General features: G+C 42.9%; 5 protein-coding genes, 2 long non-coding RNA genes, 3 other non-coding genes and 2 pseudogenes across 41 annotated transcripts; 9 read left to right on the forward strand and 3 right to left on the reverse strand.

The window, feature by feature from the left end:
• Window positions 1-11,112: 11,112 nt before the first annotated feature.
• On the reverse strand, window positions 11,113-58,462 carry P2RY2 (purinergic receptor P2Y2). Of its 14 annotated transcripts, none has more exons than XR_007404640.1 (4): window positions 38,335-38,495; window positions 23,815-24,987; window positions 21,768-21,860; window positions 11,113-19,566 (listed from the first exon to the last, which is right to left on the reverse strand). XR_007404640.1 is itself a non-coding variant. In XM_049098912.1 (3 exons), the coding sequence occupies exons 1-2, from the start codon at window positions 38,478-38,480 to the stop codon at window positions 23,850-23,852; spliced, it is 1,284 nt and encodes a 427-aa protein (XP_048954869.1). In that variant the 5' UTR covers window positions 38,481-38,495; the 3' UTR covers window positions 11,113-19,566; window positions 23,815-23,849. The 14 variants fall into 14 exon arrangements, 6 of the variants coding, with proteins under 6 accessions (XP_048954869.1, XP_048954868.1, XP_035559744.1 ...); XR_007404638.1 differs by having other exon boundaries at window positions 23,545-24,987; XR_007404639.1 differs by lacking the exon at window positions 21,768-21,860 and having other exon boundaries at window positions 23,596-24,987.
• An 819-nt stretch (window positions 58,463-59,281) lies between these two features.
• On the forward strand, window positions 59,282-67,236 carry LOC112667826 (uncharacterized). Of its 2 annotated transcripts, none has more exons than XR_004807776.2 (4): window positions 59,282-59,629; window positions 60,281-60,546; window positions 61,252-61,406; window positions 66,264-67,236. It is a non-coding gene; the product is annotated as an uncharacterized LOC112667826 (long non-coding RNA). The 2 variants fall into 2 exon arrangements; XR_003141346.3 differs by lacking the exon at window positions 66,264-67,236 and adding an exon at window positions 62,223-62,566.
• A 5,502-nt stretch (window positions 67,237-72,738) lies between these two features.
• Window positions 72,739-86,173, forward strand: LOC125753217 (high mobility group nucleosome-binding domain-containing protein 3-like; annotated as a pseudogene).
• A 14,610-nt stretch (window positions 86,174-100,783) lies between these two features.
• Window positions 100,784-434,485, forward strand: FCHSD2 (FCH and double SH3 domains 2). 6 transcript variants are annotated; one of them, XM_049098913.1, is made up of 22 exons: window positions 111,338-111,409; window positions 111,937-111,999; window positions 113,753-113,850; window positions 159,888-159,933; window positions 254,821-254,897; window positions 267,414-267,558; window positions 285,250-285,383; window positions 289,064-289,118; window positions 289,947-290,075; window positions 348,540-348,662; window positions 366,894-366,989; window positions 368,253-368,324; window positions 379,939-380,055; window positions 394,377-394,481; window positions 406,873-407,034; window positions 421,901-422,035; window positions 427,722-427,805; window positions 427,926-428,103; window positions 428,404-428,624; window positions 429,389-429,518; window positions 429,853-429,935; window positions 432,367-434,485. In XM_049098913.1, the coding sequence occupies exons 2-22, from the start codon at window positions 111,979-111,981 to the stop codon at window positions 432,448-432,450; spliced, it is 2,295 nt and encodes a 764-aa protein (XP_048954870.1). In that variant the 5' UTR covers window positions 111,338-111,409; window positions 111,937-111,978; the 3' UTR covers window positions 432,451-434,485. The 6 variants fall into 6 exon arrangements, with proteins under 6 accessions (XP_035559749.1, XP_048954870.1, XP_025314896.1 ...); XM_035703856.2 differs by lacking the exons at window positions 111,338-111,409; window positions 111,937-111,999 and adding an exon at window positions 100,784-100,909; XM_025459111.3 differs by lacking the exon at window positions 111,338-111,409 and having other exon boundaries at window positions 111,506-111,999.
• Window positions 279,905-280,013, forward strand: LOC112667992 (U6 spliceosomal RNA). Its single transcript, XR_003141373.1, has one exon. It is a non-coding gene; the product is annotated as a U6 spliceosomal RNA (small nuclear RNA).
• Window positions 284,818-284,923, forward strand: LOC112668006 (U6 spliceosomal RNA). The gene has a single exon (XR_003141387.1). It is a non-coding gene; the product is annotated as a U6 spliceosomal RNA (small nuclear RNA).
• On the forward strand, window positions 303,582-307,644 carry LOC125753213 (FAU ubiquitin-like and ribosomal protein S30; annotated as a pseudogene).
• On the forward strand, window positions 371,996-372,101 carry LOC112668002 (U6 spliceosomal RNA). Its single transcript, XR_003141383.1, has one exon. It is a non-coding gene; the product is annotated as a U6 spliceosomal RNA (small nuclear RNA).
• Window positions 434,486-435,726: 1,241 nt separating the features above from the next.
• ATG16L2 (autophagy related 16 like 2) lies at window positions 435,727-454,137 on the reverse strand. 6 transcript variants are annotated; one of them, XM_025459115.3, is made up of 19 exons: window positions 453,978-454,137; window positions 452,027-452,126; window positions 451,337-451,439; window positions 447,682-447,755; window positions 447,190-447,441; window positions 446,981-447,046; window positions 446,579-446,692; window positions 445,488-445,550; window positions 444,814-444,922; window positions 444,366-444,471; window positions 443,643-443,713; window positions 443,278-443,349; window positions 443,036-443,156; window positions 442,600-442,705; window positions 441,822-441,971; window positions 441,545-441,592; window positions 441,322-441,423; window positions 440,931-440,976; window positions 435,727-440,548 (listed from the first exon to the last, which is right to left on the reverse strand). In XM_025459115.3, exons 1-19 carry the CDS (start codon window positions 454,075-454,077, stop codon window positions 440,432-440,434), a joined length of 1,920 nt encoding a protein of 639 aa, XP_025314900.1. In that variant the 5' UTR covers window positions 454,078-454,137; the 3' UTR covers window positions 435,727-440,431. The 6 variants fall into 6 exon arrangements, with proteins under 6 accessions (XP_025314900.1, XP_025314903.1, XP_025314902.1 ...); XM_025459118.3 differs by lacking the exon at window positions 445,488-445,550; XM_025459117.3 differs by lacking the exon at window positions 440,931-440,976.
• Window positions 454,138-468,349: 14,212 nt separating this feature from the next.
• LOC112667457 (uncharacterized) lies at window positions 468,350-473,952 on the reverse strand. 3 transcript variants are annotated; one of them, XR_004807779.2, is made up of 6 exons: window positions 473,664-473,949; window positions 472,900-473,019; window positions 472,518-472,601; window positions 471,594-471,668; window positions 470,362-470,475; window positions 468,350-469,109 (listed from the first exon to the last, which is right to left on the reverse strand). It is a non-coding gene; the product is annotated as an uncharacterized LOC112667457 (long non-coding RNA). The 3 variants fall into 3 exon arrangements; XR_003141144.3 differs by having other exon boundaries at window positions 472,518-473,019; window positions 473,664-473,952; XR_003141143.3 differs by lacking the exon at window positions 472,518-472,601 and having other exon boundaries at window positions 468,351-469,109; window positions 473,664-473,940.
• On the forward strand, window positions 473,914-501,283 carry STARD10 (StAR related lipid transfer domain containing 10). 2 transcript variants are annotated; one of them, XM_025459124.3, is made up of 7 exons: window positions 473,914-474,065; window positions 478,071-478,381; window positions 497,217-497,364; window positions 497,956-498,059; window positions 498,694-498,811; window positions 500,562-500,614; window positions 500,864-501,283. In XM_025459124.3, exons 2-7 carry the CDS (start codon window positions 478,175-478,177, stop codon window positions 501,107-501,109), a joined length of 876 nt encoding a protein of 291 aa, XP_025314909.1. In that variant the 5' UTR covers window positions 473,914-474,065; window positions 478,071-478,174; the 3' UTR covers window positions 501,110-501,283. The 2 variants fall into 2 exon arrangements, with proteins under 2 accessions (XP_025314909.1, XP_025314910.1); XM_025459125.3 differs by lacking the exon at window positions 473,914-474,065 and adding an exon at window positions 477,604-477,739.
• A 1,975-nt stretch (window positions 501,284-503,258) lies between these two features.
• ARAP1 (ArfGAP with RhoGAP domain, ankyrin repeat and PH domain 1) lies at window positions 503,259-568,551 on the forward strand. 5 transcript variants are annotated; one of them, XM_025459126.3, is made up of 35 exons: window positions 503,259-503,394; window positions 520,691-520,774; window positions 526,468-527,019; window positions 539,789-539,958; window positions 540,498-540,565; window positions 541,133-541,269; window positions 541,411-541,566; window positions 541,959-542,028; window positions 542,327-542,447; window positions 542,853-543,043; window positions 543,604-543,710; window positions 545,911-546,110; window positions 548,673-548,758; window positions 549,946-550,128; window positions 551,207-551,381; window positions 552,551-552,685; window positions 554,747-554,882; window positions 555,156-555,258; window positions 556,059-556,254; window positions 556,525-556,576; window positions 556,687-556,850; window positions 556,945-557,157; window positions 557,460-557,565; window positions 558,010-558,157; window positions 558,245-558,331; window positions 558,419-558,487; window positions 558,803-558,920; window positions 560,297-560,410; window positions 560,621-560,766; window positions 561,298-561,330; window positions 565,140-565,222; window positions 565,966-566,016; window positions 566,195-566,258; window positions 567,483-567,632; window positions 567,917-568,551. In XM_025459126.3, the coding sequence occupies exons 3-35, from the start codon at window positions 526,511-526,513 to the stop codon at window positions 567,932-567,934; spliced, it is 4,359 nt and encodes a 1,452-aa protein (XP_025314911.1). In that variant the 5' UTR covers window positions 503,259-503,394; window positions 520,691-520,774; window positions 526,468-526,510; the 3' UTR covers window positions 567,935-568,551. The 5 variants fall into 5 exon arrangements, with proteins under 5 accessions (XP_025314911.1, XP_025314913.1, XP_025314912.1 ...); XM_025459127.3 differs by lacking the exon at window positions 503,259-503,394 and adding an exon at window positions 515,731-515,800; XM_025459128.3 differs by lacking the exon at window positions 561,298-561,330.
• Window positions 568,552-576,716: the final 8,165 nt, after the last annotated feature.

Raw genomic sequence — 576,716 nt, forward strand, 5'->3', positions numbered from 1 at the left:
CAGTGTTGCTAGTAAGACTAGAATGAACACAACTAAGACCAAGGAAATTTGTCAATCTCTATTAGTTGAAGAGGCACATGGTCTCAGACTGAGCCATGCCACTCAACGCATATAACCAGGAGAAACCTGCAGATGTGTAAGAACGTGCATACAGCACTGCGTCTAAAGCAGAACATCGGAAACAATCTAAATACCCATTAATAGGAGATTGGGAGGATACCGTTCTATTCAGGTATCCCTCGCAATGGGAACTCTCACCCTTTCAGTGTTTGTTATAATGGTTCACAAAAAATTTTACTTGTAGGAAACCCGACATAATGAAGCCAGAGGTGCTCACCAGCGTGAATCTGGGTGGGTGAGCAGATGTGGAGGGGGCTGTGGTCCCAACTCAGCTGTTCTCTGCAGAGGATAGGATCGTGCCCCATGCTCGAGTCGCTTAAACATATTTGGTACATTATTGTCATCTTATTCCTCTCATTAAGTGAAAATGTCTTCTAAGGAAGCGGGAAAGCCTGAGAAGAAAGTAGGTAAGCCCCAGAGGCTTAGAAAAGCCCATACATTGGAAGCAAATGTGGAAGTAATAAAGCTCATTGAGAGGCCTGGCCAGGCTCACGTCCTCCTTCATCACACACAGGAACTGTTATATGTGTGAGAAAACAGGAAAAAAAGCTCATTCGGCATTAGATAATGGAGCAATCAGTGTTGTAAATGCTTTAGAGCTTTCCTCAATGATGGAAATATCCTATATCTGTCATCCACGATGGTTGCCTCTAGTCCCATGTGGCTATTGAGCACTTGAAATGAGTCTAGTGCAACTGAGGATTTGAATTTAAATGTAAATAGTCTCGTGTGGAGTAGACATCATACTGGACAGCATAGCTTTATACTGAGCCGAGATCTTTGGTGATTATTAATACCCTTAAAGAATTTTAGCAGGAATCCCTGGGTGGTGCAGCGGTTTAGCGCCCGCCTTTGGCCCACGGCGCGATCCTGGAGACCTGGGATCGAATCCCACGTCGGGCTCCCGGTGCATGGAGCCTGCTTCTCCCTCTGCCTATGTCTCTGCCTCTCTCTCTCTCTGTGTGACTATCATAAATAAAAAAATAAAAAAAAAGAATTTTAGCAATATTTGGGGGAAATTAGTTGAAGTTTTTGGATGAGCTGGGAACATATTATTTTTTCCCAGCTAAATTTCTGTAAGATGAGCTTTCAGTATTCATGAATTTGCTATTAGGAATGGGCCATGTCCTGATAAGAAGGGATGACTGTATAGTCATACAATGGAGTACTATATAGCAGAGAAAAATGACTGAACCAGAGCAACACATAGCCACAGAGCTAACTCTCACAAGCATCATGTGACTGACAAAAGTATACAGAATGAGGGACACCTGGGTGGCTCGGTGGTTGAGCGTCTGCCTTTGGCTCAGGGCATGATCTTGGAGCCCCAGGATCGAGTCCCACATCGGACTCCCTGTGAGAAGCCTGCTTTTCCCTCTGCCTATGTCTCTGCCTCTCTCTCTCTCTCTCTCTCTCTCTCCTTCTGTATCTCTCATGAATAAATAAATCTTTTAAAAAGTATACAGAAGAATGCACACAGAATGACACTATGAACATAATGTTTTAAAACATACAAAATGATGTAAAACTCGTGTAGAAAGTGCATGAAGATATGAATGGGGATGACCTCCAAGGGGAAGGAGGAGGTGAAATTGTAAGGGATGCACTGCTAGCCTCAGTTTATTTCCTGACTCACCAAGTCCCCTGTACGCTCTGCCAAGACGGAGGGTGAGCAGGGCCAGCGCAGAAAGGAGGCACCTCCTGCCAGAGCCCTCTCTGTCCTGCTCCCTGCCAGACGGGGCTGCCAAGGTCTCAGAGTTGGCCTCTGATCCACCCGATGATCCTCGCCCAATGCTCTCTCCACATCTCTCCCCTCCCAGCAGGGAAGTCTTTTGGGCCAGGACTATGTCTGTTGTTTCCCAGTCCTATGTTCCCCCACACTGGGAATGGTGTTCTGTCAATATCCAAATGAAGGAGTGAATATAGATTTCTTTGAGGATTCGGAGTCATCATTATCATATTTGTATCCTCTTGCTATGTGCCCAGGTATGTGCAAGACACTGGGGATACAAAGGTGAATTGTCGGGCAGCCCAGGTGGCTCAGTGGTTTAGCGCCGCCTTCAGCTCAGAGCATGATCCTGGAGACCCGGGATGGAGTCCCATGTCAGGCTCCTGCATGGAGCCTGCTTCTCCCTCTGCCTGTGTCTTTGCCTCTCTCTCTCTCTGTGTCTCTCATGAATAAATAAAGAAATAAATCTATAAAAAAATATGAATTGTCTGTGGCTGGTGCCTTTGAGAAGTGTCTGGTGTGGAGGGAGGAGCAACCAGGACGTGGTAGGCATCGGGGCATAGCAGCTCAGAGGGGCCACTGACCCAGCCTGTGGGCAGGTGAGCTCAGAGTGCAAGCGTGTCATAAGCTGAGTGCCTTTTTTTTTTTTTTAGGAGAGATGTGTTTCTTTTTTAAAAGATTTTATTTATTCATGAGAGACACAGAGAGATGTAGAGACACAGGCAGTGGGACAAGCAGGCTCCCTGCAAGGAGCCCAGTGTAGGACTCAATCCCAGGACCTTGGAATCACAGCCAGAGATGAAGGCAGAGGCTCAACTGTGAGCTATCCAGGCATCCCTGTGTGTGTGTGTGTGTGTGTGTGTGTGTGTGTGTGTGTGTTTTAAGATCTTATTTATCTATTTGAGAGAAAGAGTGAGAGAGAGCACGAGAGGGTGCAGAGTCAGAGGGAGACAGGCTCCCCACTGAGCAGGGAGCCCGACGTGGGGCCTGATCCTAGGACTCCTGAATCATGACCCAAGCCGAAGGCAGACACTTAACCGACTGAGCACCCAGGTGCCCCTTAGCTGAGTGTTCAAGAACAACTCGAGTTATCTGGGTAATGTCAGGAGAGGGTGTGCCTGGGAGGTGGGCCAGCATGCAAAGCCCTGGAGACCACAGAATATTGTGAATTTTGGCAACCTTGTGAAGCTCAGTACTCAGTGGCAAGGAGGACTGGACAAGACAAAGCTGAAGAGGGGGCAGGGGCCAGGTCTTATAGGGCCTCGAATGCCAGGCTAGGAAGCTTGGTTTATCCTGAGGGTGATGGGAGCCATGGAAGGGTTAAGGAGGGCAGGAATATAATCAGAGCTCTCTGTCTTAGACACATTGTTTGTCCTCGCAGCTGTACCAAGAGGCAGAAGAGGAGGCAGGGGACCAGTGGGAAGGCTGGCCAGTAATCCAGGGAGTGGGGATGGGTAGGGTGATAATAAGTAAGGAGCTGATTAGAAGATGGGTTGTGGGGCTTTCAGGATGTAGAATCAGTAGGACTTAGGCAGGATATGAATATGAGGGGGAAAGAAGGATTGTCTTGGTTTGGGTTCCCCTGGAACTGACCCTGAGTCAAGGATTGAAGCGCAAATCCTTAATTTCAGAGATAATCCCGGGAAGCATGAGCAGGGGCTCGGGAAGGGTGACAGGAAAAAGGAGGAAGCCAATCCAAAGTGGTCAGTGAGCAGATTATCACGTGTGTGTGTGAATCTCATTTGGAACCACTAGGAGGCAGCACAGAACAGGGTTCAGAGATGCCCCACTTGAGGGAGGGAATCTTGAGCATTTACCTAGAACTCTAGCTGTCACTGGTTAAAGGCTGGTCCCCAAACTGTTGTTTGACTTCTAGCCAAGTGCCCTCCAAACAGCCAGAGAAAGCCCCCCGGGCAGAGTCCCAGGCACCTTCAAGAGAAGCTGCATGAGTATGAGGAATGTGGGTACTGAGGGTTATGGGCAGGGTGAGAGGAGTCCCATTTACTCCCAATAGGATGAACCCTGGTTTTCCAAGATGGGCAGAGGAGGGGAGTCTGTGTCGGAGTTGGGGGAGTGGGAGCTTGGCTTGATGGCCCTGACTGTTCCTCAGTGCCCTCAGTTCTCAGCCTCCCTTGCCTGGTCCATCCACTGTCCCTAGGCCCTCCTGAGTACGCAGAGCCTCACCTGATTTCAGTGGAGACTGCTCCAGCTGCTGGAAATGCCTATTCTGATTAGCTTAGCCATGTGGTTTGATCCCTGGCACCCATATCAAGGCAGAGAAATTTAGTGGCTCTTTAATAAAACCAAGTCCCATCACCCAGGGTTGGCAGTGGACTGGAGACACAGATTTGGGACTAACCAGCTTAACGTTTGGTTCTCTAGGCCACAGGGTGGGTGCTTAAGGGAAAAGAGAAGAATATTTAGGATGGAGCCATCAGTTAAAGGAGGCAAGAGGAGATGCCTAGGGATGAGATGGAGGAGGAGCAGCCATGGCAGTAAGATGAGCAGCAGACCAATGTGGTGTCACTGAGGCCAAGGGAAGACAGGCTTGGGAGAAGGTGGGAGAGGGCTGCAGGCTCAGAGCTGGCCCAGGAACCAAGCCCCATCCCCTGCTGGCCCCAGGAGAGGTCAAGAACCCTCCATTTACACTGTGTCTGGCAGCACACTTGCCTCCTCAGTCTGCCTCTCTCTTCTCTCTCTCTCAGCCTGGGCCCATGGCCTCAAAAGCCTTAGTAGCTGGCGGGTGTCCAGTGAGACCTGGAGCTGGACGAGCTATGCCTGGCATTTCCAATGACTCCTGAGACTCCCCTTGCCCCTGTTGGCCCACAGACTTGATGTGCTTGCAGCCTCCTCTTGAGGCCAGTGGTGCTCTTTTAGCTCCAGCCATGGCCCCAGGACTACCCAACCCCTCCCCTAAAGGCCAGGATCCACATGTTGCTCCTGTTTGCTTTAGCCAGTTCAGAAGCCAAGGCCAGCCCACAGAGGTTATCCCCTTTCACATCCCTACAACATTCCAGCTGCCCATCCAAGTGTTGGGTCACAGATTCATGATTCGGGAATTTCTGTCATGGTGGCTCTTCCTCAGGTCTCCTAATTCCTCTCCTGCTTCCCCATGTATGATGATGATAGATGTCAGTGAATCGTTGCCCTTTCCTGGGTCTCAGTTTCCTCAGTGATACAAAATTGGGTTAGCAGTCCCTGCCCTGCCTCCCTCCCACAGCTAGCTCTGGCTTCATACTTTGTAAAATTCTATTTATGCATGCTGCTCCCCCTCTTGGAATGTTATTCCTTTCCTTATCTTCTCAGTGAGTCCTGTTTATCCTGCCAAGCTCTACTAATAAAACATGCTACTATTTATTTCATGTGTGCTACGAGCCAGTGCTGCGCTAAGTGTTTTACATATGTTATCATACTTCATTTGTACATGGAGTCTGAGGAGATACTCTATTTCCATTTTACCATTGAGGAAACTGAGGCTCAGAGGGACCACGTGGCTCGCTTCAAGCTGCACACCTTGGAAGTGTTGCTCAGAACTAGAACCCAAGATTTCTGAGGCGAGATTTAGGTGTTTCTCATTTCAGCTCAGCCAATTCCTACCAGCTTCATGCCCATCAGATCTATTCCTGATTCAGAAGTTAATGTGCTTTGAAAGGGACAGAGGTACCTGGCTGGCTCCATCAATAGAGCTTGGGACTCTTGGTCTCAGGGTTGTAAGTTCAAGCCCCATGTTGGGTATGGAGGTTTCTTAAAAAAAAAAAAAAAAATTTTTTTTTTTTTTTTTTTAAATAAAAGGAACATAGTACCTTTGACGAAAGAGGTGATGATCCACAGAGGTCTGCTGTTCAAGCTGCCTCCAGAGCCTCACTGGCCTCTGCCACACTGCTGCTGCAAAGGGACTGAGGGATGACAAAATCAACACATGGGGAGAAAAGCCAAATGAGGTGAAAGCAGAACTTTAAGATCAGGAGGCAGATCTTTCACTTGGTACCAAAAGATCCCTGTCCCTCTAAAGTCAGACTTGTTGAATCTGAGGTCCAGCTGGACATTATTGTTTGGTTCCATAATTTAAACTTCACAATGAAGAAAGAGTTGATATTTTCATTCACTTCAGGTCTTTAAGAAATCATGGAATCAATATCCAAAGGTTCAAAATGACCTAAATGTCTATTCACAGGGAACTGGTTATATAAATTATGGCTGTAAGCCAACAAGTCAGCTATTTGTGTTATAGTGTGGAAAGATCTTCAAGGAATCTGCAGAAGAAAGCTAGAAATATGTGTACAAGTATGTAGCCTTTTGTGGTTAGTAGAAGAAGAAAAGCAAGCACAGTTGCACAGTTTTTAGGGCTTATAAATGCATACAATTATCTGGAAAGATTTAAAACAGCCATGATTTGTGGTTGGTTAATAGAATCAATGAGAGAGAGGCTTTTCACTATTTTCTTTCAATATTTTTTTGTTTGTACCTAGTGAGTGTATTTAGTTAAAAATTAAATCACTGACCTCTGCCTCTGAAAGTTATAATACATTATATGTTAATTAATTGGATTTAAATAAAAATTATGATTATCTTTGCAAAAATAAAAAATAAAGAAGAAGTGTATAACTCAAAAAAAAGGTTTGTTTATTTTGAGAGAGAGAGAGTGTGTGTGCAAGCTGGGGGAGGGGCAGAGGCAGAGGGAGGGAGAGAATCCCAAGCAGACTCCTCACCCAGTGTGGAACCCTATGTGGAACTCAATATCCTGATCCTGAGATCACGGTGTGAATGGAAACCAAAAGTTGGATGTTCAACCAACTGAGCCACCCAGACACCCTTACAATTATTTTTGAGTGTTATTTATTTAAGTAATCTCTACACCCAGCATGGGGCTCAAACTCAAAATCCTGATCAAGAGGCACATGCTCTTGGGGATCCCTGGGTGGCTCAGTGGTTTGGTGTCTGCCGTTGGCCCAGGGCTTGATCCTGGAGTCCCGGGATCGAGTCCAATGTTGGGCTCCCAGCATGGGGCCTGCTTCTCCCTCCTCCTGTGTCTCTGCCTCTCTCTCTCTCTCTATGTCTACCATAAAATAAATAAGTCTTTAAAAAAAAAAAAAGGCACATGCTCTTCCAGCTGAGCCAGTCAGGTGTCCCTGTTTATCAAATTTTATGCGCAATGGTTTTAAATGATAAATGACAAAATTTACAGCAAGAACTAAGTGTTTTTTTCAGAACACTTGCTGCCATTTTAGATAATATCGTGCAATTTTTATACCACCAGCCAATCTTCCCCGAGTTCTTGGATACATCTAGTGCTCTAATCACCCTGGATTAGTGCTGTTTGGGGCATTAACGGTGTCAAAATGGTGTTGTCATGTGTTCTCTTCATCATGTAATGTTTTATTTTTTTTTTTGTTTTTTGTTTTTGTTTTTGTTTTTTTTCATGTAATGTTTTATTGTATTGACATTTATATGATGCTCACTTTGGCTTCTGGCAATTCAGATCAGAAAAATACTAACAGAGTAATGGTGTCCTGCATTGAAAATTATCAAATAAGAAATCGGAGTACCTGGGTGGCTCAGTAGGTGAACTTCCAATGCTTGGTTTCTGCTCAGGTCATGACCTCAGAGATCATGAGCCTGAGCCCCTCATTGGGCTCCATGCTTCAGCGGGGATTCTGCTTGAAGATTCTCTCCCACTGCCCCTTTCCCATGCGTATGCACTCTCTCTCTCTCTCAAACAAATAAATCTTTAAAAAAAGAAAATTATCAGATAAGAAACAACAGAATTGTTCTTTACAGTTTATTTATTTATTTTTGTCTCCAAAGTTTGAGAATAAGGGGATGTGATTCACATTCAAAGGAAAAAGCCCTGACTTCCTCCTCTTTTGTGGAGGGGGCTATGAATGTACTTACTCACCAGGGAGCTTGGTTTTGTGTAGAAATATCTCTACCTGCCACCACTTGAAGATATGGCTGGCATAAGCTCTTCGATGTTGTCACTCTTAGAAGCAGACAAGAAGGCCAGAATAACAAAGCAAAAGGTGACTTGGAATAATAAACCAAGATTAAGACGGTTTGGATCCACTTTGAGCTGTTAACATAGGTTGAAAGAAGCATATATATATATATATTTTTTTTTGGAATCCTGCTGCCTCTTCCGGTAATAGAACTGACAAGAAAGAAGGCCCTTCCAAAATATTTGGCACTTCTGGATTTAGGTAGGGAAGTTGCAGTGTTTAACTTTTCTCCAGGTCACTGTGGACTCATAGTATATGTGAAGAATTGGGAAATGACCAGGAGACAAAAGGAGTGCCAAAGAGAATTAAAGATTGTCTAGTGTATAAGCAACTACACCTAGTCAAACCTGTCTACATGGTGTGTAGGAGATAAGAATGCAAAGAATGAGCCAAGATTACTTATGAGGGAAGTGATGAAAAGAGTCCATTTTAAGAAAAGACTAAACATTCCTCCATATGTAGAATGAACATAGGAACAAAATCCCACCATGAAAATACCAATAAAATAAAAATTTAGATCTCCTTACATTATCACTGTTTTCCTGGATTTTCACGAGGATTTTCCTTTTTCCTTGGGCTCTACATAGGGGGTTCAGCATGGGCCCACAATAGAATAGAAAATACGCCAGTTCATAGGTCCTGATTCATAGACCCTGGAGAAGACTGTTTAAGACACATACATGCTGCTCACCCAAAGAAAAGAGAAATGGCATTGATGTGAGAGCAGCAGGTGCCGAAGGGTTTTGATTTGCCTTGAGCAGATTAATGAAAATGAAAGAAATGAAGACTGGGTCCTGCATATTAGTGCCCACCACAGTGAAAACAACCTCCTCATTGACAGAGGTGCTGGTGCAAGGTGTTTAGAGGACTAGGAAATTATCATATAGATAATGGCTGGTGACATTGCCATTGCAGAAGGTTGGCCTAAGCACGTCCCTCTATAGGCAGTGGTTCCAGCAAATCCCATACCTCTGTCTCTCTCTCTCTCTCTATCTCTATCTCTATTTCTGTCTCTCTCTCTTTCTCACACACACACATACACACACCTCAAATTGCAACACCAAACACATCTAATAAGGTGTAGTGGCCTTATAACGATAATGGATTACAGATAGCTATGAAGTAATTATAGGCCATTAATGTCAACACATGGTATTTAGAGATGACAATAAAGAGTAAGAAAATCAGCTGAGTGATGCAACTGATACAAGAGATGATTTTCTTTGATATAAAGATCATCAACATTGTGGTGGTAAAAACAGCATTGTGGTGGTTGAAGAGGAAATATAGTATGGGGGCTGAAGATGAGAATTTAGGCCAATTAGAGTGCTTAGGTCCAGGTCCCCCACCGTGACAAATTATCAACCCAGAAAGAGTTATATGAGGTCCTCACTTTATACAAACAGTTCTGATACCAAACATTAGTACATTTGACCACTAGTCAGAGCCCTTAAAGATGTTTTTAGGGGATGTCCATCTTTCTTGTCTTTTTTATTGTGACCTTGTCAAAAGTCACCAATCGTAGAATGTTCAGAATTGTCCCACCAAGGCCTGTAAAGATGAAATTTTCCTAGTATCCATCTTTTGAACTTTCTAGAAGATTTTGGGTTAAAACCATTTCAGATTATACTCCTCTATCTTGCCTCCTGTATCCTCAAAACTAGAAAGACTGCCTGCTTCTGTGGTTGTATTGCCCTCTGAATCTAAAACTAACTTTTCTCAGATGGATTAAAAAACTTTAGGCAATAATCTCCATTAAAATCTTCGAAGGAAAAAAAAAGAAGTAATTTCCACCAGGTGTTCCTATCTGAGGAAATAGGGGCAAAGAAAACCCAGCTCCCTTTCCCCCATAACAGATGGAATGATTCTCATGAGCGCCTGCCCCACTGACAGTTGGATGAATTAGTCTGCTAGGGCTGCCATAACAAGGACCACAGATTGGGGGGTTAAGCAACAGAAATTTATTTTCTGGGATCCCTGGGTGGCGCAGCGGTTTGGCGCCTGCCTTTGGCCCAGGGCGCGATCCTGGAGACCTGGGATCGAATCCCACATCGGGCTCCCGGTGCATGGAGCCTGCTTCTCCCTCTGCCTGTGTCTCTGCCTCTCTCTCTCTCTGTAACTATCATAAATAAATAAAAAAATTAAAAAAAAAAAAAAAAGAAATTTATTTTCTCACAGTTTTGGAGGCTAGAAGTCCAAAATCATGGTGATGGCAGGATTGGTTCCTTCCTGGGGCTGTGAAAGGTGGATCTTGGGTCTCCTCAGCTTTGTGGATGGCTGTCTTCTCCATGTCTTCACGTCACCTTACCTCTAGATATGTCTGTGTCCAAATCTCCTCTTCTTACAAGTACACTGGATTAGGGCCCACCCAAGTGACTTAATTTTAACTCAGTTACCTCTTTAAAGACCCTTTCCCGAAATAACATTACATTCTGAGGTACTGGGTGTTAGAACTTTAACATATAAATTTGAGGGGGGAGCATAGTGCAGCTTATAACAGTGGAGAAAACCCACATGTTCTCCAGCCTTTTTTCTGTTTCGGATTTCCTTCCCTTGTTAACCCTTCAAGATAAATGGCTTCTGAACATTTAGGAAGTTGGGGCAGGCCTTATTATACTTTTGTAACAGTGAGGAGAGACAGGACCTTTGCTTTGACTTCTATTCCTATGTCTATTCCTTTACCATTTTCCCCCATTTATTTATGGAAAAAAACTAGGTCATTTATCCTGTAAAAGTTATCAGATTCTGAATCTAGCCAATTTTTCATGTTGTCATGTAATATGTTCCTATGTACCCTGCATTTCCTGAAAAGTGGTAGTTAAATCCGAGATTTGATCAGACTCGGGTTCAACTTTTTTGGCAAGAATTCATATGTGGTGGTGTGTATTTCCTTTTACATCACATCAGCAAGACATCATATCTCTTTTTCTTTTTTTGTGATGTTATATTGGTCAGTGTTGTCCAGGTCGTAGGAGACTGCTATATCCACTAGCAGCCATTGGCAATCACTGCCTAGATTGGTTTGATAGAATACAATGCAAGCTACAGGTATAATTTAAAATAGTCAAGGAACCACATTAGAAAAGTAATCAGAAATCAATGAAATTAATTTTAGTAATATATTTTATTTAACTCATTATATCCAAAGTATTACTATATCAATATACAACCAATATAAAAAATTAATATTTACCACCTTTTTTTTTGCACCCAAGTCTTTGAAACCCAGTGTTTTTTTTTTTTAAGATTTTATTTATTTATTCATGAGAGACACAGAGAGAGAGAGAGAGAGAGAGAGGCGCAGAGACATAGGCAGAGGGAGAAGCAGACTCCATGCAGGGAGCCTGATGTGGGACTCAATCCCAGAACCCCAGGATCACTCCCTGAGCCAAAGGCAGACACCCAACCGCTGAGCCACCCAGGCGTCCCCCCCGGTGTGTATTTTATACCTGCAACACAACTCAATTCAGAGGGGTCATATTTCAAGGGCTCAATAGCCACTCATGATATGATTACAAAAACTAAGATTTCCTTGTAATTTTCTTTGTCCTTAGCATATGTCCCTCTTAAGGGTGTACAGTGAGACAATTATTAATTCTAGGGAAAACAAAAAGTTACGCAAGAAAGAAAATGTACTCATAGAATGCTATAAGATGTTATTGCAAACAATACTTTCAAGGTCATAAAAATGTAAGCACTTAATATTGTTTTACCCAGAAATTACAGTAGGAGAATGAGGAAAGAAACCTAAATTCTCATCTTTCACAGAGCAAATCAATGGATAATGATTACATGGAAGTAACCAGTGGTTTTTTGGTTTTTTTGTTTTTTGTTTTCCTTAACAGTCTGAATTTGTTACTGCCAGGAAATGGTTTTCTTTTTCTCCAGATGAGTTGACATTTCCATGATATGAATTTTTCTAAACAGAGAATAGTGCACCTTATTTTTCTTACGTTTTTACTTAAATTCCAGTTAGTTTACAGTGTACTATTAGTTTCAGGTGTACAATATAGTGATTCAACACTTCCATACAACACATGGTACTCATCACAAGTGCACTTCTTAATCCCCATCACCTGTTTCACCTATCCCTCCACCCACCTGCCCTCTAATAACCATTGGTTTATTCTCTATAGTTAAGAGTCTCTTTCTTGACTGATGTCTCTCTTTTTTATCCCCTTTGCTCATTTGTTTTGTTCCTCAAACTCCACATGTAAGTGAAATCATATGGTATTTGTCTTTCTCTGACATTTCATTTAGCATAATACTCTCTAGCTCTCTCCACGTCATTGCAAATGGCAAGATTTCATTCTTTTTTTATGGCTGAGTAATATTCCATCGTGTGTGTGTGTGTGTGTGTGTGTATGTGTATACATACCACATCTTCTTTATCCACTCAGCCAATGGACATTTGGGCTGTTTCCATAATTTGGCTATTGTTGATAATGCTGCTATAAACATCAGGGTGCATGTATGCCTTTGAATTAGTGTTGTTGTATTCTTTGATAAATACCCAGCAAGTGTGATTGCTGGATCATAGGGTAGTTCTATTTCTAACTTTTTGAGGAACCTCCATACGCTTTTCCAGAGTGGCTTGCACCAGCAGTAAAAGAGGGTCCTCCTTTCTCCACACATGATATGAATTTGACACTTCTCTCTGCCCCTTCCTGCCTATACCACCCTCCACCCTTTTTCTGAGTCCAGCTCCTCCGTGGGGAGGAACTGGGGGAACTGGAAAAGTGTTTTCTACTTAAGTGGGGCTGTGATTTAAATGCTCTTTGGGTGTCCTCCTAAAAGCCCCCAATTTGGACTGTGGCTTTTGTTGGAGGCAGGCCCTCCACTGGGGTGTCCTTCACCCTACCTGTGAGAGCTCTGCCCAGAGAGATGAGGCCAAGAGCAGGAATGGTGATCAGCAAGGCTTCCTGAGGAGGGGATTTTGAAGTGAATCTTGGAGGAAGAGGAGATACTTAGCAGGCGAGCCAGGCAGGGCCAAAGACAGTGCAGATGGACGGGCAGCACAGATGAAGACAAGATGCCTGGCATGGGCTCTGCAGTGAACCTGGGGCCTGCGGTTACTACTCAGAGAAGCCACGCAGCTGCTCTGACTTTCTGGCAGCCCCAAACATAGGGCCATTTTCTAATCTATTTAATAATAAGCAAATACTCTGGTGTCTGCTCAGCTCAAGATCTTGGAACAAATGGACCCAATTAAAAGGCCATCATAGGGGAATTCAGGGGAAGAGGAAAAAGCCATTGATCAAATCAACGCCCAGCTGCCCCGGGGCTGGTTTGTGACCTGCTGCAGCAGAATCCTTCCTCTCATCCTGCCTTCTCCTCCCCCAGACACTGCCCCAGACCTGGGCACCTTCCTGCTTTTCCTAGCTCCATTCCCCACCCAACTCAGGGACCCGAATGTCTGTGCCAACCCTCTAGGCCTCCTCTGGACTGCAGTTTCACTGCCTGCCAAACCTTGTAGGAAAAAAACTATCAGGAATCCTATTGGCTCTTCCTTCAAAATACATCTGGCATTGGTCCATTTCTCACCACTTCCACTACCACCTGGTCCCAATCCCCACGATCTCTCTCCTGGCTTCCTGCATTAGCTCCTTACTGCTCTTGCTCCTGTTCTTGCCCTGCTCTTGTTTATTTGCAAGACAGCAGTCAGATCCTTTTTTATTTGTTTTTATATTAGAGAGAGAAAAAGAGAACATGCATGAGTGGGGGGAGGGGCAGAGAGAATCTCAAGCAGACTCCATACTGAGTGTGGAGCCAACATGGGGTTCCATCCCATGAGCCTGAGATCATGACCTGAGTCATGAGTCAGATTAAGAGTCAGCTGCTTAACCGACTGAGCCACCCAGGCACCCCTAGCTAGATCCTTCTAAAATATAAGCCAGATTGTAACTCTCTCATTACTTTCTGCCTCATTCCATGTCCTACCAGATTCCCCTCATCTCTGGCCTCCACTCCTCCTTCCTCCACCCCAGCCACTGCCTCCTTACGCAGGTAGTGGGACCATTTACACTCCCCTCTGTCTGGGAAACTCTTCCCTGAGAGACCCCCTCTGTTAACTCCCACTCCTTCAAGTCTGCTCAAATTCTCTCTTTTGGGTCCCTCCTGAGCTTCACCTGACTGTTCTCTTTAAAATCATATCCACCCCACCCCTTACTCCCAACTTTCCCACTCTTCCAATCCCTCTTTCTGCTCTGCTGTTCCCTTTCTAGCATGCCATGGAATTTACATTTAAGTCTGGTGCTTTTGTCTCTCTCATCCCCCCCTTGAATGTAAACTCCACGAGGGAAAGGTCTTTGTTTTTTATTCATTGATGATTTCCAACTATCTACAATGACAGTACCTGGGATATAGTAGTCTCTTGGTAAATATTTCTTGAATAAATGGAGGAATGAATCAATGGTAATGTTTTTGCCTCAAAGAGCCATTGTGAACCTTACATGAAATGATTAATTTGACTTGTTTTGCAAAGGAAAGGAGTTAACATCTAATGAGTACCCATTGGTACTAGATATTCTGCAAAACAGTTTATAGAGTTTATCTCATTCCTCACTTTGAGCTGCTATTCATTCATTCATTCATTCATTCATTCAACAATTGTGTACCATGTGCCAGGCACTGTTCTGGGCACTGAGGATAAATCAGTGACAAAAGTACAAGGCCCCCTGTTCCCTGGGAGACCTCACCCTAGTAGGAAAAGACAGAGTTCAAATAAAATATGAATCTTATATGAGGAAACCAAAGTGCCCAAAATCATCTGATTTATGAGTAGCAGAGCCAAGATTCAAATGTAAACAGCCTAAGGTTTATGTGGTTTCTAAGTATCGTGAAAAGAAGGCACTTGGATATAGGTGGAGGAAAAGCTTGTGGGTGAGGGCTGCAGATGCAGTGAAGATGTGAGGGTGGGACTTGGAAGGCTGGCTCACCTTTGTACTGCCCACTCCCTGCACTTGGGCTTCCCCTTCCACATGATGAGAGTCAGATGCATTTTACCTACTAATGTGCTAGTGGAATCCAAATTATAGACATCTCATGGGCAGTGGGTGAACCCTGACTTCTGCCCAGAGGTAGTCACAAGGGGTGCTAGGAGGACCAGCTGAGCTTGGTCACACCTTCCAGGAGGAGGAGTCCAGTCTTAGAGGCTACCCCGTGAGGAGGCAAGGACTTCTAGGGGCACCCAGGGGTCCGGGGCTCTGAGGGTGTGTAGAGGCACTGGAATGGGGCAGGACTGGGGGCAAGGGCCCAAGAAAGACGAACTCAGGGTCATGGTCATACCCTCCCTCTCATGGCTGAGCTAGGCTGAGGGCAAATATTCTGTGTGCCCCTCAGGCCAAGCTGGGAAGACAGGGAGGAGGGCTCTCCCTCAGGGGGAAGCGATGCCAGGAGAAAGTGATCTCTCCTTCCCTGAGCTGGGGGAGATGGGGCAAATGATGTTAGGGTGCAGAGAGGACTCTTGCGGGGCATATACAGATCTTTTTGGAGTCCTCACCCTTAGAGAGGGAGAAGATTCTGGCTTCCCTTCAGCAGAGCTCCCGGACTGGAGCTGGTCCTTGGGGCCTAGGTCCACCCTCAGATCTGTAAGCCCCTTAGGAGGGCCTCTAGCCCCTCTCCCAAACACCCAGCTGTGTCCTCGAACCCAGAGCTTGGGTGTCTTCCTGACAGCCAGTGAAGGTGGGGAACCCCATCCAGGCCTGGAAGGTAGACAGGAGGCCACAGGGACACACAAGGCTAGGGGACATCATGACACCATCTTTGGGGACAACCCTCCTGCCCCCCAAAGAACCAGAGAGGGCCCAGTCTGTGTCTTTGAAACCTCAAGCTGGGGAGGCTGGTAGAGGCAACACTCTGAACATGGCGCAGCTCTGTCCGCCCCTCAATCCTGCCTTTACAGAGCCAAATGCTGGACATGGTGTGCTTCCCCTGAGGGAAAAAAATACAGTGTGGCACTTTGTCCTGGTGCCAGAGTGCACCATGATGGGTCGGTTCAGGGTTGCGGGGCTCTAGATGGGGCAGTCCCTGAGAGCCCATGGGGGTGGGCAGGCTGGAGTGGAGAGCTGACATGTCACCTTCTCACCCAGGAATCTCTTGTCAGTGAGGGCAGCCTGCTCCACCAGGAACACACCTGAAGCCAGCAAGCCTGGGCTTATCATCTGCTGCAGCAAAGACCTCACACTGGAGGACCCCTGGGGGTGTCTCTAAAGCAAGGAGTTAGAGAAGGGTACTTATGGGATTGTGGGGGGGGGGGTGTTGCAGGAGGTAGTCAAGGGAGAGTCTTTGGCAGAGGTTGGTCAGAATTTGCAGAACAGGGAGTTGTTGGAGCAGTCAGCAATCCCATGTTGGGAGCACAGGAGTCCTCGAGGAGTGTTACTATTAGATCAGTTTGTATTCTTCTGGAACCTGTGAGTCTAAGTACACAGGTGTTTATAAGGGTGAGCTCAGATCGTCTGCGGTGGGCATCATGGCTTGATGAAGCTCCATTACCTGTTTTGCAAGTCACAATATGTTTTGCAAACTGTGTTTTCTCCATTTCAATTCTCCGTCCTAACCCCCCCCCCCCCGGCACTCTCCAGCACCCTGGCTGCCAGCAGGATCATTTTTCTTTCTTTTTTTTATTTTTATTTTTTTATTTTTTATTTTTATTTTTTTTTCATTTTTCTTTCATCGCCCCGCAGGCAGAGGTGTGGACCTCAGTCCCCGTTCCTGCAGCTGCAGCCACTCTGGCCACCAGGGGGCAGCAGGGCAGCGTCCGCTAACCGGGGACCTAGTGCTGTAGACGCCCAGCCCGGGAAGGGAGGTGGGGAAGGGAGTGAGCCGCTGCTCCAGCTGAAGGCCTGGGTCTGATGCTCTGACCGTCCCCGTTTGCTTCCCTTTGTTCCCAGGAATTCTGGGACCGAGGGGCAAAAAGAGGAGGAAAATGAGGAGTATGGAGGGAGAGGAGCTGGGGAAAAGGAAGGAGAATGAGGCATGAGGGGAGTAGAAAGGAGTCCACAGAGCTGGCAGGCCCGGATTTAGTAGGAAATTAAGAATAGGGAGCTTAATTGAATTGGGCCATGAAGCACGCCCACACCGGGCCCTCGCCCCACTCCCCATCTCTTCCTGCCATCCCTAAGCCCATCTCCTTCCATTAGCTGGACCTCCTGGCAGCCTCTCTTCCCTTTGCTTCCTCCAGGCTGGCCACCCACCCAAAGCCCTTCTGTCTCCAGGTATCTGCTCGGTGTCTGTGGGGACTGCCCTTCCCCCTCAGCAGTCTCCTTGGAACACAGATGTGACAACTCAACACAGACATAAACACACACATACACGCACGCACGCATGCACACGCACGCACACATTAGCCCAGGCCACATGGTGACCCATGCAGTAGGCTTTGAATTTCCTCCCCCACATTTTGCAATTGCTCTGGTCACAAAGGCTGGCCTAACAGTTTAATCCCACAACGAGGTGGGACTTTTCATGTGGCTGCTGATTTGGAATTTGGCTCCAGGACATCGATCTAAGGATAGGCAGGGGTAAAATACCCCACTTTCGAAAACCATTGGGGTCAGACACCTTCTCAGAGTTTATTACCCCAACCTTCTACCACCCCCCGTGCTGATCCTACAAGCTGCACACTGGGTTCAATGACCTCGAAAACATCCCTGCTGTTGTGAATTCCCAACCAAGCCAGGGGAGGGGTGCTCTAGGCAAGTCACTCAGGAGACAGGGGTGGAGGAGTTAGAGTCTCAGCAAGAAAGATGGGGCACACACAGGCTGGGTGAATGAAGAGGCTCTTGTACAAAGCTGTGGGCTGGTATTGGGAGGGCTCCATGTGCAGGGGGCGATGAGGGTCACACCGTCCTGGCTAGAGAAGCAAGGACAGCAAAAAAAGGGCTGTGGCCAGTCCTGGGGAAGATACACCAGTCCCTTCCCTCCTCCCTGCCTTGCCCAACACTGAGAGGAGAGAGGGCCCCAAAGAAGGGGTGAGGAGGGTCCTCCCAGCCCCAGGAAAGAGGAAGGGGTGGGCATTCATGTCATTGGCATCGGAACCGTAAGCTGGAGTGAACTTTGTTACTCACAAGTGACTCAAAGATTTGGAGTTTGCCAAATAAACAATTTATGGATGGGAAAGGGAAATTAGACATGCAGCAGACAGTACTGGTAGGAGGAAGATAAAACAGTGAGGTTTGTGCCTTGCCGCATTCTTACTGTTCAGTAAACTGGAAAAAGAAGTATTAGCCGTTCCATTTTACAGACAAAGAAACTGAACTTGTGGTCACAGAGCCGGTGATGGTTGAGAGGGGCCACAACACTGCTCCTCTTGCCTCAGCCTCCTTGTGCACCCCAACCTTCTTCTTTCCCCAGAGTGGTTTTGTGACCACTAAAGCCACATTTGGTTAAAAACAAAAAACAAAAAACAAAAAGAAACAGGGCTGAATAGGGTGCTCCAGGTTTCCAAGCTATCCCCCTGCCACTTCGTGTCCCTTGGGCCTCTCTCTGGCATGCCCACAGGGGCCCCCCCAGGGCAAGCTCTCAGAAGGCACAGCTGATGAGGGCAGCAGAGGCAGCCGGAGGAGACAGGAAGCCCTGGCCTCACATCTAGTGTCCACAGTGACTGCTGTGTGACCTTGGGCAAGGCGCAGCTCTCTCTGGGCCTCTCGTCCCTCTAAATAGTCAAAGGATTCCTGGGGGTCCCTGCCAGGAGAGAAAACTGATTCCAGCTGGTCATGTCTTCCAGGGGGCTTACATGAACCCACAACAGCCTTCAGGAGTTAACAGCCCCAAGAAGCCATGTCCAGGTGGGGGGGTGAGGAACAGGAGAGGGAGGCCCACACAGTAGGGGCAGGGAAGATATTTTGGGGTAGGCGGATCTCCTGTCACAGCTGGACAATGGTCTAGGGCAGCCATTGTGCTGGGAGTGGAAAATCCTTTTCTGACTCCATCTCCCAGGGCTGAAAATAGTCCAGGGTGAGCCCCTGGGGACTGAGTCTGGGGCCAGGAGTGACTGGCCCAGCCCAGCCCATTGTTCCTGGCTGGGACAGGACTAAGACTGGACACCTGGCTGAGCTGGAGCCAAGAAAGAGGCAAGCTCAGGAAACCATACCAGAGGAAGAGTGGCTGGGCAGAGCCACGCCCCACAGCAGATAGGGAAACTGAGGCTCAGAGAGGCGAAGGCATTCAGCAAGTCACATGGTGCACAGGGCAGAAGAGGATGAGAGCTAGGCTTCTGGGGTTCATCTCCACCCCCCACCAGTGCATGCCGCTTGGAAAGGCAAACACATTTGCTGCAGTTCGGGCACTCCGGGCTAGACTCCACCCTCTGCCCTGCAAGAGGCAGGGGCATCAGACGTTGGATCAGCTGCACTCCAACCCACCGTGAGGTGCCAATGGAGTTGCTTTACCTCTCTGTCACTTGATGCCAGGGGAGAACTGCTGCCAACTCTAGTCCTTAGAACTGAGAACCCAGGGAGTTTGGGGAGTGCCTGGGGGAGCAACTGTTAGTTGTGCCTTTGCTGAAGATCTAGGTAGCTGAGGCCCTAACTGAGGCAAGAAGTGGGAAGTGGGTGGCAAGGGCTCCAAGCTCCAGAGAGTGGCCCAGAGAGGGCAGGCAGCTGGCCTCAGGTCACACAGCAAAAGTTGCCCATTCATTGGCTGCTCTGGCCCAGCTCCCAGTCAGTCCTGCCACCGTGGGTCTCCAGGCTCTTGGTTGAATGAAGAAGTAGTTGCAGCACCCTATGATGGAGACCATCAGGGAGAAATGGTTAAGCCTTTTGCCATGGGTGAGTGGGAGCCTGCTGGTCCATAGGGGCTGGCTATAGAAGCTTGTTATCAAGGGCATCCTTCCTTTCCCCTCATCCTCCCCCTCTTGCTCCTCCCTGCTGCCCTCTCACAGCCTGGCACAGGGACAAGGTTCTGTAAGCACACACAGGTCCATGGGCCTGAAGGCCACCCAGTGCCACGCAGGGCAGAGGGTAGCCCCACACCTTATCCCAGGGTAGACCTCCCTACCTCCTCCTATATCCTGGGGAAGCCTTCGTCCCAGGAGGCCCACTGTTGCTCACTGGCTGGACATTCCTTTCCTTCAAATAATGTATCCTAGTGTGGTTATATACTACATTATGTCGACTCCATAAGGGCAGGGTGCAGCCAGTTTGCCTCTGTATCACCTTGGCACAGAGCCTGCCATGTAAATGCCTACCATGTGCCAGGTACTGTTCTAAGTGTTTTGTGTGTACTGACCCGATGCCCCACATGGGTGGTAGTGTGTCCTTTCGGAAATGAGAAAACTGAGGTCCTGCAAGACTCAGTAATCTGCCCAAGGAGCCACTGCTGGAGGAAATGGAGACAACACTCAAACAGAGGGGGTATGGGCATCAAATCTGTGCTCTTAACCCCATCCCCACTACACCACGCTTTTCATTTTGAGTCACCCAAAGGGTTGCTTACAGTTGCTTACAGACCCTCCTGCCCAGCAAGTGGCATGGGTTACTGGAAAGGGAACTAATGTGGGCATCTGATGGGCCTGGATTCAATCCTGACTCACCCTCTTACTGCCCATATAACTTGGAGCAAGTCTTCACTTCTCAGAGCCTGTGCCCTCATCTGCTAAATGAGGATAATGTGTCTATTTCACACAGTTGTGGGAAGAATAAATAATAGAGATGAGAGGGTCTGGCATGGTGCCTGGGACATGGGGTAATGCATGTGTATCCTTCCTCATGAGCTTGACTCTAAACAGAAGAGCCCAAATCTGCCATAACAATGGTGGTGGCAGAGGGGTAGCTTTGGGAGCCTGACCTCCCTCCTGGGACCTGGGACGCATGCCATCCACAGCAGAGATACCCTCCCGCCCTGCCCCATGTGCCAGGGCCCCTGTCCTGGATACACAGAGCTCACCGAGAATAGTTGCTGCAAGCTGGACAGCAGGCCTTTCCTCCCCACCTCACCCCACTGCCCCCCTCTCTTCTCCTCTGCCCCTGACTTCAGTGCCACAGCTCTATCCAATAGCTCCAACCACCAGGATGGGAAGAGCTGGGGCAGTGGGGGGTGAAGGCAGGAATCCCACAAAGGCACTGACCTGAACTAAAGGGAGCAGAGCAGCAGGGCCAGCCTGAGCCCCTGGCACACATCCAGGCACCATGCTGGCCTGCAGAGTGACCTTGGGCAAGGCCCTCTGGAGTCTACAGCTGGGCCTGGATAATCCCTGGGGTCCCCGTCAGGTGGCTATGCCCTTTCAAGTGGCCTTCAAGAGTCAACAGCCCCAGGAAGTGATGTCAGGGCGAGGAGGAGCGGTGGCTGGGAGGGACCAGGGAGGCCTAATGAGTAAGAGGAGATATTTTGAGAGCAGGCAGGTCCCCTCACGTCACTACTGGACAATGGTCTGGGTTTGAGAGTGGAAAATCCTGCTCTTACTTGGGCTGAAAATAGCCCAAGGCAGGAGGATCAGGAACCTCACCTGCTAGGTGGATGGCCTGGGCATTGAGCAGCAAGGCCAGGTGGCCACTTCAAGGGGTCAGGCGGTCTGACTGGGTTCTAGGGGTGGGACCCTCTTCCCTACCCCCACGCAGTGTCTAACCCTGGATTAGATGGTGGTTAAGGCCCTCCTTTCCTCTAGATCCTTTGTCCTTAGAAAAGTGCAGGTGGCTGGTTCAAGGAAGGCTTCCTGGGGCCAGGCCATAGTGTTGGCTCCATGTGCTATAGGGCCCTGGGTTCTCAGGGTCTCCAGGGCAGCTGCTGGGGGGCGGCAGGCATGCAGGACATGAAAGGGATGGGAACTAAGGGAACTTGGGCCTGTGATGGCCATAGCCCTACCCCTAACCACAGATGCACACTCCAGAGCCCCCCAAATCAAGATGTATAACCTCCTGCCTCTGGGCCTAACCAGGGCTAAGGGTATCTGAGCCCAGCATTTAGACTCTAGGGTGTAATCTTACCTGGGTTCCTATAAACTAGGATGGGATCCAGCCTGAGCAGCAGCTGGTAAGAAAGAGATAAGCTTGGGCCTGCAGGAAAGGCTCAAGGACAGTCTGTAAAAGATAGTCACAAAAAAAGCTCATAGGGACTGTGGTTACATTAACAGAAGTATAGAACCTAGAATGTGGGAGGTAAGCCTTTCACACTACTTTGAACAGGTCACCCACATTGCACAATGCAGGGTAATTTTTCTGGGTCATGGCTTGTGATGGGTCCCTGTTGTAAGAAGGAACTGTGAAGCTAGACTCTAAATAGAGCAACCCTTGGCAGGGGGGTACTCCATTCTGACAAAGTAGAGTGGGAAGGGTAAAGAAGTTATAAGAGGCAGGCAGCATTTGGGGGGAGAAAAGAATATTCTCTCATAGGGCAAGGAGTATTGCCAGAGGGAGAGGGAGTGAGTCTTTACATTTGAGATTAAGAGTGAAGCCCGTCAGGTTTGCCCAACTCCTGCCCTAAGGCTGAGCTGGGCCCTGTCCAGCCGAGCTCTACAAATCTCCACAGTGGTCCTGGCTGGACCCAGAATCTGTCACAGGTGAGAAAGATCTCCCTCACCCTGAGCTTGACCTGGCCTGAGCACCAACTATTATGCCGTAACAGAGGATGGGGCAGAAAGAGAAGTGAATCTCTCCTATACTAAGGCCCAGTGCAAAGGAAACCTCAGGTAAAGGCAAGGAGGGAGCCCTGACTTGGTACCCTCTCGACCCACCCCAGCCTCATTCCTGCCTTGAGCCTGGGTGCCAGCTGCCCAGCCTGCTTCCAGATCCTGCATACCCTGCTTTCCTGCCCCCATATCTTTGCCCAGGACACACCCTGCACCTGGATGTTCTTCTCTGATGAACTGCTTTGCTCAGAAGCTACAGCTCAGGAGTGTCCCCTGCTCCAGGAAGCCTCCCTGACCCCCTGGTCCCCAGCCCCAGCCACTCAGCACTATCTAGTGGTGTGCTGGAGCATCTCAGACCTGCTTGCAAGAGCAACTGTTAAATTTTCAGGAATTTCGCAAGGAGGCTGACATCACATTAGTAGTCTGAAATCGGCTAAGGCAAGAGTATTTGCACCATGGCAATTGGCAATGCTACAGATAAGGGGTCCCCCTCATGCCCTGGAGAGCCAGTTAGATGGTTTAACATTTACCAGCACATGACTGGCCATAGCCATTAAGTCCCAAACTGGGGTATCCTAAGGACAGGACCCCATCTGCCTCCTGTCTGCACCCAGTAAAGCCAGGCACAAAAGTCAGTTTGCTTTAAAGTGAGGGATGACCTGGGGTCTGGAGAGGGGATCCTTGACGTGACACTAGCACTGAGGCAACTAGTGGGAAGGCAGGTGGCAGAAAAGCACAGGTTGGAGAAAGGACCCCAGTGTGGACAGCAAGAGCTCCATAGTCTGCATCCTCATGCTCAAACCACACAATAGGGTGCAACGCAGCAGGCAACAACAACTTCAGTAGAAGTTATAGCCTGAAACTGGCTCCCAGCCCAGGGGAGCCTCCAGATGGGTCTATGACAGTGGTTCCCTGACATTACCTTCCTCTCTCAGAGGTGTGTCCATTGTGGCATCCACACCTGCCCCAGAGCCCTCTGTAGGAAGCTCTGGCTCTGCCCTGGCTCCTTACCAGGGTCCTTTGGTCAACCCATAACCCTGCCCCTCCTAGGCAGCTCAGGCCCAGACTATGTGACCTTGGTAAGTCACTTTCCTCTCTGGGCCTGTTTCTCCATTTGACTTGATCAGGCTAAATACCTGGAAGGCACAGCCTGTGGGAGTCAGGCGGGGGCAGCACCGGCCCCTTACCCTTGCCTTTCTTGAAACCTTGTTCCCCAGCTCACACACACACATTGTGACCGGCGTCATAGGGACTGTTGAAATCTCTGGGCCACAGAGAACATCTGCCAAATGACAGAGCATCGAGGCCAGGGCTCCCTTGACCATCGGGCATGAGTCACTAGTGGGCCGTATCCAGGGAGGCTAGCCCTTCTGAAGAAGTCCTAGTCCCTACAGCCCCACTCCCACCTGATAAACCTGCACAGGCCTGAGGGGTTCGGGTCCTACAGCCGGACGTCCTTAGAGCTCTCCCCACCAGCCGGGGTGGACTCTGTCCGCCTAGAATCCTCACTGCTGGTGGACACATCTTTTATCCTCTTGACGTCAGTTCTGTCCCACCTGTGCAGGCCCCGCCGGCGGCGAGCCGGGGCAGTAGGGGTGGGGTCTGTGGGCGGCTTGGCGTCTCGGGCAAAGCGCACGAGCCTCTGGCCGGCCAGGAAGTAGAGCACCGGGTCCAGGCAACTGTTGGCGCTGGCCAGTGGCCGGGTGATCTTGTAAGCCACGTTGACGGCGTTGAGGGCGTGGCAGCTGAGGTCCAGCGAGCGGAAGGAGTAGTAGAGGGTGCGGGTGACGTGGAAGGGCAGGAAGCAGAGGGCGAAGACGGCCAGCACCACGGCAATGGTGCGCACCGACTTGCGCTTGGCCCGCGGCAGGCCTCCCGAGGCCCCGTAGGCCGGCTTCAGCAGCCGCCGGGCCATCAGCGCGTAGCACACCAGGATGACGGCGAAGGGCGCCGCGAAGAGCAGGCCCAGCATGACCGAGCTGTAGGCCACAAACTGGCCGAAGAGCTCGGGTGCGGAGGTGTCGTGGCAGGTGATGCGGCTGCCCCGCACGCTGGTGGTGACAAAGTAGAGCACGGGGGACTGGCAAGCCAGCACCAGCACCCACACGGCGGCCGCCACCCGGCGGGCGTAGCGGGCCCGGCCCCAGCGCAGAGAGCGCAGCGGGCGCAGGACGCCCAGGCACCGGTGCACGCTGATGCACGTGAGGAAGAGGATGCTGCAGTAAAGGTTGGTGTAGAAGAGGAAGCGCACCAGCTTGCACAGCACCATGCTGAAGGGCCAGTGGTCGCCGCGGGAGTAGTAGTAGACCAGCAGCGGCAGGGAGGCCGCGTACAGCGCGTCGGACACGGCCAGGTGGAACATGTAGGTGGTGGACGCGTTCCAGGTCTTGAGGCGGCACAGGAAGATGTAGAGCGCCACGGCGTTCAGACACAGCCCCAGCACACACACCACGCCGTAGGACACGGGCAGCAGCACGTACTTGAAGTCCTCATTGAAACGGCACTTGTAGCCTAGCTCATCCCCGTCCCAGGTGTCATTGATGGTGCTGTTCCAGTGGTCCAGGCCTGTGGCCATCGCCCTGGAGGGAAGGGCGGGGTGGGGAGAAGAGCCATCAGGGTCATGACCAGCGCTCGGCGGGGGGAGGCCCGACACACTCACCTGACCCGGGAGGGTGCCATGAGGTACCCCATGCACGCACAGATTCCCTGGTTAAGATCCACCCAACCACATTCAACACTTTTGTAGCCATCTGACCTGGCGCTCTCTCTGGACCCAGAGGGCCCGGAACCTTGGAACCCTGGGACTTCGAGAATGCATGAGATCCATGCAACTTCAGAACAAGGTGTGGGCAAACCACATCCTGAGGGCCAGATGCAGCCCACCCATCTGTTTCTGTAAAAAAAGCTTGACTAGAACACAATCATACCCATCTATTTATGAAGCATTAAATAGTTGTGACAAAGACCATATGTTCCCCAAAGCCTAGAACAGCTACCATCTGGCCTTTAAGAAACAAAAACATTTGGTGATCCTGCGCTAGAACCTTCAGGAGCACAGCGTTCTAGATCAAGGATCCTGAGCTCTCGAATCTGAGGATCTGGGGGCCCAGAGTGGTGTCATCTCAGATTTACAGAAAGGGGCCTTTAAGGATGGCTGGCTCTACCTCACATCCAGTGCCCACTGCCTGCTGAAGCATTGCTGGTCAGTAGGCAGCCCCTATCTTCCTGGACGCATTAGAAAGTTCTTTCCTCTAGGGGCACCTGGGTGGCTCAGCTGGTTAAGCATCAGACTTTTGATTTCTGGTCATGATCTCAGGGTTGTAAGACAGATGACGTGTGAGTCCTCCCCATCCTAGGAATCTGGAGCTGTACAATTCTCTTCATCTTGGAACCTGAGGTCCTGAGAGGCTGGGACTCGGGGATTCTGCAGGGCCAGTAACAACCACTCTCTTAGACCATGAGTTTCCTGCCAAGCCTGGCCTCCCAGCAATACTTCAGGGCCCCCAAGGTTGAGATTAGGGGGCTCAGAGACACATAGATCCCTCAGTTTCCCTTCTCTCCCCATCCCCCAATCCCAGAACCTTCTCTCTTTCCCGTTGTCAGCCAAGGTGCAACTGGGAGGAAGGGAGCATGCACCTCCCTCCCAAAGAGTTAAGTTCGTCTCCAAGGAGCCAGGGCTGATCCAAGGTGAGGAGACAGGGCCGAGCTGTTGGGACCCCTCTTGCCCAGAGCCAGGACTCAGGATCCAGCATTAAAGCATTTCCTGTATCCCACCACTGCTCCATGGAGCCCAGTGTTGCCTCTACCTTGCTGCTAGAGCCATTGCATCAGCCTCCCTGCCTCTAGCCTCAGTGTGCCCCAATCCAGAGGGGCCTTTGTAAAGACAAAATCATTCCTTTGCTTGAAACCCTCTGTGGCTCCTGCCTCTTCTCAGGAGAAAACCCTGCTCCTCCTCAGTTTGGTACTGGAGGTTTTCACAACCCAGCCTCTGTCAGCCTCACGGGCCCCATCCTCAGTGACCTGTGGCTTCTGGAATGCACCTAACACCCCTCAACCTGGAATCCATTCACAGCCCTTGTCTCTACCTGTTGGAACTACAACTTTCTATCCTTCAGCACAACAAACTCCAGCGATTAAGAACCAGGCTTCTGGAGCCAGACCACCTTTGTTTCCTCACCTGTAAAATGAGATGATTAAATAGAACCTACAGCATACAACTGCTGTGAGGGTTGAGTCATTTGTGCAGAGTGTTTGGTGCAGTGCCTGGCACACAGTAGGTACCCTGTGCTGGTATGAGTTATAAGGCTCAGCCCAGATGTGGCCTTTTCCTGAAATCTTCGGAAAGCTCTCTCAGGCCACCAGTTGGGGTGGGGGGGAATAGCGACAGAAGGTCTCCACTGGAGGCTGTATAGCAGGTGAGTGCGGTGGACCAGGGGAGTGACGCTGAGGCCCAAGCTGGCGCCAGGCCTGGGGATGTCGAGCGGGGAGAGATCTGGAAGGGTTAGGGACAGAGTTCAGAGCAACTGGCACAGAGGGAGTTTGGGTGGAGGAGGGGCCGGAGAGGGAGGCTGGCAGGATGCCTGGCCCAGGCCATCTCCTGGCTCAGGGATGGGGAGGAAGACAGGTAGGGGAGAGGGCCACTCACTGTCAGACACGGGTAAGAATGGGGTGCCCTGAAGGCATGTCATGTGATGTGGGGAAGGACAAAGGCTGAGACCATCAGATCCCGCACTTTGGAAGGTGGGTTAGGAGTTGCCGGCTCCCAACAGCTACAGGAGGAACGTGGAGGCCTGAGTGTGGGACTGAGGATCTGTGGAGGGGGCATATTCCCTCCACCTTGGGGATACTGGCTTGGGGTGTCCAGCTCTATCACAGAACTGTAGGTGACATCAGACATTTCCTGCCCTCCTGAGGCTCAGATCTCTCATGAGCTGAATCCCCCACCCTTGGAGAGATGGCACCCTAAAACTTCCCCATGAGGTGCTCTGCCCAGCGAGGGAAGCACACACACCCAGTTCCCCTCCACACTGCTGCCCTGGCGCTTGGTGCCCAGGCCTGGCAGGTCTCTCGTCTAGGTCAGCACCCTCCCCCCACCTCTTCCCCTGCCCACCCCAAGCCAGAGTTAACATCTTTACACAAAGATTTTCTAGCTAATTACTAAGGGTGGAACCTCTGATGCTGGTTAGAGGAGTGGAGACTTCCCTAGGTCTCTCATGAACTGAGGAAGCTGCCCTTTCCACCTGTTTTAAGACATCCTGGCCTCCACCCTCCCAGGCCAGCTGGGGACTCCATTGCCATGGCCCCTGTCCAGACTGACCCTGCCTGCCCTCTCCCTCCACTGGCTGGCCCACCAACATGTGAGTACACCTTTCCTCCCCTCAGGCCCTGCTTATGAAGACAGCCAAATCCCCAGCCTTCTCCCCTGGCCCTCACCTCTGCCTCTCCTTACCCCTAATGCCCTTGGGGTCTCACCCCCACCTCCCTAGAGACCATCTCCCACCTAACTTTGTCCAACACCACTTGCCAGCCCCTCTGTGCCCAGTTCTGGCTGGCCCTGCCTCATAAGGGCCCTGATAGGCTTACCTGTCTTTGCACATGTTGTTCTTTCTACCTTTCCCTTCCAGAACACATTCACACTGTACCTCATCTTGCCCACTCCCAAGGCTCTTCTCATATGTCACCTCGTTTCTGAAGCTCTCCCCTCTCCACCACCCCAGACATTCCTCACACCCTATTGGGAATCTGTCCTTCCACCCTCTACCCCAACATATTCCAGATGTTCCTAGAGGGTTGGGTCCTTTTGATTCTTTTCTCTATCCCAATCATCCAGCAAGAGGCCTGATCCAAAGCAGGTATGACAACGAGAGAATGAGTGAATGAATGAACGAAGGAACAAATGAATGAATGCATGAATGAATGAAGCAAGCAAGCACAAGAGGATATAGGAGACCAGAGGAGGCTAAGCTTTATGACAGTGGCTCTCCTTTCCATTATTCCTCTGAGGATCTACCAGAGTTGTTCTGACGCTTACAGATTTCTCAGCTACTGACCCTAAGTGGCCTCCTGAGGACCAGCTCACCTGAGGCTTGCCCTAGACAGGCACCTGGACTGCCTCTCTTTCAAGAGTTCTGTCCTTCTCTGGAAAGCCCAGGGGAATGCCAGAGGGAGGGGAACTGGACCTAGGCATTCTGGAGGTGGGTCAGCTGTCTGAGCCAAGCACATTCTTTTATCTCGCTCATCCCTGGCTCAGGTCATGGGTCAGTCTGGATCAGGAGTTCCTGGTCCTGGTGCCCCCTACACCCAACCACTCACTTTGTAGGGGCCAAGCCTGGGCTGAACAGCTTCCATGCAGCATCTTCGCCTCATCCCCCACCCTCACTCCGCAGTAGATACTGCCATGTAGTTTTGTTCAAGGTCACACCACTAGGAATTGAAGAGGAACTTGACACCAGGGCTCTCTGGCTCTGAAGCCTGAAATCATCACAGCCTGGGATGAAGGAGCAAGGTGGAGATCCCCTCCATCGAACCCTGGTTCAGCATATACATGTGCACTGGCGAGGCCGTACGAACCTCCTGGCCACGGACCCCGTCCTCACACGCCCATACCTGACCAGCCCCCTGCTCTCAGGATGCTCTGCGCCTGTTTGGGTACCGTACTCATGAATGTGCAGGCCTGGATCAGGGTGCAGGGAATTCTTCAGGAAACAGGAAAAACAGCTCCCCGGCCTGGGGCTGTACCCAGCTTCTAGCACCTCTCAGGACAGGCCATGCTGTGGGCTCTGTGGGAAGTGGAAAGAGCATGGGCACTTTGGTTCCTGGTCACAGGAAGTCAGCCAGGAAGAGCCCTCCCAGTCCTGCCTCCGATGCTCTAACCTGGGTCTAAAAGAGGCAAGCACGTGTGTGCTCACCCCAGGAGGAGGGCCCTCTACCCACCCACACCTCCTGCTGTCTACCCTCAACTCCCATGTCCCAGGGATGGCTGTTCCCAGCCTCCTTCCCCAGGCAGCCCCTTTCACGGGAGTGTGGCTCTATGGGGGAAGGTAGCAGAGCTGAGCTGAATGTCCAATGGCCCCTCCCTCCATCCTGGTCTGTGCTCCAGTTCCTACAGTAGCAAATAGTCAACACCTTCCTTGCCTGGTATACACTCAACAGTACTTAAGCCAACATAGTTTTGTTCAAGCTATGCCTCTATCTGGAATACTCCTCTCTCTCCCCTGTCCCACCTCTGACCATTCCTCCAAGGTGTTGTAAACCCACATGAGCACACACAGGCATGGACATACCCACATACCCAGAGACATACACAGTCACATATAGCCGTACACACAGCATGAGCACATGTACGCATGCATGCACACACACACAGACACACACACACATACCATCCTAGAGAGGGCCTAGAAAAGCCATCAGAAATCACCGAAACCAAACTCCCATTTGACAGAGGAAGAAACTGAGGCCCTGTCACAAGACCTCACCATAAGCCAAGGACAGAGCCGAGATTGGAGCGGGGGCCTTTTGGATTCTGGCCTTGGTTTCTGTCTTGTCTGCAAGGCCCTCATAGGCACTAGGCACAAGGTTTCATTGAGGGGATGGTTACGTGGTACAGGGACCCCTCTGGATGTGCAAGTCCCAGCATCCACCAGAACCTCAGACTTATCAGAGGGGAATAAGGACATCCCCTTCCTTTTCCATCTGCTTCATTTCCCTACAATGGGGGAGTGAGTCTGGTGCCCCAGCTGGAAGCAACATGCAAGCCTCTGGCTTATGTTTCCTTTCCAGACCATTGCACCAGCTCACTCACTTGTCTCCTTGCCTTCACCCCACCCCTATGGGCCATCTTTCATGCTGCAGTCATGGAGCTTCCTAAAACACAAATCTGACCATATACTGTTGAGCTCAAAACCCTTCCATGGCTCTGTAATGCCCTCAGGCCAACATCCAAGCTCCTGAGCCTGGCATTCAAGGCCCTGGCTGACCAAAACCCCCACCACCCCGCTAGACAACTCTCCCTCTCTGTCTCCAGCCTCATCTTCCCATGTAAAGCACAGTAAAGCCAGTTCCCATGGTCATATCTTTGCTCAGGGACACCCTCCCTTATCTTCTAACATGTGTATCATACATAACAAGAGCGGAGTGCTTCTCTTTACCAGGTCCTTATTAGGTGGTTTTATAGACCTCTTCTCATTTGATCCTGAGAAGCTCAGAGAAGCTAATATCTCCAGGGTCACAGAGCTAGCAAATTCCAGAATAACCTTGATCTGTCTGACTTTAGGAATTGTGCTGATCTCTTACCCTCCACAGCACAGACCCTCGGCTCCAGGAAGCTCTCTGACCAGCCTCTCTAAGCCCCATGACTCTGCCTGTCTGGTCAGTTATCTGCCAGAGGGAACACCCTAACGTTCTACAACCCTAGGTACTAGAATCTGCTCTTCCAGCTATTTTCTCAGTGTGAAGCAACCCTGATGGTTACTGTACCCATTTCACAATTCAAAACAACAACAAACTAAGGCCAGAAAGGGTAACCCAAGATCTCATCCAAGGTCGCCAATGAGTTTGGAGCAGACCACCTGCCCCCTCTACCTGGCTCTACCTCTATCCCACCTGCGTCTTTCTCCTTGTAGCTAGTTAACTCAAAGCCTGGAGGAGGGGCAGAGGCAGTTTCCAGGCCTGCTGCAGAATTTCCGGGGTGGCCAGACAACATTCCAGCTTTTCTACTAGGGCAGCTCCAGAATGAATGTATTACCTACTCACCCGCCTACCTGGCTGGCCTGTCCAGCCTGGCAGGGGAGTGTGACCCATCACCACTCTGGAAACCCTTGCAGCCTGCCACTGCTGGGGGTGAGATACTATGATGGGAAACAGAGGACCTGGACCCAGGACACCACTGAGGGGCAGGGGAGGACAAGGAGCAGGTGGGAAATCCCATTCTGCCATTCCCAGCAGTGGTACCTGGACAAGTCAGTTCCACAACCAGAGTTCCAATTTCCTTCCAATCTAAGAAGAGTATGCACTGCCTAAGGTTGTCGAGAGAGTTAAAGGAGATGATTTAAACTCATTTTATGAAATAATTTTAAAAGATATGACTTCAGCAAGTGGGGAAGGCAGGGAGGATGGGAACGTGCCAGGAAGACAAGACGGGCAGGAAACTGACTATAGATTAAGTTTCCCACCCTGAAGGCCATCCTCAGAAGGGAGGGCAGTCCAGGGACCCCCAGGAGGAATGAGACCCCCTTATACTCCTTAATTCACTCACCCTTTACAAAGGTTGCCATATCTATGCCTGTCCCCATGCAGGACACTTGGGGACTCCAAGGTGGGTTGGACCCTTCTATGATCTCAAGGAGCTCACTGTCAAGGTAGAGAGTGTAGGGGAGGATGGGGGAAGACCCAGGAACAGGCAATGACAAGTCAGGGTGATTAAGGCTGAAGGAAGCAGAGGCACCAGGGTTGAAGCAGCCAAGGGGGTCCCTAATGGGAATTAGGAGTGGGGTGGTCAGGGAAGGCTTCCTGGAAGAGGGGACACCTGACCTGGATTTTGGAAGACGGATAGGAGTCAGGTGAGTAGAAAGAGAAGAGGACCAGAGTGAGCAAAAACCAGAGCAAGAGACAGACTGTCTTGGGAACTGACAGTTATCCCTGTGGCTTGAGGGAAGTAGAGAAGGCAAGGCTGGCTAGGAAACCGGGAGGATCTTGGAAGCTATCCTCTGACCCCACCCAAATGTCCTCCACAGGGCTGAAGGCCAAAAGGCTCCAGCTTTGCTCGGTGTGCTTTCTGCACCACAAGCACCATGGCTAGTCTGGGGAAATAGCTGAGGGGTGACCTCAGATGTTATCAGCAAGTGTAGCAATGTGAATGTGAAGCCTCTGCAGCCTCTCCCAGGAGGCCCTTGGCTTCAGTAGCCTCTTTCAGAGGCTCTCTCCTTCTTGGGAGACCCTCGGACCCTGGCTCTGGGGGCCATGCACTGGAAAATATCTGAATATGGGACGGCCTCCCATGTTACAGATCAGGAGAGAAAGGCCCTACTCAAAGTCTGCTGTTCTAATTATATTCAGTATATTCTAATTATATTCACCCCGCCCCAGAGCAGAACTCCAAACTACCTGTCCCTCCTCTGACCCAGCATGGCCCAGCCCGCACGGTGCTCTAGAGACACACTGCTCAGCTGAACCAGTTCAGAACCACAGTGCCCTGAACTCCACCCTGACCTGACCTATCACAGCCAAATGCCTCCAGCCCGGCTCAGGAATAAAGAACCCTGCGTTCAGGCTTCTGCTTAGAACCACCCATACTGTGCAATCTTGGTCAGGTCAGTTCCCCTCTCTGAGCTTCAAGTTCTTCACTGAGCAGATGGGGAGAATCACCACTATTCCAGAAAGCTCCTGAGAAATGAGTAAGGCAAGGGGGCAGGTGGTTCTCCATGCAGCTAGCAGATCAGGCTCCATCCTGGTGTGGGGACTGTATCCTCCTATCTTAGCAAAGAGACACAGAAGCCCTTCTCAGCAGGGGGCCCTCCTGGGTCACCAGGCACAGGGGCAGAAGTCACGGTCAGAGTAGGCAGGGAAGGCTCCTGGAAAGGGCTGTGGGCAGGGCTAGAGAGAAGTAGGAAGGGTCCAGCTTGGGAGGACAAAGGGAGAATAGAAAAGCCAATCACTCAATTCTGAGTTCAGTAGTTCTAAGTGTTTCTTCAAGTCTGTTACTCACTGTTTCTGATAGCCTTTGGTTTTGAGATTCTCAGAACCACAGGAGTCTGGGCTTTCAGAGCAACATAACCATAGACCACTGTCCCAGGAGTCATAAAGTCTCAGCAAACACTTGCCAGTGTCCCCATGCACCTAACCTCAGAGAGACCCTGCAAACCCAGTCTCAGATCAGACTTGGTCAGAAGCTCCAGTCTGGAGGGGGAGAAAGACACAGACATGGACTAATTCCACTCAGGTGATTAAGCCACAACCAAGAGAAGCCCAGGAGCCATGGAGCTCAGAGGAACTCCTTCCTAACCAGCCTGTGGAGGCTGTCCAGAGGAGGGGTCATTTGAGCTGGAACTTGATGGAAGATTAGGAGTTTGTCAGGTGGACAATGTAGGGAGGAGGGCATAGAAGGCAGACGGAAGGGCAAAAGCAAAGACTCCGTGTTGTGATAATGTGACCAGAGGGTCATGTGAGGCTGGAATGGAGCGGTGGGTGGCACAGAATGTGTGTGGGCCTGAGGGACTCACAAGAAAAGGCTTGAATGCCAGGTTGAAGAGCTTGGCCTCTATCCTGAGGACAATGGGGAGCCATGGCAGGGCTTAAGCAGCGAAGGACATAGTGACCTTGACAATGATGGTGCCACATGGAAAGTGGATAGAACAGGGGAGTCTAAAAGGAAGGAGATCAAGGAAGAGACTACACATCCAATGGTCCAGAGAGAGGCACTGGTCTCTTGGACCTGGATTCTCTGAGAGATGGGGAGCATCCTTGCTGGCCCACAGCACAGCTTTAGCAAGACTCCTCGACCCACAGCCGGGGCTGGGCAAACTGGGCACTCTCCAGGAAGCCAGACCAACGCCAGGAGCCTCTCCTGAGGAAGGGGGAGAAGAGAGGGTCATGTGGACCCCAAGAAGCTTGAAGGAGGCCCTCCTCCCATGTTCCAGGGCCCAAGTATTACTGTCACTGTAAACACAGTGACGGGGTACCAGGGTAGAGGGCCAAGGAGGAAGCAGCTGCCCAGGAGGGCCCAGGCTGCCCGCCCTCTTGTCAGGGACTATAGCTACTCACCTTGGACCAGAAATACTAGGCCTAGGAGATGCTGTGACAGGGGAGCGGCGGAACTCCCCTGCTCAAGAACCAACTGTAGCTGTCCACAGAGCAAGGCCCTCAGCTTCCACTATACATTCACCCCCACACGTTCATTCATCTCCCAAACACTCCCTGGCATCTGTGCTCAACCTGTGCTGGGTTATATGCATAGAGAGAAAGCAGGCTGGCCTAGGCTTACAATTGACCTCTAGGGTGAACACAGAGGTCAGGGAAGGCCCCACAGACAGTCTCCCCCCATCAGGATCTGAGGGCTGGGAGAGGCCAGCATTGAGAACCCAAAGGACCCCAACTGTGCATCAGCCAGGCCCACAGAAGACAGTGCAGGGAGAGAGAGATGATTTCACCAGGAGAGCCTCCACCTTTCTTCACCAGATCAGCTGGGCTTCCCTGGTCCTGTGAGTAGAATGGTTAATCACGCCAAAAGCAAGACCTAAAGTCATGTTTTCAGGGCAAGATTCAAACTTCCCTCTGCCTGAAAGCCAGAGGACCAGGCCTTACTCAGATGGAGTTTCTGTCTTGAATGGGGAGAGGTATGTTGGGTCAGGTAGGCAGAAGCCCTAGCTTTCATCTCGGCTCTGTGATCTAGGGAAGGAAACTCTCTGAGCCTCTATTTCCTCATCTGCAAAATGGGGGTAATAATTCTTCCCTCATAGGGTTGGTAGAGGACAAAATGAGAAACTCTTATAAATTGTTACTAGTAAGCTGTCTCTGCAGAGGATACACAGGGGGAGGAAGGCAGTCAGTAGTTAAAATTCCAATAGCACAATCCCTTGTTACTGCACCCATGTTCTAGTATCTTCAAAATGCATTTAAGTCTCTGAGTATCACACTTCTCCCTGTGCACTGCACTCCACAGCTTATAACACCCTTTCCTGACTACTGGCTTAAGAATTGTCATAGCAACCCTGCATTTGAAGAGGTAAGGATCATCATGTCCAATGTACAGATGGCAAAACTGCCACCTAGAGGGTCACAGTGGCCTCTCTAAGGGCTGCAGCCAGGAAAGAAGCCAAATCACAGCACTCACCCATGAGGCCTTGGTGATTTCTCATACTCGCTTAGCTGGTCCTTATAGGCTCCAGAAGCCTGGGAACCCTGTGCATCCTGGGCAGGAAAAGGATAGGAATGGAGGGGTCGTAGCCTCACTCTACAGCCCAAGCCTACCAACCATTTATAAAGGTCACCCACTGTGATCCTCCAACTCCTCTGGCTAGATCCCTCAGGACAGCCCAAGGCAGGAAGAAGAGACTGTCAATTCTTCCCTGTCAGGGACCTGCAAAGCACATACTCTCCATATAGGACCTTACTGGTGCTAGCCTCCTTTTAGAGGCTGGCAGAGCAGGAACTTCCCCAAGATCACCCAGTAAGTTTGGGGAAGAGCTGGGATGGGATCAGTTGTAGGTCTCCCAGGTTCCCCTGGGGGAGGAAGAGTCCTAAGTGTCCCCAAATTCCTCGGCAGGAGCATCTGAGGAATGGGCTGAGGGAAGTGTCTGGCCAAGGGATCAAGGGCTCAGATGTAAGTGATGCCTGGATGGTTCTGGTGTCTATATCTGACCTCCTTGTATAGCATTACTCAATCCATTCTCCACCCTGCAGCCAGAAAGATCTTTCTGAAATGCTGCTTTGACCATGAATCTTCCCTGTCCCGCAAACCTTTTATGGCTCCCTATTGCCTTCAGGAAAATTCGAAGTTTTCTGCCTGTCCTGTAGTGTTCCAGAATACACTATTCTGGCAACCTATGCCACTTATCTTTTTTTTTTTTTATCGTCTATTAAACTTTCTTTTTTTTTTTTTGTATATTTTTTTATTGGAGTTCAATTTGCCAACATATAACACCCAGTGCTCATCCCATCAAGTGCCCCCCTCAGTGCCTGTCACCCAGTCACCCCAACCCTCTGCCCACCTACCCTTCCACTACCCCTTGTTCGTTTCCCAGAATTAGGAGTCTCTCATGTTCTGTCTCCTTCTCTGATATTTCCCACTCATTTTCTCTCCTTTCCCCTTTATTCCCTTTCACTATTTTTTATATTCCTCATATGAGTGAAACCATATAATGTTTGTCCTTCTCTGACTGACTCACTTCACTCAGCATAATACCCCCCAGTTCCATCCACGTTGAAGCAAACGGTGGGTATTCGTCGTTTCTAATGCCATGCCACTTATCTTGACGACTGGATTCTAGTTTCCTCTTCTTTGTGATGACATGGAGCTCCACTGTAGACATGCCTTCACTGGGAAAGCCAGGGGCAGGAGGGCAGGGGGGCTGGGGGCGGGCAGGAGATGGGGGCTGCTACTGCTCTCTCAGTTCAGCTCAGCCCTGTGCAGGCTGCTGGCTAAAGAGAAATGAGTGAGAGCCAGTTTCTGCCCTCCAGAGGGCCCCAGGCCTCTGGAGAGAGAAGGAGGAGACTGAGACCATAAGAGTCCAAGGTGGAACCAGGACTGTCAGCACTGGGACTTGCAAAAGCCAGAAGAGGCTCCAACCCAACTGTGGGATCAACCAATGAGGGGAGATCTGAGGTGGGCCCCAAGGCCGGGTAATTCTACAACTGAGGAAGATGAGTCTAGGAGGGCATTTCAGGCAGTGAGTATAGAATACACAATGGCCTAAAGGCAAGAAACTGCCTAGTCTGTGTAGCAGAACTACATGCCATCACTAGAGGGTGAAGGGTCAGGCAGGAGAAGGGGCGGGGGAGGTTGGCAAGGTGCAGTTCTTGGAAGCCTTGACTCCCAGGCTAAGGGGTTCAGGCTGGGTCTTGTTAGCCCAGGGAAGAGAATGGTTGAGATACGGGTTTCAGGAAGTTCCCTCCAGGGACTGACCCCACCCAGATCCCCAAGCAGTGAGCCTACCCAGGAGGACACTGGTACTGAATATGACCCGCACATCAGCAACGCCAGACCCTCAAGTTCCATATTATTATTATTAACCCCCTTTTACAGATGAGGGCACTGAGACTCCGCAAAGGTCGCACAGTGACCAAGGCAGCATTGGAATACAGGTCTGAGTCTCCAGGGAGCTTTTGTGGGTTCTGCTTAAAGAATCTCCTTCCCAACTATTCCCACACACACGGATAACTGAGACTTTACCAAGGCCCCACCCTAGTCCTCAAAAGCTCCCCATTATTCCAGCCTAGAGCCCTAAACAAGGCAGGCACCTCAGGCTGCAGGCGCAGGGAAGCCGAGGATGCCGTGGGGAAGGAACAGCTTGCCCTCAGCGCCACAGACCTGGGCCGGGCCCTGGGTCCGGCTCCTGCGGGGAGGGGGCCTACCTGCCACGGACCGTGCGGGAGGGGAGGTTCATTCAAACTAACCCTTCCTACAGCACCGCCTTCCAGATTAAAAGTCCCCTGAGAGAGGCTTAACTGTCCTTCCAGGCCACCGGCCCCGCCCCCAGTTTTCCGAGGCCCCGGCGCGGTGGGCGCCCAGGACGCCCCCGGGTCGACGGGCTGGCGGGTCTCCGGCCGCCGTCCCACGCCCCGGGGCTCGCCTCGGGGCCCGCCCCGGAGCACGCACGCAAACGAGTCCCGCAGGTTCGGCTACTCGACCGGCTCGGGGCGCACGCACTCACCCACTGACACCCAGACTTCAGCAAGGACGCCGACTCGCACTCCCCGGGGATCCGAGCGCACTCCCGGGCCCCGCAGCCCCGGAGCCCGGCGCGCGTGGAGGCGGACCTGCGCGGGGACCCGGGGCGCCCTCGCGGCGCTCGGAGCCGTGACCCCTCGGACCGCGGCCGCACCGCTCCGCCTGCCCGGCGCCGACGGGGCAGCCGCCTCGGGCCCGGGGCGCGCCCGCGGACCTCCCCCGCCTCCGATCCCCGCAGGCCGCCCGCCCGCCCCGCCGCGGCCGCCGCTCGGCCGCCCGAGCCCGCGTCCCGCCGCCGCCGCGGCACCCACGTGCCTGAGCCCCGCCCGCCGCGCCCAGCTCCCTGCCCCCTGCCAGGCCGGCTCCGGCCCGGGCGGGGCGGGCTCTGGAAGGACCCTGGCGCCGCCCCTCCCGCCCGCGCGGGGACCCCGGGGCGCCGCGCTCGCAGCGGGACGGGGCCTGCGGAGACCCACCTCACGCGAGGTGCGCCCGGGTTTTCAGAGACAATGAATTTGCAAAGTTTGTCGGGGGGGGCGGGTACCTAGTGGCTCCTGCGCTGCCCACTTGGAGGCCTGTCTCGGCGAACCTGAGCCCTCTGCTGCCAGGAGCCTGCTGCCCTGCTCCGAGCACCACGCGGAGAACTCTCCTCCCCTGCTGGGACCGGGAGGTGCGGAAGGGTGTCCCCATTGCCTAGAGGAGAAATACATTCGGGGTCCTGCCTCTCTCCAGCCCCAGAGAAAAAGGAGCTAGGGGGAGAGCCCCACCTATGCTCCCGTTACTGGGCCTGATAGTCACTAGAAATTTCCTCCACAGGTGGCTCTTTGTTCATCCTTCCTTTTGAGCTCCTTCCTTTGAGCTGCCTTCTCAGACTACACACAGCGCTCCCTTCTCTGCTTTCAACCACACTCTGATGGCCTTCTCTGGTCAGGGACCCTATGTCTGTGCCTTTTCTAGACTGTAAGAGCCAGGAGAACAAGACCTACAGCCCTTGCCAGAGTTCCCAGGAGTTGCTTTATACTTGTTGAATGCTGAATGAATGAATGAATGAATGAATGAATGAATGAATGGTCTAGGTGTCAGCTAGATACACAGCTTCAGCACTGACTTGGGGAGAATTTGACCCCTAGATCCAATCCCACTTGAGGCCTCCTTTTTTTTTTTTTTTTTTTTTTAAGATTTTATTTATTTATTCATGAGAGACACATGAATGTCTCTGAGACACACAGAGAAAGAGGCAGAGGGAGAAGCAAGGAGCCTGATGTGGAACTCGATCCCGGGACTCCAGGATCACCCCCTTAGCTGAAGGCAGGCGCTTAACCACTGAGTTACCCAGGCGTCCCTAGGCCTCTGTTTTTGTGACAATCACACATGCTCTCCCACCAACCGTGTTCATCCATCTGGGGCTTTAGATAGTTGGTGTCTGAAAAGCACAGAGGAGGCCTCTTCCTGTGGCCAAGGAGCTTGCCCAGGGCCCTGAGGCCTTGAGTCCTGTTGGGCTTCACATCAACTGACTGGGCCTGGCTGCTGGCCCCAAGAGGGGCCCAGAAGGGCCCAAGAAGGATACTGGCTGCGGCCTTGCCAGGAGCAGGAGCAGGAGCAGACACATACACACAGCCCTGTGCGGCTGTGCGGCCTCTGCAGTCCCTCGGGGACCTCTGCCTGGAAGACACAAAGGCCTCTTGTCCAGCTTCCCTTATCTGTTGTCCAAGCTGGTCCATGCAGCTTCTGGGGAGCCAGGAATCCTATGGCTCCCACTTATGGAGCCCAGGTCTTAGGATCCCAGTGTGGGGAAGTCCCTCTGGTCACTGGAGGCTCCAGCCAACACCTCTCCCCTCTCTCCCAGGCCTTCAGACCTCTACTGTAACTACTACTAAGCTTAAGAGAAAAAATTCCTTTGATACCAACATGAGGACCCGGGGCTCTGCAGTCCTGCTCCCGCTCTAGCCCAGCTCTCCGAGAGGTGATGTTGCAAGAATGACATTGAGAAAGAGTGCAGCACACCGGGTTTAGGAACATGGAGTTTGAGGTGTCTTTGAGTTACCAAGGTAGAAATGTCCTTGGAAGTATGGGAAGTGTGGAGGGGTGCCTGGGGGGCTCAGTGGTTGAGCATCTGCCTTTGGCTTGGGTCATGATCCAGGGTCCTGGGATCGAGTCCCACATCGGGCAACTTACAGGGAGCCTGCTCCTCCCTCTGCCTGTGTCTCTGCCTCTCTCTGTGACTCTCATGAATAAATAAAATCTTTTTAAAAACTAAAAAATAAAATCTTTTTAAAAACTAAAAAAAAAAAAAAAAAAAAGTCGAAGAAAACTGCATTCCTGAGATACCCAGAGTCTGAGCACCCACAAGTGACTCAGTGAGCCCTGAGAAGCAGAGGAAAGGGACATGTCCTTGAACCCTATAGCCTTGGGGTCTTGTCTCACCTCTCCTATGGCTCTAAGCCTCAATGTCCTCTTCTGCAAAATGGTAATCATCATTTTCTTACCGGCCTGACTGAAATTCTTTACCCATCATCCCGAGCTCCCCAGGTTTGAGGCATTAGCATCTCCTCTAATGAGGGGCTGGAAATCTAGGTCACTTGACATGTTCTGCTGACACTCTCATCACTGAGCTTGAGAGATCAGGTCCAGCAGGTTCCAAATCCCCCAGCCGAGTCCCCTTACTTGGGGTGGCCTCAGGAGCTCCCATGCATGGCAACGTAAGTGACTTTATTTTTGTCTTCTCACTTATTTACATTTCCTGGCAATAGTTTGTTGAGAAAATATAAAAGTTTCTGTGGCTAAAAGATTTTAGACCCATTGACCCAGCCTGGAAACAGGCTCAGTGAGTCCACCACAAGCCCCACACAAGGCCCTATCTGGAAGTTTGGAGGGGTATCAAAGGAGCCTCTCTGGAACCAAGCAACCCCAGCAGGCTGGTCGTGAAGACCCAGGCATATAATGGGCCCCAAGAGGAGGGTTAATGGAGCCATGGGAGGGAGCCGGTTGCGGGGTTCCATTAGCAGCAGCAGGTCAGGACAGGGAAGGGCAAGCCCAAGAGCGTTTCTCCCCATGCATTAGAAGGCTTCCTGTCTCCCCTACCCTGAGGAGGCACTTGGCTCTCTTAAGCCTTCTCATCTTCCATCTCTCTACTTCTCTCATCTCCCCAGAGAAAACTTCCTGCTCTGAGAATCGGTGCTAGGAGTGAAGTGAAAGCCCCTGCTCTGGTTCAGGCCTCCTGGTTCATGGGCTAGGCTGGGGTATCGGTCACCCCCTCCCAGCCATGGCCTGCCTCACACATTCTGTGGCTCCACCACCCTCTAGAGAAAGCCCACCTCTGCGGCCTGCCACACCAGCCCCTGCCTCCTCTCCACCTCGTTTCCTGCCTCTGCCTCGACGCCTGCCTGGCACTTGCTGCTTCCCTTGCCTGCAATGTCCCTCCAGGCTTCTCTGCCTTTCTCTTGGCACCCCCCCCCCCCACGTTGTTTCTCTAAGGCCCAGCCCAGCAGCCCCATCAGGTACCTCCCTTTGTCACACCATTGACCGCACTGTCAGCTCTCCCTCTAATGGACATTTCTTTGAAGGCAGAGCCAAGGTCTATCCTGTTCACAGCTACATGCCCAACACCTAGCACTGCCCCTGTCAACCTATCAGCCTTCATGAATATTCGTTAGGTGAGTGAGCAGGAACTTGATTTAGTGAGCACCTTTGTGCTAGCCATTGTGTACAAGTATTTCCCTTAGTCTTACCCCAGAACCCTGTGAGGTAGGTGTTAGCATGTGTATTTTACAAATAGGGACACTGAGGCTCAGAAAGGAGAAGTGAACGTCGGAAGTCACAGTGAGTCTATGGTGGGTCCCCTGGCCCCAGAACTCCCAGCCTGCCTGGGAAAGAAGGCCTTGCTGAATTATCAGAGTAATGGCTGAGCCATAGCATTGGGACCCTCACACTGGTGGCTCCAGCAGCCTTGTCTTCCTTGCTTTTGCAATGCTGCATCAACCTGGACCATCCTCCCTCCCTCCCACTCTCCTTCTCTCCCTCTCTCCCAGCCACAATGCTCCTCAGGTTTCCCAGGCAGGGGCCAGGTCCTGATGCCAAATGCAAACTAGAAGCTTTGGCTCTTGGTGTGCCAGGATGCAGGCACCCAGGGGAGGCAGCCCAGGAGGCAGGAAGCCTGGTCCCTACTCGGGAAAGCCTCCACTCCATCTCCCCACAAACAGGACCAGCTACATAATTTGCGGGACCCAGGGCAAAATAAAAATGCCCTCGTCCAAAAACGAATAAGAATTTCGAGATGGGACAGCAAAGCAGTATATCAAGTCCAAACTGTGGGGCCCTGTGTAGCTATACAGGTCACACACTCATGAAGTCAGCCCTGTTCTCATTTGTCCTCATTAGTTTCCTTGTTTGTCAAATGAGAGAATGCAGCTGCCTGACTGGGGAGTAGACGGGATGAGGTTGGAGATGTAAGTAGGAGGTTCAGAGAAGAGCACGGAGGTTGGGCAGGGGTCCCCAAGGACATGCCCATGGACATTTTTTGCTTAGGTCTCAGCACTGGGTAGCAGATTAGTTCTTGCCAGGAGTTCGATTCCTCATGCAGCGACTTTTCGTGGATCCAGAAGTAAGGCTCAGAGAAACTAAACAACTTGCTGAGGGTCATATTCAGTGGCAGAAGCCAAGATTAGAGCCCTGGCTATCTTTCTGCAAAACTGGTACTTTTTGTGACACAGGACAGAGAGAGAAAGAGAGAGAGAGAGAGAGGGAAAGAGAGAAGGGCAGGAGGGAGGCGGTGGGGGCTGCTCGGGACAAAGAAGGCCACTGTGCAGACACAAAGGCTTGACCACAGAGGCCCCTGCACAGGCTGGGCCAAATGGGTGGGTCGAAAAGCCCCATGGTGACTGAGGAAGGTGCCAGGAGCTGCCTCCCAGACCCCCCTCCCTGGTTGTGATGGGGGTGGGGAGGCACACAGGAGCCAGGAAATGGATCAAGGAGGAGAAACAAACAGGGCTGAGACTTTTACCCCAGGCCTCCAGAGCCAGAACTGCGCACCCTACCTTTTCCTGCTCCTCCTGGACAGCCTACCAGCTTAAGGAATCCTCCCTCCTACCACCTACCACCCCATTTCCCCTTCCTCAGTGAAAGTGGGCTCAGGCGGCTGACCATCTGATGGTCCCAACTTCGTAATCCTGCTCAGAAACTTCTGGCTTATCTCCACCACCCATAGGAAGTTGAAGCATAAGCTCCTCAGTATATCATTCAAGACCCTTTGTGACCTATCTCAATGACCTTTTCACACTCAATGACCTTTTCACACTCCCCAGTCCTTACTCCTCATTGGCTATGCACACCCCACTCATGTGGGAAGTCCCTGATTTCTTCAAAGCACTTGGTGCTTACACACCACACACACACACACACACACACACATACACACACACATACACACACAGAGTCTTGTTTGTTCATGCTTTCCCTTTTTCCTGGAGTGTTTCTCCCCCTGGCCTTTGCTGGCTGAGCCCTTTCTCCCTCACGAACCAGCTCAGCTCAGATGCCCCCTCTCCCACGCAGCTGTCCTCCCCCTCTGCCCCCGCCCCCACCGCAGTGGGACTTAACATTCACCCTGCCACAAATGTTGGATTTACCCATTCTCTTGCAATGCTTATCCGTCTCTGGCTTGAGCCTTAGTTTAGAAAGCCTACCTGGAGGAGAGGGTATTTGAGCTGGGCCGTCAAGGGCAGGTGGGTGTCACTAGTCAATGGTGGTGATGGGCAAGGAAGAAGAGCTCAGGGAACCAGGGATACCAGCCCTCTCTCAAACATTTTATCTGCATCGATCTATTTGGTTTCTGAGCTCAGACAGCAAGGGGTCCATAGTTCAGAATCACAGGAGTTGAGTGTCCAGGAGTGAGGGAGGAGGGGTTATCAAGGGGTTTGACTGCAAGTGCCAAGTCAGTGCGGGTTTTATATGTCCTACGGCAGAATTTTTTTTAAATGCACCTGAATTTATGTCTCAGTTTATAGTAGTTTACTAAGTAATTAGTTTCTGCATTTATTATTTTCTTTTTCTTAATTACCTTGAGGTAGCTTTTCTGTTCTTTTTCTATAATTTTATTAAAGCGAATGCTTATTTTGGGTATTGTCATTCTTTTTAAATAACAAGCATTTAAGGCTATGATTTCCCACGGACCACTGCTTTGGCTACATGACATGTGTTTTTATATGTAAAGTGTTCTAAACTGTTCTTTATCACTATTTTTTAAATGGTTGATAATTGCATTTTTAATTTTTCTTGGACCCATTTAAAAGTCTTTTTAGGGGAATATTTTGGTTTTGTTGTTGTTTCTTGTAATTTTTTAAACTTGTGTTATGAATTTCTAGTTTTTTTTTTTAATTTTTTAAAATTTATTTACGATAGTCACAGAGAGAGAGAGAGAGGCAGAGGGAGAAGCAGGCTCCATGCACCGGGAGTCTGACATGAGATTCGATCTCCAGGATCACGCCCTGAGCCAAAGGCAGGCGCTAAACCGCTGCGCCACCCAGGGATCCCTGAATTTCTAGTTTTATTTGCAGGTATATAGGGGACATTGGTTTAAGTGTGAAGTTTGTGTATATTTTATTTTTTGGTATTTTATGTGTTTTATGTATTTTTATTTATTTTTTTTAATTTTTTATTTATTTATGATAGTCACAGAGAGAGAGAGAGAGAGAGAGAGAGAGAGAGGCAGAGACACAGGCAGAGGGAGAAGCAGGCTCCATGCACCGGGAGCCCGACATGGGATTCGATCCCGGGTCTCCAGGATCGCGCCCTGGGCCAAAGGCAGGCGCTAAACCGCTGCGCCACCCAGGAATCCCTGTTTTATGTATTTTTAAAAAGGAGATACGTGTTTTCTTTTTATGGGATCCAGCTTTTGGTATTTTATTAGTCTAGTTGTACTATATACACACGCATATATTTTTTTTAAAAAAGTATATCCATGCTTATTTTTAGCCTATATAACCTACTATGCTGATAATGATGTATCTCTTACTCCTCTTTTTGTTTATATCAACCTGTCCTTCTATTTGTATTTAATCTGTTCTGATGCTCTATTAGTCAATACACTATAGAAAGTCTTTCCGGGGCACCCGGCTGGCTCAGTCGATGGAGCATGCAACTCTTGATCTTAGGATTGTGGGTTCAAGCCCCACATTGGGTGTGGAGATTAGTTAAAAAATGAAAAACCTGGGCAGCCCAGGTGGCTCAGTGGTTTAGCAATGCCTTCAGCCCAGGGTGTGATCCTGGAGACCCGGGTTCGAGTCTGACATCAGGCTCCCTGCATGGAGTCTGCTCCTCCCTCTGCCTGTGTCTCTGCCTCTCTCTCTCTCTGTATCTCTCATGAATAAATAAAATCTTAAAAAAAGAAGTGAAAAACCTTTGGGCACCTGCATGTCTCAGTCAGTTAAGCATCCAACTCTTGATCTCAGCTCAGGAATTGATCTCAGGGTTGCTATGTCAAGCCACACGTTGGGTGTAGACATTACTTAAAAATAAATTTTAAAACTTAAAAAAATAAAAAATCTTTAAAAAAGTCTTCTTCATTATGGATTATATATCTGCTTTATAAATAAAAGCATCCCTCTTTTGTCCCATTTAATGCTTTTAGTCACAATTTTTTATTTCTTGTATCATTATTACCACCCCCTACTTTGCATTACCTACTTTTGTGTGTGTGTGTGTTTTAAGATTTTATTTATTTATTCATGAGAGACACAGAGAGAGAGAGGCAGAAACACAGGCAGAGAGAGAAGCAGGCTCCATGCAGGTAGCCTGATGTGGGACTCGATCCCAGGACTCCAGGACCACGCCCTGGGCTGAAGACAGGCACTAAACTGCTGAGCCATCCAGAGATCCCCGCTTTTGTGTTTTTTTTTAATGTAAAATTTCTTTGTCACTTATGTTCTTCATTTAAAATTTTGACTACCATTTGGGATGTCTGGGTGGCTCAGCGGTTGAGCATCTGCCTTTGGCTCAGGGCATGATCCTGGTCCTGGGATTGAATCCCAGATCAGATTCCCTGCATGGAGCCTGCTTCTCCCTCTGCCAGTGTCTCTGCCTCTCTCTCATGAGTAAATAAATAAGATCTTTAAAAAATACAATAATTAAAAATTTGAATGAGTAATACATTTACATGTTTCAAAAATTAAAAATACAGGAAAAAAATATATGTGAAGTCTCCTTCTACCTCCCCACCATTCGTCTACCTAGTTCCTACTCTTCCCTTTACCTCTAAGCTGGAAAGCAGTTTAATTAGTTTCTTGTCTATCCTTGACATTCTTTATGCAAATACAAATATTTCTACTTATTTTCCTTTAAAAAATGTAGTATACAATACAGATGGCCTTACATTTTATAACTTACTTGTATCTTAGGAATTTTTCCAAATTAGCACATTGGAAGTTTCCTCATTCTTTAGAGACTTCAGAGTATCCCATTGTTTAGAAGACAAATTTAACCAATCCTCCACTGGTGGATATTTGGGTTGTTTCCAACTTTTTGCTAGTACAAACAATGCTGCAATGAATATCTGTGCCCTGTACATACTTTTTGTTTGTGTAGGAAGTTTCACAGAAATATTATTACTAGATCAAAAGGACTGTGCATTTGTAAATTTGATTATTACCGCCAAATTGCCCGCCATTGAGCTCTTACCAGTGTAGCTTCCCATCAGCCCTGTACCAGAGAACCCGTTTCCCTACAGTCTCACCAACACTGTGATATCAGACTTTTGGAATTTTGCCAATCTGATAGGTGACAGACCATCTCAGTGTGGTTTGAATTTGCATTTCTCTTATTTTGAGCACCTCTTTTCATGGCAAAAGATACATTTCAGATCTACTTGCATTGCTTTTCTATCATATCCCTTAGCTATTTTTTTGTTAAGTTGTTGAACATACTGATTCTTATCAGCTTTTTATATTTTATCCCTTTGTCTGTTATCTGAATTAAAAATGATTTTCCCCAGCTTACCATTTGTCTTTTGACTTTACAAAGTCTCTTTTTTAAAATTGTAGAAGCTTCTATTTTTCTGTGGTTGAATTTATCAATTTCTTCTCTAATAGCTTCTGGATTTTGAGCCATAATTAGAAAGCCCATTCCTACTCCAAGATCTTTTCCTGATGTTTTCTTTTAATGGTATAATTTTAAAATTATTTAAATTATTAAATAAATTATAATTACATCATTGATTACATATATTAAATAACTGAATTTTTAATTATTTATTATTTTAAATCTCATTTTTACATGTATACCTTTAGCACATTTGGACATTCTGTGTTATTGTGTTTCTCATAAGTGGCATAGAGTTTAGTTGAATTTTGTTTTAAACATGAGAATGTGAGAAAATTGCCTTCAATAGCATGGCTTAATTTATTCATATCGATTTCATAAATGATGTAGTCTCATTTTATTTCTTTATTTTTGTGCTTCCTTATTGCTTTGCTATATACATTCTAGGCTTTTCTTGGTTTTATCTTCTCTAATGCTTTAGAAAATAGAACTCTAATTTGTAATTGTATAAACCTTTAGATTAGTCAAGCATATATATTTAAATTCACATGTATCCAATTACCAAGTCAATAAATGTCTCTTATTGAGTATGTGCTATCCACTGTCCTGTTTTCTACAAGTCTGTGCTATTGTCTGCATTTTACAGATGAAGAAGCAAAGCTCATAGTGCGTTAAGTAGCTTGCCCAAGGTCGCCCAATAACTTTTTTTTTTCACCCAATAACTTTTGATGATCTCTTCTGGATGATGAAAAATTAAGCAGCTTCAGCCAGTCAGGGCCATCCCTGGTGCTGGAGAGGAGGAAATCTCAGTTAAACAACATTGCTGAAAGTGAGGGAAGGATGACTTCTTTGAAGTCAAATCCCCACAAGGATTTAAAATCCCTACAATGGATTTCACAAGGGCCTCAGAATCCTGTGATATTAAAGTCTTGGAGGGACACCTAGGTGGCTCAGCAGTTGAGCATCTGCCTTTGGCTCAGGGCATGATCCTGGAGTCTCCAGATGAGTCCCACATTGGGCTCCCTGCGTGGAGCCTGCTTCTCCCTCTGCCTGTGTCTCTGCCTCTCTCCCTCTCTGTGTCTCTCATGAATAAATAAAATCTTAAAAAATAAAAAAATAAAGTCTTGGACTTAAGGGTGCCTGGGTGGCACAATCTGTTGGGCATCTGACTCTTGGTATTGGCTCAGGTCATGTTCTCAGGGTAGTGGGATCCAGTCCCAAGTTGGGTTTCACTCAGCACCAGAGTCCACTTGTCCCTCTCCCCTCCCCTTTCTCTCCCCCTCCCCTTGCTCCCATACTCATTAACATTCTCTCTTTCAAGTAAATTAATTAATTAATTAATTAATTAATTTTAAAAAACATACAGTCTTGGATTTCCCTCAATTTGATAGGTGAAAACTCATGTCTTGTTATAGTTTTGGCTTACATTTTTCTTAGGAGTGAGAGAAGCATCTTATCCTCCCTGAAATCCATTTGCATTGCCACTTCTATGAACTGGCTATTCATATCCTTTGCCCACTTGGGAGGCACTCAGCAAATAACCACTATATCAAAGCCACCTGAGGTATAAGTTTGTTTTGAGAATACTAATCGATGACTTTTAGAATTCTGTTTTTTTATAGAAAATCATTTCAGAGATAATAAGCTCTTCATGTGAGTCTTCAGAACAATTTTCTTCCTCCCTGTGTGTAGAATCTTTTCATAGGTTCCTTATTGATTGTTTTTGTTCACTCTCTTGACCAGGCAGAGATAAAGCAAGACCAGGCATCACTTCCTCACCCTCTCAACATTATGTGGCTTTGCTTCATAATGATGGAAGTCTCAGTTCCACCATTAGGCAGACAGTGTAGACACAGAAAAAGAAAAGTTGATGTGGTAGGTTAGGGCTATGTCATCATCATCATCATTAATATTCACTGGCACTTAAATAGCATTGCCAAATATATATATAGTACTACATAGATATTTATATGAGAAAATATACAATACTATAATATATATACTATATATAGAATAGTATATAGGATACGTGTAAATTTACATACATGTATGTATGTATGCATGTATAGGCTGAATATAAATTTACACACAGATGTAAATTTAGTTGTCACAACAACCCTCTAAGATTGGTTATCATTACTATACTCATTTTACAGATGATAAAGGTGATGCACAGAGAGGTTATATTACTGCCTAAGCTCACACAGCTAATAACTGGTGGAGTCAGACTCTAGGTTTTCTGACCCCAGAATCTGGGTCCTCAACACTCTGAGTGGCTTAGAGCATATCCTGTGTTGTCGGAGTATGACCAAAGGTCCGTCTAATCAGTGGTCCCTGACAGAAGAGTAGACAGTGGGCTGGGGCATCTGGGTGACTCAGTTAAGCATCCAACTCTTAATTTTGGCTCAGGTCGTGATCTCAGGGTTGTGAGATCGAGCCCTGCATTAGGCTCCGTACTGGGCTTAGAGCCTGCTTAAGTTTCTTTCTCTCCTTCTCCCTTTGTCCTTCTTTCCATCCAAAAAAAAAAAAAAAAAGAGTAGGCAGTAGGGATTAGTTTGTTTAATCAACTTTGGAAGCCATTGGTTCTTCATTCACTAATTCATTTAATCTTTTGGTTTATTCATTTAACAAATATTTACTGAGTGCCTACTATGTGCCAACTTCTGAACTGGGTGCCACAGACACCAACACAAATTAGATATGGTCCTTGTCATTATGGAGCTTGCAGTAAAGAAAGAAGAGGGACATGGTCAGTTAATGACACTGTAACACACACTGTTCTGTTTCAGAGGGAGGAGCAGGTAGTGTGTCATCCAAGAATGTTTCTCAATCTGTCCCCATTCACCATCTAGTTAATATAATTTCTCTCTTGTACTTTGCCTTGTGACCTTCTCTTATCTTTAATGTGTATAGAGATCACAGCGAGTTTTGTATTTTTGTTTATCTTCCTGATTATTTTTGTAGGGAATGAAGAGTGGACTGATCAGTCATATCTGCTACCATTTTTTCATCCCAGAAATGTGGGCTTGTTAAAAATGTGAGTGATGGGGAGCCAGGAAGGGTTCTGAGTAGGGCAGATGGGCAATTTAGAATAGACGCTGGCTGTTGTGTGGAAAATAAATTGAATGGAGGAGATGATGAGGTACAGAGTGCAATGAGTACACTGCTCAGTGGTTTGGTGGAGGATGAGATCTGAGCAAAGACTGTGGCTGGGGGAGAGGAGGAAAGTATGGATCCCAGGAATATTAAGGAAATGGGAACTAAAGGACGTACTAATTCATTCAACACTCTTTTAATGAGCATCTATTAAGTGTCAGGCACTGTGCCAGATTCCAGGAATATGGCAGGAAACAAGATAAACACAGTCCCTGCCTTCACTGAGTCTAGAAGGAAAAGATGGACAATTGGAAAATTTTCAATAAAAGATGATAAATGATGTGAAAGGAGTAGTACAGGAAAACAAAAGGGGGACATGGAGGGGTGTGAGGCAGGAGTCCAGGCTGATACCCAGATTTCTGCCTCAACTGTAGGGATAGATGCCATCACCTGAGCCAGGGAATCCAGAAGGGCAGAAGAACCCTCTTGGATATCTTTTTCAGTCTCCCAAGTCTGAGGCAGGTGGGAGCAGGGGAGGTGGTGAGCAACTGCTGCTGAATGAAATAATAATGAATGTGGGTGTGTGGATACTCCCCAGCCCCCAGTTTGACTCTGAAAGAGGAAGACGGAGAGTAAAAGAAACTTGAAGTTTCAGGAAGCCTAACACTTACTCAATCCCCACAAACCACTAGCCTCTCCTCAGTTACCCAACAGGCCACATGAGACAGCCATGACTATTTTCTAATGTCCAGTGACCAGAGCTGGGCTGCCATGATGCAGTGTACTTGTGGCTTGGGCAGCACGCCTACTCAGCATAAACCTGGTCATTCTGAAGTCATCAGCATGGGCCCCACAGGTTGTTGGATGCTTTCCTGGAACTAGAGGGAGGAAATCACCAGCCCTGCAAAGTCCTTTGGTGCATGTCCCTAGAGTTAGTGGACCCTTCTCTGACTCCTGCATCCCCAGTATGCCTTTCCACTGTAACATCGAGCCCCCATCTACCTCCATCCAAGAGCAGGAGCTGGATGATCCCCCTCTACGTCCCCAACACTCAGCCCAGATCACCCTTCTCCCCAGCACATGATTCAGAACGTTTGTCAGGTTAGTTCAGAGACAGCTGTACCTTGACCCCCAGGGGCTAGTTTCTTTCACCCTCAGGAAAAGTCCTACCAACAGCCATACAAACACCAGTGCCATTCTTGGCATGTGGCAGCAGTGCCCATGGTCCTAACTCTGGGTAGAAAGCACCAACCACTGCCTGGCCACTGCTCCCTGAATATCTGAGAGTCTTGGAATTGTAGAATCTTAGAATCTGAAGGGATAGAAAGTCCCTCTGCAGTCATGTCCTCCAGTTCCCCTTTTAAGGAGTCCCAACTGTCCAGTGAAGGTTCTGATCACAATGCCCTTAGCTATGGGAACTCATCCCAACCTGGGACCTGAGACCTGCCTTATGTGACTTCAACAGAGATCCCACCTGCCCCCAGGGCCCAGATCAGCTCACCAGAGCAAAGGCTGGGTAGGGGTGGGGGTGAGGGTCTCTGTAACTGTCACTCTGCCATCCTTGAGAGAGAAGGATGTGAGCAGGAGTTCTTTCCTCTCAGGCCACAGTTAAAGTGTCCTCACATGCAATAACCAAACCATCAGTGGAGCCATATCAAGGCCAAGAAGGACAAGACACAAACCACTGAACAGAAAGTTGAAGTATTGTAGCCTATCTTGAGACAGTGTGCAATAATGTTTAAGAGCACCTGTTATATACTAGCTGTGTGACCTGGTGCTTAGTTTTCTTTTTTTTTTTTTCTTTTTTTTTTTTTAATTTTTATTTATTTATGATAGTCACAGAAAGAGAGAGAGGCAGAGACATAGGCAGAGGGAGAAGCAGGCTCCATGCACCGGGAGCCTGATGTGGGATTCAATCCCGGGTCTCCAGGATCGCGCCCTGGGCCAAAGGCAGGCGCCAAACCACTGCGCCACCCAGGGATCCCCGGTGCTTAGTTTTCTGAGTCTCAGTTTTCTTGCAGGTAGGATGGGGGGTAACCACACTGACTGGTGGGCTCACCGTGTGGATTAAATGAATGTATGTAAAAGATCAGCCCAGTGCAGCACTTGGGAGGTGCTCAGTGAATCTGGATTCTTGTATGGTGATGTCTGGAGACTACAGGAGCCATACACACTGACCCTGGCTCCTCAGGAACTTGCAACCTGCATTCCCTGCCAGGCAGAGGGTGACTGCAGCACCAGTGGGAAAGGAGAGACCTGCTCCACCCTGGCAAGTGCCCAACACCTCTGGTTACATCCATCTTGTGGTCTCCCCACCCCTCAGGTCTTTTCTACCTAAGAGTGAGTGAGGGTTCTCGTCCTATTCTATGGTCACTTATCTGTATGGCTCTTCAAGCTAACTGCCATGTGTTTACTAAGGTTTTCCAAGTGCCTGCTGGGAATAGGGGTCTGTATGGGCAGTCCCAGGGGATGAGAGGAACCACCAAGTGGGGACAGGGAGGTGAGGTGTCACACAGCTAGTGCAGGGCAGAGCAGGAAGTGGCCAGGTGGCCAGCAGGCCAGGCCAATTGTAGGCATTGCTTCCATGGCATCCCACATCTCTCCCAGTTAAATTCATTCTCATGCATTAAAGTCTGTTGTTTTTTGGCTTTTGGTTTTTTTCCTGGCTGTAGAAATCATTGCAGAAGATTTGAAAAGTATAGAAAAATATAAAACACAAGATAAAATATTCTGACAGTCCTGATCCACACAGAAAACTGATGTTAAGATTTTGGTGTGTTTTAGGGATGATAAAGTACAATTTGTGGAATATGGTCAATAATATTTTAATAACGTTATATGGTGACAGATGGTGACTACAATTATGGTAAGCATTGCATAATGTATAGGATTATCAAATCACTATCTTGTATGCCTGAAACTAATATAACATTGTAGGTCAACTATGCTTCAATAATAAAGAAAAAGATTTTGGTGTGCTTTATACTGTAATTTTTATGCATTTTAACCTAGTCATAATGAATATATAATTGTATACACTGCTTTTTTCCAGTACCATAATGACACAGCATTTTCCTGGGTTTTTACAATGTAGTCAGTTCAATCCTGCCCTGTTGATTTCAGACAATCATTTTAACAAACACCTTAATTTATGTTGGGATTTAGCTGCCTCTCCCCAGGATAGACTGGCTTGGGGTGCTAGTCTGGAAGAAAAGGGGGAGGGAGGAGGAGGAGAGGAAGAGAGGCAGAGGGGAAGGAGAGAAAAGAGGAGGAGAGAGAACCGGATACCTCAAGATTCATTTTCTTTGTTCTTCTCTCAAGCTAAGTCTGTTTCTTAGTACTGAAAAACACCAGGGCAATCACCTGACCCCCAGAGTCACCTGAGCTCACCTGATGTCCTTCTGAATCTGTCCCTGCTCATTCAACACACCCAGCCCTAAAAGGAAGGGAACTCACTACTTGGTAAGAAAAAAAGTCTTCCTCCCTGACAGCCAGCCCTGCAGACTCCAGGCAACAAAGACCCTGTTTCAGCCATCCTGCCTACACTTGAGTCTCCCCACTGGTTCCGTGACTTGGTTCCCAGGCCTCTGTAGTCATTTTTTTTCTGATCCAAAGCATACCCCAGCATGTCAAAGAGGCCCCAGAGCTCCAGGTGGGTTTGACTGTGGAATGGAACAGGGCAACCATCTTCTGTGTTCCCGACCCTATGGCTCTGTTACTCTACACCTTGGCTCATGTAGAGCTTATGGTCAACTCAAACTGAGTTCTTTTTTTTTTTTTTTTTTTTAGGGGGTTGGGGGAGAGAGAGAGAGAGAGAGATGGGGAGGGGCAGAGGGACAGGGAGAGAAAGAATCTGAGGCAAGCTCCACACCCAGTGCCGAGCCCGATGCAGGACTCAATCTCACAACCCTGAGATTATGACCTGAGCCAAAATCAAGAGTCAGACGCTTAACTGACTGAGCCACCCAGGCACTCTCTGAGATCCTTTTTGCATCATTATTCTCCCACATTCTGTGCTTGGACAATCATTGGAAAAAACCTAATGTAGGGATCCCTGGGTGGCGCAGCGGTTTGGCGCCTGCCTTTGGCTCAGGGCGCGATCCTGGAGACCCGGGATCAAATCCCACGTCGGGCTCCCGGTGCATGGAGCCTGCTTCTCCCTCTGCCTGTGTCTCTGCCTCTCTCTCTCTCTCTCTCTCTGTGACCATCGTAAATAAATTAAAAATTAAAAAAAAAAAAAGAGCTCCTCAAAAAAAAAAAAAAAAGAAACCTAATGTAAAACTTAATACTTTGCCTTCTTTATATATTTGCATTGTGAATTAAGCTCTCCCTCTTGGCTTCTTTTTGTGGGTGAGTTTGATACATGTGTGCTGTTTATGCAATTTATTGATAAGATGATAACCTGAACCAGGCCCAGGACACATGTGAGCCTCCGTGTGAGTTTGATTAGCATCCTAAAAGCCTGTGAAGAAATATTACCTTCCTTACAAATCTAGTCACGCATAGGTATACACCCAAATGAATTGAAAACAGGTACTAAAAACAAATATTTACACATGAATGCTCATAGCAGCACTATTCACAATAGCTAAAAGGTGGAAACAACTCAAATATCCATCAATGGATGAATGAATAAACAGAATGTGGTATATACTACAAAGGAATATTATTCAGCCATAAAAAGGAATGAAGTTCTGACACATGCTACAATGCAGATGAACCTTGAAAACATTATTCTAGGAGCCCACAAAAAAGCCACATATTATATGATTCCATTTATATGAAATAACCAGAATAGATACAGAGGTTGAGGGGAGAGGGGAATGGGGGTGATAACATTCTAGAACTAGATAGAGGGCGTGGTTGTACAACACTATGAATGTATAAAAACCATTGAATTGTGTACTTTAAAATGGTTAATTTTAGGGCACCTGGGTAGCTCAGTCAGTTAAGCATCTGCCTTCAGCTCAGGTCATGATCTCAGGGTCTTGGGAGGGAGCCCAGCATTGGGCTTCCTGCTCAGCAGGGAGTCTGCTTCTCCCTCTCCCTCTGCCTGCCACTCCCTCTGCTTGTGCTCTCTGTCAAATAAATTAAATCATTAGAAAAATAAATAAATAAAATGGTTAATTTTATGTTAAGTGAATTTCACCTCAATTAAAGAAAAGTGCATCCGCAGAAAAAAAGGATACCCAATGTATTCAACAGACAGCCTTGTGCCAGGTGTCGGAACATAGAGATGAATAAGGCCTGCTCCCTGTTACAGCAGGTAGAGCTCAAAGCCTTTGAAACTGAGAAGGGGCTACCCTCTGAAATTCACCTTCCACACCACAGATTCTCTCACTGGTTACTATGATCATCACTGTGCAGACTTCCAGGCCTACTGCCCCTCCCATCTTAGCGATCTGGGTTGGCATGACACAGAATGGATCCTCTGAGAAACTTTGCAGCGGAGAAACCCGACATAACTTTAGCCATGTCATCAAGGTTAACAACCACAGTGCTAAGCCATGTTGATAACATATACCCTTGATCTGATGTAATGAGACTGGCACTTCACCTGTGTGATCTTATTCCCAAGAACTTGTAACTCCAGTTTAACCATGAGAAGATCATCAGAAAAACTCAAATTGAGCAGAGCCCAGCTGGCTCAGTTGGAAGGGCATGTGACTCTTGATCTCAGGGTTGTAAGTTTGAGCTCCACGTTGGGTGTAGAGATTACTAAAATAAATAAATAAACTGTACCCCTCCCCCCAAAAAAGAAAGAAAAACTCAAATTGAAAGTCTATTAGAGGGGATCCCTGGGTGGCTCAGCAGTTGAGTGCCTGCCTTCGGCCCAGGGTGTGATTCTGGAGTCCCGGGATTGAGTCCCACGTCGGGCTCCCTGCATGGAGCCTGCTTCTCCCTCTGCCTGTATCTCTGCCTCTCTCTCTTTCTCTCTCTCTCTCTCTCTTTCTCTATGTGTCTCCCATGAATAAATAAATAAAATCTTTAAAAAAAAGTCTATAAGATATCTGGCTAATACTCCTCAATACTGTCAAGGTCATCAAAGATAAGGTAAGCCCAAGTAACCATCCCAGACCAGAGACAGTCCAGAGAGGCATGATGATGTGATATCCTGGACATAAAGAAGACATTAGGTAAAAGCCAAAGAAATCCAAATAAAATACAGACTTTTGTTAGTTAATAGTAATGTATCAATACTGGTTCTTTAGTTGTGACAGATACAGATGGTTCCCTACTTACGATGGTTCAATTTAGGATTTTTTAACTGGAGGATGGTGAAACAGTGATACACATTCAGTAGTAACTGTACTTCAGATTTTGAGGTTTGCTCTCTTCCTGGCTCTCTTGTGATGCAGAGTGATGGCAGGCAGTTGAAGCCCTCAGTCAGCTGGGAAATCTTGGGGGATAAATAACCAATATGCTTATAATCATTCTGTACTTATACAAGCATTCTGTTCATCACTTTCAGTACAGTATTCAATATATTCCATGAGATATTCAATAATTTATTATAAAACAGAATAGGTTTTGGTTAGACGATTTTGCCTAATGTAAGTATTCTGAGCATATTTAAGGTAGACTAGGCTATGCTACATGTTCAGTAGGTTTGTATATTAAATGCATTTTTAACTTAATGTGATTTTCAACTTATGATAAATTTTTTTGGGACATAACTCCATTGTAAGCCAAGGAAGATCTGTATGTTAAAATAAAGGAAACCGGGTAAGGGTTAAAATCCTTACAAGAACTGGAACAAGGCTGTTCAGAGATGACAATGGGGAAATGAATGGAGTGTGACCTACTCAATAGTCTACAGGTGTCACTACTAAACAGCTGTAGCAGTGTCACTTGTTCTCCAGGTGCTCAGTGACCACAGAGAGAAAAATAAGTTCTTACCTGATTATGACCCTGCTTTCCAAGTCGCTGACCGCCTCTTCCTGTCTTGGGAGCACGCTTATAGACACCAGTAACTTTAAATATCCAGACTAAGAAAGCCATGGTGTACGGCCCTACAAAAGTTCTGCTTTCTAGGTCCTGGACACACCTTCTCCAGAGGACTTATATCAGGAAGAACTTTAGATGAGACATCTCACTGTCTTCTCACAGGGTGTAGTCTTGGGGCTGATGGTTATGTTCTAAGTCATCAGTAGACTGATATCTTAATCCAACATAATATTCATGGGTACTCCTGCCCATTAACCAGGTGTCATTTTCTTCTCTATTGAATGAACATTCCTCCATTTGGTACATGAAGATATCATGGATGCCTTAGACCAAGGCCTTTCTTAATTGAAGTGCAGGGCAGGGAAGTTTAGAGATTAAGAGGAATAGTTTGGAATACATAGCCCTAGATTCAAATCCTCATTCCATCACTTATTAATTTACTTAAACCCCTATGACCCCAGTTTCTACAACTGTAAAGTAAGGATAATAATAATGTCTGTTTGACAGGATTGTTGTAGAATGAGATGAGATAATTCATGTAACAGGCTTAACACAGTACCTGGTATATAAGGGCTCAGATTCCTGTCAAGGTTCTCTGATAAAGCTTATGAGAAGTCCACAGGTTCCAAGGAATTCACACCTGCCACCACGGCCACAAGTCCATTAGTGACACAGAAGCTGGAGTAGAAAAAGAGGGCTGGCTGGATCCTGGAGCCAGTGGGTAAAAAAGAAGAAATAGCAAAGGATCTATCCATAGCCAAACTTGACTATGGGTCACTGGAGAAGAGACCATTGCAGGGTGGCTCTCAAAGTCTCGTGCATGCCTGTACCCAAGAGGACTATATATTCTCCAGAGTCATCATCAGATGAGTCACCATTCAAACCGCCTCATTTCCATCCCACTGAAGGCTTGCGTTGCACCAGGCACATATCCGGAGAGGCTAGGGAAGTCTAGAAGATCCAAGACGTGAGTTGATAGGACCTGAGCTCCTGAAGCACCCCTAGTATACCGGACACTAGCCCTTTAGCCGAAGGACTACAAGGAGGCCCAGGTGGTACACCCAGGGACAGCCACAGAGGCAAACAGCTGGAAGTCTCAGGGCAGATCAGCCCCTAATTTTACCCTGGTGCCCAGCACTGTGCCTGGCATATAACAGGTGCTTATTGACCACACAGGTGAGAGAATGAAAGGTGTCTGTCCTCAAGGCCTTCATGGTCTAGCAGGGGAGACTTGGCACACTTCAAATCTACCCAGAATCTTGCCCAGCATAAGCCTGGATTGTGGCCACTGAATATCTTGGTGGAGGGATACACTTCTAAGGTGGTGAGTGAGAGGATGTGGGAGCCTGGCAGTAGAGGAGGAATGCTCTGTGTGTGCACAAGGCCCAGCTGTCCCAAGAGTGTGGGGGAGCCACATGACTCAGGGTAGGGCAGGGCTGCAGGCTAGAGGAAGGGTGGGGTACCAGGGGAAAGGGCAAATGAACCTCAGGAGGAGCTCATCCCATTCTTCCTGCTTTCCTCCGTCCTTTCATCGTTTACTGCTCCTGGGCAAAGGCCACTGCAGAAGTTCACAGACAAGCAACAGCTTCGCCGGCTTCTGTAACCTAAGTAGCAAAGATCAAAATGCGACAAAGTGCCAAAATAAAGTACCATCTCAGAAATTACTTAAAAAATAAGGACAGCTCAGTGTCATAGGAGTGTGAGCCTCGGTGGTGGACAAGCCGGGTTCAAATCCCAGTTTAGCCTAAGCTCCTTAACTCACCTCAGCTACGTGACCCTCAGCGTCTACTTTAATCTGGGTGCAGGTCATGGTGTTTGGAATGGGCCTGGCTCATTCACCTAGTTGTGGGTTTGGTGACATGTGGGTAGACATCACCTGTCGCCATTCCAGTCCCTAGCGGCCAAGGGGCCTGGGCAGACATTAAAAGCCACAGGGATCTCCATGTAGGGCCAGAAAGCCAGTCACCTTTCCTGATGCTGTTGAGTGACTGTGATCACCTATTAAAATAGTCCCAGGGATCCCTGGGTGGCGCAGCAGTTTGGCGCCTGCCTTTGGCCCAGGGCGCGATCCTGGAGACCCGGGATCGAATCCCACGTCGGGCTCCCGGTGCATGGAGCCTGCTTCTCCCTCTGCCTGTGTCTCTGCCTCTCTCTCTCTCTCTCTCTCTCTCTCTCTATCATGAATAAATACATAAAATCTTAAAAAAAATAAAATAGTCCCAGCAACATTCATTACCCAAGGGGAGATAACAGTGCAGTGTGACTGGTCCTCTCAGCCAGCCCTCAGCTTTCTAGCAACCTATCTCCTGTGCTGGCCTCTCGGCTCAGGCCCAGTCCTGGAGGACCTGGGAGAAGGGGAAGTCTCCGCCCCTGGGAAATGCAGAATGTGGGAGGACTAGCCACTCTGAGCAACGGCACACAGTGTCAGGGCCTCCCAGGTCACAGGCCCACAGCACTAGAGGGAGCCTCCTGGTTCAGACTATTCTCATGGTGACCTCTCGGCCTCGCTAGCACTTGTCCTCCTCCACACCGGCCGCACCCTTCGCTCTGCTCCTTCACTACTCACATCAGGCCTTTCCTCCATCTAGAAGGGACAGGGAAGTTTCCAGGAGGCCCTCCCTCTTCTCTTCTTCCTCTGAACTTTCATTTCTTCCACTAATACTGGTGGAAGCCTGCTCCGGGGTAGGGCCTCAAATGAAACGGAAAGTGGGCCCCACCTGCACAAAGCCTCAGCGGTTCCCAGGAAAGGGCAATGACCTCTCCATTCTGTGAGTGTTGGTGTCTGTGCCTCCCCACTGGGACTGGGAGCCCTGCGGGGGCAGGAGCTGTGTCTGTCCTGCAGAACTCAGAGGAATCAGTCCTGTTGCTAAAGACTGGGCAAGGGAGGGTTCCTGTGGTGGGCGAGTTTATATAGGAGGGAAGGGGACAGGAATAGAGTCTGGCTGTGCAGGAGCCAGTGAGGAGACCTGCCTGCCTCACTGAGCAAGGGGTGGGGGGTGAGGTGAGCCAGTGCACAGGGTAAGAGGAGCTCAGGTGCCGCTTCCTGGGGCCTTGAGCTTCTCTCCACAGCTCTCAGTTTCCCCAACAACTGGTTCTCCCTCCCTCCCCCTCTACCCTCCAACAAGGCATCTAGAAGTCCATGAGTGAGGGACTCAGGGAGCAACAAGGTGGGCGGCCAGGACTCTGGTCATCTGAGAGTCTAGAACCTTCCCATGTTTAAGTCCTGGCTCCAGTTGCCTTTTCTACCTGGAGTAGCCAGCTAAAATGCAAGACACCTGCTTAAATGTGAATATCAGAAAAAGAACAAATGATTCTTTAGCATAAATTAATATTTGAGACAAGCTTACATTAAAAAACTTATTCATTGCTCTTCTGAAGTTCAAATCTTTATTTGCTAACCCGAGCAAATCTTTGCCCAGTCCCTATTTCAGAATCTGCCACTCACTCCTACAATGAGGCTCCGGGAAACCATCAGAGAAGTCCTGGGCTCTTGCAACATATTCAACAAAACAGGAATTTAGAGCTGGAAGGAACATGGAAGATTATTTAGCTCCATCCCTCCTCCTATATGTGGCTCAGGAGACTGAGGCCCAGAGAGGACAGGCGGTGGCAAGCCCTTCACACCCCCTTGGCTGCACCTTGGGCCTCCTAGGGAGCAGGACCCCAGAGGCCAGGACCTTTCCAGGTAAGGCAAGGCAGGAGTCTCCTGGTTCCCACTCTGCCCCCTACCCCCACTGCCCAGGCAGCTTCCTGGATCCTGACACCCCCAGGTGAGTCACCTCCACCTGTTAGGACAGATCTGGAGCAGTGCCAAGCCTCTGGGCTCCTCACCTCTTGCTGGGCTCCCTGCCCAGAGGAATGAAGTTGGTGGGGAGAGGGGGGTCTCACGAGGAGTGGGTGCAGGAGTAGGTGGGTGGGGTTTGACTTTGTGGGAGAGGCTAGTCTTCCCGAAAGCTCATGGCCTGGCCATTCCCCTCAGGCCCTTCTACTTGCCAGGCCCACAGCAGCCCTCCCAGATGACTCAGCTCAACTCCCAGTGAGGCAGGATGTGGGGGCAGGGTCTTGACCAAAATCGTCCAGCCAGGTGGGTCCACCATCAGGTTCTTTCTCTCAAATGAGTACTCTGTGCTCCCTGCTGAAACTGCCCACCCCCACCCTGCTCTGTATTTCTTCATCTCACTTTGCCCTTCTTGACATTATACTATGTATTTGCTTGGTTTTTGTCAGCCTCTGGTTAAGACATAAATCCCTCTCCATGTCTTGAGAGCCTTGAACAGTGCCTGACACTGAGTAGGGGCTGAATAAACATTTGTTGCCCCTGTTACATCTCACGTGGTGTGGGACACGTTACATGACACCACAGCCCCCCCTTCCCCAACGTGCATTGCAGGTTCTCCAGCAATGGCTGTGCGTGCGGCTGGGAGCCTCCAGGTCTGGGGATGTGGCTTCCTCCTCCCCTTGCAGCCCAGCCTCCGTCTGGTCCGGAATGAGAAGCAACAGCACAGGGCTGAGATGGGCGGACAGTGGCTTTGGGAGCGCTGCGCGGTAAGGAGCTGGGCGTCCCCGGCTGCCCCAGTGCACCCTGCTGGACCGGACAAGCCTACGAGGCTGGGGCTGGGCCGTGGCGGGGAAGCTCCGTCCCAGAGGCCCGCCCCGCTGACCACTCCCTGACCCTGTGGCCCCGGGACAGCACTGAGCCAGGAGCTGCTGACCTGTCACCTGGCCCAAACCCACCCCTCTCTAGGCCTCCTTCTGCCTGCCTCTATAATGATGGTTTCAGGCTGGCTACAAGGCCTGCCATTCAGCCTGCCTTTGGCTTCTTCCTACTTCCTCTCCACCCCAGACCTGTGCATCAGTCACTCCTACCCAACCTCCTGGGGTATCCCCAGAACCTCCCCTCTATCCTGTCAGACCCTTTACTGACCCTTCCCAGCAGCCCAAGTCCAAGTCCAATCATAGACTGCAGGTGGTTGGGGCTCCTAGGACTATCCTGGGGCTCCTTGGGACACTTCCAAGTCATTCAGAGGCTGTTACCTGGAGTTGCCTGGCCCAAGCCCTCTGACCAGTCTAGATAGTCCCATTTCTAGTCAGACCATCTCTCTGGTATGTCCAGCTGATCTCTGCATCTTTCCGCAGACCTGCTCCTCTCTCAACCTCAGCAAGGGTACCTCCAGCCAGTTGGTCACCTGGGCCCCAAACTCTGAGAATCGTGGAGCTTGCCTTCCCTCCCTGCTTGCCCTCATCCGATCTGTCACTCAGTCCTGGCCATCCCTCTGTAATATCCTGAGGATGGCCCACTTCCCAGCTTCTTCAGCCTCACATGTACACACTTTCTTTTTTCTCACCTGACCTTGAAAGCAGAGGGCTCCTCGACTCCACTCTCTCTGCCTTCAGTCCACATTCCATGCAGAAGCCAGGGAGGAAATACCATCGGCAGCAAATCCAGCCTCATCAGTTCCCTGCTCAAAACCCTCCCATGGCTCCTCACTGCCCTCAGGATAAAGTTGGCTCCTTGGCCTGGCATTCAAGGCTCTTCATGATCTGCCAGTCTCACCAGCTCACACTGCTGCCTCAGTGACTGCTGAGCATTTAGCTCCCACCTGGAAGGACTCTTTCCTTCCTAATCCTAAAATTCCTCTACTTTCAATCACCTGGAGAGTCCACAGTGGGAATAAACTTGTTATCCAGGGAGGAGACATAAACAAGGCTTTTTTTTTTTTTTAAGATTTTATTATTAATTAACTCATGAGACACACACACACACACACACACACACACACACACACACACACACACACAAAGAAGCAGAGACACAGGCAGAGGGAGACGCAGGCTCCATGCAGGGAGCCTGACGTGGGACTCCATCCCAGGTCTCCAAGATCACACCCTGGGCTGAAGGCGGCGCTAAACCGCTGAGCCACCTGGGCTGCCCCAAACAAGGCTTTTCTCAGGGTGCATGTGTGTGTGTTTTAGAGTCAATGTTGATCTGTTTATTCATGTACACAGCCTTGTTTCAGAAAGGATTTGAGGTGGGCCATTAAATATTTACTAAGTGCCAGCCCTGTGCAGCAGAGTCCTACATGCACACGCAATCATCCATACTCCCACTCACAGATCCAACCAGGAAACCATGAGGGCCAGGGCAGAGGGCTTTAGGGCGAGAGAGCTCGGGAAGAAATCAGGAGTCAAGGAGGTGGGAAGTTGGGTTGGAATGAGTCAACAGGAGAAGGGCATGAGAACAGACAGGAACAGAGGGAACAGAAGGAGCAAAGGTTGCAGGTAGGGGAAGAGAGGAGAACCACAGCTTCCCTCTGTGACCTCTGCTTGCATTTCCTTTCCCTCTTGCCCAGGTCAGCTTTAAGACTTATTTCCTCTTGCAACATCATGGGGCGAGGGACAGCAAGGATAGAGGCAATGGGGGTGAAGACTATGGGAGCCACTCAGGCTCCAGTTCCCCATGGGAAGGAGCTCATGTCCCCAGCCAGCTGGCAGCTCCATGGGCACAGCACACTCCTGAGTTCTCAGGGCTCTTCTCGTCCTCTATTCATCCCCTCTGTCCCAACCAGTCTGTGAACATGTATAACCACATCCATGTCATCAGGGAGGAAACAAAGGACCAGAATGTTGGTGTTAGAGCAAGGACTCCAACCCTGTGTTATCAGAGGCTAAAATGCCTCCTGTTTCAGGTGCTGTCTGCTACTGAATCCTAGACATGAGATGGCAAGGGGGCTTAGGAAGTAGGTGTTGTGTTAGCATCCCTCTCTGCACTTTTCAGGAAGAGAGGTTCCAAGGCCCAGAATTGACCATGGTGGGCTACTTTAGATGCTGGGCCCCTCTTCATCTCCACCCTGCCCTGGGCTGCAGAGCATAGAACCCAGCTGGGCACCAGGAGCCCTGGCTGGGCTATCACCTGCTGTGTGACTCAGGTCCAGGCCCCGGACCCTTGCCCTTTCTCTTCTGCAGTCAAGGTGCAAAGCCAGAGGGTCTTCAGGTCCTGAGTTCCCTGACCTCTGTGGCTTCTGGTTTCCATAAGATTTGGTTTGTCTGTCTGGAGATGGTTGTCAGATTGAGAGTAGGACCAGATTCCATCCCCTCCTGCTGGGCTCTACCAAGGGGGACTCTCCAGGCCATGGGGATGGTGGCCAGGGGGTAAGGAGTCTAATTTTATCTGTTGTAGTCGAAGCTGGGGCTGGGCTGGCCTGCTCCCCAACTGACCCCAACTGACCCCAAGACTGGGCAGGGAACTGACTCAGGTTGATCCGAGGCAGCTGTCAAGACAACCCTAAAATTAGCCCCAACAGGGATAGGGAGGGGCAGCGGCCCAGGCCTCAGGCTCCAACAGTCCCAAGGGACCCAGCCCTCACCTTACTCAAGGAGGGAGAGGTCGAACAGAGTCCTGGCAGCGACCCCACCATGATGCTGGGCGTGGAGAGTCACAAGCAAGTATGGACACATTGCAGGAGAGGAATTGAAGAACGGGCAGCGTCTGCCAGTTGCCTGGGCCCTGGTGCGGTTCCAGCCCCCAGCCTGTCAGAGCCCTGGGAGGGACCAGGGAGGGACCTTGCTATTTACATTCTTTTAGAACCAGGACCAGGGATCCAACCTGTCCTCCCAAGGCTGAGTTGGATCACCTCACACATCAGCACCCACTCCCAAGAACAGGGGAGGAGCCAGAGGGTAACCAGCCTGCTGATAGGGCACAGATTGGAGACACCAGGGACAGGACCCAAGCCAGCCTCCTCTTGCTCAGAGATAATCACCCAGTTCCCTCCTCTCTACCCTGGTGTTTTGAGGACCTTATTAAAATGCAGATTCTGATTCAGAAGCTCTGGAGTGGGGTATGAGATTCTTCAAGACTCTAACAAGATCTCAGCTTGGTCTGCAGACCATACTTTGATCACAAGTTTTACTTCCTAGCCAGACTGGTTAGACCCCAAGGCCAGGTTTCCTGTCTCTATTCCACAGAAATCCCCTACCTCTAGCCCAGGAGTCTGGCACAGGCATACAGGTACATGATACACATAGCAGGTGGCTGAGTTTTTTCATTATGGGTTCTTGCATGGGTATGTAGGTGTGCATGGTGATCCTTGTGCCTCAGGGTATACTGCACATGGCTAGTGACATGTGTAGAGAATATACAAAGATGTGTGTTTATCATAACAATGAAAAGCAGCTAAAGTTTTAAAAATATCTAACCTTTATTGAGTACCATGTCCTGGTAAGGTTTTAACAGTGTTACATACAATAGCTTATTTAACTCATAACAATTCTGAAGAGATGAGAAAATGGAGACTTGCAGAGGTTAAGTGGCTTGCTCAGGATCACATAGCTGATTAGCAGTCAGGGCGGCCAGTCAGGATTGGGCTCTACATGGGCACCTGCCTTGGTGTATGTGGATCTGGGAGCATGTGTGTGATTGGTGGGCAGGGGTATGCACAGGAAAGTAAAGCAGCAGCAAGGACAAGTAGGTGAGGTAGGAGTCGTTCACAATAATTCAGAGCATGTGCAGAAAGCAGGTGGGGAGAAGGAAGGAGACACAGGTGTGAATCAGACCAGCCTGGGCTTGAATCCTCACGCTGGCTAAGCTTTGACTTCCTCCTCTGTGAAATGAGTCTATAATAGTTGCCTTATGAGGCTGCTCCTGCGAGAAGGAAATACAATAACAAATACAAAGTGACAGGCCCAGGGAAAGGCTAACACACAATAGGTGTGGGGGATACATGAGCTGCTCCCCAACTCCAGGGCTGGTATGCTTGGCTGTTTGGGGCGTGGCTTCTGACATGGTTGGTTGCAGCCAGCTCACTGGATTAAGAGGAGGAATGCAGGGAAGGCCAAGGACAAGGAGAGACAAGGCCAGTAGGGCTGTGTTGGGGTCCCAGCTGAGAGAGCATCCCAAGGAGATACAGGCATCCAGTCAGAGTTCAGAATCTGGCCCACTTCCCTTTGTTGGCCGAGACAGGAGGGGCTACAAGGCTGGAGACACTCCAACTCTGGAGAAGCCCTCTCAGGAAAACAAACACCTTGTCCCTTGACTCAGCCCTCCGCTATGACAAACACATCAGCCATCATGGTCCTCCACGGACCATGCCCTCCTCTGAGGGCCAAATATCCTCTGGGCTGGGCTGGAGGGACTTTAGTGATTTATTTTCTCTTCCTCCACCCATGAACCTAATGTTGCTCCTGGAGCTGGGGTATCTCAAAGTTTGCGGCCTCCTGTAGGCCTCTAAAAAGTGGGAAGTTGCATTGGTAGGCATCAGTCTTTCTTGGGTCTCATATGGATCCCCTGGACCACCTAGAAGCAGGTGCTGGGGAATGGGCCCTAAGGAAACATTGCTTATGAGAGCTGGCCAAAGGTGGGTCCAGATGGCTCACTGAATTCATCTCCTTTGTTTTCTACGCAAGGATCCTAAGGCCAAGAGATGGCCATCACCGGGTCACCAGGAGAAGGAATACAAAGCTCACCCCAGCTACCCACCCACGGTGCTGATGGGAGAATCCAGAGAGGCTATGAAAGACTCTATCGCCCCCGTGTGGCAAAATGGGAGAAAGACAGGGCTGAGCGGAGGTTTGGGAAATCTTAGGCTCTTAGGTGGAGCGACTGCAGTGCCCCTCCTGGGTAATAGGCTGAGGGCTCTCTCCAGTTACACAGTCCCTGCCCCTACTGGATTCATCAAATCCCTTGGGAATGCTGAGAGGGCATTGTGAGGGAGTGAATTGAATTCCTTGTAAATTTGTAAATGGAAGGAAGCAGTGTGAAGTAAGAACATAGATTTATGCACAAAAATGTTCATCAAGTCCACGTCAGTAGGGGCGCCTGGGTGCCTCGGTTGGTTGAGTGTCTGCCTTCCGTTCAAGTCATGATTTAGGGTCCTGGGATCAAGTCCCCAGTTGGGCTCTTTGCTCAGCAGGGAGTCTGGTTCTCCCTCTGTGCTCTCTCTCTCTCTCAAATAAATAAATAAATCTTAAAAAAAAAATCCATGTCTGTAAATGCAACACTTGGGTTGACAATTGTTTAAGTGCCTGATGGGTACAGGGGTTCGTTATACTATTCAATTCATTTTTGTGTGTTTGAAATGCTGTGAAACAAAGGAATTAATAGGAAACATAAAGGTCCAACAATAAGAATCTAAATAAATTATGATGCAGCTGTACAAAGGAATAACATCTAAAAACATTAAAAATGCTGCCATGGACTTTTTTTATTTTAATTATAACAGATTTATCAAGGGGTGCCTGGCTGCCTCAGTCAGAAGAGCATGCAACCCTCACTCTCAGGGTCGTGAGTTCCAGCCCCATATTGGGTCTGGAGATTACTTTAAAATAAATTTTACAATGAAATAAAATAAAAATAACAGATTATTAATATATAGGTCACATAAAATATATTACCCACTTAAAGTGTACAATTCAATGATTTTTAGTATATTCACAAAATTTTACAACCATCACCATAATCAATTTCAGAACCTTTTCATTACTCCACAGCAAATGCCCATACCCATTAGCAGTCACTGCGCATTTGCTCACAAACCTCCCCTCTTCTAACCCAGCCCACAGATACTTTCTGTCTCTATAGGTTTGTCTTTCTGGACATTTAATGAAAATGGAATCAATCATATAATATGTGGTCTTCTGTGTCTGACTTTTCACACATCCTATAATGTTTTCAAGGTGTATGCAGGTATCAGCACTTCATTCCTTTTAAAACTTTTTAAAAGTTTTATTAATTTAAGTAATTTCTACACCCAACCTGGGGCTCAAACTCATGATCCCAAGATCAAGAGTGGCAAGCTCCTCCAACTGAGCCAGTCAGGTGTCCCATTACTTCATTCTTTTTTATGGCTGAATAATATTCCATTGTATGGATATGCCACATTGTATTTATTTATTCATTAGTTGGTGGACATTTAGGTTGTTTCCATTTTTCAGCTATTATGAATAATTCTATTAACATTCATGTACAAGTTTTTGTTTTTAAAGATGAACTTATTTATTTATTTGGGAGGGGCAAAGGGAATGGGACAGAAAGTCTTAAGCAGATTCCTCACTGAGTTTGGAGCCCCATGTGGGGCTCAATCTCACCACCCTGAGATCATGACCTGAGCCAAAACCAGGAGTTGGACACTTAATCTACTGTGCCACCCAGGGGCCCCTCATGTACAAATTTTTGTATAGGTATATACTTTCATTTCTTTTGAATATATAATTATGAGTGAAGTTGATGGATCATCTGATAACTCTATGCTTAACTATTTGAGGAACTGTCAGGTTATTTTCCAAAGGGACTACACCATTTTACATTCCCACAGGCAGTGTATGAGGGTTCAAATCGTTCCACATCCTTGCCACATTTGTTACTGTCTTTTTTATATTCTAGACACCCTAATGGGTATAACCATGTAATTTTTAATGACATGGAAAATGTCCTTGGTATAATGTTAGATTTTTTTTTTTTTAAGCAGGCTTTGGAACTGTTTATACAGTGTGACCTCAACTCCTAAAATATATGTGTCCACAGAAATCAGACCAAAAATTAATCTATGAAAATGTTACTATGGTTATCTGTGGATAATTTGGGGTGAATTTTCTTCTTTCTTAAATTTTTGATAATGTGAACGTGTATTTTTTTAAGGTTTTATTTATTTATTTGAGAGAGAGAGCACATGTGAGTTGGTGGGGGAAGGGCAGAGGGAGAGAGAGAGACAGACTCCCCACTGAGCAGGGAGACTGCCAGGGGCTCCTGAGATCATGACCTGAGCCAAAGGTACCCTGTGAACATGTATTGATAAGAAAAAATATAATATCATATAATATCATACAAGAAGGTAAAAAAAATCAACAAATATTAGAGAGAGAATGCAAATGAATTAAAATAAAACATTCAAAATGTATTGAATGAAATTGATTACATGCCCAGTAATATATAGAATCTTGGGCAGTTGGCAGGAGGGTCAAAGTGGAGATGGGAGAGTCAGGCCACTGATTCCTGAGTGTGAGGGTGTCTAGAAAAGGAACATCACTCTCAGTGGGAATCAGGGAGTGGACAAGACAACCCTGAAATTGGCTAGAGTCTGAAGCAAGAGGCAAGTTTAGATTCACAAAGATGGGGGAGGGGGTATAGGGTACAGATCACAGATATGTCAGCACAGGCCTGATCTCTCCACACATAGGGCACTGAGGTTACAGACAAGGGTTCCAACATCACTATAGGCAGAGACAATCACCTGCCACAAGCCTGGCTTTGCCTTAACTTGGGATGACTCACCTTGCTCAGTGTGCTAAGGATGAGTTTTCTAATCTGAAATGGCTGTGATAACCCTCCTTAAGGGTTATTGTGAGCATCCAGTGAGATAAGAGTATAGAATAGCCTCTAGCACAGACCTGACCCACAACAGGTGAATAATTTGTTACAAGTAAAGAGGGAGAGGCAAGGTTGATTCTAAGGATAGGATGATGATGGTCAACACAGGGAGGAGGGGTACATTCCAGGCAAATGCAGCTGGGATTCTGAGTCCGGCTGAGGGTGAGGTGTTGGAGGGAGGGGTACCAGGGTACCAAGTCCTTTCACAATAGAGGAGTTACCCCAATAAAGACACGAATAGCCTCCTGGGAGGGAAGCCAAGAAGCTATGATGTCTACATTTACCAGCTGAACCCAAAGAGGGCAGAGCTCGCTCGAGGTCACAAAGGGAAATTCTGGCCTCTCAGCTGAGGGCTGTATTGCAGGAAGTGGCTGCAGGAGTGGGGGCTGCGGTGGGAATCAGGGATTTGCATCTGAGCCCTGTGCAATCCTCCCCACCCACATCTCAGGCAAGTGGCCCCTGGTGACTAAGGAGTTGAAATAAAGCCAGAGGGCAGTTTTGTTTTGTTTTGTTTTTTTCTTTTACTCCTCTATTTCTTCCAAGCCCTCCTCAATGGGTATGTGCTACTTTGTCACTGTAGTGTGGTACATGTTACTGTTGCTGCTTTTTAAAGAACATTTCCAGGACAGCTTGCTTAGACTTTGAAAAAAGTCAGTGTTACAAAATTCTGCAACTTATTGTCAAATGTTTCTGGAGGGAAGAAAGTATCCAGGGAAATAAAGCAAATGTGGCATATTATTAACAATTGATGCACTGTCAGCAAAGAGTATGTGGGTGTTCAAGGCACCACTCTTTTAACTTTTCCATAGACTTGAAATTTTTAAGAAAAGGCTTTGGGGAAAAGGCAAAATATAAAATCATACATACAATGTGAACCAAAATTTGGAAGAAAGGAACACCAAGCAAAGAAACAAAGTCTTTGCAACCTTGGTTTAGTTTGCAGATACAATACCAGAAACATGATTCAGAAATGAAAAATATCGATAGGTTGGACTTCATCAAAATTAAGAACATCTGCTATTGGAAAGACATTGTTAGGAAAATGAAAAGACAAGCCATTGACTGCTAGCAATTATTGCAGATCACACATCCAAGAAAGTAGCTTTATCCAGCATAGCTATAAAACACACACACACACACACACACACACACACACACAAACCTATAAAAATATAAAGAACTCTCAAAACTCAATAATAAGAAGACAAACCATCTAATTAAAATATGCAAAAGATTTGAGCAGATACCTCACCAAGGTATATGGATGGTATATGCTTCTTTAGCACACAGAAAGGTGCTTACAAGGTAAAAACTAGCAGAATAGAAGTATGGAGACAAATAGATGAATCCACTATCATAGTTGGAGATTTCAACACCCTCTTGTCAGAAATGAACAGAGTCAGAGGGCAGAAAATCAGTAAGGACACAGTAGAACTCAATAACACCATCAATCAACTGGATGTAATTGACATCTATGCGACAGCAGAATACACATTCTTCTCAAGCTCACATGGAATATTCACCTAGATGTTCTACAACACTATGGGTCATAAAACACACCTTCAGAAATTTAGAAGAATAGAAATCCTACAGTGTCTGCTCTCAGACCACAATGGAATGAAACTAGAAATCAGAAATAGAAAAATAATTGGAAAATCCCAAAATATGTGAGGATTAAATAACACACTTCTAAGTAACACATGGGTCAAAGAGGAAATCTCAAGAGAAATTTTAAAATATTTTGGATCAAAAAAATGAAAATACAACTTATCAAAATCTGTGGGATGTAGTGAAAGCAGTGCTGAGAGGGAAATTTATAGCATTGAATGCATATATTAGAAAGGAAGTGAGATCTGAAATCCATATTTCAGTTTAGGAAACTAGAACAAGAAGAGCAAATTAAATCCAAAGGAAGAAGAAGAAAAGAAATTAGAAGAATTAGATCAAAGGGGCACATGGCTGGTTCAGTCAGAACAGGCAACCCTTGCTCTCAGGGTTGTGACTTCAAGGGTGGGTGTAGAGATTAGTTAAAAATAAAAATCTTCTAAAAAACAGAATTAGAGCAAAAATCAATTAAAAGGAAAACAGAAGGGCAGCCTGGGTAGCTCAGAGGCTTAGCGCCACCTTCAGCCCAGGGCCTGATCCTGGAGACTGGGGATCAAGTCCCACGTCAGGCTCCCTGCATGGAGCCTGTTTCTCCCTCTGCCAGTGTCTCTGCCTCTCTCTCTCTCCATGTCTCTCACGAATAAATAAGTAAAATACTTTTTTTAAAAGGAAAAATCAATAGAGAAAAATTAATGAAATCAAAACCTGGTTGTTGAAAAGATAATAAAATGATACATCTGTAGCTGGGCTAACCAAGAAGAGAGGCTGTAGATTACTAATATCAGAAATGAAAGGGAGAAATTCATTATAGATTCCAAGGACATAAAAAGAATAATAAGGTAATATAGTGAACAATTATGCCCACAATTTTGATAACCTAGATGAAATGGACCAATTCCTTGAAACACACAATCTGCAGAAACTCACACAAAGAAGAAGTAGACTATTTAAATAGGCCTATCTCTATTCAAGAAATTGAATCAATGACTAAGAACCTTTGCAAACAGAAAACACCAGGCCCAGATGGGTTCACTGGTGAATTCTACCAAACATTTAACAAAAAAATTATACCAATTCCTTACAATATCTTTCAGAGGCTATAAGCAGAGAGAATACTTCCTAACCCATTCTGTGAGGCCAGAATCACCCTAATACCAAAACCAGACAAAGACAAGAAAAGAAAACTATAGACCAATCTTTCATGAACACAGATGCAAGATACTCAAACACATTGTTCATTAGTCATTAGGGAAATGCAAATTAAGACCACAATGGGATGCCACTATGCATCTATTACAATGGCTAAAGTTTTTTAAAGCGATTATATTGAGTGTTGGTGAAGACATGAAGCAACTAGAACTCTCAGACACTGTTGGCAGGAATGTAATATGATACAGCCACTTTGGAAAATAGTTTAACAATTTCTTAAAAAGTAAACTTAAACCTACCATATAATCCAGCAATTCCACTTCTAGACATGTACTCAAGACAAATGAAAGCATATGTCCAAACAAAGAAAGACTGGTACACAAATATTATTCAAAGCGGCTTTATTTGTAATATCTCAAACTAGAAACAATCCAACGTCCATCAGTGAGGAAATGGATAAACAAAGTGTGGTACACTGCAAACTATGGAATACTACTTGGCAATAAAAAGGAATGAGCTGGTGGACAACTTCTGGATTGGTGGTGTGAGGGACCCTGCAGACCCTTTTCCCGGTTGGAATAACCATAACTGTTGGAGATGTTTTTTTTATATATGATATATATTCTCCAGAAATTGTCATTAAGGCATACAGCAAATGAAAGAATGTTCACTCAGGAAAATCTACTAAATCTTGGTAAGAATAATAAGAGTTTGTAGCATCTGAACCATGATTCACTCTCTCCCTGCCCCCACCACCTCAACATGATGGAAGCTCCACTGTAGGCAGGTGAAGCTAAGAACACAGGGTTCCTTCTTCTTCCAGCTCCCCGCAAAAGACTCTGTTATCTTCGCTGGACAGGAAGGCCGCCAGCATTTCTCATCCTCTCAGCATTCTGCTGCTGGGACAATTGGTGCCACATGCAAAAGAACACAGCTGAATGCTTCCTTTATATCACATACAAAAGTTAATTCAAAATAGATTAAATACTGAAATGGAAGAACTAAAAGCACAAATCTTTTAGAAGAAAATGTAAGAGTACATCTTCAGGACCTTGGATTTGGCAATAGATTCTTAGATAGGACATCAACGCTTTTGATCAACAACAACAACAACAACAACAAGAATATACAAATCGAACTTCATCAAAATGAAAAATCAAAGAATACCCTCAAGGAAATGAAAAGACAACCCACAGAATAAGGGGAAATATTTGCAAATCACATATGAGATTAGGGACTTGGATCTAGAATATATATTTTTTAAAAAAGATTGCAATTCAATAATTAAACACACACACACACACACACACACACACACACACACACAAACCAGGAGATGCTGGTCAGAGAGGCCAGGCTCTCCTGTGCCCTTTACATGAGGAGCTGCAGTGGTGGTGCCAGTGGGTAGAGCCTATTGCTATACTTTTTCAGCTGCTGCACAAACATAGTCATTGTGCCCCAGAGAAAGCCTCCAGAGAATACAGAAGACAAGGATAGATCCAAAGCAACTAAATAGGAGACCACCAGACTGTCTGCCAGATTGTTAGCAAAACCCACTCCACCAAAACCTGAACCTAAACCAAGAAAAACATCTGCTAACAAAGAACCTGGAACAAAGACTAACAAAGGTACCAAAGGAAAGAGGGAGAGCAAGAAGCTGGAAAGCAAGGGACTGCACCATCTGAAAATGGTGAAACTCTAGCTGAAGGCACCCAGAAAACAGCAGAACGAATTGTCAGAAATTGGAGTTGGTTTTATGTACCCCTTGGGACAACTTTTAAAAGATATTTTTACCAAGTACTTTGTAAATGCTAATTTTTAGGGCATTACTAGTTGGCATGCAAAGACATAAAAGGATGGACATTTTACCTTTTCATGATCATGCTTTTTGGAAATTTCCATCAATCTCAAGTAAAATAAATATCAATTTGATATTGGAAGCTGTGTGTAAAGTTGATGCAGTATTTTGTGCACTTGCTTTAGAAATTGAGTCCTGTGCATGCTGTGGTATTTTTACTGTGCGCATTTGAATTTTTCACACAGTTTTTCTAGAGTAGTAATCAGTGGTGCTTTTTAATCTAGATTTTATGTGATCTTAATGAAACATGAATAGTTGTGGCCATCTGCTGACTATTTGTGGTTTAAAATAAAAGGTTTTCTTGCCTGCAAAAACAAATAAATAAGTAACCCAATTTAAAAAATGGGCAAAGGATCTAACTAAACATTTCCTCCAAAGAAGATGGAAAATAAATGCGTAGATAAATAAACAATAAAACAAGAAAAGATTCTTGACATCCTTAGTCATCAAGGAGATGCAAATCAAAACCACAGTGAGATACATCTTAACCACAAGGATGGCTATGTAAAAAATTCAGATATCCAGATGGTTAACAGACACATGAAAAGATGCTCAGCATCACTCAGCAAAGCATCTGGGAAATACAAATCAAAACCATGATGAGATATCACCTTGCACCTGTCAGAATGGCTCCAATTAACAAGACAGGAAACAACAGATGTTGGTGAGGATGCAGAGAAAGGGGAACCCTTCTTACACTGTTGGTGGGAATACAAACTGGTGAAGCCACTCTGTGAAACAGTATGGAGGTTCCTAAAAAGGTTAGAAATAGAACTGCCCTATGATCCAGCCATCACACTTGCTGGGTATTCATCAAAGAATACAACAACACTAATTCAAAGGCATACATGCACCCCGATGTTTACAGCAGCATTATCAACAATAGCCAAACTATGGAAAGAGCCCAAGTGTCCACTGATGGATGAATGGATAAAGAAGATGCGGTATGTATATATACCAGCCAGCCAGGCACTCCATATATTTCATTTATATATCATATATATATCATTTATATCCTATCTATTAATCTATCTCTATCTCTCAACATTACTCAGCCATCAAAAGAATTAAATCTTACTATTTGCAATGACATGAATGGAGCTGGAGTATATTATGCTAAGCAAAATAAGTCAGTCAGAGAAAGACAAATACCATATGATTTCACTCATACGTGGAATTTAAGAAACAAAACAGATGAACATATGGAAACAGGGATCAAAAAAGGGAGGGAGAGAGGGAAACAAACCATAAGAGACTCTTAATAATAGAGAACAAATTGAGGGTTGATGGAGGGAGGAGGGTGGGAGAATGGGCTAGATGAGTGATGGGTATTAAGGAGGTACTTGTGATGAGTACTGGATATTGTATGTAAGTGACGAAACATTGAATTCTACTCCTGAAACCAATAATACACTATATGTAAACTAACTAGAATTTAAATTACAATTTGGAAGAAAAAAAAGTCAGAAACTAACAAATGCTGGCAAGGCTATATAGAAATCAGAATTCTAACAGATTGCTGGTTGGAATGTGAAATGGTACAATTGCTTGAGAAACAGCTTATCAGTCCTCACAGTTAAACATAGAGTCATCATATGACTTAGCAATTCCTCTCCAAGGTGTCTACCCAGGAGAAATTGAAATATATGTTCATGCAAAAACTTGAACACAAATGTTTATGGCAGCATTATTCATAATAGTTAAAAGGTAGAAACAGCTCAAATGTCCATCAACTGTTGGATGGGTAAACAAAATACGGTATATCCATACAATGCAGTATTATTTGGCCATAAAAAGGAATGGAGGGATCCCTGGGTGGCGCAGCGGTTTAGTGCCTGCCTTTGGCCCAGGGCGCGATCCTGGAGACCCGGGATCGAATCCCACATCGGGCTCCCGGTGCATGGAGCCTACTTCTCCCTCTGCCTATGTCTCTGCCTCTCTCTCTCCCTCTCTCTGTGTGACCATCATAAATAAAAATAAAAAATTTAAAAAAAAAGGAATGGAGTATCGATATATGCTACAACATGGATGAACCTTGAAAACATTATGCTACATGGAAAAAGTCATGAAAGACCACATACTATATAATTCCATTCATCTTTTTTTAGTTTTTAAGAAATTTATTTAAGTAACCTCTACACTCACCACGGGACTGGAACTTACAACCCCAAGATCAAGAGTCACATGCTCTTCTGATTGAGCCAGCCAGGCACCCCATATATTCCATTTATATAAAATGTTCACAGTAGGTAGGTCTATAGAGATAGAAAGTAGATTTGTGGTTGCTTAGGGCTGTGGGGTGATAGCTAAAATGTATAGGATTTTTTTGGGGGGGTGACAGAAATGTTCTAAAATGGATTGTAGTGTTGGGTTGTGCATATCTGTGAATATTCTAAAAACCATTGAATTATATATTCTAAATAAGTGAGTTACCTAATATGTGAATTATACCTCAGTGGAGATGTTATTTTTAAAATGCCATATGTATTGAGAATGTTTTAATTGAAAGGAAAGACTGAAATGCCAACCTTGGGTAGCTCAAAGTGGTCATGTTACAGATTATTTTCTTTTGTAATTTTTCCGATTTGGGGAAGAAAAAAGTGATTTCCAGAGAATGAAGAGACCAACAATCAAATGCAATGAGTGAACATTGATCAAATCCTGGATCTCTCCCCACAAAAGCAGATGTAAAATACATTCGGGGAAAATTGGGAGAAATACGAATATGGAATTTGATGATAGTATGGAATTATTCATCCTTTTCTTAGGTTTGTGATGATGACTGTGTAGGAAACTGTTCAGAAGCTACATGCTCAGATGTTAAGTATCATCTAGTGTCATGATAGCTGCAATGTACTTTCAAATGGTTCAGCTTTTTAAAAAAGATTTTATTTATTTATTCATGAGAGACACACAGAGAGAGGCAGAGACATAGGCAGAGTGAGAACAGGCTTCCTGCCGGGGATCTAGATGCAAGACTTGATCTCCGGACTCCAGGATCACGACCTGAGCCAAAGGCAGACACTCAACTGCTGAGCCAACCAGGTGCCCCCAGATTTTTCTTTTTAACTAGGCTCCATGCCCAACATGGGGCTTGAACTCATGACCCTGAGATTAAGAGCTACATGCTCTACCAACTGAGCCAGCCAGACACCTTCAAATGGTTGAGATTTTTAAAATTTTCTTTTTAAAGATTTATTTACTTGTTTTACAGAGGGGGGAGGGGCAACAGAAGGGAAGGGGAGATAATCCCAAGCAAGCTCCCCACTGAGCATGGAGCCTGATGCAGGGCTTGATCTCACAATGCTGAGATCACAACCTGAGCCCAAACCAAGAGTCAGATATTTAACCAACTGTGCCAATCAGGTGCCCCAGTTCAGATTATTTTTAAAAATGAGAAAGCAATGAGGTAAATAAGGCAAATCATTAATTGTTGAACGCAGGGGAGCATATGGATGCTCATCGTGTACCTCTTTTTTCCTTTGTAGTTTACATTTTCTTAAAAAAAAAAAAACTGAGAGAAATATAACAAACAAATCACTCTGTGGGGCACATAGTAGAGCCTCTCTGGGCTCAGGAAAGTAGAAAAAGACCTGAGGCCTTGGGGAAGGCAGCAGGAGGGGCAAGATCTGAAGTCCTGGAGCTTATCCTTCTGGAAGGGATGTGCTCAGAGGATTGGGCAATGGGAAGATGCCTCTTAAGCTGGCACCAACTCATGTTAGCAAGGTGGCTTTATATGCATTTTTCTCATTTGATCCTCACCACATCTCCATGGGGTAGGCACTGTTATTATGCCCATGTAACAGCTGAAGAACATAAAATTAGAGTTCACTAACTTCTTGGAGATTCTTCCACTGGCCCAAGAACTATGCCCAGGCTCCCTGGAGGCCAGAGAGACCTCAGGATTGTGTCCCTAGGATCAGCCTGTGGACAGGCCCTGGCTTTGGGGAAGAAATGAGGCGTCAGAAATGAGGACCTCAGATGGGTAGCTTGACTCAGAGGAAGTGGGGTTAGAGTTTGACGTAGGGGCTCTAGTCCTGCCAGCACTGGGGGGTCAAAGCAGGACTTATGGGGTGGCTGTGTTCGCCACAGGTATCTGGGGCTGTGACCCTTCTGCTCTCATACTCGTATGTCTACTTTCCTCCGCTGTCACCCTCAAGCTTACACACATAAACTCACTCCTCCATGCCTTGGCACAGGCTCTTCCTTGAGTTGAGAATGCCCTCAGTAATTTGCTTCTGTAGGCAATTGTCTGAGAACCAGCTCCCCGTGTCTAGCCCTGGGCTTCTACCTCCACGTCCCCGGTCTCCATTAGATCATGATCAACTTCTTGAGGTTCTCCAGTGTCTGGCCCCACACTGGCCCAGAAGCTAGCCAGTGAGAATTGCCATGATGGTAATTCCTCTCCTCCATGCCCTGTGGTGTTCAGACCCCCTCCTCTGCCCCAGACTTGCTGCTGTCACTTCACTGAGTGAAGGCTCATACTGGGAGCCCCAGTGGGACTCCACCGATTGGGCCCCAGGTGGCGCTGTCAGCCCAGGCAAGAGCTGGGAGCCTCTGGGGTCCCCAGAGCCTCAGCTCTGGTGCAAGCTGCCAAACCTTACATTCCAGAGCTTCTTTTCCTCATCCCATCCAGTGTGTCCACACTTGATTTGAAAACTCAGGATGTCAGGGCTAGACTGACAGTTGAAATCCTCCTAATCTCCAGATGTAGAGGAACAGCCATCCTCTCAAGGGCACACAGCTGAACTGAGAAAGCCCAGATCTCCCAAGAGGTCTAGGGTAGGCAAGCAACCCCCTAGGAACCAGTCATTTCTCTCAGACTCTGCCACAATTGGCAGCTATACAATGGGACAGCCCCTTTCATTCTCTGGGTCCAAGTCTACTAGCAGCGTCCTGTGGATAGTAAACTGGAAAAATGGCCAGAGTGCTGGGTTTTTTTTTTTCCCTCTTCTTCTTCTTTTCTTTTTTTTAAAAGTAATCTCTACACCCCATGTGGGACTCAAATGCATGACCCTAAAGTCAAGATTCACATGCTCTTCCAATTGAGCCTGCCAGGCACCCCAGAGTGCTGAGTTCTGATCACGATTCTGGTCGATTCCGGTCCTGGCCAGCTGCTTCGGCCTGTGTCCACCTGCCCTGAGCCTCAGGGACTCTGGCTATGAAGTGGGGGCTGGACCTGAAGCTGCAAGAGTCCAGGATCCCCCCTGGGTTACAGAGGCCTGGGTGTGGGGCAGGCGCCTTGGCCAAGGACAGGCTGCTCCAGAAGCTGCCAGACGGGAAGCATTTATTTTCCAGGAGCCGGAAGGGGTGGTGGAGCCCAAGGCCAGCCCATGCAACCACAATGGACCCTTGTGTGGAAGTTTAGCTTGGACCCACCCATGAGCCCAGCCTCTGGACCAGGGTGGGTCCTCTCTGATCTGTAGTCAGACCCAGTTCCCAAAAACCTTACTGTAGGTAGGCCCAAAATCAGGAGTGTGAGATGGGATCCAGGTCTGGCTCCGGAATTATGCCTACAGGCTTGTCACCAGTGCCCAATTTCCACCATCAGCCTTCCTGGAATCTGTTTGCCTAAATGACCTCACACAAAATGAGAAAGCCTGTCTTCCCCACCAGGCGGGAGCCCAAGAGGACAAGAGCAAGTTTTCTCCTCCTCAAGCCAACTAATGGAGCACAGGATGACTGGTGGGCCAGCCTGCTTCAGGGTGGATAAAGATTCTGGCTAAGGAGCCCTCGAGGACACCCTGGCTCTAGTCCTGGCTAAGCTTTTGTTTCCTCCCCAGCCAATGACATGGAAAGAAGTTTGGTAATACTTATTTGAAGGGACCCACACACTGGTCGGGGAACCTTCAAAAGCATTTGGCCCATCTTCTGCGTTGAGAAGACTCCACCCAAACCCAGCGGGCTCCCCTCATTCTCCCCTGATCCTGCAGGCTCCCAATCACACTTGTTCCTGGAGCCCTGCCTCAAGCTCTGAGCTGCCTCTGAGGCATCCCTCAAGGAAGCCTTTTTGGATATGTTTGCAGGCTGCACACAGTTTTCCTTTCTTTGGCCTCCTATGGTTTGGTATCTATCACTCCTCAGAGCATAGGATCCTGACCACCTAATGTTCACTGTCATCTCAGCAGCTGTTGCTGGGACTCTTGCTGGGACCAGCCTCCCCAGGGGGACACTTCACATCAGCCATCTCTGTGGGGTCCAGCAAACTGTCTTAAGCATGAAAGGAAATGATGCATGTGAAGGTGCTGTATATAAACCATAAAGCACCATATCACAATGAATGGTTAGTATTAACTCATTGGAAATTTAAAAAAGAAATGCAAGATCCTATTCTTGGATCAATTTTAAAAGGCTTGGGACCTGAGATGACAAGAACACAGTGGGATGTGGTCAGCACAAAGGTGGATTTGATGTCTGGCTGTATTAGTAGAGGCATAAAGCCTAGAAAATAGGAGGAGAATAACCAGCTCTTCTTGGTAGCTTTGTGCCCATTTCTCAGGAATGGCTTAGGCACTGATGCCCCTGGCCAGGTAGTTTCAGACCCAAAGCAGAGAATATGCAGAGTCACAGTCCTAGGGCAGCTAACTTTGGGCCACAAAGGAGACCCTGGGGATGTCCCAGGACCCTGGTCTCAGGTCAGAGTGAGGAGGGCAGTCCCGCAGCAAAAGGGGCAGCTTCTAGAGATAGGCAGTGAGGGTATGAGAGCAGGGTTGGATGAACCTCATTGGGAAGTCTGTTGAGAGGATTCCTCTCTTGGGGTAGATTGGCAGCTTGGGAGACCTCTCCGTGTTAGAGCTGTGAGAGCATCTAAATTCCTAAATCAATCTAGGAATCTGAGTTTCTGAGGCCAGGGGTGCTTGGCCCCAAGCCACTTAGTAAGGAGTATCTCAGCAACACCAGAAACTATGCCGTCAGCTATTTGTTTTGTGTGGTTTTGTTGCAGGGTGTGGATCAATACACCTTAAAAAAAAAAAAAAAAAAAAAAAAAAAACCCACCCTGTCAGTGGGAGGCAGGATCCTGCTGTCCCATGGTCATATCTGTTTATCTTTATCACTGGTATAACCGAGCTGCTGGGAGCCTGGGCAGTGCCTGGAGTTTGCCCCTGGCTTCCCCAGCCACTTCCTTGCATTGTCAGCCCTGGGTCCCAAACCCCACCTAGCCTGGTTAAGAATGAGAACACAGGCTTTGGAAATAGTGGACATGGGCTTGAGTTTCTGTGCTGCCATCTCTCAGCTGTGTGGCTTTGGGCAAGTTGCTTTGCCTTTCCAAACCTCTGTTCTCTGGTTTGTTAAACATGGACAAGAACATCGATCTCCAGAGTTTTGGGGATTGGAAAGAATATGTCAAGGACCTGGTACATAACAGATGTTCAGTAAATGTGAGCTCCTTTCTCCTCTCCTTGGGAGACATTGCTTGGGCTAGGGGTCGGGACACCTGAGTCTAATGAGTGGGTTTTGTTGCTCTCTGGCTGCCTGACCTTGGGTAAGTCCCTGCCCCTCTCTGACACTTTGTTACCTGAGAAATAAGGCAGAGACAGTCTCTCCACAGGCTCTTTCCCCAGTCCCAGATAGAACATTGCCTGCTGGGTTTCACTTGCCTGAGTGGGAAAAGGAAATGCTCTAATCAGGGAGGTAAGACCCTGGTTTGAGGCTGGACCTGCCCTGACACACTGGATGGTCTAGGACATGCCATCTTTCCTTCTAGACTTTAGTCTTCCTTTCAATGTAATGGGTTGGGTGCCATGGGTCTATAGCTCCTTTGTCTCTGATGATCCAGGATCCTGTAATCCTGACAGGGTCAGGGAAAGTTCCAGGCAAGCTCCCTGTCCACAGGTGCCCTTCTCTTTCTCCCTACCTATACCAATCATCTCAGGTCCCATGCTGATTGTGGCAGGATCCACCTTGTATCCAGCCCCCATGGTCCTTCTTTCCACATCTCATCTAAGACCCCGAGACTCTCTGTTCCCTTCCTAATATCCCATGTACCTCCAAGTCCCTCCAGGCTGTTCTTCCCTGAAATCATGAAGTTTCCTCTGATAGGGAGTCATCTTGGCTCCTTTCCACTCATCTAACAAGAATAGAAAGAAAGCTTGTGTGAAGAAAGCTCCCCAAGTAATGGACAACACTTACAAGTACGCAAGCACACTGCCTGCATTCTCACCATCATAGAGACAAGGCTTTCCCTAAGGCTCTGCAGAAAAATGCAAGTTTTGAGTTGGGCCTATAGCACTGTGCATGTTCTTGGAGAAGTAGCCAGAGCACTTCAGAGGGTCCTGGACTTTGGTGTCACACACCTCAGCATGTGAGATGAGCTACTGGGTTGGTCTGGCTCCAGATGGCTGGCAAATGGCAAGATCAGAGCATTACACGCATTGGATGAGCTATAGAGGTCAATATAGAACAGTGAGAGGCCATCACATCTGCTGGAAGCCAAGCCTCCTGCTCAATAGGCCCTGCTTGTGGGGCCATGCCCAGATACCACCCTCCTGTGGGAAGATGGTTGCCCACATGGGGAGGCCTGGTTTACCCTGCTGGTTTACCCTCTGGTGGGGCCCCACTGCTTCCTGGATCTGATTCTCCTCCTGGAGAGGCAGCCAAAGAACTCAGGGCTCTCCTTCTCAATAGGATGCTGATTCTGTTGGCTACCTGGTTCCCAGGTCTGGCCAGGGAGACCCTCCACCCCCAGAGACTGGGGGCTCTCTCTGAGCACCCATAGTACTCAGCCTTATTTCTCATGGACTAGCTCACCACATTGTGCATGGCAGTCAGTATACTCCCCAGCCCAAGTTCTCCTAGGGCAAGGGGATTGAGTCATCTTGATCCCCACAGTCCATTTTAGGGCCTGGCACAAAACAGATACCAACTTGTTTCTCCCATCTATGCCCTATTTTGAGTCCTCCCGGTACTGACCCATAAAGGCCCTAGCAGGGATCTCCTTCCAACAGAAACAAAGAGGTCCTAGAGTAGGCAGTCCTTAGCTACAGATGATGGAATGTGAATGTTGGCCTCAGGGCAGGATTCATTCCAGGGAGTGGGATGTCAAGGGCCCTGTGGGGTCCCACCAATCCTTCTGATTACGGCCCCAACCCACTCTCTGCGTGGATCCTGGGCTCTAGCCCACCCAGACAGACTGCCTGAGAACCGCTGGACTTCTAGGAATTCCATCTCAGTGCCAAGCCTGTTGCTATTTCCACTTCTTGGATGCTCTCTTCATCCCCTGCTCCCTGGAAACCTTCTTAGTTCCAAAGGCCACTGACTATGGGACACAGAGGTGAACTTTCCTCTCTGAGTTCTCCAGCACTCCCCATTTTTTCTGCTTACTGGCTCACCTGGCCTCTGAGTTATTGGTGCTGTTTGTCTTATCTGTCTCAGGAGGCTGCTCTGAGAGAAAGCAAATACCAGCCTCTGCAGCCTCAACGCCCCTGTCTGTAAAATGGGGACAGTGATCCCTACCCTCCCAGGCTGATGTAAGGATTGAATGACATTAATCAGGTCAGAGCCCAGTAGAGTCATCTCAGCTGTCCACGCACATAGTAGGAGGTGAGGCATAGCCAATTTGCACCAAAGATGCAAAGGCCTCAGGGCTGGGGTTCTTAGCCCTGTGGAAAGACTTGATTAAGCAGCTGAACAACTCACCCCACCTCCCAGATAAGGGATGTGGGAGGCCAAGGGGAGAGGGCAGGCACATTATAACATCTCCAGGTGTGGGCAGAGTGAGGACTGCTAACCCCCATTGGGCACTAGTTATGTGCCTGGCCCCATGCTAAGTGCACGACAGGCTCCATCTCATCCACACACGCCAGTTGACAGGATCCTGGAGGAGTTATAGCTGGCACTCAGTTCTTTCCACTGACCCCACCCTACACTGGTGATGCCATGATACCTAAAGGCAGATGAGTATTAATTTTTTTTTAGATGAGTATTAATTTAAATGTATAATCCTAGGGGTGCTTGGGTGGCTTAGTTGGTTGAGCCTCTGCCTTTGGAATGGTCATGATCCCAGAGTTCTGAGATTCAGCCCCATATCCGGCTCCCTGCTTGGCGGGAAGCCTGCTTCTCCCTCTCCCTCTCCCTCTGCCTGCTGCTCCCCCTGCCTGTGCTCTCCTCTCTTTGCCAAGTAAATAAATAAAATATTCAAAAAAATGTATAATCCCAGATGTGAGGCTTTGCCACACAGTAAAAATGAATCTACAGCATAAAAAATGAACCTGTGGGGCAGCCCCGGTGGCGCAGTGTTTTAGCGCCACCTGCAGCCCGGGGCGTGATCCTGGAGACCCGGAATCGAGTCCCACGTTAGGCTCCCTGCATGGAGTCTGCTTCTCCCTCTGCCTGTGTCTCTGCCTCTCTCTCTCTCTCTCTGTGACTATCATAAATAAATAAAAAATAAAATTAAAAAAAAACGAACCTGTTAAAAAACAAACTTTATTTTGGAATCGTTTTAGATTTATAGAAAAGTCACAAAGATAGTGTAGAGGGATCCATATACCCTTTCCCCAGCTTCCCCCCTTCCCCAGCTGTTTTTAATATCTGATGTTCTTCCCGTGCCTTTAACACAACTCAGAAACTGACATCAGTAATTACTGTTAACTACACTGTGGACTTTCATTGGATTTCACCATTTTTCCGAGTAATGTCCTCTTTTGTGCCAGAAACCAATCCAAGGTACCACATTTAGTCACCTTGCTTACCCACTTTGGCCCATAACAGGAAAATTGACTTTTTAGCTGGTTTCTTATGGGAAACAGAGAAAATGGCTTTTTTTTTTTCTTTCTTCCTTTCTTTCTATCTTTTGTGTGTGTGTGTGGCTTCTTTCACTTTCTCTTTCACAATTTTACTTCAGAAAAATACACACACACACACACACACACACACACACACACACACACACACACACGACTTTTCTCCCTGTAGCAGTCCATTCCTGCTCCCCCTCCATCCTGGTGCCCATCCAGCATCAGGTCCCTGGACTCCCTGTAGGAGTGCTGGCGCTCCCTACATCTTCCTGCAGGGATATTTAACTCTGCTCTGCCACTCTTATGGACCCATTAACATTGTCTTCAACCATCCACAGGCTCTTATTCTGGGAATCATAAAACACCTGGAATTTTAGTTTTAGTTCCACTTTCTTCCGGGGGCAGAAATTCTATGCTCTCAGAGGAGCGAATGGGGAAAATCCGTAATGCAATACTTCCCCAAATTCATCTTCCCTTCCTTCTTCCCTGTAATACCTACATCCCGTTTGGGAACTCTGTGGTTCCAGGGAAGCTAACTTCAGGGGTGCAAATATGACCCAAACTTGACTAATCAGACATTTGGTCTCTTGACCACAATGATTGGTTCAGGAGTGGCCTCATCACCCAAGACGGCCTACTCAGAGGGAATCTCAGGACTTTCTTTTTTTTTTTTTTTTTTTTTCCTCAGGACTTTCTTGGGCATTCTGAGGTGAATGCAAAGGTGCTGCCTCTGCTCAGGTCGGTGGAATGGCCAGTGGCCATTTTGTTACTGCAACTTGTTGTTGAGGAGTTTTAACCTGTTAAGGTAGACAGCTGAAGCAATCCTGAGTCCCCTGGCCACTCCCTTGACTCTTTTTTATATTTATTTATTTATTTATTTATTTATTTATTATATTTTTAATTTTATTTTTGTGTGTGTGTGTGTGGCTCACCTCCAGCTTTATAAAGCAAGGTCAACTTGGTTTCAGTAAGTTTCAAGTTACTTGCTATATAAGGGTTTGAAACAGTGTCTGGTGTTATACAGTGGGTATGGATTTAAGTGGAAGAAATTATCCCATTCACAATCATAGTAAGATAAGATCCTAAATATTTCCTATAAATAGATACACCACAATTTTTTTTATTGGAGTTCAATTTGCCAACATATAGCATAACACCCAGTGCTCATCCCATCAAGTTTCCCCCTCAGTGCCTGTCACCCTCTTGACTCTTTTTTAATATCACAGGTGGGGTTTTTATAACTTTCTGGTCTCATTCAGTTATTAAAACTCAGACCAGTCCAATTTAAAGCTTTTATCAGCTATCTGAATCACAACTGTCCCCCATCCCTACCCAGGTTAGAACTGTGACTACAGCAGGGTTGGTGAGAGGACGGACCACTCCTGGGGTGAGGAGGAAGCTTCATGAAACCTCCTGCCACCCTGATCTCCCTCTGCAGTGGAAAGGATTTCCTGACCTTATTCTGGGTATTTCTGCCTGTGGTGGCCTCTATGGTGTGGTGGTCTCCAAAGAGGAGATATGTGTGATTTCTTTAGTGCTGTTCAGCTCTAATCCCCGCCCCCTGATTGCCAAGGACTTCTATAGATGCGGCGACCTGGCTTCCTGACCATCTGTCTATCCCTGCCCCTCCTCTAACCCTTATGCTCTGTCACATGGAGCTGTGGAAGTAGGAGGAACTGGGCAGGGTAGACTCATTGTTTTTTTCCTCCCAGGCCCACCATATCCTGGTCCTGACAAGCTTGCTCACATCGGCCCTTTCATGAACCTCCAACCTTCAGAACTCTCTGGTTTACTATCTATGTTCACAGACACCCCCAGTCTCACGGGGAACGTGGCCCAGGTTCTCTGTGCTTTCTCACCACACCAGCAGCAGCATCAGGATGAGCCTATGTGGTTCTAGCTCAGTAAGCATCCAGTGAAAGAAGCTCCTCCCCCCTGCCCCCCACCCCCCCTGCAGGCACCCTCAGTCTCTTCAAGGGAGCCTTTCGGATGCTTCCATCCTCCCTCCCCCATACCTCATACATACACTGAGCTTTGATGGGGAAGAGAAACAAGGAAGATTTGGAGTCTCTGTTGGTTGAAATGTGGAAGCAATAGCATTAAAAGGGGCCTGGAGAGCTGGTGGAACTTTCAGCCTGGAATCTCTCTCTCACTTCTGCCCTCAGAGACAAGCCCCATCCCCACATCTTTTTTTTTTTTTTTAAGGTTTTTTTTTTTTTTTTTTTTTTTAATTTATTTGTGATAGTCACACAGAGAGAGGGAGAGGCAGAGACACAGGCAGAGGGAGAAGCAGGCTCCATGCACCGGGAGCCCGACGTGGGATTCGATCCCGGGTCTCCAGGATCGCGCCCTGGGCCAAAGGCAGGCACCAAACCGCTGCGCCACCCAGGGATCCCCATCCCCACATCTTTAACTCTCCTTCCCCTGCCTGGTGCACAAGGAAGTCCCCCGCTTGCCTCAACTCCCAACACCTCAACTCTTGGAAAGGGGAAAATTGATACATTCAGTATGCTCCCTCAGAGGTAGCACAGCCACAAGATGGCCTTCTTGGTCACGGGGAGTGTTTCAAATCCGTGAGACCAAAAAAAAAAGAAAAAAAAAAATCCGTGAGACCTTGGAATTCCTTAATCTGCCTTTCAATCTGACGAGCAAGTACAAGGACCAGTAACATGCCAGCAAGTGGCCATCCTCCTGCTCCCAGACTCTCCCTAGTGGAAATAAAGGATGCGCAGGACTTTAGCCTGAGTTCAGAAGCAGGAGGTGAGTGTATCTATATCCCTTCAGCCTCCCCAGTGGTCCCTCAGCCAAAACTGCTGCTCTTTCTTATTCTCTGAGGGCTGCCCCCTCGCCTCCCCCACCTCCTCCCCCCACTTCATTAAAAGGGAGAATTGCGGAGATGGTATCATTCAGGGTCCCACCAACAAACAGATGGCCCACTTGACAGAAAATGGAAGGAGGTTTTATTTATAGAGGGACTATTTACAAAGTGCAGGGGAGCCTCCAGTACAAGAACCTCGTGCTGTCGTCACCTCGAGGCCTGAATGGCCAGGGTGGAGGAAGGGAAGCAGTGACCAGAAGGTGGGATGACAGTCATGTGGAGTAGGCTTCTTTGAGAAGAGGAGTGACCTGTCCTTGAGGGCAGAACCACCCCAAGCCTCTGCCACAAGAAAGGAGACAAGGGAAGAAATACCTTGACCTTACTCTCCTTCCTTCTTCACGTCTCCAGCTGAGACTCTCCATTGGCCAAACCCAACCTGAAGCTGGAAACACAGGACTCCTGTTATTCAAGTCTACACAGGTCAGCTTCCTGGGCCAGAGAGCAGGGAAAGGGTAGAGAATGGATGATATTCCCCTTAGGAAATCCAGGGAATTCTATCTTTTTCAGTAAGTTCTCCCTCTCAGTTGCAGCTGTTCTAGCAGAGCTAGATTCGCCAAGTTACTGTCAAGTACATCTTGTCCCTGGCTCATGGCTAATAGTTCCTGGTACAGGTCTCTTCAGTCTTAACACATGTGAGGAGCACTTGTCTCCTTCCTGCTGTCTCTAAGCCATCTGAATCCTGGCATTTCCCCCTTCCACTGCACATCCCTATAAGTGGCACTGGTCATTCCTGCACAGAGATGGAGGCATTGATCTATAGCTTGGAATTGGATTCCTACTAGCAGAGCCTAAAGACACTTAATTTTTGCCACTTCTCTCTCTGTCTCCCACCACCACCCCATAACATTTCAGAGGGAAGCTCTACTCACAGTCAGCATCCTCCTCTCTTGTCCCCCAGATGACACTCTCTGCAAACATCTCTTCTTTCTGGTAGCATGTGGCCTTGACCAGAGGTTTCAGCTTGTCTGATAGCCAGCTCCACAGCAGCAGCTCCCACTCCAGGAAATCCTGTCTCTGAAGCTAAGGCTAAAAAGGGGAGGGAATGGGGGCTTAAATCAGCCAAGGGTATCTGCCCCAGTCTACCTCGCCCCTTCCTGGAGACACTCTAGTTTCCAAATAAATCATGTGTCCTTCATAGCTGGATTAAACATCAATTTCCAGCTTGGGGTCACACAAGGAAATCTGTGGGGGTTTTGTTTTGTTGTTTTGTTTTTCACATCAGTCTCCTGAGCTTACTTCATAGAGTGTATATCTCAATTTTTCACTGACTGCTGTTCTGTCATTCCCATTTCGGGTATCAGCACCTTCATTTCCTTTGGGAGACTTTCCTGCTTGCACTCTCATTTCAAGGAGTTCCTGTGTGGCTGACCTCACCCTCCCAACTCCAGGGTTGGGGAAATAACCCAATCAATCCCATGAGACTCAGTCCTGATCATTTCCTCAGAATGAATGGCAAGTGATCTCTTTTCAGTAGAAGATGGTCAGGATGGAGCTCTTGGGGGGTCATCTTGCCACTAGATAAAGAGTATATCCTGAGAGAGAAGCCAACACGGAGAAAGGCAAAGTGCTGAGTTGGAGACAAATTCCTGATGACCTGATTCGTGTGCCTGGATCTAGCTATTCCTGAAGAATAATGCTAGCATTATTCCTGGATTTCCCATTTTTGTGAGCCAATAATTCCACCTTCCCTTTTATGTTTTTTGGGTTTTGTTTGTTTGACTTGCTTAACACATTAGAAATGAATTTCCAGGATTTACAAGCAAAGGATCCCAATTAATATAATTTCTGAAAAATCCATTCTTGGTCATATCAGAGTGCTGACTTCACAACCACAGATTCCCTCTGGTGCTGAGGTAGTATTTTAAGGCCATCTCTGCTCAGGCTGGATCAGCCTGCGTTGGTACTTTGGGGAGGGAGGGGCATGTTCAGCTTTTTGTTTTTTATGGTGGAATTTAACATGAGATTTATCCTCTTGGCAACGTTTTAAGTGCACAATACAGTATTGTTAACTCTAGATACCATGTAATACATTTGGCTCTTTATTTAGGGTAAAAATTGAAACCCAAATTCAGCAGAGAATTGAATTTACCATCACAAACCCTGGACAGGGTCTCAAAATGCCCTCTAGCTGTGACTGTCCTTCCTCACAGCCTCCACTCACATTCTTCCCCAAGGAGCAAGCCTCAGTGCTAAATTACCCTGGAAAAAGTCTTCACAGGCGTTAGTGGATGTTGTATTGAAGATTTCGATCTAGTGATAGAGAAGGGTTCTACATCAAATAGCCCATGGCAGTTCTTGGTCCCTTTAAGTGATCCCAGGCCTCTCTTCTCTCCAGGTTCTTCCCTACACCCAGCTCCCTTACCTCCCTCTTCTTTTGTGGCACAGTCAGCTTTGGGCTTCTCTTCCTTACCCAGGATGTAAGGCTATGATCTAGTACAGGAAAGGCCAACATCACCCTGAAGAAGACTTTGTTTTCAGCAAACTCAACACCTTTCAGCTACCTGGATGCATCTTCTTGGGAGGCATGGAGGAAGGGAAGTTTTAAATTTTCTGAAACAAATACATTTTTTTCCTGCCATGTGCTTTAATTCTTTAGAATCAAATATGTACTGCACCACTAAATCACCCTGTAACTAGAAACCAGTTCCTGCAAATTACTTACAGTCCCTTTTAAGAAATTATTTTTCTATTTAAATTGATCATTTTATCAGGGTGCCTGGGTGGCTTAGTGGTTGAGCATCTGCCTTTGGCTCAGGTCATGATCCCAGAGTCCTGGGATCGTGTCTTGCATTAGGCTTCTTGCAGGGAGTCTGCTTCTCCCTCTGCCTATGTCTGCCTCTCCCTGTGTCTCTCATGAATAAATAAATAAAATCTTTAAAAAAAAAATTGGTCAGTTTGTTTCTGCCACTTGCTCCCACAACCTGATTGGTGCAGTGGATCTTTTCATTCCCTCATCCTCTGCTTTCTCATGACATGCACAGACTCAAGTATCTACCTGCCTCCTTCTTTCTGTTTTCCTGCCTCATCTCTTGCTCCCAATGGCTTAACTCTTTCCTTAGACCTCAAAGGACCTCAAAGAAGGACTGGCCTAATCCCTGTTGCCTGCATTTGGGCAGAGTTTTAGATCAGACCATCTCTGAGGACTTCAGCAACTCCAGCTCAGTTGTCCTTAGGTGCTCAGCTGTAGGGAAGGTGGGGGCAGGGTGTGGAACAGGGTGAAGGGAGATTGTTTTAGCAAAATAGCAGACATGAGAAACAATCCGGGGCTTAGTCTGTTCAGACTGGAGGTGACTGTCCCCTTACTCCAGAGCTGGTCACATCACACCTGGAATGTGACAGCCAATTCCAATCCCCAAATGAGGAGAGAACCCTGGACTAAGTGAGCCCTGTCTGACCACAAGAGAGAGACTGGAACAAAGAGGGAACATTCCCCACAAGGGTCAGGGAGGGAAGGAGGGAGCCCAGAGGACATAATCTTCATTTGTACCTATTGATGCACTGTTTTAGCACAGGAGCTGAGTTGTTCTGGGTGGCCTGAAAAGCAGCACAGAAACAGATCTATGACAAGGGAGCTTGAAAAATATTTTCTCCCAGCCAAAGCTATCCCACAACAATCCAGGCAGCCTTTTAAGATAGTGAGCTCCCCGTTATTAGAAATATTCAATAGGGCCTGGGTGACTACCTGGCAAGGTTGCAATGGAAAAAATTCCTATGAGATTGAGTTGGCTGAATTAGATGGCCTTTGAAGTCTCTTCCAGTCCTGAGCTTTGATATTTGGAATACATAGTTGAGTGAATGAAGAGTGACTACTTAATACTTTGTTGGTTGGATGACGGTTGATTTGTTAAAGAAAGCGATTAAACGAATAAATGAATGAATGAAATGGGTTGCTCCAATACATAAAAGATATTTGATTGAAAGAACACTTGTTCATTCTTTGATTGACTGAATGAAGATTGATTGCTTTGTTGAAATAATGAATTAGCAAATATAAAGTGTGGTTGAGCAGACTCATTGAATGAAGGTTTGGTGGCCAGTATGATTCTGTCCCTTGGTTCCTACTCTGTTCTCTCATCTTGCCCTTTATCCTGCTTGTCTTTCTTTTTCTTCTAAGTGTAGTTAAGAAGAAATGTTTTCATTTGTGTGCTGCGTGTGGAAAATAATGTAGGCTAAAGAGCCCTTCTGCCTAATCAGGATTTCATCTTAGGCAAATATGATTGCCCAAGCACATGCTCGTGGTGACTGGTATAACCTGCTTCAGGACTCAGAGGAGGTGTGAATTTAGCATCTCAGCCAGAGAAGTGCAACTGAAGGTCACAGCTGGGGCTTGGCCCCTTTGGCCCCTCGCCTGTAGGTGAAAATACTGTCTTCTCTGTGGGTTAGCAGAAGATGACTATTTGGCAAGAAAATACCTCCCAAACATCCTTTGAGGTGCCTAGAATGCCACCAATAGAACACACCTTCTTTGCACAACTGTGAAATGAGGTGGTACCTTCTAACAACCTACTATTCAGATTGTTGTGGTTTGGAGTAAGATCCCCGGTAAAATACCAATGGAATCTGGGAAGGGGTGTATATGAAGCTCTGTTGGCTAGATTAACCAACTATTATTGCCATCAACTTCTCAGATCAATTTGGTCTGTCAGCTGAGTTCAGTGTCCCTGTCAGATTCAGAGGGAGTGGGGCACAGGCTGGATACATTCTGATAGAGGGTATAAACAGAAAATCACCCGAGCACGTGAGTGCTATGCTGGGAAACAGACCCAGGCGGGGGGCATGATGGAATCCCAAGGATGAGGAAGAGCTGGGAGGGTATCTAATAAGAACTTTCAGGGAACCAAAGCATGGAAAGAGGCTTAGAGGCTTTCCCTCCTATTCCTCAGGGTTGTCTTGAGCTGGTCTGAGTTCAGAAAGGAATAATACACTTACCTGGTGCCTGTCACCCCACCCCACTTCTGGGAGCTAGAGAAGCTAAGAACTTAAGAGCTACATGTAACTGCTATGGTCACTCTCCCAACTTAGGGCACAAATTACGCTCACATTTTTTTTCCTCCATTAATTGCTTGAGCTCCCTCAAGATCTTATCAAGAGGAAGTCCAATCTGCCTCTCTGGGGGGCCTTTTCTCCTGCTTCATAGGACTGCTCAAAACCCTCAGGGCTAGCTGATTTCAACCAGGGTTACTGCTGAGCACCAACCTTGCTCCACTTCGTTGCTCAGGGCCCCAGAAGCCATGGACGCATGATTCCAAAGCTCTCATTCATATTTCTGAGCTCAGGCAATTTTCTCCAGGGGGAAAGTTCAAAGGGGCTTCTAAGTCCTCAGCAGAAGAGTTGAGTCTTGTCACTAGTGTAAGACTCCTTTCCCACACCACTGAACTCCCTTTGGGGGCCCAACAATCCTTTGTCACTGGCCAGTGATGCTTATAGGGGATGATTATCTTGGGAGAGAGTTGAATAATTTTGAAACTTTCAAGGGCAGGAGCTGGGCCTTCTTCTATTTGTACCCTGGAAGCTCCTTTGTTCCCTGCAACTTTCTCCTGGGCTCTACATCCCACTGGATCTTGGGAGAGGCAGCCTTTGTCAGGCCACAAAGAGTCTTGTTTTGTTCCACCAGGGCCTATTTACATCTGATAACCTCAAGTGACTGCCAAAATGGAGAGGGCCTCCTTCTTGGCAAAGTCCTGCCCCAAGGACAAAAAGTGAGACACTTCCTGCCACTGTTACACTTGGCCTCCTCCAGTTAGTACCCCAGAAGGGAAGTGACTTCAATGACCATGAGTCAGGGACATTTTACACTGCACCACCAGGTTCCTCATAAAACCCTAAAGACTTTTGGGCGGGGCAGGGCAGGGAAGGAAGGACCAAGAGAAAGTACCCTCACACATGAGCACCCTCCATGCCCATATACCTCACTAGCTGCATTACCTCCAGTAACTTCTCTCTGACAAAAGAACTCTATAAGGTAAAATTGTTAAGAAAAAAACAAACAAACAAAAAAATATCAAGGCCAACCACAGTGAGATACCACCATACTCATTAGGATGGTTGTTATTATAAAATAATAAGAAGGAAAATAACAGGTATCTCTAGCCAGTGTCCCCAGGAGAAATCAGAACCTTAGAGCATTGCTGGCAGGAACATAAAATGGTGAAGCCACTATTGAAAAACAGTATAGTGGTTCCTCAAAGAGTTAAACTTAGAATTGCCCTATGATCCGGCAATCTCACTTCTTTGTATACCCAAAAGAATTGAAAGCTGAGACTCAAAAGATATTTGTATATCCATGTTCATAGAAGCAATGTTCATAAGAGCCAAAAGATGAAAACAACTTAAGTGTCCACCGACAGGGATCCCTGGGTGGCGCAGTGGTTTGGCGCCTGCCTTTGGCCCAGGGCGCGATCCTGGAGAGCCAGGATCGAATCCCATGTTGGCTCCCGGTGCATGGAGCTGCTTCTCCCTCTGCCTGTGTCTCTGCCTCTCTCTCTCTCTCTCTGTGTGACTACCATAAATAAATAAAAATTAAAAAAAAAAAAAGTGTCCACCGACAGATGGATGGATCAACAAAATGTGATGTAGCCATACAATGGAATAGTACTCAGTCTTAAAAAGGAACGAAGTTCTGACACCTGCTACAAGGTGGATGAACTTTAAAGACATTATAATCAGTAAAATAAGCCAAATATAGGATGATTCCACTGACACGAGGTACTAGAACAGGCAAATTCATAGAGATGGAAAGTAGAATAACAGGGTACCAGGGGCTGGTTATTAGTTTGATAGGTACAGAGTTCCTGTTTGGGATGATGGAAAATCTCTGGAAATACATAGTTGTGATGGTTGCACGACATCATGAATGTACTTATTGCCATCAAATTGTACACCCGAAATGGTTAAAATGGTAAATTTGTTTGTCCTATATATATTTTTTTGTCCTATATTTTACCACAAAACACAATATACCCAAGCTACTCTTCTTTGCCCAAAGCAAACATTTGGTAGCTTTACTTCAGTTCAAAGGCCCTCCCTGCTCAAAGGTGTGATTTTTGAAGGGGTCAAAGCAGGCTGTGCCCTCAGTTCCATTAGCTGTACTGGGGCAGAGAGATGTTTTTCTTACTCTGTGGCTATGAGATGAGAGAGGATGAGGAAATGGGAGCACCAAGTGAGCACCCAGTGCACAGAGAAAATTTCTTCCACTTCGTCCTGCCTATATACTGTCTTGACTGGAGGGCTTCTAAGGGTTAGAGCCTACTTTTTTATTGTGCAGATGGGAAAACTGAGTCTCACAGAGGAGGCATAACCTGTCCAAATGTATATACTTTTCCTGACTCACCGCCCAGTGCTCTTTCCCCTGGGCTGAGTTGCTGAGAACAGACCACTTTGGGACAGGGCCTTGTTTCTCTGGGAAGTGATGACCTATGACCTCTGGGCTCTGAAGACTCTTCAGCTAGGCCTGGATGGGGATCAAGCTACTGAAAGTTAGGATGCTCTCACACCCAGGTGAAAAGGCTGCCACTTCCACCCAGATCTGGCGGAGATCCTCCACCTATCCCCAAGCATTTCCCTACCTATTCGCCCTCCTTTGGCCTCCCCTACCCTATTGTGCTCCCACTCACTTCTCTAACCTGTGTCCCCAGGAGACCCCTTTAGGTAAAGGATGATAAGACAGAACAAATTGATGGGTCAGGACAGCAGGGTGCCCAGATTCATTCATCCAGTCCCAAAACTGTCAAGAGTCTGCCAAGTTTCTGGTGAACACTGACTAGAGGGCAAGCATGACTAGAGTCCAGGGTCAGGGGGCCTACAGACACTTCCTCCTACTCCAGCTGCTTCACCAGGCCTAAAATTCCCAGCCGAGGGACAGAGCTTCAAACCTTTTCCCATCAAGGCAGAGAGGTTTAATAGAACACTTCTCCTAGCCCTGGGAGGCAAACAGCAAGTTTACACCAGAACTACCCTAATGAAAAAGGCCTGAGGGCCAGATTTAACCTGGAGCACAGCCCCTCACAGAGCAGTGCCCAGCATGGAGCTGATTTCCCAAAAGTTCTGTTGAATTAAAAAGCTCTTAGCTACAAGAGAATGTCATCTCCACCATGTCTGAGTTAACACAGGCATCAGGGAGTCTGGAGGGAAGATGGACAGAAAATATTTACAGTGGATCAACAGGAGAGACAGAGGTTGATACAGACCATGGGGTGAGGGATGAAGGCCCTGACCCTGTCTAGGGTGGAGGATCTGGGAGGGTTTCCTGACAGAGGGGGTTCCTAACTTGAAAATCAAGGCAATCTGTGGAAATTAGGCAGGTCCAAAGGGTAGGAGAAAGAGAAAGGTGGTCAGGTCAGAGAAAGTAACTTCAGAACTGCCTGGGGCCCCCTGTGTCTTAAGACCCCAGTGTGAGCTGGGAAGGGAGTGGGTAGAGGAGAGGGTGGCACAGGTCCGTTGATGGAGGGATGAGTGGGGTGGGATATGATATGACCTGTTGGGGAGCCTCAGAAGAGAACCCCCAGGTGAGGGCTGAGCTTTCTGACCTTGTAAGAGCTCAGGATGTGGAATCCCAGCACTCTGGGAGGAGTCTCCAGGCTTTTGAGTTGTGTCTTAGCTGACAAGTTTGACTGGTTCAAAGAGCTCTCTTTGGCCTGGTGGCCTTCTTCCTGATGACCTCCAAACACCCCTGGGTGTCATCCTTTATCTTTGCCTGATATCTGCCTTCCTGGAGGCTCCACTTCTTGGCTTGTGTCTCTTCTCAGCAGCCCAGTGCAGCACTCCAATGGGTATGGTATGTGGTGGGTGGGGAGTCAGGGCTGGGGGGATGGGTGGGGATAAGATGGTAGCTTATCACAATTTGGAATCCTGTTTCCTGAGAGTCAGATGAGGTCATGGGGATTGTCTAACCCAAACTAACTATTTTACAAATGAAGAAATCTAGATCCACGTCGGGTAAGGAGTTGTCCAAGGCTATTAGTGAGCTGGGAACAGAGACAAAATTAGAACCCAGGCCTTCTGACCCTTTCTTTCTCTGCCCAGGATCTTGCAGGAAAGAAATACGTGCTTTATTTATTTATTTAAGATTTTGTTTATTCATTTGAGACAGAGAGAGACAGAGAAAGAGAGAGCATGAACGAGGGAGAGAGGCAGAGTGAGAGGGAGAAGCAGACTCCCCATTGTGCAGGGAGCCTGACTTGGGGCTTTATCCCAGGACCCTGAGACCATGACCTGAGCCAAAGGCAGATGCTTAACTGACTGAACCACCAAGGCACCCCCAATAAACATTTTAGTAGAGCAGTGAGTCTCTGACTTGATAGGTTAACTTGAGACACTGCACTGAAATTAAATATGATCACTTTAGGAGATTCTTTGGCACTAATTTGCTGATAAACCCAGACATGGGCACTGAGACTTATAGAGCTGCTTCTTTTATTAGATGCTCTGAAATCCAACTAAGCCAGGATATTCTCATATTAATTTGTTTAGATTATCATTGAAGTGAAGGTCCTACATTTAAAAACTCAGGTAGAATATTTGTAGACATGCATGACTAAAGCTAGAAACCCTCAAGAAATCAAGGAGCCTGGTTTGAGAAATGCTGGGCTAGAAGGACAGACAATCCTGAGGAGGGGGTGGGAACAGGCCAGGTCTAAGCTGCAGAGTCAGTTGTGATGGGGCGCCTTGTGGGGCTGGACTCCTGCCCTCTGCTTACCCCACACCTTGGTCCTTGCCCTGTGACGGGACTTGGGAGTGTCTTTCCTGTGGTTTTGACTACGTGGAAATCTGCAGGTTCCAGACAGAGGTCTGAGTCCTTCCTGAGGGATCTTGAGTTGGATATGCCCCTTTCTTTGGGTCTTCATCTATAATACAATGGAGTGGATTTGCCAGGAGGAACCGATGGGGAAGGGGTTGGCCGAGGGGCAGAGGCATCCATTTGTTAGAGCTGCCACTGTAAACTGCACAGGTTTTCTGGTAGTGTTAGGTCCAGAGCTGAAAAGGAGTAAAGTAAGTACCCTTTACTCCAAATCTGAGACATCATCTTTAAGAGATAATGCAAGAGGAAAAGGTATGGCTCTAGAAAAAACTGGTAATCACCCTTTAGTTATAACCCAGAGCTTTCCTCCTAGCTTTTTGTCCACAGAGAATCATCTGGTCCTCCTGGCAGTGCTGGGAGACCAACAGTCCTCCTCCAAGCTCCCCCAGGCCCATTTGTCTTCCTCTGCCAAAGTGATCTCAGGATGTTATTACTGTCTGTGCTCCTGTCCGTCTGCACCCCTACCCCTCCAAGGAACCAGAGCCCAGAGCCTCAGGGATTGCTTGCTTTCTTTCTATATCCTTAGGGTCCAGCAGCTCACTTGTACCAGAGAAAGCACTCAAAGGACTAGCTGAAGGAATTAAAGTACTGAGTGCTGCAGACAAACATCCTTCCCCTGAGGCCCTGTAACAGCTTTGCACCTCACTACCCAGAAGGAAGCAGATCAGTGATCAATGGCAAGTCAGGGACACCAAAGCTCAAACACAATAGGCCTGGGCACTGGCCTCCAGGGACAGGGAGGGCCATCAGACCTTGATGAAGTAAGAACCAGCACTGGGGCCACCTTTTCTGGTTCATCCTCTGTTGGCCTCCCAGCTTCTTTGGCTCAGCAACGCCCAGGATTCCGGGCATGTCTGCCTCTGGCCTTCTAAAAATACTCCGGCTGCCCAACGCCTCCCAGATGTCTGAGAGCTGAGTCTGTGATTTCTGTGCTGGTAATGGGTCAAGCAGCTCAAGCCACTTCCTCTGCTCCCACCACCCACTGCCTCCCAACCCCTGTGAGGCAGGCGCGGGTAGAGGCCTGACGGCCTGAACCCAGAGATCTCAGACATTGTTGACTACAGTCCCTTATTGGAACAGATGGGAGAACTGAGGTCCATGGACTTGCCCAGGACACGTGGACACTAATGTTCTCTCCACCTCACTCCCCAGACTCTATTTATGCCTGCTGCCACTGCACTTCTCCAATGCTGCCTGCAGTCTATAAACTGGATCTGTCTTCCCCATTCCAGTTAAACTCCCAGAAGCCCCTGACAGCAGTGGTGGAGAGGATCCCTGTGGTCCTTATGGTCCCTGTAAGAGTGTCTAATCCAGAGCACACAGAAGTAGATGTAGATTGGATTAATGAAGTAGTGGCAGCCGGGGCTGTGCATGGTGACTGGGGTGGGGGTTGGGGTGGGGTGGGCGACAGAGCTGGGGTACTCATCCAGGGGCCAGCCACTGTGATACTGTATGTCCTCATCAATTGCTCTAATTGGATCCTCAGTTTCATGGAGGCTGAATGAGATGGTGTCGAAGGACTGAGCCAGACCTTCTGAAGCCATGACCTGATGGACTGTTGAGAATTCCTATTCCTTCCTCTGCTCCATTGTGTGTAGGGAAGATGGCATGTCCACCCAGCTCTGGGATTTCAGCTTCTGCTCCTCCCTCCATGCCTCTGAATATCCCATCTCTGGTCCTATTTCCCTAGGTCCAGCCTTTCCAGTGGAGCCACCCTCTGACTCTACTGCCAGGTGCCTGGGGGTGAACACACCCCACAATGCCCCCCATTCCTTACTAACCATATGATCTTGGGTAAGGCATTGAAATTTTCAGGGCCTCAATTTCATCACCTTTGCAATGGAGAGAATAAGACCTACCTCAGAGAAACGTTAGTAGGGTCAAAGGAGATTCCATTTCTCAGATTTTAGGTCATAAATCTCCTTCCTCAGAAAGTCTTCCCTGACCTCCCTGAATAGCTCAGGTGACTTTGCCAGCTCTCTGGATCAGCCCTACCCCCAAGACCCCCTGTCCACATTGTGTAGTCATTGTCTCTCTATGCTGGCAGCAACTCGAGGCCAGGAGTACCAGAGCCCAGTATAGCATCTTCACAGATAAAGTGCATGGTAAGTTGGTTGAGCAACAAAGTGAGTAAATTTAATGCCTGGGGAAAAGCAAAGGGTTGTGCAGAAGCCAGAGAGTCTGATCTAGGTGGGGGTCTGCTTTTTTTTTTTTAATTAAAATTAAAATTTTATTATTTTTTAAAATATTTCAACTCAATTTGCCAACATATAGTAGTATAACAGTGCTCATGTCATCATGTGTAGAAGGGCCTGCTTGAGGATAGGCTCTGGTGGTAGGAATACAGAGAGCTCCTTGGAGGTCCTTGGAACCCTTCCCTTCCTTCCCTGATGAATTCATCCTTCAAGATCCTAGGAAATCTCCTTCCTGGAGAAATCTGGTCACTGTCTCGCCTGGGCACATGACACATCCACTGTAGGATTTCTTTACATGTCCGTGTCCAGCCTCTGATGGTGAGTTCCCTGAAGACAAATCCTGTTGGATCTTCATTCATCAAGCACTGGATCTGGCATGAACCCAATAAAGGTTGCAGAGGGAAAAAATAGATGAAGAAATGATTTCTGAATTGGATTCCAGGTTCAAGTGCTTGATCATTTATGCCCCTCCTAGTCTTTGGGATGATATACATTACCAAAATGAGAGGCAGAGGGGCAGGCTATTGTCTTCCATCTGAAAACATCCTCCAAGGACATGTGGATTAAGCGTGAGCTGAGAAGAAAGATTGATAAAGAGCAGTGAAAATATATTCCCAAGCCCTGTCTTTCTTCCTGGACTTTTCTCTCTGTTGAGGAAAGGCCACAGAAACCAGACTTTAAGTATAAAAGGCCCCTGGGTATCCCAAAGATGTTCCTCAGGCACTTGGTCTGAGCTAATTTATTCATATTTTACACATTACTATTACACTTTGGTGATCTCGTTGTAGGCAGCTTTACGATTAGTTGGCAGCCTTGTTGGGGGTGAGAAGTTGCAGACAGGCCCTGGGAGAGAAGTACCTGATGGGTCAAGTAGAAGGGAGAGAGAAAAACAAAGTAGTATTACACCCGCAAAAGCACTTAAGGGCAACACAGATTGGGATCACTTAGTTCAGGGTCAAATAAATGCTCCTGGCTATATCACTGGATGTCTGCTCTGGGAAAATCCCTTTTTGGGCCTCAATCTCCCTATGTGCAAAAAAAAGAACAGTTTCCATCAAAGGTTCTGAGAATTTATGATTCAGCAGAAGTTTCTTCACGTGAGGCCTTTCAATCCTCAACTATATAGGTCACAGGAGGGTTCAGCAAGGTCCAGGCTCCTATCTTCTGGAGTTTTGAGTAATGAGGCTTTTCTGCCACAAACTCCCAAGGGTAGAGACTGTCCTTAGGAGGAAGTCCACCACAAAGCTGTCTGGACTGCACCCCTAAGGAGACACAGAGTTCCCCAGGAGCTCGCACAGAGGCAGTGGCCCTTGGTGTGCTTGCTGCCTACGGAAGGAGTGAAAAGGAAGCTGGGTTTGAGTACAGCGGAAGTGCCTGAGGTCTGACAGTTGCTCTCAGTGCTCTGCAGCTAAGAGAGAAGTGAAACTGAGCATCTGGCAGCTTCTACCTTGAAAGCCCATGGGACAGCAACAGGTGAGGCCTAGTGCAGGCCTGCTCTCTGGTCCAGAGGTTGGCCACAGGCTAGGGGAGGTCCCTGGAGAGTAGGCTAACCCAAGGACTTGGGGGGAGGGCAGAGGCAAAAAGCCCTGAAGCTGGTTTGCATCCTTGGGCAAATCTCTGTGCCTCTTTGGGCCCAGTTTCCCTACTTGCAAAAATGGAATTGGGATTATATTTGCCTGTGCCATAGGTATTTCTGGAAGGGTGGGCATTGGGAATACAGAGACAGTTTGGTTAGAAGGAAATCTGGCCTGTTTCCTTTCAGCAAGGGACTCGTAGTCTGGTGGGGGATGGTTATAAAATCATTGGATAAATCATGATTATGAATGTACACACAGGTGCTGGAAAACTCAGCAGAGGGCACTTAACCCAGCCTGGGTACTCAGGGAGAGCTCCAGAGAAGTTTAAGTGACTTGCCCAAGGTCACATAGCAAAAAAGCAGTCCTGCTGGGCCAGACTTCAAAGGAAGGGAAGTTCAGAAAGACATAACTAAATAGAAATCTAGTTAGCCAGAGCTTAGTGCTGTCATCAAGATCTGAACCAGGCCTTCTAGAACGGGAGAATTAATTTGGGCCCGATGGCAGGAGGAAACAGGGTTTTTGAGTGGGGGTTTGGAGAGTAAACTTGAGTTTATCAGGCAGGGGAAAGGGGAAAAGGCTGAAAGCAGAGGGAACAGCATATTCAGAAGTGTGAAGTTGCTGAAAGAATTTGATGAGTTCTGGAAAAATGCATGTATATGTTGCATTGGGAATGAGCATGTCTAAAATGGGGAACCTGATGACATCAGATAGGATGACAGGAGTCATGCGGTGGGGGGCCTAGAGCATCATGTAAGGAATGTGGGGCTTAATTTGTAGGGCAGGGGGAGCCATGGAAGTAGAGGAATGCATGGTCAAAATGGCCTATGTGAAGGTTTGCTCTTCTCTGGGAGGGCAGAGGAGCCTGGTAGGGGGAGAGGCAGGAATGATGGTAAGAAGGCAGTGACAGACGATAGTGGGTACCTACGTCAGTGTCAGGTCCAACTCCTGTTGAGAAATGGAAACCTTTTAGGAGCCTATAGCGGTATGGAGGAAATGAGAAACGAAACCTGGGCCCTACTATGGCTGTGGTCTGGGTAGATGTGGTTAGCAACAGAAGTGAAATGGTTGGGGTGACAGGCTGTGTGTCACCCCAACCCAGAGGAATGTGGGATACCTAGTGAGGGAAAGTGGGAGCCCTGATTCAGGCTAGGGCAGGGTGAATGGCTATGTCCTGAGGGAGGCCAAGGGGCAGTCTGCCACCGACCACTGTGTGCCCCACCTAGCCCTACCCCTCACTCTTGCCACTTCTCCCTGCCAAGCCTTGTTCAACTGTCTCCCGAGCTCAACTTTTCCTCCCTTTTCTTCCGGCCTTCCCAGAACCCTGCAGTTCCTGCCCAGTCCTCCTGGGAGCCTGCCCTGAGCACTGCAGGCTCCTGGCTCCCCACAGCCCTGTCACCCACCCTGCCTAAGTGGGGGTGCACTCATGCTTGGTCTTGAAGCATGTTTTGTCCTGTGATCTTGGTTCACCAAGCCAGTCAACGTTACTTTGCTGCAGGTGCCTCTGGCTCATCAGACTCTGCCCACAGAAGTTCTTTAGGAGCAACAAGAAGTCAAAATCAGACTCTGGGGTCCCCAAAGAAGCCACGCTGCACATCCCTTCCCTCAAGCAGGCACACAGGAAGGCTGTTCATGGGCTTGGCTGGTTGGTTCTTTGTTCTGGGGGACGTGTTGAACTAATTGAGCCAAGTAGGCAGATCCAGGTGGAGGGTCCTCTATTAGTCAGGAGGACAGCAGGAAGCAATCTGCCTCTCAGGTTCAAGTGAAGAGACTTACCAAAGGATCTGCTGTGCTGATTGGGATGTAGGCAGATGAAGGGAACAAACAGAAGGATGGTGAGGCACCCACCCAGAGACTAGGGCTGAGGGAGGGACAGGAATCATGTCACTGGAGCCCACTGGGAAGTAGAGCTGCCTGGCAGGAATGGGATCAAGGAGGGAGTGAGGAAGGCAGAGGGAGCAGAGGGAGAAATAGTCCCAGCTTCCCTCATCTTTCATCCTCTGGTATCCTGCTGTTTCTCATTATCCAAACCCAAGTGGAGCCCAGTGGGCAAAGGGGCCTGGTGTTGCAGACCAAAGTTCCCAGCCTCCTAGGGCACAATGTAGGGCCAAGGGTCTGGGGGCAGGGGGTGGTTGGTAAAAATATAGATGAACTATCTCCAGATATGCCTGAAAAATTGTCATTCAGATGGAATATCTGGATGATGCCTATGGCCTTGATTCAGTCATTTATGATCAGTTCTGGGTTAGAGAAGGTTTATCCAGCTGCCTCAGAGAGAAAAGACCAGCCTTCACCTTTATGTTAATTTTGTTACCATTTAGAAAGCACTGTCTAGTCTTGATCACTATAGGACTAGAGCATGATGGAGCCAAGGGAGCCTCGAGGATAGCTATCCCAATTTCCGCAGTGACTGAGGCCCAGAGAGGGTGAGAGCCGGGCCCAGGGCCACAGGACCCATGTGAGATGACTTTTGAGAGGTGTGCAGTAACCAATTACACAGTTAAGGACACATAGCTAGGAAGTAGCAGTCAAAATTCAAACTGATCAGTCTGACTTAAAACTTGACCAAGCCCTTTTTTTTTTTTTAAATTTATTTTTTATTGGTGTTCAATTTACTAACATACAGAATAACCCCCAGTGCCCGTCACCCATTAAAACTTGACCAAGCCCTTAACCAGGCCCCCAAGCTGAGTGCCCAAGAGGAGGGGCTGGGAAGAAAGGCACTGGAGTTAGTGTGACCCAGTCCAAAGTGCCATCTTTCAGACCTGCCCACTCTCTCCTTTATCATCGGTATACTTACCTCACAAACCTCCACCTGGGAGGAGTAGCAATGAGGTCACAGGACCAGTACAGTGTGAGGACAGAGGGGCTGAATATGAACAGGAAGGCCTGTCTGGGCCTTTGTCCACACCCTTCCTTAGAGTGCTGTCTTAGGCCTTCTATTTTGTGACCTGGCTGCCCACACTTAATGTTGAATGGCTGGTAAACCTTTAGGACTTCAGGCCTTCAAATCCATCTATCCAGTGTGCCTTGGGGCTGGGGATACAGTGACAAACAAGATCTCCTCCAGAGGTCTGTGGGGATGGAAGCACTGGTAGGATGGGTGAGATGAGCAATATACATGCCTATTACAGAGTGTGATAAATATTATAAAGAAACATCACTTTTCAAAATTTAGAGCACATATCCAAGTGGGACACCCAAGACTGCAGTCCACCTTTATAGGCTCATTTTTTGGAATACTCAGACTGTTCTCAAACATGGCTCAGCCCACCCAGCCTGTGGTGTTTGCTCTCCTGAGAGTGTCTAACTCCCTGCATCAAGACCCACTTCCAGGGCAGCTTCCTGGGGCCCCTGTTTTAGACTGAGGCAGCCTTCCCCACATGGAACTACTATAGTACTTTGGTTCTGTGCTTTGAAATTTCTTATTCAGGCTTAAACAATAGCAAGGGGATTCTAAGTCTTGTCTGTTACTTTAGTTTTCCATTCTCCCCTTCCTGAGCATTATGGGTGCAGTAACCATTTGATCAACTATGACAGCCGAGTTCCCAAGAGGAGGGGCTGTGTGAGTCCAGAAACTATGATAGAGTAGTTAATCTCTGATCTGGAGTAGGAACATCTGGGTTCAAATCCAACTTCTTAATAATTATGTGATCATGGGCAAGTTACTTAACCTGAGCCTCAGTTTCTCTATCCTCAAAGTCAAGATAATTGGATACAATAAGAATAATGGGTTAACACAGTCAAGTCCTCAGAGCTGTGTTTGGTACTCCATAAGCATGCAAGAAATGTTAGTTATTGTTATTATAGCTATTATTAGGAGCTAGTGGGTGTGCTTGTAAACAACTCCTCACACCCAAGCAAAGCTGGTGCAGACACAGAGGCTCAACACATAGCAGCACTTAGAGATGGGGCAGGGTGGGGAACTGAAACTCCATTTTAGAGATGAATGGCAACTCAGAAGGCAGGGCATTTATTTGTCTAACAAATACTTTTTTGGGCAATTTCCACATGTCTGGCACTGCCTCTCTTCCCACATCAAACTTACTGAATCTTTAGAGGAGGGCCCTGTGTTTTAAACAAGTACCCCTAAGTGATTCTCAAGCTTCAGGCAAGTCTGGGTAAATGCTTAAATTGTAGGATAGCACTGCAAACATTTTGCCACATCCCAAGTTTGGATTGGGTTTTATGGGGGATACCATCTTCTGCTGGCAGATTGGCATAGCAGTTAACAGCAGACCCTGGGCCTACCCTATTTAGGTAGAAATCTCAGGTTGCCACTTATTGGCTATATGACCTTAGGGTAAAATGGGTCTAATAATAGTACCTACTTCAAAGTTGTTGTGAGAATTAAATTATTTAAGTGAATGCTGACACATAGTAACTATTATAAAGTATAAGCTATTATTATTACTGTGCCCAGTGTAGACAAGCATCAGAGAGAAGGCGGGGGTGGTGGATTTGATGCTTCTTATCCGAGGATTGGCTCTGCCTAGAGCGTTGGCGGTGTCTGTCTCTTCGGAGAGACTCACCACCTGCTCCCTTCCTCTGGAAGATCTTTCCTGAGCCAGGGAATTCCCTCCCGTAGCGCCGACAACAGCTCCCAGCTTTTGATGCCACGTGCTCTGCCCACAGCAGCATGATGAGAAATTAGATCACTTCTCTGGGCCAAGACCGGGCTGGAAAGACAGGCAGGTTTAGGGGTTGGAATGTCCATTTAGGAGCCCCTGAAAATGAGAGGGGGAATACAGGTCCTGGGGAAGCTCCTCTCCACAGCCTGGGCCAGTTTTGGCCAAGGGTGGTGCTCAGCTTATTCAGGCCACAGGCCACAGGCCATGGGTGTGTGGATGTGCTGTAGACAGGGGCAGGGCGGGTGCCCAGGGCGGGAGGGCAGGATGCCAGCCCTCCAGGACACTCATTTTGGCCCACTGCCCTCCAGCAGGGAGCAGACAAATGTGTTTTGTTTTGGCATTAACTGGGCAGGCTGTGGGAAAAGAGGCAGTGGGCTTCCCAGGTTGAGTGGGGCCGTCTCCTTTCACAGGCCAGGGCACAGTGATTGCAGAGCTGCCACCTCCCCATCCTGCTGTCCCTCCCCTACAACTCCATCTCCTTCTGCTGGTCACTGCCTGACCCCCATTGCCCAGCTCAACCTGGGGGGGTCCCCTACATGGAAGGGACTCTCAAGGAATAGCATCTCAAGCCTTCAGGCTGGGCTTTAAAGAAACCCCCTGGTGGAAGTCCCTGTGTTACAGATGAGGAAACGAAGGTTAAGGGAGGGCTGGGACTTCCCGGGTCTTCACAGTGAGTCAGGGGCAAAACTGGGACTGTAGTTGGGCTCCACACCCTCCTGTGGGAATTCCTCTTTTTTTTGTGTTTTGTTTTTTAAATTTACAAACAAAACCAGAGCAAAATGAAGGGAAACTGAAGGAAAACACATGCACACACAAAAGAAACTCACATTGGTGGGCCAGCAGGGTTGCAGGCGTTTTATATAAACATTCCCATTTCACTCCCACCACAACCCTGCAAAAAGTCATTATTCCCCTTTTAAGGACAAAGGACAAGGGAACTCAGCTGAAAAGAGATCCTGGTCAAGAACCCAAAGCTAGGCAGAAGAGGAACTAAACATCTAGCCCAGGTTTGCCTGACCCTAAATCTCTGGGATGTCAGTGCTCCTCCCAAACCTGACTGTTTTATCCATTGGCCTAAGTTTCGCAGAGTTGTAATCACAGTGCAGCTCCTGGTGGGAAGACCCTGGTTTATGCCCCACCTAGGCAGTCATTCAACCTTCCCTGATGCATCCCAAGACGGGCAGTCACTAGCTTACGTAGCTCCTCAGTTCTTTGCAGATCACTTAGCTGTTATTTCACTTCACCTGTACCACCTCCCTAGGAGGAAAGACCAAATGTGTGATGTGCCAAAAAGGTCACCTTCAGCAAGTGCCTGGCAAAGACAAGACTAGAACCTTGGTTTCCTGCTTCCTGATATCAAAACCATGTGACTGTCAGCTCCTACTATAGCCCTGGGACTGGCTGTCCCTCACTGCCACACAAGCTGTAACATTCCCTGGCACCAGCTGACCAGATAATTCCCTGTCCCAGTGCCTGCCTTAGATTCCTGCTACTACCTGGTGGAATCTGGGTCTCTAGGACTCTCCTGACCTGCATATTCTGGACTCACTGCTATGACCTTTGGTCCGTGGGTTGAGATTGAGAGTTCCTGGAGTACAGGGCCTGGGTCTTATTCCAGAGACCTACTTATGACTGAGCTCAGAATAAGGGACTTGTTGGGTGATGCTGGATGGAATCCAAGGTCTAGTACTGCCACAGACTCACTTTGTGTCCTAGGGAGAGCCCCTGCCTTCTTCTGCTGATCTCTAATCTTGAAGTCTCATTTGAGTGGGCTGATTCTGTCTTGAGAGCTAATGGAGGCATGCTCCCATATATACCAGGCTTATCAGAGGGCTGTGTTGAGGGGATTAGCCCAGGCAGGAGCAAAAGCTTATACGTGAGGTGAGGTAGGGGTGAGGTGGGTGTGGGGTGTGGAAAGGTGGGGAGCGGAAATACAGGGAGAAAGGTGACAAGGGTAGAAGGGAGGTAAATGGGGCTAGACTGTGTTGTTTGTAGCAGCATTGCCAAGTAGCCTCAGTGGGGCTCAAACAGGGAATAGCTAGCATCTGGATAGGCTAAAGGTATTCCTAAGCAGCCTATGCCAATGTGAGTGTGGGATAATGATACAGCAGGAAAGGGAGTAGAGAGTACTGTGAACCTTAGCTACAGGGAGGGTGGGAGGTGACTTGGTGCAGCATGGGCATATGGGATGGTGGCCTTGGATGCAGAGCCTTGGATGGAGTGTAGGTCTGTCCTAGATGACCAATCTGAACCATGGTAGGGTGCTGTTAACATTCTAGTCCTGCTCAAGGGCTGCTGTACACTTCTCATTCCTGGAGTTTCTCCTGGGAGCCCTGTGGAATACTGGTATAGCTCATCTTCCAATGCCTACTCATATGCCTGCTCTAAACCAGCTTTTAACCCTGGCTCTCACTTAAATTTGGAATCACATTCCTTCTGGGAGATTGTACAGCAGCATGTACCCTGGAGAAAGAGCATAGTTTCAGAGCCAGAGAGAGCCAGGGACCAAGCCTTGCTCTCCTGTGCTAGCTGTATGACCTTAGGCTACTCATTTCACTTCTGATCCTCAGTCTGTGAATCTGTGAAATGGGGTCATATGTACCACAAGAAGTTGCACAGGTTAAATAATGTAAACAACGTGCCTACTTCAATGCCTGAAACACAGAAGAGGCAAAATGAGTGGTAGCTGTTATTAACTCCTTCCCTGAGTAAGAATCCCATCTGTAGCCTCCTTGATGGAAGGGAGCCAACAGCTACTTTCAGTGCCCTAGGGATGGGGGAGTTCAGCTCCTCTAGGGGTAGCTCTGCCTGGAAAACCTTCTTCCTTAGACGCAGCTAAGACCTGTCCTAGTTGTGTCTCTGGGGCTATAATGCATGTTGCTCTGGGGCCACAGGACAGCTCTGTGGCATTACCCCAAACAATCTCAAGAGATCCTACATTTGGTAACACAGTGCTTGCCTGCACTGCAGGGAGCAAGGCTCTGGAAGTTCCCAGCCTAGTTCAAAGGGATATCTTTTAAGTCAGTCTTACATAAATCATAGAAATCCCTTTCCCCATCCCTGTGGAGTTTGGAATATATGGATCGTATCCTCCTGAGTCTACTTTTTTCCTGGGTGAACTCTCTCAATTCCTTTGAACAAGAGGCAAATGGGAGAATTAGATTCTGGTCCCAAATCCATCACTTCAGGGTAAATTATTTATCTTCACTGAGCCTCCAGTTCCTCATTTGTAAAATGAACAAAATAACACTCTCACGTAAGCTCAGAAAAGTAAGGCAAAAGTTTGGGTTCTGGGAAAGGCACTTAGTAAATGTTCAACATATTTTTTTTTTTTTTTGTTCAACATATTTAAAACAAACAAACAAACAAACAAACAAACAAACACATTTTTGAAAAAGCAGGTAGGTCATCTGGTATTGCCCCTTAGCTTTTAAAAAAATTTTAAATTCAATTAATTAACATATAATGTATTATGAGTTTCAGAGGTAGAGGTCAGTCAGGCCCTTTTTATCATACCTCCAAAGGAAATCATCCTAGAAAGTCTATGCCTTCCTGGTTTAAAATAATAGTAAATTAGGTGGAGGATGTCCTCCTAAACCCACAAAATAGAACCCCAGAGTGTACTTTATCTGTGAAGAGCCTACTAAGTTCCTGGCTCATTCACTTACTTTATTCCACAGCTGGGGACCAGAATCTGGAGAAGGCCCAGCATATCAATGGTAGAGGCTGGATCCCAAATCTCCCAACATCTAGCAGTTTTATCTAGTCCTCACTTCCAGGAAAAGGAGGCGAAGGGTGGATGATCTCTGGGCCAGACTAGTTCTGCCCAGGACAAAGATCCAGCAAATCTTTGTTAAGCACCTTCTGCATGATGCTGCATCTGGACAAGCATTTTTACCCCTCCTCGACTAGCATAGTGTCATTCATGAAATGGCTGGTCTGGAACTCAGCCTTCCTGAAATCTGAGGAGGATTGTCTTGCTAACCTCTGTATCCTCAGTGTCTGACACAAGGCTTGGCACAAAGCGGGATCTTAGCAAATATCTTTTGAATGAATGATGAATCTGTAAGCATTTATTGAGTGCTATGTACCAGGCCCTGTGGCAGAAGAAATTTTATTTAATGCAACAAGCCTGCAGGGCTGGTATTATATCCCCATTTTACAAATGAGAAAATAAAGGCTGAAAGCAGTGAAACTGACTAGCTCAAGGCCTCTCAATTAATCGGTACTGGAGCTGAGATTGGAGCCCAGCCTGGATACCTCTGGCTTGGGCTCTCGCTGCTGCCCCACAGGGCAGCTGAGCATCCACCCACCTGTTCCCAGATAGTGATTGAGGACTCTGGTGAAGGGCCTACTTTTGAATTGCCTCAAGGAAACCAGAAAAAGCGAGCCTGATCAATGAGTTCCCTCACAATCTGACTCATGCAGAATTCTGATTCTATCACCTTCCTGTGTGAATGACCTGGATTCAAGTTCCTCTTCCCAATTTCTGACTACTTGTGGGGCCTTGGCAATATGCCTGGGTCTCTCCAGGCCTCACTCACTTTCCTCTTTTGCCTAATGACACTTCTGAGAACAGGTGTCCGGGACCCCCAATTCTGATAAAAGCGTGGGGCGATCTAGTTCACCTCCACACATCCATGTGGCTCCAGAGGAGGTTATTTTCGTTCTTCTAAGGACCCCAAGGGAAGCTGATACCACTATCCCCAGATGGTTTGGACAGGACAGAAACATGGGTGGTGGCGGCTGCCTGGATGAACAGCCTCCTTGGCAGATGAGGAAGGCAGAGCTCCCCCAGCCAGTCAGAGGCGGAGTGGACTGACGCCCAGGGGTCCTGACTCCCACTAGAGCTTCCCCCATTGCTCTGCTGCCTCCTCTAGATTTTTTCCTCATGGTTATCATCTGCACCCAAAGAACCCTTCGTGACCCAGAGATTCCAGTCTTGCTCTGTGACCTACAGACAGTCTCCCATCTTCTCTGGGCACTTAGCCGCCCCATCTGTGAACTGGGGATCCCGGTCTTAACGAGTCCGTCCTCTTTGACTTGAGTGCCTTGTAGCGGAGAGCCGTTTGCTTCTCGGCGGGGCAACCAGACATCCCCCGGCCGCCTCCGCGCCAGTCAGGCACCTGTGGCCGGCTGCGAAAGAACTTGTCGATGCTCGCCCCCTCAAGGCTGGCCTGTCCGGCCGGCGCATTCGCTCGCCGGAGAGGGGGGTCTGAAGACCGCAAATAAGTAAAAAACGGAACTCTCCTACCGCCACAGGCACGCTACCCTCCGCGCCGGAGAGCGTCGTCCCCCTACACACGCATCCAGAGAAATCCTGCAGCCCAAACACACGCACACGCACACACAGTGACACACCGCAGCCAAAAGCCGGCGGGAGGTGGGGGCGGCTGGTGCGCGTGCGTCGGCGCAGCGCCCTCTCCCGCCCACGTGCGCGGCCCCGATCAGAGGCGCGCGCCCGGCCGGCTGGCGGGAAAGCGCGCGTGAAGCCCCCGGCTGCCTCTCAGTGTGGGGGAGGGAGGACAGGAGGCGTTTGGAACGTGCCACTATCGGAGACGCGCGGGGGGATTTCCGTGCTCCGCTAGCGTTTCTACCCCTCCTATCCGCCGAGCGATCCGTTAGTTCCCCCCCACCGCTGCCCCGCCGAGATCCGAAGCCCCGCGCCGCGGCCACGCTCCCTCCCTGCAGCGTGGCCCGGCCCCTCGAACCCCCGCTCTGGACTGAGCCGTCCCCTCCGCCGCCGGAGCGGGGCGCTGCGCCACACGGTGGGGCCGGAAATTCCCGCGGCCGGAGTGGAGGAGCCGAAGCTGAGAGCGCGGCACCGCCTTCCACCTCCTCGGGCCGGGCGGGGGCGTTGGGCCCAGCGAGGGCTGGGCTGCCTGAGTGGGGGCGGGGGGCCGCGTCTGCTGGGAGCTGCTGCGCCGGCGGGCGGGGAGCGGGACGACGCTGCTGCCGGGGAGCCGCTCGGCGAGCGGAGAGACCCTGCGCCCCGGCTCCCGGGCCCCCGCCCCCTCGCGGTCTCCGCCTCCTTCCCTCACACACCCCCCGGGCCGCCCGAGCCTCAGGCCTTCCCGGCGCTCCTCCTCCTCCTCTTCACACTCGCCCTCCGACCCGGGTCCTCCAGCCGCCCGCCGGCCTGGCCTTGCTCCCTGCCGGGAGAGTCCTTATTCTCAGGCTCTCCTCACACACACACACACACACACACACACACACACGCGCGCGCGCGCGCCCGCGCTTGCGCTTGCGCTTGCCGGGCCGCCCCTCCTTACGGCCCCCCGTCTCCTCGTCCTAGCTGACGCCGCCGTCGGGGGAGGATTGATGTCCCTTCAGCATCATGCAGCCGCCGCCGAGGAAGGTGAGGGTGCGGCTGGGGGGCTTGGGGGGTGTGGGAGGGATGCGTGCGAGGGGCGCGGCTGGGGCGCCCCCTCCCCCTTTTCGCAAGGGGCCGTGACCGCCGTCGCCTCGGGCTTGTCACCGAGTTGCCGCCGGCTTTAGCAGGGGGCCACGCGAATGAGGTTTCTTTCCGACGAAGGGGCGGCCCAGGCTCGTCCCCTCCACCGCTTGGGAGACCCCCAACATTTCACAAGAGTTTCGGGCGTGCATTCGTGTGTGCGCGCGCGCATGGCTGTGCTGCTCTCGCTGCAAAGTGCATTCTCGGGGCTGCACCGAGGGGAGGCGGGGAGCCCCTGCAGCTTCGCAGTGCCTGTGCTTGTGTGATTGTTTAGTCTGCGCCAGGTTTGAACCCTCCAGCTGCTTGTCGCCACCCTCGGCCATTTGATAATTTTCAGGGAATTTGTTTCTAGCCCAGCCATAAGGTTCGGCCTGCTTTTCCCACGGGGCGGCCGAAAAGAAGTTGGATAAGTCACCGCCCCCCACCCCAGGGGAAAACAAGAAATTAAGCCTTTCTCCACCCGCACCCCCCATCCTGCCCCGCCCCTCCAGCTAGGGGGTCGGGAGGCGATGGTGCGGGCCCGGGAGAGCGAGAACCGGGCAGTGCGTGGCGTGTGCACCGCGATCTGGGCTTGGGGTGGGAGTGACGGGTGCTCTCGGCGTGTCAGCAGCTTCCCCCTCGCCCTTCAAAAACTGTTTCACTGCCCTCTTCTCCGGCGTTCCCAAGGACTGAGGCTGTGTCCTTGTCTTTTTAATCCTGCAGATGGTTACTGAGTGTCTACTCTGGGCACTGGGTGGAGAAGGCTGTTCTGCCCTCCCCTCGTGGGCAAACATTTGCTGAATGCCTAACTCGCTCGTGTCTGCTTCTTCTTTCTCTCTTTCTTAATCCGGGTTTCTCCAGTTAAGTGACTCTTTTTTTCTTTCACACATGTACCCCCACCCCTCCGGGTTAGCCCGGCCCCGCGGGTGGCGGGGATTCCAGGCCCCACTGTACCCTGGAACCCTGGGGTCCGGGCCTGGCTACCGAGGCACTGGACAGCTTTGCATTTGCTGTTCTGTTTGAAGTGGAGTCGCCACGGGGACCGGCTTGCTGGGTGGTTTAAAAGCACTGCATATGCTGGAAGGTCACTTTTGCTTTCTCCTTTGTGAGAAAGAGATTGTGATTTGATGCGCTGTCAGCGAGTTGGCATCATCCTGAGACAGTGTGCTTTCTCGCAGCCATTATGGAATAATTTCTGTAGTCAATTTATGCATATGATTTCGTGATTGTGTAAATTTTGATCATTAGGTATTAAGCATTCTTCTACATTCTTCTGCTCACTTCTGCCATCTATACTCAGCTCACCTCTCATGGTTAAAATCTATGAACCTTTTTTGGAAGAAATAGAAAACAGACTCTTAAAACTCTGAGACCTACTACATATGTACTGAGCTTGTGCTTGAGAGGGAATGACTGGCAGTTTATTTTGCATTGCTTTAATCTGTAATTTTTATGCTCTTTTACTTTCATTTAACCTCTTTCAGTATATTTGGCTAGATTTCTCATTAAGTGTCCTCAGTAAACATATTAGGTGGGTAATAATGGATTTATGGCCTTTAGGGGAGAAGGGAGCAAGAGGTATTATATATTTTAACAAGTATTAAGTATTTTGCTTAAGTAATTACTTTGTTGTTGTTAAAGTTGCAGTAAGGCCTTCATAATATATGGTATATTTTAGGTGAAAGTTACACAAGAACTGAAAAACACTCAAGTTGAGCAGATGACAAAACTTCAAGCCAAACATCAAGCAGAATGTGATTTGCTTGAAGATATGAGGTAAGGTTATAGTGAGAACTTTTATATCTTTGTTTCAAAGAACCATTGAGTTACCAAGCCCCAGGAACTGATGATGGAATTTCCTTTTGGATTTCCTGCTTTAAGGCTGTTAGAGCTTTGACTCAGCTAGAAATTATAACTGGAACTAACGCAATACAAACTTTTTTTTTTCCTTTAGTGGTGGAACCTATAGCCTGCATATCATGAAAACACAAGGGTCTTAAAAGTTTATTAGTCAAAGTATAATCATTGAAGTAGAATTCTGATTTAAATAATCTTTCCACTGAATTGTAACACTTACTGACCTTAATGATTTCACATAGATTTTTAAACTGACGCCTCTGGTTAATGGTTAATATCTGAGGGGTGGGGTGGGGTGGTGAGCCCGTCAACCTCAGATGATTGCACACTAGCACTATTTGTTACAACATGACAAATACAATTTTGTCTTTGAACATTAAACTTAGTGCAAAATTTGTTTATCATATTTTATCATTAAAGTTACCTGTATTCATAATCAAGATAACTTTGAATAGGTAAGCCATCTTGCCAGCATTGTGAAAATCAGTATCTTTATAGAGGGAAGCAAGACTCATTTTACTGAAAGAGATACCACTGTTTTAATGATGCTATAATACAAATTGACAGGTCAACAAACATATTTTTGTAAAGGATAGGAGATAATTTGCATGTTGAAACAGAGCGGTTACAATTCTTAATTTCCCTTTAGTAACGCATTTATCAAATTGGAATTGGGTCTGTAAGCTTTATTAGTTGCCTATTTTTCCTGGTGCATAACATCATGTGGATTTCATGAAAAATATGAACGGTGTGTTGTTATAATAATATTATGTGTTTGGATAGCTGAATTGTTTGGAGCCCAAAGATTTTAAAGAGTTCCTTTTTTCCTGTCCCATATTTAATTTAGGTATTATTTGTGACTATTTCTACTGTCTAGGGTTTCTAACTAGGGCATATAAATTAGTCTTAATCCAAACTTGGATAAACCAAGATCATTGTGTTCTCACTGGGAAGTATTCTATTTTAATTCTGCATTTGTTTCTTTTTTTCATGTGGTCACAGGGGAATTTTTAGACTTCAGTAATTCCTGTGTAAAATACCTGAAACTCTTCGTGTGGTTAAAAATTCAAAGTTTTAAACATCTATTAAGTGAAGTAGGGTATTTTAGTAGCGATCTCTACATGAAGAAAGTAATAAATTTTCAGAAGCAGTTTAGAAAGGCCAAATTAATGTTTAAATGAAGATTCTCTGTGGGGTATGGAAGGTTAGTGGTCATTAAGTCCTGTGATTACATCTTCTGAAGACTTCTTGTTTGCATTCTTTTCTTTTTTTCCCCCATTGCCTATACCTCTGTACAGGAGTCTATGGTCAAGTAGAGGGACACAGAATCACTGCCAAGTTGATATAGGTTGTTCTGCTGTTGTTTATATTATCGCTGACCCCATCACATTTCTCTTGTGTTACTGCAATAATATCCCAACTATTGCAGCGGTGTTCTCCTATCTTCTGTCCCCCAGTATCTTCTTTTAAGTCTGCCTTCCACATTGTCACCAGTTAACTTTCTAAAAACATTGTTTATTATATACTGAGTTCTCTGTGGCCTTCTAGATAAAGACTACACACCTTATGACCCTCTGCAACCTTGCCACAAGCTTCCTTTCCTGACATAATTACTACCATTTCATGCTTATTCATCCTTCCTTCTTATTCCCCTTGCCCTGACCACTCAGGACTTCTGGTTATCTAAATGTGCTTTGTACATTCATGCCTTTATACGCGCTCTTCTCTTTGCTCGTTGGTACCTTTATTCCCACTTTTTCACCTGGCAAATTCTGGTTGCCACTAAGTTTGCAAGTTTGTTGTTCTTTGTGATCTCAGAGGATTTTGATTTTACACATGTTTCTTGCTTCCCCCCTCCTGAATTCCTTAAAGTCAGGGGCTAAGTCTTAATTCATTTCTTTGTCTTTGTACCCTTTGTTTCGGCTGGCAGAATTGTTAAATGAATGTAACTGGTTATATTTAAATGCACTTTACTTGTTTTTCGGTGAAATGTGTTATTCCTCTGTTTGTAGGGGGCTAGAGTGGTGTCTGTTAGGCTTGTGTGATACTTTGATTCATGTGGGCACTTTATTTTATTTTATTTTTTTAAGATTTTATTTATTTATTTATTCATAGAGACACAGAGACACACACACACACACACACACACACAGAGAGAGAGAGAGAGAGAGAGAGAGAGAGAGAGAGAGAGGCAGAGACACAGGCAGAGGGAGAAGCAGGCACCTAGCAGAGAGCCTGACGTGGGATTCGATCCAGGGTCTCCAGGATCACACCCTGGGCTGCAGGCGGCGCTAAACCGCTGTGCCACTGGGGCTGCCCCATGTGGGCGCTTTAAAACATACTGTGCTATTTGAATTTGAGTATATCTACGTTTACATATGATATGTAAATACAGAGATTGTTGGTGTTCCGAGAATTAATAGATTATTTTTTTCAAAGATATGTGTTCTTTTATGTTAAATTATTGAACTGAATCCCTTTACTCCTATGTAATTGTGAGCAGAATACAATATTACCTCCTAAAAAGTGAGTTTAGGTTTCTTACTTGCTTTTTTTTTTTTCCAATGATAATATTGAATTGAAAGTTGAAAATTGCATACTCCTGGTATTCATGATAACTTTAGTTGCTTGAGGATGCAGGTGGTCTGGCTTTTCTGGTTTGTCCTAGCAAGTAGAATGACATTTTAAAAATTCATTGGAAGTCTCTGAACTTGAGTTTTTATATGTTATGTTTTAAAAGATTTTGCTTGCTGCTTTTCCTTTGGGGTGTCTGTGTGTGTGTGTGTGTGTGTGTGTGTGTGTGTGTGTTTTAAGCAATCTTTACCCCCATCTGGTACTTGAACTTACAGCCTAGTGATCAAGATTTTTTTTTAAAGATTTTATTTATTCATGAGAGACACACAGAGAGAGGCAGAGACACAGGGAGAGGGAAAAGCAGGCCCCACACAGGCAGCCCGATGTGGGATTTGATCCCGGGACTCCAAGATCGCGCCCTGGGCCAAAGGCAGGTGCCAAACCGCTGAGCCACCCGGGGATCCCGCGATCAAGATTTTCATGCTATGGCGTCTGAGCCAGCCAGGCGCCTCTCTGCTTTTTGTTTTTGAGGCTCCCACCACTCTCCTCCCCCCAAACCCACAAATTGTAGTCCTTTTCACCGATGCCCTGACCAGTATTATGCTCAATTTAAGTTAGTGTGAATTCATTCCAAAAAAAAAAAACAAAAAATGCAAGTGGCTTTTTGTAATATAAAGAAATTATTAGTAGAGAAAAATTTTTATGACTTTAGAAAGAATGAAAAAGTAAAAGACCACAATGATTATTAAGCTGTAAGTAAGAGATGTAATAGGAGATGTAGTGTATCAAGCTGTAAATAGGAGAATTTCATGCTGGCTTATGGCTAGTTTCCACTCCCTTCCCCCACTTTTCATCTCCTGGAATTTTGAAGGGAGGAAACCAGTTATGATACAGTATTTTTCCTTCGCTCTCCTCCCCTTCTTCAGTTCATTTGTTCCAGGGATGTATTTGGAAGCTGTTGTGTTGGGAGTAAAATATAAGAAGGAAAGATAACTCATTTGTTGATAATCAGGGACATTCCATGCTTTGGGGAGATTTTATACTGAAGTGTTTCCTGTTGACTTTTGCTGTCTGCAGTAGACAGGCAAACTTTACTTTCTTTTTAGTTTATTATTATTATTTTTTCCCTTTGCTTTCTAAGGCCACTTATAAGTAAATTCCTAAATACTACAGCCTATGTATTATTTATTAATATCACATATATAGTGTTGTTTGTTTTTAGGATGTAGAGTCAATAAAGAAAGTTTGCAAGGACCTTGAATATAAAGAACTACTTTCTTAGCAGACATATTTAGGTAATTATATAATATGGAAAAATCATAGAATTTCAGAGTCAGTTGAACACTGTCATATTTGTCAATGAAAATGGAAACTGAGGCACAGTGAGATGAAGTGAATCATATTGAGAAAAAATGCTAAGCTATTTCTGTAATTTCTAGACAAGTGCACTATCCTCTCTGTCTATATTTCCCAAGCTTTTAATCAAGGAAACCATTATAAGTCCCATTTCTTGAAACATTTTGCCTATCAAAAAGTACATATTAACTAATAATTTGTTTTCTTATATTTTATTTTTCATACATCAAGCTGTCAGTCAGCTTTGAGTCAGTATTTTAAAACTACTAACATGAGTCTAGACAAAGTCAAAGATACTTGAAACTACCTCAGAGAAGGCTGAGTGTATGGTTTCTCACAGATGTTCTGAAAAATGGGAACTGGCTCGAGAAGCACCTGTCCTTTCTTTGTAGACACCTGGAGGTCTAGTGACCTCAAGTGAGGAATTACTGTACTAAATGTTACCTTTCCTAAACTGTAGGTTTGTGGGACTTGCTGGGGATTGGATTCTTGTCTGTTTATGGATGCTCTGAGAATTTTTTCATTGTCTCAGAGACTGTTAGGTGTAGAAGGGAACCTTTGAAGTAATCTGGTCTAGACTGTTTTAAAAAAGTTTTACTGAGATATAATTCACATACCATACAATTAACCTACTTAAAGTTTTTTAGTATATTCATGGGGTTTTATAATCATCACCACTTAAGAACATTTTTGCTCCTCCAAAAAGAAACTGTACTTATTAGCAGTCACTTTCCATAATTTTCTCCAGCCTTAAGCAATTACTTTCTTTCTCTATAGAAATGAAATTTGTAAGAATGGAATCATAAATTGTGTGGTTTTCTGTGACTGGCTTTTACTTAGCATAATGTTTTCAAGGTTTATCCATGTTATAGCATCAGTACTTCATTCCTTTTCATTGGTACATAATACTCCGTCGGATGGATATCCTATCACATTTTATTAATCCACTTATCAGTTGATGGACTTTTTGGCTATTATGAATAATATTCCTTTGAACATTCATGTATGAATTTTTGTGTGGACTTATGTTTTCATTTATCTTGAGTATAAACCTGGTAGTGAAGGGATCCCTGGGTGGCGCAGCAGTTTGGCGCCTGCCTTTGGCCCAGGCGCGATCCTGGAGACCCGGGATCGAATCCCACATCGGGCTCCCGGTGCATGGAGCCTGCTTCTCCCTCTGCCTGTGTTTCTGTGCCTCTCTCTCTCTCTCTCTGTGGCTATCATAAATAAATAAAAATTAAAAAAAAAAAAAAACCTGGTAGTGAAATTGCTGGGTTATGTGGTAACTCTGTGTTTAATTTTTGAGGAACTTTCAAGTTGATATCCAAAGTGGCTGCACCATTTTATATTTCCACTAGCAGTCATGTTATGAAGGTTTCAGTTTCTCTACTTTGTTGCTAATGCTTGTTACTGTCTGTCTTTGATTATAGCCATCATAGTGGGTGTGAAGTGGTATCGTTGTTGTGGCTTTTATTTGCATTTTTAAAAAATTTTTATTTATTTATGATAGGCACACAGTGAGAGAGAGAGAGGCAGAGACACAGGCAGAGGGAGAAGCAGGCTCCATGCACCGGGAGCCCGACGTGGGATTCGATCCCGGGTCTCCAGGATCGCGCCCTGGGCCAAAGGCAGGCGCCAAACCGCTGCGCCACCCAGGGATCCCTGCGTTTTTATAATAGTCTGTGCTATTGAGTATTTTTTCATGTGCTTATTAGGCATTTGGAGACATGTCTATTCAGATCCTGTGACCATTTTTTAATTGGGTTATTTGTCTTATTGCATTATGAGAAGTCTTTATATGCATGCATATATATATAAGTTATTTTATTTGCAAATATATGTAACATTTGCAATATTTTTCTCACTCTCGAAGAGTCATCTGAAGTGATTCAGACATGCATTAAATTTTGAGAGTTACTGAAGTGGTAAAAAGAATAAGAATAAGGACTTTGAAGGTAGACCAGAGATTGAAACCCAACTCTGCCACTTATTAGTTGGGTAATCTTGGACAAGTTACTAAGGTTCTGTGAGCCTCATATTTCATGTATGTAAAACAAGGTTAATGCTTGCCTTTTTGCTTTTCTGTAAAAGTTAAATGAGATAAGTGAAATGCTGAGCATGGTAGATCTTCAGTATTGGTAGGTGCTATTGTTAATAGAAATTGGAGCCTGGGAAGCATGTTGTCTTATTCAAGGTAACAGTGGAGATTATTGTGTTTCATTAATTCTAAGAAGCACAATTGTTTTTTGTTTTTTGCATTCTTCCGAAATTCACATACATCTTATAGTTGCTTTTGGCTTTGATGTGTAGTTGTCAGTGTCTCTTTATGTGTAGAACTTGAAGACACGATTTGGCAGGCTTGAAAGAAAATCCCAGAGATAATGGTTGGAATACAAATGTTGGGTCATCTGGGCTTTTGATGGCACAGAGGATGATATAATGTGGAAAGATAAAGGTATCAGTGATTGATTTAAAAATTGATTCAGAAGAGCTTGACTCCTCAGTGTGACCAGTTTATGCATCAATTTATCTTTTTAAAATTATGAATGAGCAATATATCCTAAAGATCTGACTAAATAAGTTTAAAAGCATGTTTTTAATAAGTATGAATAAAAACTGTAAGTGATAGGGTATTGTATCAGTCTAGTTGGCAGCATTTTTTCTTAGTGGAACATGATGTGTCTTGTAATCAGTGTTGTTGTTTTTTAAGATTTTATATATTTATTCATGAGAGACACAGAAAGAGAAAGAGAGAGAGAGAGAGGCAGAGACACAGGCAGAGGGAGGAGCAGGCATCATGCAGGAAGCCCAATGCGGGACTGGATCCTGGGACTCCAGGACCACACCCTGGGAGGAAGGCGGGTGCCAAACTGCTGAGCCACCCAGGGATCCCCAGTGTTGTTTTTGATATGATAAAAACTGGAAGTAGCTGATCAGATACTGGACCGAGATCTTTTTTTATTCATTCGAAAATTGTATTACTTCTCAATTCACTGTTTTTTTTTTTTAAATTTTCAATTTTTTTTGTTTGTTTAGAGGAGGAGGGAATGGGGGGGATAGAGGTAGAGGGAGAGAGAAAATTAGTTTAGTTTCAGAGGTAGAATTCAGTGATTCATCAGTCTTTTTTTTTTTTTTTTTTGATTAATCAGTCTTATACCCACTGCTCGTTATATCATGTGCCCTCTTTAATGTCCATTACCTGGTTACCCTGTCCCATCACCTCCTTCCCCTTCAGCCACCCTCAGTTTGTTTCCAATTATTAAGAGTCTCTTGTGGTTTGAGGAGAGAGAGAATCATAAGGATGCTCCATGCCCAGTGTGGATCCTGACTTGGGGCTTGATCTCCCTGAGATCATTACCTGAACTGAAATCAAGAGTCAGATGCTTAAATTGACTGAGCCACCCAGGTGCCCCTCTCAATTCAGTGTTTTTTAAAATGAGAACTTGGGCAGCCCCGGTGGTGCAGCGGTTTAGCACCGCCTGCAGCCCAGGGCATGATCCTGGAGACCCTGGATCAAGTCCCACGTCAGGCTCTCTGTATGGTGCCTGCTTCTCCCTCTGCCTCTCTCTCTGTCTCTATGAATAAATAAATAAAACCTTTAAAAAAATAAATAAAATGAGAACTTAAGGGATCCCTGGGTGGCTCAGCAGTTTAGGATGATGTCCTCATCTTAAACCCTGCCTTCGGCCCAGGGCGTGATCTTGGAGTCCCGGGATTGAATCCCACATCAGGCTCCCTGTATGGAGCCTGCTTCTCCCTCTGCCTGTGTCTCTGCCTCTCTCTCTGTCTCTCTCTCTCTGTGTCTCTCATGAATAAATAAAATCTTAGAAAAAAAAAAAGAGAACTTAAAAATGATGTAAACATGAGGGGGAGAATTTTTAAAAATAGGTCTGCATGGAAAAAAATCAAGTAGGACCATACTTAACATTACTTTGAATGAGAGGGGGAAAAAAAAAAGATTACCTGATTTTAAAATGAAAAGATAGGGGATCCCTGGGTGGCTCCGCAGTTTGGCGCCTGCCTTTGGCTCAGGGCGTGATCCTGGAATCCCGGATCGAGTCCCACATCGGTTTCCCTGCATGGAGCCTGCTTCTCCCTCTGCCTGTGTCTCTGCCCCCCCCCCCCCCCTTTCTCTCTCTCTCTCTCATGAATAAATAAATAAAATCTTTAAAAAAAATAAAATGAAAAGATAAAATGGAACTTTAACTGACTAAATGAATTTACATTTTAAATATAGACGTCCACAGTTCTGGAGGGGAGATTAAGAGTAGGAGGTACAAACTAGGCAGAGGAGGAAATAGGGAAATACTGTTTGAGAGAATCTGTTTACTAAAACTTTTTGTCACAGATCACTGCTTACTTGAAAGAGTCAGTTTTAACAATACCTTTTCCTATTGCTATTTAATGGTTTATGAGCTCATAAGGCATTGTTCATAGATTCTTATCTGCTCCTAAAATACGAAGATTTCAGTCTGGATGGGATGGCTTTTGCAACCCAATGTAGGAGAAGTTGTTTTATGATTTATAGATTTGAAAACAGAGGATACTTTCATGAGCCAGATGAAGTTGAACTAAGGCTTGCTTAGTAACCCAAGTTACCCACCACTTGGGTTAAGAATAGAAATGTTGAAAGAGTTTTTGTGTGCATTTTTAAAATTTGGTCTTTTAAAGCATACCCAATATATAAATAAGAGAAATGGTGAAGGTGATCTGTGTGGTAGGATAGCTGTGATATGTTAGAATGAGCACTAGTTTAGAGGCATACTACCTGGGTATGAATCCTAGTCTTAATCTCTTATTAACTGTGTGATTTTTTTTTAAAGATTTTATTTATTTATTCATGAGACACAGAGAGAGAGAGAGAGAGAGAGAGAGAAAGAGAGAGAGAGAGAGAGAGAGGCAGAGACACAGGCAGAGGGAGAGGCAGGCTCCATCCATGCAGGTAGCCCCATGCAGGACTAGATCCTGGGTCTCCAGGATCAGGCCCTGGGCTGAAGGTGGCGCTAAACCGCTGAGCCACCAGGGCTGCCCTAACTGTGTGACTTTGGCTCTAAATCACCACAGGTCACTTAAACTTCTCTGAGCCTCATGTATCTTATCTGTAAAATGGTAATAATTATGATATCTAATGGGATTATTTTGATAATTGAAACAAAGTAATGCATATGAAAGCTCTGTTGCATAGTGTGTGGAACATAATAGATGCTCAGTAAACACATGTGGATTGTAATTTTGTTAAGTAATTGAGAACATCAATTCAAAATTATGGTCTGTGATTTATCCTCTTAAGAGTGAACTTGTGGGTTAAAAATGCAATGATCCTCAAAGATAAATCGCTTAAGTAGTACTAAAGAATTTCCTTCACCAAATTCAGTAGTCCTGGGTACTTTCTATTTTTCTGCATGTTGGTTATGATTCTTCTCATCATTGCTGGATGGCTTCTGCAACTCCAAGCATGATAATTTTATACAAAAATGTTGGTGGAGGGATCCCTGGGTGGCTCAGTGGTTTGGTGCCTGCCTTTGGCCCAGGGCGCGATCCTGGAGTCCCGGGATCGAGTTCCGCATCGGGCTCCCTGCATGGAGCCTGCTTCTCCCTCTGCCTGTGTCTCTGCCTCTCTCTCTCTGTATGTCTATCATAAATAAATAAATAAATCTTTAAACTGTCCTTCCCTCCTCTTCCTCCACCAACATTTTTTTAAAAGATTTATTTGTTTGTTTGTTTGTTTGTTTATTTATTTATTTATTTATTCATAGAGACAGAGAGAGAGAGAGAGAGGCAAAGACACAGGCAGAGGGAGAAGCAGGCATCATACAGAGAGCCTGATGTGGGACTCGATCCAGGGTCTCCAGGATCACGCCCTGGGCTGCAGGCGGTGCCAAACCCCTGGGGCTGCCCGACAGTTTATCTTTAATGCAAATTCCCCCCCCCTTTCCTCTGAAAAGACAATTTCTACCAGAAATTATTGCAATAGACTTTGTCTTATTTTATTGGCTAAGTTTGCTTCATCTGCCTGTACATGCCTAGTTGCAAAGGAGGCTGGGAATATGATTATATTTTTAGAGAGGTAGTCTGCTAGCAAGAAATAAACTATTGGTGGCAGTAATATGGCTTTTGCCACATTACTGGTTTGCCCTGTTTCCACAGGGACCAATTTCTAAGTTACTTCTAGTGTTTCTCATGAAAGTGTAAAAAATGTGTTGGTGTTTAATTGTGAAAGATATACCTGAAATAAGGAATTCTGTAGAAAACACTTGTATCCCCTCCTACCAACTTCTTTTGAATTCAGGGTCTTAGGTCAAGAGTAGATTTTATTATTTGCCATAGTTATGGGCCCAACAGGCCAGCAGGCTCATAGTATTCTCTTAGCAGTACAGGAGCAGTTAAATATCTCACCACTTTTGGTCTTCTGATAATTTAGAGAAATGGTGGCCTAAGGGCCCTCCAGGCAGTTGTGGTTTTGCTGAACTTCTTTTACTTCTCAGGTGAAATCATTAATAAGTAGTGAAGTGGCTAAACTGAAAGCAGAGAAGGACAAATAAGAGCTAGAATTACTCCTAGCTGAATAATTTGCCCCTTAATAATTGAGGGTTGGCAATTCAGTCTTGGAAATATAAAGTACTTGAGGAGGCCTATGGTAAGTTGATGTCTTTCTTTGTAAATTTTTTGAATGTTCATTTGAATCTCACAGATGCCGTTTGGCTTTTTTTGGTGTCAGTCTTCAGGAATAATCTGATGTATATGCAGGAGTTAGTTTCTAAGTCCGGTTTGTGCTGTCCATTCTTCAGTGACTAATTTGGGAACTAGGCACAGAAACTTGTAACCCTGTCTTTTGTTCCATTGCTGCAGATTTCCTGTCATGTGTTGGTCAGGACTGACTTAACAGAACCTTAGCTGATAGTTTTTTTTTTTTGTCTTATTTTGTCTTCACAGTATTCCTTGGTCTAGCTTTATTTTGACATTCCATTTGATCTTTTTTTTGGCATTCACATGTCATCCAGATGTTTTCTTGTTTTGTGAACTTTGACATAATCCTAATTCAAAAAGAAAATGTTATTTCTGGTGTTAGGAAAAGTGTTACCATGTCAGTGATTCCACAGGAAACAATTGGGAACATATATCCCTTGATTATATTTTAGCAGTATTTATTTTTCCCTCTTTGGTGGTTGGAGAATGGGGGCAAGAGGCAGAGACGTATTATTATGTTCCTTTTTTTTATGTTTTGAATTTTGAGTTATGTGAATTTTACCTACTCTGAAGACTAAAATTAAGTGATGCAGTATTGGTTAACATTCAGCTTTTAATAAATTTTTAATGACTTTTTATATTAGTAGACTTTGAAGTTTATTTCTAATATGTACAAATATTAAGAGTACTTGATTTATAAACTTCATTTCTTAAAATGACTGATCTTCAGCTAGTTATAGTTCAGAGTTGGGTAAACAGGCTCTGTGTACTACTGTGTTTTTTTCTTTCTGCATCATGGAATTGTTTTATTCTGAAACAAGTGCACATATTAGGTGGTTAGATTCTTGTCCAGTCTCAAATTTTATTTTAGCTAACTTTATCCAAAGATTTTACATTATAGTCATATTTTAAAATATTATTTCTCTGATAAAATGTGTTTTACATTATAAGCCAATTTTTTCCTTGGGGGAATTGTTTTTTGTTTTACTGTAGAGGTATTTTATGTAATAGTTTCCTTAGCTATATTGAACAAATTGAATATTTTTTAGTAAGTACTATGTTTTCTTCTCTTGCATTTTTAGTTGTACCTCTTTCTGTTTTTCAAATGGGTGTTCCGAGGTGTTACGCCATCCATCTTTAATTTATCACTGTATAGAGTTAATATTATACCATTCCACCTAAGACACTTATAACAAGTCCAATCCTAATTACTTCATCCCAGACTTTGTGCTGCATACTTTATAAACTTCATAATACGATGTTAGTTTTGCTTTAAACACAGTTCTCTTTTGAAGAGATTAAGACATAGAAAAAAGTCTTTTATAGTTACCAACTTTGACTTTTCTTTCCTTCCTCAGACCGGTGCATAGGTTTGAGTTTCCATCTGGTATCATTTCCTTTCGGGCTGAAGAATTTCCCTCAGCATTTCTAGTGCAGTTTTACTGGTGATAATTCTTTTAGCTTTCACTTGTCTGAAAATGTCTTTATTTCACCCTAATTTTTGGAAGATAATTTTTGCAGGGTAGTGAGATTGGGTTGACAGTTGGGTCACTCCATTGTCTTTGACTTTTATTGTTTCTGATGAGAAGTTACCTATAATTTATATGCTTGTTCTCTTCTGTGTAATGTGCCTTTTTTCCTCACTAGTAGCATCTTTCCCCTTTATCTTTGTTTTTTTTGCAGTTTGAATGTGATGTGACTAATGTGGTATCTTTGTAATCATCCTGCTGGCAGTTCACTGAGCTTTTGCGATCCATAGGTGATGTTTTTCAACAAATGTGGAAATTTTGGGGCCATTATTTATTTCTTCAAATATTTTTTTCTGCTCCATTTTCTCTTCTTTCCTTTTTGGATTCCAAGGATTTGCATATGTTAAACTGTTTGGTAATAATCTGTATTCAAGTAGATAGTTTCTGTTGATCTGTTTTCTGGCTCATTGGCCCTTCTGTAATTAAAAAAATTTTTTTGAAATGTTATTTTATTAGAGAGAGCATGAGCAGGAGGAGGGGCAGAGGGAAAGAGAGAGAGTCCTCAAGCAGAGTCCCTACCGAGTACAAAACTGACTCGGGGCTCAGTCCTAGGACCCTGAGACCATGATCTGAGCTGAAATCAAGAGTCGGATGCTTAACTAACTGAGTCACCCAGGTGCCCTTGTAATTCTTTTTTAATATTTTATTTTTAAGTAATCTCTACATCCAATGTGGGTCTCCAACTCATAAGCCCAAGATCAAGAGTTTCTTGATGCTCTACTGACTGAGCCAGCCAGGCATCCCTCTTTTGTAATTTTCAATCTACTTTTAAGCCTATCCAGTGAAATTTTCATTTTTGATAGTGTACTTTTAAGTGCTTTGAACATATTCATTGCCATTTTAAAGTTCTTGCCTGTTGTTTCCATCCCTGGAGTCTTCTTGTGGTCTATTTCTTTTGGCTACTTCCTGCCCCCTGCCATTATGAATCACACTTTCCTGCTTATTTGCATATCTAGTAATTTTTTATTATTTGGATGGCACATTATAGGAAGTCTCATTTATGTTGTCTTTAAAGAGTGTTGAATTTTCACATTTCCATTGAAAGCCTGTGTGCCAAGGGTGTGCAAAAATGTCTCCATTCTGGCTCCACTCTGGCTGAACTGGAATTCTGATATCTCTCAGCAGTTCTGTAGCCATCTATTCAGCTCTCAGGCTTGTAGCAGTGATTCTTCTAGGCCTTATGGAGTCTTACCCTGGCTTACATGTAGCCTGGTACTCCCAGTCAAAGGTGCCCAAGGAACCCCCAAATCCCCATGCAAATTTCTGGAGCCACCCCTTCTGCATTGTTGTCTACTTTCCAGTATCCTGTCCTATAAAGTCTAGGCACTCCGTTAGCCCAAAACTCTGATTTCTCAATTCAGTGAGACCATCATGCTTCGCTTAGGCTTTACTTCCCTGTGATGCAGTTGGGAAAGTGTCCCAGGCAGAAAGCTGGAGCAGATGTGGTATACCTAGACTGCCAGTTATTTCAGTCCTGAAAATAGTAGAGTCATATATTTTGTCTAGTTTGAGATGTTACTCAAGGAGGACTAATCTGATATCAGTTACTTTATCATGGCTAGAAAAAAGTCAATTTCTTAAATGTATGGGAGGAAGATATTTAACTGTCCTTAAATACATAAGTAAGATAATGTATTTATACATATATAATATCTATATATTCCTAATTTATCCTCTGCTTTTAGATGTATGAGTTTGGATATTCAATATATAAATGTATTCTGTGGCACAGGAATTTTTTAACAGCTTTATTAAGATCTAATGACCATGTAATTCACTAATGTAAAGTGTATAACCCAGTGGCTTTTTTAGTATATTCAAGGTTGTATATCCATTACCACAAGAATTTTAGGACATTTTCATTACCACAAGAAGAAAGCTCACATGTCTTAGCTGTTACCTTTCCTCTTACCCCCATTTGCCCAGCCTTAGGCAACCACTAATTTGCTTTCCATAGATTTACTTGTTTTGAACATTTTATATAAATGGAATCATACAATATGTGGTCTGTTGCAACTGGCTTTTTTTACTTAGCATAATGTTTTTGAGGCTCATCGATGTTATAACATCTATCAATACTTCGTTCCTGTTTATTGCTAAATAATATTCCATTGTTTGGATATACCACATTTTATTAATACATTCATTAGTTGATGGACATTTGAGTTGTTTCACGTGGCTATGATGAATAACACTTTTATGAACATTCACATGCAAGTTTTTTTCATGTACATGTGTTTTCATTTCTCTTGAGTATATGCCTAGGAGTGGAATTGCTCAGTAATGTGTTAGCTGTGTTTTTTTTTTTTTTTTCATTTTTTAAAAGATTTTATTCATTCATGAGAGACACAGAGAGAGAGAGAGGGGCAGAGACACAGGCAGAGAGAGAAGCAGAGGGAGAAACAGGCTCCATGCAAGAAGCCCGATGCGGGACTCCATCCCAGGACTCCAGGACTAAGTCGTGGGCCGAAGGCAGGCACTAAACCGCTGAGCCATACAGGAATCCCCCTGTTAGCTGTGTTTGTTCAAGGAACTGCCAGGCTGTTTTCCAAAGAGACTATACTGTTTTACATTCTCATCAGCAATCTATGAGGCTTCTGATTCACATCCTTGTCAACACTTGTTGCTGAACACTAATTATATCTAAAAGCTTCCCAGCAGCTATGCTTCTATAATTTTTATTATTACTCCCATTTTATAGATGAATCTGAGGCTCAGAGTGGTTAAGTGACTTACTGAGGATCAGAACTAAGAAATGGAAGACGTGGGTTTGAATCTGGATGTATGTCTGACTTGAACATTTAAGTTCTTTCTCTCATTGAAAACTGTCTCTAAAGGTATTTGATAATAGCAGTCTAAATCAACTGAAATTTTCATAGTCTTTCCAAGCATATTTTCTCATCCTTTATTAGATTTTGTTAGGAATCCATGGAACATAGGACCATCATTTCCCTGGTTTTAAGCTGGACTCAGTTTTCTTGAAAGTAGAAAACAGATATGTTTCACCTGGGATTATTTTAAATAATTGGGGTACACACTATTTTCAGTGCCCACTGTGTCCAGAGTATAGTATCTTGTTTCAAGAACTACTACTTAGAATAGATAACAAAGAAGAGGTGTAAGATTCAGTGCCTTGCACATCTTTTAGTCTGGCTGATTAGTATAGGAGTGGAAGAAGATACGTGGTCTGGAGTTTCATGTTTTTTCAGATCCAGGCTTTTTGAAGGATTGTGTAAAATACTGAACTTCTACGGAATCTCTTGGCTCTTCTGATAATTATATTTGGGATTTAGGTTATATTTCAAGATACTTGCATAGTCAAAAATACCGTCTATCTTTTTTTGATGTAAGTTAAGATATAAGGCAGTTTTGTGGAAATTGAATGAGGGATACAAAGTTTCTGAATAGCTAAAGTCTTGCTATCCAGCAAGGGCTTTTTATCTGGCCACCTAATTATGTTTATTTTCAAGTTTTTTAGTATACCTAAAGCAAAATATACTCCACAAATAGCTTAGAATCAGCTTATTTTGGGTGAATGAAAATACTTCACATTAGTTAATAAACTCCTTTAATTAAAAAGAATCTTCTTTAGATGTTTGAAACCAGTAAGTGATAAAAGTTACTGAAATGCTTCCTTCCTAGAAAGTAAATTGCTGTTAGTTAGTGACATTGGCTAATATTTTGTATAGCTATACAATATCTGTACTCTGATGAGGACAGATTCTCTTCTCAAGAGACATAATGACCCTAAATGTACTTGTAGGAAAATACCAGACTTTCAGAGTTCCATTAGTTTATAAAAAATATAAAAGAATAATAGTAAAAAATTACAATAATTTGTTAAAATTTTATTTTATTTTATTTTTTATTTTTTTTTTAATTGTTAAAATTTTAAAAATGGCTTTGACAATGCATGTTTTAATGTAGTGCTTTTCTTTTTAATTTTTTACTTATTTATGATAGTCACAGAGAGAGAGAGAGAGAGAGAGAGAGGCAGAGACATAGGCAGAGGGAGAAGCAGGCTCCATGCACCGGGAGCCTGATGTGGGATTCGATCCCGGGTCTCCAGGATCGCGCCCTGGGCCAAAGGCAGGCGCCAAACCGCTGCGCCACCCAGGGATCCCAATGTAGTGCTTTTTTGTCATTGATCTCGATCTAGTCTTGATATATTAGTACACATGTATTAAAATTAAGTCTTCAAACCTCCTGTATGCTATGCATCAGTAACATTTTAAGGAAGGAAAAAGCAAGAAAAAAAAAGACCTCGGTGTTTATTTTTATGTAATTTTGCCAGGCAGAAGGCAAAGTTTTATGATATATCTTTTAAATGTATAATATAATTCAAGGATAAGGAATATGATGTCTCATAGTAAAATGTTTAAAGATAAATAATGTAGTAAAAATTAATAACTTTTATGTATATTTATAGAAACAGCAAAAATTTTCATTTGATTAAAATGTTTGATATGTTTTCTGCCAGGATCTCAAAGGAATGTGTGTTCCATTTTAATAAAATATTATCTTACTAATAAATGTCTCCAACTCTTTTCCTGGCAAAGAAAACTTGGCATATTAAATTGGGTCTTAAACATGAAATATCATACATGAAAACATTTAAAGCCATGGTGTTCATTAATGAACTTGGTTATAGATCTCCTGACAAGTCAGTTTTGGCAACTTGGTGAATATTGACTGATCTTAATGGAAAGTAATTTTTTTACTTAAAAATAGAATTTTGGCTGGGGGTTTTAACCTCTTTTCCCCAGGTCTTCGTGTGTGTATGTGTGTGCGTGCATGCGCGCGTGTGTGTGTATGCGCCATGATATCAATACTTTTGAAAAATGAGAGGACATAGTAATCTATCGTCATGCAATTTTTACTAACTTGACCTAAATACTATTTAAAGGATGTTATGATAAAAAAGCTTTGGAAGATGTCTTGTGACTCTCTTCATCTTAGGGCTTATTCATGACAAACCTGACTTCAGTTTGTGATAAAAATTATCTCTTTTCAGGTAATATAGTTTGAGGATGTTATTTCTCTTTATTTATAGTGAATGTATCAAGAGCTGAAAGGCCAAGTAGTTCAGAGATGCCCAAATAAAATAACTTAGTTGGTCAACACAAATAACTAGAGAAAAAACAGCTTTATTTAGAATGCATTTGATCAGTCTCAGAAGTGATGCTCCTCAATCTCTGTGATGTTGGGAAGTGGGGTATGAGGGAGAAGGATGGTTATGTTGGGGTGTGAGGGAGAAGGATGGTTATGTGATGAGAAAGATCATAAAGCTTTTTCAGATTCCTGAATATTGCCCTCACAAGGTGGTGACATTAGCTTCTTTGAAATATTTTGAATTCTCAGAATTAAACATAGCTTTAAAGTAGGTTCCAACAATGCATTGTATAAGTAAGAGTCTCCTGTGCACTTTACAAAATTAGATTCTTAGGTCTTACTCTTGAAATTCAGAGTTGGTAGATTTGGGTAGAGGCCTGCGCATATGCATTTTTAAAAGCATAGTTGATGATTCTTATTAGTAAGTAAGGATGAGAACTACTATTCTAGGAGTTATCACTGTTGTTTAATATGCATTTCAGATTTTTTTTTCCTGAACTGAGGCATTCCATATCCTTGTCTAACAGATACTGCGGGAGAGATGGATTTCCAAGACATATAAAATTCTCAATTGGATAATCAACCTTGAATAAATGAGAGTAGATTCTTTGTTGGTTGAAAATGTCAGTGAAATAATTGTTAAGTTTATTTTACTTTGGTTTGACTTGTTATTAGGCGTTTTTCTCCCTTTTATGTGTATATAACTTTTAAAAACTATATATAAATTGATTTAATTATTATGTTTCTGTTTTTGGTGGGGTAAGGATGAGTAATTTTATAATTCTCTGATTCTCAAACTGTTCTCTGGACTAGTAGTGTCAATAGCAACTGGGAATTTGTTAGAAGTGTAATTTCTTAGGCTTTATCTCGAACCTACTGAATCACAAATTCTGGGAGTGGGACCTAGTAATCTGTGATTCAGCAAGTCCTTTTAGGTGATTTTCATGTATATTAAAGTTTGAGAACCACTGTTATAAATTATAATAACTATTATTTACAGTAGTGTTTTATTTTTTACTAACCTAGTACTTAACCGGGTAATCCATTGTTCCATATTTTTTCCAATATTTTACTTTAGATAATGCTGCAATGCTTATTTTTGTACACCCCCCTCAATACCCACACATCCACACAAAGTATCAAGAGATACAGGTATGTCCTGGTCTTTAAAAAATATTTATACTGGGATCCCTAGGTGGCTCAGCGGTTTAGCGCCTGCCTTCGGCCCAGGGCATGATCCTGGAGTCCTGGGATCGAGACCCATTTCAGGCTCCATGCATGGAGCCTGCTTCTTCCTCTGCCTGTGTCTCTGCCTTTGCCTCTCTTTCTCTGTCTTACGAATAAATAAATAAATTTTTTAAAAAAATTAATACTTTGTTAAGACTTTATTGTCTTAACCTTTACAAGTTGCTTTTCTTTTTATAAAATGCTTTAACATCTATTATTTTATTTAAATCTCAGCAACTTAGAGGTGTATTATTACTTACTTCATATAGGTGAGGGAACCTAAGCCCAAAGAAATCCACTAATTTGTCCAAGATCACAATTTTTAATTTTTAAATATTGTATTAAAATTGTATGCTTAGAATCTGGGAAGCCTTTTCTGTACCCTATCTTTTCATATTCCTTTGTTAGGTGTCCTTCCTCCCTGCAGAGTTATAATAATAAACTACCTAGCTTAAGTGGGGCATAACAGAACAGTACTTGAAGCATGAGATGGCGGAGAAAATTGCATTTACCAGAACACCCTTCTGGGAAACATATGAGGGAAATAAGCAGAATTGGAGAATTTTCTTGGTGTGTTTATATGTGTGTGCATGTGTGCGTTGAGCTCTGCAACTTAGGGCTTTTATTCATTGCCCTTCTTCCTTTCAGCAGCATTCTGCCTCTTTTCTAAAAGACATTGAATAACAACAAAACTGGCTTGAGAAGGTGCCAGTTGAGCTTTCATGGGGAGCCTGTGTTTTTGTTTTTTTAAATTTTTATTTAGTCATTCATCAGAGACGGGGGGGGGGGGGTGGGAGAGAGAGAGAGAGAGAGGCAGAGACCAGAGACACAGGCGCAGAAGGAGAAGCAGGCTCCATGCAGGGAGCCCGACGTGGGACTCGATCCCCGGTCTCCAGGATCAGGCCCTGGGCCAAAGGCGGTGCTAAGCCGCTGAGTCACGCAGGCTGCCCGAGCCTATGTTTTTTATTCTGCATATGTGCTTTGTAATGTCCTGTGCTTGTCATTATTAGAGCATTCATTATACAGTATGTTAATTGTGTGTGCATGTGTGTGTGTATACCTACATCTTCCTCCCCAGACTTCACTTTTTGAGAGCAAGACTTTTATCTTTGTATATTTCGTACCTTGGTACAGGGATGCCAAGGAATATTTGTTACTGAGTGAAACATTGTTGTTTTTTTTTTTATAATACATTTATTTTTTATTGGTGTTCAATTTACCAACATACAGAATAACAACCAGTGCTCATCCCGTCAAGTGCCCTCCTCAGTGCCCGTCACCCATTCACCCCCACCCCCCACTCACCTCCCCTTCCACCACCCCTAGTTTGTTTCCCAGAGTTAGGAGTCTTTATGTTCTGTCTCCCTGTCTTTTAAACTTTTTTTTTTTTTAATTTTTATTTATTTATGATAGTCACAGAGAGAGAGAGAGGCAGAGACATAGGCAGAGGGAGAAGCAGGCTCCATGCACTGGGAGCCTGACGTGGGATTCGATCCCGGGTCTCCAGGATCGCGCCCTGGGCCAAAGGCAGGCGCCAAACCGCTGCGCCACCCAGGGATCCCCTCTGTCTCCCTTTCTGATATTTCCCAAACATTTCTTCTCCCTTCCCTTATTGAGTGAGACATTGTTAACTAAATTAGTTTTTAATAAATTTTATTTTATTTATTTTTTAAAAAGATTTATTTATTTATTTATGATAGACATAGAAAGAGAGAGAGAGGGAGAGACACAGGAGGAGGGAGAAGCAGGCTTCATGCCGGGATCCTGATGTGGGACTCATCCCGGGATTCCAGGATCACGCCCTGGGCCAAAGGCAGGCGCCAAACCGCTGAGCCACCCAGGGATCCCCAGTTTTTAATAAATTTTAAAATATAGACTCCATTGTTAAACTCAAGTTTTATTCCTTTGTTTACCTAAAGAACTTGTACTAACTATAGTACCTAATTTTTAGTGTAGCATAGTGGTTGATGTTCTTATTCACAACTTTGTGTGTTGATGTAGTTATCTTTTTTGGATAAATTTCTAGCAGAGTTAATGGGTCAAACATTACATATATATATACATATATATTTAAAGATTTTAGTTATTTATTCATGACAGACACACACACACACACACACACACACACACAGAGAGGCAGAGACACAGGCAGAGGAAGAAGCAGGCACCACGCAGAGAGCCTGATGTGGGACTCGATCCTGGGTCTCCAGGATCAAACCCTGGGCCTAAGGTGGTGCTAAACCGCTGGGCCACTGGGGCTGCCCTATATAAGGTTTAAATGGTTGTTTACAAGCACCTGGGTGGCTTAGTTAAGTGTCTGCTTCTCCCTCTGCCTCTCTGCTTTTGCGCTCTCTTTCTCTCAAATAAATAAAAATCTTTATTTTTTAAAAAAGATTTTTATTTGTTTATTCATGAAAGACACACAGAGAGAAGCAGAGACACAGGCAGAGGGAGAAGCGGGCTCCCTCAGAGAGCCTAGTGGAAGACTTGATCCCAGGACCCCAAGATCATGACCTGAGCCAAAGGCAGATCCTCAATCACTGAGTCACCCAGGTGCCCTTAATAAATAAAATCTTAAAAAAAAATGTTTAGTAACTTTGTAGGATGTGATTCTTCTATCTCTGTCAAAATGTTAAATTCTTAGGCAGTGTTATGATTGGAATTATATTCTAGCCACCAATTTTTTAATTATGCAGAAATTCTGTAATTTCCTATAGCTGTTTCAGTCATTGTACTTAAGAATTCTTTAATATGGGAAATGGGGCCTTAAGAGCCTAACTGGAGGAAATTATTGCTTCATTTTTTTTTTTTCTTTTTTTTTTTCATTTTTTTTTTTTTTTTTTTTTCATTTTGTTTTTTTCTGTCCTTACTGCCACCCGCCTCCCAACTCCCGGGTCTGGTAGGGAAATTTCAAAATTCTGTAAAATTCTTTCTTTTTGGCCTCCGTTACTTTTTCTGTGAATCAGTAGCGTTCTCCACATGATTTCTAATTTTTATCTCAGTTCTTTGATTTTATGGTTTCTAAGTAACTACAGAAATCTTTGGATGCAAATAAAAGTACTTTTAGAGAGTCCTGTGAAGATCCAGGCTTTACTTTTGCCAAGGTGACTTTACAGATACTTGTTTTATAAGATACTTTGTCAGTTTTATTAGAGTTCCGTAATACTGTGCATTTGCTTCATTCACACTTAACAGATTTAAAAATTATTATTAATTCTGCAATAGGCTATTCATTCAACAGATATTTTTTTTTAAATTTTTTGATCTATTTTGCACCTTGTCTTTATTTAAGATTTTGTTTATTTGAGAGACAGCACATGCATGCGAGTGGAGGGAGGGGCAGAAAGAGAGAGGGAGAGACAGTCTTTTTTTTTAAATTTTTATTTATTTATGATAGTCACACAGAGAGAGAGAGAGGCAGAGACACAGGCAGAGGGAGAAGCAGGCTCCATGCACTGGGAGCCCGACGTGGGATTCGATCCCGGGTCTCCAGGATCGCGCCCTGGGCCAAAGGCAGGCGCTAAACCGCTGGGCCACCCAGGGATCCCCTCAACAGATATTTTTAAAGTAATTGTATGATTGTGTAAAACTTCTAAATAAATTAGAATAATTTGGATTTATTAACACAATTATGTGAAATACCTATTATGAATTTTCCACCACATATTTATAGCCTAATAGTAAACATTTGTTGAGTTCTTTACATTTCCCAAAGTACATTTATATCTGTTTATTTCACTGAATCTTCAGAACAACCTAGTAAGATATATGTGATTTTATAGATATAAGAATTGTTGCTCAAAGAGATGAAGGTACTTATCCAAAGCCAGGGTTAGAAAAATTCAGAACTTCTGACTTATAACCTGTTTTCTTTCTACTTCCTTACTGTATATTTGTTTCTGAGGTCTTCCCTAGGAAAGTTAGGTTAGTGAGGCATGGTGATGTATTATAAGGAGGGTGTACTGCAGATAGTGGAAGGGAAGGCAATAAAGTATGGAGATAATGAAAAATTATTACTTTGTTTCATTGTTCTTATTCTCTTTTATCTTTGGCTTCTAATTTTTATCACCAATTTCTACAACATACTATTTATTGTGGAAAAAGTCTTAGGTAAAATTGGTTGTAGGTTCTTTTCCCAGCTCCTCCTCCCACCTAACCAGAGCTACTTACTAGCAATTTTGTGTTTTTTAATTGCCCTGATATTTAACTTTTCTCATTTATGGAATGGAAATAACCTTTTCTGTTTTCTTCACAGGGTCGTTGTGAAGGACACATGGAATAAGATGGGAAAGGACTTTGAAAATTTTGAAAATTTTACTAACGGGGATTATTGTTGTTGCATGTCAGTCTTTGTGGTTCAGTCCATTGCTGGCCTGCTTTTAAATAAATGTATTCTATTGAAAGTAATGAAACCATATTCTGTAATTTGTAATTTCACCATTTAGTACTCTACCTCTCTTGCTTTAATATTAGTAATTTGTACTATCTTTTCTGATTAGGAGAAGTAGAGTGAAGTGGAGTGAGGCTGGATTAGAATTGCAGTGCAGCTATTAATGCCTATATTATAGCCTGCATTTAATTAATTAATTATTTTATTTATTTATTCATGAGGTGCAGAGAGAGCGAGTGAGAGAGAGAGAAAGAGAGAGAGAGAGAGAGGCGCAGAGATGCAGGTAGAGAGAAAGCAGGCTCCATGCAGGGAGCCTGCTGTGGTACTTGATCCTAGGTCTTCAGGATCATGCCCTGGGCCAAAGGTGGCGCTAAACTGCTAAGCCACCCAGGCTGCCCTTATTTTTATTTTTTATATATTTTTTATTTTAAAGGAATCTCTACACCCAACATGGCGTTCAGACTCACAACCCTGAGATCAATAGTCACATGCTCCATTAGCCGAGCCAACTTATTTAAGATAAGCTTTTTGCATAGTGGGCAAGTGACTGTTGTCCTCTGGAGCTGTGTGAAGAGTTTAATAACAGAAAACATTTCTTGATATATTTGCCTTATCATTTGCATTGGTAGTAGTTACTGGGACATTAGGCACCTTATTTCAGATATTGCAAAAATAAAGGATGCAGGAATGCTTTTAAAAATTCAAAGACTTTTACAAACCTCTAGTGGAGGATTTGCTTGATTCTTGGGATTCTTAGAGGAATAGCATATCAAGTTAATGTGACTTGTTATAATTAGATTTATGAATATCTAAGATAAATTTACATACACTTTAAAATGTTAATACACCCCTTTTCCTTTTTGGCATTTCTTAACTTTTTTTCTTGTAAAGTGTATGTATCTGTATTTTATATGTAGGTTTTATATAGATTCATTTCAATTTAATTGAGCATCTGTGTGCCAGCATCAAACTTAATGCTTGGGAATACAAAGATGTGTAAGAGAGATAGAAATGCAGGTATTCTCTTTTTTTCTTTCTGTACATATGTTTTCTATTTTGTTTTAATTCCAGCAAAGTTAACATACAGTGTTATACTAGCTTCAGGTGTACACTATAGTGTAATAATAGATAGCATAGAATAACATATATCATGTTAGTATATATATATAGCATATACTACATAGTATAGTGTAATATTGATTCAACAGTTCCGTACATTAGTCAGTGCTCCTCATGATAAATGCACTCCTTAATCTTTATCACCTGTTTGACAACATCCCCCCCGCTCCCCCAAAACCATTCCATTGTTTTCTATGGTTAAGAGTATGTTTCTTGATTTGTCTCTCTTTTTTCTGTGCTTAAATTCCACATATGAGGAAATCATATGGTATTTGTCTTTCTCTGACTTAATTTTATTTAGCATTATACACAGGTATTTTCACAAAAATGTGGTTAGCAATAAGACAGGTATGTGCTTTGGGAGTGTCGCAGACAACTTGGTCTAGCATAGAGATTTAGGCAATGATTTCTGGAAGAGATGATACCTAATCAGATCTTATAAAGATGGAAGTACATTACGTTTTTGGAAATGATAAACCAATTTTTTTTTTATGTCTTTTGCAGATTCTGAAGTAGTGTTACTTAAAAGGATGATAGTTATTTATTTGCCACCTTGATCATATTTTGTTTTCAACTTTATTGAAGTATAATTAACACAGTAAAAATCATCCATTTTAATGTAGGTATAGTTTGATACATTTTAGTAGTTGTTTGTAGTTGAATTATCACCACCACACTCAAGATACAGAACATTTCCATCATCCTAAAATATTTCCTTGTGCCATTTGATGCCCTAGCTTCAGATGGCTACTGATCTACTTTGTCATTATAGTTGTCTTGTTTCCTAGAATTTCATATAAATGGAATTGTACAGTAGGTACTTTTGTTTTTGACATCTTTTATTAAGCGTAATTTGTTTTTAGTGCAGTGTTATGAGATTCATACATGTAGCATATATTAATATTTCATTCTTTTTTGTTGCTAAGGAGTTTTCCATAGTAAGGGTATATTGAAGTTTATTTATTCATTCACCAGTGGATGGGCATTTCATTGTTTCCAGTTTTCGGCTGTTACAAACTGTTTAACATTTTTGACTGCTTGTGATATTTGCATACAAGTCTTTGCATGGACATGTTTTCATTTCTCTTGGGTAAGTACCTAAGAGTGTGATTACTGGGTCCTTTAATAAATGTATATTAACTTTATAAGAAACAGCCAAAATGTTTTCACTGCAGCTGTGGCATTTGATATTCCTATCAGCAGTGTATGAGAATTCCAGTTGTGCCATATCCTCATAAGCATTTGATATTGTTGACTTTCTTTCTTTCTTTTCTTTTCTTCTTTTTTTTTTAAGATTTATTTATTCATGAGAGACAAAGAGAGGCAGAGACATAGACACAGGCAGAAGCAGGCTCCCTGCAGGGAGCCCGTCGTGGGACTTGATCCCAAACCTTAGGATCATGCCCTGAGCCTAATGGGTGTTCGGTGGTACCTCATTTTAATTTACATTTCGTTAATGACTAGTGATGTTAAACATCTTTTCATGATTGCTGACCCTTTAGGTGATTTCTTTTTTTTTTTTTTTTAAAGATTTTATTTATTTATTCATGAGAGACACACAGAGAGAGGCAGAGACACAGGCAGAGGGAGAAGCAGGCTCCATGCAGGAGCCCGATGTAGGACTCGAGCCCGGGTCCTCGGGATCACGCCCTGGGCCGAAGGCAGGCGCCAAACTGCTGAGCCACCCCGGGATCCCCTTTTAGGTGATTTCTTTTGTGAAATGTTGATTCAGATCTTTTGCCCATATTTAAACATTAGATTGTTTGGCTTAATTTTGAGCTATAGAGTTCTTTATAGATTTTTGATATAAGCCCTTTTTAGGATAAATTTTTCTCATAGTCTGGGGTTTGTTTTATCATTTTCTTAATTGTATCTTTCAAAGAATAAAAGATTCAAATTTGGATGAAATCTATTATCAAATTTTTCTTTTATGGCTTGTGCTTTTTAGTGTCCTGCTAGTTAACATTTAGTGCTACAATCCATTGCAAGTTTGTTCCATCACCACTTGTTGAAAAACTATCTTTTCCCCCATTGAATTATCTTTTGCATCTTTGATGAAAATCACTTGGGGTGTGTGTGTGTTTTGATTCACTGAGCTATTTGTTTATTCTCATTCCACTACCACACTGTCTTGATAACTATAACCTTATTGTAAATCTTGAAATTAAGTAGCATAAATCTTCCTATCTTGTTCTTCTTTTTCAGAGTTGTTTTAGCTATTTTAGATTTTTTTGTATTTAAAATAAATCTTATTATTAACTTGTCAATTTCTTCAAAAAGCCTGCTAGGATTTTAACTTGGATTGCATTGAATCTGCTTTACAATTCTAGGAAAATTGTGATTTTAATAACATTAAGCCTTCCAATCCATGAACATAGGATATCCTTATATTTATTTATTATTTTAGGATATCCTTTTATTTATTTATTATTTAACTTATTTAATATTTATTCATAATGTTTTGCAGTTCTCAATATCAGGTATTCCTTATCTTTTGTTAAATTTATCCATAAGTATTTTATTTTTTGATGCTATTGTAAATGGAGCATTGAAGAATTTCATTTTCTTATTGTTCATTGCTGATATGGAAATGAAATTAATATTGAATATTAGTTTATATCCTGTGACCTACCTAAATTTACTAGTTTAGTAGCTTTTTTGAGATTCCTTGATGTGTTCCCTCTAGATGGTCATGTCATCTGAAAATAAAGGTAGTTTTACTTTTCCAATTTTTATGCCTTATTACTTTTTCTTACCCTTTTGTACTATCTCTAACCTTCAATACAATAGTGAATGGAGGTGGTGAGAGTGGATGTCCTTACTTTCTATCTCCTTTCTTTCTTCCTAATCTTAGGTAAAAACCATTGAGACTTTGACCATTGTACATGTTTTAGCTAAAGATTTTTCATAGATACCCTTAATCAGATCTAGGAAGTTTCTTTTTATTCCTAGTTTCTTAGGGCTTTCTTTAAAGTCATAGTGTTGGATTTCATTTTTTTCCCTAGCTATATTGAATTATATTGAAATATAATTGACATAACATTGTATAAGGTATACAATGAGATGATTCAATACATGCATATATTGCAAAATGATTACCACTAAGCTTAGTTAACACACCCGTCACATCATGTAATTAACTTTTTTTGTGATGAGAACATTTAAGGTCTACTCTTTTAGCAACTTTCAATGTATAATATAGAATTGTTAACTGTAGTTATCTTGGTATACATTTAGAACTGTATGGTATACCCCAGAACTTACTCATTTTGTAGCTAGCTGGTTTGTACCCTTTGGCCAACATATCCCCATTTCCCCCACTCCCTAGCTACCATTATTCTCTCTGTTTCTATAATTTCAGCTTCTGGATTCTACCTATAAGTTGATCATACAGTATTCGTTTTCTCTGTGAGATTTATTTCACTTAGTATAATGCCCTCAAGTTCCATATATGTTGTTTCAAATGGTAAGATTTCCTTTTTATATGGCTGAATAGTATTTCATTGTGTATATGTATTTATTTGTGTATGTGTGGCTCTTTCCATATTTTGGCTATTGTGGGCATTGCTGCTATGAACATTGGGGGTGCATATGCCCCTTTGAATTACTATGTTTGTGTCTTTTGGATAGATACCTAGTAGTACAATTGCTGGATTGTAAGGTAGTTCCATTTTTAACTTCTTGAGAAACTTCTGTACTGTTTTCCAGAGTGGCTGCACCAGTTTGCATTTCCAGCGGTATAAGAGTGTTCCCCTTTCTCTGCATCACCAACATCTGTAGTTTTCTGAGTTAATTTTAGCCACTTTGACCAGTGTGAGGTGGTATCTCATATGTGGTTTTTTAAAAAATATTTTTTTATTTGACAAAGAGAGCACAAGCAGGGGGAGTGGCAGGCAGAGGGGGAGGGAGAAGCAGGCTCCCTGTTGGGTAGGAAGCGCGATGTGGGGCTTGATCCTAGGACCCTGGGATCATGACCTGAGCTGATGCAGACCCTTAACCCACTGAGCCACCCAGGTGCCCCTCATTGTAGTTTTGATTTGTATTTCCCTGATACTGAGTGACATTGAGCATTTTTTCATGTGTCTGTTGTCCATTTGTATGTCTTTTTGGAGAAGTGTCTGTTCCCATGTTTTGCCCATTTCTGGAATGGATTTTTTTTGGTTTTTGGGTGTTGAGTTTGAAAGTTTTTAAATACTATCCCTTTATCTGATAAATCATTTGCAAATATCTTCTCCCATTCTGAAGGGTTGCCTTTTAGTTTTGTTGACTGTTTCCTTTGCCTTTGATAAAAGGCTTTTATCTTGATGAAATCTCACTAGTTCATTTTTGCTTTTGTTTCCCTTGCCTCTGGGAACTTATCTAACAAGAAGTTACTGCAGCTGAGGTCAAAGAGGTTGCTGCCTGTATTCTTCTCTAGGATTTTGATGGATTCCTATCTCACATTTAGGTCCTTCATCCATTTTGAGTTTATATTTGTGTATAGTGTGAAGAAAAGTCCAGTTTCATTCTTCTGCATGTGGCTGTCCAATTTCTCCAACACCATTTGTTGAAGAGAGTTATCTTTTTTCCATTGGATATTTTTCCTGCTTTGTTGAAGATTTTTTGATCATAGAGCTGTGGGTCCATTTCTGGGGTTCTCTATTCTGTTCTGTTGATCTATGTGTCTGTTTTTGTGTCAGTACCATATTGTCTTGATGATTACAGCTTTGTAATAAAACTTAAAGTCCAGAATTGTTTTGCTTCCAACTTTGGTTTTCTTTTCAACATTACTTTGGCTATTTGGGGTCTTTTCTGATTCCATACAAATTTAGGATTGCTTGTTCTAGCTCTGTGAAAAATGCTGATGGTATTTTGATAGAGATTGTATTAAATGTGTAGATTGCTTTGGATAGCATAGACATTTAACTTTTAATTACAAATTCCATTTTTTAAATTGTAAGTCCTCTTAAGTGTTCTATTTTTGGTCATTTGTGTTCTTCAAGGAATTTGTCCATTTCATCTAGATGGCCACATTTTTGGAGTGCTTCTATAGGTTCTTTGCACTTCCTATAGATCTTCCATGGTTCACCTTGCACTTCCTGGATCTGTGTATTTTTCTTTTTTCTGGCTATTTGCATACTGCTTTTGTAGCCCCTAGGAATTCAGTGGTTTACTTCTACTATCTGTTTTCAAGCCCATTCATCTACCAAGTGTTCCTTTTCAATGGTACATGACAGTTTGTGTACTGATGCTCACTCTCACTTTTGGGCCCACATCTTATTCACAGGAAGCATCAAGAAGTTATTTTTTAAAATTAAAATGAAAGTAAAATTAACATAACAGAAAGTTATGCTTATTTTAACCATTTTAAAGTTTACATTCAGTGGCTTCTAGTATATTCACAGTGTTGTAGAAGTATCACTACTAATTCCAGAACATTTTTATTACCCCAAAAAGAAACCTCATGCAAATAAGCAGTTACTCACTACCTCACCCCTTTAGGGAAGGGTGACATGACAATTACTAATCTGCTTTTTATTTCTATGGATTTGCCTTCTCTGGACATTTCATATAAATGGAAACATACAGTATGTGGCTTTAATGTTTAATTTACAGGTCATCTTGGCTGGGCCACAGTGCCCAGATATGGGTCAAACATTATTCTGAATGTTTTTCTGAAGATGTTTTTGTATGAGACTAACATTTAAGTCAGTAGACTTTGAGTCAAGCAGATTACTCACCATATTATGGTGGGCCTCATATAAGTAGCTAAAGGCCTGAATAGAACAAACGACTGGCCTCCTTCCCAGGTAGGAGAAACTTCTACAACAAATGGCCTTTGGACTTGAACTGCATCATCAGCTTTGACTTAAATTGCAACACTGGCTTCTCTCTGGGTCTCTATATTATCCCACCCTGCAGATTTTAGATTTGCCAACTTCCATGATCACGTGAGCTAGTTCCTTAAAGTAAATCTCTTTATATCTATCTATCTATCTATCTATCTATCTATCTATCTATCTATCTATCACATATTGGTTTCGTTTTTCTGGAGAACCTTACAAATACAGTGGCCTTTTATGATTGGCTTATTTCACATAGCATGGTATTTTTGAGGTTCATCCATGTTGTAGTATATATCAGTATTTATTGATTTCTGTGGCTAAATAATATTTCATTATATGAATATACTACATTTTAAAAAATTCATTGGTCTATTGCTGGACATTTGGGTTGTTTCCACTTTTTGGCTATTATGAATAGCTTTTGTTATGAATATAAACTTTTGTTTTAATATCTATTTTCATTTCTTTTTAGTATTTTCTGAGGAGTGGAACTGTTGCAGCATATAGTAATTCTGTGTTTAACTTTTTGAGGATGTGCCAAGCTGTTTTCAGTAGCAGGTGCACCATTTTACATTCTCATCAGAAATATATGAGGGTTCTTATTTCTCTAGATTTTGGCTAGTATTTGTTCTTTTCCATTTTGCTTTTGTTTTATAACCATTCCAGTGGGTACAAAGTGATATCTCATGGTAGTTTTGATTTGAATTTCCCTAGTTACTAATGGATGTTGGACGTATTTTTTATGTGTTTTCATGTGTTTATTAGCCATTTGTATATTTTCTGTGGAGAAGTGTATATTTAATACCTTTGCCCTTTTAAAAATTGACCTTTTTGTTTCTTCGCTGTAAATTGTAAGAGTTCTCTATGTATTCTAGATATTAAACCATTATCAGATGCATGATTTGCAAATACTTTTCCCATTCTTTTGTCTTTTCATAACACTGCCCTTTTACTACTTTTTAAAGTAATATACACCCAGTGTGGGGCTTGAACTTATAACCCCAAGATTAAGAGAGCCATATGCTCCACCTGCTGAGCCAGCCAGGCATCCCTTCTTATCACATTCTTGATAATGTCCTTTGATGCGCAGATACTTTTAATTTTGATAAAGTTTGTTTTACTTATTTTTTCTTTAGTTGATACGGTTTTGGTATTCTATTTAAGAATCTGTTGTCAAGAGGTGCCTGGGTGTTTCAATGGGTTGAGGGTCTGGCTCTTGGTTTCAGCTTGGGTCATGATCTTAGGGTTCTGGGTTAGAGCCCCACTTCAGACTCCATGCCCATTGGGGAGTCTGGTTGAGGATTTTCTCTCTTTCTCTATCTGCCCCTCCCCTTGCTCTCTCTTGAATAAATAAATAAATTTTAGAAAGAAAAAAGAATCTGCTACCAAATTGGAGATCTTAAAGACTCCTGTGATTTCTTTTAAGAATTTTATAATTTTAGCTATTAAATCTAGTCTTTGATCCATTTTGAATAAATTTTATATTTGGAATGAGATGGGGTCCAACTCATTGTTTTTTTTTTTGTGGAAATTCACTTGTCCTAGCACCATTTGTTGAAAAAACTATTCTTTCTCCTTTGAATGGTCTTGGCATCTTGTTGAAAATCAGTTGGCTGTGGATGTTTCGGTTTGTTTCTGGATCATCAATTCTATTTCATTGAAAAATAATATAAAATAACTAGGCCTCATAGACATATACAGAACACTACCCAACAAAGTAGGATATACATTCAAGTGCAAATGGAATATTCTCCAGGATAGACCATAAGTTGGGCCACGAACAATTATCAGTAAAATCTAAAAGATCACAATCATACAGAATATTTCCTCTGACCACATTGGAATGAAGCTACAGAAATTAACAGAAGGAAAACCAAAAAATTTGCAAATATATGGAAATTTAATAATATATTTTTTAATTGAAATTTGATTTGCAAACATATAGTTTAACACCCGCTGCTCATCTCATTAAGTGCTTTCCTCAGTGCCTGTCACCAAGTTACCCCATCCCTCCACCCACCTACCCTTCCACTACCCTTTGTTCATTTCCTAGAGTTAGGAATCTCTCATGTTTTGTCACCCTCTCTAATTTTTCCCACTCATTTTCCCTCCTTTGTCTTATAATCCCTTTCACTATTTCTTATATTTCCCATTTGAGTGAAATCATATGATGATTGTTCTTCTTCGATTGACTTACTTCAGTGAGCATAATACCCTCTTAACTAACTACTTAACTAGTAGGTCAAAGGAAATCCCTGGGGAAATTAGAAAATACTTTGAAAGGAATGAAAACAAAAACATCATGTACCAAAACTTATGGTATGGAGTGACACTACTCTGGGAAATTGATAGTTTGAAACACCTATATTAAAAATAAAGATCTCAAGTCAACCTAACTTTACATCCAAGAAACTAGAAAAAAGAGCAAACCAAATCCAAAGCCAGCAAAAGAAGAAAAAAAAAAAAGATTCAGAAATAAGTGAAAAAGAAAATACACAGTAGACAGAATTAACGAAACCAAAGTCAATTCTTTGAAAAAGTCAACAAGAGACAAACCTTTAGTGTAAGAAAAAAGGAGAGAGATGCAAATAACTAAAATCAGAAATGAAAGTAGGGACAGTACTCTCTATTGTACAGTTGAAGTAAAAAGTATTGTAAACTAGATAGATAGGACAAATTCCTAAAAACATACAAATTACTGAAACTGGTAAAAGAAAAAAATAGAAATTCTTAACAGACCTTTCACAAGTAAGGAGATTGAATCAAAAGGTACTAAAAAACCTTCCAACAGAGTGTCCAGGACAACACAGTTCATAGGAGGATTTTATCACAGTTAAAACTCAAACACTTGCAAAAAATGATAGAGGATGGAACACTCACATTCTGTAAGGTCCTCCTTTTTCTATCACAAAAGCCAAAGACAGCACAAGAAAACTACAGATCAATATCCCTTACAAACATTGATGCAGAGATTCTTTTTTTTTTGTTTTTTTTTTTTAATTTTTTATTGGTGTTCAATTTACTAACATACAGAATAACCCCCAGTGCCCGTCACCCATTCACTCCCACCCCCCGCCCTCCTCCCCTTGATGCAGAGATTCTTGACAAAATACTGGCAAACCGAATCTGACAACACATTTACAGAATTATATACTAGGATGAAGTGAGATTCATCTCAGGAATGCAAAAGTTTAATATAAGAAAATCAGTGAATGAAATACACAATATGAACAGAACAAAGGACAGAAACCACATAATCCTCTCAATAGAGGCAAGAAAAATAAAAGCATTTTACAAAATTCAACACCTTTTCATGATACAAATGCTCAGTAAACTAAAGACATAGTATAGAAAATATAGTCTGTGACATTGTAATAGTATCCTGTGGTGACAGATGGTAGCTGCACTTGTAATGATCATAACTTATAGATAAGTTAAATCACTATGTTGTATACAACATAGTGTATACATATGTTGAAACACTGTAACACATATAAACACATGTGACATTATGTGTCAACTATTCAAATAAAAATTTTAAATAAATACATTAAAAAACACTCCATAGGGGGATCCCTAGGTGGCTCAGCGGTTTGGCGCCTGCCTTTGGTCCAGGGCGCGATCCTGGAGTCCCGGGATCAAGTACCACGTCGGGCTCCCTGCATGGAGCCTGCTTCTCCTTCTGCCTCTCTCTCTCACTCTTATGTCTATCATGAATAAATAAATAAAATCTTAAAAAAAAGACCACTCCGTAAACTAAGAATAAAAGGAAACTTCCGTAATATAATAAGGGGCATGTACAAAAACCCACAGTAACATTATACAGTTGACTCTTGGACAGCATGAATTTGAACCGTGTGGGTGCAATTATTTTGATATAATACAGTACTGCAAATTTATTTCCCTTACGATTTTCTTAACATTTTCTTTTTATCCATCTTAGTTTATTGTAAGAGTATGGACTATAATACATATACAAAATATGTATATGATGCACATACAAAATATGACTGTTATTGGTAAGGCTGCCTGTCACCAGATGTCTGTGATAGTTAAGGTTTTGGGAAGTAAGAAGTCATGGATGGATTTTTTTACTGCCTGTGTTGTTCAAGGGTCAGCTGTACTAAGTGGCGCAAGACAAAGCTTTCCTCCTCAGATCAGGAACAAGATTGCATTACTCTTGGCACTTAAACATTCTAATTCAATCTGGAAGTGGTATTTGCTTCATTAGTTTTTAAAATTATTGCTTAAATTTTAAAAATTCATTTGAAGTATATGGTTACATTTTTTTATCTGCTCCATGGCAGCATTTTTCTCATGACTGTCCTTTGGCTACTGTTTTTCCTTTTTTAAAATTTTGCATTTATATATTCTCTTCCTGCTTCTGTTTGGGTTATTTTTGAATGAAGAGTGTTCTTCCTGTACTGCTTTTTAGGATATCAGAAATAGGTATCTCAGGGTAGCTACTGTCTTCCAAATTTACGGTAATTTTCTTTATAACTGGGGTTGTGTGTACCAATTTATTTTATTTCTCCTCTACCAGAGAGGATTTACTGCTGTAGGTAGGGCTGTTCATAGTGTAGGCTGTCTCACTATCTTTTTGCCACACCAGCAGCCTAATTTCTGCTAGTGTAGCTTGTTTGTGTGATTCCGAATTTAGTACTGTCTCCTCTACTTCTACAAACTGTGAACAGCAAAGCTCCCTCCCCCAGCCCATGTCCCCTGTTTTTGTTGTTGCAGATGTGGTTTCAATTTTATACCTCAGGAAGTATACTTGAAGAAATGTATGTATCTTCCCCCTTGAGTTTTGGAGCCTTATGCCTTATATTTACCCTCTTTTTCCAGTTTGTCTCTCTTTCGGCCTTTGACTTATATTTCATGTTTTCTAGTTTTATTGGAGATCATATTTGCATTGTATTTTTTCTTTGTTTTTGCTTTTGGGTAATTTCTGAGAGGAGTAGGGAGATTCTCACTTTGCTCTGTCATCAAGACCAGTTACTTAAAATGTATTTTTTTGTTGGTGCTTTGCATATTCATTTAGTCAAAATATTTAAACCGGATTAAATTTCATAATTATAAAATGTGGAATGTATTTGCACTTATTTAACAAAGACTTTTCTAGCATTTAGTGTGTGCCAAGTCTGTTCTAAGTGCTTTACAAATATGTACATTTCATCCTCATAATAATCCCATGAGGTAGATGAGTTCTTTTTATAGGAAACTGAAGCACAGGCAGGAAAATTAACTTGCCCAAGGTTGCCTAATTAATAAGAAATAAGAACACTTATACATTTCATTTTATGATGATAGCATTTGTGAATCTTGGCATCATCTATTTATACTTTGTGCTAGCGAATCCCTTGAATGGAGAGTCCATGTCTCCATCTTTATATTTCCTGTGCCTGATTAGCAGAATACCTGAAATTCAGAAGACAGGTGTCAGTGAATATTTTTATTAGGAGCCATATAATTTCCTCTCTGCCAGACTTGCATAGTTTTAGTTCTTTATTCTACTTGCATTGATTTAAAAATATTTGAGGGTGGGAGTGCCTGGTTGGCTTGCTTGGTAGAGCATGTCACTTTTAATCTCAGAGTAGTAAGTTTGAGCCCCATGTTGGTATAGAGATTACTTTAAAAAATGAAATCTTAAAAATTATTAAAAAAAATGTTCATGTCATCATTTTAATGTTACTGCCATATTGACTGCAAAATAGCCACTGGATTCCAGAACAAATTATAAGGATTAAAAAAAAATTTACTTATTTGAGAGAGCCCTAGAGCATGAGAGTGTACACAAGTAGTGGGGAGGGGCAGAGGAAGAGGGAGTAGCAGGCTCCCTGCTAATCCCAGGAGCCTGAGATCATGACCTGAGCCAAAGGCAGATGCTTCACTGACAACCACCCAAGCACCCATAAATATTTTTTTATGGAAGAGTTGTCAATGGGCTAATAATACAAGTATTAGTTCCCTTACCCCAGTTTGTTGTCCATGGTAAAAAATTATTTTTATATTTGATATTAGTTGTATTTACACAGTGTTATTTGTAAAATAACATAGGTAAATTAACTCAGGATAATAAAAAATGTGGTAGTCATCTTATAGTCCATTTATTTTTATTGCTGTTTTACTCTCTTTTAAGAATATATCATTGCTTTTTTAATCTTTTAAATTTTTTAAATTTAAATCCCAGTTAACATACAGTGTAATATTAGTTTCAGGTGTACAATATAGTGACTCAGCACTTTCCTACAATACCTGATGCTCATCACAAGTACACTCCTTAATCTCTCTCACCTATTTAACCCATCCTCCTTACCACCTCCTTTCTGGTAACCATTAGTTTATTTTCTATAGTTAAGTATCTGTTTCTTGGTTTACCTCTCTCTCTCTCTCTCTCTCTCTCTCTCCCTCTTTTTTCCCTTGCTCATTTGTTTTTGTTTCTTAAATTCCACATATGACTGAAATGGTATGGTATTTGTTTTTCTCTAACTTATTTCACTTGGCATAGTACTCCTCACTCCATCTACATTGTTGCAAATAGCAAGATATATTCTTTTTTTTGGCTGAGTAATATTCCATTATCTATATCTACATACACATACTACATCTTCTTTACCCATCATCAGTGGACACTTGGGCTACTTCCATAGTTTGGTTATTGTGAGTAATGCTGCTGCAAACATTGGGGTATGTGTATCCCTTTGAATTAGCATTTTTGTATTCTTTGGATAAAATACTTAGTAGTTCAGTGGCTAGATCATTAGGGTTAGCTCTATTTTTAACTTTTGAGGCACCTCCATACTGTTGTCTAGAGTGGCTGCACCAGTTTGCATTCCTACCAGCAGTGCAGGAGAGTCTTCCTTTTTCCTTGTGTTGTTGATTTTAGCTCTTTTAACCGGTGTAAGGTAATCTCTCATTGTAGTTTTGATTTCTATTTTCTTGATGATGAGTGGGTTGAGCATCTTTTTGCATATCTGTTGGCCATCTGTATGTCTTTTTTGGAAAGTTGTCCAATCATGTCATGCGCCCATTTTTAATTGGATTATTTGTTTTTTTGGGTGTTGAGTTTTAGAAGTTCTTTATATATTTTGGATATGTATCACTGTTTGTTGATCTGTTATCCCACTGATGGACACCTAGACTGCTTCTTGTTTCTGTCTGTTTATGAATAAAGGTGCTATAAGTATTTTTGTGAAGTCTAAATTTAGGGACATCTGTTTTCATTCCTCTTAGTAAATGCCTACTTTTAAAATTGTTATGTCAAGATAGGTGTATGCTTAAGTATATAAGAAATATCATATTTTTTCCCCAAAGTGGTTGTATTATTTTACAGTCCCACCCTTGACAGTCTCATTGCTCTGTATTCTTACTGATATTTATAGTTAATTCGTCTTTTTAAATTTTAGCTATTTAGTGCATGTGTTTATTTTTAACATTCATCATTATGGTTATTGATATCCTATTTCCAACCACCATTAATAATTAGAACATTTTGAGGTGTTCTGCTTATTCTGGTGATGAATTCTAGAGTTAGGGAGTCCCCAAGACAACTCTGACTGCAAGTTTGGAGGTCTCTAAGATCACCCTCACTTCAGAAATGATTTGCAAGATCAAAGGTTCCTAGGACCATTCTTAGATTTGATAATTCATAGAAGGACTCACAGAACTCACTGAAAGTTTACTGAAGGTTGTGGGTTTTTTTTTTTTAATAGTGAAAATACGTAATTTAAAATCACTTAAGGGAAGAGGTATATTCGGTCACTTGGATATGATTGACTGCCCACGTGGCTGACCTTAGTTTCCAGCTCCTTCAGAGGTTGAGTTGATATCATTTGTCCCAATCCCCCTCTCCTCCACACTACTCTCAGTAAGTCACATTGTTAGCATTGACTATCTGGCCTGGCCTAAGGTCCCCAGGTAAATGAAAACACTATTATCAGTCATGATATTCTGAAGGTTTAGAGAATACTCCTCAGAAGCCATGGGCAAAGGCCAGACCTCTCTTTGGGCAAGGTTAATCCTTTATTGCACCCTCATTTATCCTCCTTGATATTTAAAGCTCATGTATACAAAATGGTGTGTTTACTGATATAATCTGTGACCAAGATCAAGAAACTTAATTGGTCCATATAGCTATAGATTATGATCTTGGTTCTACCTGTTTCAGGAACTAACCTACTGAGCTATTTAACTCCTGAAGAGCCTAAAATCTAATTATTTAGTTTCTGTTCATTCATTCAGCAAAGACTTATTAAATGAACTTCTACAGCTTTTAGGTACTGTGCTACACATATAAATACAAAGCACACTTATTGCTCTCAGGGAACTCTATAGTCAATTCACTATTAAAATACTTGAAGTAGGTGCTATGTTACAAAATGCTGGAGGACCTCAGAAGTAGGGTATTCAGATCACAAGAGGAATTCAGGAAGACTTCTTAGAGGAGGTCATGCTTAAGCTAACTTTTGACAGATGGGGAAAAGTTAAGCCAAATAATGAGGGAAGTTGTTCCAAGTAGAAACGATTATATTTGCTAGAGTATGAGATGAGCCTACTGATCCTTTTAAGAGCTTTAGCTGGGATCTGGGATGTGAATGGGGGAGTTTACAGAGATGAAACCACTTAACAGCCTTTTCTGTTATGTTGAGGGAATTTAGATTTTTAGTCTGGGAATGATGAGGAGCCATTTTAGAAATATTAGTAGGAGAGTAGCTTAATCAGTTTTATTTTAGGAAAATTATTTAGAATATTGGATTTTATGAAAGAAGTGATTATTGCAGGGATTTATTCTTACTCCTTTCTATGATACAGGATTTATACTTTTTTCATATAAGTGTAGGAGTAGATTGAAAATTAGATAACTAATTTTTTCTTGTTATAGAAATAACAGATTATTGGAACAAACATAGGATCAGAGTAGAAAATAAAAGTCTCTTGCTCCCTTCCCTTAACAATAAAAATTGGGCATATATTCTTTGAATGTCCTTCCCCTTATATGTATTTTTCAGGTATTTTTTAGTGTAAATAGGCATCTGTATTATATAGAGGTATATATATTTAATATATTTTAAAGATGAGATCTTCCTTTACACACTCTTCTGAAGCTTTAAAAAAATAATGGATAACATATTGTAGCTTTCTTCATAGTACTTCTCATTTTTCAATTTATTATTAAATTATTCTTTATATAATTTTTTTTACTCTTATTTATACTGGCCTGTCTTATTCCCTTTGTATCATCATTACCTATACAGTGTCTGACCAGTATTTATTGCATGAGCTAATTGAGGATATCTCTCCATACCAGTATATATAGAGCTACCACATTCTTTTTAGTGGCCATATAGGATTCTAATGAATGAATGTAATATAATTTTTTAAAGTATAGTTTGTTTTATTTAACTATTAAATTTAAAAAATATGCAGTGGGAATGTAAAATGATATAGCCATTATGGAAAATAGTTTGAAAATTCTTTAGCAAGTTAAACATAGAATTACCATATGACCCAGTAGTTTTAATCCTAGGTATATACCTAAGAGAACTTAAAACCTATTTCTACATAGAAATCCATAAACAAGTGTTTGTAGCATCATTACTCATAATAGTGAAGATGTGAAACAACCCAAATGTCTGTCAGTGGATGAATGGATCAACAAATTGTAGTATATCCATACAATGGAGTATTATTCAGTCACAAAAAGTAATCAAGTATTGATACATTCTACAACTTGGACGTTGAAAACTCTAAATCAAAGAAGCCAGACACAAAGGGTCACATTGCATGATTCTTTTTATATGAAATATCCAGAATAGGTAAATCTGTAGAGCCAGAAAATTAGTTCGTTGGTATGGGGTAGGGGGAATGGAAGTGATTACCTAGTGGATATGCAGTGTTCTTCTGGAGTAATTAAAAGGTTTTGAAAGTAGAGAGAGGTGGTAGTCGTATACACTGAACACATGAAAATGCTATTGAGGGATCCCTGGGTGGCTCAGTGGTTTGGCGCCTGCCTTTGGCCCAGGGTGCGATCCTGGAGTCCCGGGATCGAGTCCCGCGTTGGGCTCCCGGCATGGAGCCTGTTCTCCCTCTGCCTGTGTCTCTGCCTCTCTCTCTCTCTCTCTCTCTCTCTGTCTCACAAATAAATAAATAAATAAAATCTTAAAAAAAAAAAGAAAATGCTATTGGACTGAATACTTTAAAGTGGTTAATTGTGGTCATATAAATTTCACCTCAAAAATACATGCATGTACACATGGTATAAATTCAAATAATACAAACAATACAGTAAAAGGTCTTTCTTCTATTTTTTTTAAGGTTTTTATTTTTTATTTATTCATGAGAGAAACACAGAGAGAGAGAGGCAGAGACACAGGCAGAGGGAGAAGCAGGCTCCATGCAGGGAGCCTGACGTGGGACTCGATCCCGGGTCTTCAGGATCACGCCCTGGGCTGAAGGTGGTGCTAAACCGCTGAGCTACCTGGGCTGCCTCTTCTACAGTTTTTAAAAAGATTTTATTTAGGGGCCCCTGGGTGGTTCAGCGGTTGAGTGTCTGCTGTTGGCTCAGGGCCTGAACCCAGAGTCCCAGGATTGAGTCCCATATTGGGACCCTTATATGGAGCCTGCTTCTCCCTCTGCCTGTGTCTCTGCCTCTCTCTCTCTCTCTCCATCTCTCATAAATAAACTAAAGATTTTATTTATTCATGAGAGACATACAGATAGAGGCAGAGACCTAAAGGGAGAAGCGAGCTCCCTGTGTGGAGCCTGATGTGGGACTTGATTCCAGGACCCTGGGATCACGCCTTGAGCCGAAGGTAGATGCTCAGCTACTGAGCCACCAGCCACTGAGGCATCCCCTTTCTTCTGCTGTTGACATCGGTTCCTTTCTTCATATGGAGCCATTGTCAAGTCAGTTTCGTGTTAATATTTGAGAGAATATTATCACAGTAATTCCTAAGGGGATCACAGTAGGCATTTTCCCACAGAACAGTTTTTCATTTGAGGGACTATAGATTTTTCTTGGCTTACAGTGGGGTTATGTTCTGATAAACCCATTGAAGATTGAAAATACCATTAAATCAAAAATGCATTTTATATACCTAACCTACAGAACATCATAACTTAGCCTAGCCTACTGTAAGCATGCTGAGAACACTTAGATTAACTTACAGTTGGGCAAAATCATCTAACATAAAGCCTGTTTTATAATAAAGTGTCGAGTATTTCATGTAATTTATTGAATGCTATACTGAAAGTAAAAAGCAATGGTTGTATGGCTTTAGAATGGTTGTAAGTGTATCAATTGTTTCCCATTGGGATTGTGTGGCTGACTGAGAGCTAGGGCTAGCTGATATTGCCTTGCATCACAATGGAGAATTTTGTGCTGCATATTGCTAGCTCAGGGAAAGATCAAAATTTAAAATTTGAAGTATGGTTTCTACTGAATGGATGTTACTTTTACACTATTGTGAAGTCAAAAAATTATAAGTTGAACCATTGTACGTTGGGGACTGTTTGTATTGCAATTGAGTAGTGTTATAATACAGTGTATATGTGTAAACATTTTTATATGAAAAGATAGTATATTATCTATACATTATTCTGTTAACTTTTCTATTTTTTTAACATTGCATCTTCGTATAAAGCTACCTCAGAACAATTTACTAAGTAATCCATATTTTCCCCTTTGAGTCAAAGTGTTCTCTTTTCCAGTTACTAAATTTTTGTGTATTTGGGTGTATTTCTTTCTTTCCCTTTTTTTTCAATGCAAAAAACAAATTCTTTACTTTGGACATTCCAGTTAAAAGTGATTTCATGCAAGTAATTATGTGCTTACAAAATTATGTGGAGATAAAGAGAAGCAAAAGGCAGGGATCCACAGCTGGGCCTAACTGATCACCAGCATAGCTGGGACCCAGAGATCAGGGAGCATTGACTAATCTCACTGCTGTGACTGATGTGTAACACCCTGAAAGCCACTGTCTTTTAAAAAATCAATTTAATTAATATACAGTGTATTATTAGTTTCAGAGGTAGAATTTGGTGATTCATCAGTTGCATACAATATTCAGTGCTCACTACACACGTGCCCTCCTTAATATCCATCACCCAGTTACCCCATCCCCCCACCCAGCTCCCCTCCAGCAACTCTCAGTTTATTTTCTAGAGTTAAGAGTCTCTTATGGTTTGTCTCCCTCCCTGATTTCATTTTATTTTATTTTTCCTTCCCTTCCTCTGTGTTCATCTGTTTTGTTTCTAAAATTCCACATATGAATGAAATTATAGGATATTTGTCTTTCTCTGACTTATTTCACATAGCACCTAATACCCTCTAGTTCTGTCCACGTTGTTGCAAATGGCAAGATTTTATTCTTATTGATGGCTGAGTAATATTCCTCTGTGTGTGTGTGTGCGCGTGTGCGTTCACATATACCAAATTTTGTGTGTGTGTGTGCGCGCGCGCGTACACATATACCAAATTTTTATCCATTCATCTGTTGATGGACATCTGGGCTTTTTTCATGCTTTGGCTGTTGGTGGACCTTGCCTCTATAAACATTGGGGTGCAGGTGTCCCTTTCAATCACTATGTTTGTATCCTTTCGGTAAATACCTAATAGTGTCATTGTTGGGTATAGCGTAGCTCTATTTTGGATATATTTTTGACCTTATGTTCCGTTATCTTACTTGTGTTCCATTACCAAGCTGTCTTAAGTATTGTCACTTTTTAAATTAATTTTTATTATCTAGTTAAGGTAGGTCTTTTAAAAATATTATTTTTCAGAATGTTTGTGACTATTGAATGTTCATTTTTCCATATGAACTTTATGATCAACTTATCTAATTAAAAGAAAAATACTTTTGAAATAATGACAGACTTATCTAAACTCTCCATCCCTTAGCAACCACTGATCTACTTTCTATAGACTTGCTTATTCTGGGACATTCTGTATAAATGGAATCATATAATATGTGGCCTTTTATGTGACTTCTTAGCATAGTGCTTTCCAGGTTCATCCATACTGTATCATGTATTAGTATTTCATTCCTTTTTTTAAAAAAAGATTTATTTTTATTTGAGAGAGAGAATGAGAGATGGGGAAGGGAAGAGAGAGAGAGAGAGAGAGAGAGAGAAAAGCAGACTACTGCTGAGCAGTAAGCCTGATGTGGGACTCAGTCCCAGGACCCGGAGATCATGACCTGAGCTGAAGACAGATGCTCACCTGGCTGAGCCATCCCAGGCACCCCTTCATTCCTTTTTTGAATAATATTTGAATAATACCATATAATATACCACATCTTGTTTATCTGATCATCAGATAATGTTCAAGTGAAGTCTCCAAGAAAACAACAACTCTTTTACTCTGAACATGCATATCAACTACCCAAATGTCCACCAACTTACCTGATCACTTTTGGTGATCAGGAATAGTGCTGCTATGAATGTTCTTTAACAGATTTTTGTATAGACATATGTTTTAAGTTTTCTTGGGTATATACCTAGGAATAGAACTTCTGGGTCATATGATAATACTATGTTTAACCTTTTGAGGAACTCCCAGACTGTGATTTTCTAAAGCAGCTGTACCATTTTACATTCCTCCTAGTGTTGCATGAGAGTTCTAATTTCTCCACGTTCTTACCATCACTTGTTCTTGTCCATCTGTTTAATTATAGCACCCATTAATATTTCTAAAGATGTTTATGAGAAACTGATGTTGAATTTTAACAAATGCCTTTTCATTTTATATGGAGATTATGAGAAGATTTTTTGTTCTCTCTTGACTGAATTATAATAAATAGATTTCTAATATTAATGATGTTGATTTTGAATAGTTGCCAACTTGGATATGTTTTCTTTAGTTAGAACAGAAAATTACTTAGTAGACATGTAATTATTTCATAACTAAAAATCCCACTGAGAACTTTAAAATTAGTTGATATGCATGTTCAGAGTAAAAGAGTACTTGTTTTCTTGGACTCTTCACTTGAACATTCTTAAGGAAAAGGTCTTGCTTTACTTTTTTTTCCCTTTTATTTTTTGCTATAGTAAAATATATGATATAAATCTTAGCCATTTTTAAGTGTATAGTTAATGGTATTAAGTACTTCATATTGTTCTGCAACTATCACCATCATCTATCTCCAGAACTCCTTATCTTGTAAAACTGAAACTGTACTGATTAAATAATGACTCCTCTGATCCTCTCTTCCCAGCCCCTGGTAACCTCCATTCTTTCTGTCTATATGATTTCACTACTCTAAGTACCTCATATAAATGGAACCCTAAAGTATTTGTCTTTTTGTGACTGACTGACTTCATTCAGCATAATGTACTCAAGGTTCATCCTTCCTATGTAGCATATGTCGGTGTTTCCATCCTTTTTTAAGGCTAAATAAGTTATCCACTCAAAATAAATGTAGTAACATCTAAAATAGTTATCTTTTTTTTTAAATTTTATTTATTTATTCATGAAAGAGAGAGAGGCAGACATAGGCAGAGGGAGAAGCAGGTTCCTTGCAGGGAGCCCGATGCAGGACTTGATCCTGGACCCCGGGATCACTCCCTGAGCTAAAGGCAGATAGATGCTCAACCACTGAGCCACCCAGGCATCCCAAATAGTTATATTTCTTATCTAAGAAATGAATAGTCATGTTGGTAAATTAAAAAAAATTTTTTAAAGTGGAAGTTTTGGATTAAATTATCCCTTATTTCAAATCCAGCTCTTTGTTTGTATTTTACACTTTTTACTCTGATATCTTCACCTTGTTAAGTGCTTTTTTTTTTTTTAAAGATTTTATTTATTTATTCATGAGAGACACAGAGAGAAACAGAGACACAAGCAGAGGGAGAAGCAGGCTCCATGCAGGGAGCCCGATGTGGGACTCGATCCTGGGACTCCAGAATTACACCGTGGGCCGAAGGCAGGCGCTAAACCGCTGAGCCACCCAGGGATCCCTCCTTTTAAGTGCTTTTAAGAGCACAGATATCTGGCCCCTAAAAGAGAAGTCTTTAAGCTCAGACTATTTAAGAAAAATTGTCAATATTATTATATCTCATTGACTACTTTGCCTATGGTTTGGGTTTGTAAGGTGTACTGTTATTTCACGTAGTGTTAAGATAGAAGAAAATACTGCTAATCATTATTAAAAGATGAATCCCAATATCATAAATGTTAAAATGTAAAAAATATTACCATAGAATCTATAAAATATAATACATGTATGGACAGGGTGTACCCATCATACTACATTTAGTGGCCTTATACTTTGTTTTGTAACTCTGTTACAAAGGATTGGAATGAAGGAATTAATTTGACTATTTTTTATGTTGATCAAAAATTGATTTTCTTCTTTTTAAAAACGTTTTATTTATTTGAGAGAGAGAATGCGTGTGCATGCACATATAGTGGGAAGGGGCAAGTGGGAGAGTCTTAAGCAGACTGTGCACCAAGCACGGAGCCCACTGCAGAGCTTGATCTTGTGACCCTGAGATCAATGACCTGAGCCAAAACCAATAATTGGATGTGTAACTGATTGTGCCACTCATGTGCCCTTGATTTTCTCTTTTTAAAGATTTTATTTTAAAGTAATCTCTACATCTAGCATGCGGCTCAAACTTAACAACCCCAAAATTAAGAGTTACATGCTTTACTAACTGAGCCAGCCAGGTGCCCCCCAAATTTAATTTTTACTTTGTTTTCTGTAGTTCCCTCTATGTTGGTTAAATTCAGTAAATATTATTAGTACCTACTGTGCATTAGCCATTGTCCTAAAAGTAGCTGGCATATATAGCTTTTACTGTGTGTTAGATACAGTTTTGAGCACTTTATATATTTTACTTAAGTAAATTTTATACTGTCCCTATCAGGTGGGTACTGTTACTATCCCCATTTTGAGGCACAGAAAAGTCAAGTGATTTGACCAAGGTCATACAGCTAGTACATGGTGGAGGCTGGATTTGAATGTAGATTTTCTGTTTTCAGAGTCTTTTGTCAGCAGTACTCCGAAGAACATAAGTGAATAAAATATTGTCCTTTTCCTGAACACAGCTTACCAGGTAGTATCTGAGGATGTGTTTGTAAATTTACATAAAATTATTATTATACTTCTGGTAATGAATTTTTATTTGTGCTTTTAGGACATTCAGTCAGAAGAAGGCTGCCATTGAAAGAGAGTATGCACAGGTAAGCTTGGAAATTGAGTTGGCCATTCTAGGTATACTTCTTCTTTGACTTTAAGGCAGATATGGTCATTGGAGAAAAACTTTGTTATTCGTGCATCCTGTTTTCCTTCTTATTTCTGGCTATCTCAGTTTGATCCTCCCTTTACTCCATTTGGATCTCTAGATTAGGAGGTAAGTTGCTCCTTACTACAGTGAAGGTTATGTACCTTTGGAAAGAAGATAATATTTATAGTATTTGTAAAGTATTTACAAGTGTAAATAATAATACATATATTTTATAAAGTATAGATACTTGACCCTTGAACATCATGGGTTTGAATTGCATGGGTCTGCTTAAATGTGTTTTTTTTTAATGAATTTATGTACAGTACTGTAAATGTATTTCCTCATCCTCATAATTTTCTTACTAATATTTTCTTTTCTCTAGATTACTTTATTATAAAGATACAATATATAATACATACAACATATGTGTTAATTTACTATGTTATTAGTAAATCTTCTGGTCAACGGTAGGTTATTAATAGTTAAATTTTTAGGAAGTCAAAGTTGTATGTGTATTTTTTATTATATTGGGGGTTGGCACCCCATAATCTCCACATTTTTCAAGGGTCAGCTGTATATTCATTCTCTTATATATCCTATGCTCTCTAATCTTATGGAAGGTTAATTTCATTTTGTCCAGTCAGGCATTTATTTCTCTTTAGGTCTCTGTTGATAAAGAATAGTGTACTTTCAGGGGATGGCATAGTGCTATTTCTAGGGAAATTTAAACATTTCCTTCTTTAATTTTAGTTAGAATCTTATTTGCACCCAGGTAACTAAATGTGCCAAGAATAAAATTATGTTGATATATCATTTTGTAGATACGTTAAGAATTAATGACTACCTTTCCTTGTACAAAAACAACGTGACATAATTTGGAAATTTTGGCCCTTGTAAGCAATTACTTCCTTTGTGGGATAGAATTCTAAAACTGATCTCTTCCCACTCCCAAAATTATAAATGTAGTATTTGAAACAGAATTTAAAAATACAGGAAAGCATTAGAAGGAAATGCTGTACATGGTAACTACTGTTGCTGCTGCTACTGCTTCTATTCTTAATATAAATAGTGAAATTAGGACATGATTTTTTTGTGCTTTGTCAGGTCTTGATTTTAGTTTTATTCTGATTTCACTGTAGTTAACAAGGTGACTGTATTTTATTTGGTATTCTTAGAAGATAATTATTTCTTGAAAGCTATATAGACTCATTAATTCACTCATTAGTTATTGAGTGCTTATTAATCAGGTACTTTACATAATGAATTACTGTCAGTTCTAATAATTAGTGTTGAACCTTATTCTATGCAAATATACTAAATACTAGTAATGATAGCTAAAATTGAATTGAATTCTTGTACCAGGCACCTTGCTGATTATTTTACATACATTATCTGTTTTAACCCTCTCAGTAAACCTGTGAAATAGGGACAGATATTATGCCTTTTACAGATGTGTTTCCACCGGGATCAAAGTATATAGGATCTGCTCTTAAAATTTATGAAGTGAAAATTTTTGTATTTAAAGTTTTAATAATCAAAGCTAAATAGACTCATTGCCCTATTTAGGGCAAGTTCATGATTAAAAATATAAGACAGGGGATCCCTGGGTGGCGCAGCGGTTTGGCGCCTGCCTTTGGCCCAGGGCGCGATCCTGGAGACCCAGGATCGAATCCCACATCGGGCTCCCGGTGCATGGAGCCTGCTTCTCCCTCTGCCTGTGTCTCTGCCTCTCTCTCTCTCTGTGACTATCATAAATAAATAAAAATAAAAAAAAATTAAAAAAAAATAAGACAGTACCTTAAATTGCATGAAAATTAGCAGTCCTTTGTCCCAATTGCAATCACAATCCTCAGAGAAAAGATTAAAAGTAGATGACTCTCTTGGTTCTCCTGATGATCGTTTCCAATGTGCTTGTAACTGATTCATGATTTGTCAACTCTAGACATTATTGCTCGATTACTTCTTATAGTAAATGAGAAATTAGCTTCCTAAGCCATTCCTTTTTGGCCTACTCTTTCCAGTATAATTTGGCGCTATTTTAGTGCCTTTGTTTACTTTTCTAATTCTGAATGATGTATTTAGACTTCTATCTCTTGTTCTATTAAGTGCATATCTATCTATCTATATATATGTATATACATATATATATATATATGTGTGTGTGTGTTTAAAGATTTTATTTATTTATTTATGAGAATACACAGAGAGGAGAGAGAGAGAGAGAGGCAGAGACACACGCAGAGGGAGAAGCAGGCTCCATGAAGGGTGCCTGATGTGGGACTCGATCCTGGGTCTCCAGGATCACGCCCTGAGCTGTAGGCGGCGCTAAACCGCTGAGCCACCGGGGCTGCCCCGTGTGTGTGTGTGTGTGTGTGTGTGTGTGTGTGTGTGTGTGTGTGTGTTTTAGGTGTGTTTGTGTTTTTTAACATTTATATTGTTTGTGTGTAAATATATGTATTTTTGTGTTCATATAGGTATATAGTGCAGTGGAATTGCATTTTACAGAGCAGTCTAATTTATTCTTGAAAAATTTCTTTAAATGTGTTTTAAGTAAGTTATACTTGGTTTTGTTTATACAATTCTATAGAATGTATAAACTGTATAAGGTACTAATGTATATTTTAAGATTTCATAGAATAATAATATTCGGAAATTACAGCGTTCCAGTGTCTCTCTGCTTGAGACAATTGAGCACAATTATGGAGAGTCAGTGTGCTGATTCTTCTTGTTATTTGTCATATTTGCTTTTTAGGTGATTTTTCTCAGTTCTTCTTGCTCTTCAATATTTTTCCAATTACTTTTTCAATTTATTTCTGATGATATAAACAGACAAAGCTATCTCTGTATTCTTCTTTAGCTGCCTCAACAATGTTTTTGCTGCCTGTCAGTAGTGGAGAAACCCTTCAGATGACTGATACTTTATCTGTGGATTTTGCCAGTATGCACTAATGTCAGGCTTATTATTTGCATTTGCTGTCTGAGGACATACCCTCATTGGTGATGAGGTGTGATCAGAGAGGAGAGCTGAACTATTTAAATTATTTCTTTTTCTTTCCTTCTTTTGGTCAGTATAGGGTTGAAATTTTGGGGGTAGATTTTAAAAAATGAAATGGGGTGTCTGGCTGGCATAGTAGGTAGAGCATGTGACTTGATCTTGGGTTTGTGAGTTCAAGCCCCATGTTGGGTGTAGAGGTTAAAAGAAAAAGATTGAGAAATTGAGATACAATATATATATAGTAAGATGGACAACTCTTGAGTATATTGTGATAAATTTTTATGAAGTGAACACAGTCACATAGCTACTTTTCAGATTAAGATGCAGAACATTACCAGGGTCTGAGAAGCAGTTATTACTCCTACCTTCCTGTGGTAACCAGTATACTGATTCTTATCATAGTAGTTACCTTTGGATTGTTTAGTGTTTTTGAATTTTAATTAAATGGTATTATATACTGTCTACTCTTCTGTGTCTGATTTCTTTTGTTCACCATTAAATTTTGAGCTTCATATATGTTGCATTGTAGGAATAGCTTGTTCTTTTTCATTACTGTATAGTATTCACTGAATGAAAACATATCCAAAATTTGTTTTCCACTTCACTGATGATTAAAATTTCAGTTGCTTCCAGTTTTTGGGTGATTTTGATTGTTGCTTCTAAGGAAAACTGTTGTACATGTGTTTTGATGGACATATGGATGCATTTCTGTTAGGTATACACCTGGGAGTAGTGCTGCTGGGTCACTGGGTATATATGTATGTTAGTACTTTAATAGTTATACCTGGTTTTCTAAAGTGATTATGGCAGTTTACATGCTTAACAGCAATATATTAGAGTTCCAGTTGCTTCACATCTTTGCCAATACTTGGTATTGTCTAACATGAAAAAGTGACATTCTAATGAATGTATATTAATATTCTATTTTCTTTTTAATAAGCTGTTTAAAAATTGATGTATAACGTATGTAGAGAAAAGTGTATAGATCCTAAATACAGCTCCATGAATTTTCAAAGGGAACATACCATATAACTAGTGTCCAGGTCAAGAAACAGAACATTAGGGCAGCTCTTGTGGCTCAGCGGTTTAGCGCTGCCTTCATCCCAGGTGGGATCCTGGAGACCTGGGATCGAGTCCCATGTCGGGCTCCCTGGCTGGAGCCTGCTTCTTCCTCTGCCTGTGTCTCTGCCTCTCTCTCTCTCTCTCTCTCTATGTCTCTCATGCATAAATAAATTAAATCTTAAAACAAAACAAAACAGAACATTAACACCACCCCAAAAATCCCTCTGCACTCCCCCACCCTTTACTGCTCTCACTCTTACACAAGTTTCACTATACTGACTTTTTTCTTAAACAACCTTAGGAGTACCTGGCTGGCTCAGATGGTAGAATGTATGACTCCAGATCTTGGGGTTGTTGGTTCAAGCTCCATGCTGGCTATAAAGATTACTGAAAAATAAAAATCTTAAAAAAAAAAAAGCCTTATTGAGTTATATACCTGTGAAACTATCCTCACAATCAGGATAAGAACATATGTATAGCCACCCAAAGTTTTTTCATGTCTCATTATAATCCCTCCCTTTCACTCACTCCTCAGTGATTGTCTTTTCCCCATTATTACTCAGGCAATCACTAATCTACTTATCACTATAGATTAGTTTGCATTGTTTAGAATTTTAGTTCTATATAAATAGAATTATTCGCTGTGTACTCTTTTTTTTGTATGGCTTCTTTCATCAGCAGAATTATTTTACATTTTATGTTGTGTGTATTGATGTTCATTTCTTTTTCTTTTGCTGAGTAGTATTCTATTGTATGGGTATACCACATTTTGTTTATCCATTCACCACTTGATGAACATTTAAGTTTCTATTTTTAGATATTATAAATAAAGCTGCTTTGAACATTTTTGTGTGGACAGATGGTTTTATTTCTCTTGGATAAATACATAGGAGTGGAATGGCTGGATCTTCTTAAGTAACTGCCAAATTATTTTGTAAAGAAGTTGTACATTTTACATTCTACCAACAGATATGAGAGTATCTGTTCTATATTCTCCCCAAGACTGAATATTGTCTTTTCAGTTTCAGATACTGTTTTTTTTTTTAAAAGATTTTATTTATTTATGATAGGGAAAGAGAGAGAGAGGCAGAGACACAGGCAGGGGGAGAAGCAGGCTCCATGCAGGGAGCCTGACGCGGAACTTGATCCCGGGACTCCAGGATCGTGCGCTGGGCCAAAGGCAGGCGCCAAACTGCTGAGCCACCCAGGGATCCCCCAGTTTCAGATTTGTAATAGGTTCACAATGGTATTCACTGTGGTTTTAATTTACATTTACCAAATAGTTAATGATGTTAAACATTATTTTCATGTGTTTATTTGCTGTTGGTACATAGTCTTTGGTGACGTGTTCAAATGTTTTGCCAATTAAAAAAAGTTATTTATTTTCTTATTTTATTGTTTTAATGATTTTATTTATTTATTTGAGAGAAAGAGTAAGTGAGAGGGAAAGCATCGAATGGGGAAGGGTCAGAGGGAGAAACAGACTCCCCGTTGAGCAGGAAGCCTGATGTGGGGCCCCATCCTGGGACTCTGGGATCACGACCTCAGCCGAAGGCAGGTACTTGACCTACTGAGGCACTGGCACCTGTGTTTTCTTATTTAAAAAAAATTTATTTTGAAAAGTTTTCAAGCATATATGAAAGTAGGAATTAGAACAGTGAATTCTTTTTTTAAAAAATATTTTGTTTATTGATTCATGAGAGACATACAGAGAGAGGCACAGACATAGGCAGAGGAAGAAATAGGCTCCCTGTAGCAAGCCTGATGTGGGACTCAGTCCCAGGACCCCAGGACTACAACCTGAGCCAAAGGTAGCTGCTCAACCATTGAACCACCCAGGTGCCTCAGAACAGTGAATTCTTACTAGCTGTCACCTCTTATTAGCCTCAACTTATACCAGTACATTACTAAATTTCATTTATAGCTTCCTGCTTCCTTTTCCTTACTAATTCCTTTTTAAAAATACTTTTGAGAGGCATAACTTATGTATCCTTAAATATCATCCATTTATGGGATGCCTAGGTGGCTCTGTGGTTGAGCATCTGCCTTTGGCTCAGGGCGTGACCCCTGGGTCCTGGGATTGAGTTCCACATTGGGCTCCCTGCAGGAGCCTGCTTTTCCCTCTGCCTGTCTCTGCCTCGCTCTCTCTCTGTCCCTTATGAATAAATAAATGAAACCTTTTAAAAATCTATATCATCCATTTATAATGGATAATTAAATTTTTTTTTGCAAACTTAGAGATTTATGCAACCTTTAGTATAGTTTAGCTTTAGAATATTTATATTAATACAGTGAGTTTTCTGTACTTGTTTGCAGTTAATCTTTGTTGCCTAAGGAACCATCAGGTTTATGTCTCTATAAATTTGCCTTTTCTGGACATGTCATAAAAATTTAGTCTTACAATATATAGTCTTGTTTGGCTTTCACTTAGCAAATGTATTTGAAGTACATGCATATTCTATGATGTATCAGTAACCCATTCTTTTTATTGGTGAGTAATATTCCATGGTATGGATACACACACACACACACTACATTTTGTTTAGCCATTCACTAATTGATGGATACTTGGATTGTTTCCAGTTTCGGCTATTATGTATAGTGCTGCTATAGATATTCACATAGTAGTTAGTCATTGTTTGGACCTATATTTTCATATTCTTGAGTATATACCTAGGACTGGAATTCAAGGTCATTTGGTAAGTTTATTTTTAGCTTTTAAAGAAATGGTTAAACTGTTTTCCATATTGGCTGTACAATTTTGCATTCTCATCAGCAGTATATGAGGGTTCTAGTTCTCCATGTCCTTGCCAATACTTGTCATTGTCTTTCTGATTATAGTCATTATCATGGCTGTAATCATTATACCATTGTGAACATTCTTGTATGTGTGTTTTGGTGAATATGAGTGTTGTCTGTTGGGTATATACATACCTAAGGAGTGGATTTGCTGTGTCATAGGGTACGTGTTCTTTAGCTTTGGAAGATTTTTGAAATGGTTTTCTTAAGTGATTATGGTAATTTACACTACTAATAGTTATGAATGAGAGTTGTAGTTGATTTAAAACCTTGGTTTTGGGACGCCTGCGTGGCTCAGTGGTTGAGTGTCTGCCTTTGGCTCAGGGCGTGATCCCGGAGTACCATGATCAAGTCCCACATCAGCCTTCCTCCATGGAGCCTGCTTCTCCCTCTGCTAGGTCTCTGCCTCTCTCGCTATGTCTTTCATGAATGAATAAATAAAATCTCTGCCTCTCTCGCTATGTCTTTCATGAATGAATAAATAAAATCTTTTTAAAAAAGCAAAACGAAACAAAAAAACCTTGGTTTTGTCTGTTTCTTTTTAGCCTTTCTGGTGAGTGTATAGTGGTAAAGAATTGTGGTTTTGATTAGCATTTTCCTAATGACTAATGAAGTTGAGGAACTTTTCTTTTTTTTTTTAATTTTTATTTATTTATGATAGTCACACAGAGAGAAAGAGAGAGAGGCAGAGACACAGGCAGAGGGAGAAGCAGGCTCCATGCACCGGTAGCCCGATGTGGGATTCGATCCCTGGTCTCCAGGATCACGCCCTGGGCCAAAGGCAGGTGCCAAACCGCTGTGCCACCCAGGGATCCCCTGAGGAACTTTTCATATGTTGATTGGGTATGTGGATATCTTGTTTGTGAAGTACCTGTTGAAGTTTCTGGTTAGTCTTTTTCTTATTGATTTATAGTGTTTCTTTATATATTCTGGATTGGAATCCTTTATCAGATGTATTACAGATACCTCTTCAGTCTAATGCAGAAATGTCATGTTTTGTGGCTTGCCTTTCTGTTAATAATTTGTTCTGATGAAAAGAAGTTCCTAAAAAAAAAAAAAAAAAAAAAAAAAAGAAAGAAAAGAAGTTCCTAATTTTAATGAAATCTAATTTGTTTTCTTGTATAATCAGTGTATTTTATGTCCTGTTTAAGAATTCATTGCTACCTTAAGGTCTACCTAAGATGTGATGTAATGTTCTAGAATTTTTATTGTTTAGCCCTACACATTTAGTTCGACAGCCTATATGAAGTAAGCTTCTGTGTATGGTGTGAGATTAGGGTCAACATTTAATTTTCTATGTAGATAACAGTTGAGGCAGAACCATATGTTGAAAAGTCTGTCCCCCCTACTCCCACACTGTATAGAAGTGATATTTTGTTGTAACGTAGGTAGCTGTGTATGTATAAGTCTATTTCTGGACTTCTGTTCCACTAATGTATTTTTTGAAATCTTTTTGCCCATATTGCAGTTTTAATTACTATAATTTTACAGTAAACCTTGATAGCTGGTAGTATCAGAGTCTTCACTATTCTTGGCCCTTTATATTTCCATATACATCTTAGAATCAGTTTGTCCATTTCTCCAACATGCTGGCTGGGGTTTTCATTGTGCATGCTTTGAATCCTTAGGTCAGTTTGAGCAGAATTGACTTCTTAACAATATTAACTCTTCTAAACTATTTCTATTTAATTTTTCTTCATTATTCTCAGTTTCCTCAGTATTTTAAATATGTTATCTAGTTGATCAGAATCTCTGTCTTCTTGGCAACCTCTTTTGTTTTTTTTTAAAGACTTTATTTATTCATAGAGACAGAGAGAGAGAGGCAGAGACACAGGCAGAGGGAGAAGCAGGCATCATACAGAGAGCCTGATGTGGGACTTGATCCAGGGTCTCCAGGATCATGCCCCAGGCTGCAGGCAGCGCTAAACCGCTGCGCCACCGGGGCTGCACTGGGGCTGCCCTTCTTGGCGACCTCTTGCCTGGAGTCTGTACCCTCTTGTTTCAGCCCACATTTCTCTGTGTTACTGTATAGCTTTTATTTGAGTATGTTTTTATTTCTTTCTTGTTTTGGATTCATTGATTCTTGGTCCTGTTTTTCTTCTTAAATTAATAAAGAAATTAGTTTACTCTGCCATTTATTTTGAAACATTTCATACAATGATTTCCTAAAAAGGTATTATATTTATTATTTCACTGTAATTTAACATAATTTTGTAAAGAACAGCTCGAGCACACAGAAACTGTAATACAATCCCTGATACGATTTTTTAAAAAAGATTTTATATATTCATGAGAGACACAGAGAGAGAGAGAGGCAGAGACATAGGCAGAGAGAGAAGCAGGCTCCCTGTAGGGAACCCAATGTAGGACTCGATCCTGGGACTCCACGATCATGCCCCGGGCTGAAGGCAGATGCTCAGCTGCTGAGCCACCCAGGTGTACCCCGCCCCCGGTATGATTTTAAAGACCTGCACAATTTCTTTCATATGGATATATCCTAAATTAAATATATTTTTATAGAAGATTCTGGAAATCAAGTAGAAAAAATTTGTCTCCCCCCATCTTGTAGTGATTGCTATAATTAATTAATGTTCTATCATATAACTTTATAGTTTTTTTTAATGAACATGTATACAATTACATATATTGAATGAGTTTATTTAAAATATATAAATTGTTTTGTTCAGGGTATTCTCTCTTTAGTAACCAATAACAGTGAACATCTTTCTTTCTATATCATTGTTGAAATAAGTGCATTTTATAATTTGGAAGTCATATTTCATTTATTTGGCATAACATTTATTTAACATTTTATTATTTAACATTCATTTTTTTCTAGTTTTACTTTTTTTGATATGAACAATGTTATATTGAACACATTCAGCTGTGATTATTTTCTTGCAACAGTTCCTCTAAATGAAGTTTCTGGGTCAGAAGTTATGTGCATTTTTAGGGCATTAGTGATCTACATGTGCTGCAAAACATAGTTATTTATATTCCTAGCAGCAGTATATAAGAGTGTCTGTTTTCTATGTTACTGCTACTATTAGATGACATAATGATAAATATTTTGGGGTACGTTTTTTGGGAGAAATTTGGTATTTTTGTTCAAACAACAACAAAAATACTAATTAAACTGTGTGACGGGGATCCCTGGGTGGCGCAGCGGTTTGGCGCCTGCCTTTGGCCCAGGGCGCGATCCTGGAGACCCGGGATCGAATCCCACGTCGGGCTCCCGGTGCATGGAGCCTGGTTCTCCCTCTGCCTGTGTCTCTGCCTCATTCTCTCTCTCTCTCTCTGTGACTATCACAAATAAATAAAAAAATAAAAATAAAAAAAATAAACTGTGTGACGCTGTGCTTTATCATTTGCGTATAGTTTTTGAAAGAATTCTTCAGTATTAATTAGAAGTGATACTTTAAAATACCTATTCTTTGGCCATATTTTAAAAGGGAAATATAAGTATAATAGATTGAGAAAGGTATTTCTAAAATGTTTTCTTGCTCAAAGTCTGACTGTTCTGAATAACTTTTAGAACCAGAGCCATTAATTTACCCATTTTTCCATACTATATTACCTGTATACCACTTAGTATATTAAGTTATGTAGCATTTCTTAACAATATCGTAGTGATGTCTCCAGTAATTTCCCCCGTTACCTCCAAATTTTCATGCAGGAAATGTCTTGATCTTAGTAGACAGTGTCAGTGAAGGTTTATTCATGAGAGACATAGAGGCAGAGGAAGAAGCAGAGGAAGAAGCAGACTCCACAGAGGGAGCCCGATGTGGGACTTGATCCTGGACTCCAGGGTCATGCCCTGGTCGGAAGGCAGGCGCTAAACTGCTGAGCCACCCAAGCATCCCGCAGTTGTCTCTTCAAGCCAACAGACCACCAGCTTCTTATGCATGCTGACAGCAGTTGTGAGATGTTACCAATGGTTAGATATACCCAGATTCAGAGTCTTAAAATGTTTTAAAAAATATATATCTTAATAGAATTGATTAGCTTTCTTCTTTTTTTTTCAGGCTATATAGATTTCATTGTTTGAAGAAAAGTTGAGATGTGGAAGGGGACATTAAGAAAGGATACTTCTAATGGCTTTTTTCTTTCATAGACTGAGGAATATGTTGCAAAATAAAATATTGCTAACGTTACATATATTACATATAATGCATTAACTTTGGGCTGTTGTCTTTTGGTATTTTTGCAGTGGTATGAGAATGAATATCTAATTGCTTTATTTGTATTTATTACTATAGTCACTGACTACATATTTTTCATATTTTGATGATGCTAGAAAAATCACTTCTTTTTTTTTTCCCCTTCATTTTTGAAAGAATGATGATCATTTTCCCCTCCCTTCTTTTCAGGTTAGTCAGATATACTAATAAATAGGAAATTGCTTTCCAATCTATGTGTACCTGTATAAGATGGTCTTTATTGTTTTTACTGTCTTAGTTTTACTTATCTCTAAATTGTTGTAATCTAGCTTTGTTAGATAATGGATTTCCCAAGTAGAGAGTGATTAATTAAATTTGTGGACTTTTGCATGTATTATCAGATATTCCAAGTCCTGTGTGTCTGGAAAATAGTATGAGGAGGTAAAGTAGTGGGAGGATCTTCTTGCCTATGGGGAGCATTGTAAAAATTCTCCCACTATGAGAACATTTACTGTTTCATTAGGTTAACTACTTATTTTTTTTTTATGCCAGAATTTTTAAAAAATATATCTCTTAAAGTCTTTAAAATCCTTTTTAAGTCTTTAAAAATGGAACAAAAAAAATAAAAATGGAACAGTAACTCAGATTTTCATAGAAATTCATGTAGTAGGATCAGCTTTATTGAAATTTGCATTATAATACACATTATCTAAAATGTATCTACAACAATCAATTAAGTTACTATGTTTTTTTAAAATTTTTTTTATTTTTTTAATTTTTATTTATTTATGATAGTCACAGAGAGAGAGAGAGAGAGGCAGAGACATAGGCAGAGGGAGAAGCAGGCGCCATGCACCGGGAGCCTGATGTGGGATTCGATCCCGGGTCTCCAGGATCGCGCCCTGGGCCAAAGGCAGGCGCCAAACCGCTGCGCCACCCAGGATCCCTTAAGTTACTATGTTAAGCTGTAAAAGATTTACAAAATGAAATTTTCATTGTATTAACCAGCTTTAGATTTTGGGATTTTTTTACTGAATTGAACTGGCATATGAAGAAGGGCTTCTGGGTGGCTCATTTGGTTAAGTCTCCAACTTTGGCTTGGGTCCTGATCCTCAGGGTCCTGGGATTGAGCCCCGAATAGGGCTCCTGGCTTGGTGGGGTGTCTGCTTGTCCCTCTCCCTCTGCTGTCCCTTCACTTGGGCGCATGCCTCTCTCTTTCTTTCTCAAATAAATAAATAAAATCTTAAAAAGAAATATAAAGAAATATATTGACCTAATGACTTTTTTTCCTCATATTTTATTTGGAAAAACTGCAAATCAGCAGAAATGCTGAAAGAATAATACACTGAAGAATGAATAGTATTTAAAAAAAGAAATAGTATTAATTGCCTCTATATTAACTAGTTAATAACATTTAGCTATATTAATAGTGTGTCGATACACAATTTTTTCTAAGCTGTATTGTTTGAAAGTAAGCTGCAGTCATACTTCTACATACTTTGCATCTTTTAAAACTTTTTTTAATTTTTTTTACTTTGCATCTTTTAAGAACATTTCCCAAAATAATTATGTTATTATCATACCCAAGATAATGAATAATACTTCTGTAATATCTAATATGTAGTTTATATTCAGATTTCTTCATTTATTCTTGAAATGTCTGTAAGCTGTTTTCCCAAGATCCAATTAAGGTTTGCACATTGTATTTGGTGGATAATGTCTCTTGATTTTATTTAGAATATTTCCTCCACCTTTTTTGTTTTTCATGACAATTGACTTTTTTGATAGGTCTGGTCATTCGTATTGTAGAATGCTTTGGAATTTTTCATTTTTTTCCTTCATAATTAGATTTCTGTCAAATATGATTTGACAGGTTTATAAGACAGGCCTAATAAGAGTTTGTAGTTTGTTTTGGTGACCTGGATAGATTAGAACACAACATCACTGATATTGCTGATTTTTAAGCCTGATTGAATCTCTAATGATAGTAGATTTTTATCATATATGTAATTGTCTCAAGCCATGTCTGTATTTTTTTTCTATGTGACATACTTCTCTAAAAAAATGAAGTTTTGTTAAATTCAAGTTTTGGCAAGGCATAATTGGAGAAAGATCAAACATCTGAGGATTTAATTTTAACTTACACATTTCAGATTAAGCACTATTATAAAAGCTAATATATGTTCATAACCGTTACATTTAGGCACATTTAACAATCAACTGAGGGGATCCCTGGATGGCTGAGCGGTTTAGTGCCTGCCTTTGGCCCAGTGTGTGGTCCTGGAGTCCCAGGATCGAGTCCCACATCAGGCTCCCTGCATGGAGCCTGCTTCTTTCTCTGCCTGTGTCTCTGCCTCTCTCTCTCTCTCTGTGTCTCTCATGAATAAATAAATAAAATCTTTAAAAATAAATAAAAATCAACTGAAAATTAGAGCATTTGGCCTTATTGTAGGAATTTCCTTTAGAGAATCTGTTGGATGTTAAATTGAAAGTATGTGTAACATCTTAATTACCAACTGTCTAATGGTAGCGTTTCGTAATGACACTAGTGTAGGCTCCCATAGCTTTTGCTATTATTTGTCATTGGTACATCATCTAAATCATCAAGAGTATCTAAATACCTCAAAAAGAAATGGAATTGCAGTTTATATGAGCACTTAATCTCCTCTGTCCGTTTTACCAGTGTTAAAACAGCCTTTAAAAATATGGAATTGGTTTTAATATTTTAGTCTGGTGGTTCACCTCTGTCAGAAGCTCATTCTTGTGAATATTGATGTTTCCTTAGTTAAACCATAAGATGAATGAGAATCTGTGCTTTAGAAGTATTTATTACTAAATTTAATTTTTTAATAAAGAACTGTTTCTAAATTAAAAGTTCATTTTGAGATGTATCAGTTTCTATGTGTTGAGAAATATCTATGGAGCCCTCCTCTAGACTTCACGCCCAGTGTGGAGTACTAGATAGATACTATGGCATTGCCCAAAAGAGAAGGAAAAGGCCTAGCACTTAGAGGGCTTAGATTCTATGGTTGTGTGTTATCTTCCAATTAAATATATTAACTTCTTTTCCTTCAGAGAAACTGATGTGGTATTATAGTCAATTGGAAAAGAATGACCTTTATAGAATTATTACTAGTAGTGTACTGTTGTCAGTCTCTCTGCAAAGGATTGATTGACCAAAAAGGTTGAGTATTATTTGTGAAATTTAGATAGCACACAGATGAGCCATCCCGATAGAGAAATATTATAAAGGAAAATAATTCAAGTGGATTGATCATATGACAGCCATTTGTAAAACAGTACCTGAAGCACATACAAAGTAAACTTGTAATATAGTTTTAGGGGAATGTTAGAAGAAAGAAAGAAAATAATATTGCATAGCCTTATTTACGCTTGAAGGGATTTGAGCCCTGAACTTTTTCAAGTTCCTTGGGATTTTCAATTTCCTACAAGAGTATTAATGTTTTATTTTTAAGCATGGTTTGTGAAATTCACTTTTTAATTCTCCAGAAATAACAGATGTGTTGCATATCTATTTATACAAACAGAATAAATGAATCTCTGAAAACACAGAAGCCCATGTAGGAGTCACTAAACAACCTTAAATATTAGGGTAAAATAAAGTCTGGCTTTTGACTGCAGTTCGCTAACCACTTGAGGTGTTGGTAAAATCATTTGCAATACTCAAACTGAAATTGCTAACAGCAAGTTCTGTGTTTTAATTTACTTCCTGTAGTCTTTGGCAGAATGCTGCTAGTAAAAGAAGGATACAAAAGGTTACTGTGGCTAGAGAGAAAAAGCAGGAAAAGATTGTGGACTTTAAGGGCGGCTCCTTGCTTGAGGACAAACACGGAGCAAATATGGACGCCCTGTTTGCCCCTAAAGTTTTTGCTATTTTCATTTTTTTGAAGAAATAAACTTATGAAGAGGAGTTGGGTATACTACTCAAAAAGTTAGTGTATCTGGTGGAGTTCTTTTTTGGTAAATTTCATCAGCACAGAAGTTTAAAATGTAACTTAATTTAGCTGTGTGCTTTCTAGCCATTGCTATTAACAGAAGCATTGGCAAAATTATTTGAAATGGTGGATTAGGTTTTCATTCTGCCAGCCTCTTCCTGTAGAACAAAGAGGAAAACTATCTTGAAAGAAGATTGTTATTTTCTGTGTTTATGTTGATTCTTATTTTTAAAATTTATTTATTTTAGTTTTTGAGTTTCTTAGCTTGCAACTCTTGGTAAGAAAACATTTGGGGAGAAGAGCAGATGAATTTTTTTCTCAAAATACTTGATAGAGTTTGATTTTCAATGTTTTATTTTAATTAATTAAAATATTTTTCAGACGGAGAGAGAGGGAGGTGTGGAGGGACAGAGAGAGAAGGGAGAGAGAATCCTAGGCAGACTTCACGCCCATCGTGGAACCACCTGGCTCGATTTCATGGCTCTGAGATCATGACGTGAGCCAAAATCAAGAGTCAGATGCTTAACTGACTGAGTCACCCAACCTCCTTTGATTTTTAAAGTTTCAAGAACAAATTCTGTTTGCTAGTATTTTGTTCAGGATTTTGCATTCATGTTCATAAAGGATATTGGTCTTTAGTTTTCTTTCTTGTAGTGTCTTTGTCTGGCTTTGGTATCAGGGTATTGGGCATCATAGAATGGGTTAGGAAGTGTTTCCTCCCCTTCAAGTATTTGGAGAAGTTTGAGAAGGATTGGTATTATTAGTTCTTTGTTAAATGTTTGATAAAATTCACCAGGGAGGCTATCAAGTTCTAGGGCTTTTCTTTATTTGGAGATTTTTTCTTTTTTTAAAAATTACTGATTCAATCTCATTATTAGTTATAGTTCTATTCAGATTTTCTATTTCTTTGCAATTTAGTCTCGGTAGGTTTTATATGTCTAGGAATTTGTCCATTTCATTTAGATTATCTAATGACATACAGTTGTTCATAGCACTTTCTTATAATCCTTTTTATTTCTGTGGAATTCCCACTTCCATTTATGATTTTGGTAATTAGAGTCTTCACTTTTTTTTTTCTAAGTCCATCTAGTTTAAGGTTTGTTAATTTTGTTGATCTTTCTGAAGAATGAACTTTTGGTTTCATTGATTTCCTCTATTTTTCTATTCACTATTTCACATATCTCCCTGCTCTAATCTTTATTATTTCCTTCCTTCTGCTAGCTTTGGGTTTGGTTTGCTCTTCTTTTTCTAGTTCCTTATGTTCTAAAGTTACGTTGTTGATTTGAGATCTTTCTTGCTCTTTATAGCTGTAAATTTTCTATTTGGCACTGCTTTTGCCATGTCCCATGATTTTTGGTGTGTTGTGTTTTCATTTTCATTAATCTCTAGGTAGTTTGCAGTTTTCTTTGTTATTTCTTCTTTCAGCTAGTGGTTGTTTAATAGTGTATTGTTTCATATACACAATTTTGTGAATTTTTCACTCTTCCTTTTTTTTAAAAGATTTTTACTTATTTATTCATGACAGAGAGAGAGACACACACAGACACAGGCAGAGGGAGAAGCAGGCTCCATTCCATGCAGGGGGCCTGATGTGGGACTCGATCCCAGGTCTCCAGGATCACAACCTAGGCTGAAGGCGGCGCTAAACCGCTGAGCCAACCGGGCTGCCCATCTTTTCCTTTTTTATTGATTTCTAACTTTATTCCATTGTTCACAGAGAAGATACTTTGTATATCTATTTTTAAAAATCTCTTGAGTCTTAAATTATGGTCTAATGTATGATTTATCTTAGAAAATGTCCCATGTGCACTTGAGAATAATGTGTATTCTGTTGTTGAGTAGAGTGTTCTGTTTATGTCAGATCTAATTTTGTTGTGTAAGCCTTCTCTATATCCTCATAATCTGTCTGGTTCTGTTTATTATTGTGAATGGAATATTGAAGTCTTTATTATTTGTAGAAGTGTCTGATTCTCCCTTCAGTTCTGTCAGTTATTGCTTCATATATTTTGATGGTCTGTCATTAGGTACATAAACATTTATAATTGCTCCATATTCTCACTGTATTGGAACTTTTATTAATGTGTGATATCTTCTTTGTCTCATGACCTTTCTTGATTTTATTTATTTATTTATTTATTTATTTATTTATTTATTTATTTAAATTTTTAAATTTATTTATGATAGTCACAGAGAGAGAGAGAGAGAGGCAGAGACACAGGCAGAGGGAGAAGCAGGCTCCATGCACCGGGAGCCCGATGTGGGATTCGATCCCCGGTCTCCAGGATCGCGCCCTGGGTCAAAGGCAGGCGCTAAACCGCTGCCAGGGTTCCCTATTTATTTATTTTTAAAAAGGTTTTATTTATTTACTCATTACAGATAGAGAGAGAGAGAGAGAGAGAGAGAGAGAAGCACAGACACAGGCAGAGGGAGAAGCAGGCTCCATGCAGGGAGCCTGATGCAGAAATCAATCCCAGGTCTTCAGGATCACACCCTGGGCCGAAGGCAGTGCTAAACCGCTGGGCCACTGGGGCTGCCCCCTTTCTTGATTTAAAATCTATTTTGTGTGATATTAATGTAGCCACCTCTACTTTCTTTTGGTTGCTGTATGGAGTATCATGGTTTCATCCTTTTACACCTGTTTATGTCTTTGGATTTTAAGTGAGTCTTATGTAGATATATGGTTAGAGCATGTGTTTTTACCCATTCTGCCAATCTCTTTTTTTAATTGGTGTTTAATCCATTTACTAAAGTAATTACTGATAAGGAGGGACTTCTTTCTATCGTGCTCTTCGCTTTCTGTGTGCTATGTAGCTTTCTCATCCCTCATTTCTTGCATTGCTATCTTCTTTTGTGTTCAGCTCACTTTTTAAAAAAATTCCTTTCTCATTTCTTTTTATGTATATTCTGTAGTTATTTTGGTTATGGTTACTTAGGGGATTACAGTTGGCATCCTAAAGTTATGACACTCTTATTTGAATTTATACCAATTTAACTTCAGTAACAGAAAAACTACTCTTTTAAGGCTCCATTCTCCCCCTTTTCACTTGTTGATATCCCAGAATGACATCTTTATACATTGTGTGCCCCAAAATATAAACTGGTAACTTAAAAAAAATGTATTAGTTTCTTAAATTATGTGGAAAACAAGATTTGGAGTTACAAAGCAAGTTACACTAACACCTTGCTTATATACTGATCATTTTTTTCTGTTCTCTCTTCTTCTGGGACTCCCATGATGCAAATGTTACTCTGCTTGGTATCCAATAGGTACCTTAGGCTTTATTCACTTTTTTCAGTCTTTTTCTTTCTTTTCATCAGACTTACTGATTTCTCTTGTTCTATATTCAAGTTCATTGATTCTTATGCCTGACTAAATTTGCCATTGAATCCTTCCAGTGAAATTTTCATTTTAGTTATTGCACATTTCAGCTCCAGAATTTGTTTTTGGTTTCTTTTTAGATTTTCTCTCTTTATTGATACTTACATTTTGTTTCCACATTGTTTTCTTAACTTTCTCCACATCTTCCTTTAGTACCTTGAGCTTCTTCAAGATGTTTGTTTTAAAGTCTTTGTGTGCTTTTTTATGGATAGCTTCTGTTGATTTAGTTTTTCCTTTGAAAAAGCCATACTTTCTTTGTATGCCCTGTGATTTTTTTTGATGAACATGAGACATTTTAGTTTGATACTGTGATAACTCAGGACTTCAAAATCTCTCCCTTGCCCAGGGTTTGCTGGTTTTTGGTATTGTTTTTGTTTTTTTGATTGTTGTAGGCTCTTTGTGCTGAGGACCAACCTGAGGGATAAACTTAAGGTCTTACCAAGGTCTTTTTTTGTTTGCTTTTGTTTTTCCTGAGCCCTTTCCCTGTGTATGCATGGTCACTTTTTAATTTTTCCTATATATGTATGTTCTAGTCATGGTAGAGTTATTAATTTGAATTTTCTAGTCTTTAATGTCTAGCTTCTAAAAAGGAAAACAAAAAAATGAAGGTGAGGAAAAGGGTGTAGTTCTTCAAATTTCTTCAAAGTCATTTCAGCTAGAGGTGGAGGGGCTTACAACAGTTGGGGGAGGTACAATAAAATTGTTGCCTGTCTCTTTGTCTCCACCTCTGTGGTCACAAGTAGCAATAGCAATTATAACAAAGATTTCCAATATTTAGAGGCTAGGGTCCTTTTTGTCCACTTTGATTTCTACAAGGCCTGTGTAAGCTGCTCCAGGAACATGTATACAGCTGCCTGCCATGTGTCTGGAGGATGAATAGCTGCTAATCTGCTAAGAGCTGAAATTGACTGAAATTAACCACAATTTACTCTTCCAAGTCTTCCCCTGAAAGTTGCAAGCCTTCAACAGTCTCCAGAATTCCAAAATAGTTACAGCAGACAGTTTCTGGCATAACAGTTATCCTCTAGGTGGGGAGACATATTCCTGGGGCTTCCTATTCCACCATCTTCCCACAATCTTCCTCCTGTTGTCTCCTTTTTAACCTAGAATCTAGTATGTTTCTGACTTTTAACTCTGATTGCAAGTTTGCTTTTTCTGGTCTAGGGAGATCGTTACTTCATTTAATACCCATTTTTGTCTTATTGTTTTCTCTTTTTATTCTTTTTAAAAAATCTTATATGTGTTTGGAGTGGGATGGGTAGACAATACATGAAAGCATGAATTTTTTATATGATCTTCATTCAGAGTCTTTCTTAGGTAGTATTATGACTTTGGCTCTGTCCTTGTATGGAATATTGTTAATCATTTCTCTGGGAACTGACTAGAATGTATGTATTCCTTCATTACCTTTGAGTGGGAGCACAAAAAACAAAACTCTTCTATCCTGTGGAAGTTAAGGCTAGGCTTTTAGTGGTCATCTTTGAAGGGGGTATATTCTTCCTCGTTTATAAAATGAACCTTTTAATCAGGATTGTGAGTATAATAAGATAAAGCATAATAGGATAACATATAATTTGCTGTGTTAAAATAGAAATACCTAAACATGCACTAGTAACTGTGTATTAATTTTAGGGTAGGATTTCTGTGGATATAAACAAAGTTTTGGTACAAATGGCTAGTTTATTAAAAGATTTCTTATGTTAATCAAGAATTACTTGAGGGTATGGTAAACCTGATGTCATTTCTTTAACTGTAGATTTTCATTGTCTTGGAAAAAGAATCAATGCTATCAGAGTTCTAGAATTTTGAAAGTGTTGGTAGTTAAAAAAACAATTTTAATAAAATTCATAATTAGTTTCTCAGGACTCCATTTTGTACTAGGATGCATAAAACTTGAATTTTCATAGATTATAAGCTAGTTTTGCTTCTCTTGTTACATTGGAAAGAAGAGGAGAAATATTGATTGACCTTCAGCAAGTTAAAGTAGAAGACAAAACTGGAGTGGGTAGGGTGGGGATGCCTCATTTTTAGAGATGGTAGTATCTAGCAATTGTTTATAGTTTATGTACCCATTGAAGTCCAGTGTTGATAGCTTGCTGTTTTCTGACATAATGTTTTCTATAACCTCCCCTATAACTTTTAATCTTAGAAGAGGACCCTTAGAAATTAATTTTAAGAAAGAAGGAAATAACTTTATAGTGTAAAATATCCTTTTGTTATGGGGTTTATTATTTTAAAAAATGAAATTGTGTATATTAAGTTGTGAAACATGATGCTTTGATATACATATACATAGTGAAATGATTATTCTAGTGAAACCAACATATCCATCTCCTCAAATAGTTTCCCTCACTCTCTTCTCCTTCCTTCCTCTCTCCTTTTTTCTGTCTTTTCTTTCTCTCTCTCCCTCTTAGTGAGAGCACCTGAAATCTATGTGTGTTTCTTTTTTTTTTTAGCAACCATCCAATATACAGTACAGTGTTATTAACTAGAGGCATCATGCTCTATAGTAGATCTCTAGACTTAACTCATCCTATGTAACAGCAACTTTGTATTGTTATACCAACATCTCTCCATTTCTTGCACCTCTTTACTCCTATAACCACCATTTTCTTCTCTCCTCCATATATTACCCGTTTTAGATTTTACATATAAGTCAGATCATGAAGTATTTTTCTTTCTGCATCTGGCTTGTTTTCCTTAGCATGATGTATGCCCTTTAGGTTCATCCATTTTGTTGCAAATAGCAGAATTCCCCCTTCTTTTTAAAGAATGACTATATATTGTAGACAGTTGACCCTGGAACAGCACATGGTTTAGGAGCTCTCACCCTAGGACAGTCAAAAATCTTCATGTAACTTTTGACTTCCCAAACGTAACTACTGATTGCTGTTGACTGGAAGCTTTGCTGATAATATAAATAGTTGAGGGCAGCCCCGGTGGCGCAGCGGTTTAGCGCCACCTGCAGCCCGGGGTGTGATCCTGGAGATCCAGGATCGAGTCCCGCATCAGGCTTCCTGCATGGAGCCTGATTCTCCCTCTGCCTGTGTCTCTGCCTCTCTCTTCGCTCTCTCTGAATGAATAAATAAATAAATCTTAAAAAAAATATAAATAGTTAACACATATTATATGTAAGATGTTCTTAAGAAAACCATAAGTAAAATATGTTTGCAGTCCTGTACCTATCATATTTATAGAAAAAAAATCCACAAAGAAGTTCAAACTCATGTTGTAGAAGGGTCAACTGTATACACATACCACAGTTTATGTATCCATTCACCCATCAGCAGATCCTTAGGTTGTTTCCATATTTTGGTTCTTGTCAGTAATGCTGCAGTGAACTTGAGACTACAGATACCTCTTCAATTTCATTTTCTTGGATTGCTGGATTATATGGGCATTTAGTTTTATATTTTGGGGGAACTTGCATACCGGATTCCGTAATGACTGTACCAATTTACACTCCTACTAATATTTATGAATGTTTCTTTCTCTTTGCATCCTCACCAGCACTGTTTTCTTGTATATTTTAGATAATAGCCATCTTAAGAGACATGAGGTGATACCTCATTGTGGTTTAGATTTGCATTTCCATGATGATTTGTGATGTTGAACACTTTTTCATGTGCCTCTTGGCCATCTCTATGGAAAAAATATCTATTAAGAGCCTTCACTCATTTTTAAAATCAGCTTGTTATTTTATTATTGAGTTGAGTTCCTTGTATATTTTGGATATTAATCCCTTGTCAGATATATATATATAATATAATACATATATAATATAATATTTCCTCCTAGTGTATATAGGTTACCTTTTCATTTTATTGATTTTCTTTACTGTGAAGAAGTTTTATAGTTTGATGTGGTCCCACTTGTTTATTTTTGCTTTTGTTGCCTGAGCTTTTGTGTCATATGCAAAAAATCATTGCCAAGGTCAGTGTTGAGGAGCTTCTCCCCTATTCTTTCTTCTGGGAGTTTTATGGTTTCAGCTCTGAGATTTATGTCTTTAGTTTCAGTTGATTTTTGTGTATGGTGTAAGATAAGGGTCCAATTTCATTCTTCTGCATGTGGATATTAAGTTTTCCTAATACCATTTATTGAAGAGACTTGTCATTTACCCATTGTGTGTTCTTGGTACCCTTGTCAAAAATTACTTGACTGTATGTTTATGAGTTTATTTCTGGGTTCTCTATACTCTTCCATTGGTCTGTGTATCTTTTTCTTATGCTAGTACTATCTTGTTTTGATTACTATAGCTTTGTAATGTGGTATGAAGTCAAGGATCATGATGCCTCCAGCTCTGTTCTTTCTCAAGATTGCATTGGCTGTTTGGGATTTTTGTGTTTCATTATAAATTTTAGATTTTTTCCCTATTTTTGTGAAAAAAGCCATTGGAACTTTGTTAGGAATTGCATTGAATCTGTAGATCCCTTTGGGTAGTATGGACATTTTAACAGTATTCTTCTAATCTATGAATGTGGAATATCTGTCCATTAGTTTGTATCTTCAGTGTCTTTCATCAGCGTTTTACAGTTTTCATTGTACAGATCTTTCATCTTCTTGGTTTAATTTATTCCTAAACATATATATTATAGATGCTATCATAAATGCGATTATTTTCTTGATTTCCTTGAATATAGATCATTGTTGGTATAAAGAAACAACTTTTCTTTTGTATGTTGATTTTTTTGTATCCTGCAACTTTATTGAATTTGTTTATTCTGACAGGATTTTTATGGGAGTTTTTAGGGTTTTCTGCATTTAAGATCACATCATCTCTAAACTGAGATAATTTTACTTCTTCCTTTTTGATTTGGATACTGCTGAGTGGGCATCCTCCTGTATATAGTTATGTATATAGCTTTATCATGTATTGTAGTATTACTATTAAAATCAGAAACTAGTCAGTTTAATTTTTAGGTGATTGATAGGCAAATGATGATGACATCCAGTCGTATTAATGTTATACTGAGTATGTTACATCTGAGACTGTCCTTTTTTTTTTTTTAAGATTTTATTTATTTATTCATGAGAGACACAGAGAGAGGCAGAGACATAGACAGAGGGAGAAGTAGGTTCCTCACAGGGAGCCCAATATGGAACTCGATCTCCAGACTTGACATCACGACCTGAGCCCAAAGCAGATGCTCAACTGCTGAGCCACGAGGCATCCCTGAGACTATTTTACTGAATATCGTTATATGTAGTTATAGCTATATAGTACCTGATGATCAAAGATATTAATGCCAAATTGTTATGGGATAAGCCTGACTGATTTTATGGCATTAGAAAAAAGTTGGCAGACTTTTAATGCAGCATTGGCAATCCTGAGTGCTCCAGTGCCTAAGGTCCCTCTTAGCTTTCTCAAGGGCTGAGGGGTACCTATTCCTGGTATAGCAGTGGGTGTGCAATACATTATTTGGGAAGCTCATTTAAAGGGTCAAAGGCTGAGCTTGATTTAGATTAGGAAATATACAGAAAATAAGTTTTGTTGATGATAGATAAACTGGGTGTCTTGAATATCTTGTAGTGACTGATATAAAAGTGAAATCAGGTAAAATGGAATAGTCATGGTGGCCATGTAGAAGAGGTGAATACTCCGTTATATAAGTGGTTTTTCCTTCCTCCCTGCCTATCCGCCTACGCATATTCTCTATAATACAGTTTTCTATGTCTTCTACAGTACAGAGTGCTCACCTCTGTTGGCTGTGAAGGTAGAACCAGGGAGGTAACTTGGAACCTCCACAATTCCCACAGTAAGGAAATGCTGATGAAATGTTTTAGGTTTCTCTTCTGAAATAAATCACTTGATCTTGATTCTCCTTGTGGCCTCAGTGTGTATGGCTAGAACCCATATATTGTGTCCTAGGTACTGTGCCAGTCACAAACAGTGTTTTATTCAATTCTTCATTAAAAAAAAAAATACTCTAAAGCTTCTTCTGCCTGTCTCTGGATAGCTTCAGTATGTCCTTCAAGATGCATATCAAGTGTCAGCCTGTTTTAGGATTTTATTACCTCATCTATTGCTGCTCATTCCGGATTTGATAGTCCTTAAATCTGCTCCAGTAGTACCCTTTTGCTTCCGTCATTTATTGTTCTGTTATACCCCTCCTCTTCACCCATTTTGCATAGTCTCTGGTGTGTGTTAAATACTTGGTGAATATTTAAGGAATAAATGAATGAAGAAATATGATTTCAAGTTTTGAAAATGATAGTAAACTTTAGTTGAAATTTGCCCCATTCGAAGTAAAGATTGACTCCTTTTCGCAAAGTCCAAGAGAAAAATGTACCAAAGAAGTAGTTTTTTGCTAAAATATGGATGACTTTTAGGATCTGGGGAAACAAAAAATGGACTCAACCAGGTACATGTAAATGGCAGTATATTCAAATACTTGAAAGTGAATGCATAGATCAGGATGTTACTATAACCTTTCTGTGTTGTATAACACCCTTTCTTCCTCAGAATACCTTGTGTACTGTCATGGCATGTGATCGTCTGATAGTCTGTCCAAGTGAGGAATAGGGGTGGGATGTTTTAAAAGCATACTTATGCTTAAATGTTAGTACAGTTTAACTTATTTTTTGATAAAATTAAATACAGATAGTATAAATGTTTTCTTTATATATCCATGTGAATTTATTTGTATACTTGGACAGAGTACATTCACCTCAGTTTTACTGCTCTAAAGCTCTGGTCTGACCATCTAATACTTTTTCCCTGGAGTGACTTGGTTATTCATTGTTAATTATTTTATAGTTTTATCACAAGCATAGAAACATTATGATATCAGACCAGATAATAATAATACTGTTGTGTATATTCCACTTTTTTTCTCACTATATCATGTTAGATTTGGTAAGCACCATTCTCGTCAATAATAAATTCACAGACTGTACACTGAGTTAAGTAAAGTAAGATTTGGTAAGCACCATTCTCATCAATAATAAATTCACAGACTGTACACTGAGTTAAGTAAAATAAGACCTTTGCTCAAAGAGCTTGTAACAATTTTTAAAGACTTTAGTTTAAGTCAGTGATTTTGTATTCACATTCTTTTAAAATAAGATTTTGTAACTGTACTGAGTTGAATAGTATCTCCTCTACCCTGAAATTTATGTCAACCAGAACCTGTGAATGTGACCTTATTTTGAAATAGGTCTTTGCAAATGTAATCAAGTTAGTATGTGATCATACTCAATTAAAGTAGGCCCTGATTCAGTGATTGGTGTCCGTATAAGAAGAGAGCAGTTTGTACAAAGAGAGAGGAGAATGCCATGTGAAGGTGGATGAAGAGATTGGAGTAAAGACTCTACACCCTCAGAAGCTAGTGGAGAGGCATAAGAGGAATTCTTCAGAGCCTCTGAAATTCTCCTTCAGTTTCTCTAAAAAGGAAACAGCTCTGCTGGCGTCCTAATTTTGGACTTCCAGCCACCAGAACTGTGAAATAATAAATTTTTGTTGTTTTAAACCACTCAGTTTGTGGTACTTTGTTACAGCAGCCCTGGGAAACTAGTAACCAAGCATAATTTTCCTATTCAAATATAAATTTAGGCCCCTTGATGTGGCTATGTATAAATGTGATTGAAAGGATCCTAAATTGTAATAGCAGTGAGTGGAGCACTAAATATATGCTAGACATTGTTTCATTTAAATTCTTATACAGTAAGATATTGGCTATTATTTCTACAATTAAAGATACCAAGGCTCAGAAAGGGCAACCCACACACATGAATGTTGGTATCTGACTATAAAGAAAGCCTGTGTTTTTTTTCCTCTATCACTGTCTCTCTGTACACTTATAGAGGTCAGTTTCTCTTGGTGGCAGAGCTGATATTTATAGATTTTCTTCTTTAACTTACAATTTATTTTTGTATAATCTAGAAAAATTAAAAAATGGTGGCTTCTTAAATGTGCCAACCTTTCCTAAAAGATCTGAGTTTTAAATGACTTTAGTGTTTGTTTGGATTTCTCATGTTCAGCCAGAGGCCAGAATCTAAAACCAAATTGTGTCATTCTGTTCCTCTGGGATTGTTGAATAGCTGAAACCGCGAAGTACTAGAAATTTCTCATGGAAGTTCCAGGAACTTTAGAATTATGTCTAGAGAATCAGTGATTAGAATATTTGTTTTTGTTTATTAGTAGCTTTAAATAGACCATTCAGAACAAATGGTAAGAGTCCAGAAGATGGAGTGGTTGCTGATAAAGACTAGTGTAATTGGTAAGGTATCATCTGTCCTTTTTGTGATGACTGGTTATAGATAAAATCAGACCTGTTAATCTGTCATTAGTGAAAGGAAATGACAATCCTGAATGTGATTATTTTCTGATATGTTTGATGATAAGTGTTTTAGGGAATTTACAGCGTTTCAGAATGAATATTGAAATATTGTGGAGCTCAAAAGTGTATGTGTGAAGCTTCTCTGTCCCACCCTCTATCTAGCATTTATTAGCAGTGGAATTCAGCTGACATGTGGCAGGCTCTGTAATGAAAAGTAACATTTTTACTGGGCTGGGGAAAGATAAAATAAAAATTCTTGCAAATATGTAAAAAAAGTTTTTTAAAATGTGGAAAGAAACTGTATGTGGGCAATTTGATAATACACATAGTTTAAGCTTTAGAACTATTAAAGAAGGATGTGAATTCTAGGATATTAGAGAAGCAGTCTCTGCAAAATGAAGTATTTTTATTCATTTGTATTCATTGAAAGGAAAAAATAGAGCTTTGGATACTTTGTTATGGAATTTAATTGCTCTGTTAAATTGCATTCTTCTTAAAAGTGAAAAGGACATGGTTACTGTCTTTGAGTAAGTCTTAGTTTTCATGAGAAACAGAAATAAAGCTAGCTCACCTGGGTTTGCCTAGGAGAATCATTATCCTAGGTGAATATTTAATTTTCCTTATTAGAGTACTGTTTCATAGTGTTACTTACATGAGAGAGGCTTCTGGAATTTAAAACATCATTTCAGGTGAGTTTGAATTTGCGATATTACCTGAAGACACTTTTGCTCTTTCCCCTTAATATATATGTTATGTTGTTTACCGTCAATAATCACATAGGTCTCTTGTTTTTTGATGCTGAGAATCATTTGTTCTGTAGTGGACTGCTTATCTCTTGCTAGAATGAATTTTGGATAAGCAATATAGCTTGTATTTTAAATCTTATGGTCCTAAACATCCCAAGTGGCTGAAACTCCATTCATTCATTCATTCATTCATTCATTCATTCATGTTTTATTTATTTATTTGAGAGAGAGTACAATCAGGGAAAAGAAACAAAGAAAGAGGGAGAAGACGACTCCCTTCTGAGCAGGGGAGCCTGATTCAGTTCCAGGACCCCAGGATCATGACCTGAACCCAAGGCAGATGAATGAGCCACCCAGGTGCCCCATTCATCTAACCGTTTAATGTGATATGTGGGGGTAAATAAGGACCAGAAACTTAATTTTGTAAGCCAACATTACTGTAGCTTAAGCTCTTGCCCTTTCTAATTCTCTAAGTTGACTAGTTCCATGGGTTTTTTGAGAAAGGAGGAGGTGATCTAATGCTTTTATTTTATTTTATTTTTTGAGAGTGAAAGCACAAGCAGGAAGAGGGGTAGAGGGAGAGAGAGAGAATCTCAAGCACGCTCCATGCTCAGCACCAGATGCCAGTTGTGGGGCCTGTTCCCATGACCTTGAGATACAGATCATGACCTGAGCCGAAATCAAGAGTTGGGTGCTTAACCAACTGAGCCATCCAGGTGTCCCCAAATGCTTTTATTTTAAAAGAGGGAACTATAATACTATCCAGTAAACATTCCTTGATAGCACCCACTCCTCACTTCTTCACCTATAAAGTCCTTGAATGCAAGATTATATTTCCTTCATGATTTATTTCTAGCACTTAATACAATATCTGGGACATCATAAGTGTTTAAATAACATTCGATGCATAAAACAATGCTCTTTTCATGCCTATTGTGTTGGAAATTATAATTCAGGGGAGGAATCAAATGATACTCTTAAGCCAAGAAGGTGGTATTACTATATGGAAATGAACTAATGATTTTTGACCAATAGTTGAAAGCCACAAGTAGCTTATGTAGTCATGTAGTATAAATTACGCCTTTATATTCTCAGAAATTAATTATTTAATGAAATTTACACTTGAATTGTTTGCAAAAAGTTTATATACTTTTTGTTGTTGGATTAAACCCTTATGTCCATTTCATGACATTTACCTTTCTCTAGCCTTTAAAACATATATACTTATCAGCTAACAGAATTAAACTCCTAGTTTCTAGATATTAATAAATGTAAAGCAAACATCACTGATTCAAAGGAATATTTATATTTAACAAATTGTTATTAATGTTATTAACTTGTTTTAATGAACGGTTGGTTTTTCAAATAGTTTTTTTAGTGACTTAAATGTTGGAACTCAAATTATTGAATAATACAAGCCAAATGGTTTCTTAAATCAGTTTTTCAGAGTAGATGCAAAGATAAGACTTCATTCTTATCTTCAAAGGGTTTTCTTTTTTTTTTTTTTTTAAAGATTTTATTTATTTATTCATGATAGACATAGAGAGAGAGGCAGAGACACTGGCAGAGGGAGAAGCAGGCTCCATGGAGGATGTGGGACTTGATCACGGGACTCCGGGACCGCGCCCTGGGCCAAAGGCAGGCACCAAACCGCTGAACCACCCAGGGATCCCTTTCAAAGGGTTTTCAAGTGGGATAAAAATATGTGAATGAATTAGTATAGCATAAGGCAAAATGAAGTATTTTCCAAATCACAATTATGTACAGCAAGATTATAAGTAGAGAAACAATCCATACAAGTAATGAATGATCAGGAAAGACTTCTGTGGACAAGGCATTCAATATCGATTACTGTTGGAATGCAATGTGCCAGTTTTTAAACACCGAGGCTTCCATTGCCTTTTGGCTCAGTTCTTAAACAGTAAGGCCCATTTTCAAAATTTTTAGATTTTTGTGACTTAGAAATCTTGGGTATTTGCCAAAAATGGGTCTGTGGAGGATAGGAATTTAATAAATGGTGGAGAGTATAGCCGGATGGTTAAGAATATGATTTGAATCTCAGCTCTGCCACTTACTGTGTAACTTTGGACAGTTTACTTAGTCACTCTGTGCTTCAGTTTACCAATCTGTAAAATAGGATAATGATAATGTAGGGTTGCTATTTGTCTTCGTTTTTTATTAGAGTATACTTTCTCATGGGTAAACACTTCATAGCAGAATAAATGGCTGGATCACTAAGATGAACAAAATTCTGTGTGTGTATGTGTGCATAGACTAAAAATTTGGTAGAACAGTGAAATTAGAACTATCCTGATAACAAGAGCAGGAGAAATGAATGTTTTAGTACAGATTTTTAATCTATGTCCCTGGATTCAGAGTGAGAGAGAGAGCATGAGCAGCCGCTGCTTTGCTACCAAAAATGTTTTAGATATTGTTGACTTTTAGGTTTGGAACAGTTTTGGAATTGTGAGGATTCTAAAAGTCTGCATGCCAGTTTAGTTATCTAAGTACCTTTTCTGCTTTTTAAAATATTTTCTCCTACTCCTTAAAAATGATTAGTGAATGGTTAATGAGACCCCTCCCCATTCTTCTATTTAATTTTCCATTATTCTTTGTGCGCTGTTAACTAGTTCTTTGTGTCTCTGTGTTGGTAATTCAAATCAGTTAATCTGTTCTTATGAATAAAATTGAGCTCATTCCAAATTCTTTTTTTTTGGAGCCAAGTATATTGTACTCACTAAATTCTTTAACTGATGTCATGCTGAAAGGATGTTATAATGTTAGTATGTTTTATTTCATTCCATTTTATTATAAATATTTTCAAACAGAGCAAAGTTGAAAGGATATGACAGTTAACATTCATACCACTTACATTCTACCATTAACATTTTAATATATTTGCTTTATCACATATCTGTCCATTTATTGATCATTCTACCATTCATGAATTCATTTTTATTTTTGGTACATTTCAAATATAATTGTAGACATCAGGACATTTCCATCTAAATAACTCAGGCTTTGTTTTTGAAAAGTCCATTTTCTTCCCTTTTTATTTCATTCAGAGTTGATTTTTTAATGCTTTCTCTATTTATGTTTTATTTACATTTTGGACTGAATCCATTGTGGTTAACTTTGTTACTAAGCCTTCTGATTGTTAATGCTCATAATTAGATTTACTTTTTTGGGAGTTTGAATGTTTAAAAAAAGATACTAACAAAGTCATCTTAGCCAATTTTTAAAATATTTAATGGCTTATATAATTGTATTTTCTTACAGTTTGCAATACTTTAGGGTATGATTGTTGATAGGAGTTTTGGAAACAGACACATTCTTCCATATTATTAGACACTAGAAGCATTTCTTGCTTTTAACTATCTAGAGGACCTCAGTAAGGTTATGAACTGTTTAAAACCAAGAATGGTATATCATTCGTTGTGGCTCTTGATCTTCTTGAAAGAAATAACCCAGTATTTGTTGATGTATTGACTCTTTGATATTATACTCAAAACATTCTTGGCTCTATTGTTCTAAAGTTGAATTTTAAAACTAATCCCAATGTATCATTTTCAGCAACTTTTAAGAATTTGTATTTATTATATATATGATGTATATTGTAATAGAATTCAAAAAATCATGATAGGAAGCTGTTTGAGGTGCGCAATGCGGCACTGTTCTTAGAATAACAGGATATCCTTCCATTTTATAGACTTCACATTTCCAGCCCATAAAAAAATATAATGACCTACTGTGGGCATAGGTTTTTATAAAAATAATTTTATTATTTTAAAATAATTGAACCATGGACATTGAATTAGATAACTATTACAGATGTCATTTTAAGATTAGATTCCAGATAAAATCTAAAGCATATCAAGGGATCCCTGGGTGGCGCAGCGGTTTGGCGCCTGCCTTTGGCCCAGGGCGCGATCCTGGAGACCCGGGATCGAATCCCACGTCGGGCTCCCGGTGCATGGAGCCTGCTTCTCCCTCTGCCTGTGTCTATGCCTCTCTCTCTCTCTCTCTCTCTCTGTGTGACTATCATAAATAAATAAAAATAAAAAAAATAAAGCATATCAAACTAAAATGACTTTTCTACTATTTTCATTGTTACTTTTTGATATCTGTATAGAATATTGTTTTTTGATAGTGTTGACGGTGCAGTTAGATAAAAATTACAGTAGGAGAAGGGCCTTTTTCTCGTTTCTCATATATGTACACATATATGCATATGCACACATGCCTCAATAGTTGGAACCCTCATTATGTGGCTGGCATGAAGATTCTTCTTGGGTCTTCCAGATTTAGTGTTGCTTCTCCTATCTGGATCAGACTGTGATTCTTTTGAATCAAAATTAGACACATAAATTAAATTTTAGGATACCAGGAGACAGAGACCATGTAGATGGGTTTATATGTCCTTCATTCCCTCTCAGTGATATAGTACCTAAGTAGTGTCTAAACTTCAATCCTTCTAGCCCTCTGCAATTAGGAATGTTTAACCATCTGAAGAGTCCTGAGCTCTAATGCTCTCTTTGCTTATTGAATGACCGGGAGAAGAAAATAAAGAGATCTTTTCAGTGTTTTGCTCAGCCATCTAGAACCAGAGGTTGGCAAATGCTTTTTGCAAACAGCCAGATGTAAATATTTTAGGCTTTGAGAGTCATAATTACTCTCAAAATTACTGCCAAAATTACTGAGCTTTGCTGTTGTAGAGTGAAAGTAGCCATAGACAATTAGTAAATAAGTAGATATGGGTGTGTTACAGTCAGACTTTAGGGAAATAGACTGCAGGCTGTAATTTGCTGACCTGTGCACTAGAGTTTACTTCTTAAACTATCTGTTTTGAGGACTTTTTTCCCCTAATAATTCATAGATGGATACTGCTGTAAAATACAATAAAAATTAGTAGAAAATGAAATTGAGAAGGATATAAGATACAAGCTTAATTTTATTTAAATAGATAGCAAATTACTTTTTGATAATTAGAGCAGTCATACATAAGGAAAAAAATTAGAAAAACTGTAAATGTTACTGGAAAGTATATTCTAGCCTATTAATATAGAGAGCTGCTATTATAGTCATAACTTTTTTGTTATTCTACAATACTATAAACAAGTTGAGTGAAATTGCAGCTTTCCATTTATTAAATACCTATATGCACACTCTACCACTGTATACGTCAGTAAAAATTTTAATGTGACAAATAAATTAGCTGCTTGCTGTTAATTTATCTAAACTAGGTTGGGTTGACAGCAGTGTTACTCACAAAAGATAATGTATGTCTCAACTGTTATGTTTTGTTTTTAACAATATTCAGTGTAGAGAAACCAGACTCACAGAAGAATGTTGATGAGAACTGAATTAGAGAAGAAGCTTAAGGGAAATTTCAGTTAACTCAAGATAATACATTTCTAACTTTTCCTTAAGATGAAGCAAGTGATTTTTTACTTTCAGAATTCATTTTCCAATCTTTTCATCGGTAATCTTTTCCAACAGTTTATCCTGTTGAGTTATAGATTATATTTTAAGTTATCTCTCAAAGAAATGGATTCCGGATTTTCTTTGGATGGAAAGAAGATAGGAAATTTCTATGTATGTAATGTATGAACTGATAATCTTTAAACAAATGTACAATATCTGATCATACGTATTTCACTGGAAAGTATTGTTAAATAATACTTACGAAACTCTGATCTCTCGTGGTACTTTTTGCTTTAATCTTATTTCCATTGAGAAACATTCGTATGCCCTCCTTACATGGAACTATGAGGATAATTTTAAAAATACCAAATATATGAGACAAGTCTGGCTATCCACGTCTTTAAAACATTGGGACCGGGCAGCCTGGGTGACTCAGCGGTTTAGCGCTGCCTTTGGACCAGGCCGTGAACCTGGAGACCCAGGATCGAGTCCCGCATCGGGCTCCCTGCATGGAGCCTGCTTCTCCCTCTGCCTGTGTCTCTGCCTCTCTCTCTCTCTCTCATAAATAAATAAAATATTTAAAAAAATAAAACATTGGGACCAAAGAAACACTGAAAATATTTTATCTCGCAGAAACACTGAAAATTCATTTCATTTTTTGACAAAACATTTTCTCTTTAATAACTGTGAAAGCTTAGCTTGTAGTAATAGTAGTATATGATCAGTTTCCATATTGTTACTCAATGAGGAGAATATTATTAGCCTTAAAATAATCCTTTATTGATTTATACAGTTTATGTCAATTTGACAGTGAAACTGAAAACAATATTTCATAACACCATCGTATTCAAATCACATAATGTACTAAATAAAGGAATTGCCATGTTATCTTTGCATTTATTAAAAAACAGCTATGTTTGTGTGTTCTGTGAATTATTTTTCAATATCGTTAGTTCTTGAATACATAGAACATGAAAGGTATCATTAGAAATTGATTCTTTGTTGCAGAGTCACTGAATATTTCCAAGCAAACATCTTTGATGGCGTTTTACCCTAATCTCACTGTCTCTGTCTCTCTCTCTTTATGTATATGTGTGTGTGTATGTGTGTGTTAGTTTCCTGAAGAGCTCCTATATAAGAAACCTAGAAAGTACTAACTAAGTTCATATGTGAAAGAAGGAGTATTTGGTTCTCTTGGCTTTGTAATGCAATACACATTTTCAAATTTTTTTTTGTTTTGAACTTACTTTATATTTTCTATATAAAGGTCATTTAGGCTTTGATGGTTTTATTATTTCATAGCCAGCACATCTCTACAAATAACATGTTGTGGTTTTAGCACTTCACTTTCAATTATAAGTAAAACTAGTATGAACCCTTGGGTCTTCCTTGTTTTTGGAGTTTTGTTATTTCATTTATGGTGCATGCCTCATTCAGAGATGTATCTTCTCTTTATAACAAATTCCTTTTTGCATATGATTTATTAATGTACACGTGTGCATGTGATATATCAAAATATAAAAAATATATAAATAATATATTATAAAAAAATATAAAAAAATGATCTTTTTCCCTATTTCTGTATATCATTGAATTGCTTTAATACGTTTGAATTGCTTAATACGTTTGAATTGCTTTAATACGTTTTATGGAACATCAGAGCTGGAAGTGGTGTAAAGGTTGTATATTCCACCCTTTACATTCTTTTTCTCTGTTTGATATAGAGAAGGGGTTGGCAAACTGTAGCCATCTGACTTGATACCTGTTTTTAAAAGTGAAGTTTTATTGGACAATAGTCATGTGTTGTCTATGGCTGTTTTCTTGCTACATTGACAGTTAAGTAGTTGACACAGGGATTATATAGCTGCAAAGCCAACAATATTTACTCTCTGGCACTTTATAATAAAAAAATTTGCCAACCGCTGATACAGACACCTTGCAGCCTCTTTCTGAATTTAATGATAGTAATTTCCCTAAGTCTTAGGACATTCATCTTCTAGTAAAAATGTTCCTATTTATGTATATTGGGCAAAAACATTCCCTTCTAAGTAACTTTCTTGGGTATATGATAGTTTTTTAGAACCTGAAGACAACTTTTATGCTTTTTCATTCTCTTTCTACAGATCCACATTGTTCTCTTTCTGCAGATCCACATCCCACTTCCAGCATTTCCAGCCCTAAAATTCTGTAGTTTACTCAGTTCACATTTGAATGACCTATGCAACTTAGTTTTAAAACTTTTACCTATCTTGATTTTTTGTCATTATTCCCCAGACATTGATACTCAGATCAGAACTGAATTTAATAAGACTGTGGATGTAATTATCTCAGAGCAGATTGTTTTTTCCTATGTTGTTATTTTCACTTTTTAAAGTTTTACTGTGTACTTTATATGTACCAGCCACTCAACGATGTATATTGATTACTGTTAATATGGACTAAGTTGAACTATCATTTTAGTGGCTCTTACTGAGCTTACCCTCAAAACTAGTAAGTCTACATATGTTGCCATTAAATCAGACCTCCATCCTATATTGAGCCATAGGAGTTTTACTCCTATGAGATTCCATTGTATTGAGTTTAGTCCATTGTGCCAGTATATTGAGAAGTTTTTGCATCTTAATGTCATTCACATATTTACTGTTCATCTTAGTTCTTTGTCACGTGAGGATTTGATAGTAGTGAATTAACTTGGTACGTAGTGATTTCTTGCATGTTCATTATTAAACACAAGTGAAATTTTTCTGGGACGTTCTCTTAGAGTTTATAGTACATCGTATTATTGCTCAGAAATAATCCTGTTCCTTTTCCTTTGGTGTGAAACATATATATCTCTGATTTTGGACTTGGTTGTATGGCTTATTTGGGCCAACGGAATGGAGATGGAAGTAACAGTAGGCCATTTTGGTGATGACATTTTAAGAGAGCTTGTGCATTTCTTCCAGCTCTCCTGTGCTTCTGCCATTTACTACAGGAAGTGTTTTCCCTTGGTAACTACTGCCTCTGCAGACTGAGTCTCAGAATGAAAGATAAGAAGAATTGAACTTGATCCACAACCTGAAGCTGGAGTTGCTCTAGCCAACATGAATTCACGAATAAGGAATTAGCATTTAATGTTGTAAGCCACTGTCATTTTTGGAGATATTTGTTATGCAGCATTAATTTAGCACTGGCTGAGCCATACAGAGTTAACCAAGCCATTCTGTTTGTGTGGGGAGTCATGTCTTAAATGCCTGTTTCCCTTAAATTAAGCCAACACTAGACCATCATGAACCCTGGGTAAAGGGAGATCAGACATAAATTTTGGGTGTCATATGTGCTGAGTTGCATGGCATGGTATGAAGGAAAAGATCTTCTCTGAGGAAAGGAACTGTACTAACTAAACAGGATATACAGATATATCCTGCTGCTCTAGGTGTGCCTCATATGGGGTCAGTTCTTTATTTTTTTGCAGTTTGATTTGTTACCATTGTCATGCTCTTGTACTTCTTTTTATTGTTTTCCCTTTCTTCCTCATCTTCTGTGGTTTTCTCTTCCTATTGTTTTGAAAATAGCTCATATTTTCATAGGCTATATATAATGTGTAAAGATTAAATAAGATAGTTGGGAGTTCTGATTGTGGCTCTACTGTTTGTTAACACTGTTACTGTAAATAAGTTATGTAAACCATTTTCCTGTCTATATAATGGGGTTAATAAATAACTCAGAGTTGTTGATAAGCTGAAATGAGATGACAAGGTTGTTGGCTTATCATCATTTGTATATACAGTCTTTTAGCAAATACTGATTGAGTGAATTCAGAGGGATACGGTACTTTGTACATTATAGAAAAATTCAGTACATTTCATGGCATTTTGGTAATCACAGATCTAGGAAGTTCTTTGTATCACATTGATGTCTGATGAAAAGAAAAAGTTCCATTTCTATTTATGGAGAAAGGAACATAAATATTTGCCACTAGAAATTGTGGGACAGCTTTATAGATATGTTTTATGTTACATTATGACTTAATATTTTATTTTAGGACTTCTTTTTGCATCATCTTTGGAAGTGAATAGATACTGTCAGTGGCTGGTATTTTTAAATATTTTTTTCTTCTATATGAAGATATGAATCCTGCTTGTGCTCTGTTTTGTCTTCAAATTATTTATTCTGAATATAAATTCCAATGTATATCATGCCACTGAGTATTACAGATAATTGTATTCTTATAACCTTGGGTAAGATACAGTAAAAATAATGAAGCTGACAACTTTTTTATTGTTTGGGCAATATGAGACGTCTTAACTGTTCATAAGAATCTTTTTTTAATTCATTTTTTATTAATTTTTTTAAAGTTAAAAAATATTTTTTATCAGAACGTGAGCAGGGCGGGGGAAAGCAGAGGAAGAGGAATAAACAGATTCCCCTCTGAGCAGGGAGTCTGATGCAGGGCTCAATAGTAGGAGCTTGGGATTACAACCTGAGCCAAAGTCAAGATGCTTAACTTAGCCGCCCAGACACCCTAATCTTTTTTTTTTTTTTATTTAAAAGGTAATTGTAGTTTTAACAATTCAAATAATAAAGAGGTACATTAAGTAAAATTGTCTTATTTCTTTTCAAATTTGTTCTTTTATGTTTGGCATGAATCTTTTCCTATTTATGCTCATTTAATATGTAGTTTTTGGGGTACCTGGGTGGCCCAGTCAGTTAAGCCCCTGCCTTTCAGCTCAGGTAATGATCTCAGAGTCCTGGGTTCGAGCCCTGCATCGGGCTCCTTGCTTAGTGGAGAGTCTGCTTCTCTCTCTCTCCTTCTGACCCTCCTCCCCACTAGTGCTCTCTCTGTCTCAAATAAATAAAATCTTCAAAAAATATATATATATAGTTTTCTAGGAGTACCTAGGTAGCACAGTCAGTCGACTTTTGGTTTCCGCTCAGGTAGTGATCTCAAGGTCCTGGGATTCAGCCCCACATTGAATTCTGTGGTCTGCACAGAGTCTGCTTCAAATTTTCTCCCTCCCCATCTACCCTTCACCCTACTTGTGCTCTCTCTCTCAAATTTTTTAAAATGTAGTTTTTAATTTTCTGTTAGAAAGTAAGATCACACTTAAATTTATTCTACATTTTGTCTTTCATACTTAATAGTAATACCTAAAGATCTCAAATTTTTTGGCAACATCATAGTTCATGTTGTAGATATAAATTATTTAACATCCACATTGATTCACCTCCCATTGATTTAAGTTGAACAAAGCAATACTGCAGCAAACATCCATGTTTATTTTGTTATACTTGTGCTTTTATTTTAATAATCTGAAAAGTGACATCCTTCTAGCAAAGCATATTTGCATTAAAAAATTTAATACATAGGGGCTCCTGGGTGGCTCAGTTAGTTGAGTGTCTAGCTCTTGATTTTTGGCTTAGGTCATAATCCGAGGATGGTGAGATGAGCCCCATGTTGGGCTCCTCGCTGGATGTGGGGCCTTGCTTAAGATTTTCCCTCTTCCTGATCCCTGGGTGGCGCAGTGGTTTGGCGCCTGCCTTTGGCCCAGGGCGCAATCCTGGAGACCCGGGATCGAATCCCACGTCAGGCTCCCGGTGCATGGAGCCTGCTTCTCCCTCTGCCTGCTTCTCCCTCTGCCTGTGTCTCTGCCTCTCTCTCTCTCTCTCTCTCTCTGTGACTATCATAAATAAATAAAAATTAAAAAAAAAAAGATTTTAAAAGATTTTCCCTCTTCCTCTCCCTTTGCCCCTTCCTCCTCAACTTGTATGCACAATCTCTCACTCTAAAAGAAATAAAATTAATAGATAGTAATTGGTAGAAAATTTTAATTAAAGACTTTTTTTAATCTAATAGGTGAAAAATTTTAAATGCTACAACAACTTATATTTCTACTAGTGATTTTTAAGAGGATCTAGTGTATCTTACCTTTACAGGGATGAATGTTGCTGGTCACTATTTTTTTTGACACGCTGGAGCAAAAATAGGATTTAATTCATAAGTTTTATTTCTTTCAATACTGATGTTTATGCATGTTCCTTTGTTTATAGATATTTACAGTGCCTTTTTGCTTTATTGGCTATTTACATACTTTTTTATTGGTTGTTTCTCTTTTTAAAATCAATTCATAGAGGCTTTTTGAATGTTCTTACAGGAATTCAGGAAAGAGGTCTTTTTTACTTCCCACTTTTTGTGTCAGAATATCAGAATATCTTACTTAACATACTAGTAAACTAATGAATTATTTTTGTATATAATATGTGTATTATTTTAGATACAGTATCCACTATTTGCCTAATTTTAATAAGTATTCTAAACATTTTTTAAAAGATTTTATTTATTTATTCATAGACACAGAGAGAGAGGGGCAGAGACACAGACAGAGGGAGAAAGCAGGCTCCATGCAGGGAGCCTGATGTGGGACTCGATCCCGGGTCCCCAGGATCACACCCCAGGCTGCAGGCGGCACCAAACCGCTGCACCACCAGGGCTGCCCAAGTATTCTAATATATGTGCTTAATCTCTAAAAGACAGAGTTTGAATTTTGTCATTGTAGGTTGGTAGAATCTTGGAATTAAGATTTGGAAGTACCTTTGTAAATACTTTTTTTTAAGGTTTCTTTCTTTCTTTCTTTCTTTCTTCCTTTCTTTCCTTTCTTTCCTTTCTTTTCTTTTCTTTTCTTTTCTTTTCTTTTCTTTTCTTTTCTTCTTTTCTTTTCTTCTCTTCTCTTCTCTTTTCCTTTCTTTTCCTTTCTTTTCTTTTCTTCTTTTCTTTTCTTTTCTTTTCTTTTCTTTTCTTTTCTTTTCTTTTCTTTTCTTTTCTTTTCTTTTCTTTCTTTTCTTTTCTTTTCTTTTCTTTTCTTTTCTTTTCTTTTCTTTTCTTTTCTTTCTTTTCTTCTTTTCTTCTAATGAATTCAACAGTGAGAATAGAGGCAATAGGGCAGCCCCGGTGGCACAGCGGTTTAGCGCCTCCTGCAGCCCAGGGCATGATCCTGGAGACCATGGATCGAGTCCCGCATCAGGCTGTGATGCCTGCTTCTTTCTCTGCCTCTCTCTCTCTCTGTCTCTACGAATAAAAAAAAAAAATGCAATAGTCATAGAATTTGACAATTGAGCTTAAGAATGAAGTGATATTTATTCAGTATCTGCTATATCCTATTCAGTATATCCTATATCCTATTCAGGCATTTCATAGGCTCATTTTATTTTATTTTTTTATTTATTTTTAAAAGATTTTATTTATTTATTCATAAGAGACAAGAGAGAGAGGCAGAGACACAGGCAGAGGGAGAAGCAGGCTCCATGCAGGGAGCCCCATGTGGGACTTGATCCTGGGATTCCAGGATCATGCCCGAGCCAAAAGCAGATGCTTAACTGCTGAGCCACTCAGGCATCCTGATCATAGGCTCATTTTAATTCATGCACCAATTGTATCCCTTTGGTTGAATCTCCATGGGTCAGACTTTGAAGACAAATTTTTTTTAACATGGTGTACATTGGAAATAACTTGCAACACTTTTACTATTCAGATGAGCAACCTGAGTTCCTAAGGAGTTAATTGATTTTCTTTAGCAAATAGTACTGTAGCTCAAATATCTTGGCCCAGCCAGGATTCTTTCCACTGTCTTCCATAGTAGTGACCCTAGGCTTAATTTTAGAAAGTGTCAGAAAAACTGGGACTTAATAACAGTGAAAATTATGTGTATACTTTGCTTGCAACGGATTTAATGTAATAGGATAAGAAACTCAATATTTACTTTTTAATTTTGAAAAACAATCTTCTTTTTTGAAATTTTTTTGGAATGGAAGAATAATTTGACCACCTAAATTTATATAGGAGTTTTATCTTAAATCTTTTCAGAACTCTATTTTATGGTTCTTTATGTAAAAAATTACCTTGCCTATATACAGAAATTAATATGCTCCTGTTTTACCGAATTATAGTTTATATGTGAAATACAGATAGAAACTTTAGGAGCAGCATGTTCCTGTGGTAGAATGGTAGAATGGCAGAAGAATGGTAGAGGGCCTAGGGCCTTTGAGAATGGTTGTACAGTTTGTACCTTTGCTAAGGTAAGGTTAAAATGGAAACTTCAAATCCAGTCCTGGTTTTCCTTGCCAAGCAAATGCCTTGTCATAAACCCTTCTAGAAAGAGCCCCCTTTGTTTCACACAGGTACAATTAACCTTGCCTAACTATTTCCTGTGGAGTTGTGTCCTCCTAGAGGGGGCGCCTTTTCCTAATTTATCTGCTAAAATGATTCCTTTGTCTAAATCACACAAAGTTGACCTAACAGGATAGTGGCAGGCCCTGAATATATCAGTAGTAACATTTGGAAACAGAATGAATTACAAATACGGAGAGTCTCACCAGTTAATGTTCTGTGTTCATGAGAATGGCTAATTGCTTTAATTGACAATCTGAAAAATCTCTGAGGTTTTAGCAAAAAAAATAAAAAATAAATAATAAAAAAACTTCTCATTCATGTGACACTATTGCAGGAATTAGGTAAATGGCCTTGATGTGATGATTTAGTTAGTGATTGAGAGTCCATTAATCTTTTTTAAAAAAGTTTTTATTTATTTGAGAGCGAGAGATAGCAAGAGAGAGCATGAACAATGGGGAGAGGGAGAAACAGGCTCCCCACTGAATGGGGATCCCAGGACCCTGGGATCATGACCTGAGCTGAAGGCAGATGCTTAACCACTGAGCCACGCAGACATCCCTGGAGTCCATTAATCCTTAGGCTCTGAAATCTTTCAGGGTCTCAAGTCCTCTGCTGGATCCTTTGCATCTAGCTAGTAGAAAGGGGAAGGAGGAATAGGATTGCACATAGGAAGTCTTTATGGGGCAAACCTGAATGTGGCACACATTACCTTTCCTTATATCCCATTGACTAAGACTCAATCAGATGATCACATCTGATTTAAGAGGAGGCTGGGAGACTCTCCTCAATGCGTATGCTTTGAAGAAAAGGAGAATGTAGGTAACAGTAAAGCTAGCAGTCTGACATATGTGTGATTTAAAAATAAATCATTTTTTTAATTTGAAAATATGCTGTATATATTAGGTCAGTGTTTTAAGAGAACAATAAAAGTAGTATGTAATATAACTGATTAGTTCCTTCAGTTATACAAATAGTTATGGTGGATCTGGTAACCAAGATAGGAAGGAAAAATTAAACAAATAGAAAACTTAAATTATGTATTACTTGGCAGGTTGCCCAGAAAAGTGGCTAGAGTGATGAATACTTGCTTATGAAAACCAGTAGTATTTGCATTCACTACTGAATAGTTCTTGTTGGTGATTTAATATATGATGCCGAGAAGTAAAATATTATATAAATATTAAATATTAATCTATTGTACCTTTTAAAAAATTATTTATTTATTTATTTATTTATTTATTTATTTATTTATTTATGATAGAGAGAGAGAGAGAGAGAGAGAGAGAGGGAGGCAGAGACACAGGCAGAGGGAGAAGCAGGCTCCATGTAGGGAGCCCGATGTGGGATTCGATCCCGGGTCTCCAGGATCGCGCCCTGGGCCAAAGGCAGACGCTAAACCGCTGCGCCACCCAGGGATCCCTCTATTGTACCTTTTTAAAGGTTTATAGTACTAGCCTACATTTTTAAATTTCTCTAGTGTTATTTGATATTTTTGAATGATTCATGTGATCCTGTAATTTGGTACTGTTGTGTTATCTTCTGAGCTCTCTTCTCTCCTAGTTAATTAAGATTTTAACTGAGTACCTGTTACGTGTAAACCAATAGAATAAAGAAATTGGACAAGTGGCATAATTAGGAAATAGGCTTCTTTTTATTTAGCATACTAGTATAAATTTATATAATGATTTGTTTTAATGATTTGATGGTCTAGTCACTTAAAATTAGATATTTTTAAGTTGTGAAAAACAGTAGAAGTAAATAAAAATGCATACTAAATATATAATTATGAAGCAAATCCCCATATAATTGGCATCTAAGTAGAGAAATAGAAATTTTTGGGGATCCCTGGGTGGCTCAACGGTTTGGCGCCTGCCTTCAGCCTGAGGTGTGATCCTGGAGTCCCGGGATCAAGTCCCATGTTGGGCTTCCTGCATGGAGCCTGCTTCTCCCTCTGCTTGTGTCTCTGTCTGTCTCTCTGTGTGTCTCTCATGAATAAATAAATAAAATCTTAAAAAAATTTTTTTCTAGCACTCTGGAAACCGTCCTTTTAAAAAAAGTTTTTATTTAAATTCCAGGCAGTTAACATACTATGTGATACGAGTTTCAGGGGTACAATATAGTGATTCATCACTTCCATGTAACCCCCAGTGCTCATTACAGCAAGTGGTCTCCTTAATCCCCGAACACCTATTTAACCTCTCCCTCCCACCCACCTCCCCTCTGGTAACCATCAGTTCTCTATAGTTAGGAATCTGTTTCTTGGTTTACCTCCCTCTCTTTTTTTCCTTCTTTGCTTATTTGTTTTGTTTCTTAAATTCCACATATGAGTGGAATCATATGGTATTTGTCTTTCTCTGACTTATTTCACTTTGTATAATACGCTCTAGTACTATTAAGTATTTACCCAAAGAATACAAAAATATTAATTCAAAGGGATACCTGCATCCAGATGTTTATAGCAGCATTATCTACAATAGCCAATTGCCAATCTGTTGGGTATAAAATTGTATCATATTTGCTTTATTTGTATTTCCCTTACTATTAATGAAATTGAAAACCCTTAAGATTTTTTGACCATTTGGATATACACTTTTTTTGTGAAATATTTACCCTCTTCCCATCAATTTGTATATCTTTTTCTTACTGATTTATAGGAGTTCTGTATATATTTGGGATAAAAGACTTAATAACCCATGTTACTATGTGGATTATGTTTTTTTTCTTTTTAATTTACTTTTGGAAAAGCCATCAAGAAATATGAAGGGTCCAAAATTTTACCCTATTGAAAGCTAAGAATTTTCCTGGATATTGGAAGAAACTAATTGGAAGACTCCTAGGTACAACACAAAGGACTTTATTAATTTATTACTTAATGGCAGTAGCCGTAGCCAGAGTTGTCAGTATTTGGGTGCTCATTTCCTAGGTCCAGTTTCCACAGGACAATGCAAATAAGGCCACATGCTGCAGTGGGTTGCATTATATGAGGGGAACCCCTAATTTAGGGAACCTCAATCTTTTATAATGGACAATAAGCAAATCTGAATTTTGTCCTGAAAGAGCCAATATCTTTATCATACTGGACAGTAATCAAACCTGCCTTTTGTTCCATAGGGAGGTATCTATTTCTATCCTGTAATGTTGTTTGATATACATATGTCCTTGAAGAAATAGTTTGGAATAAAGATAGTCATTGCAGAGTCCACTTTGATTATATATTATCCACATAGCTTAATTCATATAGCTGTCTAGTAAATTTTGATAGCTGGCATATCAGGACCTTTCATATTGCTTACTATTGTTGACCCTTTGTGCTTTCATACAAATTTTTAGAATCGTGTCAAGTTTTGCCAAAAGACCAGTTGGAATTTACAAAAAGACCAAATGAGATTACATTTATTTATGTCAGTTAGGAAGGAATAGATCACACTACAAAATGAGACGTCCAGTCAATTAACTTGGCATGTCTCTCCATTTTAAAGGTATTCTTTAATGTCTTTTTAAAAAAGATTTTATTTATTTATGAGAGAGAGAGAGAGAGAGAGAGAGAGAGAGAGAGAGAGAGAGACACAGGCAGAGGGAGAAGCAGGCTCCATTCAGGGATCCTGATGTGGAACTTTTTTTTTTTTTTTTTTTTTTTTTCATTTTTTTTTTATTTTTTTTTTTATTTTTTTATTTTTAATTTTTTTTTTAATTGGTGTTCAATTTACTAACATACAGAATAACACCCAGTGCCCGTCACCCATTCACTCCCACCCCCCGCCCTCCTCCCCTTCCACCACCCCTAGTTCGTTTCCCAGAGTTAGCAGTCTTTACGTTCTGTCTCCCTTTCTGATATTTCCCACACATTTCTTCCCCCTTCCCTTATATTCCCTTTCACTATTATTTATATTCCCCAAATGAATGAGAACATATAATGTTTGTCCTTCTCCGTCTGACTTACTTCACTCAGCATAATACCCTCCAGTTCCATCCACGTTGAAGCAAATGGTGGGTATTTGTCATTTCTAATAGCTGAGTAATATTCCATTGTATACATAAACCACATCTTCTTTATCCATTCATCTTTCGTTGGACACCGAGGCTCCTTCCACAATTTGGCTATCGTGGCCATTGCTGCTATAAACATCGGGGTGCAGGTGTCCCGGCGTTTCATTGCATCTGTATCTTTGGGGTAGATCCCCAGCAGTGCAATTGCTGGGTCGTAGGGCAGGTCTATTTTTAACTGTTTGAGGAACCTCCACACAGTTTTCCAGAGTGGCTGCACCAGGTCACATTCCCACCAACAGTGTATGAGGGTTCCCTTTTCTCCACATCCTCTCCAACATTTGTTGTTTCCTGCCTTGTTAATTTTCCCCATTCTCACTGGTGTGAGGTGGTATCTCATCGTGGTTTTGATTTGTATTTCCCTGATATCCAGTGATGCAGAGCATTTTCTCATGTGCATGTTGGCCATGTCTATGTCTTCCTCTGTGAGATTTCTGTTCATGTCTTTTGCCCATTTCATGATTGGATTGTTTGTTTCTTTGGTGTTGAGTTTAAGAAGTTCTTTATAGATCTTGGAAACTAGCCCTTTATCTGATATGTCATTTGCAAATATCTTCTCCCATCCTGTAGGTTGTCTTTGAGTTTTGTTGACTGTATCCTTTGCTGTGCAAAAGCTTCTTATCTTGATGAAGTCCCAATAGTTCATTTTTGCTTTTGTTTCTTTTGCCTTCGTGGATGTATCTTGCAAGAAGTTACTATGGCCGAGTTCAAAAAGGGTGTTGCCTGTGTTCTTCTCTAGGATTTTGATGGAATCTTGTCTCACATTTAGATCTTTCATCCATTTTGAGTTTATCTTTGTGTATGGTGCAAGAGAGTGGTCTAGTTTCATTCTTCTGCATGTGGATGTCCAATTTTCCCAGCACCATTTATTGAAGAGACTGTCTTTCTTCCAATGGATAGTCTTTCCTCCTTTATCGAATATTAGTTGCCCATAAAGTTCAGGGTCCACTTCTGGATTCTCTATTCTGTTCCACTGATCTATGTGTCTGTTTTTGTGCCAGTACCACACTGTCTTGATGACCACAGCTTTGTAGTACAACCTGAAATCTGGCATTGTGATGCCCCCAGATATGGTTTTCTTTTTTAAAATTCCCCTGGCTATTCGGGGTCTTTTCTGATTCCACACAAATCTTAAAATAATTTGTTCTAACTCTCTGAAGAAAGTCCATGGTATTTTGATAGGGATTGCATTAAACGTGTATATTGCCCTGGGTAACATTGACATTTTCACAATATTAATTCTGCCAATCCATGAGCATGGAATATTTTTCCATCTCTTTGTGTCTTCCTCAATTTCTTTCAGAAGTGTTCTATAGTTTTGAGGGTATAGATCCTTTACATCTTTGGTGAGGTTTATTCCTAGGTATCTTATGCTTTTGGGTGCAATTGTAAATGGGATTGACTCCTTAATTTCTCTTTCTTCAGTCTCATTGTTAGTGTATAGAAATGCCACTGACTTCTGGGCATTGATTTTGTATCCTGCCACGCTACCGAATTGCTGTATGAGTTCTAGCAATCTTGGGGTGGAGACTTTCGGGTTTTCTAAGTAGAGTATCATGTCATCGGCGAAGAGGGAGAGTTTGACTTCTTCTTTGCCAATTTGGATGCCTTTAATGTCTTTTTGTTGTCTGATTGCTGAGGCTAGGACTTCCAGTACTATGTTGAATAGCAGTGGTGAGAGTGGACATCCCTGTCTTGTTCCTGATCTTAGGGGAAAGGCTCCCAGTGCTTCCCCATTGAGAATGATATTTGCTGTGGGCTTTTCATAGATGGCTTTTAAGATGTCGAGGAATGTTCCCTCTATCCCTACACTCTGAAGAGTTTTGATCAGGAATGGATGCTGTATTTTGTCAAATGCTTTCTCTGCATCCAATGAGAGGATCATATGGTTCTTGGTTTTTCTCTTGCTGATATGATGAATCACATTGATTGTTTTACGGGTGTTGAACCAGCCTTGTGTCCCAGGGATAAATCCTACTTGGTCATGGTGAATAATTTTCTTAATGTACTGTTGGATCCTATTGGCCAGTATCTTGTTGAGAATTTTTGCATCCATGTTCATCAGGGATATTGGTCTGTAATTCTCCTTTTTGGCGGGGTCTTTGTCTGGCTTTGGAATTAAGGTGATGCTGGCTTCATAGAACGAATTTGGAAGTACTCCATCTCTTTCTATCTTTCCAAACAGCTTTAGGAGAATAGGTATGATTTCTTCTTTAAACGTTTGATAAAATTCTCCTGGGAAGCCATCTGGCCCTGGACTCTTGTGTCTTGGGAGGTTTTTGATGACTGCTTCAATTTCTTCCCTGGTTATTGGCCTGTTCAGGTTTTCTATTTCTTCCTGTTCCAGTTTTGGTAGTTTGTGGCTTTCCAGGAATGCGTCCATTTCTTCTAGATTGCCTAATTTATTGGCGTATAGCTGTTCATAATATGTTTTTAAAATCGTTTGTATTTCCTTGGTGTTGGTAGTGATCTCTCCTTTCTCATTCATGATTTTATTAATTTGAGTCTTCTCTCTCTTCTTTTTAATAAGGCTGGCTAATGGTTTATCTATCTTATTAATTCTTTCAAAGAACCAACTCCTGGTTCTGTTGATCTGTTCCACAGTTCTTCTGGTCTCGATTTCGTTGAGTTCTGCTCGAATCTTTATTAACTCCCTTCTTCTCTTGGGTGTAGGATCTATTTGCTGTTTTTTCTCTAGCTCCTTTATGTGTAAGGTTAGCTTTTGTATTTGAGTTCTTTCCAGTTTTTGAATGGATGCTTGTATTGCGATGTATTTCCCCCTTAGGACTGCTTTTGCTGCATCCCAAAGATTTTGAACGGTTGTATCTTCATTCTCATTAGTTTCCATGAATCTTTTTAATTCTTCCTTAATTTCCTGGTTGACCCTTTTATCTTTTAGCAGGATGGTCCTTAACCTCCATGTGTTTGAGGTCCTTCCAAACTTCTTGTTGTGATTTAGTTCTAATTTCAAGGCATTATGGTCCGAGAATATGCAGGGGACAATCCCAATCTTTTGGTATCGGTTCAGACCCGATTTGTGACCCAATATGTGGTCTATTCTGGAGAAAGTTCCATGTGCGCTTGAGAAGAATGTGTATTCAGTTGAGTTTGGATGTAAAGTTCTGTAGATATCTGTGAAATCCATCTGGTCCAGTGTATCATTTAAAGCTCTCGTTTCTTTGGAGATGTTTTGCTTAGAAGACCTATCGAGTATAGAAAGAGCTAGATTGAAGTCACCAAGTATAAGTGTATTATTATCTAAGTATTTCTTCACTTTGGTTAATAATTGATTTATATATTTGGCAGCTCCCACATTCGGAGCATATATATTGAGGATTGTTAAGTCCTCTTGTTGAATAGATCCTTTAAGTATGATATAGTGTCCCTCTTCATCTCTCACTACAGTCTTTGGGGTAAATTTTAGTTTATCTGATATAAGGATGGCTACCCCTGCTTTCTTTTGAGGACCATTCGAATGGTAAATGGTTCTCCAACCTTTTATTTTCAGGCTGCAGGTGTCCTTCTGTCTAAAATGAGTCTCTTGTAGACAGCAAATAGATGGGTCCTGCTTTTTTATCCAGTCTGAAACCCTGCGCCTTTTGATGGGGTCATTAAGCCCGTTCACATTCAGAGTTACTATTGAGAGATATGAGTTTAGTGTCATCATGATATCTATTCAGTCTTTGTTTTTGTGGACTGTTCCACTGAACTTCCTCTTAAAGGGGAATTTTAAGAGGCCCCCTTAAAATTTCTTGCAGAGCTGGTTTGGAGGTCACATATTCTTTTAGTTGCTGCCTGTCTTGGAAGCTCTTTATCTCTCCTTCCATTTTGAATGAGAGCCTTGCTGGATAAAGGATTCTTGGTTGCATGTTCTTCTCATTTAGGACCCTGAATATATCCTGCCAGCCCTTTCTGGCCTGCCAGGTCTCTGTGGAGAGGTCTGCTGTTACCCTAATACTCCTCCCCATAAAAGTCAGGGATTTCTTGTCTCTTGCTGCTTTAAGGATCTTCTCTTTATCTTTGGAATTTGCAAGCTTCACAATTAAATGTCGAGGTGTTGAACGGTTTTTATTGATTTTAGGGGGGGATCTCTCTATTTCCTGGATCTGAATGCCTGTTTCCCTTCCCAGATTAGGAAAGTTTTCAGCTAGAATTTGTTCAAATACATATTCTGGCCCTCTGTCCCTTTCGGCGCCCTCGGGAACCCCAATTAAACGTAGGTTTTTCTTCCTCAGGCTGTCGTTTATTTCCCTTAATCTATCTTCATGGTCTTTTAATTGTTTGTCTCTTTTTTCCTCAGTTTCCCTCTTTGCTATCAACTTGTCTTCTAGGTCACTCACTCGTTCTTCCACCTCGTTAACCCTCGTCGTTAGGACTTCTAGTTTGGATTGCATCTCATTCAATTGATTTTTAATTTCTGCCTGATTAGCTCTAAATTCTGCAGTCATGAAGTCTCTTGAGTCCTTTATACTTTTTTCTAGAGCCACCAGTAGCTGTATAATAGTGCTTCTGAATTGGCTTTCTGACATTGAATTGTAATCCAGATTTTGTAACTCTGTGGGAGAGAGGACTGTTTCTGAATCTTTCTTTTGAGGTGATGTTTTCCTTCTAGTCATTTTGCTCAGTGCAGAGTGGCCAAAAGCAAGTTGTATTGGGAAAAAGAGAAAAAGAGAGGAGAGAAAGAAGGAAAGAAAAGACAAGCGAAAAAAAAACGAAAAAAAAAAAGAAGAAAAAGAGAAAGAAAAAGAAAGGAGAAAAAAAGGGGGTGGGGGAAGGAAACAAATCAAAAAGCAAAACAAAACAAAAACAAAAACAAAAACAAACAAACAAAAAAAGAACCACCGGGGAGTATCTTCTGATTCTGTGTTCTTTAAGTCCCTTGGCTTCTCCTGGAAGTTGTCCGTCTAGCTGGTGTTCTGGGGGAGGGGCCTGTTGTGCTGATTTTCAGGTGTTAGCAGTTGGGGGAGCTGCTGTGCCCCTGCCTGGTGCAGGGCTCAGTGGGGGTTGTTTACCCCGTGAGGCCGCAGGAGGAACAGCCCCAGTGGCGGGGCAGCTCTGGAAACCTGGATTCAGCTCCGGCAGGAACTCCGTCTGCAGGGCCTGGAGGCTCCGGGGCGGGGCCGCTGATCTGCTCAGCTGGGGCAGGAGCGTCCTCGCTGTCCTGGGCCCTCCCGGCCTCTGCCCCTCCCGGGGGAGGCCGGATCCTGGGCTGAGTCCCGGCGCCCTGTGCTCCGGAGCCTGCGCTGTTGGATTCGCGCTCCCGGGCCGCGCAGCCCCCTCCGCGGAGCTGCCGCCCGAGCCCCTCCGAGCTGCTCCTGGAACCGCGCAGCCCCCTCCGCACGGAGCCTCTTCCTCCGCCCGAGCCCCTCCGAGCTGCTCCCGGGGCCGCGCAGCCCCCTCCGCGGAGCCGCCGCCCGAGCCCCTCCAGCTGCTCCGGGTCCCGCCGGGTCCCGCCGTGCGCGCTGCAGCCCTTGGGGAGCTCGGCGCACTCTCCTGGGCGCGCAGTTGCTCTGTTACTGTCCCAGGGAACCCGAGGGCATCCCCGCCCTCCTGGGTCCTGCTCCAACTCCCCGCGAGCCCCTTTCCCCCGGGAAGGTCGGTGCAGCTCCTGCTCCTCCGGGACGGGGCTCTCCTGTCCTGGGGACACTCGCCCCGGCCTCAGCCCGGCTCCTCGCGGGGCCCCTCCCCCTTGGAGGCCTTTGTTTCTTTATTTCTTTTTCCCCGTCTTCCTACCTTGATAGAAGCGCGAACTCTCCTCACTGTTGCATTCCAGCTGGTCTCTCTTTAAATCTCAGGCCGAATTCATAGATTTTCAGGATAATTTGAAGGTTTTCTAGGTAGTTTGGTGGAGACAGGTGATTTGGAGACCCTACTCTTCCGCCATCTTGCTCCTCCCCCACCCTGATGTGGAACTTGATCCCAGGACTCCAGGATCAAGCCCTGGGCCAAAGGCAGGCGCTAAACTGCTGAGCCACCCAGGGATCCCCCTCTTTAATGTCTTTCAATAAAGTTTTATAATTTTCTCAATAGAGGATTTAAGCACTTTTGTTAAACTTAATCCTAGGTACTTAATCTGTATACCATATATTCATCCTTCACATTTGTCTGGAACATAGAAAGCATAAATAGCTTCATCTCAGTTCAGTACTTGTTTTGCCACCAAATGAGTTATAGATAAACTTTGTTTTCAGATCATTTTCTATTATGGAATTGTGAACTTTTATTAAAATTGATGTGTCTCAAGAAATACATTTTATTACCTTTTGATCATGTAAGTAGAGTTTGAATTTCGATTTTTGTATTTAGCATTTTGCTGAACACTTTAAATTCTAATTATTTATCTTTAAATTTTTCTCTGATCATATGATTTGAGAATGATAGCAGTTTTGTTTCTTTCTCCAGGCCTTATACAGTCTTCACTTTCCTTCCATGCAAGTGCAGGATTGTGCAAAAATGACTGTGCAAGCTTAAACTGGAAAATGATCTTACTGGAAAAATTACAGTTCTGTGACTTTAAAAATTTTATTGTCATCTATAAAGGTATAAGGAAATAAGAAATAGTAAAACTAGTATATTTAATAAAAGTAAAACTAGTATACTTTGAAACATTGGAAATTATGAGAATTAAATGTTTAATTTCTTTTTTTTGTTTAAGTTCTTTCTAAAATATTGAGAATAGTTTGAGCAGTGCTTTATTTTTTTAAAGACAGTATCTTTGAGAGTGGTTTTAGGTTCACAGCAAAATTAGGATGAAGATACAGTGATTTCCCATACACTACCTACTCCCATACATGTACAGCTTTCCCAATTGTCAGTATACCCCACCAGAGTGGTATATTTGTTATAATTGATGAACCTACATTGACATATCAGAATCACCCAAAGTCCATGTTTACATTAGGGATCACTCTTGGTGTTGTACATTCAGTGAGTTTGGACAAATGTACGGTTACATATATCCCTCATTGTAATATATTGAATAGTTCCATTGTACTAAAAATTCTCTGCTCTCTGTCTACATTCCATTTCCTCTGACCCTGGCAGTCACTTATTTTTTTATTGTCTCCTTAGTTTTGCATTTTTCCAAATGTCAAAATATCAAATCATACAGTATGTAGCCTTTTCATATTGACTCTTTTTACTTAGTAATACATATTCAAGGTTTATCTATGTCTTTTCATGGCTTGACAGCTCATTTCTTTTTAGCACTGAATAATCCTCTATTGCAGGATGTACCACCATTTATCCCATTTGCCTACTATAGGACATCTAGGTTACTTTTACATTTTAGCAATTATGAATAAAGCTCATATAAATATCCAGGTACAGATTTTTATGTGGACATAAGTTTTCAGCTCCCTTGGGTAAAAATCAAGGAGTGTGACTGCTGAATCATACGATAAGAGCATATTTAGTTTTGTAAGAGACCCCCCTCCCCAAACTGTCTTCCAAGGTAGCTATACCATTTTGCCTATCAGCGATGTATGAGAATTCTTATTGCTCCACATCCTTGGCAGCATTTGGTATTGTCAGTGATCCATATTTTGACCATTTTTATAGGTATGTAGTGGTATCTCATTGTTTTACTTTATATTTCTAACAGACCAATCACATGGAGCGTCATTTCATATGATTCTTTGCCATATATATATCTTCTTTGGTGACATGTCTGTTAAGGTGTCTGACTTATTGTTAATTGGGTTGTTTTCTTACTGTTGAGTTTTAAGAGTTGTTGGTATATTTTAGATAACAGTTCTTTATCAGATGTGTCTTTTTCAGATATTTTTTTCCAGCTTGTGGCTTGTCTTCTCATTCTCTTGACATTGTCTTTCACAGAGCTAAGTTTTAAATTTTAATGAAGTCCAGCTTATCAATTATTTCTTTCATGGATTTCATGTTATATCTAAAAAAATCATCACCATATTCAAGGTCATCTAGGTTTTCTCCTATGTTATCTTCTTGGAATTTTATAGTTTTGTATTTTACATGTAAGTATCTGATCCATTTTGAGTTAATGTTTGTGAGCAGTGTTAAAGTCTGTGTTGAGATTCTTTTTTTTGGCATGTGGATATCTAGTTCAGTACCATTTGTTGAAGAGACTTCCTTTGCTCCATTGTACTGCCTTTGCTGTTTATCAAAGATCAGGTGACTATTTATGTAATTCTATTTCTGAGCTCTCTTTTGTTGATCTATTTGTTCTTTCACCAGTACTGCACTGTCTTGATTAATATAGTTTAATATTGTCTTGAAGTCAAATGGTGTCAGTTTCTCGACTTTGTTGTTCTCTTTCAATACTGTGTTGACTATTTGGTCTTTTGCCTTCTATATAAATTTTAGAATCAGTTTGTTGATATCCACAGAATAACTTGCTGGGATTTTGATCAGGGTTGTATTGAATCTACAGACCAAGTTGGTGAGAATGGACATCCTGACAATATTGAGTTCTCCTATCTATGAACATGGAATATCTCTTCATTTATTTAGTGCTTTGATTTTGTTTATCAAGGGTTTTATAGTTTTTATCTCATACAGACCTTGTATATATTTTGTTAGATTTATACCTAAGTGTTTCATTTTTCTGAGTGTTAATGTAAATGACATTGAACTTAATCTCAAATCCTACTTGTTCATTAATGCTTAGGAAAGCAAATGCCTTTTTTTTAAAGATTTTATTTTTGAGTGATGTCTACACCCAACATGGGGCACAACCCTGAGATCAAAATGGCATGTTACAACCACTGAGCCAGTGAAGCACCCCTAGAAAATGGCTTTTTTTAAAAAAGATTTTATTTATTTATTCATGAGAGACACAGAAAAAGAGAGGCAGAGACATAGGCAAAAGGAGTAGCAGGCTCCCTGTTGGGATCCTGATGTGGGACTCGATCCCAGGATCCTGGGATCACATTCTGAGCCAAAGGCAGATACTCAACCACTGAGCCACCGAGGGGTCTCGAAAATGACTTTTTAAATATTAACTTTAATCATTTTTAATTTATTTTTTAAAGGATTTTATTTATTTATTCATGATATATATATATATAGAGAGAGAGACATATATATATATATAGAGAGAGACATATATATATATATATAGAGAGAGAGAGAGAGAGACATATATATATATATATATATATATATATATATAGAGAGAGAGAGAGAGAGAGAGAGAGACACACACATAGGTAGAGGGAGAAGCAGGCATCATGCAGGGAACCTGATGTGGGACTTGATCCCGGAACTCCAGGTTCATGTCCTCAGATGAAGGCAGGTGCTAAACCACTGAGCCACCCAGGGATCCCAAACATTTTTTATATGCAACCTTAATATAATAATTAGTTCCACAAGGTTTTTTTGTTATTTCTTTTGTATTTTCTATAGAGATAATCAGGTCATCTGCAAACGAGCGTTTTATTTTTTTCCCCAATCTGTATGTCTTATTTCCTTTTCTTGTTATACTGCATTAGTTAGTACTTCCAGTATACTGGTTGAAAGGTTGAAAAGGAGTGGTGAGAGGGGGACATCCTTGCCTTGTTACTGATCTTAGCAGGAAATCTTTGAGTCTCTTACCATTGAATATGATGTTAGTTGTAGGGTTTTTTGTATATATTCTTTGTGATGTTGAGGAAGTACCCCACTATTCCTAGTTTACTGAGACTTTTTATCATAAATAAGTGTTTGGATTTTGTCATGTTCCTCTTTTGCACCTCTTGATATGATTGTGTCATTTTTCTTTTTTGGCCTACTGATATAATGGATTACATTAATTGATTTTCAAATGTTGATTTTCAAATTTCAGCCTTGCATACCTGAGATAAATCCTATTAGATTATGATGTATTTTATACATTGTTGGGTTCAATTTGCTAATATTTCGTTGAGGATTTTTGCATCTATGCTCATGATATATATTGGTCTGTAGTTTTCTCTAATAGTATCTTTGTCTAGTTTTGGTATTAAGGTAATGCTAGCTTCACAGATTGAGTTAGGAAGTATTCCTTCTGCTTCTATCTTCTGAAAGAGATTGTAGAGAATTGGTATAATTTTTTCCTTAAGCGTTTGGTAAAACTTACAGTGATATGTGGACCTGGTGCTTTCTGTTTTGGAATGCTATTAATTATTGATTCAGTATCTTTAATCACTTGAACATCAACAGTTCAAATGCATCAATTAAAAGAGACTGTCCCCTGGGATGCCTGGGTGGCTCAGCAGTTGAGGGCCTGCCTCCGGCCCAGGGCTTGATCCTGGAGTACTGGGATCGAGTCCCACATCGGGCTTCCTGCATGGAGCCTGCTTCTCCCTCTGCCTGTGTCCCTGCCCCCCTCTCTCTGTGTCTCTCATGAATAAATAAATAAAATCTTTAAAAAATAATAAAAGAAAACTGTCCACATCCTCACTTTGGCAAGCACATATACTAAAAGAGACTGTCAGAGTAGATCAGTTAACAAAACATAACAATATATTACAGCACACATATTGTAGATATAGCTATATTTAGATATAAGTCTATTCAGGTTATGTTTTTTTCTTGTGTGAGTAAATGCAGATTGTGTCTTTCAGAGAATTACTCCATTCCGCCTAGGTTATCAAATGTGTGGTCATAGAGTTGTTCATAGTATTCCTTTATTATCCTTTTTATGTCCATATGATCTCTAGTGATATCTCCTCTTTGATTTCTGATACTAGTAGCTTCTTTTTTTTTCTTAGTTAGCCTGACTAGAGCTTACCAATTTAATCTTTTCAAAGAGCCACCTTTTTGTTCCGTTGATTCTCTAGTGGTTTCCTGTTTTCAATTTCATTGATTTTTCCCCCTCTAATTATTCTTTCCTTCTGCTTCTTTTGATTGAATTTGTTCTTCTTTTTCTAGTTTCCTCAGGTTAATACTTTAAGTAAATCTTATAGTATATACATTTAGTGCTACAAATTTCCCTGTAGGCATTGCTTTTGCAATTTTAAAAAATTGTGTTTTCATTTTCATTTAGTTTAACATTCAAATATTTGAGGTTTCTTTGACTCATGAATTATTTAGAAATGTGTTATTTAATCTCCACAATTTTGGGATTTGCCAGTTATCTTGCTGTTATTGATACCTAGTTTAATTTCATTTTGGTCTGAGAGCAGAAATTATCTATTTATCTGTTTCTTTTTGTTTAAATTTGTTGTGTTTTGGGAACCTAGGTGGCTTAGTCAGTTAAGTGTCTGCCTTCAGCTCCGGACATGATCCCAGGATCTTGGGATCAAGGGATCAGGCCATGCGTTGGGCTCCCTGCTAAGCAGGGCTCCCTGCTTCTATCTCTGCCCCTCTCCCTGCCTGTGCTCACCTTGTCCTCTTTCTCGCTCCTCAATAAATAAACAAAATCTTAAAAAAAAATCTGTTGTGTTTTATGACCCACAATGTGGTCTTTTTGCATGTTCCATGTGAACATGAGAAGAATGTAGTCTACTGTTCTTGGATGAAGTAGTTTATAGATATTTGTTATATCCCACTGATTGTTAGTGTTCTTAAGTTCCACTGTGTCCTTACTGCTTTTCTGCCTGCTGAATCTGTCCATTTCTGATAGAGGGTGTTGAAGTCTCCCAAGTAGGAAATGGCGTCATCTAGTGCTCCATGAAGTGCTGTTAGTTTTTACTTCATGTAGCTTGATGCAGTGTTGTTAAGTGCATACACATTAAGAATTGTTATTGAAGAATTGACTTCTTATTCGTAGCAACTTTCCTTGCTTTGAAGTCTTCTCTGTCTGAAATTACTGTAGCCATTCCTTCTTATTCATAGCAACTTTCCTTGCTTTGAAGTCTTCTCTGTCTGAAATTACTGTAGCCATTCCTGCTTTCTTTTGATTAGTGTTAGCATAGTATGTTATTCTCCATCCATTACTGTTAACCTTTGAGTGTCTTTATATCAAATATGGGTTTCTTCAAACAATCCAGTCATGAAATGGGCAGAAAATATGAGCAGACATTTCTCTGAAGAAGACCTACATATGGCCAACAATCACATGAAAAAAATGCTCCTTGTCACATGCCATCAGGGAAATACAAATCAAACCACAATGAGATACTACTTTACACCAGTGAGAATGGTTAAAATTAAGACAGGAAACAACAAATGTTGGTGAGGATTGTACTGTTGATGGGAATGCAAGCTGGTGCAGCCACTCTGGAAAACAGTGTGGAGGTTCCTCAAGATGTTAAAAATAGAGCTACCCTCCAGTTCCATCCACGTGGAACTGGAGGATATTATGCTGAGTGAAATAAGTCAATTGGAGAAGGACAAACATTATATGGTCTCCTTCATTTGGGGAATATAAAACACAGTGACAGGGAATAAAGGGGAAAGGAGAAAAAATGAGTGGGAAATATCAGAAAGGGAGACAGAACATGAGAGACTCCTAACTCTGGGAAACGAACAAGGGGTGGTGGAAAGGGAGGTGGGCGGGGGGTGGGGATGACTGAGTGACAGGCACTGAGGGGGGCACTTGATGGGATGAGCACTGGGTGTTATTGTATATGTTGGCAAATTGAACACCAATAAAAAATAAATTTACAAAAAAATAAAAAGAATGAAATATTGCTATTTGCAACAACATGGATGGAGCTACAGAGTATTACACTAAGCAAAATAAGTCACTCAAAGAAAGATAAATTCCATATAATTTCACTCATATAGAAAACCTAAGAAACAAAACAAATGACCAAAGAGAAAAATAAAGAAAGAGGCAAACCAAGAAATAGATTCTTAACTATATGAACTGATGGTTACCAAAAGGGAGGTGACTTGGGTGATAGGTTAAATAATGATGGGGATTAAGGAATGTACTTGTTATGATGAGCACTGGGTAATATTTGGAAGTGTTTAATCACTATATTGTACATTTGAAAATAATACTATACTGTATATTAACTAACTGGAATTTAAATAAATACCTAGGAAAAAAAAATAGAGCTACCCTATCACCCAGGGATTGCACTACTGTCTATTTACCCCAAAGATACAGATGTAGTGAAATCACGGGACCCTTGCACCCCAATGTTCATAACAGCAATGTCCACAATAGCCAAACTGTGGAAGGAGCTACAATGTCCTTCGACAGATGAATGGATAAAAATGATGTGGTCTGTATACACAATGGAATATTACTCAGACATCAGAAGGGATGAATACCTACCATTTACATCTACATGGATGGAACTAGAGGGGATTATGCTAAGTGAAATAAGAGTAATTGGAGAAAGACAATTATCATATGGTTTCACTCATATGTGGAATATAAGAAATAATGAAAGGCACCATAAGGGAAAGGAGGGAAACAGAGTGAGGAAAAATTAGAGAGGAAGACAAACCATGAGAGACTCCTAACTCTGGGAAACAAACAAAGGGTTGTAGAAGGGGAGGTGGGTGGAAGGATGGGGTAACTGGGTGACTGGCATTAAGAGAGCACATGGTAAGATGAGCATTGGGTGTTACACTGTATGTTGGCAAATTGAATTTAAAGAAAGAGAGAAAAATCAAGTATATAAAAAAAAAAGAAAATGGGTTTCTTGTGGACAACATATTATTGGATCTTTTTTATTGACCATTCTGATAGTCTCTGTCTTTTCATTGATACATTTAAACCATTGATGAATAAAATGATGATTGGTATAATAGAATTTATATCTGCCACATTGGTTACTATTTTCTATTTCTTGCTATTGTTCTTTGTTCCTGTTTTTGTCTTTTTTTAAAAAAAGATTTTACTTATTTATTCATGAAAGACACAGAGAGAGAGAGAGAGAGAGAGAGAGAGGCAGAGACACAGGCAGAGGGAGAAGCAGGCTCCATGCAGGGAGCCCGACGTGGGACTCGATCCCAGGGGCTGAGGGTGGCGCTAAACTGCTGGGCCACCAGGGCTGCCCCTATTTTTGTCTTCTATTTTCTTTCTGCCCTTTGTGGCTCCAGTTGAGCATTTTATACGATTCCATTATCTCTCCTTTCTTAGAATGTTAGATGTCTGTTTATTAGATGTATCTAAATGTTAGATGTCTGTTTATTAGATGTATCTATTATATACATATGTGTCATATATATATGTTAAATATATATATTTATTTATTTATTTATTTAATTATTTTTAGTGGTTGCCCTTGAGTCTACAGTATACATTTACAACTAACCCAAATCTACTTTCAGATAACACTGTATCACTTTTTGGGTAGTGTGAGTATCTTATAATAATAAAATAATCTTAATTCCTCCTTTCTATCACTTGTACCATTGCTATCATTTATTATACATCAGCATATATAATGTATATACATACATATACAGTTTATCCTTGAGTAACATGGGGGTTAGGGGCATGTAGTAAAAAATCTGCATATAATTTTTTACTCCCCCAAAACTTAACTACTAATAGCCTACTGTTGATCAGAGCCTTACCAATAATATAAACAGTTGATAAACACTTATCTTTTTTTAAGATTTTATTTAGTTTTTCATGAGAGACACAGAGAAAGAGAGAGACATAGGCAGAGGGGGAAGCAGGCTCCATGCAGGGAGCCCGATATGGGACTCAATCCTGTTACTCCAGGATCATGCCCTGGGCCAAACGCAGGCCCTCAACCGCTGAGCCACCCAGGCATCCCAGATGAACATTTATTTTATACATTATGTACTGTGGTCTTACAATAAAGTGAGGTAGAGAACAGAAAATGTTATTAAAATCATAAGGAAGAGGAAATAAATTTATAGTACTGCAGTGTATCAAAAAACATCCCCTTATAAATGGGCCTGTGCAATTTAAATCTATCTTAAGGATTAACTGTGTATACATAATAGAATGATACATGGTTGTTATTATTTTTAACAAATTGTTCCCTGTTAGATCAATTAAGAATAAGAAAAATAAAGAGTTTTATTTTACTTTCACTTATTCCTGCTTAGTGGTCTTTCTTTCTTTATGTAGATTCAAGTTTTCCCTCTCTCTAAAGAACTACTTATGACATTTTTTGCAAGTCAGGTCTTCTGATAACAAATTCCCTCCACTTCTGTCTGATAAAGTCTTCGTTTCTCCTTCACTTTGAAGGATAATATTACAGATTATAAAATTAAATAACAAAATATAAAAAAATAAATATTTCACTCCACTTCTTGCTTGTGTGGTTTCTGAAGAAAAGTTGGCTATGACTCTTATCTTTATTCCTCTATAGATTAGGTGGGTTTTTCCCTCTAACCTTTTTTGAGGATTTTTTTCTTTATCTTTGATTTCCTGTAGTTTGAAAATAATATGCCTGTATGTAGGTTTTCAGTCGTTTATCTGGTGTTCTCTGAGCTTCTTGGATCTGTGATTTGGTTCTGATATTCATTTGGGGGAAATTCTCAGTTATTATTGTTTCAAATATTTCTTCTTTTCTTTATTCTCCTTCTGGTATTCCATTATGCATACGTCATACCTTTTGTAGTTGTCCCACGATCCTTGGATAGTCTTTTTTTTTTTCTCTTTGTCTTTGCCTTTCAGTATTCAGAGTTACTAATGGTACATTCTTAAGCTCAGAGATTGTTTTCTTAGCCATGTCCTGTCTACTAGTAAACCCATCAAAACAAAACAAAACAAAACAAAAACCTATCAATGCATTCTTCATTGCTGTTACAGTTTTTAAATCTCTAGCATCTCTTTTTGTTTCTCAGGATTTCCATCTCTCAGCTTGCAGGGCCCATCAATTCTTGTATGTTGTCTATCCATTAGAGCCCATGGCATATTAATAATAGGTTTTAAAACCTGCTTGATAATTCTGACACCTCTATCATTTCTGATTTTGATGCTGGATCTCTTATAATGTATTTTTCCCTCTTGTTATGCCTTGTAATTTTTTCTTGGAAGACTGAGTAAAAGGCACTGCTGTAAATGGGTCTTTAGCAATGTGATGTTAAGGTTGGGCGGGGGAGAGGGGAGGGGTGTCCTATAGTTCTTCGATTAGGTCTCTGTCTTTTAATGAGCCTGTGTTCCTGGACTGTGAACTTTACAAGTTTTTGTCAGTTTTTTTCTCCTTCCTTAGGTGGGACGGGATGGCTTGAATGAACTGAAGTTGGATATTTCCCTTCCTACCAGGTCACTTAGGCACTGAATATACATCAGCAAGTTAAGGTTTGGTTTACTTGTTTCTCCTGAGGGTGGGCCCTGTTAAGAACCGAGTGCCCTGGACATACTCAAGATGGTTTCTTTCTCCCTCTTCCTGCTGGGAGTTTGAGGGAATTTTTCTCTGATATTTATTATTGAAACCTGTTTGAGCTCCTGGAGGTAAATTGTATAAAATTGTGGGGTTATAGAGGGACTGTGACTGTGTCCCCCTGATTTTTAATCCTGCGTTGTTCCATAAAGAGCCTAGAATTTGTTAGTTCATGTTTTCCTGGTAAGGCACTATTTTCAAGGGAGGTTTCTACTTGTGAGTCTTGGCACTGCTAAGCTGGGACTCCATGTATTCACCTGGTTGTCTCTAATCTTGGAGGCAGCAATTTGCCCTGGGTCCTCCTTTTCTCTCTAGGTCCAGGAAGAGTTGTTGATTTTTTTTTTTTTTTTTTTTTTGTCTCTTCATCTTTTTACTTATTGTTTAGGACAGAGTGACTTAAAAGCTCCTTACATTTGGAACCAGAAACTGGAAGCCCTGCCCAAGGATCAGTGATTACCTTCTTTTTGTCATATGCCTTAGTGAATTATGTTCTTTTCTTTATTTAGGTTAGCTTCTAACATTTATCTTTTGCACTTCCAATGTCATGAAAAATCTCTGAGAGTTCCTGCAATGTGAATTTTTTTTGCCCTCGGTATTCATCTGGGAGAACTGCATCCTTTTCCTCACACTCATTTTCTTCATTTATGTCAATATGTTCACCTCACCCTCTGGCTGAAGAGTCTCTAAAATGGCGACAGTGTCAATATTCCTATAATTAGTTATTTGTTCTAGAACTTCATTTACATTTGGTTAGAATTTCACGTCCAGCATTATCGCTTTGTTTTTCATTATTGGCTAATTCCCTCTTTTGATTATGTATTTTTGTAAACTGTCACATGGGTTTATCACTGTAAGACAAAGAGGTAAGTAACATAGTTACATTTTTACTGTGTGTGAACTGAATAACATATACAGTGATCAATACTGACAGACTCTGAAAGAAATGACGTGATTAGTTACCGATCATGATATGCATATATTATTGGCAGTGATTTGTGGAGAGCTAGCCGTGAAGTCTGTACTTTATACAGTTACTGTATAAAGTTCAATATGTCATGATAACTAAAATTAAAACTGTTGTTGGGAAAGTTGTAATTTAACTGAAGTGTTGTAATTGAAATTTACTTGGAACCATGCAGAATGAGGCCTGACTGAAACTTTTTATTTCTTTTTCTATATTTAATCTCATTGGCAAGGGCGTGTAGTGCATTGTTGAATGAAGGTGGTGGTTACAGCATCCTTGTATTATTCCTGGTCTCAAAGGAAGACCTTTTATTTATTTGTTTATATTATTATTATTATAATTATAATTATTATTATTATTATTATTATTATTTTAGAGAGAATATGCACATGCATGTGAGCTGAGGGTGGGGGCAGAGGGAGTGGGAGAGAGAGTCTCAAGCAGACTCCACACCCACTATGCAGCCCCACTCAGGACTGGATCTCATGATCCTGAGATCATGACCTGAGCCGAAATCAATAGTCAGATATTTAACCAGCTGAGCTACCCAAGTACCCCTCATAGGAAGACTTTTTAATATTTTATCAAGTGTGATGCTTGCTGTAGATTTTTTTATATATCAGGTTATGGTGCTCCCTTCTTCTTAGTTTGTTAAGAATTTTTATCATGAATGGATGTTGGATTTTATCAATTAGTTTGTCAAAATTATTATGTGATCTTTAACTTTTAAATTTCGAGGTAATGCAAGTAATATTAATTGATCTGTCTAATGCTAAGCCAAGTTTGCATTCTTGGGATGAAACCCATTTGGGCTTCATATTTTAGCTTTTCTATATATTGTTGGATTTGATTTGTTAATATTTTTTCATCAGTGAAATTGAACTGTAATATTCTTTCTCATACTATTTCTTTTCAAATTTTGCTCTTAGGGCTTCATAAAATGAGTTGAAAAATGTTTACCTCTTTTGTCTTCTTGAAGAATTTTTCTAAGGTTGAAAGTATTTTTTTCTCCATTGTTAGGAAGTTCTTTTTGGTGAAGCCTACTGGGATCTGACTTTTCTTTGTGGAAAGATTTAAAATTACTTTTTATTTTCTCTAATGGCGGTATGACTGATGAGTGTCTCTATTTCTCATATAAATTTTGATAAAGTAACCTGTTTTCCTAGGAATTTGTTTTGTTTGATATTCAAATTTATTGGCATAGGTACTCATAACTTTGTATTTTTCTTTTATATTCAGCTTATTTCTTTTTTATTCCTAATATTACTTATGCTTCATTTTTCTTAAATAGTCTCATCAGAGGTTTGTCAATTTTTTTAGTCTCTTCAGGGAATTAACTTTTGACTTTGTTGATCTTTTCCATTATATGTTAGATTTTTGTTGATTCATTTATGATTTTATCTTTTATTTCCTTCCTTCTGTTTTCTTAGAGTTTAGTCAGCTGTTCTTTTTCTGACTTCTTGGAGGAAAGAGGAATGCTTAAATTGATTTTTATATTTTCCTTTTTACAAATACAAGTATTTAAGGATGTATTTTTCTCTAAATATTATACTGACAACATTCCATAAGTCTTATTATGTAGTGTTTACTTGTTCAGTTGAAGGTATTTTTTTACTTCCATTGTGATTTCTCCTTGGACCAATGGTTTATTTAGTAGTGTGTTTATCTTTTTTAACATTATTCTTTATTGAATTATATGTAATAGAGACATGTACATGATTATTAGTATGAAGCTGACAACTCTACCCAGATGAAGAACTAGAACAATTTAACATTCAGAAGCCTCCCTTTACTCATTCCTCTCGTTAACCAGCCCCCCAAAAAAGTAATGATTAACTTGACTTCTAACAGTTATGTTTGTTTTGCTTGATTTTGAACTAATCTAAATGGAATCATACAGCAAATACTCTTTGGTCTGACTTCTTTTGTTCAACATTGAATTTGTGAGATTCTTAACATATTGTTCAGTATAAGTAAATTTTATTCTAATTGCTGAGAGATATTCTGTTATATGAATTACCATAATTTATTTATCTGTTCTGTTGATGGACACTTGATTTGTTTCCAGGTTTTGACAGTTATGAGAAGTAATTGCTTTGAGCATTTCCATAGATGAAAGTTTATATACATTTCTACTGGGTATATACGTAAGAGAGGAGTCACTGGGTCATTGGGTATGCATTTCTGTCTCATTATTAGATATGGCCAAATGGTTTCTCAAAGTTGTCCAGTTCGCACTCTCACCGGCAGCATGTGGGAGTTCCAGTTGTTCCATACCTTTGCAAAGTCTTGGTCTTTTTAGTCTTTTTTAATTTTAGCTATTCTGGTTATAAATCTTTGTACAAATAGTATAAGGGACTTATATTAGTTGTTTTCCCTTAGTGTAGACATCTGCCTTGCTTAGCCTCTTGGTTTATTTAATATTATTCCTCTTACTAGCCTGTGAGTTTGAATTTTTATGTTCTTGACCTGATCCTAATGTATTGTAATTGACATATGGGAGAGTATTCATTCATTTGAGGCATATTTGTTAGACCACCTCTGTGATACCATTGTCAGAAACAGAAAAACATTGCAATTTAAACCAGAGTCTGACAGAATAGATACAGGTTCTCAGTGATACATTTATATTTGTATTTACATTTGTATTTGGTGAAAAGATTATTGAGATATAAGTCACATACCATATAACTTACCCTTTTAAAGCATATACCTCAGTGGATTTGATACATTCACAGAGTTGTGCAACGATCACCACAATCCATTTTATAACATTTTTATCACACCAAAGAGAAACCACCTGAAACTAATGTAACATTGTAGGTCAACTATACTTCAATAATAAATATTTTTAGGAGATCCCTGGGTGGCTCCGGTTTAGTGCCTGCCTTTGGCCCAGGGCATGATCCTGGGATCCCGGGATCAAGTCCCGCATCTGGCTCCCTGCATGGAGCCTGCTTCTACCTCTGCCTGTGTCTCTGCCCCCACCCACACACACACATGAATAAATAAATAAATAAATAAATAATCTTAAAACAAATTATTTTTCAAAAGAATGAAGCCCTGTACTCACTAGCAGCTATCCCTTATTTTCCTATCAATTTCTCCATCCCTGGGCAGCCCCAATTGACTTTCTGTCTCTCCGGATTTGCCTAGTCCAGATACTTCATATAAGTGAAATCATGTAATATGTGGTCTTCTGGCTTCTTTCACATAGTATACTGTTTTTTTTAAGGTTCATCCATATCATATCATTTATAAATAATTCAATCCTTTTTATCACTAAATAATATTTCATTGGATAGATATACCTATAGATGTATCATATTTATCCATTCATCAGTGGAGGATATTTGGCTTGTTTTCACTTTGGTGCTATTATGAATAAAGTTTCTATGAACATTCATGTACAAGTTTTAAAGTGGATATATATTTTCTCAAGTGTACAATTAAAAGTAGAATTGCTGGATCATTAGATAACTATATGTTCAACATTTTCAGGAACTGTCAAACTGTTTCCAGAGTGGCCACACCATTTTATGTATTCATTAGCAATGTGTGAGGGTTGTAGTTTCACCATTTTCTCCATATTCTCATAACATTTAGTATTGTCTTTTTTTTTTCCTCTTCAATTTAGCCATCCTGGTGGGGAGGTAGGGAATGTTTTAAAAAACAGTTAATATAGTCTACTATACTTGTGTGTTTGTCTACTCTGTACTTATATCAGAATAATTGAAAACACTTTTTAAGAAATTCAGATATTTCTCAGTAGCCTGTGTTAGTTCCTTGAGACTGTGACTTACTCATCTGTTTAAATTAGGATGAAGGAATGAATACTTGAGTGATTGAATGTGTTAAAGTAAGAATATGATAAATGCTTCAAGCAAAGTGCTTTGTGAGGGTTTACTAGAAGAAACAATCATTTCAAAGGTGGAGCTAAATCATTTTTAAAAAGAGTTTTGAGGGGCTCAGTTGGATAAGCATCTGCCTTCTGCTTAGGCCCTGATCCAGGGGTCCTGGGATCGAGTCCCACATCAGGCTCCCTACTCTGTAGGGAGTCTGCTTTTTCCCTCTGCCTCTCTCTCCCTTTCTCATGAATATTTAAAATCTTTTAAAAGAACAAGTTTTGAGAGGTTGGCTGGCTCAGCCAATAGAGCGTGTATGTGACTCTTAATCTCAGGGTCATGAATTCAAGCCCCACATTGGGTGTGGAGCCTACTCAAAAAAAATAAATAAATAAAAATTAAGAGTTTTTTTTTTAAATTAAAGAGTTTTGAATGTTAATTTGTTTTATGAACACTGGAGTTGATGTTAAGTAAGTCTTAGGTCAGTTACATTATTATTATTTTTTTTTAATTTTTTTTTTAACTTTTATTTATTTATGATAGGCACACAGTGAGAGAGAGAGAGGCAGAGACACAGGCAGAGGGAGAAGCAGGCTCCATGCACCGGGAGCCTGACGTGGGATTTGATCCTGGATATCCAGGACCGCGCCCGGGCCAAAGGCAGGCGCCAAACCGCTGCGCCACCCAGGGATCCCGTCAGTTACATTATTGAGGTTAAAGAGATTATCTACTTATGGTTGGTTTAATTTAATTTAATTCAATTTTATTTTTTTTTAATTTTTATTTATTTATGATAGTCACACAGAGAGAGAGAGAGAGAGAGAGAGAGAGAGAGGCAGAGACAGAAGAGGCTCCATGCACCGGGAGCCCGATGTGGGACCCGATCCTGGATCTCCAGGATCGCGCCCCGGGCCAAAGGCAGGCGCTAAACTGCTGCGCCACCCAGGGACCCCTAATTTTAATAATATATGTATGCTTAACTAATCATTAAAAAATTTATAATGTCTAATTTTAAGATAACATATTTGATATTTGTGAAGAATATTAAAATCTCTGTTTCTAAGCATTTGAGGAAAATCCTCTCATAAATGAATTTAGGGCAGAAGGACTTGATCACCTTTTCTGGTATAACATGAGTTCTGGAAACTGTTGAGTTCCATCTAAGTAGAGGAAGTAGTAACATTTTATGCTTTTTACTAAATAAAGCAGATAATGCCCCTCTTATCTTACAAAGGAGGGAATTTGAGGGGTGAATAGGGCAAGACAAGTGAGAAAAAGGGAAAAATACTATTTTTAAATTGTGTAGAATCAAAAACCCAACAGCAGAGATATTGAAATAACTTTAATTCTAAGGAGATTTTGTAAAATCAAGTGTTAGAGCAGGTAACTTGAAAACTTTCATTTAGAAACTAAGGAATGTAGATGGTGATATAGAATCGAAAACAAAACCTAAAAAAGTCTGATAACAGCATTAATTAATAAGGATTAGAGAACAGTGTTCCCTTGTCAGTGTTATACCTCAAATCTGATGGGTTTCCATGTTCAGCCTGTTTCATTTTGCCCCGGGATAAAAAATGCTTTACGTATATGGAGTAAGAATGGTTCTTACCACAGCTTTGCCAAAGAATATTTACTTCCTGTTTATGAGATGCAGTAGTCAAAAGTTAATACATTTCTGTAAATGTAAATATATTTCATATTGACAAGGGAAGGTGTAACCAAGAGAAGAGACTTGGTATTGATAACCAAGACAGAGCTGCTTAGCCAGAGGAGTTTGGAGGAGAGATGGAATAAGCTCTATATGGTGTTTGAGCAATATGTGTACCTAAAACACACAGACACACACATTCACACACACATCCCCAACAGCCCTCTCATATCACATATACAGCATGTAGCCTTTTCAGATCAGCTTCTTTCACTTAATAATATGCATTTAGGGTCTTTTCATGGCATGTGTTTGTATGTGTGTGTGTGTTTGTATATCTCACACATATTGTAGTAGTGCCCTTAATGAAAACACTCTGCCTCCAGCAAGAAAAAACTGCTTGTTTTTCCACATGACTGCGGAACAATTATAGCTTCTACTAGGACCCCTTCTCTGGTTCCTGGGAAAATAGCTGGGTTGGCTGGTATTTGCATAATCGTCTTTAAGGCTATTGTGGGTGGGTTTGGGCTGCTGACACAGAGCTGCAGACTGGCCACCTGTCCAGAACAAATGAACTCGGCCTTTGTGCAGCATTATGATCCGTTTCTCCAGTGTTATTTCTAAGTAACGAATAATTTGATTAAAATATTATGAGACTATTATTTAGGAAATGTTTGGGGTGAACTTAAATTTTCCATTTTAGAGAGAAATTTCTTACAACTATATATTTCTGTGCTCTCTCTGGCATAGTTTTTTAACTGCTTTTGTGAAATTATCCTCATGAATATTAATTAGAGATGTGAGAATTTAAAAAGAAACTTCAAAATGGTTTGTATTCATCCTTCTATAAATTATAAATTAAGTGTTGTCTAATGTTTTCTAGGAGTCCATTGCATTTATGTGGAATAATTAATTAAACATTTTGATCTGCAAAGGAAGAAGAAATACCTAAGGTCTTGAAATACTAACTGGTTCTACTTCATTCGTTTTCCTTGATAATTAATCCCATATAGGATGTTTTTGTCCTAACAATGAACACATTGCTATGTTGACTAATTTTATTAATCATCTGTATTCAGCCTGTGATGGAAATATCTGATTTTTGAAAATTACATGTGACATAGTGTTGATATTTCTTGTACATGATAACTACTGAATTGAGTTTTCATGTTAGAATTAAGTTGTAATTGATAAACCCAGTAATCATACTAAACAAGAAAAGTCTATCAAGTAAGTGGTCAGTGAATTAGTAAGTATTAAAAAAATTATTTGCCAGGGTTATTTTTGGGCAAAATCTGTATAGTTGTGACAGTAATCACTTCTCTGAGTTCTAATTAAAAATTTATTAAATGGAGGATTAAATACTATTAAGAGACATTATTGAATACCTAAAATATACACATCAGGTACTTTATATATGTTTCATTTGATTAATTCAACAACCTTTCTTTTAAGATAAATGACTATTTTTTCATGGGCTTCCACTTTTAGCAGTTCATAATAATTTTAAGCAATAAGTACAGAGTTCCCATATACCCTCTGCAACACCCCCAATGTACACAGCCTCCCCTGATAACATTCCCCACCAGTATGGTACATTTGTTACAGCTCATGAACCTGCAATAACACATCATTGTCACTCAAAGTCCATAACTTACATTAGGGGTTAACTTTTGGTGTTTTGATAAAGTATAATGGCATGTCTCCAGCATTATGGTATCCTACAGAATAGTTTCACTGCTCTAAAAATCTTGTGTGCTCCACTTTTCTCCCCAGTTCCAGAAACCATTGATCTTTTTACTGTCTCCATAATTTTGCCTTTTCTAGAATGTCATAGAGTTGAAATCAGTATGTACCCTTTCAGATTGGCTTCTTTCATATAGTAATATGCATTCAAATTTTCTCTGTCTTTTCATAACTCGGTAATTCATCTCTTTTAGTGCTGAACAATACTCCATTGTCTGGATGTGCTGCAGTTATCCCATTCACCTACTCAAGTATTACCTTTATTTTGCAGATGATGAGACTGAAGCTGAGATCAAGTAATTTGCCTAAATCTACATATATGTATAATACATGTCACGCCCGAGAACAAAGCCCATAATCTAAATCAGTGATACCTACAGCAGGTTATTGATGCCATTGGGGGTATACAAGATGATTATATATACATTGAAGGGTTTTTATAGCATCCTCACTGTTTGCTTTTGTATGCTATAACAGTTTTCATCTTATTAAATGGATTTACAGATGATATTTTCTAATTTAAATTAAGCTACCTCACAAACCAGACAAATAACTTTAAAATATCACTGGGAAAAACATGAGAACTCATTGAAGATAATTTTAATAATGCTAGCATAAGCAAATGTCAAAAAAGAGCAGAGATGATATTCCCCTTGAAGCTGTTCATCAGCTAAATAATAAGATGAAAACTATGATAGTTCAAACAAATCTTAAGAAAGTAAGCCAAAAATAATTTGTGATTACATAGAAGACCATTTAATAATGCATGTATTACTACTTTCATAATGAGGAACTTTATCTTAAACTTGTAACTGTCCTGAAATAGTAGTCATTGATATATCTATGAACTGATCAAATTGGAAAAACATTAGAAAAGTTAATTATTGCACATTTATCTCATTCCTTTAGTTGTATTTTTGTTATGTTTTATAATCTACATACTACACAAATTATTTCAGTATGATTTATAACCAAATATACATATTTTAGGGGCATGTTCTCAATTTTTTTTTTACTGATGGATTGTACATTTTAAAAAGTTTGGGAATCCCTATTCTAAATTGTATTAGTACATTTTCAAAGGTCTCATGCTAATTAAAAAAGCAAATTATTTCAGTTTTTTTTTTTTTAAGATTTTATTTATTTGAGACACATACAGAGAGAGAGAGAGGCACAGAGACACAGGCAGAAGGAGAAGCAGGCTCCCGTCGTGGGACTCGATCTCAGGTCTCCAGGATCACGCCCTGGGCCTAAGGCAGGCACTAAACTGCTGAGCCACCGGGGCTGCCCCAAATTATTTCAGTTTTGTACTCTTCCTCCTTTTCAATTTATATGGATACTCATTATCTTCTCTTCCTTGTTTGAAAGAAGGTTCATCTTTCTAACCAGCCTTTCACCTATATAATCCTAACCCTAACTCTTTCCAGTTACATTAACTCTTAGATATTTTCTCCTGATTTTCAATCCCTCTTTTCTCCATTGGCTACTTCTTTCAGTTTTTCTTCCATTTTTAAGTTAACAAAGAAAACCTTCTCTTTGACATACCTCTTATCAAACTTCTGCACTCCTTTAATTTTATTTTTTTACAGATTTATTTATTTATTTATGATAGAGAGAGAGGCAGAGACACAGGCAGAGGGAGAAGCAGGCTCCATACTGGGAGCCCAATGCAGGACTTGGGCTCCCAGGATCGCGCCCTGGGCCAAAGGCAGGCGCCAAACTGCTGAGCCACCCAGGGATCCCCTGCATTCCTTTTATGTATTTTTTTTTTTCTGTTTGAACATTCATACCCAATGAGCTTTTTTGAGAGCTGAGAACCATACAAGAATCACCTCTGTTCTTTCCAGTGCCCAGAATAGTATGGCATGGAGTGAATCTTTTCTAAATAAGTATTTAGTGAATGATGAACATTTATCTCATGGGTATAGCACAGTATTTGGCACAAAGGCATAGCCTTTACTTTGTAGAAAGTTAGGCTCTGTTAGGGAGGTAAGACCTGTCCATGAGGAGTCTGAAGATCAAGTCCAACTTAAATAAATTGCTTCCTCCCAGAGGTGGTTTTCTTTTTTTGAAATCTTACCTCAAAATGACATTTTATCATGAAAAGAGTGAAATTGTACAATTTTAAAATTTTATTGTTTTTTTAATTTTACCTTTTTTTAATTTAAATTCAGTTTGCCAACATATAGTATAACACTCAGTGCTCATCCCATCAAGTGCCCTCCTCAGTGCCTATCTCCCAGTTACCCCATCCCCTCACCCACCTCCCCTTCTGCAGCCCTTTGTTTCCCAGAGTTAGGAGTCTCTCATGGTTTGTCTCCCTCTCTAATTTTTCCCACTCAGTTTCCCTCCTTTCCCTTATGGTTCCTTTCACTATTTCTTATATTCCATGTATGAGTGAAACCATACAGTGATTGTTCTTCTCCGATTGACTTATTTCACTCAGCATAATACCCTCCAGTTCCATCCATAGCGAAGCAAATGGTGGGTATTTTTTAAAAAGATTTTATTTATTTATTAGAGAGAGAGAAAGAATATATGAGCAGGGGGAAGGGCAGAGGGAGAAGGAGAAACAGACTCCCTACTGAGCAGGGAGCCTGACTTGGGGTTCTACCCAAGATTCCTGGGATCATGACCTGAGCCAAAGGTAGACACTTAACTGAATGAGTCACCCAGTGCCCCCAAATTGTGCATTTATAAAAAGCAAAATACTAATTTCTTTATCTACTATGAATCTCAGTTTCTAAAGCAGAAAAAATAGTTTCACTTCAAGATAAGGTAGAGTAGGGGCACCTGGCTGCCTTAGTTGGAGGAGCAGATAACTCTTGATCTTGATCCCCATTTTGGGTGTAGAGATAACATACATATATACATACATAAACTTAAAAAAATAAGGTAGACCAATAATTGAATACTTGGTCTTATTTAGTGAACTGAGTTGAATCAAATGAGTGAATCTTTGAGGAAAAGATAAGATTTGTAGTAGAAGGTTATTACAACTTGAAAGTGGTTGTAGATAAAAAATAAGCAGGGTTTCTGGAATTACTATGGAGACTTACATGATACTGGAAAGAAGTAAGAAGATATGTAAAGTTGATACCATTTGATAGAAGGTTGTAAACACTAACTAGGCTAGGGTCCTTAGAGAAGACAACCCCTCACCCCCAAATGTTCTGGAAAAAGAGCACTGAAGTTAGAGTCATATCATTACTTATATTAAATTATTGGCCTTGGTACTTACTGAGAAATCTTGAATAAGTTTCCAGTATTCTTCATCTGAATTCAGCTAGATAAATCTAAGTTCCCTTTTAGAATTGGTCATCAAAATTTCTTCATGAAAGATGGTATTGTATTTAATATTTCAGCTGGAAAACTATTTTTATTTTATTTATTTATTTATTTATTTATTTATTTATTTATTTATTTACTTATTTTTTGAAAACTATTTTTACATCTACCAGAAGACTTGTATGTGGAAAAAGCTCAACTTGGTGAATCTTTTTGTTAGAATAATCCCTATTTTTGGCATGGCTGTTTCATGTAAAAATAACATATTTTCCTAGTCTTCAATGTAGAATTGGTCAGGGATTTGGATACAAAAGGATGTACTTTGAATATCCTAAAGAACCGCTGTCTTGGGGATCCCTGGGTGGCGCAGCGGTTTAGCACCTGCCTTTGGCCCAGGGCGGGATCCTGGAGACCCGGGATCGAATCCCACGTCGGGCTCCCAGTGCATGGAGCCTGCTTCTCCCTCTGCCTATGTCTCTGCCTCTCTCTCTCTCTCTCTCTCTGTGTGACTATCATAAATAAATAAAAATTAAAAAAAAAAAAAAGAACCGCTGTCTTCTTGTCCTAAAGTCATTTACTGTGTTTCAGGGCATGCTCTGTGCATATCAAATTTGTTAGCTTTTGTAATTACAAGGAAATTAGGACTTATATATTCAGAAATTAAAATCTAACTGACAAAGTAAGTTACAAAATATGAACTACTAGTAGGGTTCTATGTGATTTGTATGATTAACTGCCCCATACATGACATAATCAATAAAGGCCCCAAGTTTGTAGAAAGATTGAGAAGTGGTATTGGCGTATCTAGAGAAAGCAGGAAGATTGAGTGAATATAGAGAAGGGTACATTCATTATTAATGGAAGCCTGGGATCCAAAATGTAGAGGTAAAAAATAATTGTGAATGAACACAATATGCCTGGAGGACGACTTCTTTTGTGGTAGAAATCATGATTACCATTTATCAGGTACTTACTATATGTCAGGCATTGATCTGATCATTAAGTTTGTGGCCCGTTATGTCCATTTTACAGTTGAGAAAACTAAGGCTCATGTAGTTAATGAAATTGTCATAATTTGTAAATGGTAGATTGGGGCTTGGAATCCAGATTTATTTGACTCCAAAGACTATGTATAACATTGTATAATATTATAGTAGAATAATGTCTATGAAGCTTGCTTGCTTGTTTTTGGCTTTTTATGTTTCCTATTCTTTTTTTGTTGTTTCCTTCCTTGAAGACATTTCAAAATTATTATCTTGGCTCTAATACTTTAGTGCTTTGGATTGTGTTATTTTCTACCTTTTTAAACTTGTCCAATATTTAGCTCTATTAAGATGCCAATTGGTGTAATGAACACTGGGTGTTCTATGCAACTGATAAATCACTAAACTCTCTCTCTGAAACTAATAATACAGTATATGTTAACTAAATCGAATTTAAATAAAGAATTTTTAAAAGGATACATTAAAAAAAAAAAAAAGGAAGAAGAAGCCTGGAAATAAGTTCCCTGATTTGATCCCATTTCTACTACTGGCTCCCTTTAAGTACTGGCCAACCTGATCTACTTAGTTAGTCTCTTTAGTTTCTTCACCTAAAACTAAAAAGCTTGGTTAAATATTCTATGGTTCTCATTTTAACAACAGCATGACTAAGATCAGTGGGCATTTCAACAGTGTTCAGTATGCAGAATAGCATCTGGCATGTACGTAATAAATGCTCAGTAAATATTTACTGCATGAATGAAGGCATTGAGCACCTAATGTATGCCAGGCATTGGGCCCAGTGCTTTATAAGCACTGACTTATTTAATTATGTCAACATCACTTTGAAGTAGGTACTATTACTACCTTTATTTTTGAGATAAGGAAGTGCAAAATAAAGACAAGTAACTTGCCAAGATCCACAAGTTAAACCCGAGCTTGTATGTATGTACTCTTAACCGTGTCCTGATTCTTAATACTAGCTGCACATTGGAATCAACTGTGACATTTGTTATGTTAAAATATCAGTATCTCAGCCCCACTACTAGAGTCTGTAAGTTTACAGGTCACATTTATTCTATAGTATTCTACCTTCTCTGTGGAGTGACTGGCTGTCACTTTTTTTTTTTTGCAGCATGTTCCATTTTATGGTTTTTTGTTTTGTTTTTACCAGGGAGAAACTTCTGTTTTTTTAAAGATTTTTATTTATTTTATTTGAGAGAGTGTGAGAGGGCACAAGCAGTGGGGGAGCGGTAGAGGGAGAGGGAGAAGCAGGCTCCCCACTGAGCAGGGAGCCCAATGCGGGGTTCGATCCTAAGACTCTGAGATCATGAGATGAGCAGAAGACAGATGCTTAAATGAATGAGCCACCCAAGAGCCCCAGGGGTAGAGAAACTTCTATATGAAAAATCTATTTATGTAGCTCTAAGCTATGTAATACACTCAATTACTAATTTTCAGTTTCTTTAGTGAAATGATTATGAACCAATATTAGGTATCAAAGGTAAATATTAGTTACACAGTAGGTGAATTTTTAATTTTGGTCAATAGGATCTGAAAAAAAATCCAGAGAAATCCATATACCAAATACCAATAATGTCAATTTAGTGTTTTGAAATATGTTTTTTTTTTTTTTTTAGTATAGTCGACACACAATGTTACATTAGTTCCAGGTGTACAACCTAGTGATTCAGCAATTGTGTGCATTCTGCTATGCTCGCCATAAGTGTAGTTACCATCTCTTACCATACAGTGCTTTTACATATACTGTTGACTGTTCCCTAATGCTATATGTTTTATTTCTGTGTCTTACTCATCTTGTAACTGGAACTCTGTATCTCCCAATCACCCATTTTGTCCATTCCCTAACTCATGTCCTCTCTGAGAACCATTGGTTTATTTTCTGTATTTATAGATCTAATTCTTTTTTGTTTATTCATTGGTTTTTTAGATTCCACATATAAGTGAAATCACATGGTGTTTGCCTTTCTCAGTCTGACTTATTTCACTTAATATAATACCCTCTAGGTCCATTCATGTTGCCACAAATGGTAAAACAACAACAATATAACTTCATCCTTTCTTATATCTGTATTATATAATAATATTGTATAATATTCTTATAGCTGTATAATATAACAACAATATAACTTCATCCTTTCTTATAGCTGTATAATATTCTTATAGCTGTATAATATAATTATATTATAATATAATATATATGTACGTATATATACCACATCTTTATTCATTCATCTATTAACGGACACTTAGGCTGCTTCTGTATCTTGGGTATTATAAATAATGCTGCAGTAAAAATAGGGGTGCAAATATCTTTTCAAGTTAGTGTTTTTGTTTTCTTTGGATAAATGCCCAGTGGTAGAATTACTGGATCATATGGTATTTCTATTTTTAATTTTTTGAGGAACTTCCACATTTTTCTGCAGTGGCTGCACCACTTTACATTGCACGAGAAATGCACAAGGGTTACTTTTTCACTACATCCTCCCAACACTTGTTATTTCTTTTCTTTTTGATTTTAGCTATTCTGATAGATAAAAAGGTGATAATTCATTGTGCTTTTTATTTGCATTTTCAAGATAATTAGGGATGTTGAGCATCTTTTCATGTGTCCATTGGCTACATGTCTTCTTTAGAAAAATGTCTATTTAGGTGGAGCAACCTATTTAATTTGCTTTAACAATGCTGGTGGTACTTTGTACCCAGAGAATTTTCAGTTATTTATTTACACATGGACTGTTTTTGTTGTTTTGATTTTTAGTTCTTCTATAATTTATTCTCTTTTGCTATTTAGAAGTTCTGTGTCACAATTTACCTGATACTCAATAGATGGAATAATCTATATAAAGTTTCTGAGTATTGCCTTTGCCGTGTATTAGGTGTTCGTATCGTTAGTATCACAAAACTAACAAGCTTTTGCAGGTTTCCCTCTTCCAGTTAAAAACTAGCATGTTTACCTATCTAATGGTATGACTTTGAGGTTAAATATGATGAATAATGCTTATGATACAGAATCATTCAATAATGTTAATTGTTTCAAGAAATTGTATTTATCATGTAACCATTGCACATAGAAATATTGGAAATATAAGAGACAATTTAAATATTAGCAAATACATGGCCTCTTTTTAGAGTTGCTTTTTTGGGTGCAGTGGGCTGGCTCAGTCAGTGGAGCATGTGGCTCTTGATCTTGAGGTTATGAGTTCAAGCCCCACGTAGAGTGTAGAAATTACTGAAAAATAAAATCTTAAAAAAAAAGAATTGCTTTTTTTTTTTTCCTTCTGAAGTTTTCTTTAATTTGAGCACAATGTAGGGTATGTAGTTTGAAAAGAGTTGACACCAAGTGACTTTTCATTTAACTGCATGGTTAAATTTGCTGAGGAGTGGAATATTATCTTTTATTGATGTGGCTCTTCACTTGAGATATTTTCAAGAGAGTGAGAACTTTGATCTTTATTTTATTTTGACAAGCTCCACCTCTGGTACCTGATTTTAACATTAGTAACAGTTTCTGGTTAGTAATCACATATGGTGTACTTTTAGACAGCTGGAAATTGCTTCTGTGGGAAAGAATAATGTTTGCATGTTTGCGTGCTACCAGAGTTGAATTAGACAGACAACTTGAGAATTTTCTAGCTTTATGTTTTAAAACAGTTATAAGCACTTTTCTTAAAAGATTTTTTTAAAAATTCAGCTTTAACATATCTCTAAATGTAGTTAAAACGTTAGAAAGAGGGACACCTGGGTGGCTTAGCGGTTGAGTGTCTGCCTTTGGCTCAGGGCGTGATCCTGGAGTCCCAAGATCAAGTCCCACTTCGAGCTTCCTGCATGGAGTCTGCTTCTCCCTCTGCCTATGTCTCTGCCTCTCTCTGTGTGTGTCTCTCATGAATGAATAAATTAAATTGTTAAAAAAAAAAAACTTTAGAAGGAAAACAACTTTTTTTTTAAAAGGCCACATATTTACTAATACTAAAACTATCTCTTAAATTTCCATTATTTCTTTTTTTTTTCAATTTTTATTTATTTATGATAGTCAGAGAGAGAGAGAGAGAGAGAGGCAGAGACATAGGCAGAGGGAGAAGCAGGCTCCATGCACCGGGAGCCCGATGTGGGATTCGATCCCGGGTCTCCAGGATCGCGCCCTGGGCCAAAGGCAGGCGCCAAACCGCTGCGCCACCCAGGGATCCCAAATTTCCATTATTTCTAAGTGTAATCGTCACATGATAAGTTTCTTTAACATTCTTTAGTCCATAGTTTTAGAATTGTTTCCACTAAAACCTGCTTATATACATCTCTCAAGACTTTTTACCTCCTGTGTCTATCATCTTTGAACACAGTGTTTCAAATCTGATCATATCACCTCTGCTTAAAATGGTGGCTTCTTATATTGCTTTGCTATAGTACAAACTTACAACTCCTTGTGTTATTTGGCCCTTCCTTACTACTTACCCACTTAACCTTAAAGCCATTCTCTCTTTTGCAATCTCTGTACTATCCATACTTCCATACTGAAGTTCTTTTACTTCCTTGACGGTGCCATGTTCCACTTGACCCCCACTTCTCTTTACAAGCTCTTTTTTAGACTTCAGTTTCCTTTGGGAAGCCTCTCCTGACTCTTAAGTATGATCTCTCTCCTTTATGTTCCAAGTTTCCTTTTGAAAAACCTATACCAAATGGTGATTTCTTGAGTTTTTCTTCTTCTTTTTCCAGTTATAAAAGTAATGAACATTGCTCAAGAAATATTGAACAATTCAGTTGTACAGAGAATAGAAACTAAAAGCTGATACCTTTCAATCCCATTTCCAATTTTTAAAAAAGATTTTATTTATTTATTCATGAGAGACACGTAGAGAGAGGCAGAGACCTAGGCAGAGAGAGAAGCAGGCTCTGTGCAGGGAGCCCAATGGGGGATTTGATCCCAGGACTCCAAGATTACACCCTGGGCTGAAGGCAGGCGCTCAACTGCTGAGCCACCCAGGCATCCTCCGTTTCCAATTTCATATGTATTCTAGACTGTATGTGCTTATATATATTTATTTTTCAACAAAATAAGATGACAGTATTCATATTTCTCTTCAACTTGCATTTTCAGTAAACTTTCCATTAAGTACCTGAGATCATCCATATAGAACATTTTTTAAATAATTGCATAACGTTGCAGAGTATTGATTACCATAATTTTTTTTTCCATAATTTTTTTTTGATTACCATAATTTAACAAATCTCCTCTTAATGGATATTAACTCAATCTATCCCTGGTAGATTTTTTTAAAAAAGATTTTATTAATTTATTCATGAGAGATAGAAAGAGAGAGAGAGAGGCAGAGACCTAGGCAGAAGGAGAAGCAGGCTCCATGCAGGGAGCCCAATGTGGGACTTGATCCTGGGACTCTGGGATCATGCCCTGAACCAAAGGCAGACGCTCAACCACTGAGCCACCCAGGCGTCCCAATCCCTGGCGGATTATAAGCAGCACAAGGGCTTTGATGTTATCTGTAATGTTTGCTGTTATTTCCCCAGCATCTGACACAGTGCTTGCTAAGTAATGGATGTGCTTTTTTTTTTTTTTTTGATGTGCTTTCTATGGCAGAATAAGCTGTTGTGCCAGTTCTTGCCTGATATGTATTGGTTACAAATGCTACATTGGTTCCTAAAATGGTACTAAATAGAATAAAGTGAGGACTAGTCTTAGAAAACATGGGTAGGAATTCTAAGTATAGGCAGTGTTGCTTTCTCGAGGTCTAAGTCATTTAACTATTTTGTACAGTCCCTTACTGGTCAGATTCTAGTAAAAAAAAAAAAAATATATATATATATATATATACCACATTCAGTTTTAGTAAAGATCAAACAATATAATACAAATAAAAATACTTCGTAAAGTAACACCTCATATGAATTGCTAATACCATTTCTTTTTCTTTTTCATTATGTGGATTGTTCTGTATCTCTGGTAAGACTTCTGAATAGATTAAAGATTTACCACTGACTTTAAGAAGTTAAAAGTTAGGGGATCCCTGGGTGGCGCAGTGGTTTGGCGCCTGCCTTTGGCCCAGGGCGCGATCCTGGAGACCCGGGATCGAATCCCACATCAGGCTCCCGGTGCATGGAGCCTGCTTCTCCCTCTGCCTATGTCTCTGCCTCTCTCTCTTTCTCTCTCTGTGACTATCATAAATAAATAAAAATTAAAAAAAAAATTAAAAAAAAAAAGAAGTTAAAAGTTATCAGGATGATGCTTAGGGAATGGAACACATTGAAAGACATAAATAAAATGAGGTTATAATTATTTCAGAAATTTTTTTCTCCCACAGAGCAGAACCAAGTAGACTAGTCCCTTAACAGTTAATAACATCTTATAGTTGTCCTGTTTCTGGTTATTTCTATTTGAGAGATGTGTAAGAGATTTTATAATGCCAGGAAAATGTGAAATTCTTGAATGTTACTTTGTGTTTAAGACTATACGATATAATCAATCCTTCCTTTTGCTTTTCCTGTTTGGTGTGAAAACCATACACTCAGTTTTTTGGATATATTTGTGTATGCTAAATTGAGTTTAGTAAATTATATTTACAAGTCTAACTTTTTTCATTGACTGTAATCTCTATTGAGTCAGCTCTTAGAGGACAGGACAAGACTTTTTCTTATACCGACTCTTAGAATCTGTTCTAGTACTTAGCAAAAGTGCAAATTTTCCAACAAGTATCTTGTCTTTTGCCAAGGTATTCACTGTGATCACACACACACTCCTATGGCATTATATATCCTAAAACTAAGCTACCAAAATGACAGCTTAGTTTGTGTGTTGCTATTCTTGATCGTAGAAGGGAACTATGTTGTGAGAGATTTTATTTTATTTTAAGATTTTATTTATTTATTCATGAGAGACACACGGAGGCAGAGACACAGACAGAAGGAGAAGCAGGCTCCATGCAGTGAGCCCAATATGGGACTCGATCCCAGGACCAGGGGATCATGGCTGAGCCAAAGGCAGGCGCTCAACCCCTGAGCCACCCAGGCGTCCCTGTTGTGAGAGATTTTAGTGAATGCCATACATAAAATTGTGTGAAAAACTAAACAAGATCATTTATAGAAAAAATAAATCTCAGACTCTCTCAGTTTGTGTGCATGTTACTAGATTTTAAAAAATGTTTACGATTATTTTTGTGTTAAAATATGTGTAACAAAACTTCAATCTCAGCTATTTTTTAAATGTATAGGTTAGTAGTGTTAAGTATATTCCCCTTGTTGTACAATCAACCTCCAGAACTTTTTATTTTGCAAATAAGTACCATGAAACAAGTACCCAACCCATTCCCCTCTCTTACCAGCTCCTGGAAGCCACCATTCTACTCTGTTTCTGTATGAATTTAGTCTTGTACAAGTGGAATCTTACAGCATTTGTCATTTGGTAACTGGCTTATTTCACTTATCATAATGTCCTCAAGGTTCATTGATGTAGTAGCATGTGGCAGCATTCCCTTCCTTTTTAAGGCTGAAGCATATTCCATTGTATCTTTGTACCACATTTGTTTATCCATTGATGGACATTCGGGTTGCTTGTACCTTTTGGCTATTGTAAATAATGCTACTATGAGTATGAGCCATATAAATATGTATTTGAGCACCTGCCTTCATTTCTTTTGAGTATATACCCAGAATTGGAATTGCTGTCTAGTATGGTAATTCTGTACATTTTTTAAATTTCTTTTTTTAAAAGGTTGACTTATTTATTTTGAGAGAGAGAGAGACCATATGAGAGGAGGGGCAGAGGAAGAGGGAGACATCTTAAGCAGACTCCCCACTAAGCGGGGAGCCTGGCTCAAGTCTTGATCTCGTAACCTTGAGATCATGACCTGAGCCGAAATTTCAAGTCAGATGATCAACTGACTGAGCCACCCAGGTGCCCCATCTATGTTTAATTTCTTAAGGAACCTCTATACTATCTTTATAGTGGCTATGCCATTTTACATTCTCACCAACAGTTCACAAAGGGTTCTAATTTCTCTACATCATTGTGACACTTGTTTTCTGTTTTGTTTTGTTGATAGTAGCCATCTTACTGGGTAACTTTCAGATTTTTTAATTTTTTATATTTTATTTTTTATTTATTCATGATAGAGAGAGAGAGAGAGAGAGAGAGAGAGAGAGAGAGGCAGAGACACAGGCAGAGGGAGAAGCAGGCTCCATGCTGGGAGCCCAACGCGGGACTCGATCCCGGGACTCCAGGATCACGCCCTGAGCCAAAGGGAGGCGCTAAACCGCTGAGCCACCCAGGGATCCCCAACTTTCAGATTTTTAATGTAGTATCAACATTAAACAAGAAATTCATAAGTATACTCTGTCAATCTTAATTACAGTTTCTTCCCTCTTCCCATATCTGATTAGTTCCAGGTTGTCACTTTTGTTTTGGAGCACGTCATGCTAGTTAGTTCCTTTCTCTTTCTATTACTGAAACCAAATGCAGTAGCTTCCTAATTGGGTCACCCTGCTTCCTCTTTCTCTTTATAATGAATCTTCCATATCAGCACCATGGTCCTCATTCTGAAGTAAAGATCTGATTATGGCTCTCTCCTTTAAATGCCAGTGGGTAATTTAATATTTATTGAATGCTTATGAAAAGTAACCTTACCTAAATTTACATGTCCTATATGGTATGAATTTACTTCTGTTTTAAAGTTAAGGAAAATAGCTGTTTAGAGTATAGAGACAACTTGTTTAGCATTTGACTACTAGAAAGTAATAGAACCAGGCTGGCTGGCTGGCTGGCTGGCTGGCTGGCTTGCTTTATTTATTTATTTATTTATTTATTTATTTATTTATAAATTTATTTTTTATTGGTGTTCAATTTGCCAACACATAGAATAACACCCAGTGCTCATTCCATCAAGTGCCCCCCCTCAGTGCCCGTCACCCAGTCACCTCCACCCCCCGCCCACCTCCCTTTCTACCACCCCTAGTTCGTTTCCCAGAGTTAGGAGTCTCTCATATTCTGTATCCCTTTCTGATATTTCCACTCATTTTTTCTCCTTTGTTCTTTATTCCCTTTCACTATTTTTTATATTCCCCAAATGAATGAGACCATATAATGTTTGTCCTTCTCCGATTGACTTATTTTACTCAGCATAATATCCTCCAGTTCCATCCACGTCGAAGCAAATGGTGGGTATTTGTCATTTCTAATGGCTGAGTAATATTCCATTGTATATACATAGACCACATCTTCTTTATCCATTCATCTTTCGATGGACACCGAGGCTCCTTCCACAGTTTGGCTATTGTGGACATTGCTGCTAGAAACATCGGGGTGCAGGTGTCCTGGCGTTTCCCTGCATCTGTATCTTTGGGGTAAATCCCCAGCAGTGCAATTACTGGGTCGTAAGAACCAGGCTTTAAACCCAGTATAATCTGACTCCCTGTTCCTTCCTTCCTTTTATGCTTGACATACTTGTTTATGCATATCCTTTTCTCTCTCTGTGGTCATTGGGAAATCCTTTATATTTCTTTCTCTCTCTTTCTTTCTTTCTTTCTTTCTTTCTTTCTTTCTTTCTTTCTTTCTTCTTTCTTTCTTTCTTTCTTCTTTCTTTCTTTCTTTCTTTCTTTCTTTCTTTCTTTCTTTCTTTCTTTCTTTCTTTCTTTCTTTCTTTCTTTCTTCTTTTTTTTTTATATTTCTTCATTCAAGGCCCAGTTCAAATGATCACTTTTACTGTGAAACTTACCCTAGTTCTCCTTGTTTACTCTCAGATCTGTTCAGTGGTTTTTGCTGTTACTCCATAGCACTTTGTATATAACTGTAATGTACCCTTTTGTTAATAAGGGACCATTCAAAAACAAGATAACATATTACTTTGTAACAGAGATTTATTGAATTTGTGAAATTGTTTTCTTTGCTGGTATTGTTAGAAGCATTAAGAATGAGAAATTATTTATGTAGAATGGAATGTCATACATTATCCATATTTTAGAGGAACACTGTAGTGACTGGAACTTTCAAAACAGCTAAATTACAAAACAGTGATTTACATAAAAGTATCTTATTTTTTGAAGAGTTTGGTTCAGAGTTCTGTGTTTATTGACAAAATTAGATTTTACGTGATTTTCACCATCAGTTCAGTGCATTAGAGCGAAACACAGCTAGGCATAATTTCATACTGAATCTGTTATCAGAACTGACCTTCAAGGCTTAGATTTTTTTTCACTAATCTGATTCCTAAGCCTAAAGATCTGAACCTTAGTTAATGAGAACTCAATTTTAAAAATAATAGATGTTAAATTAAGAACTTCTCTATGAAAGACACAGTTAAGAAAATGAAAAGACAAGCCGGGGATTGGGAGAAAATATTTACACAACATGTAAAGGACTGATAAAGGACTTGAATCTAGATTAAACAAAGAAATCTTAAAACTCAATAATAAACAAATGACCCAATTAAAAATTAGGCCAAAGACCTTCATAGACACCTCAGCAAAGAAGATAGATAGATAGCAAATAACCATATGAAAGATGCTTAGTATCATATGTTATTAAGGAATTGCAAGTGATATTTACACACTTGTTTGAATGATGAAAATATTTACACACTTGTTTGAAAATGATGAAATTACACACTTGTTTGAATGTTGGCTAGGATGTGGAGCAACAGAACGTTCTTAATTCATGCTAGTGGGAATGCAAAATGGTACAGCCACTTTGGAAGTTCAGCACAGTTTATCATACAATTAAGCAGTTGGACACTTTGGTATTTGATCAAATGTGCTCAAAACTTAAGTTCACATAAAAACCTGTACATGAATGTCTGTAGCAGCTTTATTCATAATTGATCATACTTGGTAGCAGTCAAGATGTCCTTCAATAGTTGAATGGATTAATAAACACTGATATATCTAGAAAATGGAATATTATTCAGTGATAAAAGGAACTGAACCATTAAGCCACTAAAAGATGTGGAGGAACCTTAAACGTACATTATCAGGTGAACAAAGCCAATCTAAAAGGGCTACAATACAGGATGTATGATTCCAAAAATATGACATTTTGGAAAAGGTAAAACTATAGAGACAATAAAATGATTAGTGTGTTTGCCAGGTGTTGAGTGGGAGGGGGATAAAGGGAGGATGAATAGGTAGAGCACAGGGGAGTTTAAGGGTTTATTATGAGAATGCTGTGGTGGAGACCTGACATTGTACATTTGGCAAAACCCATAGAATATCTGTACAATACAAATAGTGAATCTTAATGTAAACCATGGGTTTTAATGTGTCAGTGTTGCTTCATCACTTGTAACAAATATATTAATACAAGATGTTAATAATAGAGCAGTCTCTGTAGTCGAGGTATATGGGAACCCTGTACTTTGTTTAATTTCTCTGTAACCTAAAACTGCTCTAAAAAATAAACTCTTACTGATTTAAAAATGTATAAATGTTCCCCAAAATGAGTAATGATTCAGTTTAGCAATTATTTACTGAGCAGAGATTGAACTGTGTTAGATTTTTATATTCCTGTTCTTTAAAGAACTTTTAGAAGACTCTTAGCTAAAATATATAGTCTATGTTTATAGTAAAATGAACTGACTGGTCAGAAAGTGTTTTAAACTTTGAAAGACCTGCATCTGAACTCAGGCTTAACTATTTGGATGATCTTATAAAAATTACTTAAGGCTTTTAAAACTTTTGTTGTGTCTATTGCATAAGGCGGTAGTTTTAAATGTTAATAAATGTGAAGCATCTAGCACATGTAAGCCCTCAAATATTAGTTTTAATGATTAGTTAGGTTTTTCATCTAACAAGGCAGATGAAGAATTCTTCTTGCTGGCCTTTATGTTCACTCACGTTTTGGCCATTTCTTTTCGATTTTCCGCCCTCTAATTTGAGATCATTAAGAGTCAAGTACATGAAATTATTTGCTTGCTGATTTGATACATTCCAGTTTCTGCTCTGAAGGAGGAACTGCTTTGCTATCATAGCTGTCTTTGAGAATCAAGTAGGCAGTTCAATCATGCTAATAGAATACTTTTCTTACTGTGTAAAAGCAACAGTAACAAGTTTGTCTTCCTCCCAGTAAAAACCTTCCCCCCAGTAAAAACCTTCCCCCCAGTAAAAACCTATCTGTAAGTAGGTATCTGCTAATTCAAGCCTTGAAATAAAACCTTAATAAAAAATTGAAAAAAACTTATAATTTAAACAATGTTTAATGATTCTAATGATGTCAATAAATTATATATATATATTGCTCTAAAAATCTTTTTTTAAATAATAAATTTATTTTTTATTGGTGTTCAATTTACCAACATACAGAATAACACCCAGTGCTCATCCCATCAAGTGCCCCCCTCAGTGCCCATCACCCATTCACCCCCACCCCCCGCCCTCCTCCCCTTCTACCACCCCTAGTTCGTTTCCCAGAGTTAGGAGTCTTTATCTTCTGGCTCCCTTTCTGATATTTCCCACACATTTCTTCTCCCTTCCCTTATATTCCCTTTCACTATTATTTATATTCCCCAAATGAATGAGACCATATAATGTTTGTCCTTCTCCGATTGACTTACTTCACTCAGCATAATACCCTCCAGTTCCATCCACGTTGAAGCAAATGGTGGGTATTTGTCGTTTCTAATGGCTGAGGAATATTCCATTGTATACATAAACCACATCTTCTTTATCCATTCATCTTTCGATGGACACCGAGGCTCCTTCCACAATTTGGCTATTGTGGACTTTGCTGCTAGAAACATCGGGGTGCAGGTGTCTCGGCGTTTCATTGCATCTGAATCTTTGGGGTAAATCCCCAACAGTGCAATTGCTGGGTCATAGGGCAGGTCTATTTTTAACTCTTTGAGGAACCTCCACACAGTTTTCCAGAGTGGCTGCACCAGTTCACATTCCCACCAACAGTGTAAGAGGGTTCCCTTTTCTCCGCATCCTCTCCAACATTTGTGGTTTCCTGCCTTGTTAATTTTTCTCCATTCTCCCTGGTGTGAGATGGTATCTCATTGTGGTTTTGATTTGTATTTCCCTGATGGCCAGTGATGCAGAGCATTTTCTCATGTGCTTGTTGGCCATGTCTATGTCTTCCTCTGTGAGATTTCTGTTCGTATCTTTTGCCCATTTCATGATTGGATTGTTTGTTTCTTTACTGTTGAGTTTAATAAGTTCTTTATAGATCTTGGAAACTAGCCCTTTATCTGATACGTCATTTGCAAGTATCTTCTCCCATTCTGTAGGTTGTCTTTTAGTTTTGTTGACTGTATCCTTTGCTGTGCAAAAGCTTCTTATCTTGATGAAGTCCCAATAGTTCATTTTTGCTTTGTTTCTTTTGCCTTCGTGGATGTATCTTGCAAGAAGTTACTGTGGCTGAGTTCAAAAAGGGTGCTGCCTGTGTTCTCCTCTAGGATTTTGATGGAATCTTGTCTCACATTTAGATCTTTCATCCATTTTGAGTTTCTCTTTGTGTATGGTGAAAGAGAGTGGTCTAGTTTCATTCTTCTGCATGTGGATGTCCAATTTCCTCCGCACCATTTATTGAAGAGACTGTCTTTTTTCCAGTGGATAGTCTTTCCTCCCTTATCGAATATTAGTTGACCATAAAGTTGAGGGTCCACTCCTGGATTCTCTTTTCTGTTCCATTGATCTGTGTGTCTGTTTTTGTGCCAGTACCACACTGTCTTGATGACCACAGCTTTGTAGTACAACCTGAAATCTGGCATTGTGATGCCCCCAGATATGGTTTTCTAAAAATTTATAAGCCATAATTTGTTTTCCATTTGATAATGTCTTAAATATTATCAGATAAGCTCCTTTAAATTTGTTTTTTCCAACAAATATTAATCTTTATTATAAGATGACTGTAATACACAGTGAAAAATGTTTTTCTTACTAATAGCTTCTAGAAATTTAGAAAGAAAAATTTACAAAATGTGAGGGAAAGAAAAAAAATTCATAAAAGTATAGCCATCATTTCTTACTTCAGCAGTCTACTGAACCTACAAATTGAAGTAAAAACTTGAAATATTAGAGGTAAGCTAAGTTAGTGTCTTTTAGTCCATTGGATTTTCTCTTTATTAAAACTTGCATCTAAATTGCTTTGGAAATAAAGGGGAAACTCTATAGGAGAAAACATGACTGGAGGGAAGAAAATGGTTGAAGTGAACATGAAAAGGATTAAATAACTGACATTAATGTTTAACACTGTGTAGCTTTGGGCTTGTGCCTCTTAAAGGGAAGATACCTTTTATTAAGCAAACTTCCATGTTATCTGCTTATATTGACAACAGTATTAAATGAACTGGACATTTAATACGTCCTCTCTGTTTAAGTCCGACAGGATTTATGCATATTGTTCCTCTAATGAGATTGTCATAATAGCAACATTAAGTGGAGAACTAAGCTAATTTCAGGCAGATGACTTTTATGTCTCTTATGTATACTAAAGGCAACGTTATGAGTTTTGTGTAAACACAGTAAATTAACTTAAGATGATAAATCTGTTATTATAACTAACTTTTCAAGGAAACATCTTTTTAAATGTGTTTTTATGATTCTGTTTTAAGTGCTATAATGGTAATAATGCCTGTAGTCTGAATGGAGTGACACAAAGACATTGGAGGACCTTCTTTTTTTTTTTTTTTTTTGAGAGAGAGAGAGAGAGAGAGAGAGTGTGTGTGTGTTTGCTATGGACAGAGAAGGGGCAGAGGGAGGAGAGAGAGAATCTCAAGCAGGCTCCACACCTAGTATGGAGCCCCATTCAGGGCTCTATCTCATGACCCTGAGATCATGATTATTGTAACATTATGCTATAGTAGCCTTGAATGCAGGTGATAGGAGTCCTCTGACTTTGTTCTTACTTCTCAGAATTGTTTTGGTTAGTCTGATACCTTTATCTTTCCATATATATTTTAAAGTCAGGCTGTTTATATCTACAAAAAAACTTTGTGGAATTTTCATTTGGATTTCATTTATAGATCATATTGGAAACAATTGACATCTTCAAAAATATGAAGTCTTCCAATTCATTAACATCACATATCTGTACATTAATTTAGATCTTCTTTGATTTCTTCCATCAATATTTTGGAATTTTCTGTATACACTCCTACACATATTTTGTTAGATTTATACCTAAGTACTTCATTTTTATCCAGTGCTATCATGCAATGTTTTTAAATTTCAAACATTAATTTTTCATTACAAATATGTAGGAAAACAGCCTTTTTTGTATGTTGTTCTCGTATCTTGCAGCCTTGATAAACTCAAGTATTAATTCCAGGAGGGGTTTTTTGTTTGTTTGTTTGTTTTGGTAGATTCTTTGTAGTTTTCTCTGTAGACAGTCACATCATCTGTAAGTAAAAATAGTCTATTTCTTCCTTTCCAATCTGTATGCCTTTTCTTTTTTATTGTGCTAGGTGGAACTATGAGTACAGTATTGAAAAGGACTGGTGACAGAGGACATTCTTACCTTTGTCCCAGTCTCAGGGGGAAAACATTTACTCTCCATTAGAAGTATGTTAGCTGTAGGTTTTTCATATACACCCTTTTTAAAAAAGGATTTATTTATTTATTTATTTATTTATTTATTTATTTATTTACTTATTTATGATAGAGTGAGAGAGACAGGCAGAGACACAGGAGGAGGGAGAAGCAGGCTCCATGCAGGGAGCCCTATGCGGGACTCGATCCCGGGACTCCAGGATCGCTCCCTGGGCCAAAGGCAGGTGCTAAACCACCGAGCCACCCAGGGATCCCCTCATGTACACCCTTAATAGGTTAAAGAAAGGTCCTTCTGTTTCTAGTTTCTTGAGAGTTTTTAATCATGAATAAGTGTTGAATGTCATCTTTTTTTCATTGTTTCGTCCTCAAATCAGGACAAGTCATTAGATCTTGTTTTTTTATGTAATTATTTTTTAAAAAATTAATCTTTTTTGATAAAAGGAAAAGGCTAAAATATGTGCTTAATGTTTAATATATGAGATTAATATTAATATTGTTTATTATGTACTTTAAAATAATACACTGATTAATTTAATGCTTACTGTAATTATGTACCACAGAAAATAATGAAAAATATTTCAAAACTTTCCTTAAGGGTAGAAGGGAAGTTCTCCATTACTATTAAAGTAATTTAAGAATAATAAAGACAATTGTTGTTTAATTTATATCAGTTTGAAAACTATCCAGCTTATGCAACGGATTTGTTAATTTTTATTTTATTTATTTATTTATTTTTAAAAAGATTTTATTTATTTATTCATAAAGACAGAGAGAGAGAGAGAGAGAGAGAGAAGCAGAGATACAGGCAGAGACAGGCAGAGGGAGAAGCAGGCTCCATGCAGGGTGTCTGACGTGGGACTCCATCCTAGGTCTCCAGGATCACGCCCTGGACTGAAGGCAGTGCTAAACCGCTGAGCCATGAGCCACCCAGGCTGCCCAGATTTGTTGATTTTTATAAGTCATTTGCATAATCTTGGGAATTTCACAACCAAAAGGTGTGTAGTATATCAATAACATGGTGCATGGGGCACCTGATGGCTCAATTGGTGAAGCGTCTGACTTTGGCTCAAGTCATGATTTTCAGGGTCCAGGGATCAAGCCCCACTTTGGGCTCTCTCCTTAGGTAGGGGGGAGTCTGCTTATCCTTCTCCTTCTGCCTCTCCCCCTGCTCAGCAGGCACTCTCTCTCTCAAATGAATAAATAAAATCTTCAAAAAGATAACATTGTGTCCTATAATTATGAAGAGCAATCTACCCTTAGTAAAATTTAAATATTAGTTTCTCTGTATGTTAAGGGGATGGAATGGGTACAGAATAACCTGTGTGAGAGCCCTGAAGCACACTCTTGCTCAGCTTGCTGTGGTAAGTGGGCAAAAGGTTAAGGCATCAGTTCATTTCCCAGTATCTACTGAACAGTGGCTTTCTTTGTGTTGTTTCACTTGTTAGAGCAATATAGCAAGTGTTATTGAGAGGTAAAACAAAGCGTCTTACATCAGACACTGATAGCTTTTTAAAAAGTTGGAATGGAATGTTATTGGATGTTCCAAAGAGTATATTGATAGTACATTTTTATGGAAACCACTGCTGCAGAGTAAACTATATTGGAAATCAAATGAACATTATCCATCAGTGATGCTCAAATAAATATAAATAAATATTATATATCTAGTGTACCAGTTTTAGAGAATAATGTTGTGGCATGAGGGAATGATTAAAAAAATTTTTTTGTAGGAAATTTCTAGCCATAGATTTATTTTTTCTTAGCTACTTTATTAGTATAGATTTTATTTTCTACATATACAAACTTTTTATTCATTGGACATAACTTTAAATATAACATTAAAGGGAAACCAGCTAAGTACAGAATGCTTTCAGACACATGAAATGTTATTTAAGTCCTTTCCTATAATGGCCATGGAGTATTTCTTTTTCTTTTTCTTTTTCTTTTCTTTTTTCTTTTTTTTTTTTTTTTTTTTTTTTTTTTTGGAGTATTTCTTGAGCATCCATGCAGAATAGATCTTGAACAGCTGCATGGAGCACACAGAAGTCATGATTCCTGCCTCTGTGAAGTAGCTTGAATAAAGTCTTTCATCTAAAGATCTCACTGTTTATCTATTTCATGAATCCCTCATCACATCTCTAAAGGGCTCATTCAGTTTAATACAGTTCAACTTTGTGGTTCAGAGCTCTAGAAATTGCTGTTGTAACTTACAATGCACAAAAAAAGATTAGTTTAAGTAATTTCAGAAATTTTATCAAGAATTAGATAAAATCCACTCTAAAATGATTTTTTGGGCAAAGATTTAGAATGTTACGTAGGGATTCTAATTCAAGCCTAACTAGCTAGCTATATTGATTTTAAGTAAATTATGTATCCTCTTAGATGCCCAATTTCTCAACAAGACCTAACAGAGTTAAGATAAATAAATCTGTTGAAATGCTTGTCAAGTTCATTTGTTTTATATAAATTTTGAGTGCTGTCATTCTACCTTCTTAGTCCTACTCATAATCTGAGGCTCATATTATGTATCCCATGATCTGTATGAAATGTACTGCAACCACTTAAGCAGTAATTAAACTGAATAAGTCAGCTAATTACATCATTTAGATGTAATTTGTTAAGAAAATATCAGATGATCTTTTCCTCACCTAGGAATTAAATCACATATTGACATTTATTTGGTAGTAACCATGTGTTACCTCCCATTTATGTTACCTACTTCTTATTCGTATCCACATATTATGAGTTTTTATTTATTTGAATCTGCACAAAAATTAATGTGTGCCTTATGTGTATGGAATAAATTTCTGGTACTTTTGTTTTTCATGACTTTGGAGTGTCCACACATATGTTTTCTTCCAGTAGTGGAAGTGGTCAAATTTGACTGTAATTTTACAAAGGAAACTTACTTATTATATTAAAACCACCTGGTCATAATCTTAAAAATCTGGTTCTTTTTTTTTTCCTCCTCTGAGGAAAAGTGAAGAACCAGAGAAATTTTTATTTAGACATTTCTAACTCAGAAAGGCAAAAACACAAAAGGAATTTGGATATTATACATTTGAAATAGAATAGTGTAGGTGGCATTTATTTGTGCAGTCAGTGAACATTATTTTTTTTAAGGTTTATTTATTTATTCATGAGAGACACACAGAGAGAGAGGCAGAAACATGGGCAGAGGGAGAAGCAGGCTCCATGCAGAAAGCCCAGTGTGGGACTCTATCCCATACTCTGGGATCATGCCCTGAGCCAAAGGCAGATGTGTAACCACTGAGCCACCCAGGCATCCCTGTCAGTGAACGTTATTAACATCAACTAAATGCTAGCTTCTTTGCAATAGTCTGGAGGCACTGTGATTGGAAAAAAAGGATAAGATCCCTACTTGATGGAGTTTATACTCAGTAAACAGATAAAATATATTTAAACCAGACAGTAACAACATAATGAAGATTATGAATAAATGGGGGTGATGTGAGAGAGTAACTGGATGAAGGGTGAGCTGCTTTGTATACAATGATTAAATAAAACCTCTTAGAGGGATACAAAGACGTGAAGGATAAGAAGTGCCTAGATTGTGGTCTCTAAATCTCATTTCTCTCTGAAAGGAATCAGAGTTTCTTAGAAAACTAGTTTACTGAATATCTGGAATAGAAACTGTAAAAGGCAACAAAGAAACTATCAAAGTTTATTGGGGTCATGATGTGGAACCAACTGGGAGGGACTCCTTACTGACCACAGGTGTAACAATTAGAGAATTAAAAGAGTAGTGAGTGCAATAAATTGAAACATATCCCTTATTTAAAATAATATCAGTTCATAATGTTACTTTAAAATTCATCGTTCATGTTTGGGCAAAACTGAACAATCAAATACTTATCTTACCTTCCTTGTAGTAACTGTACTTTAGGATAACCAAATAGCTCAGGAGAGGAAGCTCTTTATTTTTTTTTATTTTTTTTTATTTTTATTTTTTAGAGGAAGCTCTTTAAAAAATAATTCCAGCTAGGATGCCTGGGTAGCTCCATGATTGAGCATATGCCTTTGGCTCAGGGCGTGACCCTGGGCCCAGGGATCCAGTCTCACATCAGGTTCCCTGCGAGGAGCCTGCTTCTCCCTCTGTCTATGTCTGTGCCTCTTTCTGTGTGTCTCTTATGAATAAATTTTAAAAATATTAAAAAAAAAGAATTCCAGCTAATGCAGAAAGAATGATGAGCTATTCTATTTTGATGAAATTAAAATACCTAGGCAATAGAATTTTTGATATTTTCCTGTATATAATTTTGAATATTTTGGGTTAGGAAATTTAAAAATCAGCTTAAAGCAGGGTGTTGAGAGTTCAGAAGGTAGAAATGGGGGGCGATAGGACGATACTTCATGCAAATAGCAGTATGAAGAAGGTACAGAGGTGAAAAAGTACTGTACAAATTCAGGTAAGACTTAGTAATTGGGCTTCTCAAAGTACAAGGTATATAAATGGAAGTACTGTGAATATGCAGTTTTATGTGAGTTCTTAGAATACACAGTACTTTGAAATAGTAAAATCCAACTATTGCCAAGCTTCGGAGGAACTTGAGATTTATAGGAGCTTCTTTACAGTTCCTGCTACCCTTTAGGTTCATTGAAATAATGATAAATAGAAGCATTCAACAATGCATTTAATTCAACAATGGATTTAATGCCATTTTGATTTGGCAGAGACCTTAATAGGAGGGTGCCGTATAATAGAATACAGCATTGATTTTACTTGGTAAGTCTCTGCTTAAAGTAGGCAATCTGTTAATTAATGTGATTGTTCTTCATCTTAGCATTTGATTTATTCTGTTTGAAGTTGCATGTAGAGATGAGTATCCTAAGTATATGATTTCTAATCCAGTACATTGAATGGGGGACCACATATATTCCCATCTGAAAGTAATACATTCTGTGTTCAGAGTGATTAGTTTAACCTCACTTGCCAATAAAGTAGTCTTCTCTGTTCAAATCCTGATACCCACTGTACCTCTTGAAGATAAATATTGTTTTTTTCCCACATTCATGTTGTATGGATAACAATAAGTGGGTATATTTCTTTGTAAAATTAATTTCTTTATTGAAATGATTTGTGCCATGGTATTATTTAAAAAGAAAAAAAAGCCCTTAAAATCTGTCTTGAATCAAAATGACTAATATGGAATAGTTAGCACCAAGGTTTGTTCATTAATTTTATAAGTGAATGTGTATCTGTCTGCTCCAAACTGAATTTGTTGGTTGTTGCCTTTCATAAGATGAGAGTTTGGATTTAGAAATGCAGTACATGCCACAGCAGAAGAATGGTGGGAAATTGAGTTGTCAAGCTGTGTAATCAGAGCTCTGTGGAGTGGACAGATGTGTTCCCTATGATATTCCAGAGGTAGTTTGTTTTTATGGCTGGTCAGGTAGTGTGAAGTTGAAAGCGTATCAACTAAGTTCCAATTTTTTCATTCTTAGACTCCCCCTTTCCTAAAAATGGAAATGAGAGAGGATTGTGACAATAATGAAACAAGTTACAATGTTCTACCATTTATCATTGGTCCTTCTGAATTAAATTTACATTTGGAAAGAGGAGATTTGGAGCAATGTATTTTAAGGAAAAGAGCTTCTTTCGTGGCACAGTACTTATTTTTATAAAATATATGTATATACATATTTTTTTAACAGGGTATCCAGAAGTTGGCTAGTCAATATCTGAAGAGAGATTGGCCTGGAATAAAAGCTGATGATCGGATTGATTACAGGTAACTTAGTTAATAGATCTTGCTTATTTTCTCTAAAACTGTTTTCGTTTAGAGCCATGTCACATGTAGATAATGTAGACTTCAGTATTTTAAAAAATTACTTTTCATTGCTATGTTTTTAGACATAATTTCAAAATTATCAGATGTTAATGTTCTACAACATATGTAAGTCATACTTATAAAATAGTTTCCTTATGTATTAAGCCAAGATTGTGTTTTGCTTAATTGATTAATTTAATCACATATAGAATTTAAAGAGGGTAGATGACAGCGGAACGTGAATTGTTTCCTTGGTGATCTACAGATGAAACACATTATTGCAACAATAATGAAACAAGTTGATAGTGTTCTGTCATGTTCTTTAATTCTGAAATTCTAAATTTGGGAAGATGGAATTTTGTGAGCCTACAGAAAAGAGTTTCTAAGTTTTACACACACACACACACAGAACAGGGTATCCAGAAATTGGCTAGTCAGTATCCCACATACAGATTTTAAAGAAGATAGATGACAGTGGAATATAAATTGTGTCTTCAGTGACCTACAGATATGTTTAAAGTATTTGTAATTATTTGTAATTTTGTGTAGGATTTGATGTCCTTTTTTTTTTTTTTTGAAGTTAATATGGAAGTGTTTATTGGCTTTTATGATCAAAACTGTCCTTAGTATAGGGGAACCAGAACTCAAAGACAAGATTTCAGAGTTTGCAGTTAAAACTAAAGCCCATGACACAGTAGCAGAGAATCCAGGATAATTAAGAATTCAGTATTCAGGTGTATGGCTTGGAATCTGAATATGAAATCATGTTTGCTGTATTGTCAGTGAAGAGTGACATCATCAGATAAATTCTTAACAACATTAGAAAACTGAAAGATAGGGATGCCTGGGTGGCTCAGTGGTTGAACATCTGCCTTTGACTCAGGGCCTGATCCCGTGGTCCTGGGATCGAGTCCCATATTGGGCTTCCCTGCATGGAGCCTGCTTCTCCCTCTCTCTCTGTCTCTGCCTCTCTCTCTCTCTGTGTCTCTCATGAATAAATAAATAAAATCTTTAAAAAATAAAAATCTTTAAAAAATCATAAATAAATAAAAAGAAGACTGAAAGATAAATAAACTATAATAATTCTTCACAGTTGCAGGACTGACTGATAGCATGGAAAGTGGCTTCATCAACTATAAGTAATAGATGTGTATAATTGCAATATAGACTACTAAAGCAAAACAGGAAACTAAAAAAGCTAGAGATTTTCTTGTGGACTTTCCAGTATCTTTAAAATTCCACTAAGAGGGGAAGAGATGAAATTGTAAGCAAAAGAGAAAGTGGAGCAAAAACCTTGAGTGAGAGAATGTTAAATAGTTTAGATTACTAGCATGAAGAAATCCTGACTAAGGAAGAGATTACTGGCTGGAGAATAAAGAAGTACTCCAGCTTATAGATAGGCTATTTTCTAAACTTGTTTGAAATTCAGGATTAAGGTTACCAAAGAAGTAAGGAGAGCTCTGCTCTCTGGCTAGCTTATACAACCTTATTTCTAAAAATATGTTAAGCCAGCTTTTACTAAATATTTACTAAATACCAGACACCATGCTATGAACTTCAGCTTAATCTCATGATAATGAAAACAACCCTGCAAGGTACATATAATCATCCTTTTTTTATACATTAGGAAACTAACTCTTGGGTTATATACTTTATTACTCAAGGTCGCACAGCTATTTAAACAGTCATTGATTCATTCTTTATTCATGAGGTAGATGTAAAATATCTACTATATACTAGCTGTTAAAGTATATTTTAGGATCAAAATGTGAAGTGTGGTGCCTGTGCTTACTGAAGTTACAGGAGATAGCTACTATAAATAGCTGTGGTATTGTGTTAGGAGTGGAGAGACAAGTTAGGACTGAAGAGGAAACCAAGGCTTCTAGATCTGAGTCGTAAAGAATATACAGGAGTTTGCCAAGGCTGGGCATAAGGAATTCTAAGCAAAAGTATCACCTTAAAGGCATGGAGTTATGAGAAAATATGGATGTTAGGTAACTGAACAGTCCACCTGGCTGGTGTGAAGTGTGTGGGTTGGAGGGTGAGAGGAGAAGTGGACCCGGAGAATACATAGACAGGGATCAGGAAATACTTTGCATATCAGACAGTTTATTTTCTTATTCAGAAGATAATGGAAGCATTGAAAAATTTCCACGAGAGGAAATACATGTTAGCTTGACTTTTAATAGTATGAAGGTGGATTAAAGATATGTGAAGAAGAATTTGGAAAGGATAAAATTGCAGGAATTTAATTACTCTTCGTCTCTTATTTGAACAATGAAAATTAGCAGTAGAAATTGGTTGTAGGGACGATTTCAGTAGATCTTTAGGAGATGGAAACTAGAGGACTTAAAATTGATTTGGCAGAGTTTTGTTTTTTGTGTCTATCATATTTGTTCTGAGATGAACTATAAACAGTTTCTATAACTGTCAAACTAGAAATTAGTTTTCTCAGTATCTAAAATAGCTCTTGTAACATAGAAAGCACTTGGTAAATATTTAGTGAATGAAGAATGAAGTTAGAGAGAGGGAGAGGAAAGACTATAGAAAGACCCCAAGGTTTGGTTTTTGTTGTTTTTAATTTTATTTAAATTTAATTAATTAACATATAATGTATTATTAGTTTCAGATGTAGAGTGAAGTTATTCATCAGTTGCATGTAACACCCAGTGCTCATTACATCCTTGCCCTCCTTAATGCCTATCACTCTGTTACCTCATCCCTCCCAACCCTGCTCCCCCCAGCAACCTTCAGTTTGTTTCCCATAGTTAAGAGTTTCTTATGGTTTGTTCCTTCTCTGATTTCATCTTACTTTATTTTTCCCTCCCTTCCCCTGTGATCCTCTCTTTTGTTTCTTAAATTCCACATATGAGTGTAATCATATAATTGTCTTTCTCTAATTGACTTATTTTGTTTAGCATAATACTTTGTAGTTCTACTCACATCATTGCAAATGGTAAAATTTCATTTTTTTTGATTGCTGAGTCCCCTGTCCCCTCAACCCCTAGGTTTATAAATTTAGGTAGCTAAGAGGGTAATAGTGGCTTTGTGAAAAAGATAATCGAAAGATCAAGATCGAGGGTGAGAATGGCAATTGCCAATTTTTTGTTTGTTTATTAGGAGTTTATTTTGGTTCTAGTTGTTTTAAATTTCTCTTTTAACTTTTTTTGTATTTATATTTGTACTTTAAAAATTCTTATCAAAGTAATGCATGTGCAACAGAGTATAAAGTGCTGCCTCATCTTCTTTCCCAAGCCTCTCTCGTTCACATTGCTGTTCCCTTAGAGTAAGTACTGTTAAAAGCACATGACCCTTCCATTTCTTTCCTCTGGGACACATACATAAGCACAAACAGTTTTGTTCTTCTTAACAGAATTGGAATTAATCTATACATATACTTCTGTAACTCCCTCCACCACTCCACTCTACCCTACCCACACTTAAAAGTGTTTTAGATCTTTCATGCCAGTACATTCAGGTACTCCATTCTTTTAAATGTTTGTGTTAGTATTATAGTATGGGTGGACTATAGTTTTGTTACCCATTTTTTGTTGGTAATTATTGAGTTTCTTACTATTGCAAATAATGCTTTAGTGGATAACTCATGTTTGCATATAGTTACATCTTTGTGGACTAGGAAAGTATATCTACAGGGTAAATTTTTTTTTTTAGTGTAAATTCTTAAAGGGGGAAATGCGAGGTCAAGGGTTTATACATTTAAATTCTGACATTGAAAAAAAAATAAATTCTGACATTGTAAATTATACTTCATAAACTGTGTATCAATGTATTTTACATTTGTTCTAGTTGATTAGAATTTTCATTTTTTACTGAAAGAACATGTGATTAGTCTTCTAAAATATTTGTTAGTCTGATGAAACATACACTATTTAATGGCATTAAACCACCCCCATTTGCCTTAAAACTAAACGGTGACACTAAACGGTGACACTACTTTCTCTTGGATCTTTTTCTTTAGTCTTTTAGGACAAGTTTTCAGCTCTTAGTCTGTTCTGGCTGTTAAAACAAAATACCACAGACTGGATGGCTTTTTTTTTTTTTTAATTTGTATTTATTTATGATAGTCACACACAGAGAGAGAGAGAGGCAGAGACACAGGCAGAGGGAGAAGCAGGCTCCATGCACCAGGAGCCCAATGTGGGATTCGATCCCAGGTCTCTAGGATCACGCCCTGGGCCAAAGGCAGGCGCTAAACCGCTGCGCCACTCAGGGATCCCTGACTGGATGGCTTTTAAGTAAAAATTTATTTCTCATCTTTCTGGTGGTCAGGGGGCTGAGACCAGCCTGGTTTCTGGGGAAGTCTCTCTTCTGAGTTGTAGGATTTTCAACTTATATTGTGTCATTACACAGTGGAAGAGGTTTGGGAGCTCTGTGGGGTCTCTTTCAAAAGGGCACTAATCTACCTTATGGCCTAATCACCTCCCAAAAGCCTCACCTCCTAATATCATCATCTTTGGGGGTTAGGATTTCCACATGCAAATTTTGTGGGGACAGACATTCAAACTATAGCAAGTCCTTTCTATATAAGCATTTCTCAAAGTTCCCTTAGCTCTCTAGTGACTTTTTAAAGTAATCTTAAATGTCTTTTTTCTGTCTTTATATATTGTCTATAAACTAGTAATGATTGTATGTTTCTTATTAACTCGTCAGCTTAGGAATCAAAAAGTCAACTACCTCCAAATTTGACTTCTTCCTAGATCTCGTCCTGTCTTAGGAATCTTAAGCAGCTGCTTCTCTGCCTGTGATCTCTTCCTTTCATTATTTCAGTTAGGTACAGTACCACCAACTCCCTTTGTAAAATAGGCCTAGTATAACTCCCCTGCTTGAATATTACCTGTATTTCTTCTTGCCAGTGGGATGAAAATTTTAAATTAATTAATATTTATTTATTTGAGAGAAAACATGAGTAGGGAGGGAGGGGCAGAGGGCAAAGGAGAGAGAGAATCTTAAGCAGGCTCCACACTATGCTTGATCTCAGTCTCACGACCCTGAGATCATGACCTGAGCTGAAATTAAGAGTTGGACACTTAACTAACTGTGCCATCCAGGTGCCCCCTGCCCCCCCCAAGATATTTTTTAAAAGCCATGAAGAAACCTGGCACCAGATTACCTTTCTCTCCTCATCTTTGGCCATTTCTCCTTTCCTTAATCCTTAGTTCCCTCACCTATGGGTACCTCAAGCTGCAGTTGTATTGCAGTTCTTACCATACCTTGACTGGACTGAAATCAGTCATCCTCCCTGTCTTTACCTCTGTTACCTGCAGTTAGGATATTGTCCCTTCTTATTAGTGAGAGCAGCACTATATGAACACTTCTTAAAAACTATATTTTCTCCTTATTACTTACTGTATAAATTAATCTTAAATTATGAGCTTATGTATCATGTTTCTAGAGTTTTCTTGATGTACAGTGTTATATTTTTAGGTCTAGGGAAGATGTATGGTTTTTTAATTTTTTTTTTTTTTACTTTTTATTTTGAAATAGTTGTGGATTCATGTGCAGTTGTAAAAAGTAATACCAAGAGCTATCTTATACTCTTCACCTAGTTCTCCCAGTGGTAATATCTTACATAGCTATAATACAATATTACAACCAGGAAACTTATATTAATAAAATCCACCAATCTAATACAGAATACACCAGTTTTACATGCACTCATTTGTGTGTGTACATATTAAATTCTGTGCAGTTTATCACATATGTAGATTTGTGTGACCACCACCACAGTCAAAATAAATTGATTTGTTTCTTAATTATGGTTCTTCCTGATAAAGTTTTCTCTGTTTTCCATTGTGATATCTGTATGGGAGATATGCCAGCATGATTTTAGGTGGTATATGGATAAACATTTTTTAAAAATTTTACTATTTATAACTTAACTATTATGTCAAGTATCATTTGTTTTTCAGTTAGAGTGCGAAGTTATAAAGTATCATTTTAATTTAAAAGCTGAGTCATTTTAACAGAAAAAGGTAAGAAAACATTAGTGCAGGAGATACTGAGGCAAAAAATCATGTTAGATGAACACAAAGGACTTAGGATATACAAAGCTCAGTACCTTTATTAGAGGGAAGAGACACCTATTTTTTGTTAAGATTATTACTGAGACCAAGAGCAATCTTCTATCAGCAGCAGAGCAGAGGTTTGAGAGCCTGACAAATCTGGGTTCACATCTAGGCCATGTAATTCCCTCCTCTTTCCTCCACTAAATACGTATGGAGTGCCTGCCGTACCAGGTGCTGCGGATACAAGAGTGAACAAAACAAAGCTTCTGCTGCATGGAGCCTACATTCTAATGAGAGAAGACAAGACAAACATATAAATTCTTAAACATTATATACTGGTGATAAGGACAGTAAGGAGAATATAGCATAGTGGGAAGTGGTGGCACTGTAGTGGCTGTATTGTGTAGAGAATAGACTTTGGGGAAACGAGCAAAAGCAAGAGATGCTGTTACCATAATCCAAGCACAAGATAATATTGCCCAAATTGGGATAGTAGCAGTGGAGGAGACAGACAATAATCAGATTCCATTATATTTTTAAAGTCTACTGAACAGGATTTTGGGGTAGATCAAATGAAGGATGTGAAAGAAAAAGGAAAATCAAAAAATAAAAAAGAAAAAAAAAAAAGAAAAAGGAAAATCAATGATGACTCTAGGGTTTCTGGTTTGAGCAACTAGAGGGTTTGAATGGCTATCAATGAGATGGAAAGAATTAACAAATTTTAGGGATATCAAGAATTTGGTTTTGGACACTATAGTTTTAAGATACCTACTAAATGTCCAAGTTGGATATGTTAATAGGCGGTTGTAGGTTAGGAAAGATGTCTAGGCTGGAAATAGAAATTCAGGAATAGTATATTGGCAGTATTTAAAGCCATGTGCCTCAATGAGTATATCTAAAGAGTGAGTGTAGTTAGAAAAGAGAAGCCTGGGGACTAACTTTGGGGGCACTCCAGCATTTACAGGGCAGTGAGATGAAGAGGAATCAACAAAGGACATTATTAAAGAGTGGCTAGTGAGAAAGGAGTAGACTAAGAGAGAGTGATGTCTTGGAAGCTGAGGGAGGAAAGCATTTCAAGAAGGATAAACTAGATCAGTTCTGCTGATAAATTGAATGACAGGACCAAAGCTTGAATTGACTACTGAGTTATCCATAAGGAGATATTTGATGACCTTGACAAGCAATTTCTGAAGAATGGTGGAGGCTTAAGGGCTTATTTAAATTAATCAAAAGAGATCAGGAATGGAGCATCTGGATGGCTCAGTTGGTTAAATGTCCAACTCTTGATTTCAGATCCTGATCTCAGGGTCCTGAGATCAAGCTCTGCATGGGCTTGGTACTGGGCATGGAACCTGCTTAAGTTTCTCTCTGTCTCTCTGTCTCTCTGTCTCTCTCTCTCTCTCACTTTCACTCTCTCTCTCTCCCTCCACCTTCTCTCCCTCTCTCCCCTCCCCTCTCCCTCTCTCTCCCTATCCTCTTATTCTCTCCATCTTCTGACCCTCCCTCAATCCCAGCTTCCTCACCCTCACTAATGCATGTTCTCTCCCCCCCCTCAAAAATAATAATAATAATTTTTTAAAAGACCAGGAGCTTGGGACACCCGGGTGGCTCAGTGGCTTAGCGCCTGCCTTCAGCCCAGGGCATGATCCTGGAGTCCTGGGATTGAGTCCCACATCAGGCTCCCTGCATGGAGCATGCTTATCTCTCTGCCTGTGTCTCTGCCTCTCTGTGTCTCTCATGAATACATAAAAAATAAAATCTTAAAAAAAAAAAAGACCAGGAACAGAAGAATTTTACAATAATTTCAGACAGTTCTTTCAAGGAGTTTTGCTGTTCAAGGAACAGGCACTAGTGTGGTAGCTGGAGAGAATTGGAGGAGTTTTTTTTTGTTTTCGCAGGTGGGAGATGTTATAGCATATTTAGAGATCCATCCAGTGGAGAGGGAAAAGTTGATGTTGAGAAAGCACAATTACTGGATTGCTATTCTTTTTTAAAAAAAGATTTTATTTATTCATGAGAGACACAGAGAGAGAGAGGCAGAGACACAGGCAGAGGGAGAAGCAGGCTCCATGCAGTGCACTCAATATGGGACTCGATCCTGGGTCTCCAGGATTACACCCTGGGCTGAAGGTGGCGCTAAACCGCTGAGCCACCCGGGCTGCCCTGGATTGCTATTCTTGAGTGAATTATAGAGTGTAGTATAAATGTGAAAGGTTGGCCTTCAGAGCACAGGTAGTTCATCCAAGTAAAGAGATGATAGAGTGCATGGGTGGAGAAGCGGGGAGATTGGTAGATGTGTGGGACCATATGGGCATTGTCTTCTGGTAGCTTCATTATCAGCTGAAAGTGTAGTCATATTAGAAGTTTGAAATGAGAGGAAAAGGTGGGAAATAATTACGTAGAAGATGGAGAGAATAAGAGGATTTAGGGGAGTATAAGTAGAATTGCTGGGTAGCACTTAGGGGTTACTAGAGTTTTTTTAGACATCAATTTAACCTGAGACCAAGGCAGCATGATTATGGTTTTCTCCAGTAATGTAATCTCTGCTGCACAGAGATAGGTATGGTATACACAGAGATAGGTACAGTATAAACAGAATTTTGGATTTAACCAAAATTGAAATTTGTAGATTAGAACAATGAAAAGACAGAGGGGCCAGGATCATAAGGGTATATAAAGGGAGTGATTATAGTGGTAGACCATGAAATTTAGGTTGGATAAGGAGCTGAGAAGGGAAATTATGAGAGATGCTAAGAGACAGTGGGAAGGAGAGTAGGATGAAAATTAGTGAAAGGGAATAAAGGGGAAAGGAGGAAAAATGAATGGGAAATATCAGAAAGGGTGACAGATCATGAGAGACTCCTAACTCTGAGAAGCGAACAAGGGGTGGTGGAAAGGGAGGTGGGCGGGGGGTAGGGGTGACTGGGTAACGGGCATTGAGGAGGGCACTTGATGGGATGAGCACTGGGTGTTATGCTATATATTGGCAAATTGAACTCCAATAAAAAAATTTTAAAAATTAAAAAAATTAGAGATAAAAAAAAAAAAAGAATGGATTGTAGGTTCTAGTAGAGTTTGAATACTTATTGGAGTCAGAATCCTAAAAGGAATAAGTAGAAACAGAAGGTCAGGGCTTAGATGATTAATTTGGGATTACAGCAGAGGGGTAGTTATTGGTAATGGCAAAGTCTAAATTATGACCATAGAAGTACTATTTCCTGGTGAATAGCCTTGGAAAAATTCTACAACCTCTCCAAGCCTTACTTTTTTGTCCTTTGAAAAATGGAGATAAGGCCTATTTTACAAAATTGACATGAGGATTAAATGATAACGTAAATTTAAAAATACATGGCATAGTGTTTAGTATGTGATGGATTTTTAAAAGAATTTACTTCCTTTCTTTCATAATTTTGAGCCTCATTTTCTGACCTGAGCAACATAGCAGAATACCATATGCATCAAAATTATGTATAGAAGCCTAGTGAAAAATTTTTTTAAATTAAAAATCATTCTATACCCATTATTTTTCCTCAGAATGAAAAATACTACCATTGCAGCTATCACTATTATGTCAAACACTTACATTTCTATTATAATTCTGCTTCTGTTACTATTTATTCATTTAAACAATCTGTGCCAAAGGCTTTCATATCATTTGCATTTACTGCCAAAATAGCCATATGAGGTATGTAGTGCTGGTATTTTCGTTATTTTCTCCATTTGCCAGTTGAGGAAATGAAAGTAGAGTGAAGTATCCTACATATGATTATATTGGCTGAACTAGAACTTGAACCCGAGTTTTCTGATTAACTGGTAACTGAATTCTGTTTTTTTTCGTGGTGTGTCATTATTAGAGATATGCTTGCCTACTGTAGATCTGCCAATCTCTAAAGATCTCTTTTTAAACTGTACAAGGAAAGAATTTTTCTTTTTATTGTACAATCCTCATAATGTATGTATCCATTCATTTTTTTCATGTAACAAATACTTACTGTAACTTTTCTGAATGTTAGGCCATGTGTTTAGGCCCTAGAAATATGGTAGTGAGAAAAACATGTACCCTTACCTTCAGGAAATTTTCACAATAGTGAGAGGGATACACATTAACCATTACATAAAAATATTTATAATTGAAGTTAAAATGCTGGAGCCATGTGAACAAGTAACAGAGAGGGACTTAATTGAGTCTGTGAGTTGGGTTGGTGGTGATCATGAAAGTTTTCTCTAAGGAGGTTACAATTAAGCTGAGATTTGAAGGATGAACAGCAGTCAGTGAGGCAGAGATAAAAGTGGGTGCTAGTTAAGGGGAGAACCTGGGTGAAGGGATCCTTCCTTCATTCTTTCCATCCACCTTAACCCTCCTTCCTTCCTATCACAACATAGTGGTTCTTTCTCATTTTTATTATGATTTTAAAATGTATTTTAAATGTAAATTAATAGTTATGAAGCATCGTACTGAAGTTTTTTCTCTGCATTTTCTGAGAAAATCAATTATTTGAACTGCTTAGGAGGCCTGTGGTGAGTTTATATCCTAGTTTATATCAGTTGTCATGCAATAAGGCCATGGAAGATACTAATTTTGCTGTTCTTTTTTTTCCAGTTTTACTGAAAAATAATGGACATGCATCATTCTATAACTTTAAAGTGTACAGTGTGATGGTTTGATTTACATATATTATGAAATGGTTACCATTATAGGTTTAGTTAACATCCATTATCTCATTTTCTTTTTTTCATTATCTCATATTCATTTTGCTTTTATGCTGACAGTTTTTGCTGGCACAACACACTGAATCTTTTACCAAAGGGAGTGTGATACTCTTCTGCTTAAATAAATGAATATTTCCATCTAAAGTGATTCATTCATTCATTACAAAAACTAATTGATTATATAAGTTAATAGTTTCCTTGGTTGAAAAATACAGTCACAAGTTTTTTTTAGTTCTAAGTAGGATGGGGACCCAGGCAATTTTTCTTTCTCTTGTTTTTACTTTATCATCCATTTCATCCACTGACCCACTGCTTGCATTTATGTAACCCAAGGTACCTACTATAGTAGCAGTCTATAATAGAAAATCCACGTGGCATAAGAAGAAAATCTCGAGAGATGAATGTTATAATCTATCAGTACAAGTATTTCATTTTTAAAAATAAAATACCAGGGACACCTGGGTGGCTCAGCGGTTGAGCATCTGCCTTTGGCTCAGGGCATGATCCTGGAGTACTGGGATTAAGTCCTGCATCAGGCTTCCTGCATGGAGCCTGCTTCCCCCTCTGCCTGTGTTTCTGCCTCTCTCTCTCTGTGTCTCTCATGAATAAATAAATAATCTTTAAAAAAAAAAAAAGCCAGAGACACACACACACAAAATACCATCCATTGTTATGATAAGTTATAAAATATGTTTAATCTGTATAGGTACATACTAGAACTGACTAAGGTGTTTAGCAAAATAGAAAAGAAGCTTTGAAAGGGACATTGACTACAAAAAGCAAAGGATGAATTCTTTGACACTAAGAAGAGATTGCTGAGCACATTTATCAAGCAAAGGTGTTGGAACTTGCTTGGAATGATTCCAAGTGACAATGTGATGCTGGCTAAGCATTATTACAACATAGAAAACAGATGTAGAACAATGATACCATAGACTTCTTTTGTTAGAGAAATGGACTTCTCAAGCACATAAGCAGTTGTTCATTATTTTTTTCCAGCCATATCAGTTTATGTAAGAAAGTAATATGATGTAGTTGAAAGATAATGTACTTTAGAGGTACCCAGCCTTCATCTTAGTTCTGCCACACTCGTGTGATCTAGAGGGATTCTCTAAATCTCTCTGAGCCTCAGTTACCCATCTCTAAAATTAGGAAAATATCTTTTAGAAAAGTTTTTAAAAGATAGATTTATTTATCTTGGGAAGAGAGAATGGGAGAGTAGCAGGGGGGAAAAGAATTTGAAGCAGACACCATGCTGAGTGCAGAGCCTAACACAGGGCTTGATCTCACAACCCTGAGATTACCACCTGAGAGCCCAAACCAAGAGTTGGACACTTAACTGATTGTGCCACCCAGGTGCCCCAGGAAAATATTTAATGAAATAATGAAACTTGATATACACAGTGATGACCCTGAGACAGCGAAAAGTCTGTATAGTCTGAATTATTCACTAATTTTTATAGTATTAGCTTTGCCTGGAATTGTAACCTTGTATCACTTTATTTCAGTATCAAAAATAGTTGATGAATCAAGACAGCCCATTGCAGAGCTACAGAGGAATAAAGTATATGTTCTACCTATATATGTTAAAATATTAATACCTATAAAGCAGTATAAATACACTTTCAACTATAAAGAAAATATTCATTCTGCTTCACAGTGCTAGCCAGTGAGCATAAGGTTAGCCAACTTTTTTTTTCTTTTCCCTCCCTAATACTTTTCTGTCCCTCTTTGAATTTAGGAGCATGTATCCTGTTTGGAAATCTTTTCTTGAGGGAACAATGCAGGTAGCCCAGTCTCGGATCAATATATGTGAAAACTATAAAAACTTCATTTCTGAGCCTGCAAGGACAGTGAGAAGCATAAAAGAACAGCAACTAAAAAGGGTATTGTTTCTATTCTTTTCTTATATGCATATTAATATCTCGGTGCTCCATTTGTAATCTGCAAGATTATGTTAAATTGCATTTTAACACGTGAGCTTTTCTATATGGTCACAAATATTTCTGATTTCAACATGGAATTTCTGATTTCAACATGTTATTAGGATTATTTTTTTTCATCATATTCTTTCTAACTACTGTATTTTATTAACTGACAAAAGTGTAATTTGAATTTAGACATTTTGGAAGCTCAGTGCACACTTATGAATATCACTTTTCACATTAACTCAAGTAAATAGATTGACTTAGTTCCACAATATTGGTATAGTTTGGTGTATGTTAAAGTAGTTACAATGTTATTAATCCTACTAAGTCTTGAAAAAATTCATCTTAGTTTTAATTTGAGCCATTTTGCATAATAATTTAAAAGAAGTTGACACATTTTGACCAAATATAAAAAACTTATTACCAGAAATAGTGTTAAGTTTAATTATATAGGTTATAAGGAAGTAAAGTTTTTAAGTAGATCTATTTCTTTGATTATACAGAATTTAAAAATTCATAGGAAAAAATCACTATTTATTAAATGCAATTTTTATGAAAAGCTTGCTATTGAAAATATTGATTGAATTGTGTCCTTTTTTGGAAATAGAGTGACAAAAACAGATTATCATGATGCCTACTAAATAATTAAATTTTTCTTATGGAAGCATTAATATTTTAGAAAATATTGAAGTAACCATTTATGGAAATAGTAATACAGGATCCAGTGTTTTGATTCTGATTGTCATTTGTATTTTCAGAATTGTTTTACAAACAAAATATAAAATCTATACAAATTTGTTTATTTGTCAAAGATTATTTTAGTAGCATAAAATCAGTATGTTAAATGTATATGTGTGTATAAAATTCTCATCCCTTTCAAGCACTCATGTAATATCACTTGGTTTTAACATATTTTTATAAGAATGCCTTTGTTTATCTTTGCTGAAAATTATTTCTTTAAAAACAAACATGGTGGATAAACTATATGACTATGAACCAAACAATGCTTTTGAATTGGAGAAAAATATGTTGTATACCTAGGTATGTAAATATCCATGTGTGCAGAGACAGGGTAGGAGATAGAGGCAGAGAATTAATACTAGCATAACTTCCTAACTGGGAGGAAATACTACGTTTCAGATAGCCAGTGCATTCACTAAATCTAACTGAATTATTGGAAAATTCTACTTTTCTTAATATAAGAATATTTTGAAAAAGTTTATCACTGTGCTTTTCTCTTCCATTGGTAGAATAGTCTCTGCCCTGAATTTAACCAGCATTCCTGGGCAAAGGTTATTTGGTGAGATTTGACAGTCCTCATATCTGTGAATTAATTTGTTTTATATGATAGCTGTTAAAAATGGTGCTTATGTACCATCTAAGCAGTTGTTAGACATTAAGTACGTATATTAGCTTGTATAACTGAAAATTCCAGGTGCTCACATAAAGGTATTAGAATTCAGCCTTTCTTCCCATCTATTAGGTCTGCTTCATTCTTTAGCAAATGCTCTGTTCTTCAGCAGCTTTCTATATGGTGGCCCCCTAAATGCAAGATTTACAAATCTTACAGCAAGCAATCTTACATTTTCCATTTTCCTAAAAGCTCTAACAAAATTACCCAAATTGGTACTGATCGGCCTGTTTTTGGGTCACAGGCCTTCCCCCAAGTCAGGGATTACAATCCTCATGCAAACTATATGTACTAAAATGGGGTAAGAAAATTGAGATGGGTTTCCAAAGGAAAACAAGGGAAATAGAGACAGAGCAAGCAAAAATAACAAGTAACAACTACAGTTTCTCCGATTGTACCTCCCAAGCTTTACAACAGATTGACTCCATATAGAATAAATAGACTATCTATTCTTTTTCCTTTGCTTCTTTAACCTTTCCCTCATTTTTTTGCCTGCTTTTGAATTAATCTTGTATTTCTCATTTCTTCTTCTTTTTTTAAGCCATAGTGTGATAAAAGCAGTACAATAGAGTACTGTTGTCTATAGGCACAATGTCATACAGCTAATCTTGAACTTACTCATTCTGTATAACTGAAATTTTGGTTGGCTAGCAGTTCTCTCTTTGCTCTTCCTCCAGCCCCTGCTGACCACAGTTCTGTTTGCTTCCATGAGTTTGATACTTCATGTAAGTGGAGTCATGCAGTATTTGTCCCTTTGTGACTGGCTTATTTCACTTAGCATAATGTCCTGCAGGTTCATCTATGTTGTTGTATATGGTAGGATTTCAGTCTTTTTTAAGGTCAAATAATATTCCATTATGTTATATGCTACATTTTTTATAGGTTCATGCATTGATCAACACTTTGGTTGTTTCTTCTCTTCTTTCTGTACTTTAGTCTGAATATTTTCTACCAAAATCTTGCAGTTCATTAATACTCTGTTTTGCTATTTCTAATCTGCTTTTAAAACATCTTTTGGAATCTTAATGTATTTTTCAGTTCTAAAATTTTTTTATTTTATTTTATTTTATTTTATTTTATTTTATTTTATTTTATTTTATTTTATTTTATTTTATTTATAATTTATTTTTTATTGGTGTTCAATTTAACAACATACAGAATAACACCCAGTGCTCATCCCGTCAAGTGCCCCCCTCAGTGCCTGTCACCCATTCACCCCCACCCCCCGCCCTCCTCCCCTTCCACCACCCCTAGTTCGTTTCCCAGAGTTAGGAGTCTTTATCTTCTGGCTCCCTTTCTGATATTTCCTACCCATTTCTTCTCCCTTCCCTTCTATTCCCTTTCACTATTATTTATATTCCCCAAATGAATGAGAACATACAATGTTTGTCCTTCTCTGATTGACTTACTTCACTCAGAATAATACCCTCCAGTTCCATCCACGTCGAAGCAAATGGTGGGTATTTGTCGTTTCTAATGGCTGAGTAATATTCCATTGTATACATAAACCACATCTTCTTTATCCATTCATCTTTCGATGGACACCGAGGCTCCTTCCACAGTTTGGCTATTGTGGACATTGCTGATACAAACATCGGGGTGCAGGTGTCCTGGCGTTTCATTGCATCTGAATCTTTGGGGGAAGTTTGGAAGACCTCAAACACGTGGAGGTTAAGGACCATCCTGCTAAAAGATGAAAGGGTCAACCAGGAAATTAAGGAAGAATTAAAAAGATTCATGGAAACTAATGAGAATGAAGATACAACCGTACAAAATCTTTGGGATGCAGCAAAAGCAGTCCTAAGGGGGAAATACATCGCAATATAAGCATCCATTCAAAAACTGGAAAGAACTCAAATACAAAAGCTAAAGGAGCTAGAGAAAAAACAGCAAATAGATCCTACACCCAGCAGAAGAAGAGAGTTAATAAAGATTCGAGCAGAACTCAACGAAATCGAGACCAGAAGAACTGTGGAACAGATCAACAAAACCAGGAGTTGGTTCTTTGAAAGAATTAATAAGATAGATAAACCATTAGCCAGCCTTATTAAAAAGAAGGGAAAGAAGACTCAAATTAATAAAATCATGAATGAGAAAGGAGAGATCACTACCAACACCAAGGAAATACAAACGATTTTAAAAACATATTATGAGCAGCTATACGCCAATAAATGAGGCAATCTAGAAGAAATGGATGCATTCCTGGAAAGCCACAAACTACCAAAACTGGAACAGGAAGAAATAGAAAACCTGAACAGGCCAATAACCAGGGAGGAAATTGAAGCAGTCATCAAAAACCTCCCAAGACACAAAAGTCCAGGGCCAGATGGCTTCCCAGGGGAATTTTATCAAACGTTTAAAGAAGAAACCATACCTATTCTCCTAAAGCTGTTTGGAAAGATAGAAAGAGATGGAGTACTTCCAAATTCGTTCTATGAGGCCAGCATCACCTTAATTCCAAAACCAGAAAAAGACCCCACCAAAAAGAGAATTACAGACCAATATCCCTGATGAACATGGATGCAAAAATTCTCAACAAGATACTGGCCAATAGGATCCAACAATACATTAAGAAAATTATTCAACATGACCAAGTAGGATTTATCCCCGGGACACAAGGCTGGTTCAACACCCGTAAAACAATCAATGTGATTCATCATATCAGCAAGAGAAAAACCAAGAACCATATGATCCTCTCATTAGATGCAGAGAAAGCATTTGACAAAATACAACATCCATTCCTGATCAAAACTCTTCAGAGTGTAGGGATAGAGGGAATATTCCTCAACATCTTAAAAGCCATCTACGAAAAGCCCACAGCAAATATCATTCTCAATGGGGAAGCACTGGGAGCCTTTCCCCTAAGATCAGGAACCAGACGGGGATGTCCACTCTCACCACTGCTATTCAACATAGTACTGGAAGTCCTAGCCTCAGCAATCAGACAACAAAAAGACATTAAAGGCATTCAAATTGGCAAAGAAGAAGTCAAACTCTCCCTCTTCGTAGATGACATGATAGACATGTTTTTCTACATAGAAAACCCAAAAGCCTCCACCCCAAGATTGCTAGAATTCATACAGCAATTTGGTAGTGTGGCAGGAAAAAAATCAATGCCCAGAAATTAATGGCATTTCTATACACTAACAATGAGACTGAAGAAAGAGAAATTAAGGAGTTCTAAAATTTTTAATTGATTTTTAAAAAATAGATTCAGTGTTTCTAATGTAGATCTCCATGTTTTTCTTTTACCTTCTTAAATATGTTGCTCCTAATCTCTGTTTCATGATTCCACTGTCTAAATCGCTAAAGCCCTCTGTCGTTTACTGTTTCTCTTGGTTTTTGGTTATTAGCGTCAACTGTTTTAGTATGCTTCACAATGTTGGACATTCCAAAGAGTTAAAGTTTTCTGGCAGGCAAATAGAATACTGTCAAATCCCCTTGATTCTGTTAGGGTCTGGTTTTAGTCTTTCTTAAGACTGGCATATTTCACCTTTGTCCCTATTTCTAGGATTTTAACTGAACATGGTGGGGGCCTACCGAAATTCTTCTACTTTGATAAGACTTGACTCCAGTTCTTCTTTCAACATCTTGTAGCTGCTATGATCCTCTGGTAACTGCTCAGCTCATTAGCCTTTCAGCTACTGTTTTTTACTAGATTTCTTTGAGTTTCACCCATACATGCCATTTAGAAGTCAGCTGATGACTCAGAGGGAAATTGCATAGAGATCTTTGGTCTTGCTTCTCTGTAGCACCCTTCTTTCCAGATCTTAGCCTCTCAGGTTTCTACTCTTTCAGCATTCTTAAACTTCAACCACTGTTTGCCCAGTCTAGTAAGAATGCCTGTTTCTAGGGACGCCTGGATGGCTCAGTGGTTGAGACGCCTTTGACTCAGGGCGTGATCCTGGAGTCCCAGGATTGAGTCCCACATCGGGCTCCCTGTATGGAGCCTGCTTCTCTCTCTCCCTATGTCTCTGCTTCTCTTTCACTATGTCTCTCATGAATAAATAAGTAACATCTTAAAAAATAAAAAATAAAAAATAATGCCTGTTTCTTTGTACCCTGATTCAACAAATGACCTAAGGAAGAAAGTCACCTTAAGTATAGAGCTTACCTAGCTGTGCTTCCCTTCTTCCAGATATCACAGTCTCATAAGTCCAGTGTGTATTAACTCTTCTTTACTGCAGGCAGCTTTTATTTATTTTTATTTTTTTAAGATTTTATCCATTTATTTGAGAGAGAGAGAACAACAGAATCCCAGGATCCCAGAACCCCAGGATGACACCCCAAGCCAAAGGTGTAGACGCCTAACCAACTGAGCCACCCAGGCACCTCTAGTGCTGGCAGCTTTTAAAAATCTATTTTGTCTAAGTTTCAGTTTCCAACCTAGATGAAGGTAGTCTGAAACAACTTGTTCCATCATTATCACAACCAAGTTTGACTTAAAATTTTCCCTCTGTTAACATTTTAATGCTCATGTTCTTTTAAAAACTTTTTCTATTTTGACAATTTTCTAATACTTGGGGATAAATCCAAGCATATTACAATTATAAAGCATCTCACCATTGTGTAGATTAGAATGAGAGTTATATCATCATAGCTTTTTCTAAATCATGAGCTACAATAATCTCAAGCATTTGTTATTTTTAAAAAGTTGAGGTAAATTGACATAATATTAATTTCAGGTATATAATGTGATGATTTGATTTTTGCATATATTGCAAAAATGATCACAATAAGTCCAGCTAACATCCATCATTCTTAAAATTATTTAGAAACACTTTAGTCCATATTTTTCTCATGTGTATACAATTCCTTTGAAATAGTTGGGATTTACATTGGATAGCACTTCAGAGTTTATAAACTGCTACTGTATCGATTATAGTCTCATTTGATTTTCATATTTACTTATCAGGTATGTAAGTTATATTATTGTAATATAGTTTATATTATAATATAACTATTATTATTTTACATATGATAAAACCAGGGCTAAAAAATGTTACAGAGACTTAGTAGTAAATAACAGAGCAGGAACTGGAAAATACTACTTCCTTTTCTTTTTATTTTTAAGATTTTATTTATTTATTCATGAGAGACGCACACAGAGAGAGGCAGAGACACAGGCAGAGGAGAAGCAGGCTCCATGCAGGGAGCCCAACATGGGACTTGATCCTGGGTCTCCAGGATCACACCCCGGGCTGAAGGCGGCGCCAAACTGCTGAGCCACCCGGGGTGCCCCGAACACACTACTTCCTAATTCCAAACCCTATGTAATCTTTTAAAAACACTTGAAGTTTAATATTTGAAAAGGTTCACAGAAAAATACATACACCCTTTGCCTTGATAGACTACCTAATTCCTTTACTCCTTTTACCTTCTTAGTTTTTGTAATAGTTGTTATTAATACATTGATCACTTTTTGTGATATCCTATATTCATCATTCTTTCCCATTTCCTAATTAATTTTTCATGTTTATAAACCTTTATGTTTATTTATTTTTTTCTAAGTAGGCTTCATGTCCAGCATGGAGCCCAATGTGGGGCTTAAACTCACAACCCTGAGATCAAGACCTGAGCTGAGATCAAGAGTTGGACATTTAACTGACTGAGTCACCCAGGTGCCCCTATTATTTTTTATTTCTGAATGAATTTTTAATTTATTCCACTTTTAAAACTCATACCTCCGGGGGCACGTAGGTGGCTCAGATGGTCTGCATTGGGCTCAGGTCATGATCTCTGGGGTCCTGGGATCAAGCCCCACATCGAGCTCCTGGCTCAGCAGGCAGTCTGCTTCTCACTCTCCTTCTGCCTGTCCCCCTCACTCGTGCTCTCTCTCTCTCTCTCTCAAATGAATAAAAATCTTCAAAGAAATCATAACTCTGTTTTTGGACATTATCACTAAGTCTACAATAAAAATTTAACTTTTTTTCTTTGAAGTTATTTTCTTAGGATGAATTTACAGGGTATGACTACTGGGTCAGAGAACCTACTAATCTGTCAGGCTGTAATGTATTGGCTCAACTTACGTTTACTTTTTTTTTTTTAATCTAGTTAGCATGTAGTACATCATTAGTTCCATATTTAGTGTTTAGTAATTTATCAGTTTCATGTAATACCCAGTGCTCATCACATCACGTGCCCTCCTTAATGCCCATCACCAATTACCCCATCCACCCACCCACCTTTCCACCAGCAACCCTCAGTTTGTTTCCTATAGTTGAGTCTCTCATGGATTTTCTCCCTAATGAATTCCTAGTCAGCTTTCCCTCCCTTACCCTGTGATCCTCTGAGCTGTTTCTTATATTCCACATATGAGTGAAACATATGATAATTGTCTTTCTCTGACTGACTTATTTTGATTAGCATAATACCCTCAAGTTCCATCCACATTGATGTAAATGGTAAGTATTCATTCTGATGGCTGAATAATATTCCATTGTGTGTGTATATATATCTTCTTTATCCATTTATCTGTTGATGGACACCTGGGCTCTACAGTTTGGCTGTTGTGGACATTGCTGCTCTGAACATTGGGGTGCGGTAACCTTTGAGATCACTACCTTTGTGAGACCAAGACCTTTGTGTCTTTGGGTAATGACCTAGTAGTGCAATTGCTGGGTTGTAGAGTAGCTCTATTTCTAACTTCTTGAGGAACCTCCATACTGTTTTCCAGAGTGGCTGCACCAGCTTGTGTTCCTACCAACAGTGTATCCTCTGCATCCTTGCCAACATTTATTGTTTCCTGTCTTGTTAATTTTAGCCATTCTGACTGGTGCAAGGTAGTATCTCATTGTGATTTTGATTTGTATTTCCCTAATACTGAGTGCCGCTGAGCATTTATTCATGTGTCTCTTTGCCATTTGTATGTCTTCTTTGGAGAAATGTCTATTCATGTCTTTTGCCTATTTCTGGACTGGATTATTTGTTTTTTGGGTGTTGAGTTTGAGAAGTTATTTATAGGTCCTGGATACTAGCCCTTTATCTCATATGTCACTTGTAAATGTCTTCTCCCATTTGTAGGTTGCCTTTTAGTTTTGTTGATTGTTTCCTTTGCTGTGCAGAAGTTTTTTATCTTGATAAAGTTCCAATAGTTCAAAACTAGACAAAAACCCCATCAAAAGGGAGAATTACAGACCAATATCCCTGATGAACATAGATGCCAAATTTCTCACCAAAATACTAGCCAGTAGGATCCAGCAGTACATTAAAAGGATTAATCACCATGACCATGTGGGATTTATTCCTGGGCTGCAAGAGTGATTCAGCATTTGCAAATCAATCAACATGATAGATCACATTAATAAAAGAAAGGACAAGATCCTCTCAATTGATGTAGAAAAAGCATTTGACAAAGCACAGCATCCTATCTTGATTAAAACTTTCCACAGGGTAGGGGATAAAGGGAACATACCTCAAGATCATAAAAGCCATCTATGAAAAGCCCACAGTGAATATCATTCTCAATGGGGAAACATTGAAAGCTTTTCCCCTACATTCAGGAATACAACAGGGATGCCCACTATCACCACTGTTTTTCAACATAGTACTAGAAGTCCAAGCTTTGACAGTCAGACAACAAAAAGAAATGAAAGGCATTCAGATTGGCAAAGAAGAAGACAAATCCTCACTCTTCAAAGATGACATAATACTTTACATGGAAAACCCAAAAGACTCTACCCCAAAATTGCTAGAACTGGTACAGGAATTCATCAATGTGGCAGGATATAAAATCAATACACAGAAATCAGTTGCATTTGTATACATAACAATGAGACTGAAGAAAGAGAAATTAAGGAGTCTATCCTATTTACAATTGCACCTAAAACCATAAGATACTTAGGAATAAACCTAACCAAAGCGGTAAAGGATCTGTACTCTAAAAACTACAGAACAGGGACCCGCTGGACGCTCAGTGGTTGAGCGTCTACCTTTGGCTTGGGGCGTGATCCCGATACCAGGACCAAATCCCACATAGGATTGAGGAGCCTGCCTATTCCTCTATGTCTCTGCCTCTCTTTCTGTGTCTGTCACGAATAAATAAATAAAATCTTTTAAAAAATAAAAACTGGGGATCCCTGGGTGGCTCAGCAGTTTAGCGCCTGCCTTCGGCCCAGGACGTGATCCTGAAGTCCCGGGATCGAGTCCCACGTCAGGCTCCCTGAATGGAGCCTGCTTCTCCCTCTGCCTGTGTCTCTGCCTCTCTCTCCCTCTCTCTGTGTACCTCATGAATAAATAAATAAAATCTTTAAAAATAAATAAATCTAATTTGTTTAAAAAAATAAAAATAAAAACTACAGAACACTCATGAAAGAAACTGAGGAAGACAAAAAGAAATGGAAAAACATTCCATGCTCGTGGATTAGAAGATTAAATATTATTAAAATACCTATGCTACCCAGAGCAATCTACACATTCAATGTAATCCCTATCAAAATACCATCAACATTTTTCACAGAGCTGGAACAAATAATCCTAAAATGTGTATGGAACCAGAAAAGACCCTAAGTAGCCAGAGGAGTGTTGAAAAAGAAAACCATGGGATACCTGGGTGGCTCAGTGGCTGAGCATCTGCCTTTGGCTCAGGGTGTGATCCCGCAGTCCCAGGATTGAGTCTCTCATTGGGCTCTGCATGGGGAGCCTGCTTCTCCCTCTGCCTATGTCTCTCCCTCTCTCTGTATGTCTCTCATGAATAAATAAATTTAAAAATCTTTAAAAAAAAAGAAAAAGAAAACCAAAGCTGGGGCATCACAGTGCCAGACTTCAAGCTCTATTACAAAGCTGTGATCAATACAGTGTGGTACTGGCACAAAAACAGACACATAGATCAAGTTAGTTTTACTTTTATTCCTATCTTTAAGTTATTGGCAAATATATCTGTCTTAGGATCTGTGTCATACTCAGGGATCATACTTTTCAATTTCTTCACTAGAATTCTAATATCCAAGTTTGTTACCATTTCATATGATCCCTTAGCCTTAATGTAAACGTGTACATTTATTTCTGTGTTTATCAGTGCTCAGTGCTTATAACTCTTGGGAAAGAGCTGGGCTTATACCAAACCAAGTCCTTTCTTAACATATAGGCATTATTAAGCTTCTTTTTAAGTACATAACTTAGTCCACCCCAGAAAACTGGATTCCTACAGAAGAAATTTATTTTAAAAGTTGGAAAATAAATCCTAGGTAATCTTTTTCTTTGCAAATTAAGTTTGATGACTTTTATTTAATAAATATTTTTGGTGCAAGCATACCTCAAAAATATTGTGGGTTTGGTTCCAGACCACCACAATAAAGGAAATATTGCAGTAAAATGAGTCAAATGAATTTTTTGGTTTCTCAGGGTAAATAAAAGTTACGTTTACACTGTACTGTAGTCTATTAAGTGTGCAGTAGCTGTGTCTAAAAAAAATGATATACATACCTTAATTTAGAAATACTTCATTGCTAAAAAATGCTAACTATTATCTGATCTTTCAGTAGTAGGTCATAATCTTGTTGATGAGAGAGGGTCTTGCCTTTATGTTGATGGCTGCTGACTGATCAGGTTTCTAAAGGTTGGGTGGTTGTGGCAATTTCTTAAAATAAGACAACAATGAAGTGTGTTGCATCCATTGACTCTTCCTTTCACAGATGACTTCTCTGTCACATTTGATGCTGTTTGATAGCATTTTACCCACAGTAAAACTTCTTTCACAGTTGGAGTTGGTCCTCTCAAACCCTGCCTCTTTTATTAATTAAGTTTACATATTCTAAATCCTTTGTTGTCATTTCTACAGTCTTTACCAGGAATAGATTCCATCTCAGGAAACTACTTTCTTTGTTCATCTGTAAGAAGCAATTTTCCATCCATTCAGGTTTTATTATGAGATTGCAGCAATTCAGCCATATCTTCAGCCCACTTCTAATTCTAGTTCTCATGCTCTTTCCACCACATCTGCAGTTACTTCTTCCACAAGTCTTGATCATCAATTTGTAAAAAATGCAGTATCTGCAAAGGACAATAAAACAAAGTGCAATAAAATAAGTTATGCCTGTATTTTGCCATGTATAGAGCACTTTCCTTTGACAAAAGCCCAAATTACGCTGACTTAAGATAGCTCATTTGGGTAATGGAAAACATTTGGTTATGAATTTGCTGAATGCTAGGGAAGAATGGAACACAAGAGATCTCTTCTTTGTACATACAGGCTGTGGATCTAATATTATATGATGAATAGTATCTTAGAAGTGTGGTACTGGCACAAAAACGGACACACAGATCAATGGAACAGAATAGAGAATCCAGGAGTGGACCCTCAACTTTATGGTCAACTAATATTCGATAAGGGAGGAAAGACTATCCACTGGAAGAAAGTCTCTTCAATAAATGGTGCGGGGGAAATTGGACATCCACATGCAGAAGAATGAAACTAGACCACTCTCTTTCACCATACACAAAGAGAAACTCAAAATGGATGAAAAATCTAAATGTGAGACAAGATTCCATCAAAATCCTAGAGGAGAACACAGGCAGCACCCTTTTTGAACTCAGCCACAGTAACTTCTTGCAAGATACATCCACGAAGGCAAAAGAAACAAAGCAAAAATGAACTATTGGGACTTCATCAAGATAAGAAGCTTTTGCACAGCAAAGGATACAGTCAACAAAACTAAAAGACAACCTACAGAATGGGAGAAGATACTTGCAAATGACGTATCAGATTAAGGGCTAGTTTCCAAGATCTATAAAGAACTTATTAAACTCAACAGTAAAGAAACAATCCAATCATGAAATGGGCAAAAGATACAAACAGAAATCTCACAGAGGAAGACATAGACATGGCCAACAAGCACATGAGAAAATGCTCTGCATCACTTGCCATCAGGGAAATACAAATCAAAACCACGATGAGTGCTCGCTTCGGCAGCACATATACTAAAAAATTGGAACGATACAGAGAAGATTAGCATGGCCCCTGCGCAAGGATGACACGCAAATTCGTGAAGCGTTCCATATTTTAAAAAAAAAAAAAAAAAAACAAAAAAACAAAAAAAACAAAACCACGATGAGATACCACCTCACACCAGTGAGAATGGGGAAAAATTAACAAGGCAGGAAACCACAAATGTTGGAGAGGATGCGGAGAAAAGGGAACCCTCTTACACTGTTGGTGGGAATGTGAACTGGTGCAGCCACTCTGGAAAACTGTGTGGAGGTTCCTCAAAGAGTTAAAAATAGATCTGCCCTACGACCCAGCAATTGCACTGCTGGGGATTTACCCCAAAGATGCAGATCAATGAAATGCCGGGACACCTGCGCCCTGATGTTTATAGCAGCAGTTTATATGTCCACAATAGCCAAATTGTGGAAGGAGCCTCGGTGTCCATCGAAAGATGAATGGATAAAGAAGATGTGGTTTATGTATACAATGGAATATTACTCAGCCATTAGAAATGACAAATACCCACCATCTGCTTCAACGTGGATGGAACTGGAGGGTATTGTGCTGAGTGAAATAAGTCAATCGGAGAAGGACAAACATTATATGGTCTCATTCATTTGGGGAATATAAATAATAGTGAAAGGGAATAGAAGGGAAGGGAGAAGAAATGGGTAGGAAATATCAGAAAGGGAGCCAGAAGATAAAGACTCCTAACTCTGGGAAACGAACTAGAGGTGGTGGAAGGGGAGGAGGGCGGGGGGTGGGGGTGAATGGGTGACGGGCACTGAGGGGGACACTTGACGGGATGAGCAATGGGTGTTATTCTGTATGTTGTTAAATTGAACACCAATAAAAAATAAATTTATTATTTAAAAAAAAGAAAAATAAATAAATAAAAATAAAAATGAGACATTTTAATACAAATCATCATTTTAATAATTGCTGCCATATAATTTATTTCTCATTTTAATACAGAATAATTTTATTTTAAAGCGTTATCATTTGGGGATCCCTGGGTGGCTCAGCGGTTTTGCGCCTGTCTTTGGCCCAGGGCGCGATCCTGGAGTCCCGGGATCGAGTCCCACATCGGGCTCCCGGCATGGAGCCTGCTTCTCCCTCTCCTCTGCCTGTGTCTCTGCCTCTCTCTCTCTATGTCTATCATAAATAAATAAATAAAAATAAATAAAGCATTATCATTTTATTTGCTTTTTTTAAAATAAAATAATTTTTATTGGTGTTCAATTTACCAACATACAGAATAACACCCAGTGTTATTTGCTTTATACACTAATTAAAAGTCTCCAACTGGAACCACATTCCATTAAATATCTGTTATACCAAAAAAAAAAAAAAAAGGAAAGAAACTTATAAAAAGGGAAAGAAAAAACAAGAAGAGTCACCCTGAGTTTTCTGATGCATTTTTTGAGAAATCCTTTTAAAGCTATGAACTATCACAAGATCTCCCTTGACATTGTCACACATGCAAAAAGCAATTTAATTAATAGCCTTTGTAAATGAAAATGAATTAAGTAATTTTAATAAGATGTTTAGTTACCCAGTGCTAAGAGAGACATCTTACTCTTCAAAGGATAGGGAAATAAGAAATGAGTGGCTTCGTGTAAGTCTGTGCATGCATGTGCCCATATATTCTCATGTACCCATGGTGTTCACCTTGCGTGAATATACTGAGATCCTAGCCACGTGATTTGCAATCCCCAGGAAAAGCCCTGACCTAGTCTTTTTAGTTTCCTCTCAAAACACTCAAATTATTAGAGGCTCTTGGGCATCCCCTTCATTGATTAGTTTTTCTGAGGGCAAAATCTATTGTTTTGGATGAACATTTTGGTTATAGATACTTTACACCTGACTCTTTTAAATAATCCATCCCTAAAAAAAAAAAAAAAAAAAAAAAATCCATCCCTGAAGCTAGTAATACAGTATATATTAATTAATTGAATTTCAATAAAATTGATTTAAACAAAACAAATAATCCATCTCATTTTCCCATTAAACATAGTTGCATTTTTCAGACCATGCCACAGTTTTTGGTTCTTAATATCTAATTGAAGCCACGGAACACTTTCTTAGCTCTCCACACCTGCAAACGTGGCATTATTGAGATGTTTAGTAGTTTTCTGTAGGAGTGTAAAGTTGTCGTGTTATTATTATTTTATTAAAGATTTTATTTATTTATTCATGAAAGACACAGAGAGAGAGAGAGGCAGAGACAGGCAGAGGGAGAAGCAGGCCCCATGCAGGGATCCCGATGTGGGACTGGACCCTGGGACTCCAGGATCATGCCCTGGGTCTAAGGCAGGCACTAAACTGCTGAGCCACCCAGGGATCCCCGCCCCCTTTTTTTTAAGTTATCTCTTTGCCCAGTGTGGGGCCCAAACTCATGCCCCCGAGATCAAGAGCCACATGCTCTACTGACTGAGCCAACCAGGCACCCCTCATGGTATTATTATTTAAATAAGAGGTTTGTTTATGATAAGGACTATTAAAAATTAAAGAGAAAGGAATATTTTTCTACAAGATAAAAGCTTCCTATTTTCATATATCTATACAATGAAATCTTATTCAGCCACAAAAAGGAATGAAGAGTTAATACATGATACAACATAGACGAACCCTGAATACATTATGTTAAGTGAAAGACTTGGGACATATAAAGCCACATGTTATATGATTCCATTGATATGAAATGCAGAAAATTCATAGAGGTAGGAAGTAGATTAGTGGTTTTCAGGGACTAGGAATGAAGGAAATGGGGAGTGACTGCTAACTGGTATGTTTTTTTTTTTTTTTCAAGTGATGAAAATGTTCTGGAACTAGATAGTGATAATGGTTGTACAACCTTATAAATATACTAAAACCACTGAATCTTACACTTTAAAAGGGTGAATTTAGTGATACGTGAATTATGTGTCAATTTTTAAAAAGTTTACTATTTTAAGATAAAAAGTATCTCTACATGAGATTTGTCACAAAACTTGGATATGTACTATAGTGGGTTACATGGTAAGTGATACATCCCTTTCTCACTGCATGACTTTGGATAAATTATTTAGCCTCTGTAAGTCTATTTCCTCATCTTTTTTTTTTTTTAAGATGTTATTTATTTGAGAGAAAGCATGTGCGTGCACAAGCTGGGGGGAGGTACAGAGGGAGAGAAAGAATTCCAAGCAGACCCTGCACTGAACGTAGATCCAGATGTAAGACTCGATCTCATGACCCCAAGATCACAACTCAAGCCAAAATCAAAAGTCAAACATTCAACCAACTGAGCCATTCAGGCTCCTTGTATTTTCTCATCTTAAAATGGGACTAATATGAATACTTTTACTGGAGTCATTTGGAGGAGTAAATGTGATAATATTTATAAAGTACTAAACTTAGTGCATTCTGCCTGTGTGTACTCATAGGGAGTTTTCTTAAGTGTAACAAAACATTGAGACTGTCATGATTATCCCATGCCTGGCATGAGGTTTATGTAGACGTACATTAGAACAGGGAACATAGTTAACAAGCAGGGCAGCATCCAGCACTAGTAGAATTAGTCCTCCCACCAGTGTATACCTCAGTCTACATGGCCAACCACAGTTATTCTGTTTGGTTCTTCAGGTGAAAGGTCTGGGGCAAAAGAATGAGACTCACATGTCCAGGGGTAGCCACAGGCCCTAAAGGAGACTAAAAGCTTTTATTAAACTTTATTTATTTATTTATTACAACAGAGCTTCCAAGGTCTCTGCAAAGGACATGTCCTGATACAGGAATTACCATACTCTCAGAAGCCCAAAGTCATCAGGACATTTATAGTTCATTTGTACTTTCTTCCAGATTGATGCATTTTGCCTATCAAGGTTCATAAGCAGTATTGCCAAATAACACAGTTGATGTTGTGTTTTCATCAGATTTCTGTTGAAACATAGATGTAGAAAGTTAAGCAAGGGTCCATTTTTCACGCAGAAGAGAAAGAAGTGAAGTTTTTTTTTTTTTTTTAACCCTTTATTTACAGCCTGTCACTTGTTAAGTGTTCATTAAATATGCTCATAGGGAGCCCTCTAGGTTTTTCACTTCCTATAGAGTAGTCCTTTTCTTAACATCCAACAATTTCTGGGAAACTCTAGCCTGTATGTCACACATATAAGTTTAATTGCGCTTTATCCTTCCTATTCCAATGTCTTCGCTCTACTCCATGCTAATCAGCCTGCCACAATAGTTCCTCACCAATATCTCCTCTTGCTTTGCTGATCTTTTGTCAGTCTCCTCCAAATACTGTTACAGGCTCAGAAGTTTTTCAGTGGAGACTTCCTGGATTGGCCTCAGGCTGGTGAAACTTTGCATTGGTTTATTTCAGACTGGGAAAAGTGTTTCCCCTTTGGATATCCAAAGCAATGTTATTTTGGTCCCAGTATGTTATAAGAATTTATCAATTAAACATTTCTTTTGGGGATCCCTGGGTGGCTCAGCAGTTTTGCGCCTGCCTTCGGCCCAGGACGTAATCCTGGAGTCCCGGAATTGAGTCCCGCATCGGGCTGTTTGCATGGAGCCTGCTTCTCCCTCTGCCTGTGTCTCTGCCTCTCTCTCTCTCTCTCTCTGTGTGTGTCTGTCATAAATAAGTAAATAAAATCTTAAAAAACAATTTCTTTGAATTAATTGTATCTGTCCCTTCTCCCAGAATGTGTATGTATATCCAAAGAATTGAGTTGGCAGTAATTTTGAGTAGTAATTATTACATGGTACCTGGGTTTCTTCTTTTCTTCATCTTGGACTTATGTCAGACTTGACAGATTACACTCTTTTCCCAAAGCAGAATTCTTTGGTACCCTTTGCACCATCATTTCCCAAACATATAGAGACTTTATTAAAATTTTGAAGAGTGCTCACTTTGGCAGCACATATACTAAAACTGGAATATTACAGAGAAGATTAGCGTGGCCTCTGCCCAAAGATTATGAAGAAATACAGAATTGCTTTATTCCTTTGCCTTCAGTGCCATGATATATCCAACGATAAAAGCATTTTCATTGTTGCTCTCCTTATGCCTTACCTCAATGTCATTCTTCAGCAGCACTGAGGTTATTTCTCAAAGCAGAGTTGTTAAGCAAACTGGGACACTATTCAATACATTACTTGAGATGGGAGTACCAGCTGTTCACTGGATTTTAATTTGCAGTTTGAAGGAGACTAAAAGTGCTGATTTTTCTCCTGGGTTTCCATCCTGAGGGCATAGTGCATAGTCCTTAGGACAAATTCATTACCAGTAAACCTGAAAACTAATATCATAATAATTCTACTTTGTATTTTACAGTGTGTGGACCAGTTGACAAAGATCCAAACTGAATTACAGGAGACAGTGAAAGATTTAGCTAAAGGCAAAAAGAAGTACTTTGAGACTGAACAGATGGCTCATGCAGTACGAGAGAAAGCTGACATCGAGGCAAAGTATGTGTTTTAGCATTTCTGAAAAAAGTAATTATGCAAATAAATGTTATTTTTGCCAATACTTTGTTTTCTGTTAATATAGGACATGGACTCATTCTTAGGTTATGTTGGTTTCATCAGACCTATAAATTTTTCTTTTATATTGGCTGATCTCATTTGAATATAGCAAAATGAGAATATTTGATCAGTTTTTACATTAAATTGAATTTTGAAAAGGAAAAAGGCCAAATGAACATTGTATTGAAAACTTAGCAAAAGCTGGTTGAAGTTGCTCTGGTGTCTGAATATCAGGGTTTAAAAGCCTCATTTTTTTCATGCTAGACTCTAAATCCATTGTTGTTGGAAATCCCTGATCCTCAGTATGCCATTGAAGGCACCTTGGACATGTCAAATAAATAAGAGCACTGACCTCAGTATAGAAATCCTGCCCCTGGCACAATTTATCTCTTATGTGAAATTCTAATATATATACTTTTTTAATGTATGCTTTAGCAACTGTGTGAATTTTACTTTTAATATATGTGAATCATAAGTCCTCTATTTCAAGAATAATTAGAAAAAGAAGGAACTGGCAATTGGTAATAAAAAGATATTTAAAGTGAGAAATACAGATTTTAGCTATGACAAGGAAAGGAAAAAAGGTTTTGAGAAAAAATAAACCTGTGTCATAGAATGGGATTTGAAAGAGGTTTGTTAGGAAAGCTGAGATTCCCATTTAGCGCAATCTCGGACTCTATAAAACTCCTAGTCATGAAATCAGAGAGGTTATGAACACTTGAACAGGCTAGCAGCCAGTTGGGGGCGGGGGGAGGATTCTTTCTAATATGTTTTTATCTACAGGAAGTTAAGCAATCTCATAAGCATCTTGTGAAAATTTAGGGTTTCCTCAAAAGTTTATTTAGTACCAAGGACTAGATGTATAGTATATACATCTAGTATATACATTTATATAGTATAGTAAATGAATACTTCTAAAGTACTTAACATTACTGGAAAACATATTTAATATTCCCCTAATTTAGTTTATTGTCTTTATTATTTTATTTTTGTGAGCATACAAATATTTCCCATACTTTCATAGAGTCAGTGAACCCATCTTTCCAGTAAGACCTGAAGATCTTAGATGTTAGATGATCTCCAATAGGAATTTCCTGTCATGTGGTTTTTAGGAATTTGTTTTTTAAAACTCTCAAGGATTCTAGAACAGGGAGTTGACAGATCTGTAGAGCATATATAAATACCTACTTTAGCCAAGGCCCACAGTCAAAATGAGGACAATTGCAGGCTGTTCCTAAGAAGTGTGGATTTGACAGGGTCTACTTCACAGATGCTGATTGCAAAACACTGCCTTCTAGTATGACCCAAATTCAAAGGGGTTACAGCAAATTAGACAGTTTATTTCAATGTGTAACTTTTCTGGAAAATTCATTCAATTACAGAGTAAAATGCTCTTTATCTTCATTCACTCTCTAAATATTTATTGAATAATTATATTGGGTACCATGGGTACAGAGATGAGTAAGATAATCTTTGCATCCTTAAGAAATTTAAAGCCTAGAATTAAGTACAAGTGTGTTTAAAAGTAACTTTATGATTTGTTTATTCACAGTAAACTCAAAGAAATTAAGTGCCTAAAGTCATTCAAGTAGTAATTAATATGTTTACTGTAGTTGTATGAAAACACTGCTTTCACTATTTCACAAACACTGCTTTGTAAGCATAGGAAATAGATTAATTTTGCCTAATGAGAAAGGAAACCTTTATAGAAGAAGTGAGAAAAAAAGATCAGGAAGGGGAAATGAAGACTGGACCACGTGTAGTTTTAGATGATTTAATAGATGGTGAAATGTGCACATTGAAGAGAGTGTAAAAAAGAAGAGGGATACTTTTTGAAAGGAAGAATGGGTTCCATTTTGGATATTCAGGTTCTGAAGAGCCTGTGGGACATTGAGGTGAATAAATTTAGTAAGGAGTCTTTTTTTGCTTTGTTTTGTTTTGTTTTTTGTTTTAGTAAGGAATCTTATGTCTAACTCTCAGATGAGAATCTGGGCATAAAGATCTTACTTTGGGGGTTGGTTACCTATCAGAGGATGGTTATAGAGATGAAATCATATATAAGATGAGAAATTAAGTTGGGGGTCCTAAGGAGCGTTAACATTTGGAAGTAGGTGAGGAGGAGGAGTGTGCAGTACAATTCACTATCTGTATATATCTCATTTGTTGTAGATTATGATCTACATAGGAACTGTATCTATTACTAAGAGCATAGGAACTGTATTATTTTATCTGTTACTAATACCTTCTTAAATACTACACAAGAATTCTATGAGGATTAGCAAATGAAACAGAAACCAGGAACTTAAAACCTTATATCTGAAAATTCAGGTGCAATTCAGACTATTTGGATAATGACTACAAAAAAAGAGAGAGAGAGAGGAGAGAGAGAGAGAATTAAAAATACCCCAAGCAGTCTTTGTTAATCTTGAACAGGCTTTCTCAAATTTAAAAGTTTGTAGCCTTTTCTAGATCAAAATGAATAGGAATCTGATTAATAAAAACAGACAAAACCCCCAGGAAATATGAATATGGCAAGGTAGAAAATAACAGGAGTATATTGAACTCCTTTTTTTTTTTTTTTACCAGTGGGGAAGTAGTTAGGATGCATTAGTGTATGTCCCTGATTGTTTCTCTTTTGTTAGAAAGATGATAGGCTGTTTTTGCTATCCTCCTTGAATTTGCTCTGCAGAGACTTGTTTGTTCCACCCTACATTCCCAGGTGGTCTGCAGCTTTACTTTGTATTATGGCATAGCTTCCAGCACATGAACTGAATTCTCCCATGGTAATCACCATGACACTGCAGTCAAGACAAATATTGCAGCTTCAAAAATCACTGGTTGTGAGAGTGTTGTTATTCCTTACTGTTTGTCTGTTGACTTTCTCCTTCTGGTTATCTCTAGCTGTTTGGGTAAAACCAGCATATTTTAACTCTTGATTGTTAGATTATGGTTTCTTTCCCAAACTGAAAGGGATTGGAGGAAATAAGGGCATCAGAATGGGAAAAGATTAAACAGAACAAAATCATATAGGGCAGAGAGTCCAAGGACTTTCTCGCTGTGTTTCAAGTAGTATGTTAAAATTGGAGGGAGCACACAAGGACCCAAACAGGAAGAAATTTAATGGGAGAAATAATGGAATTAAGGGCTTTCAAGAGCCTAATATCATACTGTAGGTTGAATTGCAGATGTTGTGACGTCCTATTGCAGATGGCCCTAAAAGCCTGCTAATTTTTGGCTCCATAGATTGGTTATCCCTAGGTTTCTTTAAGCTTTCTTGTAGGAACTAAAGTGTGTGTAATTATATGATACAGAGAGTAACTTATAGTTTGGTGGCTCTTGTTTATTAGGAAATACCAATATATTTGTCAAATTGTATTTTTGTCATTCAGAATATTTTTTATTAAATATCCCAATATTTCCTGTTGCACTGAAATATTCTTCCTATAGTAAAATAAAGGAAAATAATCATTGCTCTTGGTTTTCCATTTTTTAGTTCTCTTTTGGAATAGCATTGTGGAACAGTGTCACTGTTCCAAATTCCAAAATTTGGAATTATACTTAATAAGTTTAATATGATGTAATTTGATAACTTATTAAACATACTGTATTTTGTTTTATTATAGATCTAAACTTAGCCTTTTTCAATCAAGAATCAGTTTACAGAAGGCAAGTGTAAAGGTGAGTTTTTGAAAACTATATTTCACAATTGAGAAACCTTAGCTTATTAAGAAAGAATTGAGGTTTTTTTGAGGGTTGAAGGCAATTATTTCCACCTAATTTAGAGAAACATTTTTAAGTCATTAACTTAGAGAAGAAGTTTCCTTCCCAATTCATATGAGTTTTTCACCTAGATGTCAGCACTTTGGGTACTGCTTGCTTCTCAAGATTGCGGTAGAGATAGGTTTCTGTATCTTACCTGCTTAGGTAGTCTGTTGTCTATAACTCTTAGTCCAAAAGACTAGTCCATGGGCTTTAGAGATCTACAGAATCTATTTCATTCAGATTTACACCACTGAGCAGATATTCCGAATCAGATGCAAGTGAGATTTTTCCTCTGGGACCCTCAAGCTGTAGAATACCTGTTAAGTAAGTTTAGCGATCTGCCAGGATTCTAACTAGCATGAAGTTCTTTTAGCACATGAGGAGTGCTAATTTTTTAAAAAAGATATTCTAACTCCAACAGATTTACCCATGTCTTTAAAGAAAAGGCACTTAATTTGGGAGCCTTTATTTTCCCATCTGAATAAAAGGAGCAAAATACTTTGAAGTTTTCTGAGGAGCTTTGGGAGTATGTTAAGTATAAATAACAAATATGTGAAAACATTCTCACCATGTAATTCTTCAACTAAATAGTAATGAATATTTTTATATGTGAATAAATATTCACATGGTTATCTTTCCTCTTGTCAGGGAGCCATTAATTGCCAGCTAAAAATGGTATCCTCATATATTATACAGTACAATGTCAGTTTGCAATGATTTTTTTCTCTTATTACTATGTTTCAGTTAAAAGCCCGGCGATCTGAATGTAATTCTAAAGCTACCCATGCAAGGAATGATTACCTTCTTACATTAGCAGCCGCAAATGCACACCAGGATCGCTACTATCAAACAGATTTAGTTAACATTATGAAGGTAATACAGCCTTTATATCTGTGGTCATTTGTTTCATTAAAGACAAAAACAACTCATGAGTTGACTATTAGATAGGTAGACTCTGTAGAAGAGCAACCAGGCTTCCTTGTAGTTCATTGAAGTTAATATTGTTTGTGTAACTTCTCTTTCAGGTAATTCTGAATTAATTCTTAATGTAAGAAAGTATTTAAAGCCAGATCACAGTAAAGGACTAACTATATTAGTCTCTAGCAGTGGCAGATATTTGCTGTATAATGGTTATCAATATATAAGATAGAAAATAGGATTATTTTTTTGAAGCTTAGATTTTTTTTAATTTCATAATTTTATCTTTAATTGATATATAAACTTGTACGTTAATGTTTTATGCTTTGGAGGTACCCATGAGAAGAGAAAATATTTAGTAGTTATATGAAAATGTCTCTACCGTAGTTAACACTGAAGTATAGATAGATCATATTACACTTTCTTGGGTACTCAAACTTATTATTGGTTTTTGTCTGTTTATACATATATATGTATCTTTATTTTTCACTGAAGTAAAAGGAAAGTGGTGAAAAAGAAAACCTTTATAACCTACTACCAGATTTCCACTATTTCTGGTATACAATTTCTTTTTCTTTCTTCTTCTTCTTCTTTTTTTTTTTTTTTTTGATTTTATTTATTTATTTATTCATGAGAGACACAGAGAGAGAGAGAGAGAGAGGTAGAGACACAGGCAGAGGGAGAAGCAGACTCCATGCAGGGAGCCTGACGTGGGACTCGATGCCGGGTCTCTAGGATCACGCCCTGGGCTGAAGGCGGCACTAAACTGCAGAGCCACCTGGGCTACCCCCATTTCTGGTATACAATTTCTACATAGAGTGTGTCTCATTTTCTCCTGGCTTCTCGAGGACCCAAACATTTGATTATTTTATCTTTCTCTTGTATTTTCAACTCATCCTTTTCAAGCAGATTGTTCTTACTATCAAGACACATTAATTGAATTAATTGCTTTACAAACCGTAAGCATTGAGAATGGGGATGTAACAGGAGTAGGTGCTCTTTTTTCCTACTGTGGCTTCTAGGAAAGAGATAAATTCTGTCTAGAAAATACATAAGTTCTTTCCTCAAAAGTAGACAGGACATTTCCTGGTATCTTCAGGGAAAAACAGGAGTGATACAGAGCGTCAAACTGGGCTAAGAAGTATCCAGTTGCAAAATTTTTTCTTTCGTTTTTCGATATTGCCTGAACTCCTGTTTTCCTAGCTTCTATCCTGTTCAGAATTCTACTGGTTAGAGTACACGTGGTAAGAGAGACAGGGGATTGTTTTGACACCCCAGATGAGAATTCAGCATACATTTTCCCCTAATATGTTGGACCTAGAGGTTTAGGCATTTTAGTACCTTATTAGGTGTTACATGGTGCTTCAGATTTATAGGAACCAACTAGAGAATTGGCCTCCCATTATAATGTGGTTTCTCTAGGGAAATATATATGTATACTCAGTCTTAGACAACTCACACTTAAAGTTGTGATTCTCTGTATACTGTCTGTTAAAGCTGTTAACAATATATTTCCCCTTTGAATACATTAAATTGAACATATAGTTGAGGCAGCAACCAAAATAAAATCTGTTTTTTAAATTGAATCCAGAGCCAAAAAAAGAATTATTTCTTAATAAAGCCCTGTAGTCTTTGATTAAACTGGGAAAGGTATTATTTTGGGTATTATTTCGTGCCCTCTGCCCGAAACAAAAAGGGAGTTAATGGGCCTGGCCAGCTCTCAGATTATATATTTTTGAACTTGCTTCAAAGTCTTAATGCAGATATTTGATCAGCATTGGGCATGTTATGCTTCAGATTACTCATTTCATGAGACATTGCAAGGTACTGGTATGATAAAAATAGAGACAGGAGTCCTCTTTTGTCTCCTAAAAACAGACAAGTATATTCTCAGTTTTCATGTTGTGTGTATATTAATTCATTTTCTTCCTTATGTTAATTCTGTAGTCTGCAGTATTGGAAAACTGTCATCAATCATATTGTTAGCTACTTAGTAAGTTTCTATCATTGAATGGACAGTGGCCCTTCAGGGCCTTTCTTAGAAATGTCTTATTTTCTCAATTGTTGCTAAAGTTATAATACCTTAGGTAGAATCTTTTTAAAAAGTTGTATGTGGGGATCCCTGGGTGGCTCAGCGGTTTGGCGCCTGCCTTTGGCCCAGGGCATGATCCTGGAGTCCCGGGATCGAGTTCTGCATCGGGCTCCTGGCATAGAGCCTGCTTATCCCTCTGCCTGTGTCTCTGCCTCTCTCTCTCTCTCTCTCTCTCTCTCATTTAAAAAAAAAAATCTTTAAAAAAAAAGTTATATGGATAGCTTGGAAGCAGATTTTGATTCATTGATTTAATCATATGCATTTAATAGTCACTTACAGTGTGGTAAGTACTAGACTACACTTTGGGAAGAAGCAAGGATGAGTAAGACACTTTATCCTCAAAGAGCTCTGTCTGGTGGAAGAGAGAAATACATAGAAATGATTACAAATTAGAATGATGAAATTACTGCTAGAGGACCCTAATTAGTAATATTAATACCTATCCTTTTTTTTTTTTCATTGCTTATACTCTGGCATTATCCTAATCACTTTAGGTTTATTATCCTTATCATTTTTTTTCCTGGTTAGAGTTCATAGTTCCTTGCTTAAATAGCACTCTGGCCTATAAATGAAATTCCAACTCAAGATAAACCCAGATAACCTCTTTCTTTGTACCTGCATCTAAGTAGCCAGGTACTACCGAAGACAATCTTTGAACAGACAGAACACATTCATGTTCATAAATTAATGTGGAACCAGTCTCAGATAGACCCTGAGCACTGTGAGACATCTACTACGTTTCCCTGGTTCACTTTTGCTAATATTTTTAGCACTTTTTTCAACGTTTTTCCATCTCAAACCTCAAATTTGCCTCTTCTCTTTCACATTAGCAAGTGGGTTTCTTCCTAATTTACAGAGAAAATAAAAGCCATTAATTGGAAAGTCCACTGTTTTCTCATTATCTGCTTTCGTGTATGTTCGAGATTCCTCCAAGGAACCTCAACAGAAGAGTTGTTCCTCCTATCTAAAGATGATCTTTTCACCTGGGTTTTGGATATCTCATTCCCTCCTGCCTTTTCAGGATCAAAACAACTGTTTATTCAATTTCTTTCTTACATTTCTTGAATGTTGTATTCTTAGGTTAAAAGTAGAAAAAAAGTGTAGAAGAGACCTTAAATGCCTGAGAGTTAGAGTGTAGTAACTGTTGGGAGCTAACATGGCCAGGTACTCTGTCTAGATTCTTTAAATACATTCTTTCATTTAGTTTTCATAACACCTTTTGAGCTAAATATCATTATCCCTGTTTTACAAATCAGATAGCAGAGCCTCAGTGAGGTTCAGTGAATATGTATATAATAGCCAGGACTTAAATAAAATTCTGTGTCTTCAGAGCCTGAGTTCTTTACTATATATTACACTATGTTTTTTTCCTACATTCCATTCCAATCTTCTTGATGATAAAAATGAATATAATTAGTAGTAGCCTACTGTGAATATCATAAATTCTGAGAGGACTGTAGAATAAAATTAATAATTTAAAACTGCAATTTCTCCCCTGTTCTAGTTATTACAAAGAGTAAGATCATGTCAGTATCTAAAAACAAATACTTAGATTCCCCAATGAATATTTTGTATTCCTTATGCCAATACGGATTAAAACAGTAAATAAACTGTTCTATGTCTGTATATCATCAGGCATGTATTTTTGAACTCCACCCTAAAACAAAACAAAAAAGCTATTGCTAGGTCATGAAAACCAGACAACTGATTTTGTCACATCTAATAGTAAGCAGTTCTACTGGCTGCTGGGATGTAAGGTAATTTGTTCTTCAGAATTCCTTTTTTTGTTAGCATATTCTCATATAATATGTAAATGATATTTTTAATAGCTTGTGTATTAGTGGTTTGAATATGGAAGGATGAAGCACAGTGCATCATAGTAGAAAAGAGAAGAAATGTCCAGCTAATGAGGATTTGAAAAGTTTAATACTAGGCCTTTTTTTTTTTTTTTTTTTTTTTTTTTTTAGAGAGAGATTTATTTATTCATGAGAGACACAAAGAGAAAGGCAGAGACACAGGCAGAGGGAGAAGCAGGCTCCTTGCGGGAAGCCTAATGTGGGACTTGATCCCAGGACTCCTTCTGATCCCAGGACAGGGAAACACTCAACCACTGAGCCACCCAGGTGCCCTAATACTAGGACCTTATTTCTAGACAGATGTTTATTGTCTTCAGTGGAAGCTAAATATATCTGGACTAGTTGATAATCAGGCAAAGTAATAAAAGTTAAACATCTTTCTATGTCAAAGAAATCTAGAAAATATATTTGGCCTATCTTATGCATATATTTGTTTTGATTAACTAAAGAGAAAGTAGTTATTGGTATCCAAGTCCCTTATTTTTATGGCTTTTCCAGCTAACCACTAATTATTCCACAAGTCTTCCTCATTCACATGTGGAATTGGATGTTCATTCCTGAACATGTTCACATGTTCATTTTCAGAAATGAAACAGTACTAGTAAAATGGAAGCCTCCTATGTGACTCATCCTAAAATACATCTCTCTCATCCACCACATTGTAACCACTTTTCTGACCATATATAGTGTTGTCTTAGCTGGTATTGTATTCTACACCTTGCTTTTTTCACACCGAATATTGTATTTGTGGATTAATACAGATTTTTAACTTTAGTTGTTATCATTTTGCTATATACTATTTCATTGTGTATATTTTATAAATTACTTATTGATGTTCTCAACTGAAATTTTTGTTTTATAAACAAAACAGTGCTATCAAACTCTCTTGTACTTGTCTCCTGGTGCACTTCTGCAAGAAGTTCTTAAGTTCTTACCTAGGAGTGGTGTGTTTTAGCAGCTTTACCAAAGAGTGTCAGATTGTGTTACAGCACTTTTTATTATACCTTTTTTTTTTATTATACTTTTTAACATTGTTTGCATGTCATGTTAAACTTAGCAAGTATTACAGTGTGTACTAGGTGATAGGCACTTAGGGATATAGAGATGATCCATATAGTCAGTGAACCAGAAATAAGGTTATATAATTCTCTGGAGTAGCCCCTAAAGGGCTTAAGGAATATGAAGTGGTAAAGCCTTTCCCTTGCTTTATTGGTTATGTTATAATTGGCTTCCTGCGACACAAAAGGAGAAAACCATGATACTTCTTGCCCACTTTTACCAAAATTAGAAAGCAGTAATTTTTTTAAAAAGATTTTTATTTATTTATTCATGAGAGACACACACACACACACAGAGAGAGAGAGAGAGAGAGAGAGGCAGAGACATAGGCAGAGGGAGAAGCAGGCTCCATGCACAGAGCCTGACATGGGACTCGATCCCAGGGTCTCCAGGATCACACGCTGGGCCGAAGACAGCGCTAGACCACTGAGCCACCTGGATTACCCTACTAATTTAAAAATATTTTTAGCATTCAAACAATTGCTATGAACTCCTGCATGGGATCCTTTTATATAAAGCAGTAGAAAGGAAGCTATTTGGTTAAAATTTGTGAGGCTGTTCCCCTTTGTGTCTTTTCTCCATTCCCCATAACTCTGTGTATCGTCTTTTACTTAGTTTTGGTTCTTGAGGCAATTTACTGAATACTAGGCTCCTTTGAAATACAATTTGGAAACAACTATTCTAAGATAGGATTTTCCAACTAGTAAATTTCTTATAGAATTCACAGCTTTACCTAGGTGATCTCCATGCTAGACTTTTTCAAAGTAATGTTTTAAAAATGTAAATCAGATCATGACTGCTTATATCCTCCAGTAACAATTGAATATTCTGGCTTGAGGGTTTGTTTGGATATCTTGGGCTGGAGAATCAGCAATAAATGAGGTGTACTAAAGTAGAGAATATGCGAAACTACTTATGGGAATAACGTATAAGGTGACAGGAGGCGTAAGGAGAAAACTTAAACGAGGTCTTTTAAAATGAACTTTATTAAGGTATAATTAATATAAAATGTATCTATTTTAAGTATATAGTTGGCTGAATTTCGACAGATGTATACACCCTTATAATCACCGTCATAATCAGAATTAATATATAGAATATTTTTATCCCCCAAAACTTTTCTCTTGTTCCTTTGCAGTTATATTTGGTTTCTATCACTATGTAACAATCAGCCCAAACTGAGAGACTTTAAACTCTCCATTTACTATTTCACAGTTTTGTAATTTGAAAGGCCAGGTAGGCTCAGCTGGATCCTCTGCTAAGGATCTCATAAGGGCAAAACCTTGATTTTGACTTTGCCTGGATTGGATTCTTATTTGGCGACTCTGAGAGAATCCACTTCCAGGGTGATTCAGGTTGTTGACTTAAGTCCTTTTTTTCTTGCCGGCTGTAGGCTGAGTCACTCTCAAATCCTAGAAGTTCCTCTCAGGTCTATTCCACATAACTCCCTTTATCTCCCAACCAGCATGTGGACTCTTTTTCATGTTTTCAATCTCTGACTTTCTCTTTTGCTACTAACCAGAGAAAATTCTCTGCTTTTAAAGGGCCCTTGTGAGAAGTTGGGCCTACCAGAAAATCTCTCTTTTGCCATATAACATAACATAATCATAGAATTAATATTGCATCATTCATAAATTCTCCCCACACTCAGATTACATAAGGGCAAGGATTGTTGGGATCATTTTATAATTCTGCCTCCCTCAGCAGTCCTATATATATTTTGTTAAATTTATTCCTAAGTATGTCAGTGTTACTGTAGCCATTATGTTTTCATTTCAGTTCTTTTTATTAATATATAGTAATACATTTGATTTTCATTAATTGACTTATGACAGTTATTGTGTTACTCTGCATAACAGATTACTGTAAAGCTTAGTGGCTTAAACAACAAAAGTATTTCTTTTTCCTTGAATCTTTACTTTGGACAGGACTTAATGAGAATTGTCTCTGTACCACTCCACATCAGCTAGATCAGCTCAAAGGCTAGCTCTGAATTCTTCTGGGAGTACATTTTCTCCTGTGTTTAGTGATTGATTTTTCCTATTGGCTGAGATTCTGTTGGAGCTATCAGCTGGAGTTCTGCACTTGGCTTCTCTCTTTTGTCTGGGCTTCTTTACAGTGTTGGGTTCCAAAGATAAACTATATGAGGAAGGGAGGGAGACTGGTCAGGCAATATTGCTTTTTATGAAATAGTCTCAAAGGTCATACAATCTCTTTTCTGCATTCCTTTCATCAAAGCAGTTACAAGTTTCAACCCAAGATTAAGAGGGGTTGATAGAATAGATTCAGCTTCTTAGTGCAGTGTGGCAAAGTTATGGAAGAATAGATGGTACCAGAAATGTTGCTGTGGCTGTTTTTTAGCAAATGCGATCTGCTATGTGACTTTGTATCCTGTAGTCTTCCTAAATTCACTTATTAGCTCTAGTAGCTTTTTTGTGGATTCTTCACAAATTAAATAACCATGATCATGTCATAGTTTATCTTTTTTTAAAGATCTTATTTACTTATTTTAGAGAGAGAGCACATGCACATGCTGGGAGAGGGACAGAGGAAGAGGGAGAAGCAGACTCCCCACTGAGCAGAGAGCCCCCATGAGTGGCTCTATCCCAGGACCCTGGGATCATGACCTGAGCCAAAGACAGATGCTTAACCAACTGAGCCACCCAGGCACCTCTATTTCTGTCTTTCTAATTTAGAAGTCTTTTTATTTCTTGTCTTATTCCATTGGCTGGGATCCTTAGTATAATGTGAATAGAAGTAATAAAAATGGACATCCTTGCCTTATTCTGAGATCTTTTGGGGAAAGCAAACAAAACAAAACAAACAAAAAAACAGCTTTTTAAGAATTATTTTCGTGAAATACATATTTCCATTTTAACCATTTCCTTTTTTTGCTTTTTAATTCTAGTATCATTATCCTATAGTGTTAGTTTCAGATGTTCAGTATAATGATTTAACAATTCTTTACATTACTCAGTGCTCATCATGATAAATGCACTCTTAATCTGTTTTATCTCCCCTCTGGTAATCATCAGTTTATTCTCTATAGTTAGGGGTTTGTTTTTCTGTTTGTCTCTTTTTTTCTTTGTTTCTTAAATTCCACATATGAATGAAATTATATGGTATTTGTCTTTCCCTGTCTTTCCCTGATCCATTCATGTTGTTGCAAATGGCACAATTTCATTCTTTTTATGGCTGAGTAATATTCCATTGTATGTATACCATATCTATCAGTGGACACTTGGTCTGTTTCCATAATTTGGCTATTTAAATAATGCTGCAATAAACATAGGGGTGCAATATATCTCTTCAAATTAGTGTTTTCATATTCTTTGGATAAATACCCAGTAGTGAAATTACTGGATCATATGGTGATTGTATTTTTAATTTTTTGAGGAACCTTCACACTGTTTTCTATAGTAGCTGTACCAGTTTGCATCCCCACCAACAGTAAATGAGGGTTCCTTTTCCTCTGCATCCTTGCCAACACTTACTGTATCTTGTTTTTGACATTAGCCATTCTGTAGCAGGTGTGAAGTGATATCCCATTGTAGTTTTGATTTGCATTTCCCTGATAATTAGTGATACTGAGCATCTTTTCATGTGTCTGTTGGCCATCTGTATGTTGTCTTTGGAGAAATGTCTGTTCATTACTTTGCCCTTTTAAAAATTGAATTATTTGGTTTTTTTGTGTTAAGTTGTACAAGTTCTTTATATATTTTGGATACTGACCCTTTATCAGATATGTCATTTGTGAATATCTCTCCCATTCAGTAGGTTGTCTTTTAGTTTAGTTGATAGTTTACTTTGCTGTGGAGGAGCTTTTTATTTTTATGTGATCCCAATAGTTTATTTTTTGCTTTTGATTCCTTGCCTCAGGAGACATATCTAGAAAAATGTTGCTATTGCTGATACAGAGAAGTTACTGCCTGTGCTCTTCTAGGATTTTTATGGTTTCTTGTCTCACATTTAGGTCTTTAATCCATCTTGAGATTATTTTTTGTATGATGTAAGGAAATGGTCCAGTTTCATTCTTTTGCATGTAGCTGTCCAGTTTTCCCTGTGCCATTTGTTGAAGAGACTTTCCTATTGTATATTCTTGCCTCCTTTGTCAAAGACTTATTGATTGATTAATTAATCATGGGTTTATTTCTAGATTTTCTATTCTGTTCATTGATCTGTGTGTCTCCTTTTGTGCCAATACCATATTATTTTGATTACTACAGCTTTGTAGAATATCTTGAAATCTGGGATTGTAGTACTTCTAGTTTTATTCTTTTTCAAGATTACTTTGGCTATTTGTGGTCTTTTGTGGTTCCATACAAATTTTAAGATTGTTCTAGTTATGTGAAAAATGCTGATGGTATTTTATTAGGGATTTTAAAAAAAGATATTATTTATTAATTTGAGAGAGAAAGCACAAGCAGGAGGAGGGGTAGAGGGAGAAAGAGAAGCAGACTCCCTGCTAAGTGTGAGAGCATTATGTGGGGCTTGATCCCAGGACTCTGAGATCATAACCTGAGCCAAAGTCAGACATTTAACTGACTGAGCCACCCAGGCACCCCTTGATAGGAATTTTAATAGGGATTGAATTAGATCTGTAGATTGCTTTGGGGTCATATGGACATTTTAACAATATTTGTTCTTCTAATCCATGAGCATAGAATATCTCTCCATTTGTTTATATCATCTTCAATTCCTTTTCTCATTGTTTTGTAGTTTTTGATGTATGGGTCTTTTCACCTCCATGGTTAAGTTTATTTTTAGGTATTTCATTATATTTGGTGCAGTTGTAAATGGGATTATTTTCTTAATTTCTATTTCTTCGTTATTAGTGTATAGAAATGCAGTGGATTTCTGTATATTGATTTTCTATCTTGTGACCTTACTGAGTTCATTTATCAATCTAGTAGACTTTTGGTAACCTTTAGGGTTTTTTATATATTAGTATTATGTTATCTGCAAATAGTGTAAGTTTTACCTTTTCCTTACCAATTTGGATTCCTTTTCTTTTTCTTATTTGATTGCTATATGTAGGAATTCCAGTAGTCTGTTGAATAAAAGTGGTAAGAATGGACATCCTTGTCTTGTTTTTTTTATCTTAGGGGGGAAGCTCTCAGTTTTTCATCATTGAGTATGATGTTAACTGTGAGTTTTCCATATAGGACCCTTATTATATTAGAGGTTTATTCCCTCTAAAACTACTTTGTTGGCAGTTTTTATCATAAATGGATGTTGTACTTTGTCAAATGCTTTTTCTGCATCTATTGAAATGATCATGTGGTTTTTATCCTTTCTCTTATTGATGTGATATATCATGGTGATTGATTTGTGAATGTTGAGCTACCATCATACCTCAGGAATAAATCCCACCTGATCATGGCAAATGGTTCTTTTAATGTATTATTAGATTCAGTTTGCTAATATTTTGTTGAGAATTTTTGCATCTGTGTTCATCACAGATATTGACAGATAACGAGTTTCTCTTTTTGTAGTGTCTATCTGGTTTTGGTATCAGGGATTGTTGGGCTCATAGAATGAATTTGAAAGCTTTTATTCTTTTTTTTTTGCAATAAAAGTTTGAGAATAATAGATATTAACTCTTTCTAAATATTTGATGAAATTCACATGTGAAGCTATTTAGTCCTGGGGTTTTGTTTGTTGGGAGTTTTTTGATTACTGATTCAATTTCATTGATGGTAATCAGTCTGTTCAAATTTTCTATTTCTTCCTGATTCCATTTTGGGAGGTTATCTGGTTTTAGGAACTTATAACCATTTCTTCTAGGTTGTCCAATTTGTTGGCATATAATTTTTCACAATATTCTCATGTACTCCTTTGTATTTCTGTGGTGTTGATAGTTATTTCTACGGTTTTATTTCTGATTTTGTTTATTTGAATCTGCTCTCTCTCTCTGCCTCTCCCTCTGTTTGATGAGTCTAGCTAAAGGTTTATCAGGTTTTTTTTGATCCTTTGAAAGAACCAGCTCCTGGTTTCATGATCTGTTTTATTGGTTTTTTTTTTTTTTACTTTCTATTTTGTTTATTTCTGTTCTAATCTGTATTATTTTCTTCCTTCTCCTGGTTTTGGGTTTTGTTCTTTATCAAGGTCCTTTATGTGTAAGATTGGTTGTTTATTTGAGAGTTTTCTTGCTTCTTGAGGTAGGCCTGCCTAGTTTTGCTATAAACTTGCCTTAGAACAACTTTTGCTGTATCTCAGAGGTTTTGGACCACTGTGTTTTCATTTTAATTTTTCTCTGTGTATTTTTTGATTTCCTCTTTGATTTCTTATTTAACCCATTCATTGTTTAGCATCATATTATTTAACCTCCTTGTATTTGAGTTCTTTCCAGATTTTTTTTCTTTTGGTTGACCTCTCATTTCATAAAGTTGTGGTCAAAAAGGTGCATGGTATGACTTCAGTCTTTTTGAATTTCTTGAGACTTGTTTTGTGGGCTAAAATGTGATCTCTTCTGGAGAATGTGCCATGTGCATGTGAAAAGAATGTATATTCTATTTTAGGATGGAATGTTCTGTATATATCTGTTAGATCCATCTAGTCTGATGTGTCATTCAAAGCCACTATTTCCTTGATTTTCTGTTTGGATGATCTATCCATTGATGTAAGTGGGGTATAAAATCCCTTATTATTATTGTATTACTATCACTCACTTCATTTGTATTTGTTATTAACTGCTTTATGTATTTGGGCACTCCCACATTAGATGCATAAATATTTACAATTGTTATATCTTCTTGTTGGATTGTTCTGTTTATGACTATATAGTGTCCTTCTTTGTCTCTTTTTACAGTCTTTGTTTTAAGGTCTTATTTTGTCCAATATAAGTATTGCTATCCCAGCTTTCTTTTTACTTCCATTTGCATGATAAATGCTTTTCCATCCCCTCGTTTTCAGTTTATATGTGTCTAGGTCTGAAAGAAGTCTCTTATAGGCAGCATATAGATGGGTATTGTTTTTTTTATCCATTTCATCACTCTGTGTCTTCTGATTGAAGCATTTAGCCCATTTACATTCATAATTAATTATTGATAGGTGTGTTCTTCTTGCCATTTTGCTACTTGTTTTATGGTTGTTTTGTTGTTCCTTTCTTCTCTTGCTCTCTTCTCTCGTGGTTTGCTGGCTTTTTGTAGTGATATACTTGGATTGCTTTCTCTTTATTTTTAGTGTATCTATTAGTGGTTTTTAATCTGTGCTTATCATTAAGTTTGTATATAACAACTTCTGCCAAGAGTAGTCTATATTAAGCTAATGGTCATTTAAGTGTGAACCCATTTTTTTTTTCTTCAAGTTTTTATTTAAATTCCAGTTAGTTGACATACAGTGCAATACTTGTTTCAGGTGTAGAATTTAGTGATTCAACACTTCCATAGATTCAACATTTCCATAGAACATCCAGTGCTCATTACAACCAGTGCATTCCTTAATCCCCATCACCTATTTAACCTATCTCCTCACCGACCTCCACTCTGATAATCATCAATTTATTCTCTATAATCAGGAGTCTGTTTCTTGGTTTGCCTCTCTCTTTTCTCTCCACATGTTGTTTTGTATTGTTTCTTATTTGTTTTGTTTCTTAAATTCCACATAGAGTGAAATCATGTGATATTTGTCTTTCTCAGACTGGATAGCAACATGCAAAAGAATGGAGTTGGACCACTTTCTTATACCATACACAAAAATAAATTAGAAACGAATTAAAGACCTAAATGTAAGATAAGAAACCATTAAAATCCTAGAGGAAAACATAAGCAGTAACCTCTTGGACATTGGCTGTAGCAGCTTCTTACTAGATATGTCTCCTGAGGCAAGAGAAACAAAAGCAAAAATAAACTATTGAAACTTTATCAAAATAATAAGCTTCTGCACAGCAAAGGAAACCATCAACAAAACTAAAAGGCAGCCTGTGGAATGGGAGAAGATATTTGCAAATTACGTAACTGATAAAGGGTCAGTTTCCAAACTATATAGAGAACATCTACAACTCCACACCCAAAAAACAATCCAGTTAAAAAAATCCAGGGCAGAGGCTATGAATATACATTTTTTCAGAGAAGACATACAGATAGCCAATGGACACATGAACCCATTCTTCTGTCCCCTTCATATTTTAGGTATATGGTGTCATACTTTACATCTTTTTGTTTTATGAATCCCTTGACTGATTTTTATAGATATACTTAATTTTACTGCTTTCATGCTTCCTACTTTTCTTACTCTTACTTATGTTGTTTGCTTTCCACCCAAAGAGTCCCTTTTAATGTACCTCGTAGGGCAGGTATATATTGCTCATGAATTCCTTTTAACTTTTGCCTGGGAAACTCCTTATCTCTCCTTCTATGTTCTTAATGATAGTCTTGCTGAATAAAGTGTTCCTGGATGCAGAGTTTTTTTCTTTCAGTACTTTGAATATGTTATGCCACTCTCTTCTGGCCTATGAAGTTCCTGCTGAAAAATCAGCTCAGAGCTTATGGGATTTCCCTGGTATGTGACTGTTTCGTTTTCTCTTGCTGATTTTAAAATTCTCTCCTTATTAGTACTTTTTGCCAGGTTCATAACTATGTGTTTTGGTGTGGGCCTCCTTGGGTTGAATTTGTTGGGGGCTCTCTGTGCCTCCTGGGTGTGGATTTCTGTTTCCTTCCCCTGATTCAGGAAGTTGAATATTTATTTCTTCAAATAAAATTTCTGCTCTCTTTTCACTCTCTTCTCCTTCTGGGATCCTTATAATGTGAATGTTACTATGCTTGATGGTGTCCCTGAGTTCCCTAAACCTATTTTCTTTTTTTAAATTATTTTTTCTTCTCTCTCTCCTGTTCAGTTTGATTGTTTTCCATCACTCACTCCTCTAGGTCCCTGATCCATTTTTCTGCTTCTGTGTATTTTTAATTTCAGTTATGAGTACTTGATCTCTGATTGGTTTTTTTTTTCTTTATGTTTTCTGTCTCTTTGTTAAGGGTCTCACTGAGGTCCTCCACTCTTTTTCAAGTCCAGTGAGTATCCTTATGATCATTTGTAAATTATGTCATATTGTTTATCCCTGTTTCATTTAGGTCTCTTGGTATGATTCTGTCCTGTTCTCTCATTTTGGACATACTTCCCCATCTCCTCAATCTGTCTAATTATCTGTGTCTGTTTCTTTGTAAAAAGTTAAGAAAAGTTAACTACATCTCCTGATCTTGAAAGTAATGGCCTTATGAAGAAGCAGTCTTGTATTGCCCTGCATGCAGTGTCTCCTGTTCACTAGCACCTGAGCACCTGGCACTTCAGGGATATCTCCTGTGTATACTGCATATGCTGTACTCTTGTGACTGAGCCACTTTTACCTTCAGTCTAGTCATCTGCACTGGCTCTGTTTTCCTGTTGTGAACACTATTTGGTCCCTGTGTTAGTGGGCCAGTCTTGGGTCACTTTGGATTTTAGTTGAGTCAGACCAGTCATTTGCTAGAGGATACAATAGCTCTGAAGTGCAGAGTACTTTTCCTGTATTGTCCCCTGAGAAGCTTTTGTTGGTGGAGGGTGCCTGCAGTCAGACCAGATGTCTGCCCTAACCCGCTGTTGGGACCACAGTCCAACCAGTGTATATGATTATCTTCTACCATCTCTGGGACAGGAGTCACTTTGGACTGGTGCTGGCCCTTGTCAGTTCTTCTTGCTCTCTTCCAGGCTTGTGGCACCACTTTGAATAGGCTTCAGCTAGGGTGTATTGGGGCAGGTCTGCAAAGGAATATGGGGGTGGGGGGGGGGGGAATATGAGGTGTTAGTAAGGTTTGCACAGGTCTGCTGAGGGGACCTACAGCTGTCCAGGACTCTTGCTAAGGCTGACCTGATTTGAGGGGGCAGATTGTTAGAAGTGTGGGGACAAGGTACTCTTTAGCAAGCTAGGTGGAGAGTGTTGGCACTGAAATGGTTCCACAAGTGTCCATGCATCTAGACTGGGAGAGGCATATGACATCCACCAGCAATTTTGTTCTTGGAGAAATATCCCCAAAATCACTGCCTCTCCAGTGCATGCTCTGCGATTAGTAAATAAATGTTCCTGTATACCCTAGGCATTTTTCAAACTGCTGTTTCTATGCTGTATCTCAGAGCTGTATGTTATTTCTTTAAGGGCAGTGATTCAGCATTTCTTCCCCTCAGGCTCTCCCTGAGCTGAGCCCATTGATTTTTTTTTTTTTTTTTAAGTTCCAGGTGTTGAGGATCCCTGGGTGGCTCAGCGGTTTGGTTTAGCAGCGCCTGCCTTTGGCCCAGGGCGCAATCCTGGAGTCCCGGGATCAAGTCCTGCGTCAGGCTTCCGGCATGGAGCCTGCTTCTCCCTCTGCCTGTGTCTCTGCCTCTCTTTCTGTGTCTATCATGAATAAATAAAAAATAAAAAATAAAATCTTAAAAAAAAAAAAAAAGTTCCAGGTATTAATTTAAGCCTTGCTGATTGTAAGAACTTAGAAATTAGGCCCCTCTTATTTTCAAAGCCAAATATTATGGTGATTTGTCTTCCCCACTCGAGTTCCCCATGCCCGGGGTGTTTGGTCTAAGGGTCTGTTTCTTTCCCCTCTCCAGCCTCCAGTATCCCTCCTGTGGACAGCTCCATAGATCTGTTTAGCTCCTGACTGTGTCCCCACTCTTCCTACCTTCTTTGATGTGGCCTTTACATTTAGCTATAGAGAGTCTCTGCCAGTCTTCAGGTGGTTTTCTGGGTTATGTACACTGATTTGGGTGTTACCTTGCATCACTGGGATGCTCCTACTCAGCCATCTTCTCCAGATGTCTGATACAGACCTAACCATTTCTATATGTACAGTTGATTGGCATTTAGTACACATAAGGCATTGTGCAACTATCAACACCATCCATCTCCAGAACTTTTTCATCTTCCGAAACTGAAACTCCATGCCTACTAAATGATTACTCCCCGTTCCTTTCTCCTTTAGCCCCCTGAAAACCACTTTTCTACTTCTGGTATATGAATTTGACTGCCATTAAGTACCTCATATAAGTGACGTCATACAGTTCTGTCCTTTTCAGTCTGCTTTATTTTAGTTAGTGTAATGTCTTTAAGATTCATCTGTGACGCAGCGGTTTGGCGCCTGCCTTTGGCTCGGGGCGCGATCCTGGAGGCCTGGGATCGAATCCCACGTCGGGCTCCCTGCATGGAGCCTGCTTCTCCCTATGCCTGTGTATCTGCCTCTCTGTCTCTCTCTGTGTAACTATCATGAATAAATAAATAAAATCTTTAAAAAAAAAAAAAGATTCATCTGTGTTATAATACGTGTCAGAATTCCATTCATTCTTAAGGCTGCACTTTTATTATCTATATGCTATATCTATATCACAAATAATTTTAAATGCCTCTTTACCAACAAAGTGAGCTCTGAGCACTTTCTGAATCCTTGCTGTCAGGGACTTTACAAATTAGAAGGAGAACTAAGACATCTACAAAAAGGGTATCTAACTACAATTGATCAGTGAACATGGCACACAGCAGGCAGTGAGGACGTGCATGCCCTTGTTCCTTCTTCTTTCTTGACTCCATCTTCATGGTAGCAGCTGTGGTGCCTGTGTTCAGTCATGGACACGTAGCTCTTTGTTCACACCCAGGAGCTACACACCCTCAAAGTGACCAGCCAGGAGATTATCATCCAGTTCAAGGCTCATGTTGTCTTGCTGGAGGGCATCACTCCAGAAGATCAAGTCATGCTCCTGGCAGACATACCCCTAGAGGATGAGTCTACCCTAGGTCAGTGTGGAGTGAAGGCTCTTACCACCCTGGAAGTAGCCAGCTGCAGCTTGGAAGTAAAAGTCCATGGTTCCCTGTTGTGTGCTGGGAACATAAGAGAGCAGACTCCCAAGGTAACCAAACAGAAAAGAAGACAAACCAAGCCACGGGGCAGATGCAGTACAACAGCACTTTATCAATGCCATGCCCACCTCTGACAAGAAGAAAAGCCCCAATGCCAACTCTGAAGTCTGTTGTAATCTTGGCTCTCCCCAATAAAACCACATAGTTCAGTAAAAAGAAAACAAAAGTAGGGGGATCCCTGGGTGACTCAGTGGTTTAGCGCCTGCCTTGGGCCCAGGGTGTGATCCTGGAGTCCCAGGATCGAGTCCTACGTCAGGCTCCCTGCATGGAACCTGCTTCTCCCTTTGCCTGTGTCTCTGCACCTCTCTCTCACTCTGTGTCTCATGAATAAATAAATAAAGTCTAAAAAAAAGAAAGTATGATTTAAGAGCATGTAATAGTAATAGCCATTATTTATTTAGCATTTATTTTATACAGGGTTTATATTCATATTACCTCATGTAATCCTCAAGACAACCCTATATACGCATGAATAGCTTCCAGTCTTGCGTTTCTATGAATATAAGTGGTACAAATAGCTATAGGCCCTCAAATCTCACTAGAAAATGATTCCTGACAGTAGATACTTTGTTTTGTTCCCTGTTTTAAACCTAGCACTCAAAAAAAAAAAAAAAAAAAAAAAAAAAAAAAAAAAAAAAAAATAAACCTAGCACTCAAAATTGGTGTTAAATAAGTAAGAAGGAAGAGATTACAGTGGTCCCTCATGGAGGATCTTTCTCCATGGGAAAGGACCTTAACATTTTAGGCCTTATATGGTGTGTAGGATGTCAATAGGCTCTGATGGCTGAGGATGGGATTTCACAGGGATGGACTTATACAAGCACTTATGAAAATGTTGTATAACAGAAGCCACTGGTTCCATTGGTCCTGAGGAGAGGCATGAGAATATTTGCTAAGAGTACTAGCAGTAGAATTTTGGGGTTTTTAAAAGATTTTATTTATTTATTTATTTAGGAGAAAGAGCACAACCGGGGGTGGGGAGGGGGGGTAGAAGGAGAGGGACAAGCAGACTCTGTGCTTAGTATAGAGCCTGACTAGGCTATATAAAAGGTATTAGTGTACATATAGATATATATAGATATATATGTATGTGTATAATAAAAACCATGTTTTTCATGTAAGATGAATCCTTGCATGAGGTCTTAATGTTATTATCCAATAATTTTTGACCCTAAGATCATGACCTAGCTGAAATCAAGAGTTGGCCAGTTAACAGACTGAGCCAGCTAGGTGCCCCTAAGCAGTATAGAGTTTTTAATGAAGCTTTAAAATACTTAACTTTGAAGAAAGAATTCTAAAATGCCATTAAAGTAGCTCGCTCTTTTTAAAGTAGGTTAGAGGGACACTTGGGTGGCTCAGGGGTTGACTCTTTGTCTTTGGCTCAGGTCATGATCCTGGAGTCCTAGGTAGGATCAAGTCCCACATCAGGATCCCTGCAGGGAACCTGCTTCTCCCACTGCCTATGTCTCTGCCTCTGTGTGTCTCACATGAATAAATAAAATCATTTTTAAAAAAAAGTTAGAATGTGAATACTTAACTATTTATTATCTTAGCTTTTTATGCAGTTTTCTTTGAAGTGTATTTTTCCATTAAATTTAATTATTTTTATTTTTTTGTATGTAAGTCCATTTTCATATATTAGAAATCCTGAATTGTTTTTACTCACTGAAATTGTAGACTATTAGATATCCAGTAATTTTCCTAGATTCTGTGATACACTGTTGATTAAAAATTTGAAGTAGTAGACATTGATGGCATTAGTTTTGGGGTTAAGAAAGGAAGTGATATATGAACAAACAATCTTCAACATTCTTAGCCATTTCTGGACTTAGCAAGTTTTCTTTGTTTATAAATCATTTTTTTAAAGGTTTTATTCATTTATTCATGAGAGACACGGAGAGAGAGAGAGGCAGAGACACAGGCAGAAGGAGAAGCAGGCTCCATGCAAGGAGCCTGATGTGGGACTCGATCCTGATATTCCAGGGTCACGCCCTGAGCCAAAGGCAGGCGTCAAACCACTGAGCAACCCAGGGATCCCCTATAAATCATTTATTAAGAGCTCTCCCTCTCTCTTTTTCAAACCATTTTGAAAAGGCAAATAGTATTCATCTTACTGGTATCTGCTGGCTCTTGTTTATGATTCTCAGGCTGATGTAATGATGTCATAATATATAATAGAGGTTATATTCTATCACTGAGGTGCTCAGCTATTGCTTAAATAGTCCCTGACCACAGATAGGTGTTTTTTTGAACATAGTGCCCTATTCCTATAATGAAGATCAGATCCCACTTCTGTGCATTTGGTGATGTTTATCTGGTATGGCCAATGTGTAGGTTTTAAATTTGATTCAGCAGAGTATTTAAACCTAAGAATTGTATCTCTTTATCACAAATAACATGATACAGAGTTTGCCAAACTCCATTTTCAGACATGGCTTTATAATTTCTGACTTACATACATGTCATGTTATTCTAATCTTTTTCATATTAAATTAGTCAGCACAACCATATTTCCTTGATTCTAAGATTCATAGTTTTAGGTCTTTTTAAGATTTTATTTATGGGACTCCTGGGTGGCTCAGCTGTTGAGCTTCTGTCTTTGGCTCAGGGCATGATCCCAGAGTACCAGATCAAATCACACATCAGGCTTCCTGCGAGGCGCCAGCTTCTCCCTCTCCCTATGTCTCTGCCTTCTCTCTATGTCTCTCCTGAATAAATAAATAAATATCTTTTTTAAAACAGATTTATTAATTTGAGAGAGTGTGAGTGTGGATGGGGGCACGGGCTAATAACATAGAGGAAGAGAGAGAATCTGAAGCAGACTCCACGCTGAATGGAGAAGCCCAGTGTGAAGCTCAGTCCCACAACCATGAGATCATGACCTGAGCCAAAATCAAAAGCTGGATGCTCAACTGACTCAGTTACCCAGGTGGCCCTAAGGTTCAGAGTTTTTTTAAGAAAAAACCTTTTAATGTTTTTTAATCAGCAATGCTTCTAGTATTCTGTGATGTCTTAAAGAGAGTTTTTCCTAAGTTTCCAATTTGTACAAGGCACAGAGGAAGACTGCAAAAATAATTTTAATAAAAACTCTACTTTCAAGGGGTGCTTGGGTGGCTTAATCAGTTGGGATCCAACTCTCGATTTTGGCACAGGTCATGATCTTAGGGTCATGAGATTGAGCCCCTTGGGCTTCATGCTCGGCATGGAGGCTGCTTGGGATTCTCTCCCTGTCTCTCTGTTCCTACCCCCAACCAAAAAACAAAACAAAACAAAACTCTACTTTCAAAAAATTAAGACGAAGATTGGTCTTTGTACATTTCTGGCTTTCTCCCCGTTTCTCAGACAAACTCTTACAAGTTTACTGGCAGTTCAAATAGTAAACCTAATGCCACTCATCTTTTCTGCACTGTTTATTAATCTGATTTTATTCTAAATGTAAATACTCCAAACCAAAGGAGATAAAATCATTCTATTATGATCTCAGAAGGAGTAAGTCTGTATATGAAAATACTAAGTGTTGGGATGCCCTTCATTATCTCATAAAGTTTTTAAAGGAAGTAAGTAGATATTACCATTGAATTTAGCATTCTGCTCTTTATTAACTCAGCCTTAACAAGTGATTATGAGGCTAAGTGATAATACCAGGTGTGTGCTATTTCAAAGAAAATCTATATAAAAGGTATTAGTGTACATATAGATATATATAGATATATATGTATGTGTATAATAAAAACCATGTTTTTCATGTAAGATGAATCCTTGCATGAGGTCTTAATGTTATTATCCAATAATTTTTGAAGGGAAGACTATCTGGCCTTGGTTTTTGTTTTGTTATGTTTGTCAACTTGTGGCATATCTTTTAATGTTAGATTATAAAACCATTAAAGCACCAAGGAGAATTGTTGGTCAGAGAATGAAGCTCAAGTAAATAGAAGCACAGGTGGGTCTCTAGAATAAAGATAATTGGTCAGAAGCCTCTTGACTTCTGTAAGCAGGCTCTATGCACATGGAGTAGTTCATAGGCTTTAATACTGCCAAGAATAGTAGCATGTTTGTAGGGCTTTCTAGAATTGCATCTCAGCACTGTCATTTTGTAAATGAGAATAAAATTTTATTTAGGAAACAGATTTATCTTTCATTAGTATAGTTAGAAATAAAATATGATTTGGCAAAAAGAGCTCCTATTCAAGGTTCCTATTGAGACACCTGTGCCACAATTGTCCTAATACTACTTGTAATCTGGGTCCTGGTTATCCTCATATATTATCTTTCAGTGACAGACACATCATGACTTAATAACTACAAATAAGATAGCACATCTAACAGATGGCTCTCTGGAAAGGAGTAACTTTGAATAAAAGTTGCAAGTCCATGGGCAGTCCAGGTGGCTTGGCAGTTTAGCGCTTCCTTCAGCCCAGGGCCTGATCCTGGAGACCTGGGATTGAGTCCCATGTCAGGCTCCCTGCATGGAGCCTGCGTCTCCCTCTGCCTGTGTCTCTATACCCCCTGCCCTGCCCTCCCTGCCTCTCATGAATAAAGAAATAAATAAAATGTTAAAAAAAAAAAAAGTTGCAGGTCCACCTACAGATATTTTCTAGAAAGCAGAATTATAAATTACAGTTTCAAAACAAATGACAGAGAGCTCTCACTGTTGTAGACTATTGAGTTATGTATCAAAAAGTCTTTTTAATTCTTTCTAAAAGTAATTTTTGGAGCATCTGCACTGTACCCTTATTACTCTGAGGACAAAATTGGAAAACCTCAAGATAATTAAAAAGGTGTATGTTCTCTGCTAACTTTATCTTTTAAAATTCAGATATAATTCACATAACATAAAGTTCATCATTTTAAAGTATACATTTCAATGGGTTTTCTTTTTTTAGCATATCACAAGGTTTTACCATTACCACCATAACCTAATTCTAGAAAATTTTCATTACCCCCAAAAGAAACTGTATCTGTTAGGGCAGCCCCGGTGGCGCAGCGGTTTTCGTGCCTCCTGCAGCCTGGGGTGTGATCCTGGAGACCCGGGATCGAGTCCTATGTCAGGCTTCCTGTATGGAGCCTGCTTCTCCCTCCGCCTGTCTCTCTCTCTCTTTTTCTCTATGTGTGTCTCTATGAATAAATCTTTTAAAATCTTAAAAAAAAAAAAAGAAACTGTATCTGTTAGATTTTGTTTGTGACTTCTTTCACTTAGCATGTTTTCGAGGATCATCTGTGTAATAGCATGTATCAACATTTCATTCTTTTTTTTTTTAAGATTTATTTATTTATTTATTTATGATAGACATAGAGAGAGAGAAAAAGGCAGAGACACAGGAGGAGGGAGAAGCAGGCTCCATGCCGGGAGCCCGACGTGGGACTCGATCCCGGGACTCCAGGATCGCGCCCTGGGCCAAAGGCAGGCGCTAAACCGCTGAGCCACCCAGGGATCCCCCATTTCATTCTTTTTTATGGCTAAGTAATATTCCATTGTGTGGATATGCCATATTTTGTTTATCCATTCATCAGTTGATGAACATTTGGGTTATTTCTGCATTTTGCTTATCTGTCTGTTTCTTTATCCTCAATTCATATCTCTTCCCCCATCACTCTGTACTTTTTTTTTATAAAGATTTTATTTATTCATGAGAGACACACAGAGAGACAGAGAGGCAGAGACACAGACAGAGGGAGAAGCAGGTTCCATGCAGGGAGCCCAATGTGGGACTCGATCCCAGGTCTCCAGGATCCCACCCTGGGCCAAAGGCAGCGCTAAACCGCTGAGCCACCCAGGCTGTCCTCACTCTGCACTTAAGTGAATGACTTTCAGTTCCTCACCAGTATGAAGCTCTCTCCTCCAGAGTATTTGCACTTATCTCTTGGCCTAAAACCATCCCTTTTTTTATTATACCCATTTACTTTCTTTTAATCATGGTTCACGTCCTAATGCAAATCTTTTTTTTTAGGGATGCCTTCCCCAAACTATACCAGATTCAGTTCCCCTGTTATATGTTCTCATAGTGTCAGCCTTCTTTCCCTCATAATGCTCCTCTTAATTTGTAATTGCATACTTGAGTATACTCTTTGCTTTCCTCTCCCAACTCTAGTATACTTTAAATTTCATGAAAGCAAAGTTGTGTCCATTTTTTACTTGTAATTGTATCCCTGGAGCATAGCACAGTGCCCAGCATATATGGTTGTTGAGTGTATTCATTCACGAATCTATTTACAGTGCTAAGTACTAGGAACACAAAAATGAAAAACAGTCTCTATTTACATGGAACTTAGAATGCAGAGTTAAGAAGACAATTATTTTGCGGTAAAAGATACTATAATGACAATATGTACAAATGTCATGAGACCAGGAGGAAAGAGGAGGAAGATCAGGGAAGGCTTCACAGTAGTAGCTTTTGAACAAAGACTTACTCTGCTTCACGTAGTAGAATGTAAGGTCTTGAAAGGAGGAACTGTGTATGGCTTACTACTGTGTTTTACTTCATAGAAGAGTGCTCAGTAAATATTTATAGAATGGAATCAAATTCAGTTTTCCTGGCAGACAGGCTAATTGAGAACACTTCAAATATAGAGATAACAATAATGCTGGACTACAGAGATAAGTAGTTCATTATCTTTATAGTGTGCAGCAGGAGTGTAGCAAGAGATAGGGCTGAGTTATAGAAAGAGCATGTGACTGGATATAATTCATATTTCCATGGTTATGGATTTCTGTTTTACTCAGTGGCTTGAAATTTGTTGCTCTTATTATTTATTATTAGCCTCAAATTGCTGCATACTTACTCAGTAGAAATCCCTTTGAACTGGCTCCTGTCCTTCACATATTCTCCATCATTCTCTGAGCGGTTCCTTTCTGGTGAAAAATGTTCCAGGCTTATCATTTACTTTCCTTGCCCGGGTTCTGGAATCAGCTGTTTCCTCAAGCTCCCCTATTTCATCTTAGTGGAAGATAATATTTAGAAACTAAGTTCTGGGCACTTGGTGTGCTTATTGCTCCTAACCCCTCTCAGCGAACAGAACTAGGAGATACATGTATATACACACACATGCAGCTATATTTATTTCTGTATCAGTCTGTGTGTGTGTGTTATGTTGGTGTAAGCAAAAGTTCACACAGGTGTCCAATTCCAGTCTACCTCAGGATTCTTTCTAGCCTCCCCTTCTTCTATATTTGTATGTAATTGCCTTCTTGGACAATGAGAAACTTTGTTCACATTATCCTCATGTTTACTTATGTTCAGTCTCGTCGTATCTTAATCATCTCCTGACTACTCTGGTCACCTACTCAGCCTTTGATTTTCCCCTCCCAAATTTGATACTCTCCAATCTACTCAATCTCAGTAGCAGTCAGCTATAACCTTGCAGTTGTTCATACCAGAAGCATCAGTGTCATTCTTGTTATCCCCCTCCAAATCCCAAATCCATCCCAATAGTAAATTCCTTCAACTCTACCTTTAAATAGAACCAATTTCCCTGGGATGCCTGGGTGGCTCAGCGGTTAAGCATCTGCCTTCGGCTCAGGGTGTGATCCTGGAATCCTGGGATCGAGTCCCACATCGGACTCCCTGCATGGAGCCTGCTTCTCCCTCTGACTCTGTCGCTGCCTCTCTTTTTCTGTGTCTCTCATGAATAAATAAATAAAATGTTAAAAAAAAATTTCCCTTATCTCTACTGCTACCATTCTAAATCAAGCCACCATTATTACTTCTTGCATGTATTTTAGCAAGATTTGTCATTTGACTTTCTGCTTCCGTCCTCCTTTCCTTCTGTTCTCTATCAGTAGCCAAAATGACCTTTCTAAAACCTAAATCTTTCTAAAACCTAAATCAGATTATGTCATAGGTTGTGTCATTCCTTTGCTCAAAACCTATTGGTAGTTTCTCTTCTCATTCAGTTTAAAAGTCAGAATTCTTACCACAGTTCTGTGTCATCTGCCACTTTTTCCCTCCCTGTAATTCAGCTGTATTGGCCTTCTTGTATTCCATAACAGTCACACTCCCACCTCAGGGCCTTTGCCCTTGCTGTTTCCTCAGCAAGCTGTTCCCTTAGACATCCACACAACTTACTACTCCCTCAGTTCATGGAGTTCTCTATTCAAATTTAACTTTATCAGTAAAGCTTTCTCTACCTACCCAATATAAGATAGCATCCTTTTCTTCATTCTCTATTTATGCTTATATGTTTATTGTATTTGTTATGAACAGAGAAAATAAGAGCAGAGATTTTGGTCAGATTTTTCTTCTGCACAGTGTCCCTGCCATCTGGAATAATGTCTGACAGATAGTGGACTCTTGATAAATATTTGTTGAATGCCTTTTTGTATGTTCATGTTTAACACATTCATTTGGGTAAAATTGATTTTCACGATATAGCAATAATATGTTTTTTATAGCTGTAAATTAGATGTTTAACTTGTTTTAGAAGGAGAATTAGTGTCAAATGAGATATGAGAAAGAGAAAGAGTTCATTTCCAAAATGTATGTAAGTGGTTCAGAAAGCAGAATTAGAGATTAGAGATATTTTGAAAAAGAACTTGCTAATGGATTTGATAAGAGGTCTGCTCATTACCAGCTGTACATTTCTAAGATTCAGAGTTTTCCTTGTTACCTTAGTTTCTGATGTTTGGCAGACCCTCTCAAGACGGTTTCTCAAAATGTCCTTCTTCCCTAACTGTAAGCTTTTTTTCTGTACCAAGACTGTTAGACATCTTGTTTTGGCATATCTTATTTTTCTTAATATACAATATCATACTTCATTTTTATTGGAATACAGTAACTTCCTAAGTTCCTTTTATTCTTTCCACTTCTAGTAACCCAATTTTTGAAAGTTGAAATACATTAGAAGTAGTGGAGTAGTTCTAGTTGCTACAATGCGGTCTGGGGCTCTAGAGAGTGTGAACTATTCACCTTAAGAAAAAGCAGATAATTCTATCCAGAAAGCCTTTCTGCAGGGCTAGCTTTCATTGCCTTATATTTCTTAACCTGTTAGATCTTGTTTCTTCACCTGTGGAATTATTTCTAACAATATTCTTGCAAGAGTTGTAAATACGTATAAGTGGTTAGCACATAGTAGGTCTTCTGTGAGTACTCATTTCTCTTTCCACCTTTCCTGACTTTCCACTAATCAACGTAACTTAATGTTTTATCTATATTAATAAATTCTTATATATCTTAACTAAACTTTCCTACCAAGATAAAGTTGGTGAATATAAGTAAACAAAAAACATATGGAATTATTTTCACTCCAAAAATACTAAAGACTAATTAATATTAGATTTAGTGTTTTCCCTTTATCTTTCTGGCATAAAAATAGAGAAGCGAGTTAGTGTGAGTTGAGTGACCAAGCAAGACCAATGTAGATGAAAGTACGAAGGGAGTTTCCAGGCATTAAACTCATGGGTGCTCTTCTTTGTAACTTTATCTTCATTTGGTAAGACACATGCAGATATATCATGAAGACATAGGGTATTTTTGGTTCTTGCCAAAAATAAAAATACTCTAAAGCATGCCTTTTGGGAGTGCCAGCAACATGTGAATTCAGAAAGTTATCTTTTAAGTAAGAGAAAGAGTGTATCTTTTTATAGTATTCTTGTCAACAAGAATGTACCCTATGCTTTACGGGGTAAGAACTTCATCTGATACACTGAACTCTAGCCTCATTTCCTTGCAAGCACCATTGATTTTAGTTAGATATTAAGGATGTGTAAACAAACTGAAAAGGTAGACTTCAAATTGTTGGGAAAATCACAGATTATAAAGTAAATGATGTTGAAGTTCTCTAGAAAAAGAAAACTTTTGATCTCTACATGGTACAAGTCCTAAGTGTATAGATTCATTAAGGAAAAATGATATAGACAAAAAACATGGGTGAATAGTTATCTGATCTAAGTATGGAGAGGAGATTTTAAGTATTCTATAAAAAGAAGACTCTACATGGGAATATCATGATGACAATTCCAGATTTTTTTAATGTGTAATACAGTATGTAGTAGGTGCTTTACTAGAGTCAAAGTGCTAAAATTGAGAAATACTGCCCTAGAACTATATGATCTATAATCCTCATCTGCTTTCCATGTTAACGCAGACAATGATGACACCTGCTATTTTGCCACAGTATAAGAAGTATTACTAGTTTCCCACTTTGCAGCATTTGCTTCCTCGCTGCTTGCTGCCCTGCTGCAGATGACATCTATATTAGCTTTTTGTTACAGCCATATTCTACTACAAGATACTAATTCTGTATTAATTAGGACAAAGGCTAAACAACTAAAATAGACCCAAAATGTAAAAGCTAAAATAAAATAGATGTTAATTATTTCTCATGCAGTAGTTCAGGGTAGATAGGTAGGTTCTACCTCATGAAATTATTTAATGACCTGAGTGATGAGGTGACTCAACTAATTTCTCTCATCGCCAGCTTGGCTAAACCTGGGTCATTGACTCATTTGAATTCTATCTAGTGGAGAGAGGAAAGAGAGTATAAGAAGACATACTATTCTCTTAAAATCCATCCTGAAAGTGACATATATTATTTCTGCTCACACTATATTAGAAAGAACTTAGCCACATAGCCAGTCCTAACAGGAGGGGAGACTAGGAAGTGCAGAGTCCCACTATGTGCCCAGGAAGAAAGGGAGAACAGATTTTGGTAGACAACAGTTTCCACCGCAACCCCTATTTGTGCTGCCTCTAAATATCTGATAAGGCAGATGACAATGTGGGAGTTAAAATGTTTTTATAACTCAATAAGAAAAATAGAAACATCCTAAAAGAAACAAAGAGAAGCTACATACTTAGTTTAAAGAAGGAAAATACATGCTTGTATGTATGTCAACTGATATTTGACAAGGGAGCCAAAAATACTCAGGAAAGGATAGCCTCTTCAATAAATGGCATTGGGAAAATTGGACAACCATATATAAAAGAAGGAAATTGGACCTGTTATACCACTCACAAAAATTATATCAAAATGGATTAAATGGGGCAGCCCCGGTGACTCAGCAGTTTAGCACCACCTTCAGTCCAGGTCGTGATCCTGGAGACCTGGGATCGAGTCCCATGTCAGGCTTCCTGCATGGAGCCTGGCCTGCTTCTCCCTCTTCCTGTGTCTCTGCCTCTGTGTGTGTGTGTGTCTCATGAATAAATAAATAAAATCTTTTAAAAAATGGATTAAAGACTTAAGAAATGAAACCAGAAAACTCCTATAAGAAGACACAGGAGAAAAGCTCCTTCACCTTGGTCTTGGCACTGATTTTTTGGCTCTGACACCAAAAGTACAAGCTACAAAAGCAAAGACAAGTAAGTGGGACTACATCAAACTGCATTTGTACACAGCAAAAGAAACACTCAGAATGAGAAGGCAACCTATGGGATGATAGAAAATATTTGCAAACCATATATCTGATAAGGGATTAGTAGCCAAAATATCTAAAGAACTCGTATAATTCAGTAGCAAGAAAACAAACAACCCAGTTTAAAAATGGGCAAACTAAATAGACTTTTTTCCAAAGAGGGTGTACAAAAGGCCAACAGATATATAAAAAGATGCTAGACATCAAAAGGCCAACAGATATATAAAAAGATGCTAGACATCACTAACTAGGGAAATGCAAATCAAAATCACAAAAAGATATTACCTCATACCCATTGAATGGTGTCATCAAAAAGACAAGAGATAAGTGTTGGTGAAGATGTGGAGAAAAGGAAGCCCTTGTGAACTATCAGTAGGAATGTAAATTGATATAGCCACTATGGAAAACAGTATGGAGTTTCTCAAACTAAAAATAGAGAAAATAGAAATACTGTGTGATCTGGCAATACCATTTCTGGGTACATTATCCAAAAGAAATAAAAACAGAGTCTCAAAGAACTATCTTTACCCCCCCACATTCAGCACAGCGTTTTTCCCAATAACCAAGATATGGAAACAACCTATGTATCTGTCAGTGGTTGAATGGAAAGATGTGGTATATATAAAATGGAATATTCAGCTATGAGAAAAAAGGAAATCCTACCATTTGCAACAACACAGATGAACTTTGAGAGCCCCACGCAGTGTTCCCTGCTCAGTGGGGAGTCTACTTCTCCCTCTCCCTTTGCCTCTCCCCCTGCTTATGCTCTCTCAGATGAATAGGTGAAAAATCTTTTTTTTAAAAATGCAACTTTATTAAGATACTTTTCATACCATAAAATTCACTCGTTATAAGTACGCAATTCATTTTCAGAGAATTTATAGTTATGTATTATATACTTGAAAGTAGCTAAAAGGATAGATCCTAAATGTTCTCACCACAAAAAGAAATGGTAATTATGTGATGGGATGGAAGTGTTAGTTGATGCGGTAGTGGTAATTATTCTGCAATAAAGAAATCTATCAGACCAACAAATTGTACACCTTAAACTTACACAATGTTAATTACATTTCAAAAGGGCTGAAAAAAAAGAAATATGAAAGACTAGTGACAGTACGTCTGTAGTCATTTGAGTTTTGACAAGGGTGTCAAAACCATTCAGTGAAGGCAAGAATAGTCTTTCAACAAATGGTGCTGGGACAACTGAATATTCACATACAAAAGAGTAGAAAATGAATTCAAAGTGAATCAAAGACCTAAATGTAAGAGCTAAAACTATAAAACTCTTAACATTTTCCTTCTTTAGCCTTAGCATTTATATTCTAGGAATTTATTGTAAGTATATAAATAGATATCTATGAAAATATTTGTCTACATGTGTGATGAATACAAAGAGATAAAAAAGTTAAAAGCAACTAAAATGTTTAAAAATAAGACATTCTGGGGCACGTGGGTAGCTTAGCCAGTTAAGCATCTGCCTTTGGCTCAGGTCATGATTCCAGGGTCCTGGGATCGGCCCCCAAGTCAGGCTCCCTGTTCAGCAGGAAGTCTGCTTCTTCCTCTGCCTTTGCCCATTCCCTCTGCTCTCATGCTCTCTCTTTTAATTAAATAAATAAAATCTTTTAAAAATAAATAAATAAAACATTCCATAATTTGAAATACTTTAAATATTTGATAAAGAACAGATAATGGGGATCCCTGGGTGGCGCAGGGGTTTGGCGCCTGCCTTTGGCCCAGGGCGCGATCCTGGAGACCCGGGATCGAATCCCACATCGGGCTTCCGGTGCATGGAGCCTGCTTCTCCCTCTGCCTGTGTCTCTGCCTCTCTCTTTTTCTCTCTCTGTGACTATCATAAATAAATAAACATTTAAAAAAGAACAGATAATGTGTGATATATCAAAAGATGTCATATATTCATTTTTAAATTATGTTGTAGATTATTTAATGACATGGAAAATGTTAGCACTGTATTAACATTAAAATGGATCATAAATAATATATTCAATATAGTCCTAAATTTGTTTTTTAAGTCTATTTTATAAATAAAATTTAAATATTTTGTAAGTACATTTTCACATATTTAGTCATCAAAGTACTTAGAAGTGATTATCTCTAGATGGTGAGATTACCTGTGGTTTTTTTTTTTAAATATTTATTTATTTATTTATTTATTTATTTATTTATTTATTTATTTATTTATGAGAGAGAGAGAGGGAGAGAGAGGCAGAGACAGGAGGAGGGAGAAGCAGGCTCCAAGCCAGGAGCCAACGCGGAACTCGATCCTGGGACTCCAGGATTGCACCCTGGGCCAAAGGCAGGCGCTAAACTGCTGAGCCACCCAGGGATCCCTGATAACCTGTGATTTTTATACAAAAATTACTTCTATGTATTCCTCCAACCATAAAATTCTGTACCATCTTTTTTAACTGCTCTCATTACAAGCATACATTTCAAAATACATGTTAGTTTCTGGTGCTATTTCTTGAAGCCTGACATTTGTGTCTTATATGAACAATTCACTACCCAGGAATGGCTAAGCTACAGTGCTTCACTTGGAAGCATTCCCTTAGATTACACTGTCAGTTATTTCTGCTCACTGGTTTGAACTTAACTATATGTTATATTTTTCTATTTTATTATGTGTAAATTATAATTTTTATATTATATACACTTTCCCAAAGTGGGCTGCACCAGTTTGCATTCCCATCAACTGTGCAAAAGGGGTTTCTTTTCTCCACATCCTATCACGTTTTTGTTTATCGATTTACCAGCTGATAGACATTTGGATTTTTTCTGGGTTTTGGATATTAAGAATAATTTTGTTGTGAATATTCGTGTACAAGCCTTTGCGTGGAAAAATGCTTTTATTTCTTGTGCATAAATACCAAAAAATGGAATTGCTGGGTCATATGATAATTTTATGTTTAACTTTTTGAGAAACTGACAGACTGTTTTCAAATTGGCTCTTTCATTTTACATTCCCACCAGCAACATTCGAGGGTTTCAGTTTCTCTACAAGCTTACCAACGCTTGCTATTTGTCTTTTTAATAATGGCCATTCATGCAGTGGTATCTCATTGTAATTTTAATTTACATTCTCCTAATGACTAATGATGTTGAGGTTCCCTTCATGCACTTACTAGTCATTCATAAATCTTTTTTAGTGAAAAGTCTCTTTAGATCTTATGTCTATTTGTTAAGTTGGGTTAATAGTTATTACTGAATTGTAAGCGTTTTTTAATTTTATTTATTTGAGAGGGGGAGACAGAGAGCGCACAAGTAGAGGGGAGGGGCAGACAGAGAAAGAGGGGGACAAACAGACTTGTGGCTGGATCCTAAGACCCCAGGATCATGATCTGAGCTGTGAAGGCAGATGCTTAACTGACTGAGCCACGCAGGGGCCCTTTAATGGAATCTTTAAAGTGAAAACGTTTTATGGGGGCATCTCGGTGGCACATTTGGTTAAGCGTCCAATTCTTGGTTTCACTTCAAATCCTGATCTCAGGGTTGTGACATCAAGCCCTGAGTTGGGCTCTACACTCTGTTTAGAGTCTGCTCGAGACTCTGTCTCCTTCTGCCCCTCCCTTCCTCTCTCTCACTTTCTCTAAAATAAATAAAAATAAATCTTAAAAAAAAATTATAAAGTGAAAAGTTTTAAATTTTTACATAACTCCCCCGCCCTTTTCCCCCCCACCCTTTTTTTAAAAAGAGTGTATTTATTTATTCATGAGACACAGAGAGGCAGAGACCTAGGCAGAGGGAGGAGCAGGTCCCTGGTGTGGGACTTGATCCCAGGACCCCAAGATTATGACCTGAGCCAAAGGCAGATGATCAACCACTAAGCTATCCAGGTGCCTCTAATCCCCCCCCTTTTTAATTTGGGGGATTATGCTTTTTGTATCACAGCTAAGAAGACTTTACCTTTCACAACATCACAAAAATTTTCTTCTATGTATTCTAAAAGTTTTATAGTTTAGCCCTACGTTTCCCCCATTGATTTCCCTGGCTCCTTTGTCAAAAAATCAACATAAATGTTAGAGTTTATTTCTAAACTCTCAATTCTATTCCATTGACCAATATGCCTATCTTTACATCATGACTCTACCATCTCGGTTTTTATAGTTTTATTTTTTTATATATTTTTTTGTTTTTATAGTTTTATAGTGAGTTTTGAAATTGGATGTTGTACATCCTCCAGTTTTATTCTTTTTCAAAAGTGTTTTGGCTATTTTAGGTCCCTTGCATTTCCATGAAGTTTAGAAATATCTTGTAAATTTCCATTAAAAATAAAAAAGGCCCAGTGAGATTTTGTTTGGAATTGCATTGCATCCCCAGCTCAATTTGGACAGAATTACCATCTTCACACTACCTTCCATTTCATGAACATGGACTATCTCTCCATTTATGTAGATCTTCTTTAATTTCTCCTGACATCATTTGTAGTTTTCAGTGTATAAATCTTGGTAATTCTTTTTTTTTTAATTTATTTTTTATTGGTGTTCAATTTACTAACATACAGAATAACCCCCAGTGCCCGTCACCCATTCACTCCCACCCCCCGCCCTCCTCCCCTTCTACCACCCCTAGTTCGTTTCCCAGAGTTAGCAGTCTTTACGTTCTGTCTCCCTTTCTGATATTTCCCACACATTTCTTCCCCCTTCCCTTATATTCCCTTTCACTATTATTTATATTCCCCAAATGAATGAGAACATATAATGTTTGTCCTTCTCCGACTGACTTACTTCACTCAGCATAATACCCTCCAGTTCCATCCACGTTGAAGCAAATGGTGGGTATTTGTCATTTCTAATAGCTGAGTAATATTCCATTGTATACATAAACCACAGCTTCTTTATCCATTCATCTTTCGTTGGACACCGAGGCTCCTTCCACAGTTTGGCTATCGTGGCCATTGCTGCTATAAACATCGGGGTGCAGGTGTCCCGGCGTTTCATTGCATTTGTATCTTTGGGGTAAATCCCCAACAGTGCAATTGCTGGGTCGTAGGGCAGGTATATTTTTAACTGTTTGAGGAACCTCCACACAGTTTTCCAGAGTGGCTGCACCAGTTCACATTCCCACCAACAGTGTAAGAGGGTTCCCTTTTCTCCGCATCCTCTCCAACATTTGTGGTTTCCTGCCTTGTTAATTTGCCCCATTCTCACTGGTGTGAGGTGGTATCTCATTGTGGTTTTGATTTGTATTTCCCTGATGGCAAGTGATGCAGGGCATTTTCTCATGTGCATGTTGGCCATGTCTATGTCTTCCTCTGTGAGATTTCTGTTCATGTCTTTTGCCCATTTCATGATTGGATTGTTTGTTTCTTTGGTGTTGAGTTTAATAAGTTCTTTATAGATCTTGGAAACTAGCCCTTTATCTGATATGTCATTTGCAAATATCTTCTCCCATTCTGTAGGTTGTCTTTGAGTTTTGTTGACTGTATCCTTTGCTGTGCAAAAGCTTCTTATCTTGATGAAGTCCCAATAGTTCATTTTTGCTTTTGTTTCTTTTGCCTTCGTGGATGTATCTTGCAAGAAGTTACTATGGCCGAGTTCAAAAAGGGTGTTGCCTGTGTTGTCCTCTAGGATTTTGATGGAATCTTGTCTCACATTTAGATCTTTCATCCATTTTGAGTTTATCTTTGTGTATGGTGAAAGAGAGTGGTCTAGTTTCATTCTTCTGCTTGTGGATGTCCAATTTTCCCAGCACCATTTATTGAAGAGACTGTCTTTCTTCCAATGGATAGTCTTTCCTCCTTTATCGAATATTAGTTGCCCATAAAGTTGAGGGTCCACTTCTGGATTCTCTATTCTGTTCCACTGATCTATGTGTCTGTTTTTGTGCCAGTACCACACTGTCTCGATGACCACAGCTTTGTAGTACAACCTGAAATCTGGCATTGTGATGCCCCCAGATATGGTTTTCTTTTTTAAAATTCCCCTGGCTATTCGGGGTCTTTTCTGATTCCACACAAATCTTAAAATAATTTGTTCTAACTCTCTGAAGAAAGTCCATGGTATTTTGATAGGGATTGCATTAAACGTGTAAATTGCCCTGGGTAACATTGACATTTTCACAATATTAATTCTGCCAATCCATGAGCATGGAATATTTTTCCATCTCTTTGTGTCTTCCTCAGTTTCTTTCAGAAGTGTTCTATAGTTTTGAGGGTATAGATCCTTTACATCTTTGGTTAGGTTTATTCCTAGGTATCTTATGCTTTTGGGTGCAATTGTAAATGGGATGGACTCCTTAATTTCTCTTTCTTCAGTCTCATTGTTAGTGTATAGAAATGCCACTGACTTCTGGGCATTGATTTTGTATCCTGCCACGCTACCAAATTGCTGTATGAGTTCTAGCAATCTTGGGGTGGAGTCTTTTGGGTTTTCTATGTAGAGTATCATGTCATCAGCAAAGAGGGAGAGTTTGACTTCTTCTTTGCCAATTTGAATGCCTTTTATTTCTTTTTGTTGTCTGATTGCTGAGGCTAGGACTTCTAGTATTATGTTGAATAGCAGTGGTGAGAGTAGACATCCCTGTCTGGTTCCTGATCTTAGGGGAAAGGCTCCCAATGTTTCCCCATTGAGGATGATATTTGCTGTGGGCTTTTTGTAGATGGCTTTTAAGATGTTGAGGAATGTTCCCTCTATCCCTACACTCTGAAGAGTTTTGATCAGGAATGGCTGCTGTATTTTGTCAAATGCTTTCTTTGCAAATTATGATGTACTTTAAAACTATCCATTGCCACATTACACATGTTTATAAGTAAAGTAGATCTTTAATTTCCCTTTTTTAGTTTGGTACCAAGGTTATAATATATATCCCTACGATGAGATTGGAGACTGTCTCTGTTTTCTGAAATCCTTTTTCTATAAATGAAGGATGATCTGTTTCTTTAACTTCAGGTTACACACCCCTGTATCTGAGCTTAGTGTCTTTGGAGATTTGACTACACACATGCACACACACATACACACACAGATTTTTTTGAAATTGTCTGTAATCTCACTTGCCACTCACTGCTCAGGCAGTTACAGTCTGGCTTCCACTGCCACTATGCCATTAAAACCATTCTTATAAAGGTCAGTGATAACTCCTTTGTTGCCTTAGTCTTTATTATCCTTAAATACTAGGATACTATTATCCTAGTATTTGATGTTTAACACTCCTTTTTTCTTGGGTTTGGTAGAACCATACTTCACTGGTTTCTTCCATTTCTGGCTGCCCTTTCTCAACTTTCATTGTCTCATATTCTTTCCTTGGCTCTTATTTTTATCTGAAAGCACTCTGTAGTCATAATTATTCCTAGTTATTTCATTCCCATCTTTAAATAAGTGATTCTCAAATAATAGACTATAAGGGACAGTCTTAGTTTTATTCATTACCATATGACCCACATCTACTATGTACTCTATCTTGCACATAGTAGGCATTCAGTTTTATTAGATAAATGTTTGCAATCTTTATTTGTAGCCTAAACTTTTCTTTTGAGTTCCAGATCTAGATACTCAAGTGCATAAGTTATTCTTCATCTCAGTGAATAATATCACCATTTATCAATTTGTTTGACCAGAAACCAAGTGTCATCTTTTCTTTTCATTTTTTTAAAGATTTTATTCATTTATTTGAGAGACAAAGTACAAGCAAGGGGAAGGGCAGATGGAAAGGAAGAAGTAGGCTCCCTGCTGGGTAGGGAGCCTGATGCCGGAGCTCAATCCAGGACCCTGGGATCATGACCTGAGCTGATGGCAGCCACTTAACTGACTGAGCCACTGAGGTGCCCTTCATCTTTTCTTATTTTTCTCCTGTATCCTAGTCATCAAACCCTGAAATACCTGGAATTTATCTGTTTAGCTCCATCCCCTCTGCCACTCTTCTTTGGTTTAGAAGTAAGTATTGCCTTGTAGTGTGCTGAAAAAAATGCTGATTCAGGGAGATAATGGAGTGGACAAGATGGAGGCAGACAGACCAAAAAGACTGTGCAGTAATACTAGCGAGAAATGTTAGTAATAATCAAGAAGCCTGGTAAGGGAAGTGATATTTAAATAAACAGCTGAATTACAGGACTAAAGGAGATGCTATGGAAATCAAAAGAATATAAAGCTTTGTTGTATAACAGGAAAGTAAACACACAGAATGGCACAATGAAAAACAGTTGTCACTGTTAGAAAATTATATCCATAAACTTATAGATTAGTAAGTTAGTAAGGCTAACTTACTAATAGCCTTACCTTGGTATTACTGTTTTTGTAAGTAAAGTATTTCTATTAACTTTCTAAATGTATTTCTACTGACTTTCTTTTTTGCTTCATTTGGTTTGTTTTTTTTTAATTGTACTGATTTTTTAAATTTTATTTAAATTTAGTTAATTAACATACATTATCGATTTCAGAGATAGAGATCAGTGATTTATCAGTCATATAACAGCAGTGCTTATTACATCACAGGCTTTCCTTAATGTCCATCACCCAGTTACCTCACGCCTTGACTCTCCCCTCCTGTGACTCTTCATTTGTTTCCTATGATTAAGAGTCTCTTGGGCAGCCCGGGTGGCTTAGCAGTTTAGTGCTGCCTTCAGCCTGGGGCCTAATCCTGGAGACCCGGGATCGAGTCCCATGTCAGGCTCCCTGTATAGAGCCTGCTTCTCCCTCTGCCTGTGTCTCTGCCTCTCTCTCTCTGTGTCTCTCATGAATAAATAAATAAAATCTTAAAAAAAAAAAAAAAGAGTCTCTTATGGTTTGTCTCTCTCTGACTTCCTCTTGTTTTATTTTTTTACTTTCTTCCCCTATGGTCCTGTTTTATGAGATCATATGATAATTATTTTCTCTAACTGACTTACTTTGCTTGTCATAATACCCTATAGTTCCATCTATGTCATTGCAAATGGCAAGATTTCTCTTTTGATGGCTGAGTAGTATTCCATTGTGTATATACCACATCTTCTTTATCCATTCATCTGTCGATGAACGTGACTCTTCATAGTTTGGCTACTGTGGACATTGCTGCTATAAACATTGGGGTGCAGGTGCCCCCTTGGATCACTACATTTGTATCTTTGGGGTAAATACCCAGTAGTGCAATTGCTGGGTCATAGGGTAGTTCTGTCTTCAACTTTTTGAGGAACCTCCATACTGTTTTCCAGAGTGGCTGCACCAGCTTGCATTCCCACCAATAGTTAAGAGGTCTTGAGCCCTTTCTCTGCATCCTCACCAACATCCGTTGTTCCCTGACTTGTAAATTTTAGACATTCAGACTAGTGTGAGGTAATATCTCATTGTGGTTTTGATTTGTATTTCCCTGATGCCTAGTGATGTGGAACATTTTTTCATTTATCTGTTGGCCATTCGTATGTTTTTAGAGAAATTCTGTTCTTCTGTGCATTTCTTGATTGGATTATTTGTTCTTTGGGAGTTGAGTTTGATAAGTTCTTTACAGATCTTGAATACTAGCCCTTTATCTGAGATTTCATTTGCAGATATCTTCTCCCATTCTGTCAGTTGTCTTTCGGTTTTGTTGACTATTTCCTTTACTATGCAAAAGCTTTTTATCCTGATGAGTCCCAGTAGTTCATTTTTGCGTTTGTTTCCCTTGCCTTTGGAGACATGTCTAGCAAGAAGTTGCTGTGGCCAAGGTCAAAAGATGTTGCTGCTTGTGTTCTCCTCCAGGATTTGGATGGATTCCTGTCTCACATTTAGGTCTTTCATCCATTTTGAGTCTATTTTTGTGTATGTTGTGAGGAAATGGCCCAGTTTCATTCTTCTGCATGTGGCTGTCCAATTTCCCCAACACCATTTGGGGAGGAGATTATCTTTTTTCCATTGGATATTCTTTTCTGCTTTGTTGAAGATTAGTTGACCATAGAGTTGAGAGTCCCATTTCTGGGTTCTCTATTCTGTTCCATTGATTTATGTGTCTGTTTTTATGCCAGTACCATATTGTCTTGATGATTACAGCTTTGTTATAGAGCTTAAAGTCTGGAATTGTGTTGCCACCAGTTTCGGTTTTCTTTTTCAACATTCTTTTAGCTATTTGGGGTCTTTACTGGTTCTATACACATTTTAGGATTATTTGTTCCAACTATGTAAAATAAGTTGGTAGTATTTTAATAGGGGTTGCATAGAATGTATAGATTGCTCTAGGTAACATAGACATTTTAACAATATTTATTCTTCTAATCCATGAGCATGGAATGTTTTTCCATTTCTTTGTGTCTTCCTCAGTTTCTTTCATTGGTGTTCTATAGTTTTCTGAGTACACATCCTTTGCCTCTTTGGTTAGGTTTATTGCTAGGTATCTTATGATTTTAGGTGCAATTGTAAATGGGATTAACCCCTTAATTTCTCTTTCTTCTGTCTTGTTAGTGCATAGAAATGCAACTGATTTCTATGTATTGATTTTATATCCTGCCAACAATTGCTGTATGAGTTCTTACAATTTTGGGGTGGAGTCTTTTAGTTTTCCATATAGAATATAATGTTATCTGCGGAGTGAGAGTTTGACTTTGCCAATTTGAATGCCTCTCATTTCTTTTTGTTGTCTAATTGCTGAAGCTCGGACCTCTAGTACTATGTTGAAAAACAGTAATAATAGTGGACATCCTTGCCTTGTTCTGACTTTGGGAGAAAAGCTCTCAATTTTTCTCCATTGAGAATGATATTCACTGTGGGATTTTTGTCAGTGGCTTTTATGATATCGAGGTACGTTCCCTCTATCCCTACACTGTGAAGAGTTTTAATCAAGAAAGGATCCTATATTTGATCAAATACTTTTTCTGCATCTATTGAGAGGACCATATGATTTTTTTGTCCCTTTTATTAATGTAGTGTATCACATTGATTGATTTGTGGATGTTGAACTTAACACCCTTGCAGCCCAGGAATAAATCCCGCTTGGTCGTGGTAAATAATCCTTTTTTTTTTTTACTGTTGAATCCTTTTGGCTAGTATTTTGGTGAAAATATTTGCATCCATTTTTATCAGGGATATTGGTCTGTAATTCTCCTTTTTGGTGGGATCTTTGTCTGGTTTGGGGATCAAGCTAATACTGGCCTCATACAAACAGTTTGGAAGTTCTCCTTCCATTTATTTTTTTTAAAAACAGCTTCAGAAGAATAGGTATTAATTTTTCTTTAAACGTTTGGTAGAATTTCCCTGGGAAGCATCCTATCCTGGACTCATGTTTATTGGGAGGTTTTTGATGACTGCTTCAATTTCCCTGCTGGTTATGGGTCTGTTTAGGTTTTCTATTTCTTCCTATTTCAGTTTTGATAGTTTATATGTCTCTAGGAATGCATCCTTTTCTTCCAGAATCACTAATTTGTTGATATATAGTTGCTTATAATATGTTCTTATAATTGCTTGTATTTCTTTGGTATTGGTTGTGATCTCTCCTCTTTCATTCATGATTTTATTTATTTTAGTCCTTTCTCTTTTCTTTCTTTCTTTTTTTTTTTTTTCTCTTTTCTTTTTGAGAAATCTGGACAGGGACTTATCTGATTAATTCTTTCAAAGAACCAGCTCTTAGTTTCATTGATCTACTATTCTTTTCATTTCTTTTTCATTGATTTCTGCTCTAATCTTATTAATTCTCTTCTTCTGCTCGATTTAGGCTTTATTTGCTATTCTTTTTCCAGCTCCTTTTGGTGTAAAGTTGGGTTGTATATTTGACATTTTACTTCCTGAGAAAGGCTTGTATTGCTATATACTTACCTCTTAGGACCACTTTTGCTGCATCCCAAAGGTTTTGAACAGTTGTGTTTTTATTTTCATTTGTTTCTATGATTTTTTTTAGTTCTTTAATTTCCTGATTAACCCATTCATTCTTTATGTGATGTTCTGTAGCCTCCATGCATTTGAGTTCTTTCCAAATTTCCTCTTTTGATTGTGTTCCAGTTTCAAAGCATTGTGGCCCAAGACTATGCAGAAAATGATTCCAGTCATTTGGAACAAGTTGAGACTTGATTTGTGAGCCAATATGTTATCTATTCTGGAGAATGTTCTCTGTAACCTCGAGCAGAATGTATATTCTGTTCCCTTAGGATGGAATATTCTGAATATATCTGTACAGTCTATCCGGTTCAATGTATCATTCAAAGCCCTTGTTTCCTTGTTGATCTTCAGCTTGAATGACCTGTCTATTGCAGTGAGTGGGGTGTTAAAATTCCCTACTATGATTGTATTATTATTGATGCTTTTTTAAATTTGTTATTAATTGGCTTATATAACTGGCTGCTCCCATGTTAAGGGGCATATATATTTACAATTGTAATAAATAAATAAATATTTACAATTGTTAGATCTTTTTGTTGGATGGTCCCTTTTAATTATGATATAGTGTCCTTCCTCATCTCATATCACAGTCTCTGATTTAAAATCTAATATGTCTGGATGCCTGGATGGCTCAGCTGGTTAAGTGTCTGCCTTAAGCTCAATTCATGGTCCCAGGGTCCTGGGATCGCATCCCACATCAAGCTTCCTGCTCAGTAGGAATCTGCTCCTCCCTCTCACTCTACCCCTGCCTCAGCTTGTGTTCTCTCCTCTTGCTCACTCTCTCAAATAAATAAATATTTAAAAATAAAAATAAAATCTAATTTACCAGATTTAAGGATTGCCACCCCAGCTTTCTTTTGATGTCCATTAGCATGATAAATGGTTTTCTGCCTCATGTTAAATCTGGAGGTGTCTTTGGATCTAAAATGAGTCTGTTACAGGCAGCATATAGATGGGTCTTGCTTTTTTATCCAATCTGATACCCTGTGTCTTTTGATTGGAGCATTTAGCCCATCTGTATTCAGAGTAACTATTGAAATGTATGAATTTAGTGCAATTGTATTACCTGCCAAGTCACTGTTTCTGTATATTGTCTCTGTTCTTTTCTGGTCTCCACTACTTTTGGGCTCTCTCTTCGCTTAAAGAATCCCTTTTAATACTTCTTGTAGGGCTGGTTTGGTGATCACAAATTCTTTTAGTTTATTTGTCCTGGAAACTTTTTATCTCTCCTTCTACTTTGAATGACATTCTAGCTGGATAAATTATTCTTGCCTGCAAATTTTTCTCATTTAGCACTCTGAATATATGATGCCAGCCCTTTCTGGCCTTCCAGGCCTCTGTGGATAGATCTCCCAGTCTGATGTTTCTGCCCTTATAGGTTACATACCTCTCATCCCAATCTGCTTTCAGGATTTTCTCTGTCTCTGAGATTTTCAAGTTTCACTATTATATGGCAAGGTGTTAACCTATTTTTATTGATTTTAAGAAGATTTCTCTGTGCTCCCTGGACTTGGATCCTATTTCTTTCCCCAGATTTGGGAAGTTTTCTGCTCTAATTTGCTTCAATATACCTATGTCCCTCTCTCTGTTTCCTCTTCTTCTGTGATCCCAATTATTCTAATACTGTTTTTGCTTTATGTTATCACTTATCTTTCAAATTCTCCTCTCGTGATCCCATAGTTATTTATCTCTTTTTCTCAGCTTTTTTATTCTCCATCATTCTTCTTCTAGAGCACTAATTTTCTCTTCTGCCTCATTTATCCTAGCAGTTAGAGCCTCCATTTTTTATTGCATCTCATTAATAGCCTTGTTGATTTCGACTTGATTAGATTTTAATTTTTTTATTTCTTCAGAAAAGGATTATCTAGTGTCTTCTATGTTTTTTCAGGCCTAGCTAGTATCTTTATAATCATTATTCTGAACGCTAGTTCCAACATCTAACTTTTGTGCATAATGATTATGTCCCAGTCAGGACGATTAGGCAGTCAGTACTGCCTCTTGTTCTCTTTTTTTGAGGTGAGCTTTTCCATCTTGTCTTTCTCTCCAGAGAAAAATAGATGAATGACAGAACAAAATACTAAAATGGCAACAACGACCCCAGAGAAATGTACAGTAAATAAATTAGACCAGAACCAAAAAAAACAAAAATTTTTTAAGAAGGAATATAATCAGACAGGTTAACAATATAGCAATACACTAGATCCAGTTTGTATTTTGGTCTATTTGTTAGAAAACTAGATCCCAAAATTGTAATGAAAGAAAAATTCATATATGAACCAAAAAGAACTAAATATGTTGAAAGGATAGAATGTAACTGTAAAAATGAAAATTAAAAAACAAAAAAAGGAATATGAACAGACAATTGAACAGAACAAAGCAATACACTGTATCCAGAGTGTACTTTGATCAGTTTGTTAGAAGAAACTACACCTCAAAATTGTAAAGAAAGAACATGTATGTACAAAAATAAAATTAAATACAATGGAAGTATAGGATATAACTGTAAAGATAAAAAATTTAAAACACTAACAAAACAGAAAAAAACAAAATCAAAGAAGAGATTAAAGAAAAAAGTGAATATGGTCCAACAGGTGAAGAAAACAGAGCCATACACTAGATTCTGAGTGTATTTTGGTCTCTTAGAAGAAACTGCATCCCAAAATTATAAAGAAAAAAGAAATTTTACGTGTGTGTATAATGAAATACGATGAAAGGATAGGATGTAACTGTAAAAATGAAAATTTAAAAACATTTTTCAGGGATCCCTGGGTGGCACAGCGGTTTAGCACCTGCCTTTGGCCCAGGCCTCGATCCTGGAGACCCGGGATCGAATCCCACGTCGGGCTCCCGGTGCATGGAGCCTGCTTCTCTCTCTGCCTGTGTCTCTGCCTCTCTCTCTCTCTCTCTGTGTGACTATCATAAATAAATAAAAATTTAAAAAAAATTTTTTTTTAAGATTTTTCAGGGATCCCTGGGTGGCGCAGCGGTCTAGCGCCTGCCTTTGGCCCAGGGCGCGATCCTGGAGACCCGGGATCGAATCCCACGTCAGGCTCCCGGTGCATGGAGCCTGCTCCTCCCTCTGCCTATGTCTCTGCCTCCCTCCCTCTCTCTCTCTCTCTCTCTCTCTCTCTCTGTGTGTGTGACTATCATAAATTAAAAAAAAAATAGATAAAAAAATAAAAATAAAAATAAAAATATTTTTCAAATAGAGTTGATAAAATAAGAAATTGGTTGAAAAGGAAAGAGAAGTTAAAATTGAAAGACTAAAGAGTCATGGGGGAAAAAAAACCATGAATTCTATATACGATATTTCCATAGCATGGGACTTTTGAATTTTTCAGTGATGAGAAAACTTGGTTTTGGCTACATGTTCTTGCTGATTTTCGGGGGGGAGGGCCCTGTTGCACTGATTCTCAAGTTTCTTTGCCCCAGGCAGAATTGCACTACCCTTGCCAGGGGTCTAGGCTAAATAATCTGGGATTTCTCTTATGTGGCTTTTATTCCCTGAAGCCTTTTGTGCAGCTGTAAAGGATGAGAGTGAAAAAGGTAGCCTCCTAATCTCTAGCCCTGAAGCTGAAAGTTTGGGGCCCCACTCCTCAGTGCACCCCCAGGGAAAAGCAGTTAACCACTCCTGTCTCCCTGGTCTCCATTGGTACTCTGCTCACCGAGCCTGTGACAGAGCATTTCTTTCTCAGGCATCAAAGAATCTCCAAACCCTGTAGACTACTGCATTGTGCTCCTGGGCCACTCCTTCCCAGGGAGAGAGGAGGGTCTTGCCAAGATTTCTTTTCTTTTCTTTTCTTTTTTTTTTAAAGATTTTATTTATTTATTCATGATAGTCACACAGAGAGAGACAGAGAGGCAGAGACACAGGCAGAGGGAGAAGCAGGCTCCATGCAGGGAGCCCGATGTTGGATTCGATCCCGGGTCTCCAGGATCGCGCCCGGGGCCAAAGGCAGGCGCCAGACTGCTGTGCCACCCAGGGATCCCTTGCCAAGATTTCTGCTGCTAGCTGGGCCTCTGCATGGAGAACAGTTGTACCAACTGTGCCTTAGTTCATGGTTTGTAGCAATATTGAGCCGAAAGCCCACTCCTGGGCTGACTGAATGCAGCCAGTTTCCCCACTCCAATGCCTGGGAACTCTTCTGGCTCAGGTACCCCCGTTCTTCCTGTGACCCCAAGGATTCCGAGACCACACTGTCCCACCAAGGGTTCTGCCCCCGCTTCACTACCTGAGCACCTTTCGGGCAGGAACGCCCCTCACCAGAGCAGACTTCCAAAAGTTGATTTAGTGCTTTGCTGCTCTATCACTTTCTGTAGCCAGCTTAAGGAGGATCCCTCTCTCTACCGTTTAACTTCCCATATATCACCTTGGATTCACTTATCTGTACCTCCTACCTTGCAGAAAGTGGTCACTTTTCTATTTGTATAGTTGCAGCTATTCTTTTCTTAGGTGTCTGGTTGAGTTCACAGGGGTTCAGAATGATTTAATAGCTATCTAGCTGCATTCCTGGGAGCAGATCTCCTACTCCTCTGCCGTCTTGGACTCCACCTTCTACTAACTTTCTAAAAGTAAAAATATTTCCAGTGATATCCAAGTAACTGATATTTTAGTGATGGATTTATAAAAAACATAACCAAGAATATGTCAAGAACTTTGTTAGCTTTAACTACAACTTTTTATTTTTTAACCATGAGTTTTGAATGAATTCTTAGTATTTTCTGGATTTCTGCTGACAGAATGTTCAAAGTTACATTAAAAGCTGGCAGACATTCTATTTAATTTTTTTATTAAGATTTTTATTCATTTGAGAGAGAGAGAGAGCACAAGTGGGGGAAAAGCAGAGGGAGAGGGAGAAGCAGACTCCCTGCTGAGCAGGGAGTCCAGTGCGATGTGGGGTTTGATCCAGGATCCCTAAGATCATGACCTGAGCCAATGATAGATGCTTAACTGACTGAGCCACCCACGCAGCCCACTGGCAGGCATTTTAAATAATTTTTCAGATCATAAACATAGTCAGTATATATTGTTTATGAATGTCAATGTGCGTATAGTGTTCTATAGCATGTTTGTAGTAGAGCCCTTTTTCTTTAATTTTAAAAAAGATATATGTTCTGTTTGATTACCAAATTACCAAAAGAAAATTTGCAGAATACTAAGAAACCCAAGCACAAAATTAAAATATAAATAACTCTATTATGCAGCAGTAAATTACTCTTAATGTCATTTTGGCATAATTTTCTAGTCTTTTCTATGCATATATTATATATACATGTTTCAGAGATAGTATAAGTAGTTTTCTTTTTTTTCATATAAAATACATTGTGAACTATTCCTGTCTTTAAATATCACTTGAAGGACACCTGGATAGCTCAGTTGGTTAAGCTTCTAACTCTTGGTTTCAGATGTTGGGGTCCAACATCAGAAAGGGGGTCCAGGATCGAGCCCCCTTCCCCATTGGGCTCACTGCTTAAGGGACAGTCAGCTTCCCCTAACTTCTCTCCCTCTGCCTCTCCCCCTGCTCCTGCTCTCTCTCTCAAATAAATAAATAAATAAATCTAAATAAATAAATAATACTTGAAGATGTGATTTTAATGACCACCTAATATTTTATTAATATGTGATCAATTTCTTGACTTTTTTTGTATGCTTTCATAAATCTGTAGTAAAGGTTCTTTTATACAAATCTTTGTATATACCTCTTTGATAAATTCCTTAAGATACCTTTTTATAACTTCATTTTCTGATCAAAAACAAGGATTTGTTAATACTTTCCATATAGACTGATTACCTTCCAGAAAGATGTAATTTTACATTCCTAAAAGCAGTGTATGAAAGTACCTATTTCCTTGCACCCTTATCAAAACTGTATTTTATAACTAAGTAAGTATATCTGTAAGAACAATAATTTGGATGAATGTATAGTATTCTTAATTAAATATTTTAATTTTTTCTTGCTAGTAAGTTGAACATTTTCATTGTATATTATTTAAACTATTCTTCTGACCTTACAAACTGAACAAAAGCATGGATCCTTCAGGGAACAAGATAGTAATGCTGAAGGTAGTAATGATACATTAACAGAGTTGGAACCAATATTTTATACCAAGCTAACTGACATCCAGTGTAATTTATTATATACTTAGATCCTATTAGATACTATTTTTATACATGGTTGATATAGTACTGGTAGCAGACATTTTCATTTCAGACCATTCATTCATTTATAATTTAACAGATACTTACTAGACGCTTCTATGTGCCATTTAGTGGACACACAATAGAGAACAAGATCCATATGGCCTCTATTCCCTTGGAGGAGAATAAAAATACAAAAGTAGCCTCATTCATTAACTATTTATAACTTGCCACACATAATACTAACATTATTACATATATTATTTCCTTTAATATTAAAATGATACTTGGAAACTACATTTTGGAGACATGTATGTGTTTGGTCAAATTGGTTCATATCAGCTGAAATACTAACATGCTTTATTAAAGTCCTTTCAGGATCAGAAATGTGGTACATTTGTGTAGCATAGAATGCACACACATCATCACAAAATTTCATTTCACTTAAATATTGTTGTGGGACCTTCAGTCCTTAGAATGTTGATAATGAGTTTAAAAGGGGAGGCATGATGAAAAAGCTAATTCCTACTTAAGGCTAAAATTTGTCATGCTTCTGTAAAATTAGAGCCTAAAATCATCTGTGTTAGGCTATAAATGCCTTTTCAATTTGGCTTTTGTTTGCACTTTCTACATAGAAGCTATAGCACTGTCACACAAAACACTAGGGGCTCTTGCCAGAGGAGACAGTCTAAGCAATCCACAGATGTCGAAGAAACTCCCTGGGACTTTACTGCTTGTTTACAGAAAGAGTCACCCACCATCATCATAGATTTTCTATAAGCTAGGGATTTTTCTTTAAGAGATCAAAAGCTAACAGAGAGAAACTGGAATGTTTTCACCAAATAGGGAGCTTTTAAAATCTGAATAAACCTCCACAACTGTTTAAAGAAAATTAGGTTTGGGACCCCTGAGTGGCTCGGTCGGTTAGGTGACAGACTCTTGATTTGAGCCCAGGTCATGATCACAGGGTCATGAAATTGAGCCCCAAGTCATCAGGCTCTGTGCTCAGCAAGGAGTCTACTTGAGATTCTCTTACTCCATCTGCCCCTCCTCCCACTTGGATGTGCACAAGCGCTCTCTTATTTCTCTCTCTCTAAAATAAATAAATATTTTTTAAAAATTAAGTTATAATTGTAAGTACCATTAAACTTTGAAATAAGAAAGTAGAAACGTAATTGCTCTCTTATAATTTTGAATCCATTACATAGAGAGGAATTTAAGGCACAATCTGTTAAAACTAGTCTTACTAAATGGGGGGAAATATGTTTAGTTGTAACTTTTTTAGAAGGGGAATTATTTTCATTGCTGCCAAGAAATGGATCCTGCCTTTCTTGACCTTCCTTCCTTCCTGAATGTCCTCAGCTAATGTTATTTTCTGTGATTCAAATAATGCTGAGCACAGCAGAGGGTTTTGCTGGAATTGAATGCAGTATGAACATGTGAGTGTTTATAAGAAGAAAAGCCAAATTCTTTTTTTCATAGACTCTACTTGAAAGCTATGATGTCCCAAATATGCCCCCCAAAAGTACAATTTAGCTACTATATTAAAATTTGAAAATATCCTACTTTACATGTTTAGCTCAAAAGCCACTTGTATTACATGTGAAGACTCAACTTTTGTGGCTCTTATTCTTACTATATTTTTAGAAAATTTGGCATCTTAAATATGTTTTAAAGTGCAACTCCAAGACCTTTTTAAAACCCGAATTGATTAGTTGGGAAAACAAATAATCAAGATAATAAATTAGTCTTAGGCAAGCTTTTTAAATACTGATTTTAATAGTTAAGAACTGAACTGTTCTCTTAATAAAAATTGTGACTGATCCTTAAGGACTTTCAAATACATTCAGGCATCATTTCCTCCAGAAAATCTTCCTTAAAACTCTACATCTGTTGAATTGGCTTTCTTTTAGCATTTGGTATAATTAAAATTACCTGTTATTTGCTCACCCCGACTGGCCAAATTCTTCATGGTTATGTGTTCAAATACACCACATATAAACAGTCAGCCCTTGGCATAGTTCTTGGCACAGAGTAGGTTTACAGTAAACATTTTGTTGAATTGAACTCTTGAATAATCACTTTATTATCATGCTTATCACAGGTTCCTTTCTGTCAAAGTATTCTATATTACATAGAAAATTCAGGTGCAAAAGAAAAAAAGAAAAAAAATTCAGGTGCAAAGAAATTTAGTTGTCACATGTGAGTGTACCACACATCTAAGATTTTTCTGGTCAGAGGCTGTCTTGGGGCTCAAAAGATCAGACCATGTTTGCTACAGCCACGAATTGTAGTTTGGAGGACGGCAATGGAAACATCGAAGGCCATCACACTATTTCCTTTCTATTAATGGTCCCATATATCAAAAAAATGTATATTAACTCTTCCCCAAAATTTCAATATAAGGAACGTTCCTATTGCCTGCATCAGGGTTATTGTCTCCTAAACTAAAACTAAAGCTTTAAGTTCTTCATGCTAAATACTTTCTGGCATTTCAGTAGTTTCATGTCAAAAGTACATACAAAAGATGCCACTTAAATAACAGCCAAAAGATCAACATAGGAAAATTCTAGATCTAAATTGGAATGCCAAAAATTCTTATAGTTGCAGCAGTCATATTTACTATCTGATATCTATATTTTTCTAGTTTATATACCTAAAGAACCAAACTTCTGTAGTAGTTTTTTGAAGAATTCTTTGGTTCCTGCATCAAGCCTTTTGGCCCTCCAGCTCTTTATGCTTCTAGCTAAAAATTTATGTTTATACTTTTTTATATAAGTATGAAACCAAAACAGTTACCATTTAAATGCAAACAAATCTATAAATCAATAAAATTCTAACTGATAAAATAATTAAATGATAGCTGATATAGATTAAAGATTAAAAAATTACTTGAAATAGGAATTATGATATTATCTCTAAGCTGTTTCAAATTCCCAGTACCTGTTCTACCATATACCTATAATGACTCTTCTCTCATCACCCTTTTTGCTTTGCTAGTATTGCATTTACTGATGTCATTTGATCTCCACATGTGCAACTGTGTCATTACATTTTAAATTCAAGGTAATTTTAAGTTCAAGATCTAGTCTCATTAACTTAAGACCATTGGAGTTGAACTGCTTGACATAACCATAAGCATAGGCATAGAAATCCTATGGCAATTTCCAGTAAAAAAATTTCCATATTATCCTGGAGTAAATTAAATCATTTAAAATTATTTATTTAAATGAAAACAAAAAATTTTAATTCCCACAAAGAATTTATGAATTTATTAACTGCAAAGATTATGTGGTTAAATCTTCGGCTTTCACTTTAAGGAAAAATACTCCAATTAATTTTGTCTGTATAGTATGTATATGTGAGGAACAAAAGAGATTTGGGGCTACTAGGATTGGGAAAGGAGCAAGAGATTTCCTAAAGCAGTATGCTCAAGCCAGTAGATCTTGGCTTGAATCTCTTGACATATCCTGCTTTAAGTTTACCTGGGTATGTGACTCACCTTTATCACATTTTACTTGATTGTTGATTCTAGTGGGTTTATTACAAATGAAGATTAATGGTTAGGAGTAGAGTGAGATGGAAATAATGGATGGCTGAGGGATAAAATGAGTTCCATATATATTAAAAAGTGGTCAAAATGATACATATTAAAATTTCCGAATCAAGTATTTGTGGTATCTGTGAAGCTTCTTGCAAAACTCTGGATTTCCTGAAACATTGAGATGGAAACATGGTCACTAAATAAACAGCAGAGGCTCCTGGATGGCTCAGTCATTTAAGCGTCTGACTCTTGATTGCAGCTCCATTCATGATCTCAGGTCCTGGGATCAAGTGCCCCATCAGGCTCCATCTCATGGGGAGTCTGCTTGTCCCTCTGCCTATCCCCCCCCCCCACACTTGTGCATTCTCTCTCTCTCTCTCTCTCTCTCTCTCTTTCAAATAAGTGAAATCTTTAAAAATAAGTAAACAGCAGCAGCAACAACAATAAAACCTGGGGAGAGAGAGGAATCTGATTTCCAGAATTACCACATTATACTACTTTAAATGTCTCATTCTTTAAAAAATTGAGACATTCGAAGAAAGAGAAACGTATAGCCCTTACAGAGGACTAAAAGGAAGTCAACAGAAACTGACCCCCAAGAAGCACATACATAGGACTTTCTAGACAAAGAATTTTAATCACCTCTTTTTAATATGTACAAAGAGCTGAAGGAAACCATAAAGTCAAAGAACTAAAGGAAAGTCTGAGAACAATGTCCGACCAAAGAGAGAATATCATCAACAAAGAAAAATTACAAAAAGAAACCAAATAGAAAAATACAGTAGTTGAAATAAAAATACATTAGAAGGGTTCAGCAAAGTTGAGCTGGCAGGAAAAAAAAATCCATGAATTTAAAGTCAGACAATTGAAATTATCCAGTCTGAGAAAGGAATAGTATATTTAAAGTCTGATTTTAAAAATAACACATAGGGATGCCTGGGTGGCTCAGCAGTTGAGCATCTGCTTTCAGCTCAGGACGTGATTCCAGGGTCTGGGATCAAGTCCCACATCGGGCTCTTTGCAGGGAGCCTGCTTCTGTCTCTGCCTCTTTCTCTGTGTCTCTCATGAATAAATAAATAAAATCTTTTTAAAAAAAATAAAATATAACACATAAAGCAATAATTTTAAAATATTGTTAATGGGCTTATAACATGTAAAGATACATTTGTATGACAGAAATAGCACAGATGAGGGAGAGAGTAAAACTATGTAGGACCAGAGTTTGTATGCTTTTGGAATTAAGTTTACATTAATCCAAATGAGTTTGCCTTAAATTAAGATGTTAGTTGTAATCTCCAGGTAATCACTCTGAAAATAATTCCAAAAATATATATAAAAACATCAAGGGAATTAGAATGGTATACTTGAAAGTGCTGTTTTAGGGGCACCTGGGTGACTCAGTCAGTTAAGCATCTACCTTCCACTCAGATATGATCCCAGGGTCCTGGGATCAGGCCCCCACTTGGGCTCCTTGCTCAGCAGGGAGCCTGTTTTTCCCTGCTCCCTCTGACCCCCACTCCTGCTTGCTCTCTCTCTCTCTCTTCCTCTCTCTCAAATAAATTTTTTTAAAAAAGAAAATGTCTATTTTGCGGGTCTCATTAGGAGATACTATTATCTCTTCATTTTTTAAATGAAGAAACTGAGATCTAGAGAGGTTACACTGTTTAAGTACATAATAGAATTGAGACTCAAAACCAAGTCTGTCACAAAAATCTCTGTAATAGGTCCTATCAAGGACGTCGATGAAAATCTTGGGTAGAACATAGTACTATTATCTCTTCATTTTTTAAATGAGGAAACTGACATCTAGAGAGGTTACACTGTTTAAGTACATAATAGAATTGAGACTCAAAACCAAGTCTGTCACAAAAATCTCTGTAATAGGTCCTGTCAAGGACATCGATGAAAATCTTGGGTAGAACATAGAAATGGTTAAGCTTTATTATTTTAATAACCATGTTTTATAGTACTATACTCTTTTGACTCCAGATCAGGAGTTTATTTTTTTTTAATTTTTATTTATTTATGATAGTCACAGAGAAAGAAAGAGAGAGAGAGGCAGAGACACATAGGCAGAGGGAGAAGCAGGCTCCCACCGGGAGCCCGATGGGATTCGATTCCGGGTCTCCAGGATCGTGCCCTGGGCCAAAGGCAGGCGCTAAATCGCTGCGCCACCCAGGGATCCCCAGATCAGGAGTTTAAAGCTCAGGAAGTTTCAGTATTTTCCTAGAGTAATATTTTTAGTAAGCAGTATAGCTGAATTTGACTACAAGTGTATATGGTTCAAAGCTTTCTGTCGGACCATGCTGCTTTTGCGTTGCAACCTAAATATTGAGATGGTTTTAACACACTCACAAGCAGTTATGCATGCTAGTAAATAACTCAAGAGAACAACACAGACTTTATAGAAAAGCAATATTGAATTTTCCTTTTCTGGAGTTTTGTAATTCATGGAGTTTTGTAATTCACAGATGAGAACTTTCTTATTTGTTTTCTCTTTCAACCTAAAAGAACTCAGTGTTTTTAAAAAAAACAACCTGGGTGATCTGTTTCTAATTTTACTTTATATCAATTGATATATTCATCTATGTGTTAAAATATTTACAGGGACACAGATGCAGCCCAGTACTTGCTTTGATCTCTTTTCTTTAATTTTTATTTTTAAATTTTTTTATTGAAGTATAGTTGACACACAATGTTACATTATTTTCAGGTGTACAGCATAGTGATTGGACATCTCTATGTATGCCATGCTCACCACAAGTGTAGCTGCTACATGTCATCAGACAATATTACTACAATACCATTGACTATATTCCCTATGCTGCACCTTTCATTCCCATGACCTCTTCAGTCTCTCTAAATTTGTAAAAAGTGATCTTGGTTATGTATAGCTGGGGTCTTCTCAGAAAGATAAATGCAGGCAGGCAATCATTGTTCTCTTCCATCAGCAAAGGAGGACTGTAGAATTTCATGATTTAATTTTAAGAGAGCTTATATTTGTCATCATCTTGATATTTATATCCTTGACTTTTACCAAAGACTATTTTAGAATATCCATTGCTCTTAGAAAAGAATTTGCCTTTCTAGGCTGCATTAAGGAAACTCAAGAGATTTCAACATAATTCTATGACTGTAGAATCTGTGCCCTTCCTGGATCTAAATGAGGAGGCCACTGTTTAAAGTCTCACTATACGGGGATATTGCATCAAATGCTTAGAAAAAGGACACATTTTCTTTCTCCTTACCCCTAATTCAGGATAGCTTTCCTCTTCAAACAAGTTCCTGGGCATTTATACTTTCTTGTAAAAAAAAAAAAAAAAAAAATTCAGTGGAACATCCCAGTATTTTAAATTTCTGAATTTGTCTTTAAGATATCCACCCCCCTTTATTTTTTTACTAATTTGAATTGTATTTACTATTATGAGTTTGTGTTGTAAAACTCAACTGATTTTAGAAATCAAGTTGATCAAATGAGTATTGGTAATAATACATAAGGATCGTGTGGTCTTTTGGTAACAGAAGAGAACATGGCTGCTTAAAGGCATTCAAGTTCAATTTTTCAAATTGGAAAACTACCAGACCATTAAAACATGTGGCTCATCAAAGGCCTATGGCTTCTCAATTTATAGACTTATAGACTATAGACTATAGACATTATAGACTTCTTCCCCTAGCAATTTATATCAGATGTTTTATAAGTTTGACTATTCAAAATACATATTTGGTTGAGTTACCTACTAAATTTTTGCATAGTGGAGACCACCCAGGAGCTCACTCTGCCAGATTAACTCATATTTGTATAAACCATGGAAGAATGCCTCTTCTGCCATTTCTGAGCAAATACATGAATTCTAGTTTACCATTGTAATTACCATTACAAAATTTGTGGCTCTTTACACAGCTTTCTATATTAATTGAATTTGTGCACATCTGCTCATTTGAAAATGAACAAACAAGTGTACTTAAAACATTCTTATGCCTTCCTCATTAAATGATAGGGTTCAGATGCATCTTCACCATGCATGCCCTTGTTATATTTATATTATAGTTATGACACATTTACCATTTATTGAAAGCTTTGAGTAGTTCTTACCTTACTTTCAATTTTCAGGAAATATAGGTAGCTGGGCACCTGGGTGTCTCAGTTGGTTAAGAGTCTTCCTTAGGCTCAGATCATGATCTCAGGGTCCTGAGGTTAAGCCCTGTGCTGGCTCCCTGCTCAGCAGGGAGTCTGCTTCTCCCTTTCCCTCTGCCCACCACTCCCCCACCCCCACCCCCACCCCCGCTTGTGCTTGCGCATGCTCTCTCTTAAATAAATAAAATCTTAAAAAATTCACAAAGCTTTTGAAATATATTTGTGGTTCAGTAATAACAGTTGTCTACTTCAAACTTTTACATCTGTTTAATTGAAGAGAATCAAGAATATAAAGCAAACTATCGAATTATACTTGCAGTTAATTACCTAGATGAATCAAAGTTTTTCTTATAATACAATTTTCAAAAGAAATAATTTAAATAGTTCAGCTGATAAAAGCTACAGTTATCATTCGTAACCTATTAGTGAGGAGTCTCTTAATTGCAAATAACAAAGACTCAACGCAAAGTAACTTGAGCAAAGTGGGAATTTGTTGGCTCCAGTAACCAATTACAGGGTGGACAAAGGGGTGCTTACTCAGAAACCACCCAATCCAAGGACATTCCCTGTCTCTCCCTTCTGCCCCGTGGTCCCAGCTTCACTCTGCCAAATTTCTCGTCACTGCTTTTCCTTGTGAGTTGGTATAAATCTCTTCTACTAAAGATAGACTTCCTCTGTTTGGTAGGAAAAATAGCCATTTGGTGGTAAAGAATAGGCTTTTTGGACTCAATAGCCATTTGGTGGTAAAGAATAGGCTTTTTGGACTCAGCTTCCATCCCAGGAATCACTGGTTTAGGTTAAATGTCAGTAGTAAATGTTAGCTGCCTGTGTCAGCCATCATTATTACTATTTAAATAAAGATAAATAAGAGGAGAACAGTCCAAGCCAAGAGAATAACTTAATTGGAAAATGAAAGTGAATGTCATTTCCTAAAATGGCTCAAATGTGGTTGCAATATAGAGCACAATGCAGATAACAGTAATGAGAGACGGTGCTAATGAGAAGTAATTTGGAACTAGATTATAAAGAGCCATAGATACCAGCTGAAGAATTTTGACTTTTCAAAAACAGTGGGAGCCACTAAAAAAAAATTATAGCATCACTTTTTTTCCTGATCTGATACTCAGGCTTTCTTTTTATTGTTTTCTAGAAAATTCCCAACATATACTGCAATAAAAAGTTGTATGATGACTCCCATGTACTCATTATCCAGCTTTAACAGATACCAATAGATGGCCAATCCATTGAAGATTTTTAAGGAAGGCAAGAGAGTAATTGTGACACTTCCTTTATTTAATCTTCACAATGTGCCTGTGAAGTATATGGTATTCCCACTTTCCCTAATTACAAATGAGAAAACCATCAAAATGAAGAAGTAACAGTGCTGGCATTCTAACGCACATACAACTTACTTCAGAATTCAAATTCTTTCCTGTGCTGCATCATGCTGCCTCTAATTCTGATGTAGAGCATGATTCTGTTGAAGACAGCTGTTGATCTGCCTCCCTGTTGGGGCTGTTGACCCTATTCAGGATGGTAGATTTCTCTGCTCTAGCCACTGTGCCTCCTCCAGGGTCACCAGGATCTAAGTCAACATAAATATTCAACCTAAATGCTAAGCTAAATGTTCAGCTAAAATGACTGCTTAGTCCAATAATTCTCAAAGTATGGTCCTTAGACCAGCAGCATATTGTTAGAAAATATAAATTCTCAGCCCTCCACCCCCATCCCAGCCTACTGAATCAGAAATTCAGGGGCTAGGAGCTCATGATCCCTATATTGCCATTTTCTATGTGGGTTTGTTTGTTTGTTCTGTTTACTGTGTTTAAATAAAATGCTCCAAATTGTTTCCTGCAAGCATGAGGTTAAGACCATCTACCAAGAGTATTCCTAAGACAAAAGCATATTAAAAGAATTTATAGGTTTCTTTTTTAACAGGTTTGAAAACCATGTCCTGACTTAGGAATTCTTACTCATACAACACCAGCAGTCTCTCTGGGGATATTACATAACTACACGGAAAGGAATTTTAAGGCACTTTTTACTGCCTATATTTAAAGTGCTTGATGGTGCCATCTGGTGGTGTAAGCACTATAGAACGTGCAGCTTTGTTAGTGCTTTGGGGATACAACATGTGTATTTTTAAAAATCAGTTTTACAGTAAAAGTTTAATGGAATAGTCAAATATAAGATGTACAAAGAATTTATCTACTGTAAAACCTCCATTGAGAATTCTTAGATATGATACCAAAACACAAGCAACAAAAGAAAAATAGCTAAATTAAACTTGATCAAAGTAAGAACTTAAGCACATCAGAAAACACTACTGAGAAAGTGAAAAAACAGCCCACAAAGTAGAACATATTTGAAAGTCATAGAGCTCATGAAATAGAAGTATCCAAATACGTAAAGAACTCTTCCAGTTCCACAACAACAACAAAAAAACAACCTAATCTAAAAATGAGTGAAGGACTTAAATAGACATTTCTCCAAGGACAATATACAAATGGCTAATAAGCACATGAAAAGATACTCAAAATTACTAGTCATTACATAAATGCAAGTCAAAACTACAATGAGATACTGCTAAGATGGCTTGAATAATTTTTAAACACAAACAGAAAATAACAAATGTTGAAGAGGATGTAGAGAAATTGGAACTCTCATACATTGCTGATGAAGAAGTAAAATGGTGCAACCACCATGAAAAGGCTTGGCAATTCCTCAAATAGTTAGACATGGAATTACCATAGGATCCAGCAATTTCACTACTAGACATATACCCAAGAGAATTGGAAACAGATGTTCAAATGAAAACTTGTACATAAATAAATGTTCATAGAAGCATTGTCCATAATGGCCAAAAAGTGGAAACAACCCAAATGCCCATCAACCAATGAACAGGTAAATAAAAAAATGGCATATCCATATAAAGGAATATTATTTGGCCATAAAAAATAATGAAGTATTAATACATTTGATGAACCTTAAAAATATTATGCTATATGACAGAGACAGGCACAAAAGGACACATGTTATATGATTCCATTTATATGAAATGCCTAGAATAGGCACATCTATAGAGATAGAAAAATTAGTAGTTGCCAGAGGCGGGGGGAAAGGGGAGAGTAGGATTTCTTTGGGGGCAATGCAAATGAGATAGTAGTGGTAGTTGCACAGCACTGTGAATGCACTAAAAGCCACTGAATAGTACACTTTAAAATAGCTAAAGTAGGGATCCCTGGGTGACGCAGCGGTTTGGCGCCTGCCTTTGGCCCAGGGCGCGATCCTGGAGACCCGGGATCGAATCCCACATCGGGCTCCCGGTGCATGGAGCCTGCTTCTCCCTCTGCCTATGTCTCTGCCTCTCTCTCTCTCTCTCTCTCTCTCTGTGTGACTATCATAAATAAATAAAAATTTAAAATAAAATAAAATAGCTAAAGTGGTGGATTTATGTTGTATGTATTTTACCTCAATTTTTAAGAAGACCTCCATTGATCGGCAAGAGTCCAGAACCTTTTTTGGTTATTATTATTATTATAGATATATTTTGCCCACAGTAGTTGGTAATATGTATGCTATTTGTTCTACTTTTTTGACCTAAAATTATTTATACATGTTTTTGCAGCTATACTTACCACAGTTTTTGTTGGCATGTATACTTAGTTAGATATATATATAGATAGATAGATATAGATATATAGATATGTTATATATTACATATAGTTATATATAACTTAGTTATATATATGTAGATATATATTATAACATATATATATATATATCATAGCTTAATTATTTTTCAAATGTTTAGTGGTTTTCTTTTTTTTTTTTCCTTTCAATTTCATTGAGTCCTGCTCTAAATGCATAAACAAAGAGTATTTAAAACTCTTTATAGGGATGCCTGGGTGGCTCAGTGGTTGAGCATCTCCCTTTGGCTCAGGGGTAATCCCAGGGTCCTGGGATTGAGTCCTGCATCAGGCTCCCCGCAGGGAGCCTGCTTCTCCCTCTGCCTATGTGTCTGCCTCTCTCTTTCTATCCTTCATGAATAAATAAATAAAATCTTTAAAAAAATAAAACTTTTTATGGACCTTTCATTGGTATTTCTTCCCCAGATTGTACTGAGTCACTTTCTTTAAACGATTTCTGTGGTGTTTTTTTCTCTAATCTATAGGAAGAATATACTAATTTATAATACTACCAACAATGGATGAGAAAAAAATGGAGGATATTAATGTTTGCATGTCTACCCTGCACATGCACTATGCCTGGATCCTTTCACATCCACTGTTTTATTCAACTCCCACTCCTACTCTGTTATAAAGTAACTAGAGGGGTTGATGCAGTTTTTAGACAAAGATAAAAACGCAACCACTTTATCTCTAAGTTTTGTCCCACAGCTTTACCAGTATTGAATTTATCTTTTTTAATTCCTATTTATTAGAAAAGACATTTTCTCAGGTGATTGTTTACTGTTGACATGTATGCTTGCATAACTGTCTTAGCTTTTCTCCACTTATTATTAATGGATTTTAAACAATTTACCTTGTAAGCATTATATATCAGAGCTTTGTCATCATACTTTTGCTTTTACCCTTTTACAGGCTCTCGATGGAAATGTGTATGATCACCTGAAGGATTATTTAATAGCCTTCAGCAGGACTGAGCTAGAGACATGCCAAGCTGTGCAGAACACATTCCAGTTTTTATTAGAAACCTCCAGCAAGGTAAGTTACCTTTATTAAAATACATGATATGTTATCCATTTTAGAATCTAAAATGTTTTTGCATATAAACAAAATGAAGTTACCGATACATTAGAAGAATTCTTTAAAGGGCAAATTTCCTGGAAACAGTATTCTTCTAACAAAGTTGGAAGGTGTTCTCTTCCCTCGGTGAGTTGGCACAAAGGGGAAAAAAGGGAGGTGATGACACAAGCCAGCTGAGACTTGAGTCTTTTGCCATGTATGTGCTTTTGAGAAGAAATGATTTAAAGAGTTTTACCTTCAACTTAAATAAATTTGGGGAACAACAAGGTCATGTGTCAATGCAAAGAATAATAAAAAAGCACAAAAGGGAAAGTAACATTTTATTATTGTTGAAGAAATGAATACTCGATCTTGTTTTTTTAAAAATTAACCTTACCTTTTATGTGCTGTCATTCTTTGATAGTAATCTTTTTATTCAAAAGTGTTGAGATCCAGCAACTTTGCTGGCATATTCACACACTGCAGAGAAAGCAAACGAAATTATTTGAATTCTTCAAGATCTGACAAATTAAAATTTTTTGCAGCAGAGAAACTGTTCTTTTGAAGATAAATTGTTCTTGTGATTAGTAATGTTATTTTTATTCTGATAAATGCATAGCAAATATTCCCTGACTGAAAGCATGCAATTGTAAAAATATATTCATTTTTTAATATCTATTTTTAAAGATCCAGCTTGGTCCTCTTTTTTGGCAGGGGAAACAGGAACTGGCTAATACCTTAAGATATTATTTGGAAAAGAATCAGGGTTTCTTAGGAAAGAGTCATAGACTCTTCTTCCTGAATACCTCATATGTATGTATTATTGTTTTCAGTGTACCATAGCTCTTTTATTTTTAGAAAAGCATTTAAAATATTAAGTTGATATGGGAATATAAAGATCACTAGCCTGGTGCTTTGAAATCCTGTCATAACTTCTATTTTCCTTTATTTTTACTCTCCAGAATCCAATACAAGGTATAAAAGGATTGATATATGGAAAGAAAGATGGGCAGAAAGATAGATAGTTATATGAAAGCAAATGTAGAAAAATGTTAATTGGTTAAAGCATCTGCTTTCAGCTCAGGTCATGATCCCAGACTCCTGGGATAGAGCCCAGCATTGGGCTCCCTGCTCAGCGAGGAACCTGCTTCTCCCTCTGTCTACCCCCGACTCATCTTGCTGTCTCTTTCTCTCTCTCAAATAAATGAATAAAATCTTTAAAAGAGAAAGAGAAAAAGAAAAGTGTTAATTAATCTAGGTAGTGGGTATATGGGTGTTTCCGTACAGTTCTTATTTTAATGTATGTACATTTGTAATTTTACATAAGAGAATGTTGGGAGAAAGTCTATAAAAACATCCTGGCTTTGTTCCATTTATGGAATGGTTGATTTTTGACTAGTGATCAAATTGTTTATTTTTTTTAAGATTTTTTTTTTTATATACCTATTTGACAGAGAGAGAGCACAAGCAGAGGGAATAGCAGTGGGAGAGGGAGAAGCAGACTTCTGCTGGGCAGGGAGCAAACTTGGGGCTTAATTCTAGGACTTTGGGATCCTGACCTGAGCCAAAGGCAGATGCTTAATCGACTGAGGCACCCAGGGGCCCTGTGATCAAATTGTTTATTGATCCATTCAGGGTTTCTATTCCTGTTTTTGTACATTTTTGTAACTTATACTTTCCTAGGAAATTCTCATTTATCAAATTTGATGGTATATGTTTGTGTATAAACTTCTGTGCCTCCACAGTTGTCTCCTTTTTCATTTCTAATATAGTTTGTGCTTTCTCTCACTGTGATCAGATTTACCAGTCTATTCTATTAATCTCTTCCAAGAGCCAACTTTTGTTCTACTCTTCCATGTTATTATTTCCTTAATTTCTGACTTTATATTTATTATTTCCTTCTACTTTGTTGCAGCTTATGTGCTTATTATTTTTCAAGTAAATCCACTTAAGACTAAAAATCTTTTTCTACTTTAACTGCATTATATATGTAGGGCTATTTGTTGTTTCTACATTTTCCCCCTTGTTAACTGATGAATTATTTAGAAGTGAGTTTTCCCAGTCTTCATTCAGTGGGAGTATGGAGTGGAGTAACTTTTTTCATTTTTAATTTTATTAGAAATTATATTTTGTTTTTATTTTATTACATTCTGATTTTATCAGAGGTTGTCCTCTGACAAAATTGTCTGAAATCTCTTTTTCTGAGAATAAGTTAGATTGGATACACTACCTTTAGTTTATAAAGCAGGTAAGTGTACAGTCTTTAAAAATAACTAATATTTTACACAGCACTTAATTTTCTAGGAGTTTTTAGCATATCTTCTGAGGTTGGTATTATCATGCCCATTATATAGAGAGGAAAACCGACTCAGGAGGTTTATGTGGCTGCCTGAGGCTACATACTCATATAGTATTGTCCATACTCTACTACCATACTGTATTATCTCTTTAATTTATATTATTTCCATAGAAAATGAATTTAAAATGTATAAACTGATTTGGACACATAAAGAGATAAGCTTTCATTTTCCTCTGCAGTCACTCATAGGAATATCTTGCTCCCCAGAGATGAGTAATAAATGAGATGCTCTTCTGTTTAGATTGAAAGTAAGAATGATGTAACTAGGAGATGAGCTCTTTTGTTCCAAATACAAGAGTTCATAACTTCAAGTTTTATCCCATGTGTTTTTCTGTTACAAAGAACTTGTTATGCTACTCTTATAATATAGTAAGAGTATTTTTAGTAAAAAGCAGCACAGTGATCTGATAACCCCGAGGAAAGTTTGAAACTCTAGGTTTTTATTCTACACCCTTATTAGCCTTCTTGGAGGAGGAGGTTATTCTTCCCACCATATCTAAATTATATCTGTGCATGTTCTCAAATATATTTTGGGGTAACTGTACTGACACTGTAGCTATACTACATTACTTTTTTTTTTCTTTTGCTACCATTTATTTGCTATGTGGTATGTACCCAAGACATGAGTCATGTCTAGTATCCTACTCCCTGATCCCAGGAGACAGGGTAGGCAAGGAAAGCCCAAGGAGAAGCTACCATATCATGGGGAAATGGTAGGGGCTAGTGGAGGCAGGGGGAAACCCAGGCATCCTGCTCTGACTTCTAGCAACTTCTGCCCTCAGTCATGAGGGGTGCCCTATTCTCCCATCCAGTGATCCCAGGTGCAGCAATGGGAGAGGGGAGGACAAAAAAGGAAGATGACTCAGTGCTGGATGGAGGCGTCCCTGCTCTGCATGGCTATTTGGCTCTGGCCTTAACTATAGGTGAACTGTAGTTACAGTGCTCTCTATATCTTACATCCCCTAAAGGGAGAACCTGGCCCTAGGAGTTTTTGTTTGATTTTAATTATTTATGAAGCTTGCTTTTCTCCTTAATATTTTATGAAGTGCTTTGTATATGTAACTGAAGCAGATGTTGTCATAAATATTTTCTCTAGGATAGTAACTCCAAAAGTAGTTCCACTGGCCTTTATAGTTTGTTCACATGTGCTTGCTTTCTGTCTGCAAAAGGAAACTCCTACCAATTAGTAACATTAGCTCTTCTCTTTAAACAATTCAAAAAATAAAATTGTTATTCTCTATTTTGTTGGAAATTAAATTATTATTGCCATTCTTAATACTTGGAAGACTAAGCAAAAAAAAAGTAAACTTAATAAAATAAAGGAAAAAATTACATGATCATCTCAAAAGACACAGGGGGAAAAAAAGACAGGAAAAGCATTTGACAAAATTAAACATTTTTTTTAAAGATTTTATTTATTCATAGAGACAGAGAGAGAGGCAGAGACATAGACAGAGGGAGAAGGAAGCTTCCTGTGGAGAGCCTGATGCAGGACTCCATCCAGGACCCTGGGATTATGACCTGACCCAAAACAGACACTCTACCACTGAGCCACCCTAGTGCCCCAAATTAAACATTTTTTCATGACAAAAACACAAATTAGGAGTAGAAGGGAATTTCATTAACAGATAAAAGGCATTTATTAACACTGCACTCAGTGGTAAAAATCTGAAAGCTTTCCTTCCTGAGATAAGAAACAAGACAAAGATGCCCATTTTCCCCCACTGTTCTAGAAGTCCTAGTGCGATCAGTTAGTCAAGGGGAAAAAAATGGGATGGCTAGTTAGTTGATCATCTAACTTTGGCTCAGGTCATGATTGTGGGGTCCTGGGATTCAGCCCCACTTTGGGTTCCCCACTCAATGAGGACTCTGTTTCTCCCTCTGCTTGTGCTAGCTCTCTCTCTCTCTCAAATAAATGAGTAAAATCTTAAAAATATATATATATAGAAGTAAACCAAAGTGAAAGGGAAGAAATAAAATTATCTGTATTTGCAGATGACGTAACTATACATAGAAAATACTATAGAGACCACAAAAAAAAGTACTGGACCTAATAAATGAATTCAGCAAAAGTTACAGGTAGAAGATCAAAGCACAAAAATCAGTTGTGTTTCTATACTCCCATTACTGAATGAGCCAAAAGAAACTTAAGAATTCCAACTGTAATTGTATCTGAAGAATAAAATACCAAGAATAACTCTAAATAAGGGTTTGAAAGACTTGTACATTGAGAAACTACAAAACATTGCTGAAAGAAATTAAAGAGGACCTAAATAAATGGAAATAATAAATATTTATGGATTGAAAGATTTCATATTACTAATATTGCAGTATTCCCCCAAAGCATTCTACAGATTTAGTCAATCCCTATCAAAAATCCAACAGCCTTTTTTTTCAGAAGTGGAAAAGCTAATCCTCAGAGTCATATGGAACTACAAGGGGTCCTAAATAACCAAAAATAACACTGAAAAGAAAAAGTTGAAGAACTCACAGTTCCCAATTCCAAAACTTACTGCAAAATTAATCAAAATAATGTGGTACTAACATAAGGATAGACATATAGACCAATGAAATAGAATTGAGAGTCTAGAAATAAGCCCAAACATATGGCCAATTGATGTTCAACAAGGTTATGAAGGCCATTTAGTGAAGAAAGAATAGTGTTTTCAACAAAAGATGTTAAGACAACAGGATAGCCACATGCAAAAGAATGAAGTTGAACCCCTGCCTCATTCTATATACAAAAATGTATTCAAAATGAATCAGTGACCTAAAGCTATAGAAGAAATCTTTATGACCTTGGATTTGGCAGTATGTTTTTAGTTTTAATAGTAAAACAGCAGCAACCAAAGAAAAAATAGGCAAGTGGACTTCTCCAAATAAAAGCCTTTGTGTATCAAAGAATATTATCAAGAATATGGAAAAGATGGCCCATAGGAGAGGAAAATTATTTATAATAATTACTATTTACTATTTATTATTTGAAATTATTTATAATCATTTGTCTAATAAGGATTTAATATTTAGAATATATAAAGAACTCAACAAAAATACAAATGACCCAATTAAAAAGTGACAAAGGACCTGAATAGACATTTCTTTAAACAAGATATACAGAGGCACCTGGGTCACTCAGTCAGTTGAGTGTCCAACTCTTGGTTTCAGTTCAGGTCATGATCTCATGGGTCATGAGATCAAGCTCCATCTTGGGCTCTGAGTTCAGCAGGGAGTCTGCTTGAGAGTCTTTCTTCCTCCCTCTGCCCCTCCCCCTGCTCACTCGCTTACTCTCTCTCTCTCCCTCTCTCTTTCTCTCTCAAATATAAATATTTTAAATATATATGCAAAAAAATCAATGAATAAAAAATAATTTAGAAAAAGATCTACAAATGGCCAATAATCATATAAAAAGATGTTCAACATCATTAGTCATTAGGGAAATGGAAATCAAAACCACAATGACATCCATTTTTTTACTCACTGGGATGGCTTTAATAATTTAAAACAACCAAACACACAGAAAATAACAAGTGTTAGCAAGGATGTGGAGAAATTAGAATGCTCAAACATTGTTAGGAATGTAAAATAGTGCAGCCACTATGGAAAATAATTTCTCAAAAATTGGAACATCGAGTTGCTGTATGACTCAGCACTTTCACTCAAGAGAATTGAAAACGTATTAAAACAAAAAAGTCACATACAGGTGTTCAAAGCAGCATTATTCATAATAGCCAATAAGTGGGAACCTAAATGTCTGTCAGCTGATGATTAGATAAATAAAATATGCTATATCCATGCAATGGAATGTTGTCTATAAAAAGGAGTGAACTGCTGATATATCATACAACACACATCCCAGAGAATAAAATATATTAATAGCTATGCCATTTAAAAGATGCTATTATGGGCTAAATTGTATCCCCCTAAAATTCATATGTTGAAGTCCTGATCCCTAATACCTCAGATTGTTACTTAATTTGGAGATAGGATCTTTAAAGAGGTTATTAAGGTAAAATGATCTTAGTTCTCCAGAACTAAGAGGAAATAAATTTGTTATTTAAGCCAACCAGTCTGATCCTTTGTTCTGGCTGTCGTAGGAAACTAATATAGATACTTATCCTCATTATTTTTTTTATTTTTATTTATTTATGATAGTCACACAGAGAGAGAGAGAGAGAGAGGCAGAGACATAGGCAGAGGGAGAAGCAGGCTCCATGCACCAAGAGCCCGATGTGGGATTTGATCCCGGGTCTCCAGGATCGCGCCCTGGGCCAAAGGCAGGCGCTAAACCGCTGCGCCACCCAGGGATCCCCACTTATCCTCATTATTAATCAAAGAAATGGAAATTAAAAGCACTATGAGATTCTATTTTATACTTATTTTATACCTATGAGATTGACAAAAATATAGATAGACAGGAATGAGTATTGGTGAGAATATGGATTACCAGAAAGTCATAGACTGCCCAGGGGAGTACAGAGTGCTATATCCAATTTGTGAACATTTGGCATTATCTAGTCAATCTAAAGATGCACTTAGCTTATGGCCCAGCAGTTCCACTCCTAAGAAATAATCCTGGAGAAATTTTTGCACATGTGTACCAGGACACTTTTGGAAAAATATTCATAATAACATTAAAAAGCTAGAACCCAGCCATCCACAATAGGATGAATAATGGATTACCATACCAGCAATAAAATTGAAAGATCTATAGGCACATGTATTAATATGCATGAGACTCACAAATACAATATTGACTGAAAAGCAAGTTATAAAACAATACAAACACTAAGATGCCATTTAAGAGTTCAAAAATACCCAAGAAAATAATATCATTTTGAGATATATGTAGTAATAATATTTAAATGGAAAAAAGAGAAAAAATTTAAAAAATAAATGGAAAAAGAGAGAGAAGGGTAAAATTCAGTAGGATGGTTACCTCTAGAGTATGCACTCTCAGAGAAGGTGATAATCCCCCCAAAGGGGAGTAAAAATTGCTTCCAGATAGTTAGGGAAGGGTTAAATATTATAGTGGGCCACAGTAACATATATAGTATATTTGTGGTATTAAAATTAATCAAAGGATAACTAGGAAAAATGTCTGAAGAGGTATGTGATAAGGAGGGCATTGGCAATATGGGTATTCTTTTACTTAATCTCAGCAGTGGATAGACAGGTGTTCTTAAATATCTGTTCATTTGAATGCTACTTTAGGCAAAGTCACTGTGCTAGGTGCTGAAGGATACATCTGTAACAAGGTTTAAAGCTTCATCTCAGTTATCACAAAAAAGGACAGAGGGGAGCAGAAAAGGAACGGAAGGATGGATTACAAGGGGAATGAGGAAACCTTTGATAGTAAGGAATATATTCACTATTTTGGTTGTGATGATGTTTTTACAGGTGTACAGCTATGTTAAAACTTACCAAACTATACTTTATATAGTTTATAGCATATCAGATATACCTCTCTAACACTTTTAAAGAGAGAGTGAGATTGGGCATATATCCCAGAGAAAATAAAAATTTATTTCACGCAGAAACTTGCAGACAAATGTTCATAGTAGTTTTATTCTGGTCATTTAAACTGGAAATTGTTTAAATGACCTTCAATCAGTGAAGGATCAAACAAATTTGATGTGTCTATTCAATGGGATACTACTCAGCACTAAGAAGGGGCAAACTGTTGATATAGTCAAGGAAATTATGCTGAGTTTAAAAAGGCTATCTTAAAAAGACAGGTGCTAGAGCACCTCGGTTGCTCAGTTGGTTAAACCTCTGAGTTGTGATTTTGGCTTAGGTCATTATCTCATGGGTCATGAGACTGAACCCTGCATTGAACTCTGTGCTCAGCCAGGGAGTCCACTTGATATTCTCTCTCCCTCTGCCTCTCCCCATCCCCCTGTTCATGCTCTCTCTCTCTCCCCCCCTTTCACTTTCTCTCAAATGAATCTTAAAAAAAAAATGTGGTGCATGAGTCCATCATACAATATTTATGAAATAACATGTTATAGAGATAGAGAATAGGTTAGTGGTTGCCAAAAATCAGGAATGAGGGGAGTGAATATAGCTATTATAGAGTAGCACAAGGGAATCTTGCAGATGGTTCAGTTAAGCCTCTGATTTTGGTGCTGGTTACATGAAGCTACACACATGATAAAATTGCATAGACTTCTACACACACACATACCCAAATCAGTTCATGCATAAGTGGTGAAATCTAAATAAGCTCTGTGCTTTGTACCAGTGTTGATTTCCTGATTTTTGATATTTACTGTAGTTATGCAAGGTGGCAACATTGGGAGGTATATAGGGTCTCTTTGTGACTTCCTTTCAAAATAAAATGTTTGAGAAAAAGACCAGTGACTAACCTAGTACCTCTAGTGTCCAGATTTTATTTTCTGAATACTTTCTCTCTCATTTAGGAGTGAGGGGAAGGAGACAGGGCTTTTCAGAAAGATAAGTGTGATTCTCCAGGTCTGGGGCATGAAATATATGAGATAAACCTTAAATGGTTTGTCATAGTAGAAACCAAAGAAACTAGCAAAACTTTCAAAAACTACTAGGTCATATCAAAAGGATTTAGAATGTGATCTTACTGGCCAAAGATGGGATGATTATAGCATCACTAATGATAATTGCAGTGAACTAAAGCACATTGAATATTTTTAAAGCCATGTTTTCATAATAATAATTTATTAAAGTTACAATTAGGCATTCTTTGGAGGTTTCTAGGGAAACAACTTAATTGGACAACTAGATAATAAAGAGAAAGAACCATTTATCTTGCCTTCCTTATACAAACTATACCTCAAGGTAATTAAATAGTCGACTTGCAAAGTTTCTTTTATAGACTTATTCCAACTAATAAATGACAAAGGAATGATAGAATTCCTTGTTAGATTAATAGGAAAACAAATAGAAAAATCTCTAGTTTTTGCATCCTCCAATAGATTTATTATCATAGGCCTGTTACATTAGTTTCCTATGGCTACTATACAAATTACCTTAAACTAGGTAGCATAAAACAACAGAAACTGAGGAGGAGGGGCAAGATGGCGGAAGAGTAGGGTCTCCAAATCACCTGTCTCCACCAAATTACCTAGAAAACCTTCAAATTATCCTGAAAATCTATGAATTCGGCCTGAGAATTAAAGAGAGAACACCTGGAATGCTACAGTGAGAACAGTTTGCGCTTCTATCAAGGTAGGAAGACGGGGAAAAAAGAAATAAAGAAACAAAAGGCATCCAAGGGGGAGGGGCCCCGCGAGGAGCCGGGCTGAGGCCGGGGCGAGTGTCCCCAGGACAGGAGAGCCCCGTCCCGGAGGAGCAGGAGCTGCACCAACCTTCCCGGTGGAAAGGGGCTCGCAGGGAGTTGGAGCAGGACCCAGGAGGGCGAGGATGCCCTCGGGTTCCCTGGGACAGTAACAGAGCAACTGCGCGCCCAGGAGAGTGCGCCGAGCTCCCTAAGGGCTGCAGCGCGCACGGCGGGACCCGGCGGGACCCAGAGCAGCTCGGGGGGCTCGGGCGGCGGCTCCGCGGAGGGGGCTGCGCGGCCTGGGAGCGCGAATCCAACAGCGCAGGCCCCGGAGCACAGGGCGCCGGGACACAGCCCAGGATCCCGCCTCCCCCGGGACAGGCAGAGGCCGGGAGGGCCCAGGACAGCAAGGAAGCTCCTGCCACGAGCTGAGCAAATCAGCGGCCCCGCCCCAGAGCCTCCAGGCCCGGCAGACGGAGTAGTTCCTGTGGGGGCTGAATCCAGGGCTCCAGAGCTGCAGCAACCACTGGGGTTGTTCCTCCTGGGGCCTCACGGGGTAAACAACCCCCACTGAGCCCTGCACCAGGCAGGGGCACAGCAGCTCCCCCCACTGCTAACACCTGAAAATCAGCAAACAGGCCCCTCCCCCAGAAGACCAGCTAGACGGACAACTTCCGGGGAAGCCAAGGGACTTAAAGTACACAGAATCAGAAGATACTCCCCCGTGGTTCTTTTTTGTTTGTTTTTGTTTTGTTTTGTTTTGTTTTGCTTTTTGATTTGTTTCCTTCCCCCACCCCCCTTTTTTCTCCTTTCTTTCTTTTTCTTTCTCTTTTTCTTTTTTTTCGTTTTTTTCTTCCTTTTTTTTTCTCTTTCTCTTTTCTTTCCTTCTTTCTCTCCTATCTTTTTCTCCTTTTCCCAGTACAACTTGCTTTTGGCCACTCTGCACTGAGCAAAATGACTAGAAGGAAAACCTCACCTCAAAAGAAAGAATCAGAAACAGTCCTCTCTCCCACAGAGTTACAAAATCTGGATTACAATTCAGTGTCAGAAAGCCAATTCAGAAGCACTATTATACAGCTACTGGTGGCTCTAGAAAAAAGCATAAAGGACTCAAGAGACTTCATGACTGCAGAATTTAGAGCTAATCAGGCAGAAATTAAAAATCAATTGAATGAGATGCAATCCAAACTAGAAGTCCTAACGACGAGGGTTAACGAGGTGGAAGAACGAGTGAGTGACATAGAAGACAAGTTGATGGCAAAGAGGGAAACTGAGGAAAAAAGAGACAAACAGTTAAAAGACCATGAAGATAGATTAAAGGAAATAAACGACAGCCTGAGGAAGAAAAACTTACGTTTAATTGGTGTTCCCGAGGGCGCCGAAAGGGACAGAGGGCCAGAATATGTATTTGAACAAATTCTAGCTGAAAACTTTCCTAATCTGGGAAGGGAAACAGGCATTCAGATCCAGGAAATAGAGAGATCCCCCCCTAAAATCAATAAAAACCGTAAAACACCTCGACATTTAATAGTGAAGCTTGCAAATTCCAAAGATGAAGAGAAGATCCTTAAAGCAGCAAGAGACAAGAAATCCCTGACTTTTATGGGGAGGAGTATTAGGGTAACAGCAGACCTCTCCACAGAGACCTGGCAGGCCAGAAAGGGCTGGCAGGATATATTCAGGGTCCTAAATGAGAAGAACATGCAACCAAGAATACTTTATCCAGCAAGGCTCTCATTCAAAATGGAAGGAGAGATAAAGAGCTTCCAAGACAGGCAGCAACTAAAAGAATATGTGACCTCCAAACCAGCTCTGCAAGAAATTTTAAGGGGGACTCTTAAAATTCCCCTTTAAGAAGAAGTTCAGTGGAACATTCCACAAAAACAAGGACTGAATAGGTATCATGATGACACTAAACTCATATCTCTCAATAGTAACTCTGAACGTGAACGGGCTTAATGACCCCATCAAAAGGCGCAGGGTTTCAGACTGGATAAAAAAGCAGGACCCATCTATTTGCTGTCTACAAGAGACTCATTTTAGACAGAAGGACACCTACAGCCTGAAAATAAAAGGTTGGAGAACCATTTACCATTCAAATGGTCCTCAAAAGAAAGCAGGGGTAGCCATCCTTATATCAGATAAACTAAAATTTACCCCGAAGACTGTAGTGAGAGATGAAGAGGGACACTATATCATACTTAAAGGATCTATTCAACAAGAGGACTTAACAATCCTCAATATATAGGCCCCGAATGTGGGAGCTGCCAAATATATAAATCAATTATTAACCAAAGTGAAGAAATACTTAGATAATAATACACTTATACTTGGTGACTTCAATCTAGCTCTTTCTATACTCGATAGGTCTTCTAAGCACAACATCTCCAAAGAAACGAGAACTTTAAATGATACACTGGACCAGATGGATTTCACAGATATCTACAGAACTTTACATCCAAACTCAACTGAATACACATTCTTCTCAAGCGCATATAGAACTTTCTCCAGAATAGACCACATATTGGGTCACAAATCGGGTCTGAACCGATACCAAAAGATTGGGATCGTCCCCTGCATATTCTCAGACCATAATGCCTTGAAATTAGAACTAAATCACAAGAAGAAGTTTGGAAGGACCTCAAACACGTGGAGGTTAAGGACCATCCTGCTAAAAGATGAAAGGGTCAACCAGGAAATTAAGGAAGAATTAAAAAGATTCATGGAAACTAATGAGAATGAAGATACAACCGTTCAAAATCTTTGGGATCCAGCAAAAGCAGTCCTAAGGGGGAAATACATCGCAATACAAGCATCCATTCAAAAACTGGAAAGAACTCAAATACAAAAGATAACCTTACACATAAAGGAGCTAGAGAAAAAACAGCAAATAGATCCTACACCCAGGAGAAGAAGGGAGTTAATAAAGATTTGAGCAGAACTCAACGAAATCGAGACCAGAAGAACTGTGGAACAGATCAACAGAACCAGGAGTTGGTTCTTTGAAAGAATTAATAAGATAGATAAACCATTAGTCAGCCTTATTAAAAAGAAAAGAGAGAAGACTCAAATTAATAAAATCATGAATGAGAAAGGAGAGATCACTACCAACACCAAGGAAATACAAACGATTTTAAAAACATATTATGAACAGCTATACGCCAATAAATTAGGCAATCTAGAAGAAATGGACGCATTCCTGGAAAGCCACAAACTACCAAAACTGGAACAGGAAGAAATAGAAAACCTTAACAGGCCAATAACCAGGGAGGAAATTGAAGCAGTCATCAAAAACCTCCCAAGACACAAAAGTCCAGGGCCAGATGGCTTCCCAGGGGAATTTTATCAAACGTTTAAAGAAGAAACTATACCTATTCTCCTAAAGCTGTTTGGAAAGATAGAAAGAGATGGAGTACTTCCAAATTCGTTCTATGAGGCCAGCATCACCTTAATTCCAAAACCAGACCAAGACCCCACCAAAAAGGAGAATTACAGACCAATATCCCTGATGAACATGGATGCAAAAATTCTCAACAAGATACTGGCCAATAGGATCCAACAGTACATTAAGAAAATTATTCACCATGACCAAGTAGGATTTATCCCCGGGACACAAGGCTGGTTCAACACCCGTAAAACTATCAATGTGATTCATCATATCAGCAAGAGAAAAACCAAGAACCATATGATCCTCTCATTAGATGCAGAGAAAACATTTGACAAAATACAGCATCCATTCCTGATCAAAACTCTTCAGAGTGTAGGGATAGAGGGAACATTCCTCAACATCTTAAAAGCCATCTATGAAAAGCCCACAGCAAATATCATTCTCAATGGGGAAGCACTGGGAGCCTTTCCCCTAAGATCAGGAACCAGACAGGGATGTCCACTCTCACCACTGCTATTCAACATAGTACTGGAAGTCCTAGCCTCAGCAATCAGACAACAAAAAGACATTAAAGGCATTCAAATTGGCAAAGAAGAAGTCAAACTCTCCCTCTTCGCCGATGACATGATACTCTACATAGAAAACCCAAAAGTCTCCACCCCAAGATTGCTAGAACTCATACAGCAATTCGGTAGCGTGGCAGGATGCAAAATCAATGCCCAGAAATCAGTGGCATTTCTATACACTAACAATGAGACTGAAGAAAGAGAAATTAAGGAGTCAATTCCATTTACATTTGCACCCAAAAGCAGAAGATACCTAGGAATAAACGTAACCAAAGATGTAAAGGATCTATACCCTCAAAACTATAGAACACTTCTGAAAGAAACTGAGGAAGACACAAAGAGATGGAAAAATATTCCATGCTCATGGATTGGCAGAATTAATATTGTGAAAATGTCAATGTTACCCAGGGCAATTTACACGTTTAATGCAATCCCTATCAAAATACCATGGACTTTCTTCAGAGAGTTAGAACAAATTATTTTAAGATTTGTGTGGAATCAGAAAAGACCCCGAATAGCCAGGGGAATTTTAAAAAAGAAAACCATATCTGGGGGCATCACAATGCCAGATTTCAGGTTGTACTACAAAGCTGTGGTCATCAAGACAGTGTGGTACTGGCACAAAAACAGACACATAGATCAGTGGAACAGAATAGAGAACCCAGAAGTGGACCCTGAACTTTATGGTCAACTAATATTCGATAAAGGAGGAAAGACTATCCATTGGAAGAAAGACAGTCTCTTCAATAAATGGTGCTGGGAAAATTGGACATCCACATGCAGAAGAATGAAACTAGACCACTCTCTTTCACCATACACAAAGATAAACTCAAAATGGATGAAAGATCTAAATGTGAGACAAGATTCCATCAAAATCCTAGAGAAGAACACAGGCAACACCCTTTTTGAACTCGGCCACAGTAACTTCTTGCAAGATACATCCACGAAGGCAAAAGAAACAAAAGCAAAAATGAACTATTGGGACTTCATCAAGATAAGAAGCTTTTGCACAGCAAAGGATACAGTCAACAAAACTAAAAGACAACCTACAGAATGGGAGAAGATATTTGCAAATGACATATCAGATAAAGGGCTAGTTTCCAAGATCTATAAAGAACTTATTAAACTCAACACCAAAGAAACAAACAATCCAATCATGAAATGGGCAAAAGACATGAACAGAAATCTCACAGAGGAAGACATAGACATGGCCAACATGCACATGAGAAAATGCCCTGCATCACTTGCCATCAGGGAAATACAAATCAAAACCACAATGAGATACCACCTCACACCAGTGAGAATGGGGCAAATTAACAAGGCAGGAAACCACAAATGTTGGAGAGGATGCGGAGAAAAGGGAACCCTCTTACACTGTTGGTGGGAATGTGAACTGGTGCAGCCACTCTGGAAAACTGTGTGGAGGTTCCTCAAACAGTTAAAAATATACCTGCCCTACGACCCAGCAATTGCACTGTTGGGGATTTACCCCAAAGATACAAATGCAATGAAACGCCGGGACACCTGCACCCCGATGTTTCTAGCAGCAATGTCCACAATAGCCAAACTGTGGAAGGAGCCTCGGTGTCCAACGAAAGATGAATGGATAAAGAAGATGTAGTTTATGTATGCAATGGAATATTACTCAGCCATTAGAAATGACAAATACCCACCATTTGCTTCAACGTGGATGGAACTGGAGGGTATTATGCTGAGTGAAGTAAGTCAGTCAGAGAAGGACAAACATTATATGTTCTCATTCATTTGGGGAATATAAATAATAGTGAAAGGGAATATAAGGGAAGGGAGAAGAAATGTGTGGGAAATATCAGAAAGGGAGACAGATTGTAAAGACTGCTAACTCTGGGAAACGAACTAGGAGTGGTAGAAGGGGAGGAGGGCGGGGGGTGGGAGTGAATGGGTGACGGGCACTGGGGGTTATTCTGTATGTTAGTAAATTGAACACCAATAAAAAATAAATTAAAAAAATAAAATTCAAAGTCAGCCTTTATAATAAGTAAACATAAAAAAAAAAAAAAAACCAGAAACTTATTCCCTCTGAGTTCTGGAGCCCAAAAGTCCAAAATCAAAGGATCATCATAGCTGCATTCCTTCAAACAGTTTTCGGGAGAATCAGTCCTTGCCTCTCCCAGCTTCTGGTGGCTACAGGCATTCTTTGGCCTATGGCCGTATCACTCTAATCTCTGCTTCCATGGTCACGCTGGCTCTCCCTCTGTATTTTTTCTGTGTCTTTTATACAGATACTTATCATTGGATTTAGGGCCCATTGAGGGAATCTGGAATTATCTCAAAATCTTTAACCTGCAAAGGTCCTTTTCCAAATGAGGTAACATTCACAGGTTCCAGGGTTTAGGACATGGATACACCTTTTTAGGGGCTACCCTTCAGCCTACTAAAGCTGTTAATATCATAAAAATAGGTAAATCAGAGGCAAGCCTTCCCATGAAGTAAATATCACCTTGCAAGAAATAAAAACAAAACAAAACCCAGAATGCAATCAAGCTTCAATTTATAGGACATACAGGGAACAGAACACAGCAAGGATGCAGTCAACAAAATTCAGGCTGTAGGAAACACCACAGGACAAAAACACAGTTTCTTCAGCAAATAAACTTCAAGAGAGAAAAAAAGTGTTGGAAGAAGGAACCTATGAACGAAAAGAAACCTAAGCAACATCATCCCCGTGCACTATGGAGGCCTTATCTTGTTCCTGAGTTGAAAAGCTTAAATATATGGAATAGTCAGGGAAATTTGATCTCTTATTGTTTTATAAGCATGTATTGTAAATTTTAACATGGACAGGTTTTTTTTTAAAAGAGCCCTTGACTTTTAGGTATAAAACTGAAGTATTTATGGATGAATTGATATGTCCGGGACTTGCTTCAGTATAGTTGAGGGTGGAAGAGGTAGATTGGTTTATTGATGAAACGAGACTGGACACAAGGGGACATTTTTGGAAGTTGAGTAATGAGTATATCGGGATATGTTATACTGTTGTCTCTATTCTTATATATGTTTTAATAAAGTTGAAATCTAAAAAGGTTGTAACTAGAAGAGTAATCCTCTTAGCTTTTTCTTCATGGTGATTAGTGAGGCTCTCAGGGCTGTGTCAAGAGCTTTCACAGCTTAAAACTGGAATCCAGGAAAAGAAAAAAACACATTTCCCTTTGAGAGTATGTTTATTCAGCCAGCCTTGCCTGACAAAATTCTCCTAAGTTCTCCTCACCCCATTTCACCCCATCAGTCTGGATTAAATATCACCCTCTTTTATGTTCTCCTAGTACCTTCTACATACATCCACAGTGTATTTAATTGTGTACTGTCTCGTTCTCCCACTTTCTAGATTATAAATTCCTTGAAGATGCTAGCCTTGTTTATTCATCTTTGTTCATCTATATGTTGCCCTCACCTCTACATTTAACATTGGTCTTGGTAAGCTCTCTCAATAAATGGTTGTTGAATGAGCAATAGGGAATTGGGTTTGTGCTGGTAAATAAAATGTGAAATATAACCCCTACTCTCTATGTCTCTTTGGTAAACCATTTTCCCCAGACTACTAAGGTATTCCTACAGAGCTTCTTTAAACTTTTTTTCTTCTTCCGCCCATTCTCTGGCAGAGGTGCTAATGAAACATAAATGAAGGGTAAACACTGTAACAAAATGGAAAATGGGTTTCTGCAAAACCAAATGTTGCTGATTCCCACTCTTTCCCAGGGTATATAGTGCAGTGAAGTCTTTTCAGTTGGCTGTCTATCTGTACTGTTTGTTTTGCTACATTCCGAGTATCAGAGTTCCCTTTCTATATGAATTCCTTTTAATTTATCTTCTAATTAGAATGTAACCTCCTAAGAGCACCTGACTGACTTAGTCCTAGAAGCATGTAACTACTTGATCTTGGGGTTGTTTGTTCCAGCCCCACATTGGCAGGAAGAGAGATTTACTTAAAATGAAGTAGAGATTACTTAAAATGAAAAAAAAAAATCACAAAAGACTGTAACCTCCTAGAAAAGGTGTCAAGAAGTACTATAAAAATACTATTTTGTAGGGTGTCTAGCAGGTTCAGGTAGAGCATGCAACTCTTAATCTTGAGGTCATGAATTCAAGCCCCACTTTAGGCTTCAAGCTTACTTTACAAAAAATTTAATACTATTTTGTGCTATGGGTGAGGTCTTCTGGCAGTTTCCTAGTGGATGACGATCTCAATATAGCAGACTTTAAGAAGTCTACAAAACTTTGTTGCTGGGAGAGACCTAAGAGACTACTGTGCTTCCCTGTTTTCATCCCACTGCCCCCATTAAAAAGAGCAACATTTTGTGTAATTGCTATCTTTTTTTTTTTTTTTTTTTTGCTATCTTAAAATATTACATATTATCTAGTCCCAAAATCTGGGCTAGTTTCTAAACTAGTACTTTCCATATTTAGACTATTGAGAAAATAGGACACATAAGTAACAACTGTTATCTAAAATGAAAAAAAATGCGTACTTACCATTTTCTTTTGATCATATAGTGTTGGATAATTTCTCATTTTTGGAAAGCAGAAGAATAAATATTAAACTGTAAAACATGGTTACTGGACATCATAACCTTATTAAAGTCTTAAAGATACTTTATTTTCTCTTTAGGTGGTACGGGACTATAATCTTCAGCTGTTTTTACAAGAGAATGCTGTATTTCACAAACCCCAGCCCTTCCAGTTCCAGCCCTGTGACAGTGATACTGTAAGGGAATTCCAGATTTTCATTCCATTTGTTTTTAAGCTATGTTTGTGCTCAAATAACTATTGTCCTTGGACTAGACAGAAAAAACTGAGTGTGTCTCCTTAATTTTGTAACAAAACTGTGAGTATACCGAGAAACGGACATTTCTCCTTTCCAAAATGCTACTAAAACCCAGTATCTTTGTGTTAGCAACTTAAATGAGGTTAAGTTGTAAGACATGTAACTAAAAACCTGCAAAATGAACAGAAGGAAGAAGAAATACTCAATAAAAATTTTTTTCAATCCAAATATGAATTATACTTTCTATCCATGAAATTCTTCACATGTACACACTTCCAAAGAAACCAGTGGTTAAATTTTAACCGGAATAGAATCAATAAACAACAGTGAATATGTGCCTGCACGTATTTTGGTTGGCTTTATAAAAAATTACAGGCCCTTTATAATTCCTTTCAGATATTTTAGAATGTCAGAACATTAATATAAATGCCAAATTGGCAATTTTTAAAAAACAGACATTAATCATGTATTTTATCCTTGAGTTTATGAAAACTGTTTGCCACTATTTGAATTAAAGAAGATAGAACCAGTATGCTAATTTGATACATTAAATAAAGGATAATCAACTTCTTCAAGTTGAGAAAGCACATGTTGGCATATCTAACACATTCTTTCAATATAGGCAAGCCAAAGAGAGAAGTCAAATTATATTCATAAGGTCTTTTGGTAAACCTAGAATCAGAACCAGGGTAATTTATGAAATCAGAGTTTCATGGTATCAGTTTAGTAGAAACCTTTGCTGGAGATATCTTCATTACTTTTCTTGCATTTTAAGGAGCCCTGTTTGTGGCTATGTAGGAAATCAGCATTTACCTCTAGATTATAACCCTTGCCCTTTATATTAATGCTGTTTTTTAAAAATCAGTCTGCTTTTGCTTAATGACTCAGCAATATTGTCCTATATAATTTGACTTCTTTATTGGAGAAGAATGAAGCAGGGTATTAGAATATACAGAATACCGACAGGTTTGCTAAGCTTGATTTAAAATTGTGACTAATTCGAAATTATTTTATCTCTCCCCATTTTCCTCAGAAAAATCAGAATTCTAAGAGTAGATAAACTCTCATCTCACTTGTCTAAGGCCCAACTACAATCCTAAATCCTCCTTTGTTTCTAGACACTGTTTCTTAGCTGTGTGTCCCTGTTTGCCTTAAAATTCTAACTATGCTATTTTCTGTCCTTGTGCAATCTTTACTGGGCAGAGTTTAAAAGCTGCCCAACTGGTGGATATTGAGCTCTCCCCTGTCAGTGCTCTGAGAATGACCATAGCTGAGGTATATGGGCGTATGGGTCAAGGGTGGGGGAGATGGGATGTGTGGGTTTGCATGTTAATGAAGGGTGGGACCTGGTATTGAGATTAAAAGTGTGTGTGTGTGTGTGTGTGTGTGTAAGGAGCCACTGGATGCTTAAACTGGGGCTTTCCATTTTCTCATATAAATCAAGGATTTCCTTTCCTACTTATAGTGAAAAGATTGATACTTTTTTATTTTTCCTGCAAAAGTCAGAGATGTCCAAATGAAAACATTCAGTAACAATATTACAAGGCTTGAAGTGATTGTACCCTTTTTGGTTTTTTGGCTTATCTTTACTTGCAGATGGATCAAAATTTCTTGTCATTTTATTTTAATATATAATTATTTGGACTCATGCCTTAGGATGATATACCGAAAGAAACTGCCAAAATGGTTTTATAAAGACACAATTATTTCTATTTTTTACAGCCATAGAATTATTTTTTTAAAAAGGTTTTATTTATTTATTCGTGAGAGACACATAGAGGCAGAGACATAGAGGAAGAAGCAGGCTCCTCACAGGGAGCCCAGTGTGGGACACAATCCCCGGACCAGGGATCACGCCCTGAGCCAAAGGCGGATGCTCAACCACTGAGCCACCTAGGGTGTCCCATAGCCATAGAATTAGATTGAGAATCTTAGTGTTTACCATAAGATCATTACAAATGACAATGATCAGTTGCAAGTTTTGTCTGATGGAAGTTAGTTGTTGTCTCATGGTTAACCCTGAAAGATTTCCTTGTCTTTACTTCCGTATAGAGCTGTTGATTTCTATGGTTGTCCTTACTTTATATCCTCAATTACTATTTTTCAGATGATACTAGAAAGTTAGGAATCCTTCCTAGAAAGAGTAATGTTCACCTTTCTTTGCTAAAATGAAAGTTTTAATGTAAGATTATTCTAAAGGATGAGATGTGCCCTAAAATTTCCCTTACTCCCCCCCCAAAAAGTGGATGTTTGATTAGGAAAATTGACAAGTACATATATTAGGATCTCAATTTTGGAGAGTCATTCAGCTATCAGGTGGGTCATGCTTGTGTTAGAAACTCATACAGGTGTCATATAATGAGAAATCATGAGCTCTGGAGCAAATCCTGGCTGTGCCATTTGCTAGCTGTGTTTATTTTATTTATATATTTATATATATATATTTAACCTCACTGATTCAGCTTTCTCATATATAAATGTTGAAAACCTTAATCGGTTTGAAAATTAAATGAGATACTTAAGCATTTGATTCAATACCTGGCACATAGTAGATATAGAGTAAATGTTGACTATCTTTTTTCCCCTGTCTTTCCATAAGACAAGCATATTTCATTTTTTTAGCTTTTGCCCCTAATTGTTTTAGAAATAGCAAAATATCAAACTCCCTTGAAACTTCTGCTCTCCTTTTTTATTGCATAATATAGATCTCATCAACCTCTTTCTTAGCAGTTTATAAGCCTAAAAGGCAATCTGTGTAGAATAAACAGCAGCCAATACTAACAGTGTCCCTTCTTATCCCTCTTATACTTTTCTTCCTCAGCACCTCTGCCTTGCATACATCTCAGTGTTTGTCCCTTCCATTACCAAAACTAGTGATGTGTACCCTTAAGGACATTTCCTTCAGGTCCTATGAAAAGGACCTTCCATCCTATTTCAACCTGGGATGGGGAATAATATGGGAAACACACACATCCATATATTAAGACAGGAAAAACTGAAGGAAACTTTTTCCCCAAATTTTCTGGTAGGGATGAGAAGACCCTTTCCTCTTTACTTTTCCTGAACTGCAAATAATAAGATCTTCACAGATATCATTAGCTGACATTTTTATCACAGTATCGCAGATATAAAAACTAGCTGACAGGGGTGCCTGGGTGGCTCAGTTGGTTAAGTGTCTGCCTGGCTCACATCATGATCTCAGGGTCCTGGGATCGCCCAGAATTGGGCTCCATGCTCAGCAGGTAGGTTGCTTCTCCCTCTCCTCTACTGCCCCCACTCGTGCTCGCTTTCTCTCTCTCTTTCTCATAAATCTTTTAAAAAATAGCTGACAAATGTCTGATATATGATCTTTTTCCATTATTTTAGCCACTAGTTGTGGTATGTAATTCTTCCATGTAAAGATTAAAAGCTATATTAAGTGGACACTTGCTGTAATTTGGAACTTTTGCACATTAAATTTTCACTTAATTGGATCATTTTATACATCTGTTAAAAATATGTACAATATATGTAAATCAAACTAACATAATGTACACCTTAAACTTTTATAATAATATATGTCAATTATTTCTCAGTAAAACTGAGAAAAAAGTTATTTACCCAAAATTATCCTTGTCTATAAGTGACTACATGGAATCAGTATAAATACAGGGAAATTACTTGAAAATTATCATTGTATAGTGAGTAGCTTTATCGAGACACAGGCAGAGGTAGAAGCAGGCTCCATGCAGGGAGCCAGACATGGGACATGATCCCAGGTCTCCAGGATCAGGCCCTGGGCTGAAGGCGGCACTAAACTGCTAAGCCACCCAGGGTTCCCTGATGGAAATCTTATATTGTATATAGCCTGATGGAAATCTTATATTGTATATAGCATTGGCATATACTGTGTGATAGAGAATTTGTGGAAAATTCTCTTGTGAGTAAATAGGTCGCATCCTCCTACACATATACTGACCACAGTATCCAAAAATTAAAGGCTCTGATTATAAATATGAGTGTTGCTCTCCAGAAACAGCAGTACTGGCTGTCAAGTGTTCAGAGGGCATTGTCCTAAGTTTTTCAGTCTTTCAGAAAGGACTTATTTGTTTTTTTTTTTTTTTTTTTTTTTTTTTTTTTTTTTTTTTAGAAAATCTACCATCTGTATAATGAGTCTTTGTGCTTTTCTGGATTTAGTGCCTTCTCTAACTACCTACAGGTATCCAGATCTTTCCATTGATGCCTTGGTAATATACTGACACAAAAGAGCCTGGAAGTTCACTTTTTTATCTAGCCTGTGATTATAGCTCTTTTTCTTTTTAAGTTTTTATTTATTTATTCATGAGAGACACAGAGAGAGAGAAAGAGAGACAGAAAGAGAGAGAGAGGCAGAGACACAGGCAGAGGGAGAAGCAGGCTCCATGCAGGGAGCCCGGTGTGGGACTCAATCCTGGGACTCCAGGATCAGGCCCTGGGCTGAAGGCGGTGCTAAACCACTGAGCCACCTGGGCTGCCCCTGATTATAGCTCTTAAAGCAGAGTCTCTGAGAGCTACCAAAATAAAAGTATATTTATCATGTGGCTATTCCAACCAGTCATGGCCAGTCATGCCTCTAGATATGTCTAAAGAGTGTCAAGACACAAGGGTTGTTGGTGATGTTTTTGTTTTGTTTTCATGGCATTACTGAAGGGCATGTTTTTCTCTTAGATTTACCTTTGGTATTCTAATATCTCCATTTTGCTTCCCTGAGAGACTATGCACACTCAACCCAATTATGAGTTCTTATATCTCTTCTAACCAAAAGTACTACTATCCAAGAATAGTCAGAATAAGTTATGATTAATAAAGAGCATTGCTTCACTCCATTCCAAGTTGTGTGAGATATTTAAAATATGTGACTTAGAGGTCCACAATCTCATATCAAAAACCTTTGGGTCAGATGTGTTTCAAAAATTAGAATTTTTTCAGTGCTCATTTCAGCAGCACATATACTAAACTTGGGAGAGTAAGAGAAGTTTAGTATGGCCCCTGCGTAAGGATATCATGCAGATTTGTGAAGTATTCCATATTTTTTAAAAATAAAATTTTTAAAATAAGTAAGATAACATAGATATCATGGATTTTTAGGGGCACATGGCTGGCTCAACCAATAGAGCATGGGACTTTGGGTCTTGAGGTTGTGCATTTGAGCCCCACGTTGGTTGTAGAGATTACTTAAAAATAAAATGTCAAAATTTTTCAGATTTTAGAAGGGTGATCCATATACCATATATTGTATAACACCTTAAGCAGATATGGGAAAGGATCCCATGATCAAGCATAGTATTTTTGTAGTAAAAGGTTTGAATAGTCACACTAAGTGAAATAAATAAAAATTATAAATAGCCTCTCTTTGGTTCAAGTCAGATTTTGCCACAAATGAGCTGTGGCTCTAAACTTCCCTAAAATGCCAATGAATTTCAAAATTATAGGATCGTGAACCAGTATAAATATGAGTACTAGGAATTAATAACCTACAAAAATCCAGATGCTTTTTACTTGAAGAGGCCTTTTTCATAATAAGTAAAAATTAGCTTTCTTGAAATAGTTAACAGTATATTAAGTTTCATAAAAATAGATTAAATATTTAACACAATAAATATATACCAATAAACTGAAAAATACAAGTAGTACAAATCCCTTGAATGAGGGTTAATAACTAGATTGTTCCTGGCATATGGCATTTACTTGACAACCCCAATATTTTCTTTTTTTGAAATTGGGTTGAAATGCTAGTATTCTGCTGTTTTCATGCATAATATATGACCATCTCTTTTTCTCTCTTTCAAGTGGTTATATTTTGTTAACAGACTTTAAAAATAATGACAGTGTTTCTTGTGTGAAATCAACTTTTCTATCTCTACTCACTTTGCCATTCTGGGCATGCTCAAATACCTGTCTGAACCTTCTATGCCCTTGTGTTAATCTTTTTTTTTTGAGGGGGGGGCCTTATGTTAATCTTAAAGTGAACTGAAATCATATCTTGAGAGGATAACTAAGGATAAAATAGTTAAGATGACTTAAAGACTAGTATATCAAGAATAGTGGAATATTAATTTCTGTAGTGTAGTTCTTTAAAGTTATTTAGTAACCTTATGTTTGAAAAGACTATTTAATATTTAAATATATTCTGTAAAAAAATGAGAACTTTAAAAATTTAACATTGCTGGGCTCTGATGGCCTTCTTAAACTCATATGAAACAGTTTGGCTTTTGTTTTTTAAAAACAAAATGAGGGGATCCCTGTGTGGCTCAGCGGTTTAGCGCCTACCTTTGGCCCAGGACGTGATCCTGGAGTCCCGGGATCGAGTCCCACGTCGGGCTCCCGGCATGGAGCCTGCTTCTCCTTCCTCCTGTGCCTCTGCCTCTCTCTCTCTTTCTCTATGTCTATCATAAATAAGTAAATAAATAAATCTTAAAAAATAAAAAATAAAAATAAAAACAAAATGGGGCAGCCCGGGTGGCTCAGCGATTTACCTCCGCCTTCAGCCCAGGGCTTGATCCTAGAGACCAGGGATCGAGTCCCATGTCGGGCTCCCTGCATGGAGCCTGCTTCTCCCTCTACCTGTGTCTCTGCTCCATTCTCTCTCTCTCTCTCTCTCTCTGTGTGTGTGTGTGTGGCCCTCATGAATAAATAAATAAAATCTTAAAAAAAAAAGCATACATTCTCTTTAAATAAATAAATAAATACAAACAAAATAAAATCAAAAGATGTCTTACCTCTAAGTAAATGCCTAGCCAAAGTTTCATTCAAAGGAAATTTATATTTTAAAATGTCTTTTTCAGTATTACTGCCTATATCAATTTTATCAATATTAGCATTAACTAAATAGAACAATTAATGAGATAGTATGGTCATAAGATAGCAAGGAATCTTTTTTTTTTTTTTTTTTTTTTTTTTAGATAGCAAGGAATCTAAAGTCAAAGACACCTCAATGCAAGCTCTAAATTCACCACTTACTGGCTTTAGGAAATACATACCTCCTTTCTGTCTAGAAATCTATACCTATAAATTGAGAATCTCTATTAGAATTATTTTGAGAACTAAATAATGTATGTAAAGCAGTTAGTACAGAGCTGAAATATGCAACAAATGGTACCCTTTTTTTTAATTAATTAATTTATTTATGATAGTCACACACAGAGAGAGAGAGGGGCAGAGACATAGGCAGAGGGAGAAGCAGGCTCCATGCACCGGGAACCTGACGTGGGATTCGATCCCAGGTCTCCAGGATCGCGCCCTGGGCCAAAGGCAGGTGCCAAACCGCTTCGCCACCCAGGGATCCCAAATGGTACCCTTTAAAAAAAATTAACGTAGTTCTATAGTTTTCTTTCTTTTTTTTTTTAAGATTTCTTTATTTATTCATTCAGAGAGAGAGAGAGACAGAGACACAGGCAGAGGGAGAAGCAGGCCCCATGCAGGAAGCCCGACATGGGACTCGATCCAAGGTCTCCAGTATCACACCCTGGGCTGCAGGCTGTGCTAAACCGCTGCGCCACCGGGGCTGCCCTATAGTTTTCTAATTATAAAAAAGCATAAAGTAGAAAGTTTTCACCTTAACTATCACTGTTCAGATGTAACTACTGAGGGGTACTTGGGTAGCTCAGTCAGTTAAGATTCTTGGCTTCAGCTCAAATCATGATCTTATGGGTCATGGGTTCCAGCAGTGTTGGACTCTGCATTCAGCCAGAAGTCTACTTGAAGATTCTCTCCCTCTTCCCCTCATATGTGCATGCACAATGCACACTGTCTCTAAAATAAGTAAATAAATCTTTAAAAAAAGAAACCTGCACGCACACACACAAAGGTAATCACTGATAATATTTTGATCAATAGCCTCCCAAATCTCTCCCTGCAGGAACATATTTATGTCAATGTGGATATACAACTTTATGTAAATGGATTTCTACAGACTTGAATTTAAACATTTTTTTCTCATTATGTCAAGGATATCTAACATTTGCAACATCTACAGTCCCTCACCATCTCAGAAATTTGACACCCATCTACCCTACTTTACCCATCAAGTAGTTTTTTTTTTCCATCAAGTAGTTTTTATCAGCACTTCCTAGAATTGTCTTCTGTCATGAATTTAAAATTCCAAGCATATTAAAATTATGTTTTAAGAATTTATTTTATTTTTATAGAGGCTCTTCTACTCTTGGGTTAGGGTAGAATTTCAGATGATGCTAAGAAAAAATTGGAGCTCAGAGCAGTAGCAGTAGAAAAGCATAAATTCTGGATCTCTTTTTTTTTTGGGGGGGGGGATTTTTTTTTTAAGATTTTATTTATTTATTCATGAGAGATACACACAGAGAGACAGAGACACAGACAGAGGGAGAAGCAGACTCCATGCAGGTAGCCTGACGTGAGACTTGATCCTGGGTCTCCAGGATCATGCCCTGGGCTGAAGCCCACGCTAAACCACTGGGCCACCCAGGCTGCCCTTTTTTTTTTTGGATTTTATTTATTTATTCATGAGAGACACAGAGAGAGAGAGGCAGAGACATAGGCAGAGGGAGAAGTAGGCTCCATGCAGGAAAATCGATGTGGGACTTGATCCTGGGACTCTAGGATCACGCCCTGAGCCAAAGGCAGATGCTCAACCACTGAGCCACCCAGGCATCCCAGTTTCTGGATCTCTTATCCAGAGAAACACAGTGTTCCTGTTGCTTATAGATAAGGCATGAGTCAGTCTGTTATCTTAAAATTAATTGCAGCAGTAGTAAGAATCATATTTCATCTCATCTTCAAATGTCCTAGTTTTCACGTGAAGAAGCTGAGGCCTAGAGGATATGAAGTAGGTGAAGTATGTTAGCCAGAATGACATTTAAAGAATAAACATACTTCAGATTTCAGTGACTACTTTTTAAGGAAAGAATAAATTTCATAAAATTATAAAAATCCCTTAATTTAGAGATTTTTTTAAAAAGTCCTTCCTCAGACATCCATTTTGAATGGGTTTTGTGGGGGTATTTAAGCAAGAAAAAGGAAACCTTTTATTGTAGAAGTAGGAGAGGGATCTCAACCCTAAAGTCCACTTCAAGAACCTGTATTAAAATGCATGACACAATAAATTAATTCTCTTTCTCCTCTGTTCACTCTGTTCTTCCCTATAAAAATAATCTTTCCTTTATCAGTTAGAAACTAATTCTAATACATTCTAATGCAGTATATTTATTTCTGGTCACCTCTGCAAGCGCCATTACAATAATCTGGTGGCCTACTCCTCACTTTAGAATGAGGGTATTAGGTTTTACTTGACCAAACTTTATTGAGGGTTCACATCCTCAAATTGCCTAAAGATAAACAGGAACCATGCCAGCAGTCACAGTATAATGCAATATTAGCCTCTAAGTAGTCGCTCAGTAAATGTCTAACAAATGAATAAATTAATACAATGTAAATATGTCAATGAAGAAGCCCCCTGAGTCTGTCTGCGAAATCAGGGAAGATTTCACATAGTGCTTGAACTGAGATTTGAAGAACAATAAAAAAAAAAAAAACAATAAGGAAGTTGTTTTACCCAGAGGGAACAGCATAGGTTTGTGTTTAGATTTACATTATTTTCCAGGAAAAGACCCATCTGCTTCTGTAATGTTTTTTTACTAAAACTTGTATGATTTCTAAAATCAGATGTTTCCAAAGATCTCAAGAATCACATTTAGTTGACCTAACTTATCGAATACCCAAGCTGACAAATAAATTAGAAACTACCTATCCTATACTTAAAAGTTGATAGGAGAACAGCCCCGGTGGCTCAGCGGTTTAGCACCGCCTTCAGCCCAGGGTGTGATCCTGGAGACCCAAGATCGAGTCCCACATCAGGCTCCCTGCATGGAGCCTGCTTCTCTCTCTGCCTGTGTCTCTGCCTCTCCCTCTCTGTGTGTCTCTCATGAATAAATAAATAAAATAAATAAATAAATAAATAAATAAATAAATAAATAAATAAATAAATAAATAAATTTGATAGGAAGGGGACACCTAGGTAGCTCAGCGGTTGAGCATCTGCCTTTGGCTCAGGGCAGGATCCTGGCGATTCCATCAGGCTCCATGCATCGAGCCTGCTTCTTCTCCCTCTGCCTAGGTCTCTGACTTTCTGTGTGTCTCTCATGAATAAATAAGTAAAATCTTAAAAAAAAAAAAAAAGTTGATAGAAAAGTTCTTTTATAGCATTTCTCTTCAGTTTGTAATTTATTTGAATTATTTTTGTGACTATTACTCTGAAAATTGCGATGTTATTATGTATGTCTCTTAAAAAGAAATACAATAAGAACTTTTTCAGAGTTAGGCCACAGTGCTTTTTGATATGTAATTTAAAAATTCTCATATTCTGCTTCAGGCAGATAACAGTGTGCTTTAAATTTTTGTGCTTAATAGCTTAAATATGTAATTATTCTTTTTATGTTCCAAATACATTTTTTTCCAAATACATTTTTAAGAGGTAAAGGAAAAATGTTTAAAGAGTGAACTAAAGATTAAATTAGCTAACATTTTAAAAAAGAAGCAGTCACTAGCAGTTCCTTTGGTAGAATCAACTACTGCTAACATCACCATCTGATCTACACTAGATTCTGATTTATATCAATATTGGATGGTAGAGGCAGCATTAGAACATTTTTCTGTATATTGTTTTAACATCTGGGCTGTGTTTGCCTTGTATGAAATTCTCATTTGTCTAGACCTGAGTTATAGGTAGCTTCCACATGCCTTTCCGTGGCTTGAGGAATTTAGGATTCATGAAAAAAAATTAACTTAAATTTGAATCACAAAATCGTATCTCCCAATCAGTGGCATTTGTTGTCCGTCCTGATCATTGGACACTCCTGTCTGAAAAATAGTAAAACCCCGAAGACAAAGGGAAAAAAGCCCTATCTTTCCTTGCCCAGCTCTTAAGCAAGGAAATACTTAATAAAAAGAAATTATGTGTGGGCAAGTAGGGCTGTGGCCTCTCTGCAGCCTGATACACATTTAAACCCATTTACCTATTACTAAAATGTTGCTCAGTGATAAAAATCAAATTTCTCCATCAATTGTCTCCTTTCTCATCTATTCTATTCCCTATAAGTGCATTCTGTTTGAGATCTGCCTTGATCTTTTAGCATATCTTCAATCTTGTTTCTGATTCATTCTTTGGGCTAGCAAGACCCTAGGAATTATTTGGAATTTTTTACTAATAACAAGATTTTGTTTCAAGTAATTTTCAACTGTTTAGCATTAGCAATTACCAGTTACTGGATACTTAATTATATAGGATAAGGTTTATAAAAGAATGCTTATTATATGAGCACATTTTATTTTAATAACCCCCTATGAGATAGGCATTTTCACTAGTTGTCAGATGTAACTAAGACTTCGATTAATAACATGCCCAAGATCATATAAAGCTAATAAAGAACATAGGATTAAAACTAAGTCTGTCTGACTTAAAAACCTATGCCTGGGCTCCTCAGAATACATATTTCTGGCATTCCATTTATACATTAGATTTCTCTGGCTAATGTAGATTGCATTTGTAATCTGCATCCAGGGTTTAACGTTTTTAATCCTGACTTCTAAGAATGAATTAAAATTCAAATGCCTAGATCCTTTTACAAAGTAAAATGTAATAATAAAGATGGTTCCCAGATTCTTAATACCCCAAAGAATGAATCAGAATAATAAAATGTAATTGTGAAGTTGGTTAGATTAAAAAAATGTTTTGCTCTATTTCAATACATTTATCATTGTACAGTCTAGCTTTAGCTGAAATGTCTGCATAGAGTAAAAGTTTTTGAAAGTTGCCTATAATCCCCTCAACAGAAATACTTTTTAATCCAGCTAGTCAAATTCTACTTACTCCCCCAATTTGAGCTATGTCGCCTTGCAAAAGTCAGTTTTCTAAAATATTTCCACTGTAAAATTTTGCTTCTTTTTTGTATTAAAATCTTCTTGGGATAATTCATAGTTAAGAAATTGTTTGCTTTCCCAATTATTCATGGGTTTCTTCATTTTCATGGATTCTTAAGAGTTTAGAGAAAATTAAAATAGTTTAGTGGTTAAGAGCTCTGATTCTAGAATCAGACTTGTATAATCAAAGTTGAAGATTTAATAGCTGGTAGACACTAGAAATTTTATGTAACCTCTCTGAGCTTCAGTTTCCTTTTCTATAAGATGGATGTATGACTCATCTTGTAAGGTTGTAATAAAAGTTATATGAAGCACTTTTCATAATACTTTATACAGTAGGGACTATTACTATCGTTAATTTAGATTTTGCAGTTTGGTCTTTGTGAAACATAATAATAGTATTTTGGACTAGATGAAACCCTTACTGATATAGCACCCCTCTCTTTCATACGACATTAAAGTCCAGAGGAAGGGCAAAAACTAGTTTGAGGGATTTGGGTTAATTGGTAATGGACCTGAAACTAAATTAAACCCAGTGTCTTTGGGGACAGAGAGGTTGTGTTGCTATTTCTATATTGTTTTGTTCTTTTCATTTCTATCCATTGATTGTTTTTTAAAATTCCATTATAACTATTGAATTGTTTCCACTTTACCTATGCAACTATTTTAGTGTTGTAGTAGGTTGGCATGAATACTTTTTTTTTCTTTGCGTAGCTAGCTTTCTTCACACCCAAAATGGATCAGTCCACAGTATTAAAGATGAAGCTCTAATATTAAGGAGTGTAAGATGAAAAAAACCTGTAGTCATTTATGGTTTCGTACTGTCCTGCTAATGTTCTGACATGAGATATTGCTTCCCACAGTAGTGGAGCATGGCTTGTTTTGAGTGCTGATTAAGTGAAGGCTCTCTGGTCCACCTACAAACAGTAGTGATTTCAGGAGGCACAATAATGTTTTGGCTCTGTTTTCTCTTATGTTGTAGAGCCGACAATTAGAATCAGAAACTGGAACCACAGAGGAGCACAGTCTAAACAAGGAGGCTCGAAAATGGGCCACACGTGTGGCACGTGAGCACAAAAACATTGTTCACCAACAACGGGTAAGTGTAATAGAGTCTTTGGCTACATTTAGCATAAGCCAAATGTCAAAACAATTTGAGTTGAGTTTTATTAATGTGAAAAAATTAATGTTTTTTTTCTGTTATTTCAACAACTCAGCAGTATGCTCTCAGCTATCTACTTAGCTTAGAAATTCCTTAAGCCCTTCAAGAAGCAATACAGTAATTTATCCATTTGTCATAGAATTTCCTAAGAAAGGTTAGTGATAGTGTGTTACTATCTTTCAGGTAGTAGAAGAGACATGGTATATTGAATTAGGCATTTAATGCCCTAGACAAATTTTTTGAAGATTTAATTGTAGATTCCATGAAAATGTATCTTCAAGGGGTACCTGGCTGGCACAGTCCATAGAGCATGCAACTCCTGATCTCAGGGTCGTGCCCACGTTGGGCATAGAGTTTACTTAACTAAGTAAATAAATAAATAATCAATTAAAATTACAAAATTAAAATTAAGCACCAAAAAAATGTATCTTTAAGACTCAACTTTAAGCACAAAGAAATTACTTTAGTTATAGTAAAAATTTTCTAATTTACATTTAGTTATAACTTTTTCTTGACCTGCACATCCAACTTATTAAAAGAATTCATATTTAATGTCTATATTTCCTAATCTCACACTTATTTTTTAGCCTATAATTGGACTTTTCCTACTTTCCCTTCCTTTGTACTTCATATAGACTACACTTGGCAAAATCACTAGTGATGTCTATGCTGCTAAATCCAAAATGGACATTTTTATTTCTCAAAACCTGTTGGCAGTTTCATCATAATCGACAACTGCCTTTGTGTTGAAACACTGTCTTCTCTAGTTATCCAGGACTTAACATTGTCCTGGTTTTCCTTCTGCTTCTCTGGCCATTCCTGTATTTTTTTATAGATCTTCTTTCTCCACCTCCTAGGTAAAGATTTAAATTCCTCAGAGTTCTATATTAGGCTATCTTATTTATTCTCATTATAGGCAGTCGAAACCAGTACCATGATTCCACTTACCAACAAATCATAAATTAATATCTCCAACATCAAACCTTTCTTCTGTGTATACATGTATCCTCTTGCCTGCTTTGACTTCTTTTTACTGTTTCATGGCATCCCGAGTTCAATGTTCCACTAATCTAATGCACAAAACAGAATACCTCAAACTTAATGTCACAAAAAAGAGCATTTTTTAAAAAAGATTTTATTTACTTGACAGAGAGGAGAGAGCACAAGTAGGCAGAGGGAGAGAAAGAAGCAGGCTCCCAGCTGAGCAGAGAGACCAACATAGGACTCTATCCTAGGACCCTGAGATCATGAGCTAAGCCAAAAACAGACATTTAACCAACTGAGCTACCCAAGTGCTCCAAAAAGGAGCATTTTAATTGTCTCTTAGCACTCTGGCGATTGTATAGACTTGGCTTGCCGCTTCTGTCTCTCTGTGGTCTCTCCATATGGTCTCTCCAACACAGTGGCTTCAGCTTAGCTCTTCTTACCTGGTAGCAAAGGGCTCCAAAAGTGTGAGTCCCAAGAATGAGCCAAGTAGGAGCTATGTTATCTTTTCTGGCCTAGCCTCAGAAATAACATGATGTTATTATACCTGAGTCATATTTTTGTTAACTGAAGCAATCACAAAGTCCTATTGTCCAGGTTCAAGGAGCGAGAATATAAACTCTACTTCTTGGTAGAGAAATAGGAAGGTTCTAGAAGAACATGTGGAATGGGAAATATTGTAGTAACGTTTTTTAAAAACACAGTCTTCCACAGTCTACCTTCTAGTTGTAACAGTTTACATCCCTCTTGTGTGCAAAATAAAACTCCCCTCTTTACTCCAAATCCCCCAAAGCCTGGTGTCAGACTCTAATATAAATTTCAGAATCTGATCTTCTAAATGAGATTCATGGACATATAAGGCTTCTTGAGTGTAGTTCCTCTAAGTTTATATCAAAGAATTAGTGAAGTAGGAGAGACAAGTTATTTACTATATATCCAATAAATAGTGATTAATTACTACAGCTTTATACTTCAAAGTGTAAAACACATAGAGACTTTGTTCTATTAAAATGCTTTACTATACTTGCAAGTAAATGTTCAGATATTTAAATAAATCTGTTTCCTCTTACTGTTGTCTTTCTGCTGGGAGATAGATACAGGCAGATTGCAACAACTTTCCCATTTCTTAATAGTATGACCTGTGATAAGCTTTAATCTAGTGAGGTATAATTTAAGCAATAAAATTAAGGGTTTTTTTTTATTTTTTAAACTTTTTTTTTAAGATTTTTTTTATTCATGAGAGGCAGAGAGAGAGAGAGAGAGAGAGAGGCAGAGACACAGGCAGAGGGAGAAGCAGGCTCCATGCAGGGAGCCCGACGTGGGACTCGATCCCAGGTCTCCAGGATCACGTCCTGGACTGAAGGCGGTGCTAAACCACTGAGCCACCTGGGCTGCCCAAGGGTTTTTTAATACTAAAACCAATTCTGCTTTTGGCCATGATAAATTACCAGGGATCACACTTATCCTCCTGCATCAACAACTCTAAAACTAGTCTAAGTGTATGAAACAAATGTTTTCAGATATTGTACAACAGACAATAACAGAAGTGTGAAACCTGAGAAGAAAGGGAGAAAAAATCCATAAAATTAGTAGCCATATGACCTCCCAGGTTTTCTACCTAAAGGCACTTTCTATATTGCAGTGCAGGGAGTGAGAACTGAAGCAGGGAACCACAGACTGGCTGAGTTGAGATGACAGAGATCGAAGTTCAGAGTAGCTGAAGTGGCATGAATTTCAGGGTACAGTACCAAACAGTATGGAGATATATAGAGAGAATTCCAAAAATCGACATAGCCACCCCCCCTTCATTCTGTGCTGCATACTAAAGCACACATGCATATGATGAAATTCCACAATATGGGGTAGAGAATGACAGAGGATATAAGCTGAAGGATTCCCAGAGGCTACATAGGGCCAGGACAGGTTTAAGTTGTGATTAGCAAAGATTGAGACTATTCATGGATCACTTGGGGCATTCAGGAGACTGCAGAAGGATCATACAATGGTTCCAGGGCTGTATTAATCTTGGAATAAGGCTACATTAGAACTAACCTAACAGAGGTTTAAAACAAGCTTCAAGAAGATCAAGCTAGGGGCGCCTGGGTGGATCAGTTGTTTTAAGTGTCTGCCTTTGGCTCAGATCATGATCTCAGGGTCTTCAGATCAAGCTCTGTATCAGGCTCCCTGCTCTGCAGAGTCTACTTCTCCCTCTTCTTCTGCCCCTTCCCCTGCTCCTGCTCACACACATACTCTCTCTCTCTCTCTCAAAATAAATGAAATCTTTAAACAAAACAAAACAAAACAAAATCAGGCTAATCCACAGGTACCTTATTTGCCCTCCAAGGTAAAAAACAAAAAAATCTACTCTTCAAAGGAAGAAAACAAAATCCTGTAGTCAGTAACAGTATTCATGGGGCACCTGGGTGACTCAGCCATTTCAGCATCCCACTCTTGATTTTGGCTCAGTCATGCTGTCAGGGTTGTGAGATCAAGCCCACATCAGGCTGTATTCTGGGCATGGGTCTGTTTAAGATTCTCTCTCCTTGTCCCTTTGCTCCTGCCCCTCAAAAAAAATTACATTAAAAAAACATACTATTCACAATGTCAAGAATCAGATATGCTAAATATTAAAAGAAGCAAGGAATATAATCCATGATCAGAGGAGAAAATCAAAGCAGACCCATAAATGTCAAATAAGGATTTTAGAACAGTAAATAAGTTAAGGATTTAAAAGAAAACGAACATGAACATATTGAAGAAAGGAAAGGAAAATATACCCCCCCAAAAAAAAACACAAATGGAACTTTTAGAGCTGAAAATACAATATTTGAAAAAAAAAAAGAAAATACAATATTTGAAATGAAAAATTCATTAGATTGGATGGCACCAAAAAAAGAACAATGAGCTTTAAAAGTATATATAGCAATAGTAACTGTCCAAACTGAAACACAGAGAAATAAAAGACTTTTTGAAAATGAATGGAGCATCATTAATCTGTGCGGGATAATATGTGATCTAACATTTTGGGAGTTAGAGATTTATTTGGAGACAGAATAAAGAGTAAGAAAAATATTTGAAAAAAGGTATAGCTAAAACTGTCCCAAGTTTATTTTTTTTAATATTTTTTTATTTATTCATGAGAGACACAGAGAGAGAGAGAGAGAGAGGCAGAGACACAAGCAGAGGGAGAAGCAGGCTCCATGCAGGGAGCTTGATGTGGGACTCAATCCTGAGACTCCAGGATCACACCCTGGGCCGAAGGCAGGCACTAAACCACTGAGCCACCCAGGGATCCCCTGTCCCAAGTTTAACAAAAAACTGTAAACCTAAAAATCCAAGGAGCCCAACAAATTCCAGGAAGGTAAAACACAAAGATCACACCAAAGCCTTTCATAATCAATTTGTTAAAAAGCAGTGATACTCAATGATACGAGAATCAAAATATTTCCTTAGGATCAAAAACAAGGCAAGGATGCCCCCTTTTGCCATTTCTATTCATTATAATACTAGAAGTCCTAGCCACAGCCATTAGGTGTAAGAAAAATTAAAAGGCATCCAGATTGAAAAGAAAGAAGTTAAAATTATCTCTGTTCACAAATGAAACGATCTTATACATACACACACACCTATTAGAGCTAGTAAGCAAATTCAGCAAAGTTGCAGAATACAAAATTAACACACAAAAATCAGTTGCATTTAATACACTAACAATGTACAATCAAAAAAGGAAATTAAGAAAACAGATCCAAAAAGAATCAAAAGAATAATCAAAAAGAATAAAATACCTAGGAATGAACTTAACCAAGGAGGCAAGTGACTTGTACCCTAAAAACTATGATATTGATGAAAGGAATTAAATAAGATAAAAATAAATGGAAAGACACCCTGTGTTTATGAAATGGAAGATAATATTAAGGTGACAATACCACCCAAAATGATAAACAGATTCAGTGCAATCCCTACCAGAATCCCAACAGTATTTTTTTGTAGAAATAGAAAAACCAATCCTAAAATTCATATGGAATCTTATGGAAGCCCGGCTGGTCAAAACAGTCTTGAAAAAGTACAAAGTTGAAGGATTCATACTTCCTGACTTTAAAACTTATTACAAAGCTATAGTATTCAAAACATTGTAGTATTGTTATGACAAACAAATAGACCAATGGAATAGAAGTTTCAATATTTTTTTTATTTTTTAACATGAAGAACTGAAGGGTTTTTTTAATTTTAATTCCAGTATAGTTAACATACAATGTTAAATTAGTTTCAGGAGCACTGAGTAGTGCTCATCATGATAAGTGTACCCTTAATCCTCATCATTTATTTCACCCATCTTCTCACCTGTGTTCCCTCTGGAAACCATATTTAAAAGTCTGTGTTTTGGTTTATCTCTTTTTCTCTTTGTTCATTTGTAGCAGTAGCAATATTTTAAAAATACTGGTTATCTCAATTTATTGAGTGCAATGCAAGTCAGACACCCAGCAGGAGTTTTTATAGAAATTGACAAAATGCTTCTAAAACATACAGGAAATAAAAATGATCTAAAATAGCTAAAGCAGTTTTGAAAAATAATAAAATTGGAGGGCCAGGGTACCTGGATGTCTCAGTCAGTTAAGCATCAGGCTCTGCACTGAGCATGGAGCCTGCTTGGGATTCTCTCTCTCCCTCTCCCTTGGCCACCCCTGCCTGCCATGCACATACTCAAAAACACTCTTCCCCCTCACCCTGAAAATAATAAATAAGTAAATCTTTTTTTTTTTTAAAGGGCTGGAGGGCTAGGGCACCTGGGTGGCCCACTTAGTTAAGCGTCTGCCTTCAGCTCAGCTCATAATCCCAGGGTCCTGACTCCCTGCTCAGTGGGGAAGTCTGCTTATCCCTCTCCTTCTGCCCCTCCGATGTCCTGCTCGTGTTCACTCTCCTATTCTCTCTCAAATAAATAAAATCTTAAAAAATATCGGAGGGCTTACTCTATCTCAAAACAAAACTACAGAAATCAAGATGCTGTAGTATTGGTGTAAAAACTGACTTACAGGGGAGGGGGCAAGATGGCGGAAGAGTAGGGTCCCCAAATCACCTGTCCCCACCAAATTACCTAGATAACTTTCAAATCATCCTGAAAACCTACAAATTCGGTCTGAGATTTAAAGAGAGAACAGCTGAAATGCTACAGTGAGAAGAGTTCACGCTTCTCTCAAATACAACTTGTTTTTGGCCACTCTGCACTGAGCAAAATGACTAGAAGGAAAAGTTCACCTCAAAAGAAAGACTCAGAAACAGTCCTCTCTCTCCCAGAGTTACAAAATTTGGATTACAATTCAATGTCAGAAAGCCAATTCAGAAGCACAATTGTAAAGCTCCTGTGGCTCTAGAAAACATAAAGGATTCAAGAGACTTCATGACTGCAGAATTAAGATCTTATCAGGCCGAAATTAAAAATCAATTAAATGAGATGCAATCTAAACTTAGAGGTCCTAATGACGAGGGTTAATGAGGTAGAAGAACGAGTGAGTCACATAGAAGACAAGTTGATGGCAAGGAGGGAAACTGAGGAAAAAAGAGAAAATTAAAAGATCATGAGGATAGGTTAAGGGAAATAAATGACAGCCTCAGAAGGAAAAATCTGTGTTTAATTGGGGTTCCCGAGGGTGCCAAAAGGGACAGAGGTCCAGAATATGTATTTGAACAAATCATAGCTGAGAACTTTCCTAACTTGAGAAGGGAAACAGGCATTCAGATCCAGGAGATAGAGAGATCCCCCCCTAAATCAATAAAAACCGCTGAACACCTCGACATTTAATAGTGAAACTTGCAAATTCCAAAGATAAAGAGAAGATCCTTAAAGCAGCAAAAGACAAAAAAAATCTCTAACTTTTATTGGGAGAAATATTAGATTAATAGTAGACCTCTCTATAGAGACCTGGCAGGCCAGAAAGGGCTGGCAGGATATATTCAGGGTCCTAAATGAGAAGAACCTGCAGCCAAGAATACTTTATCCAGCAAGGCTCTCATTCAGAATAGGAGAGATAAAGAACTTCCAAGATAGGCAGGAACTGAAAGAATATGTGACCATCAAGCCAGCTCTGCAAGAAATACTAAGAGGGGATTCTGTAATAGAAAGAGGAAGTACAAGGGGACAGTCCACAAAAACAGGGACTGAATAGGTATCATGATGACACTAAATTCATATCTGTCAATAGTAACTCTGAACGTGAATGGGCTTAACGACCCCATCAAAAGGCGCAGGGTTTCAGACTGGATAAAAAAGCAAGACCCATCTATTTGCTGTCTACAAGAGACTCATTTTAGACATAAGGACACCTATAGCCTGAATATAAAAGGTTGGAGAACCATTTACCATTCAAGTGTCCTCAAAAGAAAACAGGGGTAGCCATCCTTATATCAGATAAATTAAAGTTTATCCCAAAGACTGTAGTAAGAGATGAAGAGGGATACTATATCATACTTAGAGGATCTATCCAACAAGAGGACCTAACAATCATGAATATTTATGCCCCGAATGTGGGAGCTGCCATGTATATCAATCAATTAATAACCAAAGTTAAGACATACTTAGATAATAATACACTTATACTTGGTGACTTGAATGTAGCGCTTTCTACAATCAACAGATCTTCTAAGCACAACATCTCCAAAGAAACAAGAGCTTTAAATGATACACTGGACCAGATGGATTTCACAGATATTTACAGAACGTTACATCCAAACGCAGCTGAATACACATTCTTCTCAAGTGCACATGGAACTTTCTCCAGAATAGACCACATACTGGGTCACAAATCAGGTCCTCACCAATACCAAAAGATTGGGATCGTCCCCTGCATATTTCCAGACCATAATGCTTTGAAATTAGAACTAAATCACAAGAAGTTTGGAAGGACTTCAAACACGTGTAGGTTAAGGACCATCCCGCTAAAAGATGAAAGGGTCAACCAGGAAATTAGAGAAGAATTAAAAAGATTCATGGAAACTAATGAGAATGAAGACACAGCCATTCAAAATCTTTGGGATACAGCAAAAGCAGTCCTGAGGGGGAAATACATTGCAGTACAAGCATCCATCCAAAAACTGGAAAGAACTCAAATACAAAAGCTAACCTTGCACCAAAGGAGCTGGCGGAAAAAAACAGCAAATAGATCCTACACCCAGCAGAAGAAGAGAGTTAATAAGGATTCGAGCAGAACTCAATGAAATAGAGACCAGAAGAACTGTGGAACAGATTAACAAAACCAGGAGTTGGTTTTTTGAAAGAATTAATAAGATAGATAAACCATTAGCCAGCCTTATTAAAAAATAGAAAAAACTCAAATTAATAAAATCATGAATGAAAAAGGAGAGATCACCACTAACACCAAGGAAATACAAACGATTTAAAAAACATATTATGAGCAGCTATACGCCAATAAATTAGGAAATCTAGAAGAAATGGATGCATTTCTGGAAAACCACAAACTACCAAAACTGGAACAGGAAGAAATAGAAAACCTGGAGAGGCCAATAACCAGGAAGGAAATTGAAGCAGTCATCAAAAACCTATCAAGACACAAAAGTTCAGGCCCAGATGGCTTCCCAGGGGGATTCTATCAAACGTTTAAAGAAGAAACCATACCTATTCTACTAAAGCTGTTCATAAGATAGAAAAAGATGGAGTACTTCCAAACTCATTCTATGAGGCCAGCATCACCTTAATTCCAAAACCAGACAAAGACCCCACCAAAAAGGAGAATTATAGACCAATATCCCGGATGAACACAGATGCAAAAATTCTCAACAAGATACTAGCCAATCGGATCCAACAATACATTAAGAAGATGATTCACCATGACCAAATGGGATTTATCCCCAGGATGCAAGGCTGGTTCAACACTCGTAAAGCAGTCAAAGTGATTGATCATATCATCAAGAGAAAAAACAAGAACAATATGATCCTCTCCATAGATGCAGAGAAAGCATTTGACAAAATACAGCATCCATTCCTGATCAAAACCCTTCAGAGTGTAGGGATAGAGGGAACATTCCTCAGCATCTTAAAAGCCATCTACGAAAAGCCCACAGCAAATATCCTTCTCAGTGGGGAAGCACTGGGAGCCTTTCCCCTAAGATCAGGAACAAAGCAGGGATGTCCATACTCACCACTGCTATTCAACATAGTACTAGAGTCCTAGCCTCAGCAATCAGACAACAAAAAGAAATAAAAGGCATTCAAATTGGCAAAGAAGAAGTCAAACTCTCCCTCTTCGCCGATGACATGATACTCTACTTAGAAAACCCAAAAGACTCCACCCAAGATTGCTAGAACTCATACAGCAATTTGGCAGTGTGGCAGGATACAAAATCAATGCCCAGAAGTCAGTGGCATTTCTATACACTAACAATGAGACTGAAGAAAGAGAAATCAGAGTCAATCCCATTTACAATTGTACCCAAAAGCATAAGATACCTAGGAATAAACCTAACCAAAGAGGTAAAGGATCTATACCCTAAAAACTACAGAACATTTCTGAAAGAAATTGAGGAAGACACAAAGAGATGGAAAAATATTCCATGCTCATGGATTGGAAAAATTAATATTGTGAAAATGTCAATGCTACCCAGGGCAATTTACACATTTAATGCAATCCCTATCAAAATACCATGGACTTTCTTCAGAGAGTTGGAACAAATCATCTTAAGATTTGTGTGGAAGCAGAAAAGACCCCAAATAGCCAGGGGAATTTAAAAAAAGAAAACCATAGCTGGGGGCATCACAATGACAGACTTCAGATTGTACTACAAAGCTGTGATCATCAAGACAGTGTGGTACTGGCACAAAAACAGACACACAGATCAATGGAACAGAATAGAGAATTCAGAAGTGGACCCTCAACTTTATGGTCAACTAATATTCGACAAAGGAGGAAAGACTATCCACTGGAAGACCGTCTCTTCAATAAATGGTGCTGGGGAAATTGGACATCCACATGCAGAAGAATGAAACTAGACCACTCTCTTTCACCATACACAAAGATAAACTCAAAATGGATGAAAGATCTAAATGTGAGACAAGATTCCATCAAAATCCTAGAGAAGAACACAGGCAACACCCTTTTTGAACTCGGCCACAGTAACTTCTTGCAAGATACATCCACGAAGGCAAAAGAAACAAAAGCAAAAATGAACTATTGGTACTTCATCAAGATAGGAAGCTTTGCACAGCAAAGGATACGGTCAACAAAACTAAAAGACAACCTACAGAATGGGAGAAGATACTTGCAAATGACGTATCAGATAAAGGGCTAGTTTCCAAGATCTATAAAGAACTTATTAAACTCAACACCAAAGAAACAAACAATCCAATCATGAAATGGGCAAAAGACATGAACAGAAATCTCACAGAGGAAGACATAGACATGGCCAACACACACATGAGAAAATGCTCCGCATCACTTGCCATCAGGGAAATACAAATCAAAACCACAATGAGATACCACCTCACACCAGTCAGAATGGGGAAAATTAACAAGGCAGAAAACAACAAATGTTGGAGAGGATGTGGAGAAAGGGGAACCCTCTTGCACTGTTGGTGGGAATGTGAACTGGTGCAGCGACTCTGGAAAACTGTGTGGAGGTTCCTCAAAGAGTTAAAAATAGACCTGCCCTAGACCCAGCAATTGCACTGCTGGGGATTTACCCCAAAGATACAGATGCAGTGAAATGCCGGGACACCTGCACCCCGATGTTTCTAGCAGCAATGTCCACAATAGCCAAACTGTGGAAGGAGCCTCGGTGTCCATCGAAAGATGAATGGATAAAGAAGATGTGGTCTATGTATTCAATGGAATATTACTCAGCCATTAGAAACGACAAATACCCACCATTTGCTTCAACGTGGATGGAACTGGAGGGTATTATGCTGAATGAAATAAGTCAATCGGAGAAGGACAAATATGTGGTCTGATTCAGATGGGGAATATAAAAAATAGTGAAAGGGAATAAAGGGGAAAGGAGAGAAAATGAGTGGGAAATATCAGAGAGAGAGAACATGAGAGACTCCTAACTCTGGGAAATGAACTAGGGATGGTGGAAAGGGAGGTGGGCGGGGGTGGAAGTGACTGGGTGACGAGCACTGAGGGGGGCACTTGATGGGATGAGCATTGGGTTGTTATTCTATATGTTGGCAAATAGAACTCCAATATAATTAATTGATTAATTAATAATAAATTCAACTTGCCAACATGGAAAAAAAAGAACAGACTTATAATTGAATGGAACAAAAAGGATAGTCTACAAATTGGTGCACATGTATATAGTCCATTGATTTTTAACAAAAATGTAACAAACTTATAAAAATGCTGAGTAAATTTCAATAAAAATGAATCCAGTTATATTTTAAGCACATGACTAGTTAGGGTGACAGACTGATTCAACTCTAGAAAATTTATCCATATAATAAACTGCATTCACCAAATAAAGATGAAAAATTCTGTGACTATTTTTATAGTTACCAAAAAATCATATGATAACATTCATTATCTCTTAGTGATTAAAAAATAAAAGTCACAGCAAGCAAGATAAAGAATTTTTCATCCTAACAAGGATATCTTCCTGAAACTTACAGTAAACATTATACTTGATGGTTGTGTTAGTTTTCAATATCTGCCATAACAAATTACCATGAATTTAGTAGCTTAAAACACTATAAAATTCTTATCTCACAGTTCCGTGGATCAGAAATCTGGATGGATTTGGTTGATTTTACTGCTTAGGCTCTAAACAAGGCCAAAATCAAATTGTGCTGCTAGCCTTTAGGGTAGAACCCACTTCTAAGCTCATTCAGGTTGTTGTTAGGATCTAGATCCTAATAACTTGAGGTCCTTGCTTCTTTCCTATCAGCTGGAGGCTACTCTTACCTCCTAGAGTATACTCTCTCTGGTCCTTGCACATGGACTTCTACATCTCAGAACCATCAGTGATTCATTGAATCTTCCCATGGTTGGAATTTGACTTCCTTTTTGGCCTCTCATCTGATTCCAGTCAGAGAAAGTTCTCTGCTTATAAGGGGCCATAATGATTAGATTTTGCCGCATCAGTAATCTAGCATAATCTCCCTATCTTAAGTTCCATAACTCTAATATATCTGTAAATTAATTTTACATATTAACAGTTCCAGGATTAAGATATTGAAATCTTTGGAGGGCATTATGCCTACCTAAACAGTACCAATCATCACCACTACTTTTCAGGGTCGTAAGATTTGGTACATTAATGAAAGAAAAAGAAAGTGTTCAAATATTAGGAAAAGGTATGCCTGTTATTATTTACAGGTGATGTGACTATGTACTCCCCCAAAATATGTGACCCAACTGTCAAATAGACATAACAATGGTTCAGTAAGAATAAATATAAGACTATATACAGTCTATAAAATAAAAGAACTTTAAGAAGTTAAGAGTAAGGGAATAAAATGAGAGGAAATATTTATAAAATAAATAACAGAAAAAGGACTAATATCAAGAATGTTTAATAAATAATAAAAGGGCAAAAAACTAGAGAAATAAATAGAGGCTATGAACTGCCAATTTATTAAAGTAGAAATACAGATGACCAGCAATATATGAAATGACACTGTTAATCAGAGAAATGAAAATTGAAACAATATGATTAACTTTACATATAATCTTGGCAAAAATTTTAAAGAATGACAATATGTAATGTTAGTAAGATACAAAAAAATATGCTCACACACTACTAGTTGAATGCTAGAACTTTTAGGGGACAATTTGGCAATGTCTATTTTTTTTTTAAAGGTTTATTTATTTTTTTATTTTAGAGAATGAGAGGGCCTGTGCGGGGGCCAGGGTGAGGGAGGGACAGACAGAGTCTCAAGCAGACTCTATGCTGAGTGTGGAGCCCAATCTGGGGCTCCATCTATGACCCTGAAATAAGGACCTGAGCTGAAACCTGAGGGTCAGACATTTAACAGGTGCCCCCAGCAATGTATGTTTAAATTAAAATGTACAATTTCCACTTCTGTATTTTTATCTTAAATAAATATTCCTATATGTGTTCAAAGAGTCATTAACCAGGTTGTACAGTACTATTTATAATAATGGGAAATTTGAAAAATAGCAATAGAATAAGAATAAAATGAAAATGGGAAATAAAAATGATACAACTGAACTATGAATCTGTGGATTTGAAAAATAGCAGTAGAATAAGAATAAAATGAAAATGGGAAATAAAAATGATACAACTGAACTATGAATCTGTGGATTAGAAAATGAAGTCACTCTATTTGTACAATTATAAAAAGATCTCTTAGACGCATTGAGGGGATGATAGGTCTCAGTGGCTTTTTTTTTAAGATTTATTTATTTTAGAGAGAGAGAGAGATAGCAAGGGGGCAGAGAGAGAGAGAAAGAATCTCAAGCAGACTCCATGCTGAGAGTGGAGTCTGAGGCAGAGCTCAGTCTCACAACCCTGAGATCACAACCTGAGCCAAAACCAAGAGTCGACTTCTTACTTAGCCAACTGTGCCACCGAGGTGCCCTGTCATTTTATTATTTTTTAAGCAGAACTGCAAGTATGCACAAATACATAAGAAATAGTTTGGAAAAATACATGTAAATTGATGGCAGTAATTATCTCTTGGATGGGGGGGGCACATAGTGAAATGTGCAAATATGAGACTTTTTGCCATTTTTTAGTTCTTTTACAATACTTTATATTCATGTAATTTTAAAAAAGATTTTATTTATGTATTTGAGAGAGCGCATGAGAGCACAAACAGGAGGAGGGACAGAAGGAGAGGGAGAAGAAGACTCCCCCTGATCAGGGAGCCTACCCACAGGGCTCGATCCCAGGACCCAGGGATCATGACCTGAGCCAAAGGCAGATGCTCGAGCAACTGAGCCACCCAAGCACCCCTATATTCTTGTAATTTTTAAAAACTGAAGGTGTATGCATATCAAAATATGCCATCCAAATAAGGTTTGTAGATTGTGCCAATGTCGATTTCCTGGTTTTTATATTATAGAACAGTTATATAAGTTGTTGCTGTGGGGGAAAGTGTGAGGGGACTTTCTGTAGTACTTTTGCAACTTTGAATGAGTATAATTATATCAAGGGGTCTTTTTTTTTCTAATTAACAAATAAATGAAAAAAATTAAAGGTTAAAAAAGGAATTGTGGCCACTCGTCACTGAAGTCTGTTAAATTACCTAAATACTGTAGTCACTGAAGCAAAAACCATCATTGTTTTTCTGTTTTCTTTAATAGGTTCTAGATGACCTGGAATGTCATGGAGTTGCAGTGTCAGAACAAAGCCGAGCAGAGTTGGAACAGAAAATAGATGAAGCTAGAGAAAATATTCGTAAAGCAGAGGTGAGGTGACAGCTAACTGGCATTTTGCCCAGCTCCAACAACATCACAGCTGTGATATATATCTCTAGAATTCAGTTTCTATACATGAATTAATTTGAAGATGATTCAGCATCTTCATCTGTCCAGAGTATTATTTTTTAGCACCTACTTTATACAAGGTAGTATACATAACAAAAAGACACTGAACCTGCTATCTGAAGAGTTTACAATCATAAAAAATTAAATAAGAGAAGAATTAAGTCACAATAAGATATTAATTTTACATTTTTCATAAAGTACATAATAAGTCAAATTAATGGCATAAAATTGATAGATACATATGTTCAGAGCCTTGAAAAATCCTCCCCCATAATGAAAGTCTCATTGGTCTAGGGGCATAAGCTGATCTTTTATAAAGAGAGACTTGGTTAAGCAGACAGGCTAAAAAACATTACAACACTGGATTTTAATCTTTTGGTAAAGGGTCATGGGACCCTTTGAGGATTGTGTACAAAAATGTGAAACCCTCTCTCTCACAAAAAAATACACATTTTTGTGTACAGTGTCCAAAAGTTCATTCACCCTAGAGTAATACTACCTGATCTACAGGCAGAGAGGTTGAGATGGAAAGAAAAAAGTTACTTACAAAGGAGGAAGACAGGATACAATTTGGCAGTTGGATTTGTTCAAAGTGGAGGGTTTTTATGAGGAAATGTGGTAGGAAGTAAGCAAAATAATTGTGGTTAGGACCAATTCATGGATAACCTGTGCACGCTGTGTATAGTTATCTACCCAATGCAACATGTTGAAGGGATGTAGAAAATAAACATTTTAGAAAGACTGAGACTATCCAGACCTCAAAGAGAGTATGTTCCTGTTAGGAAGGCACAGAGAGTGCCAAAGGTAACTAAAACTGTAAAATATAAATGCCAAGAAGTGGTCCATACAGGTATACTTAATACTCAAGAAACCCAGAGGACACAGAGACCACTGTGGGAGAAGTTGTTAGTGCAGGTAGCACAGAAGAGGTAGAATTTGAGCTGGGTGTTGACAGATGAGTATTTTAGAATGAGAGAAAAAGGGATAGCATAAGATTTATGTCATGCAATGTCAAGAGGCGTAACTTGAACCGAAAGAGGGTAGGAAAGAGGCAGATTTGAGCCTGGCTTTGGGAAACACTCTCTAACATTCATTTGTCCAATGAGAGAATAAGCTCCCCTGGGATAAAGTGCAGCACTGTAAGTGTATAAGATACTGTCAGGGACTCTGCACAAGGAGTTCTTGTATTGACTGAAGGTTAATCAGTGATTTTCATATATTCCCTTAGGATTCTAGAGGTTTTGAGGAAATATTTCAGTGGTTGATTGGGGGGGAAGCAGGTGGTCAGGGGAAGGGCAGTTTAGGCAAACAGGGAGTATGAGCATGTTTTTGGCACAACCCCACAGAAGTGATCTGAACCAGAAAGGCTTGCCATCTGCCTAGTCTAGAGAAGCCCCAGTAAACCCAGCTTGCCTTTGTTTCTGGCACATGATCCATAGCCTCCATAGTGAAGAGGGCAGGGTGTACAATAAATAGCCATTTTCCACTCTGAATTCAGGGTCATAGCTAAACCACTACCCTAGTATACTGGCCAAGTACTGTTGGCAGGCCCTTGCCTGGTCTAAGAGACATTGGCTTGTGTGTAAGAGTTTTTCCTGCTGTTTGTTTCTCCGTACACTGAGATGAAGCCAGTTTCAGAGCCTTAGTGGAACAGAACAAGTCTCAGAAAAGGGTGTGTTCTCTCTTGGATTTTCCATTTCCAGACTCCCTCCATGGTGTCACTGTCTGGTACCATAATTCTATCAACCCCCTCAGTTGTAGCAGTAGTAAGTATCAGTCACATAAAGTCTGCATTTAGACTGAATGATCTGTAATTTCCATGAGTATGCTAAACAGCCCTGTGTTTGTTAGCTTAAAGCTAAAAATATGAAGTGAGATTCCCACAACAGAATGTCTCATTTCTCCTAATACCAGTATTTAAGTCTACATTCTCAAAGATAATTTTCTTACCAAAATATGGAATATGCTAAAAACCATGGGGCTGGATCCATTCATTATCTCAGCTTTAAATATCTATGAAATCTAGTTAATCCTACTGCTATCTTAAAATGATCTCTCACTTGATTTTCACCTATCAGATACAAAGTACAACCAAGCTAAAATAAGAGGGCAAACATGTGAGTGTAGTATTGAAGTAGTACTTAACAGATTGTCATAATGACACTTTTGGATAGACTTTTGGATAGACCTAGGATTATGACCTGAGCCGAAGGCAGACACTTAACTGACTGAGCCACCCAGAAACCCCTAGATTCCTTTTTTCTTTTCCTTTGCTTGTGTATCATTTGCATTGGATTTTCTCTTTCCATTCAATAGTTATTTACATCATTTATTAATAAATACCTAATCAAAAGGGAGACAGCTGATTAAAATTCCATTATATCCTTCATGTTTGGGTTTTTTTTTTTTTTTAAGATTTTATTTATTCATGAGAGACACACAGAGAGAGGCAGAGACACAGGCAGAGGGAGAAACAGGCTCCATGCAGGGAGCCCGACATGGGACTCAATCCTGGGTCTCCAGGATCACACCCTGGGCTGAAGGCAGCACTAAACTGCTGAGCCACCCGGGCTGCCCTCATGTTTGGTTTTTAACTCCTACCAACATGAATATTCCTTGTTGGTTAATCTACTTTATCCAGTCCTTTCTGTATTATGTTTCCATTCAGTATTGCTAGTTAGAATAAAAACCTTTGTAGTGCTCAGTAATAAATATTTTCCAAACGTAAGAAATAAAAAATATAAATTACCTGTGCTTTTCCAAAGAATAGGGTTTATATAGTGATTAATTAATAATTGGCTGGTTAAAGTGCCACAAATTCACCAACTGATTAGTTTAACAGATACTTAATGAATACCTGCCATGTGCCAGATACTGATGGATATACTAGACATACAGTGATGAACAAACTATTGTTAGATTGTTATGATCTCTGTAATTGTCACAAAAATCTTTATATTAGATGTGGTAATGTTTGCAGCCCCTAACAAATTCCAGAATTGAAACAAAATAATAGCTGCTTAAGTTAACTTTGATAACAATATTCTTAACCTGGTATTTAGGTATTTGAATTTTTTGAAATGCCTTTTGTCACAAAAGACACACATTCTTCATCTGACTTACCATTCCTATTTTAAAAATGACTTGCCAAGAAACCAAGAATTTTAAATACCATCTTTTTGGAACCGTACCTGACTTATGTTGTTCCAGAACACAATTATTTTTTGCATGTTTAAATTTTTCCTTTTATTTGGGTTGAGGGCAGTTCTCTTTTTGTGACAATGAGGAGATACAAAGAGGAGAAAGTTAATTTAAGAAGTCAAATATACCCAGAAATTTTTAGTAACTCACGTTTGGTATAAGGTCTGCATAGACTATATGATTCTTTCTCTAAGATATTAACTATATATTTTAATCTGAATTGAATGAATATTTGAAAGCCAAAGCACACTAACAGTGAATTAACAAAACAAAAAAATCAATTTTTATTTATATAAGCACATTATCATAGATATCATTTTAAATTATCATCCTATAATATTCTGTTGTACATCAGGAATCCAAAATTATGTCATCATGTACCTCAGTGACTCAAAAATGGTAATTAATACCCTTCCCAGCATGCTATAGGAGGAACCTAAAAATTTCAGTTGCGTAAAATATGAGGCCTCATCACCTCAATATTAAGGAAATGTTAAGGATGAACCTGCAATAAAAACAATTTCTTATCATTTTATATACAAATTTATATTACATCTGGGCCTGTTACTATGAGTTTTCACTGTACTCATGTAACAGTATGACAGCAGACCTTTTGACCTCTCACTTTCTTTCATTTTTATTGTGAAAATTTTCAACCATATATAAGGATGAAGAGTAAATACATATTTCTTGATATGCTAAATTCAAACAATTAATATTTTGCAATATTGGTTTCATATGTTCTATTCTGTAAAATGGAAGTTAAATCTAGATTCTTGATTAGAATAAGTATTTTAGGCAAGAATACTTTATAGATGATGCTATGATTTTCATTACAGAATGTTTTTATCAAATTGTCTATTAATGATAGTAGTCACTTAATTAGGTGGTGCTACCAGATCTTTCAACTATTAAAGTTCCTTTTTTATGTACTTGCAGCTAGCAAGTACTAGTCACCTCCAATAGTGGCAAATGGGTAGTTTTCTCTTAGTTAAGTATCATTATAATGTCACAGAATTTTAAAAATCAGTTCTATCAAGGTATAATATACATACAATAAAATATAACTATTTCAAGTGAACGGTTTGGTGAGCTTGGACAAATGCATCTCCCTAAGTATTCACCACCACAATCAGGATATCAGATATTTCTGTCATATAGGTTGTTGAGCTTCAACAACATGAACATTAGATTACTTGATTTTGGGATACTTGGGTGGCTCAGTGGTTGAGTTATCTGCCTTTGGCTTAGGTCATGATCCTGGGGTCCTGGGATTGAGTCCCACATCAGGCTCCCCACACAGAGCCTGCTTCTCCCTCTGCCTATGTCTCTGCCTCTCTTTCTGTGTCTCTCATGAATAAATAAATAAAAATCTTTAAAAAGAAAAGATTACTTGATACTGTCCTATATATCACATAGAAAGACCACCCCTCACATTTTTATCCAACCTTAATTTTTTTCTTTAGTTCAGTTCAATGAGCTACTATGTATTCAAGCTCACTGATCCTTTCTTCTGTTGTGTATAATCTACTGTAGGCCATCTTGTGACTGATTCCAGATATTACAGTTTCAGCTCTATAAGTTTTCAGTTCTTTATTTTTTTTAACAGATTTATTTTATTTAAAGACTTTATCCATCCATTCATAGACACAGAGAGAGAGGCAGAGACACAGGTTGAGGGAGAAGCAGGCTCCACACAGGGAGTCCGACATGGGACTCGATCCCCGGTCTCCAGGATCACACCCCAGGCTGCAGGCGGCGCCAAACCGCTGCGCCACCAGGGCTGCCCAGTTTTCAGTTCTTTATATTCTCAATTCACACCTGTTTATCTTCATGTTTTCCTTGAAATCCTTAAGTGTATTTTTAATAATGACTTTGCTTGTCTGCTCATGCCATCATATCCGTGATCTTTTTTTTTTTAAGATTTATTTATTTATCCATGAGACACATAGAGAGGCAGAAGCAAGCAGGCTCCCTGCAGGAGCCTGATGTAGGACTCAATCCCAGAACTCCAGGATCACATCCTGAGTGGAAGACAGATGCTCAACCACTGAGCCATCCAGGCATCCCCATATCTGTGATTTCTGTTTCTCTTTCTTATTGACCAGTTTTTTCCTTTAGTTATGGCTCAGATTTTTCTGCTTTTCAAATACGTAGTAGAAATTGTGAGTGTTTGGTTACTGAATGCCTGGATTCTCCTTTCATCTTTTGAAAATTACTGAGTTTTATTTTCAACAAAACTGAGCTGAACAGCCAGTTCAGTTGCAGATCAGTTTGATCCTTGGGAGGGTTGTTTTTAAGCTTTGTTTGGGTTGGTTTAGAATAGCCTTTGCAAGAGGGCAAATTTAGCCCTATTACTTATACATTTCCTTTCTATAGTTTCTTGTTATGCCATGAGTATCCAACAAGGTTTCTCAACTCTGTCTGGATAGAACTGTAACATCTTTCAGCTCTGGGAATTTTTCAGTTCACAGCTTTGTGGTAGATGTATTTTCCCCGAGTCCCTACCCTTTGCTTCTCATCAAGGACTCCCACCTTATATATTCTGAATTTATTGTGGATTTTTATTCATTTAATGTATTTTCAATTACAGTTGGCCTCTTTTAAGCCCCATATTGTGTATTTTGGGCCAATGAGAATCCATCCATGGGAATAATGTCAAAAGGCTTCCATGTCCTTTTGACATTATTCCCATTAGCCTTTGAACAGTTTCTTGCTTTCTCACACAAGCCTGCAGTCATAGACTCACTTTATATTTTCCCTGCCCAGACTTAGAATTAGCCATTTCTCCAAGGAACTTTGATTTCTTTTAATAGAGAATAGTATTTAGACACCAAGGTCTAGGATATGAAGGTGCTTATTGTAATGGATGTCATTTATGTCTTGGCCCTTTCTTTGTTTTTAAAGCTAGGAATTACTTTTTTTTAAAATTATGACTTCATGTTGATATTTCCAATTAAAATTTAAAATTAGAAGGATTTTGTTCAACTTCTTTGATTCTATATTTATCTTTTTTTCTTATATGGAAAATGTTGGTTCCTAATAATACTATCATAGTATTTTATTTTGCTTTATCGTGCAGTATATTAAAGTTTCAGCATTACAATGGAAATATTATTAATGATAAACTATTGAGCAAAATCTAAGATTTATTTGCAGTTCATTTTGTTTTTCTTTTTGTTTTTTTTTTTGTTTTTTTTTTTTGCAGTTCATTTTGAATGTAGACTATTTCTACAAGGGTTTCTGCTTCTGGTAATAAGGAACTAGTCATATTAGACTAATCCACCTTTATTTTTTTTTAAGATTTATTTTTATTTTATGATAGAGAGAGAGAGAGAGAGAAAGAGAGACAGGCAGAGGGAGAAGCAGGCTCCATGCCAGGAGCCCAACGTGGGACTCGATCCCGGGACTCCAGGATCACACCCTGGGCCAAAGGCAGGCGCGAAACCGCCGAGCCACCCAGGGATCCCCACTAATCCACCTTTAGATAAGTTACTAACCTGGGGTAAAAATATTTAAAATAACTATTTAAATAGTCAGGGAGCCCTCAAGTTTGCGTATATATAAATAACCGTTCAGATCCTCAGCCAAACCTGCATGCACTGGTGAGGCAGAAATTCCCAGGAGCTTGACAGGAAACAGGAGCCAGAAGGCAAAATAACTGAGCTGAAATTTTAGCTGTTGCTCAACACAGGGGAGTAACACTAACCATTAAAATATTGGAGTGGTTATAATAATATCAGACAAAATAGACTACAGGATGAGAAATACTAAAAGGAATAATTTATAATGATTAAAAATAAGGTCATCATTATCTTCTCCATCAAGAAGACACAACAATTCTGGATGTATAGTATAGGTAGCTAATAATAGAGCTACTAAATACATGAAGCAAAAACTGACAGAACTGAAAGAAGAAATAGACCAAGCTACAATGGTAGTCAGAGATTTCAACATTCCTTTCAGGAATTTGAACAAGAAGCTGTAAAATGAGCAAGGATACAGAAGACTTGAATAACACTGTCAACCAACTTTACCTAATTGGCATTTATAGAACACTCCATCCCATAAGAGTAGAGTACTTGTTCTTTTAAAGTATACACGGAATGTTCAGCAAGACCATATACTAGACCATAAACCAGTGTCAATTAGTTTAAAAGTATTGTTATCACTCAGAGTATATTCTCTGACCCATCAGAATTAAATTGAAAATCAGTAACAGATACCTGAAAATTCTCCAGGTATTTGGAAATTAAATTATTTAAACACAATAATCTGTTCCTAACTTAAAACACACACACCCAACTTTATGAGAAAAATGATTTATTATCTCTCACCATTCTGGGTGTTGACTGTGCGTTTCTTTTGCAGGTTTTTCCTGAGTTTACTCAAGGAGCTACATTCACCCAGAGGGTCTACTTGGAGAGCTGGGCCTTTTTTCCAAATGGTCTTTCATGCTCACATATGCTAAACTAGGCTTCCTTACATAGTGGAGAGACCTCAAGTTTAAATGCACTTATCAAATCTCTGCTGGCATCAAATTTGCCTATGGTCCCTCAAAACAGATCACATGGATAAGCCCAGAATCAGTGTGTGACAGGACTGCATGGATACCAGAAGGCATGATTCATTGGCAGTAACAAATTACCAAAATTGATAAGACCTTGGTTAAATCATTTCTCTCATCTGTAAAATGGAGTTTATGTTATGATATATATCCCCAGAATTGTTTTTTTTAAAGATTTTATTTATTTATTCATGAGAGAGAGAGAGAGAGAGGCAGAATCATACACACAGAGGGAGAAGCAGACTCCATGCAGGGAGCCCAATACAGGACTCGATCCTGGGACTCCAGGATCACTCCCTGAGCCAAAGGCAGACACTCAACCACTGAGCCACCCAGGCATCCCTATCCCCAGAATTGTTGTGTGAATTAAATGAAATAGTATAATCATATAGTTCCTACTACATCTGATAAAAGTTGTTTAGAGTGGGGTTTTTTTTTTAAGATACCAAAGGTAATTTAGGGTGGCAAATACTGTCATCTACTCTTATTCATTTCCTGCATATGCCAAGCACTGTCCTAAATAGTAGGGTTGCAACAGACACAGCCCTTATCCTAAGAGAAATGATATTTTGAAGATAAATTAACACCCAGATTGGATTTACAGACTTTATAACTGTCGAAAAATTTCATAAACTCAACTGTGGTTTGATATCTAGATATACTTATGCTTAAGTTTTATATTAAGATCAATTAATTAACAGTGTTCGTACACCAGGATTATGTATTCTAAAAGGTCTCGCCTTCAAAACATCATCTCTTTACAAATTCTAAAATGATTTAATCAGATAGTATCTGGGATGTAGAGTTACAGAGACCTATGCTCTGCAAATTTTAATCAACTGGCAAATCATCAAAATTCATTTGAAAACCCTAGGAAATCCTTCTTTTAAATAGTTGATAAAATATAAACAGTTGGAACCCTGAAGGAAAGATAACTATGATTATTCTGGAGCTGCAGTCTAAAAATCTAAGTTTGCAAATGCCATGTTCATCAGTTGTTTGATAAAGTACTGACAAAAATAAATCTTATGAAAACAAAATTACTTGGTATTTTAAAAATAGAATTGATATTTCTCCCCCTCCATCTCACTCATGCTCTCCCTCTTTTCTCCCGTTTTTGTTTGTTTCTTTGCTTCTGCAGTTAAGTGACTTACATTTATGATTTCCAAGAAAGAGTTTGTTGGTTCATTCTTCTTTTCTAAAACATTTTATTACTTATATCAGTTTAAAATGCATACTAGAATGGTGCAGAGACAAGTGGATATTTCCATGTGAAAGAATGAAGTTGAATACCTACCTCATACCATATTTAACTTAAAATTATCAAATTCCTAAGTGTAACGAGCTAAAGCTATAAAGCACTCACAAAGAACCATAGGGATAAATCTTTGTGACCCTTGGATGAATTTCTTAGATATGAAACAAAAAGCCCAACCAACAAGAGAGGAAAAAAAAGATAAATTGGATTTTGTCTAAATTAAAAACTCCTTGCTTCAAAAGATACTACGAAGAAAGTGAAAGACAACCCATAGGATGGGAAAAAATACCTGCAAATTATATATCTGATGAGAGACTTTTATCTAGAATACAGAAAAACTCTTAAAATAAAGACAAAGACAAAATAAAAAGGACAAGTAAAAAAACAATCCATTTTAAAAATGAGCAAAGGATCTGAATAGGCAAACATTTCTTCTAGAAGATACACAGATAACCAATAAATACATGAAAAGATGCTTCACATCATTAGTCATCAAGGAAATAGAAGTCAATACTATATAATGAGATACTACTTCACACCCACCAGGATGGCTAGAATCAAAAAGGCAGACATTAAGTATTTTTCAGGATGTGGAGAAATGTTAACCCTCATACCTTGCTGGTGCGATTGTCAAATGAGACAGCTGCTTTGGCAAACAGTCTGGCATTTTCCCAAATGGTTAAAAATAGCATTATTTTTTATGACCAAGCAGTTTCAGTCATAGGTGTATACCCAAGAAAATGAAAGCATGTTTACACAAAAACTTACACACTAATATTTAAAGGAATGTTATTCGTATTAGGCAAAAAATTGAAATAACCCAAGTGTCTATCAGCTGAAAATGGATAAATAAGGTGTGGTAGATCCATATAATAGGATGTTACTTGGCCATAAAAAGGAATAAAGTACTGATACCTGTCACGCCATGGATGAACCTTGAAAACATGCTAAGTGAAAAGAAGCCAGACACAGAAGACCACATATTATATGGTTCTATTTATATTAAATGTTCAGAATAGATAAATCTATATAGAGAGAAAGTAAAACAGTAATTGGAATAAGGAGTAAGAGAGCAAGAGTTAAAGGATATGGGGTTTCTTTTGGAGGGGATTAAAATGTTCTAAAATTGATTGTAGGGATCCCTGGGTGGCTCAGTGGTTTAGCACCTGCCTTTGGCCCAGGGCATGATCCTGGAGTCTGGGATCAAATCCCACATCGGGCTCCCTGCATGGAGCCTGCTTCTCCCTTTGCCTGTGTCTCTGCTTCTCTCCCTCTCCCTGTGTCTCTCATGAATGAATAAATAAAAATCTTTTTAAAAATTTAAATAAAATTGATTGTAGTGATAGTAGCACGTATCAGTGAATATATTGTAAATCATTGAACTGTCCACTTTAAATGGATGAATTTTATGGTATATGTAAGCTTTATCTCAATAAAGCTATTATCAAAATAATTATTTGAAGAATAAACAGTTTTGCAAGGCTGTTTACCAAATGGTGTACCTCCAAGCCAAAAACTCTTAACTACTTTATATAAAATCTGTAGATATCCAAAACCACTGAATTGTATACTTTAAAATGATTAAGGTGGCAAGGTTTATGTAACATGAATTTGATCTCATTTTTAAACATATTTAGTTAGAGATTGAGCAGGGGGAGGGACATAGGAAGAGGGAGAAAATTTCAAGCAGACTCCCCACTGAGCATAGAGCCCAACGTGGGGCTCAGTCTTACAACCCTGAGATCATGACCTGAATGGAAATCCAGAGTCAGGGGATCCCTGGGTGGCGCAGCGGTTTGGCGCCTGCCTTTGGCCCAGGGCGCGATCCTGGAGACCTGGGATCGAATCCCACGTTGGATTCCCGGTGCATGGAGCCTGCTTCTCCCTCTGCCTGTGTCTCTGACTCTCTCTCTATGTCTATCATGAATAAATAAATAAGATCTTTAAAAAAAAAGAGTCGCATGCTCTACCAATGGGGCCAACTAGGTGCCTGCAGAGCTTAGATCAATTTTAATACAAACTCCCGGGACACCTGGGTGGCTCAGCGGTTGGGCATCTGCCTGTGGCTCAGGGCGTGATCCCAGAGTCCCAAGATCAAGTCCCACGTAGGGCTCCCTGCAGGGAGCCTGCTTCTCCCTCTGCCTGTGTCTCTCATGAATAAATAAATAAAATATTTTAAAAATAATAATAATACTAACTCCCACAGTTGAGAATCCAGAGAGTGGTCAGAATTGCATACTAGAAGGGATCAGTGAGCATACTTGTTTGTCCAAAAGTCCCACAGAAGGCTTGAAGTGAGGGTTGAAATTATCGAATAATCAAAATTTTCTCATTGGAACCTTCAAATGTTGAAGGAAGAGACCACCTCTCTATTACATGGAACAATGAAGCTGAATTTACTACTTGCTAAGCAAAAGAGGATGGTATTTATATAGTTTCTCTAAACAAATAGAACTGATATATAGGGTTTTGAGAAGTGTGGATTTCAGGGGTTGGCAGATACTCAAAACTAAAAACGTCTTAAGATTGGCTCAATTGTGGCTGTGTATATACAGATTGGTGGACTGTGGGAAGCAAGAGTGGAAGCTTGACTACTCTGATGATTGATTACTGGAGCAAGGTTGTCACTGACTAGCTGCATTTGCAGAGGCTCCGCTGTTGGAGCAAAGCAGTCGCTGTTTGATTGAGACAGGTTTAGACTGGTTCTATGGTTACTTGCTTATGACTTAGAACGAGAGCCAGAGGACAAGTAGTCTTTCCATTTCTTGAATTTGGAGACTAGGAACTTTTAATTTTCTGTCTCTTACTATTTCGGACAGCTACATCATATTTTTTTTTTTTTGCTACATCATAATTTAATTCAAACCTTTACCAACTAGTTCAGTCAGGAGTCATGGAAAAAAAAAGTCCTCCTTTTACCAGAGGAGTGATATGATGAGATGATTTGAACTTGTAAGTCCAAGAGATGGGTTAGAAGGCTGTCAAACATGTTAGATTTTAGGATGTTCTGATGCATAGCCTTATTAAAGGGAAAAGAATTCAGACTTTGGTGTATCTTCCTGTTCATAAGTTATGTTTGATGTGTCTTCTCCAAATGCAAGTGTGCCATTTGCCCTCATTTCCATTTTTGTGTTTCTTCTCCTCTATCCAAGTGAAAAATTAATATGTATGCCAAGGTAGCATTGCTAGTGAATATCAAGACTATTCTAATTAATAAATCAGAAATAAACACATTGATCCGAAGGGGGCAATAGCCTTGATTTCTGACCATTTTCTTCTTTTGTTAGATAATTAAGTTGAAAGCTGAAGCCCGACTGGACCTGTTGAAGCAGATTGGTGTTTCTGTGGATACATGGCTAAAGAGTGCAATGAATCAAGTAATGGAAGAACTGGAAAATGAACGATGGGCTCGCCTTCCTGCAGTGACCAATAATGACACTTTACACTCGGTAGGGTTTCTTTTCTTGGCTATGATAGGCAGACTTTCATTGAAGAATGCCATTCTTTGTGTAGCCAAACCTGAAAATAGCCAAAATTTAAAAGAAAAAATAATGGTTTTGCTAGCAGTTTGGTTTCTTCTCTTTAGCCTATCACTGAGTTAAACTTGGTACAGCAAGAGGAAAAAAGTCGTGCCTTTTTTTTTTAATGTGCAGTAAAGAATGTACTATCACTAGTAGGTTTATTAGTGCCACTTTACCAAACTCCTTATCCCATTCATGAAGTAGATATGCTTCTTGCCTGGAAGTAGCAGAATAAAAATTTTAATCTAGTGTTTCTGAAGTGCTCAGAGGTCTTCCATTCCATAGTACAAATGAAAACTAATATCCAGAAAGTCATAAACAGTCTTAAAGGAGGGAAAGGAACACTTTTAGTCTGCGACATAACCTGTTTGATTCACAAGGGCTTTCACACTCTGCTCACTATCTTTTTTTTTCCAAAAAAATTTTTAAATTTTATTTAAACTCAATTAACATAAAATGTACTATTGGTTTCAGAGGTAGACATCAGCAATTCATCAGTCTTATGTAATACCTAATGCTCATTACATCATGTGCCCTCCTTAATACCCATCACCTAGTTACCCCATCCCCCTCCCCTCCACGACCCTGTTTGTTTCCTATGATTAAGAGTCTCTTATCATTTGTCTCCCTCTCTTATTTCCTCTTTTATTTTTTCCTCTCTTCCCTTATGATCCTGTTTTATTTCTTAAATTCCACATGAGTGAGATCATATGAAAATTGTCTTTCTCTGATTAACTTATTTCACTTAGTATGATATCCTCTAGTTCCATCAATGTCATTGCAAATGACAAGATTTCTTTCTTTTTTTTTTTGATGGCTGAGTAGTAGTGCATTGTGTGTGTGTATATATACATACACATACATACATACACACACACACCCTATCTTATCCATTCATCTGGTGATGGACATCGAGGCTCTTTCCATAGTTTGGCTACTGTGGACTTTGCTGCTATTAACATTGGGGTGCATGTGCCCCTTCAGATCACTCTATTTGTATCTTTGGGGTAAATACTCATTATTGCAATTGCTGGGTCATAGGTTGGCTCCATTTTCAACTTTTTGAGGAACTTCCATACTGTTTTTCAGAGTGGCTGCACCAGCTTGCATTTCCACCAGCAGTGTGAAAGGGTACCTCTTTCTTTGTATCATTACCAACATTTGTTGTTTCCTGACTTGTTAATTAGCCATTCTGACTGGTGTGAGGTGGTATTTCATTGTGGATTTGATTTGTATTTCCCTGATGCTGAGTAATTTTGAGCATTGCACTGTGTCTTTCATCAGAGACATAGTGCATGTATGGTGTTACAAACAAGGCCAGAGCTCAAGCTGGTGTTTTTTGGGGTTTTTTAAAGATTTTATTTATTTATTTGAGAGAGAAAGAGAGAGAGAACATGAGCAGGGGGAAGACCAGACTCCCTACTGAGCATGAAGCCCAATGCAGAGCTGGATCCCAGAACCTAAGGCAGATGCTTAAACAGCTGAGCCACCCAGGTGCCCCAAGCTGGTATTTTCTTGCTTCAAGTCCAGGGCTCTTTCCACCCTGATGTCATCCAGTTCAACCTTATATTTTCATGTTGGAGATCTGAGAACCAGAAAAGTTCAGTGATTTGCTTATTACATAAGTGGATGTATGATTTCTAGCTGGTCAGACTAAAGTAGTTCCTGCTGCTGCCTCCCAACCCATTACTCTCTCTCATCCTGTTTATTTCCTTAGGGCATTTATTACAATCTGTACTTGTCTTCTTTATTTGTTTTCTTTGTCTGTCTTCCTCTCTGGAATATAATTTCCAGGTCTGCCTGATTCACTACTCTGCACAGCAAAGTGCCTGGCATATGGTAGGTACTCAATAAATGTCTGTTGAAGGAAAAAATGGAAGAATGGATGGACGAATAGATGGAATAGTGGCAAACTAAAAGCTAAAACTCTAATCTCTCAACTTCCTACTATATCCATAGTTTTGGCCTCTTCAGTGCTTATGTCCTTTAGATAAAAGGCATCCTTGCTAGAGAAATTGGCTAAAGTTTAAGAACATTCCTGAAAGTTTTGTCAGTTTTTTCACATAGCATTCTGATTTTCTAATGGGAATACACTTGCACATTTAAAAAAGATTGTGTGGGGGTGTGCATTTTGAGGAAAAGCAGTATTGAAAGCTTATTTTTATTGCACTATTAATGGTAATCCAGCTAGAGAAAGTAGTACACCTCACCCATTTGACTTTGGGGTTAGAAGAGCTTGCCCTGTTTTCTTTTTTTTTTTTTTTAAGATTTTATTTATTTATTCATGAGAGACACAGGCAGAGGGAGAAGCAGGCTCCATGCAGGGAGCCCGATGTGGGATTCGATCCCAGGTCTCCAGGATCACGCCCTGGGCTGAAGGCAGGCACTAAACCGCTGAGCCACCAGGGCTGCCCACTTGCCCCATTTTCAGTACAACAGAGTTGCTCCATGTCATGGAATATCTCTTCCTAATGCATCTTTTGAATATCACAATTCCCATCTACTTCAGGTTGTACAGAACTTAGGATGACAGCAAATTGCAGACACAGCTTTTGTTTTGGCATCTTTTGGCAAGAGTGACTCTCTTGGCAACTTATCAGACCCATGATTTCCCTTGGACTAGTACCTTTTCTAACTAAATCAACTGGGCAGGCATTTACCCCCTCACTGTGTACCTGCTTCCTGGGTAAATTGGAAATGAACAAGATTTGGTCTCTCTCCTCAAAGAGCATAGCTAGTAGAGCAGATAGACCTTTACAGATCTTAGTGATACATGGGAGTGTATGACTGGGCTACTCTATGGCAAACTTGAAATTGCCTGCTCCTAACTCATCAGCACCTTGGAAAAAAAGTCACTTCTCTCTGGATTCAGAGAGAAAGTTAAATGATCTTAAGATCCCCTCTAATTCCAAAATCTTATGATTTTATGAAATACTACCAAAAAAGCTCAATGCCAGATAGAAAAATAGGAAAGACATTTGCCCCATGAAGGAAATGTCAGTTGAGATAGTCCTTGAAGAATTTTAACAGGAGATAAAGAAGGGCTTCTAAGTGTGAAAGAAGGAAATGAAGGAGATATGCCTAGTACAGTGTGTCAATGAGTAGTACATTCTGGTAGTAAGTGTTGAGAACTGTCCAAAGATATCAGCTCATCTAAGAATATCATATCCTCTGTGAAGGGAGTGTTTTGTAATTCTTTCCCACTCTATTCCCTGTAGTCAGTATTATGGAGCCTGTGTCATCCCACTTTCAGCTGAAGGATATATTTTGTGAAAGCTCTACTAGCAATGTATTTAGTGCCTCCCTTATTCATGGTGTCACTTTTCCTGGTTTCAATTACTATGGTCAACCATGGAAGCAACTATCTGGAAGCAGATGACCCTCCTTCTGACTTATTGTCAGAAGATCAGTAGTAGCTTAACACTCCATCACAGTGCCTACGTCATTCACCTCATTTTATTTCATCACATAGGCATTTTATTGTCTCACATCACCACAAAGAGAAGGGTGAATATAGATACTTTGAGAGAGAGAGACCACATTCCCATAACTTTTATTACAGTACATTGTTGTAATTGTTATATTTTATTATTATTGTTATTTATCTCTTACTGGGCCTAATTTATAAATTAAACTGTAGCATAGGTATATATGTGTAGGAAAAAAACATAGTCTATGTAGGGCTTGGAACATATCCCCCAGGGATAAGGAAGGGAGGCTACTGTATAAATAAAGGAGAGATATGGGCACAGAATAGCTTACTGAGTCCCAGTATTTATTTAACCTGCTTTTAAATGACACACTGAAATAATTTAGAAGGATTTGTATCTCTCCACCCTGGCAGATAACTGGCAAGGTGCATGAAGGAGAAATACACATCTGGGGATCAAATTATTTCTTCCATTATAGGTGCCAACAAAAGCATTAGTCATCAGGTTTAGAGTTCCCTTCCATCTGGAAAACATGGTTAATTCTAGTGTTAGACAGTAACAGTGTAAAGTGCCTTATTAACAGTCCAATCATGAAATGGGCAGAAGACATGAACAGAAATCTCACCGAGGAAGACATAGACATGGCCAACAAGCACATGAGAAAATGCTCTGCATCACTGGCCATCAGGAAATACAAATCAAAACCACAATGAGATACCACCTCACACCAGTGAGAATGGGGAAAATTAACAAGGCAGGAAACCACAAATGTTGGAGAGGATGCGGAGAAAAAGGAACCCTCTTGCACTGTTGGTGGGAATGTGAAATGGTGCAGCCACTCTGGAAAACTGTGTGGAGGTTCCTCAAAGAGTTAAAAATAGATCTGCCCTACGACCCAGCAATTGCACTGCTGGGGGTTTACCCCAAAGATACAGATGCAGTGAAACGCCGGGACACCTGCATCCCGATGTTTCTAGCAGCAGTGTCTACAATAGCCAAACTGTGGAAGGGACCTCGGTGTCCATCGAAAGATGAATGGATAAAGAAGATGTGGTTTATGTATACAATGGAATATTACTCAGCCATTAGAAATGACAAATACCCACCATTTGCTTCAACGTGGATGGAGCTGGAGGTTATTATGCTGAGTGAAGTAAGTCAATCGGGGAAGGACAAACATTATATGGTCTCATTCATTTGGGGAATATAAATAATAGTGAAAGGGAATAGAGGGGAAGGGAGAAGAAATGGGTAGGAAATATCAGAGAGGGAGACAGAACATGAGAGACTCCTAACTCTGGGAAACGAACTAGGGGTTGGTGGAAGGGGAGGAGGGCGGGGGGTGGGGGTGACTGGGTGGCGGGCACTGAGGGGGGCACTTGATGGGATGAGCACTGGGTGTTATTCTGTATGTTGGCAAATTGAACACCAATAAAAATAAATTTATTATTTAAAAAAAGACATGTTTTTAAAACATACAGTCTATTTACCTTATAGAATTGGGATGAAACTAAACTTACTTGACTATTAACTCTTTGCCTTATATATTATGCTGTGGTACAAACTATAGGATTGGGAAGAAAAAGAGAAAAAGAACCACAGAGTATAACAACATATTTTTCAAGGAGAGCAGTCTGCTAATATAGTTATTCAGTTGATGGTTAACTAGAGCTCATACCTAACCTCCTGTGGTTAGATTGCTGCCAGTAGCCCCATCAGCCTTTCTTCATTCCTCTCTTCTCTTATTTTCCTTTCTTCTCTTACTCAAAAGCCCATATCCAGTTTACAACCTAATTTTGAAATTGTTATTAATTTTAGAATAGAAAAAGTTATATAACTAGATTACAAAAAAATTAGAAAGTTCAGTAGAGAAAAAAAATGACCAAAAACTCCATCTTTTTAACACCACTGTTAGCAACTTGATATAATTCTATTCTCTTTCTACTGTCTTTTTTAAGATTTTTTTTTTTCATTTATTTGAGAGAGAGAAGAGAGAGAGCACAGGAGGGCATGTTAGTGGAGGAAGGGGAGCTGAGGGAGAAGAAGCACGCTCCCAGCTGAGCAGGGATCTTGAAAACAGCCAACGCTAGGGGTCAGGATCATGACCTGGGGTCAGGATCATGACCTGAGCCAAAGGTGAACGCTTACCTGAACAACCCAGGCACCCCTACTATTCTTTTTTTTAAACATATTTATCAAAATAAATAAATAAATAAAATAAACATATTGATCATAATAATATTAATTTAGTATATTTTTCCATCTAACATGCCATTTTGCTGAATGATCTCCATAATCTTTCTTTTAATGTCTGCATAGTATTCGATCAGAAGGCATACTATAATTCACTTAACTATTCTCTTACAGGTTCAATATTTAGATTGCTTCCAGATATTCTAAATAAATAATACTTTAAAATATATTTGTGTACCTATTTATATTTCTCTTTTCCTTACAGAGGATTTTTTTCTGTAATATAGGTTCTTAGAAGTAGAATAGGTCAGGGGTGCCTGGCTGGCTCAGTTGGTGGAATGTGTGACTCTTGATCTCAGGGTTGTAAGTTCAAGCCTCATGTTGGATATAGGGATTACTTAAAAATAAAAAATGAATAGGTCAGAGATTTATAGTTCTTTAAGATTAGCTTTTGTTCTGTTACTTTGCCCTAGGTTCTCAAACTATAGCTGACAATATTTACATGACTTCCTTGTCTCTAGCCATTTCCCCCAGCTGTTATGCACAGACATCCTGACATCCACTTTGTTGTGCAGCCTCCCTAAGTGTAAGCATTTTGCAGAGTTGCATAAAAATAAATTCTGACTTCCCTCATTGTGAAGATCATGCTGAATGTGTTTTGAAAGGCAAGGGAATTGAATATTTTTAACCATCAGGATGGTGGTTAATTTCCATCTGCCTCATTAATGTGTAATAGTCTTTGCAGTATAATGGGCTTTGTTTTTGAATTATGAAATCAGTTTTTGGCTTGCACTAATCCCAAAGAAAGGAAACAATAGATTTTTGTAATAAAATAAATGTAAGCTGTAGAAAGTAATAGAATACACCTGTACAACCTTCAGGCATTTTCTGTATTTACAGTTTTTCCAAACGGGCAGTGGTTTTTTTATTGAATTAAACTCTGTACCCAAATAGCCTACACTATGAGTAAAATTTACATTTCAGATTTTAAATAGGATAAATTTAATTCAATTCAGTAACATTTATTGAACCTACACTGGTCATGAGACCTTTTGCTAGGTGCTGGGAGTTGTCAAACGGAGTATAATGTCTGCTGAGTTTGTATCCACAGATGGGGAGAACCAGTCTCACTGATGGCCAAGACCAAAAGGGGGGCATTGAAAAGATTTGCAGAATTTCACTCCTAAGAGAAGTGTCTCCACCTGTATTACGTTCTTCAACTTTCTTCATGGCCATAATAACAAGTCATGTGCCTGACGTAAATCCTTATACATAGTATATGTTCAAAAACATTAATCTGAACCTCAAGACAAATAGTTTAATTCTACTAACTAAACTTAAAATACTACTATAAGGAGGGAGTTCATAGATAAAGCATCTATTCTGTACCAGGTACTGTGTCAGGCACATTCATACATTATGTCACTTAATGATACAGTTAATTACAACAGTTCTGAATGTTTTTACAGATGAGGAGATAGACTTGTGAGAATTAGCTCTCCTTCCCAACAGCACACGGCTAGTAAGTGGAGAGAGCTAGGATTTGAACTCAGATACATCTGCCTCTAAAGTCTTGCCCTTTACCATACTTTCTTATTCTATGGATGGCCCTTTATTCCTGTGACCTTTCTCATGACTCAGTGTAATTGCTGTGCATTCCTTTTTTTTTTTTTTTTTTAAGATTTTACTTATTCATTCATGAGAGACACAGAGACAGAGAGAGGCAGAGACAGGAGAGACAGGAGAGAGCTAGGATTTGAACTCAGATACATCTGCCTCTAAAGTCTTGCCCTTTACCATACTTTCTTATTCTATGGATGGCCCTTTATTCCTGTGACCTTTCTCATGACTCAGTGTAATTGCTGTGCATTCCTTTTTTTTTTTTTTTTTAAGATTTTACTTATTCATTCATGAGAGACACAGAGACAGAGGCAGAGACATAGCCAGAGGGAGAAGCAGGCTCCATACAGGAAGCCCAATATGGGACTCGATCCCAGGATCACGCCCTGAGCCCAAGGCAGACACTCAACTGCTGAGCCACCCAGGCGTCCCTCTTTTTTACTTTTTAAAACTATTTTAGTTAACTTTCAGCTTCCTTCTTAAGGTTGTTTTGGATATTCTGGGTCTTTTGCATTTCCATATGAATTTAAAATCAATTTTCTACCAAAAAAACCTACCAGGATTTTTTTTAAATAGGATTGTGAGGAAGGGGAGGTGGGCGGGGGGTAGGGGGGACTGAGTGACGGGCACTGAGGTGGGCACTTGATGGGATGAGCACTGGGTGTTATTCTATATGTTGGCAGATTGAACACCAATAAAAAATAAATTTATAAAAAAAAAAGATTTGGGGATCCCTGGGTGGCGCAGTGGTTTGGCGCCTGCCTTTGGCCCAGGGCGCGATCCTGGAGACCCGGGATCGAATCCCACGTCGGGCTTCTGATGCATGGAGCCTGCTTCTCCCTCTGCCTGTGTCTCTGCCTCTCTCTCTCTCTCTCTCTGTGACTATCATAAATAAATAAAAATTTAAAAAAAGATTTGATTTCTTAATGAAAGAAAAAAAGGATTGTGATGAATCTAGATCAGTTTGAAGACAATTGATATTTTAACAATATTGAGACTTCCAGTCATTAACATAATACCTCTCCATTTATTTAAACCTTTAATTTAGCTCAGTATTTTTTTGAAGATTTTATTTATTTCCGAGAGAATGAGAGAGAGATAATGAACAGCGGGGGAAGGGCAGAGAGAGAAACAGACAATACAGGACTCTCCCAGGACCCTGAGATCATGACCTGAGCTGAAGGTAGATGCTTAACTGACTGAGACACCCAGGAGCCCGCTCAATATTTTGTAGCTTTCAGTATATAAGTCTTAAACATCTTTTTTCAGACATAACTGTTTTATGGTTTTGGGTGCTATTGTAAATGGTTTTTTATTTTAATTTCCAGTTGTTCATTGTTAACACATAAAAATATGATTTTTTGCATATTGATCTTGTATCCTGCAACTCTGCTAAACTCAATTTGTTAGTTGTAATAGCCTTTGTGTAGATTTTCTCTGTAGATAGTCAAGTCACTTGCATATTAAGACATTTTTACTGGTTCCTTTTTTCCCCTTATTGTAACAACGAGAATCTCCAGTACAATGCTGAATCAAAGTAGTGAGAACTGACAGATGTCCTAGCCTTGTTTCTACACTTAGGGAGAAAGCATTCAGTCTTTCACCATTAAGTATGATGTTAACAGTAGGATTTTTGTAGGTGCCCTTTACCATGCTGAGGAGTTTTCCCTATTCCTATTTAGATGGTGATAGTACTAGATGTTGGATCTTGTCAAATGATTTTTCTTTTTTAGTTTGTTTATATGATATATTGCATTGATGATTTTTCAGCTATTAAGCCAACTTTGCATTACTAATAAACACCACTTGAATCATGATATATTACCATTTTTATATATTGATTGAAATTGATGTTAAAGTTTTGATAAGAATTTTTATATCTCTGTTTACAGCAGATACTAGCCTGTAGTTTTCTTCTCATGTAATGTTTTATCTGGTTTGGTATAATGCTTGTCTTAAAGTGATTTGAAAAGTGTCCCTCCCTCTTCTGTTTTCTGGAAGCATATGTAGAATTGTGTAGAATTGTTTATTCTAAATGTTTGATAGAATTCATCCTAGTAGTTACCTGAGCCTAGAGTTTTCTTTGTGGAAGTTCTTTTTTAATAACAAACTCAGGGCAGCCCTGGTGGCGCAGTGATTTAGCGCCGCCTGCAGCCCGGGGTGTGATCCTGGAGACCCGGGATCGAGTCCCACATCGGGCTTCCTGCATGGAGCCTGCTTCTCCCTCTGCCTGTGTCTCTGCCTCTCTCTTGCTCTCTCTGAATGAATAAATAAATAAATCTTTAAAAAAAATCACAAACTCAATTTCTTTAGTAGATAGATGGTTACTCAGGTTATTCTTGAGTGGACTTTGATCATTTGTGTCTTTCAAGGAATTTGTCCATTCTATCTAAGTTGCCAACTTTATTGGAACAAATTGTTTATAATATTCCTTTTTTTTATTCTTTGATTATCCAGAGAATATGTAGTAGCTTCACTTCTCATTCTTGATATTGGTTATTTGTGTCTCCACTTTCTTCCTGATCATTCTGCTAGAAGTTTACCCATATCAAATGGCTTTTCACAAAGAAACAGCTTTTAATTTCATTGATTTTTTTCCCCTGTTTTCTTTTTTCTATTGTAATGATTTCTGCCCTGGTATTTATCTTCTTTATTCTGATTAGTTTGGATTTAAGTAGTTGTTTCCTAAATTTAGGAAATTGTTTTCCATCCCCCAGGGATCACCCAGGGATCACTGTCTTTAAGTGCATGATGTCCAGTGTTCATGTATTTTGAGCAGTTTTTTTAGTTGTTTCTGGAAGCAGTTTAAATCTGGTCCTTGAAATATCAGAAAGGGAGACAGAACGTAAAGACTGCTAACTCTGGGAAACGAACTAGGGGTGTTGGAAGGGGAGGAGGGCGGGGGGTGGGAGTGATTGTGTGACGGGCACTGGGGGTTATTCTGTATGTTAGTAAATTGAACACCAATAAAAAAAAAAAAAAGAATTATCCAAAGGCAAAAAAAAAAAAAAAAATCTGGTCCTTGATATTCCATCTTATCTAGAAGTAGAAATCCATTTTGCTGGTATTTGCAACATCATCCTTTATAATCTACTTGTGTTGTATTTGGAATGATGTTCAATGTGATCACTTCTCTGTCCAAAAGAAACTCAGAGGTTCTGCTAATAAGTTATGAGGAGCTGCCTTCCTCTATATTGAATATCACCAGATTCTTTATGCAATTTCTTCTTTCCTCATAAAAAAGAGCAATTATTTATTAAATACCTTCTATATATCTAGCATGTGTTATGGGGTTCAATATGTTACCTTATTTAATCCTTATAATACCCCATGAAGAAGTAATTGTTTTCATTATAAGATAAGGTCATTGGAGTCAGAAGTTAAATAATTTGCCCGAGGTCACACAACAAACAGTAAATGATATAGTCAGCATTCAAACTCAAATCTGTCAGACTTAAGGACCCAGTATTGCTTTCTAGTTTGTTACAGTACCATAAAGTTGGTGAAACCCTTTAGAGGTTGTTTTGCTGCGTATAAGGAGATGGCTACTAATACCAACTCAGAATGCTTTTTCTTATCTACCCTTGCAAAGTAAGCATTTTACAACAACTAAGAAAGGAAAAACATTAGTACAGCTAGAAGGAATAGTTTTAATTGAAGTTGTCAGGTGACAGGAAGGAAAAGAGCTAAGAGAGCAATTGTTAAGAAGCAGAGGAAGAATGTGATTTTAGAAATGCTGGGTCAAGAAAACATTGTAACAGTGAAGTTACAGAGGGTGAAAGAGGGAAATGGCAGTTTATTCAGCAGTGACATATTTTGGAAAGCTGCTGGAGCAAAGAAAAAGCACATGGCCCTGACCCTGTTGCTGTCACTGCAACTTCACATTCCCTTCCATGAGAATCAAACAATGAACTCAGAATAAAGGGGAAAGAAAGGAATGTTTAGTATCAAATAGTGTTGCCAAGATAAAACATTTTGGATTGATTCCCAGTGCCACAGCACAGTGCATATTAACATTCCTTATATATTTTTAGAAACAAGTTCTACCCACATTGGCTTTAATTTCAGTTTTTTATAGACATATGGGTGTTTTGTGTTGTTTTGTTGCAATGCCCAGTTGTGTTTTTTTTTTAATGTCTATAACCTATGTCCTATAGAGTATGAAAGCAGTGTCTTCCAAGTATATGTAAATATTGAATGGGCAATTTCTAACATGCGATCCTCATCTTTTATATGACTCAGTGCCCTTTTGGAATATGATGGTATCATAGCCTGAGATGATTTGAAAGGTCAAGATTTGAGTCTTATTTTATCATTGACCTGACTGACCATAGATGAATTATTTGTAAGATGAGGCACATACATGATTATCTCACTCAGCTGTGAAGAATTTCCAGTAATAGTTATAAGTAAGAATATTACAAGGGCTTTGAAATGTAGGCAATATATTTGATAGAAAATATGTGTAATTTATTCTTTTAGAAGGCTCTATAGAATTTTAATAGCAATTACGAATAAAGTCAGTTTTGGGCGCCTGGGTGGTTCAATGTTTGAGCCTTTGGCTCGGATCATGATCTCGGGGTCCTGGAATCGAGTCTCACATCGGGCTCGCCAAAAGGAGCCTGCTTCTCCCTCTGCCTGTGTCACTGCCTCTCTGTGTGTGTCCTTCATGAATAAATAAATTAATAAAATCTAAAAAAAAATAATAAAGTCGGTTCTAAATGTTAATAATTACTCAAGAGAAATCACTTTAATTCATTAAAAAGTAGAATTGCACAATATAGGTAGCCTCTACTTTGCAACTTGCTGAATGCAAGGTCTTCCCTGACCTTCTCCAAATACCTCTTCCTATTCACAGGCCGCCTTGCACATTCAGCATTTAGTGGTAGCATTTTCTCCAGTATAGAGTATGAGTTCATGAAAAGCAAGCCGTATCCTTCGTTTCATGTCTGCGAGCCTAGCGCAGTGCTCAGCATATCATAGGGATTTGATATTTCAGCTACTCATTCTATTGTGAGGCCTAATTCTGACTGTCCAGTCTTTATATCTTTAATATATAAATAGGCATGCCTTTGCATGTTTGGACATTGGAAAAAGTAGCTAAATAAATGCTTATGTGTAACTAGAGACAAAGAAACTTTGGCTGTTTTGTTTCCTGTTTGTTGGATTTTTCGTTTAAAAAGACATGCTTGTTCTAATAGTCCAGATAGTACAGAGGTACATAAAACACAAGTCAGTCATCTCTAGTCTCCAGTCAGTTTTCTTACTCTGCCTCCCCCATCAGATATTTATGTTCATATAAATACTATTTGTGAGCAGCCCGGGTGGCTCAGCGGTTTAGCACCGCCTTCAGCCCAGGGTGTGATCCTGGAGACCCAGGATCGAGTTCCACGTCTGGCTCCCTGCATGGAGTCTGCTTCTCCCTCTGCCTGTGTCTATTCCTCTCTGTCTCTCTCTCTTTGTCTCTCATGAATAAATAAATAAAATATTTAAAAAATAATAATAAATACATAAATAATTGTACTTTAGTATCATGAACAGTACTCGAGGCAAATATATTTTTAACACCTAGTTATTGAATACTATACTGAGAGTGAACAACAGAATGATCATATGGGTACAGGATGGTTGTGCAGGTACCTCTTTTACCCTCATGACCTTGTGGCTAGTTGGGATCCATGGCTTGCTGCCACTGCCCAGCATCACAAGAGAATATTGTACCACATATTGCTAGCCTGGAAAAAGATCAAAATTTAAAGTATGGTCTCTAATGAATGTGTATTGCTTTCACACCATCACAAAATGAAAAAATTTTAGGTCAAACCTTTGTAAGTTGGGGACCATTTGTAAATTACATGAGCTATTCAGAACTTTATTTTTACAAAATAGTCTTTGTGCTAGATGGTTTTGCCCAACTATAGGCTAATGTAAATTCTGAGCATGTTTAAAGTAGGCTAGGCTAAGCTATGATATTCAGTAGGTTAGGTGTATTGAATGTATTTTCATCCTAGGATAATTTTCTACTTATGATGGGTTTATATAGACATATCCCCATTGTAAGTCAGGTAAGATCTATAGTCTTACCTTCTTTTGCTTTTATGTCTCCATAATGGATTCACAAAAGTGAAATTGCTAGATCAAGTGGTATGTTTAGTTTTTAATTTCAGTAGGCTAGTATTTTTTTAAGGATGTATCAATTTACATTTCTACCAACAACAGAGAAAAGCCTGTTTCTCTATATCCTTGATAGCATTTAGAAACCTTTCCAATGTTTCCCTGTATGTTCAGTTTAAAATGTTAAGAGGCCTTTATTAGTATTTAACAGTGAAAAGGGAAAGGATGCTGATAAACAACTCTTATATATTTGAAAGAGATTTTACTCTTGGTTTAAAAAAAAAAAAAAAAAAAAAAAAAACTTGGGACGCCTGGGTGGCTCGACAGTTAGGTGTCTGCCTTTGGCTTAGATTGTGATCCTGGAGTTCGGGGATCAAGTCCCACATCAGGCTTCCTGCATGAAGCCTGCTTCTCCCTCTGCCTATGTCTCTGCCTCCCTCTCTTCTCTCTCTCTCTCTCTCTCTCTCTTCTCTGTCTCTCATGAATAAATAAATAAAATCTTTAAAAAAAAAAAAAAACTAATACTTTCAGGGCACCTGGCTGGCTCAGTCAATGGAGCATGTGACTCTTGATCTCAAGGTTATGAATTTGAGCCCCACATTGTGTGTAGAGATTACTTTAAAATCTTAGGGCATTAGGGTGGCTTAGCCACGTAAGCATCCAACTCTTGGTTTCAGCTTAGGTCATGATCTCTCAAGGTTGTGAGATCAAGCTCCCTGCATGGAGCCTGCTGAAGATTCTCTCCCTCTGCCCCCCCTCCCATGTGTGCACTTGGGTGCATGTCCCTCTTTTTCTCTCCCTCTCTCTCAAAATAAAAATAATAAAAAAATAGAATCTTTTTTTTAAAGATTTTATTTATCTATTCATGAGAGACACAGAGAGAGAGAGAGAAAGGCAGAGACAGAGGGAGAGGGAGAAGCAGGCTCCATGCAGGGAGCCCAACGTGGGACTGGGTCTCGGGTCTCCAGGATCAGGCCCTGGGGCTGAAAGCGGCGCTAAACCGCTGAGCCACTGGGGCTGCCCATAAAATAGAATATTAAGGGGAAAAAAACGTGGTCCTTTCATAACTGGAAAAATGCAAGTGAGAATAGATACTTTTTTCCATTAAAAAAAAGATACTTTTTTTCCTACTTGCAGTTGAATAAGTAAATTATATTTTGAGGGATGCCTGGGTGGCTCAGCAGTGGAGCGTCTGCCTTCGACCCAGGATGTGATCCTGGAGTCCCAGGATTGAGTCGCGCTTCGGGCTCCCTGCATGGAGCCTGCTTCTCCCTCTGTCTATGTCTCTGCCTCTCTCTCTCTCTGTCTCTCATGAATAAATAAATAAAAATTTTTTAAATTATATTTTGAAACAGGTTTTAAGTTTTTTTTTTTTCCTGCTTTCAACCATTTTCTTGAAGTAAGCAAGCTAGCCAGTGGCTTCTAATTTTCCCTAGCTCAATGCAGATCCTGAAAGAGAAGAAGGAGAAGAGTTTGAAGACAATATGGATGTTTTTGATGATAGCAGTTCCAGCCCTTCTGGCACCTTAAGAAATTATCCACTCACCTGCAAAGTTGTTTATTCCTACAAGGTGCGTATTTCTCTAACCTATTGCTCATATTAAATTGTGGCAACTCTGAAGATCCGTGACGGTGTCTATCCAGCCTCTTATACTATGCTTACTATAAAATTGTTCAGTTAACATTAGAGATAATACAACATAATGGTGAACAGTCTAGGCACTGATGTCAGACTGCCTGGATTAAAATCCTGTCTCTGCCACCTGCGTTCTGTGTGACCACACTAGTCCCTTGATCTCTGTGAGCCTCAGTTTTCTTATCTATATTATGGGGTAATATCATAGGGCTAGTTTAAAAAGTAAGTGAGATAATACTTTCATTTTATAGCAAAGGACTTGGTACAGTGCCTGACATCTAGTAAATTTTCAGTAAATAGGAACCTTACCTCATTATAAATAGCCTGCTTTCACCCAAGACCCTCCATTACAGTGACCCTCCAAACTGATACTAACCACCTCTTGTTACCATGGTAAGAAGGGACCTAGATAAATAGATGCCAGAATTTCAAAACCTAATTTGATATAATAGTTCTTAATCTCTCTCACCCCTGCTCTACTTTCACATAAATTTCCCTACCCTCATCCAGTCCTTCAATCAGTCCTATTGACTCTACCTCCAAAACATATCCTACATCCATTCACTTTTCACCATCTTGGTCTAGGCCATAGCTTCAGTTACTATAAAGGAAAAAAAAAAAAAACACCATAATTGATTATCCCTTCTGCATACTTGCCTCCCTCCCAAAAGTCCATTGTCCACTTTGCAGCCATACTTATATTTAACACATAAAGGAGATTATTTTATTTGCTTGCCTAAAAGCCTTTTATAAGCTTTCCATCACACATAGAAAAACAAACTCTTCCCTAGAGTCTGTAATGTTCAGATTGATCTGGCCCCTGACAGTCTCCCTAGCTTCATGTCGGACCATTCCCCTACACAGCCCACTCACCATCCATTAACCACTGTGACACCATGCTCCTTCCTAACTTGACAACTTTGTACTTGCTGCCCCCTCTACCTAGAACTATCTTTCCCCAAATTTTGATTGGCTGCATACTGCCCTTTATTGAGGCTTAGCTCAAATAGTGCCTCTTCAGGCCTCCCCTAACAACCTAAATATAAAACCAACTTGTCATTCACTACTCTCTATCCCATTGCCCTTTCCCTCTTATTTACTATATACCATTTACCACCAGCCAAACTTAATCCTATTTGTTTTCATATTTCTTTGTCTTGACTCCTTACTAAAGGTCCATAAAAGCAGAAACCTTGTCTGTATCTGTGTATCTTGTCTGTGTGTCTTCAGCACCCAGGATGGTACTTGGCACACAGTAGGTCCTTCGTGAATAATTGTGGGATGAATAAATGAATGAGATAAGGAAGGCATAAACAAATGAGTCCTTCTCTGGCTCCCATACTGATGGACACCCAGTGGTTAAGGGACAATAGAGGAAGAGTCTGGAGAGAATCTTCAATAGCCATAACTGGGGGACAGTCTCACTCCCACCATTCTTGGAAGGCCAAAACTTGGCAGTATATACTCTTCAATATCAGTGATTCCCAGACTTTTTAGTTTAACATCTTTTCATTATATAGATATATAGATATATATATAGTTGTAAAGGTGTTATAGAGTATTATAAAACTAGGGTTGGGAATGTTTTCCCATCTTACCTCTCAGTATTATATCTACTTTGAAGTTGTAGAATTAAAATTTAAGGTCCTTAAATGGAAAGAATCCCACATGTCTGAGTGATCAAACAGCTCACATCCATCCAACATTCCCTCTATTGGCATATGCTAGGCCATGTCCCTAGGATTAACCAGACTATAAAATCTATTTAATCAGTTAATCACTGAACAATTATTTAGTGCCCAATATATGTAAGTTTCAGGGAACGCAAGAATTAATGTGACATAATTCCTGCCCCTCTCCTCTTAGAATGGATAGTCTGGGGGAAGTAAATATTAAGCTGAAAAATAGATTATGTATAAAAACATTTATAGTAAAAGTTAAAACCACTAGATGAGGTGGCACTTAAATTAGGTCATGAATAAGATCTTCCTAATACAGTGAAAAGGGAAAGAGCCTTCTAAGCAAAAAAGAAGAGCAAATACAGAGACCCAGTTTGATGAGAGTATGGAGTGTTCAGGAAATGTTACATTCAGTAGTGGGTGAGCATCAAGTGTAGGAATTAGAGCAGCTGGAAATAAAGATATTTGCTGTCAGATAGTAAAGGGCCTTGTAGACCAGACTAAAGTATGGCTTTTAACCTGACTGGTAGGAACCTTTGGATGTCCTAAAATCAGATTGGGCTTTTAAGAAGGTCATCCTGGTCATTGTATAGATACTGTACAGATTAAAATAGAGAGAAATGAACTATAAGCCTAATGGTGATTCCTATAGTCCAGACCAGGAAATGAGGCCTGGATTAATCTTGTGAGAACAAAGAAAAGTACTGTTTAAGAATTAGATTCAGAAGCCTTAAAAATGCTCCTAACCTTTGACCCTATTAGCATATATCTCAAGGAAATGACCCACAATATAGAAAAAGGTTTGAAATACAAAATATTCTTTCATCATAGTACTATTTTATAATAGTTCAAAGTTGGCTGTCCAATAAGAGAATAGTTAAATAAATTAACCATTCATATAATAATATACATAAAATGTTATGAAGATAATTGATAATATTTTTTAATTCATATTTATTATTTATTTATTTATGATAGTCACACAGTGAGAGAGAGAGAGAGAGAGGCAGAGACACAGGCAGAGGGAGAAGCAGGCTCCATGCACCGGGAGCCCGACGTGGGATTCGATCCCGGGTCTCCAGGATCGCGCCCTGGGCCAAAGGCAGGCGCTAAACCGCTGCGCCACCCAGGGATCCCGATAATTGATAATTATATTAATGAGAGTTTTATGTAAGAAGAAATATGCCAGAAGAGTAAGACGCCAAATTGAATGTACCTTAAGATTTCAATTATTCGGGATCCCTGGGGTGGCACAGCGGTTTAGCGCCTGCCTTTGGCCCAGGGCGCGATCCTGGAGACCCGGGATCGAATCCCACGTCGGGCTTCCGGTGCATGGAGCCTGCTTCTCCCTCCGTCTGTGTCTCTGCCTCTCTCTCTCTCTCTCTCTCTCTCTGTGTGACTATCGTAAATTAAATAAATAAATAAATAAATAAATAATTTAAAAAAAGATTTCAATTATTCAATTTCTCAGCTTTTCTACAATGAACATGTATTATTTTAATCAGGAAAAAGCACATTGTTTTCAAATAGAAAACAATGGTAGTAGTCAGAATGGTAGGACATAGCTGCTTCTAGAGTTCTAGTTGCCACTGGGGCATTAGGACTTAAGGAGGCAATGCTAGAGCATGTGTTTATTTAATAAACGTTTCCTGACCACTTGCCCACTTTAGTTGGGATAAATGAGAGTAATTACATTTCCTGTATTAAGTAAGTCATTCTACTAGGAACCCTACAAGGGCAAACAATTGAGTAGAGTGCCATGGTAGTTCATGGTAGAGAGTGTGCAAGCCTTACAACAAAAGGAGGAAGGAGCAACCAGCTCATTGTGGATGGTCTGGAAAAATATATTAGCCAGGTCTCAAATCATGAGTAATAGTAATAGCTACCGTTTGTGAAGTATCATGTGCCCGGTACCATGTTTATGTTCTAATCTCTTTAATGACGCAATATGGAAGATATTATCAACCAACCTGTTAATTCAACAAATATTAATTGAGCACTTCCCTTGTAATATCCTGTGATCTTTTCTAGGCTTGGGGATATGGCATTGATGAATACAGACAAAAATCTCTTCCTTCATGGAGCTTACATTCTAATAGGAATAAAAAAGAAAACTGAGGCTCTGCGAGGTCTATGGTCACTTGCCTTTAGAAACAGACTGAAGGTGGACTCGAATCCACAGTAATCTAAATCTGTTCACCAGGTGGGAAAGAGTGAGCAGGACCTGGAAAAAGAAGGAACAGCCTGGTAAAAGCACAGAGGCAAGGAATAACATGGTGTGTTCAGAGTATAGGGAATAATGTGTAGGGCTAAAGCATTGAGAGACCATGGTGACCAAACTCTCTAGAGTCTTGAAGTCTATGCAGAGGACTTGACCTTGTCAAGTGGAAGAATTTGTCACTGTTTGGGGATGGTATGATCAACCTAGTATCTGCTGATATTGCATAATACCACTGAACAACTTGTATGGACCTCCATGACTCTTACAAGGGCAACAGTATATTTAAAGGTGTTCTTATCCTTCCTGCTTTGTTTTTACACAGACTGAAGTCAGGTTGTATTGATACTTTTTTAAGTCTTGCCTAGGAATTAGGGAAAGCCTTTGTTATATTGTTGCCTTTTGCTGGTATAGTCAAAGCATAATGTGGTTTCGGATTAGCAAAGAAATTCCATTGGAAAAGCTATCATGAATCAATGAGCTTTTTTCCCTCAATTTTGAAGTGAGGTAATTTACTTAAAATACTGGTCACAGAGTATTTCTGTGACTTTTCAGCCATTTTCAATACCATTTGAACATTTCTGGCAGCTATGGCAACATCCATAATCTGGGTTTGATGAAATATTTTAATGCACATGAAATGGGAAATGAGTCTTAATAAAATGACCCTTTTTCTTGCCTTATTTTTGCTGTTTAGCTTAGAGATATTTTACACTGTGGGATTGTGAATTTTGAAAAATGATATGGTCTTATAATTTGGTTATATAGTTGTAAAATCTTGGGACTTGGGGAATGCTTTTAAGACTGTTCACCAGAGAGCCAGGAGATACCAGCAGGCCTCTCCCTACTACATATGATAGGCAAGTCTCTAGGAAACAAAGCCACACAGTTTCTCTCCAGCCCCTCTTCAGAGCCTCTGAGAGTGTGCTCTCAGATTCTATAATCTCAGGAGCAGTATTAGGAGCAGCATGGCCGGTGCTAGTGGATTCCTGCTATCAGAGATAATAGAACCATCAAAATTAGCAGCTTGTACAGAAGCACCTAAGTGGATCAGCCCAGTCTCCACAGTTAAGTTAGAGCACAATAATCCAAATTGTGACCAATCTCAGTCATTTCCTTCCCAACGCTCTTCTCTTGGCCATCGTTTATCATACAATGATTCCAGATCAGTTCTAGGCACTGCTCAACCTGTCATCCAATCCATGTACATAGTTCTTTGCATTTTCACAGTATGCACTTCCATGGTAGCCCTTTGGTGCAGTTCTAATTCAGTGCTTGTTTCTTTGCCTGTGCTTCCCAAATCATCATGGTTCTCAGCTTATTCATTTCACCCTGACTCCCCCATCCTCCCCAGAAGGGCAGGATTGTCATTTTGAAGAAATGGATTCTTCAAAATTGTCATTGGAAGGATCTATCTAGTCAATAGATATATAAGCTGGAGCTGGAACCCTGGTCCCCTGCTTCCAGCAGAGTGCTGTGTTCACTGCATCTGACTGCCTCTTGAGGATTCCATTTCTCCAGTTTTTGTTATGGCCTTATTTTGTTTAGTTTTTTAAAGTAAAACTTCACCTCATTACGATAGTTTTACAACACTTAAATTTTTATGTTCAATATATTTTTCAGAATCATTTCAATATTTTAATCCCCAGTTTTTGTTATGATCAGCACACATCTGCTCTTTATCTAACCTTTTTAATTTTGTCCATGACCATCCTACATTGCAGGCTTCTCAACCAGATGAGTTGACCATTGAGGAACATGAGGTGTTAGAAGTGATTGAAGATGGAGATATGGAAGACTGGGTAAAGGTATATTCCTTTGCTCATATCGCCCCTTCTCGTGACATTTTTAGGAGTTTGTTTTGGTTCTTGTTTTGCCTTGTCCAGATTCTGTGTACAAACCTGTTTTGTCCCGTGTCTTTTACTCAGGCTCGAAATAAAGTTGGCCAAGTGGGTTATGTGCCAGAAAAGTACCTACAGTTTCCCACCTCGAACAGCCTACTGAGCATGCTGCAGTCCTTGGCTGCTTTGGACAGTCGGTCACACACATCCAGCAATTCCACGGAGGCCGAGCTCGTTTCAGGCAGCCTCAACGGAGATGCCAGTGGTAAAGACTGAAACAAGGCACTCTTTATTTGGTCACACTTGGCCAAAACAGTATTGCCATGGAGTCAGCCTTCAGTGGGTTGAAAAGCAAAACGTTATTCCTATTCTATGTTTTCTTTTATTTGGTCACATTTATCCTGTACAATAGAACCCTGAAGTAGATCTTCAGTGAGTAAAAAAATTACAGCTTTACTCTTACTCTGTATGATGCTCTTTTAATTGTCATGTGAGCATAGGGGTGGTTGCAGAAGTAACCTGGCTATCCATGTTCTTAGGCATTTTTCTCCGTTTTGCTACCTAGTCTGTTTCGTGAAAGCACTTTATGACTATGAGGGCCAGACAGATGATGAATTATCCTTTCCTGAGGGAGCGATCATCCGAATCTTGAACAAAGAGAACCAGGATGACGATGGCTTCTGGGAAGGGGAGTTCAGTGGGCGGATTGGAGTTTTCCCATCGGTGCTAGTGGAAGAACTTTCAGCGTCAGAAAACGGTGACACTCCGTGGATGAGAGAGATTCAGGTACATGAGAGGGGAGAAAGCTATATTAAAAGGTATTTAAAGAAAATAACTCCCAAGAGGTGGTTGGTCCGTGCAAATGTGGGGTATGACCTCAGCCCCACCTTCCCACTCCAATCTTCTGTTGCTGGGTTTCTACAAAACTGAGTTTGCAAAAGCAGAGACTCACCAACCTGGCTCTGGGGTAATGGTTGTATAACACCTCCATTTGCCCACTTTCTGTACTCTCAATTAGTTAACCAGAGAGACTTGACTTTACAGGAAACCCCTAATTCGGATCTGTCACAGCAGGCCTGGCAGATCCAGGACCATAAGGAACAGGTCTCCCCACCTTGTTTGTGTGATATTTTGACCACTTAGTCTGGTGCTTACAAAACCCTGGGAAGTCAGAAACACCCAATTATTTTATCTTAACAAAAAAAATAGAGCTTGTCCCCTTTTTTTGTTCTTCACTAGATTTATTGAATTGACTCATTTGGTATATTTTCAGTAGAACTCTAGAGAAGAATGGTTTGATTTAATGACTGTTTATGATAAACTATAATCAGTAGTGTAAGGAGATATCTGAAAGGAAACAGTTAAATGCATCACAAAATTGGGTTTGAGGTTGTTTTTCTCAGCTCACATGCTTCTAATGAGGCTGACAAAAATTGTGAATAGTTGTATCTGAGCTGCAGAAAAAGGTAATATGTCTGAATTAGAGAAGCCAGCTTGCCTCTCCTTCCAGAGGTGAGCACTTTGTAACCTCTCTCTTTCCTTTGTGGCAGATCTCTCCTTCCTCCAAGCCACCGGGTTCCCTGCCTCCACTGCCACTGTATGACCAGCCTCCCAGCAGCCCTTACCCCAGCCCAGATAAGAGGAGCTCTCAGTACTTCCCACGTTCTCCTTCAGCAAATGGTAAGTGTTCTCAGCATGGATCTAAATTCATTTTCATTCAGAAATCCACTTGTTGGGATCCCTGGGTGGCTCAGCGGTTGGGTGCCTGCCTTCAGCCCAGGACGTGATCCTGGAGACCCGGGATCAAATCCCACATCAGGCTCCCTGCATGGAGCCTGCTTCTTCCTCTGCCTGTGTCTCTGCCCCTCTCTCTCTCTCTCTCTCTCTCTCATAAATAAACAAAATCTTTTAAAAAAAAAATCCACTTGTTTACCTGAAGAGCAAACAGATCTGCATTAGCGTTTTTATTGCTCAACAACACAAATAAAATGAACTGCTTGGTTCCCACCCTCAGAAAACAGCTTCCTTGCCGAATCGCCAGGATTCTCACAAGCACCAAGGCATACTCCTGAGACCTCATATGGCAAACTGCGACCCGTAAGTTTCTCATCTGGCAGGGTTACAGAATGTACAGTTCTTCTAAATTTAAAGTTAAAAATTAATGTCTCCCCACAGCCTCTGTGTTATGCTAATTCCCCCATGCAAGGGTCAGGTGGGTTTGGGAGGATAAAAAGAACTCTTAAAAATGAAGGCTATAGATGGGGTGCCTGGGTAGCTCAGCCGGGTAAGCATCTACTCTTTGTTTCAGCTCAGGTCATGATTTCATGAGTAGTTGGATTGAGCCCCATGTCCTTGGACTCCCCACTGAGGATGCTTGAGGATGCTCTCTCTCTGCCCCTCCCCCACTTGTGCATACGTGAACATGCAGGCTCTCTTTCTCAAAAAAGTAAATCTTTTTTTAAAATGAAGGCTATAGGGCAGCCCGGGTGGCTCAGCAGTTTAGCACCGCCTTCAGCCCAGGGCGTGATCCTAGGGTCCTGGGATTGAGTCTTGCATCAGGCTCCCCGCAAGGAGCCTGCTTCCCCTCTGCCTATGTCTCTGCCTCTCTGTCTCTCATGAATAAATAAAATCTTTAAAAAAAAAAAAATGAAGGCTATAAAAATCAACACATCTTAGAAGATCTAGTCTACTCTGGCAGTTTTCTCACTGAGCCTTGGTGAGATATCTATGAAAGTATATTTAAATTATAGCAAGCTCCATGAGCATTAAAGTTGCCTCATTGTGAAACAAAAGTACTTTTTTTTTCAACAAGTAATTATTGAGAACCTATTTTCCAAGCTTATATTTAGCCTCTTTTGAGGAACAGAGATGAAATGAGATACACTTCATGCCCTTTTGAGGTTTAAGAGCTTCTTTCAAGGGGCAGCCTGGGTGGCACAACGGTTTAGTGCTGCCTTTGGCCCAGGGCATGATCCTGGAGACCTGGGATCGAGTCCCGTGTCAGGCTCCCTACATGGAGCCTGCTTCTCCCTCTGCCTGTGTCTCTGCCTCTCTCTGTCTCTCTGTGTCTCTCATGAATAAATAAATAAAATCTTTAAAAAAAAAAAAAGCTTCTTTCAATTCTCAAGGAGAGTCTACTCTTATAAATAATAACCTCTACTCACCCCTTACTCCATGCCATTGACTCCTTCCCCCTCACCTCACTGTGAAACAGCTCTTCCAAAGTCATAACTTTCCCACACTCATCCAGTACATTCATTTTCCTTTAACTGCTTTATCAGCATTTGACACCATTCCTTGAACTACTCACTTCCTTTGGCTTCCTTCGTTCAGCAGACATATATTGAGTGCCTTCCTTGTCTTTGTTTCTTTATCCTAAATGTAATAGGACACCATTGCAAAGTTGTAAGCAAGAAAGTGATGTAACTGGTTTTGCATTTTTGAAACATTGCTATGGCAGCAAAGTGAGAGTGAATGGAAGGTGGCAGAATGGACATGGGGAGCCATTAGGAGGCTGGAGCAGTGGTCCAGGCAAGAGGGGATGGCAGCATAGACTGCTGCGTATGAGTGGACTAGTTTGTTCCACAGCCCTTTCCTGGTTTTGCTTTCTCCTCTCTGGTCCTTTCTTTTTCATTGATCTGTACAGGCTTCTCTGCTTCAACCCATCACTGCTGATGTTTCTCAGGGTCTTGTCCATGGGCTGCTTCTCCTAAAGTCATTAAACTCACTCTCCCTGTGCAATTTCATGTACTCCCACAGCTCTAATAGCCATTTATTCACTGACAACTCCCAGACTTCTAATTGCCAATCCAGTCTCTTCCTTGAGCCCCAGCCTTGCAGACATCTCAATGTATACATACCACAGCCCAAAAACTCAGCAACAGTGAGTTAATTATCTTCCCTCCCAGACGTGCTCCTTCTCCTGTATTCTTGGTGAGTGGACCCCCCGTTCTACCAATGGTCTGGCATTATTCTTGATAATTCCCTGGCCCTGCCTCTCACAAAGAGTCATCACCAGATCCTGCCACATTTACCTTGGAGACGGCTATCAAATCCTTCTTCTCCTGCTTAGGTCAGACTACCATCAACTCACATTTGCTTGGCTACAAGAGCCTCCTAAACTGTCTTCTTACCTATACTCTTGCCCAACTCCCATCTTTTCTCCAAACTATTATCAAAGTCATCCTTTCACACATCTAGTCTGATCTCTTGCAGCTCTCCTTCCAAGAAAGGCTGAAAGATTTTCAGTTCTCCGAGCATTGTTCTGGGTTCCACCTCCAGGCCTTTGCTTTAGATGAGGCTTTAAGGGCTCCAGTACTCTTATGCCCAGGAAGCTTTCAGCCTATCATCAGAACTCCTTGGTGTGGGATATAGTGAGAATTACTTTGGAAGCACATACTGTTATGTTCAGAGCATTTGAGACCACTGAGGTGCCCGTGCCTCTGCTAAATGACCTGTTGTGATTTGAGTGCGTCAAGCCTTGAGTCAGGAAGCTGACTGACAATCCGTGTTTTTGTTTCCTGCTCAGGTCCGGGCAGCTCCCCCTCCACCTACACAGAACCACCGAAGGCCAGCAGAGAAGATTGAGGATGTAGAAATCACACTGGTGTGATGATGGGTTTACCCATTTATTACTGCTACAATCAAGGCCAGGCTTGGCGTTTAGCCAGTCTTGTTCTTTAGGCACCTTTGCATGATGATGACTCTTGAACAGAGCAAAACCAAGGAGGATTACATGTGACTGGGTGGCCTGGTGGACTCCTCCCACGTTTTGAATATTTTGTGCCTTTTTTTGTTGTCATTTTCTATGTCATCTCTCCTACCATAGCACAAATCTTAATGGGCCCTAGAAGCACAGGGGGACAGCCCTCATGCCTATCAGTGGTCCATTTTTATATGAGACTCAAGACCAGGCCTCATTCAGGGCACAGTCACAGAGAAACTGATCATGTGCACTCGTACAGTATATTACTGTGGCCACAAGGATGTGGCAAAGATCCTCATCTTTCTTCAAGTGGCTTTTGCTCTTCTGATTGAGTTTAATCAGATCACTTTGGCTACATAAGGAACTAGAAGGAGGGATTTCAGGAGAGGCTGGCTCCTCCCCGCAGTTAGTCCCCAGATTGAGAAACTGAAACCTTATCAGAAAAAAGTGGACTGCCCTGAGTTTATCGCCAATTACATTAATGCACATTTCTTCCTCAACTAACAGATTTAAAACAGTAACAGTGTCCTTTGTATTAATATTTACGCCATTCATTTAGTGTTAGTGGAGCTAATATGGAGGGGCTGAACTCTAATAGCCAAATCTTGTCCATCACATAAACTAATAGAAAGGAGGCTGTGGCTGAAGCAGAAATGGAGCTTCCAGAACTGAAACAAGCCGATTTAACGTTCTTTTTGTATTTGGGTATTTTTCATCTTAATTTTTGCAGTATATATTCTATTGCCTGGTATCTTTAGAATCTGAACATCTAGATAAATTGGGTACACATACTTGCCTTGTTGAGCTTCTCCACTGGGGAAGCCCTTTTCATTATTTTATTCCCAAGCTGGTACATGAGCCCAGACAGCCAGCTTGTGGCTGCTCCAGACCGGCAACCACCCCCCACAGAAAAGTATAGCTTCCCAGGTCCCACTGACTTGACATCTCCTTGGGAGGAAGAACCTGTGGCTTATAGAGGAAACCAGCTTCCTATGAAAAAGGACTAAAAGACTGCACACCATGCACAAGTGCAAATTGAAAAGGCAAAGACAAGTTCTCTATGTCACAAGGAGAGCCAAGAATAGCTTTCTCCACAGGCTAGCATGGTAGGTGCCCAGAGTAAGTCTCTGCCGGCTTCCACCTCCTGGAGAAGATAGGGAGTGCCGAACCCAGGGACAAAGGGATTTTTCCAGTTGCTTTTTTTTTTTTTTTAAAGAAATCAAATTTGCAGAATTTAAAAGTTGTATTATGCTTTGAAAACTCCATCCCTCCTAAGAATCTTTAAAAACTTGAAATGCTCGCCAAATGTCCCCATGGGATTTTTGATCAAAAGTCAGGTTATAGCTGAAGAAATCTTCAGTTAGTCATTTGATCACTTCAGTGACAGTACCCAGTGACGAGTGTTCTCTATGATTTGGGGTTTTCATTTTGTTTTTTGCATTTCTTAACCTGTTGATCTATTTGAGGTCTTTTTGTGTTTATCAAACTTATTCTTAAGTTTAAAAAAGTTAAAAGGGTGGCTTTGTAAGATTTTAAAGTTCTCTGACATGTTAAAAATCTTCAAAGTACTTTTAAAAAATATTTCAAGTGCTTAAATCAGGCAGTTCTCGCTACCCAGTCTTATATTCTCTCTTTAGCCAAATTGTCCTTGAATCTGGATTTTCCACATTCTCAGAGAGTTATTTGCAATCTTTTGTTATATTTTAAAATATTTTTTGGAAGAGCTGCTAATTTTATTTAAAAAACAAAAAACAAAAGTTGTAAAAATATGCCTCCTTTTTAAAAAGAACCCCTCCCTCCAAGACATGTAATCCAGCATCACAGTGCACAGGGCCAGGCTCGGAAGGAGTGCCTCTGTGCAGATGTGCTTTCTTTACAGTGGCTGTAAAAAGTTTGTATTTATTATGTATAAAATGTTGAATAATAAAAAAATGGAATTAAATTTTCTAAGCTTCCTTATAAAAATATTTGGGTAAATAGACAATGCTTTTTATAAAGACATTCCTAGACCTTCCTTTTTAAAACCATAAAACAGATACGGAGAGGGGGAAATAAATTCCCAGTTAAAGGCTCATTCCCTCTGGCTGTCAGCCAGCCACACTGAGGACCAGGGCTCAGTCTATTTGGAGAGGTACTCCACAGTTCTCTTCTTCCCACAGCTGGGTACGTGCAATATGTATTCTTCCAGACATTTTCTGTGCCTAAATGTATACATGTACACATTGCCTTTTTATATATGTGGGATTATATATTTAGGTTTACCTCATGCTTTTTGAAGGCTGTCTTATATTCCATGGTTTGGATGTATCATAATTTAAGCTTGCTATAGTGTCTCCATCCATTTGCTGTTAGAAAGTTGAAAATAATATCTTTGTACATCATTCTTTATAAATTTTTTCCAGTAAAGATATTGGGTAAATTCTGAAATACGTAATTTGAGAGCCAGAAAGCTATATGAGTATTTAATTTTGTTAGATTTTGTCAAATTGGTCTCCAAAATGATTGTATCTGTTGACACTCCCACTAGCAGCACAGTAGACTTTGGAGTCAGAAAGTCAGAGTTAAATCCTGGCTCCCACTTGACAGCTGTGGGAACCAAGCCTCCACATCCTCCTGGAAACCTGAGGATAACACTGTGGATCCAAGAAGGATGCAGCAAAGCTGCAGCACCAGGTGATCACCACCAACATTCCTCACCATCAGCTCTGACCTTCCCTTCACAGCTGGGTCCTTGCCCTCTTCCAGGCTTATGGTTACATAAGGCTGTCACGGGAAGGAGTGCTTCACAGAAATATGGGAAGGTGAACACTGAATACCACGTTCAATACCATTCTTATCTTCTGCCTTCCTCTCCTAATGAAAGCTGCTCGTGCTTGGGGCTGCTGTTTAGTCTGTGACCAGGAGACACAGTTAAACTAACTGCCCCACCCCAGCATCACAGCTACATTTTGGCATCCTTCATCAAAGGCACTAACTGTAAAACAATGAAGCCATAGATTCACAGCACGTCACCTGGATCCCTTTCCTCTCTGACCTTTGATCTTCCACCACCACCCACAGGCCAGACAAAGAGGCAAGTAGGATGTCATCTGGCTTTAGCCCAGTCACTTGATGGACAACCTTTCCCTCTGGGCTCCTGCATCCCCAGCTTTGAAAGGAGTGGAATGAGAGGACTTCCAAGGGTTTATCCAACTCTTATGTTCTAGATAAGCTCAGTTTCTAGACAGAGTGAAAACACCACACAAAAAGGTCACGATATTTGAGAACAAATTAACACACAGACTTCTCAGTACAGCCAGAAATTGAAAATTCAAGCCTTTGGACTCCACCACCACTACCACACCCCCCTGGAGATAGCAAAGCCTCCTCTGGATTGTGATCACATCCCAGGCTGTTGTATTCACTCCCTGCCCAAGAAGGCCAGCCACAGCTTTCAGTAATGGAGCCAATTACTGCCTAACCTGAGTGGCTTTACAACAAAGTCTAGCTGCTCTGAATCTTTGCATTTATTTTGTTCATTACAAAGATGTTTTTCATGACAAAAAAATACAACCAGCATATAGAAATTTTAATTTAGAAGAGAGAGAATTTTAATTTCTTCTGAAATCCTACAACTTGACACAATCAGTATGTTTCCTCCTAGACTCTGTTCTGTAACTGTTGATCTGCCAAGAACCCTGCAAATGCCAAAGAGCATCTTGTTCCTGGACTGTTTTCCCCTGGTCCCACAGGCAAAAAAACAAATGAAGGACTTTGGCCATGTGTTTCTGAGAGCTCCAGTCTGGGAATATTTTCCTGGAGTGTTAGCCTGAAACAACAGAAATGAACCCACAAATAGGGTTCACACCCCTCCCACACTGTGTGCTAAACACTTAAGCAGCCTTCCTATTCTCATCATCCCCTTGCTCCTATAGGGGACAGGGGAAGTTCCGGCCACCTTGATTAGCTGTGGCCTTCAGCTCATCCCTTCACCTTTCTGGGCCTTGCTTTCCTCATCTGTAAAGTGGGAATGAGAAGGCAATACGAATGTCCTAAAATCCAGGAGGATCAACTGAAGTAATGTGCAAAGATGAAAATATTTTTGACCAATAGATGTGTGTCCAGAGGAAGAAAACAGCTTGTACCCAGACATGGTCTGCTGACTCTCCACAAATGGGTCCATAGCTGGTGCCGCCAGGATTCTCCAAGAACTTGTAAAGGGCCAGGACCACCTCTATTCGATCACTACTTGTCCAGTCAGCAGACTGCCCTAGGTCTTGTTCTGGGCACTGGAGATAGAAATGACTCAGATCTCATCCCTGTCACCAAAGGGCTCACATCTGGTCGGGGAGATTCAGGAACAGAAGACTCCAGCTAAGGTGTGTCTCCCATGGAGATGACCAAGGGGCAGCAAGAGCCCAAAACAAGGGCTGGTCACTTCTCCCTGTCAAATCTCAGGCTTACTAGGGTCTGAGATTGGGCAGGGAGAGAAGGCAGTATTCTTGCCTACAGAACAGCCTCAGGGATGAGCTGTCACCTTTGGTGAGGCCCAGAGCTGTGGGGCTGGAAGTGGTGAGGAAAATCCTTCCCCTGGAAGATACTATGATTTGCCCAAGGTCCCTCAGGAAGACCACTGGGAGCAGAACCTAGAACTGGGTGGCCAGGCCAGCCCCTCTCTGCAGAACCTGAGGGCAGTTTTCAGAAAAGGAGTCCTGGGTTCTCAGTTCTGCTGTGAGACCCTATACAAGACCCTAGCCCCTCTCTGGGCCTCAGCCCACATGCATAGCAAGGGAAGGGCCATTCCAGTTTTGACATTAGAGGCCCCAACTCAGGCCTGCAGCCTGGGTACCTGAGTACTGAAAACCTAGAAGGTATACAGACCTGAAGGCAGAGGATACTGAAGGCCTAAAGAGGTTCTTAGGCACAGGGCTCTATCTTCACCCTCTCTACCACCGGGGAACTTCAAAGACTAGATGGAGCAGCCTTCCCAGCTGGCTCTCCTCTGAGCTCTTCCCCTGCTCAGTCTTCATCAGCCCCTCTCCCTCCACACCCACCTCCTGCCCCAGAACCTTGGCCTGTGGCTGGCCCTTCCATACTTGCTGCTGCTCCTCCTGGACATTTTCATCCAATTAAGTTGAGGTGTGCATGTGCTCCCTGAGGTGAGGCCACTGTACCCCACGGGTGTACTGTCAGACTGGCCCCACGAAGAAGAGAAGGTTCCCTTTACAGGGAGCAGAGGGCTTCCTGGCCCTGGAATTGAGTCAGTCATTTTTGAACCGGATTACCTCTTCTGGATTACCTCAGGAGCCCTCACTGCTGTCCTGTGAGGCACCTACCCCAAGTAGTATAGCTGGTAACAGCTTCCCAGAATTCCGGTTCACCACATTCTTGTGACCCTACATGCCCCATATTCAAGGGACAGTGACCCTCCACAGTCAAGCCAGGTAGGCAGGCCCAGAACCGAAGGAACAGAGAGGATGCAGAGAGAGAGAGACACAAAGCTAGAATCCCCACCAGTGGTGGAGGCAGGAGGGTGTGGGAAGATGCCCTGCAGCCTTGCATAATTGGGAGCCCAGATTCTCAAAATCATTTTGTTAAAAAAAAAAAAAAGTACAATCCAGCTGTGCCAGCTGTGTGATCTCACAATACTTAATTTCTGAGTGTCAATTTTATCACCTATGAAGGAGATAACCTACCTCACAAGCAAGTTCAAAGAAATAAAATAACTGTGTGAAAAGCACAGAGCAGCACTGTGTCTGACACATAAGCACTCAGTCATGGTGGCTACTGGAGAATGGTAGTTTTTCCAACCATGAATCCCAGGATACCAGAGAATGGCTGGGGAGACACTAAGCAGATGGTGACTCCTGGTGGCCACTGGAAGCCAGGACAAGAGGGCTGGGCCTCTGGGACTCCGGCTGGAAAATACTGGACTCTAGTATCTTTAACTGTTAGTCTTGCTGAGTCCTCGAGTAAGAGAATTTACCCATTTAATAGACATTTCCTGAGGCTCTCTCTAGACCAGGCCTAATCCCAGGAATTATTCTGTTCCTCCCACCCTGGCCTCTTCCAAGAACTCCCTGACTGAAAATGGAGGGAAGGAGACATACACAAAAAAAACTCAAGCATAGAGGACCTAGGCCCCTAGCCAGCCTGGTGAGCAAGGACAGGCACTCAGTGAAAAGATCCTGACAGACACATTTTAACTGGAGGCTGGGGAGGGAAGAACATGCTGGGCAGAGAGAAAATCAATGTGTAAAACACATTCAGGGTAGCAAGGAAATGAAAATGCAGCTGAGGCCATGGGCCCCCTCCTAAAGGCTTTCAATTTAATGCCAAGAAGCTTCCCTGCAGGCAGCCTGGGAACTTCAGAAGGTTGTATCTGTGACCATGATACCTTAGAAAGTAACTCTGGGCATGGGAAGAAGGGGCCTGGGTGGAGACACAGCAGGACAAGGAGAAGGGGGCTTGTGTTGCAGCTAGGTTAGAGTTAAATCCCCCTGGTGAAACGAAGTAGGGGTGGTAGAAAGGGAGGTGGGCGGGGATGGGGGTGACTGAGTGACGGGCACTGAGGGGGGCACTTGATGGGATGAGCACTGGGTGTTATTCTATATGTTGGCAAATTGAACACCAATAAAAAATAAATTTATTTTTAAAAAATCCCCCTGGTGCAGGAGGATGTAGGCATGAGGGGAAGAGATACTTATGTCAGGGGGAGATGATGTCCTGGAGGCAGCTAGGTATGTCACCTAGAGTTCAGGGGACAGCTGGGCCCAGAGCAGTGAATGAGCTGAGAGTCAGCAGAGTGTAGCCTGGGTATTTAATCAACACGCAGCCTCTGTCACGTGCCAGGAGCTTCCAGATACGAACACACTGAGTCTATACAATAAATTCTGAGGTGAGTGCTTTTTTTTTTTTTCTTTTAGAGAAAGAGAAAAAGCATGAATGAGAAGGGGGCAAAAGAATGAATCTCTGGCAGATGCTGAGCACAGAGCCCGATGTGGGATTCCATCTCATGACCCCAAAATCACAACCTGAGCAGAAACCAAGAGCCGGATGCCTAACGGACTGCACCACCCAGGTGCCCTCTGAGGTGAGTACTATTATTTTCCCGTTTCACAGAGGAAGAAACCAAGGCACAAAGCCATTAAGGAACCCCTCAAAATCCCTCAACTATTAAATAGTGGGCTGTGACTCAAAAATAGCCCAGCTACAGAGTTTAGGCTCTCAGCACCTTACTGCTCATCCTGGGAATGGCTTCCAAACCCTGGGAATGGCATGACCCCCAAGGGAGACTTTATAAGGTGATAAAGAAGGAAACTGAGAATTCTAGAGTAAAGCCTTTGAATCTCAGATGAGAACTCCAAAGTAAAGCCCCATCAGTTGGATAGAAGTCCCTTCTGCGGTCTTGTAACTGGCAATGGCTGTCCTGCTGACAGCTCCTCCGTGCTCGAGGTTGACAAAGGAAGTGGGGTGCCCAGGCTCTCCCCTGCTGGGTCTGCCTTGTACTCCAGAGGCTTGTGGTGCTGACCCAAGTGAAGCACCCACCCAAGCCCAGCCCACAGCTGCCCTCCCCAACACACAGACATACGCGGGCTGCTCCCCACCCATTCTGGGCCCCACCTCTGGAGCAAGAACATGCTCTCATCAAAGGCAGGCCTGGTGTACTAAGTACTTGACACCACTCTCTGGTTTGTTAAGACCCTTTCCACCAGAGCCCTCTAGGCTGCTCCCCGATCCCTTCCTTGCAATTCCCGTGGCCTCAGTCCAAGTCCACCCTGAGTGCCTGAAGCCCAAGGGCCCAAGGTGTTGGCTTGGCCTCTAAACCAGCTTAGACCAAAGGTAAAATTCCCATGGCTCCAAGAGCCACTGCCCTTGCTGTCTGTGAGCCTTTCTTCATGCTGTCTCCTCAGATATGAACAGCACTGAGGTCAGACTGGCTCTGCCCAGCTCTGCAGGTGGAGGAAAGGGGGCCAAGCCCAGGTGTCCTCGAGCCACCAGCCCAAAGGCCTCTGCTACCTGAATGCTGCAAAGAGGCAAGTAGACACCAGTTTAGATGCAACTTTTTTTCACTTTTGTCAAAGAAAGTGAGAAATCAGAGATTTAAAAAAATGAACCAAAAAGTACTGTAATACCTGCCACACACACACACACACACACACACACATATACACATACACATTTTGTTTTTCAAGATAGGCCAGGTCCTGCCAGGCCTTATTGCCCACTAAATGCCCCAAGACCACCCCCACCTCCCATCCCACCCCTAGCCCCACTGGCTCTAGAGCCCTGTGAGCAATAGGAAGCTGTCCTCTGGCTTTGGACTTCAGACTAGAGTTCCAGCCCTGGCGGGAGGAATCATGGCACTAGTGCCAGAGCACCACCTTCCTGGCCTGGTCCACGCTCACCACATGGCTCCCCGAGTAGCACCAGGCCACGGCGTTGACAGCAGTGCTGAGGAAAGGGAGGGACAGGCTTCAGAGAGGCATCAGAAGCCAGGCCTACAGCCTGGGTTCTGTCCCTCATTACTGGAACTCAGCAGTTCGAGGCTGTCTCTGAGCCTGCCGCCTCACCTATAAAATGGGCTCACAGAGCTGCGAAGACGGACTCAGGCACACATGGGTAAGCACCATGTGAACTAAGAAGGGCTCTGGGAGGTGAAGGTGTGGGGACAAGGGCTGGGGAGTCCAGGGGCCCAAGCATGTCAGAACTTGGAACTGGCTTAGCAGCACTTGGGGGGAGGGGGGGGGGACGGCACTGGCCCTGTGGCTGGGGTGGCCAGGTGCTGGCCATGCTCACCAGTGGGGTCCCCGCAGACTGCCCTCCAGCTTCCCAGTGTCTACATCCCAGATGTAAAGGGCTCCGTCCCAGGAACCTGCCAGGGCATAGCTTCTGTCCGGGCTGCAGTGGCCACAGCAGAGCAAGCAAGAGATGATCAGAGGTGACGACACACACATGCAGACACAGACCTACAGTCAGATGGGGCATACTCAGGCACAGGCATGGGCTCTCACAAACACACCTGAACACGGCTTTGGTCCAGTCAGAACCGCACCTGAAGCCATCAGCCCTGCAGACAGATGGGACTGGGGTCAGAACGAACATGGCTGCCAGTCCCTGACCTCTACCAGGAGCTTCAAGTGCTTCCTCTATCCATCAAGAGCTTGGGGCACCTCAGCAGGCTCTGGTCTAGAAGGACCTCAGGATGGGCCCCCCACTGACAGGTCCCAAAGGGACCCTATCAAGGGAAGAGAGACCCAGCTGCCAGAGCCAAGCAATGGTGGGCATAAGGCAGGTACCTAAACACCTGGCGGATATTGCTGACTCGAAGGTCAATGATCTTGAGTGTGTCATCTCGGGAACAGCTGAGCAGATGCAGCTGGTCATGGCTGAGGTTCAGGGAAGTGACCCGACCCTGCACAGGGATGACCTGGGTGCAACAGGGGACCCTGAGGAGAGAGACAGAGGTAGGGATGAAGAACAGCCCGCCTGGGCCACTCCTGACAGGTTAACAAAGTCAAGAGATACCCCTGGGTCTCAGATCACTGGGGCCAGGTCTGATGCTGACTAATCCTCCCAGGGCAGCCATCCCCTCCAGGGGGAGCTTAGGCAGCCTCTGACTAGAAGCCAGGGGCCTTGAAACCCTTAGGTCACTAAAATAAGTGCTGGAGAGAAAACTATGAGAGTTGCTTTTTAACATATGAAAGGAAGCAAACGGTTTCCAACACCAGGAAGGAGGAGCTTGAGACAGGCCTGGCACTGGCTCCAGCACCAGCTTTCATAGGCCATCCAAGCCCAACTGCTGGGCTCTTAGATTGAAAAAACAATGAAAACTTTTGTTCCCTTTGATTAAAAAGTGGTAACTAAGTGAAAAATGGGGCTGACAAGGCCCGGGCAGAGTCCAACAGTTGGACCAAAAGCCACTTCAAAGGGGCCATAGGTCCCCAAGGGCAGTGGAGCCTTCAAGGGGCCACACTTAGCCTCACTTCCCTGAAGTGCCTCCACATCAGAGAAAGGAAAAGAGTATATAGCAAATTTATCCCCATGCCTCCACCACTCATAGCCCATGCCTGTCACCTGCTGTCCCAGAACCGGATCTTCTGGTCATTGTGGCCACTAATGATGACATGGTCCCCACACACCACATCATTACAGTAGGAAAGGACACTGATGGTCCTGGAGCCTGAGGATCAAGGAGCAGAGTTCCAGCCTCAGAAAAAGGTTGTTGTAAGCCATCCCACTGGACATCCAGAGAAGCTGAGGTCCCGAAGCCCCAGAGGGCTAAGTATCCTCCCCAAACTAGAACCCAGATTCCCTGCTTCCCAGGCCAAAGCCTGAAGTCACCAAGAAACCAGGCAGAAAGTACTGCTGAGGGGCAGAGAGGGAGAGGCCCTGGGAACCTTTACCCCAAATGCCTGTGACCCTTGAAGCTATCCCGGAGAACAGGCTGAGGTATTTTTTCTTGCCCTGATTTGGGCAAGGTAGGGAGGGGGAGGTAGGGGCTGGGCCTCACAGTAGGCGCGGCCGAGGTCCCACTCCTTCACTGTCCGGTCTCGGCTCCCAGTCACCGCCTGGTGCCTTGTCAGCTTGAATTTGGCAGCTGTCACCTTGTCTGTGTGTCCAGATAGCGTCTCCTGCTCACCCCCCACCCATCCCGGTATGGATCAAGGACATGGCCAAGACTCCATAACATCCCCTTTGGGGCCCAAGGCATGACCCTTGACCTCCAGGGCTGCCTCCTCAGTCAGGCCTTACCTTGGACTGTGCTTCCCCCACCTTCCAGAGCTGGGCGGCCTGATTGTAAGTAGCTGCTAATACCTGGGAGCCCTGGAGAGATGGAAGGAGGAATGAAGAGCCCTGAACCTGGGCCCAGAGAGATGCAACAGCCCTCAGGCCAGAGCCGGGGCAGGGGCTGCCTTAAGAGCTTCCCACAGCCCCAGATCATCCGGCAGGCAGAGCAGCCTCCAGGACAGGGAAGGGTTTGGTAGCAGCCAGAAGGACTGCTTCTAGGACATCCATGATGTTCCCCAAATGTCCTAGAGCCACCAATTGCCCAGTGTGGAGATGGCAGGGGCACAGAACAGGCATTCCATGTTGTCACTGAGGCAAAATCCCCTCACCGAAGGGTCAAAGTCCACACTGGTGATGCTGCCACCAGCTCCTTCAAGAGTCTGGTTGGCCTCCAGACGACCTGGGGGAACCAGGAAAAGGACAGGTGAAGTGAGGTCACTAACTTCATGAAAAGGAGTTGCTGAGAAGATCAGTCTCTCCCAAGTTAGAGGAAAAAAATTCTGGGTGCCTGTGTTGGAGGCTGCACCTTCCCAAACCGCCAGCAGGAGGCTCCAGGGGGCAGCAGATCATCTCACAGGACTACAGAGGACAAGGAGAAGGGACTGTCCCTAGGACACTGAGTAAGCCAGAGCCAGGCCTTTCTCTAGGAAGCCTCCAGGAAGTGACTGTGACTCCCCAGCATACCTGCCTCTACAAACTCAGGGTAGATAGCTAACACTCATCCCCTGAGTTCTGAGAGCTCAAGTGACACCAGAAGAGGTCACCTGGTGGACCCCGGGGACCTGTCTCTGCAGAATCTAATGATAAGGGACCTCCACTTCCCCTAACAGGGACCATCCGAGCTTAGCCCTCCCCATCCTGCAGACCTGGATTCCAACAGGTGGGAAGCTCAGCCCAGAACTCTTGCCAAAGCGTCATCTGGCCGCTGGCCACAAAAAATGTTACATGTGAGGAAACACAAACAGATCTAACACGTTGGCCTACCAAGGAGCAAGCTGAGGGTAGCGTCTGGAGAGAAAGCACTAGGTTGGCCCACAAAGAAGAACCCTCACCTCCCACAACGTTCCAGAGGTGGATGAGGCGGTCGGCCCCTCCGGTGGCTAGGAGGCTGCTATTGGGGCCAAAACAAACAGCATTGACCTCAGAGAGGTGGGCATCCTGTGGGAAAAAGGGAGATTGGTGCCCCCGGTCCTCGCCATATGTGCCTCTCTGCACACACTCATGGGCTCCCTCCTGCACGCACCTCTGCACAATGCTTCCCACTATACCTGCAGCAGCTTCCCACTATACCTCTCCCTGTTCCCCTCTGTGGCCTCCTGATCCCCCTCTGCAGTCCATCCTCCATTATTAAAGGCTGACCAGCTTCTACCACTGGCTGTGAAAAAAAACTGGTGCTCTAGCTAAGGAGCCCAGCCTTGCTTCCCTGGCCTCGGTGCACCACCCCTGAGGCCTACACTCCCCTTATCAGCACCTCTGCATGTGGCCCAGCCCCTCCCTTACCAGCACATCCAGAACCTGGCTAGGAGGTTGAGCAGCCACGCACACAGGGATGCTCTGGTATCGCTGCTCAGAAGCTCCCCCAATGGAACGGCCTCTCCTCTTCTTGAAACTGGATGGAAGGCAGGTGTCAGGAAAGCATATAGCAAGGCCTTCTGACATGGGAGTCCCATGCTCCTGAGGCAGCAACAATAGAAAGTAGACACCAAAGGTGGTAGAACAAGGCCCAGAGATGCAGTGAGTTTGTTCCCAAGCCAGCCTCTGATCCCAGGGGTCAGTATGGAGAGGGGAGGGGCACAGGGGTAGGGTAGGGTTGACAGATGCAGAGCCACCTGAGTAGCCTTGCTAGCACTTGGCTCTGGGACCCTGAACAAGTCCTGACACATCTGAGCCCATTTCCCAACTGAATGGTAGTTCCTATCCAGGCTCAGACTGGAGATCTTGATCTCCTGTGAGGACCATGGATGAGGGACAGAGAGAGGAGGATAGCCAGCCAGGGCCTGGAAATGAAGGAAATGAAGTCTGGGAGAGGTAGCAGAGATTCACAGACAGCTGCACAACGCACGGACAGAGAGATCGAGACACACACAGACCAAGCCTAGACTCCAGAAGCCTGACATAGGCCTCCAAGGGGCCCAGACCCTTCACACACCATGTGGCTGCACACACACACTTACTCCAGAAGCCCCTTCACCACATCCACACAGCGGGAGAGCGTCAAGGAGGTGGCAGAGGCAGACCTGGGGTAGAATTAAGAGAGACATGCTAAGGAACTGGCCACTGAGTGTGCAGACAGCAGCCAGGCACCCTGAGGTGCCTGGGACAGCCTCTTACACCTGGGACAAGAACTTGGCTTCTCCAAGAGCAGGAGAGCAGGATGACTCAAAGCAGTCCCAGGAAGGTGGAGGCAGGGAGGGATTTGGCAATGAAGTCTCCCAAAGTTTCCACCATTATAGTAAGAACTGCCTCACCACCCAAGTGCCCCCCAACACTGGGGTAGGCTGAGCTGGGGCCTATGGGAGAAAGTGCGAAGGTGTACTCAGGCTGGAATAGCATAAGGCTGGGGGGAGATGGGAAGTAAAACCTAGGCCTACTGAGTGACCTCAAAAATGTCCAGAAGAGAATGTGTCCTAGGAAGACTTAGCCCACAAGGGCTGCCAAGGACTTTGGGAACGAGCATCTCATGCCCCACCCCAAATTTCTTTCATTTCCCCCAGGCCTGGATATCAGTGACCTGCAAGGAAGCACTGAAAGAGAAGCCTTCAAGCTGGTGAATGGCACAAGGGAGGGGGAAGGGCACCTTCAGTGAGGGACAAATGGAGACAAATTGGGAAGACTGAGGGGGTGGACACTCAAGGACTGAAACTCCAATCCATAGGCTTCAGAAGCCCGTGCAAGCTCACATCTATACATGACCACATGCTCCCTCAGCTTGTGCATACATGTGCTCTCAGGTCCCTGTAGCACACATGCCTATGACATCTGAGTCCTGGGCCTTGCCCAGATTCCCTCCGGATGACACCCTTTCACCAGCCTGACACTTCACTTCCAGAGCTCTCCTCCTAAGAAGGAGAGAAAGAGGCACTGGGGTCCCTAAGGTGGCAGTGACCCCAAGACGCTCCAGGCACTGGTGATCAGACCTGTCCTGGGAGGTCTAAGCTGTACTGCAGCCTCTGCCCAAACCCCTCTCAGCCCAAGAGATGGGCCCAAGGCCCTAGAGGAAGACTCCAAAGTGGGGCCCAGCTCAGTGCTCTGGGACAGTCCTCACCTGAAGGTCCTCAGCCACTTCTCACCAGCCTCACTCTTCGGGGACACGGGCTCAGCCATCAGGGCCAGAGTCTTACCCTCCTCTCTGATCCCATCGCCAATGGTGTTGGGGCTCCTGGGAGAGGGAGTGAAGCTCAGGAAGGTCAAGGGACCAGTCCCTCCCTGCCTCCAGTACCCAACACAGTAAAGAGGATTTGTGTGGACGCACACGCAGCAGGCAGGTGTGCGGGCTCCTACGACCACACGAGTCTGCACGTGTCCTGTGGGCTCAGTTTCGGGGGGCGGGGGGGGTTGTGTGGACACGAGGGTAGAACTGTAGGCTAAGGGCGCCTTAGGGCACGCGGGTTGGAGCGGGGCTAAGGAAGCTCGAGGCTCGGGCTCGGGGCGGGCCATCCCCTCTTACTCGCTGATGCTCACAGTCCGCTGGGCAGCCGCCTTTAGCTCCAAGGACATCCGTGCCTGCTTGGCCCTGGGGGGAGAGAAGCATCCAGAGAGCCGGACCGGGCCAGCCCCACCGGCCGTGGAGGCGCAGCACCGACCGCCCCCGCGCCCCTCCCCCGCCGCCGGGCCGCGGCGCTCGCGCGTCCGAGGGGCGGGGCCAAGCGCGCTCACTTCTCGTAGCGCTCGTTGCGCAGGTTGCGCTCGGCGGCGGCGCGGGCTTTGCGCTGCACGAGCCTCTCCAGCAGGTCACGCGCCTCCTCCTCGAGCCTGCGCAGGGCCGCCTCCTGGAGCCGGGCGCGCCCGCGCAGCGCCTCGTAGGCCGCCCGCTGCGCTACGTTCAGCGCCCGCTGGGCGTCCACTTGCCGCGTCTGCCGCGCCTGCTCCTCCCGCAGCTCCGCCACGCGGGCCTGCAGGGCCGCCAGCCTGAAGGAGCGGGGACCCTTCGTCACCGCCCGGTGGGAGCCGGTCGCTCAGGTGGGACGGGCTTGCCCCTTCCGTGCGGTCAGGCAAGTGGCCAAGCCTGGCGTCCAACCAGGCCTTCCGCTCCGAGCCCTGCCGTTCCGGGCCGCTGAGCCCAGCGCGTGGGGGAAGCCCTCGGGCCGCGCTGGAGACACGCAGGAGCCCCGGGTCCCCCCTTCCCCGCAGAGACGGCCCGCGCCTCACGTGCTCTGCCGCTGCTCCAGCGTTGACTCCAGGGCGCCCAGGGCAGCGCTCTTCGCCACCACCTGGTAGGCCATCTGGGGGCGGGAGGTGGGCGGTGGGCGCGGGCGCCTGGGCAGGGCTCCCGCCGCGCCTCCCGCCGCTCTCCAGGGTCGGCTACGGCACCCACCCGCCCCCTTACTGAAAAGAAAGCAGAGGCTCAGGCAAGTTAGGATCGTGCACAGGAACGCAGTGCTGTTCTTGAGGCGCAGTGGAAGGGCCTTAGGCTCCAGAGTGTCAGTCCTGGCAGTTCCACTTACTTGCCCTGTGACCCCGGGGTCGTCATTTAACGTCTCTGAACCTGCTGTTTCCTCCCTTGTAAAGTGGGGATGATAGCACTTACCTCATAGGGTAATGTAAAATTATTAGGAATAATATTTCAGATAATAGCAAATGTTTATATAGCACGTGTGTGTCATGCCCTGTTCTGAGCACTACACATGTGTTAACTCTTAATCACCATAACAACAGCATAAGGTAGGTACTGACATTTTCCCGGTTTTACAGAAGAGGACATTGGCACAAACAGGTTAAGTGTCTCAACAAAGTTACACAGATAAATGGCAGGCCATCAAACATTAAGCTGCAAGTACAGGACAGGTCTGCAGGAAAGGTTCAAGGGATGTGGGCTCTACTGCCCACTTCTCTAACCCTGGCCTTCCCAAGCACAGATTCCAGAGAGCAACAGGAGCCTAAGCAGAAGCACAAGGGCAAGAACGAAAATTGGCTGTGGGAGCACAGAGGCCAGACTGAATACTGGAGCTGCCCAGCCCAAGAGTGGGGGTGAGGGTCACCTTATCCATGCCCCTGCCTCATTCAACAATCCTTCAACCAATGGCTGGGAAAGCCACAGAGAGGAAGGTCAAGTCCCACTTTTTAGAGCTGAGGGGCCAGTGAAAGACAGACCTCAGGCAGAGCAATTCCTACCAGTGTGACAAGAGGAACATGAGGAAGTAACCAAGGCTGGGGCTCTGGTTGCTGACCTGTTCCTGTGTTCTTTCTCACACGGGCCTGGTGAGAGATGGACTGAGGAGCAAGGCTCCTGTACTTCACCTGCACTGACACATCTCTCCATGGTCCTGCGCGTGTCTACTTTCCTGACCCAGCTGGCCCAATTCATAACGTTTCTGATTCCTTTCACCATGCAGCAACATGACCTCTACTTCTCCCTTTGTCTTTTACTTTCATTGACATTTTGTTATTCAGTATTTTGGGGGGGCTTTTCAAAATCCAAATAGTAGAGATGGAAAACAAATTAGTGGTTGCAGGATTAGGGATGGTTGGGGGAGAGGAGTCAGTTGTGGCTAAAAAGGGTAGCAAGAGGGAGATCTTTGTGGTGATGAAGTCATGCTGTGTATTGCCAATCACACAAATCTATGTATGGGACAACATGACAAGAAATATATGTAAATTTCATACCAATATCAGTTTCCTGATTGTGTGTACTCTAGTTACATAAGTAACCAATTTTGCAAATTCCTATGATCTGTAATTATTTACCCCCAAAAGTTAAATAATAATTATATATGCTTGTTGTGATATGTGAAACAGTACTAAGAATTAAAGAAAAAGCCATTCCCCATCCCCTAGCATATCCAATGGGGACTGGTATGTGTCTGAGGAAGTACCAGGGAGTAAGTGCTAAGGCAGGGGGTTCGTGGAAGTGTCCCAAACAAAGGGAACTAGGAGTTCAGAGAGTGGTAGGAAATACAATAGGAGGCTGGAGAACTCCACTGGGAAGGCAGGCTAAAGGGCTCTGGAAGATGTATACCAAACCGACAATGGGAGAGAGTTGAGAAGGGGGTTTCACTTTACTCGGTGGGCTTCTGTTCCCTTGAAATGTTCACAAGCATGTATGTCTCTACGGTACTTTTTTAAGGGAGATCTTTTCGTTATTAGGGGATCCCTGGGTGGCGCAGCGGTTTGGTGCCTGCCTTTGGCCCAGGGCGCGATCCTGGAGACCCGGGATCGAATCCCACATCGGGCTCCTGGTGCATGGAGCCTGCTTCTCTCTCTGCCTGTGTCTCTGCCTCTCTCTCTCTCTCTCTCTCTCTCTCTCTGACTATCATAAAAAAGAAAAAAAAAAGTATCACTGTGGGGTGCCTGGCTGGCTCAGCTGGCAGAGCATGGGACTTTCAATCTCAGGGTTGTGAGTTCAAGCTGCAAAGAAGCCATGGGGCCCACTTAAAATTGTGTGTGTGTGTGTGTGTGTGTGTGTGTGTATCACTATGAGTGCTATATGGAGAATGGATGGGAGTGTGAGGGGAGGGATCATCCAGGAAGGGATGAGGGTTATTTGCACCTGGCCAACCGAGAGTTGATGGATTTGGAGGCAGGATCGATCCATGAGCTGATGACTACTAGCTCAGCATGAAGGGCTGGGAGGGACCAGAGGTGCCCCCTCGGTCTCCAACCCAGTGACTTCTAGTTGGGGTGGAGGGTTTACCGCATCCATCATTTAGTTTACAAATATTCATTAGCATGGACTGTGGAGACAGACCCCAGGTATCAGTGGAAGCAAACCAAAGGCATCCCAGGCCTTGGAGATCTCACAGCCCAGAAAGTGCCTCAAATGTCAAGTTGCAACTACAATGGGGGCTTTGAGCGCAAGGCGCTCACTGGGTTTATAGCCCCATTCCCACACTAGTTGGGCAAGTAATGTGGCATGCTGTAACTGGGCGTGTGTTTATTGGCCTATCAGTCTCCTCCCATGGACTGGAAGCTCCATGCGGCCAGATCTTGTTCTTATCCTGGGCCGTGGATATGACGATTGTCACTAAACCTTTGTTGAAAGAATGAATGGAGATCACAGAAGCTGGATTCATGTGTGAAGGAGTTCAAATCCTGGCTCCATTTCTCAGTTTCTTGCTCTAGTGTTGTAGAGGATTAGCTCAAATAATGCTTAGCCGAGCACCTGCAAGAGTCACCTCTCTGTGTGGTGCTGGCCATATACTGTGGGGGAGATGGTGAATCTAATTTTGGATATGATGTCCAAGAACCCCAGCCGACCACAGAGTGTGGAGCTCAGGAAAGAACACTGGGCTAGAGACAGGTCTGGGAGTCAACAAACAGTATTTGAGCCCACAGGAGTCAGTGAACTCACCCAAGCTTTAATGAACACCCACATTTAAAGGGAGGAGGAAAGGAACCACAGAAAGAAGTTCAGAAGCAACCACTACAGAAAAAAGAAAACGAGGACAATGTGGTGAAACAGAAGCCAAGAGACACCATGAGGTGGGGGCAGCAGTGTCACTGCTACGGAGGTGGACCACCCTACTTATTTAGTCTGCAAATGTGTACTGTGCATCAGTGGCTAGGCTCTGGGGTTGGTGAGGCAAGCTGTGAACAGAGCAGGCGGGACCATCTGAAAGGAGGAGCAGAGGTCACACCTCTGGCCTTGCACACCTCATACTCCTCTCTGAGCGCTCACCTCACATCCTCTAGCTGCTGTTGGAGACTACCTCATCCAGGGCTGCCAGAACCAAGCTAGAGAGCACTCTGGCACTGAACTTGGGGAATGTCCCTCACTTGCTGGATCCCACGGACCACTCCCCCTTGCCCCCAAACTCCTGGAGTCTGGCCCCATGCCATTCCCTCTCAGACCCCTGCCCAGCCTCACCTCACCGCAGACCAGTCGGAGTCCCTCCTCCTCCTCTTGCCACTTCACCCTCAGAGTGCTTGATGATGGGACTAGGTCTGAGTCAGGCCCCGATTCCTCCTCCCTGCCAACCAATAAGAAAGTGGTGTTCATTGTCCTTCCATTAAACCCACAGGATGAACACAAAAAGCCTGAAAGCCGTGAACTTTCTCCCTCAGGAATGTGGAAGCCAGAAAGCCAGTAAAGATCAAGTCTCCAGAAACTGGAACTGCCCATAACTGCTCTGGGGTTTTCCCAGGCCTCGGTTCCCTAGCCAGGACCCTCCTTAAGAAGCACCTCCCAACTCTGAGGCCCAACCCATTCCTGGTTCTCGGCTCCATTCCTCCTTTGGAATATGTAGCAAGACACTTTTTTCTATAGGCATCAGGTAAGGATCAGAGCGACAAAAAAAAAAGGAGGGAGGAAGGTGAGAGTGTGGGAGCAAGGAGTGAAAAGATGAGACTAGTGCAGAGATGGACTGAGAAAGATGGTGGAGAAAGGACATTCTAAACAGCTGGCTTGGAGGAAGGTTCAAGAGCCCACCTCCTCCCTCCCCTGGGTAGCATTTAAGGACCAAGGAGATGCCAGGGAAAAACTGAACCGGGCATAGGCGGTGGGGGCAGGGCCCAGGCATAGGCAGCCCATTGTAACCAGGAACACTCATACACTCACCAAGGGCCCTGAAGGGTAGCAGGGGTGACATCATTTGGCTTTGGCTGCAGCTTCTCTGAGATCCGGGCCAGCAACTCAGCCTTCTCTAGGAGACAGTTATCTAGGGGTGCAAGAGGGTGAGCTTGGGGCAGAGACAAACACTTTCGAGCAGACTCAGGCACACCTCTGTGGCTGGGAGGGCTCAGGAGCCCAGGGATGCAGAATGGCAGAGCTGCTGTCAGGCTGGGCTCTGCTCTTTGAGGGGTGTTTGTGTGGCTCTACCAAGACCCTCAGCTCTTGCACAACCTCCTCGCAGCACCTGCCTACAGGCCCTCCCAGGAAACCTTCTCTCCATGGGACAGAGAAGGACAACCACCACGGGAAGTACACGGCCAGCCTCACTGACCCCTGCGGGTCCTGAGGGAAGGAAGGGGCCGGAGATTGATTCAGCCTTGCCCCAGAGCGACTCTTTGCCCCGAAGAGTGATGACACAAACCCAGTTCCACCTGCCTATTGCCTCTGGCAAATTACTTCCCCTCCAGGGCTCTAACTTTCTATTCTAAAAAACCGTCCTCTCTTCCCCAGGGTTGAGGTAAGGTTTCCCGGCGCCAGAAGAGAAAGTCCTTGAGCAACTAACTATCCAGCAGACTTCCCTGAGTTTGGTAGTTTTTGCTACAGACCCTGGAATATCTCCCTCCACCCCCACCACACTCACTTCCTCTTTTCTCACCAGAGTAGGGTGGGGGTGGTAAGCCCAGGCCTAGCTCCTCAGCTCCTTTCCTTCACCCAGTCCCCTGCCTGTCACCTCGACTGAGGTCACTGGTCAAGTTCTCACACAAACTCCACCTCAGCCCCCAGGGCACTGCACTGCCCCCATCAAATCTAAAGATGTTATTTTGCCCAATTTGTGGGTGAGAAATCTGAAGCCTAGGGATACAACCCACCCAAGACCGCAGAGAAGACTGAAGCCAAATTATGTCTGATCTCAGCCCTCCAAGGTCTCTCCAGTCCCACAGCCTGCAGCTTTCAGGAGATGGGTGATTTCTCCCTCAAACTGTATGGTTTCACTGTCCATCAGAGCAGTGGAAAAGTGAGGTTGCCTGGAGGCAGGAAGCTGCCCTCACACCCTTAAGAGAGAGGGCCAGCAGCCTGGAATGTTGCAGGGAAATGGCCCAGAAAACAAGAGCTGCAAATTCAGTTTGGGGGATGGGCGGGGGGGTGGGGGGGAGACAGTTAAGCAGCAGCCAAGATTAGGATCAGTGATGGAGCTGGAGGGATAGTGGTTGTACTCCCCCCCCCTCACACACACACACACACACAGTCTCCAGTGACCAGAGGCACTTACACGGTTGCACACCTGTTCACCCTAGCTTGAACTGCCATACTCACTCCTGACCAGCCTCCCCCCACCCCCCGAAACACCTGAGTATAACTTCTCGGGCTCAGCCAGCAGCCTGGAGCCCCCAGTTTCCCCGTCAGGCTGGGGTTGCCGGGGCACAGAGGTGGTCCAAAAACCTGAGCCAGGATCACTTAGCGGTGGCAAAGCCTGAGACGCTGAACTTCCTCCCTAGAGACCGAGTTTAGAAGTAGCTGCTCTAGAGTTTTTTCACCAGGCCACAGGGACCAAACGGATTGACTGGGTTGTACCCTGGGGACTGCCCTGGGAGAGGGGAACACCATAAGAGGCCCTAAAGGAACAGCACTGGCTGACGAACCCCAGCCCAGCCCGGAGACACGGGCCCTGAGGGGCGGGGAGGCCGGGAGCCCCGGAGGGAGCCCCGCCCGCCCGGGAAGGGGCTCCAAGCAGAGCCCGGCAGAGCCCGGCCTGGAAAGGGCCCGACCAGCGAGGGTGGGGCGTAAAGAGGGGCCAGAAGGCTTTTCTGCGCGCGGGCGGCAGCGCGGGAGCCAGCCTCGCCTCCCCCGCCGGCGGGTCCCCTCCGCGGCCCCCTTGCAAGCCCCGGGGCGCACTCACAGGCGGGCACCAGCTCCAGGAAGAGCGCCTTCTGCGTGCGGTCCCGCTGCCGAAGCTGCCGCACGATGTGGCGTTTCCAGCGGGCGCCGGGCCCCGCCATAGCCGCTCGCACCCGGGGAGGCGCAACCGGGGCGGGGCCTCCGCGGGACGCCGGGGGCGGGGGGATCCCGGGTTGCACGAAGAGCGTCGGTCGGGGGAGCAGCGCGGAGGCGCGGGACGCCGCCCCCCACCCGGTCTCCAGCGCCTCGCCCGCGTCGGGGCCCCTGCTGGCCGCCGCGGGGAGTCGGGGTGCGGTCGCGTCCCCGGGCGGCTTCCCCAGGCCTGTGCGCGCGCCCCGGCGCCGGCCTCCGGGTCCCGGGCCTTAACCCCTCGGCGCCCGGACCGAGTTCGGAGGTAACCGACGGCGCTCTGCGGGCGCTGGGGACCCAGAGACCCCTCCTCTCAGCCCCGGCCCCGCCCCGGTCCCTCGAGGCCGCGAGAGCGGGTGACCCAGCGGCGCACGGCGTGACGGCGAGACGCGGCACAGACGAGGAGGGGGCTGCGGGCACAGGCGCTGCTGTCGGAGCTGCCGGCGTTTGAGTTGGAATCGCGGGGCCAGGAGGAGAGAGAAAAGGTCCCGGGCAGCGGGAAGAGCAAGTGCAGAGGCTTGAAGGCATGAAACCTCCAGGGGACAGAAACTCGGGGAAGGACAGCAGGCCCAGGAGCCCCTGTGGAGAGCGGGGTTTAGGGGCTCGATTCTTCGCGGAAGACTGAGGTCCCTGAGAGTGACGGGATCCGCCGTTTTAATCTGGAGATCCCCGGCCTAGAAGGGAGAAGCGCCGGCAGCCCCGGGCCGGCCTCAGGGCCCAACCGCGCACTTTCCCGGCAGCCTCTGGAGGGGGAGCAACATCTCGTGCAGGGACCCTTGACGGTGAATCACGGGTTGCGGGGAACTGTGACAAAACGCTCCGGCAAGACCCCTGCCCAGAGCCCTGCAGAATCCGCCCCCCCCCCCCCACGGAGGCATTCGCTGCTCCCAGCTTCACCCTTGGGTGCACTCTAAGGCCCCAGCAGGCCCTGCTCTTGGTGAGTGCATGCAGACCTGTCTGTCCCCGGGAGACAGAGAGAAGTTGGGTAAGGTTAGGGAGCCACACAGCCTTGGAGGTTACAGGTCTTTTGAGATGCACATGGTGGGATGGATGGGTCACGGGGCTTGTAAGGCAGTAAGTGCCAGCGATACCCCCAGGATAGTGTACACCTGCTGTGCTTTGAAACCACCGTGAACTGAGCTCAGCACCCCACATTTCTTTGCACAAGTTCCTTTGGAACACCTTCCCTTCTTGGCCTTCTGACTCCTACTCATGGGTCACCTCCTTCAGGAAAACTTTCCTGCCCCTTCACTGAGTGAAGGCCTTTCTGACCTGAGCTACAGCCCCAGCCTGTCTGTTGAAGGAGTGGGTGTAGGTAGTAACATTTTCCAGAAGGCACCAGGAGACTCTATGTACCACAGAGACCCAGAGCCAGTTGGTGACAGTGAAGAATTCCTTTTAGGACTGTCAGACTCCCAGGTGCCGGGAGGACACCATCACGGGTCTGTGTGCATTAGAGGTTATATTAATTAACAGGGCTCTGCTTGACCGCAAGGTGCAGAGGTGATATTTCTCTCAAGTGAGGAGTCGTTTTGGGGTGAGAGGTTCCTCACCCTTTTTTGACTCAGAAAACACTCCTAGGATATTTGAATAATTTGTCATTTTTGAATAATATGATAAAGAAATGATTTTGACTAAAAATATTCATCTTCTGGGACGCCTGGGTGGCTCAGCTGGTTGAGCATCTGCATTTGGCTCGGGTCATGATCTCAGGGTCTTGGGATTGAGCTCTCTGTCAAATAAATGGGTAAAATCTTTAAAAAAAAAATATTCATCTTCGGGACGCCTGGGTGGCTCAGAGGTTGAGCATCTGCCTTTGGCTCAGGGAGTGATCCCGAGGTCCCTGGATCAAGTCCCACATCGGGCTCTCTGCATGGAGCCTGCTTCTTCTCCCTCTTCCTATGTCTCTGCCTCTCTGTGTGTCTCTCATGAATAAACAAATAAAATCTTTTTTAAAATATTCATCTTCTATCTTTGGAATATGAGAGATTATGTTATAAAGTTCACTTAAAATCTTAGATAACATTCATAGTATGTGACAACACATTCCTAAATTTCACATTTAACATGCTGTTTCATTTATCTTTTTTTTTTTAAGATTACTTATTTATTTGAGAGAGGGGGAGAGAGAGCGCACAAGCAGGGGTAAGGGGCAGAGGGAGAGGGAGAAGCAGACCCCCTACTGAGCAGGGAGCCAGATGTGAGACTCCATTCCAGGACCCTGAGATCATGACCTGAGCTAAAGGCAGATGCTTAACCAAAGAACCCAGGCACCCCCACAACACTGAAATAACTGCCTACTCATTCCTCTGTTGGCATCTTTGCCATAGATATTCTCTATTCCTAGTGCTCTTCCTTCAGATCTTTTAAGGGCTGGCACAACCCCTATTTTTTTCAGAAGATCTTTCCTGTTCATACAATCTGAAATAGCCTCTATTCTAATCAATGTCTACATCATCTAATTGTTCTTCCTTTCAGAACACTTATCACTCTCAGAGAGGATCATTTTTCTGTGCTTGTTCAGTTATTTTTGATCTTTCCAACCTGACTGGTAGATTCAGGAGAGCCAGGACCAAGTCAGCTTTGATCCCTGCTCTATCTTCAGCCCTAGAATAAGACCTGACTCCAACTTAGGAGGTGATCAGTAAATATTTATTACTGTTGCTGTGGTATCAAAACTATTCAAAACCAGTTTTAATGGCCCAATGGTTAGAAGTTGTGAATTCAAACTTGTAGCTATATTGGGTGCCTGGGTAGCTCAGTCAGTTAAGTGTCGGACTCTTGATCTCAGCTCAGATCTTGATCTCAGGGTTGTGAGTTCAAGCCCCAGATTGGGCTCCACGCTGGGCATGGAGCCTACTTTATTTTTTTTTTAAGATTTTATTTATTTATTCATGAGAGACACAGAGAGAGAGAGAGGCAAGACACAGGCAGAGGGAGGAGCAGGCTCTGTATGGGGAGCCCAATGTGGGACTGGATCCCAGACCCCGGGATCATGACCTGAGCCAAAGGAAGACACTCAACCACTGAGCCACCCAGGCATCCCTGGAGCCTACTTTTTAAATTAATTAAAAATTGTATCTATATCCAAAAAAATTTTTTTTAAGATTTTATTTATTTATTCATGAGTGACAGAGAGAGAGAAAGGCAGAGACACAGGCAGAGGGAGAAACAGGCTCCATGCAAGGAGCCCGACGTGGGACTCGATCCTTGGTCTCCAGGATTACACCCTGGGCTGAAGGTGGCACTAAACCACTGAGCCACCCGGGCTGCCCTCAAAAATATTTTTATTTTTTTATTTCTTTTATTTTTTAAAAATATTTTTAAATTAGATTTGTAGCTGTATCTAATTGAAACAGAAATCACATGCACATAGCCAAAAATTTAAATACTACAAGAGTGAGACTTTTTGCCTCACACCATTATATTGGTTAAGATGAGACAGGCTGTTCTGTGGTCTTTTGTTTCTCTATGATACAACTATTTTTTAATAGCACTCATAATTCTGCTCTCATGATTCTCTGTGTTGGCTGAGTTCAGCTGGGTGTTTCTCACTTCAAGGCTCATGTGGTTGCAGTCCGACTCGGAATGGAATCATCTGAAGATTTGATGGGATTAATTGCTAATTATGACTCACTTGTTTGGCTAGCAGGAGATGCTGGCTATTGGCTGGAAGACTGATTAGAACTGAAAACCAGAGTGCCTACAGATAGCCATTTCATTTGGTTTCTCAGAACTTGGTTAGATTCTGAAAGGAAGCATCCCCAAACAAGCATTTCAATAGGCAGTAAGCTGCTAGTCTTATATGGCTTGAGCTCAGAAACTAGCACAGCATCACTTGGTCTGCATTCTGTTGTCCAAAGCAATCACAGTCCAGCCCAGATTCAAGGACAGGGGACACAGATCCTAGCTTTCAATGAAAAGTGTCAAAAAAATCTCTGGCCACATTACATGTGGTACCAAATAAGCCTTCAAATCTTAGTGGCTTAACACACAAAGGTTTATTTCTCACTCACATCCCAGTGTGGGGCAGGCCATATTGGTATGTTATTTTCATTCAGCAGTGACTCAGATCCAAGCTGCTTCTACCCAGCATCTCCATCATCTCAAAGCTCTTTGATCCCGGGGGGTGAGGGTGGGGAGGAGTGGAAAGCTTTCACATTGACACTTAATTACCTTGGACTCTAAGTGCCACATTCTTTTGCCTACATTTTCATTGATAAGATCACATCTACTAGAAAGGTTGGGAAATGTAGTCTCCCCATGTCCCCTGGAAGAGAAAAATAGTGTGAATACATCACTGTTGTTGACACACACCAATTTCCCAGTCTCTTTCTCTGGAAGTATCACCATTAACTAGTGTGTATCCTTTCAGAAATATGCAGGGATGCCTGGCTGACTCAGCAGTTGAGCGTCTGCCTTTGGCTCAGGGCATGAGCCTGGTCCCAGGATCGAGTCCCGCATCAGGCTTCCTGTGAGGAGCCTGCTTCTCCCTCTGTGTCTCTGCCTCTCTGTCTCTCTCATGAGTAAATAAATAAAATCTTAAAAAAAAATTAAGCATATACAAACATATAAAAACACAAAAATATAAAACACATTGCTTCTTTATATAACAACATATTTTCAATATGTCTTAGAGAACTTTGTTTTTTTGAGAGAGAGAGAGAGTTGGGGGAGGGGCACAGGGAAAGGGATAGAGAGAATCTTTTTTTTTTTTAAAGATTTTATTTATTTATTCGTGAGAGACACACACACACACACAGAGGCAGAGACACAGGCAGAGGGAGAAGCAGGCTCCATGCAGGGAGCCCGATGTGGGACTCCATCCCAAGACTCCAGGATCACACCCTGAGCCAAAGGAAGGTAGGTGCACAACCGCTGAACCACCCAGGCGTCCCAGGATAGAGAGAATCTTAAGCAGTCTCCACACCCAGCACAGAGCCCAACCCAGGGCTCAGTCTCACAATCCTGAGATCATAACCTGAGCGGAAATCAAGAGTCAGACCCTTAATGACTGAGCCACCCAGGCACCCCTAGAGAACTTTCCATTCAGACTATGTAGATCTAGTTCATTCCTTTTAAGACTGCAAAGCATCTCATTATGTGAATGCACTACAATTTAATTAGTCCCATATTGATAAACATTTAGGCTACTTCCCATTATTTGCCCTTACTATGTTAAACTATACAGCCTTGTGCACAGATCTCTTTTTAACTGTGTTAATGGACCTGTAGGAGAGTTTCTATAAATAATATTTAGAAGATATCTATTCAGTAATTATATAGCCCACTAATGTCCAATTAGAAAATGTAAGTAAAAATGAAGTCATTCACACAACAGCAGCAAAAACTAATATACGTAGGAATATAACCAAGAAAAAATTGACAAGCTGCAGGGGTGCCTGGGCAGCTCAGTCAGTTAAGTGTCCAACTCATGGTTTTGGTTTGGTCATGATCTCAGGGTTCTGATCTCAGGATCGTGGGATTGAGCCCCATGTTGGTCTCCACACTCAAAGAGGAGGCTGCTTTCCCTCTCCCTTCTTCTCCCCCTCTCCCAACTCATGCATATGCACGTGTGTGTGTTCTCTCTCTCTCAAATAAAAATAAGTCTTTAAAAAAATTACAAGCTGCATATAAACAACAAAATTTAATTTGAATGCTTGTATCAATGATATACTTAATATAGCTTAATATGATCAATTAAATTAACTGAAGAACATAAAAGAGTAGCTGAATGAAAGAAATTACATAAAATGTTTGGGGTTGGGAGGACTAAAAATAAAATTATAATTTACACAAACAATGAATTCATTACTTTCCAAATGAAATCCCAATAGCATATCTTTTTTATAGAACTTGACAAGTTGTCTCTGACACATCAAAAAAGAACACCTGAGAAAAAAATATTTTAAGAATAGGAAAAGACTATCACAATGAAAATGGTGTGCTGTTGGTTCAGAAATAGGCAAGATTAATAACAGATTAGAGACCAGAAATAGATTCTCCCATGTAGGAGTTTAATATATGATGAAGGTAGAGTTTCAAATAAGTAGAAAGAGGGATCTATTCAATAATTTATGTAAGGACAATTACTTACCCAGTTAGAGAAAAATATATAGTTAGACTCCTTACTTCATATCCCAAAAAAGTAAATTCTAAATGGATTATATTACAACTTATACACATAAAAATGATAAATATATTAGAAACAATTAGGGTAATTTATCTATAACCTTGGGATAGGGAAGACTTTCTTAAACAACATGCAAAACATAAAAATTATAACAGAAAAGGCAGATAATTTAACCATATCGAAATGTAAAATTTCTGAATAAAAGATACCATGCTCTATCAAAATTCCAAGAGACTTTCTTGCCAATCCTCAAATTCATACAGAATTGCAAGATGTCCTGAATAGTCAAAGCTATCTTGAGAAAGCACAAAGTTGGAAGGCTTCACACTTCAAAACATACTACAGGGGGATCCCTGGGTGGCGCAGCGGTTTGGCACCTCCTCGCACCGGGCTCCCTGCATGGAGTCTGCTTCTCCCCCTGTCTGTGTCTCCGCCTCTCTCTGTGTGTCTCTCATGAAGAAAGAAGAAAGAAAAGAAAGAAAAGAAAAGAAAAGAAAAGAAAAGAAAAGAAAAGAAAAGAAAAGAAAGAAAGAAAGAAAGAAAGAAAAAGAAAGAAAGAAAGAAAGAAAGGAAAGAAAAAGAAAGGAAAGAAAGAAAGAAAAGAAAAGAAAGAAAGAAAGAAAGAAAGAAAGAAGGAAGGAAGGAAGGAAGGAAGGAAGGAAAGAAGGAAGGAAGGAAGGAGGGAGAGAGAGAGAAAGAAAGAAAGAAAGAAAGAAAGAAAGAAAGAAAGAAAGAAAGAAAGAAAGAAGAAAGAAAGAAGAGATAAAGAAGAAAGAAAAGAAGAAAGAAAAGAAAAGAACAAAAAAGTAAAGAAAAACGAAAAGAAAAGAGAAAAGAAAATGAGAAGACAGGGCAGCCCCAGTGGCGCAGCGGTTTAGCGCCGCCTGCAGCCCGGGGTGTGATCCTGGAGACCCTGGGCCAGGTCCCACGTCGTGAGGCTCCCTGCATGGAGTCTGCTTCTCCCTCTGCCTGTGTCTCTGCCTCTCTCTCTCTCAATGTGTGTGTCTCTCATGAATAAATAAATAAAACCTTAAAAAAAAAAGAAAATGAGAAGACAACTTACAGAATAGGAGAAAATATTTGTAAATATTTGTCTGATAAGGGTTTAGTATCCAGAATATATAAACAATAACAAAAACAACCCATTACAAAAATGAGCAAAGGATTTGAATAGACATTTCTCCAAAGAAGATAAACAAAGGCCAATAAGCATATGAAAAGATGCCTAATTACTCATTAGGGAAATGCCAATCAAAATCATAATGAGATGGCACTATATACCTACTAGGATGGCTATAATAAAATTCTAAAAAATAAATGGAAAATAACAAACATTGGCAAGAATGTGGAGAAACTGGAACCTTCCTGCTTTGGTGCAGCTGCTGTGGAAAACAGTTTTACAGTTTCTCAAAATATTAAACATAAGGGGTGCCTGGGTGGCACAGTCCATTGAGCATCCCAACTCTTGGTTTCAGCTCAGGTTGTGATATCAGGGTCATGGGATTGAGCCCTGCATCAGGCTCCATGTTTTGCTTAAGACTCTCCCTCTGCTCTTCCCTTGTGCTCTCTCTCTCTCAAATAAATTAATTAATTACAACAAAAAAAAAAAAAAAAAAAAAAAACTACCATCTGACCCAGCAATTCCACTCCTAGGTATATATCCACAAGAACTGGAACCAAGGACTTGCTTACATACCTATGTATACATAGGTACATTATTCACAATAGTCAAAAGGTAGAAACAACTCAAGTTGAATGGATAAACAAAATGTGGTATTTACATACTAGGAAATATTATTCAGCCATAAAAAGGAATGAAGTTCTGATATATACTGCAACACGAACCTTGGAAATGTAGACTATGTGAAATAAGCTATACAAACAAGGACAAATATATGATTCTACTTACATGAAATAGAAAAAGGCAAATTCATGGAGACAGAAAGATTAAAGGTTGGTTACCAGGGGCTGCGGAGATGGAAGGATGGGGAATTACTGCTTAATGTTTGCAGAATTTCTGTTTGAGATGATGAAACAGTTTTGTAAATAGTAGTGATGGTTGCATAACACTATGAATGTCGTTATACCACTGAACTGTACACAATGGTTAAAGTAGGGGCGGGGCAGCCCCGGTGGCCCCACGGTTTAACGTAACCTGCAGCCCGGGGTGTGATCCTGGCGACTGGGGATCGAGTCCCACGTCGGGCTCCCTGCATGGAGCCTGCTTCTCTCTGCCTGTGTCTCTGCCTCTCTCCTCGTTCTCTCTGAATGAATAAATGGATGAATCTTTAAAAAATTAAAATAAAATAAAATAAATAAAATAAAATAAAATAAAATAAAATAAAATAAAATAGCCACCTGGTGGCTCAGTCAGTAGAGCATCTGGCTCTTGATTTCAGCTCAGGCTATGATCTCAGGGTCGTGAGTTCAAGCCCCACATGGAGCCCCATGTCAGGCTCTGCACTCAGCACAGAGTTTGCTTGAGATTCTATCCCTCTGCCCCTCCCCTCTGCTTTCTCTCAAATAAATAAAATCTTTTAAAAAATGTATATATAAAATTTTAAAAATAAAAATGGTAAAAAAATAAAAAATGGCTAAAATAATATTTTTGTATATATATTTTATCACAATAAACAAACTCTAAAAATAAACTAAAATAAAAATAAAGGACACAAAGCAAAAAGATAAGCAATAGATGAGGAGAAAATACTTGCAACATGTATATCAAATTAGTAAAATCTAGAAGATATAAAAAAAATTCCAGGAGTGCCTGGGTGGCTCCATCAGTTAAGTGTCTGCCTTCAGCTTAGGTCATGATCCTGGGGTCCTGGGATCAGCCCTGATTTTCCGCTGTCTGCTCAGTGGGGAGCCTGCTTCTCCCTCTCCCCCTCTGTCTGCCGCTCCCCCTGCTTGTGCGCTCTTTGTCAAATAAATAAATAAAATCTTTTTTAAAAAATAAAATAAATGAAAATAAATAAAAATTCCACAAGTCAACTAAGGGACAGAAAACTCAATATAAAAGTGAAACGGACAATGACTCTTTATTTATTTATGTATTCATTCATTAGAGACAGAGACAGAGAGAGAGAGAGAGGGAGGCAGAGACACAAGCAGAGGGAGAAGCAGGCTCCATGCCGGGACCCCGATGCAGGACTTGATCCCGGGACTCCAAGATCAGGCCATGGGCCGAAGGCAGGCGCTAAACCGCTGAGCCACCCAGGGATCCTGAAACGGACAATGACTCTTATCAGAAGAAGAAAAACAAATGGTTCACAAAAACTAAAACTATACATAACAGGGGAACTGTAAGTTAAAGTGTGAAGGAAATGTCATTTTTCACTCATCACATTGGCAAAAATTAAGAAATTAGGGGCACTTGGGTGGCTCAGTCAGTTAAGCATCACACGCTTGGTTTGGGCTCTGGTCATGATCTCACGGTCTCAAAATCAAGCCTCAAGGTGGGCTCTGTGCACAGCAGGGAGTCTGCTTGAAAATTCTCTCCATCTGCTCCTCCCCCAACTCATGCTCTCTCTCTCTCTCAAAGAGAGAAATAAGCCTTTATAAAGAAATAAGTTAATATTCAGAGTTGGTGAAGGTATGAGACAATGGAGCCATTATTCCTCTGGTGGGAGTGCAGATAGGTCTAACCTCTTGGGAGAGCACCTGGGCCACATAATACACACACACCCACACACCCTTGGACACAGCTGTTGTACTCCAATGTAGGATAGGCTGAATGGCTACATATGTTATGGCACATCCACAAGATGGAATTCAATGCAATCCAAAGGAGGAGCCAGATAGGTATTTCCTAACATTGAAAATATATGTCTGAAAGACTTCATAATGCTTCTTATAATCCAACAGATTTATTTTTTGTTTCTGTTTGTTTTGTTCCTAAGTGAGAGAAAAAGTTCAGACTGCAGTTTGCAAGCAGTTTTCACAAATGACACCTGTGGGAATGGGTTGGCTTTATTCTCGGTACATGGAAAGCCAAATGGAATATGATCATCACATCTTTTTTAAATTTTTTCTAGATGTGGCTTTGTAATCGTAATGATATCTGGATGTACTGTGTATGAATTTTGATTGGATAAATGCAAGAATTTGTTAATCATCTTGAGGCAAAATTACAGGTGTGGTTTTTTTTTAATATTTTATTTTTAAGTAATCTCTATACCCAAGTTGAGTTTCAAACTCACAACCGTGAGGTCAAGAGTGGCATGTTCCACAACTGAGACATCAGGCACCCTTATGGTTTATTTTTATGTTTCTCTTTATTATTTTTTTAAAGATTTTATTCTTTCATTCATGAGAGAGACAGAGACATAGGCAGAGGGAGAAGCAAGCTCCCTGAGGGGAGCCCGATGTGGGACTCCATCCCAGGATCATGGGATCATGACCTGAGCCAAAGGCAGACGCTCAACCACCAAGCTACCCAGGTGTCCCTTTATGCTTCTCTTTAAATAGTTGTTTATGTCTATAACCAATGGCTTACCAAAGATTATAAATTAGAAAATAAAAAGAACTAAAAATGAGGAGCACCTGGCTGGCTCAGTCAGGGGAGCATGAGACTCTTTTTTTTTTTTTTTTTTTTTAAGATTTTTATTTATTTATTCATGAGAGACAGAGAAAGGCAGAGACACAGGCGGAGGGAGAAGCAGGCTCCATGAAGGGAGCCCAACGTGGGACTCAATCCCGGGTCTCCAGGATCAGGCCCTGGGCTGAAGGTGGCGCTAAACTGCTGAGCCACTCGGGCTGCCCGAGACTCTTATTTTCTAAGAGGTCACATGAAAATGAAGGAGAGAAACACAAACTTCTTTGGCAGATGAGATACGGCAGAAGTAGGGTGGCAGGAAGTGGCAAGAGGGTCCTTCATAAGGAAGTTAAATCCTCAAGATGTTGAAGTATGTTTGGCTTCAGATGGGTTCAAGAAAAAAACCAGGCACAGCCCTAGAGGAAGCTTCCTCCCACAGTACTCACCTTCCTTCCCAGTGAAGGCAGGTGGCTGTGAAATTCCCAAGGCATTTGAAGGGACTAGGGACTGGAGGGGGTAGAGATACCAACTGGAAAGGCTTCAAGGGAAGGGACCATAGGAGAAGAAGGAGAAGGAGGAGACAGTTGGGAAGACATTGAGGGGCCTCCTCTACGGCCTCATTGAGGGGCCACCCTTTATTGAAGGGCCAGGGACAAAGGACAGAGTAATTCAGGCCCAGTTTTTACCTGCACCTCCCTCTATTCCTCCCAACTTTCTAAGATTTTAGGATGCTGACCTATGTGAAATGCAGCTGATTCAGTGTGATGCAGTTTTGAGGAGATATCTGATCCAGGTGAGGAGTATCCCCACCCATCTTCTTGTCAGAGGTATTCAGAGCCTAGTTCTTAACTTGAACACAGCAGTGAGGAGTGGTTTCAAAACTGAAACCAAAACCAGAAGCAGATGTCCCAGAAGAAGGAGAAATTCTTGAGCTGGAGGGGTATTTTGGGGGGGCGGGGGGATCATCAGCATATGGATGGAAGTGAATGGGGTCATCCAAAGAGTATGCAATGAAGAGGGGGCTTGTTGCAGCATCTGGAGAACTGTATTTCAGGGTGTCCTAGCCCAATCAGCTGAAGACCACCAGAGACAAACCCATAGTCCAACGAAGTCAGGTTTATTGACCCATGCTATGAGGAAGACAATACACCAGAGGAACCACAGGGTGTCCTACCAAACACAAAAGAGAGAGTCATCATAGGATTTGAGAGACATAGCAGTAGGTGAAATTTCAATGAAGCAATATTCTGATGGCTCAAAGCAAGAGAGAGCTATGTGTAAAGGGGCCAACACCCACTGCTACGTGGAGGCAGGGGCCTGTCTCCTTAGAAACAATAAAGTTTAAAAAGATGTGATTTCGGGGGATCCCTGGGGGATCTCTCTCTATATATATCATGAATAAATAAATAAAATCTTAAAAAAAAAAGATGTGATATCTTATGTTCAGAAATCCCTTATCTGAATCTCTGCATCTGGGTTGTAAATCTTGTCCATTTAGTGAGTTAGATACTCCAGGCAGAAGTTTCATTCTTACTTACAGAACTTCAAACAGCAAAATTCCTGATAGTCTATGATTTTTTATTTTTTTAAAAAAGATTTTATTTATTTATTCATGAGAATATACAGACAGAAGAGAGAGAGGCAGAGACACAGGCAGAGGGAGAAGCAGGCTCCATGCAGGGAGCCTGACGTGGGACTGGATCCCAGGTCTCCAGGATCAGGCCCTGGGCTGAAGGTGGCGCTAAACCCCTGAGCCACTCGGGCTGCCCAGTCTATGATTTTAAAAAACAAAGTTGCTCAGTGGGTAAGAAAGAGGTAGTTACCCAAAGGAGGGGATTGTTATGACATCTTTATAGCTGCAGTATGTCCTTGGGAAAAATAGTATCTCCTGTTAATTTTGCAGCTGACTTCTCTCTGTCTGTTATTCTGGCCTGTTAAATAGCAGGGTAGACTTTTACAGTCCCAACTAATGTTTAGGTTTCCAAAGCAAACAATGGAAGAGGAATCTGAATGAGTAGGCAGCAAGAAAATCTAAATTGTAAGTTTCATAAAGCGGGAGGGTGATTATTGGTGTTGAATTCTGCTAAAAGATCTGCTACTATCCAATACAGTAACAACCAGGTGATTTAAATTTTAATTCAAAGTGATAATTGCAGGACTGCCTTTCTGGCTAAGTCTGTAGAGCATCCGGCTCTTGATCGCAGAGCTTGAGTTTGAGTTCCACTTAGTTATAGATCACTTTAAAAAAAAAAAAAAAAAAAAAAGGTGGGAGAGCCTGGCTGGCTCAGTCGGTGGAGCATGCAACTCTTGCATGGAGCCTGCTTCTCCCTCTGCCTGTGTCTCTGCCTCTCTCTTTCTCTCTCTGTCTCTCATGAATAAATAAATAAAATCTTTAAAAAAAATAAAGCTGTATTTAGTTAATTGTTTGGAGGGGGAGGAGCAGGGGAATAGGAAGAGAGAATTTTAAGCAGGCTCCCACTGAGCAGGAGGCAGGCTCTTACTACCTTGAGATCATGACCTGAGCCAAAAAATCAAGAGTCCCAGCCTCAACCCACTGAGCCACTCAGGCGCCCCGAAAAGTAATTTTTTAAAAAAAGTAATTATATTAAACTTAAATTATTTTTAAATTAATTAAATAAAAATTGTTATTCCTCCATGGCACTTAGTCACATGTGGCACTTAGTGTTTGCGCTAGTTTGTGGCTACCATAGTCACAGGGCAGATACGGAGCATTCCCATCATCACAGAAAGTTCACTGACCAGCAGTGAGAGAAGTGGGAGTCCCCGACGGGGGTGACCCCTGAAGTGCAGTCTTCCAGGAGTGACGGGAGTGGAAGCCCTATGCGAGGTGCAGACAGTAGTGAGTAGTAGTCTTTCTAAAACCCAATCCTAAGCACTATTCTCCTATAACGGCTACTGTGTAACTCACGCGTGCCTGGAGCCCACAAGCCTCCGACCACTGGGCGCTCCTGCTTCACCGCATCTCCCTGCTCCCGCAAACCCTGGTCGCCAAACTCCATCCCCCAGCATGCCCCGAGCTGTCTTCAGCGACTCTGGCTCTTTTGGCTTCTGGGAAATGTAGTTTTTAAAGTGTTCCAACTCCAGAAGGGTTCTAGGCTTAAACTACGACTCCCATAAGGCAGCGCGCGGGTCTCGGCGGTCCACGGCACCGTGTCCGCCATGTCTGCCGTGACGGATATCACAGCTGACTACCGAGGTTTAGCGGAGCGGAGTGGGGGCTGAGATGCTGGAGTCCCCAGAAAAGAAGGATAGCAGCTGCGCGGGGCCTCTTCCTGCCACTTCTCAAATCTCCGCCGCTCTGCGGCTGCGGGGTTGCCTCACCCAGAGTGGGACGCATGGGGGCGCCAGGGAACCCTTGTGACCGGACTGCCACAAGCGCTAAGGAGGCGCGTCCTACTGAGAGCAGCCTAGGCCATTGGACGGCCCCTGGCGGCAGGCGCACGCGCAAAGGCTGGCCCTCGCGGCCCCTGTAAACACCGAAGAGCGCCTGCGCTAACGGAGCGTCTCGGGATCAACACGTGGGGGCGCCTCGGCGAAGAGAGCAGTGAAATAAGGGGTCGCCTAAAGGTTTTGCGTTCTTTCTGTTGTCCTTTTTATTATGGTTTATCAAGCACAGACCCCTTCATCACCTCCCTTATTTTGATCCTCGTAGCAGGGTGGTGGGTTTTGTGGGTGTTTTGGTGTAATGACATTCTACTAATTTCACTGCAGGGTTTTTACAAATGGGACAACAGGTCAGAGAAAGTCACACAGCCAGAGTCCTAGCATAATAGAGTGTGACAGGTGAGGGGGGTAGTGCTAAGGGGCTAGACTCTGGATGGGGAGGAGTGGGAGGACCTGGGGCTTCGTTTCAGAGCCTTGCAGGAATTGGACATTTGGGTGACCAGCTGGGGCCAGTGGCAGCTGGACTGGCTGGATGATGAGGAGAGGGAGTGATGCTCACTGAGTTGAGGCTGTAGGAGCCACTGTCCCTGCCAGGTGAGCAGCCAAGTGGTACCCCAGGCATAGCATCCCACCCACCAGCATCAGGCAGCTGCCCACACAGAGAAGTGAACGTTTCTCTGTCCCTTGTAGGGGTGGAGCTGGGCTCTTCCCAGCTGTTTCTCTCTGCAGTGCTTGCTCTTAGAGGTTCTGGGGATAGGTGCATGGAGGGCCTGGGAAACTCAGTTTTGCAGACGGAGCCTTCTCAGGTGAGCCATGAAAGGCAAATGTTTGTAGAACTAGACATCCAAGATTCTTCTCACTTTCAAGAATCTAGTTCTCTGGGAGAGAACTTACTTTAACACTTATCTGTTTTCAGCAGGGGCAACAGGCTAAAGGAGAAAAGGACTCTGTTAAGGACACACAAGGAGTTGAGGTAGAACTGAACTAGGATAGGGATCTTTCCATTACACTGCAGTGAGCAAACGTCTTCATCAAACATTTATTGAGTGTCTAATGTATACTCTGAGAACAACTACCTTGGGGTAGCAAACAGAAGCCAGGATTGCAGTCAGACCTGGCTTTTAATCAGTCTTCAAAGTGACTGTTACCCTGGGTGAGTCATAACCTCTGAGCCTCAAGTTGTCTGTAAAGTGGCAGTAGTAAGACTTATCCAGGGTGTAACTATGAATTAAATGAGCTATAAGCTGTTTAGCATATAGAACACCACCAGGCACATGGCACACGCTCAGTAAACATTAGCCACTGTTGTTACTCATAAGTGCAGGTTGAGAGCCAGGCAGGAGGAGAGAAGCTGCAGCCCTGGGTCTGCTCATCTCCAAGATACTTCCCCTTCATGCCCTGGGAGCCTGTGGTTCTGGAGGGGGTCGGGGGACGATGGGGACCCACATCCCCATTTCCTCCTCTGGCACTGAGAACCTGGCCGTGAACAAGAGCCTCAAAGAGTGTTTACACCTCCACATACAACATGATTCCCTTCCCTACAACCCAGGATCCAGAGTTAAGGTGATTCTTGCTCAAAGCTACACATTACATACAGCCCTGGACAGTCAGACCAGAACCAAACCCCACACTCTTAACTCCTTCAGAGTTTGGGGTCTTGCACAACCTTTCCTCCCTGACTGGCAGGGGCTTGACCTGTGTTTCCCTTGATCAAAGCAAGAACTGGAGGCCTAGGAGGGGCCTGGGCAGGCCTGACATCAGGTACCCTGCCCCCAGCCCAGCCTGTTAGATGATAGAGGCCTGATCCAGTGGTCATTTCAACTCTGGCCCAAGGCTCCACAGTGGAGGTCTCCTTCAAACCCCTTATTTAGAGAGGAGGAAAGAAAAACCCAGAGAGGCCAAGAACTCACCAAAAGCCCCACAGTAAGGTAGGAGTGAGTCTGGACCAGAACTCAGGTCTCCTGATATTATTAGATCAGGGCTCTGGCTGGCAATCAATTTGGAGCTGGTAGAGCTTGGCTCCATCTCTCCCTCCCAATGCCCCCTCAGCCCTGCTGGACCAGCCCCAACACTGCCACCTGGGTGGGCTCTGGTTGGGGAGCGTCAGGGTGGAGGTGGGTGCCTGGAGAGGGAAGGGGAGGCAGAGTAGAGGACCTGGTCAGAGACAAGCCCAGGGCTGACCTGGGGCAGGTGTGCCGGGGAAGCTCTTCTTGGTGTGGTGGCTGCTGCAGGATTCTAGGGCCGTTTTCATCAGTCTGAGGCAGCAGAGGATAAAAATACCATGGGAGCACACTCCTGGAGGAGGGGAGCAAAGCAGATTCAGGAATGAGTCACAGAACCCAGCCCTAAATTTAGAAGGTGCTGAAGGAGGCAACCTCCCCCAGGGGAGCACCGTGGAGATGCCCGCTGACCCAGGGCCCCAGGGACCCAGGGTGGGGGGCAGTGGCTGGCAGCAGCTGCCTGCACAGCCTTACCCTGTAATGAGAAAATAGACATTTTAAGTTGCTGCTTAGGCATTTTACTGTACGACAGCCCTGCTCACACCCAGGGTCTGGACGTTTAGATGAGGACCTCAACTTAGGATTCCCACCACAAATTCCTGCTTTGCTCTTCCTGGTCATTTAAAATGACCACTCAGAGTCGAGCCCATGAATAACCTAGTGACCTCAACCCTGACCACCTTATAAGTAATAGGTTCTTGCTAGCCTGCTCTCTGTCTCCTGCTTGCCAAAAAAAGGATGGAGGATTGCCCTTTCCCTGGCTCACTGGGCCCTTTCTGGGATCTGAAAGTAAATCTTGTGACCCAACTTCCTTTGTATGAGTATATTGAAACCATGCCTTCAATCAAAAGGGGCCCAGGGTTTTCACTTTCCCAGAGTGGGAATTCAGATCCCGAGGGAGCTACCAGGCAACCCTGTGTGGGTGGCTCATGCCTCCTCATTCAGCAGATCATAATCTACATATTCTTGACACACCAGCTCCAAGTTTTCTAACACATGCCCCATGAAAGCAGAGCCTATCCAAGGCCTGTTCTACCTATGGATTTTGACCCCAGAATGAACCACAAGCCAAGACAGACCCTTCAGCCCCATTCCCAGACAGAGTTCCTAGTTGATTGGGGAGTGGCAGGGTGGAGGTGGCCTTCCCCACATCAGCCCTTCCTGTGGTCCTGAGAACCAGCCCTTGGAGTGTGGACATCTCGGTTCTGTCCGGCCTGCTGCCTGGTCATAGCCAGGGTCCCCATGTCCTGCTGCTGTCCTAGTGTATAGCTATCAGACACTGCAGAGGCGGATCTGTGGATGCAAGGAGCTAATGTCATTGAGCAAAGGCCTCCCAAAGGAGACCAATCCAGGCCTTTGCCAGCTGTTTCGGGATGGGAGTGAAGATGGGAGACAAATTGTCATAGTGCTCACCTCTGCTTCATTCCCAACCCCCAGGCTCCAGATGAACCCAGGCAGCTTCTTTTCCTCATGTCAGAAGAGAGGGGCCTTCAGGTCAAGGAACAAAGGAACAAAGATGCAGGAAAGAGGTCATGCCTTGGGGAGAGATGTCAGACCTCAGGGGAAGGTGGAAGGGGGCTCAGGAGCTGTGGCACTTATTGAACACTCATTGCTTGCCAGGCACTGTGCTAAGAACGCCACATGCATGAACTCACTTCATCTCCATTGCAATGATGGAGACCCTACTAATCCACCCATTTTAGAAATAGGAGAACTGAGATGCAGAGGGGTTCAGTAACTTGTTCTCTGTTGCACAGTAAAAAGGTTTTAAGCCAGACAGCCTGGCTCCCTGGCTCCCTGGCTCAAGCTCTAAGCCATCATGCCAGACTGCTGAGCAGATATGTCACAGCATCTGCCCTGCTTCCTCTCCCATCCTCCCTCCTCACCCTCCAGTCCCTGCACCTAGTGCTCTGGGAGCTGCCCTCTGGACCTGTGGGGTCTTGCTGCCCAGGGTACCCCCAGGCTTGGGGGAAGGAGGAGCCCAATCATACCCCCACACCACGTAGGACTTCACAATATACAGAGCCCCGGTCCTGCCTCAGCCTGTCGGGGATGGGGAATTGTGTGCTATAACCACTTTGACAGGATAACAGGCCTACAAAGGTGCCCCGGGTAGGTAGAGTCTGGAGTAGAACCCTGGGGATACCCTCTATGGGAGGGCCCTAGACCCAGATGGCTGTGCCCACCTCTGCACACTGAGTCCCCTTCCTGAAGATGTCAATTGGGCACTGCCGCCTGCAGGAACCCAGTTCGATTGCTGGGTCAATGCAGCCTTCCAAATGCCCTGGAATTTCCTGCCAGAGGCTCCTGATCCATCTGTCTGACCCCAGGCCCTACCTGAGGCTCTGCGCTCAGGCCCACAGCAGTGGGGGTAGAGGCGCCCTTGTGTGTCTTCAGGAAGAACAAAGTTGTCTGGCCCTTCTACCAAGGTAAGGAATCCAGCACTGGGACAAGAGCCCCTTTCCTGGCAGCCCACACAACCTCCTTCTTTTGGTTTCTTCTTATTTTTTGATCTGAAAGCTGGGCCCTCAGCATCCTGACTCCGGATAGTTTCTACCTCCTGGGACTAGAGGGCCTCTGGGGAGCCCTTAGGATCACCCTTTGGATGGTGGGAAGGGGTTATGACTTTTCCTGAGTGGGGAGGCTCTTCTGATAGGCCTGCCTGGGGAACTGGGACCTGTCCAGGGACATAGCCTGGCCCATGTATAACATAACACACCCCTTCTGTCCCACACCCAGGGGACCTCCGCAAGGACACCAAGGATGGCTTCTGTTTCTTGCTGAGCCTTATTTTCTTCATCTGTCAAATGGAGCTCATGGTCCCAGTCTGGCCTTCTACCTAAAGTTATAAAAGTCAAATAAAATGAGTGTGGAGGATTCTTACTCTGGCCCAGCGCCTCTTCACAGAGAGGCTGTGTGTGTGTGTGTGTGTGTGTGTGTGTGTGTGTGAGCACACATGCATGCACATGTAACCACTGTGACTCCCTGGGTGCTGTCCGTGCATCCCTAGGCAGGCCAGGGACTGAGGTCTGGGGAGGACTAATGTGCCACTGGGCAGAGCTTCGAGGCTTTAGGCTGTGGTTGTGGCAGGGCCTCAGGTCACAGGTTGCCAGATGACGCAAATATTGGGGGCATACTTATGCTAAAAATGATTCTTTGCTAATCTGGAAATCAGATTTCACTAGGTGTCCTGTGTTTTATCTGGCAACTCTACTTCGGTGCTCTGGGTGACCTGGTGGGCCCCAGGGTGTGTCTCTGTGCCGGGCTGGCCAAGCAGGAGACTGAGATGCCGTGTGCTTGTGTGGGACTGTGACAGGACACTGGTGTGATGGTATGTGGCTATGACAGTGTCACCAGGAGAAGCCAGGATGTGGGTGATTGCCAGTAAGCTCTCTGTGACTCCCTCAGGCTCCAGCTGCTTCCTCAGGGCAGGGTTTGTTTGGGCTGTTTGCTTAGTGAGGCCCAGCAGGGGTAGAGACCCACCCTGGGCAAACACTTAGATCCGGCTCCAGGTGGGACTAGTATGCCTATTGCCTATTGCCACCTGCTGAGAGACTACTGTAAAGGAGGTTCCCTCTTAAGGCGGAGCCAGCCCTGGGGCCCTCAGAGCGCTCTGTCCTGGGCCCTTCCAGAGGGGCCTCTGGAACCACCTCTCTACTCAGCTGCTTCCTGGTGACATCACACAGGTCACTGGCCAGTCTTCTAGAACAGTGCCCCCAGGACACTCCCTCGTTGCCCTGGGCAACCTGAGAATTTCTCCACCAAACTGGCAGGCCAGGTTACCCCTAAGGAGGGGGTGGGGGGAGAAGGGGCCAGGGGGGGCCTTCTCCTCATTTCCCAGAGGGGAGATCGGGGCAGCCATCCGTCTGTCTGTCTGACTAGATGGTGAGTAGGAGGGAGCACCCATGAGCAAGTCAAGACTTGGGGGTCCCTCATTGTCCAGGAAACTGGGGAGGGTGGAGGGCTAGGCAGAGGTTGAATGTTAAAACAGAGAGAATGGTGACTGTTGCCAATATCACCCTCAGGGGAATGACAGGGGTGGCATATAATGGGGAGTAGGGATGAAGCCTTGGGTTAAGAGAAGGGAGACCTAGGTTCTTATCTCTGCTTTGTCCCTGCTAGCTGGGCCTTTGTTTCCCTGTCTGTACAGTGAGGGGCTGCGGACAGATGACATTAGTCTGAGGATCTTTATTTCTGATGGGGACACAGTGAGGGAATTTGAGGGGAGTGTTAGGGACCAGGTCATGGTCACTGACCCCTGTTCCAATTACTGTCAGAGAGCGGTGAGCAAAGTCCAGTGTGAATCTCCGAATAACCCACTGCTCCCATTCCAGGAATCATAGTCCTGAGGTCCTAGAGGTCCCCATAGGAGTTCTGACTTCTTTGTGACTCGGGGGTGTCCCTGTGCCTCTCAGGGCCTCAGCTGTTCTCTCTGGGAGGGGCATGTGTAAACCCCAGCACTTGCCCAGTGCCTGAGCTAATGATTCCTCATGTTCCCATGACACCTCTCAGTTTGCTAAGCACCTTCTCCTCATACAAGCTCCTGCCTTCCACACCCACTCTGACTCCTGCTCAGTGATACCCCATCCTGGGGGTTGGGATCCAGACAAGAGACAGACCTGGGCTGTGCCCTGGGGGCCCAAAGAAATACCTCAGTCCACTTCTGGTGGAGAGGGCCCTAGGGCTGGGATAGAGGGCTGCAAGTGGCAGAGCAGGAGATGCCTTGCCAACCTTTACTACTGTTTAATCTTTCATGAGAATCTTAACCACCATCATATCAAGATGTTAACACTTTTTTGTTGGAAACATGCCATTTTTGGACAGTATATCTCTCTACCTCCCCTCCCAGTTGCATTTTTGGTTATTTGGGGGTGAAACTGCTACATGTACAACTCTTTTCATTGCAATAATTCTCAGAGAGTAGGTTTTTTTCTTTCAGATGAAGAAACTGGATTAGAGAGGACCTGTCACCTGCCCCTGGTCACACAGTTAGGAAATAGTGTAGCTTGGATTGGACCCCAGGTCCACAGGCCCTTCACACTCTCAGGCTATGGGAAGCTGGGGTGGCCAAGTTCTAGAACTCCTCTCCAGACTCTTCCCCTAGGTACCCTCTCCCAGCCCTCTTGGGCTCACTGTTCTGCCCTTAGGCAGACAGGGCCGTCCTCTCTGGCTAAGGGGTATTTGGCAGTCATGTTTGGGAGGCTGTCATAAACCCCTGAGCCAAAGATGCCTGAATTTTGGGGGGCATAAGGGAGGAATTGCAAGGGCAAATGATGGGTGATCCTGCCCATCCACTGACTAGTTAGCCAGGCCTAGCCATCCAAGTAGGGGTAGTAGGCCACGTTCTTCTTCTGACTCAAGACCCAAAGATTCATTCTTAGTTAATCTACTTGGTTTCTGCCATCTGTACCTCCCTGAGTTTATGTCTCTCTGACTGGCAGCTGCCCGTTTGCCCTTGCTGCTGCCACCCCTGGACTGGGGGATGGGCATGAAAGGTTTACGGCCCGCCCTGGTGCCTGCTGTCTGCTGAAATGTTATTGGGGCCCTAGGAAGGCAGGATCCACCAGGCTGGTGTTCCCATCTCTTTTCTTTATGATAGATCCCGGAGGTTACAGTTCACAAAGGCGGCTCTGTGGACTCTTCTTTGGGTCTCCCACCAGCCTGGGTGTGAGGCTGTCAGATAAAACCACTGGGGCCGGGGGAGGGGCAGTGACCTGCGTAGAGCTGGGGTGTATACAGAGGAGTTACATAGCTGAGAACCGTAGCCCTGGCCTTCTGAGCTCAGAGCCAGCTCCCCTGCCACTCAGTCCCACACATTTAAAGAATTTGGATTAGAAGGGGTGGGAGTAATTATCTGACTATGCTACCCACATACTGGGGATCTAAGGTGATCACACCTCATGGGGACCTGCAACTCAGTTTACAGGATTTACTTTGCAGAATATCCCTTGAGGTCACCTGCCATCATGGCTCCATGCTCAGCCCCATTTGCTTGTAAAATTGGGCCTGATTCACAAAGTGCTTGGAGCAATAACCACTAATAGGAAGAAACACTTCTATCTGTGAACCCACTATGACAACTCCTCATCTTTCTCCAGCACCTTTAAGGAAAGCGATTCCATCCCAGAGCTCTAGGATGGTGAGCCTAGGAGGTTATACATTCTGATTCCTTCATTCTACAGATGGGACGCTAAGGCCCAGAGAGGATGGAGCAGAGCAGAGAAAGGAACCCTGGGGTGGGAGGAGGCTGAAACCTGGGTACTGTATAGGATGGCCATGTACTCACTGTGTGACACTGGGCAAGTTAGCTGCCTATCTATGTGAGCTCCCATGGGCCCCCCTGCCCCTCTGTGGTCAAGGGCCACTTGCTGGTGTGAGTGAACGCTCAGCCTTGGGCCATCTGCCACACTCATTCTGGCCCGGCTTCAGAGAAGTTGAACCATTGACCTCAGTTCTCTAAAAGTAGCTTCAGGCAGAGCTGGCACTAGGACCCAGGGGCCAGATGTCAGCCTCCCAGGCTGGAGGGGGTGGCTAGAGTGCTGGTGGAGGTATCTCCTTCCACCCCCCACCCCACCCCCACCCCCGTACCGCGGCTTTGGAGCTCTGGCCGGCTCTGCCAGCGGAGGGACAGAGGCTCTTGAAAACCTAGTCTAGTCCATGGGAGGTGTGTGGACAGGTGCTTGGGTGCTCAGGACAGGTGGTGGCAGACAATGGTCAGTGTCCTGGGCTGGAGGGGGTCCTGGTTAAAGCTCCCAGCCTCGAGTGACTGGAGAGATGTTGCCCAAGTCTAGTCAGTCTGTGAACCTTGAGGCTAGTGGGTTCTATCAACTTCCGCCCGGTTTGCGAACCTCACTGGGAACTGGGTTAGAAGTGTGTAGGCTTGACGTGCCTCGTGGTTGGTGGGGGATGCGAGCTTCGGCATCTCTGAGTTGCTTTTGATTGTGGCGGGGGTGTGTACCCCTGTTTGGGTCTCTGGAGTGCCGTGCGGGGGCGTCTCTGGGATGTCTAGGGAAAGCGTGCCCGTGTGTAAGTAGGTTGTTGCAGGGGTGTATAGCTGTGAGTATGGGAGGGGGGATGGAGAGAAGGGGCTCACAACTAACTTCCAGAATCCCTCCTCAAACACCTCAGGGCCCCTCCTCCCAAAGTCCACCCTCACTTGGCCCGTTTCGGCGCCGACCCCAACCGCGGGTTGAGGACCAGCGCTCCCCAGGCCAAGACCCCTCCCGGGGCGGGCGGGGGCGGGCGCTAGGACCCTGCGGGGCGGGGCGGGGCGGGGCTCCGAGCTCCGTCAGCTGCACCTCCGCAGCCTGGAAAATACCAAGCCCCGGGGAGCGGAGCCCCCGAGCCCCGAGCCTAGCCCCGAGGGAGGGAGAAGGGAGGGGGGAGAAGGGAGGGGGCGCGCGGGGCGGGGGGGCCCGGGGCGGGGCCCGGCGGCGGGACCCACTGCTCCTCCCCCCGGAGCCCCCGCGCGGCCCCGGTCGCCTGGGCAGCGGCGGCGGCGGCGGCGGCGGCGCTCGCACCCCCGGCCCCGGCGGGCCCCGGCGCAGCTGCGGGCACAGGTGAGCGTCCGGCGGGGCGCCCCCCGCCCCCGCCCCGCGCGCACCCCGCGCTGGCGCCGCTGCCGAGTTAGTTGAGCCGCTCGCGCCGGCCCGCGGGTCGCCTGGGGTCCTGGTCTCCGCTGGGTCCCCGAGAGCTCTGGCGGAACCCCGCTGCGGCCCCAGGGGGGGTCCGGGGTCGCTCCCGGGGGTGCCCCGCCGCTGCCCTGTGCTAGTGCGCGCTCGCCAGGGGGCCCGTCTCTGCCCGCCTGGAACTCTCCATCCGCGCAGGACCCCGGACCGCCCCACCCGCGCCCCCAGCGCACTGACTCTCGTCCTCAAACCGGTCCTGCAGGTCCCAGGGAGGTGGCGTCAGCATCTGCAGCCGCGTCGACGTTGCCGGAGCCTCCGCGGAGGACCCAGGAGAGCCGGACCGGGACCAGGGCCCTGGGCCTCCCCATGGAGAAGTCCGCCGCCTCAACAGAGCCCCAGGGGCCTCGGCCAGTCCTGGGCCGCGACAGCGTCCAGGTGCCCGACGATCAGGACTTCCGCAGCTTCCGGTCAGAGTGTGAGGCCGAGGAGGGCTGGAATCTGACCTACAGCAAGGCCGGCGTGTCTGTGTGGGTGCAGGCTGTGGAGATGGATCGGACCCTGCACAAGATCAAGGTAGGGTTGCCCCGACCCACGTGCAGCCTCCACTGTGCCCTTCCTGCTTCCGTCAGGGAGTCTCCTGCTCCTCGCTGGGGCCACAGACACCTGGTTGTGCACCTGGACTCAGAAGGAGTCTCCTGCCAGGGACCAGGAGGAGGCACGGTTTGCGGTTTGCGGGGCAAACGCTCATCACGCAGATGGGCCAACTGAGGCCTGGAGAGGGGCGTGTGCCTCACTCTGGCTCCCTCAGCCCAGGCTTCTTCATGCCCTCGCCTGCTTCCTGGGAGGTGGGCTGCTGCCAGGCTTGTCTAGGAGAGCTGGCTCTTTCTGGGACGCTCTGCCCCTGCAAGTCTTCACCAGCCCCTGACTGCTGTTATCCCAGACAGGGAAACTGAGCCCTTCTTTCCCTAATTCCTGGTTCTGTCCCTACACTCTGCAGCCCTGGGTGCCAGGGGCCTGATTCCTTCCTGCCTGATGCCCTGCTCTTCCTTCTTCCTTCCCTGGCTACTCCCAGAGTCTCCTGCAGGGACTTAGGACTGTGGTTGGCAGAGCCTGAAAGTCAGGGCTTGGATGTCTCTTCTTTATGCAGGGCCAGGCTTGGGGAGGAGGGGGCCAAGGGAGGCCAGCAGGTGCAGGGCAGAGGCAGGTACATCTGCTCCCTCAGGACCTACAACCCCACTCCTCACAGCCCTGTGATTGTCCTCTTTGCCCATACAGGATGGGCTTAAGGTATGGGTCCCCAGGAGCCCACCTTGCCTGGGGGACTAGATGGGGCAGAGGCTGGTGAGGACTCTGGTCTAGAGGCCTCAATGGCTGCCCCCAACACATCTGGCATTGCTATGAGTGCCACATTTTGAGGGGAGCAGGTCTCCCTTCGATGGGCTCCTGGCAAAGGGTTGTGCCCTTCACCTCCCTTGCCTTTCCCTTGCTGTCTTTTTGCTGCCCTCCTCCTCCACATGGAGAAGTGTATTTCTGTTGGGGGGTGCGGGGGAGGGCACTGGACTCAGAGGGCACCTCTGCCCAGGACCTGCTCTCAGACTTAGCTCCGGCATCTTGACTTCACACCAGGGCTGGAGATGTCTGATTTTCCCTCTCTGACCCCGTGTCTTTCTGCTGCACTATATCCTCGTCATTTACAGTTTTGTCCGTCTGTCCCATATGGCCTTCTGGCTCACACTTTCTGCCTTCCCTTCTCCCTTGCTGTGAGTCTCTATCTGCATCCCAGCTGTCTATCTCTTTCTCTCTGGCTTTCCATGTGTGTCTCCCCGTCTGGGACTCTGTCCAGGCCTGAGGGCCCAGCGCTACGGGCTTCCTTGGTCCTGGCCTATGTCTGAGGCTGAGGAGCAGGGAAGCAGAGGGCAGCTAGTGGGTCCCAGCTTGGTGTTCTCTAGGGCAGAGATAGATCCTACCCCTCTTTGCATCCCTAGCATCGAACACAGATATAGCAGGGATGTTGATTGAATGAAGGATAGAAAGAAGGAAGGGACAAACTGAAAGGTAAGCAAGGTTGTTGCAAGAACAAGGTTATTTTCCAGACTGTAACCTGGGAAAGGTGTAAGGTTGTCCAGAAGCAGAAAGTCTGAGCTAAGTCCAGTATACTCCCACCCTCTGTGTCAATAGGGCGGAGCTGCCTCCTCCATCTGGCTTGGTTAATGAATAAACCCAGCCCAGTCTGGGACCAGAGCTGGTGGGTCTTAGGGCCAGACTGCCACAGTTCTGACCCTCTTGTGGTCAGCTCAGACCTGTCAAATGGCCTTTGGGAGAGGAGGGGACTTGGGAAAACTGGATGTTGTGGTCCCTAGCCAGGACCTGGATCCTCCTTCCCTCTCAGACTGAGAAGAGTTTGGAGGTGCCAAAAGGCCCTTTGCAATCCCTGTTTCATACTCCCTCTTAACTGGGGTGCAGGTGAGGACACTGAGACCCAGAGAAGGACAGGGGCCAGCCCAGAGCCACATAGCCAAGTCTTAGAAGAGCCAACTTGGAACCCAGATTTCTAGTCTTCCTAGCCTGTCTCTGTTCTGCTCCCCACAATGGAGGTAGAGTTTGGGACAGGAGGTGAGCAGAGCTGGGGCCTGGGATGGAGGCTGGGGCCTTTGCTATGGACATCCTAAGGGGCCAGCCGCCCACTCCTGATTCCCTCAGCTCAGCCCAGTGGGGCTCTGGGAAATGAGCAGAGGTCTCTGGGCTCTTTAGCCTTAGGTTCCAGGATTCCCAGGTTCCATGCAGTGAATCTCTTTTCTGGTAGGAGCCCCTACCCTGAGCCAAGCAGAGGCTGTGTCTCTCTCCACCTGCAAATTTACCCTCTGGCTAATCCTGGGCAGCAGTAGACTTGTCTTCATGCTACAAAGAAACTGAGGCCAAGAGTCACTTGCGTCAGATCACAGAGCAGTGGAGGCAGAAGTAGGACCCAGGCCAGCCTGGCTCCAGAGCACCTGCCCCACTCTGCTTGGGCTCACAGTTAGTCAAGATCATAGCATTTGACCCCATCAATGACTCTTTGAAGTACGTGGTGTTCTCATAGTCCCATTCCTGTTTGATAAATGAAAAAGCTGAGGTCCAGAAAGGGGAAATGGCTTGCCAAGGTCACAGCAGTTCTGAAGCCAGAGTCCCCAGGGATGATTGGGTCACTCCAGGCGGCCGGGACCCAACCACAGGTGTTTGTTGATCTTTTGCCCCCTTACCCCATCGTGCCCCAACCTGTCGTGGGCCTGCCCCCTGAGCTGGGAAAGTAGCCTGCCCCCAGGGCATGCCTTGTTCTCGTGATCCCAGGGTGAGGGTGGGGGTGGGGTTCCGCCTGTCTATCTGATTGGTTTCCTTCTCATCTCCCTTCCCCTAGATTTATCTTCTCCCTCTGCCTGTGTTGAGTGGACCCTGCAAGCCTCTGGAGCTCTCAGCTGGGCATTTGGAGCCAAGACAAAGGGAAGGGACTGCTGGAGGCCACCTCTGCCCTTTTCCTCCCAACTGGCCTCCAGCCTGGCCTGGCCTCTGGTCTGCATTGTGCCTTGGGCCCTGGAGAGGAGGCTAACACCATGTCCTGAGAGGGCAGGCCTTGTCTCAGAGGCACATGCTGAACACAGATCTTGGGTCCAAGGCAGAAAGCAAACCTAGGTCTGTCAATGCCCAGGCCAGTGTCTGGGTATATGAGAAATACAAAATGGGAGGTGGGGGGGGGGGGGCGGGCAATGCAAAATTAATCAGGGCCAGCTCGGGCCCAGTCCTGGTGGTATCCTCTTCTGTGTATGCCCTGCCTTTCTCTGGGCTGTGTCTCTGTCTGTGTCATGGGCTATAGGAGCCTCTGAGCTCAACACCTGTGTTGGGGCCCATGGGAGAGAAATGAGGAATGAAGGGACAGAAAGCAGGACGTGACATGGCCTGCCAAGCCCTTCCCTGGATCCTCATGTGCTCAGGCTCTCTGATGTTGCAGCCTGCTGAGCATAGTGCTTGGCTAGCCATGTGAGAGCCAGAGGAGACCTAGCCCTGTCCTCAGAAGTTTCCAGACCCTGGTGAAGAGAGGAATGACCCTGGTGAAGAGAGGAATGACAATTCCAGGTGACCCCTGCCTATTACACGGGGCAGATGTTCATAGGCAGACCACAGAAGCAGGGGCGGGGCCTTGAGGGGCTTGGTGGCTAGAGCAGGGGTGGGAGGTCTCTTGGGGGAGTGTGGCTGAGAACCTGAGGTTCCTCTTGCTACAGGAAGCTGGGCAGTGGGGACCTGTCTTCTCTGACTTCCTGTCTTACTGCTCCTCCCCTTCTGCTTTGGAGAAAGCTCCACCGCCCCTCCCTTCCCTATCTCACTGTCCCCTTGCTCCCACATCACAAGGCACCCCCACCCCCACCCCAGGTTTCAAGCTTTCAAGTCTGTTCCAAGTACCTCATTAGCTCCCCGTATAAAATGTGGGATTATCTTATGGATCCCTAAGGTCCCTTCTCTTAACAGTCTTAACACTCTTAACAGACTCAAGAGGGTCTTGGAGAATATGGGGGCAGGCGCAGATGTTTTCTTTCTGGCTTCCCATTGAGTCTTCACAGCTGTGTTGTGGTGTGGGTCTTATTAACACCATTGAACAGATGTGGAAACTGAGGCTCAGAGCAGGAACTCACTTGTGCAAGGGAAAAACAGAGGGGGCTAAGGTGCAGGATCAGAATTCAGATGTTTGGGTCTCCAAAGCTGAGCTCTCTCTGCTCTCTTGGGCTTGCTTACAAGCACCATTGGGCCCTTTTGTCTTCAGGACCCCATGGCTCCCAACATACCCCGCTCTCCTGCCTCAATCTCCCTGTGCAGTGTCATTGTGGGAGGGCACCCAACTAAGCAAGAGCCCAGGTCCTCGGCGTGACCTTAGAGGTCACTTCAACTTTCTGAGACAGTCTTATCTGTGGTGGCAAGAATGTGGGTTAATCTGGTTTTAGGGTTTTAGACTCAGTGAGTTCAGGTTCAGGCTGGGACTCTGCCCATCTGGGGCTCAGTTTCCCCATCTCTACAGGAAACTGCTGGGCAGGTGGTTTGTAGAGGCCATTTGGGCCTTAGACCATGATTAGAGGGGTCTATACTGCTGGACACAGAGTAAGAAAGCAAAGGCCTGGCTACTCTGTGCCATCAGAGAGCTCTCTAGATGGGGCACTTGAATCCAGGGTTTGGACCTGAGGACCTGCCCTGGCTGGCTCTAGCTCTGACTTGGCATGGGGGCCACTGGAGGAAGGAGCTCCAGAGCTGTCCTCAGCAAATAGGCTCCCGGAAAGCATGACTCCAGAGCCAGGGTCAGGATCTTCAGGTGGGGGAAGTTCAGAGAAGGGCAAGGTCAGAGGTGATTGGAAACTTCAGGGGAGTCTTAACTGGAGGAGGTGTCTGGGCAAGGCTGAAGCAGTATGGGAGAGAGAGCACATGGTCCAGAGTCCCGGCCACGTGGCCCTGAGCAGGTTGCTACCACCAGCGAGGCTTTAGCTTCCTCATGTATCAGATGAGGATAGTAGTGCCACCTGCCTGTCTGGGTACTTCATTCATTTGTTCGCCAATTCAGTGAACATTCACTGATAGCCTCTCTGCCTGGCCTGTGCAGAGGTTAGGGACACAGAGGGGAATCAAGGCCCAGTGCTGCTTTTAAGGAGGTCCCTCGGGATTGGGCAGACACTTATTGCAGGAGCTATGGAGACGCAGCAGGGGCCTCTGAACTGGCCTTGGGGGCCAGGGAAGCCTTCCTGGAATGCTCAGGTGATACCTCTGAAATTGGGTGGAGAATGAGATGTACAAGTTCGATAGCATTGGGAGCATTCCCTACAGAGGAGCAGCCGTGTGAGGCCCGAAGGGGAACTAGAGCAGTGTATTAGGAGATTGGCAGGTGGTTTCCTAGGGAGCTTGGAACTCCGGAGGGGTGTGTGGGGGTGGTTGGAGGTGATTAGAGAGCTGGACTCAGGCCCTAGGACGTGCATCCTGAGGTACCAGGGGAGGGTTTTCAGTAAAGCAAGTAGGAGAAGGATGCTGTATTTGTGTGGACAGAGATGCTGAGGCCCCTGCTAAAACAGAGGCTGTGGAGAAGGCATCCAGAAAGCTTTAGGAGGGATAAATGGATGGGACTTGGCAGCTTTAGCATAACCCTCTGCAATGTGTTGTGCAGGCTGGGGTGTGAGATGGTGTGGATGTGCAGCCCCCTTGCTGCCTGCCTTGGGGATGAGGAACCTTGTGAGTGAGATGAAAGTGGGTGTCCCCCAGGGGCCAGAAGAGCCCTCAGTCCCCGGGCTGGCTCTGTATGTCCACGCCCATCTCCCCAGGCTCTGGCTTTTAAACTTTAACGAGCCCCAGCTCAGTTTCCAGCCGAGAGTCTTTAAAGTTTCAGGAGATGAGAGAAAGGAGGGAGTCCTGGAGACAGATGGGTTTTCTTTCTTCTCCTGCTCTCCATGCCTGGCTGGGCCACCTGGAGCCAGGGCTGTGGGCACAATGACTCCAGAAGCCTGGCAGTGTTTGGTGATCTGGGATCTTGATTGGGCCACTCCAGCCTGTTCCTGAGGGACCAATGGCCACAGGCCTGGCAACCAGGTTGCCACAGTAAAAGACAGGCTAGAAACCTTATTCCAGCCGCAACCCTTTACCTTCACCTCTGACCACCAGCAGCTGGGAGGAAGGCTGTTCAGAGCAGGTATTAGGCTGGATGGGGCCCCTACTCCTCTTGGGGTTTCACTTTTTCCCCTCCAATGTGCTTGGGCTGCCCTCCATGTTCTGGGACCCTGGACCTTCAGAAACACAGATGGTGAAAGAAGGTGGCAGGCCCCGGACTTAGTGCTGGATCCTATGCCAAATACTGGCTCCTCTCACCTGTCATGAGAGAGTGTGGGGTAGGTGGCACAGGGCAGCTGGAGCTAATCTCTGAGGCTTTAGCCTAACACACTGGCCTCCCTGCCTTTCAGCCTGGGCTCCTGGAAGGCAGATACTTGGTACCTCTGATGTCTTTAGAGTCCTTTTGTCCTGGGCAGGTGAACAATGCCTGTACAGGCACTCTGCCCTGGCAGCACACACACAGGGCAAGGGATAAGTACTGTGGTCCTGAGCCATTTAATCTCATCCTTTGGGTTTCAAGCCACAACCTGCATTTGCTCCTGGCTCTCCAAGATCCCATCTATAATCTGGACACCTGCTCCCCAATCTTTGGTCCTTCCAGATTACTTGGGACCTGATTCTGGACTAAAGAAGGCAGAGGCCTGACAGCCAGAGGGGATGGAGTTCCCTTGTGTGGCTCCAACTTTTATTCATTCAGCACATTTTTATTGAGCACATACTATATGCCAAGTAGTGTGTTCTATCCAGGAATTTAGTGGCAAATCAGACAGATCAGACCCTGCTGTTCTGAGCTTACATCCTGAGGAGGAGACTAGAGAAAACAGAAGCAAACAGATAATTAAATAAGATGCCAGATGGTGGTTGTGTGTTATGAGGACAGGGTGATGTGATAGGGCTCATCTGGCCTCTGTGTGCATCTTCTGTGTGTAGAGCTGGATTGAGGATGATGTGTGTGTGATGTGAGCCTCCTCCCAAGTGCCCCGGTGACAGCTCTGGGCAGATACCTGCTGAGGGTCAGTAAGTCGCCCTGGGTGTGTGTACGTGTACGTATGTATGCGCGCATGTGCCTGAGTGTGGGACTGTGTGTTTCTGCGTCTGGCGTTCCTGTGTGTGTGTGAGTCACGCCCCCTCACTGCAGCAGGGTTGTTTCTGATCCAATTATGTCTCCTCAGCTGTCTCCTGGCGGCTCCAGCCCGGGGCTCAGTGCTGGCTCCACCAGTTTTCCCCTCCCTGCCTCCAGCCGGCCTCCTGGCCTGCCCTCTGGGCCTACCTCTGGGTCGCAGAGTCTCCTCTTGGGGTGTGTTCTCTATTCTTGTGTCTGATGGCTACTGCCTCTGCCTTTTATGTCTCTACTTGTCCCTTTTCTTCCATTTCCCCCCCACTCTGTCCCAGTGATTTATTCAGTCAACAAACCTCTCTTCATGCCTCCCACCCATGTTACCAGCCACTGTGTGGGTGCTGGAGACCTGAAGGTGGATCAGACCTGGGCCCTGCTCCTGAGGCCTAGTGGGGAGACCGATGAAGATGAGGACAGCCCTCCAACAGAACTGGGGCCGCAGACCCCAAGGCTGACAGCATGGTGGGGGCGGCTTGTGGGTGGGGCCCTTGGAGCCCAGCAGGAGCCAGGCTGCAAGCTGAGCAGTTCTCTGTGAATCCCTCAACGCTCTAGGCTCCCAGAGGCAGGAATGTGGACTGAGAATGAGGAGTGGAGGCGGAGCCAGAGTGAGGAGGACATTTTGGAGTTGGGATCTGGACCAAAGGCAGAGAAAGAACAGCAGGGACTTTCCAGCTGGGCAGTGCCACCATCAGCTCTGGGTGGTAGAAAGCTCCCTAGCGGCAGGGGTGCACTGCCCTGGGAGCCAGGAGACCAGAGACAAAGATGTGGCTGCAGTGGTCCAAGCAAGGATGAGAAGGCCTGCCTTGGGTTGGAGAAGAGGAGCTGTTGGAAGGTTGTGGCCACGCAGAATCCCAGGGATGGGAGTGAGGGACGAGTCCAAGAACCATGCCTGGGGTCCAAGCTCTGGAGGAAAGTGGAGGGCAGTGGGCCCTGGGGTAGATAAATATGGCAGTAGTGACCATGGTGAGGGGGAGCCTGGGAGTGATGCCCAGGAGGCTGTTGAAGACCCAGTCTGGAGCTTCCTAGGGAGAGTGCTTTAGGGGCATTAGGCCCCTGGCAGTCTCTGAAGCCCTGGGAGGTGTTTATCCAATTTGTCTTTGTCTTGGTGTCTGTGTGTCGGCCCTGGCCCTTGTCTTGTCTCCCTAGTCACCCCCTATCCCTCCCACTTCCTCCAGGCCCATCTACATCTGCCTCTCTCAGCTCTCCCGCCTTCCCCAGGCCAGGAGCTCCAGACCAGGAGCTCAGCTTCAGCGATGTCAGAGCAGGATGCTCCTGACTGCTGCAGAACTGGGACCTGCTGGTCTGGAGGCTGAGGGGTGTGGTGGGGGCCAGGGAAGCTGCTGGAGACCAGGGGCAGGGAAGGGGCAAGGAGGCAGAGCAGCACTGAGTCACTCAGCCCTGAATGGAGAGCTGCAGACTCAGGAGCTGGGTCTAGGGAAGGCATAGCAGCACCTCCCCCCCACCTCCCTCCCCAGTCTCACGGGGGCCCCACTCTTGGGGAAGTGGTTTGGAGGTATTTGGTGCCACATACCCTACCCTTCAGCAGAGAGGGCCACAGGGCTTGTCTGTTCCTTGTGCAGGTGGGAATACTGAGCCAGAAGGTGGGGGAAGGAGCCTCTGCACTGGGCCCATCCCACGTGCCTGTGTACTTCCAGCTTCCCTCACTCCAGACACAGCCAGCCACAACAGCCCCAGCCCCAGGGACTGTCCTCACCTGGCCAGGTGCTTGCTCACCTGGGATTCCTTGGGTCCTTCACAGAGCAGAGCCTGGCTTGGGCGGGACTGCGGTTCCTTTACTTTTTTGGTACACCATTTACAAATGGATATAATCTTCCCTTCTCCCAGGTAATTGAGAGGATGGAATTAAATGAATTTGTAAAGCTCTTAGCACAGAGCCTGACACACCATTAACATGTGCTGAATGGATGAATGAATGAAGAGTCTGAGGTACCCAAGGGACAGCTCCAGTTTCTCCCTCCGTCCTCCTTGTTCACTCGGGTTACCTGGTGGAACCACTTGAGCCCTCCCCTTCCTCCAGCCAGTCCAGGCTGTCTCCAGTCCCCAAACTCATGCCAGGATCTCTGTCCGGAGCTCTTAACCTTCCTTTTCATCTGAGTGCCATCTGCTCCTCGTTTATTCTTTAGGACTCCACTTAGGTGCTCTGTCCTGTAGCTGCCTCCTGGCGTCCCTCTTCCCCTGCCGGCCCCCCATCATTGCCTGTGCAGTCTGAGGGCAGAAGGGCCCGGGTCCCCTCTGGTTCCACTCTCAGCATGATCAGGTGATGCGGAGCATTTCCAGACTAAATCGGCTTCAGCATGGGCAGCCTTAGGCCCCAGCTCAGCTCAGCCCAGGCTTCCGGGTCCAGGGAACAAAGACCTCTGGATTCTGTACAATACTTTCAACTCAGGGGAGAAAAGTATAGGTTCTATGTCTTGTACAAGCTGTGTTGTATCAAGAATCCAAAGTGAAAAATAAGCCACCCAGAGCTTCAGTTCCTGAGTAAAACTTTTCCTTGGTTCCTCCCAACTCATTCAAGGGTGTAGATAATTTATACATAGTTTAGAACCTTGGCACAGGTACAAATTTGTATCCTCTATTGTTCATTTAATGTTGCAACGGTGCATCTGTAAAAGTTTCTAATATTGCTACAGAATTATTAATTCACAAACATTTCCTGCAGCTGCTCCCTGCCTGTCATTATGCTAGGTTCTTAGAGTTTAGAGTCAGCCTTGCCCTGGGGGAGCCCACAGTTCTCAGTAGCTGGGCAGTCATCCTCCAGGTGATGTGGCTTAACCCAACCAGGCCCAGCTGTGGGTGGTGTTCTGAGTGGTTCTCAATATATTTTGCTAATTACAAATGCAATAATATAGTCGTGAATATTGTAACAACTTCTTTGTGTGTTTTTTCCTGAGATCCTGGGGTTCCAGGAACTGAGTTGAAAGGCATTTTTATGATTTTAAAAATATTTGCCAAATTGTTTTTCAGAATAGTGGAACAAATTTTTGCTGTCTCTAACTGTGTAAACTGTTTTACCATATATTCTCACAAGCAGTGGGTGTGTTCTATATTTTTGCTAATTTACTAAATATAAATTGGCACCTCAGTACAATTTCAGCAAGTCCCAGAATCTTCCCTGAAGCCTATCTCTGACACCCTCTACCCCTACACTGCATTTTATGCATAGATGATGACAGAAGGAATAATCAGACTCAAGTGCCACAGAGATTTTTACAGGAGTCCGGGAGGTGTTCATAATGACTCTTCCTTCTGAATCCCACAGAGGCACTGAGGATCACCGGCCATGGCCCCTGCACTCGAAAAGTCAGAGGAGGCCTACACAGGCACAACTTCTTTGTTGGCTCATCTGTCCGTCCTATTCAGAAACAGTTCTTTACTAAACCGTACCTGATACAGGGGATGCCAAGATGAACAAGGGGGCCATAGCACTGCAGGCAAATCACTGTTGATGGAGGGAAGGCCTGGGGGTGGAGGAGACAAGAAGTAGCCCCCCACCCCCCCACCGCCAACCTGAAGGATTTAAGGACAGGGAGGCCTTCAGCCTGGCTAAAGCTCAGAAACAAAATAGGGCAGGAGCCAGAGAAGGAAAGTCCTGGGAAAGCAGGACTGATGGGAACTCTATCCTCCTGCACCCCACTCCCCACTTTCTCTGACCCCTTGGGTCAGTGCCCTTGAGCTATTCTTGAGATTTTGGGGGGCCCTGGAGGAAGGTCTTAGAGATCTCCATTCTGGGAGCCCCAGAAGCCCAGAGACAATGCAGGGGCTTCATTGGCTTGGCTTGATTCTGGCCTCTTGGGGCCTTTGGGAGAGAGAATGGGGGGCCCTGTGAGGGGACCCAGAGCAGAGAGAGTAGAGGGGCTGCTGAAACTGAACCTCTCACAAGCTTATGACCCAGCTCAGTCTGCATCTCTCCGCCCACCTAGGGCTGACATGGAGTCGGATGTGCCTAGCTGGGAGGGCTGGGAGTGGGGAGCTGGTACATTTGTGTTGGGCCCTGGTGGAGGAGGGCTGCCCACCCCACTCTCTGCCCGTCCACTCTGTAGAGGGATCTAGGACATTTTTGTTTTTTTTTTTTTTAAACTTTGTTCCCTGGCCCTGTCTATCCTGCCCTTTGGGGATTAGCAAGAAGGTGCTCCCATTGGCAGGGCCTGAGAAGTCAGGGGGAAGCTGCCGGGCTTGGGCTGGAGGAAGGGCAGCTGCTCCCTGGGCTTTATGTACGAGGCTCATTTAATCCTCATAGCTCCATTCCGAGGGGAGGATTACCCCTGTTTGACAGATAAAGATACGGGGACTCAGAGCTGGAGTCCTTTGCCCAAGCCAAGGCCAGAAAGGCAGGACGCCTCAGGGCAGAGGCCTGTGTGACCCAGACAGGCTGGACCTGCTGAGGATACTGAGCTGCTCAGGGCAGCGCAGTAGCTGGAAGGTTCTCTGGAGGGGGTGGGGTAGGGTGGGGTAGGGAGGTGTCTTCTAGGTGCAGAGCTCCAGGGCTGAGTTTTGGAAAATTATGACTGTCTTTGAGCCCAGTGAGGTTTGAGGGCAGAGTCAGGAACTCTGTTCCTCAGAAGAATGAATGAGCTTTGCCTTCCTGGTCAGCAAGCCATCTGAATCCAGGGAGCTCTGCATCATAACCATCAATTCACTAAGACATAAGACAGTCTCCAGTTGCCAATGAGTTGTTTGAGCTGGGCCAGTCCTGCCCCTTGATGAAGGTAGCAGAAAGTCTTGACACTTTGGGGTCAGGCACAGCCAGGTCCTGGTTCTCTGCTTCAGCACTGTTAGCCTTGGCCAATCCTTACAACTCTCTGGGCCTCAGCTTCTGCATCTGTAAAATGGGGATGATGATACCCACTGGGGTGTTGGGAGGATAAGAGACAGTATTTGTACAGGATACAGCTTGGTGCCCGTGACAACTGGCAGAGGCAATTTGATCTAAATTTCTGCTCCTGTGAGGTTCGTGAGCCAGGTGCTGTTGTCTCCTCTGTGATGATGAATTAGGTAGTGATGTTGAACAATTACTACATGGTCATGGTTATTGAAGTTGTGGCTATTGTTCAGGGCTATGATCAATTTGATACTGAGTGCCCCACCTGCTGTCAGGAACGCTTCCTTTGATTCAAATATGGTTCTGTTGGGAAAAGATGATTTACCTAACAGTTATTCCTTTTACAACACTGTCTACTAAAATGCAGCTTGGTAAGCAGCACAGCCTGGGGGATGTTACAGAGTCAGCACGAACCTTACCTTCCCTGGGCCTCACTTTGCCCAGTGGTAACTGAAGGGTAGTGGAGGATGAGATCACCTCCTGGGTCCCTGGGACTTGGGGACAATCCTTGGGTTCCACATATGCTATGGGCAAGGATGCTGGATGCCTGCTGTGTGAAGTCTCAGGGTGAGGGCCAACCTTGAGTCCCCCTGTCTGCCAGTTTGCATGTTATTGCCCTGGCCTTTGGCCCTGAGGGCTAAACCACAGCCCTATGGTGGTGACCTGACTCCCCCCGTGTTGGGTCAGCCATCCCCCCTGGATCCTGGGAGATACTACAACCCCTCTCTCTACCACTTCCCTCCTTCCCATAGAGACTTTTCCTTCTCTACAGCTGAGCCCTGGAAAGGCCTCCAGAGGAGCACAGGACAAGGGGTGGGAGAGAAAAGGGGGGCAGCATGAGATACAGCTTGACACCCAGCAGTCCCTCTGCTGAAATGCCCTCTCTCCTCATGGCACTTCCATTCCTTTTCCATTTAGGCTTGTTGCCCTCTGCTCCCACAGTTACTGTGCCCCTCTCCCCCATCCCTGCTCCTTTCCTACTGGGACTTTGTGTTCTTGTTCCTTATGCCACCCACTCATTGGGGCCTCTGGTTCACTTCCGAGTCCCTACTGCCCAGTTGCAGGCCTGGTACACAGCAGACTCCAGAAAGTGGTGAATGGGTGGATGGACAGATGGGCAGGGCCAGGGTTGAGAAGCACCCCAGGGCACAGGATATGAGGTGGCACGTGCAAACGGGACCTGGTGCTATCTTGTGGAAAGGTGCTCATGGCAGCCTGCTGAAGTCATGGTAGCTACTATTTTTTGAATATTTACTATGTGCCAGGCATATTATGTACATTATTTAATTTGATCACAATGTCCCCATGAGAGGTTCTATTTTATCCTCATTTTTCATGTGAAGAAACTAAGACTCGGAAGTTGGTGCCCAAGGGGAGGAACTGGAATTGGAACGTGGGAGTGTCAGACTCAAAACCTGCTTGAGTCTTCCCCAGTGGCCTTCCTCCCTCATCCAGTCCCTCCACCATGGCTCTGTGGACTGAGGGTGCTGACGGTTGAGGGTGTGCAGATCCCCGAGGTCTTGAGCACTGCCAGTTTTCTATTTCCTAGGGCTGGGGAGAAGGGAATTCAGGGGACACAGTCTGTGGTTTCCCTGGTGTCACCTGCTCCCTCTGGGCCTCAGTCTTCTCAGCTGCAAGTCAGCTTCCCTGCTATAACAAGACTGGGAGGGTTTTGCAGCTCAGCATGGCTCCTTCACTGAGCAACCAGGAATAACCCCCCTCTAGTTCTGGTTCCCAGGGGGAGCTTCCCAGGTGTCCAGCCCAAATGACTGATTGCCTAGGTCCCAATGGCTGTGGGTCCCAGAGCACCTGGCCTGTCCCCCAGGTGGTCTCCAGTAACTCACCCCTCCCCCACCACCCCTCCTGAGGCCTCTTAGAATTACACCTTGCACATGTGGTGGCTTGCCACTGTAGGCAGGAACAATGCTGTATGTAATTTACCCCTTTGGGCACAGCTGCGCTGCATCCTGGGGGCTGTGGAAAGAGCACAGCTAGGAGCCAGGCGGGATGAGGACGCCCATGGCCACTCTCCACTCTATTCTCTGAACCACCCACCCAGCCTGCCTGTTTTTTCACCTGCAGTGCCACTGCCCTAGGCCAGGTTTCCCACTCTGCCAGGAGGGCACCACTGCTGGCCTTCTTCCCCAAGAGCCTGCCATCAGCCTGGGAAACCTTTAAAGTTTCCCTATTGTTATGTTATATGTTATGTTATATGTTATGTTATGTTATTTTTAAGTAAGCTCCATGCCCATCATGGAGCCTGATGTTGGGCTTGAACTCACCTGAGCTAAGATCAAGAGTTGGATGCTTAACTGACTAAGCCACCAGGCATCCCTCCCTCTTTATTTGTTTATTTATTTATTTGAGAGAGCGAGCCAGCATGAGAAGGTGGGGGGCAGAGGGAGAGGGAGAAGCAGCCTCTCTGCCAAGCAGGGAGCCCAATGCGGAGCTCAATCCTAGGACCCAGGATCACAACCTGAGCCAAAGACAGATGCTTAGCTGACTGAGCTACCCAGGTGCCCCCTTCCCTCTTTATTTAAAAGATGAAATGTTATGCAGAGTTTACACTTAACTGCCAGGTCTGTCTCGTGGTCATGCATGCCCCATCTACTGCCTGCTGTCTCAGGGAGAGGCCTTTGGTCCTGAAACCACAGCAGCCCCTAGCCCAGGGGAAAATGGGCAGGGTCTGGGTGGCGTGGGCCACTTCTCAATGTGTACCCGCCCTCAACCATGAGTGCACCTGGGCCCTGGGGGCACTGAGCCTGGCCAGAGAGAAGAGGCAGTCCCAGGTAGGATTCTCATCTAAGCAGAACTCTGTTGTCACTGCCTCTCCACACACTCACTGCCCAGGATAACACCTCTGAGGACTTGCAAAACCAAATCAGCTTCCAAACTTGGCTTTAGAGAAGTTCTCTTTCCTCAGACGCCACACTTGAGTGCTCCTTGATGGCTAAGAGTACAAGAAAATCCGGTTTTGAATCCCTGCTTGGCTGCTGTCTTTGCTGTCTGGTTCTGGCAGGTTGCTTCATCTTCTGGGTCTCAGGCTCCTACTCTGCAGCACAGGAGTGATGCCAGCTCATAATTTAGGTAAAGAATGAGTGTGTGTTGAATGTCTGCTGCAGCATCCAGACCTCCATGCGGCTGTTTGCTAGAGGCTGTCTGGATGCTTCTGCTGCTGCTGCTGGTTTGACTTCTGCTTTTCTTCTCCAGCACCTTTCTCTTCCTCGCATCCCTTCCACCGCTTGGGTCACTCACTCATTCATTCGTTCACTCCTGTGTCATTAGTCTCTTTCAGGTCGAGAGAGTTCCTGAGTCCTTCCTTGACTTTCACAACCCTGACACTCAGCAGGGGGGACTTTTGTACAAGTTCCTTATTGGGACTTTGTCTGATTTTCCTAATGATTAGGTTTTGGTTATGCGTCTTTGGCAAAAATGGCAAATAAGTGGTGTGTATATTCTCTTCATTGTGTCCTGTCAGACAACACCCAGTTGTAACTTGTGTTGTTACTAATGATGTTCCCTGTAATCACTTGATTCAGAAGGTGTCTGTTGTGCTTCCCTACAATTAAGTTACTCGTTTTCCCCTTTGTTTTGTTTTTATTTTTTTATTTATTCATGATAGTCATCACAGAGAGAGAGAGAGGCAGAGACATAGGCAGAGGGAGAAACAGGCTCCATGCAGGGAGCCCGACGTGGGATTCGATCCTGGGTCTCCGGGATCGCGCCCAGGCCAAAGGCAGGCGCTAAACCGCTGCGCCACCCAGGGATCCCTCGTTTTCCCCTTTGTTTTTTTTTTTTTTTTTTAATTTTTAAATTTATTTTTGATAGTCACACACACAGAGAGAGAGAGAGAGAGAGAGAGGGAGAGGCGGAGACACAGGCAGAGGGAGAAGCAGGCTCCATGCACCGGGAACCCGACGTGGGATTCGATCCCGGGTCTCCAGGATCGTGCCCTGGGCCAAAGGCAGGCGCTAAACCGCTGCGCCACCCAGGGATCCCTATCTTTTGCTATTTTATACCTGTATTTGACAATCTTTAGTTCTCATCCACATTAACTGTCTCTAGACTTTCAAAAAGTGGTGACAGGTACATGGGTAAACAACATACAGAGCTTGTCTGATAAATCTTCATTCTTGTGTTTTCTGGACAACTGCACACCAACACAGTAGGGAACATTCCTTATTCCCTTGGCCCAGGCAGCTTTGTTGAGCCTGGTGTCCATGCACACATCTTGAGTGCCCATCTCCTTCATAGCAAATTTCTGGATCCCTTTGGGTGCCTGAGGGGCAGGCTTCTTGAAACCCACTCCATGGATGCGCTTGTTGATGGTGTATTCTCTGGTCACTACCTCGTTGATGGCAGAGCCGCCCTTCATCTTCTCACCATCCTTCTTTGCAGGAGCCACTCTGCCAGACCCAGATTGGAAAGCGAACTTCGATTTTCTTAATTCTAACATGAGGCTAGCACCTCAGAGCCTTTCTGTGAGAACAAAATATGGTAATGTGTATAAAGTACTTAGGATAGGGGACCTGGGTGGCTCAGTGGTTGAGTATCTACCTTTGGCTCAGGTCATGATCCTGGGTCCCAGGATCCAGTCCCACATTGGGCTCCCCGCGGGGAGCCTGCTTCTTCCTCTGCCTGGGTCTCTGCCTCTCTCTCTCTGTCTCTCATGAATAAATAAATAAAATCTTAAAAAAGAAAAAAAGCACTTAGGATAGTACCTGGCAGGGAAAAAAAGGATGAGTCCTCTGCTGGTGGCTGGAGGAAGAAGGGAGCTGAGGGTAGAACCCCCCCCCCCAAAAAAAAAGGATAGTACCTAGCATGTGGTGAGTGCACTTCTCGGTATCTCTAGGGGACCTTTCTACTTAAATCTTTTCATTATTGCAGAAGCAGTACTAGACATTTTAGAAAGATAGAAATACTGCAAAAAGAAAACCATCATATTCTCATCTAGAGATTGCTGCTGTTAACACTTTAGTGATTGTTCTTCCCAAGCTTTTTCTGTGCATATATTCCCTGCCCCCCAGTGAGATAATACTGTGCATTGCATTTCATAGCCTGCTGTTCTTCAGGCAGCAATCCACTTCTTAGGTTTAGTCAATTTTCAGCACATCTAATACTCAGATCATATTCATATTTCTCCAGTCATCTCCAGTATACCCTTTATAGCTGTTTTGTCCATGCCAGTATGCAATCCAGGACCACACTTTCTATCTGGTTCTTGTGTCCTGTCTGTCTGGTTCAGTCCTTCTGTATGATACTGACCTATAGAAGAGACTGGACCCATTGCCCTGTAGAATGCCTCACCATCTGCCTTGGGTTGTATTCTTGTGGTGAAATTTAGCTTGTTCTCTGTCCTCTGTATTTTCTGCAAAGTGAAGCATATCCAGGACTTGACCCATTCATTGGTGCCTGGAATACCCAATAGGTAGTGATGTGCCCTTCCTGTGGCCTTTCACCACCATTAGTGGTGCCAAGATTAGAGAAAAGGCAATGTGACTCTCCCTCATATGGTTGCATAGATCTCTCTCTCTCTCTCTCTCTCTTTTTTTTTTTTAAGTAACATGTGTGGTTCTCTTGGCACTGTCTGAATGCTCAGCTCTGGGAGACCTTTTTAAACTACATGAGAAAACTTGTCCAGTTGCTGAGGGGAACTTGATCCTGGGGCTTTGGGCTGTTGGGTGAAAAAAAAATCACAGAACAAGGACATGAACCAAGTTTTATCTTGCTGAGTACAAACTTAACAAAACATAGTTCTGTTTTTACTTGCTCCTAGACATATGATCTGGGCTATATCTCAGCTCTGCTGTTTACCAGCTGGGTGACCTCAGGCAAGTTACTTAACCTCTCTCAACCTTAAGTTCCTCCTTGGATTTCTTGTCTGACAGAGTTGTTTTGAGGGTTAAAATATGTATATATGTATATTTGGCTCTTTTTTCCCCTAGATGGAAAGCTCTTTGAAGTCAAGGCTAAAAATTAAGATATTCAAAGATGTTTGGGGTGCCGGGGTGGCTCAGTCAGTTAAGCATCCAACTCTTGGTTTCAGCTCAGATCATGATCTTAGGGTCCTGGGATCGAGCCCTGCACCCTGTGTCTGGCTCCATGCTCACTGCAAAGTATTCTTGTCCCTCTCCCTCCCCATCTTATCCCCCCTCCCACATGCACTCTCTCTTTCTCTCAAATGAATAAATAAAGTCTTAAAAAAATCCAAAGATGTTTGTTGGATGAAAAAAATAAAAGAGTATAGGGATGCCTGGGTGGTTCAGTGGTTGAACGTCTGCCTTCAGCTCAGGGCATGATCCTGGGATCAAGCCCTGCGTAGTCGGGCTTCCTGCTCAGTGGGGAGTTTACTTCTCCCTCTCCCTGCTTGTGCTCTCTTTCTCTCTTGTTCTCTCTCTCATGTGCAAGCCAGGGGAGAGGTGGAGGGAGACAGATTCCCCACTGAGCAGGGAGCTTGATGCAGGGCTAGATCTCAGGTCCCTAGGATCGTGATCTGACCCAAAGGCAGATGCTTAACTGACTGAGTCACCCAGGTGCCTCATAAAATCTTAAAAAACAAAACAAAACCCTTCCCCGAGAAGGAGACTGGGATGAAAGGGGAGCTTTGCTGGGGACCGAGCTGGGGCGAGATGGTCTCTGGACACAGGAGCTATCTGTCTCCTGGCACAGGTGGCTTCTGGGAGGGCTGGATAGGACTCATGGCAAGAGCTAAGCCCATGCTGGCTCAGAGGTTGCCGTTCTTCCCCGTTCTCCTTCTCCTCCCCTTCTTGCCGGTCCCCTCTTTGGTCTCTTGGCCAGGGCTCCAAGCCTTGTATGACCCTGACAACCCATGTGTCTGTCTGCAGTGCCGGATGGAGTGCCGCGACGTGCCTGCTGAGACACTCTATGATGTGCTACACGACATTGAATATCGAAAGAAGTGGGACAGCAACGTCATTGAGACTTTCGACATCGCCCGCTTGACAGTCAACGCTGACGTGGGCTATTACTCTTGTGAGCAGGCGCCCGCATGCTGATCCCAGCCAGGCCCCTAGCCCAGCCCGTCTCCCAGCTTTCCTCTTTGTGGGCACCCCGCAGCCAGGCGGCTTGGAGACCTGAGTGCTAAGATGTAGAGCCGCCCTCCCTGACATTCCTGTCCATTCCCAGACCCTTGGGCACACACGTACACTCACATAAACACATGCGCTCCCATGTGCATGTATATACACTCCACACATGTGTACACAGTTGTGTATGCACCCCATAGCCGCAGGCCACACATGGTCTCACATTTTCAGATACACTCACAGTAATATTGTTCGCCCACATACTCACACTCGCACATACAAACAGCCTGGCCAGCCAGGTAAGGGCCACGGGAGGTTGTGAGCAGGAATGGCCGGAGACAAGAGGGGAGAGGGTTCTGCTCTGTCTCTTTCCCAGTATCAGCTCTGGGACTGTGGTCTGGTAGGTAGAGGGGTGCCTGTTTGGATCAGCGAGAGGTGGCAGCTAGCTAGGCATCTCTGTGTCCCTGGCCTCAGCTGTGCCCTCCCTTGCAGGTAGGCAGGCCAGTGGCCTGGCTCAACTTTCCCTTGTACTTCACAGGGAGGTGTCCAAAGCCCCTGAAGAACCGTGATGTCATCACCCTCCGCTCCTGGCTCCCCATGGGCACTGATTACATCATTATGAACTACTCAGTCAAACACCCTGTGAGTCTACCTGCCTTCCCCGCTGGGTGGGCAGGGGAAGGTACCAGGTATGGCGGGGCCAGCAGGCCTAGCCTGGAAGAGGCCTCTGGCAGCTTTCATGTGACTTCAGCTGAGCATGAAGCTCTCTGGCCCTCAATTTCCTTCCTATATAGTGAGAAAAATGGCTCTTGTCTTCCTGCTCAGCTCTCAGGCAGATGAGAAGAGGGTGATGTGGGCCATCACTGTGGGCGAGTGGGATGGGCTGGCTGGGAAAGGGGGTGAACGGGGTGAGAGGCAGGGTTCTCTGACACTCCCTGAGGCTAGGCTGCCTTGCTCTCCATGGCAGCAGGACAGGCAGGTACAGCTGGCCAGGGCAAAGATGAGTTGTGTGTAAGTGCCCATGTGTGTGCTCATGATCCCTGACTCCAGACTGGAGGCTTTCCTGGGGAGAACAGGGAGACCTGGTCTGAGTCTTCCCTTTCTCCTCACCCTGGCATCAGGCCTGGCCTGGAGCGGATGCCACGGATTGTGAACTAATTAAATATATGCGTGTGTGTGTATGTGTGTGTGTGTGTGTGTGTGCGCGCGCGCGCTCACAAAGACACTTCTTTTGCCCCAACCCTGAGTCTCACCTCCCTTTGCCTTCCATCCCCAGAAATACCCGCCTCGGAAAGACTTGGTCCGAGCTGTGTCCATCCAGACGGGCTACCTCATCCAGAGCACGGGGCCCAAGAGCTGCGTCATCACCTACCTGGCCCAGGTGGACCCCAAAGGTGAGGGCTCGGCCCTGGCAGCCTATACCACAGAGGTTGCAACCCCATCTACTAGGGATCATAAGGGGCCTCTGTTAGGAGCTGTTTTATATTTTGGGGCATCTTTGTCCAAAATATCATTTGAACCAAGGTTTGAGACTTTATAATGGTTTGAAAAGCAAAGGCCATGATGATCGCTGATGCTCCATGACAAAGCTTGGAGCTCTTTCCCTGGACGCACATGTGCCCATGCTCTGACTTGCTTCCTGCTCACTGGCTGCTCTCACTCCATCCACCTTGCTGGCTCCTATCCTCTGCCCATCTTGGAGGCCTGAGTTTTCCAGGCCTCAGTCCTCTTTCCCTTGGGAGGGCTCGCTATTCCCAAGGCTTCTGTGGCCAGCTAACTTGTCTGTCTGCCAGGATCCAGAGTCCTGTGGCCATCAGCCCCTGGACTCCTCCTTCTAGGTGTCTTCCAGGACCTGAAACTCATTGTATCCCATGCTGAACTATCTCCTGAGCCTCCACCCCCTAGTCACCCATGCCAAGAACCTGGGGGTTGACCTGGGTACCTTCTACTCATCTCCAAATCTGGCCATCCCTTCTTATCAACTCTACCTCCTCAATAGCTCCTGAATTTGTCTTTTCTCTCCATACTCAGCCACCTTGTCTGTCCATACAGCTACCAAGGGATTTTTCCCAAACCTCTATTTCCTCATGACTCTTCTGATTCAAAATCTGTGACTTTCTATTGCCTACAGAGGGAAGTCAAAGCCCTCTGCCCAGGTTTCCCAGGCGCTCCCCACACCTTACATGGTCCCACCTTTCTGTCTAGGCAGTGCTTTCCCTCAGCCTTGAAACACCTCTCCTCCCTTGCTCATGCCCCCATGGCTGCTTCAGATGTCCCTGCCTTTGTCTCTGATACCCACAGTCACTCCTGGCTCTCTGCTTGGTGGGCCCATCCCCCTCTAGTAGAGCCCTTGGCACACCATTGGGCCCCAGACAATGAGTTGTTCTTTGGGTCCCCAAGACTGGCCCAGAATAGGTATCATGGAGTGGATGTGGAATGAGTGAGTGAATGAGTGAAGGTCTAGAGGATGGGTAAGCCCTGAACATCTTTGCCCCGGTGTGCCCAAGCCCCACCGAGGGTCCAGTGACCCAGGCCCAGGGCCCCTCGGTACCTCACTGACTGTGTTGGGTGTCAGAGGCAGAGTAGACACTTGGGAATGAGAAAGGGCAGACAGCTGGGCTGTGTATTCCAGGTCAGGCCAGGGTGGGGTGTTCAGCCAACAGGCCTATGTAGCAGCTAGACTGCCTGGGCAGGGGGCTTGGAAAGATAGGTAGATGAGGGGCTGAACATTAGGGGCACTTACAGGTTGGATATGAGAAGGGATGTCAGCAGAGATGAGGTGGCAGGTGGGGGCTTGGTGGGTCAAGATTTCAACCCACTTGGAGCCTCTGGTCACCTAGGACTCTGGTTTTCTTCCATGTAGTCCTCTGGGGCTCAGCAGAGGGACAGGTGGGTGTAGGGGCCAGGTTTGGGAGAACACAACAGAATTGAGACTGGAGACCTTGGGCTGAAATGGAAAGAGAAAATGAGGATGATGCTGTCTTATAGGACTTGCTCCGCAGCCCCCCTCCCATGGAGAAGAGGGTGGCCTCTTCAGAAGCCCCAGGTGGGAAGGAGCGGGCTGGTGGTATATATGTTTGGTGGGGGCTGGGTCCCAGGAGGCTGCTTCCCTTCTCTCCTCATTGCCCTTCCTTGCTATCATAGGCTCCTTACCCAAGTGGGTGGTGAATAAATCTTCTCAGTTCCTGGCTCCCAAGGTGAGTAGCCTTGGGACTTTGGGGTATGGAAGCTGGGGGAGCCGGTTCCGCTGCGGGGGGTGGGTCAGGGACCTAGACCGGGAGTCAGGGGGTGGAGTCAGGGCTTAGGGGCGGGGTCACGAAATGGGCCTGAGTCAGGATCTCCCGGGAGCTGGGGACCCAGCCTCTGGAGGGCGCAGGCCGGGACGTGGCGAAGACTCAGTCCCGCTCCGCGTCCACCCCTGACTCGGCTGTGCGGCGGCCCCGCAGGCCATGAAGAAGATGTACAAGGCGTGCGTCAAGTACCCTGAGTGGAAGCAGAAGCATCAGCCGCATTTCAAGCCGTGGCTACACCCGGAGCAGAGCCCGTTGCCGAGCCTGGCGCTGTCGGAGCTCTCGGTGCAGCACGCGGACTCGCTGGAGAACATCGACGAGAGCGCGGTGACAGAGAGCCGGGAGGAGCGCTTGGGTGGCGCAGGCGGCGAGGGCAGCGACGACGACACCTCGCTCACCTGAGCGCGGCGCCACCGCAGGGACCGAGACAAGACGGAGTGGGGCCAGGGGTGGCGGGTCCTCCCGCGCCTTCTCCCCTCCCCCACCCCCTGCGCCTCTTAGGGACGCTGGGCTCGGGCCCAGGCTGGCGCTGCGGCCTGGCTGGACACAGCCCCAATAAACGATCCCACAGCCTCAGCCGGCTCGTCGCTGTACCTGCTTCCCACCTCCCCGGTGCACGACCACCGACCACCGCCGCCCTTGATCCCCTTGTTCGAGAATTCATTTTGTTAATTTTATTATTGTTGGTCACCTGGCCTTTGCTCCTTTAGGCAACCACTCATTTCCCCATGTGTAGCTGGGGATGTATGTCAGGTTGTCACTCCTTCCTCCTGTCCACGGTGTGTCTTCTTGTGTCTAGTCATTAGTTCACTTGTCCATTTGCCAAACCTTTTTGCCTGTTTGTTCTGCTACTTGCTCCAGGCTCTTTGGCTACCTTTAAATGTTCTAAGTAGATCTGGCCAGAGGCCCTGGGTCAGGGGTCAGAGGGTGAGATTCCACCATGTGACCTTCAGCCTAAGGCCCCATTGGTACAACCTGTGGAAATAGAAGGTCCCTCGCTCTCCAGCCATCACAGAAGGAAGGGGGAGAGCTTCCGGGGTCTCAGCCACAGGGCTATGGGCCTCAGAATGGAGATTGGGGCAGTGTGTTCTGTGGAAGGAAGGTTGTGGGTTGAGATGAGGGTCATCAGACTCCAGTGCAGTGGAAGGACCAGGTCCTGTGATTTGAGACTTCCTAGGTCACTTTGAAGACCTCAGGCCTGCATTAAGAAAAGGTGGGGCTCCCAGTCCTTTGCAAATGGTCAGAGGCCAGTCACCTGGTACTGTGTTCTACTTGGCTGCTTTGAAGTCTCGGCTTTGAGATTTGGAGGGATTCCTGAACCGCACCTGTTCTCTGTGGCCTTCAGGTACCCTCTGCTGCCTGAGAGACACTCCTGCTATCAGGTTGGGAGGAGGAGGTCTCTATGCATTTTCCCTCTCTAGTGTTTTTGTACCCCATATGAATTTGGGGCGGGGGAGTTTTCTCCAAGGTTTAGCCCTGTCCTCCCCTCCTGGAAAATGACTTGCCTCAGCCTTGTCAGGAAAATACAACCTACTTGGAGTTGACTTTTCTAGAGAGGCAAGGTGACTGTCCAGTGGAGGGTGGGCAGGAGAGTCTGTAACTCACCAAGACTTGAGTTCCATTCCCAGGCTTACCCAATACTGGCTTTGTAACTTTGGACAAGTCCTGGAACTTCTTGGAGCTTCATATTCTAAGCCCTAACCTGGGGTGATGATTTTTGTCTTCGAGGAGAGGTATGAGGATTGAGATAAATGGAATAAGTTGCCCAGCACTGTGCTTAGCATGTAGTAGGTGCTCAGATTAATGACTCCTAATCTCAGAATCAACCCCATGCCCCATCCTCGTGAGAGCTGTTCTTTCAAATATGTCCATTGGGCATTTGGAGAAATAGAAGCACAGAGAACTTAAAGTCTCTGACTTGACCGGCTCCAGAGGTGACAGGGACACAGGCGGGACCCAGAAATTCCTGTCAAACCCAGGGCCCTTACCTGTGTATGTGCCGGCAGGATGGGCAGGACTCTCTCTGATCTCAGCCAGTGAAAGTCGCTCGGTGCCAGGACCGTAGGCTGATATGCAGCCTTCTGCCTAAGGGTCCTTGAACCCTTTGACTGGGTAGGACTCGTCCCCACCACCCTGCCCCTGGGGGATGTGAGAGGGAGAGGGAGGTGGAATGTCCTCCGAGAATGAGGTGGGGAACGACTTCCAGGAGGAGAGGCTTAGGGACCTAGGTCGTCCTGCCTCCAACTGCCCCTTTCCGCCCTGCGGATTCTGGACCTCTGGGCCGGAGGGGGTTGGGAGTGAGCGGCGAGGCTCATTCCCCCGGGGGTACGGTCACCCGGAGAAGGGTGGCAGAGACTCAGGAAGAGCTGGAGACTCAGCGGTCGGGGAGGTGCAGGTAGATCTGAATCTCGTGCGCGCCGCGGGAGGGGCGAGGCGGCGCGCAGACCCCGCGTCGGCGGGCGGCGGGGCCGGCGGGCGGGCGGGGCCGGGCCGGGCCGGGGGCGGTCCCTGCCCCGCCCCGCCCCGCCCCGCCCCCTCCCCGGGGCGTCACGTGGGGCGGGCGGAAGCACCCGGCGGGGTGGGCGCGCCCGGCCTGCGGCCGCGAGTTGACTGCGGCGGCGTGAGTCAGTGGCCGCGCCGGGACCTCGCGTCCCCGGCTCCCAGCGTGGAGTCTTCGCCCACAGCAGGTAAGTGCGGCTGCCGGGACCTCCCCGCCCGCCGCCCCTTCGCCAGGTGGTGACCGGAGTTTCCCCATTTCGCAGAAGGGAACGCCGAGGCCGCGCCGACTGTGCGCCCGGCGCCTACTTCCGCGGGCGTTTTTCCCGGGGCGTCATCTGCCCTCCTGCTGGTGACGGGGTGAGGGCCACCACCTGAGGATGCGCGGTCGGGCCAGCGTCGGCGGGGAGGGGGGCGAACCGGCCGGGCAGGGGCCTTCCAGCCTTAGCCCTTTGGCAGGAAGATTCCCAGGAGCCGGAGCCAGCCCGCCTTCGGGCGCCTTGCTTTTCCCATCTGTGAAATGGAGGCTCCCGCCCCGTGGGCCGCGGAGACCCTTACAGCTCTGCACTTTAGTATGACCCTGTGCCCTGGACCTGGGGCTCCAGTGACCTTGGGCAGACTACTTCCGGTCCTGTGCCTCAGTTCCCCACCAGTAAATGGGGGCATGGCCTCCCAAGAGCCCCCACCTGCCCTAGTTGCTGGAAAGAGGAGCTGTGTGTTCACTGAATGGGGTCAAGCCGGCAGTGGGTTATTGGCACTGGAGGACGGGCTTGGAGCGCAGCTTGCGGGGCATCGGGTGGGTGTTTGGTCCCAGGTCTCGCAGGGTGGTGTTTAGCCTTGAGGAACTCTGGTCAGGAGCAATCACAGTATGGTTTCTGGCATATGCATTTCCCTCCCACATTGCTCCTGTCCTGGGGAGCCACCTTTGATCTCCAGGCTTGGTCCCAGGGGCAGGGGCGCTGCTGCAGGGTGGTACAGATTTGTGGAGGCGCTCAGCTCAGGTAGATTTGGCTGTGTGCTGAGCACCAAGGTCAAGACTGAGGCACCCAGGATGTCTGTCCTTGGAGAGCAGAGAATGCCAGGTTAGGGGAGACTTCTCAGCCCACTCATTACAGGGTAGAAAGATCCCAGCAGAATCTCGAAGACAAGTGCAGACAGGTACTGAGATAGAATCAGGGACTGAGACTCTGGAGGCCCAGGGAAGAAGAGATGACTGGCATGGTCCTTGGCAGTGAAGGGACAATTAACAAGGCTAAGGACCCTCCAGAAGACAGCACAGCTTGTGCAAAGGCAGGACCTTTCATGGTATATTTGAGGAATGGCAAGGAGTGGGTATGGCTGGAAGGGTGTAGTGAGAACTCGCCCCAGTGTCCCATGGCTGGTTGGGGATTGTCCAGACCTGGGCCCCGGGGGACCTTGCCTCCCCATTCACCACTTGCTCACAGGAGTCGGGCAAAAGGGGGTCATTCCAGGCAATCCTGTAACTGGTGAGGTGGAAGTGGGCAGAGGCCACTCAGGGGCCCAGATTGCCCCCACGCTTCATCGCCCCAGCCACATCCCCACCACCTCTCAGGCTCCAGTCATGCTTTTCTGTACCTGAAACCTCAGTCCTTTGTGTGGATTGCTCGTCCTCTCCACCCTCCCTCTCCAGAAATTGTCTCCCCATAAAAAAAAAAAAAAAAAAAAAAAAAAATCTCCTAAGTCCTTTGGGACTTCACAGGTGGGTTGCTTATTGCCTCTTCTTGCTTTGCCTTTCAATCTACATAGTGGCACAGCTTGTGAAAGGTCTTCTTGGAGCTCTGTGGGGGAAGGGCCTGCAGAGCCATGGGGATGACTGGGACTTCGGGTGGTCCCTATACAGCCATCAAACATGTGACTCTGCAAGTCCCCAAACTTCTCAGAGCCTTCATTTCCCTATCTGCAGGATGAGGAGAGGAGCCCTGGTTTCATGCTCCAGAGAGAGACTGCTAGAGCAACTACTGGGCCTGAGCATCAATCTTGTCCCCTGCAGTGAATGTTTGAATGTAGGAAAGAGAGAAACTGGAGGGCAGGGGTTAGTTCAGAGGGGTAGGGGGCCTCAGAGTCCTGAGGGCTAGTGGTGGACTAGCCTAGTACTAAGTCTAGAGTATCAGCTAAAGAGAGGGGAGTCCCCTCTGTTCTCTGGGCCCTCTCCCCTCCCTACCCCACTCTTTAGCCAAGCTCAAAGCCAGCCGGCTGATGCCCAAACAAGTAGCCTCTGTTCCCAGGATGGGGGGAGGGGAGGCAGGCCCTGGGCTCCAGGCCCGCCTGTCCAGCGCTGACCCTGCTGCGCACCCGCCCCCCCTGCCCTTCACTCTGGATCTTAACCCTTGGGAGCCTGGGGTGGGCCCTGGGTTGCTTCAAGGCTCATGCCCCTTGCCCACCAGCTGTCCCCTCCACCCAATTTTAGGCTTCCTAGGGTCTGTTGCAGCAAGAGGGGATGCAGTAGGACATAAGTTGGAAATGGAGAAGGAAGAAGGGAATGGAGGTGGAAGGGAACTGGAATAGTTATGGTCAGATACTCAGAGACCACTTGGCTCAGAAGTTTTTTTCACAGATGGGGAGACTGAGGCCAAGGGCCAGAGGTCAGACCAGGATCACATAGTGAGCCCTGTGGGGGTCAGGACTGATCTGACCTCTAGTGTGGGCCCTATCAGGGAAAGGAGAGGGAAAGGAAGGAAGCTCTGTTTGATTTGAGTACCTATCACGTGTCTGATGCTATACATTTGCATTTTATTTAACCTCATATCATTCCATGAGACGGAGATCACTGCCCAGTAACATAGTGGGGAAACAGCCTCAGAAGGAGCTGAGTAATCACATCCGTGAGAAATATGTCAGTAAATAGGCACATAGCACTGAGGTAGGCACTTTTATGTATGTTAACCAGTTTCATCCTCCCTAAACAGCAAATAAGTGATAGAGGCAGGATCAGGACCCAGGCGTTCCTTTGCCTGATTTCCTCTTCCCCAGTCTGACCTTCCCCTTTGAGCTCAGTCCAGGGTCCATACAGTGAGGGGCTGTCCCCTGGGTGATGGCCAAGGCAGCCTCGAGCAGAGTGTGACCCCAGTCAGGCTGACCCGGCCCTCCCTGGGGAGTGGAGTCTGGTCCCTTGGGTGGGCTCTCTTACCTCTTCCTCTGGCCTCAGCCCCCTTCACAGCCCTGCAAAGAGGGGTGTTTGAGGAAAGGGTTCTGTGCTAAGGGGGCTGCTCCATGGATCTGAACAGCAGGTAGATAAGAGGGAGCCTCAGAGATCCCCTATAAGTACACTCCCCACAGATCTCAGGGCCAACTCAACACCAGGCCCCCTGCCAGCCCTGATCAGAGAGGACGTCTTGTCTGCTTACCCCTGGCCCCATGAGGCCCCTAGACCTGTATGCTCTAATGAGGGCTCTGGGGAGGACAGCCCAAAGAGGCTGATGACCCCGGGTGTCAGGGACAGCCCGGGGCTGGAGGGACAGTGCCTATTTGGTCTTCCACCCGACCTTCCTGTGGAATTTTTCTCCAGCTCAACCTTTGGAATGTAGTTGAGAAAGGAAAAGATCTGTCCTATACTCAGGACATCTATTCCAGACTACTGGGACAATCAGAGTGGCTGGGAGGGGAGGTGGAAGTACGTGACCAGTTCAGGGATTCCTGGGTGGCTCAGCGATTGAGCATCTGCCTTCAGCCCAGGGCCTGATCCTGAGACCTGGGATCAAGTCCCACGTCGGCTCCTTGCATGGAGCCTGCTTCTTCCTCTGCCTGTGTCTCTGCCTCTCTCTCTGTGTCTCTCATGAATAAATAAATAAAATCTTAAAAAAGAAAAAAAAGGTGACCAGTTTAGTAACAACCGTATTATTGAGTAGTAGTAATAATAGTGGCAGTGGCTACTGTTTCTTGGAAGCTTACTTATTCACCGTGGAAGCATTTCTTTGGGCTGATGTAGTCCTCAGCAGTAGTGTCGCACGGTGGGTACCATTCCCACTCTGTAGATGAGGAAACAGGCCCAGGAAGCTTAGGTGATTTGCCTAAGATGACCCATTACAGAGAAGAGCTGGGAGTCTGAATTTCTCCCTCTTTGCAGTAGACTCTCTGAGCCCTGGGAGACACTGCAGGCGGAGGAGATCCAAACCCTCCTCTGCCCTGCGAACTCCCAATCTGGGTTGAGGGCCGCATGGTGGGTGGCATTGCCGGCAGCCAGCTGTGGGCATCCTACTTGTAGTCGAGACTGACCTCCCTCTAGTTCTGGGCCCGGCCTAGCACGGGCGCCTCTTGGAGGGCTGCTTGCTGCTCTCGTCCTGTCCTGTCCACTTTGGACTTTGTGGAATACGGTGGCTCTCCCAGACCCCGTTTTGCTGGTGAGGAGACTCAGGTCGGGAGAAGCTAAGTGACTTTCCTCAGCCGAGGAAAGGGAGAGCTGGAACTGACACCGGGTAGAGGCCCCAAGGCCAGCACGCTTCCTCCCTGCCTGGGCCTGGTCGGGGCCTCCTGGCCTCCGAAGCCCTGAGCTTCCCCCAGACACCGCCCACCTGCCTTATCACAGGCCCCAGTTTCTCTCCCTGACCAAACCGAACCCTCTGAAGGGACCTGGGATGTGGAACAGCCGGATGTCAGTGACCGAATGAACAAACCCCGGGGGATGTGGTTCCAGAGCCGTGAGGCCAAGAAGCAGGGACCGGCTGTGGTCAGGAGTGGTGCTCAGCCCCTGAGGGGTCCAGAAGAGGATTTAGGGGGCAGAGACACCCCCACCACCACCACAGGAGGGAGGAATGGGGCAAAATCTTCCTTCTCCTTCATATCTTTATTGTTGTGAGGGCCAGGGGGATAGAGGAGTGTTGGGACCTCTTGTGGCCACACCTCTGACCCCATTCCCAGAGCAAGGAACTAGAGGTCACACCTGGAATCTTGGCGGCTCCTGGGGGAGTCTGGCCTGGCCCTACTTCCTTGTGGCCCGGGGTGGTACTGGAGTGGGACGGCCCCCCACATGGGGGAGCTGCCATTGCGTCTTTCTACCCCATATGCCTGGGCCTTCTTTGCCTCCTTCTCTCCTGCCTCAGAGGGCACTGCCTCGCCCCTGGCATTCTCCTTACCCCTCCTTTCCACTCCAGTGCCCAACGCCAGGGCCAGGTCTCTGAACTCAGCGTCCCTTGACTTCAGAGGGGGAGCAGGAAGCAATAGGTACCACATCAGTCCTCTAGGTGTGAGCAGATCAGGAGAGGAACATATCAAGCAGAGCAGGTGACATGGGGTGCAGGGCCTTCTCCCCTCCTCTCTATTCCCACTCACCCGCTCCCCAGCTGGGCAGCTGGGATCTTAGGATTCTGAGTCTGAGATTCTAAGCATTGGGGATTCAGGGAGTCTAGGGTTTTTTGTGTGCTGGTGATTCCGAGCTTCTAAATATCCAAAATTCTGGTTTCCAGGAGCCTGCTAAGCCTTGTATCAGGCTGGGTAGCCTCTGAGTTGAAGCTGAGTCCTGTGCCACACCTTGGCTGGCTGATGCCAGACAGACGAGGCTCGGAGTTTCTCAGGGCTGCTTCTGGTGGTCAGTGGCACAGCTGGTCTCCAGGCTCTGTGTGCTCTGTGCACCCATCACTCCCAGCATGAGCACCCAGCTGTCGCCTTTCAAGAAATCTGAGAACCAGACCCTGGAAGGGACTAAGTGGTAGCAGAAGAGACAGCCATCTTGGTGGGGAATGAGGAGGGTACAGGCAGAGGCTAGGCCTCCTCTTCATTTGTTGGCAGAGGGGCTGTCCTCTTGGATACTAGGATGGGCTTGAGGGGAGGCCCAGGGAGGGCTGATGGCTGGCTGGGTCACGGAGCAAGGTCTGGGCCACACTGATGGGTGAGCCAGGTCCTCCTGGGGTCAACATGTTCCGGTCTGGGAGGGTCAGAGCCAGGCTCAAGAGCCAAGCCAGAGTGGTGGACAGAGACCTGCGTCTGGGAGCCCTGAGGGAGGCACTGCACTGCCCGTCCTCAGGAGGGCCTTTGAATATTTTGCAATGCTGCTACCCTCACCCGCTCCTTCCGGTGCCCATCTGAGCCTATGGGCACACCAGCTGCCCTCAGAGGGGCTGCCTTGTGGGAAGGAGGCCTGTTTCCCCCCAAGCCTTCCTCCTGGAGACTTCTGGCTGGGTGTGTTCCTTCCTGGGCTGTTTCCCATCTCTTTCCTGCTCCACATGCCTCTGGGCAGGCACTGTGCATGGGCCTCTCAGGCCCAGATGCATCCTTGGAGGACCTGAGATTGTGCCTTTGCACAGGTGTGATCAGCATTGGACATCCCTGTGAATCGGGGTATGAGGTGTGCTGGGCTTTGCACTCCTTGATGGGTGAGTTGGGTGAGGCTTTTATCCCTCTGAGTAGGGACCTCCCTCTAGGCAGGCCACTGAGTCTGCAGCCAAGCTGCCATAGCTTGTTCTCAAAGCTAATCCTAGCCTGGTGGGGGAGAAGGGACCTCTGGAGAGCAGGGCTGGGGACTAGGCTTTGCCAGGCAACAACAGGACAGCTTTGGGGTGGGGTCTGCCTGGCTTACTGAAAGGGGTGCTAAAGGCCTCAGCTAAGGGCTTACGTCTTCCCTCAGCCTGGGGCTGTTCCTCCCATACCAGCTCCTCAGCTCCAAAGATGGATGTACTAGGCCTAGGGAGGCCAAAGACTCGGGGAGCATCCAGTTGTTCTAGTGGTTCTGTTCCAGTTTCTGTTTCAGGACGTGAATCAGGACACTTATTTGCCTCTACTGCCGGTGACCCGAAAACCCACATTTCTCAGTGTCGGGGTGGCCTAGCCTAAGTGGAGTGGGGGGGGGGGTGCTGCAGTATCTCTGAGATCTCCTAAGGGGACTGTCTCCTCCCAGTTCTTCCAAGGAACAGGCTAATGGAAGGGAGTCCAGTTGGGTGTGGTGGGGGAGGGCTAGGTCCTGGTCCTGACTTGTCGTGTGGCCCTGGTTAGTTTAGTTTTGTTTGTTTGTTTGTTTTGTTTTGTTTTAGTTTTTTGGACCTCTTTGGGGTTCACTTTCATCTTCTGGAAGAGGGGAGGGTTGGCTAAGGTGGTTCCTAAATGCCTAAGGAGCAGGTGGGGGCAGGTGGAGAGCTGGGGGAAGGCAGGCCTGGGGTGCAACAGGCAGGAGACTAGAGCTGTAACTGGAAGTAGAGGAATGGGAGGTGTCTGATATAGGAGGCCCGAGGCCGGGCTCTAGCCACACTCCAGCCACTGGTTGCAGCATGACCTTGGGTGAGTCATCACTTGCCTGGGTATAAAATTGGGAGACATTCATGCAGTCAACAGATATTTACTATCTGCCAACCTCAGGCTCGATGCATGGGAATCAGACCCTGGTCCTGCTTTCAAGGAGCACCCAGCCATATCTATGGTGAGAGAGTCACAGAGAGTGACTTCCCAGTGTGATCAGGGCTGTGGCCATGGGACTTAGAGGCTGCTTCCTGGAGTGGATGAACTTGAAAAGCAAGGTAGGGAATGACGTTCCAGGCAGAGGGAATGGTATAAGCAAAGATCTGGAGGTAAGGTGGCAGGCAGTGGGAGTGGAGGGAATGAGATGGAAGAGGAGTACGTGGCAGGAGCAATAGAGGCAAGGCAATAGAGGGTCATGGAAGGGGTGGGCAGAGCAGAGGGATTGGGGCTAGTCTCAGAGACTCCTGGAAGTCTAAGAAGGTTCGGAGCTACTCTGGGGAGTGGCTGACGGGTGGGCAGCACGAGGGGGTCTGAGAGTCAGCACTTAAGGCTCCCTGAGCAGTGTTTACCAGGCCAGCGCAGCAGGAAGTGGCTGGGACAGCCTCTGGTAAGAGAAGGGGCAAGCCCAACTGCAGAGGGGACCGAGGAACCTCAGAGTTGAATCCTTGACTCCTAGATCTCTGGTCTGAACCTTGACAGCACATCATCCAACCATCCGTCTCCCTCCCCATGTCACAGGCCCCTGTCCCAAGCTCCTGACTGGGGTAAGCCAGGCCTTTGTGGTTGTCCATTCATCCATTCCTCCAGGGCCCAGACACTTCTAGCCACTGGCGATAGAGCTGTTAATGAGACAGTGCTCCTGTCCTCCGGTTGAGGAGACTGACGGTGAGCAAATAAATATGCAATACAGTGAGAAGTGGCATCCGAGGATGGAACCCAGCAGTGATAAGCTGAAAAATGACAGGGTCAGGAACTCATGGGGGCACATTTTTAGGTAGCGTGTGTAAGGAAGGAAGGCCTTGCATTTGAGAAAGTGCTGGAAAAAAAAAACAGGGGGGTGAGTCATCAGATATCTGGAAGAGCACCCCAGGCAGAGGAGCTCCAGTGCCCAGCTCTGAGGGTAAAGCGCACAGAGTGGGTTGGAATAACAGCAAGGAGACAGAGGCAGTGGGGACAGGCCACGTAACCTGGTAGGCCATGTGCTGGTTTTGGCTTTATTCTGAGGGAGGTGGGAAGGCACTGAGGAATGAGCACTGGTCAGATTTGGGCTGTTTCGAAGGCATGCATTTATTCCTTGCAAGCCTGCATGGTGGAGCTGTTGTAATCTCCATCTTAGAGATGGCGAAACGGAGACTCAGAAATTTCGTGAATTCCCCAGTCTCCCAGCAGCTGGCACCCCTGTGCCCCTGCATTCCTGCCTGCCTGCCTCCCGTGATCCATCCCGGAAGCACCTTGCTGCCTGTCGTGGCTTCCTGCTGTCCAGACACAAGGGCAAATGTCTTCACGTTGTCTACCCAGGCCCTTCTCGGGCTGTACTCATGTCCCTTCTCTCTTGCCCACCTGACCCTCTGTGTCCTCACTGCTCTCTGCCTGTCTCTGCGCTGTCCCCTCTGAGGAGATGTTGTAGAAAGAGGGGCCTGGGCAGCCCTCGGGTCCGATGCTGGCTCCTGTGTTAGTTTAGGCAGGTTACTTAACCTTTCTGAGGCTTAGTTACTTTCTCATCTGTAAAGTGGGCTAAAACCACTTTCTTTCTAGACTGTCATGAGGATGATATAAAACAGTCCACACACTGTGTTTAGCACAGTGCCTGGTAGATGGTAAGCATTCTGTAATCATGACCTTTTGTTGTTTTAGGCAAGTTTGGCCGGGTCAGATAAGAGGGTTAGAATGTTCTCTGTGAGCTGGAGAGGAGAGGCTGAGTCAGGGAGTCTTCCTCTCTTTTGTCTGACTTTAGAGGGGGGAGGCTGAGATCACACATATCCGTGACCAGAGCCTGTGTGGCTGGTACCCGGTCTCTCTCTCCTTTCCAGCCCCTGCCGGCCAGTCTGGTCACCTCTACCCAATCAACACAGGCAGCTTCCCCTTTCAGGTGCTAGCAGCGAGGGATCTGCTTATTCTCTGGCTTCGTCCCAGGGACCACCCACGGAGAAGGCAGTTTCGGGTCCCTGTTCTTTGGGCTCCTAATTCTCCCGTGCGGGGGAGCCCACCAAGGCTCTCCTCCTGGGTGGGTAAGCACAACAGCTTCTAGGGTGGTTCTGAGAGGAGTCAAGCAGCTTTCTGTCCCCATCCCGGGCCAGGGCCAGGGCCAGGACCAGCCCTCAGCCCCTCTGAGGGTCCCGGCATGTGACTCTGGTTCTGTCCACTTCTGCTACCTGGGAGCCTTATTGTCAGCCCTGTGTACTCCCACCTGCCATGTGGTCAGCCCTGTTTCTGCCTCATTGATAGTGTTAGGAGCCCTCTGTCCCCACCACCCCTGCCATGGAGCGGTGGACCCAGAGGAGGATCTTCCTGGTGTCACGCTGTCGCACCTCTGGCCTTGCTTTGCCTGAGAAGCCCCCAGCTCAGTAGGGGACTGTGTCTGTGCCTGAGAACCAGACCAGAGCCCCATGTGCTCCTGCTGGGGCTGCCCAGGTCTCCTCAGATGCTGCGCCTCAACGGTGAAAGGCTGGGGCACAGGGAAGGTCGGTATGGGTCAGGGTTAGGGTTAGGTGAGGCGCTCTCCCTTGGGGACAGTTACAGGGTGGGCTGAGGGGTATGCTGGCTGAAGGGAGGGAAGCAGGAGGAGGGCCTAGAGATCCAGGCCTGCCAGGGAGGCCTGGGGTGGAGAGCGGGGATGGAGAGGGAGTTGGTGTCAGAACAAAGTAATGAGGAGGCATAGGGGAAATGGGAGGGCCCAGAGTGATCCTGAGTGATTCTTTCAGAGGTGAGAGTATGTGGTAGGTCAGGGGGGATTCGTATGTCACAGACTTTGACAAGGCCTAAACCCCGAATCATTTAACTTTCAGTTTCGTTAATTTGCAAGTGAGATACTCTGCAGATATTTACGCTTCATTCCATATCTTCCTCTATATTTGACCCTCTCCAGGATGGGGCTTGGGCATGAGAGGGACCTCAGATGAGGTTTGGGGGAAGGTGGGTGATGGTCAGGGCTAGAGTAGGGTCAGATTCTGTTTAGATGACGAACCACAGGGATCCTGGAGTCTCATGTTTACTAATGGTCCTCAGTCATTTCCCATTTGAAAGTCCCTGGGCTGTGCTCTGTTGCTGGCCTCTGCGTGGGGGGCACCTTACTTGCTGCGCTGTGTCCTTGACCTTTGGGAGGATAAGACCATGGTGAGGGGGAGTGGGCTTTGGGTCTCAGTTTCTTATTCTCTAGTGCACATGACCCAGGAAATCCGTTTTGTTTATGACTGTTCTTTCTCTTAGTGGTCTGCTCATGTTACACTTAAAATCATAAAGCCTCTTTTTCTTAAAAAAAGATTTTATTTATTTATTCATGAGAGACACAGAGAGACAAACAGAGACAGACGCAGAGGGAGAAGCAGGCTCCTTGCAGGGAGCCCGATATGGGACTGCATCCTGGAACCTTGGGACCACAACCTGAGCCAAAGGCAGACTCTCAACCTCTGAGCGCTGAGCCACCCAGGCATCCTATAAAGCTACTTTTTAATAGTAGTTTTGAGGAACAAACTGGGACTTAATTGTCATAGACCTAAGATACTTTCATCATTTTGTCATCTAATTATAAAAGTGAGGTACAACTATAGAAACTTTCAACAGCAGGGATCCCTGGGTGGCTCAGCGGTTTAAGCACCTGCCTTTGGCCCAGGGCGAGATCCTGGAGACCCCGGATCGAGTCCCATATCAGGCTCCCAGCATGGAGCCTGCTTCTCCTTCTGCCTGTGTCTCTGCCTCTCTCTGTGTGTGTCTTTTATGAATGAATAAATAAAATCTTAAAAACAAACAAACAAACAAAAAAAAAACTTTCAACAGCATAGACATGAAGGTTGTAGAAAATGATAATCGTTTAAGATTAGGGTGGGAGTTAGGGCTAGTCCTGAAATGAAGTCAGGATGTCTCCTGTCCCCTAGTCTTTAATGCATCATGGTCATGAATAAAACTGGTTTTATTTTATTCTTTTATTGTAATGCTGAACCGGTGGCCCCAAGAAGGCTGTTAAAATGTTCTATGTCTCCCCAGGCCCACTGTGTGAGAGTGTGCATGTTGTGCTCTGTCCAAGAGTACCTGGTTGTGGGGGACAGCGTGAAGTGAGAGCTGGGAGAGGGGATACTGAAACCTAGCCTGTCCTTCTTGCTGAGCTGCGTGTCCTGCTGTGGGGCTCCTGAAGGAAGAGGCATTTTTTTCTAATTGGCTTAGAAGCCGCACCTGGGTTGGAGGTAGCATTACTTTCCTGGGAGAGCACATGGTGGGGTGGGGAATGTGCAGTGCCTGGGGCACCCAGAAAGAGGGCTGGGGGGCAGTGGGGTATCCAGTCTGGAGCCCTGCAGGGGGATGTGGCCGGAGGCAGGGTGTGCTAGTCCTTGGTATCTCGGGGAACAGAGAGCTCCAGGATGCGGAGCAATCCAGACAGGAGCCTGGATACAAGGCCAGTGCCAAGGTCCCCTCTGGTCAGGACCGCCCAAGGCCTCAGGCTAAGGAACAGGAAGTGTCTGTCTTAGCAACAGGAGTGAGCAGATGACGAGTGAGTGTGGCCTCTAGTACATACATGGTGACGTGTCGTAGTTATCTGGGTGACAGCTCTGCTTTATGGAGGGGGAAACTGAGTCTCAAAATGTCACATGACTTCAGGCAAGGAGTGATGAAGCCAGGACTGGAACCCAGCCTTGCCATGCATCCTGGGGGAAAAGGGCTCTGATGTAGACTCACCAGTGGCCCCCAGCTCCCCACCAGGTGGCTGAGGCAGCTCTTTATGCACCCAGGCGCTGGGGCCCTGACTCAATCCTCACCATGCTGAGGGCTGCTCCTCATCTGCCTCCGCCATTCCTGGGACCCCAGAGATGAGTCACACCACGGATGGGATGGGGCAGGAATCTGGTGCCAGGGCAAATGCCAGGGCAGAGATTCGGAGCTGCGGCAAAGCAGGAGACTCCAGTATAATTCTTTGGGTCTGGTATGCAGTGGCCACCGATCCCTGAGAGAAAGAAGGTAGGCTTCTTGGCCCAACGATCAGTCAGCTGCCTGCCTGAGGGCTGCACCTGATGCCTTGCCCAGCTGGGCTGGAGGGAGCTAGCTTCTGCAGCGGGGCGGGGGCGCTTCTGCACTCCTCGAGCCAGGAACCCAGCCCCCACCTAGTTCCTCATATGGGAGGGAAGTGTCTCCAAGGCCTCTTGCCTGGTTAGCGGAGTCCTGAGAACACCCAGGAGGGCAGTGGATCAAATGTGGTCCTGCCCACAGGTATCACCTGGTGATTGGGTTGGGGTTGGTGGTGGGGGGTCCTGGGCATCGTTGGGCTCTGGGGCAGTTGTACATAGTCAGGCTGTTGGGAGTGTGGGACCGAAGGGTGTGTGTGTGTGGTGGAGGGGCAGATCTGCCCTGTGGCTGCCGGGTGGGGTGAGAGGTGTGTGTCCCTGGAGGCTGTGAGAGGTATGAGTTTGTGGTATGGGCAGGCTGTGGTTTGTAGAACTGGCCTGGCCAGAGCTAGATGTGTGCTGTTCTTGGTTCCTGTGTGGGACACTCTGAGGGGTTTCCTGAGGTTTGGATGCTGGAGTCTATGCTGAGTCGCCTGGAGTAGTGGGGGTTGTGGGAGTGGGAGGAGATGGCGTGCAGGGGAGGAGGGGGTGAGTGGAGGAGTAGCTCAGGCCCGGGTGTGGACCCCGCCTCCCTCTCACTCCATCCCCCCATCACTGGGCCTTCCCTTGGACCCAGAGTGCAGCTCTGTGCAGAGGGGGCCTGAAGTACTCCTGGGGGCGTGGGGTGTGCGGCGGGGGAGGGCAGGGTCTTGGCTGAGGGGGCTTCAGAGCTGAATGTGGAAGGAGTTAGGACCTTTAGGGCCACTCTGACTCAGGCCTAAATCACTCATGCAAATCAGAATGCAAAGGAGGCTCACACCCTCGTGGGAGTCCCCAGACCTGTCTGGGTGTCACTACTGTCCTCTTACATCCCCATCCCTGCCCCACTGAAATCACCCCATCTCTGGACCTGCCAGGTCCTTTCCTACCCCTGAGCCTTGCCCGCTCAGTTTCCTTTGGCTGGAAGCGCAACCTCCTACTCCTTCCAAGCCCAGCTCTGGAGTGCCCTCGGGAAGCCTTTCCAGCTCTACCAAAGAGAGGCAGTCACATCTTCTGAAGGCCCCTGTGGCTCCAGCAAGTGACCTGGGCAAATTTCCACTTCCCACAGCTTCCTTGAAATGGGGCAAGAGTCTCAGGCCTTGAGATTGTTATGAGGACAAGTGAGATAAAGCTGACAATCTGGCAAGGGCCAGGCATGCAGTAGGCACTTAGGAAAAACGGAGGAAGTGGGAGGGTGCCTGCCCTTGGCTAAGGCTCTGGGCTGCCCTGCTGCTGGACTGGCGGGAATGGCGGGACTGAGATGCCAGGCTGGGCCAGGAGGGCAGTGAGGTTTAAACTGTGGTGAGGGTTGAGTGGTAGTCAGAGGACAGAAGGTGAGAGCTTCGCCTCCGGCAAGCAGACCTAGGGAAGGACTGGCTGCCAAGGATTAGTGATTCTGGATGACCCTTACCTCTGGACTGAGTGCCCTTGGGTCAGCCAGGCCCTGGACTCCACTGTGGAGGGAGGGGTGGATAAAAAGAGGTGCAGGCTCTCAGAGTACCCCAGGCCAGATGGGGGTTAGGCACAGACGGAGCCCCATGAATGGACCAACTAGAGATAGATGGGGAGTAGCGCTCTGCTACATGGCTTGGCTTCCACGGTTTAGGAGCCCAAGCCCAGTGGTTAGGGAGCACTTGCTGGAGAAGGCAACAGGAATCAGTACCTGAAGGTGGGATGTGGCTCATTTGCTCACTGTCAGCAGACATTTTCGGGGGTCCCATATGCTAAGCTGGTGCCTGGTGCAAAAAGCAACATGAAGGGCATCCTAGGCCAGCCCAGCCCAGCTGGGGCTTCTTTTAGGGCTTCGTTTACATCGAGTCACTTCCTCTCTGTGGGTGTTGTTTCTTCATTTGTAAATGTCACTGCTGGAGCAGGTTGAATGACAGGGGCCGGCCTTGCGGCTTAGAGCTGGGGTGGGATCTTAGTTGGCAGAGCAGAGGGGAGCTGGAGGGGGACAGGAGAAGCAGGGGCAGGTGGGATGGTGGGGTGTTGAAGTTTGAGCTGGGCCCTTGAGGTAGGGGAGGAGGGGAACCCCACAGCTTGTGGCCATGCTGTCACAACAGGATGACACTCCCCTCCGCTGGTCCCTGCTTCCCTGGGGGTGGAGACTCAGTAATGTGTCATAGCAGCCAGAGGGCTTAAAGCTCCAAACCAGAGCCAGGATTAGAGTACAGTGAGTGTGGCACTTGGCTTGGGCACGAAGTGTAAAGGGAGGAGGGTGGGCAAAAAGCTCAGTAATCAAGATAATATTTTTAAGCCGTATTTTAAAAAAAAAACAAATCAAAATTGGTGAGAAAAATCCAAGATAAAATACCAAAATTTTAAATAAAGAGTATCGCCAATTCCTTCTTTGCCTCAGCCTCCCGTATGGCTCAGCAGGGCGCTGCTCCAAACTTCTTTTTTCTTTCTTTAAAGATTTTATTTATTTATCCACGAGAGACACACAGGGAGACAGGCAGAGACACAGGCAGAGGGAGAAGCAGGCTCCATGCAGGGAGCCCAATGTGGGACTCGATCCTCGGTCACCAGGATCAGGCCCTGGGCCAAAGGCGGTGCTAAACCGCTGAGCCACCTGGGCTGCCCATCAAACTTTTTTCAAGGAGCTGCCTCCTCTAGGAAGCCTTCCCTGACCCTCTGCCCTGAGAGGGCACTGTGGGCTGTTTTCACTGGCTGGATGGTGACTGACCCCCTCTAGCCTGAGCTTCCTGGAGAGCCAGGCCAGGTCTGAGGTCGGGCTTACATTTCCAGAGCCTTGAATGAGGCTGCCCCAGAGGGGTCAGTGTCGATCTCTGACTCTGCCCTTGGTCTAAAGTCTTTAGTGCAGGAATAGGAACTTAAGGGAGGCTGGGGGGTGGGGTGGGGCTGACTACTTCTGAGGGATGGAAGTGGTTTCCTGTTTCCCAGCCCTGGTCATTCCAGTGCAGTGTTGGGGCCATCACCAGTTGGTGCTGAGCCTTTAAAAGGGTGCCCAAGCTGTAGCTCGTGCTTGCTTAACATTCATTATCACTTTTGAGTGGCAAGAAGCAGAGTGGTTAAGAATCCAGAGTTAGGGGGCTCCTGGGTGACACAGTCAGTTGAGGGTCCTATTCTTAGTTTTGGCTCAGGTCATGATCTCATGGTTATGAGATTGGGCCTGTGTTGGGCTCTGTGGTCAGCGCAGAGTCTGCTTGAGATCCTCTCTCCCTCTCCCTCTGCCCCTCCTGCTCCTGTGCTTTCTCTCTCTCTCTCTTCTCTAATATAAATAAATAAATAAATAAATAAATAAATAAATAAATAAATAAATAAATAAATAAATCTTAAAAAAAAAAAGAATCTCCAGACTTAGACTATCCAGGAGAAATGAAATGTGAGCCACAAGTACAATTTAAACAAATTTTAAGTTGTTTTAATGTATTATATTTAAGTATCCAAAATATTATACTTTTGTCAGATAATAAATAGAAACAATAGAGATATTTTATCTTCTTGGGTTTTTTTTTTTTTTTGTACTAAATCTTCAAAATCCAGTGTGTACTTTATACAGCACACTTCCATTATGTGGCCACATGTTCAGTGCTTCATGGCCATATGTGGCTACTACTGGCTACTATATTAGTCAAAGATCTAAACTATATTTAAGCTGCCCATTCCTAGTTGTGCGACTTTGGGCAAATTACTTCTCTATGCCTCAGTTTCTTCATCTTGAACTGTGAGATATGTACCTCATAGGGTTGCTGTGAGGATTCACTAAGTTAATAAAAAGTGCTTATGTACCTATATAGTAAGGACTATTTAGGTTGTCTCTTATTTTTTAAAAAATTGTCATTTGAGTAGCACTGCCATTTTTTGCCAGTTCTTTCTGAAGTACTAATTACCTAAAATTTATTTATTCTTATTTTTATTTTTAAAAAAATTTTATTTACTTATTTGAGAGAGTGAGCAAGAGAGTGCATAGAGGGGGAGGGAGAAGCAGACTCCCCACTGAGCAGGGAGTCCTATGCGAGGTTCCATCCCAGGACCCTGAGATCATGACCTGAGCCAAAAGCAGATGCTTAACCAACTGAGCCACCCAGGCGCCCCTACCTATAATTTATTTTTGAAATACTTTTAAGGGCATCTATTCATGTCTCTCATGAATAAATAAAATCTTTAAAAAATACATAAAATACTTTAAAAACATATACCTTTTTAAGCCCCATCCTAAGAAGTGGTTATAGAGTCTACTTAAGACAAATATCTAACTGGCAAATTAAAATGTTCACAGGTGCCCCCTAAAGCCATCATGCAGAGCCTAGCAGTCTTCAGTTGACCCTGCCCTGGTGGCTGGAGACATACTGTGGCCCAGAGGTGCCCATCTCCCCCCAATCCCCCTACAGAACCCAGGCCATCCAGGCTTGCTAGTAGCTCGCCCTCAGGGACAGCCAGTTCTTTCTCCTCCTGCCTGGAAACACCCTCATTTGGCTTCCACACATATTTAGGAGCAGGGCCTCTGGCATCTGAGACCTCTGCCTCAGTTGCCCCCCACTCCCTTCACCCCATCCCATGGCTTCCAGCCTTAATGGAGAGTGTCCTGTTTCCCTGTGTGTCCCCAGCATCCCCCACCTCTCATTGACAGGCTCTGCAGTGTAGTGGGAGCTGCGTCTGCTCCTCTTCCGAGTCCTCTCTGGGGGCAGGTCCCAGCACAGCCCATGCCTATGCATCCCAGCCCCTGTCCTGGGGAGGACCAGAGAGTGGGAGTCCTGACTCCTCTTTGCAATCTGTGGGGCCACCACCTCTGGGCAGGCATGTCTGCCTCTTCACTCCTGCGGGAAGGCCTTCCTCTGGTCTAACCTCCATTGCTTCACCTGGACTCCATTAGGTTCCCTGAACCCTACCTCTTCCCCTACCATCTTGCCCATGTCTGGCTTCCTTCTCTTTCTTCCCCCTCCTCCTCCCCTTTCTTCCTTCTTCTCTCTTCCTTCCTCCTCCTTTCCCTCCTCCCGGCATCCAGCTGTTCAGAATGGCTCATGGACTTTCTCCTCCACTCCTGTCCTTGCAGGTTCCACCTTGGACCAAGATGAGGAGCAATTCAGAGTAGCTGCTGCCTCTGGAAGGATCCTTAGCGTCCTGGGCAGCCCAGCAGGTGAGTCAAGAGTTGGGAAGCAGGGAGCTGGGTTAGGTGTGGTGGGCTCAGCCCCAGCTTTGAAGTAGGGGAGGCTTCGTAGAGGCTTCCTGGAGGTCAGACAGGAGGTCCCAGTTTTCATTTTGAAAATAGGCAGAGAGGCAGGGAAAGGATGAGACTAATGAGCTTCCCAGGAGGGCTTTGAAGGGGTGGGATAGGGCAGGGACCAATGGGTGGGGTGGGGAATATGAATCACATTCTTATTTATTTATTTTAATTTTTTTTTAAGATATTATTTATTCATTGGGTGGCAGGGAGGCAGAAGGCAGAGGGAGAGGCAGGCTTCCAGTGGAGCAGGGACTGATGCAGGACTCGATCCTAGGACCCTGGGATCACGACCTGAGCTGAAGGCAGACGCTCAACCACTGAGCCATCCAGGAACCCCTATTTTAAGATTTTTGTTTATTTATTTATTTGACAAGGAAAGAGAGAACGCATGCACATGTGTGCACACAAGCAGGGAGAGTAGCAGGCAGAGGGAGAGGGAGAAGCAGCCTCACTCTGAGCAGGGAGCCTACTGCAGGGCTCCATCCCAGCACCCTGGGATCATGGCTTGAACCAAAGGTAGATGATTAACTGACTGAGCCACCCAGGTGCCGCCACATTCTTTTTTAAATTGTGTTCATTTTTTGGAAATGATGGAAAAGTTTAAGACATAGAAAGGTATAGTGACAGGTAACCCTCCCTCCTTGTTCTCACAGCTACCAGGTCTTCTCCCCCAAGCCAGGCAGTTTCTTGTGTACCCCATCTGGAGGTATTATGTGCATGTCTATGCATGTATGTATATGACTATATATGTGTACATATATGTGCATTTTTAATTTAGCCTAGATGTTTACATAAGAAAACACTGCTCTGCAAATTATTTTTCCACCTAACATCAAATCCTTAATATCATTTTATATGAACTTTAGAATCTGCCTATTGGTAATTTTGGGGGGATTGTGCTTTGTACTTGTTATAGCTTAACCCAGGAAGAACTGATGTCTTCATAATGTTGAGAGCTGGTTTATCCAAGAACATCCACTATATTTCGTTTGTGTCTTCCTTTGGGCCCCTCAACAGCCTTTTTTTTTTTTTTTTTTAAGATTTTATTTATTTATTCATTAGAGACACACAGAGAGAGAGGCAGAGACACAGGCAAAGGGAGAAGCAGGCTCCATGCAGGGAGCCCGATGTGGGGCTTGTTCCTGGGACTCCAGAATCATGCCCTGGGCTGAAGGCAGGTGCTAAACCGCTGAGCCACCCTGGGATCCCCCTCAGCAGCCTTTTTAAAGAACTCACGTATTTCAAAATGTAGGTTATAGATGAAGATGTAGAGTGAAAATCTCCCTCCCACCAGAGGTGGGTTTCCAGGGAAGCTGAGCTTCAGGCTCCTTCCAAGGCCCTGAGAGGAACCCTGGCACTGTATGCATGTGGTCATGTGGTTTTGGAAATTTTTACAGAAGTAAGATATTTTTGTTTTTCCAATAAAGTTTTTAAATTTTTAAAAAAAGACTGTATTTGTTTATTTGGCAGAGAGAGAGAGAGAGAGAGAGAGTGCATACATGGGGAGCAGCAGAGAGAGAGGGACAAGCAGGCTCCCCAGTGAGCAGGGAGCCTGATGCGGGGCTCGATCCCAAGACCCGGGGACCATGACGTGAGCTGTAGGCAGATGCTTAACTGACTGAGCCACACAGGCGCCCTTATAATTCTTTTTAAACTGAGATATGATTGACATATGATATTGTATTAGTTTTCAGGTATACAACATAATGATTTGATATTTGTGTATATTGTAAAATGATAAGACATTATAATACCTTTTTTTAAGAGAGGGAGGTGGGAGAGGGACAGAGGGAGAGCGAGAGAAAGAATCTCAAGCAGGCCCCACGCCCAGCACAAAGCCTGTCATGGGGCCCCATCTCATGACCCTGAGATCATGACCTGAGCCGAAATTAAGAGTCAGACACTTAACAGACTGACCACCCAGGCACCACTCTGATATCTTTTTCTTAAAGAGGGAATCGAACATGTGTCAGCATCAGAACTCTTGAAGTCTGGCTGTAGGTCTGCCCCCTTCTGTCCCCTCAGCCCTCAATTCTCCTTAGAGGCAAGGTCACCTTGTCTCTGATGTATCTTTTCAGAGAAATTTTATGTATTTACCATCACTGTGAACTGATCTATCCTCTCTGGTTTGTTTTTTCCTACATCAAAGGCAGAATGTTCTATATACTGCTCTACACCTTTCTTTAGCCATTAACAATGCATCTGGGAGGTCATCCCATATCAATATGTAATGATAATGTTTCCTCATTTTTTTTTTTTAAGTAGGCTCCACACCCAGCATAGAGCCCACCTTAAGGCTTGAACTCACAAGCCTGAGATCAAGACCTGAGCTGAGACCAAGAGTCAGATGCTTAACCTACTGAGCCACCCAGGTGTCCTGAGCTTCCTCATTTTTTTAAGGCTGCTCAGTATTCTACTACATGACTACACTATAATGTAGTTATCCATTCCCTGTTTGATTGGTATTTGGGTTATTTCCAGTGTTTTAGTATTATACACATCGCTGTTACCAGTCACTTTGGAAGACTGCAGGGCAGGTATTGTCTACAGGTGGCTGGATCAAAGAGTAAAAAGCCTTGGGGTTTTCATACCTATTGTGGTTTAATTGCCCTTCCCAGAGGCACACCCATCAGCTGGGCAGGGGAATGCCTCACCCCGTCACCACTTAGTGTGAGGAGGTTAAGTTCCTTTTCGTATTCTTAAGAACCATTTATATTTTCCTTTCTGTATTTTGTATTTTTTGCCCCCCTTTTTTTTCCTGTTAGGTCATTAACCTGTTTATTTCTAGGTGCTTTTCAGTTTTCAGGAAAATCTTTTACAGCTTAACATAGTAACTTAAGGGATCCCTGGGTGGCGCAGTGGTTTAGTGCCTGCCTTTGGCCCAGGGCGCGATCCTGGAGACCCGGGATCGAATCCCACGTCAGGCTCCCCACGTCAGGCTCCCGGTGCATGGAGCCTGCTTCTCCCTCTGCCTGTGTCTCTGCCTCTCTCTCTCTCTCTCTGTGACTATCATAAATAAATAAAAATTAAAAAAAAATTAAAAAAAAAAGAACCATTTATATTTTCCTTTCTGTATTTTGTATTTTTTGCCCCCTTTTTTTTTCCTGTTAGGTCATTAACCTGTTTATTTCTAGGTGCTTTTCAGTTTTCAGGAAAATCAATCCTGTGTCTGGGATATGAGAGGCATATGTCCTCTGACTTGTTGGTTATCTCTTGGCTTTGTTTCTAGTGCATTTTTATCATGCAGGAATGTTTGATTTTTTTTTTTAAAGGTCTTATGTATTTATTTAAGAGAGAGAGACACACACCATGAGCTGGGGGAGAGGCAGAGGCAGAAGGAGAAGCAGACTCCCTGCTGAGCAGGGAGCCCAGTGGGGGGCTGGGGGGCTGGATCCCAGGACTCTGGGATCATGACCTGAGCCACCCAGGCACCCCTGCTTTTTATAGAGTTGAATATTTTACTCATTACATTCCTAGGTTTGTATCATTTCTAAAAGGCTTTTGCGGGCAGCCCCGTTGGCGCAGCGGTTTATCGCCACCTGCAGCCCAGGGTGTGATCCTGGAGACCCGGGATAGAGTCCCACGTCAGGCTCCCTGCATGGTGCCTGCTTCTCCCTCTGCCTGTGTCTCTGCCTCTCTCTCTCTCTAGCTGTGTCTCTATGAATAAATAAATAAATAAAATTTAAAAAAATAAATAAATAAAAGGCTTTTGCCTCTCTCAGATGATATTTTAAATCCTTTCATGATCTTATTTTTTAAAATGAAATCTTTGTAATTTATCCTGTTGTAAAGTGTGAAGTAGGGGGTCTGATTTTGTTTCTAGATTGTTCCACAGCTGTCCTAAAAATTTAATAATCCATCTTTTTTCACTAGTTTGAGATGTTACTTTTATTGGACATTAAATTCTTATATGTGTTTAGATCTATTTTTGATCTATTTGTTTTGTTTGATTCATCTGCTCAGGTGCTGGTAACATTTACTATCTTAATTACTGGCTGATTCTCACTCTTTACCTTTCTTTTCCCCCCACCTCCTGCTTGAGAATTTTCCTGGCTCTTCCTGCTTGTTTACTTTTCCACATGAATTTTTTTTAAGGATTTTATTTATTTATTCATGAGAGACACAGAGCGGGGGCGGGCAGAGACAGGCAGAGGGAGATGCAGGCTTCATGTGGGGAGCCTGATGCGGGACTCAGTCCCGGGTCTCCAGGATCATACCCTCAGCTGAAGGCAGATGCTCAACCACTGAGCCACCCAGGCGTCTCTCCACATGAATTTTCAAATCTGCTTGTCTAGCTCTTCTTCCCTACCCCTCAAAACTGTGTGGTATTTAATAGGATTCTGCATATTTATAGATTAGCTTAGAAATAATATCTTCATGGTGCCTTCTACATGGGAACATACTGTGTCTTTCATTTTTCCAGGTTTCTTCTTTCTGTCTCTTCCTATAGATCTTACACAGTTCTTACTGTTTCTTTTTGGTGTTTTTGGTTTTGTAATGCTATGGTAAATGAGGCTCTTCATCCAGGTTTCTACCTGGTTATTGCCTATAAATATTGATTTTGTTATATTAGTTTTGAATCCAGCTCACTTGTAAATTCTTTAACTTTTAATCCTATGATTAATAATAATCACTGTCATGAAATGGATATCCTTGATTCCTGACCTTAATGGAGATTTTTCCATTGTTTTCCCATTAAGTAAGGTGCCAATTTTTAGTTTAAGGAAGTATCAATCCATTTCTATGTTAGTGAAATTTTTGTTAAGTACACTGGATATTGTGTTTTATCATTTGCTTCTTTGGTATCTGTGGAGATGATCTGGTGACTTTTCTCTTTTGATTTGTTAATCACCTTCTCCTTGTATCATCTGTCTCTTGACTCTGCCAGGCCAGGAGCTCTGGAGTGCAGAGATGCGACCTGAGTCCCTACCACCCAGTGTGAGGCTCTGTCCAATGAACAAATGAGTGGATGGCCTTTTCTATGCATTAACCACCTTGGTGGTGGGAGGGGTGCCTTATTCACAGGGCCAGGACCCCAGAGGCTGTGTGATGTTGGCTTCACTTAACTCCTGGAACATTCTGCTTCCTCCGGGGGCATGGAGGTGGGGTGAAGCTCAACCCCTAGACGGGCTTGCACGGGGACCAGCAGGGGTATCCCTCAACCCAACCCATACTCACTAAGCCCCTGGGCTTGGCCATGAGCTGGGAACTGGTGCCTCAGAAGGAACTGGGCCCTTGCCTGGATCTTGCAGAGGGAAGTAGACGGCATGTGTGCCAGACACAGCCATTGGCCAGCCTTGCAGCAGTGGCCCAGGTTGTGGATGGGTCTTAGGAGTGATATCAAGTCTGGAGGTACTGGAGGGTGTGCCAAAAGAGATGTGAGCTGGATGCTAGGAAGCCACAGAGGTGGAGGTGGTGGGTTTCAGGCAGAGAGAAAAGCCTGTGTGTTCAGGGATCTAGCAGTATCTGCCTTGCCTGGCACATGGGGCTCAGAGGAGAAAGCTCAAGGACAGAGCTTTGGCATGGGAGAGCCGCAGAGGGTTGCTAATCGGGGCACTATGGCCAGGCAGCCTTGCCTCTCACGTGTGTCCATCTGTCTATTCCAGGTCTGGACAGGCCCCTGCTGGCTGGCCTCTGCTAGCAGGAACCATGGCAGAGGCTGGGGATGCAGCACTGTCTGTGGCTGAGTGGCTGCGGGCACTGCACCTGGAGCAGTACACTGGGCTCTTCGAGCAGCATGGGCTGGTGTGGGCCACAGAGTGCCAAGGCCTCAGTGATGCCCGCCTGGTAGACATGGGCATGCTACTCCCTGGTCACCGCCGCCGCATCCTGGCTGGCCTGCTCCGTGCCCACACGCCCCCGACCCCTGCACCCCGCCCCACCCTACGACCTGTGCCCATGAAGCGTCATGTCTTCCGCACTCCACCTGTGCCTGCCACCCCACCAGAGCCACTGCCTGCAGCTGGAGAGGACGAGGGGCTGCCCGCTGCCCCACCCATCCCACCCCGGAGGAGCTGCCTCCCGCCTGCCTGCTTCTCTGCCCCATCCGCAGCAGCCCCAGACCCCGTGCTGCCCCCGCTGCCTGCCAAGCGGCATTTGGCAGAATTAAGTGTTCCTCCTGTGCCCCCCCGCACTGGGACGCCACGCCTGCTGGTGAGGTGAGTGCACGCCATCCGTGGTGGGAGGAATAGGGGTGGAAGATCCTAGAAAGTGGAGAGGGAGTTTGTGGCCTTTGGCATTGGGGGTAAGAAAGGCACCTTAGTGGAGGGAACAGCATGTGTAAAGCTCAGAGGTGAGAAGCACCGTCCGGGGCCACTCTGAGCAGATTGGAGCTAAACTAGGGGGTGAGTGTGGGGGTGGCTTGCGGATGGCATGGTGGGACATTCTGGGAATGCCCAGTGGGAAGCCAAGAAGGTTTTAAGCAGAACAATTGGGTAAAAGCTGAATACTAAAAAGATGACTCTGGGGGCTGGTGAGGTTGGTGGAGAAGGAAGAGGCTAGGCGACTAGCGACAGGGCCTAGGCTCCCAGGAGAGGCAGAGAGAATGGATAGGACTTGGGGATGGCCTGGGTATAAGCAGAGAGGGCACAGGGAGCCACATGGCATCCATGTTTCCATCTTGGGTGGATAATGATGCTGTTCTTGATCTGGGAGTTCAAGGACAGAAGCATACCCAGGGAGCAAGTCTGGAGTTCAGTTTGGGGCCTGGTGAGTATGAGACGCTGGGAGATGGGAGTACATTCTGAGTCAGTAGGTAGCATGTGGAGGTAACAGTCTAGAATGATGAACTTGCCGTGGGAGGAGCAGGAACTTCCCAGGGCCTGCTGCTTGTGTCCCGTCTTCCCCCTGTACTGCTCCTGCCACACGTCCCCAAATCCTGGGGATACTTCTCAGGCCACAGCCTACTCACCCTCCCTCTTCCTCAGAATTATTTTCCCTGCTCCTGGCTCTTGGTACTCCTGTTTCCTTGAGTTTCCACCTACTTCTGTCCGTTTTAACCTCTTTCATATATACCCTCTGTTCTTGCCATGTGCTGGGGTGCCCAGCTGGGAGGGAGCATCCCCAGTTAGTACTGGATATGTGTTCGGGGGTGTATTGGAGATTATTGCAGTACTTGGACCAAGTCAGTCCAGTCTGGGAAGGCTTCTCGGAGGAGGAAAAGATGTATAGAGAGAGGTCTCCTGGTCCCTATTGTTGGGCACTGTGCTGGGTGCTTCACTTACACAATCTTGTTTGGTCCCAGCTCAAGCCTTCTGGGGATTTGTGTTCTGTTTTCAAGCAGAGAAACTGAGTCTCAGAAAAGGGAGAGGAGCCCTGGCTGGATCCATGCCAAGTGCATGCTCAGGGAGCCCCTGTGGGGAGGGCCTGGGAAGCTTTCCCCACCCAGAGAGGGGCGTTAAGTAAGGAGGCCTTGCCGGCTAAGCCAGGGCTGTGCTGTTTTGAAGTTTGATTGGTGGAAGCACAAAAGGGGTTTTTGCCTTTCCTGGGCTCACACTGTGCAAGATGGTGCTAGGGTCCCCTAGGAGCCTGGCTCACGTTTGGATTGGAGTTTCCTGGAGCCCTTCTGCCCTCTAGTGGCCATTCTCATACATGCATGAGACTTTTTTTTTTTTTTAAGATTTTATTTATTTGAGAGACAGCACCTGCTTGACAGAGCATGGAGGGAGGGCGGAGCAGAGGGGCAAGGGGCAGAGGGGGAGGGAGAAGCTGCTCCAGCTGAGCAGGGAGCCTGACCCGGGATCATGACCTGAGCCGAAGACAGATGCTTAAAACGACTAAGCCATCAGGCCTCCTAGCCATTTCTGTTTCTTTTCATTCCATCATTATAGAGGGGGCTGAGGGAGAGAGAGAGCATATGTGTGTCTGTCCATCTGTATCTAGGGCTGGGAGTAGGTGAACAAGGACAGGAGGCAGGGCCCTGTCCGTTAGAAGCTCACAAAGGCTAAGGGAGGCAAACCTCTCACTAAGAGAGTGGAGGCCTGGATTCCTGTCTCGGAGCCAGAATACCTGGGGCAGGCCCAGCTAGCTGTGTGAGTGATGAGCAATTGCCCCTCTGGGCCTGTTTCTATTGGGTGCCCTCCTGGAACTAACATCTGTGTTCAGGGGAGTTGTTGGGTAGAGTAAGGGTCCCATCAATGCCCCGGAGTACCAGCCCCAACCCTCAGAGCCTCAGTGTGAACTTAGTCATTTAGTTAGCCTGTGGGGGAGGCCAGGCTTCCATGCTCAGGAGTCTGGGCCCTTTAGCTAAAGGACCCCAAATTTATTCCATGCTGAGAGAACTTGGAGACAGTTATTCTTTGCAATCTGGGGCTATTTCTTAAGGCAGATTGTGATGGGAGGTGAGCTGCCAAGCCTGGCTTCCTTGTCCTGGGGTCTTTGACATTTGGAACTTTGGATATCTGTAGGTACTAGCACCCTGACTTGCAAGATGTACAAAATCTTTAAAGCCCAGGACAGAAAAACTCACTGAGGGTGGAGCTTCATGTGTAGGTAACAGGTGAAGGCTGGACAGGGAGGAGACGGGGATAGAGCCTGACTGGCTCTCCCTCCTGGCCCCTTCTTCTGGACTCCAGGCTCCATGGTGCCCAGCAGAAGGCTATTCAACATGACCTGCTCCTGTCCCCTTTGTAGAAGTCCCTTCTTCCTGATACGGCCTTTGGGTCCTTGCTTGCACCCTTTAGTGATAGAGGTCTCACTTTCTCTGTCTCAGGACCTCTTAAACCAGTTCATGTGGTGTCCAAGTGAGCACATCTGCCTGGCTCCCCATCACCAGCCTCCCAGCAGAATTTGGGATTATCTGCTGTGTGTGCATGTGTATACTCTGGAGATAGTGACTCCATGTGAGGGCATGCCTAGCCAGTTTGTATTTGTGCACCCGCAGGGGTGCATGTTTGCACAAGCCATCAAGGAAGTAGTGTGTCTGTGTATTTACGTTTCTGCATGGGTTTTAAGGGAGGCCCTATGTGATCCTAATATGTATATATGAGTGGGGGTTTATTCAGTGTCAGTGATTACTTGCTGGTGGTGGTATGTGTGTGTGAGGTCATCAGGGCCTTTGTGCACACATGCATGTGTGTCTACTGGCCTGTGTCTACTGGCCTGGTGGAAACTCCAACAGTGTGAGTCCATTTGTGAATGCATGTGCTGTGGGTGGTGAATTGGTATGTGTGTTATTTGTGTACTGCCAGGTGTGAGCCACTGTGCTGCCAAGCCCACTAGTGTCAGCTCCACTAAGACCAAGATTGTTGTTGATTTTGTTTACTGCTGAATCCCCCATACCTGGAACAATGCCAGCTGCCTAATAGGCACTCTGAAAGTATTTGTTGTGTGCAGGAATAGATGAAGACTGCATGAATTTCTGTACTGCCCAGTGCTGAGCACGTGTGCCACCCACACAGACTTGGCACCCACAGAGTGCCTTCAGCACACACTGCACGTTAGACAGTAGGGTTAAGGGGCCCCAAGCTCACCATCCCAAATCCCTTCCCACTATACAACTTGGGTCACCCCAGACGTCTTAGAAAGGCAGAGGCCTTCATGGAGGCAGGCAGAAAATGAGCAGGGATGGGGTTGCCACCTCCTTGCCCTAACTGGGTCAGGACTCTCAGAACCAGGCTTACCATCCTGCCTGGCGTGAAACAACCCTACTTCACTCCTCAGAGGGTCTACACCCCCCACCATTATTTAAGCTTATGATAGGGAACTTGTTGATGAGTCCAGAAATGCTGAGAAACTTTCCCAGAGTTGCACAGCCCAGCAGAGTGGAAGCCATTGTTCAGACTGCCTCCTGGCCTGGGGCCCCATCTACTTAGCCCCAGGTATCATAGATGTGAACCCTCTGAGCCTGCTTCCCTAAGTGGCAGAGGGGTCTTTTCTGATCCAGGGTTCCAGGGTCACTCCACAGAGCCCCTCTCAGATGACTCTGGACCTCAGTGTCCCCCTCTGATACCTGCTAGATGCCTAAAGATACATCTAAAGAGGAGTATTTGCCCAGAGAGGGCAGCTGCCAGCTGGAATCCTACTGCAAGGCCTCCCACCTGTGCCCTCGACTGCCCTGCAGCTCAGCCAATCCCTCGTCTTCCTGAAGGCTGATCACTTGTTGCTGGGGCAGAACTTGCTCCCTTCAAAGAGCCTCTTTCTCAGCCTCTCTGGACCTCCTTTTTGGGGGTGGGGAGGAGACAGCCAAGGCCAAGGTTTCCTGAGGGTCTACTCTGTAAGGCCCTGCTAGACGGCCCTGGGGTGGCTTGTCCCATTCCAACTTGGGGTTGGTGGGGGGGCAGCCTGGGGGCGGGGAGGAAGTGTCTGCCCCAAGGGATTCTGGGTGACTTTTCTCTTTCTCAGTGTTTTCAGGAAGTGTGTGTATTGGCCAGGGCGGCAGGGGGTGGGGGAGGAGGAGAGCAGGAAGCCAAGGGAGACCAAAACTGGATACACACACACACACACACACACACACACACACACACACTCCTGGACAGATTCAGTCTTACACAGAAACACGTACTCAGACAAGTGATCACGGCCCCTGAAAGCCGTACCTGAACCCAGACACCGCCTCAGACACACCCAGGGAGCAGGGGCCTGGCTGTCTGCCAGAGCAGCCCTGGTCGGACGAGCCGCCTGCTTGGGCGCACAGCGCTGTGGAGCGGGAGCCGTGGGAGTCCTCCGGGCCCGGACCTGTGGGCATCTGAGGGTGAGCGAAGGGCAGCTTTGGGCCGGGCTGTCAGTGGCGGCCGGAGAGGGAGGCTCCTTCCGAGGGTCTGTCTGTCACCGCTGGGCAGGGTTTTCTGTGGTCCTCCCTCCACCCCTCCTGGTTTTTCTCTCAGATTTTCTCTTCTTTCACTTTCTCCACATCTTCTGTTGCCCTTTCCTTTTCTCCCCTTCTCTTCTTCCCTCTGCCCTGGGCTTTTTGGGCCTCCATCTTCCCATTAGCCTGTCTCTTGGGCCCACTGGGAGCCCACAGTGCCTCGGTGGGTGTCTGCCTGTCGGGGACCTGGTGCTGATCTCAGTCTGGCTTCTCTCAGAGTCCAGTTCAAGGGTGTTGTGGCCGTGGGCAGCCTCCACCTCCCTTTGCCCTCCCACTGAGTCCAGGGTAATAGGGAGACCTGAGGAGGGCTGGTACTTGGTTGGTGTGGTTCCTATTACACTTCCCTAGAGCCAGTAAAGTGGTGGGTACCTATGATGCTGGCGGGCTGGGTTGGCCTTCCCTCCCCCCAATTGCTGTGAATCCCTAATGAACTCAACAACCCTGTGCTTGAGTCACTTGGGGACACAGAAATGCCTCTAACTGAGTCCTGTCTGCATCCAGCCCTGCCCTGTGCCCTTGGCTCATCTTTCCACAGGGCTCAGCATATACCCACCTGCACCTTCTCCTACCAGGACAACCTTGAGCTGGACCCTCAGGAGGTAGGGGATGGGGTCCATACAGTCTTGGACCCCCTCATGGGCCTTGCCCTGTAGCCCTCAAGAACCAGCACAGGCCCAGACCTGGGAAGCATGAAGAGCTGCGGTGGGAGAGCTGGGCCTCTGCCGCCTCCTGCCCACTACAGCACTGCTTGCCTGTGGGAAAGCTCAGTGTAGGCCCAGTGGCAGACATGCCACAAAGGGCCCAACTGGCTGTGTGAGCGTAGAGGAGGGAGCGGTTGAGTAGACTTTCCTGAAGGCATGTCATGAGCACATTGGAGCTAATGATCTAGATCATTGTGGGGATTAAATACAGAAGCCTCCCAGAAGAATGCTTAGCACCTAGTGGGTACTAAGTGGTAGCTGTCGTTCCAGGGACAAGTGCTAAGAGTGGAATGAAGCCTTTGCTGTGAGAGTGGATGCTGGGTTCATTGGGTTCTGCTCTGTGGAGGGATGAGGCACTGCTGTCTTTCTCTAGTGATCGGGATGAGAGTGGGGTGCTGGTCATTCATCAAACTTTTCGAAGCCCCCTCTGTTTTGGGTGATGGCATGGAGAGAGGCTGGCCCGAGGGGGCTCACAGTATGTGCAGAGGCCGGGGGGCATTCTGCTGCAGATGACATCTAAGCAACGGGAAACCCAGGAAGGGCTTTCCATGCTGTGAGCTGGGCAGAAGTAACAGAACAGAACCAGGGGAGTGCTGGAGGGGTTGACCTTTGGGTCTCATGATGGAGAAGGAAGGACAGGGATAGTCACGGAGGAAGCCAGAAGCACAGGACTGAGGCCTGAGCCCCCATATAGCCAGGGCACAAATGAGGAAGTGGGCAGATGGGAAGGTTTGCCTCCGTGGGAATGGGAGGTGGGGGGGGGAGACAGATATGGTCAGATCATTGGGCCTCATCCAGTGAGAGCCCCTCTTCTGCTCCTGAGAGCCTCAGGTTAAGATTGGGCTGGGTCCTTCCAAAGCCAGTGTGACACCTTAGGGGGAAGGTCCTGAAGCCAAGACAGGATGTAAGCCTGGGTTCTTGGTCCTCTGAGGTCAGTTCAGTGAAGCAAACATTGGTAGACACAACTATACTGAGTGATCAGAAGCATGGATGCTGGAGGAGCCCCAGGGAGGCCCCAGCCCAGCTGGCAACATGAGAGGAGGCACAAAGTGGTGAGGGAGGATGTACCATTTGGACAGAAAACGGTGTTCTAGGTAGAAGGACCAACATAATGCAAAGGCCTGGAAGTATGCATTTATGGAATACAGCTCAGAGAAGCATGGCTAGAAAGTGAGTAGGGGATGAGTTCAAGGCCAGCCTAATATTCAGACCGCCCCACTCTGTTGGCCCATCTGTCCTTATGGTAAAGCCTGATTCCTTTGGCCATATAGATTGATATAGACAGAAAGATCTGAAGGAATAGCCAGGGGCCGCCCTGGGGGAGGAGCCCATGAAGCAGATTCTTGGCCCATCCTGTGGGATCTGAGCCGCTCTCACTGAAGCCAGGATGAAAAATGCGCTGCTGACCTGCGGGAATGGCTTTTCTTACTGAATTGTCAGTAAGGCTGAAGACCAATCAGGGAAGAAACTGAGGCTCAGAGGTAAAGTGACCTGCTTTGCGAGGCCAAACACCGAAGGACAGTCAAGCTGGGATTTGAGTGGGTGGAGCAGGCTCTGCCTGGCTCTGAAGCTCCGTCTCTTAGCTAGACTGACCACACATTTCATTTTGCCCAGGACAGGCCCTGTTTATACCTCTTGCTTGGACATAGTTACTAATAGTTTTTCTTTAAACTGTCAGAAACTTTCTGGTTTACACAATTTTTAAAAATACGATCACCCTATGATATGATCATCCTATTCTTACCCATTCTGACTAGGGACCCTCACTTGTTCCCCCAACCCCCATGTTTAAGGTCAGGTATGTGTATTTGCCCAATTCAATAAAACAAACCTTCTCAGGCTGAGATGCCAGACTGGGGTGAATCAGCCTCAGCCCCTGTCCAGGAGTTGCCTGATCTTGCTTTGGGCATCGTGGGGAGAACAGATGTGTCCACATGTCACTTGGATAGAGGGGAAAGGGGCTGAAGGAGCAGGAGAGCCAGGGATGGTGGGTAGGTGGAAGCCCACTGAGGATAGGCCCATTGAGCTGGGTTCTTAGGTACACATGGGCTTTGCATGGGCTGAGATGATAGGGGAGGATAGTGAGGAGGAAGCAAGCAGCGTAAGCAGAGGTTTGGAGTGGGCGGACATTGAGCACGTGCTCGTGTTTGGTGCTCAGGGCTGGGGCCAATCTTCTGATCTAATGGCTCAGAAGTCAGTGGGAAGCATCCAGCTCGGTGTCAGCTACAGATTGGAGCTGAGGCCGCTCTTGGGGTTGCAGGACTGAGTGGCCAGGGCTCCAGCTGGGGTGGGGGCACTCTGTGGGCACTGTCCCTTCCTCTGGGGTTTTCCCACTATGCTGTGCCTTCCGGATACCACTTCTCCTTTCCTGGCCTGGCCCTGACTCAGCATGGCCCTGTCCTGTGGTAGGCAGGCAGGGGTCAGCCAGGAAGGTTCCTGGAAGAGGTGGCTAGAGTGAGGCCTGGAGGTCCATGGGGGCCTCCCCTTGCTTCCACTTGCTTGGCACATAGCCATTTGCTTGCAAAGACTGTGCTGGAAGAGGAGCTGTTTGCACTGTTCCCTTTTCCCTTCTTGCCATGGTCACAATGGCCTTCAGAGAGAGCTGTGATCTCATTCCCTCTTGGATGGCAACTCCAGAGCTGCCTACATCCTGTGTTGGGTGGCCATTGTAAGCAGGCAGGCCTCAGAGAAGCTCTTAGATCCTGGCCGTGGACTCATTTGACATGGTGGTTGAGTTTGCAGGCTGTGGTGCCAGGGTATAAATCCCAGCTGTTGGATCCAGGACAAGTTACTTTGTATTTCTGTGCCTCAGTTTCTTTATCTGTAAAGTGGGGATAATAGTATGCCATACCTTACAGAGTGCTTGTGAGGCATAAATCAATGAATCCATGTAAAGCACTCAGAAGACAACTGGGAGGGCACCTGAGTGGCTTGGTCAGTTGGACGTCTGCTGTCAGCTCAGGTCATGATCCCAGGGTCCTAAGATTGAGGCCTGTGTCAGGTTTCCTGCTCTCCTTCTCCTTCTGCCTGCCACTCCCCCTGCCTCTCTCTGTCAATAAGTAAAATCTTAATTAAAAAAAAAAAAGGCGAGAGAGAGAAGACAACTGAGAATATATACATACACAGAAAACTAATAAAAATTGATTAATCCAGATATTCATTTATTTATTAATCCCTGCTGAGTGCTAGGCATGCAATAGTGAATAAGGTAGGGGTGGCACCTGCCTCTGGGACCCCACAGGCCAGGAGACAGGCCTCAGATGGCAGATCCCTCCCAGACAGTCAGGACAGGGATGGAGGCGGGAGGCAACTGGGGTCCTCAGTTGGGAGGGCTGATGCTTCTTCAGCTCTGAGGATGCTTTGTTGCCACCCTCTTCCCCTCCGCACTGGCCCTCAGTCCTGGGGGAGGGCAGGGAAGCACTTGGCACTGCTTGGCATTGGAGGGGCAGAGCCCATCCCCACTTCTTCTGGGTCAGTCTGACTGACCCTGGCCTCACAGCCTGGAATTCTGCTCTTAGCTGATCACAGGCCAGACCCCCCGCCCCCAAGGCCCCTTCTTCTTGGGGTCTGGGAGGCCGTGTGTCATAGACTGCTTTGCCCATCAGGAAGTCTCCAAGGATGTTGCAGCTGACCAGCCAGGGTCACACCCTTGGACCTGTGGGTACTTACTCAGTCTCTAGGCCTTCCTTCACTTTTTTTTTTAAGAGAGAGATTTTATTTATTTATTTGACAGAGAGACATAGAGAATGAGCCCAAGCAGGGGGACGAGCAGAGGGAGAGAGAGAAACAGGCTCCCTGCTCAGCAGGGACCTGATGCAAGGTCCTGGAATCATGACCTGAGCCTAAGGTAGACACTTAACCTACTGAGCCACCTAGGCACCCCTTTCGTCGCCCTTTCATTCACTTTTCTCTCAACCATGATGGCCACCTCTCCACTTACCCATCTGTCCCCCACCTACCCATCCATTCAACCATTTACTTGTTTTGTCATCCATCCACCCGCCCACCCAGCATGCTCTTGTTGCTGACTCCACTGCTTCCTGCACTGGGCTGTGGGGTTAAAGACTCAGGCCCGAAGCTGCCCCTGGCCTAAAGAGACTCACAGTCAAGCAGGGGAGACAGCCTGGTGCAGTGTCCACCAGGGGATCTTCTTAGGTCCAGCTAAACATTCAGGCTCTCAAGAGTACCATAGGCCCCCCTGGCATCCGGTCATTTCAGGAGGGAACAGCTGGCCGCCAGGGTAGCAGCAGGTCTTTCTCTGCTGCGGGGTCCTGGTAGCCGTCGGAGCCACCATTCACACAGCTGTCTGTGGCCCCCCTCAGGGTACAGCTCAGGGGGAGGGGACCAAGATTCACAGCAGATAGATGCGAGGGCCACCCTGACTTAGAAACATCTGGACTCAAGGGTCAGATGTTTTGGGGCAGCCCAGGTGGCTCAGTGGTTTAGTGCTGCCTTCAGCCCAGGGCCTGATCCTGGAGACCTGGGATCGAGTCCCACGTTGGGCTTCCTGCATAGAGCCTACTTCTCCCTCTCCCTCTGTCTCTGCCTCTCTCTCTCTCTCTCTCTCTCTCTCTCTGTGTCTCTCATGAATAAAATAAATAAAATCTTAAAAAGCAAAAAAAAAAAAAAAAAAAAGTTAAAAAAAAAAAAGGTCAGATGTTTCTAAGGGCATGTCCCCTAAGGACCCCACAGGTGTGGTTTCAGGTTCCTACATGGGATGTGCCCAGTTCCAAGCCACCACATTTAGAGAAGCCCGAAGCTCCAGCTTCTCCACCAGGTCGAGAGCCCACCTTCAGTTTCTCCCAGTCTAGGTACAGTGCCTCACTCATTCAAGCCACTTTTGTCAAAGGCAGTGTTCCCAAGGAACATGGCTGGCATGCCACCTTTAGCAGGTTTCTCCGGGAACAGCACGAGAAAGCTAACTGAAGGTCAGATTCACAGAAAGAGAAAGAGTTTCATTCATTCTTTACCCACATGCGGAGAGGAGATGGTTAGAGCACAGGGTGATAGGGAAGTAGCCATGTGTCCTAGGAAGCACATGGACGGTGGAGGCAGCATTCAGATCCTGGCTTAGATGCTAGCAGAATGCCTGGAACAAAGGAGGGAGATGCTTTAAAAAATGTCATTTGGAATAGTTTGTTTAAAACTTGTAACGGTAGGGGGGAGGGGGGACCTGGGCGGCTCAGTCAGTTAAGTGTCTGCGGTTGGCTCAGATCATGATCCTGGGTTTCTGGGATTGAGCCCCACATTGGGCTCCCTGTCAGCCGGAGTCTGCTTCTCCCTTTCCCTCTGCCCTTCCCCCGACCTCGCAGTCTGCATGAGCATGCATGCTCTCTGTCTGTCTGAAATAAAAAAGATCTTTTTAAATAAATAAATAAAGCTTGTAACAGAGGGGAAGATGGGCAGGGTCTGGGGGAGTGTGAAAGAGGTGTCAGGAAAGACTTTGAGAGAAGCAGAACTTAAGTTTGGAGTCAAAGGACAAGTAGATGTTCTCTGGTCAGAGACCAAGAGGAAGGGATTGCTGGAGGAGGCAAGAGCAGGAACAAAGGCCTGCATCATGGTCATGCCCCAGCCCTTGCTTGCTCTTGCGGTAGACACACACTGCCAATCACTGCCAGGGACACTGGGGCAATGACCAGGCTGAAAATAACCGGTGAGGCGAGTTGCCCACCCACTCTGGTGTTCCTCCTTGGCCCCTGCCAGACGCTGGCAGAGACAGTGGGTGGGGCCAGGCTTCCGGGTTTAGGTGCCTTGTTCCAGCTGTGTCACAACATGCCTTGTCTTGGTTAATTCTCCCAAATACCCTGCCAGTTCGGTGATGTAGTCCCCGCTCTACAGAAGAAGAAACAAGGCTCAGAGACACTAAGTGCTTTTCCTTGGACACACAGGCTAAGACTGGGGCAGGGTTTCGTCGCATATCAGAGGCCAAAGCCAGGAGACACTCAGCCTGTAGGGAGCAGTGTGAACTGTGCAGAGACAGATACACAGAGCACTTTGGCTGTGGGAGCCCAGGGGGCTCTGAACCTGGCCTTGGAGTTGGGGGAAGGTTTGGCGGGGAGCGAGGTGGTGATAGCAGAGATGAGGGGCTGGTGTGCAAGAAGAGTGTGATGGGCAAACAAGCGTTAGGAAGGATGTATAGAAGAAGGAACTCACGTGCACTGTTGGTGAGAATGCAAGTTGGTGCAGCCTCTGTGGAAGACAGAATGGAGGTTCCTCAAAAAAAAAAAAAAAAACCAACAAAAATAGAACTACCATATAATCCAGTAATTCCATTGCTGGGTATTAACCCAAAAGAAATGAAAACACTAACTCAAAAGAGTATATGCAGCCCTATGTTGATTGTAGAAGTATTTACAATAGCCAAGATATGGAAGCAACTAAGTGTCCCTCGATAGGTGAATGGATAAAGAAGATATTATATATATATATATATATCTCCCACATAATATGGGATATTATTCAGCCATAATAAAGAATGAGATCATCATGCCATGTGCAACAACATGTATGGAGCCGGAGGCTATGATGTGGAGTGAAATCAGAGAAAGACAAATACCATATGATTTCACTCATATATGGAATTTAGGAAACAAAATAACAAAGACAAAAAAACAGACACTTAAATATGGGGAACAAACTGGTGGTTATCGGAGAGAAATGGGGGCTAGGGGAAATAGATGAAGGGATCAGGAGTACACTTATCCTGATGAGCACTGAGAAATGCGTAGGATTGGCAAATCATCATATTGTACACCTGAAGCTAATGTAACACTGTATATTTAAAAATAGAGGAGTGTGGTGGGATCAGGTGAGTTTGAGGGGTCTGAGGGCACACAGGGTGTGGTGAATGTCATGTCTGGGGCAACAAAGAAGGTGGTCTTGGCCCAGAGACCCACAGCTCAGGGCCTTAGGACTTGGTTTTTAAGGCTTTGGTCTGGATGCCCATTTTGATCCTGATCCATCCACCTGCCAACAAATGCCTCCTTATCCCTAAAAAGGATAAAAGCTCAGGTCAAGCATCACCTCCTCCAGTCTTCCTTGACTCCCCAGGTTAGGGTGCAAACCACCCCCCAGCCCATTCTGGCTGGCATCCCTCTTCCAGATTGGAGACCCTATGGGTACATGTGGCTGAAAGCTAGAGCTTTGGGGACAGGTGACCCTGTCACAGCAATGCAGGGCCAGCTCATGGCCAAAGAAGGGGCCTAGTTCCTTTAAGCTTAAGGAGCTTGGGGGATTAGGGGCAGGGGAATGAGGTGAGGGAGGCTTCTGTTGGAATTTGTGGAATGAATGAGCTTTGCTGCAGCTCAGGTGAGCTGGGGCCTCAATGGGTTCGAGTCCTGGCTCTGTCACATAGTGAGCCAGCCCAGTGGCTCAACTGCCTGGAGCTAACCTCCTGGTGTCCAACTTTTGGTCTCTTCCCAGCCTTCCCTCCAAGGAAGAGAAGCTAGTGTCACCACCACTGTCATCACCTCCCCAGCCAGAGCCTGAGGAGCCCCCGGCCACCTTCCCCCGGGTGCCTCTACAGCCCCTGTCTCCACCTCCCAGCCCCCCAGAGATCCCCCCGAAGCCTCTTCGCCTGCCCCCGGAGTTCGGTAAGTGCCATAGCCAGGCATGGGGTTCCCCGTGTGTAGCCTGGAATCAGGGCCCCTCAAGAGTCTACAAGGATGCAAGGATCGAACTTTCTTTTGGGCTCTGCCACATACACCATGTAGCCTTGGACAGGTGAACATCATTCTCTTCATCCTCAAAATGGAGATGACAGCACCTACCTCTGTTAAGTGCACATGGCAAACTTTTTGAGTTGTTTGATGATTTTGCTTTTCCTTGGATTGTCCACTTTTCTTGATGCCTGTTACTTTTTCAGCCTTTTTAGACAGCCCCTGCTCCTGACCCCCAAACTCACCACCTATTAGACTTCCTGGTCTGGCCTCTCATTTGGCCACCCCCTATTACTGTCCTTTGGGGCCCTGAGAGTATAAATAGCATTTCCTGTCGCATGTGCCTATTTTTGAAAGCCAGGCTGGAGTGGGATCTCTTTTAGGCTGAGGGTGGCTTTTGTGAAGTCAGGCCAGGGTTCCCGGGAGGGGAGGCTAGGTTCTTTGCTTCTGAGTATCCCCCCCTCTCTTCTCAGATGACTCTGACTACGATGAGGCTCCAGAGGAGGGGCCAGGGGCCCCAGCCAGCCTGATGACCAAGAAGGTGGGGACAGGTGGTGATTAGGGCTCGGCTGTCAGAGTGGAGGGTGGGCTGCCCCGCTGCCTTGCAGAACCTGAGGACCACCAGAGAAAGGGCCTCCAGTTCCCAGGGAAGCTTCCTTCCCCCCTTGTTCTCTTGCTGTGCAGAGCTTAGGATTTGAGCATAGGACCTGAGCTCTGGGCTAGGGGCCTGGGAGCTCTGACTTGCGGTCCCAGCTCAGTCTTCAGCCACGTCTGGATGGCTGTGTGTGGCCTCCTCTTTCCATTGGTGTTTGGAGCACTTCTCCCTTGGAGTGTCTCCCTCCGACTTCCTTTCACTTTCTGGGTTCCCATGTCTTAACTCTCCATCCCTGAGTATTTTTCACTATCCCTTCATCTTTGTCTCCGAGGCTGTCTCCCTGGGTCCCTGTGCAGTCTGCCGGTGGGGGGAGGGTGTGCAAGCAGCAGTGAAAATGCCGGGTGGTGTGGGGCGTGGATGGAGTGGACCGAGCAGGCGGGGCAGGGACCCTGTATGGGTGTGATCTAGGGCTCGAAGGGAAACATGATGCTGGGTCTGGGGGTGGGGGGGCAGGAGGAGCTCCTGGTGAGCCAGGTCCCACGGGCTGTGCGCGTGGCCAGTCTGCTGAGCGAGGGTGAGGAACTGTCTGGGGAAGACGACGACCAAGGAGATGAAGATGAGGATGACCATGCCTATGAGGGCATCCCCAAGTAAGTGTCCACTCTTCTCCAGTGGTTGTCCTGCCCAGCCTCCCTCCTTTCCCAAGCGTGGCCGGGCCACTCCACCTCTTCGGCTCCTCCCTGTGGGAGCTCCCATCCTCGGCTACTTCATTGCCTCTCCTCTTTCGCCAGTGGTGGATGGCACACCAGCAGCCTGAACTCGTCCCTGCCCAGCAGCCTCCTGATCCCCGAGCTCCCACCACACCCCATGGATGGGCTCTCTGGGGGCTCTGCCCCCATCACCTCGGTCATCAAGGCCGGCTGGCTGGACAAGAACCCACCGCAGGGGTGAGTGAGGCCTGTTAGGTCCCGCTGGTTCTCTGCATGGAGATGGGGAGTGCTCTAGTATACTGGTATACTGGATCTGAAAACCAGAAGGGCTAAGGTTATTTGAATAGGTCTCTCTCCAGGCAGACTGTAACAATTGATCATCCCACCAGACCTATGTTTTATTAACCTTAAAATTGGGAAGTTCTACTTTGAGTCTGAGTTTAATTATTCTTGCTGTAGGTAAAGTCCATCTTCTCAGTGACCATTTGGGTTCCTTTCTCCCTTGAACCTGGCTGTTCCTAACTTTATGGTAGTATGTGACTACCATAGAGGGGCTGGGGTAATCTTAGAGCCTCTCCTCTAACCCCCAATCCTGAGCTCTGCTTGTCCTTCTGCTTCTGCTTCTCCAGATCTTATATCTATCAGAAGCGATGGGTGAGACTGGATGCCGATCACTTGAGATACTTTGACAGTAACAAGGTGAGGCCTGTGTTGGTCCCTGACGGGACCCCTGCTGACTCTTGACACTGGATACAGGTGGAGTCCCTCCCCGGACGAGTCCTCACCTGAGCTCCAGTCTGACTCCTTGAGCTGTGTCTTCCTGACACATTGGCCAGCTGTGGGCCGTGGTCAGGGTCCGTGCAGGGGCTGTCCCTGACCCCCTGTGGAAGATGGAGCTGTAGTTAGCCTTGGTTTCCACTGAGGTTGAAGGAACCGAGGAGGGGCTGGGCCTTTAGGTGCCGCACCCCCCACAATACAGCTTCCTTCTCTTCCCCAGGATGCCTACTCTAAGCGCTTTATCTCTGTGGCCTGCATCTCCCGCATAGCTGCCATCGGGGACCAGAAGTTTGAAGTGATCACGAACAACCGGACCTTTGCCTTCCGGGCAGAGAGTGATGGTGAGGCGTGGGGCGAGGAGAAGACTGGCAGTTTGGCCTGATAAATGAGGGAGGAGAACCAGGGCACATCTGCTCCCCCACATCAAACCCAGAGAGGAGTCAATCCTCTACGACATAGGGTAGAGAAGGGGGCACTCTCCGACTGGCTCTGTGCGTGATATACCCACGGAGTCCTCAGAACCACATATTTCCATTTACAGGGGAAATAGGCTCAGAGAGGCGAAGTGGCCAGTTAGCTTGCACAGCTGGGCTTGGAACCTGAACTTGTCCAAGTCAGAGAACTCAGAGATAGAGATGGGTGGGCGAGTCCAAATGGGCTTGCTGGCAGAGGCGTTGCCTGAGGAGCCCAGAGCAGGGAACCCTGCCAGGCTGAGCTCAGGCTTAGTTTTTCCCCTTTGCCTGCAGTGGAGCGGAAGGAGTGGATGCAGGCCCTGCAGCAGGCAGTGGCCCGGGCTCAGCTGTCTAGCACTTACCCATTGGGTGTCCGAGGCTCAGAGTTGCCTGACCGGGCTGGCAGCCTGGAACTTCGTGGTTTCAAGAATAAACTGTATGTGGCCGTGGTTGGGGACAAAGTGCAGCTGTATAAGAATCTGGAGGTGCGAAGGGGTCAGCCAGTTTGCTAAACCACTCCCCTGCCCCCTGCCCACCTGGTCCCTTAGCCCTGCCCATTGTTCATGCTGCTCCCTCAAGCCTGCCCCCTGCCCATCCTGCTCCCTCAGCCCTGCCCACCCTGCTCCCTCAGCCTTGCCCCCTACCCTGTGCCTACCAGGTACCTCAGGCCTGCCCCCTGTCCACCTTGCTCCCTCAGGCGTGCCCCCTGCCCACCTGGTCCCTCAGCCCTGCCCCTTCCCTTTCCTCCTTCCCCTGACTGTTCTTAGCCCTGTGCCAGCTACCCTTCCTGCTCCTAGTTCTGACCGTGTCCCCTGCCTGGTCCCTGAGCATTATCTTCCCATTACTGCCCTGCCTCCTTCTCCCTGTCCCTATTGCAACATGGCCCCTGAACCTGGGTCCATTTCCAGATTCCTGAGTCCTCTTTACGTCCTTCCAAGGCACTTTCTAGTCCCTAAGGTATGACCTCCCCTTCCTCTCTATCCCTTCCTGGGCCTTGTGCCCTGCCCCCAGGCCTTGCCCTCACCCCTTCCCACCTACCTGCTAGGAGTACCACCTGGGCATTGGCATCACCTTCATTGACATGAGCGTAGGCAATGTGAAGGAAGCAGACCGGCGCAGCTTCGACCTCACCACCCCCTACCGCATCTTCAGGTAAGCCTCCCTCTCTTCGCTTACCTGCGTCATCTCTCCCTGCCAGGATTCTCTTCTTGCTTATTTGGGAAACTGCCCCTTCTTCTAGGATGGATTTCTCCTCTCCCTTCCCAGCCCTGCCCACCCCCACTGGTCCTTTACCTCCACTCACTAACCTGCTCTACCTCTCCTTTCTAAGAAATCTCACTTTCACCCTTCCCTCCTTCCTCCTCATGCATTGGCCGCCTGTCCCCCTCCCTCCGTCACTCCGAGGCCATCAGCTGCCACCTCCAAGGCACTGTGCCATGCCTCAGTTCAAATCCTATGTATTAGTCAGCTTGGCTGCCATGCATGACAGGATAGCACAACCTGAGGGGGGCTTCAACAACAGAAATTTATTTTCTCACAGTTCTAGAAGCTGGAAGTCCAAGGTCAAGGAGCCATCAGGGTTAGTTTCTGGTGAGGCCCCTCTTCCTGGCTTGTAGATGGCCATCTCCTTACTGCATCTCACACAGCTTTTCCTCTGTGTGCCTGGAGAGACAGAAGGAGAGGGAGAGAGAGAGAGAGAGAGAGAGAGAGAGAGAGAGAGGGAAAGAGAAACACCAGTCTTGTCAGATTAGAGCCTTACTCTTATGACATTATTTAACCTTAATTACCTCCCTAGAGGCCCTGTCTCCAGATGCATTCACACTGTGGGGACACAAGTCAGTCTATAACATCCTGGGTCACACTACTGTGTGACCCGGGCAACTCACTTGACCTCTCTGTGCCTCAGTTTCTTCCTCTGTGAGTAAGACCACGGTAGTCTTTGTAAAACTGTTACCTGACATGGTGTGTGATAATTGCTCTGTCATCACTAGCCCCCTCACGGCTCCGCTGTCATGTTCTTTGCCCTTAGCATAGATCTCTGTCTCCCGCAAGGACTTCCTCCTGAGCTCCACACCTGCATGTCCAACAGTTTTGTGGATGTCTCCCCCCTCGCCTCCCTGTACCTCCCAGGCCCCTGACTTCATCCATGGGGATGCCTGCCTCTCCTGTTCAGCCCCACGCATGCCTGTCACAACCCTTACCTTACCTTCATAGCTCTCTCTCACCTCTGTCTGGCCCTGCCCCATTTTGTACCAGGCCAGAGGGGTCTCTGGCCCAGTGGTGGCACCTCCTCATGCTTTGGCTGCCTGTCTGTGACTGCCAGTGGGGTCTTGTCTTTCCTTTTTGTTGAAAGCCAAGTTTTTATTTCTTGCCTTTGAGGTAATCTTCAATGACATCGTTGGCCTGAGATTCTTTGTGCCGTCATCCTTAAATACCGCACAACCGTGACCAACCACTTTCCAATGTTTTTCTTGTCTGTTGGTTTTACGGAGGTCTGACCATTCACCTGGTTTCTCGTCATCATCAATCTTAATTAGGTTGATCAGGTGTTCAGCACCAAGGACCTCCACCAGCCTGACATGTAGGCTGAGACCATTGAACATAGGAACACAGAGACAGGCTTAGTGCTTAGCTAAGGCCTTGACAGCTTGCAGATTCCATATGTCAGACCTTCGTGGATGAGCACGGTCCTCAGCACCTCTGGTCAAGCAGCATTAATGCCTGTCATGTCTCTAGCAGTGATGCCTTTTTGGGCCATGGTAGTGGGCTATAGGGATAGTCGAATCTTGAATGCACGCATATGTGGGGTGATGGTGGCAGGGAAAGAAAGAATCAGAAGAAGACATCTCTTTACCCTCTCCTCCACCCCACTAAAACCCTCCTCTGCTTCTCTCTTGTCTTCTGGGTACACTTTGACCTCCTCTGCCTGGCACAGCTTGTCCCTGTATGTCTCCCAGCCTCTTCTCTGCCAGTCTGCCCATCTTGCCCCCAGATCCTGGAATGCCCTGTGTGCCCCTTTGCACATGTTATTCCCTCTGTCTAGAAAACCTTTACACCTCTTCTCCTGGCTAAGCCCTTCTCATCTGTCAAGGCTTAGTTCAGGCATCATTTCTTCCCAGCAGCCTTTCCTACTCCCCAGCTGGGCTCCCCAACCCCCCCACATGTCTCTTTGGCTCATGGTACCCTTGATGTTGTCCATGCCCACCTTCCTCACAGACCCAGGATGCTTCTGTCTTCCGGTTATGAGCACTCAACTCCTTGTTCTGCCCACGTCACGCTGTGCCTCTTCATGCCACCCCCAAATCTCTCTGAGCCCTCTCCCACCAGTGCCTTCCTCCTCCTGTGTCCATAGCTTCTCAGCTGAATCGGAGCTAGAGAAGGAGCAGTGGCTGGAGGCCATGCAGGGAGCCATCGCAGAGGCCCTGTCTACCTCAGAGGTGGCCGAGCGCATCTGGGCCGTGGACCCCAACAGGTTCTGTGCTGACTGCGGGGCTGCCCAGCCTGACTGGGCCTCCATCAACCTCTGTGTTGTCATCTGCAAGCGCTGTGCAGGTGTGTGGGGCTGGGGCACTAGGCTGAGGCCCAACAGGGCTGGTGTGTTGGGATGGCAGGTGGCCTGTCTGGCCAGAGGGGCCGGAGCCCAGATGGTAGTCACATCACTGTGGATGAAGTTGCCTCTGTGCGCCAGGCCTTTCCCACCGTGATTAGCTTGTAGTCCTGAGATTGCGAGGTAGGGATTCAACTGCATATGCCATGGGTAAGGACACTGAGGCACAGGGAGGGGAAACAGCTCGTTCCAGGTGGCCTGGCAAGTAAGTCTGAATTTGAGCCCAGGCCGATTGGGGTCCAGCACCCCATCACATCAGAGGGGTGGAAAGAAATGAGACAGAAGGGGCTGGCAGGGCTTTGCATGCCGTGGGAGATGCTGATGTTTCATCCAAAGGAGATGGGAGCAGGGGTGGGAGGGCCACATTCAGATTTGTGCCTCAGTCTCTGGCCGGTGGGTGGAATCTCGTTGGAGGGCTGAGACTGGAGAGCAGTGGGGAGGCTGTTAGTGGATACACTAGAGAGAGGAACAGGCTGAGGCCTTGTCTGGGGAAGCAATGGAGAGGACTCGAGAGATGTACAGGCTCTGTGGTGTAAAAGTCCCTGTGACAGATCAGATGAGGAGGGTGAGAAAGATAGAGGCTGGCACCCAAGAGCATTCATCTCACCACCTGCCATTTATTGGGGGGTCTGTGCTATGCCAGACACCTTGAGTGTTAGGGATTTGGCCCTCAGGGGAGCTGATGATGCCCAGGTGGCAGCTTTGGGCAGCTGGAGATGGGGATCCGGGGCGGGGGGAGAGTTCTGGGGAAGGCACTGAGCTCAGTGAGAAACCCCGAAGCCTGGGGAACATCTAGGGCAAATGTCCAAGAGGCCTGGAGCTGTGAGATCTGCATACAGGAAAGAAATGACTGGATTTAGAAAGGTATTAGCTGGGATCCCTGGGTGGCGCAGCGGTTTAGCGCCTGCCTTTGGCCCAGGGCGCGATCCTGGAGACCCGGGATCGAATCCCACGTCGGGCTCCCGGTGCATGGAGCCTGCTTCTCCCTCTGCCTCTGTCTCTGTCTCTCTCTCTGTATGACTATCATAAATAAATAAAAGTTAAAAAAATAAAAAAAAAGAAAAAGAAAGGTATTAGCTCTCTGAGTGGTGTGGGTGACAGGTGTGAATGAGGCGCTCCCCTAGGAGACTGCAGAGGGGGGTGAGGCTGAAGCTAGAACCAGGCAGCACTCAGTGCTCCTAATACCCCCAGCCTGCTCCCTACCCCAGAGGTTCTTCCTGGGACCTGTAGCTGAGTAAGGCTGCATTCTCTACAGCCCCAACTTGCCCTGCCCTCTTATTCCACAGAGATTTACTAAGTGCTCTCTGTCTGCCAGACTTTGTTCTAGGCATGGAGGCTAGACCCTAAAGCAAGCAGTCAGGGTTCCTTCTCTCAGGCAGCTTACATTCTAGTGGGAAGAGATGGAAAATACATATATGAACCAATAGAAATACTAGGTAATGAAGTGCTAGGCAGAGAATGTGTTTGTTGGGAAGCCCTCTCTAAGAAGATGACATGTCAGCTAAGACCTGAATGTGAGGAGGGAGGCAGCTCTGGGGAGATGGGGGAAGAGAGTCCAGGCAGAAAGAACTGTGAGTGCAAAGTCCCTGAAACAGGAATGAGTATGGCTGATTAGAAGAGGGAGGAGAGTGTGGCTAAACAGGATTGGGGTTGAGAGAAATTTTGAGATGAACTTGCAGAAGCAGGTAAGGAATTTAAATCTAATTCTAGGGAGCCGGGAAGCAGTTTAGTGCCGCTTTCAGCCCAGGGTGTGATCCTGGAGACCTGGGATCGAGTCCCACATCAGGTTCCCTGCATGGAGCCCGCTTCTCCCTCTGCCTGTGCCTGTGTCTCTCTCTTTCTCTCTGTATCTCTCATGAATAAATAAATAAAATCTTAAAAAAAATTCTAGGGAGCCATGGGAGGGGGTTATCTAAAGCAAGGATCTGAAATAAGGGGATTTGCATTTTAAGGAGATCACTCTGGGGGGCCTGGCTGGCTCAGTGGGTATGTGACTCTTGACGCCCCTCAAAGTGGGGGTGGGGGGATGGAGGGTAATGAGTTCAAGGCCCATGTTGGTCCTAGAGCTTACTTTAAAAAAAAGAGAGAGGGGATCCCTGGGTGGCGTGGTTTAGCGCCTGCCTTTGGCCCAGGGCGCGATCCTGGAGACCTGGGATCGAATCCCACGTCGGGCTCCCGGTGCATGGAGCCTGCTTCTCTCTCTGCCTGTGTCTCTGCCTCTCTCTCTCTCTCTCTCTCTGTGACTATCATAAAAAAAAAATTTTTTTTGAAAAAAAGAGAGAGAGATAAAAAAGATCAGTGTGGCTGGGCTGTGCAGAGTGGCCTGGCAGGGGGGCAGGGGGAGGGGGTTCTGCTGCAGGAGCCCAGGTAACTTTACAGTTCTGTGGCGCCTGGAGCAGGGAGTGGGCATGGGAGTGGCCTCTCCCTGTCTGCCCCTGCTTGGATTCCCCTGCGGGGAGGGTGGGAAGGTAAGTGCTTGTGTGAAGGTGAGGGCCCTCTGTCTGCAGGGGAGCACCGTGGCCTGGGCGCTGGTGTCTCCAAGGTGCGGAGCCTGAAGATGGACAGGAAAGTGTGGACAGAAACGCTCATCGAGGTGGGGAGGCCTTGCTTGTCACCTGGGTTTGGGGCCCGCTCCGCTGCCTGCTGCCTGGGTCTCCCCACCGCTCTCCCCCTGCTCACAGACCTTGGCCCCCTGGAGCTAGAAGAGACCTTTGCGATCATCTAGTGGGTGGGGATTTTGGAAAAGTTGATTTTTGGCAAAGTCAGCTAACTGGCCAGTGAGCTAAGAATGTTTTGACAGTTTTAAAGGGATGTTAAAAAAAAAAAAAAAAAAGGAATATGCAACAGAAACTGTCCTGCAGAGCCTAAAATATTTACTTCTTCTGCACGCACAACCACTAGCAGGTCTGGGGGCACCCTTACAAGTGCATATGCGCCTGTCTACTTGGGGTTCCCAGGTACTGATGTGTGTGGGAGTTACAAAGGAGAACCTGCAATGGGAGGCTCACCACACAGGGCCTTCCTGACAGCCCCAGCCAAGCTGCAGACTCCAGCGCAGTTTGGGTCTCATCCCCTGAGAGGTAGGGTTAGAACCCCCTGGTTTAAAATGAGGACATTGAGGCCGGGGGAGAGAAGATGACCTGCCCAAAGTCACAGAGTAAGTCAGCGGTGGCAGGGTCTGTTGCTGCTTTATTCTCTTCTGTGAACTCAGGACCTGACAGAAGGGCAGGTTGGGAGGCCCAGGAAATAGCTGCGGAACAGATGATAAGCAGAATGAAAAGGATTGATCAACTAGTCCCTTGATCACTAGCTTCCTGCATCTGCGCCCCCAGTATCTGCCTCTGCTCCTCCTCCCCTGAGCCCAGAAAGGAATGTCAAAGACAAGAGAGGTTTCCAAAATCCTTACCCACCCCATTGGCTGACAGGTTAGCTACCCGCCACCCTCATCCCCCCGCCCTTGCTCGAGCTATGATAGTCTCAGGAATGCAGAGTTCCAGATGTGGGACTGGGTAGGGGAAATAGCAAGGCCCCCCACCAGCCACCAGAGTTGGGGCATCCACCTGCCCAAATGTCTGCCTCTCATCCTGTCATTGAGCTGAGGAACTGGGTTTGGGCCCAGAGCCACTGATAGGCCAGGCTGCCCCTCAGCTTCCCCATGGGAAAATGCGTGGGTGGCCTGACTCGCCCAGCCCCCCGCCTGACAACCTCAAAACAAAGATTTTACCAGACACAGGGCCCTGGCCATAGGCTGCCTGTCTCACCTCTTGCCCACACCCACAGCTCTTCTTACAGCTGGGCAATGGCCCTGGGAACCGCTTCTGGGCGGCCAACGTGCCCCCCAGTGAGGCTCTGCAGCCCAACAGCGGGCCTGGTGCCCGGCGGCGCCACCTGGAGGCGAAATACCGTGAGGGCAAGTACCGCCGCTACCACCCGCTCTTTGGCAACCAGGAGGAACTGGACAAGGTCAGGGCGCCTGGGCCTCTGGACCCCCTTGAGACCACCCACTTTCTTTCTGCCCCCCCCCCCCATTGCTCTCTCTGCCTCAGCTTATCTCTTCCGTCAGCTTACTGTAATGAGTTGGCAAATGGGGAAACGGAGGCCCGGGGAGTGGAAGGGCCTTGCCCAAGCCACAGGGAGAGTTGGGGCAAAGCAAAGAGGAGTCAGGCCTGACCCTTGGGCTGAGTCCACATCTCCAGCATCTGTCTGCCTCCCTCCCCTCCTGATTCCTCTGTCTCCCAAACCGTCCTGCTCCTTGTGAATCCTGCCAAAAGGAGTGAACTTGATGGGGATGCTATTTCCTGTCAGGCTCATGAAAAACAGCTGGCTGCTCTGACCCACCCCCATCCACACCCCACTCAAGATGAGGCCTCACATGGGCCCCAGGCCCTGACAGGCTGGGAGCCAAGCCCTGGGCCCTGGTCTGGCTCAGCCTGAGTGGGGGGTAGCTTGCTTCAAGGCAGGGGGATGCCACTGGTGACCTCTGATTGGCCTTCAGCCCCTCCCCCAAGCAGCCCCACCCAGGCAGGCTCAGGCCAGCTAGAAGCCCAGTGGGAGCCAGGCCTCCACCTCCCAGGAACCCAGGCGTCCAGCCCCCGGCCCAGCCCAGTCTAGCCCGCCAGCTAGGAGGGGCAGCAGCTCCCATTGGTCGGGAGGGCTGGGCAGGCGGTGAGGAATTCAAATGTGGGAGGAATTAGCTACAAAGCACCCCCCTCTGCCCTTCCACAAGGCAGAAGGAGCTTGAGATCCTCTAGAGAACAGGCTTGGCAGCCGACGGGTCCTACGGGCTGCTAGTAGGGGTGAGCCCTGGGCCACTGAGACTCCCCAGCCTCTTGGGGGCAGCCCCTACTCATCCTCCTAATCCCTTGGCCTTTCTCTTTTCTCCCCCTCTCCTCTCTTTTTCTTCCTGCCTCTTCTCTTTAAACCTGAGAATGGGCCTCCAGACTTGGGTGACTCCTTCCTCTCCTCCCCCAAACCCCCTCTCCCGCCGGCCCCCCACTCCTACTTAAGCTGACCCTTCCCTCCCCCTTTTTCCTCCTCCCAGGCTCTGTGTGCTGCAGTCACTACCACAGACCTGGCTGAGACCCAAGCTCTCCTGGGCTGTGGGGCTGGGGTCAACTGCTTCTCAGGGGATCCTGAGGCTCCCACACCCCTGGCTCTTGCCGAGCAGGCAGGGCAGACACTGCAGATGGAATTTCTTCGGAACAACCGGACCACGGGTGAGTGGCCGGTGGAACCGTCCACCTCGAGGGATGGGACCTCCCTGCTGCCATGGTCTAGCCATTTGAAAGGGGTGCTGGGTGGGGGTCTGCCAAAAGCTGTGTATCACCCTGCTAGATCAGATATAAATACCACTCGAGCTGTGATTGCAGCTCCTTGAGAGGCCCTGGTACAACAGTATGTGATTTTGGGGTATGTTTGGGTTTGCATGTCAGTGTACATTTGTGCATCTGGCTTCCCCTTCATATGTGTGTCTCTTTGTGTCTGTCTAAATCCCTTTCTGGATTTGTGGGTCCCTCCCAGACCTGCAGTGTGGGCCTTCAGGGTGGCATCTGTGTGCCAATGTCTGTGCATCTCTCACCTGCTGTGGATCTGTTTCCTCGCACCTGGGAGCATTGAGGGATTTGGGGTTTGTGTAGCTGCAGAGTATCTGAGTTGCTGTGTGGGGGTTGCATTTCTCTGTGTGCGGGTGACCCACAACAGCAGCCCTGTCTGCTGCTTTGTCTGGGTGGGGCTCTGTCACAGACTGGGGCTGGGTCCCATTTGGCTATCACTCTCCGGATGGGTGAGAGGGGACCGTGGGGGTGAGCACTGCTGGTCAAGGCCCAGGGCTGGCCTCTGGGGCCATATCCCAGGACGGAGGGTGGAGCTCAGCGGCCAGAACTCGGCTCACGGCCATGGGTGGGTGGGGTGTGCTGGGCTGGAGCAAGCCCAGGTGTCCAGGGAGGCACAGGAGACCACCCAGCTGGCTTGGGCTTTGGGACTGCTAGGAGCAGGGCTGGAGCCAGGCTACTTTCTTAGACTCTGCGTTATCTGTGGCAAACCTCTTTCTGGGGATTGTTAATGAGTCTGCCTAAGACCCCTCATTCTAGTGTGCTTGCCCCATGCCTCAACAGAGAGAGTAGGGTGGGCTGGGCTGGGGAGTCAGGGGGGCTTCCTGGCAGGGGAGGTACTGGAGCTGGGCCTTGGAATTTGCACAAGTAGGGAGAGGTAGAGAATGATACGGACAAAGCCCTGGACTGGGTAGTGAAAGCCTGAGGGTGATAGAGGGCTGGTGACTTGAATGTAAGCTTGGATGCTCAACCCAGGTGGGGGTGTGGGGGAGACCCTGGGATGGCAAGCATGAGCAGCCATTCCCCGCCGCCCCACCCCAACACCTTCCCTAAAGAGGTACCTCGGCTGGATTCAATGAAGCCCCTGGAAAAGCACTACTCAGTTGTCTTGCCAACTGTGAGCCACAGTGGCTTTCTCTACAAGACCGCTTCTGCCGGCAAGCTGCTGCAGGACCGCCGTGCCCGGGAAGGTGGGTGCTGGGCCAGACCCCGTTCTTGCCATGACATTCTGGCATGGTGGCAGGGCCAGAGAAGCCAGGGCTGGCTGGGCTGGTGGACCCCTAAGGGTGCCAAGTGTACTCTGGCAGAGTTATTCTAGAGGGCTTCCGGGATGTAGTCCCTGGTACACAGTAGATGCTTAATACATGGGCCAATAGCAGTGGGAATGGGGCATGGCACTGTAGAGCAAGTCACTGCTAGAATTCCTTTAGACTAAAAAAGCCTTTATTGAGTACCTGCTGGGTGCTGGGGATCTGGCATTTGGAACCAGACAGAGCTGAGCTTAGAGCTCCATCCCTTTGACATCTCTGCCTTCTGCTTGCTCTCCAACTCAGTACAGTCCAGCCCTTCCCACATCCTATAAGGACCTGCACATCGGCGCTCCCACTCCATGACCTGTGATCCCTCTCCTCTCATTCACTCTGCTGCAGCTGTACTGGCCTCCTTGGTGTTTCTCAAGGACATACATTCATTTCCACCAGGGCCTTTGCTTTTGCTCTGCCCCTCGCCTAAAATACTTTTCCGCGAAATATTTGCATAATCAGTCCCTCACTTCAGTCCAGTCTCTGTTTAAATATTTCTCTCTTTTTTAAAGATTTTATTTATTTATTCATGAGACACACACGGGGGAGGGGTAGAGACACAGGCAGAGGGAGAAGCAGGCTCCATGCAGTGCAGGGAGCCCAACATGGGACTCAATCCCTGGTCTCCAGGATCACACCCTGGGCCAAAGGCGGCGCTAAACTGCTGGGCCACCAGGGCTACCCGTTTCTGTTTAAATGTTACTCTTTAGAGACTTCATCCATGGTCATTTTATCCAAAATAGCATGCCCTATGTACCTTACTTTTACCCTACTTCACACCACTTATCTGACATTGGTTAGTCTGTTTATAGATGTATCTGGTGATTCTCTGTGCCCCACTGGAATATAAGCTCCTCTTGGCCACCACTGTAGCCCCAGCACCTAGAACAGCTCCTAGCACAGAGGGCACTTGGCAGACGATGCCTGATGAAGAGTAACTGAGGCAGGTGCTCCTGGAAGGGCCCAACCTGGGGGACAGGCTGTGGGACACACTGCCCTCAGAGGACAAATGTCATATCCTTGCAGACAGGACAAGAGACAGTGTCTGCTGTGGGAATATTGTTGAGACCATTGCTCTCTGCATCCTTGGCACCCCTCTGTGAAGCCCTCTAGCACCCAAAGAGATTTCTTTGGAACTCTGCTGTTCACTACCTCACTGCCCCTGGGGCACTGCCCCTAGTCTACCTCCCTCTGCCTGATAATGTCATTTATGTAACTGCCTGAGTCATCCTTTTTGCCCTGGGTGCCAGGAAGCTCTGAGCCAATGTGAAGCTCAGGGCTGTGAACCATAGGAGTCTGCCTGACTTTGCCATTCTGCTCTTTCTCCTGCCTTTCCTGGTCCACATTCCCATTTCTTTTCCTTGATGGGATCTTGTCACTTTCCTGAGAGCCATTATAGGAGGAGTCAGAGTATAGAGCAATGTGTGCCACTGGTAGGGGAGTATAGGAGTGTGGATGGGGCATGGAAGCTTCCTGTGGCATATGGGCTGGATTGAAGGATGAAGGGTATGGGTGGAGGGAACAAGGTGAGCAAAAGTGGGGAGGGTGAGGTGCCCAGGAGTGATCCGAGAGATGGCTGGAGAGGTGGGCGGGGGCAGACCCATCAGGGCCTTAAATACCAGTCTAAGGGATATAGGATAAGGTTGAGGGCAGGGGCATGGAAAGGTTTTGAGCAGAGGAAGAATGGAGTCTGGTTTTACCTAGATCACTTTTGAATCTTGGAAGTGAAGCTAGGAACCAAGGAAAAAGTCATTGCAGTGGTCCAGGGGCAAGGTGTGGGCTGGTCTAGGGCGGTGGGCTACAGGAAGGAGGATGGAACTGGGGGAAGCTTTTGAGTTAGAGTGAAGAGGACATAGGTCAGGTGGGAGTAGGAGCCCAGGGAGGATACAGAAGTGTTTTCAGGGGAGGGCGGGGGCTCCCTCATGGCTCCCCTGCCCAACTTCTCTCCAGAGTTCAGCCGACGCTGGTGTGTCCTTAGCGACGGGGTCTTGAGCTACTATGAGAACGAGCGGGCAGTGACCCCCAACGGAGAGATTCGGGCCAGTGAGATTGTGTGCCTGGCAGTGCCCCCTCCTGACACCCACGGGTGAGCACCCCTGGGGCAAAATCACAGACTGTTGTTGCTATAAGGTCCGGCCCCCCATTGAGGAAACAGAAATAGGCCCAGAGAAGGGCAGAACTTTCCCAGGGTCACACAGCATCCTGAGACTGGAGCCAGGTCTCCTTAGGCCCTAGTTTAGGGCTTTCCCACCACCTCTTAGGGGAGCCAAGGGCAATGGGCAGAGGTTGGAGGCAGGGTTGCATGGGGTCGGTCATGGCTGGGCTGGGAGTGCCTACATCCTGGCCTTTGTATCTACAGCTTTGAATACACCTTTGAGGTGTACACAGAGGGAGAGCGGCTGTACCTGTTTGGGCTGGAGAGTGCGGAGCTGGCTCGTGAGTGGGTCAAGTGCATTGCTAAGGTAGGCCTGGGTTAATGGACCCGTGTGAGGAGTATGACCTCCTGGCTATTTCCATGTACCCCAGCTACCCTACCTCACAAATGGAGGGAGCAGTCATAGGGCAGGCTTTTTGGGCCAAGGGCCTGACATAACCTGCAGTCCCTAAGCAGGGAGGTTAGGAGACCTGTGGAAGAAGGGCTGTGGGCCTTGCACTCCATAGGTGCTCAATACATGTTTAATGATGAATAGCAGTCAGAGCCATCTTAGAATGGTCAGTGCTGACTCCAGAGGGAGTGAGCTCCTGGCTCTGGAGGAAGGAGGCAGGGAGGCTACAGAGTTCTGCTCTGGGGACTAGAGCCAGGTGCCCTATGGGGTCCCCTGTACTGTGAGAGCCTGAGATTCCTATTTACTTGGTCACTGATCAATCATCTGTGAGCCTTGTGATGATCAGCCTTCTGAGCCGTGGGAATCCAGCTGAACCAGCCTTGGTCCTCACTCTTTAGTGCTGGTGGGGGAGACAGACGGGGGCCCAGACAGCAAGAGTACTATAATCAGTGCTGCAACAGAAGGCAGAGCAGGGGCATCCCTGAAGGCATCTGGGAACGTTTTGCAGAGGAGGACACTTCTGGGCGTGAAGTGCGGCATGATACCCGAGTTCTTGAACTGTGCTGGATTCTGCCCTGGGGCAGAGAGAAGTGGCAGCTGGGTGGGAAGTGGGCATGTGCTCATAGGCCAAAGAGCTGGAGGGTCCCGGGCAGGCAGTGCTGTTGGCTGATGTAGCCTCCTTGGCTACCTCCCCCTTCCCCTGGCCTCCCCACCAGGCATTCATACCTCCCCTGGCTGAAGATCTGCTCGCCCGGGATTTTGAGCGGCTTGGGCGCCTCCCCTACAAAGCTGGCCTGAGCCTACAGCGGGCCCAGGAGGGCTGGTTCTCCCTCACTGGCTCTGAGCTCCGTGCTGTCTTCCCAGAGGGACCCTGCGAGGAGCCACTACAACTTCGGAAACTGCAGGAGCTTTGTGCGTGGACCCAGTCCTGGGCCCCTAACTTTCAGGGCATCCTGTCCTGGGTTCCCAGGCCCCCAGCCCTCCCTGGAAGTCTAAACTCTACCCTGGCCAGCCCAGAAGGAGCCAGCCTGCCCTTTTCTGTCCTTTCCTGCCCTTGGGGTATAGCTTAGCAACTCCATGTATTGGGGGGTGGGTCCTGGGAAGGCATGTACCCAGAGAGCTTCAGGAGGGAGCCGGTTGGGGACCATGAACAGGGCCTCACCTTGACCGGCCCCTCCACAGCCGTCCAAGGGGACAGCGAGAACCAAGTGCTGGTGCTGGTGGAGCGAAGGAGGTGAGCCCTGGACTCCCTGAGGGGCGGTGAGAAGCCTGTGGCAGTCGGAGAGGCTTAGGAGGGGTGGCGCCTGGGTAAGTCCGCAAGTAACGGACGGTTCCCCGGTCTAGGACGCTGTACATCCAGGGCGAGCGGCGGCTGGACTTCACAGGCTGGCTGGGGGCCATCCAGAAAGCAGCTGCCAGCTCGGGGGACACGCTGTCGGAGCAGCAGCTTGGAGACTCCGATATCCCAGTGATTGTGTACCGCTGTGTGGACTACATCACGCAGTGTGGTGAGCCTCGCCCCCTCCAGGCCAAGCCCCGCCTTCCCAGGGCCCCTCAGGCCCTGCGAGGCCCTGTCCCTGGCTCAGTCCCACCCTTCTCCAGGCCTGACATCGGAGGGCATCTACCGTAAGTGTGGGCAGACGTCGAAGACTCAGCGGCTGCTGGAGAGCCTGCGGCAGGACGCCCGGTCTGTGCGCCTCAAGGAGGGGGAGCAGCATGTGGATGATGTCTCCTCAGCCCTCAAGCGCTTCCTGCGAGACCTGCCTGATGGCCTCTTCACTCGCGCCCAGCGCCTGGCCTGGCTGGATGCCTCAGGTAGGCCCCCGCAGTCCTCGCCCTGCCTGAGACCCAGGCTAGTGCTGCTGACTTGACCACTCCTATCCCTTCCTTCCGCATCCCAGCTGTGCTCTGGACACTTGGACGAGGCATGTCCCCAGGGGACAAGCTCCAGTTCCCTGTCCCTCCCTCTGCTTCTCCTTCCTTTGTCCCTCTAAACAGAACCAGGAAATACCAGCCCCTAGGATGAGAGGCAGAGCTGCCAGAGGGGTGGGACAGGGGAGATGGCTGGGGGTGGTAGGGGTGGGGCTTCTTGACCTGATCTATCTCTCCCCACCCAGAGATTGAGGATGAGGAAGAGAAGGTCTCCAGATATCGAGAACTCCTGGCACGTCTGCCTCCAGTCAACCGCGCCACAGTGAAGGCACTTATCAGTCACCTGTACTGGTAAGGGACATTACTATTATATGACTCTGGGGGGATGGGGTGGAAAAGATTCTTCTACTCCCAACCTGGCTGACTGCCCTCTCCTCAGAACCAGGTAGGCCTGGGAACTGAATGTTGACTTTTGATATACCCTGATCTTGGACACTTTGTCTCCTAACTTACTTCCTACAGGGTGGGGGGAATAGAGGAGATTTCAGCTAGGACCCAGGGGACCTTGGCCAGATCTCCCAGCTTCCCAGCTCTATTCCTCTCCAGCATACAAAACATGGCCAGAAAGACTATTCCTGCTTCCCCTTAACTAGTGGTTCACTTGAACCAGGACCTTCCCTGGCCTCTCTTCAGGGGCCAGTCATGGACCTGCTCGGAACTGGGAAGGTAAAGTGGGGCAGTTCTGGACTGGGCTTCTCACTCAAGACTGTCTGACTTCTGTCTTCCCCTGTCCAGTGTCCAGTGCTTCTCAGACACAAACCAGATGAACACACACAACTTGGCTATTGTGTTTGGGCCCACGCTCTTCCAGACAGATGGGCAGGACTACAAGGCTGGCCGTGTGGTGGAAGACCTCATCAGCCACTATGTGGTGGTGTTCAGTGTGCGTCCCTAGCCAGTGGGGAGTGAAGGGCAGGGATGAGCCTCTTGGGTGGCAGTGATCATCTGTCTGTGTCTCCCACCCTCCCAGGTGGATGAGGAGGAGCTGAGGAAGCAGCGGGAAGAGATCACTGCCATTGTGAAGATGCGGGTGGCTGGCACTGCCAGTGGGACCCAGGTGAAAGACAGGGCTGGGGGTAGGGGGCTCAGAATAGCTACCTGCACATCCTCCTTGGATCGCTAGCTGAGCCCTGTCTCCTCACAGCATGCCGGTGACTTCATCTGCACAGTGTACCTGGAGGAGAAGAAGGCAGACACAGAACAGCATATCAAGGTGGGGGGTGGAGACCTGGAAGCCAAGGAACCAGAAAAGTCGGGTTGGGCTAGGCATAGGTTCAGGTGACCAGAGGAGCAAAGCTTCCATCCCAAGGGGGACCCCTAGTTTGGAACCCTTATCTGGCTGGTGTCAGGGCCTCTCTTTGCCTCCTCCCCACCCAGTAACTCAGGACCCCTTGGAGACACTCCCCCAACACTCCAAGACTCCAGAGGACCTGAGAGGTGGGCTCAGCCCTTGGATCACACAGTGAAATTGTGGCAGAGCAGAGGCCGGGACAGGGTAGGCTGACCTCTTCCATCTCGGCCACTGCAGATCCCGGCATCCATGACAGCTGAGGAGCTCACCCTGGAGATCCTGGATCGCAGGAATGTGGGCATCAGGGAGAGGGACTACTGGACCTGCTTTGAAGTCAATGAGAGGGAGGAAGCAGGTGGGTGGCTACCAAGACTGGTGCGGAATTTGGCACAGTCTGTTCTTGTCTGGGCTGCAGCCCCAGTCTGTTCTCCCCTGCTCCCCAGTGTGGCGACAGTGGTGGTCAGGGGAGTTTGGGATGACTGATGTTGCTGTCACACTGTCATCTTGGGGATGGTGGTGATAGTATGCTGGCAGGGGTTGAGGTGATGGCTGTAATGTGGTTGATGGAAAGGATGATGAAGGAGGTAGGTGGTATCAGCTACGATACCATGCTTTCTTGGTGTCAGTGAGGATGATGTTGCTTGCAAGGGTGGTGATGCTGAATTTGATGATTGGATTAATGGTGAAGGGAGTAGTAGGTGGTGATGGCCATGCAGGAGGGGTGGGGTGGCACGGGGTAGGGTGGTGGTTGTGAGGGTGGTTGTGATGGTGGTGTGAGGGAGTCATGGTGGTGAAGGGGGTGGTAAAGGCATTTTATGGCGAAGGGTTGTCTTAATAGCAGTGGTGGATGAGGGTGCATCTGTTCATTTGTTTTCCTGTTATTTGCTGGGCTGGGGAGTCAGACTTATAGTCCCTCTGCTCATAGGAGTTAGTGTGGTCAGGAATTGACACCAGTGCCGTAATTGGTGGGAGAGCTGTACAACCAAGGCTGTGATAACTGCTGTGCAGGAAAGGGCCACAGCACCCCTGGAGCTCGTAACAGGGTTGCTGGCTTTGGACTCCCTGTGTTAGGAGGTAAAAAAGAGGAGTTACTTGGTAAAGGGGGAGAAAAGTGCCTCCAGGCAGTGGGAGTGGCACAGGCAAAGGCCTGTGGTGGCCATGGACATCATCCTTTCGAGGAGCTTGAGATGGCAGTGAAGGGGTTGTGTCACAGGGTGGGGCTGAAGACAGAGGCAGAGGCGGCCTGACCACAATGCAAAGCCATTGAAGGGTTAGTGATGGGATTTTGGAGAGGTTGTTCATTGCTGTTGGGTAAGGAGAGGCGGGGGCAGGGAGTGAGACACATACTGGAGACCACATGGAAGGCCACGGCATTAGTCCAAGGGAAATGGTAACATGCAAAGAAAGGTGTGGCAACAGCGATGGACAGAAGCAAAGAGATTTGACATATGGAGAGAAGATGGGGAGGCTTTGTTTCTGGCTTGAATGGCTTGGTGGGTGGTGTTTTGACACAGGAAAGATCACTGGCGTGGTTTCGGACGTGTGGGTTGGAGCAGCTTTGGTCCTAGCCAGATGTGTCAAGCCTGAAGCTCGGGTGTGGAGAGGGTGATCATGCTGGTGGTGTGTTGTGCTGCTGGTAGGCCTTGGGAGAGTAGGTGACATGTGTGCGTGCCAGCCCTCGGTGCTATAAGGCCACAGCAGGTGGTAACAGCAGGTGTGACCTCTCCCCAGAGCGCCCCCTGCACTTTTCGGAGAAGGTGCTGCCCATCTTGCACGGGCTGGGCACAGACAGCTACCTGGTGGTGAAGAAGCAGCAGTCCATGGATGCCATGCTGCTGTACCTCGGTAGGTGGTGGCCCCCGGTGGGCGGGGCCCATAGGGCTGGGCAGGCAAGCAGGTCCCTTCTTTCAGAGACTGAGTGGGAACTGGTGGTACGGGGCTCATTGGTGGCCAGGATAGGCTGGGGCAGCCTCCTTCATCCTGGGACCCTTCCTGGGTGTCTGTCCCCGGGCAGGGGGGTCGGGGCAGCCCATGTCCACTCCATTCTTCCCCCAGCCAGCCACGTGGGCGACACCAAGCACGGCATGATGAAGTTCCGCGAAGACCGTAGCCTCCTGGGCCTGGGCCTGCCCTCAGGTGGCTTTCACGATCGATACTTCATCCTCAACAGCAGCTGCCTGCGGCTCTACAAGGAGATCCGGGTAAGTGACCCCAATGGCTCCTGCCCTGCAATGAGCACTGGCACACAAGTGTGCTCACATACGCATTCACTAACATCTGCCAGAGTCTGCCAGTGGGAACATCCCCGTCGTGGGGTCTTGGGATGGCACAGTGGTGGGGGAGAGCTATAGACTCTCCGGGAGCCTCTGCCGTGGCCCTTGGTGGCCACTCTTCTGTGCCCTGTAGCCCCACCAGGCTCTAGTACCTGGATGCTATCACATCAAGCTCATGCCTCCTCACCTGTGCCTGGGCCTTGTCACGGCACCCACAAGAACATGCTACATCATGACAGCCCCCACAGCCCCCACCTGTGGCCCACACATGCCTCGCCACTTCACAGGTTGTATCTCCTCCATGCCCACTCTGTCCACATGCCTGGTGTCCTCCCAGATCTTGGCCCCTTGTCCCCTTTTTTACAAACCTGCCACATCCCGGCATGCACCACTGCATACACTGTCCGGGCTCTGGACCTGGACCTCCTTCCTCCATAACCCTGATCCTCTATCAAACAGAGCCAGAGGCCGTGGAGCGGGGCCCCTGAGACCGTGAGTAGCTATGAGCCAACTGCCAGCTTCCTTACACCGCCTGGGGGCCAAGTGAGCCTGGTGGGAGCCTGGGGACACAGCCAGAGCTCTTGGCTGTCCCCAGGCATGGTTCCCTGATCCCTTGCCAGTCAGCACTGGCTCCCACCTCCATCCCCAACCCTGCCCCACAGTGCTTTCCCCAAGGCAGAACCCCCATCAGTGTGATGCTTTACAGTTTTCCAAAGGACTCGGTATAGAGGCTGTAGAGCCAGTAACAAAGGCCCCTAGGTTTGAATTAGTGCTCTGACCCTCATATCCTGCCACCCCTGGAGCCATCCTCTTCCCAGCCTGGAGAGATAGTTTCAAGACTATCAGAATGTCTGTGCTACTGCCCTGATCCTAAAAGGCCAGGGTGGGACTACATAGGCTTATGATACAATCCTGCCTGTGGTAGGAGTTCCTGCTCAGCCTCCCTGGATGCTCGCCAGCCCTTATGTGCACAGCTCTGGGAGGGGAGCTTATCTACTCCTTCTTCAGGACTGCCCTATCCAGTGAGGGATAGTTCTGCCTGGGAGAAGGCCCTTGCTCAAGTTCAGCTGAGAATCTGCCTCCTGTGATGCCTCTGTGGGTCCCAGCTATGCTGTAGGGGCCACAAAGCATAGATGCCCTGCAGAGATGGGCAGCAGAAATGTTTCCATGCCCAGGGTTCTAGCCTGAGCTCCCATAGCTGGCCCCACCGGTGCCTCTAGCCCTTCCTGCCCCTCGCCTCTCCTGAGGACACTGGATAGGCCTAGCTGCCATGGAGGGAGCAGAGCAAATAGAGCAGGATCCTCACCTCCCTCTCTTTGCACATTATACATCTGTTAATGCAGCCTGGGCTCCTACAGACCCTTGTAGGGAATGCCTCTTCTTCTCTCCTTTGCTTCCCTCTATGATTACTTACTTCTGGGTCTGTTTACCCCTCCACTCAGTCTCCCTTGGTTCTGGGATGTTACTTCCCTGACCGTCTCTTTATAGGGTTGCTTAGGCCCCTTGGAGCAGAGCAAGACCATCAGTGTGGGCAGAGGGGAAGAAGATGGCTGAGGCACCTGGAAAAGCAGCAGCTGATCCCTTAGCATGGAGGGGAGAAGGCAGGGGAACTAGAAAAAGGAAAAAGATCTAATCTAATGTTTATCAAGCTAGGTTTGGTGCCCAGCCCTCCAGATACTAGGACATGTAATCTCACTATTGTCCTGTGAGGAGAGATATTGTGCCCATTTCACAGGCGAAAAAACAAGCTTCAAGTGACTTGCCTAAGGCAGTCTCTAGGTGGAATAGCCTGGGATTCAAACCCAGATTTGTTAGCCTCAGAGTTCAGGTTCTATTCCTTGAAGTACAGGAATCAAGGACTCAGGAGCCAGGCTGATCTGTGCAGCGCCAAGTAGTATTCTCTGACAGAAGCTCCAGAAGGGTGTGGTTTGGCTACCGAGGTGTTGGTAGTTCTGCTGTTTGCTGGTTTATGGAGCAACAGACAGAAATTGGGACAACAGCCGGCAGTTCAGGATATGCAGACACCCAAGCCTAGTCCTGGGCATCTTCTGTTGTTAAAGACCTTGAGGCACCTAGGAAAGGCACATTCTAGAAAAAGCTTGGTTCCAGCAGAGGTCTTTGAGCATCAAAGGGTGAACTTTATTCTCTTCCAGTGACTTCATACCTTAGAAATGCTGGAAACACGAGCTGTTTGAGTAGAAACAAAGTCCTACAATGATAGACGTCCCCTCCGCGTCTCAGCCACACTCCTGTCACACACCTACCATGCATACGCCGCACACTCCAGGGCCTGAGGAAATGGAGGTCTGAGGATTGTTTTTTCTAGTTCTCAGGGAGTCACACACTGGTTTGAATTCCTTGATTCCCACAATTCTCTCCACGCCCTGCCTGGAACTGTCTTGTCGTTCCTATGTCACACCCACGAGGCTGTTCCTTCCACTGTCAACTCACTCTACCCCTTGCTTCTAGTTCTCTTTCCCTGGCACCCACAGCTCAGCTTCTTCCAGCACCTCAGCCTGCTTTCCATTCTGTCAGTCTCCTGCTTTCCATACTTGCAACCTAGTTTTTCTCCTACTGAGTCCTTTCTCCTGTCATGCCTGGAGCCTACTGTTCTCCAGACCCGCAGACTAATTTCTTTTCTTTTTTTTTTTTTTAAGATTTTATTTTTTTTATTTATGAGAGACGCACAGAGAGAGGCAGAGACATAGGCAGAGGGAAAAGCAGGCTCCCTATTGGCAGCCCGATGTAGGACTCTATCCCAGGACCCCAGGATCATGCCCTGAGCCAAAGGCAGATGCTCAACCACTGAGCCACACAGGCTCCCCCCGCCCACCCGGCAGACCAATTTCTTTCACAACCTCCTAAGTCTCAAGTCTTTTCATTCCCACTCCACCTGACTCCCTCCAACCTGTTGTCTGACTTCTTCAGTGCTCTCGGCCTGGCTTCTTCCCTGCTCTCATGGAGGTTTGCCTCCCCTTTGTGTTCACCCACACCTCGTTTGCCCTATATCTGCAGCCTGATTGCCCATCCCGCTGCCCTGTTTCCTCTCTGCCTGCACCCCCGTTTGCTCCAGCCCTCTTGGGCATATGGCCATTGTCAAGTCAGGTGCTATGTGCAGGAGACATAGGGCTCCCTCATCAGAGCCTTGGTTGTCAGGGAGGGTCATGGTTAAAACAGGGCAAAAGGTCCCTAGTAAGTCCTCTTAAACTACATCTCCTGTGACAGCAGCCAAATCTCCACTAATCCCAAGGCAGCCCATCCTTTTGTAACCTCCCAGGGAGTCTACCAATCCCCGGACCTTTCCACTTCACTGGCCATCCTCTAGTCCCTTCTTTTTGTTCCTGTTGAGGAGCCATGCCTGGGGGTGGCTGGGAGCAATGGTGGGGACAGGGTGGAGGTGGCTCAATATTTGATGCCCAGTGTTGGTTGTAAGTGAGTCCCCTTCCCCTACCATCCGCCTTGGTGCCCACCTGGTGCCTGGGGGGCCTGGTGGGGGCAGGGCTTTGAGCAGGTGGCTCCCGAAGCAGGTAGAAGGCTCACTCCAATCAGCCTCTGCCCGAGGGGCCACTGCTCCCATACCTCTGCCTCGGAGCCAACCTGTGCCTTCTGAGCCCAGACCCATATGCAGAGGTAGGGGCCAGAGGTGTGCTTGTGAGTGCTCTGGTGCCCCTCCCTAGTATATCGGCCTCTTGCTTCCTGACCCTAGACCACTGGAAAGTTTTTCCTTTGGTCTACCAAACAGCCGTTCTGCTTCAGCTTGAGTCATCAGCCTTCCCCTTGTGGAACCAAAGAGCTAGTAACTGCTCACCCCACAAGTCTTCTGTTCACACGGTCAACCCTGGAGCCTCCGTGGGGTGGAGAGGGATGAGGAGTAAATAACTGGAGACAAACAGACCCAAGCAGCCAGCTGAGGCTCTCAGATCATATGCGCTCATTGGGTTTGGTACCAGAGGGTGATGTGCAGACTTCTCCCTCCACTGGTTCAGCCAATGCTGCAAGTCAGTTCTCCAGTTTGCAGGACATCAGGGAGGGCCTGAGAATCACTGCCCTGTGTCGTTCTGCTGGAATGGCCGCTGCCTCGGGGACTGAGGGTTGACTGTCTGATGCTGCTGCAGGGAGAGAAGCCTGGGGGGCTTAGTTGGGCTGGATGGTGAACAGGAAGGGCTTGGTCAGGAAGGCTTCCTGAAGGAGGTTCCCTGTGCTGGGATGCAAAGGGGGCTAGGGAGGAGGGAGGTGCCCCATCACCCCAATTCCTGCCCTGGCTGACTGAAATGCCATCCTTCTGCCCTCCTGCACCCCAGAGTCACCGGCCTGAGAAGGAGTGGCCTGTCAGGAGTCTCAAAGTCTACCTGGGAGTGAAGAAGAAACTCCGGCCACCCACGTGGTGAGCTGGGGCTGAGGCCTGGGGGAGCTCATAATGGTTTGGGTGGGTAGGTGGAGGCAGCACAGCCGGAGCTTTGAACTTGACAAGGGGTTGGTACCATAGTTCTGAAGGTGTGGTCTCCCAGACCAGCAGCAGTGGCACCACCAGGAAACGTCAACAGCCCAGATTCTTGGTCCCACCCCAGACCTGCTGAGTTATGGGTCCTGAGGAGTGGGGCCAGCAGTCTGTGTGGGACAAGCCATCTAGGGGACTCTAATGCTTGGTCAGGTTTTGAGAACCACTGGCCTGGATTGAAATCCCATCACTGACTACCTCTGGGACCTTTCTGTGCCTCACTTCCTACATCCGTGGAATGTGGAAAATAATGGTACACCTGTTTCAGAGGGTGGTTGTATGCTTTTGAGATGAAAAGTGATACATAGTCACTATTATTGTTATTAATTGCAGTAGTCAGACCTGGTTTTCTAACTTTCTCCTCTCCTCTGTGGACTGGGCCTGGTTGTCTCTCAGGGACTAGGGCAGGCCTGGGGGAAGCGGGGATGGGATGGGGAGCCAGGGGCCTGGGGGGCTGGTGTGGGCTGAGAAGAAGACACAGTGGCCAGAATGTGTCTGCTTGCAAGAAGGCCCTGAACTCTGCCCCCTGGCTCTGGCCTGGGCCTCTGGGCTCTGTCCTCTGTCCTGGGCACCTAGGCTGGGAGGCCTCTGGGGGATGCTATGTGACTCCACCTGCCCCTCCTCTGCAGCTGGGGCTTCACAGTGGTGCATGAGACGGAGAAGCATGAGAAGCAGCAGTGGTAAGTGAGGGCACTGGCCTGAGACCCCAGGCTGAGGAGAGATGGTTGTGTGTCCCCTCTGGTTGGGTCCCTTCACTGGCCACATCTGTGCCCTGCCTGGAGACTCTGGGCTGGGAAGACAGGCAGGGTGTTCCCTGCTCAGCCTTGGCAGCATCCCGATGTATGTCCTACCCCGCAGGTACCTGTGCTGTGAGACGCAGACGGAGCTCCGGGAGTGGTTTGCCACCTTCCTCTTTGTGCAGGTACCAGGTGGAGGGTGGGGTCCTAGGAGGCTTCCATCGTGGAGAATGGGTATGTTTATTTCTTCACCATAAAGGCCACTAGTTGCTTCAAGGAGATTTTGAGTTGCTTTTAAATCATTCGCTTGCTCATTTACTCAGTAAACCCTGCCTAAAGTCCTATCTCCTCCAGCCCCAAGCCAGATGTGCTAGAGACAGAGGACGCAGACCCCTGCCCTCAGGCACTCCCCAGGTAGAAAGGAAAACAGATCTAGACGTGGCCTGTTACATGGCCCGGTGTGATCAGTGTATGGAGACAGAGAAAAGCCCGGGGACCCTACCTGGGGGAGGCGGTGGGTGGGTGGAGAAGGCAACAAGGAGGGGGTGTCACAGGCTAAGTCTGAGGATGACAAAAAGCCTTCACCAAGCAAAGGCAGTGAGGGTGGGGGTAGTGGCTTCTAGGCGGAAGGAACAGTTTATGCAGAGGCATGGTAAGAGAACTACAGCTTGCCCAATGGGGTGTAAAGAGAGAAGCCAGGAGTGCCAGAAGTTGACACTGGAAAGGGAGTCAGGAGCCAGATCTCAGAGTCTTGAAGGCCATTCCAAGAAAGCTGAATTTGACCTAGTCAGCAGTTTGAAGCAAGAAAGTGGTGTGCAGGTTGGTGTCTGAGAGGGCTCTTTCTGGATGCGGCGCACAGAGGAGGACAGATGGGGTGGGTAAGGTGGCTGCTGCAGTGGGCCAGGTGGGAGCAAGCTAGCAAGGGCTCGGAGCCAGAGCAGGGCCGGGGGAGGAGCAGGGAGGGGGTGGGCTCAAGCCAATCGATTTTAAATGAGAGTTCAGAATGGTTTAGGGAAAAGGGAGACAGCACTGTACTGGGGTCCTGGGCTGAGTCCTTTGAGCCCTGAGCTTTCTGGTAGTCAAGCCTAAAGGGAAACAGGTGGATTCTATGGTTTTCTGGGTTCCTGGTGAAAGGCACACACATGTTCCTCTAGAACTGTTTTCTTGGTGTCAGATTCTTGGAGCAGTTTGTCAGTGGACCTGGAGGTAGGAGTTGTTGAGTAACATAACTGGCTGGGTTTTGCCAGGGATACAGTCATGTTCTCCTAACAGCTGCTTCTCACATTGGCTGGGATCAAAGCTGAGGGTGTCACCTCAGATCATAGCCGGAGACATTTCTGGGAAGGGTGGGTGGATCTGGAGCTGAGTGTCCGGGTGAGCTGAGTGCCCTCTTCTCACCTGCTCCCCAGCATGACGGCCTGGTGTGGCCCTCGGAGCCCTCCCGTGTGTCCCGGGCTGTGCCTGAAGTCCGGCTGGGCAGCGTGTCATTGATCCCCCTGCGTGGCAGTGAGAACGAAATGCGCCGGAGTGTGGCTGCCTTCACCGCAGACCCCCTTTCTGTGAGTGGCTTTCCATCCCTGTGGGCAGGGGGCTGGGACCTGGAGGGGGTCCTCCTTCCCCCTCTCCTGATTGCCCTCTGGCCCCCTCCCTCCATCCTCCAACCAATCCTGGCAGGCTCTGTTGGAGGAGCCCCCTCTCTGCCCTGCCCTGGGGACCCCAGCTGACCTGAGCCTTCCCAGGCCAGCATTACAGAATAGCCGTAGAAGCCTCGGCAGGGCCCCTTTGGCCCCTGTGAACGTTCACAGGGTGCTTATGGAGTCTGGGCTTCTGTGCCTTCCCACAGCTCCTCCGCAACGTCTGAGCGCAGGAGCCAGCCCCTGCCGCTGGGACTCTGCCGCCATGAAGCTTTCCTGTTCAGACACCCTCACGCCCTACGTGCCTGGTGTGAACCAGCAGGGGGCGCATGAGGAAGCCGCAGCCCCCTCCCCCAACATCCCACGTCCTGACTGCAGCATGGGGTTCCCTGGCCTGGAAGTTGCAGGGGGGCGGCAGCAGGGTCTGCCTGAGGAGGAACCCCTCATCTGCTCTGTCCAGGTGCTCAGCCCTCCTGGCCTGGCCTGCTCCCTCTCCAGGGTCACCCACCCTGAGTTTGAGGGGTTGGAGACATGGGATGGGCGTCAATGGGGAACTCTAGAGGACCACCATCCTTGCAGAGGCCCAAGGCCCTGGGGCCCCCGCTGGAAGGGAGCCCACCCCCTTGTCACAAAGTCCAGAACAGCAAAGAGTGGATGCTCTACAGGAACACCTAGCTGGGATGGGGAGGAGCTCTTGGGTAAGTTTCTCCGGAGCCTAGAGCTGGGCCCGGGGGGACTTCAGGAACCCCTTCCAGTCTAGGCAGACTGCGAGGGCCCAGGCTGCCTGGTGTCCCTTCCCCACTTTGGGGGCCTTTTGATAATATAAATATATCTGTATATTTTATCCTATGTTGCTGAGGCCTGTGATTGGTTGGGGATTTTAGGTGTCCTGGTATAGGAGGGGACAGGAGTTCAGGAGGCCCAGAGGTGAGTGAGTGCCTAGTTCCGTGAAGGTGGGGGGACCTGGGCCTTCAGCTGCTTAGCCACTTGCTCCTGACCCCGGCCAAGACAGACCCCAGCTGGAGCGAGCCCCTTTCCCTGCTGCAGTTTAAAGTCTGGGCCAGGGCCTAGGTGTAGCATGTGAGTGGCTCAGGGCAGCCCCTCACCAGCCACTCTGAGACACAGAGTCACAGGAGCTCTATTAAGTTAGGAAGAAGAACCTCAGGTGTCCCTTGGTCCCTATGCATGCCCTTCCAGAGATTGGCCCTACCTTACACCAGGAAGCTGCCCTCACTGGGCACTGCCTACTTGTCTCCTACAAGACGAGGCCCTGGCAAGTGGGGAAGATAACGAGCTGTTTAGAGACTGATTTGGGACTCCCTGGGAAGGTGCCAGACACCACATTCCTCCTTCTGCCTAGAGCCTCATTATGGCCTCTCTCCAGGGGCCCAGCAGGCAGAAGGGCTGACCTCCCAACCTTAGCCTCAGCCAGTAGGGGCTGGGCAAAGGGGGGGTGGGGTGGAGATAGGTCACGTGACCTGTGATTCATGTGATCCTGCCCTGGGGCAGGCCCCTGTGTGGATGGGGTCTTGAGGGACCTGAACTCCAGGTTCCTTGTTCCGGTCTCTTGAGAAGGGGAGATGGATGCCAGAGCGGAATGGGTTTCCTGGCCAGCTTCACAGGCTGGGGCTATGCCCCTGCATCTCCCACGCTTACCCTGCCCTGGGTGGGGTGCACCAGGCTAGGCTGACAGATTGAAAGTCTGACCACTCTGCCTGCAGCTAGGACGAGATTGTTGTCCAAGTGCTCAGGGGCTGGAATTCTTCCCTGGATCTGACCTTGGACTGACCAGCTAGTTCTGAGGCCCAGAAAGGGTGGATGAGACCGGAAATGCCCCAGTGCTAGGCTGCCAGTGTCCCGGCCCTGGCTCAGGGATTGGTTGCAGTGACTGAAATGGGCCACCAGGGGGCAGCCACGGATAGCTCAACGTAGCGGGTCCCAGAACAGGTTCTGGAGGCCCCGGTGTGGCTGTCCTAGACCAGGCCTTGTTCTGTTAGAGTGTGGGGTGGGACCTGGCCCTGCCTTTGACTCCAAGGCTAGTGATATTCTGGAAGGCAACACCAAGTGCTTTGGACTCCCAGGATCTAGGAGCCAGGTGGAGAGAACAGCCTTTTTCTAAGTATCCACTGTGGCTCAGAGCCCCTGTGCTCTCTGCACTGTCTCCTCCTTACAGAGGAAGAAGAGCTCAGAGAAGGGAGGTGAGTTGCCCAAGGTCACAGAGCTCTCCTGAATCAGAACTGAGATCAGTTCTACTATCCCACTTTTGGGGGAGGGGGACTCCCACCTCCATATCCCTCCTGATGTCAACTGTGCTCTCTTTACTTATAATTGGCCCCTTATATCCCCTGGGGAAGGAGTTAATGATAACTTAAAGTGCTTTCCCTTGGGACCAGGGATGACATTACAACAGGAGCCTCCAGGCCTCAACCTGAATGAATTATGGCAATGACAACAGTAGGATGAGTGGATTAGGGCAGGAGGTTCTACTGGTCTTGGTGACAAGGACTACTAGAAATGGGGCCTCTTGGGACCCTGAGTGGTTTATTCACATATTATTTGAGGTTGGGTTGGTGGGAGCAGAGAGGGGGATGGGGAGAGATGGATGTGTGAGGAGCCTCGAGCTGGACCTGCTGAGAGGTGGTGAGCAGCTCTTGGAGAGGAAGGAGGCTTTCTGGAGGAGGAGGTGCCCCCAAGATGGCCCTGAAACCTGGAAGCCTTGCCAGGTACACGTGGTAGGGATGAGTGCAAGCTGGGCTGGGGGTGGATTGAGGTATTGGGAGAGAAGGACCGGGTGACCCAAGTCTGGGCCTGATCACAGGGGACCACATTGAGCCCTGGGAGAGAAGGCTGTGGCAAATCAGCCTGGGTGGTGAGGGCACTGGGGATAGAGAGGAAGGAGGGAAGTGGGGGAGGGCTGGGTGATGCAGGGGGGATGCCTTTCTCTCTCTCTCTCTCTCTCTCTCTCTTTCTGCCACCTCCTTCCTGCTCAACCTGCCCAGACTGCAAAGTGTTCAGCAGGCTTTGAGGGCCTCTGGGCCTTGGGAGACCCCTGGTTCTGCAGGAAATTGATGAGGAAGATGGGCCCTGCCTCCTCCTTCCCCCAGAACCAAGGGATTGGAAGGGGGCCTGGAGCTAAGGCCTTCTTATCTGGTCCCATGCTCCGGTGGCTCCCGAGCCCCCTGCCCACAGCTCACTGTTTTGGAAAAACATGGGTGTGAAAGCCAGCTGGGCAGATGCCGACACTCGCATCTATAAGCTCTGGAGCCTTGGCTGACATCCTGAGGTCTCTGATCCTCCCTGTTCTCATCTACTTTGGAGATATTAATAGTACCTACTAATGGGAGGATTAAATGAGCTAATAAGTGTGAAGTACCTAGCACTGTCCCTTGACAATCCCCTTCCCAATCATGTCTGGGGAGACATAGCATCCAGAGTCTTCTCCAGGCCCAATATATTTTACTTCAACAAGCACTTCTTCAACCCTACTGTGGGCAGAGCTTTACTGGACACTGAGGGGAAGCAGATAAGTAAGTGCTGGGGGTGGGGAAGCCCTTGTGGTAGGGGTATCGATCAGGAAAGCCTCCACAGAAGGAGACGAGACTACAAAGATAAGCAGATTTCTGCAGGTGGAGTGAAGAGGGCAAGGTGTCTTCAGAAGAGGGACCAGCATGAACCAGGGCCAAGGTGACGTGACCCTGCAGTGAGCAGCCACTTGTGAGTGCAGCTTAGTGCCCCGGGGCCTGTCGCCCATGCCTCTAGTGTTGGGGTTTTGCCTTTCCTGTCTCTTAAATGTAACCACATCCCAGTCAAATGGGCTCCTTGGGGTCTTCCCCCACCAGAACAAGAATAATTCCTATTCCTTTAGCTAGCTTTGTGGCCAAAGTGTGATCCAGGCCTTAATCTGGGGAATGTCTGTCTCACATATACACATAAGTACGACTGACATGAACCTCCCAACCTCTCCTCCAGTATGACACTTCCTTCAGGAAGCTCTTCTGTATTGTTCCTCTATACCGTGTGTATATGCCCAGGTCACTTGCCCCCAGCTAGGGAAGAGCTACCAGATCAGGGTGCCCTGGTCAGCAGCCCAAGCTGCTCCAGCCCTAACGTGTGCCCTCTCCCATGCCACTCTCAGCTTGTGGAAATTTCCGTACTTTCTCTGCCCTGGTTACAGCTCTTACTGCTGTATTTATCACCCTGGAGACACAGTGGCACAGGCGCACACATGCTATACACACACACACATACACACACACTCATGCCCTGTACACATGTGGTGCCTGCACACCTCAGCCTGCGCTTCCAGATGCGCAGACACACACATATGGCACGTGTCTGAACGCCCCCACAATAAAGCTCTCTAGGAAAATTGCCCCCACCCTGCTCCTCCTCCTCCTCCACTCGGTCCTCCCACCACCAAACACCTCAAAACACTGAGACCAAAGAGATGGGCTGGACAGCCCTCCCACCACTTGTCAGCCTGGGAGGCACATCCCACTCCCTGACTACAGCGTCCTCCTTCCCACCCTTCTTCCCTCCGTCTGTCTCCTCAGCTTCTCAATCCTTCACTTTTCTGTACCCCTGTCTCTCCCTGCGCCTCAGTCATTTGAAGTACTCTTGTCAAAAGAGGTAGAAACCACGCTTCCTCCTTGCCCTCCTTCCTGAGGCCCTCAGGAAGGGGGGATCTCAGGGGGGCTGATGGAGACAGAGGGACAGGCTGAGGGTACCCAAGGGCCTGAGCCTCCAGATCCTGTCACTTCCGGTCCCTCCTGGACAAGGGGAGGGCTGTGTGCCTGGCACCATGGAGACCAGCGTCATGGCAACACAGCCTGGGTGGGCACAGCCTTCCTCCTAGGGGCCCCCCATAGTCCCCTAGGAACTGCCAAGCAGCTCTAAGGAGATGAGCCTTGTGCTGGCACCCACCCCCAGCTCATACCAGCCCAAGAACCCACCCTGACCATCTGTATTTGCATCCCAGCTTCCAGTGACACAAGTCACTAATCTCCAATGGGGTGGGGGGGTGGTGGATTCTCTTGCAAACATGAGCTCCAGAGCTGGGGACTTTGGGTCTTTTATTGGCTGAGGGTTCATTTATTGATTGAGAGTCAGAGAGGGCAGGGACTTGCTTAGGGGAACACAGCACATCTAGCCGGGCTCCTGACTTAGACATCACTTCTCTCTTCTGGTCTCCCACCTTTGACCCAGGTCAGTAGTCCCTGGAGCAAAGGGGTCCTTCCAGCCTGGAGGGTCTCCAGCCAGTCCTAGTGTTGGCAATGAAAATGATGCAAATGATAATGCTGATAAGCCACAATGAAGTACCCACACCTCCTGGGCTAAGGCTTTGCATGTGTTTCCATTTAATCCTTTCAACAAACCCCATGAGGAAGATATTCTCATTTTATAGGTGAAGAAACCAAGGCATGGACTTGACAATGTCAGGTGACTAATAAGTGGTGTGGCTGAGAAGGAACACAGGTCCTTCCCAGATGGCGCAGGTGAGCCAAAGCTTCATGCCTAGTGTCCTCCCCAGCAGGAACTCTTTTTCTAAATCAGCAACAGACCGTGTTTTCAGTTCTGTCTTTCCTTCTGGAGAGAGTTTACGGGGAGGATCTGAAGCCAGGGGAGGGTATTTTTCTAAGAAGATGGAGAGGGAACAGAGCCCTTCTTGTGTGGTCAGCCCTAGGGAAGACCTCCCTCACAGTCCAGCAAAGCAAGCTCACAAATCCCAGGACTTCATAGGACCTTCCACCTGTCCAAGCCCAGGCTGGAGCTGTGTGCTGGAGGGAGGAGACCCTGGCTCCTGTGCCCAGCCTTAGCTTGTCTACCGACCTTGATGGAGGCACAGTGCACTTGCCTCCCTCCTGCCTTATGTAATCATTCAAATATAGCAGCTGCCTTTATCCCACTGAGTCACACCCCCTCCCGCCCCCGCTCAGGTGCGGGGAGTTAAGGGGGAAGAGGTAGATTAGGGCTGTGTGGGCAGCTCAGGGCCCCCTGGGAGGAGGATCCTGCTGCATTGGAGGGTGGTGGAGGTGAGGGAGCTGGGGCCAAAACCCCAGGGAGAGCAAAACCTTCCCCAGAGTGTGAAGCCCCAGGGGCCACTTCTGTTTTGACCTATCCCTGCTGAAATTCCACCACGGACTGTATCCACAGCCTTCTTTCCTAGTCCTGTGCCTGGTGGAAGAAGTGAGGAGGAGGAAGGAGAGCTGGAAGATTACAAAGAAGAGGAGGTAGTGGAGTAGGGCAGTGGCCGGGACTCGCTGGTGCTCGCCCTGCCTTTTACTCACTGTGTGGCCTGGGCATGTTTCTGCCCCCTTGTTTCCCCCCCTGCACCATAAGGAATGGGATTCCACTGGCTCTGACACCTTGTGGTGCCTGAGCCATATTCCTGGAGATGACCTCGACCTTAGGCAGAAGACACTTCAAAGCGTCTGGTCTACCTCTGTCCCAGGCTGACTTCCCTCTCTTCCTTTTCTTTGTGCATCTCAAGCTCACCCTCCATGGGCCAGCTCAGCACCCACCCCCCGAAATCTACAGGGCTACGGAGACAGGGTCACTGGGTTCCGGGTTGAGGGGCTGAATTTTGACTGCCTCACCCCTTTCTGAACTGGCCATCTGCTCCACCACTTTATTCCCCTGCCCAATGAGGGAGCTTACTACCCCCGTGTGAGGTCACCCCTTCTTTTATAGGGCAGCTCTGACTGATCCTGGACATGAAGCAGGCCCACACAGTGCTTCAACCCTCAGTTTTGGGTCCCCAAAGCCATCTTCCTGAGGTGTTGAAGAAACCACACCACCTTACAGCTGTTCTGGAGCCTTTGTAGTTTTTTATTCCTTTGTCACCTGTGCTGTGATGGGGTCTGTGCTTAGTGTGAGGACATGGAGCTATGCCAGGCTCCTTGACAAAGACAAGAGGAGCCATTGTCCTTAGAGTCCCAAGTGGCAGTTTCCTGGCTAAGGGGAAGGCAGAGAAGCACTGTGAGGTGGCTCCAAGCTTCCCACTCCCCCCACCCCTGGGCTTCAGTTGCCAAGACCCAGATGTGGGCCCATCTTGGCTCCCAGCCAGAGGGAGTCACCCAGGGGTTTTCAGGCCGAGCCTCTGTGAAATCCATGTTCTGTCAATTACCAGCCTTTCCCCCGAGAAGGCTGAGGGGTCCTCTGTGGCTTCAGCCTGCCCTTGGGTCAGGGTGGGGACGGGTTCCCACAGAGTAGGGCAGTGGGAACCACCTGTGTCCCCACATCCACATGCAGCCTTTTATTGAGGACTTGCTCTGATGCGATCCTGCCCTGAGCTCAAGCACTGTCTCCCTTCCATATTCACCTGTGTTTCTTTCCTTCCTATTTCCCTCAACATTTCTCACTCATACCTGGTGAGGCCACCCAAAGCCTGGGGGCTGGGGCTGAGGTGAATAGGACTTGGCCTGTCCTTGAGAAAAGTGTGATCCAGTAGAGGAAATGAGGTGATCCTGTGCAGGGGTGAAAGGTGGGACAGATGATGTGGGAAGAGGGAGGTAGCCAAAGGCTTCTCAGCCCAGAACCCACAGATCCCTCCTGCCTACCCTGTCCCCTGTGGGTGAGGAGAGGGTGTGTGCTGAGCTGATCCAAGGAGGCTAAGCCAGGATTTGGGATGGGTGGAGAAAAGCAAGAGGAGAGGGAAGTGAGGCTGGGAACCAGACGGCACCAAGTTAAGGAGGGAGAAAGAACTGACCTGTGCTTAGGGAATAGACCTTGCTCTGTGTGGAGCAGGGGATGGAGATTGATTAGTCAGGGCCGAACATGAGCGACTTCAAATACCAGGCTAAGAAACTTGTCCTTTATCCTGAAGGCGCTGGGGAGCCATGCAAGGGTTTTGAAAAAGGGTTACATGACCAGCTAGATAGTCAGTGCCCCGTGCAGGGTGGAGTGGAATAGAGCTGAATTGGGGCAGGGGGCTGGAGAAAGACCAGAGGAGGGTGCACTCAGCTGGGCCCAAGGGATGGAGGCAGTGGACAGATGTGAGAGAATTACGGAGGGACAATTGACAGTGACAGAGTTGACATAGGAAGTGCAGGAGAAGGAAGAGGCAAAGCGACTTTGAAGTTTCCAGACAGAATTAGAACTTTGCTAATGCCTTTGATAGAAACAAAAGACAGGTTAGATGTTGAATATTTGAGTGCGAGGGGCCTCTGGGATGCCCCGCAGATGCCCAGGAGGCAGCTGTACGGAGGGTCGCTGAAGTCAGTGCGTCAGGGGAAGGCTCCAAGCTCCCTGGCGGTGGGGTGGAGAAGCGGGAGAGACAGGGCCCGGCGCTTCTGCGAGGAGCACCCATGTTGAGGGGGCAAAGGGAGGAAGAGCCAGCGAGAGAGACGCAGGAGGGGCCGTCTGGAAGGTGGGAGGGAAGCAGCCGCGCAGGAAGGGGGCGGGAGAGGGCTCTGAGCAGAAGCCGCCTTCTTTGGCAGCGAGGAGGTAGCTGGAGCCTGCAGTGCTCGCGAGGCAGTGGGCGCAGGGCGGAGGCTGGATCCCAGAGGCTGCGTCCTCCCGTCCCTTTGGGCAGCCCCCCGCCTCCCAGCTTCCTCTCCCCTCCCGCCAGCTCCCCCGACTAGCGAAAACCCGTGTCTGCGGGGCGGGGGCGGCGGCGGGGCCAGGGCCAGGGCCAGGGCCCGTGAGCGCGGCACGCCCGGATCAGCACCCGGGAGAGCGGCCGGGGCCTGCGGCGGGGCGGGGCCTGCGGCGGGGCGGGGCGGGGCCTGCGGTTCAAGCCGCGCCCGCGGAGGGACGCCTTGGCCCTCTCCCCTTGCAGAAGCACGCCCCGCCATCCGGGCACTGCGCTACAGGAGCCCCTACCCCAACATCTGAGGCCGTTACTCCCTCTCAGCGCCATCCAGTCCACCTCTTCAGGGTGGAGATGGGAGGAAGACTTTACCCGGACTTGACAGGCATTTCCAAAGCTTTACAACTCTTTGAGCTTGGAAATTGTGACCTCTCCTTTTGAATGAGAAAACTAAATTGAAGTTTAGAGAGATTAAATGA

This window comes from Canis lupus, chromosome 21 (assembly GCF_003254725.2).
Source record: "Canis lupus dingo isolate Sandy chromosome 21, ASM325472v2, whole genome shotgun sequence".
Taxonomy (NCBI): domain Eukaryota; kingdom Metazoa; phylum Chordata; class Mammalia; order Carnivora; family Canidae; genus Canis; species Canis lupus.

Bases quoted from the DNA above. Each gene is read 5' to 3' on its own strand.
- ARAP1 (XM_025459126.3), top strand. From the start codon at position 526,511: ATGGCAGAGGCTGGGGATGCAGCACTGTCTGTGGCTGAGTGGCTGCGG. The intron at 543,044-543,603 runs GTGCGAAGGGGT...CCTACCTGCTAG, and splicing joins AGCTGTATAAGAATCTGGAG to GAGTACCACCTGGGCATTGG. The intron at 554,883-555,155 runs GTGAGCACCCCT...TTGTATCTACAG, and splicing joins CCCCCTCCTGACACCCACGG to CTTTGAATACACCTTTGAGG.
- STARD10 (XM_025459124.3), top strand. From the start codon at position 478,175: ATGGAGAAGTCCGCCGCCTCAACAGAGCCCCAGGGGCCTCGGCCAGTC. The intron at 498,060-498,693 runs GTGAGTCTACCT...TTCCATCCCCAG, and splicing joins ACTACTCAGTCAAACACCCT to AAATACCCGCCTCGGAAAGA. The intron at 500,615-500,863 runs GTGAGTAGCCTT...GCGGCCCCGCAG, and splicing joins CTCAGTTCCTGGCTCCCAAG to GCCATGAAGAAGATGTACAA.
- ATG16L2 (XM_025459115.3), bottom strand. From the start codon at position 454,077: ATGGCGGGGCCCGGCGCCCGCTGGAAACGCCACATCGTGCGGCAGCTT. The intron at 447,756-451,336 runs GTGAGGCTGGGC...TCCCGCCCCCAG, and splicing joins TCCGACTGGTCTGCGGTGAG to ATGGCCTACCAGGTGGTGGC. The intron at 447,442-447,681 runs GTGAGGCGCGGG...CCGCTCCTTCAG, and splicing joins CTGGAGCAGCGGCAGAGCAC to GCTGGCGGCCCTGCAGGCCC.
- FCHSD2 (XM_049098913.1), top strand. From the start codon at position 111,979: ATGCAGCCGCCGCCGAGGAAG. The intron at 380,056-394,376 runs GTAAGTGTAATA...TTTCTTTAATAG, and splicing joins ACATTGTTCACCAACAACGG to GTTCTAGATGACCTGGAATG. The intron at 427,806-427,925 runs GTATATTCCTTT...TCTTTTACTCAG, and splicing joins ATATGGAAGACTGGGTAAAG to GCTCGAAATAAAGTTGGCCA.
- P2RY2 (XM_049098912.1), bottom strand. From the start codon at position 38,480: ATGGGGACACCCTTCCGCACCTCCCGGTCCCAGCAGGGGAGGAGAGTT. The intron at 24,988-38,334 runs GTACCCGCCCCC...CCTTCCCTCCAG, and splicing joins GGCAGCGCAGGAGCCACTAG to GGCGATGGCCACAGGCCTGG.